The 576,716-nt window shown below is 39.8% G+C and overlaps 6 protein-coding genes and 2 long non-coding RNA genes across 50 annotated transcripts in view; 4 read left to right on the top strand and 4 right to left on the bottom strand.

Moving 5' to 3' along the window:
* usp9 (ubiquitin specific peptidase 9) overlaps positions 1 to 76,149 on the top strand; it is a 263,780-nt gene extending 187,631 nt beyond the window's left edge. For 5 of the 12 annotated variants that reach the window (XM_069889325.1, XM_069889328.1, XM_069889324.1 and 2 more), the window contains 21 exons: positions 1,088 to 1,254; positions 5,419 to 5,527; positions 5,729 to 5,875; positions 7,570 to 7,716; positions 14,652 to 14,859; positions 18,984 to 19,204; positions 24,381 to 24,568; positions 24,903 to 25,076; positions 32,436 to 32,577; positions 36,178 to 36,928; positions 46,413 to 46,460; positions 47,294 to 47,417; positions 50,595 to 50,820; positions 55,289 to 55,418; positions 61,093 to 61,278; positions 62,646 to 62,866; positions 66,209 to 66,297; positions 69,967 to 70,123; positions 72,118 to 72,330; positions 72,613 to 72,708; positions 74,364 to 76,149. In XM_069889325.1, the coding sequence (XP_069745426.1) occupies positions 1,088 to 1,254; positions 5,419 to 5,527; positions 5,729 to 5,875; positions 7,570 to 7,716; positions 14,652 to 14,859; positions 18,984 to 19,204; positions 24,381 to 24,568; positions 24,903 to 25,076; positions 32,436 to 32,577; positions 36,178 to 36,928; positions 46,413 to 46,460; positions 47,294 to 47,417; positions 50,595 to 50,820; positions 55,289 to 55,418; positions 61,093 to 61,278; positions 62,646 to 62,866; positions 66,209 to 66,297; positions 69,967 to 70,123; positions 72,118 to 72,330; positions 72,613 to 72,708; positions 74,364 to 74,501 (3,882 nt within the window). In that variant the 3' untranslated portion in view covers positions 74,502 to 76,149. The other 7 variants (XM_069889332.1, XM_069889330.1, XM_069889329.1 and 4 more) reach the window with 5 other exon arrangements.
* A 13,743-nt stretch (positions 76,150 to 89,892) lies between these two features.
* rpl8 (ribosomal protein L8) lies at positions 89,893 to 98,595 on the bottom strand. The gene is made up of 6 exons (XM_069889350.1): positions 98,499 to 98,595; positions 97,720 to 97,865; positions 97,431 to 97,572; positions 92,180 to 92,398; positions 91,184 to 91,299; positions 89,893 to 90,099 (listed from the first exon to the last, which is right to left on the bottom strand). Exons 2-6 carry the CDS (start codon positions 97,855 to 97,857, stop codon positions 89,941 to 89,943), a joined length of 774 nt encoding a protein of 257 aa, XP_069745451.1. The 5' UTR covers positions 97,858 to 97,865; positions 98,499 to 98,595; the 3' UTR covers positions 89,893 to 89,940.
* Positions 98,596 to 121,141: 22,546 nt separating this feature from the next.
* Positions 121,142 to 131,203, bottom strand: LOC138738678 (uncharacterized). Of its 2 annotated transcripts, none has more exons than XR_011341672.1 (3): positions 130,313 to 131,203; positions 121,891 to 121,962; positions 121,142 to 121,283 (listed from the first exon to the last, which is right to left on the bottom strand). It is a non-coding gene; the product is annotated as an uncharacterized lncRNA (long non-coding RNA). The 2 variants fall into 2 exon arrangements; XR_011341673.1 differs by having other exon boundaries at positions 130,660 to 131,203.
* On the top strand, positions 121,997 to 204,059 carry ddx3xa (DEAD-box helicase 3 X-linked a). 13 transcript variants are annotated; one of them, XM_069889349.1, is made up of 19 exons: positions 121,997 to 122,017; positions 135,072 to 135,132; positions 151,312 to 151,362; positions 167,589 to 167,642; positions 175,234 to 175,434; positions 183,788 to 183,908; positions 184,106 to 184,300; positions 185,377 to 185,476; positions 185,720 to 185,855; positions 186,307 to 186,398; positions 186,472 to 186,570; positions 186,647 to 186,807; positions 188,798 to 188,942; positions 193,926 to 194,070; positions 194,557 to 194,738; positions 194,938 to 195,055; positions 195,179 to 195,332; positions 199,899 to 199,996; positions 201,257 to 204,059. In XM_069889349.1, exons 4-19 carry the CDS (start codon positions 167,630 to 167,632, stop codon positions 201,331 to 201,333), a joined length of 2,037 nt encoding a protein of 678 aa, XP_069745450.1. In that variant the 5' UTR covers positions 121,997 to 122,017; positions 135,072 to 135,132; positions 151,312 to 151,362; positions 167,589 to 167,629; the 3' UTR covers positions 201,334 to 204,059. The 13 variants fall into 13 exon arrangements, with proteins under 13 accessions (XP_069745450.1, XP_069745437.1, XP_069745439.1 ...); XM_069889336.1 differs by lacking the exon at positions 121,997 to 122,017 and adding an exon at positions 130,788 to 131,108; XM_069889347.1 differs by lacking the exon at positions 121,997 to 122,017 and adding an exon at positions 131,372 to 131,396.
* On the bottom strand, positions 131,370 to 132,257 carry LOC138738680 (uncharacterized). The gene is made up of 2 exons (XR_011341675.1): positions 131,986 to 132,257; positions 131,370 to 131,819 (listed from the first exon to the last, which is right to left on the bottom strand). It is a non-coding gene; the product is annotated as an uncharacterized lncRNA (long non-coding RNA).
* A 13,113-nt stretch (positions 204,060 to 217,172) lies between the features above and the next one.
* On the top strand, positions 217,173 to 220,327 carry nyx (nyctalopin). The gene is made up of 2 exons (XM_069892434.1): positions 217,173 to 217,256; positions 218,922 to 220,327. The coding sequence occupies exons 1-2, from the start codon at positions 217,232 to 217,234 to the stop codon at positions 220,325 to 220,327; spliced, it is 1,431 nt and encodes a 476-aa protein (XP_069748535.1). The 5' UTR covers positions 217,173 to 217,231.
* Positions 220,328 to 233,462: 13,135 nt separating this feature from the next.
* caska (calcium/calmodulin-dependent serine protein kinase a) lies at positions 233,463 to 542,847 on the bottom strand. Of its 9 annotated transcripts, XM_069889306.1 has the most exons (26): positions 542,194 to 542,847; positions 486,560 to 486,672; positions 462,598 to 462,703; positions 461,898 to 461,975; positions 442,900 to 442,972; positions 397,896 to 397,998; positions 388,283 to 388,458; positions 387,850 to 387,972; positions 387,247 to 387,330; positions 376,422 to 376,521; positions 343,473 to 343,594; positions 311,083 to 311,160; positions 308,206 to 308,286; positions 302,557 to 302,745; positions 294,699 to 294,777; positions 293,147 to 293,232; positions 288,593 to 288,661; positions 271,055 to 271,123; positions 267,840 to 267,875; positions 265,877 to 266,073; positions 260,490 to 260,605; positions 251,419 to 251,499; positions 251,222 to 251,302; positions 248,691 to 248,893; positions 242,530 to 242,613; positions 233,463 to 235,467 (listed from the first exon to the last, which is right to left on the bottom strand). In XM_069889306.1, exons 1-26 carry the CDS (start codon positions 542,250 to 542,252, stop codon positions 235,291 to 235,293), a joined length of 2,763 nt encoding a protein of 920 aa, XP_069745407.1. In that variant the 5' UTR covers positions 542,253 to 542,847; the 3' UTR covers positions 233,463 to 235,290. The 9 variants fall into 9 exon arrangements, with proteins under 9 accessions (XP_069745407.1, XP_069745408.1, XP_069745409.1 ...); XM_069889307.1 differs by lacking the exon at positions 267,840 to 267,875; XM_069889308.1 differs by lacking the exon at positions 271,055 to 271,123.
* Positions 345,215 to 422,137, top strand: gpr34b (G protein-coupled receptor 34b). Of its 11 annotated transcripts, XR_011341666.1 has the most exons (7): positions 345,215 to 345,289; positions 356,238 to 356,335; positions 393,896 to 394,008; positions 395,766 to 395,843; positions 396,570 to 396,652; positions 396,887 to 396,993; positions 397,902 to 398,043. XR_011341666.1 is itself a non-coding variant. In XM_069889317.1 (5 exons), exon 5 carries the CDS (start codon positions 419,700 to 419,702, stop codon positions 420,711 to 420,713), a length of 1,014 nt encoding a protein of 337 aa, XP_069745418.1. In that variant the 5' UTR covers positions 345,215 to 345,289; positions 393,896 to 394,008; positions 395,766 to 395,843; positions 396,570 to 396,652; positions 419,661 to 419,699; the 3' UTR covers positions 420,714 to 422,137. The 11 variants fall into 11 exon arrangements, 7 of the variants coding, with proteins under 7 accessions (XP_069745418.1, XP_069745419.1, XP_069745423.1 ...); XR_011341668.1 differs by lacking the exon at positions 395,766 to 395,843; XR_011341667.1 differs by lacking the exon at positions 396,887 to 396,993.
* Positions 542,848 to 576,716: the final 33,869 nt, after the last annotated feature.

Raw genomic sequence — 576,716 nt, 5'->3', positions numbered from 1 at the left:
AGGCGGTTAAAAAGGCAAATGGTATGTTGGCCTTCATATCAAGAGGGTTTGAGTATAGGACCAAGGATACCTTACTGCAGCTGTACAGGGCCTTGGTGAGACCCCACCTGGAGTATTGTGTGCAGTTTTGGTCACCTTATCTAGGGAAGGATGTTCTTGCAATGGAGGGAGTGCAGAGGCGATTCACCAGGCTGATACCTGGAATGGCAGGAATGACTTATGAGGAAAGATTGCGCAAATTGGGATTATACTCGCTGGAGTTTAGAAGATTGAGAGGGGATCTCATAGAGACATATAAAATTCTGGCAGGACTGGACAGAATGGATGCAGATGGGATGTTTCCAATGATGGGAAAATCCAGAACCCGGGACCATGGTTTGAGGATAATAGGCAAACCATTTAGTACTGAGATGAGGAGGAATTTCTTTACCCAGAGGGTGGTGAATCTGTGGAATTCATTGCCACAGAGGGCAGTAGAGGCAGGTTCATTAAATATATTTAAGAGGGAATTAGATATATTTCTTCAATATAAGGGTATTAAAGGTTACGGAGAGAAGGCGGGGATGGGGTACTGAACTTTAAGATCAGCCATGATCTCGTTGAATGGTGGAGCAGGCTCGAGGGGTCGAATGACCTACTCCTGCTCCTATCTTCTATGTTTCTATGTTAACAGGGTGATTTATTGTTTTGATGCAAGATATTTTCTTTTTGTACTGATGAATAATGAATACATCAAACAAAAGTTATCCATCAGATTAGTTGATATTTTTAAAAAATCATTGCAATGTGCTTTTTCCAGTGCATCTTGAAATTAATGAGTTAATAGCAAAAATACGTTAGAAATTTGGGGAAGTGTATGTCAAATGCATTGAACTATATTTAATTTAGAAAAAAAGCAGGTAATTTATTATTATTATTTGTTTCATTTTATCCTTTCAATATTTTTTATTATTTTGTCGTGGTGGAAGGAAGTAAAATATTTCTAAAAATCATTTCATCACTCAAAAGTAGCTTTTTTGAAAATTAAAATGTGTTACTTTTCCAGAAATAAAATCTTGCCTTAAATTGAATTTTCTTGTATTTGAAGACAAATGCAGGAAGTGAGCCAGATTCTGAAGATGAGCATGTTTGCTGTGAAGCACTGGAGGTGATGACACTGTGCTTTGCACTAGTTCCAATGGCCCTCGATACACTTAGTAAAGAAAAGGCATGGCAGACCTTCATAATTGATTTGCTGCTCCACTGTCACAGCAAGTAAGTATATCTGCCAGCTGGGGTAGAATAGAGTACTGGATATCAGCTAATCTATACACAAAAGTTCTGGAGAAATTCAGCAGATCGTGTAACATTCATAATAAGTAAAAGGCAGTTAACTCATCATGCCTGAGCCCCTCTCCAGGAGTGCTGAAAATCAGCCAGGTGGGGGGAAACACAGGCAAACAGGTAAGAGGTATTAGGTGGATACAGGTGGGAGGGTGACAGAGAAATAAGCTTAGAAGTGATGGGAACAGGGCAAAGTTCGCTCTCTCATATAAAGAAGGGAGACTGGAGAAAAAGGAGAGACCAGAAGAAAGGTGTTAATGGAAATTCGATAAGTGGATATTGATTTTGTCTGGTTATAGACGTCCGAAACAGAATATAAGGTGTTGTTCCTTCAATTTACAGCTGGCCTTGAATTAGCAGTACTTGAGACATTGAACAGATGTGTCAGTGTGACAAAGGGTGGAATTGTAGTGGTTGACCATGGGGAGGTCCTTGCTGTTGCAGCGGACTGAGTGAAGGTGCTCGACGAAATAATTTCCCAGACAGCATCCCATCTTCCCATTGGGGAGGAGGCCAAATCGGGAGCACCGGATGCAGTACATGACTCCTACAGATTCACAGGTGAAATGTTGCTTTACTTGGAAGAATTGTTTGGACCCCAGATAGTGATGAGGGAGGAGATACAAGTGCAAGTGCAGCACTTCTTGCAATCACATGGTAGGTAGCAGTTGTGTGATTGGTGGGAAGGGATGAGTAGATAAGGGAGTTTGCAGAGGGATCAATCCAGATGGAATGCAGGGAGGAGAAGATGTTCATGTAGTGGGATCCCTTTATTGATGACAGAAATTGTGGAGAATAATGTTGGATGTGTAGACTGGTGGGGTGGTAGGTAAGAGGGGCTTCCTGTTTATGTTGGGGGATGTGTCCAGGGTAGATGTGTGGAGAAATAGAGGAGATGCGAGGGCTAAGTTAATGGCAAAAGGGAAGTCACATTTTCTAAACAAGAGGGAAATCTCTGATGTCATGAAATGGAAAACCTCATCCTGGGAGAAGCTGTTGCAGAGATGGAGGAATTGAGGGAATCATTACGTTATAATACCTGATTCACTATTTTGCCTCATTTAATATTTCATGGAAGTGTAAAATACAGATGCACTGAAGTTGTTCCATGCCGCAGTCGCACATCAACTATAGTGTGTTTCGATTAAATTAGCACACTATATCAAGACAAAAAAGTAATAAATGCAAAAGCATGGATGAATGTTCACAGTTTCAGTTAACATAAAAACACTATTTTGATCAGGTTGACAGATTTTTGTGGTGGTCACAAAACAGTTTATAGTTCAGATAGTTCGGAGAGGTTCAGGAGCCTGACAGCTGCTGTGGAAAAAACTGTTCCTGAACTTAAAGTTGCAGGATTCAGACTTCCATACCTTGTACCTGAAGAAATTTTGACCAAGATGATGGGTTTACTGATGAACAGTCAGTTCATTTGTAAAGATACAAGGAAATTGAATATTTAAAATTAAACCTGTGTAGAGGCAATCAGCTGTAGTGCTGATAATTACTTGAAATGCATTTGCACAAGAGGGCAAGAATTAAGTTTTTAAGCACAGGAGCCTAACCTTTTATCCGGGATCATCGGGACCGGACATCTGCTGTTGTTCGGAAACTTCCAGATTTTGGAATCATTTTTATTTCTGTCCTTTTAAGCCCGCCCGAGTCACACTGCTGCATCCACCCCCCACCCCCACCCGATTCGCGCTGCCGTCTCATCCTCCTACGCCAGCCCGAATTGCGCTGCCTCTCTTGCCCGACTGAGTCGCGCTGCTGTATCTCCCCCTCGCCCCCTTGCTGTACCAACGCCTGGGGAATGACCTCCTTCTCAGTTCCCCTGCATTGGCGTTGGTACAGAGGTTTTAGCTGCGTGGAGGCTTATGGGTAGCAATGATGGCCACTGATCTGCCATTGCCGCTGGGCCAACTAAAAGTGCAGCGACGCAGGACAGGTATCTGTATAAGCAATTCGGAGGAATGCAATGGGATACACGAGAGTTGAGTGAGGGTTGTGTTGGGTCATGTTTGGTGCCAAACTTCATCTTTGATGAACAGATGTCATCTACTGAAAAAAGTGCCAGTTTTTGGAATTCCAGATAAAAGGAAAGGCGCCTGTACAGTACAAGGAAAGTCTAATAATCCGTTTGAATATTGAATTAAGTGGCTCGTCGACCATGAAGAAAAAAAATCAGAAATATGCAGGCAGGACAGAATTTGCTTGGCATTGCAAACTTGAATGCATAATTGATAAATTTGAAAAATAAATCAAATATTGGTCCTCTTAAAATTTTGAGATTTCATATCTCTTTAAAAAAAATTTGATGGTGAAAAATCAATTTAGGTGATTTTGATCACTTTGTGAACCTGAGATAGTTGTTTGTCATTTTGAAGAAATGACATTAATCATTAAAATGATTTTCACTTAGGACAGATTAGAAAATAGTTGGAAGTTGTAACATTTTTAATGTAATTTTAATAAAATGGGCTAATTTAAGATTGTATGTCATGATTGTCTGGCCCTTCTTCGGGAAAAGTGACCCCGAGACTTTCAGTCCATACTAGTTTGGAATAAAGATCAGAAAGGATTTGGCATCCTTTGTTGAGAAGAACTGGGTGCAACTAGGCAACTGGAAGCTCATCTTGTGCTAGATGTGGATCCTTCATTTACGTGACAAAAAAAACCAGCTATTCTCCTTCCACCATTGCTTATCTTTATCAGGTTGATCTTTCTTAATGATATTCCTTGAATTTCACTCACTCCAAGTCAAAGGCAAAACTATGGGAATTCACAAGGGTCCAATGTACACCTGTTTCTTTTTATGGGTATATTGAATAATCCTTGACTGAGTCCGATTCAGGGCCCTTCCCTCAACAGTTTTTCTGTTGCATTGTTGACTCCATTGGTGGTGCTGCTTGCATTCAAATGGTACCTTCTGTTCTCCCTGCTCTCTCATTCCTAAGCTGAAAGTTTGTCTATTCCATTCACTTTCTATATCTGCTATGAGCCTCCGGCTATTTCAATTCCACCATTTCTCAACTTGTTTCCTGGAAGGATGTTATTTTGCTGTATTTTCCTTTGTGTCTGCCCTTCACTTAAGATTTCCCTCCAAAATATCTTTGAGGTACACTTTAGGTCATCTCTTTGCTACATTTCTATGGACAAATTTTTCCTTCTTAACCTTCTCTTCGCCACCCCCCTCCACCCCCCAAGCCGTACAATCCAGCGGGACCAAACCCAGCATTTTTTCATGGAACACCTGCCTTCTTCATTGTTTATGCCAGTGGTTTCTAAACTTTGTTGGTCTGCCGCCCCCTTGGCCTCCAAGGAACATCCTGAGTGCCCCTCTCCCATACAACAGCACTGGGAGGGGGTGGTGGTGGCAGCGCTGAGTGGGGTGGGAGGGTTGGTGGCGGCGCTGAATGGGGTGGGAGGGTTGGTGGCGGCCCTGAGTGGGGTGGAAGGGTAGTGGCGGCACTGAACGGGGTGGGGGGGTAGTGGCGGCGCTGAACGGGGTTGGGGGATAGTGGTGGCGCTGAGCAAGATGGGGACTGTTAGTGGCGTTGCTGAGCAGGGTGGGGTCAGTTTGTGATGGCGCTGAGCAGGGTGGGGGGGATTAGTGGCAGAGCTGAGGGAGGAAGGGAGGAGATGGTGGTGCTGAGAGAGGGGTTAGTGATGCTAATATAACATGATGGCCACCAAGACCAGGTCTTGCAATAATATTTTGTTGCCATTTATTTTGCTCGGTACTGCCACCCCAAGTTTGGCCAGAATATTACTGCACTGGCTTCTTCATTAAACTTTGCAGTAAAGTGAATAATAACAAGACTGAAGGTTCAGAACGCTCCCTTTTCCCTCACTGCCCCCTTGCATCTTTCCACCACCCACAGGAGACCAGCAGCACCCACTTTGGAAATCACTACTTTACACTGAAGCTGCTAAATAGAGACAAAGGGATCAACCCACTTTCTTGTTAACTGGAGCCACAGAAAAAAGTGTAAAGAAATTGAAGAATAAAAATGACAAAGCCTTTGAAATAATTTGTTAAAATTCAGATGCAATGCTGATTGAAACTAAAATCCAATTCTTTTAATGTTACAGAGCAGTTAGGCAGATGGCTCAAGAGCAGTTTTTTCTTATGGCGACCAGATGCTGCATGGGACATCGACCACTGCTTTTCTTTATTACCCTGCTCTTCACAGTATTAGCAGTAAGCAACTTTTCAAGACTTTATAAAGAACTCTGATTATATCAGTTTAATTTTGATTTTTAAACCAAAGAGGACAAACTGTTTTGTGGAATCCATCTGTTCAATAAACAATAAATGTTAATGCAGTTCTTTTAACTGACATTTTATTCAGCGGTATTGAAGTTTATTGCATTTAATTTGTACTTGTTCTCCTGCTGCCAGAGTACCGCAAGAGAGAGAGCAAAGCATTCAGCAGATTACTTCATTCTTTTAAGACATCTGCTAAATTACGCATACAACAGTAATATTAACCTGCCTAATGCAGAAGTTCTCCTCAACAATGAAATTGACTGGCTCAAAAGGATTAGAGTGAGTAAAATTTTACATTTTTTAAAAAAATGTTAAGTGGAAATTGTTGATATTTTCTGTCATAAGTATACAGAGCACTTTATTTATTGAATTTTGTCTCTTGTTCTTGATCATCGCCTGTTGTGATATCAAAAGTTCAGTCTGATTTGAGAACATTCAAATATTTTTCCACATTTGAGGGTGAACAGTGGACCACTGAGCAGAAGTGAAAATTTGACTTTTTTGAAAGAGAGACAGCCAATTATTTTCTTACTGATGATGAAGAATGATGGCAAATGGTTCTATATTTCTAAGATTTCACTTTGATGGAGTTGTTTTTTCTCTTGTCATCCAACCTTATTTGCTTCCATACCCTCGGTTCCACTCTGAGCTTATATGTAGTGCTTAACTCAGGATCATTTGCCTTTGGGTAATAGTCATTTATTAGAAAGGATTATGTGCACTTATATTATCATTCTGGCATCCTAAGCACATTGCTAAGTACTTATTAACTTCTGAGTTAGATTTGTAATGTGGTTATTTACTATAGGCAACTGTAAGCCATTGTGAACAGAGCTGATTCCTATTCAAGCTTTTAATTTGTTTTTACTTTTTGTTTTAACTTTTCTTATTCAAGCTCATGGTTATTGTCATGTTATATCTGGTACAGTGAGAAAGTTTAATTCCATGTGAAACCCATCAAGTCAACTTTGATATGCAAGCAGCAATACAAAGTAGAAGAGCAAGAGCATATTACAGTGTGAAATGTTACAGTGATAAGATCAATTAGTGCAAGAGTAGCATGTGAGCACGGTTGTGGAGTTCATTGAGGAGCCTAATATCTGGGAAAAGAAAAGGTATTTGAGCCTGGTACGCAGTTTCACACTCTTGAACCTTCTCCCTCATGTGTGGATTAGTCCATCAGCATGTTGACTGCCTTTCTGAGGCAGTGAGCTATGAATGGATTTTGATGGAAAAGGTTTGTGTGGTGTTCTGCACCTTCTTTCAATCTTAGAGTAGCTCACATGCCATGCTCAAATGCATCCAGCTGGGATGTTTTCTACAGTGCATCTGAAGAAATTGACAAGGAACATAGGGAGAACGACAAACTTCCTTCGCCTTCTAAGAAGTTGAGATGTGGATATGGTTTGTTGATTGTTGCATCAAAGTGATTAGTCAAGTCAAAGGAAATATTTACTCACAAGAACTTGAACTGATCTACTATCTCCACTCCAATGTCATTGATGTGGACAGGTTGACGCTCCACCCATTCCCCCTCGTGAAATCTTAATTATTTTTTGATAATAAATGGTGAATAATCAAGTAATTTGTTTATATAATTTGACTGCAGAGGAATATAGAATGGACCTCCTGAAAATTCTGCTCTTCTCAAATAGTGCTGAGAACTGTTCTTTTCAAAGAAATCATGTGTTGATTTGTCACTTGTGCAAAATACTCTCACAGAGCGTATTTCCTTAGCAGTGAATTGTGAATCTTAGATTTGTTGCTCAAAATTATGTTGCAAAAAAAACAATAGAGCTCATCTATCTGCAGAAGTTAAACTTTGTCACAAGACTGAAAAAAGTGTGCAATCTTAAACTTGATAAATTGTATTTCAAGCCCATTTTGGATAGTACAACCAATGGCCCACAAAGGCTTAATGTTGCACATTTTGAATTTAAATTTCAATGTTTGATCTTTTTCTAAAATGTTAGGATGAGGTGAAGAGAACTAGTGAAACTGGTGTTGAAGAAACAATTCTGGAGGGTCATCTTGGAGTTACAAAAGAGTTATTGGCATTCCAGACATCTGAAAAGAAATTTCATATCGGATCAGAAAAAGGAGGGGCTAATCTCATTAAGGTATGTCCAACAGCAGATCAGGTTTTACATATTGTATGTTTTCTTAATGGTTGCTTGGATATTGTCAGAAAATATCATGTTTTTAAGTTGTACCTTTTTGAATGACCCTGATGGAGAATTTATATTATTAATGCATTTTACTTTCAACAAAAATATTGAGCCCTGACTTAACGGGATTTAAAGAAAAGTTAAGACTGGCCCCATCAAATCTGCAATATGCTTGTGCTAAACAGTAGTATAGTATAAACAACCCAACAAAGTAAGATTAAGGCACATGATTATTTTAACTATTTAATGTGCAGCATTACACACGTTGGGCTCAGCAGATGTGGTAAAATGGATTTTAAATTACACCTTCGAACAGGAGCATTGTGTGTAATGGAAGTTTATGCACCTGTAGAACCTTACTGTACAGAATCTCATTTTTGTTCAAAGTAAAAGCAGATGAGAATCAAGGATCATATGAAGATTTAAAAATTTTAATTGGTGTGTTCCTGAAACAAAGCTATGGGTATTAGGTCCATTGAACCAACAGGGACATTACGCAAAATTGTCACAGGTGACAGAATAGAACTTGAAGATGATTTGACTGAGACAGCCAAAAAGGATGAAGTAGCATTGGCTATTTCAAAGACTATTTCAAAGGCTATTTCACACTTTCAAGTGATCCCAAGAATTAACTGCCAATCAGCCTTTAAAGTGTCTAGAGTGAAAGCAAAATCAGCTCAATGCCAGCATCAAGTGACGTCATGAAACAGGTAATTGCATTGTGGGATTGAAATGACCCAAGTTTTTGCATGCAGGAACATGAAGGAAGAAAAGATTAAATAAAAGTATAAACTTTGCCATGGTAAAGTTGCAGCAGAAGAAAGAGAGGAAATAAATAGCAATAGTAGACAATTTATAAAGATTGTGGGGGGGAGCAATGGTGGATCTGACTTCCAGAATGCGCTGTGGCAGAGAAACCCCTCCATGAATACTCCGTGCATGCAGCGAGCATACAGCCCTTTCTCTGCCACATGGAATTCTGGGAGGGCAGATTCGCTATCACTTTTCCCCACGTGTGATAGTACAGGATACTAACACCAATGAAAATATTTGCTTGTAGTTGTTGTGATTGGCTGAGAGTTGTAGTCACGCCTACTGGCAGGTCATAAAGGGCTGCTCCTAACCGGACCCAGGTCAGTCTGGACGGGTCGACCGTACTGTAATACGCTCCAATCTTTTGCTGATTAAAGCCTTGGTTTGAGCTAACAAGTCTTTGGGTCATTCGACGCACAACACCACGTTATTTATAAATTGTACACAATAGTGCTCCCAACTTTCCCATGCTATATAAATTGTGCACTGGAGCACTACAAACTTCCCTATGCTATATAAATTGAGTGCTACCAACTTTCCCACCTGTTTAAAAATTGTCCGCTGTTACTATTTATTGCTAGCACTTTCCCACAGTCCCTTATAATAGTTCGTATCAGTCATCACAACAACAACAGGAGCTGAAGGGCTCATACTGTGCTGTACATAAAGCTTAATTATGTTATAATTGGAGATTATTAATTTTGTTCAAATATAAGATCATAAGACAATGATCAGGATTTAGGGCTCGATGCGTCATTACGTCACTGGTAGAAGGTAGAACAGTCTTAACCCCGGGGATGGCTCCTTACAAGAATGAAAGCATTGAGTGTACCAGTTAGGAGTAGTCGTGTGAAAAGCCAAACCCCCATTCCTATCCCAGGACACTGAACAGCCAATTTAGTGGGAAGCAAGTGTGAAAGGGGCTATGGGCCAGTTCTGATGTGTCATCAATTTGCAGCATTTACTCAATTTTTTTGCCTTTGCAGATGCTGCCTGATAAACTGAATATCTTTCCCATGATTTTATCTTGATTGTTATGTTCCACATTTCATAGTTCCAGCATGACTCTTTTCCTTTGATATTCAGCTCCAGACAGATTTATAATTACCAAGTTTTTACATCCTCATTTAGATGACAGCAACTGTCGTCTGTATTCACTTGGTCATCACCCTAACGTAGATAATCTGTTTCTTCTCTTCCCCACCCCCTCACTCTTTCATCTAACTGATACCGCCATTATCACTTGCCCTGTGTCTGTGAAAGATCATAAGCCATAACTTTCTTGCTCTCAAGACTGTCTCATTTGTAAAGTGCCTGCATTTTCTTCTATTTCAGATTTCTATCCCCCACAGTTTTTGCTATTCCTCTGCCACTAATTGTATGGGCTGTAAAATACTGTGATTGCTGCATCACCAATAATGTAGGAACTGAATAGGAGGTAAAAAATGGGGAATAGTGGGATAAAATGTTTTGAGTTTTTTTTTTGAACAGTTGCGCACAGATATTGAGCTGGTTTAACTTTAAATATCAAGAAGCATGGAGCCGGTGAGTAAGAGTGAGCCAAGCTGTATGCAGCCAAAATTTCACAAATCCCATTTTAGTTTGAATGGATAGGCAGTTTCCATGACTGCAAATTGAAAATGCACAAATTAATCTTGAATTAAGGCATGCAACAAAAGGTGCACCTCTCCACTCCTGATGAAGGGATCAGGGCCAAAACTGCCTTACTTTCTATGCATGCTGTGTGACCTGCTGAGTGTACAGCATCTGTGTGTGTGTGTAAAATAAATAAATAGAAACTGGTTAATGGTAACTTCCTGATAGTTGATGTCAAGCCCAACATTCCAAAATTAATTGGAGAGATAGTACATAAGCACAAATAGTAAGAGCAGGTCACACGTCTCTGTACACATTGATCTTTGTGTGTTTCTTCAGGTGGTTGTTTTTCCAGACTCTTTTGTGTAGTCTTTCAAAGGCGCTATTTGCCTTGGCGCGTCTATTGTCTATCTCTTTGTCAATCCTTGCATCAGATGAAATGGTGCAGCCGAGGTAGGTAAACTGGTTGACCGTTTTGAGTTCTGTGTGCCCAATGGAGATGTGAGGGGGCTGGTAGTCATGGTGGGGAGCTGGCTGATGGAGGACCTCAGTTTTCTTCAGGCTGACTTCCAGGCCAAACATTTTGGCAGTTTCAGTGCTGGAGAGTTGGCTCTGAATGGGCAACTAAAGCGGCATCGTCTGCAAATAATTAACATCCATGATTATACCCAAATACTTAATTCGATCTGTCCATTTAAAATTAAGAATGTTTTTATAAGCTGAATAATCTCCTTCACTCACCGGTAATATTTCGCTTTTTTCCCCAATTAACTTTATATCCAGAAAGACGTCCATATTGCATCAAACACTCCTTCAAATGCAAAAGTGATTGAGCTGGATTTGTTAGGAACACCAATACATCATCAGCAAATAAATTAATTTTATATTCCTTATCTAAAACTTTCATACCCTGTATCTGTGTATTCTCTTATCAACTGTGCCAAAGGTTCAATCACCAACGCAAACAAAGCTGGTGATAAAGGACAACCTTGACGAGTAGATCGGGTCAGTTTAAACGGTTCCGAAATCAAACCATTCATCAATACTCTAGCTACCGGTTTACTATATAAAGCCTTAATCCAACCAATAAAAAGAGGACCAAACTTAAATTTCTCCAAAACTTTGAACAGAAAATTCCACTCAACTCTATCCAACGCTTTTTCGGCATCTAAAGATATCACCATCAGATGGTCTGAAGATTGTCGAAATCTATTAATCAAACTAATCACACGTAAAATATTATCCGAAGCATATCTATTCTTTATGAAACCTGTTTGATCCATATGAATCAGCTTAGGTAAAAACTTAGCCAATCTAAGATGCATCTATTTCAATGCAAGGAGCATTGTAGCAAAAGCAGGCAAACTTAGACCATGGATTGGCCAATGGAATTATGACATTGTGGCAATTAGTGAAATTTGGTTGCAAGAGGGGCAGGACTAGCAGCTCAATGTTCCGTCCGGGCTTCTGTTGCTTTTGATGCGATAGAATGGGAGGTGGGGGGAGAAAGGAGAAGGAGTGGCATTGCTCATTAGGGAAAAACAAATCACAGCTGTGCCCAGGCAGGACAGAGCAGAGGGCTCATCTACTGAGGCTATATGGGTGGATCTGAAGAATGGGAAACGTATGACCACACTCAAAGGATTGTGTTATATACCAATCAATAGTCAACAGGAATTGGAGGAGCAAATCTAGAGAGATAACAGATAGCTGCAGGAAACAATAGAATAGTAGGAGAGGTTAATTTTTCACATATTAACTGGGACTCCCATACTGTAAAAGGATTGGATGCCATGGAGTTTGTCAAATGTGTTCAGGTATAGTGAAATATTCTATATTGAGCTACTATAGTCATCAGTGTACACATTGTGGAATCATTGTACACTTTGTTGAATTGATGTATATGCAGGGAAGTCGATGTACACGTTGTGGAGTCAAATGCAAGACTGACTCCTCCAGGCTTGCATGCTGGGCGTGTATACATCACTGCTTCTGTCACATGGGCTGGAAGTAACATCATCAGTGATGCATTGAATGCAGGTCAATTTCCTGCCTGAACCAAAAGAGGTCCATCCAGATCCGGATGGGCAGGTTTGAGTCGGACATTTGCAAATGCTTCCTCTGATGTCCAAAATGTACATCGAACCATTGCGTCTTAGTACCTTGAAGGGACCCTCATATGGACACTGGTATAGTGCTTGGTGTGCTCCTTTCTGTACAAAAATGTACCTGCAATCCTGCAAGTTTTGGGGTTTATAGGACGTGGGCTGACTGAGTTGTCCAAATGGGCGCTAAAGAACTAAGTTTCTCATGGAGCTTGCTTAGGACCGCTGCAGGCACCCCCTCCTGTCCTCGTGAGCCTGATACAAATTCTCCTGGAACCAAAGAAGGCAAGATTCCTTTGCAGATAATGTGAAAGAAAAATCTAAGGGTTTCTATAGGTATATGAAGAGCAAAAGGATAGTATGGGACAAAATTGGCCCCCTTGAAGATCAGAGTGGTCAGCGATGTATGAAGGCAAAAGAGGTGGGGGAAATATTAAATCAGTGGTTCTCAACCTTTTTCTTTCCACTCACATACCACTTCAAGTAATCCCTATGCCATCGGTGCTCTGTGATCAGTAAGGGATTGCTTAAGGTGCTATGTGAGTGGAAAGAAAAAGGTTGGGAACCACTGTCTTAAATGTTTTTTATTCATCAGTATTCACTCAGAAATGGGCACAGAGTTGAGGGAAGTAAGGAAATCGAGCGGTGAGATAATGGAACCTATACAGATTTAAGCAAATAAGGGTGTATAAATCCCCAGGGCCTGACAAGGTATTCCTTCAGACCTTAACGGAGGCTAGTGTAAAAACTCCAGGGACTCTCCAGAAATATTTAAAATGTTCTTGGCCTCCGGTATGGTGCCGAAGGATTAGAGGGTAGCTCATGTTGTTCTGTTGTTTTAAAAAGGCTCCAAAGGTAACCCTGGAAATTATAGGCCGGTGAGTTTGAAGTCAGTAGTTTGTAATTTATTGGAAAGTGTTCTAATAGATTGGATATGCAATCATTTGGATAGCCAAGAACTTAATTGGGATGGTCGACGTGGCTTTGTGTGTTGTAGATCGTATTTAACCAATTTGATAGAGTTTTTGAGGAGGTTACCAGGAAAGTTGATGAAGGAAAAGCTGTGGATATTGTTTGAATGGACTTTCGTAAGGCCTTTGACAATATTCGACATAGGAGGTTAGTAAGGAAGATTGAAACACGAGGTGTTTATGTTGAAGTTACGAACGAGATTCGATAATGGCTGGATAGGAGAAGTCTGCTTCTCAGTCTGCAGACTTTGTGGGATAGGTGGTCTGATCTCGGAAGCTAAGCAGGCTCAGGACTGGTCAGTACTTGGAGGGAAGACTGCCTGGTTACACCTGGTGTTGTGTGTTTCTGTGAGGGGTGATGGACAAAGTGGTGACTCTCTGCCTTATGGTAGACAAAGGTTAAAGAATTTCATGTATGTTACATTCTAAATTAGTATTATGTGACAATAATGGAACCTTTACCTTTAGTGGTGTGCCTAGGACCATTGTTGTTTGTCATAAATATCAATGATCTGGATGATAATGTTGAAAATTGGATCAGTAAATTTGCAGGTAACACTAGAAGGGCTGAAGGGGCCTTTTTCTGTGCTGCAATGTTGTGTGTTTCATTGTATCTATTATCGCCATCTGGAACGATAAAGCCAAACATTGTGACCATCTTGTCAAGTGATTTAGTTCTGGTATCTCTTGAACATAGACTTTTCCTGAGGTTCGTTTCTCAATTTCACAAGGAAAAATTAAATGTGGCCTTCGTAATTTGAGGGGTTGTGAAGAAAGTCAACTTAAGAGCTGAGAAGTAATCTTTTTTAAGTTTATTACAATCTCCTAATGAATTGCATATGTTCCATTTATCAGTTGCTTTGAATTTTTCAAGCTGTGACTGTATTGTGTACAATGATTTGGTGCAACTGTATAATTATTGTAATCAGCCAATGTGCGCATTACTACAGCATCTTTAAAACTTTGACACAACCGTGGCATTTCAAAGTCTAAATGTGGAGGACTTTGAAAACTTCAGATTCTTGTAAAGATGACACTGTTTGGATAGCGGTTTGTGTAACGCTTTTACAGCACCAGAAACTCTGTTTTGAATCCAGCGCTGTCTGTGATGAGTTTTCACGTTTTCCCCATGTCTGCTGGGTGCTCCGGTTTCAACCTACCCTTCAAAATGTATTGGGGTTGTCATTTAATTGGGGTATTTGGGTGAAACTTATTTGAGCAGCATGTGCTCATGGCTGGAAGAGCCTGTAACCATGCTCTACAGCAAAAAAAATTTAAAATTATATAGTCATTGACTTGAATTTGGTTATTCAGAATTGAGAACGTAAAACAAGATAGATTTTGAATTTTTGACTATATTAACAACAAGTAATCGGCCGCCTTTTTCTGTTTTGTTTTATAGGAGCTGATAGATGACTTCATCTTTCCAGCCTCTAATGTGTACCTGCAATACAAGAAAAGTGGAGAGCTGCCATCTGAACAGGCAATTCCTGTCTGCAGCGCACCTGCTGCAATCAATGCTGGCTTTGAATTACTGGTAGCTTTGGCTGTTGGTTGTGTTCAAAACCTCAAACAAATAGTGGACACTATAACAGATATGTATTATGCAGGTACTTGAAAATTAATTGCTGGGAAATTTGGCAAGAATAAACAGAAAAACATCAGAGGTTCAATGGAAGGTGGTCAAGTAAATTTATTTCTTGGAAGAAATATCAAGGGCAGTATCAGGCACCTGCTAGAATGCCAACCATGCACTTCGCACTTCTACCTCTTATCCAAAGATCCACAAACAAAATTATTCTGGCAGCCCCCATTGCTTCTGTTTGCTCTTGCCTGACCGAATGCATTTTCTTTCTTTACTCCATTCTCTCTGGACTATTCCAGTCCCTTCCATCCACAATGCTTCCCATGCCTTTCACCACTGACAATTCTGATTCCGTGCTCCCCTCCAACTTAACTTCATCATGGATGTCTTTTCTATTCACCTCATGATTCAGCACCAACACTCTCATCCACATGGCAGAACTTGTGTTCACATTGAAAACTTCCCTTTCGATGACATTGGTGAGACCAAATACATTTTTGGCAGTATTTGGCAGAGTGTCTCTGCTCTGTGTACAATGACCATCCTGAGCTCTTGGTTGCGTGATATTTCAACTCCTGAGCCCTCCCCACTGCTAGAGTAAAACTCTTGGGCACCTCCTCAGCTGACTGGATAGTTTACAGGTCAATGATATAAACTTAGAATTTTCTGGTTTCAGATGAGACCTCTCTCTCTCTTCTGTACCACATTTGCTTGACCCCCCCCCCCCCCCCCATGTTTTTCTCCCCTTTCCCTCCCATCCCCTTCCAATTTCTTCTCCCACTGGATTCTTCTCCCCATCACCTGGTCCATTTATACCTTCATTCTCAATTTTTTAATCATATTCCATTGCTGGCACGCTTTATCATGATCACCCACTCCACCTTGCATGTCTCAACTTCCTCCTCCCGACTCCTTTGTTTTTCTTGGCTTTCTCCCTTTGTCTGATATTTACTAATATACTGCCTCTGTTTATCATGTATTATCTCTTTTTGGTTCACCAATCCAACATTTGGCCCATGTCCATTTTGACATATTGAAACTAGCCTTTCTCCATATCCTGTCCTGATAGAACGTTTCATATTGAAAGGTTAACCATTATTTTTCTTCCATGATGTTACTCAACATGTGTTCCTCTAGTAGATTGTGTTTAGCTTCATGTTCCAATATTTGCAGTAGCCTTTCTGTTTCAAGTTTATTTTTTGATTGATCAACTATAGATAGGAGGACTGGACCATATTTAAGGATTCATCTTCAAACTTGAATGACATGGCAATGACAATGCCTTGACTGTCACTGACTTCATCAGGTCCTGTGTGGATGAGCGTGTGCCCATGCGTCCGTACTTTGAGTACCCCAGCTGTGGATGAATCAAATTATTCGCAACTTGTAGAAAGCAAGGTCATTGGCGTTTAAGATTAGTGATCCAGATCTCCACAGAAAATCCAGGTACGACCTACAGAAGACTATCAACAGCAAAAAGGCAATTCTGAGTGAAGCTAGAAACAGAATCATATACTTGCCATCTACGGCAAGGTTTGCAGGCCATTACATCCTACAAGGCAGCACCTAACATCATAATTGGCTGTGATGCTTCACTCCCCAATGAGCTGAACACCTTTTATGCTCACTCTGAAAACGAGAATTCAACTGTACTAATGAGAATCCCTGCACCAGTGGTGACCCTGTGATATCTGTCTCAGAGGCTAACATCAAAACATCTTTCAAGAGGGTGAAGCTTCATAAAGCGTCAGGCCCTGATGGCGTACCTGGTAGGGTACTGAAAATCTGTGCCAACCAACTAGCTGGAGTTTTCACAGGCATTTTCAGTCTCTCACTGCTGCAATCAGAGGTTCGTACCTGTTTCAAAGGGCCATAAATCAATTATAACAGTGCCCAAGAAGAGGAGAGTGAGCTGCCTCGATGACTTATCACCCAGTGGCACTCACATCGACTGTGATGAAATGTTTTGAGGGGTTTGTCATGCCCAGAACTAATTCCTACTGCAATTCATCGACCATCACAATTGTTTCACAGTAGATGCAATCTCACTGGCTCTCCACTCAAGCCTGGATGACATGAATAACAGCAACACATTCTTCCAGGCTACTTTTCATTGATTGCAGCTCAACTTTCAACATTATCCCCTCAGAACTTGTCAGCAAGCTTCAAAATCTGGGCCTTTGCACCTCCTTTTGCAACTGAATCCTTAACCCTCATCAGTAGGCCTTAAGGATGCATGCTTAGCCCACCGCTCTACTCTCTCTATACCCATGAATGAATGTGTGGCAAGGCACAATTCAAATGCTGTTTACAATTCCTGCATATCATCATCTCTAAAGATCTATCTTGGGGCCATTGTGTCGATACAGTTATGAAGAAGGCTCACCGATGTTTGATGACTTTGAGGGCAATTGCCAAGTTACCAAACACTTGCAAATTTCTACAGGTGTACCATGGAGACCATTCTGACTGGTTGCGTTACTGGTATTGGTGCTAATGCACTGGACAGGAAATGGTTACAAAGGGTTTCCATCATGGCATTAATCTTCTCTCTATTAAGGACATTTTCAAGAGGTGGTGTCTCAAGAAAGCAGCTTCTGTCCATCATCAAGAACCCTCATCGCCCAAGGCCGTCCTTTTCTCACTGCTACCAATAGGAAAGAGGGACAGAAGGCTGAAGACGCACACTCAACTTTACAAAAATAGCTTCTTGCCTGCCATCAGATTTCTGAATTGATAATAAACCAATGGAGACTACTCTTTTGTTTTTGTATTAATTATTTATATTCTTAGGAATTGTAATTTATAGCTATTTTGCACATGTAAAACAGAAAATTTCATGACAATAAAATCTGATTCTGTTGCTCAAAAGCATTTGCATCTTGAATTCAGAAAGTTTTAGATTCAAGCCCAATAAGATTTGAGCACAGTCAAGCTGTCATTCTAATACAGTATTGTAGGAACACTGGACTGTCAGATCTTATTGGGGTTAATCCAGGTGGCTGTGCAAAGATTTCATAGCATTGAAGAGATTTTGTTAGCCCTGTGCTCAGTCCAATTTTTTAAACAAAGCCAGGGAAGCTTGCTTTTAGAAGCATCTTTTTTGTAATAATTAAATTTCCATACATGTATTAAATACAAAGGACAATATTCCTATATTTCAAATCAATTGTACATGCTGCATGTTATACCCCCTGAAATCCCAGTAACCACCCTCCCCGCCCAATAATAATCCCCAAAGAAAAAGAATATAGTTGAAGAAAATAAATAAACAAACAAACCTGGTTACCAAAATATTAGCAAGATTTCATGAGGTTTCGGGAAAACCCTTTATAAATGAATACCTACAATGTGTAAGTATGGGCACCAAATTTTCAAAAAAAGGATCATTTATGTAATCTTAAGAGGTATACAGCTATGTATTTCCACCTGCCATCTTTCCATTCTGGTTTTAGAGACACCTTGAGCTTAAATGCGTTCTCTCTTTATTGTTTTAATCATGGCTTTACTGACTTTGCTGCAGAACTGATTCATTTGCTGAAGGTGATACAAATGCAAGCCAGTGATTTTGTGATATTAACGGTAATCTATATGAAGGATTTTTGTATGGTTTATTAAACCTCAGTGGCTGCTTTATTTAAAAAAATTGATTTGTTTTAAAATCAAATGGTAACAAAACTTCTTTCTTATTTGATTATTTTACTGTTTGTTGAGCTTTATTAATTTAGCAATTATAGAATTATGATCATCTCTATAAATTCACCCAGATTAAAACTAATAGAATAAAATATTGGACCACTCCTAATATCATCAGTGGCAACTCAAGCCACTGATTTTAAAACATTTCATTTGGCAATTTGAAATGAACTTTTGAAGAAGTCTTCATTTTTTTTTTCCTTTTTATAAATGACATTTGAATCATACAAACTATGTTATCAATGGGGTGTAAACATGAATATTATGTTACCACCCAGTCTAGAATTTATCATATTTAGTTAATAACTTCCTAAGGCACATTTAAAAAAATATTTATTGGGTTTATTTTTTGTTCTTTTTCAAGTTTTTTATGAAAACGAAAAATCCATAAATGTCAACTGTAAAACAGCTGAAATACCTACAACGTATTAATTGGTGACTATTTTTAATTAGGTTGTGAGGCGCTGACCGAATGGGAGTACTTACCGCCAGTAGGACCACGACCATCAAAAGGATTTGTAGGATTGAAGAATGCTGGTGCAACTTGTTATATGAATTCTGTTATTCAGCAGCTATATATGATTCCAGCTATTAGAAATGGTATCCTTACCATTGAAGGAACTGGTAGTGATGTTGATGATGATGCATCTGGTGACGAGAAGCAAGATAATGAGGTGAATACTAAACAGAACTTTTATTTACATGTACATTGGTCGAATATGCTTCGGTATCCAGGCTTATAATTGAACTTGGTAACTGCAAAATGCTCGAAATGTATTTAAATGTTAATTTTATTGTGATGTAATCTTTAAAATGCTGCTCGCCTTTTTGATTGGGTTAAAAAAAATTCAAGAAAACTGATTTCAATATAATACTGCATACATAAAATTACTATATGAACAGAAATTCAGTAATTTGTAGCAAACACCATAATTATACAAATATTAACAATTGATCATATGTTCATTCCATTCGCTTTTTTTTCTGTCAAAATTACAAAAGCTGATGCTCTGTTTCTGCATAGGTTGTGTTGGAATTTGGTGGTGAATGCATTTTATATATGTATTCTTCAAAGCTGCCGACCAAAGTAACTTTGCCAAAGTGGATTTTACTCATTGTTTTGCATGGACAAAAATTGAATGGTGTGAAGATTTCTTTGTACTGAGTGACATGGAGATTTTAATTTAAAAGTGTAAAGTTATTTCTAAGATGTATTACATATTCCAAAGTGAGGGTCTGAAACCGGGCCTACAAAGGTCGAGGAAGAGATGGGAGTCAGATTTTGATAACAACAATCAATGAAGGATGGTGGCAGGACCTGTGTCTGGGCAGTGTGATGGGGGTTGTCAATGCCAAATACAGGATGGTGCAGTCTAACTTCCTGCACCAGTTGTACCTTACACCTCAGAAATTTCACAGATCAAAGTCTGAGATTTCAGAAATGTGTTTTATATGTGGTGTGGAGGTGGGAACTTTGGTCCACTCTACCTGGCTGTGCTCAAAGGTGTGAGACTTTTTTTGGAAGACCTAGGGGATATTCTGAAAAAAAATTATGAGTGGCTTTTCCACCAGATCCAGTGCTCCTCTTGGGCAATGTTGGAGAAGTGCAGTTTAGACCGACTAAATTCCAAATTTTGTTTGTGAAGGTTGCTTTGGTGGTAGCCAGGAAGTGTATAGCAGTTTCATGGAAGTCTGACTGCCAGCTAAATACCACATGATGGAATATGGAAATAGAGCTGCATTTCCCCTGGAGAAAATCACATATAACCTAAGGAGGAAATATGACACACGGCAACCTTATTTGCAGTACCTTGGTTCTGTTCTTAGATTGATTTTCCCCCATCCCCTTTTAAATAGGGATAATTTAACCTTATCCCAGTACGGCCAGAAGTGTGATCCTGGAAATAGGACTTGGCGCATTCGACGCACCTGCCCTTTTCTTTTCAAGTTCTTAGTTTTCTTTTCCTTTTGAGTTTCTTTTCTTTTTAGTATTTTCTTTGAATGGTGTTGCCATTGTGATTTGTTTTCATTACAGGTCTTGATAGGGGTCATGTGCCCCATGATGAGTGGAATCGAGATAAGCTTTTGGAATGTATTCGCCGTGGCGGGTGGGGTGTGTGGGTTGGAACAAATATGGACTTTGGGAATGCCTTTGTTTATTGGATTTTGTAAGCCTGTGAAAACTAAAATGAAATATTTAAAAAAAAAGATTTCTTTGCACTTAGAGAAATTAAGAGCTGAAGATATTTGCAACTGGTATTGTGCGCAAGAACATAATAAAAATCATCAGTCCTCTGATATTAAAAAATTAACCACCATTGATCAGTTATTTCTTTCATGTAGATAGTTTCAGGAGATTGTCATTTAAAAGCAAAACTTTACATAGCTATTCTCACTTTCTCCCAAACTCCTCATCTAATCTGTCATATCTTTATATAATCCGATTTAACATTAAATTAACACATCCATGATGCCCATATTGATCCTTCTGCATATCAGTTCCTCATGACATTTTATTGCTTTGTTTCCTTCATTGCTTGTGATCAACTGAAATTTCCAGGAATTAAATAGGATAGAATTTTGAAAGAAAAGATGCCACAAAATAGTTGATACCATGAAATAGACAATATGGAGTAGACCTGTGGCCCAGCCAACCAAGTTAGTTTTCTGGACTAGTCCCATTTGCCTGCTTTTGGCCCATATCCTTCTCAGCTGTTCTGATCCTTTGAATGTTCAGATGTCCTTTGAATGTCACAATTGTGCTCACTTTTACAGTTTCCTCTGTAAATTTGTTCCAGATATAGACCACTCTCTGACTGAAAAAAGTATTTCCCTCAGTAATCTCTTCCCTCCTACCTTAAACTGATGCCCTCAAGCTCCAGCATTCTCTTCCCTGGGAAAAAGACTGAGCGTTCACTTTTTCCATGCCCTCTAAATCCATGGTTTTCAAACTTTTTCTTTCCACTCACATACCTCCTTAAGTAATCCTTATCTTGTGATTAGCAAAGGATTACTTAAGGTGGTATGTGAGTAGATAAAAAGGTTGAGAATCACTGCTCTAGACCCAATTGTTACTGAAATATGCTTGAGAAAAATTGTCATTGGCCCATTTCCTTTGGAGTTATGAAACTGCACATAACGAATCAATTAGATACGATTAAAACAGTGGTTTTCAAACTTTTTCTTTCCACTTACATACCACCTTAAGTCTTTGGCTTGGCTTCGCGGACGAAGATTTATGGAGGGGGTAAAAAGTCCACGTCAGCTGCAGGCTCGTTTGTGGCTGACAAGTCCGATGCGGGACAGGCAGACACGATTGCAGCGGTTGCAAGGGAAAATTGGTTGGTTGGGGTTGGGTGTTGGGTTTTTCCTCCTATGCCTTTTGTCAGTGAGGTGGGCTCTGCGGTCTTCTTCAAAGGAGGTTGCTGCCCGCCAAACTGTGAGGCGCCAAGATGCACGGTTTGAGGCGTTATCAGCCCACTGGCGGTGGTCAATGTGGCAGGCACCAAGAGATTTCTTTAGGCAGTCCTTGTACCTTTTCTTTGGTGCACCTCTGTCACGGTGGCCAGTGGAGAGCTCGCCATATAACACGATCTTGGGAAGGCGATGGTCCTCCATTCTGGAGACGTGACCCACCCAGCGCAGCTGGATCTTCAGCAGCGTGGACTCGATGCTGTCGACCTCTGCCATCTCGAGTACTTCGACGTTAGGGATGAAAGCGCTCCAATGGATGTTGAGGATGGAGCGGAGACAACGCTGGTGGAAGCGTTCTAGGAGCCGTAGGTGGTGCCGGTAGAGGACCCATGATTCGGAGCCGAACAGGAGTGTGGGTATGACAATGGCTCTGTATACGCTTATCTTTGTGAGGTTTTTCAGTTGGTTGTTTTTCCAGACTCTTGTGTAGTCTTCCAAAGGCGCTATTTGCCTTGGCGAGTCTGTTGTCTATCTCATTGTCGATCCTTGCATCTGATGAAATGGTGCAGCCGAGATAGGTAAACTGGTTGACCGTTTTGAGTTTTGTGTGCCCGATGGAGATGTGGGGGGGCTGGTAGTCATGGTGGGGAGCTGGCTCACCAAAGCCTTTAACACCGTGAGCAGGAAAGGGCTTTGGCAAATACTAGAGCGCATCGGATGTCCCCCAAAGTTCCTCAACATGATTATCCAACTGCACGAAAACCAACAAGGTCGGGTCAGATACAGCAATGAGCTCTCTGAACCCTTCTCCATTAACAATGGCGTGAAGCAAGGCTGTGTTCTGGCACCAACCCTCTTTTCAATCTTCTTCAGACCCCAACAATGAAGACGCTGTTTACATCCGGTACCGCACGGATGGCAGTCTCTTCAATCTGAGGCGCCTGCAAGCTCACACCAAGACACAAGAGAAACTTGTCCGTGAACTACTCTTTGCAGATGATGCCGCTTTAGTTGCCCATTCAGAGCCAGCTCTTCAGCGCTTGACGTCCTGCTTTGCGGAAACTGCCAAAATGTTTGGCCTGGAAGTCAGCCTGAAGAAAACTGAGGTCCTCCATCAACCACCTTAAGTAATCCCTTTCTATTCACAGCAACTGTGGCATAGGGATTACTTAAGTTGGTATGTGAGTGGAAAGAAAAAATTTGAAAACCGCTGCTCTAAATTAAGCCCACAAGTTCCAGTATCATTCTGATGAATCCCCTCTCCATCCTTCCAATTATTGATGTCCTCCTTGTAACTGACAACCAATCTCAAGCTCTTTTATACTCGTTTCTCTGCCAATAAAGGCATGCATCCCAAATGCTGCCTTCGACACCTTATCTTCCTGAGTTTTTACTTCCAAGAACTTTACACCTCTACACTTGGGTCTCTCTGTTCTTCAAGACTATATGCCTGTGCCATTCACCATACAAGTCCTAGCCTAGTTTGACATGGCAACGTGCAATACCTCACACTCATCACAATTTAATTCAATTTCCTAGTCCTTGACTTGCCTTCTGAACTGAACTTGGATATTCTTCGTCACTATTCACTATGCCACCAATTTTGGTGTCATCTGCAAATTTACTGACCATGTTAACTACATTGTCATCCAAATTGTTAATATGGACAGCAGTGGACCCAGTACCAACGTGTGGCACATCAGTCATCACAGGCTTCCAATCAGAAAAACATTCTTTCACTACTACTCACTAATTCCTTCAACTAAGCCAATTTTGAATGCAGTGGGCTAGTTCCCCTGTGATTCCCAGTGATCTAACCTTCTAGAATAACTTGTTATTTGGTACCATATTAAAAGTCTTGCTGAAGTTGAAATCTAAAACTTCCACTGCCCTACCCTCATCATAACCTCTTCAAATAACTGAGATTTGTGAGACACAATGTGCCATTCACAAAGCCATCTATCACTTTGCTGGTCTCTGGGTCCAGTGTTGTGCCTTCTAGAAGGGCCCCTCAGTATATTGGACGCAATGAACAAATTCCACTCCATCCAAGCCCTTGATGTTATTTATGGGTGCCACAGTCAATTTTATAGAAATGAAAATCTCCTAGTAAGACTTCCTAATTATTCTTGCAGCCATCTGCTATTTCTCCACACATCTGCACCTCCAATTTCCTTTGAAGTGATCATTCTCTTCTTTTTTCTAAGTTCTACCCATGTAACTTCACTGGATGATGCCTCCAAGAATTAGCTCTCTAAGCACTGTTGCAAAGTCTTCCTCCTCCAATAAGACAATCCCTCTCCCTCTTACCAGTTACCCCTCCCAACTGAATCCAAACCAGTATATTTGTTAATTTACTTTAGTTATGTTTGCTATAAAAGTACAAATGGCTGCCTTTTATAGTTCAATCTTATTTGACTTTGAATATTTTTACAGAGTAATGTTGATCCTCGAGATGATGTTTTCAGTTACCATCATCACTTTGACAAACCAGTAATTGGAAAAACTGAAGATCGGAAGGAATACAATATTGGTGTTCTGAGACATCTTCAGGTTATTTTTGGGCATTTGGCTGCCTCCAGATTACAGTACTATGTACCTCGAGGGTTCTGGAAACAATTCAGGTTTGTAGCTTAAAGATTGTGTTTGTTCCTTGTGCTGAAATTTGAAGTTTGAGCCCTGAAAGAGGGAAAGAATGTCACAATTAATGTTAAAAAGGAAATGCAATTATCCTAGTTGTCTCATACATGTGTCCTACCCTTTCTTGCATCAGAGAAAGCAGAAATGAAATGCACAATTAGATGCAGAAAATGGATAAAGCAAATTATTTAACTTGGACTGAGCAAAATGTTGGGGAATGGGAGCATAAAATCAGTAATTCTGGGGAAAAAAGTGATGTGGAAGAGAATTTTCTTTCTATGTAAGGCACAATATTACTTGGTATCTTTTAAAACATAGGCTTTGGGGTGAACCAGTCAATCTTCGAGAGCAGCATGATGCTTTGGAATTCTTCAACTCGTTGGTGGATAGCCTGGATGAAGCTTTGAAAGCTCTTGGACATGCAACAATGCTTAGCAAAGTTCTTGGTGGTTCCTTTGCTGATCAGAAGATATGTCAAGGCTGTCCTCACAGGTGAATTTGATAAATATATAACTGATTTCTGCTGTTCCTCTGTTACTGATTAGTGATAAAGATTCTCTTTGGCTTGGCTTCGCGGACGAAGATTTATGGAGGGGGTAAAAAGTCCACGTCAGCTGCAGACTCGTTTGTGGCTGACAAGTCCGATGGGTACAGCTAAAATAAATATTATAGTGTCTAATCATGGTCAATGTACTTTCCCCGCCCCCTGCCCAATATTATTGCATTGCTAAAGAGGTTTTTTCATTTTGGCTCTATGTTAAGATGTATATTATGACACAAATGCCTATTTTGTCTAAATGTGTGTAATAACTCAGATGAAAGTTGAATTTTTATGGCACAGGAGGTTATTTGAAGTAAGGAGCTAGCTTTCTGCAAGAGCAATCTAATTAGTTCCATTCTCTAGCAAATTCCCTGAAGATTAATTTTCCCCTCTGGTATGTAAAATAAAGATGACATCTAAATAAATATTCATCTTAAATATCTGGAAGAGGTGAAGGTTTCATATCTGAGAAGCCATAATTTTAAACCTGCTTAGATAGGGACTGTAGAATTCCAAATCTATTTGTGGTTATGAGCAAGTACTGGAAAGAGTTTTTTTTATTTTTTTTAGAATCTGATTGTCACTAGAATTATCACCATTTTCTAATGCACTCCTTGAAGTTGCCAGTGAGTCACATTCTTGGAACAGTTTCAGTCCTTCTTGCACAATGTTAGTGTGATTTGAGCTCCAAGATTTTGATCCAGTGACAAAGCCATGGCAAATATTACTAAATTAGGATGCGATGCAACTCAGAGGGGATCATGCAGGAGGTTGTGGTCTGTACGACCTGCTCTTAGTTGTACAGTTTGTAGGTTTCGATGTCAGAATAACTTAGGCAAATGGTAATGGAATGCCAGTCAAATAGGCTGCTTTGACCTTGTGATATTGAGTTTCTTGAGAGTTGTTAGAAATGCACTCATTCAGAAAAGTGGAGAGTTTTCAATTTCAATGCCTTGAAAATAATGGAAATGCTTTGGAATGTTAAGAAGTTTGTTGCTGCTGCAGGATACCTTGGTTCTGTCATTATTATATCGCCACATTACTTGCGATTGGTGCAGTTGAGTGTTTAGTTGTGGGTGACCCAGGATGTTGATGCGGCAATTAGGTTGCTTGATTCTTTTTGTAAGTTATCATAGACTGGAACATTTGCTGCATGAATGATACTTATCACTTATCAGACCATGCATTAATGTTGTTTTGGACTTGATGCATGGAAGCAGGAGCAAATTAATTTTTCTGAGTCATTGTGGATGAAATTAATCATTGTGAATCATCGGGAAACATCTGATGAATGGAAATTCATTGATAAAACTGTTGAAGTTGATTGACCTTTGGATGTTTCCCTTAGTAAAGTTTAGAGTTCTGTCTTGATGCTGAGGTGACTGACTCCAACAAACACAACTACTTTTAGGCAAATTATGACTCTGATCATTGGTGTTCTTTCCATTCATTTCAGTTTTACCATGGCTAATTGATGAAACACCTGATCAAATGTTGTTTTGATGTCAAAGAGGTCTTTTTCACTGATTGAATTCTGCTTGTTGATCCACATTTGGACCAAGGCTCTGATGAGGTTTGGAGCTGAGTTGCACCAAAATAGCATAGTGATTACACTGTTAATATCCCATTCCAGATCATAAAGAATAGTCTCCTTTTAGCAACATTTCAGATTTGGGAAGTTTTCTATATTATTGGTAGATACTGGCTTTGTCATTTTACTGGACCAGTTTGACTTGAGACCCAACTAGTTTTGGCATGCAGATCTTCAGTGCTACAGCAGGGATATTGATATCTCATTGCATTCTCTGTGCCAGTGCTCCCCTGTTGTCTTGGTTGCAAACTGGTTTTGTGGTAGGATCTCAGGAGAAAATAAGGTACATCATCTATTTGGAATGTCTGGCTGGAAGAGGTTCCAAATGCTTTAACTTGGCTTTCTCACTTGAATGCTATACCTCTTCAGTTTTGAGGGAGGGGATGTTTTCAGAACAAGCACCTTCTGTTAGTTATCTAACTATCAGATTTTGATTAACTGTCAGAGTACATACATAATATCACATACAACCCTGAATTTTTTTTCCTGCGAGCGCTGCAGAATTACCATTAATTGGTAGTGCAAAAAAAGTACACAGCATAAACATGTAATTAAAGAACTATATACTGATAACAAATGTAAACAAACTATGCAATACAGAGAAAACAAAAAGAAAATAAATAAAGTGCACATGAGAGTTCTGAAATGAGTCTCTGATTGAGATTGTTGTAGAGGGGTAGCAGCTGTTCCGAAACCTATACCTTTTACCTGATGGCAGCAGTGAGACAGAGCTTGTGTTGTGTGATGTGGGTTTTTGACGATTGCTGCTGCTCACCTATGTCAGTGTTCCTTGTAGATATACTCAATAGTGGAGGGTTTTGCCTGTGATGTCCTGGGCTTTGTCCACTACCTTTGGGAGGTCTTTATGGTCAGGGATAATGGTGTCCCTATACCAGATTGTGATGGAGCCAGTCAGTACACTTTCCACCACACATGTGTAGAAATTTGCCAAGGTTTCTGACGTCAAACCAAACCTTCGCAAACACCTGAGGAAGTAGAGGTGCTGATGTGCTTTCTTCACAATGCCAGTAATGTGTTGGGTCCAGGAAAGATCCTTCGATATAGTGGCTCCCAAGAACTTAAATGTGCTCACTCTCTCTACTTTTGATCCCCCAGTGATCACTGGATTGTATACCTCTGGGTTTCCTTTCCTGAAGTCAACAATCAGCTCCTTAGTTTTGGTGACATTGAGTGTGAGGTTGTTGTTGGTGCACCATTCAGCCAAGTTTTCAATCTCCATCCTATACGCTGACTCAACCCTTCCTTTTCACAACTCACACAGTCCTCGGTGTAAAGTGAGTAGAGCAGGGGGCTAAGAACACAGCTCTGGTGCTCCTGTACTGATGAAAATTGTGGAGGAGATGAGGAAATCAATGATCCAGTTACATAGTGGGGTGTTAACTCCCGGGTCTTTGTTGTTCAGTTTTGAAGGACTGATGGTGTTAAATGCTAAACTGTATTGGATAAAGAGCATCCTGTATGTGTCTTTGCAGTCCAGGTGTTCCAGGGCTTTGTGTAGTGTAGGAGTCCTCAAACTTTTTAAACCATCAACCCTTTCAGGGAATACATAATCCCTCATTGGCCTTCAATCATGGAATCTTGGTGCTGGACATCTAGTGGGGGGGGAGGGTGGCTGGATGAGTGGGGGGGGGCTGAAGTGGCTGGATGGGGAAGGGCTGGACAGGGGGTTGGGGCCTTGGTTGGATGGCCAGACATCCAGTTTTAGGCTGGACTTTTGAGCCCTCTATCCTTCGTCCATTGCCACCTCGAGCTAGACCTTAATTTGTGCTCCATTTGGGGGTGTAGGCAATGAGGGGGAAGCTTGATGGCGGGGCACAGTTCATGGCAGGTAAGCCCCCCCCCCCCCACCCCATGCTGTGGGGGGTGGTTTTGTGGCAGCAGCGGTGCTGAAACATGCAAGGGAGGCACTATTTTACGTTGACTCCCCCCACTTGTTGTCGACTCCTTATCTACTTGTCATTTATTGACCCCCCCTGGATTGTCCCATCAACCCCTGGGGGTCAATATTGACCACTTTGGAGACTCCAGTGAGATGGCATTCACCATAGTCCAGTTACTAAGATAGGTGAACTGTAACTTGCTATGGGCAAACTGTAATTCATTGTGAGATCATGTAGTTCAACTTCATGCTTTTGTTGCTGTTTGCCACATGTGGCATCAGTTGTCTGGCAATTGATTGTTTTTAGCTGTGCTTTTGGTGATCCTGGCATGAACTTTATCGCTGTATACTGGTATGTGTAAATGATTAACTAGGTGTCACTGAGTGCAAATATACAAGTAATAACCCATAATTAGAAGTTGGGTATCTCATGGTACTCTTGTCTGAGGTATTTTTCCTTGCCCTTTATTAATCTTTTTGTTGAAGTGTTTTGTAAGTATGAACTTCTTGTATTGTATTGAGTTCTGAAGGGTTCTGGAACTTTGGTGAATGATGAGCCAAACAAAAAATTAAATACGAGGTTTGAGTTTTGGGGGGGGGAGAAGATATAACTAAGTCAAATTAAATAAATAAAGTTAAATTGAGCAGGAAAAAGTTTGGTAACAGGAAAAAAGGAACAACCTGGATCAAAGAAAAACATCACCGTAAGCTGTTGCTATCCTCTTCCTGTTCATAGGAAAAGCAGTAGTTTTTGTGTCTTTCTGAAGTTTGCTTGACTAATATAAATCTTGAAGTTCAGAGACTTAACTCACTAATTATCACCTCAAATCTGTTTACTGATCTTAATTTGTTTTAATAGCACAATTTCTCAAACTAGAGTTTGATGAAAAGTTTTGTATTTTGCAGCTCTGAAGACATTTTCATCTTTTGAGCTGAAATATAGCTCTTGCTGTCACACTTGTACATGATATCTACCTCTGCCATCCTATTTCTTCAGGCTTCCCTCCCTCTTGCGTGGCGCCTGAACCTCTGCTCTGCACATTTCCATTCCTCGATTTTTTTTCAATCTGATTGGCCTCATACTGCTAAATCAAGTCCACCCACAAATTGGAGGAACCACACCTTGTATTCTGTCTCAGCATTGATATTGATGTCCAATTTCCGATAACCCCTATCCCCAGTCTCTCTCTCTCTCTCTTCTTACTCCTCTGTCTCCTTTCCTAAAGCTCCGTATCCTTTTTCTCCTTTCAGGGAGCTTCCCTTTGCTGTTTCCCCTGTGATTTTTCAGCTTTCTCTTCTTCCCTCCCACCTGCATCCACTTATTTCTTACCTGTTAGGCAGTGCTTCTCCCTTTCTTCCTTTCTTCCTCCCATTCTGCCATTTATTCAGACATCTATCTATTTTTTCACATTCCCAATTTCATGGGAGTGATTTGGGCCTACGCTATGATTGGAAAAACAAGAATAAGTAATCAAAGATCCCCTTGCCATTGAATCAAGACCTTGTCTGTCAAGGTGGTTTGGTAACTGGACTGTAATAATAAATGTTTGCTAAAATAAATAAGCACAGCACCTTCCAGCCCACTACATGAAGCCCAGAAGCTCAAATGCAACACACCTCCTCCTAACAGTATGGGCCTTGCCATCAAAAATAAGCTTGCCTGACACCTTAGCAATTTTGCTTGTCAGATGGGAAATGATTTTATGACTTTCCAGGTTACGAATCTGGATTTAATACATAATGATCATGACTATATACTGCCCAACCCTAGAAGATATGGATATGAGCAAATCTGGACCCAGTTCCCACAGGAAGACAAATTAATTTTTTTAACATGACTTCAATCCCAAAATCAGAAAAGACATAAACATCCATGATTAACATGGAAGGAATAGGGGGAACCAACTACTGTCAATAGTCCTCTTGATAAAATGTTTGGATCATGACATTGTTTTATAATAGACCTACCACCAATTCTTAGTAACAACACTCCACTACCACCCTCCTACAATCAAGTTAATTCTGTATCCCATCAGCCAGCTCGTCCTGGATAACATGCGATCTGACTGACTGGACCATCCTCTCATGCAGGACCTTGTCAAAGGCCTTACTAAACTCCATATAGACAATGCCAATTGCCCTGCCCTCATCAATCATCTTGGACAATTCTTCAAAAAAACTTAAATTTGCGAGGCATGATTTCCCACATGCTATCTATCCCAAATTAGATCTTGCCTTTTCCAAATGCAAGTGGGTACCATCTCTCAGGAGATTATCCATGATTGGCTTTGAGTTCTCTGGCATGTAGTTCCCCTGCTTATCCAGACAGCCTTTATTAAATGAGGGCACAGCATTACAGTTCACCAAATGTTGAATGGAGCTCCTGCAATTTTTTCCTTGGCTTCTATAACATTCTCGGATAAAATTAATATCTTCAAGACATCACCGTTTACTTTCCAGAATTGCCTAGGCTCCATGTCTTCATAGTAAATGCTCATTGAAGAACTCGCCCATCTTGCACACACAGTTGATTCCCCACATACTGTTCTTTTCAAGATTCAATTTATTGTCATAGTAATAAAACAGTGTCCTATTGCATGAAATTCCTTTTTGCCTACTGCAAGGCAGACAGATTTGCCACTGGCAGAAATTGCCTAAGTGTCTCTAAGAGTCAGACCCTACAATAAGAGAAAGAGAAGCAAAAGAGAGTCCCCCCAGAGTCACCGTAGATTTGCCTTCAGCCGCCAACCAGAGTCCATTCCAAACCATTGGTGACCCGAGTTCCAGATCTGAACTTCCTACACAGTCAAGGATCCTTTGGCACCCTCAGCAACTCCTCTCATCCTGGTTCTGTTACTTGGTACTCCTCCGGCCAGTTCAAGCTGTTCTCCAGCAGTCTGCAGCCTTGCACAAGTCTCCTGACAGTCTCCAGCAGCATGCAGCTTCTATGGGTTCCTCGCCTCTAGTTGCCAGCAGCCCACTGCTTGCACTGGTTCCTCAGCCTTAGAGCCTCCTCACTGGTCCACCTCCATGGTCACACTCCTGTGGATTGTCTCTTCCGCTTCTCCTTCTCAGACGGGGGTGAGGGGTTTATCTTCCTGACCTGTAGTCACCTGCTCCTGTCCTCCACTTCCCTGGAGTCTGCAGCCCTCATAGCTGCTACCGATTAATAGGTGCCGACATCTTGGGCGCAGACCCCCAAGGTCATGGAATCTCAAATAAAACCACCATTGCCTCCCTCAGTGGGCTGTTCCAAGCTCATGGGGAGCCAACGGCAGTTAATTGGCTAGCTGGACCCCACAGGAGCACTGCATTTCCGTTCCCTCGCTCCCCGCGGGTCCGCGGCAGGGCTGCTGCTACAGTGGCTTTGACAGCGCCGCCATCTTTTCACAATTTAGTTAATCTATTGCCTTTAAAATACTTGTAGCATCTCTTAGGATTCTCCTTAATCTTGTTTTCCAGAACCATCTCTAACAGGAGCATATTTTCTCTAAATTTTAGCTATCTCGTTTGAAAGCTTTCACTTGCCAGGTGCTTTTTTACCTTCAAACATGATCAAATTTTGCAAGATCAAAATTTGCCCTATCCCAATTAAGAACAATAACTTGTGGACCAGGTCTATTCAAATAACCAAATATTATGCATGAATGCAAATAAACCTATCCATGGGGCATGAGTTTCACTTTATATTTTGTCTGGAACATTGGGTATTGAAGTTAAGAAATGCTTTGAGTAAATTCTTGAATCCTATTTTTAAAAATGGCATTATTTCCAAAATTGGTGGGGTTGTTGTATTGGTTATAGTTATTTTTGTTACAGGTATGAATGTGAGGAATCATTCACAACACTCAATGTTGACATAAGAAATCATCAAAACCTGCTTGACTCACTTGAGCAGTATGTCAAAGGAGACCTACTGGAAGGTGCCAATGCATACCATTGTGAGAAGTGTAACAAAAAGGTAATTGCAATTTTGTATTCAGATTTTACAAGACTAATTTCTGCATTTGTTACCTACAATATTTTGCCAACAGTTGTAGCTGCTCAGCAGCTATATATTTGAACTCAACTCATACAGTTGCAGTATTTCATGATTTTGAACATTACTTTTTGAATTGGCATTTTTTTTCAAATGTTTAGTGTTTGAGCTGTTTCTTTGCTTTTTATTTATTTATTTATGGGATGGTGATGTTGCTGGAAATGCTGGGATTTTTCTTGAATTGCCCTGAGCAGAGGAAGCAGTTTAGAGTAAACCACATTGTTTGACCTGGAGTTGCATTTTCGTCATACCAGGTAAGGATAGCAAACCGAATTTTCTGAAGGATATTAGTGACCCAGTTGAGTTGCATGGTTGCTGTTACTGAGATAAATTTCATTTAGTTTTTTTTTTAAATTCCACGTTAATGACTTTAAATTTTCTGGGAGCCATCGTGAGATCCTGCCTCAAGTATCGCAATCAATGATCCGTAACTCTGGCTACTATAACTTCTGCAACCCAGTGTGTTATCATATGCTTTATTTCATTGAATATCTATGTATATTTCGATTATGGCTTTTTCATTCATCAAAACAAAAAGTAAGGGTGCCACTATTTTGAAGAAGTCTTTTACTTTTTGCAGGGATAAAGTGTGTTGCAATTGTTACATTTTAACTGTCTGTGGATGACAATTTGCTGTTTTATTCAGCTGTATCATGTAATTATTATGTGCTGTTATTGTGAGTGTATGTTTTTGAGCGCAGAGGTCCAAAGAAACATTGTTTCGTCTGGTTGTATATGTACAGTCAGATAATAATTAACTTGAACAAAACCATGGGGTTTAAGCCATTGAGTTTTTGAGTGAAAAATTGGGGGGTGGGAATGAGGAGGGAAATTGGTCCTGGGCCAGAAATTACCAAAATGTATGGGATGGGAAGGATTTGGAAATGGGACTGAATTAAGTCAAGATGTTTTGATGAAGGCAGGGAATTTTAATGTAATCTATAATGGAGATACAATGAGCTAGTGTAAATCAGCAAGGATATGGGTAATTGGAACGTGGTCCTTATTATGCGATGGTGAATGTTCAGGTGTTTACAGAGAATGGAAGATCTTGTAATGTCTTTTATTGTCACTCCTTGAACTTGCTCCAACATACAACTTGATTGTGGCCACCTTAAACTCCCGGTCTTGCTTCTGAGCCCTGAATATTATTGCTAAATTGATCTGTCAGCCTTGGGCAAAAAGGAAAAGAGAAAAAGCTGCAGATACCAGAAATTTAAAATAAAAGCAGAAAATGCTGAAAGCACGGAAAAACAAAGGATGAGAGGTAACTTAATAGAGGAATACAAGATACGGCTGGACAGCCAGTACCTTTTCCCTGGGATGACAATAGCAAATACCAGATGCTGTTGGTTTAAGGTGAATGGAGGAAAGTTTAGGGGAGATATTAGAGGTAATGTTTATTCAAACGTTATGAGTGGTCGGTGTCTGGATTGTATTGCTTGGGGTGGTGGAGGAAACTGGTACAGTAGGGACATTCAATCTAGCCTTCCAGTCCCAGAAACATTCTAATGCATCTTTTGGCACCCTGTGCAGCTTAATGACATCTTTTCTACAGCTGGGCAACCAGAAATGGGCATAAATTGCTCAGTGAGCTCTCACTAATGTCATAATTGTGGCTCCTGTTCTCAGTGCCCTGGCTGGTGAAGGATCACAACTGAATCACTTTTTTTTAAAAAAAAGACACACTTGTTAAATTGATTTAAATAGAATTAAATCATACCGATAAGACATTCCAGGGATAAAAGATTTTTATCCCTACAACTCTTGCTTCCTTGGTTTTCATAGGACCTGCGCCTCTTTGTGATCAGATTTTCCATCTTATGTTCAGGGAAATCTCAGTCTAATGTGAAACTGAGAAATTTTGAATTCACTTCAGATGTCCAGAGGATGGTGGTTAGTTAGACTGAAGATGAGGCTTCAGTCCTCCTTGGAAAATCTCACGGTTTTGACTAATTAAGCGGGAAAACAATCAGCAGGACTGCTTACACATGCTAGCTTTTCAGTGAAATCTGGGGCTTTTTTTTTAAGTTCATAGAACAGCAGTTGACCAGATACTATAGAGAACTTCCTGATTCTTTGATTTATGCAATGCAATGTTTTATCCTGTATCAGTTTATCTTCACCTGAAGTAAACTTCTTTTAAACTTTCACATATTTTAAACATCATGGGAACTTTTGGTTAAACTTGCAGTTAGCAATTACCATGTGGAATTGTAAGGAATTTTCTAAATATTTAATATTTTAATGTAATTGAAGATACTCATTTGCAGTAAAGCTGTTCAATTGTTTATCCACATTCTTTATTATTGAAATGAAAGTGCACATGCCAAAACATGGAATTAAAGAATGGTTGCAGCTCCAGAGATAATATAACCAGCTAAGTTCACATTGAGTCTGAGTAATTTGACTAGGTTCAATTCCCCTTCTCTAACCCCCATAGCCCTTCAAGATCTTTCCCACCTCCTTTGAGTACTGCAATTAACTCTAACTTTGAAATGCTATAAACTCAAGTATGTGGCTGGATATGAAATTTGGTTCTTCAAATTCTCACTGTTCAGTTGTCCCTTCACAAAGGAACAATGGGTGAAGCACTTGACAACATGCAGTGAATGTAATATACAAAAAAATGTAATATTGCATAAAATTTCCTTTTGCCTGCAGTAAAGCAAATAAAGTCATTATAAGCATATCCCACGACCTTTGCAGTAAGCAAAAGAGAATCTAAAGAGGATCCCTTCAGAGGCCCAAAGTGTCTGTATATTCGCCTCCAGCAGCCATGTGGACCCATTGGCAAACCAAGCTTCAGATCTAAACCTCTAATACAATCAGGAAGATATGAGAGCCCTTCTTGCCCTCAGCACCCTCTCAAATCCTGGTTCTGAAACCTGATTCCCATAAGCCAGACACCAGCAATCCACAGCCTGTATGCGTCCCAACGACTGCAAGTCAGCAACAGGCCACAGTCTTTGTGGGTCCTTCAATCATTGAAACCCTTGCTGGTCAGTTGGTGTGGTCACCGTATTGCAGGATTGTTTCTTATGCCTCTCCTTTTCTACAAATGGTATTCTCCCTGTTTCTTGGTGCCCTGCACTGGCCCGCTTCTCCTCCAGTATTCGTAACTCCTCATGGTACACTGCAGGATTTTTTTAAAAAAAGATCATACGCTGCAGGATTTTTTTAAAAAAAGATCGACTCCTTTAACAGGCTATTTAAAGCTTGTCTGGAGCCAAGGGCATTAGGTCTGAGCAGCCAGACCTTGTGGAGCAGCGCTGTGCCTCCTCTCCCCACTTTCCTGGATCCGCAACAGCAACAGTTACTGCAGCACCTCCATTTCATTTGTTGTAATTATAATACAAGCCTCTGCTCAGGAGCAGACAGAAGTGCTGGATTGAATGCAAAATATAATTTGTCCTACTTCAATTGTTTTCTTAGGCTTTTTCAAAGGCATGCGTTTGCATTGATATTTATTTACACTGGCAAAATTTTCTTGATTATTCAATGATAATTTCTGTTTTGCAGGTGGATACAGTGAAACGTTTGTTAATAAAGAAGTTGCCACCAGTTTTAGCAATTCAACTCAAGCGATTTGACTATGACTGGGAAAGGGAATGTGCAATCAAATTCAATGACTATTTTGAGTTTCCTCGTGAGTTGGACATGGAACCTTACACAGTGGCTGGAGTAGCCAAATTGGAAGGGGATGACATCAACCCAGAAAATCAGTTAATCCAGAATGACCAGCCAGACAATGAACAGCCTGGTAGCACTAAGTATAGACTTGTTGGTGTGCTTGTGCATAGTGGTCAGGCCAGCGGTGGACATTACTATTCGTATATTATTCAGCGAAATGGAGGAGATGGTGAAAAAAACAAGTGGTATAAGTTTGATGATGGTGATGTAACTGAGTGCAAAATGGACGACGATGAAGAGATGAAAAACCAGTGTTTTGGTGGTGAATACATGGGCGAAGTGTTTGATCATATGATGAAACGCATGTCATACAGGCGACAAAAAAGATGGTGGAATGCCTACATCCTTTTTTACGAGCGAATGGACACAATAGATAAAGATAACGAATTAATTAAGTACATTTCTGAGCTTGAGATTAGCATTAAACCACACCAGATAAAAATGCCAATTGTCATTGAACGAAGTGTACGGAAGCAGAATGTGCAATTTATGCACAACAGAATGCAGTATAGTCTGGAGTATTTCCAATTCATTAAGAAACTTTTAACATGTAACAGTGTCTATCTGAATCCTCCACCTGGTGAGTATGAATTAAATTTTTTGGTAGCATTGCAACTTTTAAAATACAAAATTTGCTTCAATAGATATTGCTTCATGTTTTAAGAGGTGTTGTTTAAATGAAACAATGATGATTGTCAACTGAACAGTTTTATTTAAAGATGAGAAGCTATGATCAGGCAAATTGGAAAAACCAATTTTCCTCAGGAATCATTAACAAGAACTCAATATATAAAAGACGATTGGAAGAAGAATTATAGGGGAAAGATTTCTCAAACTGAGTGCGTTCTCGGAATATGCATCATGAAAAGGTTGTGGAGGCAGAATTGATTACATATAAAGAAGCGTGGATGACCACATGCTATAACAAACTCAACTGAGAATGGAAAAGCAGGGTTGGGTTTTGGAGCTCTTTATCAGTTTCCTTTTTTGTGATAGAAATCTTTTCAATCTGTGACCAAGTACAGATTAGGTTGTGCTTTTCCTCATAGGAGAAACTTTTTTTTTAAAGGAATTGAAATGTACCGAACATGATTTTTTATTAGCAACTGTAGAAAAAAGATGCACTCCTGCAGAGTGATTACAGGGAATTAAGCATAAATTAAGTAGCAAAACTTCATGGTTTGGAATCTCTGGAATGCCCTTTGTGCCACATGGCTGACACAAGGGCAGGTCAGATAAAAAATGTGGTTAAGGGGCTGGTGCAGGAAGGAACTATTGAGATGTCTTGTGTGCGGAGGACAAAAAAGGACACGAGATTGGTGTGGCAAATAAGGTTGTGTGGCAGGTGAGAAAGTTGAAGTAGATCCTCCAATTAAACAGAGGGGATTCAGTTGGTAGGAGCAGGACAAAGAATGAAGAAACTGCATTGATTAATGTAAATATCCTGACAGAATAAGGGGTGGGAATGTTAGCACAGTAGTGAGCACAATACTGTTATAGCACCAGCAATCAGGGCCAGGGTTCGAATCCCATGCTATCTGTAAGAAGTTTGTATGTTCTCCCCGTCTGCATGCATTTTCTCTAGGGGCTCTGGTTTTCTCCCACCATTCAGAAAGTACTGGAGGTTGTAGATCAACTGGATGTAATTGAGTAGCTCGGGCTTGAGGGATGAAAGGGCCTGTAACCATGCTGTCTGCTAAAATTTTATTGTCTATAAAAGATCAGACAGAGAAATTCAAGGTTTGGATAGATAAATGCGATTTGAATTTTATTACAGGTACATATTTGTAATTGAGGCACAACTGACAGCTCAGTGTTCTAGGGTAGATTTAATGGAGGTGAGGTTAAGAGAGGAGTTGAAGTTTTGGGGGAACATTCCAGCAATACCTAGGATATTCCTGGGGGATATCCCATGATGCTATATAGGTGAAACTCCGGAAAAAAAAAAGGGTTGATCAATTTGAAGGGATTCTTCTATCGTGCACCCCCACACACACCAGCCATATAGTGCGAATCATGCAAAGTGCTTGGATGGAGCTGAGTTTATAAAGATTTCTCAAGCAATATGCAAGTGTCCTGAGTAGAGATTGGGGTGGGGGGACGCAACATTGGACATATTCTCGGGAAATGAGGCAGGGCAAGTGACTGTGTCAATGGGGGAACACTGAGAATTCCATTAGGTTTTTTAAGTTCTGGTGGCAAAAAATAGGATTTTTCCACAAGTTGCTCTTGAGGCAAATCTGATTTTGATAGTCTTGAAATGTTGCTTGGGAGAGACTTCTGCAATTCAAGAGAGACTGGCAAATGGCGGACTATTATAAGTGAGATGGGGAGAGTTTAAGACCAGTTGTTAGAATGAAGGGCAATGCTGGCAGAATTAGTAATCCTGGTTAATGAGGGATATTGAGGCTCTGGTCGGGAAAACTGAGGCATATGTTGTGTATCGGCAGCTAGAATTATATTAAATAATGTTTATTCTCTTACACATAGTACAATGTACATATGCTCAAAATTCTTGCTGCAGCCAAACAGAATCCAGCGAGCTCTGTAAGGTGTTGTAAAGTAAAACTATAATAGTAAATTAATAGAATTAAATTAAATGCGTCAATAAATACACAAGATGGATGATAAATATTGGCAGTAATCATAGTGGGGGGAAAAATGACTTGCATTAGGCAGACAGTCCATGATAAGTGGACCAAGGGATGATTCAGGAGTCTGATAGGTATTGGAATTAAACTGTTCTTGAGCCAAGGTCTTCTATACCTTCTGCAAAGGTAACATTGATTAGAGATTGTGATTAGGGTGATGGAGATTCTTTATGATGTTGACTGTCTTCTCAAGGCAATATTTCACATGAAATGAAATCCTCGAGGACATTGAATGCACGATTACAGTGAGGAGGGAAATCAGCAACATAAAAAGAGGACATGAGGTTCTTATGGCAAATAAGGTGCAAGAGAATCCTGAGAGATTCTACAAGTATGATAAAATTGTTTACCCTGGAGAAGGTCATGGAAACTAGAGAATTCAGGAAAATGAATAGTGATGTCTTGGATCATTACCGCATAACAAAATAAGAGGTGCTGGTGATCTTAAAGCATGCAAAGGTGGATATATTCTTGGGTCCTGACCAAGTCAATTTCGGATGGTGAGATCCTCGAGAAGAAATTGGTGGGGTTCTGACCAGAATATTTGTATAATTGTTGACCATGGGTAAGGTGCCAGAGACTAGAGGGATACTTGTGCTTTGCCCTTAGTTATGAAGAGATACAAGAACAAGCCAGGGAACTATAGCCTGGTGAGTGTATTATTAGGCATGGTTAGCACAGCGCTGTTATAGTACCAATGACCTGGGTTCGAATCCGGAACTGTCTGTAAGGTACGTTTTCCCTGCTCCATTTTCCTCCCACCATTCCAAAATGTACCAGGGTTATAGATCAATAGGGTGTAATTGGGCTCATGGGCTGAAAGGGCCTGTCTGTTTAATTTTTTTTTAATTCAGAAGTGGAAGAAAGGTTACTGAAGAGGATTCTGAGGGACAGGATCTCTGCATTTGGAAATGCATGGAGTGATTAGAGATTGTCATTGTGGTTTGATATTAAGAAAATGATATTTCATGATTAAGAGGGTTGATGAGTTGCATGGATAGGCTGGGGATATTCTTGGTGCATAGAAGCTGAGGTGTGAACCTGAAAGAGAGATACAAAATCATAACAAGTGTAGCTCAGGTGAAGGGTCAATATTTTTCCCAGGATAGGAAATTCTAAAACTAGAGAGCATCGATGAGAGGGAAATGATTTAAAGGGGGATCTAAAGGACACATTTTTTGCATGGTAAATATGTAAAAGAAGCTGCCAGAGGAAGTGGTCAATGCAGAACAATTACATTTTTAAAAAAACATTTTCACAAGTTTACGTGGAAATGGGCCAAATAAAGATAAATTGGACAGCTCAGATAGGTAATTTAGTCTACAAATAAGGGGTGGCCAACCCTTTAATTTTTAGAGACACAGCACTGTTACAGGCCATTTTGGCCCACGAGTCCGTGTCGCCCAATTAACCTACTCCCCCAGTCCGGACTCGTGGGCCAAAATGGCCTGTTACCATGACGTGAGTCTAAATTAAAAATTATAAGGTTGGCCACCTGGTACATGTATGAATGAGCTGGGCCTAAAGGGCCCTCTTACCTGCTCTTTTACCTGTCACTAACTATTTAGCAGAATCACTTGTCATTCATGGAGTTAATATGAATTATAATCTCAACAGTTAATTTATTGCCCAATATCTTTGACCAATCTTTTCAATACTTTTGTTACCAGCATTATAAATTTCTATTCATTCCATTGTATGCAAAGTTCCTCTTAAATTTTAATGCACTAGTCTACTTTCAGAAGCTGAACTTGAAATAAAATAATTTGCAGAGTATCAATTTGAATAGTGAGCAGTCTATCATCAAATGCACAATATATTTTGTCTCTTTTTGTCTGTTTGAACAAAAATACTGTTCCACAGTTTTTATTAGTAGACATGACATGATGTAACGTCTCAATTCAGCTTTCCCCACCTGAATAGAAACTACTGCTACCAGATTACAGGTCTCTTTGAAATCTGCTGACTGTTGTCCTCTTTCCATTTTTCCACGAAACATATAATTAGACTAACAATTAATTTCCCTTGGCAGGCATGTAATTTATGATGGAATTCTAATTTTGTGGGCTGGGATATGGGATACCAGAGCAGATGGGTTGTGCTAAAAATGTGGAGGACACTAGTGAGGTCACAGGAATATTGTGCACTGTCTCGTTGCTAAATTATAGGAAGGATGTGATAACTCTTTGTTTAACCCAGAAAAGAGTGAGGTGGTTCATTTCGTAGTTCAAATTTGAAGGCAGAATACAAGGTTAATGGGAGGACTCTGAGCAATGTGGATGATCTGAGAGATCTAGGGGTCCATGTCCATAAAACAAAAGTTTTGGCACAGTTTTATAGTATGTAAAAGAAGGAGTTTGATACTATAGCCTTCATTAACTATGAGATTGAGTTCAAGAACCCTGTGGTAATACAGGAATGCAATCCTTTATCCAGACATCTAAAATCCGGAAAGCTCCAAAATCCGGCAAGTGAGGAGAGAGACGACACCACAGGTCGGGCGGGCGATGGGGAGAGACTGGCAGTGCGAGTCAGGCGGGCGAGGTGGTAGAGACCGGCAGCACGAGTCAGGCGGGCGAGGGGGAGACGGTAGTATGACTGGGGCGGGCGGTGGGGGGGGGAGACAGCAGTGCGAGTGGAAGGGGGAGGAGGTGGATGCAGCAGCACATTTCAGGTGGGCTTAAATCTGGCTTTCTGAAATCCGGAAAAATCTGAAATTCGGAACACACTGTTCCCCAAGGGTTCCAGATAAAGGATTTTATACCTGTATTGCAGCTATACAATGCCTTGATTTGACCCCACTTAAAATATTGTTTAATTCTGGTCACCTATTATAGGAAAAATGTGGATGCTCTAGAGAGTGCAGAGGAGATTTACTAGGATGTTGCCTGGATTGGAGAGCATGTCTTATGAGGATAGGTTGAGTGAACTTGGTCTTTCCTCCTTGGAGCAAAGGAGGATGAGGGATGACCTAACTGAGGTGTACAAGATGGTGAGAGGCATTGATGGTGTGCATGGCCAAAAGTTTTATCCCAAGGCTGAAATGGCAAACACGAGGGGACATAGTTTAAAGGTAAGTACAGGGGAGATGTAAGAAGTTAGTTTTTCCACACAGTGGTGGATGCATGGAATACACTATTGGCATCAGTGGTGGTGGCTTTTTATAAACTACTAGATGGATACATGGAACTGATAAAAATGGAGGTAATGCAGTAGAGAAATTCCAGGCAGTTGTTAGAGTAGGTTATTAGGTCGGCACAACACTAAGCTGAAAGGCCTATTCTGTGTTCTGTGATCTATGGGTGTAGAGGAGAGGCTAGAGAATTGTATTCATGGGAAAGGACTGTGAGGTTGGGTTAGTTTACTTCAGAACAAAGTAGTTCAAGGGAAGTTTGATTGAAGTCCTGGTATATAAAATTGAGAGGCATAGATAATAACAGGAATCTGCAGTCATTAAGACCATAAGACATAAGAGCAGAAATAGGCTATTCAGCCCATCGAGTCTGCCCCGCCATTTAATCTATTTAATGCCCCACCAGGCACAACATGGAAAATGCACCAAGCAAAGTGGTGACTGAATTTCAAGCTGAAGTAAGTCCATAATGCTTGTGTTAGGTCTAAACTAATCCATTCTCCCACTCAGCTCCACTGCCCGGCCTTCTCTTCTATGTCTTTGATACCCTGACTAATCAAGAACCTATATCTCTGCTTTAAATATATTTAATGTCTACAACCACCTGTGGCAACAAATTCACCACCTCTGGCTGAAGAAATTCCTCCACATCTCTGTTCTAAGTAGATAATCCTGAAGTTGTGCCCTCTTGTCCGAGACTGTCCCACCGTGGGAAACACTTCTCTGTCCAGGGTTTTCAACATTCGAAATGTTTCAATGAGATCCCCCCTCATTCTCCTAAATTTCGATGAGTACAAGCCAAGAGACAAACACTCCTAATATGATAACCCTTTCATTCCTGGAATCATTCTTGTGACCTCCTTTGAACCCTCACCAACAACAGCACATCCTTTCTTAAATGAGGAGCCCAAAACTGCTCACATTACTCAAAATCAGTGGAAGCTTTGGAGAAGTCTTAAGAAGCCAGCACCCTTTTCCCAGGGTGACAATAGGAAATTCCAAAGGACATTTGTTTTAAAGGTGATTGGGAGGTGGGGGCATGGGGGTGCTGGTAGTTTAGGAAGAGTGAAATAACTATGTGTATTGTTTTAAGTGAATTGGTTGGAGAATCAGGAGAAAACTGGCAAAGATAATTCACTGAATATTGCAAATATGGGTTTTGGCAAGTGTAAAGCTACTAAAACATGCTTTTTAACCATATTTAATACAATATTTGGGTGAGTACTTTGAAAACCATAACTTGTGAAACTGGAGAATTAGATAGTGAGCTGAGTTCTCTACCTGAGGGTTAGAATTGAAGATATGTGTGAGAGAACATCGGTAAAAGAGAAGGAGAGAGAAAAAGAGACAGGGAAGGGGTTACTATATTTGATTGCTGCTGATGGTGGGAGTAAATGTTTGGTGGGAAGATTCAGCTTGAGCATCATGTCACTCCGCTTCAGGCAAACTGAAAGTATTCTTTTTATTCCCTCCAAGCCTAGAGGATAGTGAAATCAAGGTTAAGAACACTCAGCAGACCAAATAACATCTGTGGAAAAAGAACATTTTAAGACAAAGTTTCTGTGATACAGGATGTTTTGAAGTCCCAGAGAGAGAGAGAAGGTTGGATCAATTGAATAAAGAACATCTTTGAGATCAGAGATTATGAGATCTGGTAATAAAATGTTGGCAAATCTAGATGATAAAGTACATGGTAAGGCTATAAAATGCAGGTTAGAGATGTAGGAAATGCCTCAACGTTAGTGGAGAGAGAAAAACTGAATATCACTTCTGTTTCTTCCAACTGGATTCATCTGCTCATCTCTCATACACTTAATCCCACAACTCCCATTTGGTTTCACTTGTCACCTTCCTTTCTTACCAGATTCCAGGATCTACAGTCCTTTGTTGCCACTTAATACCTTCTTGTCTCTGTCTCTCTGCCCACCCTGCTGGCACCATCCTCCTCGCTGAGTTCACCTTGATTAGGCTTGCCTCTTTCTGCAGTCTTCTTTGTAAAATGTCAAAATCAATGGATTCTGAGAGACATGAATCTCAAAAGGCAAAGACTTATTTGGGATAGATAGCAGGGCTTTGTGCATGGGAAATTGTGCCTCATGGCTTTGATTCGTGTTTTTTTTAAATTAATGACCAAGATTGATAAGGGCAGAGCAGTAGACATCGTCTGCATGAAATTTAGCAATGCCTGTGACAGGGTACCACATGGGGAAGCTGCATGGGATGGTTGGATCACATGGAAGTTAGCCATTTGGGTACAAAATTGGCTTGAGGGAAGGAAACAAATGGTGGTTGGAGAGTTGTTTTCCAAACTGGAGACTTGTTGCCAATGGCGCTACAAATATTAGTGTGCTGGAGCTCATCATTTATGTCAATGATGCTGAGATCCAGATGAGAGTGTAGTTGGCATGGTTTGTAAGTTTGCAGAGTACATTAAAATTGGTGATAAATCCAGAACACTTATCTTGGAGTACAACAGGATCTTAATCTTAACTGTCTCAGTGGGTAAGGAATGGCAGATGAAGTTTAATTTAGATACATCTATTGCATTTGGGTGAATCATACCAGAGCAGGATTTGTGCACAGTCAATGATTAGGCTGAAGAGAATGCAGTGGAACAGAGTCCGAAGGATACAGGTACATAGTTTGCCAAAAGTGGCAATGTGAATAGATGGGGTAGAAGAAGGCATTTGGCACACTTGCTTTTGTCATGCCATTAAATGTAGGAGTTGGGGCGTCATGTTACAACTGTACATGTTGGTAAGACCACATTTGTGTGCAGTTCTCGTTCCACAATAATAGGCAGATTTAGAGGGTGATGGGCCAAATGCGGGTAACTGAGATATGTTTAAGTAGATGGCCTCATTGGCCTAAATAGGGTTGAAGGGGCTGTTTCCATGCTTTAAAACTGACAATAATGCCTCTTATTTCTTTTGTGTCTCAGCCAAAAAGATCGCTTATCTTACATTTTGCCTTCAATAGATTATGGATCTGTTCTCAGAGATTTGTAGACATGTACTTCCAGCTGCCCTGCTCCTCTGTATTTCTTGATATCTTCTCATTTGTTGTGTATTGTATATGCCAGTTTTGTTGTCGTTAAGTTTTTGATCTCAAGAATGTGCTACCTCACAAGCAACCACGTTGCAAATTTTGGAATCGTGGGCAGAGTTTTTATTTCTAGTCCCTATTTTTTAACCCCTTTACATTCAGTACTCCAGTTGCTCGAACTGAATGGTTGATCTTTGCTTTCTCTTTGTAAGCCCATTTTTAATCCAATTTGACACTTTCCGTTGGATCCAATAAACTCTTACTTGGCAATTCTGCCCAATGGAACTTTCAAGTACCTGGCTGAAATTACTTGTGTTACATCAATTACTCACTTAAGCACAAGGAAAGGAGCATTCCAATGGATACCAACAAACTAAATGTTCTCTGTTGCCCCAAACCCTCTTTTGCATTTCTTTGCCTGCCTAAGAGTTTTTAAATGTCCCAATTGTACCAGCCTCCACCTATACCCATAGCAATGCATCCAGGCACCCACTGCTGTGTGTGTGTGGGGTGAGGGTTGGTAAGAGAGAGACTTCCCCCTGACGTTTCCCCTAAACTTTCTTCCCCTCACCTTATACAGATGTCCTCTGGTGTTTGCTGTACCCACCCTGGGAAAGTGATGGTATTCCAACCTATTTATGCCTCTCATAATCTTGCAGACCTCTATTAAGTCACCTCTCATCCTTCTTTGCTCCAAAGAGAAAAGCCCAAGCTCTGTTAACCTTGCTTCATGAGGCGTGTTCTCCAATCCAGGCAACATCCTGGTAAATATCCTCTGCACGCTCTCCATAGCTTCCACATCTTTCCTTCAGTGATGCAATCAGACCTAAACACACTGTACCAAGTATGGACTAACCAGAGTTTTACAGAGCTGCAACGTGACCTCACGACTCTTGAACTTAATCCTCCGACTAATGATGGCCACCATATTATAGCTGCCTTAACTACCCTATCTACTTGCATGGCAACCTTGAGAGATCTATGAATTTGGACCCTTAGGACTCTCTGTTCTTCCATGCAGTTAAGAATGCTGCTGTTAACCATGTACACTCCATCAAGTTTGACCTTCCAAAATGCAGCTGAAGTCATTCCAAGCATTCCATAGACTAACTTGCCTTTCCTCCTTTTCCTCATATGCTGAACTCCAAATTTACTAATCTTTAAAAAAAAATCTGAATTTTGAAGCTTGTTAATAATAATGTAATGATTTATTGTTTATTGTTGCATGTCCCAAGAAATGGTGAAAAACCTTTTGCCTGCTATCCTAGAAAGTCAACCTATCCGTGAGTACAGCCGGCAGTGCAAAATAAATAAAAATGCAGAGTAGAACGTTGAAGAGAAAAACCTCAGTTTAAACTGCAGGATCAACATCGCTTTATTCACGAGAGGTCCATTCATTCATCTGATAACTGTGGGGGTGGGGAGGACTGACCTTGAATCTGGTGGTGTGTGTTGTCAATCTTGTATCTTCTTCCCAACAGGAAGGAGCAAGAAAGAGCATGACTGAGGTGGATGGGTCTTTTAATATGTTGGCTGCTTTCACAAGGCAATGGGAATTTAAAATCCAATGCACATTTAAAAACTTTAACTTTTATCAAGGCCCATTTATCAGATAGTTTTTTTGTATTACTGATCTTTGCCTCTAGAATTTTTAAATTTAATTTGGAGATGTAGTATGGTAACAGGCTCTTCTGGCCCACGAGCCCATTTTGCCCAAATATACCCATGTAACCCCATACGTCATTGAAACATGGGAGGAGACTGGAGCATCTGAAGGAAAAGCCTACAGACACAGGAAGAGCATTCTAATTCCTACAGACAGTAGCAGATTCAAACCCAGGTTGCCAGTGCTGTGATAGTGTTGTGCCATCTGCTACCATAACCATGCTGCTCTGAAAGAAGTGAGGTATTGAACTCTTAATCTTTTGCTGCACAAATTGCAGATGTCATGGGTAGATGCAGTGGTGTATCTTGATGAAACACCACAGACCACCTATTGAGTTCGAAATCTTTGCAAAAGTGTAAATTTTCATGAGATCGGGTTCAAATGAGAAGACCCATTAGTTTTGCCTTCAATGAACAATTGACTCTGAATTAGTATATCTGACTTGTGCAGGGCAAGATCATCTATTATCAGAAGCTGAAGAACTAGCTATGATAAGCATTCAACTTGCTGCGAGATTCTTGTTTAATACTGGGTTTCACACAAAGAAAATAGTCCGGGGTCCAGCAAGTGAATGGTGAGTGAATTAATTGTAATCTTTGTTTTTTCAAAGCCAATGTCTATTCTCTTTGAACTTCAATTAAAATCTTGAAATAGTAATAGTACTTTAATAAGTATTGAAAAAAAGTAAATTAACTATTTTGTAATTTTCAGGATCGACTATGTTTTGATTTGAAATCAAAATGAACATCAACATTCATTGCCAATACAAAATTTAAAACCTAGATGATTTTATTTTTGTGTTGCACATGGCTTTTTGCAATACTACAGAGGATTGGAATAACAAGGATTTTATAATAGTCCCCTTAAAATTCATTGTTAATCAATGGACTTATTGCATTTTAAGCTGCAAAAGGATAAAATATTAAATCCTTGGAATACAAGCAAATTATATAATCTAATTACTGTTATTAAAATTTTTGTCCAATGTTGAGAGATTCATTTTTAAATACTAATACAAGCACTTGATATATTGAATAAATTTAGATACAATCTCAAATGTAACTCTTTGGCTTATAATGGTCTGTTTGAATCCAGTCAAAAAGGAAAACTATTTTGCAAAGTGAGGAGAGAAATTGGTGATTCTTACAAGGCGATGTTAGCAGAAGAGATTTCTTTCCTCGTTGTCATTTTCCCAACGTATGATCCATCACATGGCATAGGGAGCTGTGATCTGCCCAGGCCCTTTGCTGGAAAGGTTTTGTGCTTTTTATCCATGGTGCAGAAAATCTACAAGAAGGCTATTGGTGACATATTGCAGAAATTGTTCTTATAGCAGTAGAAATATAAAATAATGATTCAATTCACTTTAAAAATTAATTGTCCTTTTTCAACCAAGCAGTAATTAAATTTGATTATGTTTTCATTTTGCAAGTGGTTAATAATCATGTGAACCTCAATAGACTTTATAACATTTGCTTCATGTACAGTTATTATGGTTATGTCCATGAATATTATTTTATCTCATACAATTTTTGAGCAGTGTGGAAGTCTTTCCAGATCCTCCACTAATATTTGAAAATTGAATCAGGAAAGACTCATACCAACAGGTTCAGGAACAGTTCCACCATTAGTTTCGTAAACAACAAATTCAATCAGAGTAAAAACACAATGCAGGAGCCACTCAGCATGTTCTTTATATAGCAAATAAAAAGATACATTATCAACATTTTGGGCTTGAGCCCTTCCATCAGGGTACCTTGATTTTTTGGGGGGTTTTTTTGTTTGCACTGAAACGCTGTCACAAAACAACGAATTTTGTGACTTGTTCATGACAATAAATTCTGATTTTAGAACTCTTACTTTGCACAATATTTAATCACTGAATATCTTTTTGTATTACACAATATACATTTCTTTCTTTGTTCCCATTTCTTGAGTACAGTTTTATGCACAACCGGAAAATGGAATTTCTGCTTTGCCAACAGGAAAAAGAATCTCAGGGTTGCATGTGATGTCAAAGTTCAGATTTATTGTCAGAGTACATATGTGGCCAGACAGAATTTTCTCTTATCAGTAATGCAAAAAACTACTCAAGAAAAGATGAGTATACAAAAGAAAGAAATGTAAACAAAGAAAAGTGCAAACTAACTGCAATACAGAAAATAAATATTCAATAATAAATAATATGCAAAGTAGAATCCTTAAGCGAGTCTCTGAGTTTGTTATTTAGTTGTTTGATGGTAAAGTGAACCTGGTGATATGAGTCTTATTATTCTTTGCTGATGGCTGCAGTGAGCACAGCATGTGCTGGGTGGTGTGGATCCTTGATGATTGCTGCTGCTCTTCAATGTCAGCGTTTCATGTGGATTTTCTCAATGGTGGGGAGAGCTTTGCCTGTGATGTACTAGGCTGTGTCCACTACCTTTTCCAGGGCTGTCTGCTCAGAGGTTTTGGTGCCCGCATACCAGCCCATGATGCAGACAGTCAGCATACTTTCCTCTAGACGTCTGTAGAATTTTTCCATGGTTTTCGATGTCATACCAAACCTCCACAAACTCCTGAGGAAGTTGTGGCATTAATGTGCTTTTTTTCACGATGACATTCACGTGTTGGGTCCGAGATAGTGACTCCCAGGAATTAAATTGTGCTCATTCTCTCCACCTCTGATGCTCCAATGATCACTGCATTACCACCACTGGATTTCTCTTCTTAATATCCACAATCACTTCTTGCTTTTGGTGACATGGAGAGGAAATCCAGGATCCATTGCACAGTGGGGTATTGAGGCTTAGATCTTGGAGTGGGCTGATCAATTTTGAGGAGATGATAGTGTTGAATGCCGAACTGTATTTGATGAAGAGCATTCAGATGTATGCACCTTTCCTGTCCAGGTGTTCCAGGACTTTGTGCAGAGCTAGTGAGACCTGTTGCGACGGCAAGCTAATTGGAACAGATCTCTGTCTCCACTCAGACAGGACCTGATATGCCTCAACACCAGCTTTTCAAAACACTTCATCACTGTTGATGTGAATGCCGTTGGTTAGTAGTCATTTAGGCAGGTTACCACATTTGTCATGGGCATTGATGTGAGTGAGGCCTGTTTGAAGCAGGTGGGGACCACACCCTGCTGGAGTGAGATGTTGAAGATATCTGAAAACATTGGCAAGTTGGTCAGCATGTTTTCAGTATTCAACTGGGTACTCCATCTGGTCCAGATGCTTTCCTTGGATTCATTCTCTTGAAGGCACCCCGCTTGTCATCCTTGAATACTGGGGACAAGAGGGTGCGCAGCAGTTCTTCCTTTTTCTGGTGATCAAATCAGGCATTGAGTACATCTGGAAGTGAAGTTTTGTTGTCTCCCACTCACTGGTTTTGGTTTTGTAGCAGGTGATGTCATTTAGGCCTTGCCACAGCTGTCTGGTATCCTTTGTTGTTTTCATTCTCATCAGGAATCTCTGCTTTACCCAGGAGATGGCTTTTCATAACTGTGATCCTGAGCTGAGTTCTTGAACACTGCCCAATCCACTGCATTTATATACCCTGACAACAAATTTGAACTTTGAAAGCAGTTGTAATGCTCCAGGTGAATAAATGGTTTGACTGGACTAGGAATTAAATCAGGCACCAGATCACGTCATCTGTAAAGCTGAGCAACTCAATTATCCATCAAGCAGAATAATTTTATCATTAAATATTTTAAGCTATGTTGTTCATTGTACTCTTGGAGAAAGGTTTTTTTTTCCCTTTGCAGGTATGATGCATTGTGTATCCTGCTTCGTCATAGCAAGAATGTTCGCTGTTGGTTTGCACATAATGTTCTTTTTGCCTATCCAAATCGTTTCTCCGAGTACCTGCTGGAGTGCCCAAGCACAGAAGTAAGGAGTGCTTTTGCTAAGCTCATAGTATTTATTGCACATTTTTCGTTGCAAGATGGACCATGCCCTTCACCATTTACATCCCCAGGACCTTCCAGTCAGGTATGAATTTTCTTTAGTTGGGAAAATAACAATTTGTTTAGTTTTGGATTGAAATGGAAAATTTTCCTTTTCAGGTTTTTTTTATGGTGAAAATTTTTAACTGGCTCTTTGGAATAAATTTGACTTTCAAGCTTCTGATATTTGCAATTATTTTAAATTTATGTACTTTCAAAGTAATATGCTGAAAAGTTTCTAATTTTGAAGGCAGAACTGAGATTCGGCCTTTATTTTTCAATAATGTGTCAAATGTATTTTCTCTATCATGGAATGAAATAAACCAAGTTTAGGAAGCCTCAAGTGTTTAAACGAGTAATATTTATATTATTTGGGAAGATAAGCATCCAACCTGATAATGCTTTAACAACTTGTCCTTGAAGATGATTTTCAATACCTTCACTTTGTGCCAAATTTTGATGGGTGTGGCGATTAGTGACCAGTATTGAACCTGACATGTCCTGGATTTACACTCTGAGGCCTGACAATCCAGGATGGGTTTTGTGACAGTAGCACGTTTGTCACTATATTTCATTGCATTGCTGGTGAAGGGTCTGACCCTACTGATTACAGAAAGGAATGCCTGTGCATTTAGAAGCAGTGCAAGAAGTGGGTTCTTTTCAATTAGTTTAAACTATTTTAATCATTTTAAATGTTCCATTGCTCTTATGATTTAAATCAACTTAATTTTTACTTTTTTATTGGCTGTTTTAATATGAAACTCTTTTTCTCTTGTCAAAGCCATATCATGCAAGGTCCAGCCACCTGTCTTGAGAGCACAGCCCTACCTGACTTTGCAAATATGGGGATCACAAATAGTGATTCTAAATTGCAGGTTTTCTTGTAGGTGTGTGGTCCCTCAACCTCCCCTACCACAATCAGCTCCTTGGTCAGATCTTTCTTGAGGCAGGAGTTGATTTTCTCTATAACGAACCACTCAAAACATCTCACGATGGACGCAAGTGCCATCACCTGAAAGTCATTGAAACAGTTTGCCTTTCTCCTCTTGGGCACCAGGATGATGGACATTCTATTGGAACAAGTGGGGACCTCAGATTACAGCAGCAAGAGGTTGACCGTGCCTGCAAAAATACCAGCCAGTTGATCCACGCATGTTTTAAGGCTATGGTGAGGTACACAGTCTGCGCTGGACACATTCTAAGAGTTTGCCATCTTTCTTTTGAAGGCTCTTTTCATATCAACCACAATGACTGGGAACACAGTTTTGTCTGTGGCTATGGGGGCTCTCGCTGTCTTTGGAAATCCTTTCTGATTGAAAATAGCAGTTCCACTTTGGTTTTCTGGGTCTGAGCTGGCTGATGAGGTCAATGTGGGTACTGTGGAAATTGCAGGCATTTTCTCACAAGTGGTTGGCTGATGGGGTGGATGAGAGGGTGGTAGTTTATGTGGCGGCTTGCTCCTTCTTACTGAGATCTTTTGAATGGTCCAAATGCATGACTTCAAGGTACTTGATGCCATTCTGAAAGATTGTGAATCAGAGATGTCAGTGTGTGTTATTTATTGAAAGGCTTTGAAACATTGTTTTCTTTCACTCTGTTCACCTGACACTATCTCTTGTGAACATGGACTTGTGAACAGTGAACCCTGCCTCAGTGTTTGGATGGCAGCCTTGAAGAGCACATTTTGTTTGATCTTTAGGTGATTTTGGAGGATTGTACAGATTACCACAATCTTTCATGCCACATGATGACTCCAACAAACTTGGCGCGGGACTGGAGCTGATTTGCTAATCTTGAAAATTAGTTGGAAACTATTTAATCCACTGTAACAAGGCTCCAGAGCCAACATTATCTGAAGCTCAGTGTGCAGTCAACTCTTGATGCTTTCAGTGAAGCATATGAGAGGATGTACTCAACCTCTGCAATACAAGTTCTCCACCGTCTTTCATTCTACAAAGCTTCCCTTTGGTAATAGATTCTAGAAAAAGTGAACCACTAACTATATCTGGAGATTCATCTCTTAGCAAGGATAAATATTGCAGATCAAATATGTTAGTGCAGCCTTTGATTTGAGGAAAAGGGAAATTGAAGATCAGGACCTCAGACCTGGCACAAACTCATTGTCCACTGTGCCACAATAATCACTCGCCGCTAAAATGCTTATTAAAAAAAAATATTTGTACTTGTCACCATCTACTCCATTCTGCTGGGACTGTTCTAAAATCTGGGGAACATTGGTGAAATATAAACATCAAGTAAAAATACAAAGCTGGATAAATTGGTACTTTATATAGCAAAAATAAAGATACATAACCAATGTTTCGGGATTGAGCCCTTCATAAAGGTGTAAATGTAGGTAGATGCCCAAACAAAATGGTGGGAGGGAGGGGCACAGTCCCATGGGCACTAGGTAATAGCTGGATATGGGAGGGAGTGCACAACAGACAACAGATGGAGCAGGGAAGGGGGGCACAGCAGCAAGCAAGAGGAAGAGGGATGGCAAGGTGAACAGAGAGGTAAGGGGATGGAGAGCTGGAGAAATGAAGACAGGGAATGGGGAGGGAGAACAGGGAGAAGGCTTGCAGAAACTGGAGATATTAATGGCCATCTGTTTGGAGAGTGCCCTGTGATGGCAGGAGGTGCCACATGCGCCCACATCTCCTCCCTCACCACAGTCCGGGGCCTCAAACAGGTGTTTCAAGTGAAGCAACACTTCACGTGTATCTGCAAGATTGATTTGCTACATCTGGTCCTCCCTTTGTGACCTTCTCTACGTCAGAGATACTGGGTGCAGACTCGGAGATTGCTTCACTGAGCACCTTCGTTCTGTCTGCACCAATGACAGGGACCTCCCAGTGGCTAGCCATTTCAGTTTGTGCCCTTCTCCCATGCTCACGACTATCAATAGCCTCTTGTGTTCTATCCCACCAAAACCACTCATAAATTGGAGGAATAACACTGATTTTCCATTTGGGCACTCTCCAGCTGGATGGCATTAACATCAACAACTTTTTCAGTTGTTGCTAATCGACTCTCCCTTCCTTACCCTTTCCTTTCCCTTCCCCTTGTTGTCTTTCCCTCAGTTCTCTACCCCCTTCCCTCTCTGTTCACCTTGCCATCCTTCTTCCCCTCGTTTGCTGCTGTGCCCCCTTCCCTGCTCCACCTATTACCTCTTGCATTTGCTACCATGCTCCTCCCCATATCTTTTTATTCGGAAAGCTGATGACATGTTTCCATACCTTGTTGAAGGACTCAAGCACGAAATATCAGTTATATATTTTTATCTTTGCTATATAAAAGACACTGACCTGCTGAGTTTCTCCAGCATTGTGTTTTACTTCAACCTCGGTGTCTGTAGACTTCAGTGTTATACATATTAAAGATGTCCTCTTTATTGATGAATGTGGACTTAATGCAAGCTCTGAAGCCAATATACAGAATAGCTTGGCAGTGCCTGTGGTAGCCTTGACCTCACAATTAGAACTAAGAAAACAGAAGCTGCGCACCAACCTACACCAAACACCCTTTGCACAGAATCAAACATCCCTATAAGTGATCAGAAGCATTCCTTTTGGAGGAAGAGGCTCCAAGAAGCATTTTGCAGTTCCAGGGGCTGCTTTCTTTGGTAACAAATAATCTCTATTTCAAGTTGCTACACTAGCTCCCAGATCCACACAATTTAACTTTTAGTGTACATTTTGCATTGGCCACAGCTGCTCTACATACAAGCAATGGGCAACATATCTTCATGTTACATTCTGCTTCTTTAATGACAACTCTTGGGAGATATTAATGGCCATCTGTTTGGGAGTTGTCATTGGAAGAAATAGCTTTCTTTGAAATAAATCTTAATACAAGCATTTTACTTAGTTTTGCAAATTTTATTTATTTCTTTTATTCAGTGCGAATGGATATAGAATTATTTGATTTCTTACAGATGTACCTGCAAAGCAGGTATCTGGAACTGCACCCATCACTTGTAAAATATTGTCTTGACAAAATGATGAACACTCGATGCTTCAGAACAACATTTAGCTCAAAGGAGCCTTTGACCAAGTCTTGCAATAACAAGATGTATTATTTTTACATATTGAACAAATGGCATGTGTGTTCAATTTCCTCCCTCCTTGTCTGGTCTCTTTGATGTTCACACTGCCTCACAGAAATATTTCTCTCTGTTTACAGTTTCCTTCATCTTGCATGCCATGAATGAGACCTCCTTTGATTTTTTTTTTTAATTAATTCTTGTGTTAATGACAGAGTCTAATGGCACCAAGTTGTTTTCCTTAAATGTTAAAATATTGGAACTAATTTTATGAAAGGGTAATAAATGAAACTTTACAGGTATTGGAAATGGGCTATCTTAGAAATTTGAATTTTGTAAATGATTTGTCATTTAGAAGGTGTATGTATAAATATAGTAGCAAAATGTTGACTTGAGAGGTGGGGGAAGAAAAATGTGTATATTTTAATGTCTTGCGCAGCAGGCTAATGATTATTTAATTATTTAACAGGCTTTTGATAACTTAAGTCTCAGTGATCACCTTCTTAGAGCTGTTCTGAATTTACTGCGACGAGAGGTTTCTGAGCATGGGCGGCACTTGACACAGTACTTCAATCTCTTTGTTATGTATGCAAATCTGGGTAAGTATTTAGTTAAATCCTTTACCTGTTGCCCTTGCATTTTTACTGCAAAGTTGTGAAACGAATTGAATAATTTTCCTTTTAAGACCAGGAGCAATTAACTTTTGTTCAGGTGCATTGGAAGGAAATCAAGTGATTGAAAATTATAATCTTTTAATTATGTCACTGTAAAATCTCCCTGCTCTGTTTTGCAATATGATATTTTTCTTTAAAAGAAATTGGTGGAAACTTGTGGATTACATTTGTGTTTATTGCCAATTGGTGCTCATTATACTGTAATGAACACCTTATAATGATCTGCTATATTTTATGAATTGGTAGATTTTTTTAAACTATAAGATTTAGAGCATAGAACAGTACAGCACAGGCTCTTCTCCTCACACATACTGTGCCCTCCATAATGTTTGACACTTTTTCCTTCATTTAATCCTGTGCTCCAGAGTTTTAAATTTGTAATCAAATCTATTAATAAATTATTGACATCCCAGATTTTATTCAAGATTATTTGTGTACATTTTAGTTTGACCATGTAGAAATTAGTTCCCCCATTTCAGAGCTCCATAATATGTGGGACATTTGTCTTCACAGGTGTTTTTGTGATTACTCATTTTTTTTAAATTCTTCAGTGGTGCAGGTATAAGTGAGCTCGGCTTGCTTCTCAGCTTTTGATCACTATTTATAAATTTAAATTTAGCCATACAGCATGGTTAAAGTCCATTTTGGCCCATAAGCCCTGCCTCCCAATTACACCCATTAACCTGCAACTGCCAGTACGTTTTGAACAGTGGTGGGAAACTGGAGCCCCTGGGGAAAACCCACTCAGACACGAGGAGAACGTACAAACAGCTAACAGACAGCACGAGCTTCAAACCCTGGTCATGACTGTTGGCACTGTAACAGCGTTTTGTTGATCGTGATGCACTTTTGGAGTCTTTAGTTGCCATTTTTCAACATGAGGACCAGAGTTCTGCCAATGAGAGTCAAAGAGCCATGATGAGGCTAAACAAAATAAAACAGTAAGAAATGTTCAAACCTTAGGATTACCAATATCAACTATTTGTAACTAACTTGATTAAGAAGAAAGAGCAAACTAGTGAGCTCAGTAATCACAAAGGGACTGTCGACCCAAGGAAGGCCTCCAATCCTGATGACAGAAGAATTCTTATCATAATGAAGAAAAATCCTCATATGCCTGTCCGACAGATCAGAAACACTCTTCAGGTGGCAGGTGTGGATGTGTCAATAACTACTGTCTGCAGAAGACTAGATGAACAGAAATACAGAGATTACACTGCAAGATGCAAACCAGTAGTTAGCCACAGAAACAGGATGTCCAGATTACAGTTTGCCAAGAAGTATTTAAAAGAGTCTGCAGAATTCTGGAATCTTGTGCATAGATGAGATCAAGATTAACTTGTATCAGAGTGATGGCAAAAGCCAAGTGTGGAGGCATAAAGGAACTGCCCAAGATAAAAGCATACCACCTCATTTGTGAAACGTGGTGGTGGGGGTGTTATGGCCTGGGCACGTGTGGCTGCTACAGGTTCTGGTGCACTTGTCTTCATTGATGATGTAACTGCTTACGGCAGTAGCAAAATGAATTCTGAGGTGTGTAGAAACATCTGCTCAAATTCAAGCAAATACCTCCAAATTCATTGGACAGCGTTTCATCCTACAGCAAGACAATGATCCCAAACCTACTGCTAAAGCCACAAGGAGTTTTTCAAAGCTTAAAAACTAGAAAATTCCTGAATAGCCAAGTCAGTCACCCAAACTAAATCTAATTGAGAAGGTCTTCCATGCATTGAAGAGAAAACTTAAGGGGAAAGCCCCTGAAACAACTTGGAGCTGAAGATGGCTGCAGTAGATGCCTGGCAGAGCAGTACCTGGTGATGTCCATGAATCACAGACTTCAAGTCGTCATTCCATCCAAGAGATAATGCATTAAAGGGCTAAGCATTCTTAGATATTCATACATGCCATTACTTTGTCCCAAATATTATGATGGTGCTCTGAAATGAGGGGACTATTGGCATTTTTACACAGAAGGAGAAATACCAAAAAAATATTTTGGCATACTTACCTCCGGAGTGACTATATACACAGGCAAGGTGTTTACACTACAGTTGTTATGATTTTGGAGTTGCAGTGTTTTTGGAGGCTGGATATTTGAGGTGGGAGGAGGTCACCCCCCCCCCCGTTCGCCACTGTCCCTGCCCTCACTTCCGTGGGCGCCCTCCCTTACCTTCGATGGAAAGGTGACTTGGCCCCCAGCACCTGGTGGGAGAGAAGCAGGCAGCAGCTGGCTCAGTGCTAAAACAATAGCTGTCTTCCTTACCCATGATCCCCTCACACAGCTGGAACTGCTCTGTGTGTCCCTGGCTCAGGCAGAGCGGTTCCATCTGCGAGGGATTATGGGTAAGGAAGATGCCCATTACTCCTGCATTGAGCCGTCGCCACTTGCTTCTCGCCGCGAGCTGGTGTAGCACTCAGGTGAACTCTGCCATGTCTAGAGATAGATGGCAGCAGTGGTCAATGCATGAGTGGGGGGACAACGGACAGCCAGGGCTAGGAGCAAGATGGTTGGGGCTAGGATCCCATCTTTGTGGAGTGCCTGTGGTCAATTTAGACTGCACACACTCTGTAAAAAATGTGTAACAGTCTCGACATTTTTACACTGCCAACAGAATAGAAAATTTTCCGCTGTGTAAAAGTGCCTAATGTACAAGAAGTGCTGTACTTTCTACATGGTCAAACCAAAATATATACAAATAATTTTGAATAAAATCTGGAATGTTTACTTTAATTACATGTGAATTGTTTGATTACAAATTTAAAACTGGATCACAGAGGCTAAAAAAGGGGGGAAAATCTCAATCCCAAGCATCATGGAGCTCACTGTAACCAACATTTCATGCTGGATCCCTTCAAGGTAAACCTTGAAAATCTGTAGACACTGATTGAAGAAAAAACACACACAAAGCTGGAGAAACTCAGCAGGTCAAACAGTGTCCTTTATATAGCAAAGGGAAAAATACATAACGAACATTTCATGCATGAGCCCTTCGTCAAGGTATGGAAAAATGTCGGCAGGTGTCCGAACAAAAGAGTAGGTGGGGAAGGCATGGCCACAAAGGCAGGGAGGTAGTAGATGGAGAAGGGAAGGAAGGGACAGCAGTGAGCAAGGGGAGGAGGGATGACTATGTGAATAGAGAGGGAGGGGTAGAGGAGAGCTGGAAGGGGAAAAGAAGAGAGAGGAGAGTAGGTTAGCAGAAACCAGGAAAGTCGATGTTAATGCCATCTGCCTGGAGAGTGCGTCAAAGGAAAATCGTGTTTTCCTCCAATTTATAGGTGGTCTTGGTGGGAGAGTACATAAGACCATGGGCAGATTTGTGCATATGGGAGTGTGACACAACTGAAATGAATGGCTACTGGGAGGTCTCTGTCACTGGTGTGGACGGTGTGAAGATGCTCAGCGAAACGATTTCCAAAATAAGTGCTCAGTCTCTCTGATTTAGAGAAGACCATAAAGGGAGCACCAGATGCGGTAAATCAATCCTGCAGATACACAAGTGAAGTGTTGCTTCACTTGAAAGGCTTGTTTGGGGCCCAGATTGTGGTGGGGGAGGAGGTGTGGCGTAAGTGTGGCACCTCCTGCAGCCAAAGGGGAAGGGGCGAGGGGAAACAATTGGGGAGGGATGAATAAATGAGGGGGGTCATGGAGGGACCGGTCCCTACAGAAGCCAGGGAGGGGAGGAGGGGGGAAGATGTATCTGATAGTGGGATCCTGTTTTAAATGTCAGAAATTCTGGAGGATAATGTGTTGGATGCAAAGGCTGGTGGGGTGGTAGGTGAGGATAAGGGGGATTATGTCTGTTGTGTCTGGGGGCAGAGGAGGGGGCCAAGGTAGATGAGCAGGAAATAGAGGGAATGCAGGTGAGGGCTGAGTTGGTAATGGAGGGGATGCCACGTTTGTGGACAAAGGCAGACATTTTGGAAGATCTGGTCTTGGGAACAGATGTGGCAGAGGTGGAAAAATTGAGAGAAAGGGATAGAATCCTTGCAGGGGACAGATTGTGAGGTAGTGTAGTCAAAGTGGTTGTGAGGTTGTGTAGTCAAGGTGGTTGTGGGATTTAGTAGGTTTGCAACCGTGTCTGCCTGTCCCGCATCGGACTTGTCAGCCACAAACGAGCCTGCAGCTGACGTGGACATTACCCCTCCATAAATCTTCGTTCGCGAAGCCAAGCCAATTTGTCAGTGGAAAGCTAGTCTCCTGAGACAGAGAGATCCAGAAATGGGGGAAGTGTTGTTGGGGATGGACCAGGTGAGTTTGAGATCGTGGTGGAAGATAGCCATGAAGTGAATGAAGTTGACAAGCTCATTGTGGGTTCATGTGGCAGCCCGATGTTGTCATCAATTAGCATGAAAATCTATAGACACCATAGTTGAAGTAAAAACACAATCCTGGAGAAACTCAGCAGGTCAAGCACTTAACATGAAATCTGAAGATACTGTGGTTTAACACGAAAACCTTCATCAAGGTTCTTGATATTTGAGCTGTCTGGTCCTTGTATATTGTACCAATCTAACCCCATATACCCTGTATCTAAGCAAGAATACCCACAAGTTCAAACATTTATTTTGCAATAAAGAATATGTGATATAAACTATTGAATGTTATCCCCACTTCTTCAGAGCTCAATCTAGGTTTGCATCAAAGGTGAATCCAAATTTAAAACTGTGGAGCACAGACGCAAATAGAGAGAAAAAGTATCTTTATCCCAAACATTATGGAAGGCACTATATTTGCACCAAACAGATGCCCAAATAAAATTCCCCAGTTTATGATCAAGAACTGTGCTATTAAAATTGAATGGATGATTTGGGTGATTTTTCTTTTGTGGATGGAATACTGTTCCTAGTGGGCTTGTCGGCTGTTATTGTTCAAAATCAAAATATGAATGCTGGAAAACTGAATTAAAACTGGGACATTTGGGAAATACTAGTCAGGCAGCAGATTTGGAGAGAGAAAAAGCAAGTTAATATTTCTGTCCAATGATCATTCAGAATGTAAGTTTATTCATCTTATATAGGTGTGTGTGTGTGCAACCTATAATGTGTGCATTCTAACTCACGATGAATGTATCAAAAAAATAAAATGGGAGATGTAAATTTAGTCTTCAAGGAGAAGTGTGAGTGGAGCAAAAATTGGAAAACTAGTAGTGTCAGCAACCTGGGTTCAAATCTGGTGCTGTCTGAAAGGAGTTGGTACATTTTCTCTGTCGTTGTGGGTTTCCTTCGGGTGCTCTGCTTTCCTCCAGAGACATAACGGGATTTATAGGTTGGTCATATGGGTGTATTTGGGCAGCATGGGTATGTGGCCCAAAAGGGCCTGTTTCCCTGCTGTATCTCAAAATTTAAAAATTAAATGATCTGATTACTTTCTTTATCATGTATTTTATGTATATGTTTCTATTTTTTGTGTATATATTTAATTACATAGATTCCAATTACCTGTCGAATTTTATAACATCATTAGAGACTGCTGCACATCTGAACTTGTTTAAAAATCTTTAAAATACTGTTATCACTCTTATCTATCTCCTGCTTACAATTGATGACGTTACTTCAAATTGCATTTCATTCCATTATTTCTGAAATTTTGTTTTGCTAGGTGTGGCTGAAAAGACACAATTACTGAAACTGAATGTGCCTGCAACATTTATGCTGGTGGCTCTAGATGAAGGACCAGGGCCACCAATCAAATATCAGTATGCTGAACTCGGAAAACTTTATGCTGTGGTATCACAGTTAGTCCGTTGCTGTGATGTATCATCACGCATGCAGTCTTCAATTAATGGTAAGAAACCTTTAGAACCCAGTCATGTCTTTGTGAAGGGGAGTAAGCTTCTTAATATTTTTCCAAGAGCAATAGAATAAAATGCCCATCCTTTGTCATGAGGAATTGTTGCTTGTATATTTGTAGTTGGTGTCTTATATAAATGAGTACCTACAGTTTAACAATAGAAAGGGAAGGAGGAGTCAAAATTCACTTAAATGAAAAATATTCCTTCAATCAGGTCTTTGCTGATCCTGTAATTTAAGTTCACATTTACAATGTGTGTCCACAAGTGACTAAAAGGATCATTGACCCCTGCTTTTGATATCTTAGGATGTGCAGTCCTTTGGAATAAATTTAAATATTCACAACCCTTTGAGGAAAGAAATGTCTGTGCATGACAAACTAAATAAATGAGTACCTATTCGGAAATGACACCATTCTCTTCTTCTCTACCCCCCAGCCTCCCCATTTCCTGTTATCATGAATTTAACAAACAATCTTGAAATGTACATTTTAAAAATTCTGTATGATGGAATATTGGGTTTTAGGGTGCATATTTTAAATGACTTCAGTTACACTGGAGGTTTACTTAAGAAATTTCTCTTTAAATTGTACAATTATTGCATATTTTGAGAGAATTTGTGTAAATTTTCATTTAGAAATATTGATGAAATGTGGTTAACGTAAATAACAGATGGCATTTTCTTGATATTTGATATACTACCCATATGTCTTGCAAAGAACATAGAGTCCAAGAGTTCTACAGGGCGGCACGGTTTGAATCTAGCATTGTCTGTAAGGAGTTTGAATATTCTCCTTGTGTCTGCCATGGTTTTCTCCAACCCTTCAAAACTTACAGAAGTTATAGATTAATTGGGGCATTTATGTGGCACAGGCTTGTGCTGTACATCTAAGTGTTTTAAATTTTAATTTTAAAATTTCAAAAAAAGGACCCTGGCTGAACTTGTCCAAGTTGTCCCATTGGCCTATATTTGATGGACTTCCCATATTCTTCTAAATTTTTCCTGTCCATTTACCATTCCAAATGTCTTCTAAGTATTACACTTGTCCACGCCTCTCTCACTTCCTCTGGCATCGTGCTCCAACCTCTCTCAAATCTTTTCTATTACCTTAAATCATGTCCTTGAATTTCAGGTTCCCCTACCCTGTGTAATAGACGGGTTTGCCTGACTGAAAGCTTTTTAGTGGTGTCACAGAAGAAGGTGAACATTTTATTGATACATTCCTCAGTCTTTACTCTCTTCTGGACTGGAAGAGAATTTGGATTACTTCATAGGAAGGAAATAGTTTCTACAATGAAATGAAGCCATTTTTCCTTGTTTATGAAGTCAGGCAAGTAACAAGAAACTTTTTTTTTCTCTTAGGAAATTCGCCCCTGTCAAATCCTTATGGTGATCCCAATTTGTCCCAGCCTATAATGCCAATCCAGCAGAGTGTGGCAGATATCCTGTTTGTACGAACTAGTTATGTGAAAAAGATTATTGAGGACTGCAGCAATTCTGAAGAGACCATCAAACTGCTTCGCTTTTGTTGCTGGGAGAATCCACAATTTTCTTCCACTGTACTTAGTGAACTCCTCTGGCAGGTCTGAAAATATTGTTTTGATGGATTGGGAGGGTTGAAGTTGAGGATTATTTAAAATTAATAAAGATATAAATAGCCAAAGTAAAATGCTGAAAGAAGAATTCTTCTATTTCAGATAGCATCTGGGGTTGGGGGGTGATAAGGCAAAAGTTGATAGTTCGGGGCTAGCACTCAATGGGAAACTATTAATTTGTGACAACCAGATTTGTATGTGATAAAAAAATGTGTATTAAATGTTTTAGAAGTGTTTCCCAAATACAAATGTCTGCACATAAATCCCTTCCAGTGGATAGAGAGATCATGTTGTTGTGTTTGGGAAAATCAATAATTTTCTATGATCCAACTGAAAAGTGATTTAATTATGTCCAAATATTTCTTGAAAATTCAATTAATTTTAATTATACTGAATTAATTTCTTCCTTTCCTCGTTCTGCTACCATTGCCACTCTTTATCTGCTTTCCTGAAGTTATTTTCTTGCAAATGCATGGTTTCACTGGTGCTCAGGGCACATTTGAGGTTCAGTTTTTTTTCTTTTAGCGAAGGGGAAAACTTCAGTATGAAAACTACTACTTAGATAAACAAAGTTATGCATGCAAACTAAATATGCCTCAAGAATCTTCAAATACATATAACCATATAACCATTTACGGCGCGGGTACAGGCCATATCGGCCTTTCGAGTCCGCACCGGTTGACCATGTTTCTTATGAAGCCTAAAACACCAGAACAGGAAAGAAAGTTTTTGTAGACAAGACCTAATTAAGATTAGAAGATCTAAGATGGATTTATCATGTGCAAGTACATGAAATGTATTAGCAAGGTTGATGTGCTCCAGGTGCGTATAATTAGCAGTAATACATCAAGGCAATAAGGGAAATGGTCTTCAACTACACTTTACTAAACGGTATGGATTAAAAAATTGACAGGAGCATTTTGATCTACTTGCTATAGTCTTATCACTGTTATGCATCAAGATTGTTTTCTGAAATCTGGCTGTAAAAATGCACTTGTATGAGGTGTCTATGTTGTGCAAATGTTAAAATTATGCTCTCATTGGACGTCCTCTTGCATCATTTTGCTGTGATCACTAACCAAAGCACATTTACTTGTGACAGAGTAGAGTCCTTTACTAACCACTTGCAAAATATTTGGATTGTATTTGGAAAGTAACAGTACTTACAATTATCACAGTGTTGGCTGTTTAAAATCTTCAAAAATTTCCTTTTGTTATATTAATTTTTCAGAAGAATTTCATCTGTTCCTCTATTAGCCTGAGAAGTTATAATGTGCTAGAGTAAAATGTATATTTCAGGAATATGCACAAATTTAATTTCATAAAATTTGGCTTTATTGATTAGAGAGGTAATATTTATACCAGAAGTATGATTGGTTTATGGCAATGTTGTGGAGTAGTCTTAGGTGGCTCTGCATGTTGTATAATTACTTGAAGGATAATTCTGAACAACGTCTTCTTGCAAATATCATTAATTTCCTACACTTTTGAACAAATAGTTATGTTTTGATTTTGCTATTTTTCTAAATCCTCATCTTCATTGAAAGTGATAACTGGCTGTGGAAAATGCTTTGCCCACATCACTAATTTTGAAACACTAAACAGCAATTTTGGTAATGTGTACAATTTTTCTTCCAGCCGATCAGCCAAGTTTGATCCTGCAAAAGAAAACATCCACTGTTAATCCATACTTTACAGTAGTTCTCTTTGGATAACATTGGGAGCAGAAACCTTCAGTTATTTTCCTTTCTCCAATCCCATAAACTCTAATTCTGTTTTACTGTTTTCAATAATTGCTAGATTTGAATTGAAATTTGGCAGCTGTTTGGGCTATTGGTCAAATTTATTTTTATTTCCTTTTTTCTTTACTAGAAGAATTTGGTTGTGTTATTTTTACGATTTGGTGGATCATAAATTAAAAACTGATAAGCTTTTCAACCATTTTGTGGAAACTCCCATTTTGCAGTTTCAGATTAGAGGAACAATCCCAGCAGATTGAAATGTAAAAATTGTAAAGATAGAAAGGAGGGAGAGAGAAATTGTGAATTATTAAATAGTTAAACAGCTATCAATTATCATGAAAATAATGCATACTGTTAGGATAGATAGAGTCACAGGGCACTTAAAATAATTTAATTGGGTTGAGATAAGACTTTTTAGAATGAATGACTTTAACAAGAAAAATGTTTTTTAAGAATGTGATTTGCAGGTAGATACAGGATAAATAGTGATTTTTTTTTCCCAAGGGACCTGCTGAAATATCACACAGAGCTCTCCTGAATAAAACAGTAGCATCTTGGGTTGAGGGTATTTTATATCAGTGATTTCATTAACTGCTTGCCAACATTGTCAGAATAAACATTTTTCTGTTCAACTGAGTGAAGAGAAAGGAAATACACTGTCGTAAAAATGCAGGGGAGCAGATAATATTTTAAAAAATGACAAAATGATGTGACATTTGGAAATTATTTGCATTTTCCTTTTGAGATGGGGAAAACTCAACCAAAAAATGATCTAGCTGTACCAAACAAGAAAAGCTAAAATGGTATTAGATCAAAGGGGAAAAAAATCAAATGTCAGCGAAAAGAGGAGTATGTCTTAAATTTAGCAATTTGGCACCAGGAACTAAATAGGGGAATTTGGGATATAAATTGGAAAAGTTAAGTCACCACCTTTTTAAAAGAAATATTGAAAACTGTTGGATTGCAGAGGACATGCATGATTGAAGATTAAAATATAGTTTCAGCAAGAAATTAGACATGCAGCACTGTAACAGGCCCATCCAGCCTTACGAGTCCGTGCCACCCAATTTACTCCCTATTAACCTACGTCCTGCTATGTTTTTGAAGGGCGAGGAAAGCAAATTTTTTTTTTTATATTGCAAGAAATGTTTTAGAGCATTTTAATGAAACCACATTGGGAGCACTCTTGAGATGTTGGTCTAGAAGGCTATTCTTGATTCTTTAGATTAATTCCTGTGAAGAAAGGACTCCTTGGTAATTTGAATAAGATTGATCTAAGCTCAGTGGTGTGCAGAAGAATGAAAAGGTGACCTTGTTAAAGCTTTTGAGAAACTAGATGTATCACAAAGTTGATCCAGATGGGCTGTTTTCTCCTTTGCTTCAGGAGAGAAATAAGTGTGTGTTGTTACCTCCTTTTGAGAAATAAAAATATCTTATTATTAAATAATGCTGCATTTTATACAGAACTTAATAGTTCGAAAAAGTTTTTATATCAAACTAAGACTTTAAATTGATGGTCAGACTTCAGGTAGATGCAATCACTTTATTTATGACTATTCCAGATTTGATGTTTAACTTTTTTTCCTAGGTGGCATATTCCTATACCTATGAACTTAGGCCCTACTTAGATCTTCTGTTGCAAATCTTGCTTATAGAAGACTCGTGGCAAACTCACAGGTGAGTTTCACTGAATGTACAATGAGTCATGAACATTTGGAGCAAACTGTCTTAAAATAGTATTCCAAAACATATTATGCTACTTTACAGTTGTATATGAGTATGTAACGTCTGAATGAAGTTGATTTGCATCTCCCTTCAGTAATTCCCTTAGTTAAAGACATGATGTTGCCATGGAAAAGAGTTAATCAATTCACATTGAGCGATGTCTGACTAAAATATGCTTTTACTTGAACCTCATTTAGTTTTTGGTCATTATATCTAAATCCTGTTTTTAATTCACTCAAAGTTCATACACTTGGATCAGTGCAGGATAAATAATGAGAAAAAAAATCCAGCTAGTTTTGTTTTATCTCCTGATGATTAATGATCGTTAAAGTGCATCTACTATTGTTCAATCCAGGCTCTGCGAATTTATTACAATCCAGTGGTGCCAGATCAACAATCTTGCTCTCAATATCACCAAGACCAAGGAACTGATAGTTACTTTTAGGAAGAGGAGGGCAATGGACTACACACCTCTTATTGATGGGATGGAGGTAGAGAGGGTTAGAATCTTCAAGATTCTGGGAGTCTGTGCTTCATAAGATCTCTCCTGGAGCTAGCATATCCTGGGTACTGTGAAGAAATTCAAGAACGCCTCCTTTCTAAGAAGTAAAAGGAGATTTAGCATGTTGCCAAATACTCAATCAAACTTCTACAGTGGAAAGTATACTGAGAGGTTTCATCATAGTTTGATTTTGGAATTCAATTGCTCAGGAACACAGAAAGCTCCAGAAAGTAATAAACACAGCCATCTCCATCACAACTTCCCATCCATTGAATGCATGTATGTGAGGAGCTGCCTCAAGAAAACAGCCAACATCACAAAGGACCCCATCACCCTGGTCACAATCTCTTCTCACTGCTACTTTCAGGCAGAAGGTACAGAAAGAAGCCTGAAGGCCATCACCTCTAGGTTCAAGAACAGTTATCAGGCTCTTGAACTTCCCCCAAATCAGGGAATGCTGCAATACCAAAAAGACTGTCTGCACTATTGCTGTTACTTATTTTTGTACGAGGATAACTGAATATTTATTATTTCTATTTTTCAGATTGAGGTTATTGACATGAACAGGTGTCACCAAATTTGTTTTGTTGCAGCATTGCAGGTGCAAAAATTGCTATAAATTACATTTTTATCAATAAAATAAATTAATTGGAGCAAAAGAAGAGAGAAAGTGAGTTGCATCTTTATCCATTCAGAAATCTGATGGAGGAGGGAAAGAAGCTGTTTTTGTGTCATGGGTGTTCTCTTCAGGCTCCTTTAGGGAAAAAAACTTGCAGTAAAAATAAAAAGGAATGCATAATCACAAGAATCACAAAGAAACTGATTGAGATTCGCATTAGAAGCTGTGAAAAAAATTTATTTAAAAAAAAAACCCAAAAATTGGGAAAGTTTAAATTTGAGCCACTTGTGGAACATCTTATATTTTCATAAGGCTCCTTAAATGAGTCCCTGATTGAGTTAGTTGTTGAGGAATCTGATAGTGGAAAGGTAGCAACTGTTTCTGAACCTGATGGTGCAAGTCTTGTGTGACCTATTTCCTGATAGCAGCAGCGAGAACAGAACATGTGCAGAGTGGTGTGGATCATTGATGATTTCTGCTGTTCCCTGCAGATATTCTTGATGGTGGGAAGGGCTTTGCCTGATGATGTCCATTTTAAAAATATGGATAACAGATATAAACAGATTCTCTAAATGGAAATATAATCATGGCATTCTTCCTAACGTGTTTTGTGTAACGGAGTCCAGAGGACCCCAAAACCAGCAGCAATAAATATGCACCATAACACAGAGTTACTTAAAAGTCATTTTTAATTATAATTGAATTAAACTTTAACTTATTACTATCAACTTACTTAACCTACCTAACTTACTTAATCCCCCCCTCTAATTCTAAGCCCAGTTGTGTGTAATGTCTATTTAAGATTAGAAAAGTTCTTTGGATCACAGTCCAATCTCACTGGTTGCAGATAATTCTTGCACTGTGCACAGAAGTTAGCATTAACAAAGTTCACCAGACTTTGTTTACCACTTAGGAAGGTTCTTGCTGGTTTTCAGAGAGAGATTCCTTTTCCAGGACATCCGCAACTGATTCCTTCTCAATCAGTCTTGCTGATGAAACTTGCCCCCTTCAGGGTTCTCCAGATGATCCTCTTTCTTTCAGACCGCCAGTCTTCTCTTTTGACCAGGCAGCCTTCCAAAGTTTGCCAGCTTGTCCCTCTGGAACTGATTTCTGTGTCTCTCCTCTCTGAGAGCAAATCTGTTCTCCCTGTGCCTGCAAATATCACATGCTCCCCCAGGCCAGCTGGATTCTGCAACTTGGTTGCTCTTTCTGGAAAAAGCACTCTGCAAAAGTCCTGCAAAAATTCTGTGTATTAAAGCGTGTGTGTGCAAGCTGCTCCATCAATTTCTCCCAAACCACCTCTAAATATTCTGTCACAAATTGACCAATATTACTGTTACAGTTGTTCATTACTATATTGTGCTTGTTAATTGTTATCAGTATGTTTTAATTGTTATCAGTATGTTATATCATTAAAATAGGCTTCTAGTTAAGTTTTTTCATTAGTCAGGTTCTTGGTAATTCATTATTAGTGTGCTATTAGCAGAAGTGCTAATTAATGGGAATTTATTTCAATGGGAAAATGTGTATGAAACCTTGCTCTTAAGTCAGTTGTTCTCCACCATTTTCTTTCCACTCACGTACCACTTTAAGAAATCCCTATGCCATCAGTGCTCTGGAAAGGAAAGGGTGAGAATCACTGCTCTAGACTTAATTGTTACTGAAATATTTTGCTTGAGAAAAATTATCATTGGACCATTTCCTTTGGAGTTATGAAACGGTGCACATAACGAGTCAATTAGGTAAAATTAAAACACTGGTTTTCAAACTTTTCTTTCCACTCACATACCACCTTAAGCAATCCCTTACTCATCACAGAGCACCTTTGAAATAGGGAATACTTAAAATGGTATGTGAGTGGAAAGAAAAAGGTTGAGAACCACTGCTCTTAATGTTCTTTTACATTACCAATATGGTGTTCCTGCAGCATATTTTCACATGGATTGTCCTTATCCACTTAACTTTAAAAGTGTTGATTATGCCATGGATTTGTAAGAATTTGTTAATAGACTATTATATAAAAATTTGTGTAAAGAACATATGGTTGGATCATGTCAAGCATCCTTAATCTAAATCACCTACCCTCTGTAATTCTAAACTTGAGTTTCCTGTGGTCTATCATTTAAAATCCTTTCATTCCCACATAGATATATCTGTCTTCAGCCTCATCCATTGTCATCTGGTTCCATTGTTTCCATCTCTTTAGATATTCATACTTATTTTTCTCTCTAACTTTTCTTTCCCTCAATCCCCTACCTAGTGATCTCTGCCTCTACTTGTCTCTGCCTCTTACACCTTCTGTTTTATCATCTCTGAGCTTCTTCCCCAGCTTCTTTCACCAAAAGTAATTTTACCCTTTTACATAGTTTTGAGAGTCTCAACCAAAAATATTGATAATTTCTACCTGTCTGACCTGCTGAGTTCTTCCAGCAAATACTTTTTAAATCTTGAACCTCTTCTCTGACAGAAATTTGATTTGCATTTTTTTTTCCCCTCACAGGATTCATAATGCTCTAAAGGGAATTCCTGATGACAGAGATGGACTTTTTGACACCATCCAGCGCTCTAAAAACCATTATCAGAAAAGAGCCTATCAATGTATTAAATGCATGGTTGCACTCTTCAGCTCCTGTCCTGTGGCCTACCAGATTCTCCAGGTAAATCTGTTTTCTAAATAAGGTTCTAACTGCACGATATGAGCTATCTGTAGAATTTTGGTCAGTCTTAATCTTGCTAATAATGTCCCTTCCATCCTGTAGCCCAGGAATAAAATCATATTCTTGTTTATAGGAAAAATGCTGGTAATTGAATAGCTTGTAAGAAGAAATACTGTAGTAATTTGAAGTAAAAATATTCTTTTTTCTGGAGGGGTTTCATCTGTGTTATGAAAGTGGAAAAATTTCTCTCTTTTAAATTTGTATATCTTCCCTTGTTTCCTCTTCTCAAAAGTAAACAGTTCCAGCATTAGGATCTATCCTTATAATTGTCGTCCCTTTTTCAATGAACCATTTTTCTTAATCTCTTCCTTTCTAATATCTTGCATCCTTCCTATACAGGGGCACATGCATTGAACGCAGCACTTGTGAGTTTATACTCTATCACTCCACTGATAAACCCAGAATTGTCTACAACATTCTCAATCTGTTATACTGTTTTCAAAACTTAGCACCCATAAACCCTGGTTCCCCTTCTCCTTCACTTAAAACTTTACAATTTAACTTAACAAACCTTGCTACAAGTGACTATATGAAGTTCAATCATACTGGAGAATATTGCTTGAACTTTTCATGATACAAGAATTGCATGGGGTGTTTCAAAGAACAAAAATCCTAATTTTTAAAATAAAATTCAATTTTTTTTTTACTGATTGTGGGGAGTATTAATGAATTACATTGAAAAGCATGTGACTGTTAAGCCAACCAGACTTGAGATCCTCCTCTAAACTAATTCTTGCTGGAAAGTACAAAATACTTGGGAAATAAATTTTAATTAAATTATTCTGTTTTTATCATAGCTACTTCTGCACAAATAACTGCATCCCCATAATCCTGTTGATAACTTTTTTTAAGTATACATTGCAACATGTCTATTCCTTCTCAATATCTTTATAAAGGCATTAACCCGAAGCTTCTATAACAATGGCAGTACTCCATTCCACAAATTCATTATGGGTGCTATGGTTAATATAGCGGTCAATGCAATGCTATTACAGAGCCTGGGTTCAAATCAGGTGGTGTCTGTAAGGAGTTTGCGAGTTCATCCCATGTTAGCAAGGGTTACATTAAATTTTTTTTTAAAGTAATTTATATTGTTCCACTTTGGAGAACTAACGCAACTAACCCTGACACTATCTTCTGTATATGTTTTTAGTTTGAATATTTTATTTTAATTTTTATAGACCTGTAAAAATTCAGACTATATAATTTTTTAACATTCATGTAACATACCGTCTATTTATTCTCCCCACTTTCGTACAACTGAAAGTACAGTCAATTAAATTACATTATTACAATTAAATTAAGATGGAAGTGGAAAAAAAACTCAATACTATATTGACACTATCTTTGCCAGTGTTTCAATATTGCACAAGGAAATTTAGAAGATCATGATAGGCATTATCCCACATCCTTCCTGAAGCAAGTAAAAGGCTGGCATCAGATCATTTATTTTAATAGTACATACATAACAAAGAATTATCTTAAATTTTAATTTCGTCTTTGTAGTCTCAAGAGTAGCTTCATCACCTTCTGTGTTTAAAAAGTTAAGTTTATGCAGTGTCTCAAAGGGCTATTAACAGGTTAAGTGAGGGGACAAAGTGAAGTTTTTTATTCCAGTGAGGAGAAGACGAGCTAAATACTCTTGAAATGTTAAGAAATTGAGGATGATGTAGGATTAGATCAGTTAGTCATATTTTTTATGAATGTGGAGCAGATTGGAGAGGTGGTCAAGCCACTTTATCTTACTCCCTTATTGTCAAGCAAGCCTTGCATCATATATTTCATCACATTTACAGAAATAAAAAGTTTTACATCATTACTTTGACAACCTTAGAAAATGAAAAGATGCTCAACAATGAAGTCCTTTTGAATTGACAGTAACCATTGTAGATGGAAACTGTTTAAACATGGAATTTACTGAAATGCTTCTGCAGAGTAATGGAGACTTGAAACGAAAATGGACGTGGGCAGTGGAGTGGCTTGGTGATGAGCTGGAACGGAGGCCATATGCTGCAAATCCTCAGTACACCTACAACAATTGGTCACCACCAGTACAAAGTAATGAAACCTCAAATGGTTACTTTCTTGAGAGATCACACAGTGCCAGGATGACTCTTGCAAAAGCATGTGAGCTGTGTCCTGAAGAGGTATGGCATTAAACATTGTAGGATCTTTTCATCTTGCTGCTTTATATTTTCAGACTGTAAAAGTAAGCCTGCCTTACAATTTGCCTGTTTAACCCCACCCTCCTTCAGTTGGAGGATTTGTGCAATCCTTTATTCCATGACCCTGATGGCTTATTCATCATTCTACACTTTTAAAATGTGCTTTTCTTTTTCTCTCCATCTACATTTATTTTTTGCTGGGCCTGTAAATGTGTGATGTCAAGTTTGCTTCTTACTTTCAAAGTCAACGTGTTGATGTTGCAGGAGCCAGATGATCAAGATGCACCAGATGATCATGATTCATCCCCACCAGAAGATGCTCCTTTATACCCACATTCACCAAACTCTCAGTATCAACAGGTAAATGTTCTATGTTTTGCTTCCCTATTTGTTATATTTTGCTACTGAACTTGCCAAGAAAACAGTAATTGGTCAGCAGTCCATGGGTCTGCTGAAAGAAGGCTGTTTTGGCATATAAAGCAATGACATATTTGTATGGCACTTTCTTATTCTAATTGTACTTGAAGGTTTTAGAGTTGTAGAGAGATAGATGCAGCAGAGAAAAAGCCCTCTCACACACTAATTCTGTGTTGACCATCAAGCACAGCTGCTGCCTGGACAAAGAAATGAAACCTCAAATAGTTCCTCCCTTGAGCAATCTCCATCCAAGGATGTGCATGAATCTTATCCTCACCCATGTTATTTCCCAACACATTCTCATCAATTATAGTACAACTCCAATTATCTGAAATGGTTGGGACTGGGCCTATTTCGGATAAATGTTTTTTTCGGAGAATTGGTCATTTTTTAAAAAATAACCCATTAGCAACAACAAATTGCTTGTAACAGTGTTGAAACAACAACAAACAACAAGGTAAGGCTTTTTAAGCATTGAAATAATTATGAATTATCACTTAAAAAAATAATGCTGCCATCACAGACACTTCCCCACCAAGATCCTTGTTCATCCCAGGAGCCCGAGAGTCCCAATCCTGCCAGGGAGCTTGAGGTCCGTGCTGCCACCAGGAGCCCAATGTCCACGCTGCCACCGCTGGGAGCCCAAGGTCCGCTGCTGCTGCGAACGGAAGCCCGACATTCCCAGTCAGTTCAGCTCCGAAAAAATTTGATTAACTGAGGATTTCAGAGAATCTGATTTTGGATAGTCAGAGTTGTCCTGCACTTTCCATTCACGTTGCCCCTAAAAAGATTCTACCACTTATCTGCACAGTTTACAATGGCTGCTTTACCTTCTACATGTGCGTCATTATATGAGAGGAAGTCAGAGGACCTGCAGGAAATCCACATGGTCAAATGGAGAAGTTGCAAACTCATTTGGACAGTGCTGGAGATCAGTTTTGAAACTGGGTCTCTGCTTTTGTGATGCAGCAACTTTACTGGCTGCACTACATATGATGACAGTAGCCTAAAGTTATTACTTCAATGACTTAGAGTTCTTAAATTCCCAGTTTCTTCGAGATGTGCAGTCGTTCTCCAGTACCATTCTTGGATGGCACGTCATCCAGATAAAACCATCTTGAAAAAAATCTTACATTCCGATAATGCAGTGAAGCCTCAGTCTAGATTGTGTTCAAACCTCAAAACTTTGGGAGCAATCCTCGTCCAAGTAATTTATCTTATTCTTTTGATTGATTTACCCAAATGTTTGTTTCCATGAGATAGAGTAGGCAATGTGCCTTGTATTTCAAGAATTTAATTCATTTGCTGTTATTGTGTTTAAATACAGCAAGTATAGTTCAAATTTATTCAAGCTCTCTATTTCCATTTCCATTTCCCTTATTACCAGTGAGGTGGTGATTTGCTGCTGTTTCCCTTTTCCCAACTGTCCAGCAAAGACTGCCTGCCACCTTTTCAATTGATGTGTAAATTTAAATACATCCTGTATCATTGCGGTACTCTTATCTAACTGCAATTAAACATAATCTGTGTTTTACTTTGTAAATTTGGACGGAGTTGTATGCCTTAATTTTGTTCTGCTTCTATTTTTTTTTTATTAGCAGAATAACCATGTGCATGGTCAGCCATACACAGGTCCAGTGGCACATCATATGAACAACCCTCAACGAACTGGTCAACGAGCACAAGAAAATTGGGAAGGCAGTGAAGACATTCCTGCATCGCAGACAAAGGATTAACACATTCAATTCTCCAATGTACCTGATAAAGACACTGGCTCAAGCACATGCCCAGGCCTTACAGTTTACTTCTCTGGGTTCGTCTACACCAGTGAAACAAATACCTTTTTAAAAAAAATACTGTCCGACCTGGAGTGGGAAGAGTCTATTCACTGTCTGCCCTGCAGAGCAATGCTGTTGACATATAACCTGCCTGCAGTGGAAAAGTGTATAGTGTTTTGTAATAAATGGCCTGATGCTAATGTATAAATGGCAAGGTGTATATAGTATATTAATGTTTGACTGTTAAATCCTCAGCAATGCAGATTTGCTTGAGGAGTGTTGCAGACCTACAAAACACACAAATCTAATCTTTGCTTTAACAGCTGTACTCAGTTTTGAGGGTAATCTGCCCAATGGCAGAGTGGATCAGATTATTTTCAAAATACATGGCCATGTCAACCAGACAGGAAAAAAACATGTGAACTCATGCCACCGGAGTTGCTTTTACTTTGGGTTATTTGATGGTGACTTTTTAACATTTGGTCATTTGGTTGATGTGGGACAATGGTGATGTATTGTTGCTCTGGAACTCATTTTCATTGCCTTTTTTCATTCTGATCTCAGTTGAATCATTTTGGAGCTCTAGTTATGCTGTAACATTTAGCATGGCTTCACATCAGATTAGTGTAGCCAATGAAAGATGATCCTAATGACAGCAGTTTTTTTAAACCCCTGAGCAAAAAAAAATGCTCTGCTCAGAGCTTTTTTTTTCTGTTACACCTTGATGGTTCAGTTGGAGAAAAATGCGAGTATAAGTGGCTTTCAATTGCACATATATTCAGATCTAATATTTGGCAGTCTTTGGGTGGGAAAAAGGATAATTAGTTTTGAATTATAGGAATTTAAAGGAAAAAATATATGCAACAATTGCTATGCCAGGATGCCTGGAGCACAATAGACAGTCCATGGTGCGCTTGTTTTATTTCCTTGGTAGAGCTTAGATTAACTTCTAAACTTCCCTCCTACTGCAAACCAGTAAAGTAGAATTAAATCAAGATGTACATGACAGCCACTGTAGGGACAGCTCGCTAATTGCAGTCACAATTCTACTTGATAGCAGGAAATTGTCTTAGCTCCTTGCCCATCCTGTCATCCTAATTCAGATATAAGCAGGGTTGTAATTTTAAGGAAGAACTGCTGGTTAGTCATGATTCTTGCAAGATTCTCACTCAATTCCAAAAGTAGCCTTTTGTTTATGGATTTTGAGGAAATAATCAGTAAATACTGTATTTAAAAAAAAATCGGTAACTTGAATGTGTATTTTTTTGGAATTTGTCTCAAACCAAATACCCCTGCAAAACAGATTCAACCCATCCTATTATATTTAAATATTTTGCAGTTTTATTTTATAGAAATTATTTTGCTGAATTCAAGAAAAGAACATGAATTAAAAGGAACATTTTGTCCTGTGTTCTTATTTAAAAAAAAATTGACTGTGCAGAGTTCCATGCCAATGTGGTTGGCTTTGGATTTGGCCATGACATTGAATTCTGAAACTACAGTCGCACTGTGACCTTTCACTTGGTATTTTTTTGTGCACAGAGATATACTTACAACTAAACTCCCCCTAGCAACAATAAAGAAATTGAATTATTGACACAGTGAACATTTTGTCTGTCATTTCATTTGTTTGTAAGTTTGATTTTCCAAGCAGGTGGAAACCTGGAGAATCAAATTGCAGTGAATTGAGCATTTTTTAGTATGGTCAAAGAAGTCTGCTCTTCAACACTAATAAATAGTTCCTAAAATTTCTAAGCAAACCAAAACAAAATGCAGGGATTAAAGTTGACATCAAAGAATGGTACAATATGGTTGTCATGTTTACATATGGGTGAATTTATAAGGATGAAATCAGGTATAGAAGGATACAACGGAGAGAGATACAGGGAGCATGTTTCCAATTGTGGGGGAAAGCAAAGCTAGAGGATATCAATGTGAAGTAGTCTACGAAAAATCCAATTGCAAATTGAGAAATTACCCCTAACCAGAAAGTAATGAAAAATGTAAATTGCTACTATTGGGGGTGGTTGAGGTGAATTAAGAGGTACATTTAAAATGCATTCCAGTTATGGCCAGACAAGTATATAAGAGGAAACAAAAGAGGATTATGCTATAAGATTTCTATCAGGAAAGGCGAGTGGAGAGTTGATTAAATGTCATCGTGAACTGGTTGAGCTGAATGATCTGTTTCTCTGCCCTGTCCCTTGTCTAAAAATTGTAGGAGGATTAATATGACTATTGCAGTAGTTGAAATGTTAAGCTCCTGAATGTAATTGTTTACAATTTCATTTAATTCTGTTTGTGGTGAAGAACTTTTATTTTTTTCCCTCTCCTGTCTTTATACATTATGTATGCGATAGCTGATATATTGTCAGTGTCACTATTCTTTGTATAACCCTACACTTGCAAACAATAGATCTGAGCTTAGTATTGTTTAATATTTTCATGTGCATTTTAACAAGGATAACTGAGGAGATGATCAGCAGTACTTTGATTTTATCCTATCTCCTTCATTGCTGACCCAAGGACTTGCTGTCACTGTTATTAGTTGGCATTGAATGTAACTTTGCTTGATACCATTATGTGGTCCATTTTGCTCAACTATGAACACCTCTAGATTAACAAGGTAAGGAATGGTTATTTTCCCAGTGATTCTTGGGAAAATGCATGAAGAGAAGTTGATGTGCTGCTATGGTACCCTGTCATTACTGTCTTGAATAATGGCACCGGAAGGCACAGAATAACTATGGAACTTAGTTTGAAGGTAAGTTTATTTTTCTCATGCAATTTTTAGATATTAGGTTGTATAACAATTTAACTGCTATTGTTTTCTTTGCCCCAGTTAATGAAAGCAAGCCTCCTTAACCACCTTATCTACATGTGCTGCCACCTTGTACATCAAGATCCCTCTGTTCTGAATATTCCCGCAGCTCATTGCATAAATACATAATTTATTGTGTATGTCCAAGCTTTAGTCATCCTCTCAAAGTGCATCAATTTATAAACTTAACAGAATTAAATTTTATCTACCATTGTTCTGCTCAATTTCCAAGTATAACACTGTATGTACTTCAGTGAGAAGCTTGAATTTTGATTTAGTTACTGGTTTTTCAGGTAAATCAAAACTAAACAGATGTCTTAAAATTGAATTATCTTGGGAATTGTTTGTTGGCCATTAAAAGGGAAAACTGGCAATTTTACTCATATCTTAAAAAGTGCAGTGAAGAATAATCAGTAGATGAAGTAAAATATGAAAGGAGACCACCTGAACAGTTAGCTAACTTTGTAGATTGTGAACTTCGTAGATTTGAAAGAAAGTTAATGATACAATTGGCTTGTGAAAGGAAATTATTGAAATCCATCTGGATTGCAGTGAAATCAGCAGAATGCCTTGGGCTGGATGAATCATGAAGCATTTTAAAGTCCACAATGGGAGAACTGGTCTCTGCCTTCTCTACCTCGAGTGGCAAAGTCTATCATATTTGAACTATAAAATTCTGTACAGATGGATCACCTTGGAGTCAAAGAAATCATGTACAAGAGACATTTTTGTTTGATGTTACTAAGTGGCTTTGTGCTTCAAAGAATAGTATATTTAATCCTTGGTTAATGGTTAAAACTTTCCATTTGTTACATACATTCAAAATGTTCATGGCCTCTTCCACTTCATCTGCACTTTCAACTCAGTTACCTTTCATTCATTTGAAATTGTCATGTGGTCTTTTTCCTATAGTTTGTTGCTTTGTGAAGTAATTTTTCTTTTCTATTTGGTTTTCATGACCATTTCTTTTATTTTGCCTCCCTTGTCTACAACTCTTTTATGCTTCTAGTAATTAGTAAGGGATTGCTTAAGGTGGTGTGTGAGTGGAAAGAAAAAGTTTGAAAGCCACTATTTTAATTGTACCTGATTGACTCGTTATGTGCATGGCTTCATAACTCCAAAGGAAATGGGCCAATGACAATTTTTCTCAAGCAAAATAATTCAGTAACAATTCGGTCTAGAGCAGTGGTTCTCAACCTTCCCTTCCCACTCACATACCACCTTAAGCAATCCCTTACTAATCACAGAGCATCGATGGTATAGAGATTACTTAAGAGGTATGGGAGTGGAACGAAAAAGGTTGAGAACCACTTCATTAACCAGATCTAAACTGTCATTTAACTAATAGGGAATCAGATGGTTTCCTGACTACTCTTTGAGATTACTTATTGAGTATTGGAAATCCACATTCAGCAACCCAAGGCTTTCCAAATTTTTGTGTTGGCTCAATTAGATGTTAAAAAGTTAATATGCAATATTTAGCATACTGATTTCTCAGCTACGATGATACTAATACTTAACACAATCAGCTATTACATGTAAAACAAACATTTTTTAGACACTGATGATTTAACAGAATGTTCCAATAGCTGTTAGAGAGAGGTAGTCCTTTTTGGAGAGTGGAAAATTAGTATTAAATCTTTGACAGTGCATCTTTATTACTTTGGCCGTTTTAAATCCAAAAGAATTGTACCCCTTGTTGGATTGATCAGGTGACCCAAATGCCATATTTCTGCGAGTTTGCATTAATTAAACATTCAGTGTTAAATTGTAACCTGAACTTAAAAAATAGAAACTGGAGTTAGACCTTAGAGCCTTGCAATTTATTAAGATCATGGCTTTTGTGCATAATCCACCCATATCACTTAATGTGCTTTTAAGGGAAGATTTGCAATATGTGTTCTTTTAATAATATTTTTATTGAATTTTATAAAAATAAACAAAGCAGATACAGAAAATTTGGAGAGTACACATGTCAAAAATTAAAGAACACAACAAAATTGTTAAACTTAAAGAGCACATCCATGTTATAAAAGCACATCTTTGTAATTTTATCCCAAAAAGCCCACACCTCTTTAACCTTGTCTATAAACATTTAATTCTATATTTAAAAGTGTAATTTGTCATGGAGTAAGACAGTAAGTTGCTGGAAGTTGGGTTTTATATTTAGAGAAGAAAAAAAAAGGAAAAGACAAAAAATGAGTGAAGAAAATAGTCATTAGTTTAACTAAGGTTCTGAAAATAAATCACGAAAAGGCCCCTGCACTATTTGAAACTTTTTGTTGTATTACTAACTGAACTGAACAATTCATAATATCACTCAGCCACTGAGCGTAGATAGGCGGGGCAGCATCCCTCCATTTTATTAATACCACATGCCAGCCAAAAGAGAGGTGAAGGACAGAGTGCAACATTTGATTGGAGTTGAACTAATTTTTTTTACTCATTAGATTCTGTTATATCTTTTATGTATATGGAAGGGTAAACATCTCTTCAAAATTCTAAAAGCAATGGAGGCATGGCGCTGCCTAATTTTCACAGTATTCGCAACCTTAAAATTTTGGTTTTTCTTTCATAACCAAGTTGACTGTCCATTATGGGTAGTAATGGTGTTGAATTCTGTTTAAAAAATTTTCCATTCCAGCATATTTTAGATACTCACTCACTCTCTCTTTCCTTAAATAAATCAATTGATAATCCGGTTATCAGGCATACTGTTGTGAGTGGGCTCAGTTCAGAAAACGTTTTGGTTTTCATGGTTTTTCTCTTTCAAGTCCAATTCTATCCAGTCATCTCTTCCAACCTTCTTTACATGATTCTTCATTTCAAGAATAGTATAGAATGGGTATTGAGCATTTTAAATATATTTTTATCAATAACAGTTTTGCATTATTTGAACAACTTTCTGAAAAATTCAACGTGCCATATATTCATTTTTTCAGATATCTGCAAATCAGACACTTTCTCGACTCTCAGTTACCAAACTTCCCTGGGATACCGGGTATGAATACTCTTGATCTGTTTCTTTATTTGCAACCTCACATAAAGGTTTAATATCTGTTATCTATGCTAAGTTGGCAGGTTTAAGACTTTCTTGATAAAATCAAAACTGCCTGGGAACAGGACTTAAACTTTTCACTGTCGATTGAGGGTTTGGGATTCAATTTTTTAAGTTGTGCATAGGGGTCATATGTCCAAAGTAAAATGATCTCGTATTTACACAAATGTAGGAGAGGTTTGGCTTCCTTTATTCACATGCTCTGGACGTGTCCTAGCCTCAAAAAATACTGGAGATGTTTTCCAAATCTTGTCGCTAATCATCACTTTAAATCGAGAACCCAACCCTTGGGTTTCCCTTTTTGGTGCCACTGGAGAAGACAATATGCATTCAGAAATTTCTGCTTAATCCTACTCCTATTCTAAATTGCAGTAATATTTTTCTGTTGCTTTGGATTGTTGTCATTGAATGACAAACTAAGATGGACAGCAATCTTTTAACTTGTTTGAGAATTTTCTTGATTTCCTCCTTGAATGGCCATACAGAAAGCTTTTAAAATCTCACCTGAAACAATCCTTGAATACCTCAGTGAAGTATTAACAGAGATCACAAGTTGCTTAAGTTGATCTTAAAACCTGACTTGATTAAAAGTTCTTCTATTGATCCAGGACCGTTCAAGTTCAAATGCATGACTTCAGTCTGAGATTCTTTTCCTTCAGACCAGACAGAATTTCTACTTATCAGTAGTGTATGTAAACAACTCAAGAAAAAGAAACGTATATACAAAAGAGAGAAATGTAAACAAAGAAAATGTAAACAAATTGACTATGCAAATACAGAAAACAATAAATATTCAGTAATTAATAATATGCAAAGTAAAAGTCTTAAATGAGTCTGAATGTTGTTCAGGAGTCTAATGGTGGCAGTGAGGACAGCATGTCCTGGGTGTTGTGGAGGATGGTGTGGATCCTTTATGATTGCTGCTGCTCTCCTAGGGCAGTGCAGATTATCTTGATGTAGGGGAGAATTTTGCTTGTGATGTACTGGGCTGTGTCCACATACTTTCTCAAAGCTTTCTACTCAGAGGTATTATTAGCTCCACACCAGGCTGTGATGCAGCCTGTCAGCACACTTTGCACTACTTACCTATAGAAGTTTGTCACAGTTTCCAATGTCATGCTGCCTCTGCAAACTCTTGAGGAAGTAGAGTGCTGGCATGCATTCTTATCGATATTAGTGTGTTGTATCTAGGAAAGGTACTCTGAGATGGTGACTCCCAGGAATTTAAATTTGCTCACCCTTTGTTTCCCTGATGACTACTGAATTTTCCCTTCTTAATGTCTACAATCAGCTAGGTTTTCAATCTCTTATCTGTATGCTGAGTCATCACCCCTTTTTGTACAGCCTGCTACTGTAGTATCAGAAAAATTGTTGTACTGAGCCCCACAGTCATAAATGTAAAGTGAGGAGAACAAGGGGCTAAATATACAGCCCTGTGGTGCTGCAGTGCAGATGGAGATTGTGGAGGAGATATTCTTGCAAATCTTCACTGATTGATGTCTAGTGGTGAGGAAATCCAGGATCCAGTTGCACAGTGGGGTATTAATGTCTAAGTCTTGGAATTTGAGGGGATGATGGTCTTGAATGCTGAACTGTAGTTGATAAAGAGCATCCTGATGTCTGCATATTTGCTGTCTAGGTGTTCCAGGGTTTTTTGTGGAGCCATCTTGCTGTGGTAGGCACACTGGAATCAGACACCAGCCTCTCAAAACACTTCATCTTTAGATAATGAATGCCGCTCCTCAGTAGTCATTTAGGCAGGTTACCAAGCTCTTCTTGGGCACCGGTATAATTGAGGCAGTTTGAAATAGGTAGGTGTCATGCCCTGTTGGAATGAGATGTTGAAGATGTCGATGAAAATATTGGCCCGTTTTCATTCTTGACCGGATACTTTGTCTGGACCAGATGCTTTCCTGGGATTCCATCTCCTGTAGACACCTGGTATGTCACCTTTGGATACTGTGGAGAATTATCAGGGAATGTTGTGGTGCATTGTGATTCTTCCGCGTTCTGGTGGTCAAATTGGTGTCAAAAGTATTGAGCTCATCAGGGAGTGAAACTTTGATATCTCCCACTGCACCAGATTTGGATTTGTAGCAGATTCTGTCATTTAGGTTCCATCAAAACTGTTAGGTATCCTTCATTTCCATTCATGTCAGGAATGTCCACTTTGGCCAGAAGATGGTGTTTCTCTCCCCCCCCCCCCCCCCCCCCTCTCAGTCATACCTGCCTCTTGTGTATTTTTCTGGATCTCCTTAAATGCCTGTGATCTGGCTCTCAGAAGGTTCTGGATTTGGTTGTTCATCCAGGGTGTGTGATCGGGTCTAGGTGCTAATGTACTATTTTGAATAAAATGAGAGAGAATGCATTTGTTCAAACTCTGGAGCAGTAATGATGCTGAGAGATAGCAGTTCAAGACAGAAGAGCACAAAAACAAGTTTCAAAAAACCGGCTTGCAGAATTGTTTACTAATTATCCGTTCAGTGTGGACACTGCAACTGAAGAAGGCAACAGGAGCCCACTACAGTATTTTTTTTACCATGTATAATCATGAACTCAACATCGACTACAGTCTCAGCTCAAAGATGGAGCCTTTACCTAAGGAGAACAGGGGAGGCAACAACTACAATTTGGAGAGTCAGATCATGACGGATGGAGAGACATGATTGCCCATGCCGAATGACAAGGCATCTGAATGATGATTTACTATTTGTTTCACTATTTTTCTCTTTTTACTGTTTGAAAATTTCAGATGTATTGTCAGAGGACATGCATGATATCACATACAACCCTGAAATTCTTTTCCCTACAGACAAGGCAGAATCATCACTGGCAGTACAAAAAAAAACTGCAATTGGAACTGGAATTGGATGAACTCAAATATTCAGATGGCAGAGGGGGTGATAGGAGTTATAGGGATATGATCACACCTGGAAGGCAGGAGGAAGGTAAATGGATAATGGTCAGGAGAGGGAAAAGGAACAGACAGGTGCAGGGTATCCCTGTGGGCGTTCCCCTAAATAACAAGTATACCATTTTCGATACTGTTGAGGATGACCCAGGCACAAGCCATGGTGATCAGGTCTCTGGCATGGAGTCTGCTTCTGTGGCTAAGGAAGGGAGGAGAAGAAGCAAGCTGTAGTGATAGGGGATTCCATAGTTAGGAGGAACATCAATTATCCCAAATGGTATGTTCCTTCCCTGGTGCCAGAATTTGAAATATCTCAGATCAAGTTCATGGCAATCTCAGGAGGGATGGTGAGCAATAAGATATCATGGCCCATATAGGGACCAATGACATGGGTAGGAAGAGTAAAGAGAGTTCATGGAGTTAGGCACTAGGTTGAAGGAAAGGATGTCCAGGGTAGTGATCTCCAGATTGCTACCCGTGACATGTGCTGGTGAGGTTTGAAATAGGATAATGCAGCTTAAAGACATGGTATAGGTGGGAGGGCTTCAGGATTCTGGATCATTGGGCTCTTCCAGGGAAGATGGGACCTGTTCTGATGGGACTACTTGCATCTGAACTGGGGGGGGGGGGGGGGGGGGGGTGGGGTGGAAACGACAAATACCCTTGCAGGCAAGTATGCTAATGCTGCTCAGGTGGCTTTAAACTAGATTTCCAGGGGAGAGGAACCAGAGTGTTGAGCAGATAGTGAGGTAGAGGAGGATAAAAGTCATGCGAGGATTGCATGTGTAGAAAGAAATCAAAGGTTTGCATGTTTTCTTGTATTATAGACTGCCCAATAGTCAAGATAAATTGGAGGAGCAAATCTGTAGAGAGATAGAAGACTAATGTAAGAATCAGCAGAAAGCTGTGATAGTAGGAGATTTTAACTTTGCGTATATTGACTGGGATTACCATACTGTAAAAGGGCTAGATGATTTGGAATATGTCATGTGTGTTCAGGAAAGTTCTCTAAATCAATATATAGAAATTCCAACAAACAATGATGCAATACTTGATCTCCTATTAGGGAACCAAACAGGTCAGGTGACAGATGTATGTGTAGGTGAACATTTTGGGTCCAGTGACCATAATGTCATTAGTTTACTGTTAATTATGGATAAGGATAGGTCTGGTCCTCAAGTTGAGAATCTAAATTGGAGAAATTTGTGGAAATGAGAAAGGATCCAGGAAGAGTGGATTTGGGATAAGTTGTTTTCTGTCAAGGGGGTGTTCAGTAAGTGGAAGGCCTTCAAAGGCAAAATTTGAAGGCAGAGTTTGCATGTTCCTGTCAGGATTAAAAGCAAAGTTAACAGGTGTAGGGATCCTTAGTTTTCAAGGGATATTGGCGATCTGGTTAAGAAGAGAGAGGTGTATACCAGGTACAGGCATTAAGGATCAAATGAGATACTAAAAGAGTATAGAAAATACTTAAGGAGGAAATTAGGAATGCAAAAAAAATGAGGTTATTTTGACATAATGTGAAGGTAAACCCAAAGGGTTTCTACAAGCATGTTAAGAGTAAAAGTAAGGGACAAAATTGGTGTCCTAGAAGATCAGAGTGGTCATCTGTGTGTGGACCCTCACAAGATTGGGGAGATCTTACAGTTTTTTTTGCATCAGTATTTGCTCAAGGAAACCTGCATAATGTATATGCAAGGAAGGTTTAAAAAAAGCAGTAGTGGCATGGAATGTATAGGGATTAAAGAGGAGGTGCTTGCTGCCTTACAGCGAATAAAGGTAGATAAATCACCCGGGCTTGATATGATATTCCCTCGGACCCTGAGGAAATATCATATCAGTCCTGCGGAATTTATCTGCAGGGGCCTTGGCAGAAATATTTAAAACATCTTTAGCTACAGGTGAGGTGCCGGAGGATTGGAGAGTTGTCCCATTGTTTTAAAAGGACTCCGAAAGTCAGTCAGGAAATTACAGGCCTGAAGTCAATAATAGGTAAATTTTTGGAGGGTATTCTGAGAGATTGGGTATTCAAGTGTTTGGACAGGGAAGGACTGATTAAGGATAGTCAACATGGCTTTGTTCATACTAGCTTGTATTTAACAAACCTTAGAGTTTTTTTAGGAAGTTATCAAGAAAGTAGATGAAGGAAAGGCTCTGGATGTGTTCTACATGGTCTTTAGTAAGACCTTTGACAAGGTCCCACATGGGAGGTTAGTTCAGAAGGTTCAGGCACTAGGTTTTCATGGAGAAGTTGTAAAATGGATTCAAAATTAGCTGAAGGGGAGAAGACTGAGAGTGACAATGGATGATTGCTTCTCACACTGAAGGTCTGATTAGTGGTGTGCCTCAGGGATCTGTGTTGGAATCATTGTTGTTTGATATAGACAACAATGTGAGAAATTGGATCAGCAAGTTTGCTGATGACACTAAGATTGGAGGCGTGAACAGCGAAGGTTTTCAAATCTTGCAGTGGGATCTTGACCAACTGGAAAAATAGGCCAGAAAATGTAAGATAGAATTTAATGCAAACAAGTTTGAGGTGTTGCATTTTGGAAGGACAAACCAAGGTAGGATATACATAATAAATGGTTTAGCACTGAGGAATGCGGAAGAAGAAAGGAATCTGGGAATACAGATACATAATTCCCTGAAAACAGTGTCACTGGTAGACACGGTTGTGAAGGAAGTTTTGGGCATCTTGGCCTTTATAAAGCAAAGTATTGAGTACAGGCGCCTCAGATTGAAGAGACTGCCATCCGTGCGGTACCGGATGTAAACAGCGTCTTCATTGTTGGGGTCTTTCATGGCTTGGTTCAGCATCATGCTGAAGAAGATTGAAAAGAGGGTTGGTGCGAGAACACAGCCTTGCTTCACGCCATTGTTAATGGAGAAGGGTTCAGAGAGCTCATTGCTGTATCTGACCCGACCTTGTTGGTTTTCGTGTCTCTTCAATCTGAGGCGCCTGCAAGCTCACACCAAGACACAAGAGAAACTTGTCCGTGAACTACTCTTTGCAGATGATGCCGCTTTAGTTGCCCATTCAGAGCCAGCTCTTCAGCGCTTGACGTCCTGCTTTGCGGAAACTGCCAAAATGTTTGGCCTGGAAGTCAGCCTGAAGAAAACTGAGGTCCTCCATCAGCCAGCTCCCCACCATGACTACCAGCCCCCCCACATCTCCATCGGGCACACAAAACTCAAAACGGTCAACCAGTTTACCTATCTCGGCTGCACCATTTCATCAGATGCAAGGATCGACAATGAGATAGACAACAGACTCGCCAAGGCAAATAGCGCCTTTGGAAGACTACACAAAAGAGTCTGGAAAAACAACCAACTGAAAAACCTCACAAAGATAAGCGTATACAGAGCCGTTGTCATACCCACACTCCTGTTCGGCTCCGAATCATGGGTCCTCTACCGGCACCACCTACGGCTCCTAGAACGCTTCCACCAGCGTTGTCTCCGCTCCATCCTCAACATCCATTGGAGCGCTCACACCCCTAACGTCGAGGTACTCGAGATGGCAGAGGTCGACAGCATCGAGTCCACGCTGCTGAAGATCCAGCTGCGCTGGATGGGTCACGTCTCCAGAATGGAGGACCATCGCCTTCCCAAGATCGTATTATATGGCGAGCTCTCCACTGGCCACCGTGACAGAGGTGCACCAAAGAAAAGGTACAAGGACTGCCTAAAGAAATCTCTTGGTGCCTGCCACATTGACCACCGCCAGTGGGCTGATAACGCCTCAAACCGTGCATCTTGGCGCCTCACAGTTTGGCGGGCAGCAGCCTCCTTTGAAGAAGACCGCAGAGCCCACCTCACTGACAAAAGGCAAAGGAGGAAAAACCCAACCCCAACCAACCAATTTTCCCTTGCAACCGCTGCAATCGTGTCTGCCTGTCCCGCATCGGACTGGTCAGCCACAAACGAGCCTGCAGCTGACGTGGACTTTTTACCCCCTCCATAAATCTTCGTCCGCGAAGCCAAGCCAAAGATTGAGTACAGGAGTTGAGATGTTATAAGGTTGTACAAGACATTGGTGAGGTCAAATTTGGAGTATTGTTTGCAGTTCTGATTGCCAAACTATAAGAAGGATATCAATAAGATTGAAGGTGTACAGAGAAAATTTTCTAGGATGTTGCTGGTTCTTCAGGAGTTAAGTTACATGGAAAGATTAAATGGGTTGGGACTTTATTCCTTGGAGCGTAGAAGAATGAAGAGAGATAGAGGTTTACAGAATTACGAGAGGTATATACAGGAAATGAAAGTAGGCTCCACTTAGATTAGGAGAGATAAACATAAGAGGACATGGCTTTAGGGTGAAAGGGGAAAGGTTTAGGGGGAACTTCACTGAGAGTGGTGGGAGTGTGGAATGAGCTGCCATCTGATAAATGCAGGCTCACTTAAGTTTTAAGAATAAATTTGATAGATACATGGATGGGAGTAGACTGGAGGGTTATGGAACAGGTGCAGGTCAGTGGGACTAGCAGAATGTTTCAGCAGACTTGAAGGGCCAAATTGACCTGTTTTCTGTGCTGTGTTGGCTCCAGGAAAGATCCTGAGATAGTAACTCCCAAGAACTTATATTTGCTCACCTCTGAACCCCCAGTGACCACTGGATTGTATGCCTCTGGTTTTCCTTTCCTGAAGTCAATAATCAGCTCCTTGGTTTTGTTGACATTGTGAGGTTGCTATGAGTGCACATTTGCCATGTTTTTAATCTCGTGCCTGTATGCTTTTTATACAACCCACTACCATGGTATTGTGAGCAAGTGTAAAGCGAGTAGAGCAGGGGACTAAGAACACAACCCCATGGAGTTCTGGTACTGATGGAGATGTTCTTACCATTCCTCAGATTGTGGTCTGGAGGTGAGTAAATCCAGGATCCAATTACACAGTGGGGTGTTGAGTACCAGGTCTTGCAGTTTGCAATTTCATTATTTGAAGTTAAGTGCTTTGAGTGTCTGTTATCCTTGAAGTCTACCACATTACTAATTACAGACGTGGTAAGTAGAATGTAAATGGTAGTCATTTTACCATTTCTACAAGTACACTCTCAACTTCCCCATTCATATATGCAGTAAGGCTATACTGATTACTCTGTTGTTTACTTCATCAAAGATTTGAAAATGATTCCTTCAAGAATTTCAAAGTATAATTCAAATTGTGCTCCAACCTGATTAATCTTTGAATATTTTGCATCTCAGATCCAAGTTCATATTCTACTGCCTTTTTCATGCCCTTGAAAACAGCATGAAGTTGAGAAATTCTGCTACTGTCGCATTTTTTTTGGTGATCGATTCATGGAATGCCAACATCTCTGAATATGCAAGTATTTATTATGACCCAAATTTCCACAGCCATTTCATTGAGGTAGCTACTCAGTTAATAATAAATGAATAAAGCATTAACGTGATTGCTTCCGCACCAATTCCTTGCATTGCATTCTAAATTTCTGAAGTTGGTAGAATTAGCATTTTAAACTTTATTACTGCCACAGGCATCAGCTTAGGACAGGATTGCACTTTGTCAGCCTTTCAATCTTCACTAATTGAAATCGGAGAAAAATGTTATGCATTTGTTAATTAGATGTATAGGTACACCCTGCTTTACGAATACTTACTTTACACAAATTTGCTTTTACGAAGAAACCTGTGTTCACTATCCAAAAGATATTTGAATGGGTTTTCGCTTTTATGAAAATATCCTTCAATAGTAGTAAATGAGTCTTTGCTTAACACCATTTCGGCTTATGAAAGGGTTTCATATGAACACTTTTTCGTAAAGTGGTGTATACCTGTCCTGTAATTACATTGGCATAAAAGTCAAATTTCATGGCATTACTTGTCCATTTTCTCCCCAAAATTATTTTCCCAAAAAAAAAGGCCATTTTAAATTTCACTGCTGTTTGAGTGATTGTGCTGGATGCAGAATAACTATTGTTCACTGCATTGAGATGATCTTATGTAAATTCAGCCTTGATTGCATTTGTAGAGATGATCAATCACATGTAGTTTCAGCTAACAGGCATAATTAACTGAAAGGTTTGCAATTCAGAATTCTGTATGAAGTGAGACCACCAGATATGAATTGTCATTTTGGTGGGAGTAGTTACACACAGGATGTGATTTTGTAAGAGGAATGTGGCATGATCTAGAGGGTGTTCACTGCAAGGCAGATTGAAAAATGGTTTTAGCTATCAGACTACGAGGAGGTCAGTCATGATGAAGGCTGGTTCAGCCACAATTGGAGTTGTGTGCAAATGATTTAAATAGTTACTGGAGCAACTGGAATTATTGTAAGGAGATCATGAACTAATGGGAAAAATTTGTAGGACTGTGAGGGAGAATGGGGATGAGACAGATTGCTGTCCGCTCTGCACCTACCAATGAAATAGCTATCTACTGTGCTGCAGTCATTCATGAGATTTTGATAATTAGTGATTTACTGGATCAATATTTGGAGAACCAACATTGGTAACAATGATAATTTAGTTTGCTGAATTTTTTTTAAAATTGGATATACACATTAATTTTGCACATAACATGAAATAACGTAAAAATGGTTTGAAGAACATTTATTTTGACAAGGGATATATTACAGCAAGAAATTAATTCTCTTTGTCTTGGACAGTTTTGGTACCCCGCAGTCGACCCGTGCGCCGAGCAGCAATAAGACCGACTTTGCGACCAGCTGGAGCATCTCTCCTGATGGTTGATGGCTTCCCGATGTGCTGGTGGTTACCACCACCAAAGGGATGTTCTACAGGCTGTGAGAGAAATAAAATCAGATAAAAAACTCCGTGCGTAACTTCTCAGTTAATTCTTCTAGTTCAAATGCATTTTACTGAAGTCTTTTTTCTACTTTTTGCTCGTTATTTTAGGTCTTTTATTTCATACACATTTCTTTTCTCGTTCCTATTCAAACTACAGTAAATGTGAAATAGGATCCCCATAATCCTTTCCATCTTGCCCAACTCAGTCCCCAATACCAAATCATTTTTAATCTTAATCATTTGTGTTTGAAATCACATCAAGATGAATGATGATACAAGTTTTCCCCCTGCATCAAAAAAATAAAACCATGTTCAGACTTTCTCATCCATCATTAAAATTAGAGTAAATTTGAGAATTATGGATAACAAGTTAAAGCAGTCAAATGTATTCAGGGAACCAAATACCATCATCTAAGCAAATTAACCAAGGAGCTCTTTAGATCAAGTATATAATTAAAAACTTATTTATATGTGGATTTTAACTGTAAAAGTGGAAGAAAACATTGTTTGCCCAAAGAAGTAAAACTGTCTTAATAGTACAAGGTGGGAAATGATGGAAGTAAAAGAACACATAGCCGCCAGCAATGAGTTAAATAGATGTCAATTTGTTGAGAGTATTGCAGGTACTTAGAGGATTGTGAATAGGTGAATGCAACCAGATATTAAACCAGGAATAGCAGTTTTCTGAGATTCTGGAAGCAACTCCAAAGGATGGAAAGGAAGCTACAGCTGGGAGATTCTCAGTCTGGGATGAAAACAAAGCATAGATAATTCAACTTCAGGGTGGATAATACAACAAGATAATGTTAGATGAAGGGTGAAAAATAATAATACCGTGCCAAAGCCATGATCATGAAATTAAGCCCATTTTAATGTGAAGGAAAAAAACCCATGAAGCAACTCCAGGATCCAGTTATACTAAAACTGGGTTTGGATATAATAGGAGAGGGAGACAACCAGTGTTTCAAGGAGTGATAGGTTTGGGTCAATGGTAGACACTCTGGAAGATTAGACTGGGACCCAGAAAAAAAGTGGACCAGTGAAAATAATATCTGGATACTTGTACTATTAAACTTACATTCATAGCCACACCACGGACTCGTGGCCAGCAATTTCTCTTGGCCTTGTATTTGTGATAAGCCCGTCCTGCCTTCAGTATTGGTTTGTCAATACGACCACCACCAGCAACAACGCCTGAAATCAAAGTAAAACATCTAATATCTTCCAGTTAAAAATTAGAAACTTGCTAGTCAATCTTCCTTTATTACATGGTTAATAATAAGCAAAAACAAAACCATCTTATTTGAGACGGACAGCACAGGCCTTTCAACCCTGTGATCTCGCATGTTCAACATTTATCTCTAAATTCTACCCCACCCAAATGCACCTTTTTTTTAAAACCCCTCATGTACATAAGTGGCAATTTACCGCAGCCAATCAATCTACCAACCAGCACACCATTGAGATATTGGAGGAAACCCACACGGTAGGGGTGGAACAGTAGGCGTAGCAGTTAGCACAATGCCTTTCCTGTACCAGCGATCGGGACTGGGGTCCAAATCCCGCTGTCTGTAAGGTGTTGGTGCATTCTTCCAGTGTCTGCATGGGTTTTCCCCAGGTGCTCCGGTTTCCTCCCACCGTTTGAAACATACTGGGGGGGTTGTAGATGAAATGGGTGGCATGAACTCGTGGGCTGAAATGGCCTGTTACCATGCTATATTTCTAGGCCACCCAGAGAACATGCAAACTCCAAACAGAGCACTAAAACACGAAAGTCTGCAGACACCCTGATTAAAGTATAACAAAGCTGGAGAAACTCAGCAGGTCAAACAGTCTACTTTATGTAGTAAAGATGAATAACCAACATAACCTACCATGCACAAAGCCATGTTGACTATCCCTAATGAGCCCAAAGTCAGGATTAACCCAAGTCTTTATGGGTGTGCGGTAGCAGCTCTACTAGCTGCACCAAAGAACATAGAAATGCACGGTGTAAAGTATTAACATATTCAAAATAGTTCTTGTTTAAAAACTGTCATATTTGAAATAAACAGGACAGTAAATTGAACCTTACCAATAACAGCTCTGTTAGCAGAAGAAATTACTTTCTTAGAACCTGATGGCAATTTGACACGGCTTTTTTTAGTCTCTGGATTGTGGGAGATGACTGTGGCATAATTTCCAGAAGCACGAGCAAGTTTGCCACGGTCACCTGGCTTCTCCTCCAAGCAGCACACAATGGTGCCTTCTGGCATGGTACCAACAGGTAGCACATTTCCAATATTTAATTGAGCTGGAAGCATTTACAAATATTAACAAATTAAGAACAAGTATAATTTCAAACAGTTTAGCTGCAATTCTAATACATTTAATTCTTATTCCATCATGAACTAAAAATATACCTGTTTCTAGAAAGAACAAGTGTACAAAGACAACATCTCTCACCAACCATCATCTTTGGGCCAAGGTTTTTCTTCATGTAGAACGTCATAATTAAATCAGTAGTCAAACATTTTATTCTTAATAAGACAAAGATGTATTAAATTTAATGTTCTAATTTACACTCATACGCTTTGGTAACTGTGCTTTAGGAAAGGTGTCAAGATGGAGAGGGTACAGAAAAGATTTACAAGGATGTTGCCAGAACTCGGGGACTTAAGTTATAGGGAGAGGTTAAACAGGCTAGGGCTTCATTCCTTGGAATGCAGGAGAATGAGGGGTGATCTCTTTGAGGTATACATAATCAGAGGTCATTGGTTTAAGATGAGGCAACCCATAGACTTGTAATTTAAAATAAATTAGGCATACAGCATAACAGGACAATTCTGCCCTACCTATCCCTCTCATCCTTGTACCTGTCCAAATTTTTCTTGAATGTTAACATTGAGCTCTCAATCACTAGTTCAGCTAACAGCTCATTCATGCTTCCACCATTCTGTGAGGAAATTTCTCCCCTTTCCTCTGGTTTGTAATTCACCTAACCTGAGTGGAAAAAGCCTATTTGCATTTACTCTATCTGTATCCATCTTAATTTTGTATACTTTTATCAATGCTCCAGGGAGTCCTAACCTGTTTAACTCTTCCCTGTAACTCAATTCGAGTACTAGAAACACCCCAGAAGTTTCTCTGCACTCTTTCAATTTTTCTGATATCTTCCTTGTAGTTAGGTGAACAAACCTGCACATAATATTCCAAATTTGGCCTCACCAGTCTTGTACAACTTTACTGTAACCTCCCATCTCCTATACTCAATCCTTTGATTTATGAAGGCCAATGTGCAAAAAGCTCTTTACTCTCTACCATTGATGCCACTTATGGGGAATTGTGTATCTGTATTCCCATATCCTTCTGTTCTGCAGCACTCCTCAGTGTCCAACCATTTACCCATGTATGTTCTACCTTGGTTTGTCCTTCCAAAATGCAACACCTCATATTTGTCTGCATTAAACTTCATCTACCATTTTGCAGCCTATTTTTCAGTTGGTCCAGATTGCTCTGCAAGCTTTATAAGTCTTCCTTACTGTACATTAAATCTCCAATCTGAGTGTCATCTGCAAACTTGCTAATCATTGATATAGATGACAAACAATAATGGGCCCAGTAGCAATCCTTGAGGCACACCATGCGTCACAGGCCTCTAGAGGCAATCATCCATACTCTCTGGCTTCTCCCAGAGCCAATGTCAAATCCATTTTCCGCCTTCACCATGAAGACCAAGCGACTGAAACTTCCTGACTTACCTCCCATGTGGGACCTCGTCAAAGGTCTTATGGAAGTCGACGTAGGCATCATCCACAGCTTTTCCTTCATTAAGGTTCCTGGTAACTTTCTTAAAAAACTCAATTTGATAAATACAACCTACCACCCATAAAGCCATGTTGACTATCCCTAATCAGACCCTGACTATTCAAATACTTGTACGTCTGACCTCTTAGAACATCTTCCAATAAGTTTCCCACTACAAACACCAGGCTCACCAGCCTATAATTTCCTATGTTATTTTTAGAACATTTTAAACAGAGCAACAGGAGGTTCCCTCCAATCTTCCAGCACCTCATCCGTAGCTAAGGACTTGTTAAATATTTCTGCCAGGACCCCTGCAATTTCTACATTTATCTCTCAAGGACTGAGGCCCTAGAGATTTATCCACCTTTATTTGCCTTAAGGCAGCAAGTACTTCCTGTACTTTAATCTGTATAGGTTCATCTACACTGCCTGTTTGCCTCACTTGCCTAGACTCTGTGCCAGTTTCCTGAGTAAATACAGACGCAAAAAAATCTACCTCAACTCTTCTGGCTCCATACATAGCTGACCTCAATCTTCAAGACCAATTTTGTCCTGATCTTTTTGCTCTCAACATACTTAGAGAAGCCCTTAGGATTTTCCTTTACCTAATCTACCAAGCAACTTCATGTCTTCTTTTAGATATCCTGATTTCCTGATGCTTTTCCTTGCATTTATACTCAAGTACCTCACTGGGCCCCTTTTGCCAACAGCTGCTATACACCTCTCTTCTTAACCACATCCTCAATATCCCTCAAAAAATCAAGGTTCCTTATGCTTGTTAATTTTGTCTTTAATCTTGTCTTTAGGAACATGCAAGCTGTACTCTCAAAAATTCACCTTTGAAAACCTTCCACTTACCGAGCACATCCTTTTCAGTAAACAACTTATAGGTGCAGGAGTAGGTCATTTGGCCCTTCAAGCCTACTGTGCCATTTAATATGATCATGGCTGATCAGTACCCAGTTCCTGCCTTCTCCCAATACCCCTTGTTCCCCTTAGCCACAAGGGCCAAATCTAACCTACTCTCAAATATTGACAAGGAACCGACCTCAACTACTTCATGTGGCAAAGGATTCCACACATATACCACCCTCTGAGAGAAGAAATTTTTCCTCATTTCATTCCTAACAAACTTTCCCCTTACCCTTAAACTGTGACCCCTGGTTCCCAGCATTGGAAACAACCTACCTGCGTCAAGTCTGTCTAATCCCTTAAGAATGTTGTATGTTTTTATAAGATCCCCCCTCAATTTTCTAAATTCCAGAGAATACAAGCCTAGTCTATCCAACCTTTCTTCATATGCAAGTCCTTCCATCCCTGGTATCATTCTAGTGAATCTTCTCTACACCGCTCCAGGGCGAGGATGTCCTTCCTCAGATAAGAAGATCAATCCTTTCTTATTCCTCAGAATTGGCCTTTCTCTGATTTAGAATCTCAACCGGAGGACAAAGTCTATCCTTTTCCATAATTATCTCCAAACTAATGGCCTTATGATCACTGGCCCCGAAGTGTCCCCTCCACTTACTTCTGTCAGCTGTCCTGTCTCAATCCATAAATAGGTGATCTAGTATTGCACTTTCTCTGGCTGGTATCTTGATATATTGATTTAGAAAACTTTCCTTAACACATTTGACAAACTCTAAGCTGTCCAACCTTTTTACAGTTTGCAAGTCCCAGTCAATATGTGGAATGTTAAAATCACCTACTATCCCAACTTTTTTTCCTGCAGCTGTTGGGTATCTCCCTGCAGATTCTCTCCTCCAATTCTCACTGACCATTGGGTGGTCTATAATACAACCCCATTAATAAGGTCATACCTTTCTCATTCCTCAGCTCCACCCATTTCACCTCAGGAGTCCTGTCTGAGCACAGCTGTGTATTTTCCTTGACGAACAATTAATTCGGCCCATGAGTCCGTGCCGCCCAATTTACACCCCCTGTATGGTTCGAATGGTGGGAGGAAACTGAAGCCTTAAGGTAAAACCCACACAAACACAGGAGAACGTACAAGCTCCTTACAGAAAGTGCAGGATTTGACCCCTGGTCCCAATAGCTGGTGCTGTAAAGGCATGGCACTAACAGCTGTACCAACCGCACAATGCCAATCCTCCTCCTTTCGTCCTTCTTGTCTAATACAATGGGACCCTGAGCTGCCAGTCCTGTCCTCCTGCAACCAAGTTTCACTAATGGCCACAATGTCATAATTCCATGTGGCAGTCCACTCTGAGCTCATATGCCTTTCCTACAATACTTCTTGTATTGGAATTGAAGTACCGGAGAACATTTCAATCATCCACAACCCTTTCTTTTATTTCTCTCTATACAGTCTTAACCATCTTTTTTTCCTCCTCCACTCCTCTAACTGCTGTTCCCATCATCCTAAAAAAAATCTCATTTCCACCCCTTGCAAACCTTGCAAGTCCCAGTATCTATCCTATTGTTACAGATCCCATCTTCCCTGGAAGAGAGCCCACTAAATCAGAAATCTGAAACATTTCCTCCTGCACCATCCAAGAGAGCACAATGGAGAGAAAATCAGTTCTCGGTCTGGAGGCCTGTGACTCACGGTGCGCCACAGGAGTTGGTGCTAGTCCCATTGCTGCGTATATCAATGGTTTTGATGAAAATGAAAAAAATGGCGTGATTAGTTTACGGATATCGCTAAAGTGTCTGGTAGTGAAGACAACTGACAAAAAATTGCAGTAGGGTTTATGGATGTTTAATATAGAGAAATGTGAGGTACTTTGTGAAACCTCATATGGGTAGGACACAGTGAATGGTAGAGATCTGAAGAGTATTGTAGAGCAGAGGGATCCAGGAGTTCAGGCACATAGTACTTTGAGAGTGGCATCGCATGTCAATTGGCTAGTCCAAAGTCTTTCGGCACATTGACCTTCATCAGAGTTCTGAGTATTGAAATTGGAAAGTTGTGTTGTAGTTGTACAAGATGTTGGTGAGAGTACATTTGGAGTGTCATGTTCAGTTTTGGCCATGCTACACGTTGCTACAGGTACAGTGACAATTTATGAGGAAGTTGCCATGACTTGGCAGCCTGAACCATGGGGATAGATTGAGCAGGCAAGGGCACTATTCCTTGGAGCACAGGGGGATGAGGGGTAATCTCAGAGGTGTACAAAATCATGAGGGGAATAGATCAGGTGAATGCAGTGTTTTGCCCAGAACAGGGGAATCGGTAACAAGAGGACATTATTTTAAGGTGAGGGAGATTTAATAAAAACTTGAAGGGTCACTTTTTTTAAAATAAACTCAGAGGGTGGTTAAGGCATGTATGATTTCAACTTCAAAGAAAATTTAGATGGATACATGGATCGAATTTGAGGGATATGAATCAAACACAGGCAGATGGTACAAGTGTGGATGGGACATTTTTGACAGCGTGGACATGTTGAACCAAACAGCCTGATTTCACGCTGTATGACTCTAAAATAAATTTAAATAATGGAATTCAGATGCATCACTATTTAAGTGATGGATAAAATTACACATGGATAGTGAAAGGATGGTTTTTCGCAACTTACCCTTCTTGCCACAATAGATAAACTGACCGGTGTGAATACCTTCAGCGGCAATGAACAGTTCCGTCCGTTTTTTGTATCTGTAAGGATCACGGAATACTACCTTTGCCAGAGGAGCACCGCGACCAGGGTCATGAATTATATCCTGCAACACATAATTTTTTTTAAAAAGTCTGCTACATGTTATTTTAACATTATCAGGAACTTATTACTTTATGGGAAGCAGCAATTTGTAATTACTCATCTCCAAAAAATCTTTTAAAAGTAAAAACGTAAACTTTACAGTACTTGCCTTGACAATACCCTTGATGTAACCATGGCGTTCAGCAAAGTCCACTGCTCTCAACTTTGCAGGACCCTTTCTGTGTTTCACATGAGCTTTGAAGACGGAACCTGCACCCTTTCTCTGCCCTCTGATTACACGACCCATTTCACCAACTGTAAGTACAACAATTCATTCAAAATGTATTTTTCCAATGCAAATATTCAACTCAAAATAGAACCTTAGGAACGTCGGTATTTTAAAAACGTGTGGCAGTTCCGACTCCTTGATTTATACTTTTTTTTCCGATAGCCTTAAGGTTATTAAAACACAGTTTGGATCGATTTAAACGGCACGACTTGGGCTGTGAATCTGACGGATCAATTTATGTACCGATGTTCACATCTCCCTGCCACCACCAGGCCCGCCCGCCCGCCCGCCCGCCGCCGCCCGCCCGCCCGCCGCCGCCCCCGTCCCCGTCATCTCCACTCCAGCCCGTGATTGCCCCGAATCCCTTCTTTAACCTCCAGTCCCCACAAGTGGCAAAGCACAAACATGAGGGGAAAAGGTGAGCAGCGCCTCGTCACTTGAAACGCCGGCTACAGGTTCCATGTTAGTTCGGTCAGGCAGGGAGCTGAGTCCAAATGCGTTTTGAACGGACAGAATGTGAAAGAAACTAATAAATGTAACTCATAGTAGTGACACCAAGTCTCAATCCTCCACATTCTGAGATAATAGTAAGCGGATTGCGGCTGAAACCACCGATTAAAATTGGATTATCCCAAGGCCCAAATTGGCCCGCGGCCTACCGAGAGCGCGAGTCTGTGCAGAAAGGAAGTCGTCACGACTGCGACGCGACTATTTCCGGAAATGTCGAACGCTCGAGGGGAGAAACATATACTGTCTGCCGCCAGTAATCCTCAAAAACTGAACAGAAAGCGTGTTTCACGGTTGTCTTTGACTGAAAGTGTTTTTTTTTCGGCGGAAAGGTTGGAGGCCCGCTGGAAGCTGCTGGCCTCGTCCAGCTGTCAATCAACAACGCTGCGTCTTCTTGTTCCTGTTTATCCCAAGGCCCGATGTTCAGGTTAATACCAACTACTTCATCCTTTTTCTCTACCTCTTGTCTGCATTCTGCCAGATACACCCGCTGTAAATACATGAAGTGCTGGAGGAACTCAGCAGGCCCCTCGGCGTCCACAGGACGCTTTAAGCCTATTGTGGAAGCTGCAAAATCTGCTGAATTTCTCCAAAAATTTTGTACATCTACTACAATCATAGCGTCTGCAGACTTTCTTGTTTCTCTAAACGCTGCCTTTGTACAGTCTCTGTCCATATATTTGTAATGCAGCGAACTGCCCTCAGCCACTTAATTGTTTCCAGTATTTTCACCATGGGTATTCAGTCCAAATAAGTGTTCTGGAGATCCTCCCGACCACTACAGGGAATTGGAGACTGTAATGATAGAGTGCTAGTGATCCTCCTGACCACTAGAGGGAGTGAGAGACTAGTTTGTTGCAGCTTCGTTTGGATTCAAGATGGATGCCTCTACATGGTTCTAAGTGAGTTTTTTAGCGAATAAAGTCTTTCTTTCTTTGGCTTGGCGGACGAAGATTTATCGAGGGGTATGTCCACGTCTGCTGCAGGCTCGTTGGTGACTGACAAGTCCGATGCGGGACAGGCAGGCACGGTTGCAGCAGTTGCAAGGGAAAATTGGTGGGTTGGGGTTGGGTGTTGGGTTTTTCCTCCTTTGTCTTTTGTCAGTGAGGTGGGCTCTGCAGTCTTCTTCAAAGGAGGTTGATGCCTGCCGAACTGTGAGGTGCCAAGATGCACGGTTGGAGGCGAGATCAGCCCACTGGCGGTGGTCAATGTGGCAGGCACCAAGAGATTTCTTTAAGCAGTCCTTGTACCTCTTCTTTAGTGAATAAAGTATAGTTGTTTTAAAAGAACCCAAGCTTCTTGATGACAATAACAGAAACATCACATGGTACCAGGAGTGACAATCAGTTGATATAGCAGCAGAGAAATGGAAAATTAAGTCTCTAGATCACACATGTCAAACTCAGGCCCGCAGGCCAAATTTGGCCCGTGATATAATTATATTTGGCCCGCAAGATCATATCAAATATGTATTAGAGCTGGCCGCTGTGCCAGTATAGTGCATGCACAGCTAATACTACAAATCCCAGAATGCTTTGCAAATGTGTTGGTGCCAGCCCGCTAATCGCCCCCACCTCCTCTCTTTACTTTCATTAGCATCTGCGACCTGTCGCCCAACTCACATGTAATAAACGCCTTACGAAAAATGGGCAAACGAAAGACAGAAAACAGGACCTTTCAAGACCGGTGGGAGGCAGACTATATGTTCATCATTTTAAAAGACAAACCTATTTGTCATTGAAGCAAGTTGTTATTTTTTTGACTTGTAGGCTTGTGAAAAAAAATACATTTACAAGGAGCTTAAACGCTATAGAGAAATATTATTTATTGAATATTTTATTTCTCATTTGTTAATGCTTCTTCTGGAAAGAGTTTAACCAAAACTATTATTAAACATTTATTTTAATAAGAAAAAGTTTAACATTACATATGTTGAAAGAAGAGAAAACATGCAGATGTTGTTGAAAATTTTCAATAAATATTTAGTTTGGCCCACAACTTAGTCCAAGTTTTTAATTTTGGCCCTCTGTGAATTTGAGTTTGACACCCCTGCTCTAGATGCTGCAAATTGGACTGGAAATGTCAACCATGAGTAAAGGCTGTTGAAACAAGGATTCATGCTGTACCTGCAAGCCATTGTGTTCAGGAGAGTGTTTCACTGTTCAATCATTCACTTTACACTTCTTCAAGTTCACTGGTATCAGGCAATTTTCCATAATGTGAACAGAATTGAACATTTATTATCTTCACCAGGCTCTGGTGCTTTAACATAAATTGTTACTGCTCAGGAAGGTCTTTATTTGTTTCAGAGAGAGGTATTCGTTGTTCGTTGGACACACACAAACTGATCTCCTTCAATCAGCCACTTCATTGTCTTGCCAAAGAAACTTGTCCCCTCGTGGGTTTTTCCAAAAGATAACCTCTTTTCCCAGGTTACCACAAAGAAACACAATAACCAGACAAAGCCTCTTGTAATTGACTAGAAGGGTTTAGAATAGGCTAAACTCGAAACTCAAAACCCGTTTTGAAATGGGGTCTGCAAAACTTGCAGTTTTCATCACCAACTGCTTCAGTCAATTGACACTCTTCCCTCCCCACCCCACAGAATGGCATGTTTTTTTAATCTCTCCAAAACCATATGATCACTCAGAAATTTCGATTACTGGCACCAGTTTATCAAAAGATTCTGAGCCTGGATATCTGTTCAAACATGTTCTTTTAAAGACAATAGACAATTTAAATTCTACAACAGTCCAATTAACACCTACTTTTGAAGTCTTCACAGGTACTTCACATTGTTTCTGTGAAGTGGCTAGGCTATTGACTTGAAGCCCACATTTAGGCATAGCTCTTGGCATTTTAAATGAGATGCCTTTTGTGAAATGTTAATGTCTGTTGTAGAATGTAAAATAATATCTAAATCCCCTCACAATCTATACCTTTGTAAGATGTATTTTATTCCATAATTCTATTAACCCATTCCATAACACTCTCCCTCATGAAGGAATTTTAACTCATGTTAAAATTCTTTTATAACTAAACTAATTTTATAACTTTATTATCACTTGTGATAACAATACATAACATGTCACAACAATGTATTCCAATCATGAGTTTATCTTTACATGATCATTTTAACAACTAGACAAGCAATCTGCTATCACATTATGTGTACCTTTGATATGATTAATTTGCAGATTGTATTCTTGTAAGATCAAACTCCAGTTTACTAATCTTCTATTTTTTATTCTTCATTTTATTCAAAAACACTAGAGGATTTGTGGTCAGTAAATATCATGGATGGTATCCAGATACACATCAAAATTCTGCAGAGCAAGAATTAGAGACAACAGTTCCATATTGATAGTGAAATAGTTCCTTTGATGAACATCAAATTTTATTGAAAAGTAGGCAACTGGATGGTCAATTTTATCATCAGGTTTTTGTAACAAAATTGCACCCGCTGCCCCTTCACTGGCATCCACTGCTAAAGAAAATGGTCTGTCAAAATCAGGAGATTTTAAAACAGGGTAATGGCATAGCATCTCCTTTAAATTCGTTATAGCTCTCTGACAAGATTTTGTCCACATAAATTTCTCTCCCTTCAAAAAATTGGTTAAAGGAAGGGCTGCTCTCTGACAGCAGCGTTACATGTAGATGTTCTCAATGGTGGGGAGGGTTTTACTTGTAATGTCCTGGGCTGTGTCCACTACCTTATGCAGGGCTTTTCACTCGGAGGCGGTGTCCCCATACCAAACCATGATGCAGTCAGTCAGCACACTTGCCACCACACATCTGTAGAAATTTTCCTGGGTCTCCGATGTCATGCCAAACCTCCGCAAACTCCTTAGGAAGTAGAGGCACTGATGTGTTTGCTTCAGGAAAGATCCTCCGAGAAAGTGATTCCCAAAAACTTAAATTTGCTCACCCTCTTCACCTCTGATCCTCCAATAATTACTAGATCATACACCTCTGATTTTCCCTTCCTGAGCTCAACAACCAGCTCCTTGGTTTTGTTTGACATGGAGTGCAAGATTGTTGCCAAATTTTCAATCTCCCTCCTGTATGCTGACTCAATGTCCATTTTTATTACACCCACTACCATGCCATCAGCAACAAACTTGTAGATGGTGTTGCTGTTGTACCGAGCTGCACAGTCATAGGTGTAAAGTGAGTGGAGCAGGGAGCTAAGAACGCAGCCCTGAGGTGCTCAGAAACTGATGGAGATTGTGGATGTTCTTACCAATCCTCACTGATTGTGGTCTGGAGGTGATGAAATCCAGGATTCAATTACACAGTGGGATGTTAATTCCCAGGCTTGGAGTTTACTGATCAATTTTGAGGGGATGATAGTGTAAAATGCAAAGCTGTTTTGATAAAAGCATCCTACACCAAGCCCCAAAAGTTAAGTAAATGGGACCCAACAGTATCAGACAGATGTTTTCACTGCAAGAAGGAAACGGGAACAACAGTACATGCAATTTGGGCATGTGAGAAAGTGGAAAAGTTTTGGGAAGATCTAAATCAGGTATTAAATAAAATCACAAAAAGCAACATACCAAAAAATCCAGAGATCATTCTTCTAAGTAATATAAGAAGTAAAGAATTTGGACTCGATTTGGATGGAGCACAAAAAAAGATTTATGATGATAGCCTTAGCTGTAGCAAAAAAATGTATTATGTCAACCTGGAAATCGGAAGATAGCCTGAGGATACAGTAATGGTACATAGAAATGAATAAATGTATTCCATTGGAAAAAATAACATATAATTTAAGAAATAACATCACAGTATTCAAACAAATTTGGGAATCGTACGTGGAACACAAAAGTCCTACCGCGAACCTCCATCACCTAAAATGACAGAATGAGAAGAAGATGAAATGAACTGACCCAGTGTGTAAAAGGAGATGACACTATTTTCTTGTTTATTTTCATTGTGTGATGACATTGTTTAATGGGTTTATTGTATCGCATATGTTGAATGTTTAGTGGGTGGGGAGGGGGGTGGGAAGGAAGGAGGGAAGGGAGGGGGAAAAGGGGGGAAATGACACTGTGTATATTCAAGAGGGAAATGTTTAGGTGTATTTTGGTCAATATGGTTCATAGTGTGAAAAATAAAAAAATAAAAAAGATAAAGAGCATCCTAATTTATGCATCTTTGCTGTCCAGGTGTTAATGATCAGTAACCATTACATGATTATGAACTCCCACAACATCTTTTCCTATCCTGCTTTCTGGGAAAGCTCTGTTCCATTTGTCTGATTTTGGAAACTCAAGTGCCCAGAAACACTGAAGGCTGCAAAAAGTGGCAAGTTCATCACGGGCACCAATCTTGAGAGACTGCCTCAAGAGGGCTGCCAACATCATAAAAAAAACTCCTGCCACCCTGGTCACAATATATTCTTGCTGCTCCCTTCAGGTGATGGCACAGAAGCCTGCAGCCCAGCATCTCCAGCTTTTATCCAACAGTTATCAGGCTATTGAACATCCCCATAATACTCTAATCTTAGCCATAAACTACCCCAGTATCACCGAAGTTCTGTTTGCGATACTAAATCATCATTTTCTTTCCTTGAACTAACTGCAACTGTGAATATTTATCCATCCTTTGATATTTATTATCTCTTTCTTTGTCCTACATTAATGGTAATTTAAATTTTTACTATTAAAGTTGGTGTGTCTTGTTTGACTGTAGCAAGTAAGAATTTCAGTAGATCTGTACGTTGTACTTTTGCATATCAAAATAAACTTGCATTAAACGTTGTTCAGACATCCATACTTGTGGTTTCCCTTCAACTAAAGTTGTCAAGGCTGCAGAACTTCTTCATTAATCCCACTACTCTGGGGGGGAGTTACGTGATGGAGTAGTGGCCGGTCGGGGAACTCCAGCCCTCTCCAGAAAAGTTAAAAAAAGATAGAGAAAAAACAAAGGCACAAACTTAAAAACCAAAACAAAGTGAAAGTAAAAGTGTGAAGACAATGGCAGCGAAGAAAGAAAAACCAAAAACAACGGGAAGAAAAGAAGAAGGAAAGACGTCGGAAGAAGAAGGTGAAGGCCTTACCTATCCAAAGAGGCCCGCCGCGGAGAGAGAAGCCCGCTCCCACAGGTCAGTGGAGGTCCCGGGCTCGGGACTACAAAAATGGCTCGCAGAGCCGAGTAAAAGTGCGCAACCGCGCATGAAAAAAAACACACTGACGGGAGGGGGGAACAGCTGCGGAGTCGATCTCCACAGCTGAGAGAGACACCTGCAGCACAGCAGCAGGTGCAGAACACAGACAATAACGACAACAAGAAAGAAGAGGGTAAAAAGAAAACAAGGAAACAACAGATGGTCAATCCAGAGGAGGAAGAAGAAGAAGAACAGAAAGAAGTGGAAGAAGAAGAGAAAGGCAAGACAATGGAAGTATCTTTTTTTAAAGAATATATGGAATCAGTGAAAGAATGGCAATTACAAGAATTTGATGAGATAAAAAGAAGAATTAAGAATGCAGAAGAAAGAATGAATAAAATGGAAGTGGCCATATCAGAATTGGCAAAAAAAGTGGAAAATATGGAAAAACGAGAAACATTTGTAGATATGGAAGTAAAAGACTTAAAATAGAAATTAGAAGAATCTAATAAAAAAGCTAAAGAAGCACAGGAGCTGTTAGCTCAGAAGATAGATATGATAGAAAACTATAATAGAAGAAATAATATAAAGATAGTGGGCCTTAAGGAAGATGAAGAAGGCAAGAATATGAGAGAATTTATAAAAGATTGGATCCCCAGGGTCCTGGGAAGACCAGAATTACAGGAAGAAATGGAAATAGAGAGGGCACATAGAACTTTAGCCCCGAAACCACAACCGCAGCAAAAACCAAGATCCATTTTAGTAAAATTCTTAAGATATACAACAAGAGAAAATATATTGGAGAAAGCAATGAAGAAAGTAAGAGAGGACAAAAAGCCACTGGAATAGAAAGGTCAAAAATTTTTTTTCTATCCAGACATAAGTTTTGAACTCCTGAAGAAGAGGAAGGAGTTCAATACAGCGAAAACGATCTTATGGAAAAAAGGATATAAATTTTTTTTTTAATTTTTTATTTTTCACACCATAAATCACATTAACCATGATACACACTTTTTCCTTTTCACACATATACAGTGCCATTTTCTCCCCCCCCCCACCCTCCTCCCATCCCACCCTCCCTACCTCCCCCCTCCCGTCGAAAAAAGGATATAAATTTATGTTAAGGTACCCAGCGGTACTTAAAATAATTATTCCAGGGCAACAAAACAGACTATTCTCGGATCCAGAGGAAGCAAGGAAATTTGCAGAACAACTACAAAACAAGCAGAGAGATGAAGACATGTAATAAGAGTAAAAATGACCACGATCTATATGTATGTGTGTAAAGGGGTATATGTGCATACATGAATGTATCCGTATTTAGAGGAAAATATATAGAGTATAGACAAGAATTAATAAGGGAGGGAAATGGAATAGAGGGAATAAGGAGGGAATTAAAAGAGTGACCTTTGTTACATATGAAAATTGAAATCTTTTCTGGGGGGGCTGGGTGGGGAGGAGTTACGGTCACTGCAAAATCAGCTGACATTTGCGAGTGAATTCGCAAATCCAAATGGAGAGGGGAGATGTGGTTGTCTGACAAGGGATAAAGGACAACTCAGGAGGGGGAGGGGAGATTGGGGTTAAAGAAGTTTTAAATAGGAGAATATGGAAAATGTTTGATGTTTTAGAAATGTTGTCTTATAAAGTGTTCAAAACAAGAAAGCAGAAATGGATAAGAAGGAAAGGTAATGATGGAGAAACGGAAAGGGAAGATAAACAAAGTATAAAATGGCTACGCTGAATTAATCCCACTACTCCGACCCAGAGCATGATTTGTTCCATTGTCCTCACATTTGACCAGACTCTACATTCAATGAACTTGTTTTGTACATTCTACCACCTTCAATGTGAGTCCTCCACAATCTTCCATCCTCTTTCAAAATTTTAAATGGAACCAATACTTTCAATGAAACCTTTCCCTCCATGACTCCCTCATTTGCCCTGCCATCTCCACCAACATTCACCCTGTTTCTCCCACACCCCTGCATGCATCTGCAGGAAGTGTAGCACCTTTATCAATCCCGTCCATTCACGGGCTTGCAGTTGACATAATAATTCACAGACTTTTTTTCTATTTTGGTTTATTACATTTGGTGGTCATAATGTGGCCCTCTATTGTGAAAAAAACAAACGCAGATGCTTTACAGAATAGTCTGTTCGATCCATAAGGAAACTGTTCACTCTGTTTTTCTTTCTATAAAAATGACTTTTTTTTTAACTTTAAAAAAAATTAACTGACCTGCTGAGTGTTTCCACCAATCTCTAATCGTATTTCTATTTGATTGGTAGATATTTATTATCTCCAAAATCAATGCACCATGGCTGGAGTGTGTACCAGTTATAAAGCACAATGAAGTTTCTCACCTCAGCTTTTCTGGCAGAAGGTTCCAGATTTTCCAACACTACTAAAGACTTCAGGCACATGAGAACACCACCATCTGCAGTTTCCCTTCCAAGTCACACACTATTTGAATAAGAGTTGTTGAACAGGAAAGTCTGAAAATGCTCTGATTGTAGTGCAATACATAACTGTTAGAGGAAGGCATTCTCAACGGGAGCCATATGGCCTGTTTGGGGGTCACAGCCCATTTAAGGGGAGCACAGACTGCAATCAAAATATATTTTGTTTTTTATGTAGGCAGTAGGAGAAAATTATGGGAGAAACCAAATAAACTTGACTGTTTCACAGGAAGGGGGCCCATAAACTTGGAGCAGTGTCAGGAGGGGGCTATAGCCCATAAAAGGTTGAGAATGGCTGATCTATAGATATAACCAATGTTCCCAGCGTGAGCCCTGTGTCATGGTATGAGCAAAAACCAGACAGGTGCCTTAGAACTCTCAGCTGCTACATTCTTCCTATATTGATTTATGACTGCGAGTCATGGACCATCACAAACGCAATGGAAAAAAGAATCAATGCAGCAGAGATGTAGTTTCTCAAAAGAATTTAGATTTAGAATCAACTCTATTCTCATTGTGCCTAGTACAGATACAAAGCCAAGGAAATGCAATTAGCATCTAACCAGAAGTAAAAATAGTGCTGTTTACAAGTAACTGTGAATAAAAGCAAGTGCTCCAGCAAATAAACAAGTATAAAAGTACTGACAGTACAAATCAGATGCAATACTGCTCAGTGATGTGATGCAAGGTTCAGCAGGGTCACAATCCCAGGAAATAAATTCTTCCTGAGCCTGCTGGTTTGGGAGTGGAGGCTCCTGTAGCACCTACTGGATGGAAGGAGAGTAAAAAGTGTGAGTTGCATCCTTTATAATACTTTTCGTCCTGCCTAGATGTTTCTGATAGATGTGCTCAATGGTGGACAATTGGGGGCTGATAATCTGCTAGGCGGTTTTCACCACCCGCTGGAGTGCTTTACAGTCCAATATGGGACAGTTGCCATACCACACTGAGATGCCGTAGGTGAGCGGTAAAAATCCATCAATATCCTGGGACAGAGGTGAGCTTTCTTGATGCTCCACAGGAAATAAAGGTGCTGTTGCGTCTTTTTGATCAGGATGGAGGAATTCAGGGGCCAGGTGAGATCATCAGAATTGTGGACAGCAAGGAATTTGATACATCTTCCACTACAGCTCCATTGATGTAGATAGGGGCATGAGTATGGCTCTTAGAATGCCTGAAGTCCACAATGATATCCTTGGTCTTCTGGATGTTAAGGGCTAGGTTAATGTCAGTATATCACGCGGTGTCATCATCCCCTATGAACAGGCCAACCACCATGGTGTCATCTGCAAACTTGATTATGGAGTTAGAACCATGTACAGGAATGCAGTCATAGGTGAGTAGAAGAGGGCTCAGCCCTGAGGCACACTGGTGTGAATTGAGGAGTCACGTGATGGAGTAGTGGCCAGTCGGGGAACTCCAGCCCTCTCCGGAAAAGTTTAAGAAAAACAGAGAAAACACAAAGGCACAAACACGAAAATTAAAGTAAAGTGAAAGTAAAGGTGGGAAGAAAATGGCAGTGAAGAAAGAAAAGTCGAAAGCAACGGGAAGAAGAGGAGGATAGGAGGAAAAAAATAACAAAAGAAGTTCTACAAAGAACGAAAACAAAATGTAAATTACTTAAAAGAGTAAGAAAACAGCAATCAAAATTCTTTGGACACATCAACTTGAAGAGATACATTAAAACATTTAGTTACAACAGGAATGTTGGAAGGAAAAAGAAGCAGAGGCAGACGGAGAATGAAAATGATAGATGGGGGGGGCAGGGCATGGCCATGCGGACCTAGACAGATGTGTTTTGGTTGAGCTCTCCATGAAGAATATGAAATTTGACAGTCAAAACTTAAAAATCAAGACTTATTTAATCAAAAATGGGTAAAAACAGCATGAAGAAACCAAGACAGTCGAGAACAAAGATTGAAGAAATTCCTATTCAACTGGGAACATCAGGTGAAAGCCCGAAAGGGAGTGGTGCAAAAATGGCAACAGGTCTGGCAGAACCAGGTAAAATTTAGGACTCAGGTCAAGAGCTGAGCATCATCCTGGAAAAAATGGAGAATTTGAGTAACCAATTCATAAGTGTGAAACGGTGATGAGAGATATGATGGAGAAAATGATCAAAATAAAAGAGATTGCTGAAGGCCTGCTGGAGAGACTAGGTCAAGCAGAGTCTGAATTGAGGAGTCACGTGATAGAGTAGTGGCCAGTCGGGGAACTCCAGGCCTCTCCAGAAAAGTTTTTAAAAAAAACAGAGAAAACACAAAGGCACAAACACAAAAATTAAAATAAAGTGAAAGTAAAGGTGGGAAGAAAATGGCAGTGAAGAAAGAAAAGTCGAAAGCGATGGGAAGAAGAGAAGAAGAAAAGACATCGGAAGAAGAAGGTGAAGGCTTTACCTGTCCGAGGAGGCCCGCTATGGAGAGAGAAGCCTGCTCCCTCAGGTCAGTCGAAGTCCCGAGCTCGGGACTACAAAAATGGCTCTCGGAGCCAAGCAAAAGTGCGCAACCGCGCATGCGCGATGTGCAAGACAAAAAAAAAACTGACGGGAGGGGGGACCAGCTGAGAGTTGATCTCCACAGCTGAAATTGACAGCCACAACACAGCAGCAAGAGGAGAACATAGTAAACAACGAGAACAAGAAAGAAGAGAGTAAAAGGAAATCAAAGAAACAACAGATGACCAACCCAGAGGAAGAAGAGGAAGAACACAGAGAAATGGAAGAAGAAGGGAAGGGCAAGTACATTTAAAGAATATATGGAATCAATAAAAGAATGGCAATCTCAATAATTTAGTGAAATAAAGAGAATAAAAAGTACAGAAGAAAAAATGAATAGATTAGAGATGGTCATGTCAGATATAGGAAAAAGAGTGGACAAGGTGGAAGAACGAGAAACAGCCATAGAAATGGAAGTAGATGACTTAAAAAAGAAATTAGAAGAATCTAATAAAAAAAGTTAAAGAGACACAAGAGCTGTTAGCTCAGAAGATAGATATAATGGAAAATTATAATAGAAGAAATAATACAAAGATAGTGGGCCTTAAGGAAGATGAAGAAGGCAAGAATATGAGAGAATTTATAAAAGATTGGATCCCCAGGGTCCTAGGAAGACCAGAATTACAGGAAGAAATGGAAATAGAAAGGGCACATAGAACATTAGCCCCTAAACCACAACCACAACAAAAACCAAGATCCATTTAGTAAAATTCCTAAGATATACAACAAAAGAAAATATATTGGAGAAAACAATGAAGAAAATAAGAGAAGACAAAAAGCCACTGGAATACAAAGTTCAAAAAAATTTTTTCTATCCAGATATAAGTTTTGAACTCCTGAAGAAGAGGAAGGAGTTTAATACAGTAAAAGCGATCCTATGGAAAAAAGGATATAAATTTATGCTAAAGTACCCAGCGGTACTTAAAATAGTTATTCCAGGGCAGCAAAACAGACTATTCTCGGATCCGGAGGAAGCACGAAAATTTTCAGAACAACTACAAAACAGACAGAGAGATGAAGACATGTAACGAGAGCAAAAATGACCACAAACTATATGTATGTGTGTATATGGGTATATATATATGTGTGTGTGTGTGTGTGTGTGTGTGTGTGTGTGTGTGTGTGTGTGTGTGTGTGTGTGTGTGTGTGTGTGTGTGTGTGTGTGTGTATACATGTGTGTATGTATATTTAAAAGAAAATATATAGAGTATAGATAAGAATTAATAAGGGAAAGTAAGGGAAGAGAGGAAGTAAGGAGGGAATTAAGAGCGTGACCTTTGTTATATATGAAGATTAAAATCTTTTCTGGGGGGGGCTGGGTGGGGAAGAATTACGGTCATTGCGAAATCAGTTGACGTTTGCGAGTGATTTCGCAAATCCAAATGGAGAGGGGAGATGTGATTGCCCAAGAAGGGACAAAGGGCAACTCAGGAAGGGGAGCGGATAATGGGGTTAAAGGATTTTTAGATAGGAGAGTAATGGAAATATTTTATGTTTTAGAAATGTTGTCTTATAATGTGCTTAAAAAAAGAAAACAGAAATGGATAAAAAGGAAAGTTGATGATGAGGAAACGGAAAGGAAAGATAAACAAAGTATAAGATGGCTATGTTGAATTATATGACTGTAAATATTAATGGAATACATAACCAAATCAAAAGGAAGAAACTGTTAAATTTATTCAAAAAAGAAAAAAATGATATAGCATTCATACAAGAGACACACTTAACCGAAGTGGAACACAAGAAACTAAAGAGAGATTGGATAGGACATGTAACAGCAGCATCATATAATTCAAAAGCTAGAGGAGTAGCTATATTAATCAGTAAAAATGTACCAATCAAAATAGAAGAGGAAATAATAGATCCAGCAGGGAGATATGTAATGATAAAATGTCAGATATATTCGGAGTTTTGGAATTTACTCAATGTATATTCACCTAATGAAGAAGATCAAAAATTTATGCAAGATATCTTTTTGAAGATAGCAGATACGCAAGGGAACATACTAATAGGAGGGGATTTCAATCTTAATTTGAATTCAAACATGGATAAAACTGGAAAAAAAATTAATAGAAAAAACAAAGTAACCAAATTTATAATTAAATCGATGCAAGAAATGCAACTTTTGGATATATGGAGGAAACAACACCCAAAGGAAAAGGAATATTCATATTATTCGGGCAGACATAAAACATACTCAAGAATAGACCTATTCCTGTTATCAGCTCACATGCAAGAGAGAGTTAGGAAAACGGAATATAAAGCTAGAATATTATCAGACCACTCACCCCTGTTATTGACAATAGAGTTAGAGGACATCCCACCAAGAATGTATAGATGGAGATTAAACTCCATGCTACTTAAAAGGCAGGATTTTAGAGATTTAATTGAACGACAAATTAAAATGTACTTTGAAATAAATACGGAATCAGTGAAAGATAAGTTTATACTATGGGACGCAATGAAAGCGTTCATCAGAGGGCAAATAATAAGTTATGTAACCAAGATGAAGAAGGACTACAGCCAGGAAACAGAACAGTTGGAAAGGGAAATAGCAAATATAGAAAAAGAATTAGCAATGAAGGATGACACAACTAAAAGAAGAGAATTGGCAGATAAAAAAATAAAATATGAAACACTACAAACATATAAGATGGAAAAGAACATAATGAAGACAAAACAGAAATATTATGAACTAGGAGAAAAAAACACAAAATTCTAGCGTGGCAGCTTAAGACAGAACAAACTAAGAGAATGGTATTGGCATTAAGGAAAAAAGACAAGCAAATCACATATAATCCAACGGAGATTAATGAAAACTTTAGAGAATTCTACGAACAACTATATCAAACTGAAAACGAAGGGAAAGAAGATAAAATAGATGAATTTTTAACTAAAATTGAACTACTGAAATTACAAACAGAGGAACAAAATAAATTAACAAAACCATTTGAAATAGAAGACATACAGGAGATAATAAAAAAAACTACCAAACAATAAAACACCAGGAGAGGATGGATTCCCAATAGAATTCTATAAAACATTTAAAGATTTATTAATTCCTCCCCTTCTGGAAGTAATCAACCAGATTGATAAAACACAAAGCTTACCAGAGTCATGTAAAACAGCAATAATTACAGTAATACCAAAGACAGCGTCATATAGACCAATATCTTTACTTAACACAGATTACAAGATAATAGCTAAACTATTAGCAAACAGATTAGCCGACTATGTACCAAAAATAGTAAATCTAGACCAAACTGGATTTATTTAAAAAAAAGACGAACAACAGACAATATCTGTAAATTTATTAACTTAATTCATGCAGTAGAAGGAAATAAAACTCCAACGGTAGCGGTTGCTTTAGACGCAGAGAAGGCCTTTGACAGAGTAGAATGGAATTATTTATTCAAAGTACTACAAAAATTCAGCTTACCAGAGAAATATATTAATTGGATTAAAGCATTATATAAGGGGCCATTGGCGAACGTGACAATAAACGGATATATATCAAAACAATTTAACTTAAGCAGATCAACAAGGCAGGGATGCCCACTATCTCCTTTATTGTTCGCATTAGCCATAGAACCACTGCCAGAACTGATAAGAACAGAAAATAAAATAAAAGGGATAAAAATAAAAGACAAGGAATATAAAATCAGTCTATTTGCAGATGACGTTATAATATACTTAATAGAACCAGAAATATCAATAAAAGAATTACATAGGAAATTGAAGGAATATGGAGAGGTGTCGGGGTACAAGATTAACTCAAATAAAAGCAAAGCAATGCCAATGAATAATGCGGATTTCTCAAAATTTGAGAAAGAATCACCATTCAGATGGCAAACGCAAGCAATGCGATATCTAGGTATACAAATAAATAAAAACCTCAGCCATCTATATAAACTCAATTATTATCCACTAATGAAAAAAATTACAAGACGACTTAGAGCATTCGAAAGATTTACCACTAACACTGATAGGAAGGATAAACTGTATTAAAATGAACATTTTCGCAAGGATACAATATTTATTTCTGACATTCTTCTTCTTTGGCTTGGCTTCGCGGACGAATATTTATGGAGGGGGTAAATGACCACGTCAGCTGCAGGCTCGTTTGTGGCTGACAAGTCCGATGCGGGACAGGCAGACATGGTTGCAGCGGTTGCAAGGGAAAATTGGTTGGTTGGGGTTGGGTGTTGGGTTTTCCTCCTTTGTCTTTTGTCAGTGAGGTGGGCTCTGCAGTCTTCTTCAAAGGAGGTTGCTGCCCGCCAAATTGTGAGGCGCCAAGATGCACGGTTTGAGGCGATATCAGCCCACTGGCGGTGGTCAATGTGACAGGCACCAAGAGATTTCTTTAGGCAGTCCTTGTACCTCTTCTTTGGTGCACCTCTGTCACAGTGGCCAGTGGAGAGCTCGCCATATAATACGATCTTGGGAAGGCGATGGTCCTCCATTCTGGAGACGTGACCCACCCAGTGCAGCTGGATCTTCAGCAGCGTGGACTCGCTGCTGTCGGCCTCTGCCATCTCGAGTACTTCGATGTTAGGGATGAAGTCGCTCCAATGAATGTTGAGGATGGAGCGGAGACAACGCTGGTGGAAGCGTTCTAGGAGCCATAGGTGATGCCGGTAGAGGACCCATGATTCGGAGCCGAACAGGAGTGTGGATATGACAACGGCTCTGTATACGCTTATCTTTGTGAGGTTTTTCAGTTGGTTGTTTTTCCAGACTCTTTTGTGTAATCTTCCAAAGGCGCTATTTGCCTTGGCGAGTCTGTTGTCTATCTCTTTGTCGATCCTTGCATCTGATGAAATGGTGCAGCCGAGATAGGTAAACTGGTTGACCGTTTTGAGTTTTGTGTGACCGATGGAGATGTGGGGGGGCTGGTAGTCATGGTGGGGAGCTGGCTGATGGAGGACCTCAGTTTTCTTCAGGCTGACTTCCAGGCCAAACATTTTGGCAGTTTCCGCAAAACAGGACATCAAGCGCTGAAGAGCTGGCTCTGAATGGGCAACTAAAGTGGCATCGTCTGCAAAGAGTAGTTCACGGACAAGTTTCTCTTGTGTCTTGGTGTGAGCTTGCAGGCGCCTCAGATTGAAGAGACTGCCATCCGTGCGGTACCGGATGTAAACAGCGTCTTCATTGTTGAGGTCTTTCATGGCTTGGTTCAGCATCATGCTGAAGAAGATTGAAAAGAGGGTTGGTGCGAGAACACAGCCTTGCTTCACGCCATTGTTAATGGAGAAGGGTTCAGAGAGCTCATTGCTGTATCTGACCCGACCTTGTTGGTTTTCGTGCAGTTGGATATCCATGTTGAGGAACTTTGGGGGGCATCCGATGCGCTCTAGTATTTTCCAAAGCCCTTTCCTGCTCACGGTGTCGAAGGCTTTGGTGAGGTCAACAAAGGTGATGTAGAGTCCTTTGTTTTGTTCTCTGCACTTTTTTTGGAACTGTCTGAGGGCAAAGACCATGTCAGTAGTTTCTCTGTTTGCGCGAAAGCCGCACTGTGATTCTGGGAGAACATTCTCGGCGACACTAGGTATTATTCTATTTAGGAGAATCCTAGCGAAGGTTTTGCCTGCAATGGAGAGCAGCGTGATTCCCCTGTAGTTTGAGCAGTCTGATTTCTCGCCTTTGTTTTTGTACAGCGTGATGATGATGGCATCACGAAGGTCCTGAGGCAGTTTTCCTTGGTCCCAACAAAGCTTGAAAAACTCATGCAGTTTGACATGCAGAGTTTTGCCACCAGCCTTCCAGACCTCTGGTGGGATTCCATCCATACCTGCTGCTTTGCCACTTTTCAGTTGTTCGATTGCCTTATATGTCTCTTCCCAGGTGAGGACCTCATCCAGCTCTAGCCTTAGGGGCTGTTGAGGGAGCTGGAGCAGGGCGGAATCTTGGACTGAGCGGTTGGCACTGAAAAGAGATTGGAAGTGTTCTGACCATCGGTTGAGGATGGAGATCTTGTCGCTGAGGAGGACTTTGCCGTCCTGGTTGCGCAGCAGGCTTTGGACTTGGGGTGAGGGGCTGTACACAGCCTTTAGAGCCTCGTAAAAACCCCTGAAGTCGCCAATGTCCGCGCTGAGCTGGGTTCGCTTGGCGAGGCTAGTCTACCACTCATTTTGGATCTCCCGGAGTTTGCGCTGAAGATGGCAGCATGCGCGATGGAAGGCTTGTTTCTTCTCTGGCCAGGTCGGCTTTGTAAGGTGAGCCTGGTGGGCAGCTCGCTTCTTTGCCAGCAGCTCCTGGATTTCCTGGAGCTGAACCAGTCCTTGTTTTTCCTGGAGGAGAAGCCCAGTACCTCTTCAGTGGATTGCAGTATGGTTGTCTTCAGCTGATCCCAGGGGGTTTCAGGAGACGAGTCCGTGAGGCGGATTGCATCCTCGAGCTTTGCTTTGAGGATTGCCTGGAAGTTTCCTCTCACTTCGTTTGACTGCAGGTTTCCAACATTGAACCTCTTTCTGGGGGCTTTACTGTTCCTGGGCTTTGGCTTGAAGTGAAGGTTGAGCTTGCAGCAAACCAGCCGGTGGTCAGTGTGGCATTCCGCGCTGGGCATGACCCTGGTGTGGAGCACATCTCGTTTGTCACTTTCTCGCACCAGGATGTAGTCCAGTAGGTGCCAGTGTTTGGATCGGGGATGCATCTGGGTAGTCTTCAGGCTGTCCCTCTGCTGAAAAAGGGTATTTGTAATGACAAGCCGCTGTTCTGCGCAGAGCTCCAACAGGAGGCGCCCATTGTCGATGCACTTGCCGACACCATGCTTGCCCAGGATTCCTGGCCAGGTTTCTGAGTTCTACACTGACCTGCGCAACCTCATTCAACGCACCCCTACAGCCGACAAGGTTGTCATCCTTGGCGACTTCAACGCTCGCGTCGGTAAAGACTCAAGAAGACTCAGACATTACCAATACAATTAACAGTGAAATTTTTCAAGGATTTAAAGAAAATAATAAGGAAATTTTTATGGAAAGGGGGGAAACCGAGGATAGCACTAGATAAATTTACAGAATGGTATAAACAAGGAGGCTTACAACTACCAAACTTTAAAAATTATTATAGAGCTGCACAATTAAGATACCTATCAGATTTTTATCAAACAAGGGAAAAGCCAGATTGGACTAGATTAGAACTAGATAAAATAGGGGAGAAGATACCTGAACATATATTATATAAATGGGATGAAAAATTGGTACTACGTAGAAATTCTCCGGAATTGCATCATCTGCTCAACATTTGGAAGAAGATTCATGTAGAAAGGAATAAAACAAATTACCAACTACCAAAACTAATACTGACGCAAAATCAGCTAATCCCTTTTACAATAAATAACCTTTCCTTTAGAGAATGGGAGAAAAAAGGGATCAAAAGAATAGAGAATTGTTTTTTGGGAAATAAACTATTATCCTTTGAACAATTGAAGGATAAATATAATATAACTGATGATACAAGGTTGGCATACTACCAACTGAAATCCTACTTGAATGACAAATTGGGAAGCAGTCTGAGGTTACCAGAAGGAAGTAATTTTGAATATGTGATTACAGATTCAATGATAATCAAAAAATTTATAACAAACATGTATATTAAACTACAAGAAAAGGAGAAAATGGGAACAAGATCTAAGCATAAAGATAAAGAATGAAACATGGGAGAAACTATGCTCCGGAACCATGAGAAATACAATAAACACAAGGTTACGTATGATACAATATAACTGGATACACAGCTTATACATTACACCTCAAAAGTTAAATAAATGGGACCCAACAGTATCAGACAGATGTTTTTGCTGTAAAAAGGAAACGGGAACAACAGTTCATGCAATCTGGACATGTGAGAAAGTGAAAAAATTTTGGGAAGATCTAAACCAGATACTAAATAAAATCACAAGAAGCAATATACCAAAAAATCCAGAGATCTTCCTCCTAAGTAATATAAAAAAACAAAGAATTTGGACTTGATTTGGATGGTGCACAAAAAAGATTTGTTATGATAGCCCTAGCTGTAGCAAAAAAATGTATTATGTCAACCTGGAAATTAGAAGATAATTTGAGAATACAACAATGGTATATTGAAATGAATAAATGTATTCCATTAGAAAAAAATAACATACAATTTAAGAAATAACATTACAATATTTGAACAAATATGGGAGCCATACATGAAACACAATAGAGAAAACCTACCGTGGACATCTACCACCTAAAATGACAGAAGGAGAAGATAATGAAAAGAACTGACTCAGTGGAATTTCTTCTTTATTTTTATTTAGTGACAACATTGTTTAACGGGTGTAATGTATCTTAGATTCTGAACTTTAAATAAGTGGGAGGGGAGGGAGGGAGGGGAGGAGGGAAAGGGAGGGAGGGGAGGAGGGAAGGGGGGAGAAAACGACACTGTATATATTTGAAAAGGAAAATGTATGTATCTTGATCAATATGGTTTATAGTGTGAAAAATAAAAAAATTTAATAAAAAAAAAGCAGAGTCTGATTTGTTGAAAACACATTAAAAACTTGAAGCTTTGGGGGAAAAAAAAGCCAAAGAATGGGAGTCGGATAAACAAGCACTGCTGGACAAATTGAACTTCAGTCAATGAAACAATGTTCGCATTGTTGGACTAAAGGAAGGAATTGAAAGAATAGACTGGTGAAACTTTTTTAAGAAATGGATCCAGGCGTTGGGAGAAGACAAATTTGAAGAAAAATTGAATATCGAGAGAAAGGTCACCGAACACTCGGACCCAGAAGAGCTGGCGATCAGAGACCAAGACTAGTTCTGGTGAGAATGGGAGATAATCCTGGGAGCAGCATATGATTACTCCAAGCAGAATAATGGCCTGCACAAGGTTGATCATGAAAAGGTACTATTTTTATAAGATTTTAGCCCGATCTTAATTAAACAAAGGAAAGAATTTGAAGATGTGAGAAAACAACTGCGTGTTAAAAACTTGAAATACTCAATGATATATCCTGTGACTTTCAGGGTCGAAGTAGCAGAAGGGGCCTTGCCTGTGTAGGATTGTAGCATGGATTACTCCATGTAGCCCACAAAAAGGGAGGCCTAACTGGGGCCCATGAAGATATCCATGGCTACCCCTTTAACCTGGAAAAAGGGGGATGAGTCAAAGGAGAAATTATTGAGTGTGTGGACAAGTTCTGCCAGCCAAAGGAGGATGGTGGTGGAGGTTAACTGGTTTGTTCTATTGTCCAGAAAGAAACGAAGGGCTTTGAGGCCTTTAGTTTAGAGAACGGTGGTGTATAGGGATTGGATATTCACGGTAAATATGAAGCGATTGAATTAAGTAAACTGGAAGTTTTTGTAGTGATGGAGGGTGTGTGAAGTGCCCTGGATGTAGGTGGGGAGGGACTGGACTAGGGGAGACAAAACAGAGTCGAGTTAAGCAGAGACCAATTCGATGGGTCTGCCGGGACAATTAGTTTTGTGAATCTTGGGTAGGAGGTAGAAATGGGCCATATGGGGTTGTCTACTTCTCCCTCCCCACTAATCGTCCCCTTGGTACCTATCCCTGTGACTGCAGGAGATGCTCCACTTGTTCTTCCAAGTAAAGCAATATTTTACTTATGAATATGCGGGGGTTATCTACTGCATCCAGTGCTCCCATTATGGTCTCCTCTACATTGGAGACTGGACACAGTCTACACTGGACACAGTTTACACTGGACATAGCTTGAGAGATCACTTTGTGAGCACCTCAGCTTTTTCAGCCTTAATAGCATAGATATCCCAGAGGCCACCCATTTCAATTCTCCATCCCATTCCCATATCTGTTCATGGTCTTATACTCTGCCGCAGACTGAGATCACCCGTAAACTGGAGGAACCACATCTCTTTTTCCAACTGGCTGGCATTAGTATCGACCTCTCTGGCTTTCATTAAACCCCTCACCCTTTTCCCAATCTCTTTCTCTCCATTCTTACTTCATCCATTATCATATCCAATTAACACCTTTTGTGGTTTGGATTTCTCTCCCATTGTTTGAATTCTGAGGCTTTCTGAGATTTCCTGCTTCTGGTTTATTCTGCTTATTCCTCGAAGTAGTGAAGTGCCTATTAAGGGTCGGCAATATATCTTTATCTCCTATAGACGCTGAAAAGACCGGCTGAGTTCCTCCAGCATTTCCAAGTGTTTTTACTTGGATTATTCTTGCAGCCCTTGATAAACAATGGCACTACTTTTACTACTCTCCAGTCCTCTGGAACTTCTCTTGTCTTTAGTGATGAGTTAAAAATGTCTGCCAAGGCCACAATTTCCTTCCTATCTTCCCACAATGTTCTTGGATGCATGGTCAGGACCCAGAGATTTCACCATCTTGACACGATTGAATACCTCTTCAGGACTGATGCAGACTTCGGCTAGGCTATTTTTGGTTACCTCCTTCACCTGTAAATCCTGTTCCACAGTAAACACACTTCTCAAAATAATCATTTAAGATCTTTCCCATCTTCTCTAATTCTACACCTAAATAGCCTACCCGATCTTTTTCTTTTTTTTGAATATTTTATTTATGATTTTCCAAACTTAAACTCAGTTACCAACATGATCAGTGTCAATGTTAACAGTATCAGCATTGACTACAATTTATAATGATCAATTCTATACAATGTTTTCTGCAGAGTTCAAGTTCTTTCTGTCCCCCTCCCTCCCTTCCTCCCCCACCCTCAGTATTTAACACAACACTTTACCTATAATCACCCCATCCAATCTTAAGGGAACCTATTCATTCTCTTGAGACCCACTCATTCTCAGTGAACTTGTAAAATATTTTAGGACTCTCCCTTACACTGTCTGCTAAAGTCATCTCCAATCCTTTTTTAGCTCTCCTTATTTCCCCCTTTTCTGTTACCGCACATTCCTTATAATTAGCACAGGATTCCCTCATCTATGTACCTGTGTTTGATATATGCTACCTTTTCCTTTCATATCTGTGCCTCTATATCTTTTGTTGACAAAGATAGCTTTACCTTTTCATTCCTGTTCTTTACTCTTCTGGTGATAGTGTTACCACATTTGCCAAATAGAGGACACCTTGTTCAAATTTAAATTCAAATTTATTTATAATTTGCATATACATTCATACATTGAGATAAAATAGTATTACTACTGTAAGGTAAAACATCATGAGATGGGAATGTGTAGGGAGTTACCCTGTACAGGGCAGTAACAAGAAGGGGAGGTGTCCTTGTACTCCTGTTAGGTAAAACATCATGAGATGGGAATGTACAGGGCTGTAACAAGATGTAAATGCATCCTTGTACTTACAAGATAAGAGAGACATTGATGGATTGAGAGGCAGGAAGCTAGCAGGGAAAGGATAGCAACAGTTTTAGTCATTGGACAAGTAATGATATGATGATGTTCTAAGCATGTATCCAAGGGTATAAAAAATCACCATTTTGCTGATAACGGCAGAATGCATTCTCCGACTAACTTTGTTAGTCGCAAGTGTTACAATCCGGTAATAAAGAACAAAGAACCCTGATTTCGACTCAGCCTGGTGTTTGTCTCACTCATTCATGAACAAAGCAGACCTAACACTACATGGGAAAAACTTGTATATTAAAAATATTGGTTACACGGACAACTGGATTAACTTAAATATTTAATCAAGTTAACTTTATGCTGGCGAGACACTGTCACCAAAATATTCATTTCTTATCCAATTAAAATATAAATATTTAAATTACATACCTTTAATTATATTTCAATGATGACTTGGCTCTCATTAACAGGTCCTTGTTTTGCAAAACTTGCATATAAAATTCCTTGCACTGACAGTCTATGTTCCATTTGCATTGTAACATAGCTTCTACTGTGGTCACATCCAACTTAATTCATTCTTTTGTCCATTGAACATACATTAATGAGAAAATACACTCAACATTAGCCAGTATGCTGACATGTACAAGTTCATTACTTGTCACAACTACTTAACTGTTTTCAGGTGACTTCCTTCAAAGTAATAGTAGAGTTATTTAATGTTTTAGTTTTAATGAAGTAAAATTCAGGTACTACAAATAAAATTATTGAAAATTCCAAATCATACAGCTCGAAACTGGTGAATTTTGCAATTTATTTTTAAAAAAACCTTAATACAGGACATTTAAGGTGTCCTGATAAAGTCAGTTTAGGACACAGGACATAAACATTAAATACAGGACAACTGACAACCCTATCTGGGAATATGTTTGACCTTATGACACTTTCAAATTACTCCCATTTGACAGTCATACTCACATTTGCCTCCAGTCAACTATTGCTAACTTGCATAATCTTGTCGAAATTGGCCTTGCCCTAATTTTGGATGTTAACCCAAGGACCAGTATTAGCATAAATGAAAAAATTTAACCGTTGCTGCATCTGCAGGTACCTACCCCTCCAAGGAGCCGTCTGAAAGACAAACAATAACAATACAGATAATTAACACATATCCTCCTCCAACTTACAGATAAAGCCTCCAAAGATCCATGGAACAGATATTCGCAGGGTATCCATGCGCAATCATCGTCAACGACATCCTAGGAGGAAACACTTACTGTGATAAGGAGTCACATAAAGAGAGTCAGCCCATCGGTAAGTGGCATCCTGGATGACACCATTGCTGCTTCACAGAACTTTGCCACGAGCAAAGTATGACCAAGGCACTCTACCGGCTGAATGTCTGCTCCCATTTTAAAAATATTTTATTTAACTTTTATATGCAAAACATGGAATCAACAAAAACAGTAAATATTGAATACAGAGTAAAAAATAATAATCTTTGATACATGATGGCTATAATCCCCATCTTCCCCCCCCACCCTCCCATGAATAGTGAATAAAGTAAAATAAGGAAAGAAATAGACCCCAAAGAAAGAAATGCAGAGATGAAGAAAAAAAAAGGGATTGTCAGGAGTCCGTCATCTACACATTTTCAAAATTTACTTAGATTTCAACATACACACACCTACATTTATCTATCTATCTATATATACACACACATATCCACATCTTTCTCTCATATCTCGTAACATAGCCTTTCAGTTCTGATTTTTATGTTCATGTACCTCCTTCATGATGGTCGTGGATCAAAGATACTGTGTGCTGGATGCAAAGCATTGCCCTATTTAAGCAATGCTCCCGGTAAATATTAAGAGAGAAACTGGAGACGCCAGTGACCTTCTGCATTGCCTTCTGGTCCAATGTTTTGAAGCTACTATACCACGCAATGATGCAGCTTGACAGAACACTCTCAACTGTGCTCCTGTAAAAAGTTGTCAAGATGGGACCCTGTACAAATCAGAAAATTTTAACCAATTGACAAAAACACCATGTGTCACTCATTCTCTCATGGTTTCAATTCTATCACAGATATTTCCTTTATTTTCCCAACCACCTTCACCTTTCGGCATCAATTCAGCCAGCGAGGTGTTCCAAAGATCCATGAAACAGATATTCGCGGAGGAGTCACGTGATGGAGTAGTGGCCGGACGGTGAACTCCAGCCCTCTCCAGAAAAGTCGGGAAAAACAAGAGAAAACACAAAGGCACAGAAATAAAAGTTACAGAAAAGTGAGTATAAAGGTGGAAAGAAGATGGCGACAAAAAAAGAAAAATCGAAAGCAACGGTAAGAAGAGAGGAAGAGAAGACAAAGGAGGAAAAAGGTGAAGGCCTTACCTGTCCGAAGAGGCCCGCTGCGGAGAGAGAAACCCGCTCCCTCAGGTCGGTAAATAATGGACTACAAAAATGGCTCGCAGAGCCGAGTAAAAGTGCGCAACCGCGCATGCGCGATACTTGGATTTTACTTGGATTATTCTTGCAGCCCTTGATAAACAATGGCACTACTTTTACTACTCTCCAGTCCTCTGGAACTTCTCTTGTCCTTAGTGATGAGTTAAAAATGTCTGCCAAGGCCACAATTTCCTTCCTATCTTCCCACAATGTTCTTGGATGCATGGTCAGGACCCAGAGATTTCACCATCTTGACACGATTGAATACCTCTTCAGGACTGATGCAGACTTCGGCTAGGCTATTTTTGGTTACCTCCTTCACCTGTAAATCCTGTTCCACAGTAAACACACTTCTCAAAATAATCATTTAAGATCTTTCCCATCTTCTCTAATTCTACACCTAAATAGCCTACCCGATCTTTTTCTTTTTTTTGAATATTTTATTTATGATTTTCCAAACTTAAACTCAGTTACCAACATGATCAGTGTCAATGTTAACAGTATCAGCATTGACTACAATTTATAATGATCAATTCTATACAATGTTTTCTGCAGAGTTCAAGTTCTTTCTGTCCCCCTCCCTCCCTTCCTCCCCCACCCTCAGTATTTAACACAACACTTTACCTATAATCACCCCATCCAATCTTAAGGGAACCTATTCATTCTCTTGAGACCCACTCATTCTCAGTGAACTTGTAAAATATTTTAGGACTCTCCCTTACACTGTCTGCTAAAGTCATCTCCAATCCTTTTTTAGCCCTCCTTATTTCCCCCTTTTCTGTTACCGCACATTCCTTATAATTAGCACAGGATTCCCTCATCTATGTACCTGTGTTTGATATATGCTACCTTTTCCTTTCATATCTGTGCCTCTATATCTTTTGTTGACAAAGATAGCTTTACCTTTTCATTCCTGTTCTTTACTCTTCTGGTGATAGTGTTACCACATTTGCCAAATAGAGGACACCTTGTTCAAATTTAAATTCAAATTTATTTATAATTTGCATATACATTCATACATTGAGATAAAATAGTATTACTACTGTAAGGTAAAACATCATGAGATGGGAATGTGTAGGGAGTTACCCTGTACAGGGCAGTAACAAGAAGGGGAGGTGTCCTTGTACTCCTGTTAGGTAAAACATCATGAGATGGGAATGTACAGGGCTGTAACAAGATGTAAATGCATCCTTGTACTTACAAGATAAGAGAGACATTGATGGATTGAGAGGCAGGAAGCTAGCAGGGAAAGGATAGCAACAGTTTTAGTCATTGGACAAGTAATGATATGATGATGTTCTAAGCATGTATCCAAGGGTATAAAAAATCACCATTTTGCTGATAACGGCAGAATGCATTCTCCGACTAACCTGTCCGAAGAGGCCCGCTGCGGAGAGAGAAACCCGCTCCCTCAGGTCGGTAAATAATGGACTACAAAAATGGCTCGCAGAGCCGAGTAAAAGTGCGCAACCGCGCATGCGCGATACTTCGCACATGCGCGATGCGAATGAAAAAAAACACACCGACGGGAGGGGGGACCAGCTGGGGAGTCGATCTCCACAGCCGGCAACGACAGCTGCAGAACACCTGCAGCAAGAAGAGACCACAGAAGACAATAGAAACAAGAAAGAAGAGGAGGAAAGGGCAACAAAGAAACAACAGATGGTCAACCCAGAGGAAGAAGAAGAGGAAGAGTATGGTGAAATAGAAGAAGAAAAGAAAGGCAAGGTAAAGGATATACTTGCTCTTATTAAAGGATACATGGAGTCATTTAAAGAATGGCAAACACAGGAATTTAAGGATTTAAGAAAAAGAATAAACAACACAGAAGAGAAAATAAATAAAATGGAGATGACCTTAACAGAAATGGGAAAAAAAATGGACAAGATGGAAGAGCGGGCAGTAGCAGCAGAAATGGAGGTAGAAAACTTAAAAAAGAAATTGGAGAAATCTAATAAAAAAACTAAAGAGACACAAGAACTACTAGCTCAAAAAATAGATACAATGGAAAACCATAACAGAAGAAATAACATAAAGATAGTGGGCCTTAAGGAAGATGAAGAAGGCAAGAATATGAGGGAGTTTATAAAAGAGTGGATCCCTAAGACCCTAGGATGTCCAGAACTACAGCAAGAATTGGAAATAGAAAGGGCACATAGAGTATTGGCCTCTAAACCACAACCACAACAAAAACCAAGATCTATTGTAGTAAAATTCCTAAGATATACTACAAGAGAAAAGGTACTGGAGAAGACAATGGAAAAAGTAAGAGAGGGCAACAAACCACTGGAGTATAAAGGGCAAAAAATCTTCATTTATCCAGATATAAGTTTTGAACTCCTAAAGAAGAGAAAAGAGTTCAATACAGCAAAGGCGATTTTATGGAAGAAAGGGTATAAATTTATACTAAAGCATCCAGCGGTATTGAAAATATTTATTCCAGGACAACAAAACAGACTATTCTCGGATCCAGAAGAAGCACGAAAATTTGCAGAACAATTACAAAAATAGACTGAGGGAGGAAGACGGGTAATGAGAGTTAAAATGATCACGATTGATATGTATGTGGGTAAAGACAAAAATAGACTGAGGGATGAAGACGGGTAATGAGAGTAAAAATGATCACGATTGATATGTATGCGGGTAGAGGTATAAGAGTGAATAGAGACAATGAGCATACATGAATGTATCTGTACTTAGAGGAAAATATAGATAGTATAGACAAGAATTAATAAGGGAAGGTAATGGAATAGAGAGAATAAGGAGGGAATTAAAAGAGTGACCTTTGTGACATATGAAAAGTGAAATCTTTTCTGGGGGAGGCGGGGTGGGGGGAAATAGCGGTCACTGCAAAATCAGTTGACGCTTGCGAGTGGATTCGCAAATCCAAATGGAGAGGGGAGATGTGGTTGTCCGACAAGGGATAAAGGACAACTCAGGAGGTGAAGGGGAGATTGGGGATAAATAAGATAGAAATAGGAGAATAAGGAAAATGTTGGATGTTGTAGGAATGTTGTCTTATAAAGAGTTGAAAATAAGAAAACAGAAATGGAAAAGGAGGAAAGGTAATGATGGAAAAACGGAAAGAGAAGATAAACAAAATATAAAAGGGCTACGCTGAACTATATGTCTTTAAATATTAATGGAATACATAACCAAATTAAAAGGAAGAAACTACCAAATTTAAATGAATAAATGTATTCCATTAGAAAAAATAACATATTGGTTAAGAAATAATATTGAAATATTCGAACAAGTATAGGAGCCTTACATTAAATACAATAGCGAAAACCTACCGGGGACAAACATTACCTAAGTTGATGGAAGGAGAAGGAAAGAAAAGAATGGACTCAGTAGAATTTCTGGTGTATTTTTGTTGAATGACAACATTGTCTGACTGGCTTAATGCAACCTAGATTGTATACCTAAAATGGATGAGGGGGGGGGTGGGGGGGTGGTTTGGGAGGAAAGGGGGGGGGGGAGAAAAAGTCACTGTATATGTGTGAAAAAGAAATAGTGTATATCATGGCTAATGTGATTTATGGTGTGAAAAATAAAAAAATTAAAAAAAAAGAACAGATATTCGCAGGGTATCCATGCGCAATCATCGTTGATGACATCCTAGTAGGAGGCAAGACCACAGAGGAACACAACGCTAACCTAAAAAGGGTACTGGACAGAGCAAAAAAAGTACACCTACGTCTGAATGCTAATAAGTGCAGGTTCAGAGTGAACCAAGTGGGCCACTTATTCACAAAAGACGGCCTAAAAGCGGACCAGTCCAAGACCAGAGCTATTAATGAGTCCCAATACCTAATGATGTCACATCACTCCAAAGATTTCTAGGCATAGCAAACTACTTGGGCAAATTCATTCCAAATGCCATTCAGTTGATCGCGCCACTATGAGACAGCTCACCCATAAAGACACAGAATGGTACTTGGACTGTGCCCACCAAAAAGCATTTGAAGGACTCAAGAAGCACATGGTGAGTCCACCAGTCTTAGCATATTACGACATCAAATGAGCAGTATTATTGACGTGCGATGCATCCCAACATGGTCTAGGAGTGGCATGCCTACAAGACGGCAAACCATTGCCTACGCATCAAGGTCACTTTCGGAAACAGAAATGGATTATGCACAGATTGAAAAGGAACAACTGGCAGTCGTCTTCGCATGCACGAAATTCAACAATTACGTTTATGGGAGACTGATAACTATCAAGATAGACCACTTACCGCTAGTATCCATTATCAGTAAATCCATTCACTCTGCCCCCGGTAAGGGTCCAGAGAATGATGCTGCGACTGCAAAAATACAACTTAACATGGATGGATCTGGCCGACGGATTATCCAGGGCACCCATCAGGAGTACAGCACGCCTTTCGGGTGAGATTGACACGTATGGTGTCATGGAAATACACCCCATTTCAGCCTCCAGACAAGAAGAGCTAATAAAACATATTGCAGATGACCGGGTGTCGACAACACGACTCACTTTCGTACAGGCCGGATGGCCTGCAAAACCAGAAACCTGCCTTGTGAAGTACAACTTTACTTCACGTTCAGAGATGATCTGATCTACAATGAAGGCATCATAATGAAACGCTTAAGACCAATCATCCCAGTGTCGCTTCGTGCCATGTGCATAGGAATCCTTCACAGGGGACATCTCAGCATTGAGGCAACTAAGCGACGTGCCTGGGATTTGGCATTCTGGCCTGGTATGGACGCGGATATCACAAAACATGTTCAGGACTGTGCAGTCTGCAACAGTACCAAAACTCACCAGGTCAAAGAAACCCTTCAGCTGCACCCAGTGCCAGATCTGCCGTGCAGCAGAGTGGCAACGGATATCTTTGAGTGGAACAAACAATAATACTTGGTGCTAGTAAACTCCTACACTGGCTGGTTTGAGATAGACCTCCTCAAAGAGATCACAAACCTGAAATGCCACTTCTCTGTTCACGGATCGCTACAAACAGTGCTGTCTGACAACGGTGCAGTTTACCAGCCAGAAATTCAGAGACTTCACAAGTGCCTGGGACTTCCAACGCATCACAAGCAGCCCGGAACTTCCCCACTCAAACAGGCTAGTTAGAGAGAACAGTCCGCAGCGCAAAGAACGTTATGGAAAGGTTGCTTAGGGATAAGTCAGATGTATTCCTGGACCTATTGAATGTTAGAAACGTTGACAGAGACAACGTCCTGGGCTAGCTGGCACAGCAGCTCATGTCTTGGCAAACCAGAACAACGCCTCCAGTCCCTAAGGAAATGTTGAAGCCTACACCCACCAACTCCAACGTAATCCATTCCCAATTATCGCATAAACGTGTCCTACAAAAGAATCATTATGACAAGATGGGCAAACCCCTTTCCCCACTCCCTGAGGGCGAGACCGTCTAGTTACAAACTCCCCAAAGGATACAACTTCTCCATCGGGCACACAAAACTCAAAACGGTCAACCAGTTTACCTATCTCGGCTGCACCATTTCATCAGATGCAAGGATTGACAACGAGATAGACAACAGACTCGCCAAGGCAAATAGCGCCTTTGGAAGACTACACAAAAGAGTCTGGAAAAACAACCAACTGAAAAACCTCACAAAGATAAGCGTATACAGAGCCGTTGTCATACCCACACTCCTGTTCGGCTCCGAATCATGGGTCCTTACCGGCATCATCTATGGCTCCTAGAACGCTTCCACCAGCGTTGTCTCCACTCCATCCTCAACATTCATTGGAGCGCTTTCATCCCTAATGTCGAAGTACTCGAGATGGCAGAGGTCGACAGCATCGCGTCCACGCTGCTGAAGATCCAGCTGCGCTGGGTGGGTCACGTCTCCAGAATGGAGGACCATTGCCTTCCCAAGATCGTGTTATATGGCGAGCTCTCCACTGGCCACCGTGACAGAGGTGCACCAAAGAAAAGGTACAAGGACTGCCTAAAGAAATCTCTTGGTGCCTGCCACATTGACCACCGCCAGTGGGCTGATATCGCCTCAAACCGTGCATCTTGGCGCCTCACAGTTTGGCGGGCAGCAACCTCCTTTGAAGAAGACCGCAGAGCCCACCTCACTGACAAAAGGCAAAGGAGGAAAAACTCAACACCCAACCCCAACCAACCAATTTTCCCCTGCAACCGTTGCAACCGTGTCTGCCTGTCCCGCATCGGACTTGTCAGCCACAAACGAGCCTGCAGCTGACGTGGACATTTACCCCCTCCATAAATCTTCGTCTGCGAAGCCAAGCCAAAGAAGAAGCCAAAGAAAAGAAAGAGAGATTGCAGTGAGCTCCAGTCGTACCTGCTTTCGTTGGAGGGAAAAGAATACTGGAGAAATCGGAGCCACATTCTCTTGGTATGAGAGCCAGCGCCATCTAATTGGATAAACTCAGCTTTATAGGAGGCCCAAGAGAAGGATGCAACGGGGCAACCACAAGATGAACAAGCCACACCGTCAGATATCAAAGTCCATGGGAAGGAGCAGTAGAGGTTGGTTGGCCTGACAGTGATATCGAGTCGCCAGTGAGAACAACAGGGATTGAGGAGGAGGTACAACCGTCCACTTCATCTGGGGGTTTATATAGGATGAGGGCTGGAAGGGTCTGTTGGCCGAATCCAAAATACCTAGACTAGCAGGTACCCGCATGTAACCCAATAGGGCAAGGGACAGTGAGCGCCCTTTCGAGGGACGTGCCCTTCCTGGGGCAACGACATGGACTTATCATTGTTGATATGTCTGCATACACAAATGCCTGCTGTCATTCTTCGTTGTGTCTCCGCAGGTATGAGGTAAAGAAAGGGGATGTAGGCAGTTGCCTACAGACCGCCTCGCACTACGTGCATGGGTTACCGTACAGGATGGATGCTGTGAGCATGCGCGAGGGGGCAACTGATAAAAGCACCCCCCCCCCCCCCACCAGTCGAGAGTGGATCTTGGGAGGAGCAGTTGCTTCCCCTCCCTGGGACTCACAGTTTACTGCGTTTACCTTTATTTGATAAAGTGTTTGGTTATTTAGCAGCTCTGGCCTCCTTTGAACACCAATCACATACAATTATTGCCCGTGTGGTCGTTCACACTGGGTGCCTTTTTAGACTGAAAGTACCTGAGTGCAACAGTGGAGTGAACGACCGACAATGAATTTTTCCAGTACCTTGACACTGCAGCAGGCTTCCTCCAAAAAGTTGCAGGATAAATTGCGGTTCAGGAATTGACTCAAAATTCCTGCCCTATCCTTTTTAGACTGCCCGAGTAGCGGCAAAATTCCTTGATTGTGCCGTGACATGCCTGAAGTCTAAAAACCCCTATGATCCTTCGTTCCCATTTCCCCAAGGAGTGGGGAGTAGGAGAAATCAATACACTGATGATCGTTTTCTCCAGGATAAGATGAGAAGCAAAACAAACCGTCCAACAGATGATCATAATAATGGGCAGGTTGCCGTGGCGAAGAGTCAGTCGGGACTGGACCCAAAGATAGATAGAGAGAGATCTAAAAACAACCTGCCATGGTGACTCTCGCGAGAGCGCGTTCGTCGGCTTCATGCGATCCGCAGCGCACCGGTGAGGAATCCAGCGAGTGATTGGTGGAGGGCGAGGTCACGTGCCGGGCCCCGTTTCCCGACGGTCCGTGCGCCTGCTGGTGATAACGAGAGACGAGGGAGTCGAGTGCGGTAGCGACGGTGGGGGTTGGTGAAAGGGTCGACGAAGCCTTCGGATACAGCACAGCCGCTCCTGTCCTTTTTCTGCTCACTTTGGTATTTGACGGAGCAGCAGCAGAGACGAAAGGGCAACTTTCTGAGGAGTATTTCTCCATTTTTTTTTGTTTCCTGTCCCGGAGGGGGAGAAAAACCAATAACATTTCGATTTTTCCTGGTCAGGATTTTTTTCTCCGTTTTTTTTTAGTTATGAGTCATGTGGCCATTGGCAATGTACTGGATCTAGATCAGCAGGTGAGTGTCGACTTCACTTTAATGGGGCCTTTTCATGACACTGCTGTGTCGAGTTAGCAGGAGGAGGACAGGATCCTTGTGCCCTGATTTGTTCCCCCCCCACTCCCCTTCCACCCACCCCCTCTCCCCACGTTTCGCTTCCCCATACCCAGGCCGCTTGCGGAAAGTCCGCCGGCAATGGCGGCTTTTGTCTGCCTTGGAGCCTCCCCGCGCTGCCACGGGGAGGAGTCCTTCACATACTTGTGAAAAGAAACTGGAGGCTTTTGTTCCTTTCAACCATCTAAGTTTGTAAGTTTTTTCTCTCTCCTTCCCCGTTCCTGAGAGTCGAGAAATGCGGCGTAAAAGAGCCATCCTGTGGGGCGGCCTTTGTCTGTTCCGGCCTCATCTCGCCGTGGAGACGGTGGGGGAAATGGTTCATCCCGTAAATCTGGCATCAAGCTGTCGTCTTTAACTCCGCGAAATGGGGTTTTCCCGTTTAAAATGTTTTCTCACAAGATTGTGTTTCCTCGTTGGGGAGTGAGCCCTCGGGTGCCGTGAAACTGAAGACTAACCCCTGTAATGGCGGCCTTTGTGATGAGCTGCGAGCCGTCCCTTCCCACAGCGACAGGCACAGATTGCATGTTGCGACGTGAGCTCTGTCTTTAAAACCTGGCCTTTCAAGCTCACTGGCGGACGCAGCCCATTCAATTCACCCAACAGCCGCCTCCATTTCTGCAACGAAACACAAAGGAGAGTTGAAGGAAATTTTTTAAAAATAAGTGGTTACTTGGCTCGATCAAGCAGGACATTCAAATCCGTAGCTCGTCGATTCGGTGTTACAAAGCGGGCTATTTTTGTTTCTTTATAACGCTTGTGGTTGTGTTTTGGATTACGTAACTTTCTCGGATTACTCATTCCCGGGAGAAAGCTTCGAAGAACCTTGTTACAGAAGCTCCACCGACTGCTCATTTTAAATCATCAACGATAGCTGTGCTGCGGTGGCTTTCTAGGCTAAAGGAGATTAAAAGCTGTTCGATTAAACGTATGAATTTCAAGGAGCGTCAATGTGCGCTGAATCACTTGCTGTTTTCTTGTGGACTGGAAGTCGGCCCGCGAGGAAACTGCGCCATCATTGTGTCTGGCGCAGCATGTTATTAGGTGAAACCTCACGCCTTGGTCAAATCAACCCCCCCCTCCCCCAAAAGTCATGGCAGAACTCTTTCAGTGTCGGGGATTATTTTTAAGAGAATGGGCATAGATCGTCTCGGAAAGGGTGGAGGTAAAGTAAAACATTAAGATGGAGCAGCGTGCTGATGAATTCCTGACGAAATGGGAACGTGGACGCGCTGGCCATTGTGGAAAAGGGCGGCTCATTCTCGTCACGAAGCGAAGTTTCCTGCGAACGTCACGAGCGTGCGGTGCCATTTTTTTTTTGGCCGTGTCGCTTTGCGGTAATTTCTGTCGGGGGAGCAGCACCCGCCTGGAGGCGATGGCTTCGTGCAGTTGTGCGCCGGTTCAGGGGGAGAAGCCCGGCGTCGAAGGGCTGTGGCCACCGCTGCGGTGCCTTTCACGTTGGCCACATTCTTTCCGTCGCGTGTGGCTGGGTTTGTTGCATTCTGTGGTCGGTTTCTTCAAACCTTGTGAAGATGGACGGGGGGGGGGGGGGGGGGGGAAAAGGAGGAAGCAACGCCCTCTTCAGGGCTTTAATTTAATTAGATTTCCAGTTCATTACAATTCAATCTTAAATGCAGAAAGGAAGCAGTTTTATCCAGTCTACGTTTTGAATATACTCAAAAATGACCCTCCTGTAAAAGTTTTCAAAAAGGTTGATGAAGCCTTCAAACTTAATTGAAAATCCTATATTGTGGTCTGTAAAGAAACTAGTGGAGTTCGAGGGCAGGACTTGTGGCAAGATACCTTTTGACCGTTTCAGTGATTTTTTTTTCTCCTCCCTACTTTCGATAAAACTCATTGCAGTTTCTGTGAATTTAATGAAATTACTTTCCAGATCTGTGTCCCATTAAGCTTCTGGTATAGTGTTTTGCGCACCCGTGGTAGGATAAGTTTAGACGAGATCAATAATTTGAGAAAATTTAGTTGAAAATTCATTGGTGTCCTTCAGAGATTTTGAAATGGAGATTAGGTTAGGCTGTTCAGGTTGGACAAATGGGATCCGAGTAATCTGCATTGCCAGTTGCTAAAAGTGACTATAGTACATTTCCCTGTATCCAAAATGCTTGGGACTGGATGATTTTGGTTATTGGAATGATGACTTTAAACAGATCAATAGCATCAGCGGTAAAACAGGCAGGCTTTTTGAGTATGAAATGTTCAACATGTATCAAAAAATAACAATCTCAACTTACAAAATAAGATAAATGCAGCACCAAACACTAGAAATTCTCCTTGATGGCTTTTTCAACTATTTTGCAGTGTATAGTATTATTGTTTTGGCACTGCAAAAAGTTCAGTTTTTGAATTTTTTTGGTTTTCAGAATTTTGGATATGGAGAAATGTACTGTATTAAAGTGACAACTATACTGATGAAACTAATCCCATTTGTCTGCATTCTACCTCTATCCAAAAGTAGGTGCAGGGAGTACTTAACCAAGCTTACCAGCTTTTGCAGGATCAGAATATCTATATTAAAATTGAGGTGCTGAGGCAGGAGTCATTGTAGATCAGAAGTGTAAGTCAAATTGGATATTTACAATATTTTTAAAGAACTTGGATCTCTTTTTGAGTTTTACACTGCGTACATGACTTTGATAGAATTGTGCAGCATTTGGCTCAGCTCCATGGCAGTCAAAGGGCACCCTTCTGGGCTTATGCCAATACCTAACATTTGGCCTTTTGAGTTTTGCTGGTAGCATAACCCAAGAGTTGGTATGAATATAAATTTGTACCTCTTAAGTTTTAATTTTTTTTAGTTTGCATCTTGCATGTGAGCAGATTTAATTTCCACCCATATTGCCCTGTCTCAAGCAATGAAGATTAAAATTTAACCATGCAATATTTGCTTTATTCTATTTGCTGCAGTCATGCTTTATATTTGAGGGGAACTTGTGCATTTGGCTCTTTTTCAACTTGTTGATTTGCACTGCATGTTCAAGTTGTGTGTGTAAAATGACAAATCTGAAAGGTCCTGTTCTTGGGTCAAAGTAGATTGTGTAAGATAAATTTCTAGTGAATTTATTTGTGGGCAATTAAGGAAAGATGGGTTGGCTTTATTTAATAATTGAAAATGGTTAATCCTTCCATGGAATTGCACTTTTTGCTGTTTTAATTTGTGGGAGTGAGGGGGGAAAACTTGTATGCTGTGGCCTTGCCCTGAAGTCTGGAGATGCTGCTTAAAATGGCAGTCAGTGGCACTACAGTGGCAGAACTTGGATTGGAATAAAAAAAGTTTTTTTGAATTGGTATTTCAATTCAATCCTTTGCATCAATTTGAGTTGCTTGTTAAGGCTATTTCAGCTGAGTTACATTTTACAATTAATCTTAGACTGGATAAATGGATTAAAATTTGATGTTAATCAGGGAGATTTTGAACTGGGATTCTGAGGGATTTCTTTCCCTTAAAGATTACATGGCTATCGTAATATTTTTAGATGTTTCATGCAGTGGTTTGTTTTGGGTCAAAAATGCATCTGATTGTCTTTCCTGATAAACCTTGCTGTGGTTTTTGGCAGGGGAAACCTCTTAATGGTTTGCTATTATTGGGATTGGGGTAAAATTGCAAATGGAGAAAAAGGGTATTCCTCTTTGTTGCTAGCTATAATGTAAAGGATGATTGCTATCTTTTCCACTGGAGCTTGCTGGAAACTGCCCTTCCTTACCTGAAAACATGGAATCTACATGACATGGAGCAATTATGGTTTGTAACAATCTTGTTGTGATCACCAGGATATTTTAATATTTTCATGAATAAATAATTCTAGTTGCTGTGAATATGATGACTGAATTGAGCTATTTAATTTCTTTCAGCTTGCTGGCCTAGACTTGACATCGTCTTCAGGTGATGCTCAAAATGCTGGAGGGGCAGGCAGTAAGTAGCAGCCATATTGCTTTTTGCTCCGTGGTGCACATACTGTAAAGAATTTGCAGAATGCATCTGTTATCAGTATTTTCTCAGCTAAAATTTACATTCAATTTACTTAACAGCCTGCAAGCAGGAAACCCTGCAAGGGAGAAGGGATAGAGCTAGTGACGGTGATTATAATTAAAAGTTAATAGAAATTTAATATGGTGTAAAGAAAATTTGGTGTCAAATGAAATGGACACTCTGGATGGGTAATATACCCAAATTTATTACTACAATGTGTTTTGCTCTTCAGTTAGAAAGTGTTAAACCTGGTCAGCAGTGATCAAGGGAAAGGTGGGAGTCTGACTTGGGAGTTGCAATTTCAGAACAATCCTGGTCTGAGTGGTCCTTGAATAGCGTAACTTCAACTATTAATCCAAGATGGTTCAATATAATTTTTACACAACTGTATCTTGCTCTAGAGGTTGCACAATTCTCAGCCAGAAATATCAAATTGTGATTTAGGGTTAAATAGAAGGAACATTTTTCAAGCAACCTGGTCATGTGTGAAGGTTAGACCACCTCGACAAGAAATTTCTGAGGTATTAACAAGAATTACATGGGTGATCTTTGGTGGAGGGGGGAGGGAAATCCAGAACTTTATTAGGCAAATTTATAGATATAAGCAAAGATATCTTGCAGTTTAAAATTTTGTTTGTTACCCTTTTTGGCCTCTGCCACTGAATTCTATGCAATCACATGGAATTGGGTACCTTGGCAAGGTGGATAGCAGAGATGATAGTTGTGTACCAATGGAAAATATAACATTCAATTTAAGGAACAAGGATGTTTTTGAAAATGTGGCAACCTGGGCTGTATGGCCATGTTAAGGAGCTCTCCACAAAAAGTATTAAAAAGATGGTTAGAAAGCTCAAAAACAGAATTTTAGTGTCAGAAATGGATAAAACAAGTGCCAAAGCAAAACTGATAAACAGCTCAGCCAGGAACATCGAGTGGAAGCCTGGTGAAGAATGACTCGGGAGAGGTCTTGGGACTGGTTGTACTCAGTAGAGCTGGGGGGGGGGGGGGGGGGGGGGGGGTGTTGACGCAAGATATAACTAGCATTCTGAATAAAATGGACATTTTGTGTTCTTGTTTAACGAGTGTGGAATCGGCAATGAGACCTGTTTGAAAGGGTAACAGAAATCAAAAGTCATGGAAGGCTTAATGGAATGAGTGACTTGTTTGGAGGCTGAGCTGGACAAAATAAAAGACAGTAAAAGCACTGGAAGAAAAAGCAAAGACATGAGACCCATAAAAAAAATTAAATAAGATCGATCATATGGAATATTTCAGCAAACATAATGTAAGAATCATTGGACTGAGAAGGAATAGAGGGAAAAGATGCATTGAGTTTCTTTGAAACATGGTTCCTACAAATGCTGAGACAGATCAAGTTGAATGCAAAGCTGCAAATTGAAAGGGCTCACTGAACCCTCAGACCCAGAATAATCGGCAAACAGCAAGCAACCATGACCAGCCCTGGTAAGAAAGTTGGGGGGGGGGGGGGGGGAGGAGAAGAGATGTAATTCTGGGAGCAGCATATGAATATTCAAAAAATAATAATGGCCCATAAGTGGTGGACAATGCAAAAGTAATGTTTTTCCAGGATTTCACCCTGTCTTGGTCAAACAAAGGAATTTGACAAGGTAAAGAGATAACTAAAGATCTAAAAACTTTAAATATGCAATGATTTACCCAGCATTGTTGAGGGTGGATGTCTCAGAAGGCAATCAAGAATAAAGTGTAAGAATTTTTAAGAAAGTTGTTAAAAGATTAAATTTGCCAGCTGAAAGGACTGAAAAGACCATTTCAAAACTCTTGAAATACTGAAATGTTGTTTTCACTGACAAAAAAAAAACCATTGTGGTTCATATGGAGAGCTCTTAAAAGTTAGAAAAGTGGTAAGAATTGTAGCAAGTTGGGAATTATTATTTGTGGGGTAAAGATGACACTGGGAGAGGAGCAGTTTTAAAAGGTGGTGCTAAAGGGAGAGTCTTTGGAAGAATCAGCAGGGCTTTCTCGTGGGTTTCCGGGTATTGTTGTCCACATCACCATCAGAGCTATGGATGACTGTTTTTTGAATATTATATTAGAAGATAAAGTTATAACCACAGTTTAAAAAATTAGAATGTTAACAACTATCCAAAAATACTACATGGTTACATTTAAAAAAAAACACTACTAAGAAAACCCTACAAGAATTCCTTATCCATCCCCCCTACTAATCCTAAAAAATTTTTTAGGGGGGGGGGGTAGAAGGTAAAGAGAATAACTTAAATAATTCTATCACTTACAATGTGGAGATGAAGCTGCCACCCATTGCATTTTCAAATTTTCAATTTAAAACAATCCAAATATGGGCTCCAAATTTTCCTAAATACATAATATTTAACCCACATGTTATTTTCTCCAATGTATACAGGACCTCATTTCTGAATGCCATCTTTCTAAATAAAGTTCCATCTGATCTTTCCATGAAACTGCTAATCATTTCCTAGCTACTGCCAACGCTAATTGTAAAAATGCTATTTGGAATTTATCTAATTTATTAGCCAAAACCAGTAAATTCCCCAATTAGAAAAATCTTTGGATTTAAATTAAATTGTATTTTCAGGATGACTTGCAAACAATTTCTCAATCTTCCTCCAAAAACCTTTAACCTTGCTACAAAAACAAACTGAAAGCAAAAAAAGTACCTTTCTGCTCATTAAAATGAAAACACAAATCTGACTCCCTCAATTTGTATCTTTTCAAATGTTCTGGGATTAAATACAATTGATTAATAAAGTTGTGTTACTAACCTCTGCCTTACATTAACCAACTTTGTCATTGTGTTCCTATTTATCTTCCTCCACCTATGTCAAATTGAATTTGTAATTCATTCTCCCATTTAAGTCTCGATTTATGCAATCAACTCTAGGCATTTTCTGTTCTAATATATATTTCTGAAATAAACCCTTCCTTTCCAACATCTCGGACTAATGCTTCAAATAATGTTTCTTTAGGTAAAATCAAATGTCTCCCCAAACCTTTGGACCACATAGACTAAAATTGATAATAACAAAAAGGGTTTTATTAGAAATTTGATACTTTTCCTTCACTCTATCAAATGTTTAAAAAATGACCCACTTCAAAACAGTCATTTGGATTAGTGTTTTTTTTTAATTTTTATTTTTCACACCATAAATCACATTAGCCATGATGTACACTATTTCTTTTTCACACATATACAGTGACTTTTTCTTCCCCCCCTCCTCCCAAGCCACCCCCCCACCCCCCCCCCCCCTCATCCATTTTAGGTATACAATCTAGGTTGCATTAAGCCAGTCAGACAATGTTGTCATTCAACAAAAATACACCAGAAATTCTACTGAGTCCATTCTTTTCTTTCCTTCTCCTTCCATCAACTTAGGTAATGTTTGTCCCCGGTAGGTTTTCGCTATTGTATTTAATGTAAGGCTCCCATACTTGTTTGAATATTTCAATATTATTTCTTAACCTATATGTTATTTTTTCTAATGGAATACATTTATTCATTTAAATTTAGTAGTTTCTTCCTTTTAATTTGGTTATATATTCCATTAATATTTAAAGTCATATAGTTCAGCGTAGCCCTTTTATATTTTGTTTATCTTCTCTTTCCGTTTTTCCATCATTACCTTTCCTCCTTCTCTATTTCTGTTTTCTTATTTTCAACTCTTTATAAGACAACATTCCTACAACATCCAACATTTTCCTTATTCTCCTATTTCTATCTTATTTATCCCCAATCTCCCCTTCCCCTCCTGAGTTGTCCTTTATCCCTTGTCGGACAACCACATCTTGGATTAGTGTTTCTTAAAGGGAAATGTACATGTGGGAAATGTGACAACTGTATTTAAAAAAAAAAAACAAAAGCCATTCCAATTTTGTACAATATCTTGCGGGGTGGGGGAAATGGTATGGGGGGAAAAACACTAAAGTTTATTAGTCTGTTACAGGCAGAGGACACCAAAACCCAGCAGCAATAGATATTCACCAAGACAAATGGTTACTTACACAAAAGTCGCTCTTAATTATCTTTAAACATGAAAACAGTTTCAAACTCTAACATTAACAACCTAACTTGGCCACTTTCTAATTCTAAGTGCATGTGTATGTAATGTGTACGTTCAGAAAAGTTCTTTGATTCACAGTCCAATCTAACTTCTCACTTTCACCAGGCTTTGGTGCTTGAATGGTAAATGGTTACGGCTCAAGAAGGTTCTTGTTGGTTTCAGAGATTTGTTGCTTGTTGGACACCCAAACTGATTCCTTCTGATCAGTGTCTTTCTGCAGAAACTTGCGGCCTCAGTTTTCCAAATGACTTTTTTTTCAGGTCACCACAGAGCTCCTATTTGTTTCCCTTATTTCAAGTGAAACATACAGCCAGCCATCTCTAGTATGGACCACAAGGGCTTCGACAGACTAAACTAAGAACTCAAAACCAGTCTTCAGAATGGGGGTTATGTTCCAATCCCAGCTGGTGAATTGTAGAACTGAATGCTCTTGAATTTTGACAGACTGGAGCTCTAGACCCAATCTTTAGAGTCTCTTCATCTGTTCCTTTCAAAGCAATATTCCATTACTCCACAGCATGTCCAATTAACACCTACTTGTGAAGTCTCTAAAGGTATTCAAGGTTTGTTCAAAGGCACTTGACTATTGGGCTTGAGCCAATCTCTTGTATTTTAAATGTGATCTGTTGTGAAGTTTGTTTGCCACCTACCTAAAAAAAGCCACAATTTATCTCCTTTAAAACATATCTATATGCAATAAAACAGAATCCATCACTCTTTCCCTCTACAAAACTAAACTGACTTTACAATCACTGAAGTGATAACAATAAACACTCTAGCATGTTATAGCAATGTAACCCAATGTTGAGAGTATATACATGATCAATTTTAACATCGTGACAAATGATCTATCATTATTTGTACTTCTGATGATAAGTTTGCAGATTATATTCTTGCAATATTAAACTCCAGTTTAACAATCTTCTGTTTTTTGGTTTTTTTTATTCAAAAACACCAGAGGATTGTGATCAGTAAATCACAATTGGTTCATGAGATATACATCAAAATTCTTACTCATGGTTTTCTTTACACCAAGATGACAACCCAAAGGTGTACTGTGGGCTAGATATAAAAGTTCATTCTGGGAATGACTACCTGATGAATCACTGCCCATTCTTCATTAGCTGGAGCATCAAGAGGTCTCCATTTCCTCATTAACAATTCATCCTTCAAATAATATCCACAAGCCACTTCTTTAATCTCCTGTTCACTTATTGCTTTGTCCTTTAAGTCAATAAGATCTGCATCTGTCCCCTGTTGCTGAATTAACCCTTTCCTTGACAAAGAAATCCTTACTCTCTCAATTGATCAGCTCTTCCAAGACTATTTCAAAAGTACTGGGTAAGTCTATCAACTGGATCTTTTGCTCTCATCTTTTTCTTATAAAAAGACCTTGTTGCAGCACATAGGATACATCTCTCAATCCTCTTGAATGTCATCCTCACTTGGCCGATTTGTCAATCTCAAAACTGACTCAAATTTATCCCCTGCCAAATAATTCCCTAACAAAAATGAGACTACTTTAAAATAACTCCTACTACAACAGGTTCTTTAATTCTGAATTCGGCACTACGTTGTGAAGAGACTACCTCACCTCCAATACATTTAATCAAAGTAGTCTCTCTGGTGTCTGTCTTGATCAAGAGTTAAAAAACATTCAACAAAAGTGACTGGGCAGCTCTAGTGTCTCTAAGAATTGGAACTGGAAACTGATTCTCCCTCCTCTTACTGAAATCAATCCCTCTGACACAAGGTATGAACACATCCATAACATCCTTACCAGGTTTGGAACATCTGCTCTCTTTAAATTCAACTGGGAATACCTGTTTCCAGTAAAATCTGGTAAAACCTCCTTTTCTAATCTATTTCCACAAGGTTGTCATGTTCCAGACCCAGCTGCTGAAATGTAGATCTGAGAACAGAAAACTCCAGTCAATGTAGTCAGGTTTCTTACAAAAATGACCTACAAATCCAGAAGTTCTGTCCTTTCCCATTGTACCTGCGTATTTTCTCTTAATCTCCCCAGACTTAATTTTAGATTTGCTAGCCTGTTTCACGCTAACCTTCTGAACAGGCTTACTAATCTGAAATTTGTTTTTGTGAATCAGGGTATATTCATCTGCTCAATTTATCATTTGTTGCCACGTCTCCATGACTTTCTCATCTAGGTATAATTTAATCTCATTTGGAACATGCCTTTTAATTTCCTCAATATCCATTCTGTCAAAATCATCATTTATTCCTTTTGAGGTGCACCAATAGTCAAAACATGGATTTACCCAGAGCAAAATCCATACAAAATTAGTTCCATGTTTTCACCAAACTCCTAAATTTTTGTCTATGTGCTTCTGGAACCAACTCGTAAGGTTTCAATACTGCTTGTTTAATAGTATCATAATTTACCACTTGCTCTGTAGTCGAACTAGAGGATGCAATTTGTGCTTTTCCCTTCAATACACTTTGGAGCATAAAGAGGCCATTTTTTCTTTTGGCTGTTTTGAGCTCTCAGCAACCTTTTCATAAGAAAAACTGAAAATGTGTATCGATAATCTCTCTCTTTTTTAAAATTTTTTATTTTTTCGATAATCTCTCTCAATGAAAGGAGGAACTAGATTTACCTCTACTAGCCAAAAACCTCTCCCCAGGAGTTGCAGCCTCAATTCTTACTTCTCTCCATCTTAATTTTTAACTTCTAATTGAAACTGTCTGGCCCTTTCAATCTGTTCCAAGTCATATTTTCTTTGTCTTTCAACACTCTCCCTCTGTTTTTCAACTTCCTCTGCCTCATTTTGTTTCTGCAACTCGATTCAGTTTCTTTCTTCTATCACCCTTAATTTTTCCAATTGCAATTTAACAGATCTACACTTTGGAAAATTGTTTTTAACAACAAATTTTCCCTCACCTAGATAATCACTATAATCTTTTGTATTTATATTTTCCTCATCCAATACTTGACTTAGTCAGCTTTAATACCTTTGCAATGACCATCAGTTCCTCTTGCAATGCAGCTCCGCAGGTGATGGTTGTGATAAAATGTGCTAACATCCATTACTTCTGTTTTTCAACACACACAAACTTTAAATTGGCTTGGAAAAACTAACTGACTAATAAAACACAAACTCAAAAGTTTAAGATCCCAAAACTCCAATTTTCAATCTGAAAGGACGAGTCCCCAAAATGTTAAGAGCCCAGAAGACCTCAAAACCCAGCAGCAACAGAAAGTCACCAAGTTAAATGGCTACTTAGTTGCTTTTAATTTTAAATGTTAAAAACAGGATCAAACTTTATTACTATTAACTTAACCCGCTTCTAATTCAAAGTGCACGTGTATGTAATATGTGCAATTTTAGAAAAGTTCTTTGATTCACAGTCCAATCTCACTTCTCATTCCTTCAAGTTCACTGGTTGCAGGCATTTATCATACTGTGCACAGAATTTAACCTTTATGAAATTCACCAGGCTTTGGTTACGGTTCAGGAAGGTTCTTGTTGGTTTTGAGAGAGATTTGTTGCTTGTGGGACACGAACTGATTCCTTCTGATCAGCCACTTCAGTGTCTCGTTGAAGAAACTTATCCCATCAGGGTTTTCCAGATAATCTCTTTCAGGTCACCAGAGTTGCTTTTTGTTTCCCTTATTTCAAATGAAACATTATACAGCCATCTCCACTTGTATGGACCACAAGGGCTTTGACCAGGCTGAACTAAGAACTCACAACCAGTCTTCAAAATGTTTTTTTTCCCCCAAAAGCTTGTCATGATCTGCTGAACTGTACATCTGAGAATAACAAACTGCATTCAGACAGACTTGGCACTGGACCCAATCTTGTGAGTCTGTTGCTTTCAAAGCTCCTACTTGTGGCATTTTTTCAAAGGCCTTGGAGCCTGGACTGTCTGGCTTGAGCCAAGCTCTTGCATTTTAAATTAGATCTGTGTTAAGTGTTTGTTTGTGATCTACACTTTAAAAAAAAAACTACCACAGTTTCTCTCCTTTAAAACATACCTATATAAAATATAACAATCTGTTGAGTCTTAAAATTAATGGGATAAATGGGATGGTGAAGAGGAAAAGGGTCTTGGCATACTTAGAAATTAAAAATGGATATAATCTTTTTTCAGGAAAAACCTCTTACCAAATTGGAACATAAGTTTAAAGTGAATTGGTTGGACAAATAATATCATATTTGGCTCAAAGGCAAGAGGGATGGCAATTCTATTTAATAAAAATACACCAATTTCAATAAAAGATGCTTTGATTGATCAAACTGGAAGGAATGTAATGGCACATTGTAACATTTATGGAGAAGCATAGATATTTATGATCCAAATTATGACAAAGAAGCCTTTATGAAGGATATCTTCTTAAAAACAGCAGAAGGAAGACAATATATTGGTTGGAGATTTTAATTTTTGCCTGGACCCAATGCTAGATAAATCAGCATGAACAATGACAAGGGCTAAAGCAACAAAAATCCACAATTTCATATGCAAGATCTAAATCTTATCAATGTATGGAGGCATTTAAATACCACAGATACTATTTTTACTCAAGGATACACAACTTGCATACAAAGATTGACTTATTTTTAATATCTGCCCAGTTTAAAAAGTAGTGATTAAAAACAGGGTATGTAGTGGAGCTTCTATCAGACCACTCTAACAATATTGGAAAGCGAGAATGTATACTGATGGCGTTTCCATATTATATTGGTTAAAAGAACAGATTTATGCAAATTTATAGATAAAAATATTTTATGAAACAAATCTGCCATCTAATAATATGCTCAAAATCTCGTTAAAGGGATAAATTATATCTTATACAAAGAACATTAAGAGGGACCATATGGTAGAAATAATCAGTTTGGAGAAAGATATTAAAGAATTAGGAAAAATAAAAATCAAAGAACGACTACAAAAATGGATTACTGGAGAAGAAAAGCTAAGATGCATACATACAGGACAGAAATAGCTATATTGTAAATATTGAGTTAGGTTAATGAGTGAACAAAGTTTTATTGTAGCAGATTGAAATAGTCATCAAGAATGATAATTTATGGTTGACTCGCGTCGCGAGACACCAGCAAGTCCGCGGCTTGGTGTGTGCTGGGCGAAGGGAATATTGCAACATCAGGACTGGGAGAAAGAGACGTCTGTGACACATCAGTGAGGGAGATATTACAGCATCACCTCTGTAAATTGCACGTGAAGGTGACTTTGCAATACCATGCATCTGCATACTTGGTGAAGGTGGTGGTGCAATACCATGCATCTGCATGCTGGATGAAGGTGGTGGTGCAATACCATGCATCTGCATGCTGGATGAAGGTGGTGGTGCAATACCATGTATCTGCATACTGGGTGAAGGTGGTGGTGCAATACCATGTATCTATATCCTGGGTGAAGGTGGTGGTGCAATATCATGCATCTGCATACGGGGTGAAGGTGGTGGTGCAATACCATGTATCTGCATGCTGGGTGAAGGTGGTGCAGTACCATGCATCTGCATACTGGGTGAAGGTGGTGGTGCAATATCATGTATCTGTATCCTGGGTGAAGGTGGTGGTGCAATACAAAAAAAAAAGTGATAATTTATAAAAACAGACATAACCTAGTATACAAACAAAAAGAAATTAATGACATTTTTAGACTTGCTTGTGTAGAATTATACAAATCATAATTACTAGATGAGAATGAAATGGAAGAATTTTTGTTGAATGTTGAACTTCCAAAACTGGAAGAGAGAGGGGATAGAATTAGATATCCCCTTCAGAAGGGAAGAATTCAAAAAGGCCCTGGCCTAATAAATCACTGGGAAAGGATGGGTTTCTACATGAATTTTGTAGACAATTCAAAGGATTATTAATGCCCCTGTTAATGAATGTCCTGGACCAAGCAGACCCTCCCGGAATCATTCTCAACTTTGACTTTTACGGTGTTACCAAAAGAATAGGACTCACTAAAAACTGTCATACAGACTAATGTTAGATGCTGACTATAAGATACTAGTGAAAGCATTAGCTAATAGGTTAGGACAATACTTGTGAAAACTGATACAGAGCAGGATTTGTTAAAGGAAGGCATCCCTCAAATAGTCTATGAAGATTATTTAATATAATACACATAGCTAAATGTGAATGAAATCCAAGTATTAGTCTCCTTAGATGCAGAAAAAGCATTTGACCATTTGTAATGGCCCTTTTTTACTTAAATGTTCTGCTATACCAAAATTTTCATTTTATAAATTGAATAAAAACATTATACCATAAACCACAAGCTAAAATAATAGCAAATATTTAGATGGTGGTGGTGTTCCCCTTGAGTAAATCAAGCAGACAGGGATGCCCACAAAATCAGTCTTCGCCAATGATGTGCTACTGTACCTATCAGAACTGGATAAATCTTTGGAAAAATTACAAGGAACACTAGAAAAAAATGGAAGAATATCAGGCTACCAAATAAATATGGATAAAAAGTGAGAATGCCATTAACAAATTTTGAATATGAAGATACCAAAAAGTAAGTAAATTTATGCGGAAGATAGAGGGAATAAAATATCTTGGGATAGCAACTGACAATAACTTGCAAAATCTGTACAAACTAAATTATTTCTCTACTTCAGAAGAGAAGTACTGAAATGGAGAGACTTACTGATTACTTTGGTAGGAAGGGTTAATTGTGTCAAAATAGAAGTGATGCCAAGTCTGCAATACCTTCATTCGCTGCCTATTCTGTTACCTAAAAACTTTTTTTTAAGTTATTAAGTGACCACATTGACAGATCTATGGAATAGTAAGATACCAAGAATTGTATTGGAAAAACTGACATGGGACTACTGGCTGGGATGACTTAGGCTCCCAGATTTCAAAAAATATTAGCTGCTCGAGCAAAATTTCTTGCAGCTGCCTTCACTGAAGACAACCCCCTGTCTTGGGTTCAAATGGGAAATGCAATCTATGGAAGAGGGGGAAGCAAATGACTTCATCTATAAATGATGTTTCAAATCACTAAAGGAAATTATGGATAACCCAATTCTAATACATATGATTAGAACATGGCAAAAATTAATGACTGTACAGGAAAAAGTAGGGATATCAATAAAAAGCACCATTGTGAAAATGATATTGCCTATGAACATAGGCAATAGAATATTACATTCGTGGTATGATAAAAGCATAAGATATATTAAGGACTGTTTGAACAATTAAAACACTATGGGACCACCTGTTTTCTCCAGCTTAAATTATTCTTAAGAGAAAGATGAGGACCAACATTGACTTCACCTGAAATTAGTGAAACTGAATGAAGTTTGGATGGGGAATGTACCCACATTTATAAACAAAAATGTACTATGCTCTCCAGAGTTAAAGTGCAAAACCAGGATTGTAGAGGTCAAGGGAAAGATGGGAGTCAGACTTGGGTGTGGTGATTTTCAGAAAGAAGCTAGTCAGATTGGTGTAAGGATAGCATGATGTCAATTTTAAATGAAAAAATATGGATTGGTTCAGTATAATTTCTTACACCAATTATATCTTGCCCCACAAAAGTCGCACAGATCTAAAGCCAAAATTTCAGATGTGGGATTGAGTCAGGAACTTTTCTACATGCCATGTGGTTGTGCATGAAGGTGAGACCATCTTGGCAAAAATTGTAGAAAAATTAACCAGGATAACAGGAGTGGCCTTCACGGACAACCCCAGAGCTCTATCTATTAGGAAATTTTATGGAAGTAGTGACAACTCCCCTCTACTTATAGTTAAGTTAGATGGTTTGTGGAAATGAACAGCTGTATACCTATGGGGGGGATTACATAACTTTATTTAAAAAAAACCACAAATATGGCACTTTTGTAAAAGTCTGGCAGCCATACGTGGATCACATAGGGGCCCAGATACAGTAATAAAAAGGAAAAAAAATTATGAAATTAACTATACATACAAAGTTTCCCCAATTGTACTCTATATATTTAAAATATATGTAAGCTCTGATGGTGAGCAGATCTGTGTGTGTGGGGGGGGGGGGGGGGGAGGAGAGCGAGGAAGGGAGTTTCATTTTTTGTAAGAAAGTTTAATATAGAATATTTGAAATGTTATGTATTTTTTAAAAAAAACAAATAATCAAAAAAATATGGCAACCATACTTGAACTATGTTGGTGTTCAACTTCAATAAGCTGCTAAAATTAAAAGTGATGGCTCTCTAAATTGAGGTTAATTTAAACTGTGAGCTTGGACGGCGCACCCACAAATATTTAATAAAGAGGGTGGGGGAAGAAGAGATGAAAGGGAATAGCATTAGGTTTTTTTGTATGCATGTCTTTGATTTTTGGCGTGACAAAATATGCTTTTAAAAATTATCGGTCTTTGTGAAGTAATAGTTGTCAAACCAAAGCAGCTAGGTGAAAATTGGAATTAACGAAATGTAGTTTGAGGCATAATATTAAGAAATTTCATAAAGTTATTGCTACTTTTAACTTGTGAAAGGAAGCATTAAATTGATTCGTGCTGTTTTTAAAAAAAAAAATCAGTAGCTTGTGGATTTCTCCATAAAATTGTTTACTGGTACAAAAATGTTTGAATTTGGAAATAACATTTGGTAGCATTTTTTCCAGGATATCATTAGTGCTTTTTAAATATTTATTAAATATTTTATTATAGAAACAATTAAACTGTACAGTTATAGAATGTGCTACAAGATTAAGAAATACGCAGCTCAATTGTGACAATGAAGTAAAATTTAACATCAAAAAATCCGAAACAAAAAAAAATTCAAAACCCCCCCCTTCCTCTCTAAACAAGGTTGGCAAGTATGAATCAAGTGACAACTAGTAGAGGGACATCACAGCACCAAAATTCCAGAACAATGCTAATTCTTGAGATTATGGTTATAGGCCATAAATGGGTCCCATGTCTTTTGGAACTTAATATTTGAATCCTTGATAGCATAGCTAATTTTTTTCTAGAGTTAAACGTGCGATAATATCCCTTAGCCTTTGTGCATGTGTTGATGGAGTGTTATCTTTCCATTTAATCAAAATTGCATGTCTGGCTATCAATTAAGTAAAAGATATAATGTAATACATCGACATTTCATTAGTGTTTTCTTCCCCCCCCCCCCCCCCCCCCCCCCCTTATTATCAATTGGTTCTTGCATTTGCAGTAATCCAGAGCCTGGGCAATGAATTTGGTGACACATCTGAGAATAGCAGTTGTGGAAATCTTAAAATATGAATTTTTAATAAGGGTAGGAATGCTGATTATGAAAATGCACTATTTAAAATCTAGTTCGGGAAAGAAGTCTGTTCCTGCTCAGTTTAGCTAATGTAGTTTACTCTCAATGGCTCTCTGAAGTGAGAACATGAAATGGTAATAATGGTGGGAGTGAACTGACCATTTCAGTTTGGACCCAAGAATCCATGTTAGAAATACCTTGACGTTTCCTGGCAACATTTTTGAGGGATAAACCATATGGTCATGGAGATGTGCATACTGCAAGCATATAGCATTCAGTCAGGATTGAACCTCAGTCCTGAGAATGGCTAACTGATTGATTCCATTGTTGCTATAAAACTGACCAAATTGAAGTTCTGAATGTGTTGTACATGGCTTAAGAAATAAGAGCAAGGGTAGTCAATCTGGCCTGTCATTCAATTACATTCAAAAGTATTGTAGTCTTTCATAGTCCCATTGCATTGAATTGTGAATGACAAAGTAGTTGAGAGGTTCAAAGCACATTCTGATCTGCAGTTGGACCAGCAATTTTTCAAAGCCACGGTTGGAGCATTTGCAATTGCTTAAACAGTTGTGAAGAGTGAGTGATCTAATGTTCTTTTTTCAAGATCTCCATCAGAGAAGCTGATTTCATTATCTGTGAACACGGAATATTGCAGGCTATGGTCTAGGTGCCATCTGACTGATGTTTTGGCCTTGATTTTCTGAAATAAGTGAGCGGTGCATTCATGAACTGGACAGTTGTCCATGTTTTTGGTTACATGCCAAGAATGTTTCATCTCCAGAGTAGGATTGTCAGAGTGGCTATATATTACCCCAGCAAATTCCAATGATCATTGAAGCGATGAGTGACTTTACTATCAAGCTGCATTTCCTCTTTCAAGTCAGTTTGAATGTTTCCATTCATGGTTATTGATGATGCTTCATTTATACCTTTTGGGTTCACCACTGGTCAGACATGTAACTGACCAGCTATGTGAATAATTCAGCTTGAGAGTGTTTCATAGATTTGGTATCCTACAATGAGTTGTTAGTATCTTGTCATGAGACCTTTTGATTTACAAGGGTGTAAATTAAATGCTGATGAAATATTCCACAAGCTAGTGCTAATAATCTGCATCTTCCAGGGCGCAATCAACCGATTCACACCCACAACCCAAGTATTCCCTCCTGCCATGTGCAGAGTGCTGCAGTTATTTGTCCTAGATCTCTAATGAAATTTCTCAAACCTGCATGAACCAGGCAAGCATTTGGCAATCCCAGCATCTGCAGGTGTTCTGAGAAGTGAAGCCTATTGACCAATTCCTCTTCACTGCTGGGGCTCTCTCCTGAAACAAAGTATCGGGAGTAAGGGCTGCAGTGTTTTAAGGCAGCTTACCACCTTTGTTAAATGGGTGATGAATGCAAATCAAGCTTGTAATGTGAAAATTCCCCAAAAAAATCTAGACTTCATCCAGACAGGCACTGGAATGTGTGTACAGGTTCTTAATGGGGGCATGATGAGGTCTGCTTTTTACTAGTGTAAAAATCTTGAACAAAGGGACAAGATACTGTCCATTTGAAGAGTAGCTTCAAAAATCAAGGTAGTAGAAAAGCTGGTATCTCTAGAATTCTCTGCTGTAGTGTTGAGATTAGATTGTAGGTATTTAGTGTATCCATAGGGTTTGTAAATATTGGGTTGAGGGTCATGGGAATTATGCACAGGATTATGCTCCAGGTGGCTAATTTTGTTTTTATAATCAATTATGGATGATTACTGTCCTTCACATCAAAGCCATATTTGAGTTGATGTGGAAAAATTCTTATTAAATCTTTGTAGTATTAGTACCCTGCAGATGTTGGGCAAAAACCACTGCCTCCAAGTCTAGCATCTTGCCCTTGACACTTAACAGCATTGGGAAGTCCACCACAATTAATATTCTGAATGTCATTATTCAGATACTCAGTTGTCCCACAGACTTGGTCATTTAGCTGCATTAGCAGTAGAGACTTGGATGTTTTAAAGCCTCACTTAGAGGTAGGAGAGGAGAAGATTCTCTCTACACCTCTGCTCCAGTGTTTGGAAATCCATGGTCCATGAGTGCTAAATGGGATAGCAGGGAGATGAGAATCTAGTGGGGCTGTACACCCCATGGCAGTGGAAGGTACATATTCACTCAATTGCTATTTGTTAAATTTTCATAATCTTCCCTAGTTATAGCCAAGTATATACCTCCTATTTGAATTTGAGGTAATTTCTTCTTGTACCTAAGGAATCCAGAGATCGTGCATAAGTGACTGCCTCCTGATCACAATTCCACTAGTGATAAATATTTTCTGCTGAAGATTGGAAATTTTAATGCAGGCTTGTTGCTAGTCAAACAGCTGACTACTAGTTGTAAACAACTGCTCTTGTACACAAGCCACACAACATTAATGCCTTTTAAATAACTGCAGTGTACACTATCTGCAAATTACTCCTTAAATAGTTTATTTGGCTCTGCCAGTTATCCTCTTCCCAAATTTGAGCACTGGAACACTACACCACTACAGGCATACTCTCCAAATTGCACATTCCAGAATGAGAAAATTAAATACTAGAACTTGTGTAAACTTGGTACATCTAGCATGTCCAATAATTGTTTTACCTGGGTGAAACAACTTTTGGGATAATATTTCAAAGATGAAGATTGTTTTAGATGTGGCAGTTGCTCTTCATCTGAAATTGTGTAATCTTAAATATTTTGTGTGGCGAATTGTTAAGAGAACATGTATTTTGAGAAATGAACAAGAATATTGTAACAAGAAACTAACCAATGTATCTACTTCATTTTTTTTTTAGAAGGTCGTTATATTCCTCCGCATCTAAGAAATAAAGAGGCGTCCAAAAATGGTAAGTAATAACCTTTTCAGAACTAATCTCAATATCTCCTTAAAATATTACTGAGTTCACTTTATGGGGTTACACTTGAAATTTATTTGATTACGATCAAGTATTCGTAGGGTTGCACACAACTGATTATTGCTATTTGTACCCAAAATCTAAAGTATTTTTAAACTTGATGATCGTGCTTGTAATTAAATAATATGTTGTGGATTTTACAACATCATTTGCTCATCAATAATGTTCTGGGTCCAATTTAATTCCATTTTCTTTGTATTCCATTAATTGCTGAAATATGTATTGAAACTATCATTGCTTTTGTTGGTTACAACGTTGAATTTGGATATGTCAGTGTTAGTACTTGTTTTTTTTTGCATCAAAATTTAAGTACAGGTGCAACAGTTTATCCAATGCTAAATTAAAATTGAGGGATTTTGACTCAGCATTTGGATGGTTTATAAACTTGGTTGTGTCTTTCAATTTTTGTCAGTACCTGCAGAACAATGGAACATGGCTTGATGATGGCCTTGGATGAGATGGTGTGGAATAATTCAACATGCCAATGCATCTTCAAATGTTTGAAAAGCATTTTGGGGCAGCATTGAATCCACATTTTGCTCATAACATGGCAATGGGATGGGAATCTAGATAGAATTGTAAAGTAGAAAAGCTAATGGGAAGGATATTTTTGAACGAATGGATGAACCATGGGTGGCATTTTATTACGAAAAGTCAGCAAGGAAAAGGACAAGTGAATCAGTTCAGAAGAAATGCCAAATAGACCCAAAATGGATATTAGTAATTACAACCAAGCAATAGTAGGGGTTTGCCTGAATGTAATCAGAGCATGTAAAAAGGTGAATTGACAGCACAAAAGAATGGGCCACTACTAATATGGTTACAATGAGACAAAGACTAGGAAATGAATATTTTGGGTTACTTGAGATTTTTTTCATGATGGATAAAATGAAAAGTTCCAGTTGTTCTATGAGGTTAGAAGGAGCACAGGATGTCAATGCCCACATTCTATTTAAAAGCCTCTTAAAATGCTATTATGTCTGTTTCCACAAAAACTCTTGCCATGTCTTTCTCCTATGGGAGAAGAAACCTTGTCCTGCTTATCTCCTTTAAACCCATTAAATAACACTCGTATTTGACATGTTTACCTGGGGCTGAGGGAGGGGAGAGGGAGAGAAAGATTTAGACTCTCTCCTTATTTAATAAATCTCTACCAAGTCTGTTAAAAATCTTCTGCTGGAAGAGCCCCCCCACCCCCCGAAGTTCCTACGTCAGGTTCAAATGACCTCTTTTGTAACTGTCCTGTCACTCAGTTTCTCCCATAGTAGAAACATCTCAACATCCACACTGTCACCCCTGAGGATCTTGTTTCAATAAAATCAATCCACATTTTTCTAAATCGAGCATGGGTCTGATTTTTCCAGAATTCTGTTGGGATAAACCTTTCATCCTTGAAATGTTTAAGGGAATGAGAACAACACAGCACTTCAAGAGTGGATTTGAATTAGAATTATAGGAATACTATCCTATTTCTAAACTCAAGCTCTCTTGGAGTAAAGGACAACATGGTACATGCCTTCCTATCTAATTACTGCATCTGCCTGTCTCCTTTGTGATTTGTGGACAAGGAAACAGATCCTCTGAACTTTTAGGGTGGCTCAGTAATGTAGCAGTTAGCATGGGTCCCCAAAGTTGTCAATATTAACTTCTGGGGTTGATGGGGCTATTGAAGGGGTATATAAATGCCCGGTTTGGGGGAGGTGGGGGGCTGTTGACTGAAGTAGAAATTTGGGGACCCCTGACAATTCCCCTCCCACAAACATGGGTCTGTGGGGGCCCCCCTCCCCAGGATGGATTCCATGAAGGGGTTGATTGTCTAAAATGTTTGACGGGGTGGGGGTGCTGGGTTAGCATTATGCTATCACATAGCCACAGGTTTGAATCTGCAGCTGTCTGTGAGGAGTTTACGTTTTCCCTGTGATTGTGTGGGTTTCTTCAAGGTGGTCAGGTTTCCTTCCATGGTCCAAAGAACTACAGTGCTCGATTGTCACAGGTATAATTGGGCTTGGGCTGGGAGGGCGGGTTATCATGCTATATCTCCATGAAACTATGAAATCTACTATGTCTTTACATTTGAATCCCATTCTCCCAGTTGATTCCTATTACTAAAGTGTTGACCATGTAGAGGCTGAATCGAACTGGCTCAGGAGGTTACGAGTGACGTCATGATGTCACAATGCGATGATATAATTTGGAACATGGGTTTTTAAAGCTGCAGGTGACTGAGTAAACGACTTTTACTGAACTTTGACTTGATTACGTCTGATCATCTTCTCAGTCTTCATTTTGCACTGCAACACAGCTGCTATATTGGTGACCTTAACGGGCCCAAATGGATTTTGGAGCTACATGGACAATACAGAGGTTTCTCTCAAACCTTTGGACCACTCAACCTGAAGTTTCGTCTGGGCAGGCTGAGGTGTAGTTCCACATTCGCAAGGTAGAAGTGGATGCCAGTAAATACTATAGTGGTAAGTGCCCTCGACCAGGACATGACTGGTTAAGTAAGTGAATTTCCTTTGGGACCCACCAGCTCTTGGCAAGTATGAAGCTCTAAAAGCCCTCCTTCTCAAGATTTACTGTCTCTCATGGCGTGAGCAGGCTGCACAGCTGCTCCATGTTGGCCTGGGGGACCGCACCCCTTTGTAGTTAATGAACAACATGTTGGCACTGGCAGACGGCCATAGACCTTGCTTGCTCTTCGAGCAATTGTCTATAGAGCATATGCCAGAAGGCATCTGCCTTATGTTGGCTGACAAGGACTTTGATACCTCTCGAACAGCAGCCGCCTGTGCAGACATTCTGTGGCGTGCGAAACAGGAAGGCCCGCAAAAATTATGGTGCTTCACACCCAAAGACACCTGCTCCACCAGTACCAGCGGCAAGGGCACACATGCCCCCGGGCAAGCATGACTGTGACAACCACCTGGTGTTTTCAACATCAACACTGGGGTTTTGGAGCTTGCCACTGCCGCCACCCCATGCACTTTTCCGGGAAAACGCCATTGCCTGTCATCACTAAGGTGGCTGGCTGGCCACCGTAGCAGCCTACTTTACGTCTGGGATGAACTCCCCAAGTGCAAATTTCTAGTTGACACGTGTACAGAGGTTAGTGTCATTCCTTCCTTCAGGCTTTGACACCTGTACCAGGAGCATGGGTCTGGCGCTCACTGCAGTGAATAAGTTTGATTTGTATGTACAGCACACAGACTGTACCCCTGAAATTTGGCAACAATAAGTTCACATGGAAGCTTCATTCTTGCTCCTGTGTTCTGGCTGTTGCTGGGTGTCGACTTCCTCAGAGCCCATTCACTGATGGTGGACTTAAAGGGGTGCTGGGTGGTGAACAGCACAATGTTCCAAACATGGTGTTGCACACCACATCCTCACCCAAGGACCTCCTCTACATGTCCGAGCCTGCCGCCTAACAAAACCAGAGTTCTACAAAATGACTTTCCCGCTACATATGGTGCCCCCAAAGCCACGGGAGGCTTGCAGGGATTACAGGTGTCTCAATGACACTGCCACTGCAGACTACTACCCTGTGCCCTGTATACAGGACTTCACAACTAATCTTAATTGGGCCCGTATAATTTCTAAAATTGACTTGGTGTGTGGTACCACCAAATACCTGTACACCCAGAGGACCCCAAGACTGCCATCATAACACTCTTTGGCCTCTTTGAATTTTTGAGAATGCCTTTTGGGCTCAGGAATGATGCACAAGCATTCCAGCAAATGTTGAACACAGTTGGGCGTGGCATGGAGTTCATTTTTGTATATTTGGATGACATATTCTTTGCCAGCCACTCCCACAAAGAGTACCTGCAACATCTGCATTTACTCTGCGCCACCTACAGGAGTTCTGGCAAACTGAACCCTACCAAATGCAAATTCGGACAATCAGATCTGCAGCCGGGATGTTGTTTCATTGCCCAGAAATGTGGAAACCATTCTCAAATTCCTGAGGCCCAATACGATCAAAGGACTCCAGGAATTTGTGGGGATGGTCAATTTCTATTGCCACTTTCTATACTTTGCAGCTCGTATTGTGAAATCCCTCTTTGGCCTCGTGTCCAGCGATGCCAAAGAACTCAAGTGGACAAAGGAGACGATGGTAGCATTCTAGTAGACCAAAGACACCCTAGCGAAGGTAACATTGCTGGTCAATCCACAAATGGATGCGGGATCTTGGAACAGTACACCATTGGACAATGAAAGTCTCTAGCTTTTTTTAGAAGGCGCCTCTGGAAACTAAATGCAGCACATTCGATAGGAAACTGCTGGCACTGTACCTAGCAGACATTTCTGCTATTTTTTTGGAAGGCGGGGACTTTTTTCCTGACCCCAGACCACTAACTTTAGCCTTTTTGAAGGCATCAGGTCCTTGGTCAGCCTGCCAGCAATGCCACCTATATTGAGTATCTGAATTTTCAACCAGGAATAAGCTTATCTCCGGTAAGAGTAATGTGGAGGCTGATGCCCTGTCCCGTTCCTCTGTTCAAACAGTATGTGCCCTCTCTCCAGGCGTAAATTACATGACGCTTGCCAAAGCTTAGCGCCAGGACGATGAACTTGTATGGCTTACAGATCTCTGTCATGAACCTGCAACTCGAAGATGTAGTCTTTGAACTGCAAGGTACCACTCTCCTGTGCGATGTTTCCAGAGGTCAGCCTTGCCCTATTGTCCCTGTTGTGTGGAAACGTTGCATTTTTGATGCCATTCGCGGACTGTCCCACCTCTCCATTCAAGTGACGGTCTGCTTAATAGCCAACCTGTTTTTTGAGTCCAATGGCATGGATTCAAAGATTTAAAAAAACTGGTCATGTACCGGGCAAGACGTGTCCAGGCTGCCAATTTGCAAAAGTGCCAAGGCACTTGAAGGCTTCATTTTAGTCTTTCCAGCCACCATGGTGCAGATTCAACTCTGTGTGTGTGTGTGTGTGTGTGTGTGTGGATGCTGTTGGCCTGCTTCTAGTAGAGAGCAGCAGTGGCCCCGGCCCCGGTCTGGGCGAAGGGTAGGCGGCAGCGGCCCCGATCTGGGCAGGAGCAAGGGGGAGACGGCGGCCCTGGCCTCGGTCGAGTGAGGCAGGTGGAGGCCCCGATACGCAGAGAGTGGGAGGCGGCGGCCGCAGTCCGGGCACAGGGAGAGCTGCGGCGGCCTCGGCCCCGGTCCGGGCAGTATGGACCGACCTAGGAGGGGAGGCAGACCCCTCCAGCCCAGGTAATAAACCTGCATAGGAGAAGGCCACTCCGATAGAAAACCTATGACCCAAGGACCTCGCTGCCACGTCCCATCTTGCTTGGCCACGGCACACGAACCATGGGTGTAAAGGGTGGGGCCAGTACTGCGCGCACTGCACTCCACCTAAAAGCTCCTTTGCGCAGGCCCGAGGACAGGTCCACGTCCTCCCCCTCAAAAGATGCTCACAAACTCAAGCTAGCATGCTGGAACATCAGAACCATGCTAGACAAGGCTGATAGCCACCGACCTGAACGTCGGTCTGCCCTCATTGCACATGAACTCCTCAGACTTGACATCGACATAACCGCTCTCAGTGAAGTCCGCCTGGCAGATGTAGGCAGCCTCCAAGAACGCGGCGCGGGCTACACACTCTACTGGTCTGGCAAGCCTTCGGATGAACGATGCCTATCTGGTGTAGGCTTCATGGTCAAGAGCTTCATTGCCTCCAAACTCGAAAACCTTCCGACAGGCCACTTGGACCGAATCATGTCCATGCGACTCCCCCTTCAAAACAAGCGTTGCATCACCCTCATCAGTGTCTATGCTCCAACCCTCCAGGCGGAACCAGCAGAAAAGGACAAGTTCTACACCAACCTGCGCAACCTCATCCAATGCACCCCTACAGCCGACAAGGTTGTCATCCTTGGCGACTTCAACGCTCGCGTCGGCAAAGACTCAGAAACCTGGCCAGGAATCCTAGGCAAGCATGGCGTCGGCAAGTGCAACGACAATGGGCGCCTCCTGTTGGAGCTCTGCGCAGAACAGCGGCTTGTCATTACAAACACCCTTTTTCAGCAGAGGGATAGCCTTAAGACTACCTGGATGCATCCCCGATCCAAACACTGGCACCTCCTGGACTACATCCTGGTGCGAGAAAGTGACAAACGAGATGTGCTCCACACCAGGGTCATGCCCAGCGCGGAATGCCACACTGACCACCGGCTGGTTTGCTGCAAGCTCAACCTTCACTTCAAGCCAAAGCCCAGGAACAATAAAGCACCCAGAAAGAGGTTCAATGTTGGAAACCTGCAGTCAGACGAAGCGAGAGGAAACTTCCAGGCAAACCTCAAAGCAAAGCTCGACGATGCAACCCGCCTCACGGACCCGTCCCCTGAAACCCTCTGGGATCAGTTGAAGACTACCATACTGCAATCCACTGAAGAGGTACTGGGCTTCTCCTCCAGGAAAAACAAGGACTGGTTTGACGAAAACAGCCAGGAAATCCAGGAGCTGCTGGCAAAGAAGCGAGCTGCCCACCAGGCTCACCTTACAAAGCCGACCTGGCCAGAGAAGAAACAAGCCTTCCGTCGCGCATGCAGCCATCTTCAGGGCAAACTCCGGGAGATCCAAAATGAGTGGTGGACTAGCCTCGCCAAACGAACCCAGCTCAGCGCGGATATTGGCGACTTCAGGGGTTTCTACGAGGCTCTAAAGGCTGTGTACGGCCCCTCACCCCAAGTCCAAAGCCCGCTGCGCAGCTCAGACGGCAAAGTCCTCCTCAGCGACAAGATCTCCATCCTCAACCGATGGTCAGAACGCTTCCAATCTCTTTTCAGTGCCAACCGCTCAGTCCAGATTCCGCCCTGCTCCAGCTCCCTCAACAGCCCCTAGGCTAGAGCTGGATGAGGTCCTCACCCAGGATGAGACATATAAGGCAATCGAACAACTGAAAAGTGGCAAAGCAGCAGGTATGGATGGAATCCCCCCAGAGGTCTGGAAGGCTGGCGGCAAAACTCTGCATGCCAAACTGCATGAGTTTTTCAAGCTTTGTTGGGACCAAGGAAAACTACCTCAGGACCTTCGTGATGCCACCATCATCACCCTGTACAAAAACAAAGGTGAGAAATCAGACTGCTCAAACTACAGGGGAATCACGCTGCTCTCCATTGCAGGCAAAATCTTCGCTAGGATTCTACTTAATAGAATAATACCTAGTGTCGCCGAGAATATTCTCCCAGAATCACAGTGCGGCTTTCGCGCAAACAGAGGAACGACTGACATGGTCTTTGCCCTCAGACAGCTCCAAGAAAAGTGCAGAGAACAAAACAAAGGACTCTACATCACCTTTGTTGACCTCACCAAAGCCTTCGACACCGTGAGCAGGAAAGGGCTTTGGGAAATACTAGATCGCATCGGATGTCCCCCAAAGTTCCTCAACATGATTATCCAACTGCACGAAAATCAACAAGGTCGGGTCAGATACAGCAATGAGCTCTCTGAACCCTTCTCCATTAACAATGGCGTGAAGCAAGGCTGTGTTCTCGCACCAACCCTCTTTTCAATCTTCTTCAGCATGATGCTGAACCAAGCCATGAAAGACCCCAACAATGAAGACGCTGTTTACATCCAGTACCGCACGGATGGCAGTCTCTTCAATCTGAGGCGCCTGCAAGCTCACACCAAGACACAAGAGAAACTTGTCCGTGAACTACTCTTTGCAGACGATGCCGTTTTAGTTGCCCATTCAGAGCCAGCTCTTCAGCGCTTGACGTCCTGCTTTGCGGAAACTGCCAAAATGTTTGGCCTGGAAGTCAGCCTGAAGAAAACTGAGGTCCTCCATCAGCCAGCTCCCCACCATGACTACCAGCCCCCCCACATCTCCATCGGGCACACAAAACTCAAAACGGTCAACCAGTTTACCTATCTCGGCTGCACCATTTCATCAGATGCAAGGATCGACAATGAGATAGACAACAGACTCGCCAAGGCAAATAGCGCCTTTGGAAGACTGCACAAAAGAGTCTGGAAAAACAACCAACTGAAAAACCTCACAAAGATAAGCGTGTACAGAGCAGTTGTCATACCCACACTCCTGTTCGGCTCCGAATCATGGGTCCTCTACCGGCATCACCTACGGCTCCTAGAACGCTTCCACCAGCGTTGTCTCCGCTCCATCCTCAACATCCATTGGAGCGCTTTCATCCCTAACGTCGAAGTACTCGAGATGGCAGAGGTCGACAGCATCGAGTCCACGCTGCTGAAGATCCAGCTGCGCTGGGTGGGTCACGTCTCCAGAATGGAGGACCATCGCCTTCCCAAGATCGAGTTATATGGCGAGCTCTCCACTGGCCACCGTGACAGAGGTGCACCAAAGAAAAGGTACAAGGACTGCCTAAAGAAATCTCTTGGTGCCTGCCACATTGACCACCGCCAGTGGGCTGATATCGCCTCAAACCGTGCATCTTGGCGCCTCACAGTTTGGCGGGCAGCAACCTCCTTTGAAGAAGACCGCAGAGCCCACCTCACTGACAAAAGGCAAAGGAGGAAAAACCCAACACCCAACCCCAACCAACCATTTTTCCCCTGCAGCCGCTGCAACCGTGTCTGCCTGTCCCGCATCGGACTTGTCAGCCACAAACGAGCCTGCAGCTGACGTGGACTTTTACCCCCTCCATAAATCTTCGTCCGCGAAGCCAAGCCAAAGAAAGAAGGAGTATCTCAAGGGTCTGCGTACTTGTTAATAGTCATCAACAGATTCACTAGGTGGCTGGAAGCAGTTCCTACGATAGACTCATCGACTGATTCATGCGCTAGAGCTTTTATTTCTGCCTGGGTATCTTGGTTCATCTTATCCACATAAGTCACCTCTTACAGAGGCCCAAAGTTTACCCCTGCACTCTGGGCCATTTTGTTGCGACTGCTGGGAATGCAGCTCCACCACGTGACAGCCTAGCACCTGCAGTTGAATGGCCTGGTTCTATGGACATGCACTGATGGCCTGCCTTGAGGGACCTGATTGGGTGGATGAATTGCTTTGGATCCTCCTGGGAATAAGAACAGCACCCAAGGAGGATCTCAACTCCTCATCAGCTGAGTTGGTTGTGGAATCCTGCTCATTTTACCTGGGGAGTTCATGCCTGCAGCACATGGACAGAAGATGCCACTGACTGAAGTCTTATGTAGAATGTGGGAGTGGCTTGGAAAATTGGCCCCAGTTTCCAAGTCGAATTGTGGAACAATGACACCCTTCATCCCAAAGGAATTCCAAGACTGAGTTTGTGTTTGCATAGATGCACACAGGCCACCCTTAGAGAGGACGTGTGAGGTGGCCCTTCAGAGTGCTGCAAAACAATCGTAAAACTTGTGTACTGGATATTGGTGGGGGGGGGGGGGGGGGAATATCCAGAGAAATTTATGATTGATTGACTGAAGTCCACTCATCTCGCCCAAGAGTGGTGGACAATCATGGCACCAGAGGTTTAGCCTTCTATCGTTGGTGGTGGGAGGGGGGAGGAGACATGACGATGTAGCGGCTTACTGGAGGCTTGATTGAACCAGCTCAGAGGTTCCAAGTGACGTTATGATGTCACAATGTGATCATGTCATTTGGAATGTGATGTTTTCAAAAGCTTCAGGTGACTGAGTAAAATATTATTTTCTTGTTCTTCATTTTGCTCTGCGACACAGTTGCAACGACCTCAAAACTTGGCATTAAATTCCATTTGCCAAGTTTTTACCACTTACTCAACCTATGTCCTGTGCACAATCCAAATCTCCTCATCATGTGCCCTGCCAACTATTTTGTTATCAAACTTGGACACCTTGCACTTTGCCTCTCTGGGTGATCAATTTAAGCCATTAAAAAAAAAGCTCATCTTGAGACACTCCACTGCATACCTTTTATGTGCAGCCTTGTCAGTGTTAAATCTGAGTACCTCGCATCTACAGGTTTTTCTCAATAGTCTTTCTCTATAGCCTGTTTGTCAGACATGATTTCTTGTGAATTAGATGATACTGACCTGGTTTGATTATATTAAGCTTTTAGCTGGCATAAGTACAGTTCTTTCAAATAATCATTTCCATGCTAATCATTTGACTTGTTTATACCAGTTCCTTTTTTGTAGGGGTGCATAATATAAAAAGGGATAAATTAGTCATTTTGGTTTTGCAATGGATAATGTGTGTCACAGGGATCAGTGCTGATTTCACTTTTTTGATCAATAATTACTTTTATGAAGGGATCATGTATAGTAGTCAGTGCTGATGGGAAAAGTTGATGATCACCAAGGATTTACAGGTTGAGAGAGCAGGAAATTGATAGATATTGTGGAGAAGGGGAAGTAAAGCAAATCAGCCTCAAGGCAAGTTGTGGCAGAAAAGCTCATCCAGAAATATAGAAAGTGCAGTTGGAAGTGGTTTCCCAAGTAGACTAATTTCACTAGCAAATTGGCCCTGTTGTCTTGGGGACTTGCATGCATTTAGGAACGTTGCATGAACATGATAATTTCACAATTCTTAGGTACAAAAGATTGCCAACAGAGTAAATTCACTTTTCAAGTTTTACTTGCTGTGGTTATAAAAGCCTGCTTCAGATCAGCTTCCACAAATATATTAATAGGACCATAATTGTTTTTCATGTTGCATTTCATATGCTTTATGCCACTTTATGCTAGCTATCCAAGAATGTTATCAACTAAAATTCATTTTGAGGTGTTGCATAACAAGTCCAGGCAGCAAAACAATACATGGTAGTGCCATTTTTCTTCTCTCTCCAACTAGAGTTTTTGGAACAAGTGCAAATTTGACAATCATGATTTTTGTTCCTTTGATATGATTGACTTTTGAGTCTGATCTCAGAAGTTGGTATTTGTACAGTTTTCATTTGTACATCCTATTATAGCATCTGTTTTAACTTGGTGCTTATTTAGGCATTGAAATGAGCATTCAGTACAGAAACGTGGAATAATTACTAGTTGCTCTGTTAAGAGGACTGATCCTCCAGTGTTGATTAAAGGTTAAATTTAGCTGGAAAGCTAGCAGTACAACAACAAAGGCCATTGGAATGATGGTTACTTTTATGATTTGGGGCATAAATTGAAATTGAGGAGGCAACGTCAGGTATATGTTAAATGACTATGGAATTTGCTGTGAATTATATAATTCTCCCTTTTGAACCAGCTGAGAATGATTGACACTTATTCAATAGGCAAATACTTCAATAATAGTCAAGAGTACTAACAAGACTTCAGAAATATTCCATGTGAACATTTAGAATTATTAGCTTGTGGCTGTATTTACTATTGATATCTAGGCTAAATGTGTTTTGCTGGGTTCATGAATTAGTTCCAGATATTGTAGCTTGTTCCTCATGTTTAAAAATATTTAAATTTAATACATTAATTAATATCTAAATACAAGATTGTCTTCCATTCAAATCTAAACAATAATGCATATTTTATACCCCCTACCCACACCGTCCCCCAAAATAATAACCCCAAAAAGTAAAACAAAGTATAGAAAAAAAAGAAATGGATACAAAATATAAAAGTAAGAAAAATACATCTGGTTATAAAATTACAATCAATTTCATTAAATTTTTCCTCTATATGCTCCAAGGAGTTGATAAGGTTTTAAGGTTAAGGGGATAATTTCATAATGTGATAACTACAGTATGTAGATATGGGCACCAAATTTTAAAGAAATTATCCTATTTATTCCTTAAATTGTACATAAATTTTTTTCAAGTGGAATACTACTATGTATTTCAGCATGCCATCTATCCATTTCCAAATTTGAATCTGATTTCCATGACACTGCTATGCATTTAGTTGCAACTGCCAGTGCAATTTTCACAAATTACTTTTGAAACCTATTAAATTTAAATTTTGACCTAATCTCAGATATATTATGTAATGGGAAAAGTATTGGATCTTGAGGAAATTTAACTAGTAACCTGTTCTAAAAAATACTGCTAATTTCATTCAAAAAGTTCTCAATCTTGAACATAAACAAGTAGAATGCCTTGATTACACCTAAATCATTGATAAATATGATTTCAACCTATTAAATTTCTGTAAAGTAAGATGTAATTGATTATAAAAGTTATATTGAACCAATCAATACCTAACATTTGTGCTTGTCATACTATCTTGATGCAATTCCAACCAATTTTTCTCTCCAATACTTTCATTCAGATCAATTTCCCATCTTTGTCTAGATCTTTGAGTTCCTTGATTCCGTGTTCCCTTTTGCAATAATGAATACTTTCAAATGATCAAATGTCATTGTTTCTCCCTTCAAACAATCCATTATTCTCCTAATTCCTTTACTAGACAATTATTAAAAAGTCTGTTATTCATTGATTCAAAATACTTATTCCTTTTAAAATGGCATTTTTGATATCCTGTAATTCCTCGTTCCCAATTCCATATATCAAATGTTTGAACAATGGTGTTTCTCTAATTATTATTCTCCTATTTATATGTAAAATCTTCAGGTATTTTCTCCACTATTTTATCCATCTCTATTTTAATCCATGCTGGTTTTTATCCCTCTTCAAAAAGGGAAGAAAGAAATCTCAGTTGTGCTGCATCATAATCTTTAAAGTTTGGAATTTGCAAATCTCCCAATTCAAATTTCCAAGTTAATTTTTCTATTGAAGGTTGATATTTTTGCCCTTGAAGAAACTTTTTTTTACATTTATTCAATTGCTGAAAAAATTCTGTGGGATAAAAACAGACAATGTTTGAAAAAGATATTGTATGCTAGGAAAATCTTTAAACTCTAAAATTCAGGTGGGAAACCATCCTCTCCTCGAGTCTCTTTACTCTGTAAAGAACACAATACTTCCATAATTTCAGTAATTGTAACAGGTGCAGCAATTCTCTTTGATCAGTTCTTCATTTTAAATGTCAAAAACAAGCTTGTGTTCATTACAGACATCCAGGTGAGGGTGATGAGTTTCCCTTGGACTTGCACAATTTAACATTTTGGTTATTCATGTTCCTGGGCAGTTTTACTTGAAATGTCAAATTATTTTTCAAGAATATTTCATCATGGAGCAATCCTGCTTGATTTGAAATAGTTGCTTCTCAGCTGCATGTTAGCCTTTAAGAAGTTTTGTTTTAGTGTCTCTTTTTGTAGATACTTCAAGTTGTGAAGGGGCACTGAATATTAATATTCAGTATGAAAGTCTAGTCTTGTAGTTCAAATTTTTCCCACTATGTTTTGGAGTCTGTCTGTAGCACTTTTAGCAGGTGTTGAACTTCATGTGTCCCAAGTAATCTTGTGTTGTATTCATGACAATAAATTCTGATTCCAATTTCTCAATGCATACTGCTGTTTTCCTCATTAATTTTTTGGAAAGATAATGGAGACTAATTATTTGATTGAGTTCACATGTTCTGTTGAAGGGGTTGCACTGCACTTGGAAAACAAGTGTATCCTTTACTTATCTGTGTTCCAGTTTAGTTTTCTTTGGCTTTAAAATGATAGATGTTGATGTTAACATGTTTCTTTAAATTTGCTTATATTTTGTTCATCTTGTTCAGTTTGCAAAAGTGTACTGTCAAAACTGCTTGAATTGAGTAGGTTATGCTGACCATTAAGTGCATGGACTATCAAAAGCTAGGTTGTCTCACCACAATATGTCCTGCATCACAATCACTTGTCTTGAGCCAAAATTTAGTTTGTCACTGAACTTTTGAAAATATTTGCCTTGATGCAAGTGTCAGATTTGGAGAAGCAGCATCTGATACAGGCCATCATTCTTTAGGGTGGAAAGAATATTTGCATACAAGACTCCCAACCCCCCCCACCCCTCCATATTAAGATTTTTTTTTTAGTGTATTTACAGGTAAGCATTTAATGTAATTGAAATATGCAGTTAAAGTTTAGCAGGAAAATACTTGGACAAAAAATGCAACTAAGGCAACAAGAAAAATCTTTTTAATAATAATACTGTTGTAATTTACAAGAGAAAACAAAAGCAGTTTAGCTATAGCAGAGAACATTTCATAAAAACAAATTTGCTGCTGGTCGGACAGCAGGCTGCCGCGAGAGTCTCCTGACAGCTCCCCAATGATAGGTGGTGATGATGCAAGTGAGGCATGCAGCAATGATGATCCTGTCAGTCTTACTCCATTATTACCCTAATTTTCAACAGCAAATGAGACTGAATATTTCTGAGCCATTTGATGGGGTTGGGGGGGGGGGGGGGGGTGGAGAGGTTTTTGTATGCCATCAAATATGGTAATTGTGCCTAGATTAAGTTGTTCAATAGGATTGTCTCCCTTCCCACTTCCCAGCCATATTTTCCCACATCCCCTTACTGTGGCAAGCATGCAGTTAAAATGACTGGCAAAAAGAAGGCAATGTTTCACCATCAGAGCTTCAAGTGGCACAAGTATGGTACCAAATCTTCAAGTAGGTGCATGTTTTGAAATACTCAAATTGGGAGTTCTCATTTCCCTTTGGGTGTTCCCATTGCCTGAACTATTGATTTTGTAATTCCAGCCTCATATCTTTGTTCATGTTTTTATTTATTACTGTTTTTCTTGCATGGATTTTAATGATTCTGCCTCAACTCATTGGTGGATAAGTAATTTTCTTCCTTGGTACATGCTGCCTTGATACTTTCTGTGGCTTGTATCAAATTTACATAAAATATTTCAATATTCTGGAACTTCTTGCCCTTGGGTTAGTTACAAGTTGAAGAACTTGTTTTTGTAATGGGGTTCTGTAAGTTAATCTAGGGATTTCGTATTAGCATGTCAGTTCAGCATTTTATGCCTTTTTATTTGGCCACTTAGCAACGCTTGGATCTAGGAATTGTTGAATTAGCTAAAATAATACTTGTTAAAATGTGAAATGACATTTGTATTTATATGGCTACCTAACAAAAAATAAAAGTTGACATTATTTACTACTGTACAACTCCAAATATCCAAAAAATTAGAAATCCTCATTTATCCAAATTTTTTTCTGAGCCAAACTGAATTTGGAGGTTGAAAAAGAAAATTCACATGAAATTAGATCAACAACTGTCCTCATTTCAGGTCACTCCCTCCTGTCTCTCTTTGCTTTCCCCTTTGGACTCTTCTCTCCCTCTCATACTGTGTGCTGCCGTCTCCTAGTCGCAAGTGGTCGGAAGAATCCTCTGTCCCAGTGACATCAAGGAGAGTGGCCTCTCAGACAGGAGCATGACCTTGGGCTCAGTGGCGTTCCCTTTCCCCTGCGCGCCCTCTCCCCCTACTACCATATATGCACACTGGACTCCCTGGTGTGTGGTAGGCTTAGGTAGGGTAGGAGTCGGGACTTTGGTGACTGGGGAGACAGGAGCCTACAGACTCGCTAGTGAATGTTCCACTGGCCTGGGAAGCCTCCCCAATGATTGGCAGCAGTGGTTGGGTTGTGTCGGACGGAGATCAGTGGTGACTAGCCTTTTTTTGGGGGGGCGAGAATTAAACATTATTTTAATACTTAAAAAGCCTTCCCTAGTTGTTGTTTAAACATTGATACAAGTGATTTGCTGTTGCTACTCGGCTTTTTTTTTAATAAAGAGACTAGTTCTCTTTTTTAAAAAAACATTTATCTGACATAGGCCCAGTCACGACCATTTTGGATAATTGGAATTGTACTGTATTTGTCTTGCAAACCCAACTTTAGGAAAAAATGAAGATGTAAGCTATTAACGCTGTAGTTGTATGAACCTAAACTGGATTGTCTTGTAACTTCAGATTCAGCAATTGGAAACTTGAAATTGGTTTAAAGCCAAGTATAAAAGTTTGCATATGACCAGCAGAACTAGCTGGGGTCTTGTTACTTTTCAACTGCAAAATAGAGCTGTCAGGAATTGATAAGCATCTTTGCAAAGTTGTACTTAATTAGTGCACACAGTCAAAAATGCTCAGTTTTGTCAATTGACAAGATGGAACATTGAATTTTCAAGAACAACTTTTATGGACTGTGTTGAATTAATAATATTAAGGGTGAGCCATGTTAAAATTTATCACTGATAAAGTCCATTGGATTTGTGATCTCAAACTTGGCTTGAGTAAATGAAATATAATGGCATTTTAAACAATGTGCAACAGTAATACCACACCAAATTGCATTGCAATTTAATGTTTACACATAGCCAAGTAATGGTGTGCATCCGGTGAATTTTGACAGTTGCTGTTTCTTTTGCAGCTTATAATCCACTTGGAACAAATGGCTCTATTAATTTCCCAATGTTGAGGATTTGTAAGTCTGTACTTTCTTACACTTGTGTGGAAACAGCATGATGGCTTCAAATATGTACTGTAGTCTTTCACATGCAGAACTCTTGACAAATTTGTTACAGTTTAAGTAACAAATGTCAAGTGAAAAGTTTCCCTATTTGCACTGGATGCTAACAGCTACAAAATTAGACTTGTTAATTTAGACTGCACTAAGTTCTAAACAAAATGGCTGTTAAGGTGCCTTTATTGTAACACTGCAAATCCTTGATTTTGTTTGAAATTGCACTAACATTGCTTTTATAACTTGGTTTTCCCACCAATTTAAAGCCAAATGCAATATGAAGCTTTTTTCCTGAATGAGCAAAGGCTATTCCATACGAGTGAAATCACAAGCAGTGGCCTGTAAAATCAAATTGTTGGTCATGAGGTTCTTCCAGATATGCTGTCACTATCACCAACCCAACTTGATTTTTGTGTGGGTATGTTCCAAATAATAGCTTGTACTGTTGCTTAGCTTTCCCAAGAGGTCCCTATCATGAAGCAGGAGGACATCAGAACTGCAAAGATACCTGGCTGAACTACTGTGGTACGACATTTAGTGTACTGGTGCAAGAGACCAGAATTGTGTACAGCTGAATTCTGGAGATCAAATTTCAGTTTAATTATCTGGGCTTTTGATTACTTCCCAAGTTGTACCAACATCTTTGAAGGCTAAGTGTGTGTGGAAAATGCTTGGAAGCCAATACAGCATCTAGTGAAGAAGCTTAGATTTTTGTTCTCATCTTTAAAGCTGAACTTTCACCAATAGAATTCTGTGGGTCTGGTTGGGGCATAAAAATTGCACATCATTGTTGAAATAGTTTCAGCTTGCAATGATTTTCATTGCAGCATTGAATTTGTTTATATGCAAGCAGCAGAGTTGAAATTTGACTTTCACTTTGTAAATGTGATAAATCACTTGCTTTGTTTCCAACCTCCATGAAGAAATTGAAGTTCCATATAAAAAGTACATAAGAATACATTAAAAAATATAAAAGTACAAATACACTAGACTTAGATCATATTATTTCATCTACAATACCTACATTCTTAATCAAACAAAATATAGTAATATTTTATTATATTTAAAAAAATAGCCTAATCCCGTTACCAAAACCAAAGCTGTTTGCCAAAGAGGGAAATAAAGAATTCCCTGTCTTGGTAACAAATTATCTTATTAGTCAATACTTCTGCATTAGTAGCAAATAAGATTATGAAAGTAATTCATAAAGGGTCCCCACAGTGTTTGAAAATTTAAATTCAAATTGGATATTGAGCATTGAATCTTTTCTCAATTTAAACATGACATAATTTCACATAACCATTGAGTGTGGGTAGGTGGAGCAACGACCTTCCATTTAAGCAACACTACCTGCCTAGCCATAAGAGAAATAAAAGCTAATACCTGCAAATTAGATGCTGTTAAAGTTGTGCCCCTCTACAACAGATCCAAACAAGGATTAGGCTTAAAATTTACTCTTAAAAAAAAAATTACAGAAAAAGTTTAAAATACTTCCTTCCAGTATTTCTCAAGACTCAAACATGTCCAAAACATATGAATTAGTGAAGCATCCCTATTGTTTCATCCCTCATAGTGAGGAGATACATCTGCATAAAAGCAAGACAATTTGACTTTGGGTGTGTGGGCTCCATGGACTACTTTAAATTGTAGGAGGGAGTGGCAAGCACATAAAGATGAGGCATTAACCCATTTAAAAAAAAACATTCCAAGTTTCTGTAGAGATTGAAAACATTTAAAAGAATTGTGATGTGATGCTATGTTTGTTTTGGGAAAAATATAAAAATAAAATGTTCATTAAAAGCTCTTAGGAAATGCATGCAATTGAGATTGCAAAAAAAAACCTCTAATCAGTAAATAACTAAAAAAATAATATTTGGTAAGCTATATTTGACTGACAACTGGTCAAAAGAAGAGACTCCCCTCAGCAAATAGATCTTTAAAACGTTTAATGCCTAATCTATACCATTCTTTAAAAGCTATGTTAGTCATTAATGGTTTAAATAAATAATTATAAAAATTAGGACTAGAAAGAAAAAAAATCTTAATAAACCAACAGGTTTTCTAAATTGTATCCGGATCTTCACAGAATGTTTTAACTACCGGATTGTCAGTTAATTTTCTTAAAGATTAGGGAAGAGAGGATCCGAGAAGAGAAATAATAGAACATTTTGTAACAGAATTAGATTTCAAAGAGACCCATATTGGATAGTCTTTACAGGTAATATAATATGACCAAAATGTAATATTTCATATGTTGATAGCCCTTGTAATAGAATCTAAAGTTTGGTAGGGCTAAACCTCCATTCTTTTTAAATTTTTGAAGGTGAACTTTATTTAGGCAAGGATGTTTGTTATTCCATACATAGAAATTATTCAATTACTGCCTAATTTTGTCATTAACTTTGGATACACTTAACACTCCACACTTTTTTTGATCTTAAGTTTATTGTTTTAAGGTTCTGAACTGGTATTGTGGAAAAGTTTTACGCTTAGTTGAGATTGGTTTTGTATGCCAAATGCTACTTGGAATCTGTACCTATTGGTTAACTGTCATTTTAGTTCAGAATGTTACAACAATTATAATCTATACTGAGCATTGAGCAGAACTATATTGAGCATTTTTGAGGCCACTGCTTTGCACATTATCTCATGATGATGCCCTGATGCAATTTAATTGTTCCTTGAATTGGAGAACACTAATTCCATTTTGATTGTGGTCTGCTAATAATGCCTTGGAATATTGATGTTTTTTATATTGGTGTTTTCAAAAGCAACATTGAAGTTTTAAATGATAAATTTTGCTCTGTAGGTTTCTGGGGAGAAGCATTCCTATGGATAGAAGTTCACTGTTGGCACCATTACATCTAATGTCTCTTATCTAGTTCTTTGGATTTTAAAGTATGGCCCGATAAGTGTTAAATACAAATTGGAAACTCTTAAGTTATTCTATTCTAGAAATCTGCACATGCTTGAGCTACTTTCTGACCTGTTACTCTAATTTGTTCTCTTGCATTCCCTTGCTCCTCTGATCCATTTCTGGATTTGAGTGTGGTTTCATTTTCCGAGCCAAATTGCATTGATGACCTCCTCCATCTTGATTAGGAGTGTAGCCTTTGTTCGAATTTACCTTGTTTGGAAGAGTAAGTGTTGGATCTTAAAAACATTAAAATTGATGTCTCTGGGGTAATGTACCCCAGATTGCTGTGGAAAGGGAGGGAAGAGCTAGCTGGGGAATGGGTTGATCTTTTGAGTCCTCCTGGCCACAGGAGAAGTGTCGATGGATTGGAGAATGACAAATGTCCCCTTGTTTTTTAAAAAAAAAAGTAAAAGGGAGAATCTTGGGAATTATAGACCAATGAGTCTTGTGACAGTGGTGTGTAAGTATAATGAGCATTTGCAGAAGTGCAATCTACTTTAGGATAGTCAGCATGGCTTTGTGAAGGGAATGTTGTGCCTCATGAGCTTAACTGAGTTTTTTTGAGGAGTTAACAAAAGAAATTGAAGGTAGGGTGGTAGATGTGATCTATATAGATTTTAGTTAGACATTGGTCCCCCATGAGACTTGTTCAGAAAGTCATGAGGCATGGGATCTATTTAAAAAAAAAAGGCCTGCAAAGCAGAGTAGCAGTGGAAGGAAAGTATTCTACCTGTGATTATTGGTTCCGTGGAGATCTGTTCTGGGGGCCCCTAATCTTCATGTGATTTAAAAAAAAAACATATAAATAACCTAGATAAAGAAGTGGAAGGATGGGACAGTAAGTTTGCAGATGGCATTAAGATTGGAGGAGTTGTGGACAGTGCTGAAGGTTGTCATGTTAGAGTTGGGTAGAAAAGTGGCAGATGGAGTTCAATGCAGGTAAGTGTGAGATTATGGATTTTGGAAGGTCAAACTAAAAGGCTGAGTACAGGGTTAATGGTTGGATTGTCAAACACTTGTGGAGTAACAGGGACCTTGAGGTCCAAATCAATACATCTCAAGATTGCTGCGCAGGTTAATAGGATAGTTAAGAAGGCCCAGATGCTGGGCTTCATTAATAAGGGGATTGAGTTTCAAGAGTTGAGGTCATGTTGTAAGTTGACAAATCTCAGTTCTTGTCACTTCAATTGTAGGAAGGATGTGGAAGGTATGGCAAGGTGCAAAGATTTACCAGGATGTTGCCTTAATTGGTAAATGAGTCTTATGAGGCAGGTTAGTAGAACTGAGACATTTTGGAGTGAAGGATGAGAGGAGACCTAACACAGGTATACAACATTCTGAGGCATAGATGGACAGCAGTGCTGTTTTCCCAGGGCAGGAATAGCAAAACTCCAGGGGACATCTCTGCAAAGTGAAGGGAGGGAAGTTTAGGGCAGACAGCTATGGATGCCTGGTGGTGGGAGCTGAAACATTTGGTGAGTTTAGGAGTCGTAGATAGGTACATGAAAGAAAAATAGAAGGGTTACGAGGTAGGAAGAGTTTAGTATTTTTCGTAGGAGTACATAGATTGCCACAACATTGATGGGTGAAGGGTCTTTACTGTGCTATAATGTTCTATGTATTGATTTTTGATAGTTTTGCTTATTGCCTGTAGAATGCTTTCAGCCATGGTTTAAGACAGATGAAATTTGTTCCAAATTTCCTGTCATTCTCTCTTGTCCTTTATGTTGCCATGCTATATTGAGCACGGTTGATTTGCCTTTGTATTAAATTTCTTTATTCATTTTAATATCCATAGTCTTGGGCAGAGTTCCACAGATCTCTTCCTGGATGAAGGAACTTGCCTGCATTGAATTTTTTTGTAATCTTGTTCCCATTCTGCTTTGATTTCACTCTTATCATAGTCCTTGGAGACTAGATATGTCCATTTGCCTATATAATTGTAAGATATTTTTACGCTCTTGCTCTTCCTTTAATGCTTGCTGTTGGGTCAACCTTCATTTATTTATACGACCACGTTCTCAGAAATCTCTTCAATGATCCGAGGTCCTTTTGAATGTCATGTTTTAAAATTGCTTTTTACCAAACGTTTAACATTATTCCATGTGCTTGTCCTTGCTTATTCCCTTGTGACTTTTCTTGTCACTGAAGCCCTTCTATGTTCTTAGTGATTCAAAATGGATAGCAGCGTAGGCTTTAACAAACTTGAACAACTAGCATGATAGAAACCCCCATTCACTTGCATGTGGCCATATCTTTTCCTTAGTTATTCAGCTCCTTCACCCTTGCTTAAATCTTGTATAATAACTCGTGTATTGCTTGGGTGGGTTGAATACATCTATTTCTGGTTTCTATTTCTTTCCCAGTATGTTCCCATGAATTTTTCTGTCACAGAGGTCCAAGCAATCTGATAAAATAGCAACAAGTGGGCGGGTTTAATTTCTGAATTGCTTAACTAACTTATAGTAGTTTTGCTCGATTGACTATACTTTGGACGACACCAGTGCCACTTTGGTACCATCATTGTTTTGATCTGCCAATTTGCATGTAGCTTGGGTGGCAATTGAGAGATTTTTGTATTTGCATGAATTATTTCCAACACAGCAGCCCAGCAGAATCATCTTTTCATTCTACAGCTTCCTGAGGAAATTTTTGTCAAAATTCTTCAGGACTCTACAAATACATTTATTAAAAATCATCCAGTTTCTCATTTTGTATGTTTCACTGGTGTTCTGAGCTATGAATTGCTTGTTCTCTTGACTATATATGATGGGCAGAACAGTTTATGCTTCGCCTTGGCCACAAAATACATTCCTGATTTCGCTTAGAATGCCTCCAATTCCAAATTATGGAACTGTCCTGCCTGTTGTAAATAACCTCCAAAGTTTAACCAAGCATTTTTTTGGTCTGGATTAAACAGATCATTCAAACAATAAAATGTCTCTCACGATCATTCTCTTGCACCTTGTTGTATTTACCTAATTGGCTTTAAGGTGGTATAAATCTGTCTAGTACACTTGATTGTTAAGATGCACTGTTTACCATAATTGTTCAATTTTTCTTGATAAGATGACATTTTTGCTTTTAACTTCTCCCAGATTTAATTCCCAGTGCCTATTGTTGTAATCAAGAACTTAATTCTGCACGGCACACGTTAACAGGGCTCACCATTTGGGTTTTCTGGATTTTGAGTTACAAAAGGATTACTGGCACATATTTTGTGTCTTGTCCTAGATTTTTGTTTTCTCAACTGGATTTTAACTGTAACTACTCTAGGTTGTGTTTCTTGATTTAATCTTATAGTTCATGTACAAATATAAACTCTTATTCGTATCTTCAAGCATCATCTCTTAAAATCCAATTAGCTATCTTGTACTGTGATTTGTGATTTTGAATGGAACAAAATTGGGGTCTTTCTAGAATTGATTTGAATATGACTAACACTTAGAACCTTGACTGCTTGCTTGATGCGTGGAGGTATTGATTTTTTTTTAAGATATAATTTCAAGGTCGAATGTGTAATGTTAAAGTTGGTTAATTTGATTTGGCTTGTTGATGTAAATATGACCAGAATGGAACATTAAATAGGTGGTGCAACTTTTTTCAGCTGCACATCACATACAGCAATTAAACTTTCACATTGTTTTCAGTGAAAATTCAAGAGATTTAATTCACAAATGGTGTCTTTTGGGCTACATGTTCAGAATTTTCTTTTTCCTTGTATTAGTTTCACCCATGACCACATTGGTTCCAGCTGGAAGGGGTGGATTGGTGGGTGGCAGCTGGGATTGTCAAAATAGGAGGTTAGCATTTTTCTAAAGGAAGATGGCTTTGCGCTGCATGGGGGGCTTGTTGATCAGGAGCCAGCTTTCAGGATTAACAATCATTCTTGTTTTGTGGACAGAAACTTGATGCTACCATCTTGTCAAATCTAGTTTAGCATGTTTGCCTTTCTTTGGGTTCATGCTTTTAGCATTTAAGGCGAATTAAAATGCTGTTAAATACACTTCGCTGTGTGGTTTCAGTCAAAATCCAAAATTTGACTTGGTAGGAACTGATGGTTTATCTCCTGGAGCCTTTCTACTCCCATTGAAATACAGGAAGTAGGTAGGAGCCTGGGGAAGCCTTCTCAAAGGTAGGTAGGAGCCTGGGGAGGCCTTCTCAAAGGTAGGTAGGAGCCTGGAGAGGCCTTCTCAAAGGTAGGTAGGAGCCTGGGGATGCCTTCTCAAAGGTAGGCAGGAGCCTGGGGATGCCTTCTTTCAAGAAGATTATTGCAGCTAAGCCTTCACAAGGGGCTGAATTTGGGTCCAACCAAGAGCAGAAAATTCTACCTCAATGATTGCCACACATGGAAAAATAAATTGAGAGATGATTGATGTGTAACCTCTTAACATGTGTTATAGTTAATTTTTCATTCCCAGTTTAGTCATATAGATGCATTTTTTCAACATGGTAGCTATGCTCATCAGGGGAGGTAAATGGAATTTCCTGGAAATGGATGGTATTGTTTACACCTTTTGGAGTACAATGATCAAACATGCAGTTCTGGGTGTGTGGATACAATGCAATTTCAAATTGGTTAAACTTTTTGGTATTGCTGAAGCTAACTTTTTCTCCCCTCATGCAAATTGTAAGATTCACCAAGCTGGGATTCTGGACGTGGAGGAAATGGCTCAATGAATGGGTACCATGATGGAAGAGACAGTCGGGTAAATGGTTATGACCGTGATCGCAGTGGGTTCAACAGTAGAGGATCCAGTCGAAATGACACAAGTGGCCGAGGAGGTTATCGAAATCGAACAATTAATCCTGGTGCCCAGCAAAGTGCTGGATCAGGTGTGCAATACTAGCCTTATTGCAGTATTCTGCTGATTGTTGGATTGGATCTTTAGAATCTTACTCTAGATGGAGACTTTAAATGGGTGGTGGGTGTCAAGTGTCATAATTTTTCAACTTGAGGTGCTTGTAAATCTTGCCTATTAGGATCTCATTCTTAACCCTGACTTTTGTTCCCATTTCATGGCATTGATGTGTATTTCAAGACTGATGCAGCCTATTTCATGAAACTAGAGTTTGCATACTACAGCAAAGAATCTGAAAACTCCTGGATCAAGCCAGTGCCTCTAATCTTGTCAAATTAAGTTTTTGTGATTTACCATCAGTATGTTAAATCTCTGCATAAATTCCAAACAGAATTCTAATCAATTTTATCTTTGAATTGATAAGAACAAGATTGTAGTGCTTCTAGCATAGATCAAAGTATGCTCTGCATTAATTTAAAAACAATGCTGGAGAAACTCTGGTCAAACAGTGTACTTTATGTAGCAAAGATAAGGGATACATAACCAACATTTCAGGCTTCAAGGTATGGACAAAATGTGAGTAGGTGTCTGAACAAAATGGTGGAGGGGGGTATATCTCTGCATGGAGAGGAAAGGTGGTGAAGAGCTGGAGGAAAGAAGACGAGGAATGGAGAAGAATAGGGAGTAGGTGAGCACAAAACAGATAACGTTGATGCTAATGCCATCGAACTGGAGAATTCAGAGATGGAAAATTAGCTGTGGCTTGTCCAGTTTGCAGGTGGACTTGGTTTGACAGTTCATGAGGCCACTGCCATTGACGGATGTGTCGCAGGAATGGGGTGCAGAATTTGTATTTTGTCCATACCTTGAAGGGCTCAAGCTTGAAACATTGGTTATGTATCTATCTTTGCTACATAACACACTGACCTGCTGAGTTTCTTCAGCATTGTGGTTTTACTTCAACCACGGTGTCTGTAGACTTTCATGTTTTAATCTTAATTTGAATTTAAATGTCAAATAGTTGACAAATCTTTCTGGTTTACTAAAGGATGATTAATCAGTTAAATGTGCTTAAATTATTTTCTATTTGGAAAGAATAGCTAATCTTTGAACTTCATAGATGATGGCTGTAATCGACAGTTGGCCCCTTTCACACTGCTAACTCTCCTAGGAAGCAGGTAAACTTACTGGGCATGGAGTTCCCGGTCAGCCATTCACACAGGACCATGATTTACTAGTCCATCTAGATCTCTTGGATCTAGGGTGGGGTGGGGGGGGAGCACCTCAAGCGGTGACATCATGAGGGACATACTATGTACTCGTGGGGCAGTGAAATCATAGTGGGAATAAAGCACATAAGTGCTCAATGTACAAAAGACTGGGAAAATCTACTGTAGTGGGCTTCAGATTTGGGACAAACCAATGGACCAAATTGTTATTATTTACTAAACAATAAAGTATAGCTATTTACATTGTATTAGGTATTGTAAATAATTTTGATGATTTAAAGCACAGATACATGCCAACAGCACTGACAAATATTACTGTGCAGTTATATTTCACAGGAAGGCTGTCAGTGTTTAACTGCTTTAAATCATTTCAAGGTTACTTATACTACAGGCAGGACCCCCACCCATGAACCAAGAGTCAGAGCCCAGTTTTTTTAAAACTTGCCCCACCTGGGACCTTTCACATGGCCAGGTGACCTGCTTCGTACCTGCTAAATTGGCTGGTTTATCTGCAAAAGGTCATCTGAAATTGCACAGGTCCCAGATAAATTGGGAAAGTGGGCCAAAGAACAGCAGATGGAATTTAACTTTAGCAAGGTGTTGCACTTTTGGTAGGTTAAAACATGGTAGGATTTGTGCTAAATGGTAGTGATGGTGTTGCAGAACAAACTTAGGGGCATAGGTACATATTGTCTGAAAGTGATGACAAGTAAAGACAGGTGGTGTTTGGAATACTTGTCTTCATTAGTCGGGGCTTTGAGTACAGGAGCTAGGATATCCTGTTAAGTTGTAACAGGACTGCAGAACTAGCATTAAAAGGAGAGGATAGATAAGATGGGACTTTGTTCATTGGAGTTGTGGGGTGAAGGAATGAAGACTGAGGGGTCACCTTGAAAGTATGCAAAATCAAAACCTAAGATAAATAACTAGGCCCTTTCAGGTGGCCTGAACACCCCATTGTAAAGCTGCATGTTCTCCTCCCCCCCCCCCCCCCATGTGGCTAAGAAATACTCAACTGAATGCTCCGAAAGCGCTTCCAAGGCGCTGACACCAACCCTCCTCCGGGAAGGATCATCGGCGGAATGCCGGGCTCCGCTGAGGCACCTGAATGTGCAGCCACTGTAAGCAGCTGCCTGGGGGCAGGCTGATGACTCATCAGCCGGAGACCCGACAGCCATCCCCCCAACTCCGCTGCCTGGGGAGATCGGGGGAGGAACGTTGGGGCAGGGGTGGCTGGCGGGGGTTGTCACAGCCCGGCTGGCCGCTCCAGCACCCGGGCCACTCTCTGCGGCTCAAAATCCGACATAGTAACGGAGGTCTTCCCTACCCATAATCCCCCATGCAGTTGGAACTGCCATTGCTATGCTGCATATTTATGACGGGTGACACTGTGGCACCAATCACCCCATAGCCATCAGATCTGGAGGCGCTCCAAGGCGCCTCTGGATATGAATAGCCCCTTTCAGGTGGACCAGACAACACTGTAAGCATCCTTTTAGAGCTGCCACCTGAAAGGTGAGTCTGCAGGTTAAGATCCACTCCTGCCACCGCCCTTAAGGTGGAGGGTCCACCTAAAAGGGCCTACTGTTTCATCACAGGGTTAGTGGGAGTCTCAAACTGGAGGTCATAGAATTGAGTAGTAACAATGGATGCATTTATAAAAGTGAAAAGATCTTTGGACAAAACATTAATAGAAAAAGTTTGGAGAAATGTGGGTAAATGGGACTAACCTGGGTGGACATCTTAACATGGACAAATTGAGGTGAATGGCTTGTTTGTGTTATAAAAATTTAACATTCCAAGTTGGCTTGGATATTTGGTGCCTCGGTTACCACAATATGTTGGCACATCATAATGAATTTTTGCATTTGCCCATCAATTGGCTTATGAAATTTTATCAGTCTGCTCTTGTAAGTAGCTCCTTTCACACTGGTACTTGAACCCAATAATTAACTGGTTAACCTGGCAGTGAATGCTCCCAACCCAGTATGTGGGGGACCTGGGAATTAACCGCCTTGGGAGGTAATATCAACACTGCTCTGTTTCAAAATTGCTCCAATGTGAACGGGCGACCTGACATGTCCCAATAGTGATGTGCTGACAATGTTTTGCACATGCGGAGGAACGTAAAGGAAATAAAAGATATTCTTCCAAAAAAACAACACTGATTAGAAAGGTATAAACTTTGATCAGGATTGCAAACTTAGTAAATTGAATATAATGTATTTAAACAAAATGAATCATGCCTAATTAAAACATAATTAAGCATTATGTACAGCACAGAATGAGCCCTTCAGCCTACGATGTTGAGCTGACTTATGTGAATTTACTCCAGTATCAGAAAAATGTAGCGAAAATAAAAGCATGGGAAAACTGTAGCAAGAATAAAACACAAATAGAAAAGAATGGGCAAAATACATGTATAATTGAATTAAAGTATACTTTAAAAGTTCTGTTTTAGCTTGCAGCAAGAATGCACTCAATTAATTTGAGATTCAGTCATCTGTTATTTTCTTCAATGATTTATCTTCTCTATTATCCTCCTGCTATTGGATGTGTGTTGGGTGCATGTACGGGGGCATATGTGTGCCCGTATTTTTCCCCTCCCCCTCAACCTGGAGAGTGTGGGGCTGGGGTGAGGTTGTGGCAGTGGTGTGTCTAGGGAAAAATAGTGCCTTTGGCAAGCACTGAAATTGCCCCCCACCCCCTGATGGGAAGAGGGCCTGATCCATCTGTACCTCTGGAGTCCCAGGGTTCTAGCAGCAGTGCTGTTAGTCCCTGGGCTACGCGCTCCTCACCCAAAGCCACATCCTCAGATGACACTGCGTCCAGCACCTTCAGTGGCTCCTCCAACCTCGCCAGACACCAGTGCGCCGTTGTTGCAATCTGACTTTGCCTCCTGACAGGAAACTTCCTGACGCATTTCTGCACATCCCCAGGGACTCCCAGCATGACTGGGGAATTCCGGGAATGTGTGAGAGGCTGGGGTGAGGTGTATAGAACAAGGTGTTGACTGCCTGTAAGAACATAATATGTCATTTGACGTCTCCGCTGGAGGCTCGGTCTCCCTTTGTTCCATGTGAAAGGGTGCATTGTGAAAGGATGCTTGGAACCGCCTTTTCTTGCTACAGTGAGAATGGGCCTACTGATGTTTCAAAATGGGTTGTTCACGCATCAATTTAGTGGGTTGCCATTGTGAAAGGGGCTAACTGATTTTGTATGGGTGTGATAATTTAGCACTGGGATTCAACTAACCATGAAGTTATTTCTGAAATTATGTAACCTGAATGGATGTTGGTCCCATGCTGCATTATCAATTGTGACTGCAGCAAAGCCTGAAATAAGTTGATGTGTATGTTTTGCATAGTAAATCTAGAATTTTGCATACTTAGTATGTAGGGGCTGGTTGGAGAAAAATGATATGGTCTAGGGAGGCTGAGCTTAGTTTGGTTTTTATTTTGGCATTGACAGACTTGGCAGTGGCTGAAACTTGGAGGGAATGAAATTCAGAAATGTTTGCTGTTATCCATGAAATTATGGACCATGTTCATTGGGTAGCCAAATGTTTTTAGACTGGGAATGGGGGAAAACTTGTGCTTGATACTGCATTTTGGTTGACTGAACCCAAGGGCTCCTCTGGGTTGTCCTTATTTTTTTTGCCTGTAGCAATTCTCATAAAATCTGAATTGGTTAAGATTTGGTCTGCGGTTCAGAAAGCAATTATGTGCTGCAGTTTGAAACCATAGAAAACTACAGCACAGAAAACAGGCCATTCAGCCCTTCTAGTCTGTGCCGAAATATTATTCCTCCAGTTCCACTGACCTACACTCATTCCATAAACCTCCTGACCTCTACCAATCCAATCTATCCAATTTATTTGTTAAAACTTAAGAGTGAGCCTGCATTTACCATGTCAGATGGCAGCTCGTTCCAAATTCCCACCACTCTCTGAGTGAAGTTCACCCAATGTTCCCCTAAAAGCCATGTCCTCTCGTATTTATCTCTCACAATCTAAGTAGAAAGCACCTACTCGCATTTACTCTGTCTATTCCCCTCATAATTTTGTAAACCTCTATCAAATCCTTCTACGCTCTAAGGAATAAAGTCCCAACATGTTTAATCATTCCCCATAACTCAACTTCCTAAGAGTTTAACATTCTAGTAAATTTTCTCTGCACTCTTTTGATCTTACTGCACACAATACTCCAAATTTGGCCTCACCAATGTCTTAAAACCTCACCATAACATTCCAACTCCTGTACTCAATACTTTGATTTATGAAGGCCAAGATGCCAAAAGTTTTTTTCACAACCCAGTCTACCTGTGATGGACACATTTGGATTTTTATTCAAGGTAAATTTGATCATATAACTTGTTGGGATGTAACTTGATCTTGAATATTTTTGTTGGGCATAATTCTTTAAATTGAGGTTTCAGGCACTTGTGTATGATATTGTTGAGAAGTTTTGACTGATAATAAGTAGTACTAGTTTGAATTGCATTCCAGGCAAATTTGTGGAATGCAAAAGATTAGGAATTGGTAAAAATTGTTCAACAGGGGTAGGCAACCTTTTACCATATGTGGGCTGGATGGTGTCAGTAGTTGAACGGCAGGCTGCACTAATGCTATCAAAAATGAAATAAATACTGAAACACAGACATTATGTAATTTGACTTTTTGATTGACTCTGCTTGAAGTATGTAACGTACAATGCACGACCATGACTGATAAGAATAATTTATCTAAAAACAATCCACAAAAAAAAAGTTCAAGCAATGAGATCAATTGTGTTCCTTCTGGGGAAAAAAAACTACGATGATGCCTTTCAGGTCAGGGAAGGCATCTTCAAATCTGGAAATGCACCAAGAATCATGACAAAATTTATTAAAAAAAGAAATTCATCATAATGAAAAACAGACAGCAGCTCAATCAGTGGGAAACTTGATTTTGTTTGTTGTTTGAAAGCATTTCAATATTGGATGACATAGTTGTTGATAGCAAGACATCCTCTAAATGGGCATATTTGTTCTCAAGTGATTCTTGGTGTACTTCATTTTTGAGAACAGTTGCCAAACAGACTCTGACGCAATGCAAATTTGACCTTTTTTTGGCACTAGGTGCCGGTACTTTTGGGCTGTGGGCTAGATAACTTTGGATTGTAGGTTGCCCACCTCTGCTGTATAACTATATATCAGTGAAATGCTTCATCCTAGTTAAAGAGAAAAATGTGTTCTGCAGTGCTGTACAGTTTTGTATTATACCCTCAATGTGGAAGTGCAAGTCATTGCTGCAGTTTAATTTGTATCCTTATTGCTTTTGCACTGTGGGTGTTTGGGATGGAATAATTCTCATTCCTGTGGAGTCAAATTGGAACAAGGAGTCTAAACATGAAGATGACAGTTGACTGATGTCAGTATGTTTTCTAATTTTTTTTCAGGCAACTTGAGTTTTAATCTACAATTTAGATTTTGAAGTTTCAAGTGGAAAGTCTTGAAAGGTTCTAGTATTGGCTGTAAATTCTGGTCTCATCTGGTTTAGAAAGTAGAATATTTAAGAAGGTTTTTTCCTTTTGTTCAGAGACTAAGGTGGAGTAGACTGAAATAGAGGTGAAATTTGGAAATGACATCAATGAAATCACTTGGTCATTACTAAGTGCAAGCTAAACTTTTATCAAGAAATTGATCTACTAGAGAATCTTGGTTAAAGTAGTTTTTGAATCTTGATAATCATTTATTTTACAGCAGGATCTTAAAATCTGCCCTCCATTTGTGTTCTTTTACAGAAAGTGAAAATACTGAAGATATAGAAATGTGTTGTAGAGAACAGCCATATTTATAATTGCAGCATTTTATTAGTTGCATGGAGTTTAAAGATTATATAGTGGCCATTTCTTTTTGGAGTATTTGTGTAATTCTGTCATTTAGAAATCATGGGTGGAACTTTCATATTCATTGGTAAATGATTGACATTAAAGTCTTTTTGGAAGAGCTATCAGTAAGAGAAAGGAGATGTATGTTTTCAGTTGGGTTTTATTACAAAAATTAACTATTTGCATTACATTAGAATTGAATATTTTCCTGTGGGTATCTTGATTCAAAACTTCACAACTTCAATGTTAGACACTTTAGTGCAGTGGCTAATCTTCAAATTGTGACCCTCCTTTTAAGAATCAGAATTTATTGTCATGAATGAGTCATGAAATCTGATGACATCGAGGAAGAAGCTGTCCTTGTGCTGTTGAGTGCTCATCTTTAGACTCTTACCTTTTTCCTGAAGGTAGCAGAGCAAAGAGGGCATGGCCTGGGTGGTGGGGATCTTTGAGCATAGAGGCTGCTTTTTTTTAAAGACACTGCCTCATGTAGATGTCCTCGATGGAGTGAAGTCTTGTGCCTGTACTGTTGCAGGTCGAGTTAACAACCCTCTAGAGTTAATTCTTGTCCTGAGATGGCGCCTCCATATCAGGCCGTGATGCAACCAGCCAAAATGCTCTCCACAGTACACCTGTAGAAGTTTATGAGAGTCTTCGGTGACATACTGAATCTCCTCAGACACTTAAGTATAGCCACTAGTATAGCCTGTGTGATTGTGTCAGTGTGGAGGCTCCAGAGCAGATCCTCAGATATGTTTCCACCCAGGGATTTGAAATTCTTGACCCTCTTCCCAACTGAGCCCTCAGCAAGGACTGGTTTGTGTTCTCATGACTTCCTGAAGTCCACAATCATGCTCGATTTTGCTGATGTTGAGCGCAAGGTAACTATTCAATGAGCTGATCTATCTCTCTCCTGTTGGCTTCCTCATTGCCATTTGTGATTCTGCTGACAACTGTGGTGTCGTCAGCAAACTTGTAGATGGCATTGGAATTATGCCTGGCCACACAGTCATGGGTGTATAATGAGTAGAGCAGTGGGCTAAGCACACATCCTTGGGGTATGTCAGTTGATAATCAGTGAGGAGATTACATTTCCAATTTGTACTGACTGGTCTTCTGATGAGAAAGTCAAGGATCCCGGGGTTGGGGCGGGGGGCGGGTAGAGAGTTCAGTTATAAGTACAGTTAATTCTTCATTTGAATTGTCACTGCTGTCCCTTGCAGTGCTCACATTTGCATGCTTCAGATCTTCACTATGCAGGGGAATAATTTTTATTAAATGACAACAGGTTTTGGCTACGATAAAAATGATGGAGGATGGAACAAGGATGTCAGGGATCCATACAGCAGTTTTGGATCACGTGCTGACAGGGGAAAATCTAGTTTCTTCAATGATCGTGGAAGAACAAGGTGAGTTGAATATGTTACTATTTTTAGCCTGTGCAATCAATTGCATTTCAACAAACTTGTTTTTCTTGTGTAAAATACGTGTATAGATGAGCATTGATAGTGAGGTATGATGAGAAATCTGGGAGAATGTCTTTTTGTACCTTTGGCATAAAGAGCGTTGTGTCAAATTGAATGATACTCTGCCTACTTTCCGTCAGATATGATGACCGCGGCAGAGGAAATGCTAATGACAGTGCTTATGATCACTTTGGAAGCCGCAATGACCGTGGTGGGTATGGCAGAATGGATCGCGGATACGGCTCTCGTGAAGGTGGAAATAGCCGCTGGATTGAAGACAAAAGAGATGAAGATGACTGGTCAAAACAGCTGCCACCAAATGAGCGCATGGAACAGTTAAGTGTTGAATTACTGGATGGCAAGCCTGAACTAGATTTTGCATTTCTTGGAGCTGTCATTAAAAACTTGACAATCTCTACATTTGACCTAGTCAAAGTGGATGGTAATTTTTGAGGTATTACAAATGGAGATGCGATGTGGTATTTTAATTAAATCTGGAGCTTTTAACCAATTAAAAATATCTGACATTGATCTGAAGGCCTGCAATGTATTGCTTTTAGCACCTTGGTTCTGTCTGCCGCAATAGTGTAGATTTCCCAGTGTCACCCATTTCAATTTCCCATCTCCTTGCTGGAATGTCTGTCCATAGTCTGCCAGACCGAGACTACCCTCAAAATGGAGGAACAACAACACCTCTTCCAACTGGATGGCATTACTATCTACTTCTCTGGCTTTGTTAAACCACTGCCCCCCCCCCCCCCCCCCTTTCTCCTGTCACCTTCCCCCAGTTCTATCTCCCTCTCATTTCCCTGTCTCCCTTTACACACACAAAATCAATTCTCACCTCTTATATCCAAGTAACACCTTTTTTGGTCTGGACTCTCTCTGCCCCCTGCCAGCCAGCGCTGTCTCTACTCTTTTGAGATTTTCTTTTTTTTGGTGGTTATTTGAAGAAGGGCTCAAGCCCAAAAAATTGGCAATATATTTTTGTCTTCATGGACACTGAAAGACTGGCTGAGTTCTCCAGCATTTTAGTTTTACTACAATCACAGTGTCTGCAGACTTTCATGTTTCACCAAGATTTTTTCTGTTCCTTGTTCATTGGGTTTTAGATACCTGGATTAATAGTTCTAATATTCTACACATTATTTTTTCATGGCAGAGTTGTGAAAAGTTTACTTGAATTTACCTAATCAGTTAGAAGCTTCAGTTGAGAAATCACTTGAACCATATAGCAGTAGGTTTTGGATTTTCTTAATCCTGTTTGATAATGGCTTTGCAGAATGGGAAGGGCCATGGAGGTATGATGTGATTTTTTTTAAAATATAAAGTATTCTTAAGAGTTGCCTTGAATTTCAGGAAAAGAGATTTTTAAGCAATTTTTGCTGTCAACTATTTGCTTTTCTTTTAGGGAATTGTTTTCAGCAAGCAACACAGGAATTAACTTTGAGAAATATGATGACATTCCTGTTGAAGCAACTGGGGCAAACTCACCACCTCATATTGAAACTGTAAGTAATTACTTAATAAATTTGATCATCCTAGTGTTGCAGGCTCTTACTTAGATGTCGGTTCTAATCTTATAATTCTATGTTACAAGCTAAGGATATGCAAATATGAAGGCCAGTCTCTCTGTTGATGCCTAAAACGAAGTGTTGTATGCCGTACTGAAATCTAAGCTTCTCTGACTTGGATACTTCTAAGTGAGTGGGAGAAACTAACTTGCTAGGTCCTTAAAATTGTGCTGTTTCCAGTTTCAGGATGTAAACATGGGAGAAATAATAATGAGCAACATAGAACTAAGTCGCTATGATCGTCCAACTCCTGTGCAGAAACATGCCATTCCCATCATTATATCAAAGAGAGACTTGATGGCATGTGCCCAGACAGGTTTGTCAAATTTCAAAATTTGGTGTAATATGCCTAAAGACCGTAAGACTTGGAGCAGGATTGGAGCAAAGTTCTGCTCTGCCATTCAAATCATGGCTGATTATCTATTTATTTATTTTTAAGCCCCATTCCCCATAACCTTTGCTGTTATTAATCAAGAATCTATCATCCCCTGCTTTAAATGTACTGAATTACTTTGCAATTGTGGCAAAGAATTCCAGATTCACAACCCTCTGATTCAGTGGGATTGCTTAAGTTGGTATGTGGGTGGAAAGGAAAGAAACTGCCTTCCACCACTTAACCATCCTGTGTTTACTCCAAATTCTATGCTTTCAATGTTTTTTTTTAACCTGAAAGCTGATCTGCAGGCATCATTATAAAATGGTTGAAATGTTAAATTGGTAAATTGTCGAGATTAGCACAATTTTTTTTTTTCTTTACATTCTTATAGGGTCAGGAAAAACAGCAGCATTTTTGCTTCCTATTCTTAGTCAAATATATGCAGAAGGCCCCGGTGAAGCTTTGAAGTCTGCAAAAGCACAGGTAAAGATGGTCATTCTTGGTCTTACATATTTTTTTGTCCTGAACAATGTTACTGCATGTATTTATTCTGCAGGATTCATCAAAATATGGTCGACGTAAGCAATATCCAATTGCTTTGGTTTTGGCACCAACCAGAGAACTTGCAGTACAGATATATGATGAATCCAGAAAGGTAAGATTTTAAATTTCCTATGACTCTTGACAGTTAAGCTGATTTACTCTTCTAACTTTTATATTTCTGCTTGCAGTTTGCATATCGTTCCAAAGTTCGCCCTTCTGTAGTCTATGGAGGCGCTGACATTGGGCAACAGATCAGAGATTTGGAGCGTGGATGTCATCTTCTTGTAGCCACACCTGGTCGTTTAGTTGATATGATCGAGAGGGGAAAAGTTGGACTGGATTATTGCAAGTATGTGAGATTCCTTTTAAAGGGGCACCATTGGAAATGTAATATAATTTGATGATACTTGATTAATATTTCACTATTCAGAGAATAGGGTCTTCACAGAGCACCAGAGATCACAATTGAACTAGAGTTTCTGAATACGTCAAGTAGCAGGAGGCCCACTGGTTGAACCTCAGATCTACTATTGCGTTAATTCTACTCTGGTGTTCCCAAGTATAATTTTTAGTCTATGCTGCAAAGACACTCAACTTAATCAGCTGTTTGTATTGACCAGAGTTTAGCTCTTCAAAGTGATGCCACCTCCCATAATGCTTCACAAGGATCTATTATTTCCCACAGTCTACATTTAGAAACAATATCTGCAATAATGAAACTACTTGAAGTACTATAGGGTCATTTCATATGGGATACTAACAATTGGATGACTTTCCTCCACTAGGGGTGTAATTTCAAAATGCAGGTGCTCATTCTTTTGAGTAGATGGATTTATATTAACCATATATAACCATATAACCATTTACGGAGCGGAAACAGGCCATGTTGGCCTTTCGAGACCGCGCCGGTTCACTGATTTTGTGTGCCCTCTAATGGTCACGTTCTTCTTCTTAACCAGGGTCTCAATATCTCTTGAAAACCAAGGTTCCATACACCTTCCGTACATCTTACCTGTAATTCAGATCCTGATTAGAATGTTTAATAAAAAGATTGAAAAGAATAATGGAACCTTGACCTTCAATGAAATTGGACCTAGAAGATGCACATTCATCTGGGTCCTTTCCTTTTTTCAAAACAAAAGATATACTATCATTAAGATGAATGAAGCTTCTCATCCTTAAATGAGTCATCAAACACAGAATTCTCTGAAATGCACGTACTTTAATGCGAGAAGCATAGTGAACAAGGTAGATTGTTGAAACTTTGTCGTTAGTTCAGAATGCATACCAAGCTGCTCAAAATTGTCTTGGTCTAACTCAGTGGTTCTCAACCTTTTTCTTTCCACTGCCATACTATAAGTAATCCTTATGCCATCAGTGCTCTGTGATTAGTAAGGGATTGCTTAAGGTGGTATGTGGGTGGAAAGGAAAGGTTGAGGATCATGCTCTAGACCCAATTGTTACTGAACTTTTTTGCTTGAGAAAAATTGTCATTGGTCTATTTCCTTTGGAGTTATTTAACAGTGCCCATAATGAATCAATTGGGGTATGATTAAAACAGTTTTCGAACTAGTTACACCAATAAAGTGGTGGGAAGTTGAAGTATTGGATGGTGGCTGATGGTCAGTGGAGTAAGAATGTAAGCTGTAATCTTGGAAATGGGGAACAAAAATTCCATTTAAAAAATATTCAAATTAAGCAAGGAGAGCCAGCATGGATTTTTGCATGATTTCTGTGCTTGGAAGACAATTGTGGTAGTGGCATAAACATAGTTGATGCCTTGGATCCTTATGAAGTTGACACATGCTAAAAATGGGAGTGAGTGAAATTGGGATTTATTCATTAAAAAAAAAGGCAAAATAATGATTATTTAGAGTGGGACGTGCCTTGCAGTGGTGATTTGGTTTTGGGGGTTTCAATTACCCAGACTTTGATTTGTGAGTAACATTAAAGTTTGAATGGGTGATGCCAGCAAGAATTGTCAGTATCTTGACCAATTGTTTTAGCTTTCATCATAAACTGGTTCTTTTTCTTGAATTTGATTATTCTTTTGAATGCCAGAGCTAGTGCTATATGTCATTTGGCTGATTATGAAATTGTGCAGTTCAGAAACTTGTATTTCCCTGATACAGCATGAAGCTGGATGATAAATGATGTTTTCTTGAGTCTTGGTTAATGTATCACCACCCTAGTTTCACTCTATTTGTTTTCAGCTATTTTTAGCTTTTAGTTTACTTTTGTTAGCATAGGGAAACTATGAATGATTACTTCTGAATATTATCCAGTGATACTTATTGGTGATGTAAGTATATAAGGTTAAATATAATTTTTATTGTTAGATACTTGGTACTGGATGAGGCTGATAGGATGCTTGATATGGGATTTGAACCACAAATTCGCCGCATTGTTGAGCAAGATGCAATGCCACCCAAAGATGTGCGGCAAACTTTGATGTTCAGTGCGACGTTTCCAAAGGAGATACAGGTATGACAATATTTTGGGTGATGTAAAGCTATCGACCATTGTAATGGGCCCTTTGACCTGACTGCTCCATGCTAAATTTGATTATGAGCTAGTCTAATTGGCCCATGTTCCTCTAATCTTGCATTCATTTTCTAAATTTGTCCGAATCTGTTTTAAATGTTGTAATTGCACTGCCTATACAGTACCTCTGCAGATCATTCCATATACCCACTGTGATTTTTGTGGGAAAATTTGTCTCAAGTGCCTGTTTAAAATATTTCACCTTGCCATGAACCCATCCTTCTGGTTTAAATTTCCCCTACCCTGGGAACAAGACCTTGTCTGTTTTCCAAAACCAAGAGCACATCAGCCTTTTGTGATGCAGGGGGTTTAAAAAAAGCCCTGCCTATCCAATCTCCTTTTATTAACTCAAGCCCTCTTCCAGCTTAATTACATTCTTCCTATAGCTAGGTGACAAGAACTAGGCGCAATAATCTGTGGTCTTGCTATTATAGTGTATGGTTTAATATATCTCCACTCTTGTGCTCTGTTTTTCCTTTACTCATGGAATTAAGTTGAAAGAATGAAGTTGCATGCAGCTTTTCATTTTTAAATATTTAAAATTTTCTCAATACATGTAGTAAAGATTAATACAATGATACAAATTGCAAAAAGAAAACAAGCTAGAAACTACATACATGCTGATATATATCCCCAAAACCACCTCCCCAAACCCTCACCCTCAAAATAATTAATAGAAAAGATACAATATAGTTATGTAAAATAAAACAAAAACATTCAAGATTGCAGAGGGATGTAAACAGTTGTTTAATACAATTCAGAGGAGATTTTTTTCAGGTCCAGAGGCAGAGGAAGCACAACTTTACAAATTTAAACCTAATATTATCAATTCCAATATTCAAACCTAGTTCTCACTGGCCTTGAGTTATGAACTCCACGTTTAGGAATTCGTTTTTGTAATAAAGAACATATTGTAGAAGTAGATTTCTTCACAATTCCTCTATGAATAAGAATTTCTACTTCACTACAACCAGACAAACAACATGGTTGGTCCTAGCCTGTCCCTCAAATATGCTCTCAATTAAAAATAAGAGTATTTGGGTTATTCCATATTTATTTCTCCATTTTTTCAAATTAATTAAAGGGGGCATTAATTGATATATTTTCTTCATGTATATGAAGAAAACTGAATGATTATCAAAAAATTGATTATCTTTTGAAAAAGAGATGAGAATTTTGAGTCAAAGGCATATTGGGCAATATATTATCCTCTTGTGCCACTTTCATAATTTATTCCAGATATTAATCAGGTATTTCAACAATTGTGTTTGTTTTCCACCAACCATCAGTTTTGCATCCTGTTTGTATAAGAGTTCTTCTGCTTTTCTCTCCTATTTTATTCAATTCTATTTGAACCCATGCCAGTTTTTATTTATTTATTTAAAAGTAATTTTTTTTTTATATGTGCCGCTCAATAAGTTTTTGAAATTAAGAAACTAAACCTCTCAATTCATATTTCCACATTTTCTATAGAAACTCGTGACATTTTACCTTTCCAGAGGAATTTCCTTATGTATTGTTCAATTCTTGAAAAAACCTTTAAGGTATTAAAATAGGTAATGTTTGAAAATGTATGCTTAGAAATATGTTCATCTTGATGCAATTAACCCCACTAAATTTATAGGTAAATTGATCCTTTTTAAATCTTCCTCCACCCTTTTAAAGTAATGATAAATAATTTGTATAAATTCTTCAGATTATTATCTGTATGAATCCCTAAATATTTAATACCATCTTTTGGTCATTTAAACTGGGTATCCCTTTGGCATCGACTATAGTCCCCTTACGTTAATGACATAATTTCACATTTATCTCAATTTATTTTCCATATTCTTCCAATTTAACATATAGTTTTTGTAAAGAAGTAAGGTTCAGTCAAATATGCTAAAGTGTCATCTGCAAATAGACTAATTTTATGCTCTTCTTGACCAACCCTAAATCCCTTAATTTCCAAATCACTCTGAATTGCCTATCCAAGTGGTTTTATAGCTAACGCCACTGCCCCCTCACCCCCTGTTCCAATGAAGATGGGAGGTATTCGGGATGTGGCCTAGAGGCCAAGGAGATGACGACCTGAAAAATTTTGGGAACCACTGATCTAAACAGAAATGAAAATATTTTCACGGGCCTCTGCTAAATTAAGAAATGTTTCTTGAATACATTTCTCATCAATATTTGGAGTATACAAAATTTAAAATATCCTCAGTTCCGAATATGCTTGACATATCTCCCTGCAGAGTCCGTCACAACATTTTGATTTTTAATTGGAAGATTCTTTTTTTTAATCAAAATTACCATACCACACCTCTTGCCTTAGAATTAAATGAAGAAAGCGCTGCATATCCAACCTGGTCCCTTTTAATTTCAAGTGTTCTTTTTTGGTTAAATGTGTTTCTTGGAGAAATGCCACATCAACTCCCATTTTCTTAATGTGTTAATACTCTTTCCCTTTTTACAGCTCCGTTTAGCCCATTAAAATTAAAATATACAAATTTAATTACTCATCTTGATAAACAAACCAATCCCTTTCATGTTACTTCCGTTACCTTCCCCGCCGCAAATTTCTTCCCATTTCCATTTTTGATATGTCGGTATGCATCTCCAGCAATCCAAATAGAAGGAAAAAAAAGCAGATAAAACACTCAAAAATCTCTAATCCCACATATATATTTTCTATTTATAAATAAAACAAAAGCCTGATAAGTGTTGTTTAAATGTACAACACTATCTCCATTTTATGGGCTGCGAACAAGGTCACAAAAACATACATAATTCCATAGCAATCAGCACCTCCCACTCTTCCCAACTCCCTTAGTACATTTACTGTATAATCTTTAATTAGTTATTCATAACTAAACTTGCTGGAAATAAAGAAAAAAATCATATTCTAATTTATTTTCTCTTGCATACTTTTAATAATCAAACAAGAAAAAGAAAATACAGATAGTCCTTGACTTCCAACCTACGTAAATTGCATTCTCCCGCACATATGACCAAATTTTTTAAAAACTTTATTAAAACTACTGAACAAATACATTTTGTATTAAAAGTACTGTATACAGTGGTCCCCGTTCCCCGACTTATGACCCATTATGGTCCCTGGGCAAATTCTTCTGCTTGAGCAAAATTAGAAAAGAATTTAGTTTGATCACTCGGTATGAAAATCTTCAAAGTCACAGGGTAGCTTAGTACAAATTTCTAGTCTTTATTGAAAAGAGCTTTTTTTTTGCTGGGTTGAATTCTTTCCTACACTTCAATAAATTTTCACTCAGATCAGGATGTTAATTTATTTCAATGGGAAATCTTTCTAGGATCAACTGCTTATGCTTTTCACACCTAATACTTGCACTTAATGAATTGGAGTTTAATACCAAAACACAAGTAGTTAGGGTTAAAACGATGTTGCAGAGGTTGTAGAAGCTAGGATAGGCTGATAGAAGCTGCCCAAACAGGTAGGCTACTTTTTGTTTGTTGCCAAATACCTAGTCTAGTGAGATAGCACGTTTATTGTCATCTGATTGTACAAGTAGAACCTGATGAAACAGCGTTCACCAGTCCTTTGTGCAAAACATGCAGACACAGAACCACACATACTGACAAATAATGCATAATGCAGGACAAGTATTTTATCATAAAAATAAATAATGTACAAATGAATATTGGTTATTGTGAGCATTCCCTTTGGTCGTTCACTGTTCTCACTGCCTGTGGAAAGAAGTTGTTCCTCAGCCTAATGGTGCTGGCTCTGATACTCCTATATCGTTTCTCCAATGGGAGCAGCTGAAAGGTGCTTTGTGTAGGGTGGAAGGGGTCCTCAATGATTTTGCATGCCCTCTTCAGACAACGATCCTGGTAGATCACATCAGTTGGGGGAGTGAAATTTCATGATTCTCCCTGCCATTCTTATGGTCTTGTGGATTGACCTCTGATCTATATCTCCGCAGCAACCATACCACACTGATGCAGCTGACCAGGACACTCATTAGAGCTCTTATAGAATGTTGACATAATGGTGGCTGCTTTAGTCTTCTCTGGAAGTGGAGTCGCTGTTGTGCATTCCTGACAAGTGAGATGTTGAGCGTCCACGATAGGTCACTAAGTGAAGTCCAAGGAACTTGGTGGTCTCCATTCTCTCTACTGCAGTTGTTGATGTGTAGTGGAGGGCAGTTGTTCCTGGTCCACCTGAACTTCACAATCATCTCCTTTGTCTTATCCACGTTGAGACTCAGGGTTGTTAAGTAAGGATAATATGACAGCTCTGCTATGAAGTTCATTCAGGAGCTTGATGGTTGTAGGGAAGAAACTGTTTTTAATTAACCCTGTGTGCTGTCATACTGCTCTTGAAGAGAGTATCTGCGGTGTGATGGATCATTTGGTGTATTGGCTTTTTTTTCCTAGACAGCAGTTATGTTAATGGAGTCCATGGAGGAGTGGGGACTTTGAATCATGTTCTGAGCTTCATTGTAGCTTTTGACCTTGAGCAGAGCAGTTCCATGCCAAGCTGTCATTTATCAAGCAAGTATGCTTTTGTAAAAGTTGAGAAACAAGAGTGACATGATGAATTTGGTCTTTCAAGTAGAAGTGGTGTGCTTTCTTTACAGTCACAGGTTTGTTCCAGTTTGGGTGGTGGGAGGTGTTTTTAGTTGGGAGATTGATGCAGGAATAGCTTGCTGAACTATTGGGTTACAGGAGAGATGTGCATCAGCCTGGACTGTCAATTCACAAATGCTAAGCTTGCCTCCATACTAAAACCTTGCTTTGCACTTGCATCATGCAAGTGTTATATTAATCTTCAGGTTGCTCTGTAAAATGATAGTTGGTGAATTGTACCATTGAAAATGGTGTGCTAAGGATATGGGAACTTTTCCTTGCTCTTTAAACAAGAACAAATGCCTGATTTCACCCTCTTGAATTCACTTTCAGATACTTGCTCGTGACTTTTTAGATGAATATATATTTCTGGCAGTTGGTCGTGTGGGCTCCACTTCTGAAAACATTACTCAAAAGGTAGTGTGGGTGGAGGAACAAGACAAGCGTTCATTCCTGCTGGACCTTTTGAATGCTACAGGTAAATGTCACGATGAGGTTAACTATTCATAAGGTTAATTTTATTTTTGATTCTTATTTGAACCCAGTTAATTTTTACCCAGCACCCTTTCACAAACTATTCTGTAAGCATCATTTTAAAGCTGTTGTTAAATGTTCCAGGCATTGATGCTGTGCAGTTAAAATGGTGGTGGCTGTGAACATTCACCAAAAGTCCATTTGTGTTGATATTTTGGGGTTAATGCTTCTTGCTCTCAAAACTCGTGGAATGGCTTCTGTTGCAGCAGTTGTCAGATTGGGCTGGTTTTATTGTTCACCTGTTGAAACTACACATTTCTCCCTGTTTTGTAACTGATTATTGTCCCTCTCCACAGAAGCAAATTTATCAATGCATCTTGCTCTTCTTTGATTTATCTTCTGATTTTTTTTTTCTTCTTGAGTAGTATTTCAAATGTGTTCAATGAAGTCCAACCATCTGCTTTTTCCCCCCACCTCTCACTCTTTATAGGAAAAGATTCTCTAACGCTGGTATTTGTGGAGACTAAAAAGGGTGCAGATTCATTGGAGGATTTCCTGTACCGTGAAGGTTATGCGTGTACCAGCATCCACGGTGACCGTTCCCAGAGAGATAGAGAGGAAGCTTTGCATCAGTTCCGCTCCGGAAAATGTCCCATCCTGGTTGCCACTGCGGTAGTTGATAAAACTAATTCTTTGTGTTAAATAGCCAAAAGTGTTGGCATGCGATTGAGTTGCCCTTGTATGAATGCTAAATGACGTGGCAATTTCCCAAACTAATATTAAAATTATCCCAACGGTTTTTGTTGATTGGTACTTTGCTGACGCTAAATCTTTAATTCCTGTAACAGTCTCCATTAATTTGAAATTTCAGGTTGCAGCCCGTGGACTGGACATTTCTAATGTCAAGCATGTTATCAATTTTGATCTGCCTAGTGACATTGAGGAGTATGTGCATCGCATTGGGCGTACAGGTCGTGTTGGCAACCTTGGTATGTTACCTGGAGAAATTAAGTTAACAAGCACTTGTTTGCTGTGTTATTTTTTTTGGCAATGAAACTGTAATGTACTAGATATTTTTGGAACATTGTTTTAAATTTTGACTGCTTTCATAGGTCTTGCCACCTCGTTCTTTAATGAGAAAAACAGTAATATTACTAAAGATCTTCTGGATTTACTTGTGGAAGCCAAGCAAGAAGTACCATCCTGGCTAGAGAACCTGGCATATGAGCAGCAGCACAAGAGTACTGGTCGTGGGCGATCCAAGAGGTAACATTCCATACTTGAGCTTGGTGTCTAACTGCATTGAAGGTTTACCTGTATAATATTCACTATTAGGAGACTGAAGAGACTCAAATTCTTTTATACAAAAGTTCATTTTAAGCCAAATTTCAAGCTCTGCAGATATTCCTAGAAGTGGTTAGTATATGGAACTTGATGCAAAGGTACATTTAAGATAGAGAAGTACATAATGATGGGTTAATAGAAGTGGTATGTGTTAGATGATAATTTATTGATTTAATAGAGGTGGTATAAGTGTTAGATGATCATTTATTGATTTGTGCATGCTATGAATTTCTAATTCCATCTCACTCTCAAGATGTTTGGCACAGTATAGTGAAGCAAGTTGGTTAGATCAATTTGAAGGAGGTAAACAAAGTTTGCAGATGCTGAGGTCTAAAAGGCAGTCAACGTTTTTGGTCTGGGCCCTTCATTAGGAGGGCTGAAAATCAGACAGACATTTGAATAATATGGTAGGGGAAGGGAGAGGAGCACAAGCTTATCAGACAAAAAGTTATAGGTGGGAGGGTAGAAGAGAAAGAAGCAGAATAGTGATGGGAGAAGAGCTAAAGATATCTCTCAGGTTTCCTTCCTCCAGCTCCTTACTCACTTCTATCAGAGAACAGCGGGAAAGAGACCTGGTGATGTGGTTGATGGAAATTGGAGAAGTTGATTGATGCCTTCTGGTTGGAGACTGAATGCAAGATGATCTTCCAATTTGTGGTTGGTCTTAAACTTGGCAGTATATTAGGCCCTAGATAGACACACTCCCCACTCTTATCAGAGAGCTTTGATTCCTTGCCCTTTCTCCCTATCACTTCTCAGCTTTCTCTTCAGCTCTGCCACTACTACCTCTTGCCTGAGAGCCTGTGCTTCCCAGCACCTATTTTTAAAAATCTGCTTGATTTTTCTGCATTCCTGATGGAGCTCAGGCCTGAAAGATCAACTGCCTTTTACTTTCAGGATACTACATACACTGTGTTTCTCCATTACTTTTCTGTAGATCATTTTCAAATTTTGGACAAGTTTGTTTACTATTCAAGTATAGCTTTCTGAGTGAAACACGAGTCTGCAAATGCTGTGATTTTAGTAAAACACACCAAAATGCTGGAGGAACTCCGCTGGTTTTGCAGTGTTCATAGGAGATGAAGATGGGCTCAGGCAATAATCTTTAAGGAATAAGCAACAAAAAAAAAAACAGGAAATTTTCAAATAAAAGATGTTAATTGGATATAGGAGAGGTGAGGATTGATTTTGTCTGTGTGAAAGGAGACAGGAAGAGAGCTGAGGGAAGAAGTGGTGGTGGGGGGTGTGTGGTCATTGGAAGGCAGAGAACTCAGTTTCCCAGATGGAAGATGGTGCTTGCGGTGATGTAATTGGGGGGGGGGGGGCGTATTATGCTGACCATTTGCTATTGGCTATGGCTGTAGAAATACTCCGCCCTACTAGTATAACAGATGGAGATGCTTTCCCAATGGCCAGTTTAGAGGTAGTTCTAGTCTGTTAATAAATGCCCAGTATTGGTATAATACTTGACTGGTCCATGTCTATGGCATATCAGTGCTCCTTCAAGTTGCAAATGTTCGCAGTCTGGCAGCACATGAGACCATGCACAGACATACCAACAAGGGAAAGGGATGGGGAATTAAAGCGGGTGGCCACCAGGCGATCCACGCTATTGCGGCTGACCGAGCTGAGGTGTTGAACAATCCTCTTTTTCCCCCAGTCTGCGTCCAGTTCTCCTCCTCTTCTCTCCCCCCCCCCCCCAGCAGAATGTTGCTTCATTTTGAAAGACTGGGGCTAGAATGGTAGTGAGGGATGAAGTATGGATGCAACTGAATCATCTCCTGTGGTCACAGGTAGATACCAAGGGGACGATTGGTGGGGAGGGAGATGTAGACAAGGGAGTCATGGGGAGGACAGGTCCCTGCGGAAGGCAGACAGGGGAATGTGTGTCTAGTGGTGGGATCACTTAGTAGGTGGTGGAAATGATGCAAGAGGATGTGTAGGATGCAGAGATTGGTGGGATGGTAGGTGAAGACGAGAGGAATCTTCTTGTTGCATGTGGAGGGGGCCAGGCCAGATATGCGAGTAATGGAGGGTATGCGGGTGAGGGCCAAGATTGTGGTAGAGGGAAACCCACATTGTTTGAAGTAGAACGTCTCTGATCAGACAGGGAAGTCTGGGTGCAGATGTGACAGAGACGGGGGAATTGAGAGAATGGAATCCTTACATGGTACCAACCTGCTTCAAACAGGCGTTAATCATACTGGTGCCCAAGAAGAGTGTAGTAACCTGTCTTAATGACTATAGACCAGTAGCACTTACATCAACAGTGATGAAGTGTTTTGAAAGGGTGGTGATGGAGCATATCAGCTCCTGTCTGAGTGGTGACATGGATATATTTACTTCACCTATCATAGTAACAGGTCTATGGTGGATGCCACCTCACTGGCTCGACACAAAGCCCTGGAACACTTGGACAGCAAAGATGCATACATCAGAATGCTCTTGAACAACTACAGTTCATCATTTAACACAATCATCCCCTCAAAATTGATCAGCAAACTCCAAGATCAGGTAGTTAACACCCCACTGTGTAATTGGATCATGGATTTCCTTACCTCCAGACCACAATCATTGAAGATTGGTAAGAACTTCTCCACAATCTCCCATCAGTACCAGATCACTACAGGGTTGTGTTCTTAACCCCCTGCTCTATTCACTTTACACCTACTGGCTCCATACAATAACACCATCTACAAATTTGCCAACTATACCATGGTAGTGGGTTGTATAAAGGAAAGGGATAAGTCAACATACAGGATGGAGTTGAAACCTTTGCTGAATGGTGCAACAACAACCTTGCACTCATTGTCACCAAAACTAAGGAGCTGATTGTTGACTTCAGTAAAGGAAACCCAGAGGTATACAATCCAATGATCGTTGGGGGAATCAAAGGAGTGAGCACATTTAAGTTCTTGGGAGTCACTATCTTGGAGGATCTTTCCTGGACCCAACACATTACTGGCATTGTGAAGAAATCACATCAGCACCTCTTCTTCCTCAGGAGTTTGCAAAGGTTTGGTTTGACATCAGAAAGCCTGGCAAATTTCTACAGAGGTGGGGTAGAAAGTGTGCTGACCAGCTGCATCACGGCCTGGTATGGAAATAACAATATCCCTGAGCGTAAAGCCCTCCAAAAGATAGTGGACACATCCCAGGACATCACAGGCAAAACCCTCCCCACTACAGGGAATGCTGCTGTTGAAGAGCAGCAGCAATCGTAGAAGACCCTCGCCAATCAGCACACACTGTTCTCGCTGCTGCTCTCAGGAAAGGTGTAGGTGCTACAAGACTCACACCACAAGGTTCAGGAATAGCTGTTACCTCTCCATCAGACTTCTCAAAGGCAAACTCACTCAGACTCATTTAAGAACTTTATTGATTTTTTTTCCTCTCTGCCATGCATAGTCAGTTTATTTTTTTGCACTATCAATTATTGGTGATTCTGCTGCACCCACAGGAAAGAGGAGCCTCAAGATTGTATGTGATGTCATGTATACACTCATTAGACAATAAATCTGAAATCTAGAACGGAGTGTAATTGAGGTAGCTGTGGGAATTGGTGTGTTTGTAGGTGTCCGAGAGAGTTTGTCTACTGTGATGGAGACAGATTGAGGAAAGGAAGAATGTTGCTGGAGGTGGACGAGGATGTAAGTTGGCAGCAAAGTGGATGAAGGTGATGAGGTCAGTATGGGCAAATGAGGCAGCACCAAATTGTTGTCGATGTAGCAGAGGAAGAGTTGAGGGGGCTTGCCTGTGAAGGCTTGGAGCATGGATTGCTCCATGTAGCCAACAAAAAGGCAGGCATAGCTGGGGCCCACGCAGGTAACCATGGCTACCACTTTGACTTGTAGAAAGTAGGATGAGTCAAAGGAGGTTATTGAGGTTGAGGACAAGTTCTGCCAGCTGGAGCTTTGATGCCTTTGATATGGGGGATAGAAGTGTCTCTGGATTGGATGTCCATGGTAAACATGAGGTGTTTGAGTTCAGGGAACTGGAAGTTGTTGGTGATGGAGTGTGTGTGAAGAGTCCTGGATGTAGGTGGGGAGGGACGGGATCTGTTCCTGAGTATGGGAGACTATTAAATCTTCATAATATTAACCAAAATGTGTTGTTTCAAAAACAGTTGTTTTTAATAATTGCATTTGCTTTGTTTTTACTTCTATAAAACTACTATTCAAAATTTAAACAAATGTGTTAAATTGATAATTGGCATTGTATATCATGGAAAAAATATCCTCTTTTGGATTGTTTGATAAGGCACTTGATTTTTAACTGAAAACTATTTGGGAGTGCATGCGACCCAAATTGGACCACTTTTAAACTAAAATCATAAATGGTTTTTCTGTACTCACTAAACATAGCATTAACCAAATTACAAAGATTTTCCACAATCCATTATATTTCAATTTTTGCCTTTTACATGACACTCAGTAATGATTACTTGCCAAGATTCTAAAATATCTTTAAAATGTTTTTGTATTTCAGCCGATTTGGTGCGAGAGACTACAGACAGAACAACAGTAGCTTCAACACTCGAGGAAACCGTAGTACTGGCCATGGAGGGCCAAGAGGATATGGAGGAGGCAAGTTGTCTGCTATGTGGTTTTCCTGAAATTTTTTTTGTGTGCATAAAGTTTTGTACTACCTGGAGCGGGGATGTGCAGTTATTTTTTTAAACAACCTATCATCAACAGTACTGCTTGTGTAAATCTTAAAGCTAGACTAGCACAATAGCAAATTAAATTATTGAACGTTAATATTTACCAAAATAGTTTCTACAAGCTTTGGAGCTGTTGGCAAAATTTAGAATTTTTTTTGACCACAAATTGAGATGAGTATGATTGTAGTCAGTAGCTGTAAATTAGGAGAAAAATGCCCTGTGCTCAGATTTTTTTTAAAATTTGGATGTCTTTGAATGGTTGTGCCAGCATTATCATAGCTAATATTGGAACTTAATACGAGCTTGAATCTATCTAATTTGATCTACCTGTACAAGGATAGCTCATGTATCCTTTGTAGGACATGAGTGAAAAATTTATTTTCCCCAACTGCTATAGAACAATATAGCAAAAGAAAAGGCACTTTGACCCACTATCCCTTTGCCAATTTAAACTAATCCCATCACAGAGTTTCTTTCGTTGCTTGTTCATTATCTAAATCAGCAATTCTCACCTTTTTTGGCTATGGCTACCTTCTCTGAATCATTTTGATTTCTTCCATACTTCTCTCCTATGAACTACAAACAAAATGTAAAAAAATATTTGTTATGCGAAGTGAAAAGGTTTTTATTCTGATGTGCTCTAGCCCCCATGTTGAGAATGGCTGATGTAAATACCTCAAATATTGCTACTGTGTCTGCTTCTATCATCTTGTGCTCCAGGCTGCTACCAACCTGTTAAATCTTGCCATGCATACCACCTAAATTTATCCCTCTCACATTAAACTTGTGAGCTCTAGTTTTTGATGTTTGTACCCTAGAGAAAAAGACTTCTTTGTGCCTAATTTTCTCCACTTGTCCCACACTGCTATGTGGGGGTAAAACTTTGGATCAGTGTTCATAAACTGCTGGCTGATCCAACCTGACCAATTTTACTGAACTCAAATCTCACTCTTGAATGTATTTTTTAATTTTGCATTAACATCGAAATTGTGAATTAGGAAGTGTTCCTTGGCCAGAATATTCATTGTTTCATACAGGAATATCTCGATAGGAGTTCTGGGGCTTTGGCCTTCTATTAATTAGTACAAAGGCTAGATCTGTTTTTACTGGACACAGATGAGTTGTCTTCTATATTGGAGGCATTGCAGAGTTTTCAGTTCTATTAACTTCATTTATTTTTCAGGTGGCTATGGAAACTATTACAATTCTGATGGATATGGTGGAGCTTACAATTCCCAGGTGGATTGGTGGGGAAACTGAAATATTCCAGTGGATGTCACCTTGCCAAACAAGCTAAATGGAAACCACATGTAACTGAGCCAGACTATACCTTGTGTAGCTTCAAGAACTCACAGTACATTACCAGCTGTGATTCTCTGGATATTTTTTAAAGGGAGCTCAAATGCAAAGACAGCAGTAACAGAAGAACATGAACCCTAGATGATGGAGAAAATGTGGCCGTGCGCAGCACTCGAATATTGGCAATAGATGTTAAATTGTGCTGTGTTAATAGTTTATCTCTGTAACTGAGGATCATTTGTATGTTAATGTACTGTGCCTTTATAGAGGAACTTTTATTTTTAATGTCCTACTGGTTCATTGGGCCTGAGTTCTCGCAATCATTCTCTAGCACAATCTAAGAGAGACTTGGGCAAAACAAACCTTGGCAGAAGCAGGGTGAAATGGCTTTACCAGGAGTCATTTACCCAGTTGCACTTAACATTGTTACAAGGCTGAAAATAAGCAGTGACCTCCATTACGGCCTTGACATGCGTGACCTGTAAAGACAAACTTGGGGCATTTGCAGCATTCTGATCCCTATTGTGGGGAAATGTTGCTCACTCTATCCTGGATACATACCTGTTGGGGACATGGTAGCTTTGCAAGCCATTCCAACAATGTGTACAGTCAAGTTTTAATGCACTGCTGTTTCCTAGTAATACACCAAGCAAATGCAAAAGTTCAGAAAACTTGACACAAAGTAACTTGACAACATAAAAGGCAGCTAATTAATTAATTCAGGCTTGCCTGGAGTGAGCAGAAAGTAGCTAGGAATGTTTTAGGGGATTTTGAAAACTTGAAGTTTCTAGATATGGATAAAAATACAATCCATTAGAAATCTTATTTGCCTGCCATATCTAAAAGGAAATTTGGAATTTCAGAATGGCTAAATGGACCACAGCACCGAGCGACTATACAGACGGACTCGGCTGATTTTTTTTGGTCTGATACGCATGCTAGTGTTGTTTTTTGGTCAAGGGGAACGAACAGAAAGATCTCTGCAGCAGGCTTCTTTACTGAAAATTACATTTGTGTATACTTGAGCTGCGATACAAAGTTCAGAAAAGCCACATTTAACTGTTTACTGTAGATTCTGTAAAGTTGCTCCACTAGGGTCTGAAGTTTGATGCTTGGAGATCACAGAGAATGGAAATGTACACATTACTGCACAAGGTGCCAACGCTGGTAATTGATCGCATATCCACTAGCATAGTGGCTTGGGTTTCCTTTTGCACACTGTCCATTACATGGACAAATAGTCAGTTTAATCCGCTCAATCTGGCCAAAGATTAGTTTTCCCACCTGTTTAAATGTTGAGCTGTATAATGCAGTTGGGTGAGTTGACTTGTAACTGCCAAGATGGGGTAGATTTTTCTCCACTTTCCCCCTAAGTGGCCAGATCACCAGTATTTTTAACAAACTACTGGAAATTTTGGGTAGTGGAGAACAAACTGAAAAGTAGCAAAAGAACTTAATAAGTGCAATACATCTATTGTGTGTTGTGCCTTCTTGTACTGAAATTCTCATCAATGGAAAGTAGATGCACTGACAGTATTGAGCTAATCTCTTGTGATGAATGGTGCTATACAGGTAGATTTAGGCCCTTATACATTGTGCCCATCAGGTTTTATATAAGAGATCTAAATACCTTTAACAAATTTATTTTAATGCACATTCAGAGAATATTTTATATACCGATGTCTTGTCTTGCATGCATTTTCTTGAACCTCCAAGTCTTTTTTTTGCGGTGATGTCAAACGCAGCTTAATTAAAATGGGAACGGGTGGAAAAGAGGCTAGATACCAAACCAGGACTATTTTGGGACCATGGGGGTGGGGGGGGGAAAAGTCTAACAGTTGGGAATTAACTATTTGCACACAACAGATCTAGGTATTTTTGCTGCTAGTTTTGTGTAATATTTATTCATTTGACAAATATTTAATTTTTTTGTTTGTTTTTGTAAGCCTAAAAGTGATTCTTTGAAAGTTCAAAGAAAACCCGAAAAAGTAACTTGACCAAAAGACAGTCCAAAAACACTGGCACTTGAATGTTGAATGTCAACGTATGCGTGAAAATATATATATATATATATACATATATTTCGGGGTAGTGTGAGCTCTTACTGTTAAGGTCATATTGGACCCAGAGTCAGAAACTGAACCACAACCTACCGTCGGCCTTGTGATTGCCGCTAATTCCCATTGTCCTATCAAATTCATTCATGTGGGTAATTTGATCAAATCTGAAATAAAATATGCCAAGGTTTGGACAGAGTTTCTTAAATTCTAGAGGAAAAATGTTTAGAAAACAGCAAAATGTTATGGTACTCCAATTTGTTTTGTTTAGTGAATGTCTGGCAAAGAGCAAATTTAATACATGTGGTTTATCACTTTATTGTTGCATTTAGTTGCATTTGCATATTAAGTGACTTGGGTATTCAACTTGACACTACTAAGCAAGTTGTAGTTTTTAGACCTAACATTCATAAATCGTAGAAATTCTCTTCATGCTGTAAGTCCCTACAACATAACTATTGCAGTGCATGAGTATCCAATCTTGCTCAGTGCATTGAATACCTTTTAGTCACTGTAGATCTAGAATTTGCTTTCTATAATAGTTTAGATGCTGTGCTCTTTTGCACAAGATTCAGCTGTGCATTACTTGTATGATTTTTATCAATAAAAAATTTGAGCTGCACCGACTAATGATCCATCTTGATTGTTGGGAAAAAAACCTTCAACTTATTCAAATTTCTTCACAACTCTTGAATGAGACTTGGTTGAGTTTATTTAGCTAATGCCTCAAGCTTGTGGGTTATTAAGTACATGACATCACATGCGAATTTAATTTTTGTGATTTTTTTTAAAAGTTATGAGTTTTCCCTAACCATATTGTAATTCTGTTGTACTAAAACAATGCTAGAAATACTCCCAGATGCTGCTTGACCAGAGTATTTCCAACAGTTTATTTTCTGTAAAATGGTTTTAGTCCATAAAGGGTTTGGTTCTTTTAAAGACTTCACTTAATGTACTAATCACCTAGCATTGGTCTTGATTTTGATGCTTAATTGTTTAAATTATTAGTCGCTACGTTGTAGCTCTAAATTTTAAAATGGCAACTTGCTGAATACTGATTTGTACCAAGTTTGAACCAAGACCCTTGTGAATAATGGCCTTGTACCAAAGTGACAAACCAGCCAACTCTTGAGGCTCTACACTACTGAGTAGGTGGAGCAGCATGTCTAGCCAAGAGAGAAGTAAAAGACAAGATATGACATTTATTTGGAGTCCACAAGCAGCATCTCCTGTTGTTCCAAAAGGAGCAACCAAATGATTCGGTTCCAACTTTACATCCAAGATTAAAGTTAACGTTTGGAAAATCTCCTTCCAGTACTTTAAGACTAGGACAGGAATGGACCAAATATGTGAATTAAAGAGGCCTCATCTCTCTCTCTCTCCTTTACAACAACACAAGTTTACCTATGGATTGACACGAGATAATTTGGCTTTGGAAATGATTGGAAACTTTAAATTGTAGTAAACAATGGCAGATATATAACTGCGTGCTATTAACTAACCTAAAAAACGATCCCAGAGCTCTTCTGATATGGACAAATTCATATCTAGTGCCCAAGGAGATCATAGAAAATACCTGATTTGCAAATATGTTAAAAAAAAATATATATCCGGTAAATTGTACTCCTCCAGGCAGTTGTTGAAATGATGCAAAACATTTGAAAAGGTGATTAAATAAAATCAGACTTGGAAAAAAAATGAAATCCAAAATGCTTTCTGAACTGAATCCATACTCTTGACAACTGGATTGTCAAGCGACTTAGCTGAAGAAAAAGGGAGAGGGAATCCAAGAAGTGCTGGAATGGAATTTTTTTTAAGCAAAGTTAAACATCTCCATTGTAACCCATGCTGGACAGTCAACTTGGTTATGAAAATATAACCAAAACATGAGGTTAGTATATTTACAGCCCAATAATAAAACCTAAAGTTAGGTAGTGCCATGCTTCCATTGCTTTTCAAGTTTTGTAAATGAGCTTTATTTTGACAAGGGTACTTACCTTCCAAATATATGATATAGCCAAATCAAGTGGGTCAAAAATTAGGAATAAAATTTGGTATAGAGTGAAAAAGGTATAAAAACTAGTTAAAATTCTAATTTTAATACAAGTAATATGGTCAATCAAAGTTGTATACATGGGAGACCAATGTGTGAAAGATTGATTTTTACTAACTATGAAACCAGATACATTATTTCTTACAATCTTAAAAGAACTAGTATACACTGAATCTGACGCATTCTAAGGAAAAAGTTCACTTTTATGTAAATTTAAGTTGAATTCTGAAAACTGACTAAACAAAGAGTAGTGACAACTTATGGGGAAAGGAGTTATCAGGGACTATTGTAAAGTAAAAGATCATCTGCATAGAGAGACTTCATATTCAATCCCCTTCCACCAAATCCCAGAAATATCTTGACACTCCTGAAACACAATCGCTAATAACTAGATCAAAGAGTAGTGGACTTGGGTTGTGGGGGAATCCTTGGTGGGTACCCCTTTATAAATTGAAAGATTGAGAGAATTGAAGAGGTAGTTAGGACATGAATACATTAATCCAAAGTAATAAAACGTGGTCCAAAATTAAAGAAATACCTCCACTCAACCTGATTGAATGCTTTCTCAGCATCTAATAAGAAAGAACATATTCATGGACTGTGCTAGAAGGTAAATATTAAAATAAGAGTAAATTTTTATAAAACAAGTCTGATCTTTTGAAACAATCGAAGGCAAAATCTACTGGCCAGAATTTTAACATCCATGTTTAATAAAGAAATTGGCCTGTAGGAGGTGCATTCCACTGGATCTTTACCTTTCTTTGGCATGAGTGAAATACACACCTCATTTCAATGATATTGGTAATTTTACCATGTTTAAACAAGTCAGATAATACAGAACCTAAATTTAGAGAACGCAGCAGGGAACTCAACAGGTCCTGGAGATTTTCCAGCTTGTAATAATAAAGAGATACCAGCAACTATTTCTTCCAGGAATATAGGCTTATCTAAACTCATTCTCTCATCCGAAGATAATGTGCGAATATTTAACGAATCCAGAAAATCCTCAATTGAACTATTATCACTTGTAAATTCAGAAGTAAAATTTCCTAAAAGTATTCTTTATCTCAGAATTATCTGTAGTTATACTTCTATTTTCCATTCAAATCTTTGTAATTTGATGATTAGCTAAAAGTTTACCCGATTTCTCTCCATGAATATAAAACTGAGATTTACTCTTCAGAAGTTGACATATAATTGCATGTGTTGAGAGGAGATCAAACTTTGAAGTTCAATTCATTTTTTATATAATTCATGGTAGCATATTGCTGATCTCACTTTAATTTGAGTAATTCTAATTTTTCTATATTAGCCTTCCTTTTTTTAAATTTGTAGTTTAGGAAATAATTTGTCCCCTAAGATAAAATTTCAGGGTGTTCCATACAATCAAACTAGAAGTTTCTGCTGTATTAGTTTAAAAAAAGTTATGTTCCTCCTTAAACTTAAAATATAATCATCTGAGAACAATGTTGTTAAGACTCCCAACACCTATTAACTTGAGGGAAGTCTGGAAAGAACCAAGATAATATGACAGGAGTGTGGTCTGATATTACAATGCTTTGACACTCACAGATAAGGTGGATTTACTCATAGCAGGGTTAAAAGAGGAATGATCCAAAACAATATTAAGGAGACTGGGACTTTATTCATTGGAACATAGATGACTGAGAAGGGACTTGATAGAGGTATTTAAAATTATGAAAGGAAATAGATAGGGGAAAGAGTCTGTTTATGTCTAGTCTAAGGGCAGGGGAGGTTGGAACAAGAGGGTATGAGTTAAGGGTAAGGGGGTAAAACTTTAGGAGAAATATTAGAGGATGCTTTTTCACTCAGCGAGTGGTGGCAGAATGGAATGATCTTCCAAAAGAGATAGTTGTGGCAGGGTCCCTTCTGTTTAAGAAAAGGTTGGATGTGTACATGCAGGTGAGGGGGTTGGAGGGTTATGGGCAAGGGAGCAGGTAGATGGAACAAGTGGAGTTTCATGTAAATTGGTGTGGACTGGAAGGGCTGATATGGCCTGTTCCCGTATTGTAAATTATATACTTATAATCTTTTCCCCACCTCAGTGGAACTAACCTATCCAGAACCCAGCAAGTGGTCTCTAAAATTCTTTACATTACTGCTGTGTGGTTCCCCAATAATATCTGTTCCTAATTTAATCTGTTCCTGACTAATCCTAATGTAATTAGTCCTTCCCCAATTTAACACTTTACCATTTTGTCCATCGCTATGTTAAAGGTCAGGGTTTTGTGGTCACGATCTCTGAAAGGCTCACTCATCGAGATGTCACCTAACCAGGTTCATTACCCAGTACTAAATACAGTGTGGTCTCTCCTCAAGTTTTTTTTCACATACCTGTCAGGAATCCTTGAACACACCTGGCAAATTCTGCTCCATCTGAACCTTTTGCCTTAAGAAAGGGTAAATCAATACTTAGAAAATTGAAGTCCCTCATAACAACAACCAAGTTATTTTTGCACTTTTCTCAATTCTTCACTGGCCTGCTGGGTATTTGGGGGCCTGTAAAATAAATTGTTCCCATTCAGTTTGTGACTTCCACCCACAACATCTTCCCTTTTGTAACTGTGATACCATCCCCAATTAGCAATGCTACTCTTTTTTTCCCCACCTTCTCCCGCCCCAGAACATGCATCATCCAATCCTGTTCTTGTGTCATGGCAGCAACATTGTATTTTCCAGGTACTGATCATTGCTCTCAGTCAGTACATTGCCCTCAGTCTTAATATTTACTCGTATTAAAGCGAACACATTTCAACCCATCTAACTGCATTTAATGCTCCTTCCACTGCCTGTTCTTCCTCAGTTTCATTAGATGTTGCACCTCCCTTTCCACCAAACATCATCTGACCGAGCACTCTGGTACCCATCCCTGTCTGGTTCTGTTGAACTCTCTCCAATAGCTGAAGCTATTTATTAAATTTTAAGTTTTACTTTTGGCCTTTTTTTAAAATCCATCGCAATCTCATCCTTTTTGTGTTTCTACACTTGATCTTACATTGAATTAAAAACTTAATTTGTACATCTTATCTAGACTGTATGTCAGTACAACGATTTTGCATCACAATTATAAATTAGTGCCATTTTTTTCTTCTAGCTTACTGCTACATCATTTTCTGTTTGTCTGTCCTTTGGGAAGACATAAAACTCAAATGCAATTATTCTGAATGTGGATTTAGCAGAACCCTATATAATTGGAGTAACATGTCACTATTGGGCCATAGTGCCCTTTGCCTTCCTGATTTCTTGCTGCTACTGACATTTAAATGATTTGTAAGATGGGCACAAAGGCTTTCTGAACATCACTTTTCAAATGATCACTACTTAAATACTTTTTTTTTTAAAAATACCAAGGCTGGTGAATTTACATTTTTTTCATGTAATTTGCCTGTAACGCTTTAAAACCTCTACATCCTGATCATTCTTACAAAAATGCTCCCTCTTTATACTTTTCCAACTAAAATAGATGATCCTATGTTTTTGCTCATTTTATTGTTTGCCAAGTCCTTAACCACTTTATTATCCAGGGCTACCTGAAGCATCGACACCGGGAAAGTTGGATATATTACAGGTGATTACCTCATCCAAACTATTTACAAATAATGTGAATATCTAGAGTCCCAACAACCAGTATTGAACCAGATTTAAGTTCCAGACAAACTTCACATATGTAAAACATGGAAATCTGCAGACACTGGTTAAAGTAAAAATACAAAGCTGGAGAAACTCAGCAGGTCAATTAGTGTATTTTATATAGCAAAAGTAAAAATACAAAACGGACATTTCAGGCTTGAGCCCTTCGACAAAGAGTTTGATGCATCCTACACTTGCTTCAAGTACCAACTGCTGCATCACAGTCTGATATGGGGACACCAATAACCCTGAGCGTAAATCCCTACAAAAGGTAGAGAACACTGCCCAGGATATCACAGGCAAAACCCTCCCCACTATTGAGAACATCTACAGTGAACACTGCCATTGGAGAGCAGCAGCAATCATCAAAGATCCACACAACCCAGCACACTCTGTTCTCACTGCTATCATCAGGAAGAAGGTGGCTTGCACCACTAGGTTCAGGAACAGCTGCTACTCCTTCACCATCAGACTTTAAATAAAAAAACTCAATTAAGGACTCACACTTGTGCACTTTTTAAAAAATCTTTGTATTGCGCAATTTGTTCACATTTGTTATCTGTTTAATTTGTTTACACAAGTACAGTTTTTCTTTTGCACTATCAATAAGTGGTAACTTTGCTTCGCCAGCAGAAAAAAGAATCTCCGGGTTGTATGTGATGTTATGTATGTACTCTGACAATAAATCTGAAATAGCAGGCCAGAGAGCCAGTTGAACATAACTCTTGTACCTTGGGCACATCTGCCCAAAGACATTTTTAACTTCTCCATCTGACTGATGGATCAATGACCCTTGTCTGGATTGGGCCAGATTGAAGTTAAACTTGAACAGATTGTTCAGCAGGTCATTGATCTGACCCGTTTCAAGAAAGTCACTATCATTCCAGAGCTGTGTACTCAGTCCTCCCTGTACAACCACAACTGTGTACCTTAACACAACTCCAAATCCATCTAAGTTTGTTGATGACATGGCTATAGTAGGCAGAATCTCTAAAAATGACAAAGTTGAGTACAAAAAAGAGACAGAAGAACTTGTTGCTTTGTGTCAGGACATCAACAAAGTTAGCAAGACTGAATAAATGGTAATGAAGCTTACTTCCTGGATTGCACCATTGGTGTTGAGGTGGAGATAGTAGCACCGTTAAGTTCTTATCAGTAAACATCTCCAGTGCTTTGTCATATCCAGGTGTCAAAAGCAACAAATATGCATATTATACTTGTGTGTTCCTGAGCAGCAAGTGAGATGAATAACCACTTGATCTGTTCTGGGAAGATGGCTGATGGGTGATTGTTGCCCATGTCGTTCGCAATTCTTATTCTTTCAACAATGTCCTGGTGAAAAGGTAGATTTCACATGTAACGAACCCAGCAGCCACAGAAATTCACCAAGACAATGGTTATTTAAACAAAAGTTGCTTTAAACATAATAACAAGATAAAACTTTAACTTATTACTATTAACTTAACCCCCCTTCTAATTCTAAGCGCATGTGTACATGTTCAGGAAAGTTTTTTGTTTCAGAATCCAATCATTCATTTCTCACTTCTCCAAGATCACTAGTATCAGGCAATTCTTATACTGTGCACAGAGTTTTACATTGATGAATCTTCACCAGGCTCTGGTGCTTAAAAGTTAAATAGTTACCACTCAGGAAGGTTCTTGTCTGTTTCAGAGAGAAATTTGTTACTCATTGAACACAAACTGATTTCCTCCAATCAGTCACTTCAGTATCTTTCCAAATGAAAACAGCTCTTCTTCCAGGTCACCACAGAGTTCCTCTTGTTTCCCTTATTTCAGGAGAAATACTCTAGCCAGCCATTTCCTCTTGAAAGGACTGAGAGTTTTGAACAGGCTGAACTTAGGACTCACAATCTGTCTTCAAAATGGAGTTTTTTAACAAGTTTGCCAACTTGCCATTTTGCAGCCTCAACTGCTACTGTAGAACTGACTTCTCTCTCCCTCTCAGAGAAGAATCCTGTTTGTTTTTCCCTCTCTCTGCTTGTAAAAACCAAAAACCTCTCCAAACCCAATCTTTCTTATCAATACTTCTGAGCCTCAACTTTATTGCCCAATTCTGCATGGCTTCTCCAAAGCCTCGTCTAGCTTCAGAAAAGCTCTTGCATTTTAAATGAGGTGTCTTTTGTGAAGTGTTACTCTGTTTGTGAAGTGACCTACACTAAACCCCCAGAATCTTCCTTTTAAAGACATATTTATCCATAACCATTCTAATATAACCCGTAACACACCTAAATGACATTTCATTGTAACTTAGCAATCTTTATGTTATCATACAGATTGTACAACCTCAGGTTCAGTGTTGGGATTTAAATTCACACACCTGCCTCAGAAATGACAGTACTTTTAACTGTGCAAAACTGACATCAGTTTATAAAGAAAGCCTAGATGAAGAGTTCAAGGATTTTTTACATCAGTTTCTTAGAACAATGGCCTGTTCTGAAGCTAATGAGCAAACATGCTTTATTAAATCTAGAATTGTGCATTTTACAATTTGTATAAACAGACATGTAAGACATGGTTGCTAATTTTTCTTTTTTTTAAAAAATAACTATTTATTCGTTCAACAATGTTATTACATACAATAAGAAAAATACATATTATGAACGATAAAATTTTATTTATATATAAAAAAGAGAAAAAAAAAGAACCCCCCCTCCCTTTAGGAGAGCCAAAGAAAGAGAAAAGAAAACCGAAATATATTTACTAAAATCTAATCAAGGTAAATCTAAATGTAAATATTCTAAATATAAAGACCACATTAAGAAAAAAAGAATAATTATCATGTAAAAAAAAATGTAATTTTTTCCATTACCAAATAAGTTTTCAACTCATTATGCCATCTATTAATATCAATCATATTATCACTTTTCCATGTATTTGCTATACATTTTTTTGCTACAGATAAAGCTAAATATCTCAAATCTTTCAAAGACTTCAACTTACCCAACAAAAATATTGTCGGATCTAAAAGTATTTTAATCTTATACAAATGTTCCTAAAACTATTGAATTGCTAACCAAACAGCATAAAAAAAAGTTCCAACTGAATTACCACACCTAAAACAAACATCTGATTCACTAAAACCATATATTTTTTAAACTTTGCAGGTGTTCAATACAATTGGCCAATGCATAATGAACATTTATCAATCTAGTAACACTATCATGACATATATCTAATCAATCATCCTCAGAAAAAGTAAATATCCTTTTCCCATTTAATCTTAGAGGGTGTTAATTTTTCTGATGGTACAAAGATAGTAAAAAAGTATATCATGAAGAGGGCAATAAAACGATATAGATCAACAAAGTGAGTGGGCAAAGATCTAGCGAATGAAATATTAACTGAGAAATGTGAAACTTCTAATCCATGGAAGGATAAATAAGAAAGAAATCAGATTTTCTAAATGGTGATAGATTGCAGATATCAGAAATGCTAACATAATGCTATAGCACAGTTTTCGTGGTTCCTCAACATGGTTATCCAACTGCACGAAAACCAACAGGGTCGGGTCAGATACAGCAATGAGCTCTCTGAACCCTTCTCCATAAACAATGGCATGAAGCAAGGCTGCGTTCTCGCACCAACCCTCTTTTCAATCTTCTTCAGCATGATGCTGAACCAAGCCATGAAAGACCTCAACAATGAAGACGTTGTTTACATCCGGTACCACACGGATGGCAGTCTCTTCAATCTGAGGTGCCTGAAAGCTCACACCAAGACACAAGAGCAACTTGTCCGTTAACCACATCTTCATCGGGCACACAAAACTCAAAACGGTCAACCAGTTTACCTATCTCGGCTGCACCATTTCATCGGATGCAAGGATCGACAACGAGATAGACAACAGACTCGCCAAGGCAAATAGCGCCTTTGGAAGACTACACAAGAGTGTGGAAAAACAACCAACTGAAAAACCGCACAAAGATAAGCGTATACAGAGCTGTTGTCATACCCACACTCCTGTTCAGCTCCGAATCATGGGTCCTCTACCGGCATCACCTACGGCTCCTAGAACGCTTCCACCAGCGTTTTCTCCGCTCCATCCTCAACATTCATTGGAGCGACTTCATCCCTAACATCGAAGTACTCGAGATGGCAGAGGCCGACAGCATCGAATCCACGCTGTTGAAGATCCAACTGCGCTGGGTAGGTCACGTCTCCAGAATGGAGGACCATCGCCTTCCCAAGATCGTGTTATATGGTGAGCTCTCCACTGGCCATCGTGTCAGAAGTGCACCAAAGAAGAGGTACAAGGACTGCCTAAAGAAATCTCTTGGTGCCTGCCACATTGACCACCGCCAGTGGGCTGATATCGCCTCAAACCGTGCATCTTGGCGCCTCACAGTTCGGCGGGCAGCAACCTCCTTTGAAGAAGACCGCATAGCCCACCTCACTGACAAAAGACAAAGGAGGAAAAACCCAAAACCCAACCCCAACCAACCAATTTTCCCCTGCAACCGTGTCTGCCTGTCCCACATCGGACTTGTCAGCCACAAACGAGCCTGCAGCTGACATGGACATTTACCCCTCCATAAATCTTCGTCTGCGAAGCCAAGCCAAAGAAGAAGATAGCTCAGTGCTTGGGCTGAGAAGGTTATGTTTTAGTTATACAGGGCATTGAGTGTTGGCCTGGGTATTGCTCCCCTTGTTTAAGGAATATTATGAATTCAGAGAAGACTCTAGACTAGTAGAGGGACTGGGTAGTCTAACAGGAAAAGGCTGGCAGGAGAATCAGAAACTCTGTCATATCCACACAATCCCATTTTCTAGCATTGGACCCATAGCCTTTTGTGCCTTGACAATTCAGATGGTCATCTGGATAATTCTTAGATGTTGTAAGAATTTCTGTCACTATCACCCCTTCAGGCAGTCTGCTCCAAATTACAACCATCCTATGGATTATTTTGAGTGTTCTTAATGTTCAAAGTTCAGACTGCTTGTCAGAGTACATACATGACATCACATAAAACCCAAATTATTTCTTCTGCAGGCCAGGCAAAATTTCTGCTTATTGGTAGTGCAAAAAGAAAAACCTATACTCAAGATTCATATATCTATACACACACCCACCCACACCCCCCCACCCCCCCACACCCACCCACACCCACCCACACCCACCCACACCCACACACACCCACCCACACCCACACACACCCACACACACCCACACACACCCACACACACCCACACACGAGAAGTAAACAAGGCAGTGCAAATAAATAGTGTAATTTTGTAAAAAAAAAATGTGTTGAGTAAGAGTGTTTAAATGAGATGATTTTAGGCGTCTGGTTGCGGAGGGGTAGCCACTGTTCATGAACCTGATGGTACGAGCTTTGAGGCACCTGTACCTCTTTCCTAATGGCAGCAGTGGAAAAAAGAGCATGCCCTGGGTGGTGTGGATCCTTGATGACTGCTGATGCTCTTCAAAAGCAGCATTCCATGTAGATTTTCTCAATGGTGGGGAGAATTTTGCCTGTGATGCACTGGACTAAGTCCACTATCTTTTGCAGGGCTTTGCGCTCAGAGATATTGGAGCCTCCATACCAGACTGAGATTCAGCTGGTCAGCACACTTTCCACTACACATCTGTAGAAGTTTGCTAAGATTTTCAATATCATACCAAACCCCCGCAAACACTGAGGAAGTAGAGGTGCTGACATGCTTTCTTCACGATGACATTAGTGTGTTAGGTCCAGGGAAGTTCCTCCGAAATAGTGACTCCCAAAATTTAAATTTGCTCTCCCTCTCCACCTCTGATCCCCCAATGATTACTAGATGGTACACTTTTTTTTTCTCCCCTTCTGAATCTACAATCAGCTCCTTGGTTTGGAGACAATGAGTACGAGATTGTTGTTAGTACACCATTCAGCCAAGTTTTCAATCTCCCTCCTGTATGCTTACTCAGTGCCCATTTTTATATATCTCACTACCGTGGCGGTGTTGTCATATCAAGCTGTAAAGTGAGTAGAGCAGAGGGCTAAGTACATAATCCTGTGGTGCTCCAGTGCTGATGGAGATCGTGAAGGAGATGTTCTTACCAATCCTCTGCATCTGAAAGTGAGGAAATCCAGGATCCAATTACACAGTGGGGTATTGAGGCCCAGGTCTTGGAGTTTGCTGATCAGTTTTGAGAGGACGATGGTGTTGAATGCTGAACTGTAGTCGATAATGAGCATCCTGATGTACGCATATTTGCTGTCCAGGTGTGTCAGTGAGATGGCCTCTGCTGTAGATCTATTGCTGCAGTAGGCATATTGGAATGCATCCAAGTAGCTGCTCAGACAAAAGCCAATATGCTTCAACACCAGCCTCTCAAAACACTTAATCACTCTGGATTTAAGGCAGATATAAACCCTTTTTACACTTGTGTCCCACTAAATTGGCTGTTTAATGTCCTGGTTAGGAATGGCGTTTTTGCTGTTCACACTTGGCCACTCTTAACCGGGACACTGCACACTTTCAGACTTACCACGAGCCATCCCCGGGGATAGGAGTTCCACCTTCTACCAGCGACATCATGACACATCAAGCGATGGTGGTCCTGCCCTAAATCCTGATCAATGTATTATGATCTTATATTTAAACAAAATTAATCCCGCCTAATTATAACATAATTAAGTTTTATGTACAGCATAATATGAGCCCTTCAGCCCCTTTTGTTGTTAAGGCGACCTATATAAATCTTTATAAGGGACTGTGGGAAAGTGCTAGCAATAAATAGCAATAGTGGACAATTTTTAAACAGTGTGGGAAAGTTGGTAGTGTTATTGCGCACATTGCTAGCACTTTCCTTTCTCTCTCCTGCTGCGACTTTCTCACAGCAAAGTTTATAGCTTCATTTTAATCTTTTCTTTCCTTCATATTCCGACACTCACGCAAAACCTGTGACATTTCTGTCCTAGATTGCAATTCTCAGTTTCACACTTTGCTAATGGAATGCTGCCATCTTCAGATGCTGCGGATTGTAGTAGGGGTCAAGGTAGCCTATCCCGGACGTGAAATTACATCATTTCATGCAAGCGTTCAGACTAATCTGGTTTCACACTTGACCCTTATCCCGCCCATTGGCCGTTAATTTCTAGGATAAGATGCAAGTGTGAAGGGGGCTATAGATACATTTTTGATGAGCAAGTGGCAGAAAAGGTTACAGAAATAGAAGGGAATATGGACTTAATTTTATAGTCAAATTAGTAACAATCTTATTGAGACATAACAGGCTAAAGAGCCTATGGCCCACTTCTGCTTATATTTCATATGCTTGTATGTACATAAAGTAATTCTAAAGATTAAAAAGTGATAAACTTAAGATGTTAACACTGAAGTCCCACTGCCAGGTTTAAGTATACAAATGCAGGCTGACTCTACTCAGCTCCACCAATGAACAGTGCAGCATCAGAAATACCAGCCTTCAGACAGACATTTCAAATTATCTCACTTGTTTGTGCAGATGGATTTTGCAAATTCCTAGGCATACATTATCAAGTTATTTTGTCCAGATTTGTTCTCTATCCCTTGCCTGAACAAAACCCAAAGAATGTATCAATATTCATTTTCATCCCTGTATGTTGACTGGCCTGGGGTTACTGGTGTGGGCAATGACAATCTGGAGCGAGGTTTTTTTTTGCAAGGTTACAGGCATTATCTGTTTGATCTGCAGAAAACGTTTTAGCATGATCAAGGCTAATCCCTTCTCACACTACTGATTTGTCAATGCATTAAATGATAGCTTTTACTAAAATTGCTCAAAGCTTCCTGAATTTTTCTTTGGTGGGAAATATATTGAGACAGGATCACAACTCAGAGGACAAGCGGAATGACAGATTCAACTCAAAATGGGAATCATGATCAGTAAGTTACAGTAATAAACAAATTGATTTTACTGGATTATGCTTGGAATTCTTGAATTCAAATGTTATACATTTCAACTTTAAACCTGCTAACATACACTACTTGCCTAAAAGAACATGTTTTTAGATGGACTGTTACATCTGATATTTTGTATCTCTTTCCAGATAGCATTTAATAAAGATCACCTGGACACATTTGTATTCTGTGATGCCACAGATGAAAGAACACCATGATGTTTCTGATCATTGTAAACGGTAATTAACATTACCATCTATTTTAATGAATAGCCCTTTCCATCAACTTTATGATTTATGCAATCACCTGGGAAATTACTAACAGAAAAATTGACAGGAAATAAATTTCTATGCAAGAATCGTTTATTTAAATGACCTATTCGGCCGTACAATTTCTTCTCTTATTTGTAATCCTCCTCTGAAATTTCTATAACTTGTCTATTATTGCTTAATTCCACCACCTCAATTCCATTCTTGCTGCATAAATTGTTTCTCTTTTTTCTCTCCCAGATTATTACCATCTTGGTTTATATTACACTTATATTATATCCTAATGACTGTGCTGAATGTCAAATTTCAACATTTCTGGTCACTTTATTTTAAACAAGAGTCTGTTTCTGCAAATACACCATGTATTTCCATATTACTCCAGTTCAAATGAATGACAGATATGGAGACCACTCTGGTACCAATTCCTCAATGAAACCTTAGAGCTAATTAGTTTTTATATACATTTTGAGGGCTGAGGAGTGGCTGACAAGGTCAACACCTACGTATTAGCCATCTCCTATTGCCCCTTGAACTGAGTGATTAACTGAACTGTTTCAAAGGTCAGTTCAGAGTTAACCACAGAGTAGTCACATTGGAACCAAATTGGATAGAAACACCAAGTCTCATTCTCTGAAGAGCATTTGTGAAATATAACACAGTAATTTCATGATCATTCTTATTGTTATTCAATTTCATTTTGAAATCTATGATTTATTTAACTATCTGAATTCAAATTTCCCAGTTGTCTGGCAGAAGTTGAAGTTTTCTCTCTGATATATCAGTCCAAGCCTCTGGATCACTGGTTCAGTGACTTCCATGTGACAAATACAGGACTCAGAACTCACATGCAAGAACCACCTCTTGGTTACATTCCTTGACTCAGTCTCAGGACTGAAAGGATCAAGTTGATCCATGATGCCTATTGCAGACCTATAAGTGGGTCACCTTTGTGCCCAGAATAAACACTTAGCTATTGTGTAGGAGTACTTCACTCCTACACAAAATAGTGAAAAAATAGTGAAAAGTGCAGCAGTACATGCCCTTTGGCCCACATCTATGTGCTAACCCATATAAACCTACTTCATAATCAATATGACCATTTCTACCCTCAGTCCATACCCTCCATCCTGTTCCAGAGTATTTTAAATAGCTCTTTTGTATCAGCCTCCACTACTACCTCCAGGAACCCACCACTCTTTCTACAAAAGAACCTACCCCTGATGTTGCCATCACACTTCCTCGAGTATTGGCCTTTGCTGCCTTGGAAAAACATGGTGGCTGCCCACTCTCTGCTCTTCATAATCTCATGGAGCAAATGGAAAATCTCCCAAGATCCCCTTAATGAAAATTGTACCATTATCGAGAAGAATGTGAATATTGGGCTAGTGGAACAAAGTTAGAGGAGAGCTGGGTAGAGATTAGCTCAATTAGCCACAGAGCCTATATTTGTGTTGTAAATTCTTGATAGTTTCATTTAAGCAAAGTAAAACATGATGGGGAAAACTGCTTTTTATAATTTACTATCCATCTCCATTATGTGAATTCTTCTCTTTTTCCCCCCTTTATCTTTCCTGAAAGCTTTTTTTGCTGATCCATCTTATTTTAATTTGTATTTCTTTCTCTCTTGTATCTCAGCACTGTTGCTTTCTCCATTGCACGTGTCTGCTGCCTGGGCCTGTGTCCGTTTGTGTCCTCCCTCTTGCACCTGTACTCAAGAACGGAATTGTGCTGTTCTATGTGACCGATCTGGGTTATTACAAATCCTCAAAGAATTCCCATGTGAAGCCGCTGCTATCAACTTGGATAAAAACAGGATCAAATTTTTGTCGGAAAAGGCTTTTGGTACTCTTCCAGCTCTCCGATCTTTATCACTTGACCACAATAACATCTCCTTCATCACCCCAGGAGCATTTAAAGGGCTGCCTAATCTCACTGAATTAAAACTAGCACACAACGAGTACATTAGATACTTGCACACCAGGACCTTTACTAGTTTGAACCGTCTACTGAAACTCGATTTGTCTGACTGTAATTTGTTTAACATTCCAGACCGGATTTTTACACCAGTCACTTCTCTAGAAGAGTTGGCAATGTGGCAGAACAATTTCAGAAGAATACCTGGAGCAGTGAGAGGAATGGAGAGCCTAACACGTTTGTACTTGGAGCAAAATAGGATTGAGGCAGTGGCTTACAATTCTCTACAAGGACTAGTGAATTTGAAATACCTAAACCTTCAGGATAATAAAATAGCAGTAATCCATAACAAAGGATTTAATCACTGTGTGAAACTGGAATATCTCTACCTTAATGACAATCTTTTGAACAATCTTCCTAAACTTGCATTTAAAGAACTCAGGCTTTTGAAGATCTTGAACCTGGGAGGTAACACTTTGGTGAATGTGTCCAATACCTGGTTTAGTGAGCTTGTTGAGCTAGAGGTTCTCCATCTGGACAGAAATGTGATCACTTACATTGAAGAAGGAGCTTTTGAAAACCTGACAAGTTTGATATCCCTGCACCTGAACAGCAATAACCTGACGACACTGTCCCTGTCAGTCTTTCAGCCAGTGTACTTCATAGGAAGACTCTATGTGTTCAGGAATCCATGGGAGTGTGATTGCAAGATGGAGTGGTTGAAGGAATGGATGGAGAACTATAGACTGGTTCGGGACATTCCATGTGCCTCTCCAGAGTCAGTTGCAGGCATGGATTTAAGTAAAGTCCTTTTTAGCAAATCCACAGAAGGTGACTGCTTGGATTTAGCAGATCCAAATGTGACAGCTTACACACCAACTCTGCCACAATGGTCCCAATCCACCACAGAGAATAGATTCAGTCGTCTGATCTCCAAATTTCTCTTTCCAAAAACATTCAATACTGAAAACACCACCAAAATACTTAGCAATTCATCAGACACAAGCAGAATTGATGAGGAAACATCTGGAACTGTTAATGTTGAACAATATCAAACCAACAAACACGTTCATATCCTCGTGGCAGTTATTACAAGTTTATTTTATTTTATAGAACACCAGACTTAGTTGTGCATTTTGCAGTTGCAAGCAAAAGTGATTCATCCTGATGTTCTCAGTGTTCTTCAGGTAATGAATAATCTACATTTAACTTGCCAATCTGGAATTATTACAGAAACTTGGAATTGTGTTTGTTTAAACTGGGAACTTCTCTTTTGGATCAAATTTCTTGAAATTGCAAAACTCCAAGTTACAGTGCAACATCCTGGTTTCATCTTGCGATAAATCCCAAGGACTGATCACTATGGATCATCTTATCTAATGCTACAGTAATTTACATCTGTATAAGCTTTAGATGCATATACAGTAAAACCCTTAGTATCTGGCACCTAAGGGGATTGGTAGATGCTGAATAAGTGAATTTTCCAGTTGCTTGAGACTGCATGCTGCGTGATTGGCAAACTAACGGCAAGACGCACCAATTTTAAACTTCCGTATTTTTTACCTATTTATTTTCCACTTTTTTTTGGCAGTTGCTTGAATTCCATAAAACATGGGTTTCAATGTACTAAAAGCTATTTTATAACATCAGGCAAGAAGTGATGCAGGTACACAATTAAGGTTTTTCCTTCTCATTGTATAACATATTGATACATGACATATTAGAAACCATAGAAAACTACAGCACAGAAAACAGGCCATTCAGCCCTTCTAGTCTGTGCCGAAACATTATTCCTCTAGTTCCACTGACCTACATTCATTCCATAAACCTCCTGACCTCTACCAATCCAATCTATCCAATTTATTTGTTAAAACTTAAGAGTGAGCCTGCATTTACCATGTCAGATGGCAGCTCATTCCAAATTCCCACCACTCTCTGAGTGAAGTTCACCCAATGTTCCCCTAAAAGCCATGTCCTCTCGTATTTATCTCTCACAATCTAAGTAGAAAGCACCTTCTCGCATTTACTCTGTCTATTCCCCTCATAATTTTGTAAACCTCTATCAAATACTTCTACGCTCTAAGGAATAAAGTCCCAACATGTTTAATCATTCTCCATAACTCAACTTCCTAAGAGTTTAACATTCTAGTAAATTTTCTCTGCACTCTTTTGATCTTACTGATATCCTTCCTGTAGTTTGGCAACCAGACTGCACACAATACTCCAAATTTGGCCTCACCAATGTCTTAAAACCTCACCATAACATTCCAACTCCTGTACTCAATACTTTGATTTATGAAGGCCAAGATGCCAAAAGTTTTTTTCACAACCCAGTCTACCTGTGATGCCACTTTCAGGTTATTATGTATCTGAATTCCTTTGTTCCTCCACACTCCTCAGTGCCCTACCATTTACTGTGCATGCCCTACCTTAGTTTGTCTTTCCAAAATGCAAAACCTCACACTTGTCTGCATTAAATTCCATCTGCCATTATCTGGCCTATTTTTCCAGTTTGCCCAGATTCCTCTGCAAGCTTTGAAAGCCTTCCTCACTGTCCACAATGCCTCTAATCTTAGTGTCATCAGCAAACCTGCTGATCCAATTCCCCACATTAAATTCCAGATAATTTTTTTGAACATTTTATTCAAAAATTTAAAGAGCAAAACCACATTCATATATACATAATCAATAAAACCACAAAGAGTACAAATGTGGTAGAAAGAAAAAAATACATTTATCCCTCCCCACCCTCCACCCACCAACCCTACCCCAAATATGAAAGAAAAAAGAAACTAGGAGAATGCCAAAAAAAAGATTCTCAATACAAACAATGATGGAGTTAAGGGTTACCAATAGGATGGGCTTTCAAGAGACTTTCACACTTTCAACAAACATACTTTAAATGTGGGATCCATATTTTCAAGAAAATATATTTATTATGTAAATTGTTATTTTCTCAATAACAGATCATTGATGTAGACAGCAAACAAAAAAATGATCCCAACACAGATCCCTGACCCACACCACTAATCACAGGCCTCCAGTCGGAGAAGCAATTATCCACTATCATTGTCTTCTCCCATTCAGTCAATTTCAGCCATGAATATCTAGTGTCTGAACCTTCTCAACTAACCTCCCATGTGGGACCTTGTCAAAGGTCTTTATAATAAAGTCCATGTAGACAACATCGACAGTCTTTCCTTCATCTACTCTCTTGGTAACCTCCTCAAAAAACTCTATAAAATTTGTTAAATAGACCTATCACACACAAAGCCACGCTGACTATCCTTAATCAGGTCCGAGGGATCATCATATCAGCCCGGGGGATTTATCTACCCGTCTTTGCTGTAAGGCAGCAAGCACCTCCTCCTCTTTAATTTCTATATGTTTGACGCCACTACTGCTTTATTCCCTTCCTTCCTTATACACCAAGACAGTTTCCTAATATTATGCAAAAAACTGTTCAACATCTCCCCTTCTCATTAGACTCCACACATAGATGACACCTCTGATTTTAAATTTTGTCCCTATCCCATTACTCTTAACATACTCTTAAGCCAAAGCAACCTCATGTCTTTTTTTGCCTTCCTGAATTCCTTCTTAATTATTTTCTTACATTTTCTATACTCTTCTCATACCTCATTTGCTCCTTGTTGCCTAATACCTACTATACACCTCTCTCTTCCTCTTTACCAGATTGCTAATATCCGTTTGTAATATTGCATTTGTAATTAAATGGAAATCTATTGCATCGGACATTGTAAATTTTATTTCATGAATTCATCTGCTTGAATCCATTGATGTAAGTTCTTTTCTCAGTAAAATGCACCAGATGTGCACTAACTGGTAGCCACAATAATCATTTGATCCTTTGTGCAAGATTTTTAGGGATTAATGCCTTGATCTGTTCAATGACAATCTATTTGTCCAAAAGCAGCAGATTAAAAAAAATGTATTGTGGAAATGTCTATGCTGAGGTAGCAAGAGCTGTTCATTTCATATGACAAATTACAACAGCAATTAATTTAAAAAAAATCATTTCGATATACAGCATTAACAGTCCATTTCAGTCCTCTGGCCCGTGCCACCCAATTACATCCAACTGATCTACAACCCCGGTATGTTTTGAATGGTGAGAGAAAATCACAGCCCCCGGGGAAAACCCACGCAGACACGGGGAGAGCCTACCAATTTCATACAGACAGTACTGAATTGTAAGTCAGATCCCGATCGCTACTGCTACGTTAACCATGCCACCCCAATTTATATGGCATGAAAATGGAAATATTAAAACCATCCTTTTACCAAAACTTTATCAATATTTTAAGATGACAAAATTTCTAAAATCTACATTTCAATGTGCTAGACTTTAATACATCTTCGGTAAAACTGGATATGCCGGAAAGCAAAATAATGGGCACAACAATTCAAGAGATCAGTGTATACACATAAAGATCAGGCACATACCCTCTAGTTAGTCCCCTGAGCAAGCAGCCAATAGGACCCATGATTGCATTAGTATGTGATTTGGTATCCTTCACCCTATAATGGAAGTGATCTTCATCAGACTCACAGACAATGTATTCTAGATTCAAATCACACTGAGTAAAAAAAAAATTCTTGCGTCATTCTTAATCCTCTTTCCCTTTATTTTAAATCTCTGATCTTCGATCTTTCTACTCAAGGGAAGTCTCCCCAACCTGACAAATAGTCACAAATCCAAATGCTGACTGACCATTTCTACGTACAGATACCGAGTTCCTGCAGCAGCTTATTATTTACTCAAAATTCCTATATTAAACTCCATCTTAGACTTCACATTTTTAAAGAACACATTCCTAGTGTCTACAATATTTCTTTTTTTAGTTTTGTCCCTCATTGCTTTATTTCATACAGTGCTGTATTTCTAAATTAAATAACATTTAAAAAATCCAAGAACAGTTCCCATTAATTTTTTCTGGACATCCTTCCACTAACGAGGTGACCAGAATTAAAGACAATAGAGTACTCCATTTGAGACAACACCAATATTTTATTAAGATTCAGCACGACTTCCTTACTTTTGCACTCTATGCCTCTGTCGATGAAGCTTGCAACTGAGCACATTGTTTTTTGCAGATTTACCTCACAGGTCACTGTTCTTACCATCTTTTTAGAAAACTATCCTTTTTCTGTATTGCCTCTGGCCATTCTTCCCATCAAAAACACAATTTCACATTTCATTTTAAAATTTAGACATACAGCATGGTAACAGGTCCTTTTAGCCCATGAGTCCTTGCTGCCCAATTTACACCCAATCAACCTACACCCTTGGTAGGTTTCAAATTGTGGGAGGAAACCAGAGCCTCCAGGGAAAACCCAAGAAGACGCAGAGAGAGTGTACAAACTCTACATGAAACTTCATCTGCAATGCATCTTCCCATTCCACTGTCCTGATGCAGTCCTGTTTATATCCTGATGCAATCTATCATTATCATCTTCAGTTCACTATAGTTATATTTCATCTGCAAATTTAGAAAATGTAGCTTACATTCAAGGCTAGACCATCAATGTCAATTTTAAAAAAAAGGACCTAAAAACAATTGCTAGAGAACACCACTATTCACTTTCCTCTGGCCTGAGAGATAATTATTCAACTGCCCCTCTGTTGTTTGTTGCTTTGCCAAATTCCTTTCCATTCAGCCAATGCCCCTTTTATGCCAGGTGCTTCAACTTTGCTGATTGATCAGTTATTAGCAACTTATCAAGAACCTGCTACTAATCCTTGAAGAGCATCTCAAAAGCATCATCTTTGTAGTGTTACAGAATACAGGTAACACCTGCCCATGTTGGATTCAGAGAAAACTGAACTTCCATTGTTGAGCACCCTCATCACATTCTCTTCTCCGTACTTATGCATTGCTGACGTTGGCAGGTGAGTGAGTTGTTGATGTTTACCTGACAAATATAGCGATCATTTTACTGAGGTTCTGTAAAAATTCCAGCCCTCTCACAATGTTCACACCCCAATTCACTAACCTTCTCACACACTGGATGTAAATAAGATCACCTTGAGAGGTTAGGGAAAGCCCAGAACATTCCCATCCATCTGTGTACTTGCATTTTGGTAGACTATTATGGCTCCCTTTACTGTCTCTTTCCCCATTGAGAATTGTTGGACTGGATATTACTTGTTTCCTTTACAATTTAAAAAAATGTATATGATACACACAAGTACATATATCCCTATCTTCTCCATGGATTGTCACCTCTTCATTGTTCTTGTGTGGTCCTGAGATCCCAAAAGTGATGCTGTCTGGAGCTATGCTTCCAGTAAGCAGTAGAGTCGAGGGTGACAAAGAACAGTCCAACAAAGTCTTCAACAGTGCAACAGGCGGACGAAGTTACTTCTAACTCAACCGCAGTAAAGGCAGATGAAGACTGCAACAAATGTATCGGCTCCAATCGCCATGGTTTTCATGCCATTGGAATTGGATGGGTGATTTGTGAGGTATTTTGTGCTTCTTGGGGTGCAACATGAAGTACACGTTAAACAAATACATACACACAGGCGTCTTCGCTCTGTGGGCCACTTTCCAAGATTGGAAGTCACTTGACAGCCCATGGGGACGAAGACCATCATCCTCGACCACTCCTTCTTGCTGCGACAGGTCTACCCCATAGGCCCTCAATGTTGTTCCCACCTATATATTCCTACCAAAAAAAAACCACCCCAAATCCTTCCTACCTCGTAACCCTCTATTTTTCTTTCATCCACGTGTCCGTGTAAGAGTCCGCCCGACGTGTATTTTGGTTTTTCGCGCCCATTTCCCTGCAGCCACCCGTCCGCACGCTGTCAATTCAGGGAGGGCTCAACGACGGCGTCACGCGCGGCCTCGGCCCATGTCACGTGCCCGCAGACCGCGTCATCATTGGCTGGATTTGGGATGGACCAGCTGAGATCAGCGGCGCGCTCCGTTCTCGTCAACGTCGTTGGACCGGGCTCCGTCTCGGGTTCCGGTTGCACCCGAATCCGGCTCCGGCTCGGGCAAGATGAAGGTCCTGTTGTTTATTTCATGCCAATTGAGTGACTTGACGAATCATCCTGTGGCGATCAACATCAGCATGGGAGGAAACCGCCGGTGGTCTCTAACATTTCCATTCTGACCCCCCAAAAATGAATAGTCCGGATCTAATTTCACTAGAACGAGACATCACATTTAAACCAATGAAAAACAGTGAGTAGAAAGATCTCCCACATTGTTTAATTCGAGTAACTTTTTGAACCACCGCCACTGAAGGTTGGCCAGGTGGAACCACGGCTGGCGGAGTCGACGACGGCGCTTTCTGCGTTCACATGGCGCCTGACTTCGTGCGGAGCTTAGGAGAGACCAAAACCGGTGTCAAGAAGAGGTCCCGACCCGAAACGTCGACTGCCTCTTTCTCCCATGCTTGCTGCCTGACTCGCTGAGTTCCTCCATTACCTCCTCATTTGCTTTAACATTCTGGCAACTACAGTTCTCTGTTTCCTCCATATCCCAGCTGTGTTCTCACCAAGGGCCTTAACTTGCGCTTGCCACACAGGCATTCAAAGAGAGAGAAGCTAAAAGAGGACCTTCAAAGCATTTCATCTCCTGTACGGAGTGCCTGTGGATTGGCCTCCTGCAATTTCTGCGGCCACAGGTGAACCTGAGCTCCTCGTCTGATTCTTTAATATGATTCACCAAGCTGCTAAAACCAGAGGCCGTTTGGGAGCCTTTCTCCTCACAAATAGAGACACCTGGATCTCACAAGCAGTCTCTAGCAGCCTAGTGCCAGTCCTTTGGCCTTTGAACCCCTCTTTGGTCCACAGCTGTGGTCACCTTCCCTGCAAGTTCTTCTCCCAGACTTCTCAGCAGGGGAAGAGGTGATGTGGGATCCACAGACTAGAGTGGCCAAGACCCATCTTGGCCTGCTGCCGAACAGGGGTGCCACCATCTTGGGGATGGACCCCTGTGGGTTCAGTGATGTTAATAAAGAACACCACCAGCATGATGACCAGGCAGTAAGATCCTGTAGAGCAGCACTGTGTCTCTGCTCCCCAGTCTGCACCACAAGCAGCACCATTTTCCTGCAATCAACCATTTAAGTATTCTCCCTCAGTTTTTCCAACCAAAGAGGATAATTTTGCAATTATCTTAATTATTCAGCATCCACCAAATATTTTCCCATTCCTCATCCAAGTCTTTTTGAATCTCTTCTGCATTCCCCCCACAACCCAAAGTACTTTTGTGCCATTAGTAAATCTAGAAATATTACTTCTCATAAAAAAAACCATTCCTACTCAAGCAATATTCAATTCTTGCCAAGATATTACCACCAATCTGAATCATGATAGGAGGTAATGATGTAAAAATTAAAGGCCTTTATAAAATTGAAATGCATATCCATTTGACCTCCATTCAGCATTTACATTCTCAAAACCTTTTCAGGTTTATCACACAAGGTTTCCTTTTCAGGAATCATGTTTTTATTTTCTACATAATTGATCCATTTGCCCTGATATCTTTCACTAGGTTGAAATTAAATTGTTATTCCAAAGTAGGGTAATGAAGCTCTCAATTTGTGCACAAAAGGTTCCAAAATAGAAATTAGTTATATGTATGGGTAATCACTCTTAAAGCTTTTATTTTTGAAAGGGACAAACATTAGACCAGAAATCATCTTCCTTTGTGCTATGGAGTCTTATGGAGTTGTAAAGTGAGATGGTGTTAACTCTCCTCCTGAAGATGGTTCAGTAGTATGTCAGAACTGAGATCAAAGTAAATTAAGAATTTTGAATGTTCTGGAAATTCTCTGTCTGATGTCTGGAGGTCGCTATCCAATCCATGAGTTCCATTTTCTTTTACAAAGGTTACCTTGATTAAAGGAAGGGGGTAGATTAGATCTAGTTTTTAGGTTTTTAAAAAATTTTTTTATTTGGATTAATTTGACAAATAGGTTATCATAGATGAATTCAATAACTTGTTTCTCATGTGGATTAAGAAACTCTAATGTAGTTCCATCCATTTTTTTGTACTTGTATGTATGACTTGTTATGTATTTTCCTTAAAATTTTGTCAGTAAGTTTGTGAAACTCAATAAAAATATTTAAAAGAGAAAACATATAACTTTGCGTGCACTAATATGTACTTTGATGCTCCAAAGCAGATTCTGCATATTTTTGCAGGAGCAGATGTGCAATTCAGTCTTTATCTCCCAAGACTCTGCTCAGGAGCTTGGTCATAGGCCCAAGGTGAAAACTAGTAGGTGGTGGGGTTGGAGGATAAGGGTGCACTTCGTTGTTTTGGGCAGAGGAAAGGATTGAGAAGTAGTTGAGGACTGCAACGCATGCAATACTGTTATGTTTTGGGTTGTTGTGCAGAATGCTAGTGGTGGAGTAAAGGGAGCAATTGGAGATCAAGTATCAGAGGAGCAGCATGGGAATCCAAATCAGTACCAATCATCCATATAGACACATTGCTTCCATTTTTTGTTGCCTCACCAAACTAGTTTAATCTTATCATGACTATCTTTTCTCCCCTGCGATATCTCACTTGCCCTCCATTTCTTCAATGACTTCAGATTCCCTGAACTGGACTGCCTCATCTTCACGATGAATGTCCAATCCCTTTATACCTCCATTCCTCATAAAGTCTTAAAGCACTTCACTTCTTTCTGGACCAGAGATTTGAGTAACCCTCTCCTATCAACACCTTCCTACACCTGGCACCTCCCTCTAAACAACTTCTCCTTTAACTTGTCTCACTTCCTCCAAATAAAAAGAGTAGCCATGAGAACCTGCATGGGTCCCAGCTATGTCTGCCTGTTTGTGGGCTTTGCAAAGCAATCCATGCTGCAAACTATACTGATCATGGCTGCTTCATCCACCTGTAATAAGCTTGTCAACTTCATTCACTTTGTAGCCAACTTCCACCCCAATCTCAAACTCACCTGATCATTGCCCTTCCTGGATGTCTCTCTGTCTTCATCTCTGGAGGCAAGCTTTCCATTGACATATATTCTCTTCTTTCTTCTTTGGCTTGGCTTCGCGGACGAAGATTTATGGAGGGGGTAAAAAGTCCACGTCAGCTGCAGGCTCGTTTGTGGCTGACAAGTCCGATGCGGGACAGGCAGACACGATTGCAGCGGTTGCAAGGGAGAATTTGTTGGTTGGGGTTGGGTTTTTCCTCCTTTGCCTTTTGTCAGTGAGGTGGGCTCTGCGGTCTTCTTCAAAGGAGGTTGCTGCCCGCCAAACTGTGAGGCGCCAAGATGCACGGTTTGAGGCGTTATCAGCCCACTGGCGGTGGTCAATGTGGCAGGCACCAAGAGATTTCTTTAGGCAGTCCTTGTACCTTTTCTTTGGTGCACCTTTGTCACGGTGGCCAGTGGAGAGCTCGCCATATAACACGATCTTGGGAAGGCGATGGTCCTCCATTCTGGAGACGTGACCCATCCAGCGCAGCTGGATCTTCAGCAGCGTGGATTCGATGCTGTCGACCTCTGCCATCTCGAGTACTTCGACGTTAGGGGTGTAAGCGCTCCAATGGATGTTGAGGATGGAGCGGAGACAATGCTGGTGGAAGCGTTCTAGGAGCCGTAGGTGGTGCCGGTATAGGACCCATGATTCGGAGCTGAACAGGAGTGTGGGTATGACAATGGCTCTGTATACGCTTATCTTTGTGAGGTTTTTCAGTTGGTTGTTTTTCCAGACTCTTTTGTGTAGTCTTCCAAAGGCGCTATTTGCCTTGGCGAGTCTGTTGTCTATCTCATTGTCGATCCTTGCATCTGATGAAATGGTGCAGCCGAGATAGGTAAACTGGTTGACCGTTTTGAGTTTTGTGTGCCCGATGGAGATGTGGGGGGGCTGGTAGTCATGGTGGGGAGCTGGCTGATGGAGGACCTCAGTTTTCTTCAGGCTGACTTCCAGGCCAAACATTTTGGCAGTTTCCGCAAAGCAGGACGTCAAGCGCTGAAGAGCTGGCTCTGAATGGGCAACTAAAGCGGCATCATCTGCAAAGAGTAGTTCACGGACAAGTTTCTCTTGTGTCTTGGTGTGAGCTTGCAGGCGCCTCAGACATATATTACAAACACACTAACTCCCATAACTACGACTATACTTCCTCTCACCCTATTCCCTCTAAGGATTCTATCCCCTTCTCTCAATTTCTCCACCTCTGCTGCATCTGTTCCCAAGATGAAGTTTTCCAGTCCAGATCTTCTGAAATGTCTGCCTTCTTCCACAAACATGGCTTCCCCTCCACCACCAGCAACTCAGCCCTCACCTGCATCTTTCCCATTTCCCACTTATTTCCCCTGGCTCCCTCTGCCCCCAGATGCAACCAACATCGACAACAAACTCCAACAAACCTCACCTACCACCCCACCAGCCTCCGCATCCAACACAATATCATCTGGAATTCCCAGCATTTACAACAGGATCCCACTTCCTGACACATCTCCCCCTCTCTGTCTTCCATAGAGATGCTCCCTCAGTCACTCCCTCATGCATTTATCCTTTCCCATCAATCACACCCCCCTGCACCTTCCCCAAGAGCTGAAGGAAGTGTCACCACACTTGCGCCCAAAGCAGGCTCTGCATATTTCTGGAGCAGAAGATGTGCAGTTCAGTCTTTGTCTCCTCCCTCACCACAGTCCAGGGCCTCAAACAGGCCTTTCTCTTTTTTCCAATATTTCAATCAACATGAAGTTAAAATGAAGAATAATCAAAGAGAAAAACATCAATATCAAAATATTAACAAAATACAAATATTAAAGTGAGAAAAAGTCAATGTGATTCAATTATTATAAAAAAGAAATAAATAATGCAAAAATGAAAATTCAATGTCCACGTTGAACCAAAGGGAGAAAAAAATAAAACCCGAACAGGCTTTTCAAGTGAAACAACACTTTTGTATCTGCAGGACTGATTTACTGCATCTGGTGCTCCCTTTGTGGCCTTCTCTACATTGGCGAGACTGGCCGCAGTTTGGGAGATCGCTTCGCTGAGCACCTTCACTCCATCTACACCAGTGACAGAGTCCTCCTAGTAACCATTTCATTTCTGTGCCACACTCCCATCCTCACATGTCTGACCACGTCTTCATGTACTATCCCACCTGCAAATTGGAGGAACAACACTTAACTCTCCATCTGGGCACTCTCCAGCCAGATAGCATTAACATGGACTTTTCCAGTTTCAGCTAACCTGCTCTCTCCTCTCCACCCCCTCTTTTCCTCTCTATTCACCTACCCATCCCTCCTCTCCTTGCTCGCCCTTGTCCCCTCCCTCCCTTCTCCACCTATTACCTCCTGCCTTTGCGACCATGCCTCCCACCCACTCTTGTTCAGTTGCCCGCCGACACTTTTCCATACCTTTATGAAGGGCTCAAGCCCGAAACGTCGGTTATGTATTTTTTTCCCCTTTGCTGTTTGACCTGCTGTGTTTCTCCAGTTTTGTGTTGAAACTCAGGTTTGACCGTTTTCAGTGTCAGATGAAGGTACTGCGGGGCCTGTAGCATTTATTTTAAAGGGGTCCTAAATTGTGCCTGCTGGCGCATGTGGAATGAGGAGGAAGTGTGACTGTGTCGTGTGCTACCCCAACCCCCGCCAAGAGAGTTTCTGATCCTGACCCTGCATGTCCGTTTTGGTAAGTTTGAAACAATCTTAATTATTCTTAATAAAATGATGTTAGCTTTCTTGGATCACTATATATTCAGTGATTACCAGTGGCATATTGTGAGAACTTAGTGCCTATGGCAAGCCCTGAAATTAGGCCCCCGCCCCCGTTAAAACTTACTTACACATTTTGTCCTTCTCCCCCTTCCCTGTTAAAACTTACACATTTGGTTAAAACAAAACCTACTTACGCCGGCAGTGGCTGGCTCAATGACAGTCTTCGTTACCCATAATCCCCCACGCAGCTGGAACTGCTGAGCATTTCCCATTGCTATCTGCAGCATGCAACTCCTCCGACATGTAAACAAATAAAACCAGCCAGCTAAGGGGTTGAGGTGAGGATTTTTTTTCTCTGCTAAGTGCATTTCTATTTATATTTTCATCTTTGTGCAGCAGCTGAGATACTGATTAAAGGTGATATTGGCTAAAATCACTACCCTTAAATTTAACGGTAGCAATTTTAGCCAATTATCACCTTTTATCAGGGTTATTAACACAGACTCATAGCAGCTGCTCAAAGATGAAAATAAAGAAGATACTCATACTACTTAAACACAGGGGCCCTTGAGAATTCAGGGCCAGTAACATGATAATTTCACTACTACATTAATCCGGCCTTGACCGCTTTTTTGATGGGGATAAAAATATGGGGTTGGGTTTGCAGATAGGAGAGTATTTCAGTAACTGCAGGGCTCTCCCAGAAGTATTCAATGATGAGCCTGCCCAGGAGGAAGTGCAAAGTCTCCCATCAATGTTCTAAAATGAATGCTGCAAGGATAAATGATGCACAGATCACAGAGTGAAGTCTTAATTCTTTATAGTAAAAACCTGATCAAATGACCCAGAAATAGTCAATGTGGGGCAAGGGTAGAGGGAGGCTTGAATTTGCAATTTTATTTCATCGTGGGCACCACAATGCTGAGCAATTTCAGATGAAACCACTGGGGGCAGAAAAAAGTAGCTGGATGACTTTGGTCTCAAGGCATGTAGTTTTTGATGCATTATTTTAGTTATGGCAATGCCTCTTAATATTCCAGGATTTGAGTTTTGATTATTTTTCAGATGGACAGGTGTGTAAAAATTAAAAAAACAGACATCATCCAACTTGGATCACTGTGAAACTTTTTTTTAGACTGTAGTGAAGGATGAAGAAATTATGATTACATCCCAGCCTTACCTTCTTTCTTACAAATTGCAATGAAGCCATTTACACGATTCATCTGATAATTTAACCCATGCTGATATACAATCAACATCATATGCATGCAAAAATGAAGTTTAAATTTGTTTTCTACAGCACAAATGGAAAAAAAATTCTCACCTTGCTTATTAGAAAGATTGAATTTTATATTTTTCCCCATTTACAGCTATCAGCACGGATGATATCTCAGTTCCAATGAGATTTTTAGGTCTCTGATAGTAAAACCAGTAACTGTTTTCAAAATTGTGATCAAAGATGAAAACTTAATTTTCAATTAACAGTATTTCATTATTACTGTAATTATCTATTTTGTTCCAGCAGTTTTGCAGTATAAAATTATTCAAACCCAAGTTTAAAAAAAAGAAATACTCCCATTTCAGATGATCTACATTTTCAATTATTCAAGGATCTCAGCTGTACCACTTGTCCTTTAATAGATTTCTATTGCCAATTGTGTTTCCATGAAAGCATCCACCGCATTTATGCAACGTTGAACAATATGCATTTTCTGAAATGTTTAACAGATAAGTAAATCTCCTTTCAATACTGTTAGGAATGGCATTACATCAAAGAAAGCAGGAATTAAGTTACAAAATGTCTTAAGGCAAACAATGCATTCCTTTGTGCTCTAAAATTCTGATGGGAACAGTTTTATAAAATACTATTTCCTCTTCACTGGAATGGACTTTCCAGAAAATATGAAAATGCTCAATAAATTCCAGTTGAGAGATTGTGCTTCATTGTCTTTTACATTTTTCCCACAGTATTTTCATTTTTATATTACATGACCAGAGGTACTGTTCAGTTCCCGATGGCCAGCACCATACTGGTCTTACCACTGACCAGTTACAAAAGTATAGAACTTACAGCCCTGTAACTGAAACACAATAATGTCTTAGGTCAATAATTCCAGCCTATCCAATTTAACATGGCTGGGTGAGGTCGAACTTCAAGAAAAACAATGAGGGTATTGGAAAAAAAAACTAACCAAATAAAGGGAAGTATATTTAAAAAAAAGTCCAATTGCAGTTTTTGTATTGTCGTCTTAAGTAACACTCCAGGCCAGTTTAAATGAAATAGTAATGTGAGCTGAACTGCTTGTATCTGACCACAAACTTTTTTTTGCACAGTATTTCTTTAGTAAAATCTGTGGATTTTAATACATATAATTCAATGATAAAAATTAAATCATTTTTCCAGACAAAACATAATTAAAATATTTATATTCAAAGACGACACATATCTGAAATGACAAAACTGCTAATTCTTCCCCTTAGAACAAATTAAATTGCAACAAAGTACAAACACATTTCACTACATGATTAAAAATCAGTCATTTATAAACTTGCCCACAATGCAAGGGATGTGCATAGGTTTACAATTGTTTTGAATAATAATTCCCTTGGGTAAATTTCCAACAAATGGAATGTACGTTGCTGTAGAATACAGTTTCCAACACAGATACACCAACAGCATGAATTCTTGTAACTGTCACATGCAGTAAAACCTGATTCAAATTCCTAAAACGTTTGTACATTTTTAAATTGTAAATGACAGTATCCCTTTATTAAATTTGACTGGCTGTATAAAATAAATCGTATTAAATTTTTTTTTCACTGTATCTAGCCTCTAACAATATGACTGCATATATTTGTATCTTTGCTGACACAAAATAATGTTTAAAGCTTGTACCAATTATCCTTTGAGTAACTCTTTGGGGATATCAGAAGATGTAAAATCTGAATTTATAATTCAAAACCACTCATGTGACATTAAATCTCAAACAGGGAGGAACAGAGGAAGACTGCACTATTTATTCTAAATAAAGTATACTAATATTTGGACAAAAGAACAAATTGGATGATGGCTTTTTTTTTAAAGCTTATTTAATAAACACAATAAAACATGTTAAAATAAGTATTAAAGATCTCTGCAGGATTTCTAGACTCTGCATATCAGGAGTCATTTGTAGGTCTGATTATAGTAATGGAAGAACACCCTCACAATTTTAAAAAAGGACACTGTCATTTCAGAGTTTGATACTTTTTCTCGCCATCCATCTAGAAGGACATAACAATAGTAAAAAAAAATTTTAGGGCACACTAATCCTAGGCAGTCTATAAGGGGCAAGATTTAATGCATGGTCATTTACAAAGTCTAACGTCAGGTGTTGCTAGGGAATGGTAAAGTTCAGGTTTTTTCTCTCTCCACTCCTTAATAAACCCAGGATACAGGAACCCACTGTGGCGTAGTACACACAAGTTCAATGGCTTCTTCCAGATGCCTGATGGTCTCATCTATTTCATTGTTGATTATGGTTAGATCAAAGTAGTGTGCATATGTTCTCTGTAGAATTTCTGACTCCTTCTGTAGACGTTGAAGAGATTCATCCTGAAGAATGGAAAAATAAACTGAGTTGGTTGATCTTCCCATAACCAAAGTATTTCTTACCCAGCTATTTCTCTCTTCATAGATTTTGCTTTCCATTTTATTTATAAATTCCATCATATTTTGCTTTTCTTATCCATTCTAACATAGAAGATACAAGGGAAGATCTATGAAATACCTAGAAAGAAGCAAATTGTACAGAGACAGTTCTTCCTTGTATGCAAATTAAACAAATTGTTTTGAATAGTTTTCCGATCAGTTTCACCATAAAGAACAAATCCGGTTAGTGCACAATTAATTATTGGAATGAATTAGAAAGGGCAGGATCAGTGTGAACATTGCTGCATTTTTTGATTAATCCTGATGGTACAACAAAACACACTTTCTGTCTGAATTCAGAAACTAGGACCTCGTGTCAGAATATTGGGGCAAGGACCACACAGGTGGGCAGCCAAACCCCTGTACTTCTAAGTTATTCTCATATCTACAAGTAAACTAAATTAAAGAATGGGAGCAGATTGTAGGAAAGCCTTCAGACTTTTTAATATGTGGAAGACAACAGATTTATTAGAGGAAGTAATAACATCCTGCCACCTGCTATTTTCCATTAATGCCTCGCTACTGATAGCTTGCCCTACACTCCCAGGATTAACTGCTGGTTTTCCATTGTTTGGTATTTATAATTATAACCCTTAAATCCACTCATGGTTTTGCTTATCCCACCTTTAGTAAATCTTTTTAGCCACATTCCATGCCCCAACTCTCTTCCTCTGATTCCAGCAGCCTGTGGATCCCTAAGCTCTCCTTTGCCACAGATAGTCGTCAGCAGATGAGGCCCCATTTTTAATAATAGTGCCCTGAACCCCACTTCTCTTCTAACTTTTCAACAGCCCATTAACTTGATTTTTAAAAATTTAATATGCCAGATTGCCCATGCTTCACTGTCAACATCAATGCTAGGCTAGCTATGCAGCAGGTCTAAATTTTTGGTCCCTCATACCATGTCAGCATCTGTACTCAAGTCTAAGAATGGGGAGAAGACTTGTGGGCATTTGGTTCCATTTGTGGACCACTTTCATATCATTTGACAGTAATTTTAAATGTCTTCACAGATGATGAGCCATTTTGAAATAGTTTAAAATAGAAATAACTTTTAAAAACAAAGGTTTTAAAAATGCATTTTTGAATAAAAAACCATTATCAGTTATTTAAAAAAATCTACTGTGAAAATAAAGTGAACAAATTCTTACCAATTTATTTTTCAAATAAAAGGTGTGGACACCATTCAAATGAATGGGGTCTCATCAGATGCTTCCTGAGATGAGCAATTTATGAACACCCCTGGATGTCAAGTGTGCAGGTGCACAAGTCTAGACTGCATTGGCCAACATAGTGCAACCAACAGATGGTCTCCGTGGAAATGTTGGTTATTAATCAATGCCTTCTGGTCCAATATCTATTTTTCCCAGCCAGTTGTGAAATATTTTTCAACATAAACCTCATTTCAGAAATACGGGTTGTCACTGTTATCAGATTCTTCTACATTAAACTGACAAAGCAGCAATCAATTTACTGAAATTGACAAATTACAATTCAAGCCATGGTAAGTGCGCCAACATTTTTCTTAAGTCAAACTCTTCATTATTACTACATCTAACAAAAGTTTTTAAGATTTTATTTGACCAGCAAAGCTTGTTTATAAAAATAATGTACATCTATGAGCTAGACAAATCAAAAAAGATCAGTCAAAAAGAAATCCAAAACCACCTGGGAAATCTTTATGGAGTAAAACATAGAAGTCTGCAGATGCCGTGATTGAAGTGAGAACACAATGCTGGAGAAACTCAGCAAGTCAAACAGTGTACTTAATGGAGCAAAGATAACCTCAATGAAGGCTTAAGGCCAAAACCTTGGTTATGCATTTTTATCTTTGCTCCATTAAGTTCACTATTTGACCTGTTGAGTTTCTCCAGCATTGTGTTTTTATTTGAAGGAAATCTTTATGCATCTTAATTAATGCCAACAGAAACAACAGAAAATCTGTTTTTGCATAGAAGGCTGATTTTCTCCAGTATGGTATTTCAAGGGCTCACAAGACAAACAGTAAAACAACAATATTTTACTCAGTTATATTAATGACCACCTGAAAAAACCAAAACTTTTCTCAAAGACAACTACAACATCACTAATTGCTTTAGCTAAATCACTATTTTCATAGTCATTCCTAACTAATAAAAATACTTACAGGTAGCTTATTGCACCACCTTGGGAGCTATGTAAAATTCAGAAAGGATACAAGAAAATAAAAATAAAATATGAGTTTAAACTATAAGAGAGAGAGAATCAAAAAGTGAAGCGACATTCATAACAGCAAGCTTCATGAATTTAATTTACCTCTTACGGAACAACAAGTTTACAAAGGTATTTAACTGTGAACTCTTTTCTCAGTCTAACTTTCTCAATCCCTCCCATTGCTTTAGTTTCTCAACCATCTTTTCCAACCATGACTGCCTAGAAATGCAGTAACGCTGTTCCAGAATTAGTCAATAAAATTTGTGGCCTGGATTACGAGGAATAGATGGCATTAATTAGTTACCTGCTATATTTATACTCCAATTCCCTGCGACAGTCTTTTTTTTACTGTGACTGTCATATATTATTTTTTTAAGTCTCAGCAGAACAAATATTTACATACAAAAATCTTGCTATAATATGGCACTATTTTAATAGACTCCTCAGAATTTCCAGAAAGATGGTTGGGAAAGGAAATGATCCTCTGAAATTGGGCAAAGGAGATGGACCACAGCTTTACACAAACCTGCCATTGTATCTTATTTCAAAAAAATTTTTTTTTGGATAGACATATCTTTTAATAATCAGAAGATTATTTCTGAAGTTTTCCCAAGTATAGCTTTGAACCATTGCATTTCTCATCTTCTATTTATCCTGCAAGTAAAATCATTCAAAAACAATTCAATCAATACATATATGCCAATAATACCCAGCTCCAATCTCACCAACATTTCTTCTGACATCTTCACAACCTCTATGTTGTCATAATGGTTATATGACATCAACTAAGCAAAACCATTATTTTCAAACCTTCCTCACACTCTGTGCACGACTCATTGATACCACCAGCCTCCTTGGTCACCATTCCAGGCAAATCATGGTTTTTTACAAAGTTGCATCACATTTGACTTTGAATTGAGCATTTGCATCTTTATCATCAAGATCATCATCTTTCCTGATCTAAGATCTCATCCTCCCTCAGGAAAAGCATCACACGTCCTTCTAACTTCTCTTTTCCCAGGTCTAGAAGCTCCAAAACGGATTTAAACTAAACGAGCAATTGTGGTAGAATGCATCTTGCTTCCGTTAACGGTCTTCATTGATGTCCAGCTTCCAGTTGCCAGATATGTTCTGAGACTTTCCCATTTAAGGGTGATTTTACTACTATACAATTACCATTAAATTTATACTTTTACATTTTTTGAAATTAAAAAAAAATTAGACATACAGTCCGTGTCACCCAAATAACCATATAATTTACAGTATGTGAAACTCCACTATTTCCACCTACCCACTCCCTTGCCCATAACCCTCCAACCCCCTCACATCCATGTACTCATTTAACCTCTTAAATGACAGAATTGACCCTGCCGCAACTACTTAAATTAACCTACAATCTTGTACGTTTTGAAAGGCCAGAGGAAACCCACACAGACACAAGGAGAACAGACACACCTCAATTCAAACCCAGGTCACTGGCGCTATCATTGTGTTGCACTCACCGCTATGCTAACTGTGCCGCACATTTTAGTGTGAATTTGGGACTGTATCTCCAATGCTGACAAAGCACTACTGAGGATAAGGTCAATTAGGTACATTTCTCATTTTAAGTCATTCAGACTTAAAACAGTGAAACTCTAGTATCCAGAATTCAAGCCACCTGCAGCCTCCAGCATTGGCAAAAAAAAAGAAGGAAATAAAAAAAAGAAAATAATAGGTAAAAAATACTAAGTTTAAAACTGTGCCTGCAACTTTTCTTCAGCATATTAGTGTCCTACTGATTCTCAGCATAAACTTGGTGAACCACAATTTGATGACCAAACAAGCAAATTTGTTTTCTGGACCCAACACCAGGTTTTCACATTATTAGCATTTCCAGTTATAGTATATTGTTTGAAAATAAATAAAAATGCTGTTTCACTCATTTATGCCTCTTCCAAACTATTATAGTTTTTTGCTTTGCACTATCATCTATTTGTCATTTTATACCTTCTGCCACCTGTCAAAGACCTTCTGTTGCATTCTGTTTTCCCCTCCAATCTTTCATTCTATTTCCATCTTTTCCCAGGTTATCAATCTGAGATGGTAATTTTGTTTCTCATCTTGTGATGCAGAAGGCGGCTATTCAATATATTAGGTCTGTGACAGCTCTCAGCAATCCCATCAATGCCTGTTGCAGCCCCCACCCCGGCTTCCCGTGGATACGACTGATTGTAACTGACCAAAAGCACAATGTAAAGCTCGTACTCTCGTTTATCGGCCATTATTTAAAGTTTTAATAAAACCTGATTATTCCAACGGAAAAAAAATCCTCCTTTTCCATTAACTTTCATGTAACCTATTCTCTCTCTTATGACCACCAGTACCCATTTTCCCTTACCAGTCACATACACCAACTTGCAGTAATCGATTGAACTACCAACCATGATGTCTTTTGGGATATGGGAAGAAATCCACAAAATATCACTGGGAAAACAAACTCCACATATATACAGTATACTATGAAGGTCAGGTTTTAACACAGGTCACTGAAGCTGCATACTGCATCATGCCACTTTACAGATGAGGCCTCATTTGTTGAACATGTTCTCGCATTTCACATTTCCAACATTCCAATAATTTCCTATCCATTTTGCACTTTCTGCAGTTGGGTTCATCCAAAATTCTGCAATAAATTCAATAGTTACATCGTACTTTCATTTAACACCCTTGTGCTATATTAGCTTGCAATCCTCCAATGTCTTACATTCATCAACTCAGCTTAGCATTTAGATCTTAATGATTTTATCCCATTTCTCTATAACACACTTCAGGAGAAGGAGTAAAACACGAAAGTCTGCAGACACTGTGGTTGAAGTAAAACCACAATGCTGGAGAAACTCAGCAGTCAAACAGTATTCTTTATATAGCAAAGATAAAGATACATAACCGACGTTTTGGGCTTGAGCCCTTCAACAAGGTATGGAAAAATGTTGGCAGGCATCCAATCAAAAAGATAAGGGGGTTCATGGTCCCAAAGTCAGGAGATTGAGGGTACAGCAGAACATGGCTGTGGAAGTGAGTCTAGGAGAGTACATGTTCGTAGAGCTTGAAATCAGCAGGGAATACATACAGGGAACAGTGAGGTGAGAGAGGGTAGAGGTCACAACCCAGTCCACAACAACCTCTTCGCAGTAAACATTTACAATGACCTGACCTGGACCAACCACATTGACGTGACGATCAAGAAAGCACTCCAATGCTTCTACTTACTTTATAAACAAAGGAAATGTTCCTAAATAAACTGTGCTGGTGCAGTATCTGAAGAATATTAGTTGGATGCATTACAGTGTGGTATGGGAGCTGCTCTGTTCAAGATTGGAAGAAACTACAGAAGAATATTGGATGCATCACAGTGTGGTATGGGAGCTGCTCTGTTCAAGATTGGAAGAAACTACAGAAGAATATTGGATGCATCACAGTGTGGTATGGGAGCTGCTCTGTTCAAGATTGGAAGAAACTACAGAAGAATATTGGATGCATCACAGTGTGGTATGGGAGCTGCTCTGTTCAAGATTGGAAGAAACTACAGAAGATGATTAATGCAGCTCAGAACATTATGCAAACTTCCCTTCCCTGCATCAACTCCATCTACACCTCCCGATGCCTGGGAAAGGCAGCCAGAAAACTGAAGGACCCACTCTTCTTCCTCCTCACATCTGAGAAAATATTAAAGAGTGTGAAATTGAGGACCAACAGGCTTAAAGACAGTTTCTTCCCTGCACCCATCAGGCTCCTGAATGAATCCCACAATAGTGCAATCATGCTGCCCTTGTTATGTACTCATTGATTTTCTTCCCCCATTGTGACTCTATACTCTGTACCTGTGCTCTTTTATATATGGCTGTATGCATGTTAGAATCAACTTGCTAGACTGTTTGCTGAAGAACTCTTCCTATTGTAACAGCTTCCTTAGCTTCTTTTGGTCTACCAATAGAAGCCATATTTTCTGTTGTCTAGGCCCTGAAATCCAGAATTTACTCATTAAGCTTCTCCACTTCTACATTTTTCCATTAAAATGGCTCCTTAAAACCTGTCTAACGTTGGCTACGTTTATTTCTCACCTGTCCTTAAGTCTTCTTTGAAATAATAATAATTTTATCATCTGCTTACATGAGAAGAACCCTGAATTGTCTTAATCTATTCAAGATGCAACACAAATGCATGTTTTTCCTCGGAATAATGGTTTCCAAGATAATAGTATTTCATTTCACTACCAAGATAAATAACATATTCATTTATTGATCTTATTTAAACAAAGAAGGATATCTTAAAGGGAAGCTATATTGCCTATAACCCAGTACACAGTATAATATCAAGGTATGTCATCTAACATAGTTGAGGATGATATCACGGTTATAACAATACATTCAAATATCAGTAAAGATTGCAATTTGTATGAGCAAATAGCATACATTTTATTTCCCTAAACCTTTAATACATCTCAGGTTACCTGAAAAACTGTATGCAAATTTAATGCAAATAATGATGAAATCTTAATTAAAGACTGAAAATCTTAGACTGATTTTTTCCCCACATGCATCAGACCAAGAAAATGACTGATCTTGAAGAAATAAATGATGATAATATTGCTAAAAAAAAGTGTTCCCACCCATTCAAAAGGATTGTGTTCAGTGACAGCTGTGACACCAAATATCAATCTTGAAAGATGAAATTTCATCATCAACGAAATAATGCAAATGTAACAGAAGAACTGGGATATCTCTTTCTCACCTCAGTCATGCCTGGAGTAATAGTTGGGGCAGCAATGAAAACGACAAATGGGGCAAACTCTGCAGTTCTCAAAACCTTCAGTGCCTGCAGGAGATAAATTTGATGGTCAATAAAGAATGGAGTTGCACATAAAGTTAAACCAATGGCATGGACAAACACAGAGCTGATATATTGTATGCATGTGTTTCAGTCACATAAATTAGAAACAAGATAGAACTTCATTTGCAACAAGGCCAAAGATTGGTTGCTCTCTTATTTGACCTTCTGTTGTCTTAGAACCACAGAAACAGGCCACCTCAGCCGCCCAAGTCTGTGCCAAACCACCTTCTCTGCCCAGTCCCACTGACCTGCATCCAGCCCATAGACCTCCTTATTTCTCCCATCCATGTACCTGCCCAAATTCTTCTTGAATATTAAAAATGAGCCCACATTTACCACTTCAGCTGGAAGCTTGATCTATACTCCCACCACTCTCTGCTTGAAGAAGTTCCCCCTCATGTTCTCCCTAAGCTTTTCCGCTTTCACCCTTAACCCATGTCCTCTAATTTGTATCTCACCAACCCTCAGTGGAAAAAGCCTATTTACATATACTCAGTCTATCCCCCTCATAATTTTAAGTACTTCTATCAAATCTCCCTTCATTCTTCAGGAAATTTAAATGAAAGAAAGAAGGTAATATTTAAGCCAATAGTAGATGCATTTTTTTTCTTACCTGCAAAGGGCAAGACTTTTATTTGAAAATTAGAAAACAGTATTTATCGACTAAGAATGCAGTGCAAGATAGTTACTGGAATGAAATTACTTTCCGTGAAATATTTGCTGGTTCAGTTGTTAGTCTTTGAAACTGACCAGATTATTAAATTTGAATAAAACAAAATGGGCTGACAGGCAAAAGAAGCAGTACTTTCCAAGACTGTTCTTCCCAAGATAGGTTTGCATGTCAAAGCTCAGTGGCAGAAGTTTTTAAAATCACAATTCACTTTCTTAATTTCTCTCAGATGTTTAAGGATTATTGATTTCCCTAAACAAGTCCTCACAAATTTTACAGAATACTGACAAAATAACTTTCAAATTATAATAGACTTGCAAAGCTTGAGATTATACAAGAAAGGATGGTGATACATCCAATGTTAATAATTTATTTAAGTATTTATTGCTGATTTCCTCTCACTGTACATAAAACACTGAATAAAAGTTTTGCCAAAAATCAAGTTAGTTAAGAGTGATTTCAAATGACCCTAAGAAACTTTATTACTGATATAGATATACAAAACCGATTGTAATCCAAGTGTACAGTAAAAGTTCTATTGTAACTAGGAAAATTCAAAGAGTTCAGCACTAAATTGAGGACTTTTGTGGTCTGTGTATAACAGGGACTTATTGGGTATATAATTTAGTCACAAAGTAAGCTCAATAATATATTTTACCATGTTATATTTCTTTACTGGAAGCAAGTTTTAGCAAATCAGAGGTTTTCCAAAATGTGGTTTATTAGAAAAAAAATAATCAAGGCACTTTACAAAATCTTGTAGCAGCCTGCGGCTTGTGCCTCGGGCCAACACAGGAAATGGCTGTCGAACGCGGTGACCGGCAAAGCATCATGTGGGCTGAAACACCCATTTCCATAGGCTGCCGGTAGAGTGGCCAATCACGCTGGTGGATCGCAGGGGCCTAATCAGGGCCCGGGCATCCAAGGTAACCAATCAACAGCCGGTTCGCTCAAGCCATGGCCTGGTGATAACACGGCCGAGCTGACTATAAAAGACAGAGCCATCACTAAATAAACTGAGTGTCAAATAGACTCTACTGGTGTGTGTGTGTCTTTCTTCTTCTGAGGATTTGAGCTACAGCCTTTAAGCTATAACCGAGAGCTATAACCTAGCTGTAGCCATATCGACCTTGCTACAGTGGTGACCCCGAATGGACAAACGGCGCTTTGGACCCGAAGATGGAAGCGCAACCTGAAATCACGCCATAGTGTGGAAACTGCCCGGGTTTTGGACATTGCAACCACAGGTGTGGTTCCAGCAAGCCGAGGCACAGTTCGCCTTTCGACGGATCTCCACTAATGACACGTGCTACTACCACGTGGTCAGCGCCAATGATCAGGACACCGCAGCCCACATCATTGACTTCCTCTAGCAGCCCCCAAATCAAGGAAGGTATGTGGCCATAACCCACACTTGCGGGGTCTCAAAGGGTGAGCACGCTGCCCGACTGTTGCATATCGATGGTTTGGGGGATAGAACCCCTTCCACCCTCATGAGCGACAAACTCACTCCCAATGATGTCCATACCTCCTTCCCGCCATTCTAGCAGATCTTCCTGGAGAGGCTGCCCGAGGACATCTGACTGCTCATCATGGAGAAGGACTTCAATGATCCCAGGAAGTGGCTGCCCAAGCAGACCTGCTATGGGCGGTTAAGAGGGATGCCTGCACTTCGCTGGAGCAGATGACAGCACCGCGAATCAGCGCCTGGCCAGGAAGACCACCAACTGGCTGACCAACTGAATGCCATGCCCCATTAGTGAGCAGTACTGTTTCTATCACCGACGGTAGGGTTCAGAGGCCCATCGATGCCACTCCCCGTGCATTCCAGGGAAATGCTCAGGCCAGCCATCGTTGATTGCTGCGATGACCGGCCAACTGCATAGCCTGCTATACATTCAAGACTCCCTGACGGGTCGACATTTCTTGGTGGACACTGGGGCATCATTCCCCCAACCAGCATGAAGGCCCGCTGCGTCAAATTGAGCCAGGAGCTTTGAGCAGCAAATGCCTCCAACATCCAAACATTTGGCACATGCACCATTCCCCTATGCTTCAGGGACAGACAATTCACTTAGAAGTTTACGGTGGCGGCCGTGCAACAACCATTATGGGGTGCAGATTTCCTCCAGGCCAACTCACTCCTGGTGAATATCAAGGGGCAATGGATGGTGCACGCCTAGACATTTCAGTCACTCTCGCTCAAGGGCACTGAACTCATCAGCCCCCAACTGCACTCAGTGAGTACTGCTGACAATGAATTCACTCTGGTCCTAGCAGAATTCCCTTCCATCACCACGCCTCATTTCCATTCGGCAGAATTCAAACATGGGGTGAGGCACCAAATCGTTACAGAGGGCCCTCCCTTCACACCTTGGCATGGCATCTCCCCCCGAGAAACTCAACAAGTTCAAAAAGATGGAGGAACTTGGCATTGTGTGGTGCTCCGATAGTTCTTGGGCCTCCCCTCTCCACATGGTCCCCAAATGGGTGGTTGGAGACTATGCGGAGACTACCGCCGCCTCAACGAGGCCACGATACCAGACAGATATCCCGTGCCCCATATCCAAGACTTCACCGCTAACTTGCAAGGGGCATGGATATTCTCAAAGGTAGACCTCATCAGGGGCTTTCATCAGATCACGGTACACCCCGAAGACATCCCAAAAACCTCCATTATAACCCCCTTTGGATTATTGAATTTCTCCGCATGCCCTTCAGGTTAAAAAACGCGGCTCAGACTTTCCAGAGGCTGATGGATACAGTGGACCAAGATCTGCATTTTGCCTTTGTCTACCTTGGTGACATTTTAATTGCCAGCCACACCCCCACCGAGCACACTGCCCACTTAAAACAATTATTCTCCAGGCTGAGCAATTTCTGCCTAACCATCAACCCGGTCAAGTGCCTGTGTCCGAGAGACTATTGACTTTCTGGGCCATCGTATCAACCAACATGGAGCCGGACTGTTACCCACTATGGTGGATGCTTCACTCTTTCCCCATGTCATCGATGGTGAAGGTACTACAAGAATTTGCAGGTACGGTCAACTTTCATCACCGCTTCGTACCTGCAGCGGACCGCATCATGAGCCCACTTTTTCCCCTCATGAAAGGACCCAGTAAAAACATACAATGGACCCAGGAGACGATCAAGGCCCAGGCCACCAAAAGTACCCTAGCCAATGCCACCCTCCTCGTGCACCCGCAGACAGATGCCATCAGCACAATGGTCAGGGGTATACTTGAGCAACTGGTGAATGGACAATGGCACCCACTGGCCTTTTTCAGTAAACACCTCAGGCCACCAGAGCTCATGTAGAGTGCCTTTGATAGAGAACTGTTAGCCTTATACCTGGCAATTTGGCACTTTCGTTACTTCCTGGAGGGCAGGAAGTTCAAAATTTATACAGACCATAAACCTTTTACCTTCGCCTTCAGTATGGTGTCAGATCCATCCTCAGCCAGGCAACTGCGGTACCTGTCCTACATTTCCAAATTTACAACGGACATGACACATAGCCAGCAAATCCAATGTGGTAGCCGATGCCCTATCCCATCCGGCTATCTTGGCAGTGCACGACCCTACCTCTGGTATCAAGTATACGCCCCTGACTGACGCGCAGCAAGCAGACTCTGACATTCCAGCTTATCGGACAACTGGAGGACATCCATATCACCCCTGGCAATTGCTCGCTGCTCTGTGACACCTCGACGGGTAAACCTCGCCTTGCCATTCCAACTGCATGGAAGAGGCAGGTGTTCGACTTGGTCCACAACTTGGCTCACCCCGCCATCAGGACTACAGTCAAAATGGTGGCAAACAAGTATGTCTGGTACGGACTCCTCAAAGAAGTCGCCCTGTAAGCCAGGGTTTGTACTCAGTGCCAGTCATCCAAATTCCAGACTCGTATCAAAGCTCCACCATAGACATTCAAGCCAGCACGTCGCCGGTTCAGCCACGTGTACATTGACATTGTGGGACGCACATTACCTTCTCACAATGGCTGACCGGATGACCAGAGGCGTTGCTGCTATCGGGGGCTTCCACAGAAGCTTATGCACGAGGTTTACTCAACACTTGGGAAGCGCATTTCGGGTTTCCTAAACACCTTATATTGGAGAGGGGGCCCCAATTCACTTCCAGTCTGTGAACCGCCTTAGCCCACGCCATGGGGACCCAACTCCACTACACTATTGCGTATCACCCACAGGCCAACAGGTTGGTGGAGAGGTTCCACAGATACCTTAAGGCAGCCTTAATGGCATGGCTTACCAGACCTAACTGGGCCGACGAACTCCCTTGGGTCTTGCTAGGCATCCGTACCGCACCCAAGGAGGATCTCGAGGCAACCTCTGCCAAGTTAGTCTACGGCACACCCCTAGATATACTGGGTGAATTCATGACAGCCCTGAGTACTTAGGGGAGCCCCCAGCATCCACATTTTGTCCAGACTACGCGAGCACCTAGGCACCCTGGCCCCCTGCTAAACCTAGACCCCATGGCCAACCCTGCACTTATGTCCCAAAAAACTTTACTGACTGTAAATAAGTGTTTGTTCCATGTGGGGCTCACTGGCCACCTCTATGGCGGCCTTACAAGGGCTATACCATGTCCTCAGACAACGGCTCTACCTGTATGTTGGACATTGGCGGCAGGGAAGAGACTTTCACACTCGACTGGTTGAAACTGGCCTACTTGGACTTTGACCAGCCCATCACTCACCCGACCCCACGGCACAGGGGTCGGCTTCCTAAAGATGGTACCCCAATCACCGATTCTAGGGGGGGGGGGTGTCGTTTAGCAGCCCGTGCCTCAACCCAACATAGGAAATGGCTGTTGAAAGCATTGTGTGGGCTGAAACACCCATTTCCATAGGCGGCCGGCAGGGTAGAGAAACTGTCCAATCACCGCGAGAGGATCGCAGGGCGCCCGACGGCATGGCTTACATCCAAGGTAACCAATCAGCAGCCAGCCCACTCAAGCCACGACCCAGTGGTGATGCAGCCGAACTGACAATAAAAGGCAGAGCTGCCACTGAATGAACTCAGTGTCAAATACACTCTATTGGTGTGTGTGCCTTTTTTCTCCTGCAGACTTGAGCTACAGCCTTGGGCTATAACCGTGAGTTATAACCTAGCTGTAGCTGTAGCAACCTTGCTGCAACTTGCACATTTTTTTTCTTTCATCCACCCACAAGATGGTTGAAAAGCCCCACAAGGCAGAACAAAACCACATTATGGTTACTGCATTTAAACTGTTTATGGAAACTTGACTTGTTGTGACAATAAAGACAGCAAACAGTCAGGCTGATGCATTGATACCGACTCAAAATTGTGGGATAAACAAGGCCTTTATCAATAACTATTACAATTACATTTCACTTACTAACCTGTGGCTCAACATCTAGAATTGCAATGAGTCCTTGTTCATGGATTTTGCGTATCGTTTCCAGTTTTGTTCCGTACATTGCATCCTCATGACTGCCGTACTCTAGATATTCATTATTGGAAATGTCCTGCATCATTTGATCATGTGACACAAAATGGTAGTTTTTCCCATTTTCTTCATCTTTTCTGGCAGGTCTGGTAGTGTCTATGAGAAAAAAAACACAATACATTGGTGACATATACTCCTGTTAAGAATTAAGGTTCTAACTCATGCCTGGTTCATTGTTCTTTTTTGACTCTTGAAACATGGAAGTCTCACTATCCCAGCATTTATTGTCCATACTTAACTGGCTTTGAGAAAATAGACATCACAGTTTCGTTCTTGAAACCAGGTAAGTTTATAAATTAATAACTGTATTGTGCTTTTCCCCTAAGAAACACTGCTATTTTTGAAAATGTTACCACATTTGAAAAATATTTTACTGTTTACATTAAATCCTTTAAAAATTGCAGATTCAAATTAATAGATTACATTCTTCCTACTTTCTAGGGTATTGAGGCTGGGTAATATCTGGTATCAATGACAATTTTCATTTGAATAATATCTTCATTATAAATTGTTTCAAGATTTTTTTATAGGAATGTAATCAGACAAAAAAGATGACAACAACTGTATAAACAGGAACTAAAATGAAGCTTGGTGTGCTTAGAAGAGAATTTTAGTGGGGAAAAAGAAAAAGGAGAAGTTTAGGGTAAGAATTGCAGATCTTATGGGTTTGATTATAAATGAAGCAGGAGATGAACAAGAAACTGAACTTAGAGGAACACAGAGGTCTGAGAGCTTATTGAACTGGAAAAGGTGCAGACTAAAGGGCAGACAAAATAGTAAAAGGGATTTGAACATGAGGATTTGAATTTTAAACTGGAGGTGAACTGAATCAAAGGAGGTCAGTGAGTACAGGATTAATTAGTAGCAAGTAGAGGTTATAGGGAGGAAATTTTCAATGTGATCAATTGAAGATGGTTTGATTTGATTGCTATTCTTTCTGTGTGAACAAGATAAAAGTTGGATGCATGGAGAAGTTATGGGATCCAGACCACTAAGATTCCAATCCTCTGGAATCTCTCCAGAGTAAATCAATTTCTGGAAGATCATCGCCAATGGATCTACAATCTCCAATGGATCTACAATCTCCAATGGGTGGAGTTGTTCAAGTGAACCGGTACGGACTTGAAGGGCCGACATGGCCTGTTTCCGTGCTGTAAACGGTTATATGGTTATATGGTTATAATCCAAAGAGTAGTGGTAATATTTGACTAATTTTCACCCACCCCCCCCACTTCCTCACTTACTGTAGAATTTCATCACTATTTTAGCTAAGATCACCTTAGTCTTTCATCCCAAAACAACAATCAAATTTTCTAATAGTTGTTGTGAATACAAAATAACTTAGGAGTTTCTATTTACTCTAATATTCAGAAAGTTTAATAAATTATATCATTTAATAATGAACAAAATCACACTGGAAGAATGTGATTTCCATACCCAATTTGAATCCTTCAGCCTCTCTATCTCACTCTTCTTATCTGTTATTTTCCAATCCTAATTCTAACTGTCAAGGAGCTAACCTATTGGCTTATTTCCTCACTGAACTCTCAGTTGTCCTTGCAAGAACAATATCATTTCATATTCTAAAAAGCTGAAGGATCCAAGTGAAGGTTTTTCAAGGTAGCTGCAAAATTTCTCACTTCTGCAAAACACTTAATTCTAACAAAATTAGGAGCTATTTTCCCACCATAATGGGGCAGATCTCACTGGTTGCTTGTCCTGGGTCACACCTTTTGTTCAAATTCTGTGCTTGATATACTCTTTCGATGGAAACATTATGTTTACACTAAATAGTATATTTAGTACAACATAGGAAAAACCGGCTGCAGTCCCAGAGAATCGGACTGGGAGTAGTTGTATGTGGGCAGCAATTCTGAGCGATTAAATAGGGTCATTAAGATGTGGCCCATTGTATTTGGGAAAGGAGAGGAAGAAACCAGATTTATAATTATAAAATTCATGCAGTGGTAAAATTATTTGTAGAAATAATATAACTCAATTAATACAGTTATAAAAAATATTGGACCAAGTTCCTTAGTCATTTAATTGTGTTTAAAATAAGTTAAAAATATCTTCCAAGCAAAACTTAGTACAAAGCTGTTGGTTTATACATAGTCAATGCCAGTCCTTAGCCGTATCACCAAAGAAAGAACCGGAAAATATGATACTGTGTAAATCTGGAACAAAATCAAAAATGCTTTTATTATCTGAATTATACAAATGTTAAGAAGGATAACATTCATAACAGACACAAAGATTTTGTACATGGTATCACTTTTGTTTTCTCATGAGGAAGAGAATCTATTTTATGATTATAATATAATACAGTATTTGATATGTCTGTCCAAAGAACTGCATTGTTTTTAAAGGATTTAGCCATTGAATATTTCACACAAATACAATATTTCAAAATCCATCACTCACGTGGAATAGGGTATGCAAATCTGTCTGGATGCTTTGTAATAAGAGTATTTTTAATGTGCCGCCGTCCTACTCCATGGGCTCCTTTTTCACATATAAAAGGCAAAAACAAACATTTTATTTACTTTTAAAAGATACCTTGAACAGAAAGTAGTAAATGCAATTCCACAATTAATGTAATTAAATAACATTTATTTTACCTAGTAACACTAGAGTCTTCCTTCTGAAGGCTGGCAGTTTTACTACTTCTTCATATGTGACAAGATCTAGTTGATCAAAGACTAAAAGAGAGACCCATTGTGAGAGTAAATTAAGTATTAACTATTGTTGTAAGCATCTGAATTAAAAGGAAATATTTTAACATCCCTGAGAATTTCAGACAGGGTTACAAAATTTATTTAAGATCTAAAGTACAAAATACATGTAACTATTCTTATTCTGAAGTAGATGAAGGGCAGTAATATATTATCCGGCAATTAAACAATTATTTCACATTTATTAAAAACACATCTACAGATGATATGAGATGAAATGTATTTAATTTTATCGTTGAATAATGCACATAGTTGAAACTGAAACCTAATTTTCCTTCAGATAAAATTTCTCAAAACAATAGTTGATAGCAAGACAGGACATGTACAGATTTTGATTTATTTTTGGTATTTTTACAAAAATATAATGGATAAATGTTTATCTTTTCAATAGTATTTAATATTACAGAATAAGGTGGTAAAAAGTGAACAGCTTTTAGAGCAAACTCAGAATGTGGAAATGTATCTTCAATGATTAAATATTTTCCCAAATATCTTAGTCAATTACAAGAGCGATAAGCAGACTCCTAATTTTTCTGTAAATACTTATTACTGGATTTTTACTGGCAGAACTTTAAAAAAAAATGCAAATACAGAATCATTCCAACTAATGTAGACATGAGAAAAATTCCACTCCAGGACATGAAGAAATGCTTCTCTGATGGATGGTGTCGGTAGCAGCTTTTGGTACTGTTAATAAAATATGCATGTTCATAATATTGGGAAAGTGGTTCCTGCTAAATCATTTTCAAACCTTTCTTTCTTTGGAAAGGTTTTTACTTCCAGTGCCTCTTATATTCTAATAATATCTAAATTATAGGACATCATAGCATTAAGCTATGGATGGGTTTTGGCTTCTGGTTAAGAAGAGTGAAAGCACATCAGACAAGGAAGAGTATGAAAAGAAGATTAAGATCCCCAAAATAAATTGAACAATAAAATAGTAATATAAAAATAAAAACTTCAGCAGGAGCCTTCAAAATCATAATAGCTTTCAAGTTCTAACAAAAAGCTCAGTATTAAAAATATTCACTCTTACTTTAGCCCTAATACTTAGTAAAGGAAATGACAACAAGGATTTTAATGTTTTAAAGTCACACTTTTCACAATGAAAGAACAGGCAATTTTTGCTGTTGAGAGTTGGAGGAAACATTGAGTCATTTTGGGTATATAATTACAGTGAAATTATGAGTCATATAAAACAAGTCCATCATGAAATTAAAGCTGCATTATATTTTTATAGTGCAATTTTAGATCCAAACACATGGAGTTATCCCTACATTCATTCAGATCATAGATATTGGAAACATTCAGGATTTTGTTTTCAAGATTTCCATCATCTGTAGTTAACTTGATCATCAACATATGCATGCAATGATTAAATATTTTCATTAATCTTTTCCTCAAATTTTTTTACTATTTACATATAGTTTGTGAAATAAATATGCTATGTTTTTGCAAATTTGGCACCCATATACCCAAATATTAGGTTTAAATTTGTAATAATGTCCTTCAAAGCATCCCATAAATAAATTTTTTATCCATTGAATCAGAATTAATTTGTAATATTCCTGGATTTTTCTTATAAAATTAGAAAAATAAACTTTTTTTTAAACAATGAAGAATTAAATCTCCATCTATATAACATTTTTTTCTTTTCAGAAATTATACATGACATCAAAAGGGGTGAATGATTTGATAAAATCCTAGCTTTAAATTTTGCTTGCATAACTCTTGTAAATTTGCTAACATTAAAAACATACCTAATCTCAAATAGGAGTCATGTCTATAAGAATAAAAAGAATAATCCTTTTCTTTCAGATTTAACCTTTGCCAAATATCAACCAAATTAAAATCCTTCATCAAAGTCAAAAATCTTTCAGCAGTTTTAGTCCTAGTAACTGATTTTTGTGACTTATCCAAAATTGGATTTCGACAATTAAAGTCTCCTCCAATTAGAACATTTTCATGTGCTTCAGCAAAGTACATCAAAGAATCACGAATAAATTTTCATCATCTACATTGGGCACATAAATACACACAAGTGTCTACATTTATGAATAAATTTGACAATGTACTAAGACACATCTCCCAGCAAGATATGAAACTACAGATTTAATTTTAACAGGAACTTTCTTATTAATCAAAATAGTAACTACTTTTGCTTTAGAATTAAACAAAGAAGCTACCACTTGACCTACCCATTCCCTTTTTAATTTTTGTTCCTTTTCAGTTAAATGTGTTTATTTAAAAAAAAATAAAAACCAACCCTTAATTTTTTAAATATATACCAAACCTTTCTTCCTTTCAAGCCCATTTATATTAAAGGATACAGAATTTAATATATTACCCATCATATTCAAATCTAAGAGTCAAAGAACTCTCGCCACTTGCCCCACTGGACCCCTGCTTCATAAACATATTCAAATAAATTTGACATCTCCAGAAAAAAAAGAAAAAATAAACCCCAAAAAATTACTGATTTTTAAAAAAAGTACTAATTCCATCTACTGTGTGGAAAGTGGCATGGGGCTACAGAAGGAGTAGACAAAAAGTCCGCCCCTCCCAGGCAGAATACACATAACTTCCATTATAGTTCATTCAGGTATAAGTAGCTTCTTTGAGATCCTTATTCACTTGGTCATCATTAATCTCAACCAATTCTTCATGTTTTAAGAACTGTTGCAGATTTTGTATCTTCTCATCTTGATTAAACAAAACCTGTTGGAGCAGACTAACTCAAACTTGAAGTTTGATCTTGTTTAAGTTTTGGCAAAGAATTAAAAAATTTAAAAGCCTCTTCTTCATCAGTAAGAAAGCGCAATTGATTTTCTTCAGAAAACACTTTAAGTATGGCCAGATAACAAAAAGAAAACATATTGTTTCTTCCAAAGAACTGATTTTTCCGGGTTAAATTTCTTTCTTCTTTCAACAATTGACATACTTAAATCCATACAGAAAAACACTCTGTTATTTCCCACTATTAAGAGGCCTTGTTGATTTTGAGCAGTTTGAACCACCAACCTTAATATCATTTCTTTAGCTTGATTACATAAGCACCTTATCAAAATCGAGCATGGCGCTTATCCCAGAAATGGTTTCTTTCTATTTGTTTTATGTGCTCTATCCAATTCTAATCCATTAGGAAAATATTCATGACCCATAATTTCTGGAATCCATCTTTGAAAGAATTGCACTGGATTAGAGCCTTCAAAATCTTCAGGCAGCCCAACAATCTTAACATAATTCCTACGACTATGATTCTCCAGTACACCAATTTTTTGTAAAAGTTCTTTTCTCTGTACCTCCCAAGCCACAAAAGAATCGTCCATTTTATTAACTGTGTCCTTGCATTGTTATTCTTCATCACGATAATTTTGGATGTCATCTTCAATTTTCTGGACTTTAGTTTCAACTTTCTCCACAATTTCAGCATATTTTGCCATTTCTTGCTTCATAACTATAATTTCACCTTTCAAATATTGAAATTGCATTTTAGATTCATTTTTAGAAGACCAAAATTGTAAATCCATATGCTTGACCAAATTCCCTATTTGACTAACAAAGCTTTAAATTCCTCACTCTGAAACTTAGCTTCAGGGTATTCAAATTTTATATCCTCCATACTTTGAATAAATTGGGCGGCTTCTTCTTCTTTCACTCCCACTCCCTCCAATTCTTCATAGATTCTTACTTCCTTTCCCAGTATCTTCTTCCTCTTCCTTCAAAAATAAAACTGGACCAGGCTAGCAATGGACTGGACTAGCAATGCTAGCAGACCCAGGTTCAATCGACTCTTAAGTCCCAATGTAGACACTGATTGATTGATTGTATGCATGTAGTTTAATAGTCTTCTTCTGAACTCCAGCGCCATCTTCCCTGGCTCCCTGGGGAAGTGGCGCTGGTGTCACATGAATCTTTGCTGTCATCACTCGGGTCATCCTTGGGGGGAGTGGAGCTTGATCTGGAGGCTGAATCGTTACGGTAGGCCCAACTTCTTCAGTTATACTAAAATCTTCAGTAGTAGTTTTCTTAGCAATTGAGTCTTTGTCTTCTTTGTGACCATAGTATATCACTTCAAATCGATCTCAAGGCTCTTAATTTAAAAAAAAAATTAAATTCAAGTTTTAATTCATTCTACTGTGAGAGGTGTATTTCCACGACTCCAACCTACACCAGCACGCCACACCCCCATTTTCTCTTTTCTTGCGTTTGTAGGGGGTTGGAGGGAGGAGGGTGGGGTGGGTAGTAGAAGGTTTCTTCTATCTTACTTTATTTTCTTTCTTTTTCTGTATATTGGAATTGAATTTGAAATATCGTAAATGTTTATTTGTGGTTTTAAATTTTAAATGAAGTATATTAAAAAATTATCTGTAAACACATTATCATTATCCTGAAAGGACAATTCTCCTAGTTTCTTTGGATGATTATGCATTCCGATAATGACCTTATCTTTCACCTTCTAATGGATATTTTTCTCTAACAAGGCCTCAGCTACCTCTGCTTCCTCTCTTTTGCTTCTGCTCTCAACCCATCTCCATCCTACCAGAACAAGGATAATATTCTCCTTATCCTAATCTTTCTAACTACAAGCTTCAGTCACTGGACCATGCTCCATAATTTCTGCTGTTTTTTCTACAATGCCACATCCATAAAGGATTGTTTCCTCTACATCTATTAATGCCAACTTCCCCTCACAACACATCATCACTCAAATGCGATGTAGCAAAACATGCCTTTTACCCCCTCCTTACCCACAACCAGAGGATGTAAATGGTGCAGGTACGATTCACTTGTATTTCCAATTTAGTATACTACATTCATTGCTCAAATCGTGATGCAAGGAAGCAAATGTAGATGGAATGACCTCTTGTTACAGCACCTCTATTTTGTCCACAAAGGAGACTCAGCTTCTATGTGTCTATCACTTTCATTTCTAGTCTACCCTGAACTTCCCTTCCTTGACTTGCACAGTTCCAACAAAACTGTATGTAAACTTAAAGAACATCACACAATCCGGCTTAAACTTAAATTCAAAAATTTCAGATAGCCTGACACATTAACTTTCTGTCCACATAAAAGCGGTCTAACCTCCTCAGTGTTTCCATGATTTTCCGATTTTTATTCTTCACTTGCACCCTGAACTCAAAAAACATCCTGAGTGCCAGTCCTTACCCATGCCTTGACCCTCAAACAACATCTAAACCTGCTGCACTCATTTAGTACCTCCAGAATGGAATGATTGAATTTCTAGAAACACCTGTGAACGAACAGAAGCAATGTTAATGAACAAATTACTTTGCTCTTTTTGGGTCCTGACATCAACATACTTTGTAAAAGTTCATTAGTTATTATGTTAAAGATAGGGATATATTTTTCAAGAGAATACAATGCAGCTTTAATTTCTTGAATGCTAATAAGACAAACTAAAATAAGAACGGAAAAAGGGAGTCAAGTTAATGTCACTCAATCACAGTTACTTACATGCAGAGGCCATTGGGTGGAAGACAGCATGAAAAATGTATAAGCATCATTGTTTAAGCTATGTTGCAATGCATTGTTAAATTACAACCAAAACGTACAAAACACACAAAAACCCACATCAAAGCCAAATCAATTTTATATTATAAATAAAATGTGCGAAAGATATATCTTATTATTCACAAAAGGCAACAAACACATCACATTGCAAAAGTACTGAACTATTTAGATAAAGTAAGAGTCTGTTAGGGTAATTTAATGAAGTGTGCCACTTGATTTTAGTTTCAGTATGTACATGAATGCGTTTTCACAGGTATACATTTTAACACAAGGCTAATTTAGAATTGTCAAATTTGTACAAGTGTACAAGCATATTTTTAATAATTTTATAAAGTTTATTTGTAGCTTGCGACATTGGATCACGGGCTTTGATCCCATTGTTGGCCTTCCCTTTGCAATGATCAGCAGTTGTCCACTATTCGAGGCACAATTTTGTTTGGCATTGGCGAGGCAAACAATAAAATTCAGATGTAGAGCATTGGTTTAATAATTCAAAGCAAATAGTTAAACATTTTAATTGGGATAACTACTGTGGCTGAGGTTTCCTGATTTTATGTCAAGGTGGAATAGGTCCCTAGTGAGGGTAACAATTTTCCTCACCGAGGTACATCATCTGGCAGCCAAAATAAAGCAAATACATGCCAAAGGTCAAGTTGATTTTACCTCAAGTTCTCATGACACATTTTGGATGATTTCATTTCAATTTGAATACTAGACAAATTTCCAAATTATAAAGATATAATTGTTTGTGAATCAAGGGTTACAAAGAAATTTCTATAACAACATTGTATTTGGGATGTGCTGTTACTTTCTAAATCCATGCCTAGTACTCCCAAATCATTCTATCCAGCTTTCTGCCTCTAACTTAACCCATCAGTGACATTCTCTGTGATGTGGCATCATGAGAAAAAGTATCGACAACATATTATAAGTTTTACTATTTGTTATGTGTAACTTCTTTGCAACCTTGGATGCGGTCAACCAAACGATTACTCTCCAACCCCCATTCTCTATTAGCAAGTTGGATGGGTGTTTTCTTGCTCAGTTCTAATGTTACTTATCCAACATTAGGTAGAAAAAGGCTTCATCTGCCACTCCTCACATACCTCCATTCGCATCCCCATGGTCTATCCTTAACCCACCAATTTCTTCACTATGCATTGTATCTTGACAATGTATCAGAAGACATTGGGACACCTCCATATCCAACACCTCTCCTGATCTATAACATACTTTAGGTTGTTAGACTGCCTGTCCAAAATACAATCATAGATGAGCAACAACTTCATCAAGAATAAAGCTAACATATAATAAAGCTCCTTACAAAACTTCACCACTTTCCTAACTATGATCTTGATGACAGCTTGGATTTGATACCAATCCTGAACCAATATTCTCACTCCATAAGCCTTTTACCACAAAGTTCACCTCCTTCCTGCTGTAAAACATCAACCACTTTTAATTTTACCCCATCATCCATTGTAGAAACATTAATCTCATCTTTCATTACCTCACACTCATGAATGGTTTCTTTTGCTCCTCAATCTTCAGCTCATTACCTCATTATGCTCTAGCATGGGATGATTGTAAAGGAATCAAAGGGGAGCAATGGGCAAGCAAGAGAGAATACGTTGTCAGGCTATGAAATAAAAAAGGGGAATGGGACATGGAAAATGCCAACATCCAGAGTAATATAATTTTCATGAAAGGATTTCCCTGTTTGGAATGAGCACAAGCGCAAAGGACCAAATATTTATCTTCTGCATCATAGTAAATCAATCAATAATTGGAAGCAAAAAGCAAAAGTTGTCAACATTTTCTGGAATGTGTAACTATATTGTACACACAAGCTACTTAGAAATAATGTGGAAATCATAATCGTGCTCTGTGAAGAAGCATGATAGGCGATAAAAGTTACAGTCATATCAAGCTTCATAAAAAGTTTAAAGGGAATGAATGTAGCAGGAGCCTTGATTAGTAGTTCCTTTGGATAAGAATTAAGGGGAGATATTAAGACCACAACTTCCTGTCAGATAACAAAGAGGCTGCAGAAAATACAGGTCATCATGGAAAAGTGTTCTTGGTTATAGCACACTGGTATGATATCATACCATCATGGTTTTATGAAGTTTTAGTTAACAACTCTCAATTTTTCCTCTGCTTTGTTCACTTTATTGGGAAATAAAAGCATTTTTAGGCAAAATTAAAACTAGAGGACATGGGTTAAGGGAACATTTAAAGGGGACATTAGCGGGAACTTCACGCAGAGTGGAGGAACGTGGAACGAGCTGCCAGTTGAATTGATAAATGCAGGCTCAATTTTGACATTTAAGAAAAATTGGGACAGGTACATGGATGGGAGTGGTCTGGAAGGATATGATTTGGGTGCAGGTCAGTGGGATTTCGCAGAAAAATAGTTTGGCACAGATTAGAAGGGCTGAAAGGTCTGTTTCTGTGCTGTAATGTTCGATGGTTCTATATAGTTCTAAAAAGTTACATTAAGACTAGTATCACTGAGGGGGTAATCTGGTAATTCTGTTAGAGAGATGGAAGAAATATAGAGATAAAGAAGAATGCAATTAATTCAATGGGATGCTATTGTTATAGGAACATGCTCGCAACAAGGCAATGAGAGTCATCATTCACAGGTTCATAATGCTACACAAGAGAAAGCTATCTCTGAGCCTAAGAATGTCTGAATGGGTAATACAAACAGGATTTCAATGTATTTATTTTATTTTAGCATTACTGCAACAGTCAGGTGAAAATATAGAAGATTCTGCAGTCAGTTTTCCACCCCACCCCCCTTTTTACTGAATTGTGTTTCATTCTGAAAACATAGTGTTCAAATTTATGTCAGGATTCAAGTTACTGAACCAATATCTCGGCTGAGGAATAGAGGGACATGGGTAAATCATACCATGAGGCCGAGGAATTTAATGGTTACCATGAAATTATTGAACGGTCATTAAAAACAGTTGGTTAATAATCTTCTCAAAAGTAATTTTCCATCCTTACCCAGTCTGGTTTGCTTGTGACTGCAGACACTTAACTGCCCTTTGAAATGGTTGAAGAGGCAATAAATGCTGGCCTTGTCAGTGACAGCCACAATTCATGAAAGAATAATAAAAAATCCTATTCTTTAAAAGTGATTGCTCAAGCAATGTATATACTGCTTGAAAATCTCTACATTAACTGTACTAAAATTGAAACTAGCCATGACAGAATTTAAAAAGTGTCAATAACCTAATTTTAATGGTTCACTGTTGACATTAAAATAACAGTAGCCAGAAAATTTCACTTTTTAGGAATCTACATTGGATTATTATTACTTTACTTTAGAATGCAAATAAAATTACAAATCAAAAGTGAATGCACTGGAATTAAACATTTTGGTCAGTGAGCCAGGTATTGAATACCTGCATTGTGCTTTGCCAAGTATTTATCCTTGTATTGTTTTTTCTTCTTCCCAAACCAGGTACAGCTAGCCTGCTGCTCTTGCTTGGTCTTTTCCATGGCTATACATGCCACGCGCCTTGTAGGAAACAAAAGCACAACCATCAGTCAATGTACAGAGTTAAGCATCAAAAGAAACTCGGAAATTTGTATCATCTACTTGTCGTTTGCACAACTTATTTTATAACAGCTCTTCACTCTTCAACCTTACCAAAAAGTTTTTTCCAGAAAGATTCCAAGAAACTTGGGGTCTAAAATATTTACTTATCCCCATACATTCAATACTGAATCCTGGTCTGCCTCTTTTCATTCAGAACATTACTCTTCTCCCACAGCACAGGAACCACTGCTTCATTGTTAAAGCTTAGCCTATACATCTCTCAATAACTAAATGGAAATCTAAATCACCTATTTGAACCAGCTCTTTAAATGAAAGTTTGCTTCAGTATAGCTGAAGTTGCTTTAACTGATTCAAATGACCGTAAATGGAAAATATTTTGATTTTATACTTTTTTTTCCCAAAATTGACTATGTAACCTGAACTAAAAGGATGATCTTTCAAATGTTTTGTATAATAATTTAATCATTTAAATCATAACCTTTTATTGAAAATAGAATTTGATGTGTTCTCCTCCAGCAAACTGGTTCATCATACTGTATCACAACTAGTAGAATGGTTGCCTCACAGCTCAAGCGATCATGATTCAATTCTGCCTCTGGTGCAGACCGTGTGGAGTTTATATGTTCTCTCTGTGACCATGTGGGCTTCCTTCAGGTGCTTGAGTTTTATTCCACTGTGGTAGTTTGCCATGGCGGCGATCGTGCCAGTGCGCCCTGAGGTGAGCGCAACCAAAGGCCAGCAGCCCGCGCATATTGTGACGTCAGCCAAGGGGGTCCACAGCGGGAACAGTGCAAGTATAAAAATCGGACCTGAACCCTAATAAAACTCAGAGCTCAACCTGACTACACCACGTGTTCAAATCTTCTTTCGAGTAGCGTGTGGCTGCAATTGGTAACCCTGATGGTTTAGTTAGCATCTAAACCCAGCCATGAACGAACAGGCAGAAGTCAATACTGTCACTCTCAAGTTTCCGACTTTCTGGACAAATCTGAGGCACAGTTCCAGATCTGGCAGATCACAGCAGAATCCATCCGGTACTACCACGAAGTAAGCGCCTGGAACAAGACACAGCTGGCCAAGTGACTAACTTCATTCAGGAGCCCCCATCAGAAGGCGCGTACACCGCCTTCAAGGACTTTCTGATCAAGACCTTCGAGCTCACAGAATGAGAGAGGGGCACGCCTGCTCCACCTAGATGGACTCGAGGACAGGTCCCCATCAGCCCTCATGAACAAGATGCTAGCCTTCCTGGGCAAACACAAATCCTGCATCATGTTTGAGCAGGAATTCCTGGACCAGATGCCCGAGGACATCCAACTGTTCCTGGCTGATGCAGATTTCAGCGACCCCTGGAAAGTCACAGCACGAGCAGACGTTCTGTGGAAACAGAAGAGAGTTTGCTCGGCGTCCATGGGGCTCGTGACTAAACCCCCGTGCAGAGCCACTGAGAGAACAGCAGCACCCCAGAGGAGATGATCCAGATGACCAGTGATGTTTCTACCACCAGAGATGGGGTGCCGGAGCCTACCGGTGCAGCCTACCATGCATGTTTCAGGGAAACGCCAGGGCCAGCCATCACTAATTGGCATGACAGCTGACTACCAAGACAATCTCCTGCACATTTGGGATCGCTAGTCCGGACGATGCTTCCTTGTGGACACAGGAAGAGGTCACCGTCCTGCCCCCGTTGGGACAGGACACCAGGAACAGGCAGTCGGGCCCCACGCTGAGGGCTGCCAACAACATCACAATTTGGACCCACAAGGTCCAACTGCAATTGCAAGGCAGCCTCTTCTCGTGGGTGTTCACGCTGGCCACAGTGGAACAGCTGCTCCTCAGGGCAGACTTCCTGAGCGCCCACAGCCTGCTAGTGGACCTCAAGGGAAGGAGATTGGTCCATGCCAAGACTTTTCAAACCTTCTCTCTCAAAGACGCCAGGCTCCCAGCACTCCACCTGGACTCCGTACAGAGATTGGACAACAGGGTCCTGGCTGAGTTCCCTGCAGTGCTCACCCCCCAGTTTACCACGGTGATGCCCTCAGGGAGTACAACACCACATCCTGACCCAGGGCCTGACACTCCATGCAGGGGCAGGGGCAAGATACCTTCCTCTGGAGAAGCTCAAGCTGGCAAAGGGGAAATTCAGGAAGCTGGAGGAGCTTGACATCATACGGCAGTCAGAGAGCTCATGGGCTTCTCCACTGCACATGGTACCCAAAGCAACTGGGGGCTGGAGACCATGCGGCGACTACCGCTGGCTCAACAAGGCCACAACACTGGATCGGTACCCCATGCCATACATCCAGGACTTTGCAGCTAACCTGCACAGGGCAAGGATCTTCTTCAAGGTGGACCTCGTGCGGGGATATCATCAGTCCTGGTACACCCCAATGATATCACCCCGTTCTGCCTCTTTGAATTCCTCCGAAGGCTGTTCAGGCTAAGAACGCCGCACAGACCTTCCAGTGACTCATGGATGCAGTGGGCTAAGACTTGGATGGCACCTTTGTGTACCTGGATGACATCCTGGTGGTGAACAGGAACCAACAGAACCTCTACACCTGACTGAGTTCAGCTTGACAATCAACCCAGCCAAATACCAGTACGAATTGGAGGCCCAGGAGAGCCCAGGATAGTCAGGGTAGGAAACACATTGCTACCCAGTAGAGTGGAGGCCTTCTGGAGGTTCCCCAGATCCAACACGACCAGGGGACCACAGGTGTTTGTGGGGATGATCAATTTTCTATCATAAGTTCATCCCCTCAGCTACCCAGATCATGCGGCCCTTGTTTGCCTGGATGGCAGGCAAGGTGAAGGACATCACCTGGGACGAGGAGTCAGTGGAATTTTGTGAAGGGCAAGGAAGCCCTGGCTGACGCCGCTCTCCTGGCACATCCCAGGTCAGACACTTCAAAGGCCCTGATGGTGGATGCCTCAGGAACAGCGATCAGATCGAAGGAAGTTGGCAGGCGCTGGCTTTCTTCAGCAAACATCTGCGGCATCCAGAACTGAAGTACAGCGCTTTTGACAGAGAACTACTGGAGATGTACTTAGCAATCCACCAATTCAGGTACTTCCTAGAGGGCAGGTCCTTCATGGTTTTCACAGATCACAAGCCCCTGACCCAGTCCTGGGTGGCTAAGATCTCAGACCCTGATCAGCTCACCAGCAACGATGCCTGTCTTATATCTCAGAGTACACCACAGATGTAAGGCATGTCTTCAGCAAGGACAATGTGGTAGCTGATGCACTGTCCAGGGAAAGTATCCATGCACTATCAAGGGGAGTGGACTTGGTGGCACTGGCAGAGTCGCAGCAGAAACTCGAGAAGATGCCCCAATGCAGGACTGCCATATCGCGACTACAGCTCCAGGACATCCCAGTCAGCACAGGTATCACCACCCTCTTGTGCGATGTGGCCACTGGTCAGGTCAGACCCATCGTCCCAGCAGCTTGGAGACAACAGGTTTTCGACTCCATCCATGGACTGGCTCACCAATCCATCAGGACCACGGTCCAGCTGGAGGCCAGCAAGTACATGTGGCATGGATTGTGGAAACAGGTCAGTGGGTGGGCAAACAACCAAGGTACAGCAGCACACCAAGATTCTACCTCAGCACTTTGAGCCTGCAGAACGAAGGTTCGACCATATCCATTTGGACATAGTAGGACCCTTGCTAGCATCCCAGGGTTTCCATTATCTGTTCATGATGGTCGGTCGCTTCATCAGGTGGCCAGAAGCAGCCCCGCTGGTAGACACATCCACTACCTTGTGCACCAGGGCCCTCATCTCGTCCTGGATGGCACGGTTCGGGTTACCATCACACATCACATCCGACAGAGAGGCCCAGTTCATCTCCAGTCTGTGGTCTAACCTTGCCAACCTGTGGGGTGCCCAGCTGCATCACACACAGTCCAATGGGTTGGTGGAGTGCTTCCACAGGCACCTCAAAACCGTGCTCATGACCAGACTCCAAGGACCCAATTGGGTAGATGAGCTAATATGGGCGCCATTGGACATGGCACCCAAGGAGAACCTCAACACCTCTTTGGCCGAACTCACCTACACGGCACCACTGGTGGTTCCAGCAGAATTTGGACCTTCTCTAGGCGGACAGCAGGACGACCCGGCAGCATTCCTCAGCAGGCTAAGGGAAAGAGTCGGCAACCTGGTCCTGATTCCACCTTCCAGGCACAGACACACAAGGACCCAACTTACCCAAAGACCTGCAGGACTGTGAGTATGTTTTCATTCGCAGGGGTCCACATTGGCCACCATTTCAGAAGCCATACGAGGGTCTGTTCCAGGTTATCCGCAACAATGGGGCCACGTTTGAGCTGGAGGTCTTCACCACAGACAGGCTGAAGTCAGCATACCTGGACCTGGCACGCCCAGTCGAGACACCAGCACTACGCCGAAGAGGCAGGCCACCGAGCACCAAGGACAATAACGCTGGTTCTGGGGGGGTGTCACGTGACAGCCCGTCGCAGCGGCGATCGAGCTGGGACTCCAGGCGGTGAGTGCAACCAAAAGCCAGTAGCCGTGGAGCAGCACTGGCCCAACAAGCAAAATGGCATGTGAACAGCAAGAGCAGCGACCCCAAAATGGTGCTGGCCTTGCTGCACAGTCAACAGACAGGGATAGCACGCAGGGAAGAAGAGCATTGTTATGCAGGGAAGAAGAGCATTGTTATGCAGGAAAGTACTTGTGCGTGGGAAACCCGCTTTTGTTATGCATGTTGTGACGTCAGCCAAAGGGGGCCATGGCAGGCACAGTGCAAGTATAAAAGTCAGCCTAAGTCCTAATAAAACTCAGAGCTTAACCTGACTACACTACGTGTGTTTGTTTTCTTTTGAATAGTGCATGGCTACACCACATTCTGAGATGTGTAGGTTCATAGGTTAATTAAATAAATTGTTGCTGGTGGGGGAGGGGGAGTTAATGTAAATATCAGGAAATAAGATGGCATTCATGCAGAATTAGCATAACTGGCACTTGATAACGTATCTCTTGTGAGCCGAAGATTTAATACTCTAAAGAAGAATATAGAAAGAGGTGTTATCTTAGTACAAACATGAAGCTAATAAATGCATCAGGAAAATTAATGGCTTTTAGACAGGGCATGGGATAAGTAGCCTAGTGGAAAAATACAGATACTTAGTCTATTCATAATAATTTCATCCTTAAATTCATTAAGGTGATGGCCAAAAATGCCTGAGGAGACTTACCATTCCTGCAGTTCAGGAGAGGGGATGAGTCCAGCTGTACCATTTTTAGAGTTTTCCAACTTGCCCTGCCACCAATTGTGATCATCTTTACTGATAATTTGTATGATCTCCCCAACTCTGAAACGTATTCCAGCCTCCTTGCAAGGTATAAGGTCATCTTTCGATGGGTCATATTCAAATTGTGCTCGAACATAAATCTGGAGAATAAATAGGATTTCATAAGAAAATGTGACAGAACTGTCCATTCAAAAAACTGAATAATAAGATGCACACAAAGTGATCAAATAATCCATCAGACAGCCCCTTCACTAGCTTGAAAACAATCTGGTGAATGAAAATTCTTAAATTGCTTTTCCTTTCTTGATGTGGCAGTAGTTTTATTGGATAGGATAAAAATTAAATACACAAGGAAAAGGATAAACTTGACCAACAAGTGAAGGTTGATGGGTTTTTTTTTTGCAAAGGGAATTTGGGTTGGGAATTTGGGTTGGGATTTCCCAGTCAATGACCTCAACAAACCTTTCCATAAGACTGTGAACTATGGTATTGAGCAACAATGGGACATCAGGATGGTTGAGTAACTGAGTAATTTTTACAAAAATCAAGACTGAAAACTAAAAACTTGCTTTTTTATAACTTTTTAAACATTTCGCGAAGAGTAAATAGATTGGGATATACATGATTAGAGTTGGAAGTAGGAAATTGTTTAACACACAGAATTTTGAAATAGTTATTCTAAGAAAAGTAGTTTTAGAACCACAGAGACTATGCAGCAGTAATTACGACTTATCATGGGATTAAAATCCCAGTTCCACCTCATCCTAAAATTAATTAATATTTAAATTGTTTTTCACTGGGAAAACTGCATAAAAATTAACAGTATGTTATCTGACTTGGCAAAGACTGGAAGAGCTGCTCTGTAACAGAACGGTGATAACTTGAGGATTTCCACACTTAATTAAGCATCTACATCAATCTGAAATTGTCAATAATTAATGAAGAACAAAGTTTTGTCATAATTATACCTACAAATACTAGGCAAGCAATCCAAATAAGAAAAAAATGAGAAAAACCAGGGAGCAGTGGTGAATGAGTTTTAAAGGTGGAGTGAGTTATGGATTGGACTATCTCCAATGATCAGGATAATAAGCTTTTTGTTAAATATCTAATTATACTTTGATGTATAGAACTTAATTTCAAAGCATGTAGATGTACAGCCAAGGTGGAAGAAAACTGGGTACTATGTACAAATTTCTTCGAAAGTAATGGTACAACCTGAGATGACAAAAGATATGGAATCACCTTTTATTAAAGAGCTAATGAATACAAAAATAAGGAATTAGGCAAGCCATATTAAAACACTGCTTAGGCTGTAACTGGAATACCATTTTCAATTTTAGGAAGAATCCCAAGTAGACACATCATGATTTACTGGAGAGAATTTAGATTGAGGACTTCACAGACATAAAAAGACCAAAGAATGGGTCAGTGTCCAGAGAAGATTTTATACACTTTATTTATTCTTTCTTCCATTAGATGAATTTTCCAAGGGCAGGAGGATTGGTAAATGGGTTCACAGACAAACTGAATGACAAAAGAACAAGTGGTGACTGAGGACATTTTCATTTTCAAAGGTCAGCTCTATGCTCAGACAGGGCAATGGAAACAAATTCAAATGTGTCCTTAAAATTAAAAGATAAAAGACTGAAAACTTTGTAAATGTTTGAAAAAAAGCAAAGGGATTCATCTAATTTGATTCGTTCATCAACAGATAATACTAGTTCAACCGCAGCACCTTATGATCTGCAATCTTCAGACAGCTGCTGGTAATTTCACTCTGGTGAGCTTTAGATTCAAATATAACCATACGAGGTTAATTACTGCAACATACAAAACACTGAATGAAAAATGGATCGACTAGTACTAAGTTATGGATATTATAAAATTTCTATGGACTATTCACCTGTCGTCCTTTCGGTTGTGCAGTTGATGGCAAGTCCTGTAGAATAAAGTCAACCCAAGGAAAAGAGATTTTCATTTCATCTTCAAAGCAAAACTTTGACAATTCTACCATTTTTTAATTATAATTTTTATATTGCAAATGTATATATAATCATTTGAAAAATGCATCATGCCATTACATAGTGATTTAAGAGAATAGTTATGCCAAGCTGTTTAGCAACAAGCTGTAGAAAGCAAATACTAGCTGTGAACCGTTATTGCTTCCCACCCTCAATATGCAGTCTACATCTTCAATACAAATGTACAGCCGAACTGCAATACATTTTCAACACAGTAGAGCATTCAAAATCTTTCACTATGAATAATTTCCTCATTTCCTCTGCATTGTATACTTGTCATAAATAATTTTGTATGTTGGTTTCACAATGGAGAATGAGATTTACACAATGAAAACCAAATTTTCTGTGAGAAGCTTTGTTAAAATGATATTTTGATTCAGAGATATTGGATTACATAACTATATATTGTACAGGTGTTTCCAATGGAAAAAGTACAATTCCTTAAACCATTGCAATAATTCATCATCACACTAATATCAATTATTTTCTTTGGCTATTCCAATTTTTTGTTTAAAATAGTAAAAGAGCATTTCCAATATTTAGGAATAAAAATGATAAGAACTTACTGAAAGAGAATTTTTGAGTATTATTCAATAAGATTAAACAATCATTATTGGGTTGCTCACCTTTATCTATTACAATAATGGGACATGTTAAATCGATTAAAATGAATCTTTTACCTAAATTTTTGTATCTTTTTCAAGTGTTACCAATTTTTATCCCCAAATTTTTTTCAGCTCGGTGGATTTGACTATTTCTACATATATTTGACAGGGGGAAAAATACCATTCATAAATAAAGTTTATCTTCAAAAGATTACACTAAATGGGGGAATTAACCTTCCAGATTTATACTATTGGGTGATTAATATACATGTTACTTTTATGACTACATTTGGATAAATCAGTAAATTTACCCCTCTTGGGTAGAAATGGAATTATAGATTACTAAAAAAAAAACCTCTATGTTGGCAATTTTAGGATCCTTTTTTCCTTTTCCGCATTAACAAATAATCCATTAATGAAAAAGAGTGAAAATTTGGGCTCAGTTCTTTGAAACTAATGGTTTTTCACTGGCTAGTCCAATTATAGATAACCATCTTTTTCAACTGTCTTTGTTGGATGCAGGTTTCAATGGTATAGAAAAGGTATTCAAAGTTTCAAAGATCTTTTTATTCAAAATAATTTTGGCTTTTTCAAAAATGATCAGATAAATTTAATCTTTCCAATAGGCACTTTTTCAGATATTTACAAATTAGGCATTTTGTTCAGTCTAAGCTTTTGAATTTTACCCGAATTTCTAACACTTAAGATTCTTGATCTGTTTTTTTGATATACAGTTTTATTTTCATGGTGGATTAACAACATGTATTTATAATAATTTATTGGACAAATTTAGTCCCCATGGTTGGGATTAAAAGAGATTGTGAACAAGACTTGAATATAACATTTTCAGATGAAGATTGGTATTCTACTCTCAGTTTGATTAATGATTCCTCATTTTGTATAAGACACTGCTTGTTACAATGGTGCATAGAACCCATGTGCTCAAACTTAAGTTGTCTCGTTTCCATGCAGATGTTGATTCATTTCGTGAGAAATATAACATTTTTGAAGCTTCTCTTATTCATGTGTTTTGGGAATGCCCAAATTTATAGAGATTCGAGATAGAGATTTTTCAAATTCTATCAACAATTTTCAAGATTAATTTGGAACCCTGTCCATTACTTGATCTCTTGTGACTTAGACAAACCTTTAATGACAACTCAGGAAATTTTTTTTAGCTTTTACTACATTGATAGCCACACAAGCTATTTTATTAAAATGGAAAGGTGATTCATCCTCTACTCATGTGCAATAGTTATATGATGTAATGTCCCATTTTAGAGAAAAATCACATACAATATTAAAGGTAGAAAGTTTCAATTTATGAAATTATGGGGCCCATTCTTAGAATATTTTAATAATTGGAAGAATTAGTAATTACTGTAGGTTCCAGTGATTCTTTGCCTGTTCTCCATGGGTCGCCAGTGATTCCACATTATTGATTTTGTTTTATTACTCAACATCTAAGGTTACCTTGATTAGAGGGAAGGGTTAGATTAGTTTAGCTTAGTTTGTAGTTTTAGTTTTTTTCTCTTTTATTATTTTGTCAAATTATTTCAGTATATGGGTTTGTCACAATTGCATACATTATTTCTATCCATAGTTTGAGATAACTAAATGTAACTATTGATGTAGTTTTATATTTTTTTTCAATTTTTTTTCTGTGTTTACTGTGTGCAAATGAATCACAATCATCAATTTTTTTTATGTATGCTTCTATGTTAAACTCAATAAATATATTTTAAAAAGAAAAGAGAAGTAATGCATTCAATAGCAAGTCTTCCTCTTCAAGTTATTTATTAGAAAATACTCTACAAAATTGATGTGAAGGACTTCTTTGCAATTTGCAAAATGTTGATCTGTAATTTAAATAATTTATGCTTGCCAATTCTTCAAATTCAGGCACCTGAAGCAAAATAAATGATTAACAATCTGTGACAAACAAGCATAATTATGACCAATGCTCTCTTCTGAAAGCTGAATGCGTTGAAAATGTATGAATAATCCCCTTTTTTTATCATTAATAGGCATAACATGATTGGTAGCATTGAGTTGCTTGGCCAGGCTTCAGCTTCAGACCATAATGTGCAAGTACCAAGGCAGCAGTGGGCACACCAATTTGAGAACTCAGATAGCGGAAACCAAACCCTACCTCTCAGATCTCTGGTGTGGTGCTATACCAACTCAACATTTCATGTTATCTCTACTCTTATACCCCTACTCAACCTCATTTTACCTTTGCACAGACAAACTATCTGAGGGGAAGGAAAGATTTCCAGTATTTGGTTGTGCAAATGCACCTTGGAAGGAAAATGCATTGCAAACCAATCCACTGCTGAAATTGGTCTAATTTATCAAGATAAGGGTGACGTTACCATTTTTTTTTTCAGGGATTAAAAAACCAACAGGACTTTTCTGAAAGATAAATTCTTTGTTACAGAGGCAATACTACTAAAATTATACCATGTGTGTGTTGCAAACGGAAACCTTACCGAAACAGAATTATAAGTGCTGCTATAGCCGTTGGCTGGGGATTGTCTGGATGTGGAAGGGGAATCTCTCTGCAACGAGACAGAAGGTTCAGTAGCACCTTATATACATAACTGCAACAATTGTTAGAATTTTACACACTGTTTGAAAGAATTTATGCACAGATCAATTGTTATCCAATTCAATTGTTTCTAAGTAGAAATTATTTTTACATTTTTCCATGTACATTAGTTGCATTAATGCAGAAAATATTTTTGTCTTAGCAGGTATAGTTTAAAGGTTTGGAATGAAACAGCTAAGTTTTGGTTTTCACAAACAATGTTATATTGAACCAAATTAAACAGGAAAGTCTGCAGATGCTGTAATTGTAGTGTAATACACAAAAGTGCTGGAAAAACTCAGTAGATCATGCACATCCAGAGAAACAAAGATATATAACCAACGTTTTGGGCGCGCGTCCCTCGTCAAAGTATAAGCAAAAAAGGAGACAGGTGCCTAAACAAAAGAATGGGGAGGAGGGCAGTAGAGGCAGGGGGTGGAGGGCAGTAGGGGAAGGGGGAGCAGCACAGGCCAACAGGCGGCCATAGGTGGATATGGGTAGGAAGGCAGAAGATAAGAAAAGCTGAGGTGATGGGGGAAGGAGTAACTCTCTGAATGGAGAGGGAAGGGGTTGGGAGCTGGAGGAAAAGAGGGATAGAGAGAGAGACAGACAGACAGAGACAGAGGAGAGGCCAAACAGAAACCAGAGAAGTCTATGTAATTACCATCTGATTGGAGAATAATAGGTGTTGCTCCTCAACTTGTGGGTGACTTTGGTTTGGTAATGCACAAGGCTATGGACAGACAATTTGATGTGGGAATAGGGTGTGGAACTGAAATGGACAGAGCAAAGGTGCTCAACAAAACAGAGTCCAGAGTCTCTGACCTAGAGAACAAATGCAGTAGATGACCCCTGCAGATTCACAAGTGTTGCTTCACTTAGAAGGACTCTTTGGGGCCCTGAATGATGATGAGGGAGGAGGTGCAGGCGCAAGCATAGCTTTTCCTGTGGTTACTGAGGAAGGCACTGAGGGGAAATTAGTGGGAAGGGAATAGTGGATGAGGGAGTTACAGGGAGCACAGTTGTTGTGGGAAGTGGAGAGTGGAGGAGAAGGGAAGATGCCTGGAGATGGGATCATGTAGGTGGCAGAAATTGTTATGTTGGATATGGAGGCTGGTAGGGTGATAGGTGAAGACAAGTGGAATCCTGTCCTTGTCCATCTAGGGACAGACGAGGCCAGAGCAGATTGGCGGGAAATAGAGGAGATGCAGGTAAGGGCTGAGTTATGACAGCTGAGAGGAAGCCATGATTTTGAACATGGAGGACATATTGGATATTCTGGAATAGAAGACCTCATCCTGGGAGTAGAGACATAGAAGAATTGAGAGAAAGGAATAGAATTCTTACAGTGGACAGGATGTGGAGTTTACAGCTGAGGTAACTGTGGGAGTTCCCCCTCTCCCTATCACGTCATCAGCTTTTCTCTATTCTGCCCTCCTACCATATCGACATGTCCTTTTGTCTGTTGGCCTGTGCTCTTTCCCCTACCCCTTCTTCCCTCCTCCCCCATCCTCTTATTCAGGTGCTTGCCTCCTTTTTTCTCATACCTTGACGTAGGGACCAGGCCCAAAACATTGGTTATACGCCTTTGCTTCCTGTGGATGCTGCGTGACCTCCTGTGTTTCTCCAGCACTATTGTGTTCATATTTACAAAAGAGCTTATTTCCAAAAAATTCTTAAAGGGCTTGACAAAGCTGCTTCATCTAGTGAAAAGTATGAACTGAGAGTTAAGGTTTCGGAATAAGGGGCTGTTCAGCAATGACAGAGAAATACAAAACTGATTTAGATTCTGGAATGAAAATGTTCACCTTTGTATAGCTAATGGGTGATTGTAGCTTGTGCAACCTAATTCCCCAGTCTACTGAAAATTCTACCAATCTATTGAAAATGCAAGAACCATTGACGAAGTATCAAGGGCATAACTGATTACGGGCTCAATATTCTTATCCTTAAGTTAATCTGTGATTGCTGCATTTAGTTTGGTTCAACGCAAACAAGGTTTGAGTGAAGTGTTAAAGGTCATACTGTGCTACTTTGATGAAAAGAGGAGCTGGAAAATAGTATGCTTAATATTTAATTTTTTTCCATTTAGTTAAACATTATCTTATTTTGCTTATGCTTTATTCTGGATTTATGTGTTCATTGAATAAACTGAACATCCAGTAAGAAGTTAATATAAAACATGAAAGTCTGCAGACACCGTGGTTGAAGTAAAAACACAACATAGGAACACTGGAGTAGGCCAAAAATCTAATTTATGACCTAACTGCACCTACCTGCCTTCTCCCCATATCCCCTAATTCCTCTATCATGTAAAAATTGATCTAATCGAATTTTAAATATGTTTAATGAGGCAGCCTCAACCACTTCCCTGGTTAGAGAATTCCAAACATTCACTACTCTCTGGGAAAAACTATTTTTCCTCATCTCTGTCCTAAATCTACTCCCCCGAATCTTGAGACTGTGTCCTCTGGTTTTAGTTTCCCCGGCCAGCTCTAAAAACCTTCCTACATCTATCCTATCCAGACCCTTCATAATCCTATATGTTTCTATAAGATCTCCTCTCATTCTTCTGAACTCGAGCGAATACAATCCTAGATGATTTAATCTTTCATCATAAGTCAACCCCTTCATCCCAGGGATCAACCTAGTAAACCTCCTCTGGACCGTCTCCAAAGCCAGTATATCCTTCCTCAAATATGGAGACCAGACTGGACACAGTACTCCAGGTGCGGTCTCACCAGTACCTTATACAGTTGCAACATTACCTCCCTACTCCTAAATTCAATTCCTCTAGCGATGAAGGCCAAAATTCCATTTGCCTTCTTAATAACCTGCTGCACCTGCAACCTAACTTTTTGCGATTCTTGCACAAGTCCATCTGCACAACAGCATGCTGTAGTTTTTCACCCTTTAAATAATATTCAGCTCTTTTACTTTTCTTGCCAAAGTGGATAACCTCACACTTACTAACATTGTACTCCATCTGCCAGACCTTTGCCCACTCATCCAGCTTAACTCTATCCCTCTGCAGACTCTCCACATCCTCATTACAATTTGCTCTTCCACTCAATTTGGTGTCATCCGCAAACTTGGCTACACCACATTTTGTCCCCTCCTCCAAGTCATCAATGTAAATGATGAACAGTTGTGGGCCTAACACTGACCCCTGCGGCACCCCACTTACCACTCTCTGCCAACCTGAAAAACTCCCATTTATCCCGACTCTCTGCCTCCTGTCAGACAACCAATTTTCAATCCAGGCCAATAGACTTCCCCGGACTCCACTTTGCTGTAACTTACTGAGAAGTCTCTTGTGCGGCACCAATGCTGGAGAAACTCAGCAGATCAGACAGTGTACTTTATAGAGCAAAGGTAAACAAACATAACCAATCTTTCAGGCTTGAGCTCTTCATCAAGGGAAGTTAAACCTGTATTACCTTACAGAACTATGTCCGTATAAGAAAATATAATATCAATAAATCTCTGCAAGTACAGAAGGCTACTTATTCTGAAGAGATGGGAGACAATTTTAGATCACAAATATATAAAATACCTAGTTGGATTTTGTGCATTCTCTAATGCACTTTTACGTTTGGGAAAAATAATTGCATGAGCATGTCGAGTTTTCATTTTACTCAAATATTTACTACTGGTAAAATGTTTACTAAAACTAGCTTTCTAAACCAATGGAAAAATTAGCAAATGCACTGAGTTCAACAAATTCATTACTAACCCACATATTCTGCATTCAAAAATTAGCAGCATTTCCAGTAATTCTCATTTCATCTGTTTCCATCTATTAACATCTTTTACAGGTCTTCAACTACCTTTTAAAACTGGCACTGCTTGTACCTGTGACAATCGCTCCTTTCTCTATCATTCCATAGACCCCGATTTTTATTCTTTCCATTTCCTTTGCAGCTTTAAATCTGTTTTATTTTTAACCAACAGTTAACTCTCCCCATTTATCCTGATTGAGCTTCTGAGTATTTCCAGCACTTTGCTTGCATGAAATGTTTTGTTCATACATGTAATGTGGAGAATAATAACAGGAAATGCTCAGCAACATTTATGGAGAGAAAGTTTAAAATTGTAAGATGATGAGTGTTTGGATGTGCTAGGACACACCCCTTGCTGACTGTGGCTGTGGCTCCACCCACTGACCCCTGAATAAAGGCAACTGTGCCACAGCCCCCTTCTCAGTGCAGGACAGTCAACCAGCATGGACATACCTCCATTCTGTTGTGAATAAAAGCCTATCAGTTTCTCTAAACTTCTAGTCTTTGAAGTTATTGATGGTGCATCATTTTTATTCACAACATTTTTTTCCTAAGGGGAGATAATTCAATTTATTTACATTTTTATGATAATTATATACTCTAATCCCCAAATATTTGATCCCATTTGCCAGCCATCTAAATTGTGTATTTCTTTTGCAATCTGTGTAATCTCCATTCATTAAAGTTATTATTTCACTTTTAATCCAATTTATCTTATATCCCAAAACTTTCTTGGCAATTGAAAACAGATCAGTTTCTTGTACAATCAATGTGATTGAAATAGAGGCCAATAGGATCTCCTATAAACGATTAGAAATTAATGAGGCTTTTAAATCATTTTATACAAAATTAAATAAATAAGAATCACAAGGAGATGCTAATAAATTATATGATTATTTGTCACGATTGATTTTGCCAAATTTAGATTTAACTGAGGAGAATGAATTAAATGCACCCTTTACACAACTGGAAATAGAGGAAGCATTGAACTTATTACATGTTAATAGATCTCCCGGCGAAGATTGTTTTCCACCAGAATTCTGTAAAGAATTTAAGGATCTGCTAATGCCTCTTTTTATGGAGGTACTGAACCAAGCAATGGAATTATATATTTGCCAGATTCCTTCTCAACGGCAATAATAACGGTGATTCCTAAGAAAGATAGGGATCCATTGAAACTGTCATCATACAGACTGGTATCTTTGTTAAATGCTGATTATAAAATATTAGCTAAGGCTCTGCAAACAAATTTAATAAATTTCTGCCTAAATTGATAAACAAAGACCAAACAGGATTTGTAAAGAAAAGCCAATAGCATAACATGACCTCTTAGCCTAATCCATTTGGCCCAGAAAAGAGGTGAACATAGTGTGGCAGTTGCCTTGAATGCAGAAAAGGCCTTTGATAGATCGGAATGGGACTTATTTAAAGTACTGGAGAAATTTGGACTAGGTCAAAAATTCATAAATTGGATTCAAGCACTTTATAATGAGCCAAAGGCTAAGGTTGTGATCAGTGGCCAAATATCTTCAATATTCTCACTATCTAGGTCTAATAGACAAGGATGCCCACTGTCACCAGCCCTCTTTGTACTGGCCATAGAACCCTTGGCTGAAGCTAATCAACAGGACCCAAATATTAAAGGGTTCAGAGTGGAACAAGATGAGCACAAAATTAGTCTTTTTGCAGACAATGTATTAATATATCTGATAGAGTTGGTAACTTCTCTACAAAGACTACACTTGCATTTGGAAGATTATGGGAAAGTTTCACAACTGTTTTTTTGATAATAGAGCAGATTCTGAAGTCAGGAAATCTGGACCTTAACCCACAATTGCCTGATGCATCCAACAGCTTTAAGCTCTGGCTGTGTTGGTTCGAAGTGTTCCTGCAGGCATCCTCTACTATCATTCAATCAGAGGATGAAAGGGCTGCAACTATCATATTCCCTGTATACTTGATAATCGAGGTTTATGCTAGGTACCTCCCTGCTACCCGAAAACAGCGACCTGCGGAATTGAGTGCTGAGTACCTTCAGGCCCTGCAAGCTCTCAGATGGGCCTATGATTGCAAGGCCGTGACAGCCTTAGTGAACATGGAGGACTTGATCAGACATGCGAGCATAAGATCCAGCGACATCTGGCAGAGTCTGTTGGAGCAGGGCAAGTTCAACTTACAGAAGTCATTGAGTTAGTGGACACACTAGAGGTGGCCCTCCAAAACATGAACGCATACTCAGCAAAAAATATGCCATCTTGTGGTTACCGTGGGCAGCGCCATTTTGGGGAGTGGGTGGGCCACAAGCCTGTGGAACACCACCACATCCCACCAATGACCTGACGGCGGAACTCCGTAGCACCCAAAAAGCTACTTCTGCAGCCTGCACAAACACCCGAAGAAACTCTGCCTGGCGAAAGATGCAGTAGGAAGAAAAGTCATTATGAAAAAAGTGTGTAAGTCCAAGTTGCCCTCTAAACTCAGCAGTGCCACGTGCAGGCTGTGGGGGCTGCCATCTTGGATGCCATCTTCTTAACCCGGCAGCGCTGCTTGCAGACTGTGGGGGCCGCCATCTTGGACACTGACATGTTCCCAACCCAGCAGTGCCATGTGTGGGCCACGGGGGCCACCAACTTGGAACCGAATACCCAAACACTCCATCATATCTAAGCAGCCCACCAGCGACTCAACACTGGTCTTCATCACGCTAGATCAAGGGAGCCCTCATCAACTCGTGGGGTAAACAGTCATGTGACGAGCTGCCTGTTCGACAGTGGGAGCATGGAGAGCTTCATCCACTCGACATGGTGCAGTGCTATACCCTCGTGGTAAGACCAGTAAACCACAAAGTCTTTTTGGCCTCGGTCCCAAATGGCAGATGTTCGTGGGTACTGCGTAGTGACTATGACCGTATGGGGCACAGATCTCAAAGACTTTAATCTTCTCATGATGCTGCAGCTTTGTGCTACCGTGCTGCTGGGGCTGGACCATCAATGCCACCTTAACAGTGTCATGATGGAATATGATGGGCCCCATTCCCCCCCCCCCAACTCACTGTTTGTAACCAGCATTTTTCAAACCACCCACTACGCTTTACTCACAGAAACCCTCCAGCCTCTCCTCTCATCGTTTCCAGCCAGCAACCCACAGATTGCCCACTGTGCATGACCTGCAGCCTTTCAACCCTCACGATCACCCCTCCACCGATTCTCGCTAACCGCACTCCCAACTGTAAACCTGTTGCCACCAAAAGGCGGCGATATAGTGCCGGGACATGGCCTTCATTAGGCCTGAGACACAGTGGCTACTGAATGAGGGGATCATTGAAGCCAGCACTAGCCCCTAGAGATCCCAAGTTGCCCCTTTGAATGCCTGAGCATTGATTTCAAGGGGCCCCTCCCCTCTTCTGATCACAAAATGTACTTCCTCATCATTGATGAGAGCTCACATTTCCTGTTCACCATCCCCTGCCTGGACATGATCTCTGCCACAATCACTAAGGCCCTGCATAATCTCTTCACCCTGTTTGGGTACCACTGCCACATTCATAGCATCTGGGGTGACGAGTGACGAGCTGTGTCAGTACTTGCTGGCCAGAGGCATCGCCAAAAGCAGGTCCACTTGTTTCAACCCCCGAGGGAACCAGAAGGTGGAAAGGGAGAACACTACCATCTGGAAGGTCATTCTCCTAGCCCTGAGGTCTCGAGGCCTTCCAGAGCCCTGCTAGCAAGGTGTCCTCCCTGATGCACTCCACTCAATCAGATTGCTCCTATGTACTGCCACCAATGCCACTCTGCACAAAATGATGTTTTCCTTCCCCAGGAAATCCGCTTCAGGGATCATGCTGCCGTCCTGGCTGACAACCCCAGGCCTGTTCCTACTCTTACTCTGGAAAATGTGATGGGCCATAAGTCTGACCCATAGGTTGAAAGGGTCCAACTCCTCCAAGCCGACCCCCAATATGCCTATGTGGCATAACCTGATGGGTCTTGTTCTGGACCTGGTGCCCTCAGGAGTCCCTAAGACTGTTGCCAACCACCCCCGCACCCAATTCATCTACCACTATCCATGATGCACCAGTGGCCATGGCATGTTACCCCCTACCTCAGTGGATGACTTGTCAAATCTGGCACCATACATCCACCAAACCAACGCTGATGGCAATATACAGGTGTCCCAGACCAACCAAGAATCAACATCTGCACCACAGCGGCACATCAGACCACTCAAAAAACTCAATTTGTAAGAACATTTAATTCATTTCACCCTGCTGGACTCTTTTTAAACAAGGGGTGAATGTGGTAAACCACTGTATATACGTTTGGATGTGCTAGGAGACGCCCCTTGCTGACTGTGCCTGAGGCTCCACCCACTGACCCCTGAATAAAGGCAACTGTGCCACAGCCCCCTCCTCAGTCAAGGACAGTCAACCACCATGGATGTACCTCCATTCCGTTGTGAATAAAAACCTATCAGTTTCTCTACACTTCTAGTCTTTGAAGTTCTTGATAGGGCATCAGAGTGTATGTCAACACATCATAAAAGTCTTTATCTAGAAATCTTTCCACAATTCTGTGGAGTAATTGCAGATAATTCTGGTTTTATTTCAGATTTCTAGCATCATTTTCATTCCTAATCAAGTCAATGTTTGTGTTCTGATGCTTCACTTCCACAGTATTCATTTTTCACCCTCCAAGATGAAAACAGTCCCAAAGGCTCCAATTAACCATATAACCATATAACCGTTTACAGCAAGGAAACAGGCCATGTCGGCCCTTCAAGTCCGTACCGGTTCACTTGAACAACTCCACCCATTGGAGATTGTAGATCCATTGGAGATTGTAGATCCATTGGCGATGATCTTCCAGAAATTGATTTACTCTGGAGAGATTCCAGAGGATTGGAAGGTTGCCAATGTGGTTCAGCTGTTTAAGAAAGATATGATGGTACCCGTGCGCCAGATCGATTTTGGAGAAAATCTTAGCACCGTGAAGGATCGCATAGAAATCCTATATATGGGGAAGCAGGTAGCGATCTGCTGCAGTGATGTCATTCAGGCACCGATAGTCCCTAAAACATAAATTTTCATGTTTCTGTATCCCTGGTTATTTTAATAAATCTGACATTTGAAACTTAAAAATACATAACTACACGAGTCAAAAAAAAACCTAAAGCAAGAGATAAAAGAAAATAAGTTCCATAGCTGAAGCAAGGTGAAAAGCTTGGATGAAGCTGTGGAGAAACCCAAGCTAAACAGATAGTTTACAGAAGAGAATGTGAATAAATTAGATGCAAATGAACAGAATGTTGAAGATGTTCTTCAATTTCTGAGGTCATATGGGGAAAAATGTTTCAGGTTGTTCTGCTTTGATGGAAAATTATCAGTTTGAAATGTTAATTCTGATTACCTGTCCACTGATGCTGACAAGCCTGTCAAGTTTTTCCAGCAATTTTCGGTTTTTTTATTTCCAATATCCGCAACCTGAAATTTTTCCTTTTGCATTTGGAGATGAAGAATGATTGAGGGCAGAAGAAAGGAATTTCATATTCTATTCAATTCCTATTGGAAAATTTCTACTTAGTAATCCACTTATTAAATTCAAGTCAGGCTCATTTGTATCTCACCAATTGTGCCCTCAATAGTCTTACACTCTCAGTGTCAACCAATTTCTATTTTAAAATTTTCATTTAGACATACAGCACGGTCAGACGTCTTTTCAGCCCATGTGCCTGTGCCAACCAATTACACCCAATTGACCTACACCCCTGGTACGTTTTCAATGTTAGGAGGAAACTGGAGCATCCCGAGGAAATCCATGCAGACAGCGGGAGAACATACAAACTCCTTACAGACAGCACTGGATTTTAACCCCAGTCGCTGGCACTATAACAGTGTTGCGCTAACCGTGCTGCCCTCTACAATTCAACCTATCTGCTCGATGAACTGTATGGCAAAATAATATCTGAGGCTTTCTTGCTAGGAGATGTTATATGTTTTGAGCACATCAAAATGAAATCCCTGAATTATTAAATTAAGAATGATTTATCTGGTTGCAATTGGTTTGACAATTCAGTATTGTCAAATCATCATACTATCAAAGCAATGAGAAAATTTATTTAAAAATTCAAACTAATATTTCATCTTATTATAGTTGTGTCATCTTCTATTTTTGCCATTCCGGTTTCAAAAACTTCTACTAATATTCTGACGAATTGGTCTAATTGCAAGTAGGGCTTTCGGTTTATGGCAACAGAATTCATCAATCTTTTAAAAAGCATTTGCTTCTCTGCGAGATTTAACTAATTGCCGCTTATTCCTCCTGATGCCTAAAGAGGAGAACTGCATTCACTTTGTTTTAAATTTCTACCATTACAGTTTTCATACAGGTCATCTCCATCTCTTCCCATCCCATCCTCTATCTCCTAACCACATTTTTAAAGAAGGAAACAATGATTCCCATCTTGCTTTCTGCAAAGAATCTCTTAGATTTTTTCAGTTTCTCTATTTCTATTATAAAGACACCACTATTCATACTGATATTTACAAAGTGTTTTCAGTTCCTTTTTACTGAAGATTCCAATCTACTGTTGATAATAGGGTCCTTGGCCATGGCCATCCAAGTGTTGACCCTTTCTTTCTGTAAAACCACGATGAAGTTCCCTGTGGTCATTTTTTCCACATCAGCAACCTCCAAAACCAGATAATCTTCTATCATTTCTCCTACCTCAGCATGACAGCACAACCAAACACTATTTCTCTCCCAGAATCATAGCTGGCATTGCAAAATTACAGCACCTGCTATAACACCCTGGGTCATTCTTCAATTACCTTTAACACTCTTCTCATTCCTACAACATCTGTATTTGGAGTTAAATCCAGAACTGCTTGATTATTATATTAAGCTTGCATTTGCTTTCATATTTTACTCTAATATAAAAAGAACCCCCAAGGGATCAATACTCTTTCAATGGTGTGTTATGGCCAGTCAAATAATTCTTATATCCACAAATGAAAAACAGACAAAAATAATTTTTATAATAAGAATCAAAGCATAAAGCAAGGGAGGAGGAATGTTCCTCAGTATAACTTTCTTTGGAGCAAGAGAATTGATTTTTTTTTCAAATTTTATTAATCAAAATAAGTCATACAATCAAAATACAAGTGAATACGTAATATTTATCCCATATAATTCCCCAACCCTAACCCACCCACCACTCCCAATATCCCGCTAATCTACCCCAAAAGAAAGAAAAAAGGACAGAAGAGGAGATCAACCTTCAACTATTGCCATGGATTGATGCAACCCCAACGACCGTGGGGAAAAAAAACTATTACAAATTCGAACCCATATATCTCATATACAGGCTCTAAACTCTAACAAAGATGGGATAATTATTATGTAAATTGTACGTTATTTTTTCCAATGGAATACAAGATTTCATTTCCAAATGCCACCGTTGAATACTCAAATCTGTCTAATTTTTCCAAGTAATTGCCAAACATTTTCTAGCCACAGCTAACGTCAACCTCAAAAAAGTAATTTGAGACTTATCTAATTTTAATTCTAAATTCAATTTCTTAATATAACCCAATAAAAATACCATTGGATCAAGCAAAATTTAAAATTTAAATAAAACTTCTAAAAGTTCCATAATTCTATTCCAAAAAGGTTTCACTCTCTCATATAACCAAGTAGAGTGCAAAAAAGAGCCAACTTGCTTATGACACCTAAAACATAAATCAGAAGAAATAAACATATTTCCTTAACTTCTCAGGAGTTAAATATAACTGGTGAATAAAATTATAATGAACCAATCTATACCAAACATTTACAATTTTAGTCATACTATCTTCACATATAAGCTATCCAATCATCTTGAGAAATAGATATTGATAAATCTTTTTCCCATTTTAATTTAGATTTATGAATTTCCAGCTTAGACATTTCATTCTGTAATAAAGCATATATCTCAGATATAAATCCTCTCTTACCCCCTTCAGTAAGTAAACTTTCAAATTTAGACTGCCTAGGCAACCGTAGCATACACCCATAATTATACAACAATAAGGCTAACTTGATAATAAGTAAACAAAGTATTTGAAGAAATTTCATATTTCTCCTTCATTCTTTGAAACAAAATACCCAGCCTCATAACAATCCTCTACCAATTTAATTCCTTTCTGTTCCCACAATTTTAATTAAAAAAAAGCTTATTTTGAAACAAAGGAGTTTTAGTGGAGATTTTGCCTTCTGTACCTATAATTCCATTCTTCTTAGTCCATAACTCCATTAAATGTTTCAACAGCGGTAAATTATAACTCTGTAAAAGCTCAGAATTCCACTACTAAATAAAGTGATCCATCCTCTTCTCATCAATCTGAGATAATTTAATCTTGGCCCAAACCAAGGGTTTATCCACTTCAAACATTCTATTAATAAATTTCAACTGCGCTGATTCATAGTAATTCTGAAAATGAGGAAGTTGCAGTCCTCCTAAAGCTTATTTCCAAGTCAATTTCTGCAACGGCACCCTCACCATTTTACCTTTCCATAAAAATTTGCTCACCAAAGCATTCAGATCTTTGAAAATTTTGGGGGGAATTCTGGAAGGAATAGACTGAAAAAAAGTATTGAATATGGGGAAAGACATTAATTTTCACACAATTAACTTGTCCTATTAACGTTATTGGCAAATCTTTCCACTGATTTAAATCATATTTAACTTTAGACAATAAAGGTAAATAATTCAATTCATATAAATTATAATTACCATCTATTATAATTCCTAAATACTTAATTTGATCATATCACTAAAATTTCACAATATGTTTACAAGATGAATAATCCACATCAGCCAAAGGCCATTATCTCACTCTTATCCCAATTAATCTTCCATCCTGAAAATTCACCCATATGGCTCCAGTCTTGCATGCAAACTCCCCAAAGATTGCATAGGTTGCATTAAATATATCAAAACACCATCTGCAAATAAATTTATTTTATACTCATCTGCTTTCACCTTAACACCGTTAAGAATTTAATTCGGCCAAAGCTGTTTTGTGGAAGTTATAAATTTGCTTTTCGTTATCCTTCTGTATTAAAAGTTTTTATGGGAATGATCAAACTCAGTATTTTAATGATGATGCTGAGGCTCTTAACTTTTGTTAATTCTTTGCCTGTTAATAAGCAGGGGAAAGATCAGTTTCCTTATCAGCTTGTCTTGGTTCCAAAGGGGAAGCAAGAGATGGAAACTCAACAGTTAATTGATATCAGTATTGACGATGATCAAGTCAACCGAGACTTGGAAGAAGCTTATCATATCTGAACTGATTATGTTTTCTTTTTGCTTGTTCTGTTCTGGGTCGGGGGGTGATTCGAATGCCAATCCTCTGAAGTCATTGTCCACTTTGTGGCATTTGTCACTCCTGCACAATTGAGGGGGTACTACTCTTATATTGCTGTAGTTTTTGGGGGGGGGGTGGGATTTATGGGTTTTTTGTTCTTGTTATTTCTTTCTTTGAGGAGATCTTTAAACATGTTTGTAATAGAGCCATAGGGGGTGGGGGGGGGGGGAGATATGGATTCATGGCAGATATTCTTTGCGTCAACTGCCACTGTTGGAGTCTTCTTTCCTTGTACTGCATGAATTAAGTTAATGAACTTAGAGATATTGTCCATTGTTTGTCTTTTCTTAATAAATCCAGTTTCGTCAAGTTTTACTATTTTTGGTACACAGACAGCCAAACTGTTTGCTCATAGTTTTGCTATTATCTGATTCCACCTGCATTGAATTCGCCCATCGTTACTGAATGAAGATCTACCGGAACCAATGCCCGAAGAGGGCACACAAAATCAGTGAACCGGTGTGGACTCGAAAGGCTAACATGGCCTGTTTCCGCTCCGTAAATAGTTATATGGTTATGGTTATGTGGGATGTAAATGTAATTTGCTATAGCTAATTTACATTTTGACACTTTTAATGTTAACGGGCTTAATAATCCGATTAAGAGAAAGAGGGTATTAGCTTACATTAAAAAGTTGAAAGTTGATATTGCGTTTTTGCAAGAGACACATTTGACTGAAAAGGAACATCAAAAGTTAAAAAGAGATTGGGTTGGACGAGTTATAGCATCTTTTTAAAATTCTAAAGCAAGGGGTGTTGCTATTTTAATTCATAAGAAGTTATCTTTTAAATTGGACTCAGTTTTTGAAGCCATTGATAGGGTTTTGATTGTTAATTGCAAAGTTTTTTTCAGAATCTTGGACTGAAATGAATGTTTATGCTCCTAATATAGATGATGAACAATTCATGGTAGATTCTTTTAATTTAAATCAAGCATATGATAAAATTTTGGTTGGAGGTGACTTTAATTGTTGTTTAGATCCATTATTAGATAAATCTCCAAAATCGGTTGTTAGAATGAAAATGACAGTAATGAAAGATATGAATTTTGTGGAAATTTGGAGGAAATTAAATCCTAAGGAGAAAGAGTTTGCTTTTTACTCATCTCACCATGACTCTTATTTATTTTTAGTATCAGCGCAATTATAAGGGCGAATTTTTAAAGCTGAATATGAGAGTAGGATTTTGTCTGATTATTCTTTGTTGTTAATTACTTGTACTGGTTCCGAGATAGTGGAGAAGGTGTATAGATGGAGATTTAATTCTATGTTGTTGAGAAACCGTGATTTTATTAAGTTTATGAGGGATCATGTACAGTGATTTTTGAAAATATATGGAGACTCGGTTGGTAGTAAATTTGTTCTATGGGATGCTTTGCGGGAACAGATTATTAGTTATACAGCTAAAATTTAAAAAAAACATTTGGTTGAGACTAATAAATTAGAGAAGATAGAGATTTTGGAAAAAGATTTGCAGCGGGATTCTACTGAAGCTAAAAACGTCTGTTTAACTAATTTGAAATTGTGGTATAATTCATTACAAACTTATAAATTTGAGAAGTTATTGCAGAGGACTAAACAACATTATTATGAGTTGGGTGAAAGAGCCCATAAAGTATTCTTTGGCTTGGCTTCACGGACGAAGATTTATGGAGGGGGTAAAAAGTCCACGTCAGCTGCAGGCTCGTTTGTGGCTGACAAGTCCGATGCGGGACAGGCAGACACGATTGCAGCGGTTGCAAGGGAAAATTGGTTGGTTGGGGTTGGGTGTTGGGTTTTTCCTCCTTTGCCTTTTGTCAGTGAGGTGGGCTCTGCGGTCTTCTTCAAAGGAGGTTGCTGCCCGCCAAACTGTGAGGCGCCAAGATGCACGGTTTGAGGCGTTATCAGCCCACTGGCGGTGGTCAATGTGGCAGGCACCAAGAGATTTCTTTAGGCAGTCCTTGTACCTTTTCTTTGGTGCACCTCTGTCACGGTGGCCAGTGGAGAGCTCGCCATATAACAGGATCTTGGGAAGGCGATGGTCCTCCATTCTGGAGACGTGACCCATCCAGCGCAGCTGGATCTTCAGCAGCGTGGACTCGATGCTGTCGACCTCTGCCATCTCGAGTACTTCGACGTTAGGGGTGTAAGCGCTCCAATGGATGTTGAGGATGGAGCGGAGACAACGCTGGTGGAAGCGCTCTAGGAGCCGTAGGTGGTGCCGGTAGAGGTCTACCTCTACCATAAAGTATTAGTATGGCAATTAAAGACTGAACAGGCCTCTAGAACAATAAATGCTATTAGATGCGACTCGCTGATTACCTCCAAGCCTCAGGAAATTAACGATGAATTTCATTTATTTCATGAGAAATTGTATACTTCTGAAGTATTGGAAGATAATGTTAAATTTGATACTTTTTTGTCTGAATTGGCTTTACTGCCTTTGAAGAATACAGATATTAAGGACTTGATGCCTTTTTCACTGCTATAGAGGTGAATGATATATTGCGATCAATGCCTGGTGGGAAATTTCCAGGAGAGGCTTGTTTTATTTCTGAATTTTATAAAGAATTTCAGGATTTACTAACTCCTATATTGATGTATTGAAGCAGGTGATGGAGATTGACTCTTTTCCGGAATCTTCTTCTAGAGCACTTATTATGGTTACGGATAGGGACCTATTGAAAGTGAGATCTTATAGACCTATTTCTTTATTAAATGTAGATTATAAAATTGTTGCCAAGGTTCTAGCTAATAGACTAGCTAAATATTTACCAGATTTGATTCATGCAGATCAGGCATGTTTTATTAAAAATCGGTATTCAGCAGACAATATTGTGAAGTTGATTTCTTTAATTAATATTTCTTGGGAGCAATCCAGCCAACCCATGGTAATCGCTCTTGATGCCAAAAAGGCTTTTGATAGAGTGGAATGAAATTTTTTGTTTAAAGTGTTGAAAAAATTTAAATTCGGGCCTCTCTTTGTTGGCTGGGTTAAGGTTTTATATAAAAATCCTACGGCCAGAGTTGTGACAAATGAACAGGTATCTTCTTTGTTTGTATTATCTAGATCGACTAGATCTAGATTTGTCACCAGCTCTCTTTGCATCAGTTACTGATTCTTTGGCTCAGTTGGTTAGACAAGATGGTAATATATGAGAATTGATTTTTTTAAATTAAAAATCTAGTTTAGAAAAGCACAACATTTGATGAATTAAAAAAAAACTGTTTTGTAAAAGAATGCAAAAATAAAGAATGCTTTATGACCTCTGAGTTTCTCCAGCACTTTTGCACATTAAATTGTAAAATAAGGATTGGAGTTCAGTAACAATGTAAAATAACCACTATTCAACAACTGTAAATGTGACACTCATTAGGCCATGGAACGGTACAACACAGGATCAGGCTCTTGTCCCTTCAGTCTGTACTGAACCTGATGCTCAATTTTAGCTAAATGTTTGTTGCTGACATGTAATACATATCCCTCTATTCCCTGCATATTTATGTGTCGATCTTGAAGCCTCTTCACTGCTACTATAGTATTTGCTTCCACCATTATTTCTGGCAACCCATTCTAGGCATTTACCACTCTATGAAAAAAAAACTTGCCCTGCACATCTCCTTTGAACTCCACCCTCCCTCCTAAATGCATCTCCTCCAGTATGTGATATTTTTACCCCAGGAAAAAGATTTTGTCTGCTTTATCAATGTCTCTCATAATTTTATAATTTTCATTCAGGTAAGATAGAATATAGGTCAGATACTGTAAAGAATATGCACAAGATTACAAATATTGGGCTAGTGAAGCAAGTTCTGAACAAGAGAAAGCAGTATTAAAGAGTGCAAACTTCAACGGAATCCAAACAGACCCATATAAAGAGAGGTCTGGAGATAGAAATGAGCCTGAAAATGGCAGGCCTGGCAAAGTCTATGCCTGAGATTTTTTTAAAAATTGGAATGCTTATATTCTGAGATGAATAATGTCAACTTATATCATATATAATTGTAATAATAGATACTTTTACATTCTCAGTTACACATCCTACGAAATATTGAAATCCATACATTTTCTCTTTCATGTTATATTAGTATAGAAGGTGTTGAATGGCAAGATACACTCAGCTATTCCGTTATCATAGTTGTAAAATTGGTGTGCATTACAGAGAACCAATTTTTACAGAAAGCTTTATCAATTGCAAGTTAGCAGGCAGTTAGCCCTAATGGTTGGAGATGGGAGGGAAAGAAATATAGATTTTTAAAAAATTTTAAATTTGTTACCTCACATGATGATAATTGAGTGCGATAACTTGGCACAATCTTGAAGGTAATACTTCCTCTCATTTCTCTCTGGTAATAACATAGAATTGATATTCATTATGTCAAAATTATAAGATGGAATTCCTAAGCATGCTGGACCTGGTGTTACTGTAATTCTTTAAGTAAGATACCGTGCACAGTTTTTAATTGGAAAGAGATAGACGATAGAGCAACGTGAGACATTTGCTGCAATATGGAAATCGCCAAGCAAAAACAAACCTTCGAGAAAAAGCTGCAAAGTTGTGCGGCTTCAACTGTTGTGAGGACCAAACCTGGCTGTAGGGACCGAGCCTCTGTTGTGGGAGCAAGACCTGCCGTCTTCAGTGTCACTGTGGGGATGAGGCCTCCAGTCTTTGGCATCGCTTGTTGCCAGTGGCTGAGATGGGAATGCCGGGGCGTATTTTACAAAAGGTGTGCCGTGGTGTCTGGAGCAGCAGTGTCGTGTGTCTGGTTCGGGGGTCCTGGAGGTTGCACCATCTTGGATTGTGGAGTCCTGTAGCAGATGGTGTCGAGGCTTTCAGGCTCCTATGGATTGTGAACTGTGTGGTGATTTTTTTTCACTTAGCTATCAGACTTAGCTATCTAGAATTCCTGCAAGCCTGGTCCAAGATGGCTGCATGGCTGCATCTCGCAACGGCCTCTTCGGTGCTGGTGGCGGTTTCTTTACTCAAGCTAACAGACTTTCAATATCCAGAGTCTATTATATTGTAGATTGTTTCTACTGTGCCTATGGCATAGTTTTTTGTTAATTTCTGTATTACCGCACTGTTTTTATTCATTTTACATCACTTTTGGTTGTGTAGAAATAGTGAAATCATGTGTTGACTAATGCTGTTTTTGAGTAGCCTTGTGTCGTTTAAATGTAGCACCATGGTTTTTGGAGGAACGTTGTCTCGTTTTTTAAAAATGTGTACTGCATTTGTACTTCAGTTTTAAAATGACAAATGAAGGTGAACTTGAACTTAAGTTTCAGCAAACAAAACATTCTTCTACTGTCACCAAATATTTGTGCAAAAGAATTATAAAACAGTTAGCATTTGATAAATTTGGAGTTTATTGCAGAAGTGTTTCATTATTTTATTGTACTTTTTTTGTTTTCATATTCCATTCTCATAAAAAAAAATCAAAATTGTCAAGGCTCAATACTCTTTCAATGGTAGTTGAGTACAGATAAACAAAGGAAAAATTGGCAAAAAATTATTTTATCATTAGAATTAAGGGATCAAGAAAGGGAAGAAAAATGCATCTGAGTTTCACTTTTTAAGTCCCTTTGACTGAGGGAGTTGAACGTTTAAAAAAAATACAAACTACTGCAATTAGAAAGGGAAAAAGAAAGGAAGTCGGAAGCATCTGTACTGCAGTTAAATAAAGGGGATTATGCAGCTATGAGGGAGGAGCTAGCCAAAATAAAATGGAAAGATACACTAGCTGGGAGGACAACTGGGGAAAAATGGCAGCTATTTTTGGACATTTTTCACAGGTTTCAGGACAAATTTATTCCAAAGTGGAGGAAAGGCTCTAGGAGATGCAAATGGCAGCCGTAGCTAACTAATGAAATCAAGTGTAATATCAAATCCAAAGGGAGTAAGTATAGGATAGCGAAGGGGAGTGGGAAGTTAGAGGATTGGGAAACCTTCAAAGAGCATCAGAGGGTAACTAAGAAAGTCATAAGAGAGGGGAAAATTAAGTACGAGAGGAAATTAGCAAATAATATAATGGAGGATAGCAAAAGCTTTTTTAAATATGTGAAGAGGAAGAAATTGGTTCGGTCCAAAATTGGTCCATTAAGAATGGAAAAGGGTGAAATTATTACCGGAAACAAGGAGATGGCTGACACCAAGGAGGATATAGGTTATGATCAGTTAGGGGGTAATGGTCATGCGGTGTCAAGAGACTTGGGGAACTTTCCTGGGGAAGTAGGGGATCTAATGGATATCCAGATCCAGAAACAGGAGGTTGTGAGTAAATTGTTGGGACTGAGGGCTGATAAATCCCCAGGGCCTGATGGGCTGCATCCCAGGGTGCTTAAAGAAGTTGCTATGGAAATTGTGGAAGCACTGGTTGACATTTTCCAAAGTTCCATAGATTCGGGGGAGGTCCCTGAGGATTGGAGAGTGGCTGATGTGGTGCCGATTTTTAAGAAGGGAGGGAGGGAGAAAACGGGAAATTATAGACCGGTCAGCCTGACGTCGGTGGTGGGGAAGATATTGGAGTCTATCATAAAAGGAGTAATAGCAGAACACTTAGGCAGAAATAATAGTATAAGGGCTAGTCAGCATGGATTCCTTAAGGGTAAGTCATGCTTGACTAACCTTCTGGAATTTTTCGAGGATGTGGCAAAGAGGGTGGACTTGGGAGAGCCTGTGGATGTGGTGTATTTGGACTTCCAGAAGGCCTTTGATAAGGTACCACACGGGAGACTAGTGAGCAAGATCAGGGAGCATGGTATTGGAGGTAAAGTGCTGACATGGATAGGAAATTGGTTAAGAAATAGGAAACAAAGGGTTGGGGAAAGCGGGTCTTTTTCAGGATGGCAGGATGTGACGAGTGGAGTGCCACAGGGATCGGTATTGGGTCCTCAGTTGTTTGTAATTTATGTAAATGATTTGGATGAGGGGATTATTAATAATTTGAGCAAATTTGCAGATGACACGAAACTGGGAGGCAGTGTGGGGTGTGAGGAGGATGTCAGGAAAATGCAGAAGGACTTGGACAGGTTGGAGGAGTGGGCTGCTGAATGGAAGATGACGTTCAATGTAAGCAAATGTGAGGTTACCCATTTTGGGGGCAATAATAGGAAAGCTGAGTATTATTTAAATGGAGACAAGCTAGGGAGTGGGGAGGAGCAAATGGATCTGGGAGTACTTGTTCACCGGTCATTGAAGACTAGCATGCAGGTTCAGAAAGCTGTGAAGAAGGCTAATAGCATGTTGGCTTTCATAAAGAGGGGACTGGAGTATAGGAACAGAGACGCCCTTCTGCAGTTGTACAGGGCCCTGGTGAGACCCCACCTGGAGTATTACGTCCAGTTCTGGTCTCCAATTTTGAGGAAGGACATACTAGCTATAGAGGGTGTGCAGCGCAGATTTACAAGGTTAGTTCCAGGGATGGCAGGGTTGACATATGCTGAAAGGCTAGATAAACTGGACTTGTATCCGATGGAGTTTAGAAGGATGAGGGGGGGACATGATTGAGGTATACAAAATTATCAGGGGGATAGACAGGGTGAAGTCGGATTACTTGTTCCCAATGATGGGGGAGACGAGGATTAGAGGGCATAGTTTAAGAATACAGGGTAGGCCCTTTAGGACGGAGATGAGAAAACATTTTTTTACCCAGAGAAGTGTGAATCTGTGGAATGCTCTGCCACAGAGGGTGGTAGAGGCAGATTCGCTGATTATGTTCAAAAGAGAGTTAGATAAGACTCTAGTGGACAAAGGAGTTAAGGGTTATGGGGATAAGGCTGGAAAGGGGTACTGATGGTAGTGATCAGCCATGATATGTAAAATGGCGGTGCTGGCTCGACGGGCTGAAGGCCCTACTCCAGCTCCTATTGTCTATTGTCTAAATAAATAATTTTTGCTGAATTTTAAAAACCTGATTTGTAAAACAAAGGATCAGAGTTTAGCAAAAAATATAACATGACCATAATTAAGCAACTGTAAGAGAAGCATCTGGTATGATGATGAGTTTATAGTGATATATGTAACAAATACAGAGCAGCCATTCTCAATCTTTTTTGGCTATGGCCCCCTTAGGATGCTGTTCAACGTTTATAGACCCCTTCCCTGTGAAGTAATCAAGTTTTGGTTTCTTTTGTACTTCTCTCCTACTGACTACATAAAAAATTGAAAAAAAAAAGTTGTATGAGGTGAAAAGAAAACAAGGCTTTTACTTAAATGTCCTTGGCCACAGTGGTTGTGGTGGAGGGGGGGAAGGGGGAGTGCATGTCGACAGCAAGAGAAGATTGTACTGCAGAGAGAGAGAAAAATAACTAACGTGTTTTTATGGAAAGTAGAGGAATGGAGATGGAGTTGAAATAGACAGGTTGAGCAATTACTTGTCTTGAAACAATAAAAGGATATCAAGAGTAACACAAGACTTGTGACCCGAGATGAATAATGTTAACTTTTAATTCTAATAGAAGATTCTTTTGCATTCTGGGTTAAAGCAAATAGATTAAAAGTTATTAAATTGATTTTCTGTTGTACAATTTGCCAATAAACAGCTAATAGAAGATTCTTTTGCATTCTGGGTTAAAGCAAATAGATTAAAAGTTATTAAATTGATTTTCTGTTGTACAATTTGCCAATAAACAGCTAACAGAAGATTCTTTTGCATTCTGGGTTAAAGCAAATAGATTAAAACTTATTAAATTGATTTTCTGTTGTACGACTTGCCAATAAACAGTCATTCACTTATTGGTCTCGAGAGGTAAAAGCACAATATGACCCAACATTTTAATTTGAATCTCCAAATGGCATAAAAGTCCAAACTGTGACTATGCATACTTACAAGCATCTTTTGGAGCTGTTCTACTGTCTGGTTAGCAACACTGATGCCATTTATTTCTCTGATTTCATCACCAACATGGAGTGTTCCTACATGTTCAAAAAAACAGATTAATAAAAACAAGAGATTGAAAAAAAATAGAGATGAAGCAAAGTAACAGGCCCTTCCCATGTGACCAGTTAACCTACCTAACCCTGTAGGCCTTTGGAACAAGGGAGAAAACCAGAGCATCTGGAGGAAACTCATGGGAGAACATACAAACTCCATACAAACAACAGATTTGAACCTGGGTTGTTGGGACTGAATTGCATTGTGCTATCTGTTAAGCTAACTGTGGCTGCCCGGATTAATTTGCTGTTCCTATTCTTTTTTGTTGGGCAGAAGGTGGATGAGCTTAAAAAACATGAACTTCCAGATTCAAGGTCAGTTAGTTTCCTGCTGTTATCAGACCCTTAAATGGACTTCTCTTTAATAAAAAAATAGCCTGTCCTCTGGTTTCAACTGTACTCTCTATAGCTTGAATTTTATGCTTGCAATACTATACCTGGCATTCTTTGACTCAGTTGCACGACCTGAAGTATTTAAGAATGGGTTGACTTGCCTAATCAGCACGCAAAACAAATCTCTGTATGTATCTAAGTGGATGTGACAATAAACCAACTCGTAATGTTAAATTTTTAAAATTAATGTTCTTGATCCTGGGATCACTAGCAAAATCCACATTTACCTTTTTGAATTGTCCTTCTGATAAAAGTACCTCCACAGTATTGTTAGGCAGGGATATCCAAAACTTAAACTGAGTAAAGAAGAAATCAGGATGGTGCATATTTAGGGGTGTACATAATGGCAGCTATGTTTGTTTTTCTTGGGGCTAGAATTCAAGGGGCACTGTCAGGGAGGTGCTTTTGACAGCAGTGTATTTTGTACACATTGCCACCACTGGACACCATTGGTAGAATTCTCAGGGTGATGGACAGCAGGGTGGGGTGGGGGGGAACCACATCATCTTTTTAAGTTGCTCCACTGTCTGTTCAGCGATGCCTTTTTTCCCCCTGATTTTACCACCATGGGGTGTTAATTCCTGCATTTTTCCAAAGAAGTCCAATATCCTTTAACTAATAAGATAATTTATTGTCAGCAAATTTCAGAGCTGATATCAATCTTCCTATCACTAAAACTAGATGTGGATCTTCAGGCTTAGCTTGACTGATACCTTACAAGCCTACAACTAACATCATGAACAGCCTGCAGGGAAGCATGTGGTAATTTTTTTCACGGTTTAGTCCATAATAATCCTGAGGTCCATGATGAACAGTATTTGCTTCCAAACTAGTATTGTACACTCTGAATAATAAGCTACCTAGTGATCTAATACAGGGGTAATCTCAAAAACATAATTATTTTGAACTGAGTTGCATTATTTGCCTTCAGTTAAGGAGAAGCATAGAGGAAAACACCAAAAAGTAAAAATGACTGAGTGTTGATTCCAGTAACATGAAAATGACTTCAATTTCTTGGAATGGTAATAATGAATATTTTGCATATATATCCTTACCTTGTCTGTGAATCATTCCGCCATGCATGATCCTTGCAACAATACAATGGTTCAATTCATTCATTTTTAAAGTTATCCCCTGAATGAAATTGGAAAAATTCAATATGATCTGTTAGAAATGCAAGATAAAGCAACTTCAAAGCTAAATATTTTACACATATTAAAAGTGAACTCTGATGTATTCTAAGAAACATACTATTTTTGATGAAGCATACAGAGACATATCTAAAAAGGAACGGAGAAAGAGCTGAAGATAAATATATGTTTACAAGATCAAAATAGAGGCAAAAGATCAAAATGAAGAGAAAAAATAGAAATAAGAGAGATTGCAGATGGTAAAGACAAAACTGAAAGGGAAACAATTTGGGTTCAATTGCCATGTGATCTTAAAAATTCTACCTAAAAATTCCGAAACATCTTACCTGCAACCACCCTATCTAAACCTTTCAAAATACAAAATGCCTCTGAGATCTCCTATCATTCTCCTATACTCCAATGAATACAACCCAAGAACTGCCAAATGTTCCTTGTACGTTATCCCTTGCATTCCGGGAATCATCCTATTAAATCTCCTCTGCACCCTCCCCAACATCACATCCTTCTAAGATAGGGGGCCCAAAACTGCACACAGTTCTCCCAATGAGGTCTCACCAGTGCCCCATAGAGCCTTATCAACACCTCTTTACTCTTGTACACTATTCCTCTTGAAATGAAGGCCAACATAGCATTCGCTTTCTTCACTACCAATTTCACCTGCTCATTAACTTTTAGGTTTCCATGCACGAGGACACCCAGGTCCCTTTGCACATCCGAGGTCTGAATTTTCACCCCATCCAAATAGTATTCTGCCTGTTTGTTTCCACTGCCAAAATGTACAATTACATTTCTCTGTTAAGTCTCATCTGCCATAATTTTGCACAGTCTCCTAATCTGTCTATATCCTTCTGCAACTTTACGGTTTCTACTACACCTCCTACTCCGTCACCTATCTTGGTGTCATTCGCAAATTTGGCCACAAAAACATTTATACCACAATCCAAATCATTAATATAAATTGTAAACAGCAGCGACCCCAATACCGACCCCTGTGGAACATCACTAGTTACAGGCAGCCATCCAGAATGGGAACCCTTAATTTCAACCCTTTGCTTCCTGCCTATCAGCCACTTTTCTGTCCCAGTTTAATAACTTCCCTGTAATTCCATGGATCCTCATATTATTTAGCAGCCTAATATGTGGCATCTTATCGAAAGCCTTTTGAAAATTTAAATAGATAACATCCACCCCTTTGTCTATCCTACTTGAGATTTCTTCAAAAAACTCTAATAGGTTGGTCAGGCAGGATCTACCCTTTAAAAAACCATGCTGACTTGGACCTATCCTATCATGCATCTCTAGGTATTTCATCACCTCATCCTTGAGGATCGACTCTTAATATCTTCCCAACCACCGACGTCAGACAAATCGGCCTATAGTTTCCTTTTTTCTGTCTCCCACCTTTCTTAAACAGCGGAACTACATTGGCAACCTTCCAATCCTCTGGAATTTCTCCAGAGTCTATCAATTTCTGGAAGATTATCGCCAATGGATCTACAATCTCCAATGGATCTACAATCTCCAATGGATCTACAATCTCCAATGGGTGGAGTTGTTCAAGTGAACCGGTATGGACTTGAAGGGCCGACATGGCCTGTTTCCGTGCTGTAAACGGTTATACGGTTAAGGGTTCTTGATCTAAAAGGTTAGTTCTCTGTCCACAGTGAAGATACTGTCTAAGAGCTGAGTGATTCCAGAATTTTTGGTGCTTATTCAAGGTTAGTAACAATGTACTTAAAAGAAACTCACTCTATGTTATATTTGTACTGAAGTATTCAGAAAGCAATACTTCTAAATACAGGTTGAATCTCTTTAATCCGGCAACGTTGGGACCTGGCCATTGCCAGACCACAGAAAATGCACAGAATATAGCTGTCAAAGGTACGGTAGGTGCCTCAATCAGACCCATTTTCTGAGTTAAAAGGATCAAATATATCACAAATCAAATCCCAGTTAGAGTAGCAGTTAGCGCAACGCCTTTACAGCATTAGAGATTGGGACCAAAATTTGAATCCTGCACTGCCTCTACAAAGTTTGTACTAATGGTGGCAGATTCAAAACGTTCTGCACCATGGGAGTTGCCAGATCACAGATGCCAGATAATAGAGGTTCAACCTGTATCTTTTTTATGGCTGCCTTTACAATTACAATAGCAAACTGGAGACATTTATACTGCATTATAAAACATTTCAAAATTAAATTCAAAATATTTATATTTTCAGAAATTAACGTATTTCTGGGAGACAATGGAAGGTTTAAATTTTAAAAATAATTCTGGGAATACTTAAATCAATGCTTTGACTGCCATTTATTTAATATTATATAAAATGCAAATAAGTTAGTATTCTTTTATTATAAATAATTATAAGCCCAGTATGAATAGAATGATTGACTGTAAAGCTTTCAACTTAGAGTTTGTAGTGTTAAGGTTCTTTATTCAAAAAATATAAAAGAACATGAAAATTATTTGATTAAACTTAAACGAAACTGATGAACCTGTAAAGATATGGGGTAATCAACTTTTCAGGTATATTTTTAAAATTTTCTATAAACAGGATCAAACTTTAACTTATTACCAGTAATTTAACCCCCTTCTAATTCTAAGCACACGTGTAGGCAATCTGTACAAGTTCAGAAAAGTTCTTTGATTCACTTCTCACTCCTCAATGGTATGAGGCAAATCTTATACTGTGCACAGAATTTAACATTTTTGAATTTCCACCAAGCTCTGGTGTTTAAAAGTAATTGGTTACTGCTCAGGAAGGTTCTTGTTGGTTTCAGAGAGAGAGTTGTTGCTTGTTGGACACACACAAACTGATTCCCACAAATCAGCCACTTCAATGTTTTGCTAAAGAAACTTGCCCCATCAGGGTTTTCCAAATTATAACTTCTTCTGCAGGTCACCACAGAGTTCTTTTTTGTTTCCCTTATTTCAGGTGAAACACTCTAGCCAGCTATTTCCTCTTGTATGGGCAACATGGGTTGTTTCAACAAACTGACCTCAGAACTCACAACCCATCTTCAAAATGGGGTTTTAAACAAGCTGTCAGCTTGCCATGCTGCAGAAACGTATTTTCTCTCTCTCTCTCTCTCTCTCTCTCAGAGGAATCCTGTTTGGTCTCCTCTCTCTCTCTCTCTCTCTCTCTCTCTGCTTGCAAAACCACATAACCATCTTAGAATAGCAAACTGCATTCAAATTGCAGCACTATTCATCTAAATGCTTTCAAAACAATAATCCATTACTCCACAGCATGCCCAATTAACACCTACTTGTGAAGTCCTTCAGCAAAGCAGTTTCCATTGTTTTTACAAAGGCACTGGGCCCAGAGCATTTAGTTTGAGCAGAGGTCTTGCATTTTGCATGAGATCTGTTTTGTGAAGTGCTTGTGTTTGTTTATGACCTGCACTAAAACAGCCCCCCCCCCCACAATTTAAATCCTTTAAACCATATCTATATACAATATAACATCTTCTTCTTTGGCTTGGCTTCGCGGACGAAGATTTATGGAGGGGGTAAAAAGTCCACGTCAGCTGCAGGCTCGTTTGTGGCTGACAAGTCCGATGCGGGACAGGCAGACACGGTTGCAGCAGTTGCAGGGGAAAATTGGTTGGTTGGGGTTGGGTGTTGGGTTTTTCCTCCTTTGCCTTTTGTCAGTGAGGTGGGCTCTGCGGTCTTCTTCAAAGGAGGTTGCTGCCCGCCAAACTGTGAGGCACCAAGATGCACGGTTTGAGGCGTTATCAGCCCACTGGCGGTGGTCAATGTGGCAGGCACCAAGAGATTTCTTTAGGCAGTCCTTGTACCTTTTCTTTGGTGCACCTCTGTCACGGTGGCCAGTGGAGAGCTCGCCATATAACACGATCTTGGGAAGGCGATGGTCCTCCATGCTGGAGACGTGACCCATCCAGCACAGCTGGATCTTCAGCAGCGTGGACTAGATGCTGTCGACCTCTGCCATCTCGAGTACTTCGACGTTAGGGATGAAAGCGCTCCAATGGATGTTGAGGATGGAGCGGAGACAACGCTGGTGGAAGCGTTCTAGGAGCCGTAGGTGGTGCCGGTAGAGGACCCATGATTCGGAGCCGAACAGGAGTGTGGGTATGACAACGGCTCTGTATACGCTTATCTTTGTGAGGTTTTTCAGTTGGTTGTTTTTCCAGACTCTTTTGTGTAGTCTTCCAAAGGCGCTATTTGCCTTGGCGAGTCTGTTGCCTATCTCATTGTCGATCCTTGCATCTGATGAAATGGTGCAGCCGAGATAGGTAAACTGGTTGACCGTTTTGAGTTTTGTGTGCCCGATGGAGATGTGGGGGGGCTGGTAGTCATGGTGGGGAGCTGGCTGATGGAGGACCTCAGTTTTCTTCAGGCTGACTTCCAGGCCAAACATTTTGGCAGTTTCCACAAAGCAGGACGTCAAGCGCTGAAGAGCTGGCTCTGAACGGGCAACTAAAGCGGCATCGTCTGCAAAGAGTAGTTCACGGACAAGTTTCTCTTGTGTCTTGGTGTGAGCTTGCAGGCGCCTCAGATTGAAGAGACTGCCATCCGTGCAGTACCGGATGTAAACAGCGTCTTCATTGTTGGGGTCTTTCATGGCTTGGTTCAGCATCATGCTGAAGAAAATTGAAAAGAGGGTTGGTGTGAGAACACAGCCTTGCTTCACGCCATTGTTAATGGAGAAGGGTTCAGAGAGCTCATTGCTGTATCTGACCCGACCTTGTTGGTTTTCGTGCAGTTGGATAATCATGTTGAGGAACTTTGGGGGACATCCAATGCGCTCTAGCCAAAGCCCTTTCCTGCTCACGGTGTCGAAGGCTTTGGTGAGGTCAACAAAGGTGATGTAGAGCCTTTTGTTTTGTTCTCTGCACTTTTCTTGGAGCTGTCTGAGGGCAAAGACCATGTCAGTAGTTCCTCTGTTTGCGCGAAAGCCGCACTGTGATTCTGGGAGAATATTCTCGGCGACACTAGGTATTATTCTATTTAGTAGAATCCTAGCGAAGATTTTGCCTGCAATGGAGAGCAACGTGATTCCCCTGTAGTTTGAGCAGTCTGATTTCTCGCCTTTGTTTTTGTACAGGGTGATGATGGTGGCATCACGAAGATCCTGAGGCAGTTTTCCTTGGTCCCAACAAAGCTTGAAAAACTCATGCAGTTTGGCATGCAGAGTTTTGCCGCCAGCCTTCCAGACCTCTGGGGGGATTCCATCCATACCTGCTGCTTTGCCACTTTTCAGTTGTTCGATTGCCTTATATGTCTCATCCAGGGTGAGAATCTCATCCAGCTCTAGCCTTAGGGGCTGTTGAGGGAGCTGGAGCAGGGCGGAATCTTGGACTGAGCGGTTGGCACTGAAAAGAGATTGGAAGTGTTCTGACCATCGGTTGAGGATGGAGATCTTGTCGCTGAGGAGGACTTTGCCGTCTTGAGCTGCGCAGCGGGCTTTGGACTTGGGGTGAGGGGCCGTACACAGCCTTTAGAGCCTCGTAAAAACCCCTGAAGTCACCAATGTCCGCGCTGAGCTGGGTTCGTTTGGCGAGGCTAGTCCACCACTCATTTTGGATCTCCCGGAGTTTGCGCTGAAGATGGCTCCATGCGCGACGGAAGGCTTGTTTCTTCTCTGGACAGGACGGCTTTGTAAGGTGAGCCTGGTGGGCAGCTCGCTTCTTTGCCAGCAGCTCCTGGATTTCCTGGCTGTTTTCGTCAAACCAGTCCTTGTTTTTCCTGGAGGAGAAGCCTCCAGGATAATAATCCATCACACGTGTTAAAGGTATTTGACAACACAATTCATTCATGGCATTCGCTGAAGTTTTTTTCATTTTGAATAACAATGATCAATTCTTTTGTGACCTGGTTGGAGTCCTGTTTTTCTGATGTTTTGCACTTTTTCTTTACAACCTTGTGACATATGGCAAGAGGGAAGCTAAATTTAATTGATAATTTTCAGCTGAAAGACATATTTTTGTGGTCAACTGAGCTCCATATTCGAAGTGACCCACTTGAATTGTGAATATCTTGCTTACTTCAATGATGTGGAGCACTATGGACAATTTGTTGTGTAAGCTAAAAGGTCTTGTAACATTTTCCAATAGAGTTTATGGTTAAGTTTTTCTAAAATGGAGTCTTGCCTTAAAAAAACTGATGTGTACAAACTCAATACAAGAAAGCTGAAAGTGCTAACCTATGTTTTCATCACAAGATGGCACTAGTGTCTGATTTACTATATTAGGAGTACTGTGGCAATATCAATTTATATATTTACTTAAAAGATGAATATTCCAACACATCTGTTACAATTCTTTTCCATTCCAACCAGCTAGCATCTGCACCGAGGGCAGATACTGTAGTCTCTCTTCTATAACATTTTGCTATACTTCAGCAGTTTAAATGGTGTTATGAATTAACATCATAATTTGTTACTACAACAAGTCCTGAATTCATCCAGCATTCTGTTATTTCTGAGAAGTCTTAGCCAATTTGAACAGTTTTGCAGTCAAAAATAGGGACTTCAGCTTCTTTTAAAGATTACACAAAAATTTGTTAATACAAGAATTTGAACAGATGGATCACTACAATTTAATACTCCAAATAGAACATGCAGATAATTCCAGTTTCATCTCTATTTTTATTAATAAAAATAAGTATAAGATAAATTTGCATTTTTACCCAAATATAATCTTCGTTATATGATCAAGTTATGTCCACCAGCAATGCTAGTCTAGGATTTAAATATAGACTAGAAGGGTTATTCTGTAAAAGAGCAGCCAAAAGTAGTGGATCTATATTTTTGGATGTATGGAAGAATGAGGAATGATTTTGCTGACAAGATCTAAAGAGGGCATGACAAAATGTGCTGCAATGTGGGTGGCATATTTGGAGTAGGGGGCAACCTGGTTGGTGTAGGGGTGACAGGGTTGGCGTAGCAGTTAGCCCAAGCTGTTACATGGCCAGTGATTGAGGCTGGGATTAAAATCCCACACTGTCTGTAAGGAGTTTATATGTTCTCCCTGTGTCTGCGAGGCTTTTCCCCAGGGGCTCCAATTTCCTCCCACTGTTTGAAACGTACGGGGGGTGGGGGGGGTAGATTAATTGGGTGGCATGGGCTCATGGGCCAAAAGGGCCTGTTATCGTGTTGTATGTCTAAATTTAAGGGGAAACAGCTACAAGATGGAGGATGGGGGAAATCATTTAAAACTGAGGTGCATTGGAATCTTTTTCTTGCAGAGGACAGTAAATCTTTGGAATTCTCTACCACAAAGAGTAGTGGAGGCTAGATCATGAAGGTATTTGAGGAGGTAGTTAAATGTTGAAACATCAAAGAATTCATGACTTTGGGGAATTAGTACAGAAAAGGTGTAGTAGCCTGGGGCAGATTAGCTAAGATTATACTCTATGACTGAGTAAACTTGAGGGGATGTAGCCTTCTCCTGCTGCTATTTTCTTTGTGTTCAGCTATAGATTGTTGATTTGTGAATTAAAGCAATTTAAAAATGTGTCTAGATTGTTCACACATTGTTGAGTAAAACAAAATTTGAGCACTATTTAATTATGCCTCTTTTGGACACGTCAGCAACAACTTCTTTTGCAAAGATGATCATCATTTTGAAATGGCCATAGAAAGAAGAGACTAACTTTCATTAGCTAAACAACTAGATACAGTTTCACTACTGGGCTGACATACGTGAACTAAAATTAGAATTGTAATTAAAGAAGACTAATGGTTTGTTGCCTCTGTTAGCCAACATGAACGACCATTTTTTAATATTATTTTACCATAGGTTCATCAGTGTTTTTCTGGAACTGGACAAGTCGAACTCGTGTTACATTTTCCATGTCCATATCTCCATTTGCACTTTCAGGAGAATCACCATTTAAGTAAGGAGAAGATGGTGGTGGCGTAACCCTCAGTGCTTCATCGCTGTATACCTCATGTGCCACAACATCATGAGTCTGGAGCAAGGCCTAGTTTTCAAAAGAAAATATGAAAGGAATAAACAAAAAGATACTATTGTTATCACATTCTTATCTCCTCATCATTTTCATCCTTTCGTTCACCATAAATACTTCCTTAACTAATGTCCTTGGATACAGATTCTCTACTATGAAGAGGACTGCACAAGTCCCTCAATTTTAAGGAAAATGTTGCCCTGCAGTATCTGTAGTTACAAATGTCAATGACACAAGTTTAAAATTGATAGGGTAGAAAGGTAAAAAAGGTCAGTGAGTTTCTGGTGGCTGAAGGGTCAGTTTTTGTGCTGCACCCCTCTATGACTCTCACTTCAAAGCAAGTAGTCTGAATGACCAACTTCAGAATTTTCATTGAATCAATTGAATGAACCAGGAGAAATGAATCAGACCTGGAACAATTCAAGAGACATCCCACCAATATTGAGAACAATTTGAAATATTAATTCAGAGTTTTTAAACATTGCTTCAGTGTGAAAAAAAATCATGAAACATGGCGTGTCTCCAGGTTATAGCTCGGGAAATAAGACATACACAACAAGGAGTGCAGTTGACTCTGATTTAATGAAATGGCTAATCTCTTTTACGTAGTCAGGCTGACCCTGACTGCCACGTCACCGACAGGCTTGGCCAGTGTTCCTTCGTGCTCAGATTGGTGTCCTCACAACCCACTGTCGGTGATTGGCTGGATCGGCCCATTTTGCTGCAGCGTCATCGATGGGTGTGGTTTGTGGCATCCTAGGGGGAGATTGGCCTTTCGTGATCTATCACTGGAGATTGGCTGGATGAGCCACTGACGCCTCATGCTGCCCGCTCAATTGGCATGTTCAAACGGCATCTTCTGTGTCAGCCTCTGGCAATGGCCACAGGCCACTACAGTACAGTATTTTGTTTATAGCAAACACTGACAATTAATGAAGCTTTAAAAAGCAAAACATCAGGAATCATCAAAAGCAATTTTAAAAAAAAGTCTATTAATACAATTTCCAATGGATTAGAACCCAAAGATCATGGTTTGAATAGCCAACCATTACCATGCTATCATAAACATCTGCGAGAAAGATCCAGCTTCTGAGAATGTCAATTAGTTTCTGATGATCTTACCGTAAGTAAGTAAATTGATAACAATGTTGAGATTATGTATTTTGATTGTCAATCAAAGGCACATTTTTATTATTCCCTGAAGTCTCCTCTATTCTGAATTGATATATTGTGCAGTATTAATCAATTCATCTTATGCTTTTGCTTCCAATCCACAAATGATGTGGAAAAAATTGTAAAAAGAATAAAGCAGCATGCAATCTTAAGCAGATGGTTCTTGAAATGTAATCAAGCTCAAATTAAAATTTGTTTACTGAAGCGTTTGATGTTACTCTGAGATTATGTAGAATTGTACTTTCATACACAATAGGCCATCCTGAACTCAACTTCTTTATTAGTTAAGAAGGCACAGCAGTGCCTACACTTCCAAAGGAGGCTGAGGAGAGCAAGGTTCCAAGCCCCCTTCTTGAAAATAGTACAATAGAGAGCATGCTTTCTGACTACATCATTGTAACTGCAAAGCATCAGACCAGAAGTCTATACAGAGGATCATTAAAACAAGGGTTTCCTTTTCCTCTTTAGACGGCATTTACTGGGAGTGCTATCTAAATAGGGCTTGAGGAATTGCAGAAGACCTTTTCCATCCAGCACGCAGGATTTTCAACCAATTACCATAAAGAAGTGGTACAAGAGCAACAAAATCAGAATTGCTAGGTTGGGGAATAGCTTCCTACAGGCTCTGAGATTGATGAACAGCATCCTGCAACTGTGACAATCTTCCCAAATATTTATATATTTATTTTGATTATTTATGTGATCTTTAAGTTCTGTGTATTTTTGTGTGTGCACCATGGTCTGGAGAGACACTGTTTCAGGTTGTATATGTACAATCAGATAGTAGTAAACTTGAACAATCAAGCAGTTTATGGATAAAATATTGATTTATTTTATCAATTCATAACCTGTTGAGTTTCTTCAGCACTTTTGAACACTTATGATAATAGTCTGCCACAATTTCGCACTTCACTAGAAACCCAGAACTTGCCAAATCTGTTTGACCCGTCTGCTTATGGAATCAGTGTGGAAACATCTCTAATTACCAGCTATTCTTATTTTTACACAAGGGCTCTATTCCTGGAGAGAAGGTTATGCTACCAATCGCTTGCATGTCGAATGGCTGTGGCCAATTAATATTTATCCTTTATATTTATCTTTTTAATTTAATTTAGTTCAATTATTGGAATAACTATTGCATTTATTTTTTTATTCTAACCTGCAGCAGTTAAGAATTTTGGTGCGGGGAGTGTGGCATGATGGTGCAGGGAGAAGACGTGGAAAATGCCTCCCCTTTTTAAAACAGTGAACAGTTTTAAAATTCTTCTAAAAGTCAGAAAAGATGGCTGCAAAAAAAAGTCTAAAACACAGATTGCAAAAAAAACAGCTACAACTGAAGTTTCAGTGATGGAAAACTCAGCCTTTGATCCTGATTCCTTTCCAGCCACGACCTGCTTAGCCTCCACGGGTAAGGATTCATACTTCAGCGCCACCTTCTTGGGGAGCTGGAGAAGATGGTGCTGGAGCACAGAAAGAGACGACAGAAGTGACTGTTGAACCAATGCGTATGTGTGGAACATCACACATGCACACTACGGAAGTAATCGATTTGGAGCCTGTGGGCCCGACTTCAACCATGGTAGCAAGTCAAACGAGGGCTGAGCAGAGAGCCCCTATACAATTTCAACAACTGGCAACATCTACAGAAGAATAAAAAAAAATTGGTGCATATGTTCATTGTACTTAACAATAAACTCAATGAACTTTGAAATTCCATCATTATCAGTGCAAATGCATAACAATGGCATTTGCCCAATAAGAATTTGGGGCTTCAGTTGCAGCTGAACAGAAGGGTGTGCATTTTTGTGACCAAAGAAAGAAAGTAGTCCCTCTGGAACTGCAAAACCGTCTTCCAAGATAGTCAAAATAAATCTGCGAATAGATATAGGAACTTAGTCATACATGTGAATTCGTGGAGTGATTATAGGAACTAGTCATACATGTGAATTTGTGCAGTGGTTTTTGTCTTTGTACAATCTCACTTCCCATTTTCCATGATCAGCCAAGAATTTTCAGGAAGATGTCATTACATCACCTCTCTGATTCTGCAGACATTCAAAACTTGCTACGTCGCTCACAATTATTCCCTATGCTTATGCCTCTTCTGGTTATTATATTCAAAATGATATCCGTCTCGGGCCAACAGTAATTCCATTTCATCTAGTGCAGAAACTTGCATACAGTGGAGAAAGTTAACAAACATAAATGCAAAACTGATGCCATCAAAGATAAACAGTTGTCGCTATGATCCTTGCCCCTTTTTTTCCTGCTTATTCTGCATTGGTGAGACTACACCTACTGTGTGCAGTTTTATAGGAAGGATATCAACATTTGGAAGGGGTGCTGAGGAGATTCACTAGGCTGTTTATGGAAAAGGAGGGCTTGAGTTATAGGGAGAAGTTGGAAAAGATGTCTTTATTCCCCAGATCAGTTATTCTCAATGGGAACCATATGGCATCTCCCCCCCCACCCCACCAGGGGCCACAGCACATTTAAGTAAAAGCCTAGTTTTCTTTTCACCTCACATTACATAAACATTAGTTATGTTTTTTTTGTGCAGCTGGTAGGAAAGGAGAACAGAAGAAACCAACTAAACTTGACTGCTTCACCATAAACTTTGAGCAGAATCGTAAGGGGGGCCTTAGCCAAAAAAGGTTGAGAATGGTTGCCCTAGTGCATCAGAGGCTTAGGGGGTGATTTGAAAGAGGTTTATAAAATCATGTGGCATGGATAAAGTGAAAGCTCACAGTCTTTTTCCAAGAAGAGATCATTCCAAAATCAGAGGAAAAAAGGTGCAAGGAGAGAGAGGACAGATTTAGGAGGCTAATGAGGGGGAATATTTCATTCAGTCTGTATTTGGAATGAGCTTCCAGCGAAAGGTATAGGTACCATTACAGTGTTCAAAAGACATTTGGACAGACTTATGGGATGGGAGAACTGAGAATATGATCCAAAGGGTCTAGGACATTTTGGTGCTGGACATATTGCGCGACATTTAGGTGGATTTCACTGTGGGGTGAGGGGAGTGTGGAGATGTTACCACATGGAGACTGGAATGCTGACATGTCACCACAGGGAGAGAGAAGCACATAGATGTTACAACGGGGAGACAGAGTGCGGAGATGTCACCGCAGCGAGAGGAGAGTGTGCATATGTCACCATGGGGAGATGGGAGTGTGAAGGTATCACTGCAGGTGAGGGGAGCGCAGAGATAATATTTAATTAAAATTATAATATATTCATTATTTTATATTGATTATATTTAATTAAAAATATAATAAATGCCATGTCCGTCACCAAATGTGAGTGCCAAAATATCCAGCACAAAACTGTGGATGCCAAAATGTCTGAAGGGCTACAAAAGCCTTTTTTTTTCTCCAAAATATCGGCTCCAAACTGTGGATGTCAAAATGTCCAACTCCATAAAAACATATGGGATTGTAGGTAAATTTGGGTGGCACAGATTTAAAGAGTCAGAATAGTGTGTTTTAAATAAAATTTAAGTCCTCAAGTCCCAATAACATCCTGGTGAATAATTTTCTGCATGCTTTCCAGCTCATAGCTGGATGCCCAGAACTATACACATTACTCCAAGTTTGACCTCACTAATGATTTGTACAGATACACCATGATGCCCCAACTTCTGTCATCAATGCCCTGCCAAATGCCTTCTTTACCACTTACTGCATACAAATTGCTTGTAAATATGTGTGCTATGTCTTTAAATGTGGTTGCATGTATTTACATCGAGGACCAAAGAACACTGTTTCATCCAGTTGTACTTATACAATTGTATGATAATAAACATGAAATTGATTGACATATTCATAGTCGTTCACAGTTGGATCTCTCTTTATGCTAACCGCAAACTGAAAATTCCCTTGCATTTCAACTGCAACAGGTAACAGTCAGTTCAAACTAGCCTTGTTGTACATATTACAGCCTAGTTTCCTGACAGTAACACTATATCATTATTTTGTCAATTCTGAAATTACGTCAGTTCTCTTTACCTACAAAACTACAGAAGAATGTTGACTGTCATATAATACTCCAGTTGTTCAAACAATATTAAACAGGACTTCTTTGGAAATGAGAATCACAATTTGACTCTGAATACTTCTTTCCTCTTTAAAATGCAGAACCGATATAAAAAAAATTCTGACATGATAAAATTAAACAAATTTGCTTATTTGTCAGATAGCCTGACAGTGAGTACTGTCTAAATTAAATAACCGCATAAGCGATAATGTTCATTGACAATAATGTGTCTTATATGAAGTGCGGCAACAGTAACTCACTTACCATAAAATGAGGCCGTGTTAGGATACACTTCAATTCTTTTGCATCATTATTTTCTGGGTAGCAGGAAATCTCTTCCAATACCTATAAGAGTAAACAAAATTTTAAAAGCTTCTGCAGATAATAATTTGCAAAGTTAAAATGCAGTACCCTCCATAATATTTGGGACATTTATTTTTTCCTTTATTTTCTTTCCTATGTGCCACAGTTTTAAATTAGTAATTAAACAATTCACATGGGATCAAAGTTCACATTCCAGATTTTATTCATGTATTTGCATACATTTTGGTTTGACCATATAGAAACTGATCCATTAGCTTTGAGAGGAACTGTAGCTGGATACTTCTTGCAAACAGTTTCAGGGACACTTGACTTCTCCCTGAGCACCCTCATTTCATAGGAGGTGCATACCCCTCCATTTACTAATACTATCCCTCTTGTGACTAATGTATTAAAAAAGAAAAACACTAATCCTACCTTGCCTTACTGTACTATTTATCCCATTCAACCTCATCTGTCAAAGCCTTTGCACTTTACCCTCAACCACGATATTTCTCCTTCAGAAAATACTGCTCAAAAAGTGGCTGCTCCCACTATAACTTGCCGCTGTTTTATTCTGCTGTACATTTGTGCTTAGGTTGCTGGTGTTAACAATGACCAACTCTCTACTGAACTTCCTTGCTAGGGCTACTGGTCAAGAAACATTATGTCCGAGGAACAGTTTGGTGGTTGTGGTCTAACAATTATTAACCAGAAGAATTCATTACATGATTCAGAATGCAATTAAAATATAAAATTGACCTCTTATTGAAACAGTAGCTACTATACCAGGTTCAATAAAGCATTCAGCAGTGCTTGACAATCAAATATACTTAGTGTGCACACTCCATTACTGTATCCAGTGCATCAATTACAGATCCACCTCTGCCACCATTATGGGTTAAGGTAGAAAACGGAGAAAACGGAGAATAAAATTGAGGTTCTGAGAGCAAGATTGCTGTCCCAGAGGGACATAAAGAATTGCTGCGCAGAGCCATGGCTCAAACCCAACTCCCTGGACTTCGTCCTTCAACTTGAAGGTTTCTCCCTGCATCACATGGACTAGATGGCATCCTTGGGAAAAGGAAGAGGCAGCGGTGTCTGCTTCACGGTTAACTTTTCTTGGTGCCCAGATGTGGTAATTCTGTCCCAGTGCTGATCCTTCTACCTCCAGAGGGAATTCACCTTCATGGTCCTGTCTGCGGTCTACATTCATTAGCAGGCAGTCCAAGCTAGCACTGGAAATCCCACAGTTATGATCAACAAATATCATACAATGTGTCCCATGCCTTCTCAGTCATCACTGGAAATTTTAAACAGGCCAGCTTAAAGAAGGTATTCCCAAACTACCACCAGCACCTCCGGTAACACCAGGGGATTAAACACTCTTGAGCATTGCTACACCACCATCAGGGATGCCTACTGCCTCATTCCCTCCCACACTTTGGAAAGTATGGCTGTGTTCCTCCTTCCTGCATATAGACAGACACTGAGGAGTATAGAACCAGCAGTGAATACTGTACAGAGGTGGTCTGGGGCAATAGAAGAGCAGCTTCCCATCTGTCTGGAGTCAGTAAAATGGGCAACAAATTGGTAGTGGATCAGAATGAATATACGACTGATTTTTACCAAGAAATGGGTGGACAAATGTGTTCCTACCAAGTGTAAGACCATCAAAGTATATTGAAATCAGAAGCCATGGATGAACCAAGAGATCCGCAAGCTACTGAACACTAGATCTGTGGCATTTAGGACTGGAGACTTAGAAACATGCAGAAAGTTTGTATGTTTATAAATCTCTGGAAGCCCATTACCAATGCAAAGAGGCAATTCCAGGCCAAGCTGGAGTCTCAGACAGATGCCAGGTAGCTGTTGCAGGTCTTGCATGCCAATGTACCCTATAAGGCGAAACAAGGCAGTATCATCAACTGTGATAGATTTCTTCTGGATGAACTCAATGCCTTCTATGCTCATTTCAAAAGACAAAATGATGAAGAATCCTCAAGTAGTTTTTATTGGACTACCCATAAATATAAATTCTGCCTAGCCCACAGTAAAAAGGATCTCAAGGTTGTATGTCATCTACATACTCTGACAATAAATTTGAACTTTAACTTGAACAGCCAGAAGGCCCAATAATGCAAAAGGTTGCAGATTGTCGCAAATATAGGCAGGTCTAAGAGAGGCTCTGACCTCCTATCTATGTGAGGCACTACTTCACGAAGGCTGCCAACACCATAAAGGACCTACATCACCATGGTCACATTTTCTTCCTACTACATTTGAACAGCAGAACATTGAAAACCAGTATTGCTAGGTTCAAGAACAATTTCTTACCAATAGCTATCAGACTCTTGAGCCCCCTTGAGATACACTAAACATAGATTGCTCTGACAACACAAAAAGACTGTCTACACTATTGTCAGTCACTTTTTTTGCACTAGGGATTACTGTGAATATTTATAATTTTATGTATTTATTGTTCATTTTAGCTTAATTCAATTAGTTTACTATTACAGCTTTTCTTTACAAGTACCTGATCAGCTGCACCTCGAAAAAATTTTGGTGTATTTATACTTTGCATAATGTATTTGACAATAAGTTCATTATTATCAAAAGAGACACTTCAAACATGAGACAGCATAATGCATGCTCTATTACCTACACCTCGTAATTATTAGTGGTCAATAATACAGCTAGACAACTCTAGGTTAATAATAGATTAAATTTTGGTGAAAGCCTTTACAAAGATATGATGATTATCAAGGCATATTTTCTAATTCACTGACAAAATATACCAATGCAATGCACAGCTAGTCAGAGGAAAATTTACCAACCAACCTCTTTGGCTCTTTGTACTGCATCACTTGGTGGATTTCTTATTTGTGGAGATGACTTTGTGTTGATCTTGTCATACAACTAGTAGAGAAAAATAGAAAGCAAAGTTCAAATAATGATAGGTGCAAATCTCAAGGTTATAAGTAATTAACTAAATTCTAGAACTTTTCAGGATATAATATATAAAAATTGAGGCAATGATAGCTCATATTAAACTATAACACAACTTCATTAAAAAGGCAGCATGGCTCTGTTTTATAGCAAACATATTGAAACTTCATTCACTACAATGCAAATTCATTGGGATGCTTTCTGGTATGGAAACATCAAATACAACAAACATTGAAATAAAAAGGCTCATTTATCTACATTGTACTCTTTTCCAGGGCAGGGGGGACTAGTACAACAGGGACTGTTTACATCTGAACTGGAGGGAAGCAACATCCTGGCAATAAGATTTCCTTGTGCTACACAGGTGAGTTGAAATTAGAGTGGCAAGGAGTGGGAAGCAAAGGAGCAGGGCAGCAAGTGGGAGAGTGGAGGGAATGGTAAATGCTAGGTCATGCAAGTCTGAAAGGCAAAGGTGGCAAGACTAATGGGCTTGAGTGTGTTTATTTTAATGCAAGGAGTATTAAAATAATACTTGGAGTTCTGATGTTGTGGTCAATACAGAGTCTTGGCTGAAAGAGGGACAGGATTGGCAGCCCAATGTTCTGGGGTTTTGTTATTTTACACAGGATAAAGAAGGAGTTAAAGGAGGTGGAGGCATTGCATTACTAATTGGGGAGAGTGTCACACCTCGACTCTGAGAGGTCCTAACGGTAGGCCCATTTACTAAGGCAATGTGGGTACAGATCTGAAACAAGAAAGGTACAATCACTGATTGAGCTATACTATAGGCCTATCAGTAACCACCAGGAATTAGAGAACTAGATCTGTACACAGAGTATGGAAAGTTGCAAAAGAAAAATAATTGTAATATTAATTTACCCTGCTTTGAGTGGGACATCCTTAGCCCCAGAGGTTTAGATGAAGCAGAATTTGTTAAGCACCATGTAGGTAGCCCAAACAGGAAGGAAACTATTCTAGACTTGTATTGGCAAATAAGCCTGGCCAGATGATCAGAGTTTCAGTGAGAGAGCATTTTGAAAATAGTGATTATTATTCCTTAAGTTTCAAGACAGTTAATGAATAAGGATAAGCTTGGGATTTGTAAAAAAGTACTGAATTGGATGAGGGCAAATTAAGACATTGCAAGACAGGAGCTTGGGGGAATTAATTGGGAGGTAAGCCTACAACTGACAAGTGAGAGTTGTTTAAAGACCAACTAATTGGAGTTTAAGATTGGCATGTTCTTATTTGAAGGAAGGATAGGGATGACACACTAAGAGAACCTTGGACAAAAGGAGAGATCATGAATTTAGCTAAAAAGAGAAAGGAGGCACATGAAAAGTTTAGGAAGCTACTATAAGACAGGACCCAGGAGATATATAAAGACTGGAGGCAAAGCTCAAGCAGGACATTAGGAAGGCCAAAAGGGGCCCTGAAAAGTCCTTTGAGAGCAGGACTAAAAAGAATATCCAGGCATTTTATACTTGCATTAACAACAAGAGGCTGATTGGGATAAGGATAGGACAACTCAAGGACAATGGAGGGAATTTATGCTTGGAGTCAGAGGAAGTGGGTGAGGTGACAAATGAGTACTTTGCATTGGTATTTACCAAGGAGAGTTCTTGAAGGATTGTCATAGGGAATATAGTGTGGAGAATGCTCATGTATTAGGGCATATTGAGATCAAGAAAATGGTGGTCCTCTGTCTTTTGAGGAATATTAAAAGTGGATAAGTTTCCAGGAGCTGATGGTTATCGAAAGAAGAAATGAAGAAATTTCTGTGGCCATGACAAAGATCTGCGCATCCTTACTAGCAACAGGTGATGTCCCAGAGTAATGGAGAGTAGCTAACATTGTACTTTTGTTCAAGATGAGAAATTATAGGTCTATGAGCCTCACAACAGTGATAAGGAAACTATTGAAGAGGATACTTAGAAATAGGAATTATATGCATTTGGAAAGTCATGGTCAAATTAGGGACAGTTAGTTTGATTAAGTTTTTTGAACAAATGACAAAGATAGTTGATGAAGGCAAGGCAGTGGATGTTATTTATATGGACTTAAGTAATTTTAAATTTAGACATACAGCATGGCAGCAGGACATTTCAGCCCATGAGCCCATGCCACCTAATTCCTCCCAATCAACCTAAAATTCCCACTAAGTTTAAAATGGTGAGAGGAAACTAGAGCCTTCGGTGGAAACCCATGCAGACTTGAGAAGAACGTACAAAGTCCTTATGGACAGCACAGGATTCAAACCCTGGTCCTGCCCACTGGCGTTGTAACAGCGTTGCGCTAACCGCTATGCTAACTGTGCTGCCCATAATGCATTTTATTAGGTCCTCATTGTAGGCTGGTGCAAAAGGATCCATGGCGAATTGATAGCCTGGATTTGGAATTGGTTGGTCCTTATAAGACAAACGTAACAGTAGTGGTGGAAGGGTGTTAATCTGCTTGGAAATCTGTGATCAGTTGTGTTCCCAGGGATTGACAGATTGATGGAGTTGTGGGCAATGTAGGGACCCATCAAAGAATATAATATATTATAGATCAGTTACAGATATGGATCAATCTGGACAAGTTTGAGATGTTGCACTAATTTGAGAGGTGAAATGAAAGGGGAACATTTTCACTTAATGGCAGAACTCCTCAAAGTGTTGATGTGCAGTGGGATCTAGGGGTCCAGGTACATAGCTCTTTGAAAGTGGCCACACAAGTAGATAGAGTGGAAAAGAAGGCACTTGCCTTTATTTGGTGGAACATTCAGTACAAAAGGAAATCATCATGTGGCTACTACAGTATATCAAATTTTGGTTAGGCCACACTTGGAATATTGTGTTCACCCCATTACAGGAAGGAAGTGGAGACTTTGGAAAGGGAACAGAAGAGTTTTATCAGCATATTGCCAGGTTTAGAGGTATCAGTTTTGGGGAGTTTTCACTGAAGGGCTGAGGAGCAACCTGATAAATATTTATAAAATTATGAGAGGCGTTGATAGGGTGAACAGTCAGAATTTTTCCCCCAGGATTAAAGAGTCACATACTAGAGGACAAACATTCAAGGTGAGGGGAGGACAACAGAAAAGTGCATGGCAATTTTTTTTTTAAAGACAAAGTAATGGGTGTTTTAGTGGGCTTCCAGGATTAGTGGTGGAAACAGATAAAATAGCAGCATTTAAGAAGTTTCTAGACAGTCACATAAACATGGAGGGATGAATTGCAAGCAGAAGTGTTTTAGTTTTATTTTGACATCATGTTCAGCACAGACACAGGGGTCAAAGGGCCTGCTCCTGTGCTGAACTGTTTTATGTTCTATTTCAATACAAGACAAAGATAAAATTTAGTAAACAATGGAAGCATGAACAAGGTCAAGATAGCAGTTTGTTTCCAGTAGTTGAAAGAACAAGAAAGAGGAGCCATAGGTGCAAGTTTAAGACATATTGTTCAAAACAGGAGTTGGAACTTATTGTCTTAGTAGTTGAGGAAAAAATATCAATGTAAATTTAATTGAATATATTTTATTAATGAATAAAGAAAATGGATATAAATGGATTTGCAAGCAATGTTGGTAAATATGATCGAATACCTGTTGACATTGTGGCAGCTCACCCACACAGCAGGCAAACTGGTGCCAGCAGTCACGGTCAACTCCACAGTCAGAGCTCTCAGTGCAGGCAAAACAACGGATGGGAAGTTGACGTCACTTCTGCCCCGCACAAGCGCTGAGACCACTGGTACCAAATGAACCTTTTAAGCACGCGAGTTTGAATCAGAAAAATCAATTGGTTTGAAACTCTACTCAACCTCAGCTTATTTCTTCCACTCACGGTGGCCCTGACAGTCTGACAACATTTGGGCCTGACACAAATGACTCCAGCAACATGGACAACGCAAGTGACTCGACTTTTCAAAACGCAGTTCTGCTTAAATTCCCAACTTTCTAGACCTCTCAGCCCCTCCTCTGGTTTCAACAAACAGAGGCCAAGTTCCAGGTCAGGAACATTATCTCTGATGAGATCAGGTACTACTACGGCGCTCGACCAAGAGATGGCAGTGAGAATAATGGTCTTTCCACAGCAGCCCCTGGAGGCTGGCAGGTATGAGACACTCAAAGCCTTGTTGGTTGGGACTTGTGGCATCTCAGGTCGTGAACAGCCGTAAGCCGTGTCTACTCTTCGAACAGATCTTTTTGGAAGAGATGCTGGAGGACATCCGCCTCAGACTAGCAAATGAGGATTTCTCTGACCCACAGGAGGTGGCCGTGCATGCGGACGTCCTGTGGCACACAAAAAGAGCCAGTGGAACAAGCTTCAGAATTAGTGCTGCGTCCCAGCAGTGAAGTCAGCAACGGCCACACCAAGAGATGACAAAAGCACTGAGTCTTGGTGTTTCTACCATCAGAGGTAGGGATCTGGAGCCCGCCGACGCCAATCGCTATGCTTGTTTCAGGGAAATGACAGGGCCAGCTGTTGCTAATGGCTATGGCAGCTGGCCAGCGGGATAGCCTCCTGTATGTCTGGGATAGGCACTCTGGGCGCAGGTTCCTAGTAGACACAGGAGCAGAAATCAGCGTCCTTCCACCCACAAGCCAAGATACCAGGACCAGAAGGGCTGGACCGGAACTCATGGCAGCACCATCCGCACATGCACTACCCCTTTGCAATTCAGTTCTAGCCGATTCACATGAATGTTTATGCTGGCCATGGTGTTACAACCATTGTTGGGTGAAAAGCTCCTCCGTGCACACTGTTTGTTGGTAGACCTGAAGAAACAACAGCTAGTTGATGCTAAGACATTTCAAACCTTTCCCCTCGGGGGGTCCAGATTGCTGTAACCGCACTTGGATTCAGTCATGTGTTTAGACAATGAATTTACCAGGGTGTTGTCAGAGTTCCCATCCATCATCACATTACAGTTTTCCATGACAGCCCCCAAACACGGCGTGATGCACCACATTCCCACTCAGGGACACCCGCTGCATGCCCAAGCATGCAGGTTACCACCAGATAAGTTCCAACTAGCGAGGGAGGAGTTTAACAAGATGGAGGAGATGAGCATCATGTGGCCTCTCCACTCCATAAGGTGCCAAGCCTGCAGAAAGATAGAGGCTCTGGATGCCTTGGCTCCAGGAGTGGATTACATGGTGTTAGCAGAGGCACAAGGGGACAATGAACTATCGGCATACTGAACAGCATTCACCAGGCCCGACTCGAGGATGTACCAATTGGGCCCAAAGATACCAAACTCTTGAGTGACACTTCCACTGGGCAACCTTGGTCCATCATACCAACCACTTGGAGGCACTGGATCTTCGACACTTTGCATGGGTTAGCCCACCCTTCCATCCAGGCAATCACAGATCGCTTCATGTGGCATAGCCTACGCAAGCAGGTCTGCCACTGGGCCAGGACCTGCACACATTGCCAGACCTCCAACGTCCAGAGGCACGTAAAGGCACTGCAGCAAACTTTCCAGCCAATACAAGAGGTAGGTTCGAGCATATGCATGTGGACATCGTTGGCCCACTACCCATTTCGAGAGTAGCAAGGTACTTATTTACAATGGTGGACAAGTTCACAAGGTGGCCTGAAGCTGTCCCAATCACCTACATGATGGCAGAGACATGCTCAAGGACACGGATCACAACCTGGGTGGACCCCCCTCCCACATCACCTTGGACAGAGGGGTACAGTTCACTCTGGCTCTGTGGTCATCGGAGCTCCACCAGACGACTGTGTACCACTCTCAATCGAATGGCCTGCTGGAATATTTTCATAGGCACCTGAAGTCAGCCCTGATGGCATACCTCCAAGGGTCCAACTGGTTAGATGAAATCCTCTGGGTGCTACTGGGCATCTGCACAGCCCCCAAGGAAGACCTGGCAGCGTCATCCACTGAACTTGTTTACGGAGCACCGCTCACAGTACTTGGTGAATTCATGTCTGCACCCCGTGGCCAATATGACACATCAGCAGAGGTCCTGACCAGACTTCGGGAGAAATTCGGAACACTGGCTCCAGTGCCGATGTTTCACCACGAGGCAAGGCCCTCCTTAATACCCAAAGACCTGCAGCGGAGCAAGTATGTGTTCGTCCACTGAGGAGCACACAGACCACCCTGCAGTGGCCGTATGAAGAACCCTTCAAAGTAGTACATCATAACGGAGAAACTTGTGTTTTGGATGTGGGTGGCGGGAGGAGACTGTAATGGATAAATATTGGGAGGAATTTGGTAAGATTAGTGGTTTACATATACACATACATTTTAAAAACAAATCTTATTTGAAAGACAGAAGAATTCATATTTAGGAACATTGCAAAAACTATGGAGAATGCTCTGCACATTTCACAAGTTGGTGCTAATTGAAATGAATAGACCATTGTTTGGAGGAGACAAACTGGCTGTTTAAAAGTACCTACAGTGTGCTCACAGAAAGGTCACTCCTGGATTTTGTTTATCTAAGACAACAGCTTGACCAAGAGAGAACTCCTGTGGTTTGCTGAAGAAGGTGGGGGTTTTGCAAGTGAGAGAGTCACATGGGCTTCCTAGCAGTTGGAGAGAGAGAAGACAAGTTCAACAAGCCCTCCTAGCTAGTTTGTGTGACACTGAAAGCAGCTGGACAGTGCAAGCTAGGAGAAGCTGGTTAGAAACAGTAAAGCTCCAGAGAGGCAGATGGCTGAAAGTGCTATCTGTCCAATGTTTCTCTTGGAATAAGTGAACAGAAAGGAGCTCTGTGGTAGCCTGAAAGAAAGAGGCTACCATCTGGAGAACCCTGATGGGGGAAGTTTCATCAGCGAGACATTGAGGTGTCTAATGGTGGTACCTCAGTTGTGGAAATACTGGATCAACAAATCTCTCTCTGCAAGCCCTACAAGAACCTTCCTGAGTGGTAAACATTTACCTTTCGAGCACCAAAGCCTGGTGAACATTATATATGTTAAATTCTGTGCACAGTATAAGAATTGCCTACAACCAGTGAACTTGGAAGAAGGAGAAGTGAGATTGAACTGTGAACCAAAGAACTTTTCTTGAATTTACACACACATTACATACATGTGCGCTTAGAATTAGAAGAGGGTTAATTTGGGTTAGTTAAGTATAGAGATAAGTTAAAGTTTGATTCTATTTTCATGTTTAAAGTTGATTAAAAACAACTTTTGTTTTAAAAACTACTTGTCTTGGTGAATGTCTATTACTGCTGGGTTTTGGGGTCCTTTGGGCTCGTAACAAGACATTTACCATAGACTACCTCAAACCAGAACACCTGGACATTGAGCACCCAGTTGTGGTCCCACCAGTCAAGGGACGAGGTTGGCCACGCAAAGCAGTGTACGGAATATGGTTTCAGTGCCTCCTATCGCCGGTTCTGGTTAGGGGGGGGGTCATGTGGTAGCTCATCCATGTGGCAGGTGAACCGACACCAGCAGTCGTGGTCAAGCCCATAGTCGGAGACATACTCGGGAGCTCACATTGCAGGGCAAAACTAAGTGATAGGAAATAGACATCACTTCCGCCCCGCCCAAGCGCTGAGGCCACCAGGACCAGCATGGACCTTTTAAGCAGGCGTTTGAATCAGTTGGTTTGAAACTCTTCTTAGGGTGGCTAATAGCCACAACATCAAGACAACTGATTAACTGCTGTGTTCAATGAACAATTTCTACATTACAACTACAACATATTTCCATTAACAGGACTCAAAGAATTTTAAGATTTTTAAAATTTCTTTTAAGCCCAATTGATCAGAGAGAAAGGAGAATGAAGAAAGAGAATGATAATGTAAATAACCATTATTTAAGTTGTGACACAACCTGTTCAAAGTAATCCTGCTCAAGCTGTTCTTTTTCATAGCCCAAAATATTTATACAGAGTTGAGTAGGTTTTATTAACGAACGCTGCAACCACATCAAAATGAACAAGGACATCAGTGTGTGTAAATATGTACTCTTCCAAATACCAATACCGCCATGCATCGATTTGCATTGGGTTATGTTTTGGAAGTGGGGATGCAAATCAATTTGGGCGATAGAGGTGAGATATACTTTACAACATAAGATACCATGACACACATACATATTTACCTAAACCTCAGATAAAATTTAGCCAACGAGATAACACTCAAACAAGAGACCGCACGAAACATGATTTGATGCTGGATGTTGGTGTCTAATATGCTATTGAGACTAGAAAAATACTTATATAGTACTGTGCTTTTTTTTGTAGTAAATAGAGAGAGTACATATTAACATAATATCACAATAACAATAAAAAGTACATACATATATTTAGGATTTCAATTACATATAGTGTATGTACTGAACTATAAGTTGGGTGTATAGTGTATATCATTATACAGCTGGCAGTGCAATTGCTTTGTTTTGGCTTTTGAGCCGTGCCAAATGTACGATGCATGACTTAATGATCACTAACTCCCGCCGACATCGGTCCCAGCGTAAATTTTAATTTTTAAAAAATCCTTATGGTGACCTCGGACATTTCTCGATTAGGCATAAGTCGAGGTATAGCTGTACTGATAATTTTACTTAATTTCTGTTCAGTTTCACAATCACAGTATTGGCATTTTAAAAGATGCCATTGTTAAAGTTTACATGCAAGATTTGGTGCAATTGTGTGAAGTCATTCAGAATCTATTTCAGATCAAAGTCAGATTTATTGTCCGAGTACATGACATTACATACAACCTGGAGATTCTTTTTCCGATGGGCCAGGCAGAATTTCTACTCATTGGTAGTGCAAAAGACTTTACTCAGAAAAAATGTTTACAAAGGAGAGAAATGTAAACATAGAAAAGTGCAACTAACAATACAGAAAATTAATATTCAATAATAAATAATATTCAAAGTGATAATCCTTAAATGAGTCTCTGAGTTTGTTATTTTAGGAGACTGTTGGTGGAGGGGTAGTAACTGTTCTTGAACCTGGTGTTATGAGACTTGTGGCACCGATACCACCTTCCTGACGGCAGCAGCAAGAACACAACATGTCCTGGGTGCTGTGGATCTTTGATAATTACTGCTGCTCTCCAACAGCAGTGTTCCATGTAAGTTTTCTCAATGGTTTAGATCATAGTTTTACCTGTGATATACTGGACTGTGTCCACTACTTTTTGCAGGGCTTACTGCTCAGAGGTGTTGCTGCCCCCCCACCCCCCCCCCATACCAGCCTATGATATAGTTGGTCAGTGCACTGTCCACTACACTTCTGTAGAAGTTTGCCAAAGTTTTTGAAGTCATCCTGAACCTCACAAACTCCTGAGAAAGTAGAGGCGCTGATGTGATTTCTTCTCGATCATATTCGTGTGTTGAGCCCAGGAAAGGACCTCCGAGATAGTGACTCCCAGGAATTATACACCAATGGTCTTCCCTTCCTAAAGTCCAAAATCACTTCCTTGGTTTTGGTGACAATGAGTGTGAGATTGCTGTTATTTGCATCATTCAGCCAAGTTTTCAGTCTCTCTCCTGCTTGCTGACTCATCACGCCTTTTTATACAACCCACTACCGTGGCATTATCAGCAAATTTGTCGAAGGTGTTATTGTTGTACTGAGCCACACAGTCATAGGTTCAAAGGGAGTACAGCAGGGAGCTAAGAACACAGCCCTGTGGTGCTCTGGTACTAACAGAAATTGTGGAGGAGAGGTTCTTTTCAATCCTCACTGATCATCACAGTCGGGTACTGAGGCTTAGGTATTTGAATTTGCTGATTAGTTTTGAGGGGACGATAGTGTTGAATGCCGAATTGTTGTTGATAAAGAGCATCTTGATGTATGTGTTTTTTTTTCCTATCAGGATTGTGTAGAGCAGTGGTTCTCAACCTTTTTGGCCCTAGGCCCACTTTAATTTTTTAAAAAACGTACGCCCCACCATTAGCAGAAAAAAGTTATAAATTTCAAATGAAATTTTAATTAAATAATTTACTGCAAGTGTATTTCAATGCAATTAAGGTTGGGAATACACTGGAATGAACCCAATCGTATAATTCTTTCCATGTTTTGCTATCGCCTGAGAATTTTCATAGGGTACGATTCAGGGCTGTAGTTTGTGCAGTGAATAATGAAGTGATTTTTGATCTATTTTCAAACTTCCCTTTCATTGATTTAAAATATTCCAATTTCAAATGACATAGTTAAGATGTTTTACCCTCAAATGAGCTTCAAGACAGCTGCTTTCATTGATTCATTTGTCAAAGTCTGTTGGCATAATAGTTAAAAAGATGTACATTCATCGTGTACAACAGGTATAAACCCAAACTTCAAGAACTTCACTGAATATTGATGAATCTTTTGCTTGCTTGGTCCGTTCATTTTGAATATACAACAGCATGAGCTTCCTGAAACAGATTAATACAACAGCGCAAGCTCCCTGAAACAGATTAATCAATATTTTATTATTTCTTAGAATTGAAAAATGTAATAAACGTAATGATCAAATCAAAGGAAGAATACTGACTCTCAAAAAAATGGCAAAAATACTCTAGCGCGGTTTCTGACATTTTTTCCCCGCAGAGAGGGCATAAAAACTGCGCAAGCCTTGTGTTTTACTTTCAAGAGAAACATCAGAGGAGCAAAACCATATGTTGTGAAAATAAAAAAGAACAAAGTGATTTTAATTGGAGGTTATCACAATTGTGTGGTACTGACAGTGTTGCCAAGTCACAGCTTTAACACCAACATATACAAGTTTATCTTTTCAAACCAGTTTTTAAATTATTTCCCAAAACATTCCTACACCCCACTAAAATATTCTTAACCCCACACCCACTGGTGGGTTGTACGCCTCACCTTAAGAATCTATGAGCTGGAGGAAGGAAGAGGTGGAAGAAGATGGTTGAAATAATCTGTATGTTTCGTCCGTTTGGTGGATGCTGTCATTCTGCTATGGTGGTGGAGAATAATACTGCCTCTGGGGTGCAGGAGCGCATTACTGTCATGCAGGAGTTTGGTGCTGTGGTGCAGGAGCTGCCATGAGTGCAATCAGGTCCCAGGTAAGTGAGGCCTGGTTCTGCATCTTGTGCTGAAGGTTTTTAAACATGTTGCTGAACCCATTCATTTCATCTGTCCACTCCTGTCTATCAGCTTCCTGCGTTGCCATCTCCACCTCCTGTGCCTCTCTCCTCAGCTGTTCTTCATGGGCCCTCTGCATTTCCAACCGAAGGCACTCCCTTTCCAGTCAGCTGGGGAGAAAGGCCATTAGTCTGCATGGGCCTTGCGAGATTGCTGCGTTCATCCACCATTTTGTATAGCAGGCCGCTAAATGACACCCCCCCCCCCCCTTCCAGGAGGATCCAAGTGTTGTCCTTTAATTTTGGTGGCCTGCCCCAAGTTGAGGGGCCTGCATAGTGATCAGCTGGCTGGTGTCTATGTTTGCTGGCTTGAGGCGGTCGATAGTGAAAGTTTTTTTCCTTACTGCCGATATCCAGCATGCACATGGATCTGTTGTGTCTGGTCACTCAATAGGGCCCCAATGGTCGTTGCAGAGGTGAGTGGTGTGCTCCCCATTGCACAAATACATATTTACATGTCTTTAAGTCCTTGGGGATAAAATGTTTTATGTTGGCCAAGCGGTGAAGCCCATGTTGGGGCTAAGGTGCCTAGTCGCTCCCTTAGCTTTTCCAACATTGCCATTGGTGGTTCTTCTGGGTCCTTGCCAGCAGTCAAGAACTCGCCTGGTATGACCAAAGGCCGTACACCATTTCTGCCACCGAGGTGTTGAAATCCTCCTTTGGTGTTGTGTAGATGCCCAGAAGGACCCACAGTAGCTCATCTGTCCAATGCGGTTCCTTGAGCCAAGCCATCAGAGCTGCCTTTGTGCCTGTGGATCTGATCTACCAATCTGTTGACCTGGGGGGGTAATATTCCATTGTGTGGTAGAGTGGGTACCCAGAAGGTACCCAGTGCTGCCCAGGACACCCGAGATTAATTGTGCACCCCTATCTGAAGTCATATGCTCTAGCACTCAAAATCTTCCCACCAAGTATTGATCAAGGCTCTGGTGCAGGATTCGGTTGTTGTTTCTGCCAGTGGAATGGTCAACCATTGTGAAAAGATACCTTTCCCTCCCGGGAGACCAGCAGTGGTCCTACAATGTAATATGGATGTGATTGAAACTTTGTCATGCTGGATCAAAGGCTGGTGGGGGGGAGGAGATGCCTTGATGTGTGTTTGTACCTTTGATGTCTAACAAAATGTGCCAGTCTTGGCCCATAGGCTGATCTGTTTACGGAGGCAGTGCCAGACAAAATTGCTGGCTACCATCTTGACAGTGGTTCTGATAGCTGTGTGCGCCAGGTTGTGCACCACGTCAAAAACCTGCCGTCTCCAGAATGCTGGTATGATGAGGTGGGGTTTGCCAGTGGACATGTCTGGGTACCTGGGTTGATGGTGATGCTCTCTAGCCTGAGCCCTGAGACTTACTTCTTGTACACAGGGACCTCAGGATCTGTCTGTTGTGCTTTGGCCATGGCTGTGTAATCTATCCCCAGGACAGGGGCTGGATGGCCTGAATCACCGGTTGTGACAGTGGATCTGCCACTACACTGGTTTAACCGGCAATGTGTTCAATGTCAGTGGTAAACTCAAATATGTAGGGCAGGTGTCTTTATTGCCTGCTGACCTCTGATCCGATATTTTGTTGAAGGCGTAGATTAACGGTTTGTGGTCTGTGAAAATCTTAAATTGCCTCCCCTCCAAAAAGTATGTGAAGTGCTGGACCACCAGGTACAGTGCCAAGAATTTGTGATTGAAGGTGTTATATTTAAGTTCAGGTAGCTGGAAGTATCAGCTAAAGAATGCCAGGGGCTGCCACTGTGTTGGAGGTGTCTACTGTGAGGCAGTCAGGGCATCAGTCCTAGGGTGCCCCAGAATCGCAGTGTTGGCAAGTGCATCTTTTTATTTCTGGAATGCCTCTGATGCTTCCCTGTTCCAGGCTACCTCTTCTTTTCCCTACCATGAATGCGAACAGTGGGTGCATGAAACGGCTGCTGCTGGTATGAAACAGTGGTAAAAATTGATCATACCAGTGAATTCCTGGAGGCCCTTCACCATGTGGGGTTTGGTGAAATGCCTGACAGCCTTGACCTTTTCGGGCAGGTTTGTTGTTTCTGTGGCCCAGGAAGTCTATTGTCTCTAGCCCGAACTGACATTTGGCCAGGTTGATTGTGAGGCCGAAATCACTCAGGTGGGTGCACGGTTTTCTTAGGTGAGCCACGTGTTCTTTGTGATTGCGGCTGGCTATCAGTATGTTGTCCAGGTAAATGAACGTGAACCTGAGGTCCCAGCCTACCACGTATGTTGGTCTGTGGAAGGTTTGAGTTGCATTCTTGATCCCAAAAGGCATTCTTAGGAATTCAACAGCCCAAAGGGGGTGATGATCGTAGTTTTAGGGATGCCATTGGGGTGGACCAGTATTTGATGATAGACCCGGATAGGGTTGACCTTTGAAAATATTCATGCCCCCTGCAGGTTCATGGTGAAATCCTGTATAGGTTGTACAGGATATCTATCTGGTGTGGTGGATTCATGAGGGCAGCAGTAGTCTCTGCATTCATAATTTTAGAAGATCATTGAGTCAAAGTAGGTGGATTACAATCTTTCCATTTAAATGAAATAGCTCTTCCAGCCAACAGTGTAGTAAAGGCTACGACCCAATGTGTGGAAGTGGGAACTCATTCCACTTCTGGAACCATAATTCCAAAAAAGCAGTCAATGGGTTAGGTTGCTAAAATACTTCACTGTTTTATTATGACATCTTTACATTGTAAAACTTTCAGTTATCTGTGTAATACCCATCCACTCTGCATAATGATTGCATTAGATTCTGCCTTGGGTCTTCAGCTGTTTCTTGTTCTATTTTGGGAAGGTGAACAGACCAAACATTTATACAGCTGTTTGTAGTACTTTGGATTGGTGAAAGCTGAGAACTGTAATACACGCCATTCACCAAGGTGATCAGCCATCTTTCTAAAATTATACATGTAACTTAATGCTTCATATTAAATATTTACTGCACTTCAAAAACTGAGACATGCTAAGAGAAACTAACAATTATAAACTAATTTGCAATGATCTAATGTTGGCGTCCCATAAGTATTTGAATGGTGGAGAATAATGCAGTGGTTATTTACTAAAATAATTATATAGGGATATTAAGAATTCAAGTCTATGTAGGTTTGAAAAGCTGAATGCAGTTCAGAAAAGCTGAATACAGAAAGCAGGTGTTGGTTACTTTGACAACAAGAATGCTGAATTGCTACAAAATAAATATTCAGTTCAGAAGAAGAACTGGTGAGCCTGATCTGGACATCATCCCAGTCGCACTGTATCGTCAACCAAGTTTTGACTGATCCAGCAAGAAATTCAAATTGTACAAAATGTTGTTACAAAAGGATTCAAGGAGAATACCCACATTTACCTTAAGGACATTGGGAATAGATAAGAAAATATTGCATTAACAGTTAGGAATGCCTATTTTCCAAATAGGTGCTTTAAAATTAGTAAAATCTGAATAGAGAAGTGATAACAATCACATGGCTTTTCAGTTCCTCATTTTAGTATGACATGCTGACCTGGATTTTTCTGAGTGGGGCCCACTGCTAGCATATGTAGCTTGGACTCTGAACTGTCCTTGGTTAGATCTGTAAGACCAAACATGTAAGTGCATCACTTGGCTGGGCCTCCATACGCTTAGCCCCTGAAGTTGCTGGAAAAACCACAAAGCTTTTAAAGATTTGCCTTCAGGAGCACACCAAAGTTGTCAAGCTTTTGCAAATTTACTTGACATTTTAAATTATACTATTAAAATTAAAGTGAATAATAAAAAAATTAAAATTAAATTATCAAAAAATACATTGGCAAAAACAATCACATTTTTGACTTAATTATTGTCTTTCTTTCCTGTAGTTGTAAAATCATTTGATAATGATAGGATCATATTCTAATTCTAACAGCCCAAGATCTGAGAACAGATCAGGAAGACATATGGGGTTAGAAGATTAATTGACCACATGGGTATATTTGGGCAGTGCTGGCTCATGGGCCGGAAGAGTTTGTTTCCAGAAAGAAAAATAGAAGATCAGAATACCATTTAAATAACAAACGATTGCTGCATGCTGTCGGGCAGGACTTAGGAGTGCTTGTGCATGAACCGCAAAATGTTGGTTTGCAGGTGCAGGAGGCTATCAAGAAGGCAAATGGAATGTTGGTCTTCATTGCTAGAAGGATGGAATTTATGAGCAGGAAAGTTATGCTGCAACTGTATAAAGTACTGGTGACGCTGCCTCTGGAGAACTGTGTGCAGTTATGGTCTCCTTACTTAAGGAAGCATGTACTTTGCAGCGGCTTTGGAGGCGCTGCAGTGGAGGTTCACCAGGTTGATTCCAGAAATTAGGGGGTTAGACCATGAGCAGAGACGTCTGGGACTGTACTCTCTGGAATTTAGAAGGAGGAGAGGGGATCTTAGAGAAACATAAAATTATGAAAGGCATAGATAAGATAGAAGTAGGTAAGTTGTTTCCATTGGTGTGGGAGACCAATACTACGGGAGATCAAAAACTATGGGACAAAGCCTCTAGGACAGAGATGAGGAGGAACTGCTTTTCCCAGTGGATGGTGAATCTGTGGAATATGCTGTTCACTGAAGCAGTGGAGGCTTCTTCAGTAAATATATTTAAGACAAGGTTGGATAGATCTTTACAAAGTTGGGGAATTATGGGATATGGGGAAAAGGCAGATAGGTGGAGAAAAGCCTATCATCAGATCAGCCATGATCTCATTGAATGGCAGAGCAGGCTCGACGGGCTGGATGACCGACTCCTGCTCCTATTTCTTATGTTCTTATCTCTAAATTTAATAAAAATGAAAAATATGTGACTGACCCTATTTCTTCAGTGCCACACATAATGCAAGTTTTAAAAGAATATGAACTAATATCTGGTTATAAAATTAATGATTCAAAATTGGAAGCAATGATGCTGTCAGTTACGCGGCCATCACACGTTTCATTGCGCTAGAGAGGGCTTCAAATACCTAGGTGTTATTATCATTCCCTCCATCTTAAAACTGTATGAAGCCAATTATACAAAGTTACTGAAGGAGTTAAAAACAGATATGCTCAGATGGGAGATTCTCTTCTTATCATTAATTGGTAAAATTGAAACTGTGCCATGAATGTTTTGCTCAGACTGCTTTTTTTATTCCAATCTTTGCTGGTAGGAGTTCCTATGACACCACTTAAATCCCTTGACAAAATAAAAAAAACCTGAAGTTAGACTTAAGACTTTGTTATTATCAAAACAAAATGGTGGCCGTAGAGGTTAAAACCTTGTATTTTTGATTTATGTTTGTTTTATGACTTTCCCTTTACAATATGCTTTGTTTTACTAATTGTTATGAAGTGTGAAGCTATGAAAATGTTCATTCACTTTTATCAATGAAAAAGTAAAACTATTTATAGCTGCAATTATGAAGTTTGATTTATTTGAATAAGATACAATTCAGAATATCAAGGCTTACTTCTCTTGGAAGGTGATGTGTTTTGAGATTGGAAAATATTAGAAGCTGGGAAGTGTCACCTACAATTATTATTCAAAGAAAAGTTTCTTGAGAGCTCACATCTCTTCCACGGTCATTCGAAGAATGAGAAGACACCTCCCGGTCCGCTCGGATATTATGACAAATGATGTCATAGTAACTATGGTAACTCTACAAAAACAATTAATCCTTAAAGGGAAAGTCATTAAATAACATTCCGGCCCCTAATTATTATAATAGACATTAATGACAAATACATAATAATTACTATTACAGATACAAAAGTAAATATGGTAAATATGGTACATATAAAATTAAAAATCAAAACTTTCTGCTTCTTGTAAAAGATAGATTTTAGTAATAGGTCAATTTAAGTAACCAGTTTTGGTTTTAATCTGCACTTGCCAAACAAAAACTCTTTTGTCCAGAACTGTTTCCATGATTTTCCCCAGCAACCAAGCATTATAATGTCTCTGCATACAAAATTGTGTTTATTTTTAGACCATTTTTGTCTTTCTTGTAATAATGAAAGATATTCTTTCACCCAATTTTTCCAAAATAAATCCAGAATAAACTGCATTTGTCTCCATCTGCATCTGGCATAACTATGTTCTTTCTGAAATTGACCCAGAGGCATTAAAGGATTAGACTTAAGAAGTAAAAGATGATTCAGTGTAAGTGCCTTGATGCCATTTGAATCAATGGAAACTTTAGTTATTGGACAACTATTTAAAACAGCTTCAATACTGTCTGAAGATTGTCATTATTCAGCATTTGATAATTCAAAATAGAATTAAGAATTTTCGTGATTGATCTAATCATTCTTTCCCACAGATCACTATGATGTGATCCTGTACGAGGGTTAAATATCCAATCAATTTCCTTATGAAGTAATGAATCATGAATTTGATGTTGATTCCAATTTTGAATTGCTTTACGTTACTCTAGTTGAGCTCCTGTAAAATTAGATCCATTATCAGAATGTAACTCCTTCACTTGACCATGTCTGGCAATAAAACGTTGAAGAACATTGATAAAGAGTCTGTATCAAGTGATGACACTACTTCAATATGGATTGCTCTTGTAGTCAAACAAGTAAAAATAGTTCCGTGTCGCTTTTCAATAATTCTTCCTCGTTTTACTTGAAAAGGACCAAAATAATCAACTCCCATGTATGTAAATGGGGGTTCATCAGACGAAATTCTGTCTTGTGGTAAATCTGCTATTTGTTGTTGTCCAGGTTTAGCATTTGCACATCGAAAAATAATACATTTTGATATTTCATTGTCAAACGCTTTGCTCTGACAAAAACGAATTATCTCTAATTCAGCAATCTCCAATTCATCAACTGTCAGATAACAGCTCCTTTGGGACTTCAAATTTTCTTTCTTGATATGATGCAAAAACATAGCCTTTAATCTGAGAATCCACACTGCCTACTGCCTTTTTCAAATGAAACCATGAGGAATAATAGCGAATTAATTGAATAATTGGATCTTCCTCATTAGATATTTGAATTGTATTCACATTAATGTTTTGGATTTCTGGATCCTCCATAGAAATTTTCTTTAACTCTTCTGGATTTTGAGGCCAATCTTCCTGAGATTGGAAAACAAATTGAGGAACGAACACCCAGGTGTTTGCTCTTTTCAGAAATGATTGAACTTTTGATCTTCCTGAAGCCATGTCAGCTGGATTATCCACGGTTTTAACATATCTCCATTGATATGTTAATATACAAAACCTTCTCGATCTCATTATTTCTGTTAGCCACAAAGGTACAAAACCTCATGGTTTTGTTATTCATGTATTTAAGCACTGATGGACTATCAGACCAAAGCAAAGAATTTGCTAACTCCATCTGTAATTCCCTTCTTAACGCAGTGTCCATTTTACTCGCCATAGCAGCGGCAGTCAATTCCATACGAGGTATGGTGACTGGCTTTTCTTATTACAAATCCACAATGTATTTGCTCATGATTATTTTGCAGTAATAAATAACTGACGGTACCATAACCACCTCCGCCTGCGTCAGCAAAATGGTACAACTATGCAAATGTAAAAATTCCAAAGTCTGCTGGTTCAAAACATTTGTCGACTTCAAAATTTTCTAACATTCATCCAATCTTGTGTGATGGAATCTGGTATAGCTTCATCCGATCCAAATTTTCTTCTGCATATTTCTTGCAAATTTTTCTTGGCTATTAATACTACTGGTGTCAATATTCCTAAAAGCTTACGATCGAAAGAATACCTCTTCTTGTTAAAAGTGTTCCTTCAAAATAATTTTTAATTTGAAAATATCAAATTGAAAGCACCATTGGTCTCCCAGAATTCTTTTGACAGGTAGAATGTCACAATCCAAGTCAAGATGTTTTATCTCCTTTGCTCTTTCTGCCTCAGGAATAACAGCCAATACATCTCGACTGTTGCTAATCCATTTCATGAGGAAGAAACCTCCTTTATTACAGATCTCTTTTAACTCATAATAAAGATTTATTGCTCCTTTTTCTGAAGCTACTGAATTAAGACAACATCAATATAGAAATTATTTCTGAAGATGTTTATAGCTTGAGAACAAAATTACTCTTCATTATCTTCAGCACATTTCCTGAGAGCAAAATTTGCACAACCTGGTGATGAAGTTGCTCCAAATAGATGAGCTATCATTCTGTATTCAAACATATCTTTAATGAAATCTCCTTTCGGCCATCATAATAATTGTAGAAAATCACAAACTTCTAATGGTACTTTCACTTGATGAAACATCACTTCAATATCTGCTGCAATCACAATAGGATCTTTACAAAATATTACAGAATGCCTATTGATGTACTAGTTAAGTCTGGACCTTCTAAAAGTTGAGAATTCAATGAAACTCCTTGAAATGATGCTCCACAAATACTACACGTAGTTTCTCCTTTTGTGGATGTATAACTCCATGATGAGGTAAATACCATTTTCTACCATCTTTACATTCCAAGATATCTACTGATACCTCTTCCACATCACCCTTGATTATCATATCCGACATGACATTGGTATATTCCAAAAGAAAAGAAGGATTTCTTTTGAATTTTCTCTTCAAATTCAGCATTCGCTGTTGTGCCATTGTTTTATTATCTGGCATGCAAATTTCTCTTTTATTCAAAGGTAATGCTATACAGTAATGACCTTCCTTCCACACGTTTCACAGAATTTGAAACTATATCCAGAAACTCCTTTGAAGGTTCTTGAATATCTATGTGGCATTCAGGGAAATCAATTTTAAACTGTTGTTACTATAGAAATAGATCATTAAATTTGACAACTGAAATTCTGTTGACATTAACATTTGACAACTCCTGATCATTATTAAGATTTCCTTCTAATGGTCCATTAATTGTCCATCCGAGCAATGTTCTCACAGCATAAGGTCCATAATTTTGACTCCTTATTACTTCTAAAGTTTCAAGAGCCTTTGGTACATATAATCTTATTAACATCTCAATTTTAGCATCAATCTTGGGTAAGCAAACATCTTTTAGATGATCCCACTGTTTGATATCATCCTGAGATGGAATATCCTCCCTATTCACAGGCATATTCTTCTGAGTATATACATTTGAAAGATTGCAAAATTCATTGCTATCCAATTCAGCAAACTGTAAACTTGAAATTATATTAGTTTCAATGTTCCTTTCATCATTCATTGTCTTTAGCAAGATTTGTAATCTTTTATCATGAAGATTAAGTTTATTCATTAATTCAACAGTACAAAATGCAATACTTCCTAGATCAAGAAATGCACAAGCCTTCAGTATGCATTACAGATGAAATGTTGGAAAAGACATGCCTTGATGGTCACAAATTAACAAGAAGCCCTACCCAGATAGAGTTTGAATGGAAAATTAAAATGAAAGAATTTAAGGTTCCTCATTGGCGAGATACATTAGCACCTCAGAATTAGGTTGGAGAGAATGTGGGAAGATTGGCCATCATGCCCCATAGTTTTTGGGACTGTCCTAAACTATATCAATATTGGAGAGATATTCAGGTGGAAATTAAGCACGTCGTATTTCATATTGGAAGTGACTCCAGAGTATGTAGATACTAAAAAACTAGACATGTTTACTCAGGGTGTTGCTGTTGATCACAAAGAATATGATTACAGTATTATGGAGAAATATCAAACCACCAAATGGATTAAAAAGTGTATTTTTGATAGAAAGCATCACAGCTAAACTCCAACTAAGGACAGATGTCTTCAACTTCAAGTGGTCACCAGTAATGCTACAGTTACCAAGATTGATTAGTGATATAACCTCTCCGTAATCTCAGTGGAGGGGAGGAGTTTGACTGGTGCACGCTACATGTAATTGGAATAAACCATACAGATGAGATTATGATTAGATACATATGCACATAAAATGATAAATTCAACAAGATTAGACTGACCCTCTCCTCGAAAGTGTCACAATGGGCATATGAAGAAATGTATGGTTAAATATATAGATGACAACATATTGGTTAGAATGAGGTTAATTGGGTGCCTAAATCTGTGATATCTCTATGAACAGAACTCGAGTACGATAGATTGATGCGTTGTATGCATCTGATATGTGATTTATGGATTTTGTTTGTATGATCTGACTGCATATGGAAATAAAAGTTTAAAAAAAAGAAAAAATACATGATACAGAACAGCTGCTATTTACTAGCCAGATGTAGCTTATTTAAGAAGCAGAACTCATCAATGTTTTACAGAGTGATTCCAGGTGCATGAGGGATTATGGGTAAGGAAGATGGCCACTGATCCTGTATTAAGCCTGCTTCTCTTACATCGGGTGCTGGAAAAGAGTCACTTTTCCACCGAAGGTAAGAGAGGGTGCCCATGGGGGCGGGGACTGGGACGACAGGGGACTGGGGGGGGGGGGGTCCTCCCTCTCAAAATGGAAATTATTTGTGCAACATTTTAAAAACTCAGTTATATTTCATTCTACCCACCCAACCTCAAATGTTCAGCCTCCAAAATCACCACAATTCCAAAATCATTGCAATTCAACCTTATTTAGTGTAAACGCCCTGCCTGAGTGAGCAGCCATTTTGGAGGTAAGTATGTTCATTTATTACATGAAATTAATGTTACTTATGTGTAAAAAACTATATTTGATGAACTGATGTCATCTACCGAAAAAAGTGCCTGTTTTTGGAGTTTGCCACTGTTCAGAAACCTGAATAAAAGGTTAGGTACTTGTACATTCATTTCATATACTGACATTTTTGAAAATGCTACATTTTATGATAGCATGAAAAAAATGTATCAGAGTTTTAAAATGTTACTATGTGCCACATAGTATTTAAACATTAGGAAAAATTAGTATTCAGTTTCCTATTAGAATTCAAATTCCAGATCAAAGAAATTGATTGACTATTCGTCTGCAAATCCTTTGCACATTTGACAATGTATTAATGCTATCTTGCAGTTGAAGCATTACTATATTGTGCACATCCTACGCACAGACAGACATGGAAAGATGGTAAACAATGTAACACAGGCGAGTTCTATTGCCTTGTCCACCCACCTCACAATCCCAATGAAAAAGGAACATTATGCCTCATTTTGAAAGGGAGTAAATTTCCATCTGAATTAACTAACAATCCTCCTACAAATTTGGAAGAATTTGAAATGGCAAGAATGCAGGCAGTGTTGGATGAGAACACTGGATAAGTTAGATGCAATTATAATTTTAAAGCAAGGTTTTAATACAATGAATTATAGTGTTTACCATTTGTGTATGTATTACGCCAAAGTTGCACCAAAAGTATTCAAATTAAATGTAAACCAGGAGCATGCAAATACTTTCCTCAGTTAGTGAATATAATACAGGTTGTACCTTCTCTAATCTGGTGCTCTATGGTCTGGCACTTTTTGAATCTGCCGCCATTAGTTTGAGGATCTACACCCGGTGGTGGGGGGGGGGGGGGGAGACGCTAGGAGCACTAATGCACAAAAATCTGTTAACACTGCAGCTGAGTGTTTTGGAGATAGTTAATTTCTTATATTCAGCTGCATTTTTGCCCTTCAGGATATTATCCAAGAGACCAAGAGGTGCAGAAAATGGTGCTGGTGCTAATAAGCATTCCCTTAGGGAGACATTTGTTTTAAAAAAATGGCCAGGTCCCGATGTGCCAGATTAAAGAGGTACAGCCTGAACTTATGCAACATGCGAATGACATCAACATTTTCTAATTTCAGGTATCCCACACTCACTCTGTTCCATTTTCCATTCCTCCTGGGGTCCCCTCCTAGTTTATTCACTTCTTCCACATCTCTCTCCTGTAACCTCAATTCATTATTCTTCTTCATCTGGTTCCATCTATCTGGGTTTCTTCTCCCTTGGCCTATCCCCCCTCCTCGGCACAATTTGCCTAATTTTTTTTCCTGATCTGCTTCCATCTATTACTGACAAGCCTCTATCTCAAACCCCCCCCCTCCTTCACCTGCCTCTGTTTGCCCATCATCCCCCACCTCACCTGGTTTCACCTATGATCTGCTGGACAATCTCATGCCTCCTCTTTTTAACTGTCTCTCTTCCCTCTGCACTTGGTCCTGATTCAGGTTCTCAGTATGAAATAATGATCAGCTCTTTGCCTCCACAGCTACTGCTTGACTCACCGAGTTCTTCCAGCAGTTTGGCCATAATCTTTCTCAATGGTGGAGCAGTTAGAGGGCTGAATGATCTGCACCAATTTCTTAAGTATTCATACTTAAAAAAAATATTTTATTTAAAATCAACACATATCACTATTAGTAAAATCATAAATCACACTGTTACAGAACTTACAAATACTTGCTGATTTATATAAAAAGAAAAAAACCCATATAAACCCCAACTAATCCCTACCCCCCTACCCTAATCCTTACTACCCCTACTAAAAACTAATACCTAAAATACATAACATAGTTATACATTGAATTGGATTGCTTTGGAAGACACTCAAAGATCCCAAAAAAAAGTTTCTAAAAAAAACTATTACTTATTTTTAAGAAAGACTTCACCGGTCTGGAGGACTCAAAGAAATTATAATTTGAATCCCATTGTTCAAGCATATGGGCTCCAAATCTGTAAAAATACAAAGTATTAACCCCTCAAATTGTATGTAATTTTTTTTCTAATGGAATACAGCTTCGAATCTCTGTTTGCCACCTTCCTAATGTTAATGAAACATCTAATTTCCAAGTAACAGCAATACATTTCCTTGTTATTACCAAAACTAATTTAACAACTTTCAAATGAAAATCTGAAAAAGATAATTTAGGAGTTATATTCTCAAAATTTCCCATCAACAGGGAAAATTTCCCATAATTCAGGATTTAATGGAAAAACAACATCTGTAACCAGTTGTAAAAACTTACTAATGGAAATCCAAAAAGGTTTAACCATATAACCATTTACAGCACAGAAAGAGGCCAGCTTGGCCCTACTAGTCCTTGCCGAACATCTTCTCTCACCTCGTCCCACTGACATGCATTTAACCCATAACCCTCCACACCTCTCCCATCCATATACTTATCTAGCCTTTCCTTGAATATTAACATTGATCTCACTTCTACCACCACTGCCAGTTCATTCCATATCCCCCACCACCCTCTGCATATCCCCCTTATGTTTCCCTTAAACTTTTCCCCTTTTACTCTCAATCCATGTCCTCTTGTTTGAATCTCCCCCACTCTCAGTGGAAAAAACCTATCCACATTGACTCTATCTATCCCCCTTATAATTTTGAATACCTCTTATCAAATCACCCCTCAACCTTCTATGTTCCAGCCTGCTGAACCATTCCCTGCAACTCAAACCCTGAAACCCCAGCAACATTCTCGTAAACCTCTTCTGCACTCTCTCTATACTGTTTATATCTTTCCTGTAATTTGGTGACCAAAACTGCACACAATATTCCAAATTTGACCTCACCAATGCTTTATACAATTTCAACATAACATCCCAACTCCTTTGTTCTAATACAAATTCTTATTTACAATAATTACAAATGCTAGTTTCATAATTCTTATGAAAGCCAACATACTAAATGCTTTCTTCACCACCCTATCCACATGTGATTCAACTTTCAGAGAATTATGTACCATGATTCCTAAATCCCTTTGTTCCACTGCACTCCTCAAATGTCTACCATTTAAGGTGTATGTCCTATTTTGATTAGTCCCATCAAAATGTAGCACCTCACATTTATCAGTATTAAAAGCATCTGCCATCTTTCAGCCCACTCTTCTAACGGTCCTATATCACCCTGTAAGCTTTGATAATCTTCCTCACTGTCCACAACACTGCCAACCTTTGTATCATCTGCAAATTTACTAATCTAATTTGCCACCCTATCATCTAGATCGTTAATAGATATGACGACCTAGAACTGATCCCTGAGGCACTCCATTCATCACCGGCCTCCAATTTGACAAACAATTTTCCACTGCTACTCTCTGGAATCTCCCATCCAACCATTGTTGAATCCATTTCACTACTTCATCATTAATGCCTAATGCTTCCACCTTCCTTACAAACTTATGGGGAACCTTATCAAAAGCCTTACTAAAGTCCAAAGCGACAACATCCACCACTTTCCCCATGTCAATCTTTTTAGTAATCTCCTTGAAAAACTCTACAAGATTTGCTAGACATGATCTGCCATGTACAAAACCACACTGACTACTCTGAATCAATCCCTGTCTTTCCAAATAATTGTATATACCATTTCTAAGAACACTTTCCATGAATTTACCCACCACAGATGTCAGACTTACAGGCCTATAATTACCAGTTCTACTTCTGGATCCTTTTTTGAACAGCGTAACATCATGAGCCACCCTCCAATCTTCCGGCACTTCCCTCGTGGCCAGTGACATTTTAAATATTTCTGTCAACGTCCCCACTATTTGTTCACTAACCTCCCTTGGGGTCCTAGAGAATATTTTGTCAGGACCTGGAGATTTATCCACCTTGATCTTTTTCAATATAGCCAACACTACCTCCTCATTAATTCTTATATTATCTATGAGCTCCCTACCATATTTCTTCTCTTCATCTGGCTCAATATTCTTTTCCTTAGTGAATACTGAAGAAAAAAATCATTTAAAATTTCACCCATCTCCTCTGGCTTCTCACAGAGCCTACGCCCTTCATCTTCAAGGGGTCCAATTTTATCCCTCACTATTCTTTTACTTCTACTGTATCTATAGAAACCCTTTGGATTTATTTTAACTTTATCTGCCGAAGTAGCTTCATATCTCCTTTCAGCTTTTCTAATTTCTTTCTTAAGATATTTTTTTACACTCCTTATATTCTTCAAGCAGTTCATCCATTCTTGTTGTTTATACCCATTGTACGTACCCGTCTTCCTCCGAACCAAGTTCCTAATTTTTTTTTGAAAACCAAGGCTCACTACAGTTTCTAACCCTTCCTTTAATCCTCACGGGAACATACAAACTCTGCACTCGTAGAATTTCTCCTTTGAAGATCCTCCATTTATCAGCCTCATTGTTCTATGAAAATATCCTACCCCACACTCTCCAAATCTTTTCTCATCCCCTCGAAATATGCTTTCTTCCAATCAAAAATCTCAACCTTTGGCCCACCTCTTATTCTTTTCCATTACTAGCCTAAAATTAATAGTATTGTGATCACTTGACCCAAAGTGTTCCCCAACACAAACCTCTTCCACCTGTCCTATCTTGTTCCCTAACAGGAGATCCAATACTGCCCCCTCTTGAGCCAGTTCATCTACGTATTGATTATGAAAACTTTCCTGAACACCTATATACTCAATATTCAAAACTCCTGAATGGTTTTGAGCCGAAAGCAAAAAAAATTCTAGAATATGTATCAAACTGATTAGAATAAAAAGAATAATCTCTTTCTCTAGGATGTTTCCTTCTCCATATAACAATTAAGTTTAAATCTTTCATTAAATATAACAAAGTTTTAGCTGCTTTAGATTTAACTGTTGTTCTTGATGATTTATTTAATAAAGGATCCAAACAAAAATTAAAATCTCCTCCAACTAAAATATTTTCATGAACACCTGCCAAATACAAAAAAATATCTTGAATACATTTTTCATCATCTATATTTGGTGCATATATATTTAACAAAGTCCATTCCTCTGAAAATATTTGACAATTTACCATTATATATTTACCTGACAGGTCTGTAATCACATTTTGAATCTTAACTAGCAGACTTTTCTTAAATAAAATTGCCACTCCTCTAGCCTTAGAATTAAATGAAGAAAAAACTACTTGATCTACCCAATCTCTTTTTAATTTTAAGTGTTCTTTTTCAGTTAAATGAGTCTTATGCAAAAAAAACAATTTCAACTCCAAATTTCTTAATATAAGACAAAATTTTCTTTCTCTTAATTTTCCCATTAATCCCGTTAGTATTAAAACTCATAACCTTAATTACTTTATTATTTTTTTTTATTTATAAAATTCTTTTTCAGGAAGAATTCCCACAAAATAATTTGGTCCTGAACGTCATCTCTGCAATCCAAAAACATCAAGGTTATTCAGATTAAATACATTGTACTTGATTACTAGAAAGAAAAAAAAAAGAAAAAAGAGCAAAACAAAAACCCCTCCTCAAGTGCTGTAAAACCTTGCACTACCTCTCTCCATTTTATGGGTCATGGCCAAACCACAAAAACACATGCGGCAGGTATCCATTCTTGAAAAAAAAAAGAATCACGTCTTCTCCTTCTTTTCCTTCAGAGATTCCCACTAATTTAATATTATTTCTTCTACTATAATTTTCCAGAATATCAACTTTTTCCAACAGTTTTTCATTTATCGAAATCAAATTGGTCGTCGTATCTTCAGACATGTTAGATCTTGCTTCAATATGTTGTACTTCTTCTCAAACATCTTGAATCTTATTTTCCAACTTATCAACTCCCTTTGAGATGTTATTTATCACCTTTAAAGCATTATCCACTTTAACTGTCAAATCTGTTTTCACTTGCTTCAATTCTGCAGAGAGCAATTTAAAATTATTTTCCAAAGTCCAATTAAGTCCATCTATTTTGTGTCAATCTTATTTATTTCTTTTAAAAAAATATTTTTCTTGCATCTAAATCATTCCTCTTCTGAACTTGACATTTCTTCTTCACTTTCATATTCTTCTGAAGCCTCTTCCACTGGAGATGTATCTCCTTCTTGTTCAGATGTCGAGCCACCAGACAGTCCCTTTAAGAGACCTTGTATTTTTTCTAACTTTTTTCTTCTGCACCACGCATGCGCAATGCAGTTTTAATTTTTCCTCCTGCACCATCTTTACGGGACGCCGCCAAGAAGGCTCCGGAGGAAGGTCCCTCACAGGGTCCTTGCTGGCGGATCTGGAGAGAACTTCAGCGGCCTGCTTTGTTGACAAGGTAGGCCCAACTTCTTTCTTCTTTTTCTCTTCCGATTTTTTGGTAGGTGTTAATTTTGGTGTCTTTTCTTTCTTCGGCGACGTCTTTTTTCTTTTGTTAATGAACTTTAAAATAGTTTTTATTTAAAAAAAACTTTTATTAATATGGGCTTTTTTAAATTAATCCCGTGGGAGTCGTTAGGGTGTGTGCTGCTTCTCACGGCATCATGTGACATCCCCCCAGTATTTATGTTCTTAATAATTATTTCTCTTGATTACTCATTTCTAGACTTGATAATGTTTAAAGTCTAATGTTGCATCCTGGTAGCGGTGGTTCCAGAAATAAAATGTAGTATTTTTTTGTTTCTGGGGAGGGATAAAGGATGCTGTGACTGAGGAATGGTGAAAAATTGCATGAGAATTCTTTCAGAGATGATGAGTCATGTGTAACAATTATACTTGTGCAGAGATTTTGGCTTTGTAAAACCTCCAAAGGCACATAGGAGCACAATGAATAAAAAGTGAGACTGAAGGAGGAAGTAGGACACAGTAAGAGAGGTAGATTTTAAGGAATGTTTTAAAATTCTAAGGCTGAAGAATAAGCTGTTTGAAGGCAAGAAAAGGAGAAAGGAAGTTAGGATACACTTTTTTTTTAGCTGAGAAACAGATCTTGGAGGATTTAAAAGATGGGTTTGGATACAGGGTGGAACAAGGTCATGAAGGGTTTTAAATAACACTTGTTTTAAAGCCAGTTTAGGTCAGTGAGAAATTTAGTCAGAATTTTGCATGACCTCACATTTATCAAAGGTAGAAGATGAAAGGCCTACTTGATCAACATTGAATTGTATTTTAAAATAATAACAAGGCAGATGATCATTTCAGCAGATGTGGTGAAGTACTGTTAGAAATAGGGAATATGAAATAAACAGGGAGCATTTGTCTTGGAAGAATAATAAGCCAGATGTTTAGCTCAGGGTCAAATGAGATGCCACAGGGTGAAAAGCCTGGCTTGAGGTTGTGATGACAGCCAAGGAAGGAAGTGGAACTATGTCCTTTGAGATTATTTACAAGAAATACTTAGAGCAAGATCGCACAGGAAAAAAAGGAGAAAGCTCCAAATTAATAAATCAAAAATTGAAAAATTATGTTAAAGGATGCATGGAATACTAAACAAATATTGCAAACCTTCAACAGCAATAGATTCATTCTGGTAAAGTAGATATGCAATTAAACCTTTTTTAAACAATAAAAGTAATTATTGTTCAATCATAGATTTACATTAATTTCCCTTCTTAATTGATCAAAATGAATGCCCTTACCTCAAATTTAGCAATTCTTCCAGTAATCCGAAAACAAGATTTACCTCACAGAAGTGCTGGAGAAACACAGCAGGTCCTGCAGCGACCAATAGAGACAAAGGAAAGAAATATAACCAATGTTTCGGGCCTGAACACTTGTCAAGGTATGAGCATGATGGAGGAAGGTGCCTGAATAAAAAGGCAGGAGGAGGAAGGAAGAAGGGGTAGGGGAAGGAGCACAGGCCAACAGTCCTTTTCCTGCTTGCTTTTTTGCTCTCTTCCCCTTGCCTTTTTGTTCTAGTGCCTGCCTGCTTTTTGCTCATACTTTGATGAAGGGCTCAGGCTTGAAACATTGGTTTGTCTCTTATGGATACTTCAGGACCTGTTCAGTTTTTACAGCACTTTTGTGTATTAACTACAATCACTACATCTGCAGATTTTCACAAAATTTACCTCAGTTAGGCGTAAAGATTGAACTGAAAGCTCCAATCATTTCACTGAATTTGCTCATGCCATGATCCAAGTAAGGTTCCAGATCCAATCCACAACTTGAGAATCACTTACAAACTAAATCCATCCTCATCTGATGCTCCCAAGTGCTAAACCTGTATCAGGAATTATTCAGAGTTGGTGTAGCGGTTAACACAACACTGCTACAGCATCAGCGATCGGGACCGGGGCTCAAATCCCGTGCTGTCTGTGTGGGTTTTCCCCGGGGGCTCTGGTTCCTCCCACCATTCAAAATGTACTGGGGTTGTTGGTTAATTGGGCAGCATGGGCCTCAATGGGCTGAAATGGTCTGTTACCATGTTGTGTGTCTAAAATTTAATATAAAAAATTTAAAAGAACAACCTTCAGATGAATTTTCTCCTATTCAGTACACCGAAAGTAATTGTATGCCACTGCTTTTGTCCTGATTTAATTCAGCATATATAATTTTTCTGAATATAATACACACACAACTATATATAAACATATACATTTGTTTATTTTGTTGTATTAGGACAGAAACAATATTATTTCTTAACAAAACATTGTTATACATAATCAAATCTGTATTTGAATTACAGCACAATTTGAGGGTAAATCTCCAATCAAACCAACAGATAAAGTGATATGAGATTACATCTACAATTATACCAAAAGAAAGTTCCAACCAACATATAATAGAAAAGCAAGCAAAACCAGTAAATATAAGAGAGACGTTTACTGAACCTGGGCTGGTTTAGTAATAAATTTCGATTTCAAATTTACAGACAAATGTGCTCTTTATCTAACTGGCTCCATCTTGAATCAACAGCAAGATTCTGTACCATGAAGTGTTCAGGTAATCCTATAAAACAGCTTTTGAATCCTCTGACATGCAATCACTTCTTAGACGTGAACTCACCCAATGACTTAGTAAATACAGTCAGTTCGATGTTGTAGATCTAAAATAATGCACTTTAAGTAGCTCAGGCTGCCTAGGCTTTCTATTCTTGCAGTCAGGCACTGCCAACGGTATCAGTGTAGAATGGTTCCAAGAATACAAAGGATGACATTGTTACCTCCCTGAATGAAATTTCACTTGTAAATTTAGAGACAGCTGATTTCAGATTTCCCCATGGTACTGGTCCTTAAAAAAAATGACAATTCCTAACAAGGTGGATCTGAAAGTCATTGATGCATGAAGGTTCTGTCTCATCTTTCATCTGCTCTTTACAAACAAAATATCTACGTCAAAAGATTCTGGCACACAAACTTTCCTGCTGACCCATTCAACACATGACATTTTACTGGCAGGAGGCCAGATACAGACTGAACAAAGTAGCCAAGCAAAGTAGAAATTATCTAGATTTGCTAAAACTTTGTCAGAGAGAGCACAAAATAATTCATACATCAACATTGAAGATGAATGATTTAAAATTTCTCCAGCATAAATAAGTTCATATAAACAACTAACTTACCATTTGGCATCCAAATTACTTTTTAAAAATCAAGCTTCATCAGCATAATTTAAGATTTTTCAATATTATTAAATGGGCAAATATCATATTCAAAGGATAATGGCTTAAAAACCTTGCATAACTGCAGCATCTTTAAACATTTAAGAAGCTGATTTAGTTTGCAATTAATATATACCTCAGCTAGATTGTAGATACAAAAAATGTCAGTGGGCTGAATGGCCTTTTATTGTGCTACATACTAATTGTAGGAACTGAATATATATTGCTTGGAGACACAACTGGGTGCAGATACTAGATCTGGAGCATAAAACAAACTGCTAAAGGAGCTCACAGGGTTAAGCAATCTATGTGTTGATAAAGGGATGATCAACACTTCAGGCAAGGTGCTGATTATCCCTTTAGCTCCACAGATTTTACTTGACCTACCTAGTTCTTCCAGCAGTCTGTTTTGGTTTATGTATGGATTTGTTCTTCAAAAAATTGTACAATTTTTTGCCACTTTTATTTTGAATAAATTAGTATTTTACTCGCTCTTCTTCCACATACAGTACCCTGGTCACTTCTGGAAAATCAACAATTATTGGTCTTTAAATTTTTTTTGCCATAAAAACAGTTTGGATTTAATGGAAACTAAAAGGCAGATTATACTTCAATGGGTGGAAGTGCATGGCAGAGGAACATTGGTTTATGCGCACAGCAACAAATTGCACAAAGATCTTTAAAATACTAAATAATAATCTTTTTCATTGGAATTGATCAGTCTATAGATGAGAAAATGATCTTATACCTGTGAAATAGCTGCGATTTTTACAAGAAATTGAAAAACAAAATCACATCTTGAAACAGAGGAGTGTAGTTTGTTTTAAAACGGTATCACTCTTTTCAAAAATGTATCTCTTGTCATGATTTTATTTAATACATTCAAACCAGCCTATGGGTTCTGACATACCTTAGTTATTTCAATCATGAGTACTACCAAGAGCTATGACAGATCATCATCTCCAAAAACAAATGGATAAGGTTTTTAAGCAATATTTTAAAGAGTCTTACAAAAATAAATGATTTATAATTGAATAAAATGCTTTCAAAACTTACATCAAGTAGGGTATGGAGATGTTGATCCTGGAAAACACTGTGTAAAAAATCCAAGTCCTTTTCACTGCAATCTGTTAATGCATGGATCTCTTCCAAACTGTCCAGAACCTGTGAAACAGCTCCTGCAGAGACAAACAAAACATACGCTTGAGGTGTGTGAAGAGAGGGACGCCATTTACATTTCTGTTGTTCACTAATCAGGTCAGAGAAGACTCACGTCATACAGAAATGAATATACTGGTGATAGTTTAGTTGAAGAACCAAGATATTAGGGATATGATGAAATAATTCCCAACACCAACATGTTTTAACACTTTCCAAGCATGGTACTGGGTAGCCAATTAAAGCAAAATTTAAAAAAAGAATTACGCAAGACCTCATTTTGAAGGATGAAATTGGTAAAGAAAATAACGACATGTATGCACAGAAAAAGGCATCAATGCATTGAAGAGATATCCAGTTTGTATGATTTTAAATAGTTACTACCTTCTATTTTTTGCTCCCAATAAAATGATATATTTTTTAATTTTATCATAAATTAGGAAACTACTAATTAGTAAATAACAATTTCTGTTAACTGGATCCTCTTTACAAGTTTGGAAATCACTTTTAATCTTTGGTAGCAATGCTACAAGAAGAAAGTTATTGGAGTTGTTCCTCAAGGAGAAGGTTATAAAATACCTCAAGGAGTATGTATGACATGATAGGTCCAAGCCAACTTGGTTTCATGAAGCAAAGATCCTCCTTAACCAATCTATTGGAATTTTTTTGAGGTAATCTCAATTAAGATGGACAAGGGAGAGGCTGTGGATGTGGTGTATTTGGATTTTCAAACAACTTTCAATAAGATGCCGCATAAGAGGCTGTTTAATAAGATGAGAACCCATGGAATTACAGATATTAGATTTTGGTGGCGCATTGGCTGAAAGGCAGAAAGCAAAGGGTGGGAATAAAGGGATCCTGTTCTGGTTGGTTGTCAGTTACTAGGGTATTCCACAGGGGTCAGTATTGGGGCTGCTTCTTTTTGCAATGATTATTGATGATTTAGATTATTAATTAAATGGTTTTGTGGCTCTGTTTGCAGATGAAACCAAGAATGGTGGAGGAGCAGGAAGTGTTGAAAAAACCGAAAGGTTGTACATTTTGGAAAAAAAATGGGCAGATTATTATTTAGATGGGGAGAAAATTCAAAATTCGGAAGTGCGCAGGATATTCTAAAGGTTAACCACCATGTTGGATCAGCAGTATGGAAAGTGAATGCTACGTTGGCATTCTTTTCAAGAGGAATAGTGTACTAAAGTAAGGAGGTGCTGATGAGGCTCTATGGGGCACTGGTGAGACCTCATTTGGAGTACTGTGCACTGTTTTGGGCCCCTTATGTTAGAAGGAATGCACTGATGTTGGAGAGAGTTCAGAGAAGATTTATGAGGATGATTCCTGGAGCATTTATCAGCTCTTGGACTGTATTTATTGGAGTACAGAAAGAATGAGAGGGGATCTAATAGAAACATTTTGAACGCTGAAAGGACTGGACAGAATAGATGTTGTTACGTTGGCAAGGTAAGCATACCTCTGATATCAGAAGCCACACAGAACTACCACTTAGGCATTCCAGCCTGCAAATCAGGTGTGCACCCACCCACCAGTCAGAGCATACACTGTCATTGGCTGGCCCCATACATCATAGCCCCTGCTCAGCAGAGCAGGATATTTAAACCTGAGCATACCATTATTCATTCTCTTTGCCATGTGGTCAAGTCCTGCACTCGTTCCAGGTCATTGCTGCCACAGTGAATGCCAACCGGAGGGGAACACAGGTAAGGGGTTTGCAACCCTTAGGGCGACCAGCATATCACCGGCAACCCAGTAGATACCGGCATTGTAGCCATAGTCCTCCATTTACTTGGGGTTAGAGACTGTGTTTCTTCCACATAGGTAGCCAGTTAGGGCACCTTATCAGGAATCAGAGCCCTTGCCTATAGGTCATTACTCATGAGCTGGGTGAGGATTCGTGCACACTCCTTTGTCGCTTAGCCCCTTCCCCGGTCAGGATTTCAAGGTTGGGTGCGAGCCAGTAACCTCTACCTCTGTGTGTGGGTGGGTGAAGTTGCTTGTATTTGAACTTGTTTAGCTTAACCTGTGTGTAGGTGTTGTCATTGATTAATTGTGTTTGCTCTGGGACTGCCCCAGAGCCAATTTTACTGTGTACTGTTGCACTGCACTGTGTCCGGACTCGCTTGCCTGCAGTATCCAAAAATGAACCCTTTCCACACAATATAGATGTGAATGTTGTTTCCCATGGTGGGTAAGTCCAGGACAAGAGGGCACAGTCTTAGGATTAGAGGGTACCCATTTAAAACAGAAATGAGGAGAAATTTCTTTTGCCACATACAGATGTGAAGGCCAGATCATTGGGGGAGTTTAATGAGGAGTGACAGGTATCTAATTAATCAGGGATATAAGGAAAAGGCTGGAAAATGGAACTATATGGGAAAATGGTTTAGTTCATGGTGGAGTGGCGGAGCAGACTTGATGGGCTGAATGGCCTATTTCTGTTCCTTTATCTTGTGATAATTGGTGTGAGCAGTTGTGAAGCAGAACCAAGAATAACAGAATGCTAAAATCAATTTACTAGTTGGAAAGCTGAGTAAAAAGTGAAGCAAAAATTAATTCAACAACTGAGGAAAACAGGTACAATGAAATATGTTACCTCTCCAACACAGGCTGGACTATCTCTTTTTCCCTCACATATGAAGGCAAAAAAAAATTTAGAAGCACAATTCTAAATATATTCACGCAAGTGGCCATCCTATAAATTTAATCGAGCAAATAGGTTATCATTCTTGGGCACAATTCTGTCCATCTTCAAGTGGGAAATAAGGTTGCCTTTTCACCTTCAAAGACAAAATTCTAATAAACTGCTATCAGCTTAATTCTATATAATTAAGGGGTAATCTTAGATTTTTCTCATAACCACTGACCTTAAATTAAGTCCATCAAAAGTTTAGACATACAGTTTGGTAACAGGCCATTTCGGCTGATGAGTCCGTGCAGCCCAATTTACACCCAATTAACCTACACCCCCAGTAGGTTTCAAATGGTGAGAGGAAACCGGAGCCCCCAGGGAAAACCCACACAGAAATGGGGAGGATGTACAAACTCCTTACAGACAGCACGAGATTTGAACCCCTTCCCGATCACTGACTCTAAAGCTTTGCACTATCCATTATGCCAATCGTGCCACCCAAATGGAATTAAAATAGAAACACCATCTAAAAATGTAACAAAGGGAAAAATTAGCCAAAAAAATGTAGTCAGTGTAAGACTGAAATGGATATAATTGGCCTATTTATTTCTGATACATTTTTGGGTTTGCTGAGGGAGTTTAGTATGAGAATATTTTTCTATTTAAAAATTAAGCATTCCCAAGCCAGATAAAGCATAGCTCCCTGAATTCTGTTGTAATAATAATGAGTTTTATTCTAAACCAATGAACCATTTGATTTGGCTTACCTCCCCCAGGATTTGGATGTCATTGGCAAAACCAGTTTTACTTGCCAATTGCCCTTAACAAGGTGGTGCTGAGCTGCTGCCTTGAAATACAGTCATTGTGCTCTGATGAATAGAGCTCCAGGATTTAGACCCAGTGATGAAGAGATAGCAATACTTTAACAATATGTTCATTTTTTTAAAAAGTCCTTATCAATGTAATTTAGTTTCATTACAAGGATTACTTTAAACTTTCTAAAGTTTCTATTTAAACATATTCTCAACAGTTTTCTCATATTTTAAAACAAATTAACTCAAAATATAGAGCCAGGTATTTAATGAGGGCTTCTTATTTAATGATACCATCTAAAAGAATGAGGACATCATAAGTAATTGTTGAGTTGAAGTGAAGAAGACAAAATGATATGCAGACACATATTCAGTCTGCCAAGTACTTTGGATTTATCAAAACCTTGCTGATCACAAAAATTGACACTGATAACAGCATCATGCCTTCCTCTCCACTAGCTCCCTGCCTGCCACTCTTCCATTTCGTTCTTATCACTTTATTGAATTGCTAGATTTGTAGAGCCAGAATAATTTATAACCTTCTAAGGATATCGACAAATAATCATTTAGTATGGTGCCTGCCTTTACCTTCACCTCAAATTTAAAAAAAATTTGCACCTAGATACATAGCCAAAAATTCTATGTATCAAAATCAATACATGCTTTTTTAAAATAATTTTCTCCCCTCCTGCTCCCTCCCACACAGAAAATCTCCAAAAGAAAGTGAGAAAAGCAGAAGGAAGAAAAAAGAACAGAGAAAGAAAGAAAAAGACTAATTTTAAAACAATATTGGATATTACCTTATGGATAAATTATTCCAACACTTACAACTATCCATTATATCTTTTAAATATAAATTATATCGCAAATAACACATTACCAAAATCTATAAAAACTCACATCCAGTTATCTAATAAAATAAAATAAAATAAGATACATTAAGGTGAGGCTGGGGAGTGACAAAGGTTCACACCAAATTTCTACCAATTGACATAATGTAATTACTTATAAAGTTATAACATCGATCTTTCGCATATATGGGAACCAAATTTTCAAAAAATTTATCATATTTGTTCTTTAAATTATATGTAATCTTTTTCAAAGGTATACAGCTTCCCATTTCACAATGCCATCTATCTAATACCAAATCCATATCCAATTTCCATGAAACAGCTATACATTTCCTGGAAACTTCCAATGTGACCTTTAAAAATTCTTTTTGAAACCATTCCAATTTTATATCTGGACTAATCCTTGATATATCCCCCAGAAGAAACAATATAGGATTTCTTGGGAGTTTAACACCTATTACCTGTTGAAGGAAATCTATTAAATTAGTACAAAAAGAATTTGGGGCATGTCCATGTAGAGTGTAAAAAGGTGTCTGTGTCCTGTTTACATCGAAAACACTTATCTGAAATATCTGGCTTTATTCTATTCAGCTTTTGTGGCATAATATATAACTGATGTATGAAATTTTATTGCACCATTCTATATCTAACATTTATTGTATTTTTCATACTATCATAATGTATTTGTGTCCAATTTTTATCATTTAAATCTATATCCAGGGCCTTTCCCACCTTTGTTTAGATCTTTCTTCTTTACTCCCCTCAAAAGTAATAATACATAACTGATATGAACTTTTTTGTATTTGGATTTCATATTATTGTTTCTATTTCATCATCTTCTCACAGTAAATAACTTATAGATAATCTTTCTCATAGATAAGCCCTTAATTGATAATATCTGAAATTGTACTATTTTGTATTCCATATTTAGCTTTCAATTGGTCAAAAGTCATTAAATATCTGCCTTGATAAGTCTTTAAAATAAATTTTATTCCTTTTTTTGACTGGTTAATAAAATTTCTGTTATTCAACGTAAATGGGATCAATTTATTTTGCACTAGTGGCATCCTCAACTCTTCAACTCCCATCAACATATGTACCTTATGCCGCATTTTCTAACCAAATGACTTAACATTTGTGTGCCCGTTTCTCCAGTTAATAATACCTCATTCCATTTATATAGAAATTCTTCAGATTCTTATTCATTTCTATATTTACCCAAGCTACTTTTTTTCCTTCCTTCAAAAAAAAAAATCATAATGGGATTTTTGATCATGTTGATCACCATCTTAATATTTACTACAATTTTTGGGTAGGTCAGAATTTCTGTTTGGCTTGGAAGACACCAGCTATCACCAAAACAAAGTTTACCGGGCATCCACCACACATGAATGCATTTATTTGTCTCTTCTGCCATTTCTTAAGCTAACAAAAGAGGTGAATTTATGTTAATAGTGCTGGTTATAGTAAAATTTCTCAAATAGTTTACAACCGATTAATTTTGGCATGCAGTCATTGCTCATATTGGAAATAAAGCACAATTTACAGACAGCAAAATACCACTAGCAATGAAATTCTCTCCCAGTTCTGGCCACTTACTCAAGTTTCACATTGATTCAGATAAAAGATCTAGATTTCCTCGATTTTGGATCATCCATCTTTGGACCTCAAACCATGTATACATATTCTGATCTGTTGCTGCAGCCATAGCATTTGCAATGGTGAATAGTCGAGTGAGGACACTAAAGATGTAGGAAGCTCACTCATGACTGACTATTGAAGGGACTTTGGCATGTTGGCAATGTCATTGCCTAGTACGTGGGCCTGAACATTATTTGCCATTTATCAACCCATTCTTGGTGCATGCATTTCTAAAAAGTTCATCTGAAGATTGGCCCTTTGGATATCTATTCCCTGCCAGGAAGTCCTCAGGACTCTCTGCTTCTTTCATAAACAGAGGTGTCCAGTCCCTTGTTCTCTTCTGTATTGATAACTATATTTGTGCTATCTTTTGTCCTCATGAAGAACCTGATAATTTCATACACTTCACCAACTTTCACCTGGCCCTTAAATTTAACTAGATTATTTCTGACATCTCCCTCCTCTTCCTTGACCTTTCTGTCTCCAACTCAGGGGACAAACTATCCACAAACACCTATTACAAGCCTACAGATTCTCAAAGTTACTAGGATTACATTCTTTCCACTCTATTGACTTGTACGGTTGCCACCCCTCTCTCCCAATTCCTCCACCCCCATAGCATCTGATCCTAGGAGGAGACCTTCAGTCTAGGACATCCAAAATGGCATCTTTCCTTCATAAATGTGGATTCACCCTTATTATTATTGATAAAACCTATGCTTATATCTCCTCCATTTCTCATACTGTTTCCCTCCCCCCCTCCTCCCAGGCAGAACAAGAACAGCTCCTTTCTTCTTCACTTTCCATCCCACCTCAATAGCCTCCATATCTGATAACCACCCCCCACCCCCCATCTTCAGCACAATCCCTTCTCTCCCCATATCCATTTTTTGCAGGGAGACATCTTTCTGACACTCCCTAATCTACTCTTCCCTCCCCAATTATCCTTCTGCACCCCCACCCCCAGCCAAACCCAGGTACTTCTGCTGTAATTGCTGAAAGTACAAAAGCGTGGTTTCCTCTACATTGGGGAGGCCAAATGTAGATCGAGTGACTGCTTTGCCAAACACCTATGCTCTGTGGGTCAAAGCTTGAGCTTCTTGCTGCCAACTATTTTAACTTCCCCAATCATTCCTTTTACAATATATCTAACTTCAGCCTCATCCATTGTCAGTGCAAGACCAAACATAAATTTGAGAAACAACATTTCATATTCCTTGTGGACAACGTCAAGCCTAACATGAACATTTTTCTTTCCAACATTAGGCACCCTTACCCAGTACCATTGCTTCCACCTCTTCTTGTTCTTGAACTTTTTTTGTTTTTTTTCTCTCAACCTTTCTTTCTTTCCATCCCTCCTCCACATGATCTCTTCACCTCTCACATCTTCTATCCCAGTGGTTCTCAACCTTTTTCTTTCCACTCACATACCACTTTAAGTAATTCCTATGCCATCAGTGCTCTGTAATTAGTAAGGGATTGCTTAAGGTAGTATGTGAGTGGGAAGAGAAGATTGAGAATCACTGCTCTAGATCCAATTGTTACTGAAATATTTTGCTTGAGAAAAATTGTCATTGGCCCATTTCCTTTGGAGTTATGAAACCATGCACATAATGAGTCAATTAGGTACAATTAAAACAGTGGTTTTCAAACTTTTTCCTTCCACCCTTACTAATCCCTTACTAATCACAGAGCACCTATGGCAGAGGGAATACTTAAAGTGGTATGTGAGTAGAATGAAAAAGGTCGAGAACCACTATTCTATCCTATAGCCTGTAACTCTTGCAACCCCACCCCAACTCCACGTTCTTTCCCCCTTTATGTATATATCACTCCCTTTTCTCTTTCATCTTGATAAAGGATTTGGACCAGAATCTTTGACTGAGCATTTCTACCTATGGATGCCATCTGACCTGTTGAGTTCCTCCAGCAATTGTTTGCTCACATTTCCAGCACTTACAGTGTCTTCAATGAAGTAAATGCTGTCTTTGTAGCTTTGGAAAAAAAAACTGTTTGACAAGATGCCACACAAAAGTTTATGTAATAGCGTCAACTCAGATAAATTTAAAAAGAAGCACCAGACATAAATATCCAAAACCAAAAACAGAAACACGTGGGAAATAAGGCAGTATCAGAGGAATGAGAAACAAATAATCTGCTTTGTAATGTGGATCCAGTACCTTCAGTTGTAAAAAAAAATCCAGGATAAAAGGAAGAACAGTGAATAATAAGTTGTGGCAAAGGTTTTTAGACCTGGAGATTTTAGTCTGACATTCTCTAAGAGTCACTGCGAGGAGGACTGCTATTTTAAATGATTAAAGGAATACAGAACAAAACTTCATAATTTGTATACACCAAATTTGAGGTGAACTCCATACAGAGAGGATAATAACAATTATAAACAATGGATTAAAAGAAAGGGCTGATGTAGTAAATGGAATGTACTACAAGTACAAGGCAATATTGATTTAATGGCACAGTGTCCCGTAGGAACAGAAAGACCTGGGAGCTCCTGTGCATAAACTCTCCAAGATTTTGAGAGATCAATTTGCAAAGTTTTTGGGATCTTGGGTTTGTAAGGAGGAATTGAAAACAAAAGCAAGAAATCCTGCAGCACTTTTCTTTAAAAATGCTAATTGAATACAGTTAGAATATTGCAACCAAATTTCATCACCGCACTTTCGAAAAGATGTGAATGGCACTGGGAGGGTACAGAAATTTACTAGATGAGGGATTTTAAATACATTTTATAAAAGTACATAGATTATGGCCGGTTTAGATATGAGGGGCAGAGAAAAGCTGCTCACATTAGCTGATGGTACAAGGATTACGCCATCCAGATTTAAGCTTCTGGGTAAAAGGTACAAGATGCACGTGAGGAAGAATTATGTCACAGTGGGTGGGAATAGCCAGAAACGTTGCTGAGATTGGTAAAGTAGAAACTATGAACAATTAAAAGGAATTGTTGTTTTGATACTCAAGAGTCCTGAATGCTCTTTTTAACCAGTCATCTAAATTCTGTCATATACAGCCATTAACTTGTCCAAAACTCAAATCATCTTTATGTCCAATTCTTCCCCAGCATCACTACAGGCATAGATTTGCAATAAGTACAAATTGAAACCTCATGAACTCCCACATCTATCTTCACTACTTTTCTCTGCTTTCATTCTCTCTACTTCTCAATCTGCTCTGACAATGATTTCTTCCACCAAAGCACAAAATATCAGGACAGGAGGGCATCAAATCTATATTGATTCTAAACCAGAATAATCCAGCTCCGCTCTGACCTCACTACTCGCATTCTAAATGATTCCCTGTCAAGTAAGTATTCATTTCATGATTTAGTCAGCCTTCATTAAATCCTTTGCCCAGTACTGAATCCAGAACTTAACTATTTGAAATATAATTTCATGTATGTTACATTCCAAATGCAGTATTACATTACAATAATGGAACCTTTACCTTTAAAAAGCCATTTTTGGTTCTTTTTCAAATAAACTTTGTTTTATGTTTTCTGGTTCTGAACCCTTCCATGAATGGGAAGTTTCTCTCTATCTATTCTGCCTAGACTCTTTCAAGTAAAGCATGGATTTAATTGCACTTCATAATTTTGTTATCATTACATTGCCCTCCACAAAGATATGCTTTTCCTTTATTTGCCCTTGTGCTCCACAGTTTAAATTTGTAATCAGACAATTCACATGGTGATTGATATGCACATTCCAAATTTTATTCAAGGTTATTTGTTTACATTTTGGTTTGACCATGCATGAATTACAGCATTCATTTACACAGTATGGTGCCCCTCATTCAGGGCACCATACTTGGGATATACCAATGGTGTGTATATTAAAGTAGTCATGTTTAGAACTTTGCTGCATATCCTTGCATGCCGATGATTTCTTGAAGACTGTGATTCACAGTCATCACCAGGTGCTGAGCATCTTCTTTGGTGATGCTCTGCCAGGCCTCTACTATAGCCATCTTCAGCTCCTCATTCTTTTGGGGGGTTGTCAAGTTTTCTTTTTTTGTTTTTTAAATATTTTATTTATAAAATTTAAACCACAATAATAGTTACATTACATTCAGTTCTAAATTATTTCAAAAGAAATTATACATGTGGCATATATCATCCCACCTCCCCAACCCACCCTCTCATCTCCCCACCCTTAAAAGAAAATAAAGAAAAAAGAAAATCCAGAGAATGACAAGAAAATAAAACATTTATACAATAAAGGCTATGGGAGGATACCAAGAAGTGAGGTCTTTAGAGAGAGCAAATCATACATGCAATCCAAAACTTTGTAAATATGGGCTCCATATTTAAAAAAAACCATGATATTTATCTTGCAGATTGTAAGTAATTTCCTCTAATGCAGTGGTTCTCAACCTTTCTCTTTCCACTCACATACCACTGAGCATCACCAGAGAAGATACTCAGCACCTGGTGATGTCTGTGAATCACAGTCTTCAAGTAATCATCGGCATGCAAGGATATGCAGCAAAGTTCTAAACATGACTATTTTAATATACACACCATTGCTATAACCCAAGTATGGTGCCCTGAAATGAGGGGTCTATGTGTAAATAAATGCTGTAATTCATACATGGTCAATCCAAAATGCCATTGTTGCTCTGCGATTACCAAGGAATCGCTTAAGGTGGTATTTGGGTGGAAAGAAAAAGTTTGAAAACCACTGTTTTAATTGTACCTAATTGACTCGTTATGTGCATGGTTTCATAGCTCCAAAGGAAATGGGCCAATGACAATTTTTCTCAAGTAAAATATTTCAGTAACAATTGGGTCTACAGCAGTGATTCTCAACCTTCCCTCCCACTCACACACTACTTTAAGCAATCCCTTACGAATCACAGAGATTACTTAAAGTATTACTTAAAGTATTATGTGAGTGGAAAGAAAAAGGTTGAGAACCACTGCTCTAATGGTATACAACTATGAAGTTCTGAATGTCATCTTTCCATGCCTAAATCTATTTCTGACTTCCATGATATTGCTATACATTTCCTAAAAACTGCTAAAGCAATTAACACAATTTAATTTAATAAATATTTAATTTTAATTTAGGCCTTATGACCTTAATATTACTTAATAAAAATAACATCAGATCCTGTGGGAATTTGACCCCCGTAATTGGTTCCAAAAAATTACCTACTCTTAACCAAAATTGTCCAACTTTAGGACATTGCCAAGTTGTATGTAAACATAGATCTGATATGACAGGATTTAATCTATTTAATTTTTGTGGAATCAAATATAATTGATGTAAAAAATTATATTGAACTAACCTTCATATTACATTTATAAGTTTAGTCATATTATTCTTACATAACTATATCCAATTCTTTTCACTTATTTATGTATTTAAATCTATTTCCCATCCACACCCCAATTTTTGGGGCATTATTTTGAAGTAAGTTATACATTACTGAAATAAATTCATTTACATAAGTGTTGCAAATCAGTAATTCTAATTCACTTTGATTAGGTAACATCAAAATAGGGCTTATTTTGCCAGGTAAAAACAGTTCAACTTGATAGTAACAAAATAAAGTATTGCTAGGTACATTAAATTTTTCCCTAATTTTAAAAAATGTTATAAATCATCAGATGCAAGGATCGACAATGAGATAGACAACAGACTCGCCAAGGCAAATAGCGCCTTTGGAAGACTACACAAAAGAGTCTGGAAAAACAACCAACTGAAAAACCTCACAAAGATAAGCGTATACAGAGCCGTTGTCATACCCACACTCCTGTTCGGCTCCGAATCATGGGTCCTCTACCGGCACCACCTACGGCTCCTAGAACGCTTCCACCAGCGTTGTCTCCGCTCCATCCTCAACATCCATTGGAGCGCTCACACCCCTAACGTCGAGGTACTCGAGATGGCAGAGGTCGACAGCATCGAGTCCACGCTGCTGAAGATCCAGCTGCGCTGGATGGGTCACGTCTCCAGAATGGAGGACCATCGCCTTCCCAAGATCGTATTATATGGCGAGCTCTCCACTGGCCACCGTGACAGAGGTGCACCAAAGAAAAGGTACAAGGACTGCCTAAAGAAATCTCTTGGTGCCTGCCACATTGACCACCGCCAGTGGGCTGATAACGCCTCAAACCGTGCATCTTGGCGCCTCACAGTTTGGCGGGCAGCAGCCTCCTTTGAAGAAGACCGCAGAGCCCACCTCACTGACAAAAGGCAAAGGAGGAAAAACCCAACACCCAACCCCAACCAACCAATTTTCCCTTGCAACCGCTGCAATCGTGTCTGCCTGTCCCGCATCGGACTGGTCAGCCACAAACGAGCCTGCAGCTGACGTGGACTTTTTACCCCCTCCATAAATCTTCGTCCGCGAAGCCAAGCCAAAGAAGAAAGAAAGATAAATCTCCCATCCTCAAAACAATCTTCAATCGTCTTAATATTCTTCTGTCTCCAAATTCTCAAGAATTAGTTACCCATTGAAAAAGGAATAAGCCTATTTTGACAAAAAGGCACTTTCTTCTTTGATCTTCCTCTTCCTACTCCACATCACTAAGAGATGAAAAAAGTGTTTCTTGTTCTGCCTCCAAATACAAAGGGGGAAGGTCTTGAAATTCAACCTTAGTGAGAGCTAATTTTTTTTAGTCTCCCACTGTAATTCCGTTCAATCCAAGTTTTGTAATTCCATTTCCATGCTGGCGCCATTTCTTCAGCTCCCCGAAGAGATGACACCGGGTTCATTTGGACTCTTGCTGCCGCCACTCTCATCACCCATGGAGGAGAAAATCCAGCCCGAGTCTCCGAAGTCGAGGTAGGCCCAATTTTTTCAAATATTGCGACTTCTTTTAAAACTAATTTTCTAGTTGCTGGAGGCTTTCCCTTTCTCGCAGCCATAGTCAAAATGTGCAAACAAGACATGCCCAACCTCCCCCAAGTTTTATCTTCAGCAAATTGAAGGCTTGCTCAATTGGATTTAGATTGGATGACTGACTTGGCCATTCAGGAATTTTCCAGTTTTTAGCTTTGAAAAACTCCTTTGTTTCTTTAGCAGTATATTTGGGATCATTGGATTGCTGTCCAATGAGTTTGGAGGTATTTGCTCAAATCTGAGCAGATAAGATGCTTCTAGGCACCTCAGAATTCAATTTGCTACTGCCATCAGCGGTTATATCAATGAAGATATGTGCACCATGGTAGCTATATGCTATATATGTTCAGGGAATAATAACCACAAAACATGCTTTAAAAAATGAGGATGTATGTTTTGGATCTTGGGCAGTTCCTTTATGCCTCCACACCTGGCTTTTGCCATCATTCTGATACACGTTAATCTTGGTCTCATTTGTCCACAAGACCTTTTTATCCCAGAATTATGCAAGCTCTTTTAAAAACTTCTTGGCAAACTGCAATCTGGCCATCTGTTTCTGTAGCTAATTAGTGGTGTGCATCTTGCAGTGTAGCCTCTGCATTTCTGCTCATGAAGTCTTCTGCAGACAGTAGTCATTGACGCATCCACAACTATCTCCTGAAGAGTGTTTCTGGTCTGTAGGATAGGTGTCTGGGGATTTTTCTTCAGTATGATGAGAATCCTTCTGTCATCAGCAGTGGAGATCTTCCTTGGAATACCAGTCCTTTTGCAATTACTGAGCTCACCAGTTCACTCTTTCTTCTTAATGATGTTCCAAATTGTTGATTTTAGTAATCCTAAAGTTTGAGCCATGTCTCTTACTGTTTTATTCTTGTTTTTCAACCTCATAATGGCCTCTTTAACTTTCATTGGCACAACTCTGGTCCTCATGTTGAAAAATGGCAACTATTGACTCCAAAGGTGATCAACAGCTGAGAAGCAAGCCTAGCTCTCTTATACCTGCACCAATGAAGCAATTACACATAGCTGAGCACTCACCAACACCTGAAATGAGGGGAGTATGATTAAAAATTGCTGTAATTTCTACATGGTCAAACTAAATTTATACAAATAGCCTTAAATAAAACCTGGAATGTGCACTTTAATCACACATGAGTAGTTCAATTATAAATTTAAAACTATGGAGCATAAGGGCAAATAAAATAAAAAAGTGTATTTGTCCCAAACATTATGGAGGGCATGATGTAATGTTGTTCCCTTACATTGGGGAAACCAAGTACAAATTGGATGACTGCTTTCCTTATCACCCCCATTCAGTATGCAAGTGTGACCCAAGATTCCAGAAATGTCTCACTTTAGTTTCCACTGCCAATTTGATCTTTGTTCCTTGATGTCCAATTCCATAATTTCTGCTTTCAACTCATTTTTTTCCCCCCAGATGCTATAATTACATAAATTTCATCCAGACTACCACTATTCACCAACATCTTTACCACCTCTTTCATCCTGCTCCCTTGCCCATTTTGTCATTCTCACCTGGCATCCATTTCATCAGGAAGTGCTCAGGCTAACCATTTGGGACTCGAATATTTACTAAACAATATTTATTTACTTATTTTTAAATACCTATATTTGTCCCACGTATGTATTACTTGTTGATATGAGACCTATGACTGGTTGTACGCCTGCATATTTTGCATCAAGGCCTGGAGAAAGGTGTTTCGTGGGGTTGTACTTCTGCAGTTGGATGATAATAAACTTGATCGGAAAACCTTTGTATTATTTCCAAACCAGTTTTTTTCCTGCATTTAAAAACTTTATTTTATCACTAACATAATTATTGTTCTGAAAAAAGGACATTGATTTTAAATGTTAACTATATCTCCTGCTTACCTGATCCATTGAGTACTTTCTGCTTAACTTCAAATTTCCAGCATTCACTAATTTATATTAACCTCACAGTCTCTCTAAACATCAATTTCAAATCAGTAGTCCTCAGTTACAACTTCATTGGCCTTGTACCCTCTAATTCTGCTACTGTCATTGAACTTCATTCAATGTATTAAATATTCTATACTTAAAGGTAAAGTTTCCATTATTGTCACGTGATACTACATTTAGAATGTAACATACATGAAATTCTTGAACTTTTGTCTATTGTAAGGCAGACAGAGAGTCACCACTTTGTCCAGTGCTCCTCACAGAAACCTACAGTGGTATTCCTAGGCTGTCTCCCCTCCAAGTACTGACCAGTCCTGAGCCTGCCTAGCTTCTGAGACCAGACAATCTCAGGCATATTCAGGCTTCCAACTTTGATTATATCAGCAATGGCCCTTCTGTCCTTTTTATTTACAGACATGGAGTATTTGGCTCTTTCAATCCCATTTGCTAGAAAACCCATCACTGAGTCCCTCACTTTGTGACACTTTATTCCATTTCTGAAAGTCTCTTCAAAATATCCTTCCTAGTTAATGCTGGTGCACATTTTTAATAAGCCTACAGCTATTTCTAACTCAGATATTTATTTTGTTTTTTTTTTAAAAAAAACACCACACAGAGGGAATTTGTTTTTGTTGAAAAAAATGTACCAACCCGTTCCCTCCCATTTTAAAACTATAATCTCATTGTAGAGTTTTTAATCTTGCCATTCATCAGGTCATGGTTTTCACCTGAATTTTTGTCCACATCAGAAGGAATATCAAAGAAATGGATATTTTATTTTAATGAAAATGGTTCCTGGTGAGGACAAGTGCTCAAAAAACATTTGGAAAAGTTTCTTGCACCATGCAAGTAACTACAAAATTAGTTAACAGCAGGGGAGAAAATTTATTATTCATGCTTCATCACTTACTTCTCGACACATGTGGATTCATTAAAATCACTTTCATCCCTACAAAGAAAATCCTCTGATTAGGTTGAATTTGATACTTTTATGAACCATTTATCACATATGACATAGAGGAATTAATGGAAAACACATGGCTCACACCAACAGATGTTTTTTTAAAAACGTTTTATGAATGCTCAAAATTTAAAAAGGTTGTTCAGATTTTAAGCCTCACCTTCCACAGATCATGTTTAACATTTATCATCATACATTTGCATCCGCATCAGTTATGCCTAAAAGATTATTTTAATGATTTGGATTATACAGTTCTGGAAATTTTAATGTAAATAGTTCAATTATACAGATTTATTACCAAGTTACAGGAATATCCTTATCAATCATCTTGAATGGTGCAATTGCTTTTGCAGGAGAGTGCCCAAAATTCCATTATTTCAAAATGCACCTTCCCCAGTAACTTATAAAATATTACAGCATTTGTTTTAAATAAATCACAGACAGCATCTAATTAACTTTGTTAATAACTGCACATACAATGGCCAAGTCAAATTAAACTGACTCTTAATTTTCTAGTAAGAATTTTTAAATGCATGTGCCTAATTTCTTTTTTAGCCTGTTGATACGAACATTGTAAATGTAATTAAACTGAACTACTTGTAAATTTTTAAGGAAATTAATATAATTCAGTTAAGTGTTTTACATACCATTTCTCAGTCCTAATTATGTTTGAGTATTGTATACAAAATTACCAAGAATATCACATTTTAATTGATCTAAATTTAAGCATTGACAAAAAGGAAAATGAATGTGTTTATTCCAGGGGAAAATCACATTTGGCCACCTAAATACACAAATTTGTTCATATATTTTAGCACACTGGACTGCTATTTCAATCATTTCTTCCTACTGTTGGTCTTCTCTCGTGACTTTCCTATTGTTGGTCTTCTCTCTGACTCCTGCTCTTGTTACGTATTACCAGCTTTTTACTTATAAACCATTTAGTGTTTCCCAATCTATGTTTCAACCAATCATATCATCTTAATTTTCTTGGAAGAGACTATTATTGTGAGCTTCTTTGAAGGCACCTATTCGTTTTGACAGAAAAAATCCTGACTGAAAAGGATTAAACAAGGTGTAATGGAAGATTCTAACCTTTTTTTTAAAACTTGCAGCTCTGGGTTCTGCAAGGCTGAGAACCTGCTTGCGTTTTAGAATCAGCAGACATAAGCTAAATTCCACCAAGGGGCCAGAGATGCTGTTATCTGATGAAAGGACATCTGTGTACCAAGAACATTTAATCTTCCTGCTTGTTTTGGTCACAGACTGTCAGAGGCCTAGCCTTGATACAAAATAAACCATTGTATTCAAAGTGATAAGCTGAAAATTATGTTATTTGTTAGAAGCCTAGCATGCTAGCTTGCTTGCTTATCTTTCTTGCTGTTCTGGGAATAGGTGCTTGGGTAAGCAGTTTTTGGGTAATATAAGCCATGGTCCCGCTGCTGAAGTTTGAGACTCTCCGAGAGGTGGCAACATCTCTCAGCAAGAAGAAGAACTTCTGGAGTCCAGCCAACGTCCCGGTCAGGGGAGGTGGAGAAGCTGCTACCGGCGCCCTGACAACCTACTACAAGTTTAGCAAAGGGATGGGAACCAGAATGAGCATGCAGTGAATGGTGGAAAGTTTAATGTAATGTGCAGTGAGTTTGTGACGAAGGACAGGCAGTGGAAGGAGCATAAATGTAGTCAGTTGGAGGGCTTCAAATGTGTTTATTTCAATGAAAGAAGGATAAGGAATAAGGGAAAGGAACTTAGAGCATGGATCAGTTGTGGCCATTACAGAAACTTGGCTGACAATAGGTCAGGATTGGCTGATACAGGTACTGAGGTTTAAAAAGAATAGGGTGGGAGGTAAAAGCGGGGGAGGGGGAAAGTAGTATTAATCGGGATCATTGTTGCAGAAAGGGAGCATGATGGGGAGGGATCCTCTACCGACTCAGTGTAGGTGGAAGTCAGAAACTGGAAAGGAGCTATTGGGAGTAGTCTATAGGCCCCCACAAAGCCCTTGGGAGACTGAGAAGCAAATAAATAGACAGATTTTGGAATGTGATACAATATGAAAAACAATTTTCCATAAACTCATCCTCAAATTCCGAACACCATTAGAGGAGATATAAACTGGTAATGCTCCCTTGTATTTATGCTGATCAATAGGGTTTTTGGATCTTGTGCTTGGTTAGACCTAAAATCGCATTGATTTTGAAGGGGATTGCAGGGCTACGGATACAAAACAAAAAAGGAAAGTAAGCTCTTTGATTTCTTCAGATTAGTTGAATTATTGACATGATGTGCTTTTGTGATGTGCTGTTAGTCTTAACAAAATGTTTTAACAAATTATTTTTGAATGATTTTGTCACCACTGAAGATCTTGGGGTCACTCAGATCATGTAACTGGGAGACAAGAAAGACTTCAAGCCATCAAGGTATTGGAATCTGGTGGGCACAGATTGGAGTTACGACCTCAGGCAGCAGGCTTGGTTCAGTAAAATGTGATGCATTCTTAAATACTGTGCCTTACATGTCAGGAAACATGTCAAGGGGATGCAGAAGTGATTTGGTAGGAATGAGGAATTGTATGTTGAAATTGGAGAAGTTGGGTTGTCCCCCTTGGTGCAGGAAAAGGTGAAAATGAGATTTGAAATCTGTCCAAAACCACATAAGAGTTTTGATTGAGTAAATAAGAACAGATTGGAAGAAGCAGAATGATTGGTAATCAAAAGTCATGCATTTAAGACTCTGGATAAAACAATCAGTGGCAACAGTGGTAACGTTCTTTTTGTAACTGAGAAAAATTGTGAAAATAACTAAAGAAAAACAAAGAAAAAATGGGTAAATATTTGAAACTGTGTTGAGGACAAATTTGCAGAGTGTATATGGAATATTTTCTTGGAACAATGAATATTGGAACTGATCAGGTTGCAACTTATTTTTAACTCTGGTCAGATACAATGAAGCCAAACTAATATGATTTAACAGTCAAAGGATTCATTGAGAAACAATGATCATAACACACTAGAATTTGCCTGAGAGACCAAAACAGAACTACAATTAGTTTATTGAATTTGGAGTGAAAAATAGTTCAAAAGACAGTAAATAAATGAGGAGACAAGTAAATAAATAGGAAGATAATCATTTAAAGTTGAGATTGACGAATTACAAATGGAAAAATAAGGAAATGGCACACACATGAATATTCATCTGTCAAGACATGGAGTCATCTACCTGTAGAAAATCTGGGGCAAAAAGGGTCTTATGACAGAAAAGACATTAACCAAAGGGATAAAAGGCTGATAAGCTCTGTGGACTAACAACTTGTGTCCAAACATATTATGGAAATGGCTACAGTGGCAATGGATGTGATCTTCCAAATGCCCTGGATTCTGTTCATAAGAATTTAGAAAATCACAAATTGTAATACCCTATTCAAAAAAGGAGGGAAGCAGAGAGCAATTAACATAACTTATCATAAAGAAAATGCTGCAATCAATTATGAAGGAAGCAGTAGCAGGGGATTCTACAATCAAGTTTTGCCAACATCATGTTATGAAAGGGAACCAATGTTTGTTGACTTTATTAAATGAAGAGAAGCCAGTTAGCTTAACACACAAAACTGATGGGATTGGTGTTAACACGAAAAAAAATTTGGCTAACTGACACTAGACAGAGTGCTGGGATAAATAATAACTTTGAGGCTGTCAAGCAGTAACTACAATGGGATACGAATGACACAAGCAGGAGTCAGTTATTTGGCCTTTTGACTTTGCTCTACCATTTAATAAGATCATGGCTGATCTGATTGTTATTTCAACTCCATATTCCTATTTGCCTTTTGATCCTTTGGCTTCTCCAAATACCCGTGCACAAATCTGCAGAATTGGGATTCATTCCAAGATTCCATTTTAGCATTCTTTTCTTCCTTCAACCTGAACAAAATTACACAGACTTGGAACCACCCAACAATTTGCAAATTGTATTCCACTCCACAATTCCTTCAAATTTGTTTACTGTTTGCATTGACAGATTTCTTGTCCAATTTCCATCTTTCAACTTTTTTGAATTAAACTCTGGAAAGATTAAAATCTTCAACCTTCTGTTCAGGCTGAAAAACTTGTACCCTCGTCATCTCTTCCATCTTATAGTCTCATATCCAACCAAACATTTGCAACATGGGTGGCACGGTTGGCACAGCGGTTAGCGCAACACCATTGCAGTGTCAGCGATCGGGACTAGACTGGAGTTCGAATCCTGCGTTGTCTGTAAGGAGCCTGCATGTTCTCCCCATGTCTGCGTGGGTTTTCTCTAGGGGTTTCAGTTTCCTCCCACCACTCAAAACATACTGGGGGTGTAAATTGGGGGAGATGGACTCGTGAGCCAAAATGACCTGTTACCATTCTAGATGTCTAAAACAATTAGTGTCCTCTTACTCCGAGCTAACCACTTAGTTCTATTTGTGTGAAAAGCACTGCTTTCATTTTTAATGTGTAACATTATCCAACTTCAAACAATCTCTCTTTCACAAAAATGCACATTCATTCTTTTAGTTCTATAGTCTCAACTCACACCAACTTTCTGTGTCAATTCAGCTGAATGTATTCTTGTCCATCTTCTATCAGGCTTCATATGTTGTGTACTCTTCACTCCACCTTGCTAACCTACATTGACATTTAGTTCTCAATGTCTCAAGTTAAAGAATATCATATTCTTATTTTAAGTTCTGATGCTATTCATTCAGATTCATTAACAATCTGAGTTTATAATTTCCCACTAAAATGTTACAGCAACAAAGGAGGTGCATCCCTGGAAATGTTGTGACTCAGTTGATTGTCCTTTTCATCAAAAAGATACACTATCTAACACTTCACTGGAGTAATGAGGAGGTGCTGCACTTATAGGTATGGACAGAGTCCTTGTCAGATTTCCAATGGACACAAAAAGAAGAATAAAGATATTGCCTCTAGTTTCCTGAGCAATATTTAACCATCGCATAATATTACTGAATTATGTTATCAGCCCACTGATGGAAGTCTTTTTTTTTTAAAAAGTAAACACTGCAAACTCCCTGTTCCTCACACTTTATTGCACCCTCTTCTCTTGGTAATGAAACCGGAGAAAGTGAGCTGTTTTCCAGGTTGCCTTTCCCTCAACCCTTTCTCTCAAAATTCATCTTTCACCAGGTTATTGTTGGCTATTTTATGACCCAGAACCATAATGAAGCTATTCAAGTGGAAGACATTGCTCTTCATCTGCTTTCTACTTAAATCCTACAGCCTTGAGTCACATTTGTTTATAATAGAAAACTACTTTCTTCCAGTGACAACACAGAACAGATCTCTGCATCAGCCGACTAATCAAGGAGTTACAAAAGTCCCTAATGGCTGGTGAATGTTTGAATGGTCCTTGTCAGTTCTGCAAAAATTATTTTGACAACTCTAGACTAGATTAATTAGAGGAAGTTAAGTAAGTGTTGAGTAGGGATGAATCCGATAAGAGTGTGAGGAAGGGTTACCGCAAGTATAATAGAACAAGGGTCTTGTAGTGATAGACAGAATTAGCAAGTTCTGCATATATAAGTCCTGGGGGATGAGATGTGTGAATAAAGACAAAGGCAGATTCATGAATAAGGACAATGACATGATGGGACCCAGACAAGATACCCCATGGTCTTTCAAGTTTACAAGTAGGCAGACAGAATTACCAAATGCCAAAACAATCCAGGAGGCAGAAGAATGTTAAGGGGGGGGGGGGGGGGGGAGGGGAGGGTACCTACACTGAAATGAACTGTATAAAAGTTGGGTGAGCCTCAGTATGTGTGTGTATTCCCATGGTAAAGGGAAGCACCCAACTTTGCACTGTTGTACAATGAATGTTCTTTGTTCTCAATTTTTGTCTTGAGCGAAATCTGTAAAGGTACTTATGTTTCTCACAAATGGGGACTCGTCCGGGATCGCACTCCCTCCACTGACAGAGTGTCCGACGACGGGGGTAGGTGCACCCCGGCTGATTCAGCTGGACTCCCGAACGACGGGTGACTGGTCAGTGGACAAAGCGAATGATATTCGAGAAGAGGCATTGAGAACAAATGACGGAAGAACGTTAAGGAAGCGCGCTTAGAATAGCTACTGGATCCCAGTAAGAGGGATTTATTTACCTGCTAGTATGGGAGGAGTAAGTAGCAAGGGAAACAGTCCTGAAGAAGGATGGGAAGATCAGATACCTAAACATAGTCCATTAGGATTAATGTTATCTGATTGGGGTGCGGGGAAAACCCATGGGAAAGATAAACAGATCATGGTCAGGTATTGCTATCAGGAATGGGTTAAGAATCCGATAAAAGGGAGTTCGGTATATTGGCCAAAGTTTGGATCCAACAAGGACTGGATGTGTCAGGCATTGAACATCTGGCTCTACCAAAATCAAGGAGGTAATACCAAGAGCAGAGAATATGCAGCCTGTTGGCTCAGTGGATCGTTTGATCAAATGATTTTGAGCGAAAAGGAATGTAAGAACAAGAAGGATGAGGAACCTTCTGCCCCTGAAATACAAGGATGGGATGTGTTACATTCCCTACCTCCACCTTATGCTCCCCCTGTGCCGGCTCCCATCCCCTCCCTCTCCCCTACGCTTTACCCTTCTTCACCTTTCCCTCCCCCTCCACAGTTACAGAAAGAAGGAGAAAGTAGGAGTGGTATGATGACTCGCTTACAGAGTGCAAAATTACCGCCTCAATTGACACGAGAGGGAGGAGACTTTGATTGTGAGGGTCATTCAGAAGAACAGTATGAGGCCCTTCGGGAGGAAAGGGCAGAACTCTCTGATTTGTCTCCCAAAGGGCAGGAACTTAACCATCATAGAGGAGGAGATAAGCCAGAAACTAACTGGATGAGACCTTTATGAGAGGTTCCCTTGGGAGGGGATGCAGGGGGTCTCGGATTTGTAAATGTCCCTTTGACTAGTACTGAGGAGCGCAATTTTAAGAAGGAAATTACCTCTCTGATAGAAGACCCTCAGGGATGTGCAGAACAATTAGATCAATTTTTGGGACCTAATATATATACCTGGGATGAATTAATGTCTATCTTTAAGACTCTATTTACTTTGGATGAGCGTGGAATGATCCGCCAGGCAGGGATCAGAGTCTGGGATAGGGAACACCAGGGGGGGGCCAGAGGTGATACCTGGAGAAGCTAAATTTCCCATGGAAAACCCAAATTGGGAAGGACCCCCACCACGGATGGAGTAGAGGCCGGACGGTGAACTCCAGCCCTCTCCAGAAAAGTAGGGAAAAACAAAGGAAAACACAAAGGCACAGAAATAAAAGTTACAGAAAAGTGAGTATAAAGGTGGAAAGAAGATGGTGACAAAAAAAGAAAAATCGAAAGCAACGGTAAGAAGAGAGGAAGAGAAGACAAAGGAGGAAAAAGGTGAAGGCCTTACCTGTCCGAAGAGGCCCGCTGCGGAGAGAGAAACCCGCTCCCTCAGGTCGGTAAATAATGGACTACAAAAATGGCTCGCTGAGCCGAGTAAAAGTGCACAACTGCACATGCGCGAGGAATCGCGCATGCGCGATGCGAATGAAAAAAAACACACCGACGGGAGGGGGGACCAGCTGGGGAGTCGATCTCCACAACCGGCAACGACAGCTGCAGAACACCTGCAGCAAGAAGAGACCACAGAAGACAATAGAAACAAGAAAGAAGAGAAGGAAAGGGCACCAAAGAAACAACAGATGGCCAACCCAGAGGAAGAAGAAGAGGAAGAGGAAGAGTACAGTGAAATAGAAGAAGAAAAGAAAGGCAAGATAAAGGATATACTTTCTCTTATTAAAGGATACATGGAGTCATTTCAAGAATGGCAAACACAGGAATTTAAGGATTTAAGAAAAAGAATAAACAACACAGAAGAGAAAATGAATAAAATAGAGATGACCTTAACAGAAATGGGAAAGAAAATGGACAAGATGGAAGAGCGGGCAGTAGCAGCAGAAATGGAGGTAGAAGACTTAAAAAAGAAATTGGAGGAATCTAATAAAAAAACTAAAGAGACACAAGAACTACTAGCTCAAAAAATAGATACAATGGAAAATTATAACAGAAGAAATAACATAAAGATAGTGGACCTTAAGGAAGATGAAGAAGGCAAGAATATGAGGGAGTTTATAAAAGAGTGGATCCCTAAGACCCTAGGATGTCCAGAACTACAGCAAGAAATGGAAATAGAAAGGGGACATAGAGTATTGGCCTCTAAACCACAACCACAACAAAAACCAAGATCTATTGTAGTAAAATTCCTAAGATATACTACAAGAGATAAGGTACTGGAGAAGACAATGGAAAAAGTAAGAGAGGGCAACAAACCACTGGAGTATAAAGGGCAAAAAATCTTCATTTATCCAGATATAAGTTTTGAACTCCTAAAGAAGAGAAAAGAGTTCAATACAGCAAAGGCGATTTTATGGAAGAAAGGGTATAAATTTATACTAAAGCATCCAGCGGTATTGAAAATATTTATTCCAGGACAACAAAACAGACTATTCTCGGATCCAGAAGAAGCACGAAAATTTGCAGAACAATTACAAAAATAGACTGAGGGAGGAAGACGGGTAATGAGAGTAAAAATGATCACGATTGATATGTATGTGGGTAAAGACAAAAATAGACTGAGGGACGAAGACGGGTAATGAGAGTAAAAATGATCACGATTGATATGTATGCGGGTAAAGAGGTATAAGAGTGAATAGAGACAATGTGCATACGTGAAAGTATCTGTACTTAGAGGAAAATATAGATAGTATAGACAAGAATTAATAAGGGAAGGTAATGGAATAGAGAGAATAAGGAGGGAATTAAAAGAGTGACCTTTGTGACATATGAAAAGTGAAATCTTTTCTGGGGGGGCGGGGTGGGGGGAAATAGCGGTCACTGCAAAATCAGTTGACGCTTGCGAGTGGATTTGCAAATCCAAATGGAGAGGGGAGATGTGGTTGTCCGACAAGGGATAAAGGACAACTCAGGAGGGGAAGGGGAGATTGGGGATAAATAAGATAGAAATAGGAGAATAAGGAAAATGTTGGATGTTGTAGGAATGTTGTCTTATAAAGAGTTGAAAATAAGAAAACAGAAATGGAAAAGGAGGAAAGGTAATGATGGAAAAACAGAAAGAGAAGATAAACAAAATATAAAAGGGCTACGCTGAACTATATGACTTTAAATATTAATGGAATACATAACCAAATTAAAAGGAAGAAACTACTAAATTTAAATGAATAAATGTATTCCATTAGAAAAAATAACATATAGGTTAAGAAATAATATTGAAATATTCGAACAAGTATAGGAGCCTTACATAAATACAATAGTGAAAACCTACCGGGGACAAACATTACCTAAATTGATGGAAGGAGAAGGAAAGAAAAGAATGGACTCAGTAGAATTTCTGGTGTATTTTTGTTGAATGACAACGTTGTCTGACTGGCTTAATGCAACCTAGATTGTATACCTAAAATGGATGAGAGGGGGGGGTGGGGGGGTGGCTTGGGAGGAGGGGGGGGGGAGAAAAAGTCACTGTATATGTGTGAAAAAGAAATAGTGTATATCATGGCTAATGTGATTTATGGTGTGAAAAATAAAAAATTTAAAAAAAAACCCAAATTGGGATAAGACTACTAATGATGGTCGCACGCGAATGGATGAGTACAGGGTTAATCTAGTAAAAGGAATGAAGGAGTCTGTTCCAAAAGGACAGAACTTTAAGAAAGCATTTGAGGTTCCTGAAGGTCCTGAGGAGACCCCCTCTGCATTTTTGACTAGATTGCGTGCAGCCATCCAGCAATATGGGGGTTTGGATATAGAATCCCCAAATTTGTTTGGCCAAGTTTTAGAACAGGTACTAGATGAGGCCCCTCAGAGAGAGAATTGTCAATTAATACAATATGTTGATGATTTATTAATCACGGGAAAAACGTATGATGTGGTTAAACAATACACTGTTGGATTTCTGAATTTTCTAGGGAATAAGGGTCTTAAGAGTGAGCGAATCAAAGTTACAATTTGTTCAATCTGAAGTTAAATACTTAGGTCATCTGGTTAGTCAAGGAATTAGGAAGATAAGTCCAGAGAGAACACGTGGTATTCTGCAGATCCCGCCTCCAAAGAGTGCTCGAGAACTTAGGAAATTCCTTGGTTTAGTGGGATACTGTAGAATTTGGATTGAGAATTATTCTAGCCTGGTCAAATTTTTTTATGATAAACTTGCGACTCTAGGGGGCGAAATTGTTGTCTGGACAGAGGAGTTGATTAAAGATTTTACCTTGGTGAAACAGCGTCTTATTAGTGCCCCAGTTTTGGCTTTACCCGACCTAAATAAGCCATTTGACCTATATACCAATGTGAAAGACGGTGTGGCCATGGGAGTATTAACGCAAGAGAGGGCAGGCTTTAGACAACCAGTTGCCTTTCTGTCAAAAGTTTTAGATCCTGTTTGTCGTGGTTGGCCAGAATGTGTGCAAGCAATTGCAGCCACTGTTATTTTAGTCGAGGAAGGACGAAAGATTAAGTTTGGTGCCCCGATGGTAGTTCACACCCCTCACACAGTCCACACCATTCTCTTACAACGTGCCGGAAGGTGGCTTACTGATTCTAGAATTTTAAAGTATGAAGCGATTCTCATGGATAGGGATGATTTAACACTGATTATAAACAAAGAACAGAATCCAGCCGCCTTCTTGGTTTCTCCAGATTCTGATACTGTCCCCAATGATTTAGAGCATGTATGTTTAGAAGTGATAGATTTACAGACAAAAATTAGAGATGATTTAAGTGATGAACCTTTACGGGAGGGTGAAAGATGGTTTATTGATGGATCTTCCCGCTGCATTGATGGCATTCGGCATAGCGGGTATAGTGTAGTGGATGGGAATGGAGGAGTTGTGATTGAAGCCGGTCGTCTTCCTGGTCATTGGTCGGCACAATCCTGTGAATTATATGCCCTCTGTAGAGCTCTCCAGGGTTTAGAGGGAAAGGTGGGCACAATCTATACCGACTCAAAGTATGCTTTTGGAGTAGTGCACACCTTTGGAAAGATTTGGAAAGAACGGGGAATGATAACTGGGAAAGGACAAAAGTTGATCCATGAAAACTTAATTGTTCAATCCTTAGATGCTCTTATGTTACCTGAGGAGATAGCTGTAGTTCATGTACATCAAATTATTGACAGTCCTGAAGCACAGGGGAACAGACAGGCAGATGAAGCTGCCAAACAGGCTGCACTCACAGAGCTGTTACTCCCCACCCCACATGAGGTTAAAAAGACTCCCATCTTTTCACGGGAAGAGGAGGTTTATATGAAAGACCAGGGAATGCGTCAAACTGCCGATGGGTTGTGGTGGACGGCAGAGGGACGCCAAATACTGAACAAAGCCTTGGCTCGTCAGATTATTGATCAGCTCCACCAGCAGACACATTGGGGAACACAGGCACTTGTTGATGCTTTTGTACGGTCCTTTAATTGCTCGGGAATATACACCATAGCCAAGCAAGGTAGTTGGGGGTGCCCAATCTGTCAGTGAGTGAATAAGAAAGTCATGCGCCAGGTAATGCCTGGTGGTCGTGATATAGCCATACACCCGTTTCAACAAATACAGATTGACTTCACGGAATTACCTAAGACAGGGGTTTATAAATACCTCCTGGTGATGGTGGATCATTTTACTCGAATGGTTGAGGCTTTCCCGACCCCTAATGATCGTGCTAGCACCTATTCGGATATTACTAGTCTGTTATTCCGCGTTATGGCATTATTCAAACCATTGACTCAGATCGAGGTACACATTTTACCTCTCAGGTACTCCAGGGTGTGTGTAAAATCCTGGGAATAGATTGGCAGTTACATACCCCATGGCACCCCCAGAGTTCAGGCTGTGTTGAACGGATGAATCAGACCCTAAAAAATCAACTCACTCAACTTCATGAGGAAACTGGCCTCTCCTGGATTAAATGCTTACCCTTAGCTTTAATTAGGACTCGCACAGCTCCTCGTAAGGACCTTGCTGTCTCACCATATGAAATGATGTTTGGTCTTCCTTACATGGGATTCCACACTGATACCCCTACCCCTGAGGCTAATGACCAGTACATATCTAAATATTTACAAGAACTTTCTACTTCTCTGTATGACTTAAGACAGAAGGGTTTATTAGCTCAAAACCCACCCCTGGACTATCCTATTCATTCTGTTAAACCTGGTGATTGGATATACGTAAAAGCGTGGCAAGATCATAAACTAAAACCGACATGGGACGGCCCTTATTGTGTACTTCTGATTACAGACACTGCAGTGCGAACAAAAGAAAAGGGGTGGACTCACATACAATGCATTAAGCAAGCTAATCCACGAACTAAAGACGTTGATAATATACCCTCCACCTGGCGTGCAGTCTCACATCCTTCTGGTCTGAAAGTTACGCTACGCCGGGAAAAAGTGCTGTAATGTTATTTTTATTATTTGCTGTATTGTTTTTCTGCTGGTTCCCAATTTTTGGGAAACCACCCAATTGTACACAATGTATCAAGTCCTCCTGGAATAGGGGCAGCAAAGGTGAGAATTACTTTGAGGAATGGACAAGTTTACTTTTAGAATGCAGACAGGGCACAGGTATAGAGTGTATTCATAGTGGGGTACCTTATTTAGTATGGTTTAATTTAGGATCCCAACATGGACCAGGGAAACAGAACTGCCCTAGGGGAGTGGATTGGGTTTGCGTCCCGGCCTCTACAGATATTAAAGAGATGAGTGCTGAAAATATGGTACAAAGAAGATGGTGGGAAAATGATAGGCATATACCTGGAGTAGGGATAAAGGGGGTATATATGCTAATGCTCGCAGACAAGCTGCTACTCATAGGTTAGGTAACAATAAACGCTCCTCCCCAACTTGGCATCTTGTAAATCATCCTTTGGGTCACGAATACATTCGAAAGGCTAAAGGCCATCACTATAAGGGGGATTCCAGTTGTAAACGGCTCAAGCTGCTCCAGAGTACCACAGCTGTTTGGCATTTAAACCGTTTAATCAGACTCCAGGCAGTTTTGGAGATTATCACCAAACAGACAGCGACGGCCTTGGATTTATTGGCTGAAGAACAACGACAGCTACGAGCTACAGCTTATCAAAATCACCTGGCTCTCGATTACTTGTTGGCTGCTGAGGGCGGCGTTTGTGGAAGATCGATTGATGACAACGGTCACAATGGTCAGGCGGTTGAACTTTTTACTGGTGACTGGAGGTGGATACACACAGCCCTTATAGCAGTTGGACTCGTTATTTTTAGCCATCATGATACTTCCCTGCCTAATGACTTGTGTGCAGTGTTTAATTCAACGGACCCTTCGTCAGATCACTACAACCCAAAGGATGTATGTTTCCCAAACTCCGTCTGCATATGATGCTGAGATTGCAGTTCATTTGCTAACTCGCTGGGAAAAAGACCAAGCCTCCAGTTGAGAATTTACTAAGCATAGCTAAAGAAAAAGGGTGGATTGTGAGAGATAATAGAATTAAGTAAGTGTTGAGTAGGAATGAATCCGGTAAGAGTGTGAGGAAGGGTTATGCAAGTATAATAGAAAAGGATCTTATAGTGATAGATAGAATTAGCAAGTTCTGCATATAGTAGTAAGTCCTGGGGGATGAGATGTGTGAATAAAGACAAAGGCAGATTCATGAATAAGGACAATGACATGATGGGACCCAGACAAGATACCCTGGTCTTTCAAGTTTACAGAAACTGCAAGTAGGCAGACAGAATTACCAAATGCCAAACCAATCCAGGAGGCAGAAGAATGTTAAGGGGAGGGGGGAGGGTACCTCTACTCTGAAATGAACTGTATAAAAGTTGGGTGAGCCTCAGTAATCACCTGAATTATGTTACCATGCTTCCCATGGTAAAGGGAAGCACCCAACTTTGCATTGTTGTACAATAAATGTTCTTTGTTCTCAATTTTTGTCTCGAGCGAAATCTGTGAAGGTACTTCTGTTTCTCACAACTCTGACTCCATTTTAGTTGCAAGGTGTTCAATCAATAATAAATATAGTTATAGATTCTATCAGCAGATCAGGAAAAATGCATTTAAAATTCAAAGATTTAATTCCTTTGAGGAAAAAAGAGATTTCAACACTACTCTGTAATTGCCACTTGTAAATAACTGGAGTTTAACAAAGGAGTTCAATATTAGAACACACTGCAAATTTTGAGACTCCATCAAATGAATCAATTCAAATAACTTATTTTTCTTATTTGAATCAGAACTAATTATCTATCTATAATATTAACTCAGTTTTTCCTCACTCCACTCACTTTCTGACCTGTTGATCATTTCCAGCATTTTCCTTTTGGTTTCAGCTCTCAGCAACAGCATTTCACTGTCTTTCAAGTTTTTACATATCCCTTTGTATTCATAATTTCCCTCATTAATCTATTAACCAGATGGCTTTGTAATCAGCATAATCACCTTGGCAACCCTGACCACCCTATCAGAGAAGCCAGCCTTTGACACATCTCTGCTCTCTGCAAATTAAAACTTTCTCACTTTCCCAGTTCTGATGAAAAGTCTTTGACTATTTCCTTTTTCACAAATACTACCTGATGTGGTGTTTCTAGCATTACCTGCTTTTCAGCATTCTGCCATGCAAGTTTATTAAATATTATAATTCCTGAAATAATTAATGTACATACAATATTTGTTCCTAAGAGTTGGCCACAAATCATGCCAGAAATAACTAGTCTTTACATTCTCATGGATTTAAACATTTTTTAAAATGTCAGGTAATACAACTTAAATTTAGGGCAGTTATGGATTTGTAGCCAAAAACAACTGTAAAATCACCAAAAATGTTGAACCTTATTTGGGGATAGAAAAAGAGTTTTCTTTTAAGATTGAGATTATCCATATACAATGGGTATTATAAAGTAAGTTTTACATCTGACTATGCAGTACTTGACCTGGGTATGCTTGATGCTGACAGAGCACCAAAAGTGGAATTATTTTTATTTCTCTACAGTAACCATCCTGATGAGTGTTAAAAAAAAGGAGTAATATAATTCTTAAATTCAGGCCTTGTAATACATTTCGTGGTGTTTAGTAAATTTGATTTAAAGAACTAAATGCTATCTGAATTATGTTAGTGAATACATATTAATTGGCCAGATAACATTAAGATTTAATTCAGTTAGAATAATAAAGAAAACAATTATGAGGTTATAATCCTTGCCCAAACATTTATTGTATTTAAGTTTCTAGCATTTAAGTATTTTAGATCAAACATTAAAATTGTCCTTACAATTATCCTGCTTATAATATGAACTCCTAAAATTTATCAATAATTCTACAAAGAAAATGAAGCTTAAATGTTATTGCCTCAGTACCATACCTGTGAAAGGAGAGACACAATGGAATTTATACACACAACAACACACTTTATGTAGTATGACATGCCTTGAATAAAGAGACAAAACAGATACCTACTTTCTGCAGCTAGCAGTCCTAGTAAGTGAGCAGCATTTGGATAAATAACAAACATTAAGATCTTTTAAAAATGTCGTCACACCATAAAGTTGTTGAGAGTAAATTGTTTTAGCTATATTATACTTAAAAGAAAGCATTTTTCATATTTTGGCTTGTTCTTTTTAAAGCTGAAGCCATCATTGGTCAAACAATGAATATTTTGGTTCAACATTGTCCAAATATGGTAACTACTAGCTCGATGAATTGGGAATCCACAAATTTTCTAATTAGTAAATGTGAGTGTAATAAAACCATTAGTATTGTACACAATACCAATATTCATATTGGCATAACATTTTCATTGGAATGAAACAAGAAAACCAACAGCATGAATATATACGGATGGTCAAACAAAATGTTACTGTTTGTTGATGAGTGAATTGGAAATGATTTGTTACCATCTTTTGTAGTATCTTCTTCAATATTTCACAGGTAAATGCTGTGGTGTGTGATTAATCAGAATTTTCGAGCAGATCATGCTAATCCAGTCTTGTGTCTCACAATTGCCATCCACACCAGCCAAAATTCTGCATTAAATTTTCAATCCACGAGCCTTACAATGTTACCGCAGCAGTTTCACAAAGACCTGCTGGCTCCAATTAGCAACTAAACTGAACCGTAGATGGCAGGAACTAGCAATTTGCCACAATTTAGCCTTTTCACTGTTTAAATGTTTAATACAACAGCTAAAAAAATAGGTTAAATTTATTCAAAATATGCTAACTTTGCTGATACACACAGGGGTATTATTAATTAAAAATTTGAAATAAAGCAGATCAAGAAAAAATGTAAATAATAAATTATGAACTTTAACTTGATGAAAGATCTATAACCCAAAATATTAACTCATTTTTTCTTACCACAGATGCAGCCTGACCTGCTCGTATTTCTAGCATGCTCTGGCTTTATTTTAAGATTTGTAGCAGCACAGATTTTTTTATTTGGCTTTCAAGAACAGAATTTGCATAGCCCTGGCCAGTGTTAGTCTGAGGGGCCAGACATATTGTATACAGCCCATTAGTTCAGTATCCTGCAAATGGTAAGGGCAGGAGCAGAGCATAAGGTTAGTTGTTTACATATCTCATTGTCAGTCATTGTGTTTAATTAGTGGACAGGCAAGAAAGTCTGACACCACGTGATAGACTGTTCCTTACAGACAAATTTGCTAGCTACCAGCAATTCTTCACCACTGTTTTGAAGAAACCTATGTTAGAGTCTCAGTTTTGAAATTTGACAGTAATATTAACTTAAGAAAAAAAAAACTCCGGCTTAAGTTAATTTGGTAAAGTCCTGGTCAGGCATAAATTACACTTACTCAGGAAGCAGTGAACACAATCGAATTGCACATAATCAGATGTCAGGTCCAATAACTCTAGAAGCAAACTCGTGCAAAATACAAGAGAAGGTATCAAAGTTTGAGCGATTTCAGGTATTTTCCGTCTTCAAATTTAAAAAAAATGTCATTTGTTGCTTTTGATGAATCAAAAAGAAATCGAACCGCAGAGCTTTGGAATGTTCAGACACCAACATGATTTCCAGGAATTGGCTTTAAGAACCAGCAAACTGAATCGATTTACCTGAAGAGGAAGGATCTTCTGAGAAGTCAGGCAGCTCCTCAGGGGGGTCTCCATAGAATGAATTGAACTTGTGGCTTGATACAGCTGCGAGTACTGCTCCCTAAGATAAATGACGCACAAATTACAATGATCACTTTAAATCTAGACGTGCGGCACGGTAACAGGCCACTTTGGCCTACAACTCCATGCCACCCAATTTACACTAATTAACCTACGTTTCGAAAGGTGGGAGGAAACCCATGCAGACATGGGGAGAATATACAAACTCCTTAGAAACAGCGCAGGATTCGAACTCTGGACCCGATTGTTGGTGTTGTAAAGGCGCTGCACTAATCGCTACACCAACTGTACCATGTTGTTTCGTCAAATCCAAAAAAATATATATATATGAATGTTTTTTTAAGCTTATAACAGTGGACAGCATTCAAATACACATGAAATTCACAAAACAGATTAAGACAACTACTCATTATTCATCAGACTACATGGAAATCCATCCTCATGGAATTCATATATAACTGCTCAAAAATATCAGAAATGGAATAGAATTCACTGAGAAAATTTCTGTAAAAAGTAAATAAACAAAAAATTTTTTTAAAAACTTGCATTTCTTGATATATGCATGATTCTGCTTCGTATTACAAAAAAAACCCTCTGAACACAATCCCTCTGATGTACAGGGGTCACCTATCGTCAATTAAATTTCCAAATGATGTTGTATAGTCTCTTTTGCTTGATATTTCAATCTTGAGCAATGATCACCAAGAAATGATAATAAGATTATGGATTCAATCACCATAACAAAAAGTTTCAACTTTTTTGAACAATTATTCTGTATTCCACAGTTAGCATTCGCAAGATGTCAATAATATGAAGAAATATCCAAAAATAATATTGTATTGGGAAAGAAAATTCTAAACACAAGGGAGGATCTAGAGCTTGATCATAAACAGATATTAAAGAGTTTAAAATACTGTAATTAGGTTTGGAAAGAAAAAGGTTTTGGAAACTACATTCCCGACCATGGGAAGAAAGCAGCTAGAGTTTAGGATTCTTATATGTTGGGGTAAAGGGAGAGATAGTTGAATGAAGACCATGATGCTGGAGATGGACACCACAGCAAGAAAATCATAGATGGATTTAAACAAGATGAGAATTTTAACTGAAAGCCAACTTAGATTAGCCATAGATGAGGAGCTGAACTGCCATTAATATCCGGATGGGTGATAGGATAGGGGTAGAAAAGTTCATAGTCTTTTGAGGAGGAATAATGGATACAGTGGCGTCACTAGGGTTAGTGTCACCAGTGCGGTAACTCATAGTGTCACCCACTAACCCCCACTCCTGCCATGAACCTCCTCCTACATCATACAGAATCCTTAGTAAAAGTGTTTTGTACTAATGCTATATAGTTGTAAAAATATAGAATACGTGATAAATATAGCTGTAAATTTCTTAAAGGTAATCTTAGATTATATGAATACTAACAACAAAATTGTTTTGTAAAATCTTTCTACATTGAATTACATTATTAGTTACAATATTATTAGTAACTGAGTGGAAGCCTTATTTGATTTTTCTCTTCTTTTTCTTTAATTATTACTTAATTCTCAAAAAAGTTATTGATAGAGGTTCACAAATACTACCGTATACTTCGGCGGGCAGGTAGTTGGGTCCCCATTTTCAACCTCATTTTCATGGTTTTATTATATATCAGGCATATGTCGACCCCCAAAACTTGCCATGACTGAGCTGTTGGGGGTTGGCTGAAGGTGGCTATTATTATGGAGGCTCCAGCAAAACAACAAAAGTATGAAGCGAGTTTTAAGTTAAAAGTAATAGAAATGGGCAAGATATCCAGCAACTGTGCTACCGCAAGAAAATTTGATGTATAGGAAAAGTTGGTAAGAGATTGGAGAAAGAAAGAAGAGACTTTAAGAAAAATACCAAAAAGCCAATGTTTGAAGAGAAGAGGAATCACTCGTTGGCCAGAGTTAGAAAATCACGTCTCAGCATGAGCATTTACACTGAAGTGGGCAAAGTCACACCCAGAACTCAGTCAAGATTTTGAAGCTACAGTGCAACCATTTTATAAACAGGAAAAATCTGGTATTATGACAAAAAACATAAATTTCTGGGAAACTACCAAAAGATCTTGTAAGTTTTCACAAATTTATTATATGTAACTGGCAGAAACACCAGTTTGCATTGGCAAATATTGGAAAATCGATGAAACCCCCATGAATTCTTGACTTCCTGTCGGGGAGACCTCAAGCAATCTGGATTGGCAATAGCACTCCCTATTCTTTTTAAATATTTTTATTGAGTTTAATAAATAAAATTGCATTCAAAATTCAATGAGATATATAACCAGTCATCTCATATACATATAAAGAAAATCAGAAAGAATAATATAACAGCATTAGCCAGTTTCTTATTCATATGAAAAAAAGCAATTAACATATAACAGCAATTCCAAGACCATCACACTGAGCACAGGAGCTCCCCTTGCCTGTGTTCTTAATCCACCGCTGTTCACTCTGCTAACCCACGACTGTGCATCAAAACATAGCTTTGAACCACATCATCAAGTTCGCTGACGACACGACCGTGGTGGGCCTTATTAGTAAGAATGAGGAGTCAGCAAACAGAGATGAGGTGCAGTTACTAACGGACTGCTGCAGAGCCAACAACCTGTATCTGACATTAATAAAAGAGATGGTTGTCGACTTCAGGAGGGCCCGGGGGGGGGAGAACCACACTCTACTTACCATTGATGGCTCCACTGTTGAGGTGGTAGAGTATCATATTCCTTGGAGTGAATTTGGTCACTTAACATCAGCTTAATACTCAAAAAAATCCCAGCAGCACCTCTACTTCCTGAGAGGGCTGAGGTTCATCCTCACTACATTCTACAGAGGATGTATTGAGAGCATCCTGTGCAAATCCATCACTGCCTAGTTTGGAAGCTGTACCACGTTGGGCCACAAGACTATATAGAGGATAGTGATGTCAGTGGAAAAGATCATTGGGGATTCTCTTCTTCCTACGATGAAGGATATCTACAACACTTGATGTAGGCAAGAGGCAATAAACATTGTGAAGGTCTCCACACACTGTTCTCCCTTCTACCATCTGGTAGGAGGTACTGTAGCACTTGGGTCCTTATGTCCCAGTTTGGACAACAGATTTTTCCCTCAAGCCAACGGGCTCCTGAATTCCAAGATAATATGTGGACAGTGTATCGTGGACTTTTACTGTATACGTCTTAATATTTCAATGTGTTTAACTTCTATTTTAACTTATATTTATGTAAATATGCTCCATGGTCCTGGAGAAACGATATCTCGTCTTTACCGTGCGAGCATGGTATGAACGATAAATAAAGGTGACTTGATTTGAATTTTGACATGATAGGCAATAGAACAGTGGAATGTAAAGATGTGAAAATCAGAAGTACAGGCCATGAAAGAACCAGGTTTACTGTGGTGCTATCGTGCATGGCCGATGGGACAAATTTGAGACCCAAGGTAATCTTCAAGTGTAAACTTAAGCCCAAGCTGATATTTTTGTACATTTTCATGAAAAAAAAATGGATGACAATGTGTGAAACAATCAGTCAGGCGGTTTACACAAGGAACAGAGTTTGCTGGTCTGGGATATACTTCATAGCCACTTAACTGAGAACACTAAAAGTAGATTAGCACTAAATAATACTTACATTGAATTATCCCAGGTGGTTTGACGTCTCTATTGCAACCTCGATGTCTGCTTGAACAAGCAATTCAAAGACCATGTGCATGAAGAATGGAACACATGGATGATGAGTACAGAAAAATTGTTACAAAAGGTGGGGCAATGCTCAATACATGGGATAAAGTGAAAGAGTTAGTTAGAACTCTTAAAGATAGTGGATATAAGAAGAAGGCAGGAAAAGGGTACTGATTGTGGATGATCAGCCATGATCAGTGAATGGTGGTACTGGCTCGATGGGCTGAATGGCTGACTCCTGCACCTATTGTCTAATAGCTAATGAAATCGTTTAAAAAGTGTGGCATCTCGTGCAATTGATGGTGCAGAGGATGATTTATAGAGGGTCACTGATGACGAAGCTGAAGATACAGCCTGGGACCCAAAGGATACTGTTTAAACTGTGAGGGTGTGGATGTGCTTGCCTCAGAAGGTGACAGTGATAGTGATTTTGAAGGATTCTAAATGTGCTTTATTTTCAATAAAAATTTCGATCTAATATACTGATAGCATTAAAATTTGTTGCAGTTGTTTTTTTCCCCCCCCAACAGTCGACTTATACACCAAATCGGCATCGAGCATTTTTTTTTTGTTGAATTTAAGGTCTCCAAAGTATATTTAGCATACAAGTCGACCCCCATTTTTTGAGAGTTTCAAGACTCAACTTGACAGCAAAATATATACACTAATTACCAGAATATTGTAGCTAAAACACCGAAAAATTTGACAAAAGCAGTGTCTATAAAAACACCAGCAGCAACAAAAACAACAGCGCATGCTTGTAGTACGTGCAGACGAAACCACATGATTCAAAGCATCATTGTAATTGGGTAATGTAAGGTAAAAACATCATGAGATGGGACCGGAGAAGGAGTCACCCAGTACTAAGGAGTAACAGAATGCAGATGTGACCTTGTACACTCAAGATAAGCTTGGCACTAACAAGCTGATGAGCAGCAGACTAACAGTGAAGGGTAGCAACAGCTTATTCATTGGACAGTGTAATGGTATGATAATTTACTAAGTATGTGTCCTGAGGTATAAAAAAAACACCACTTGCTGATATCAGGAGAATGCGCCTTCTCCAACTAACACTGTTAGTTGTAAGTGTTACAATCCAGTAATAAAGAACCTTGATTTCGACTCAGTCTGGTGTCTGACTCACTCATTCTTGAACAAAGCAGACCTAACAGTAATAATGACAGCTCTGACCACAGCTCATCAGAAGATTCAAAAAAGTAAATTAGCAGAGAATTTTAGCCTTGTAGGTATATTGACACATGTAAGATGGGCTTTCAAAAAATGCTTTTGTGTGATAGCGAACTACAGGGATAGTTTTATAAAAAAAAACACATTTATGCTGAAACACTGAACCACAATTTTATACACAGTCATTTTAGTGTCACCCCCTCTGATGGTGTCTCCTGTACCCCCTGCACCTGCCTAGTGACACCAAAGAAGGGATACACTGAATGGCTGTAGAAAAGTTCAAGGTGAGAAATGCAACAATGAAACATTCAAAGATATGTTTGAAATTATTTATGGCTGCTTCATTGTTGCCAGTAAATCAAAATATGATCAGGAAAAAATATATGGTGAGTTATAGGATAGCAGATTGTATATTTGGGAATGCCTGGTATATTTTATAATTTTGGAGAAAAACTTTGGTTTGAATACTAGTTTGTAAAGTGAGAAGCATTGTACCTTTTGAAGTGAACAGAGTCATGTTTAAAGAAAAGAGAAAAGACTTGAAGGAACCATTTAAAGCATCCAGGAAAGAAACAAGAGAGTAGGTTAGTCATTCAGGTCAAGAAAGGAAGGGGCAACTGGCATTGATGAGATGTTTAAAAACAGCCAAGGAAAAGAGAAGCAAAATGTATTAAATTATGAATAGCTAGATAGGATTAAAAGTGAAGCTCTTAACAGAAATATCAATAATTAGAAGACAGATATAAAGATAATTATTGTAGGATCAGAAGAAAATTAGAAAAAAAATATTTGTCTCCCAAGAGGATGTCCTCTGGAACTCTGCCTGAAAGGATGTTGGCAATAAAAATACTCATTACCTTTAAGTCTTGTTGATGACTTGACATTTTCCAATCTACAGAGCTACTAACAGAAATGAAAGTGGGATTGGTCTAAATATTACAATTCTCACAAACAGGATATGTTGAGTTAATGGCCTCAAACTGTGCTGCAGATGGCCTAAAGATCGCTTTGCCTATTTGCACAGTGGTTCTGTCATTGGATTGGTATCCCCTCGACGAGGCAGCCATAGTTACTGACATAAAAGGGTAGAGGTTGATGTATTGGGTAGCAAAAAGCTTACCTCCTTGCATCAAAGTCTTTCAATATTTTTGTAGACCAAGAAAGAAGTGTGGGAGATGCAATCCCTTCAACACGCAAGCTTCATGTCATCCAGGATGAACTAGATTGACTAATTGGATCTTCATCCACACACTCCTTCTCCCACAGGAGCAGTTGACAACATGGTCGTTAACAAACTCCTTCTACCACAGGAGCAGTTGACAACATGGTCGTTAACAAACTCAAGAATTCTATCATCTGATGCAGAAGAACATTACCTTCAAATTCCCCTAGCTCTCATCCAGTATCTTAAATTGGAAGCATATCACAGCAGCAGTGCTCTTCACGGTCATTGGATCAAATTCCTTGAATGTTCCACCCCTGATAATATGGTTTCAATACAAAGTCTAAATTTCCAGCTCAAGGACATTTGAGGAAGGCATTAACTGCCCAGCTTGAAAGTAACAAACATTCAGAAGCATTTAGGAAAAAAAATTCAAGATGGTTGTGATTTACTGATGCTGGTTACTTAATGCTGATGTTTATACACACAAGTTTACCCTCAAATTTATTTGCCACCATTAGCTTCTTTTCTTTCCTCTGGTATGCAGATCCAACTTCTTCAATGCATCAATGAAAAAATATGACCAAATGCGAACTCTAATGTTGCTGAAGACAGAAGCATCTGTATTGATTAATTTATATTAGTTGAAGAATGGAAACTATATCAAGTGCAGACAGTGTCCTGAATCTACCGGGACCAATGCCTGAAGAGGGTGCACAAAATCAGTGAACCGGTGTGGGCTCAAAAGGCCAACATGGCCTGTTTCTGCTCCGTAAATGGTTATAATGGAGACAAAAAGTATAAGGCATACCTGAGGAAGGAACTAAACCTGATACAATGTGCCATAGTATTGCTTAGATTATTCTTCATAAGTCTGTTCTGTTATTTTCTATTATTCTACTTTCCAAAATCTAGAAGTTGTTCCATAAATATGTGGCACATTGCTGGGACTACTAATTAGGATGTTAAATCTAAATATTGTCTAAAGCTGCAGGTCCTAATGTGACATCAATAGCAGCTTCCTATTGATTTTTTTAATATATGCAATTGTTAAAAGAAACTCAAATAAATTGAGAAGTATTTATAATGATTGAGACAAGGACCCCTCCAGTGTTAAATGTTGTATTTCCAATTTATTTGCTTCTTTTACTCTTCTTGCCAGTCATTACAGGAAATGTCAAAATGCTCAATTAAAAAAAAACTGAATGAAACCCATTTAATGCTCAGACATCCACAATCTGTCAACCTGCTCCAAATTTTATTTAAAAATCAATTCATCTGAGAGTCTAAATCAGCAGTTATCAAGCTGCCCCCCAAATTCATATTCCGCCTTAAGCAATCCCTATGCCATAGGTGCTCTGTGATTTAGTAAGGGATGACTTAAGGTGATATGTGAGTGGAAAGAAAAAGGTTTGAAAATTGTACCTAAATGGCTAGTTATGTGCACGGTTTCATAACTCCAAAGGAAATAGGCCAATGACAATTTTTCTCAAGCAAAATACTTCAGTAACAATTGGGTCTAGAGCAGTGGTTCTGAACCTTTTTCTCCCCCCACTCACATACCACCTTAAGTAATTCCTATGTCATAGGTGCCCCGTGATTGCTTATATTGGAATGCGAGTTTGAAAACCACCGGTCTAAATCATTAACTTTAATGCATTTCCACTTAAACAGCAAAAAAACACCTCATACCATATTTACATCTGAGAAAACTACTCTGGCAAGTATATCTGCAATCAAGAAACTTAGAATTATCAGAAATTCAAATTATTGATAAAAATTGTCTCCTTGCAATACCATTTGTAAATGATGATTAAAACAATTAAGGATTAATTAAAAATATACTTTGTATAAGTAAATGTATACTGCAATACATAAGAAAACTACTGTAGGGGCCAATTAAAATTCAGGAACCATTCATTATTTTAAAAAACCACACGAACAGAGCATTTGTTGTGATGTAATTTTTCAAATTTGTTTCAGCCATCATACATGACAGTAGAAGTCCAAAAATCTGAATGTCAGAAATCCGGACCACCCGAAAATCTGGACTTTTCAAAAACTCTTAATCTTTTTTAATTTAGCGGGCTTTTGTGTGTGTGCAGATACACACCAGCAGCTGTATAGAGCGATATATATTTGTAAACCCATAATAATGGATCTCACATAGATAAATTCTGCAGTGTAAAGAAGAGAATGTTGAAATTGAGTGACAAATTTGAAATAATTAAGAAACTAGAACGTGGTGTGAGTATTACAACATCAGAATGTCTACAATATACAATGTAAAAAAAAAGGCTACTGCAGAAAAGTCCATGGAAATAGTTATTAAATTTGTGGAATAGAACCACAGCTTTATTCTTCAAGATGTCATGCATGTGCACATGGGCAGAATAATCTTATCACAAAGAAATGACAAAGTTGAAAACAAAATAATATACAAAAATATTGAAAGAAAGCCAAAGAGGCATCAAGCAGTTCAGCGATGCAGTAGAAGCTGCAAGTGTTCCATCCATAAACAATGCAGCTTTATTCCTCCTTAAATTTGAATTTTAAAAGTACTGCCTGAGAATCTAAATCGACCTGAGCAGTCAGGTTTTCGGTCATCTACTGTGGTTAAGCTTTTTGATGTTTACCAGATTTTAACAACAATATATTTTAAGATGTATCCTGTTAAGTGACTAAGCAATCAGTCAAATGACCATCATGTGGCCAGTGAGCAACAGAACACTAATAGCTGAATCTGCAGTATATTTTGAGTTTATGTGACTTTGGAATGAGCTAAAAAAAACATTACCCGCAATTTCCAACATTTTTCTAATTCTTTGATGATTTTTCTTTGGACAATTTTAAAGCTGGCAGAGTAAACAGAACTTTCCAAAATGCCTAGGAAAATTTGTCAAGATCAGTTGCATTAAAGCTCAACTCTGCCACAACTAACAGGGTATTGGTTTCTAAAACATTTATCCAGTGCTGGCAGTGTTGCTTCAATTGCTCAAACAGCAGTGCTGTCACCCGAGAAGAGGAGGGAAGTGAAGACGTGTCTTTCAACACTCCTCCATGGTTTCCTATTGTTCAGTTCTCAAGTCCATAGGCCCTTTGGAGATTTAACCTGCCTGCAGAATGGGGGCTGGTGCCATTTATTTTAAAACATTGAGATCCACAGAGATCTGTGCCCAAGATGGGATCTCCCACGCTGGGCAGCACAAACCTCAGGTTGCAGGATCCAGGGGAGCAGCAGACAGCTGCACCAAATGGGAGAACACACTCCCCAGTCCCCGCCAAGAAGGCTGGCAGAGGATCCTACAGAGAAGGAGACCACAGCAGCAGACCAATGAGGGTCTCGGCAAGTCAAAAGCCTCACACCAGGCTGCAAGTGATTGGCTCATGGGAACCAAGCATCAGGACTGTAATTTGTGAGGGTGCTGATGGCGAGCAGAGCTCCCATAGGGTCTTGGATGCTGACAGCTTCCCAATCATTTCATAGGTTTGGAACCAAGGCCCAAGGATGACAGGTACCTAAAGCTCAGGTTCACCACTGGAAGAGAGTGGCTGCAGAGATGCAAAGATTGTCGGTGTGCATGAGATGGCTGCTGGATCTTCTCAATGACTCTGAATGGACTCTCTTTTACTTCTCAGCAAATTTCCACTGTCTCTCATACACAAATATACTTGTCCCAAAGGCATAAAAAAAGCTGATCATGAGCCCAGCGCCTCCTCCAGTAAGAGTCCCTTCAGAGACACCATGGAATGGCATCCTGCACCCTCTGCACTTGCATGGTTTCTCTTTGTTCTAGTGGTGAACCCAAGTTCACCAATCCATGGCACTTTCCAGGACAAAACAGTCCATCTAGTTGACACACGTCCATCAGCCAAAACACAAAAGTCCTCTACCATTGGTTTACCATCACAAAATGCAATGCTGATAGTTATCAATGGTATTTCAACAGTACCTCTTAAACCCACAGTCGCAATCAGGTAGATTAATGACTCCAAGATCACCCTCAAGTCTCACTCCAACTTGATTTGAAAAATATATCCACATTTCTTAATCTTTGGGGCTGAAATATGCAACTTTCAACCCAACAATAATAATGAATCAAAGCATTTCAAGAAAGTGGGTTTTCATCACCTTCTTAAGGGCAAAGGGGAACCGGCTACAAACTTTGATGTTGCCAATAACTTCTCAATCTTAAGAAAAGTAAATCTGAAAAAAGCTTCCTAATTTTTCTCCTGGTTTAATAGGGCAGCAAGGTTAGTGTAGCAGTTACAGCACCAGTGATCAGGACCGGGGTTCAAATCCCTCGCTATCTGTAAGGAGTTTGTACGTTCTCCCAGTGTCTGCATGGGATTCCTTCGGGTGCTCCAGTTTCCTTCCACCTTCAAAATGTACCAGGGTTGTAGGCCAATTGGGTGTAATTGGGTAGCACGGGTTCGTGGGCCTAAAGGGCTTGTTACTACTGTGCTGTGTGTCTAAATTTAATCGGTTTTTTAGAAATACATGTACTTTTTTTTTACTTCTTAAAAAGGATTTAAAGTGGATGTTCTCTGCATACTTATCTATGAAACGGACATTTTTCCAACATCCTTTAATAATACCCACAGAACGCTGCTGTTCAAGGAGGTTTGGAGTTGCATTTTAATTAATGATGTACTGTAAATATATTCTCAGATCAAACTGAATAATTCACCTTTTAGCCTTACCTTCAATTTCCTTCTTGCATTAAATTTTCTCAGCTGCTCTACAGTTTCAGGGAGGTGAATTTTGTATGCATAGCGATCCCGTTCCTGAAATAAAATAGGTTTGATTTAAACCCTTTGAGCAAACACTGTAAATAAATTGTTACAAGTTATGATGAAGTCAGCCAAGTTTACATACAAGATATCCTCCCTAAATTTGTGATGAAGCATCAAGGTGAATTTAATAGTTTTAAGTTGATGTGCGAGATGTCCGAAGCTTAGTCTTAGTCCTAAAATGTCCACATTTATGAAATGTTCTTGTGGAATGTATGGAAACAGCAAAGCAATGAAACTGTACTTCTCAGAGAATAATTCTATGTTCCATCTTAGTCACAAATGATTGCCAATACTGCATTAACGTGATGAGCTCTTACATATTCGTCCAACTGCAAAGTTTTACTGTTGTACTAAAAATATTTCACTTCAACCTTTCAACACAAGTTTTTAAAAACTCATGATAATTTTGGGTTAAAATAAAATTGCTTTCCAAAAATATCAAAAGAAATACTATTTTAATGATCAATACTTGGACCTGGAACAATAATATAAAATCAATTAAAAATGCACCTTAAGCCAAGGGTGGTTGAGAGCTTCATAAACAGTTATCCTTTCTGCAGGGTCTAGCATGAGCATACGCCGAACTAAATCCTTTGCACTCTCAGATATGTGGATCCATTGCCTCGGGTTCATCTATAATGAAAAGAAGCATAGCTGACAATGCAACTCTGTTATCAATTGTACAAGTACAATTTTCCTTCCACATTTTTCCATACAATAATTGCATGACAGAAAAAAATTGGAATGAGGAAAAAATGTTTTTGAAAAGCTGCAGGAATAGTGAAATTTTAATACATCTTGGAAGTTGTGAGAATCCAGGGTATGATTAAAAAAAATCAAAGGATAAAATTTACCACATGTCTTAATTGGTAATAATTTTTAGAATATTTGATAGATTAACATATAAATAGAAGCCAGTAGAGATACAAAAATTCTGATTTACCTTGTGCTTGCCTTTGATAATAGCATCAAACAATCTCTCCTTTGTTCCATAAAATGGCAAACAGCCACTAAGAAGGATAAAAAGTATTACTCCGCAACCCCAAACATCTACTGGTTTTCCATAGGGTTCTCTTTTGACAACTTCTGGTGCCATGAAATGTGGCGTTCCTACACGACCTAAACAAAATAATTAAAGAAAATAAAGGCTGAAAGGTCAGATTTCAAGGCAGCATCATTCACATAATGAGACCTTGAAATAACAGGCAACATTCAACCAGTGATCAAGGATAACAACAAAGTAACACAACAATACTAAGTCTACAAATAATAAATAAAATAACAGGAAATTTCAAACGAATATTTTTACAAGTATTGAGCTTAATTTTGCCAACAGAAGCTATTAAGAAACAACAGAATTTAGGTGAGCAGGAGTTATATTATGGAGGATGGAACATTTTCAGTATTTAATGATCTGAAATAATATGTAGTGTTATCTGTCAATTTATCTAATTTTATTGGAAATGAACATGATGTCAGTATTGGTAAATTTCCTGTCAAAAGGTTGCGGGATTCTAAACTAGATTTGGTCTCGGACTAGAGAAATGTAAGATACTACATAAATACAACATAAAATAAGGCCAGCACATTAATAAAAGACATGATTTCAAAGAAAAAATGTCTTTGTTCCATTATATCTAGTCAGTGAAGTTTGATTTAAGCAAACTAAAAAACAATATGTCCAAATCAGAAGATTTGGATTGCTTCAGATTTGGTTCAATACAATACAATATGCATAAAAGATAAGAGATATTTCATTTTCATTTTTAACTCCTTGAAAGTGACTTGGAAAATTATAAACAAGTACTAGAAAGAATAGTATTAATTAGGTGCTTGGAATGGGCTGGAAAGGTAGCCATGCACAGGCAGAAAAGATTTAGTTTAACTTGGCGATGAATAATAAAAGAAATTTGCAGATGCTTAGGGTCTAGTGCATTACATTAAAGTGCTGGAGAAACTCAACAGGTTATGCAGCATCCATAACAAGTAAAAGGCAATCAACATTTTGAGCCAGAGTCCTTCCTCGGGAATCTAATTCAATATGGCATTTTACTCAGTGTAGATATCATATGTCAAAGGCTTGTTCTTATGTTGTACTGCTCTAAACACCTTAAAAGATAATGAAATCCAGGATATTGAAATGAAAGAAAATCCATGACAAGCTTTGTTGAAATTCTATATCATCTTTCTGTAAACTTATCTATGTGATAGATAACTATTTTAAAGACATCATGAGATGAAATCTGTAAAGGTCCAATATTACGTACTCAAAAAAAAAACAAGCAATTCAGTTAAAAGGCAACAATAATTAGGAATCAGGGGAATCAGCTGGCAAATACTATTAAAATGATTGCAATGCATTGGCCAAATATCTCAACAATAGCCCAAAAAATATCAAAATTGGATTTTTTTCCAGGAGGTGACAAAGGAAATTGATGAAAGTAAGGTGGTAGAAGAGGTGCATATGAATTGTAGTAAGGTGCTTGACAAGATCCCGCATGGTAGGCTCACTCAGAAATTCAGATAGTCATAAGGCATGGGATCCAAGGAAACATGGCTGCTTCAGTTCAGAATTGGCTTGCATGCATAAAGCAGAAAGTAGTAGTAGATGGAACATATTCTGTCTGGAGGTTAGTGATCAATGGTGTTCTGCATGGATTTATTCTGGGACCCCTGCTCTTTGTGATATTTATAAATTACCTGTATGTAGAAGTGGAAAAGTGTATCAGTACATTTGCAGATGATACAAAGATTGACTGTGTTGTGAGTGGTGTAGAAGGTTGTCATAGGTTACAACATGATATAGACAGGATACAGGGTTGGGTGGAGAAGTGGTAGATGGACTTCAATCTGCATAAGTGTGAAATGATGCTCTTTAGATGTTGAACTTGAAGGCGGTTAATGGGAAGATTCTTAATAGTGTGGAGGAACAGAAAATCTTGGGGTGCAGGTTCATAGATCCTTCAAGGTTGGCACGCACGTTGATAGGGTGGTTAAGAAGGTTCATGGTATGCTGGCCATCTTTAGCCAGGAGATTGAGTTCAAGAGCTGGGAGGTAATGTTAGAGCTCCATAAAATTCTGGTTAGATCACACTTGGAGTATTGCCTCATTACAGGAAAGATGTAGATGCTTTGGAAAGGGTGCAGAGTAGATTTACCAGGATGTTGTGAAACACGAAAGTTTGCAGACATTATGATTCTAGTAAAACCACAATAATGCTGGAGGAACTCAGCAGGTTTCACAGTATCCATTGGAGGTAAAGATATACAACCAACATTTCTGGCCTGACTACTTCATCAAGGTATGAGAAAAACACAGTCAGGCACCTGAATAAAAAGGCTGGGGAAGGAAGAGCACAGGACAACAGGCAAAAGATGATGATTGGACATAGATTGGAGGACATTATAGACATGGATAGGGAAAGAGAGATGGCGGTGGGGAGTAATGGAAACTTGAAAGACACTGCCATCTGGTTGAGGGTGACCAGAAATAGGAAGTGTTGTACCTCCAATTTGTGGGTGGTCTTAGTCTGGCAATTAATGAGATCATGGACAGAGATGTTGGCATGTGAATGGGGTGGGGAATTGAAATGGTTTACCACAGGGAGATCCCCACTAATGTAGCGAAGGTGCTCAGTGATCTCCCAGTCTGCGTCCAGTTTCTTCAAAGTAGAAGAGACCACAACTGGAGCACCGGATGACCCCTGCTGATTCACAAGTGAAATGTTTCTTCACTTGGAAGGAAGTTTGGACCCCAAATGGGGGTGATGGAGGAGGTGTGGGAGCAAATGTAGCATTTCTTGTGGTAACACGTGTAGGTACCAAGGGGGCGATTGGTGGGAAGGAAGGATTGCAAGATGGAGTTACGGAGGGAGCAGTCCCTGCAGAAGGAGGAAAAGGGAAGATGTGTCTGGTGTTGGCGGAGAAGGATATGTTGGTGGTGTGGTGGGGAGGACAAGGGGAATTCTGCCCTTGTTGCCCATGGGGGCGGAGGAGCCAGAGCAGATCTGCAGGTAATGGAGGATAGCTGGGGAGAGGGTGGTTGATGTTAGTAGAGGAGAAGCAATGTTTTTAAAGAAGGAGGATTTCTCTGATGATCTTATGTGGAAGACCTCATCCTGGGAGCAGATGCAATGGAGAGAGAGGAATTGCAAGAAAGAAACAGAATCCTGAGAGGGGACAGGGTGTGAAGAGATGTTAAGGTAGCAGTGGGAGTTGGTAGGTTTATAGAAAATGTCTGTTGAGAATTTGTGTCCTGAGATTGAGACAGAGAGATCGAGGAAGGGGAGAGTATTGCCAGAGATGGACAAAGTAAACTTGAGGTCAGGGTGGAAGTTGGCAACAAAGTGAATAAGGTTGATGACCACATCATGGGTACATGAGGAAGCACCAATCTAGTCATCAATGGAGTGGAGGAAGAGTTAAGGAGCCTTGCCTGTGTAGTCTTGTAGCATTTATTGCTCCACATAGCCAATAAAAAGGCAGGAGTAGCTGGGGCCCATGTAGGTACCCATGGCTACCCCTATGACTTATAGAAAGTGGGATGAGTTAAAGGAGAAGTTATTGAGGGTGAGGACAACTTGAGGAGAGTGGTGGTAGAGGGGGTCTGGTTGGATCTGTTGTCAAGGAAGAAATGAAGGGCTTTGTATGGGGGATGGAAGTGTCGAGTGATTGGATGTCCATGATGAAGATGAGGCAGTCAAGTTCAGGGAACGAGGTGTTGGAGTGATGGGCAATGTAAAGTATTGCTGATTTAGGTGGGGAGGGACTGGACCAGGGAACACAAAATGGAGTCGAGGTAAATGGGTCTACCATTGGGGTCTCCAAAGTGGTCGATGTTGACTCCTAGTGGCCAATTGGACCATCCAAGGGGTCAATCAGTGCTAGGATGTCGAATGAGGGCCAATAACACCGGTGGGGGGGGTTGATAATACCAGTGGGGTCAATTGAAAATAGCACCAATGGCAGTGTTGGCTAACCACTCACGAGAGAGGGGTTTTGTGGCCGCCATGTTGAATCTGATTTCAGCCTTTGAATTAATTTAGAGCGAATGGGAGAACAGAAAGAGGTAAGTGTTTTATAAATGTAATCATCAAATTTTTTTTGAGTACTTTTTCAGAAAAAAGGAGGGTAGATATTTTCATGGATCAAACTTTTGACCTCATGAGTACCTGCGTTGTTTAAGGTGATGGGAGATCAGATGGCCAGGACCGTGTAGTAATATGTTCACAGTTGGGGCGTCGGTAACTCAGATGGCATCAGGGCGAGGACCCGCGGTTGGGAGTTTAGATGGACAGGCTTCAGGGCAAGGATCCACAGTCGGGAGTTCAGATCGGTGGGCAGCGGGGGCAAGGATCCACGGTCAGGAGTTTGGATGGGCAGGCCGGAGCAAGGATCTGCGGTTGGGAGTTCAGATGGGCAGGCGTCGTGGTGAAGATCTACACTTGGGAGTTCGGATGGGCGTTAATGGGGCGGGGGGGAGGGAGGTCATCGAGGATCCATGGTTAGGAGCTTTGGGAAAACGGATGGGTGTGTGTCTGAGGCCAAAAGTAGGAGGGTTAACTTTAACATGTGACCAACTATTACTTGAGTGTATATGGTACCTATGTTCGTGTCCCCTTTTCATCCAGTGCCACCATCTCACCATCCAGTGACAACACTCACACCTTGTCCAGCACCACCACAACCCCCCCGCCCCCGCCCCCACACCCCCTGTCCATAACTGGGATTCCATGTATGTCTGAGGGTTGATGAGGGATCAAATATTCCATGAAGGGGTTGATGGTCTAAAATGTCCTGGTTTACCAGGACAATTGGGTTTGTAGGAGGTAGAACCAAGCAGTGTGGTGTTGGAAATCAACAAGGTTGGAGGCTGTGGAAGGTAGATGACTAGAAGTAATCAGTTTAAATGTAGTGCTTGACAATGGTTTAATGTGTTTTGGTGGGGTCCTGTTGGAGGGGTTAAGTATGAAGAGGTGACTGAGAGTAGAAGTCTGATTTCAGCCAGATAGAGATCAGTGAGTCAGGCCACAACAGCATCAACCTTGTTTGTGGGTTTAATATTTATGTGGTGGTCAGAGTGTTCTGAGAGAATGAGATTGGAATAAGTGAGAAGAGTGGTGAAGTCGAGACAATTGATATCTCAGTGGCAGCTGGAAATATAAAGATCTAGAGTGGGCAGAAGGCCAGAACAAGGAATCTAGGAGGAGGAAGAAGATTTAAGGAGAGAGGTCTATAGTGGGGAGCAGAAAATCCTGGTAGAAGAAGTGGGCATGGAGATGGAGCTGATGTTTTTTTATATTGTGAAGTTGTGATTTGTTTGGAGAGTGTGAGGGCACAGTGTTCTGATGGGGTGAGATTAGATGGAGGCACCTATGGACAATGCACGACCTGCTGAGGAGTGAGGAGGAGAGGCTGCTGGGAAGGTAAGGGCCTATAAAAAGGCTCTGACTGGGGCCTGATCGAACACTCGAGGGAAAGAGGTGAGCAGGTAAGAGGTATTATTCTAAGGGCTTTTACTGGGCCAGGTTTAATTAATTAATTAATTGGTTAATAGGTCAATTCATCAAGGGCCAATAAAAGGAGAGTAGGTATACGAGAGCAACCAGTGAGGAGCAGCCCGGTGAAGGAGTGGGGCTTTGAGGCTTGGACGAGCACATCTGAATTGAGGTAAGGTGTTCACATTTAATTTAATATATATTTTTTATATTTACTCTGGTAAGGTACAAGAAGAAGGAGGAAGGATGAGTATGAGGACAGTTTTCTGCTCCCCTTGTCACATATGGGAAATCATGGAGTTTTCCAGCCTCTTGGATATCCACATGTGCACTAAGTGTGCTGATCTGCAGTGTCTAAGGGACTGACCTTGCCTTGGTCAGGGAGAGCGAGGCGTTCATAGATTGGAGTTATAGTCAGGTGGTCACACCTGGCCCGGGAGAGGAAGGGCAGTGGGTTACTGTCAGGAAGAATAAAGAGAAAGGTCGGGCTCCAGAGAGAGCATCTGAGCCTGAAATCCTCAGAAATAGGTACTCCTCCTTGAGTACTGAAGAAGGGGATAGTCAGACTAAGGCAGGCAGAGGTGTATGGTCAGCCTCTGTAGCCCAGAAAAGAAGTAATAGGAAGAATAGAGCGATAGTTATAGGGGGCTTGTTAGTGTAGCGGACGGACAGAGGTTTTTGTGGAAGAGATAAAGAAAACTGGATGGTGATTTGCCTCCCTGGTGCCAGGGTCCGGCATGTGGCAACACGAGTCTAGAACATCCTAAAGGGGAAAGGAAAGAGCCTGAGGTCGTGGTCCACGTCGGTACCAACGACATTGGTAGGAAGGAAGAAGTGGTCCTGAAAAATGAATATAAGGAGTTAGGCAGGGAGCGCAGAAGGACCACTAAGGGTGTAATCTCAGGATTACTTCCTGTGCCACACGATAGTGAGGGCAAAAAGAGTCAGGTGGAGACTGAATGTGTGGCTGAAGGGGTGGAGTAAAAGACAGGGTTTTAAATTCTTGGACCACTGGGACCGTTTCCAGAGGAAATAGTTGAGGCAGAGTCAATTCTTTAATTTAAGAGGAGGCTGGATAAGAGGGGGCTTAGAGGGTTATGAGTGGAGCTAGCGGAGTTGTTTGAGTAAACTGGCGTGGACTTGTAGGGGTGAGATGGCCTATTTTCATGTCATAAACTGTTATATGGTTATATGGTCAAGTGTGTTGGCTCTCCTGGTCTCGCATGTGACTATATGTGATAGTTTGTCAGAGGCTTCCTCAGGATGGCCTGATTGCAGTCCCCTACAACGATCGGAAAGGCATCAGGATGTGCTGTCTCATGGCTTTTAATCACAGTACTCAGTCCCTCCAGTGCCATCCTGACATTAACCTGGGGCAGAATGTACACTGGGACCAGGATGATGGCGGTGAACTCCCTTGGCAGGTAGACTGGGTGGCACTTAATCACAAGATGTTCCAGATTGGGGGAGAAGGACTAGGAAATTACTGTCACATTGGTGCACCATTATGAATTGATAATGACACAAACACCACCTCCTCTGGTTTTTCCTGACACCACTGTCTGATCAGTGTGATAGAAGGTGTAGCCCACAGGCTGTGTCTGGAATGTCTGTGTTTAACCATGTTTCTGTAAAGCCTAGCTTGGAGTTCATAAAGTTTGATCTTCAATGATTGTACATTGGCCAGGAGGATGGTAGGGAGCGGACGCCTCATACCTGGCATCTCAGCTTAATCTGTAGCCCTCCTTCTGCGTTTACATGGTCAGGTATTCTTTACATGGCCTGTGGATCCGCTGCTGGTAAATTCCCACATGTTTAAATGATCCATGCAATATTCCTTTAAATCTCTTGTGAAATTTAAATGGCCCGATTGTTGACTGTTTAAAACTCCCACGGTGTTGAATTTGCCTGATCGCTGGCTGTTTAAAGGTCCCATGGACAGATGGAGACTGCTCATTCTTCCAATTCTGAGGTCTGCTAGCAATTTTAGGATATCCTTATTTACTGGTAAGTTTGATTTTAATAGTTCTGAACAGGAATATTTGATAATTTCCATTAGAGCTGCATGCAAAGAGCTGCCACTGTAAGGTACCATCTTAAATCTCTCTGGATGAGAAAGGACAATGGAGGGGTTTAGATAGAGTGGACACCCAGCATCTTTTTCCTGGGGTGAAAATGTCAAAACCATAGAACATCTGCTTAAGGAGAATGGAAAAAATTTTAGGGGAGATGTTAGAGGCAAGTTTTTTTTATTATACAGAGAGAGAGATGCAGACTGGTACAACAGGGACATTCAAAATACTCTTAAATAGGCACAGATGTGATTTTTAAAAAAATAGAGGGTTATGATGGGAAAAAAAAATTGTTGTGAAGTGGGTTTACATACACCAGCATGACATCATGGGGTGAAGGGCCTGCAATACGCTGCAATATTCTATAACAATTGGAAATGACAGAAAGAAAGATCAGATGTTTTCATCTCAGCTCTAATCTCCTCCCCCTATCTCACAGATACAAGGCTTCAAATTTTCAGGAAAGAGCCTGATTATATTTTAGTCTTTGCCTGTGGCAGGTTTTTAAATTTAGGGTTCTGTTCATTGCTAGCGCTGAGCTTTATTTCCTTCATTAATATTAGGCAAACTACATGCTTGTGGAAAAAATATTGCACTCCATTGCAAACATCTATGTTTTGAAATGGAAATCATGTCTTTGTATTACCTTGTGTCTTCACAGCTTTCTACAACACTCATCCATGGAGATCCTAAATTAAGATGTATCTCAGTGCTTTTACTCCATAACAAGACATTGAAATAAAGGTAGTGACTCCTACCACAAAGTACAAGAACAAATTATCAGTGATGCAAGGTTCATCTATGTTTTTTTGCTTTGATATCCAAAAAGGTAACGAATGCACAGATGGCTCTACAAATAACCTCCAACAAAATGTTAGAGATAAATAAGCTCAATCAACCAGCTTAAAACTGAACTATAAACACATTTATAAAATGTTATTTTCTAAAACAAATACAAGGCCTGCTTTTGCACCTCAGGAGGAACTTGCTTCTTGATCCTTTCACAACGACATAAAGCAGGGAATGCACAACAAGCTGAAGTTGAAGGACATGAGAATCTAGCAGAATTGCTAAACCAGATAAAGGTAATGAATAATGGTTAGATCTCAGAGGAATTTGAAAAAGAATGAGAATTTTAAAATTTGGGAATCAGAACAAGAATTTGTTCCAGTTAATATTCAGACAGCAATATTTCAGATGAGTTAAATTTACAAAAATATACATTGGGAGGTCAGCCAGGTGCGAATTGTAATAATCAAGGATATGTGTGTCGAACTCATGAATAGAGTTTAAGAAGCAAGTAAGTTGAGGCATAGGTGAGATAAATGAAAATAGGAAGTGGGAGGACTTGCACTATGAAGACTCTTGCTATAATGCATTTTTCTTATTTTATTACTTAAAATTTCATATTGACCTTTTCCAGCCTTCAAATATAAAGACTTAATCTTCTCTTGGACTGTATTCTAGTAGTTGTTCAGATTTCTGCACCCTCCCCCCTTCCTTTCCACTGAACTGAATGGAACACACAACTGGCTTCCCACTCTTACACAGTAGACCCTGTGTTGTATTTATAATTTGCATGCTTTTGGATTTCACTTACACTGCATTGGTTATTAGGCTATGCATTGGATTTCACCTGCTCACGTTGTTCCTCCTTGTAATGGAAATATACATCTTTGCTGATGTGCATCATATATATACATATATACAGCATGGTAACAGGCCATTTTGGATCACGAGTCCATGCCGCTCAATTTTACCCCCACTTAACCTACACCCCTGGTAGGTTTTGAATAGTGGGAGGAAACCGAAGCATCTAGAGAAAACCCACGCAGATACAGGGAGAACATATCAACTCCTTGCAGACAACATGGGATTTGAATCCTTGTCCGTTCCAGGCGGCTGGCGGTGTAAAGGCATTGTGCTAACCACTATGCCAACAGTGCCACTCCTGTCAGCAGGTGCTTGGATTAAATTATGCTCTTACCTCCAGCGACAAGCCCAGACTCTCCTAACTGAATGGCCACTCCAAACCCACCAAGCTTCACAGGTGCAGAATTCTCCTTCGAAGCAAGTAACACACAGTGTGGCTGCATAAGGATGGAAAAAAAGAAAGCTTATGCAAAATTGAAACTGGTAATAAAAGATTTATCTTTTTACTTTGATTAATGTGAAGCTGATATTTATTTACAACTTGTATTTTTATTACTTTGAAAAAGGTTGATATTTAAATCACTACTAATGAACTACTCTTTGCAGATGATGCCGCTTTAGTTGCCCATTCAGAGCCAGCTCTTCAGCGCTTGACGTCCTGCTTTGCGGAAACTGCCAAAATGTTTGGCCTGGAAGTCAGCCTGAAGAAAACTGAGGTCCTCCATCAGCCAGCTCCCCACCATGACTACCAGCCCCCCCACATCTCCATCGGGCACACAAAACTCAAAACGGTCAACCAGTTTACCTATCTCGGCTGCACCATTTCATCAGATGCAAGGATCGACAATGAGATAGACAACAGACTCGCCAAGGCAAATAGCGCCTTTGGAAGACTACACAAAAGAGTCTGGAAAAACAACCAACTGAAAAACCTCACAAAGATAAGCGTATACAGAGCCGTTGTCATACCCACACTCCTGTTCGGCTCCGAATCATGGGTCCTCTACCGGCACCACCTACGGCTCCTAGAACGCTTCCACCAGCGTTGTCTCCGCTCCATCCTCAACATCCATTGGAGCGCTCACACCCCTAACGTCGAGGTACTCGAGATGGCAGAGGTCGACAGCATCGAGTCCACGCTGCTGAAGATCCAGCTGCGCTGGATGGGTCACGTCTCCAGAATGGAGGACCATCGCCTTCCCAAGATCGTATTATATGGCGAGCTCTCCACTGGCCACCGTGACAGAGGTGCACCAAAGAAAAGGTACAAGGACTGCCTAAAGAAATCTCTTGGTGCCTGCCACATTGACCACCGCCAGTGGGCTGATAACGCCTCAAACCGTGCATCTTGGCGCCTCACAGTTTGGCGGGCAGCAGCCTCCTTTGAAGAAGACCGCAGAGCCCACCTCACTGACAAAAGGCAAAGGAGGAAAAACCCAACACCCAACCCCAACCAACCAATTTTCCCTTGCAACCGCTGCAATCGTGTCTGCCTGTCCCGCATCGGACTGGTCAGCCACAAACGAGCCTGCAGCTGACGTGGACTTTTTACCCCCTCCATAAATCTTCGTCCGCGAAGCCAAGCCAAAGAAGAAAAGAATGTAGTCAAAACAAATCCAAGTATGCTCCACATCATCTTGAATGTGATCAGAAGATACTGTGCTGTATAAATTTAGTGATGGTGATTGTCCCACCAGTTTTTGCATTTTTTTTTGTGCATAAACTGTGAATTTGTCCAGAAGAAAATTTTCTCAAAATTTTAGTGACATTTGTGACGGGCCCCAGAGGACCCCAAAACCCAGCAGCAACTGAAATTCACCAATACAAATGGATACTTAAACAAAAGTTACTTTTAATTTTCTTTAAACATAAAAACAGAATCAATTTTTAACTTATTACTATTAACTTAATCCCCTTCTAATTCTAAGCGCACGCATATGTAAAGTGGGTGTAATAGTTCAGAAAGTTCTTTGATTCACAGTCCAATCTCACTTCTCATTCCTCCAAGTCCACCGGTATCAGGCAATTCTTACACTGTGCACATAATTTAACATTTATGAATCTTCAACAGGCATTGGTGCTTGAAAGGTAAATGGTTACTGCTCAGGAAGGTTCTTGTTGGTTTTCAGAGAGAGATTTGTTGCTTGTTGGACACACACAAACTGATCCCTTCCTATCAGCCACGTCAGTGTCTTGCCAAAGAAACTTGCCCCATTGGGGTTTTCCAGATGATAACCTTTTTTTTTCAGGTCACCAATGAGTTCCTTTTCTGTTTCCCTTATCTTAGGCGAAACATTATACAGCCAGGCATTTCCTCTTGTATGGAACACAAGAGTTTTGAACAGGCTGAACTCAGAACTCTCAACCAGTCTTCAAAATGGGGTTTCAAACAAGCTTCCAAAAGCCACTGCAGAAAATCAGCAGTCTTTCTCTCTCTGTCACACTTAGAGAAAAAAACCTGTTTGACTCTTTTTGCTTTCAAAACCACACGACCCTCCTAGAACAGCAAACTGCATTCAGACACAACGCGGCACTAGACCCAAACTTCTGAATCTGTTCATCTGTTGCCAAAACAATAATCCATTACTCCACAGCATGTCCAATTAACAACTACTTGTGAAGTCCTTCAGCAAAGCAATTTCTATTGTTTTTACAAAGGCACTGGGAGCCTAGACTGTCTGGCTTGAGCTGAGCTCTGGCATTTTAAATGAGATCTGTGTTGTGAAGTGTTTGTATGTGACCTACACTAAAAAAAACCCACAATTTATCTCCTTTAAAACATATCTATACAATATAAAATATATCATAATCCATCACATAGTTAATGATACAGTTCAAAGGTATACAAGATGAGAGACTAACATGGATTTTTCAAGCATGTACAATATGCAAATTAAAGATGTGAATTACAAACTAATGAGGATTATGCCCTCATTCCCACCCATACCCAACCAGAGTTTAAGTAATGAACCCATTTCCAAATCATGTTGTTGTTCTGTGTATCCTCATTAAAAATATTGAACTAATTACTGGAACCTCCATATATTGAAAATTTAGCTGACACATTGGCATGAAATTGACAGCACTCAACAGTTCTTTAAGGGAGCATTTTAAATTACAAACTGGCAACATTTTTCACCAATTAAATTTCCTGTCAAAAGAGTTTTTGTTTTAAAAAAAAGTTTAATTCTTTATTTTAAACCATCTAAAGTTTCAGTAAAGCACCAAAATGATAAGAAACCCCACAAAGTCATCAAATATCAACTATAACTTTCATTGGTACATGAAGAAGCTCCAAAACCCAGAAAAAGATCTAGTCTTCAAAGGTTTACGGATCTCTTGGTTTGTCCATGACTTCTGTTTAGGATTCATGTGGATAAGCTCAGTAGGAACACACTTGCATATGCATTTCTTGAGAAAGTTGTATTCATTCAGAACCACCAATGAGTTCACCGACTCTAGACAGTCATGAAATCATTCTTCTATCTCCTCAGACCATCTCTATACATTCTTCTCTACCAGTGCAGTGTTCTTCAGCTTCTGCATGTCATTCCAGGATTTCAACCCAATGAAGAGAAGGCAAAAACTGTGTGCATGCAGGTGATGGTGCTTTCATGTGCCTGTGGTAGTGGTTATAGGTTTAGGAGATGCTATTAAAACAGTCTAAGACCAGTACTTTTTGTAGATAGACACACTGCAACCACTGTCATGATCGGCTACTGGGAAGTCACTGTTGTTACAAATGGAGTGGGGGGACACGACTGTGACTTGACATGTGAGTGTGACTCAGAATTGAATGGACTCCAATAGCCAACCATTTCAATTCCGAGTCACACTCCCACACTCATGTCTGTCCTTGTATGCTATCCCACCAAGAATACCCACAAATTGGAGGATCAACACCTTATTTTCTGGGCACTCTCCAGCCATATGGCATTAACAATGACTTTACTGCTTTCCGGTAAACCTGCTCGCCCTTTCTTCCCCTCCCCTTTTCCTGTTTTTCCAGTTCTTCCACCCACCTAGCCATCCCTCCTCTCTCCACCCATCATCTCCTGCGTTTGCCACCCCCTCCCTCCCTACTCTTGTTTGGATTCCTGCTGGAATTTTCTCATACTTTGATGAAGGGCGCAAACCCGAAATGTTGGTTATGTGTCATTACTGCCGCTCATAAAGAACACTGTTTGACCTTCTGAGCCTCTCTAGCATCTTGTGTTTTTGGATCACTGATTTATTTACAATAAGATAGCTCTGAGATAGTGATGCTAATTGGTTTAGATGTACCAAAGGCTATGGAACCAATAGAAGTAATACCTAGTATGAGAGATGAACCTTACACTATTAAAACTATACTTGGATGGACAATCAACTGATCATTAGAAAGAAGGAATGATATTGCTCAGAAGTAGTCAATATGATATCTGTTGTGAAACTCAAAGAACCACTGAAGCAACTATTCAAGACAGACTTTCCTGAACACCTAGATAACTATCAAAAACCTCCAGATACACCAACAAACAAGATTAATAAAGAAATCTTGCAGCTTGTTTTAAAATGAGAGAACACATGAAATTGTACTAATGCAATAAAAGAGCACGTGACTGACAATATGAACAAAATGTTGAAAAATGAGTTAGAAATATTGGATGGTCCAGAAAACAGTGACTAAAATGATTTTATCTTTGTACTTGGAAACAAAACTGAATCTGGTAATTCTTCAGTTTTGAAAGTAACCAAAGAGAAGCTCAGAAAGCAGTTGACAAGAATGGAAAGTTAATTATAAATAGAATTCTTAAAACCAAGAAGAAAATTAATGGAGTTATTGAAGAAAGGGATTCAGCATTATCAAGATGCAAAAGGTTGGAGAAGGGGATGGATTTTTTTTAAAGAGAACGCCATTGTTTTATGATACAAGACAACCATGAAAAACAGCGAAGATGTCGAAAGAAATATTATATTCTTGAAGATTCAGTTAATAAATACAGAAAGAGAATCCAATGAAAAACTTCAAGATAAATTATCAGAAAATGAGACTGAATTGAAAGTTGCAAAATTGGATCCGGAATTATAAGAAAAGACCAGAGAAGCCAGAGAGGCTGTTGATGAGTTTGAAGAACCAATGTTGTTTGAGTCCTACCTTTTCTATAACAAACCACAGAAGAAAAATAAAATGAGAAAGACTCATCTTGTACTCTCAAGAAAGTGAACACCTTGGAAATTAAACTGGCTTTCTAAACATAACAATATCAAAATCTGTCTTTTACAAGAAGCAAAAAGCTTTAATGAGTGACTTTCACATGCTTTTGAATATTTACCCGATGCATTACTATATTTTAATTGATTTTCTTTGAAGTGATATTTATTAGGGGCCTGTATTACAAGGGTTAAAATGACTGAAAAATCACTTTTTTGCCAGTTTCTAGCAACTAGAAGATTCTAGTTGTCTGCACAAAGATTGTTGATATCCCTTTGAGTGTCTTTTTTATCAAGGTTAAAAGCTGAGTTTTGAATTGGCTTTTGTGGTGTTGGAATGAAGGATATGAAGCTCAGTTGTGATCGTGCAATTTTGAATGCATTATTATCGTATTGTCTGTTTATTAATTGTTTTAAGTATATAGTTTACTGTTTAGAGTGCAAATAAACTCAACGCTATTGGAATGGACTTATTCATTAACGAGTCAAAACAACCAACTACATATTCTCAAGCAATTATAAAGGTAAATAGTCACATTTTTTTGTACCATAAAATATTTTTGAGGGCTTACACAGTGAAATATAGGGTAACACTGACAAAGTGCAATGCCAAAAGAGTCCAATGCTAACATTGGTGTCAAGGTTTACACAAGAAATCAAAACGAGGCCCCAGTTACCATCTTAAGTGATAAAACATATTTTGAAGAGCAGGACACTTAACCTACCAACATATACCTCACAATCAACATCATTAAAGTGTGTCATGTGACCATCATTGCATTGCTGTTTGCAAAAGCTTTCAGCGAGCAAATTGTTTTTGCCAAATTTCTAACATGTTTTTTTTTACTGCCAAGCAATTTTAGAAGCTATAAAATATAATGCAAATTAATAATGATTTTCCATTGTCCAATTTCAAATCAAATACTTTAAACCTTACCATGTAGAAAATTTCATTTTAAAATGGTTTTAATAAGCCACATCCGGGGGGAAAAAGGATGCAGATATAAATAGTCAAGTACAAGGCACGACAAAATTACCCAAGAAAGGAAATCCACAAACATTAAGACTAGAAGTGAAAGAGGAATAGATTTCAGTCAAATTTCTCTGTAAGAAACCCTCATGCTATATATCTGGACAATAAAAGCTAAAGCCAGTCCAATTATTCATAGGACTGATAGATTCAACTCGACGTAACAAACTTTATTTGTGCAAATATTTTGATATCTTGAACCTCTCTTTGAAGATTCTCTGTAAGTATGCATATTTTCTTGAATGTTTAACCGACGTGAGCAAGGATGTACAGGATGTATGCAAGATAAATGGCCTTTTGATTTACAAAACTTTAATATGGATTAGAAAATTGAGCATGTGATTCCACGATTTAGAAAAGTAGGAGGATGAAGGAGAACCCAATAGTCATTGCATCTGTAACTTAACATCAAAGAGAACCAGCACAGGTTTATAGAAGGTAACTGATGCCAGATGAAACTGATAGCATTTTCAGCAATAATGTAGGGAGGAGCATGTCTGTGGATGCTATTTATTTGGATTCATAAAAGGCATTTGATAAAGTTAGAAAAAAATGAATGAGCCTCAAAACTTCACTGCATTATTTGCAGCATTAGTGATGGAATTAAAATGCATGTATGCATTTAAGTTTATTGATGGCATGGGTCAGCAACTACATAAGCTGTGAAAACAAAATTATTAAATAGCAAGAAAATATCAACAGATGAGCAAAACAGCAAAATATGAAGAAATTATAAGTTATGAAGCAGCACGGTTAGCATCATGCTTCTACAGTGCCAGCAAGTTCAATTCCGTCATTGCCTGTAAATTGTATGTTCTCTCTGCGTCTGCGTGGGTTTCCTACCAGTCTTCAAAAACACACAGAAATTGTAGGTTAACTGATGCATTTGACGGAGGGGTGGGGGGGTGGGGAGAAGAGGGGGCACCTGCTCATGAACTGGAAGGACCTGTTACTGAGCTTTTTATCTAAATTTAAAAAATTTAAAACACTCTTGCTCAAGAACTTGATATTTTTCATGATATTGTACATTTGAAAATCATTCTGCACCCTTTTCTCCCCCGTCAAGCGAAACATGATCACAACCAGTTAAAGGTCATTTTGTATCACTCAGTGAATTTGACGAGAAAAAAATTTCATGCATTGTACTATATACATATGCACCAAAATTCTTACTTGCTGCAGATGAACAGGCATTTTGGAAAAAAACAACTAAATATTCAGTTATCTCGCGCAAAAAAAGTGTTTAACAAGAGTACAGTCTTTTTGTAGTGTCTGAGAAATCCCTTAAGATTTGCATAAAAAGGAAAGTTCAACAACTTGATAATTGTTCAAATTAAACTGTTCTTGAACCAAGAGGTGCAACTTATCTATATGTCCCACCAACTCCCACATCTACCTCAATGACACCTCTTCACAACCGTGTCCCCTGTAAGGATTTCATTCCCTTCTTGCAATTCCTGTCTCAATTGCATCTGCTCCCAGGATGAGGTTTTCCATGCAAGATCCTTCGAGATGTCCTCCTTCTTCAAAAGCATGGCTTCTCCTTTACTACCATCAACTTCACCCTCGCCCCGGATATCCTCCATTACCTGCAAATTTGCTGTGGCCCTCTCCAACCCACACACAAAAATAGGATTTCCCTCGTCCTGACCTAGCATTCCACCAAACTCTGCATCCAACATATCCTCCTCCACTTATTATGCGATTCTTCCATCAGACACATATTCCCCTCTCTGCCTTCTGCAGGGACTGCTCCTTCCAATGACTCCTTTGTCCACTCCTCCCTTCCCACCAATTGCTCCCTTGGCACTTGCCCCTGTGACCGCAAGAGATGTTCCACTTACGCGCACACCTCTTCCCTCACCATCATTCGGGGCCCTAAACAGTCCTTTCAAGTGAAGCAACATTTCACTTGAGAATCTGCATGGGTTATCTCCTACATCCGGTGCTCCCATTGTGGTCTCCTCTACATCAGAGAAACTGGGTGCAGACTAGGAGATCACTTTGTTGAGCACCTCAGCTCTGTTCACTGCAATAGTGTGGATCTCCCAGTGGCCATCCATTTCAATTCCCTGTCCCATTCCCTTGCTGACATGTCTGTCCATGGTCTCAGGCACTACCATACTACGACCACTGGAAATTGGAGGAACAACTTTCTTCTGGACACTCTCCAACTGGATGCCATCAACACGACTTCTCCAGTTTCTGTTAAACCCACCCCTCCTTTGCTCTGTCTCCTTTCACAACACCCAAATCAATTCTCACCTTTCCTCTTATCATGTCCAATTAACACCTTTTCACTGTTGGTCTGGATTCCTCCCCCTACCATTATTCAGATGCCTTCCTGTTGGTCAAACCTTTGTTACGAACTGCATGTAACGAGCAGCAATAGGCAATGAACCAGACGGTGATTAATTTTAAAACGTGTGTGTGATTTCTACCCACACCATTAAAGTCCAGGCCAAAATCTTCAAAGTTCAGTCTTTCAAATTCAGTGTTGAAGTGTAGGCCTTTGAAATTTCATGCCCAGAATTAATGTTGAACTGATGGGACGACTGGAGTTGTAGGTGCTACAGACTCACGAATTCTTCTTGCATTGCCTTTGAAGAAATGTCCATTCACACAAACTGAGGTCTTAACACTCCTGGTCTTTTGTAGGCAAGATTCAAACTAGGCAGCCTCCACGAAGCTTCCAAGATCCTGACACTGGTCTCTCCAAGTAACTTCACTGCTATTCACACTTAAAATGAAGCAGTCTCTCCAAGGGACCTCCACTGTTAGTCACAATCAAAATGAAATTCTTCCCAAAAAGACTCTCTTGGCGTAGCTCAATTCACCAAAAAGTCCCAGTGATTCAGAGCATGGTTTACTCTGAATTCCACAAAAAAAAATTGGCTGGCCACAAGAGTTGCTTCAAAGAGCTATTTTCTCTCCAGCCATCAATCAGGGTGGTTCTCCTTTGCAAAACCACAATGGCTTTGCAGATATATCAAATCTGGAACAGACTGACAAGCCTTCCCTCAGTTCTTCCAATGTATCAAATTATTGCTGGGTGTAGTGGCGCTATAGATAGACTACAAAACCTAGAAGTCTAGCATATAGATAAGTTGCACCTCTTGGTTCAAGAACAGTTTAATTTGAACCACCAAGGGACATCATGATGTGGTGCACTTGGTTCAGTGTTTTAAAAGATTATCTGTGTGATTCGAGTAAACAAATTCTGATTTACCTGCAACTGCATGTCCGTTATTTCACATTCATCAGCCACCACTGCGCTTTCAGTGGCTACAAGGCTGTGACTTATGTTGTGCTTGTGTAAAATATAAAATGTTAACTGTGACCATTCCTGTCTATACTATGCCTTACACTGATAATCCCATTTTACTAAAACTGGAGCTCATAATACTTTGAAGAAGGGGTCAGGCCTGAATTGTTAACAATACATCTTTACCAAATATGGACCCTGAGACTGCTCAAGTACTTCCAGCATTTCTGTGTTTTAGTTGTGTTGGGTTCTTAATACCTCAACCCCTGTTGCCCCAACACACAAACTAACTTCCTATACTTTCTAATCTGCTCCCAGTCGACTATTACCTTGACCTGAATTCTTCCCAATCTAGCAATCTCTTCAGAATGCCAGACCTTTCTAATGAAGGCTTCTAGGTCAGCCACTCAGAATCTTAACCTTCTTCCAAAGGCTCAGTTTTCATGCAACCCATCCATCCATTACTCACTGCTCCACTCCCATGATCTTGACCAGATACCTGTGAAAGTGTCCAACATTTTAATTTTTGGGCCAAATCTGTTGTCCCATTTCAGTTCTACTCTTCTAGTTGTACTTTAATTAGAATACTAGAATTTGCAGTTAAAAAGCATGAAGCAATGGTGGTTTTGGTGATATTGAGAAATTTGGCCTTCACCTCATGTCAAAATTATTAATTAATTTAGACATACAGCATGGTAACAAGTCCTTTCAGCTCATGAGTCCGTGCTGCCCAATTTACACCCAATTAACACCCCTGGTACATTTCAAACAGTGAAAGGAAACCAGAGCCCCAGGGAAAACCCACGTAGACACGGGGAGAACATACAAATTCCTTGCAGACAGTGCAAGATTTGAACTCTGGTCCCAACCGTTGGCGCTCTGAAGGTGTTGCGCTAACCGCTATGCCAACCATGTCGCCTTAACGATTAAGGTCAATTTTTATGCTGCAGCTAAAGTACTGCCAGCTATTCTGGAATTGGTCTTTAATAAAATGCATTGAAAATATATTAAAAATAATACCTAAACACCCAAGTGGTTAAACTATGAAGAGAAATCACAAAGTTTTCAATCTATGCAACTTGGAAGATCTATATTAAAACTTTTCAAGATATTAAGATTAAATTATAACATAGATAGAAGCACAAATAGAGGCCTAAATGGAATTGGAACATTTCTGCATTTTAAAAAAAAGTTTGAATTTTTTCACCTCAAATCTCAAATGTACAATCATTAATTGAAGATTAGCAGACTTTTGTCAGATCAGAGGAGTTGAAAACTTTTGGGCAAAGGTAAGTGAATGGAATTATAGCACAGTTCATTGTGATTAGACTGAAAGGATCATTTCAAAGATCTTCCTGAAAGGATCAAGGGGCTAAATGGACAATTTGCAACCTTTGCATTAAGAAAACAGGTTATGTTAAAGAATGAATCAGAAAAAGTTGCAAATAAAATGAATAGAAACACTTCAATTTTAATAAACACTTCCTTCATCTTGGCATGGATTCAGAAGTATATTTGGGTGAATTAACATTTCACATGAAAGAATTTAAAAGGCATTTCAAAAATCAATAAAATTAAACAGCAAAGATTGTATGAGATAAATAAATTACTAGGTGCCCAACCCACCTCTTCTGGAATGGTTTGTATTTTTTGCATTTCTTCACCTTCTTTCCTCATTCTAGCTCAAAACAATATTTACTTCAATATGACACTTTCATTTCTCAAGACATCCCAAAATACTTCACAGCCAATTAATTTATTTTGTGGATACATAGTAGATAATGTGTGCATATCAAGGTTCACATTAAAAACAGATTAGATAAATAGCAGTTAATTTGTTTTAATGCTGTTGATCTGGAGAAATGTACTGACAAATACCCAGAAATGTTTCTGCATTTAGAACCATAGAACACTACAGCACAAAAACAGGTCCTTTGCATCTTGTCCATGCTGAACTACTTATTCTGCCTGGTCCCATCAACATGCATCCAGATCATGGCCCTCCCATTGTTAGGTAAAAACATCATGAGCTGGGAATGTAGAAGGAGTCACCCAGTGCTGGGCCGTAACAAGATGCAGTTGTGACCTTGTACTCTCAAGATAAGAGTGGGGATGACAAATTGATGTGCAGGAAACTAGCAGAGAAGGATAGCAACAGTTTATTCATTGGTCAATGTCATGGCATGATAATTTACTAAGTACGTATCCTGAGGTATATAAAAAACACCACTTGCTGATAACGGCAGAATGTGCCTTCTCCAACTAACACTGTTAGTTGCAAGTGTTACAATCCGGCAATAAAGAACAAAGAACCTTGATTTCGACTCAGTCTGGTGTTTGACTCGCTCATTCATGAACAAAGCAGACCTAACACCATCCATGTACCATTTTAAATTTCTTTGAAATGTTGAAATTAATCTTTCATCTACCACTTCCTCTGGCAGCTTGCTCCATCCTCTCATCACCCTCCAAGTTCTCTTGAATGTTCCCCTTAAACATTTCAGCTTTTACCATGAAACCATGTCCTTTCGTTTTTGTCTCTCCCAATCTCAGTGGAAAAAGGCTCCTTGTATTTACCCTATCAATACCCCGCATAATTTTTATACCCCCACCAAATATTCCCTCATTCTCCATGGTTCCAGGAATATTAAGTTATTCATCTTTTTCCTATAACTCAGTTCCTCAAGATCTAGCAACATCCTTGTACAATTCGTCTGTATTCTTTCAATCTTATTGATATGTTTCTGGTCAGTAGGTGACCAAACTCCAAATATGGCCCCACTGACATCTTGTACATCTTGAACACTATCTTCCTGATATTTTATGCCTTCCTGAACAGACTAGTCTGCAATTTGACATCTGATTTAAAAAGTTAACATTAATAGCCCAGCAATCCACAGCCATGCAATGAAATGTCAAATTAGATCTTCCCCAGTCAAGGAGTAATGAATCTAAAACTGAAGCTGAGAGGAGAATGATGTTATCAAAAATAAATATATTGGAGTTAAAAGGCACATATGGTCTTCTTTACTAGATTTGCTGCACAATAGTACATACTCAAGAGTCCCAGGTCTTTGATATAGGATATAGAACTGGACTAATTATAAACTTGAGTAATTACCAATTATCTCTACATCTCTGCAAGATATATTTCTACAACATTCTAAGAAATTTTCTTGTGATTTTGTCAATATTAAACTGTGCAATTGAAGTTAAGACAAAAATAGAAAGACAGGCATATTTATCTACACAAATAATGGGGAGTGGCCTTGTATACATACATCTTTGTAAAATCAGGACTAGATGTTGGAAATCGGAGCAAAACTCAATGTGTTACAGTTATCAGCATGTCAAGCAAAGAACTATTTTTTTCTTTTTTCCTCTTTTCCTTCCATTTAATAGGATGGGTTCATAACAAGCACCTTGTTACTTGATATTTGTAATTTGATATTAATCTACTTTATCAGAATTATCATATATACCTATGTAGTCAACATATGTTAAAACCAATAAAAATTTTTTTAAAAAGGAGATAAAGAATTGTTGATCCTTTTGTCAAGATTGAGGGCACAGAGGGAAGACAGCTAACAAAATGGGAACAGGGGACAGCAGAGAATTTATGAACGGGGAGGGGTGAAGAATGATAGACTAAAGTAGTTTAGCACACTAAAGTGCTGGAGAAAGTCAGTAGGTCATGCAGCATCCGTGGAAATTAAAATGCAATAGATGTTCTGGGCTTGAGCCTTTCTTCATGTGACTCCTGAAGAAGGGCTCAGGCCCAGCCCAAAACGTCAACTTTTTGCTTTTCGTAGATACAGCATGACCTATTGAGTTTTTGCAGCATTTTTGTGTTGTGCACTAACCCCACCATTTGCAGACCTCTTGTTACTTATAAACAGAGTAGTTGATTGGAAAGAGAAACAACAGTTAGGTGGAGGAAGAAGAGTCATATAGGGTAGGGAGGGAGTGATAAATGGAGACAAAGATTGCCAGTGCTGGAGCAGGGGGAGGGGGGTGTAGAGAAAGAGTTTCAAAAATCTATTAGAGGAAGTGTGGGTGTCAAGAATGCAACGAAAGAGATAGTGGAATGAGAATTGGTGGGGCTGGGAGAGAAAATGAAGAAGAATAGAAGAAAGAGGGACAAAATCTTATAATGGAAAATTCAATGTTCATACCATTGGGCGATTAATTACCAAGGAGGAATATGAGGTGTTGTTCCTCTAGTTTACATTGCACCTCTCCATTCTACTAACAGAGAAAGCCAGGATGGACAGGTCAGTGTGGAAATGGGGAGCTGAAATGACATGCAAGCAGGAGCTTCGATTGGCTATTGTGGAAAAAGTTTAAATACTCTGTGAAACAGACCCAAGGTTTGTGCTTGGGAGGCTTAGCTTCACCTAGAAGGTGCAAGAGCTAGTGCTTTACTTCTTGGTTGCATGGTCATAAAGAAATAAGTGGGGAGGAATGAAATGATAATAGAGTTATGCAGCAAGTAATCCTGAAAGTAAGACTAAAAAGGGTGGGGATGGATAGATGTGGCTGGAGATGGTGTCTATTTGCAGCTATCAAAAAATATAAAAGATGATGTGCTGAATGCAATCTAATGGGGTAAAAGGCGAGGACAAGAGGAATTCTATCCTTGTTCTGTTTGAGAGCAGAATGCAGGAAATGACCCTGTAGATCACTGTGGAGGAGAAGCCAGATTCTTGAAAAAGGAGGAAATTTCAGAATGTCCTAGAATGTAAGATGTTAATTTGAGAGCAGATACAGCAAAGATAGAAAAATTGGGAGAGATACATGGCATCTTTACAGGACACGGTGGAAGGAAAGGTCGTATAGGTAGTTGCGGGAGTCAGTTGATTCATAGTAAATGCTTGATTCTTGAGATGAAGATAGAAATTGAGACAGAGGAAGGAAGTGAAAGAAACTGTATCTTTTAAAACTCTGCCACTTAGATTAACTTGCAAAATGAACAAGGCTGAATTCACTGCATCTCCTTTAAACCAGTTTAAGCAAATAGGCTCCTTTTCACATGTCTGAACTGTAGACTATAATACCAAAATTGTGAGGTGCAAAACAATATTGTATTCAGAATTCAAGTTTATTCATTCACTTTGGTTTTGGCCATCCACCTTTTGATATCATTCCCCAGGAGAAACTTGATAATTACATTTTAAGTTACTAATTCTTTTTGCTCACATGTTCTCCAGATTTAGATGTATAGTAAGATTATACTGCTGTCTAGTGGCCATGTAGAATCATAGAAAATAATGTCTCACCTTAAAACTAAGGAAGTCAAGTGCAGAAATTGCATGAAATTAACAAAACTTATTTTACTCAGAGTTAAGGTATTTTATGCCAACAATACGTCGATACAAAAGTAGAATTAATGTAAAAAAATAAGCATGAGTCAAAATGTGGGACATTGTTGAGGTGCCAATCATTTACCATCAAAAGGCTGATCATAAGGCACATTACCTTGAACAAATAAATATATAATGTCAGAGAGAGGGACACAAGAGCCTGCAGATGCTGGAATCTGGAGCAAACTGCTGGAGGAACTCAGCAGGTCAGGCAGCATCTGTGGAGGCAGGAAGAAGGTTGATAGTTGATAGAGTATCAGTCCTGATGCAGAGTCTCAACCCAAAACATAACTAGCACTATTTTTGTGTCTTTACAATGGAAGGTAGATCTAACACGCTGAAGAGCGATGTCATGGAGGTAAACTAAGGATATCAATACAAGCGCTATTCTCTAGACTCTGGGCAGGTCCCAGCAGACTGGAAGACCATGAATGTCATGCCACTGTTTAAAAAAAGATGTAGGTAAAAGGCTGGTAAAGGATATAACGAGTGCAGTGGATAGAGGGGAACAAGTGGATGTTGAATACTTGGATTTCCAAAAAGCGTTCGACAAGGTGCTGCATAAAAGACCTCTGCATAAGACCAGGATGCATGGAGTTGGAGGTAATGAACATGCATGGATGGAGGATTGGTTAACCAATAGAAGGGAGAGAGTTGGGATAAAAGGGTGTTTCACTTGTTGGCATTCAGTGGGGAAAAGAATGTCATACAAGTCAATATTAGGCCCGCAACTGTTCATAATATACATAATCATTTGGAAGAGGGAAAAGACTGTGGCATATCTAAGTTTGATGATGACACTAAATTGAGTGGAAAGCAAATTGTTCAAAGAATGTAGAGTTTGCAAAGAGATATCAATCAGTTAAATGACTGGGCAAGGGTCCAGCAGATGGAGTACAATGTTGTGCAGAGGGACTTGGAAGAGCTTGTGCATGAAATTGCAAAATGTTGGTTTGCAGGTGCAATGGTAATCAAGATGGCAAATAGAATGTTAGCCTTCATTGTTTGAGGGTTGAATTTGAGAGCAGAGAAGTTCTGCTGCAACAATACAGGATATTGGTGAGGCCGCACCTGGAATACAGTCTCTTTACTCGAGAAAGGATATACTTGCTTTGGAAGTGGTTCTGAGAAGGTTATCAGGTTGATTCAAGAGACAAGGGGGTTAGCCTATGAGGTGGGATCGACTCGCCTTCATCTATAATTGATGGAATTCCAAAAAATGAGTAGAGATTCTAGAGAAACATATAAAATTACGAAGGGAATAGACAATATAGAGACAGGCACATTATTCTGTTGATAGGTGAGACAAGGGAACAGAGCCTCAAGATTTGGGGAAGTAGATTCGGGACAGAGATAAGGAAGATACATTTATCCCCCCCAGAGAGTAGTGATTCAATTGAATTCTCTGCCCAAGGAAGCAATAGAGGCCACTTAATTAAATATATTTAAAACAAAGTTTGATAGATTTTTGCATATTTGGGGAAATGGGGGGTTATGGAAAAAAGGCAAGTAGAAATGTGTCCATTCCCAGATCAGTCATGATTGTATTGAATAGCAGAGTAGGCCAGATCAGCCATCATTATATAAAATGATGGAGCAAGCTCAGTGGCCCAGATAACCTACTCCTGCTCCTTTTTTTTTAATGTTCTCATGAATTTACCACAACAAAAACATTTTGACATTAACTTCTGTTGTCATCCTTTATAAAGCAGTCATGTTGAAATGGAGAATGTTAATCAGAACATTGGAATGGGAAATAACCTAGATACAAGGAAGATGCAAACACAGCTGCTGGAAACACAACTGAGGCGATATACAACTTACCTGATAATTACCATTCAAGTAATTTAAGAGTACAGATAAAACTTTCAATATGCCTAAAGGTAGCAGAAAAAAAACTGCTGGAAGAATTCATTAAGGGCCTGACCCGAAATGTAAACAATTATTTTTCTCCCACTGCTTGACCTGTTGAGTTCCCTAGAAGATTTTTTTTTGAGAGAGTAAAACACAGAAGTCTGCAGACACAATGACTGAAGTAAAAACACAATGCTGGAGAAACTCAGCAGGTCAAAGACAGATACATAACCAATGTTTCAGGCTTGAGCCATTCATTAGGGTAAAAGATTTTTTGCTCCAGATTTCAGCATCTTCACTCTCTCATGTGTCCCCAGATGTGACAGGTTTGGTTTTTGTCAACTTATGCTCTTGCTACATCAATAAGGGGCTTGTAGATTAACTAGCTGCTTTTGGTGGCATGGATTCCCTTCCTGCTGTCCAGGGCCACAAATTATTTTTCCATTTGAACTGCTTGAAGTTTAGTGTGCTCTGTTTTCTTATACCCTCTCAGTAATGAGATGGCCAGTTTTCAAAAATGGTGAGTCAGTCATATTACAGTAAAATCCAAGTTCTCTGAAATCCAAGCAACCAGCAGCCTCAGGCAACCGATTAAAAAAATTTGTGGAAAAGAGATAGGTTAAAAAAAAACCGGAAGTTTAAAATTGGCACCCCCAGTGGCTAATTCGCCAATCACACAACATGTAATCTCAAGCAACAGGCAAATTCATTTATGTGGCATCCAACATTTCCCAGAGGTGCCAGATACCAGGGGTTTTACTGTAATTTTGTTTCATTCTCTGACCTCCCCAGCCTTAGTTTCCAAACATTTTCTGATAAACTTTGACAAGCCTGAGGAACAAAGCTACCAATTAGGCACATTAACATATTCTGGATTCGTTGCAAAACTTTAGTTAAAGAGTGATTCCCAATTTTTTCCCAAATCCATTTGTTCATTTGAAATAACCATTCCTTTGGGGGGGGGGGCGTTGCGAGGTGGCGTAGACAGAAGACATGGAGAGACACCTCCCCTTGCAGAACTATCCAAAACCCGTTCTAAAGTTTTAAAATTATTTTTAGAAAGAATTGAATATATTGTTGAAGCATCCTAGAAGCAGATATGAAGAAAATAAAAGCTCAATCAACAAAGAAAACGACTACTAACCAGTTAACAAGTGCTGAAGAATTTGGGCCTACCTTCCAAGTGGAGTCTCCGGACTTGATTCCTCCTGACCCTCATCCATAGCGCCAGTCCACCGGTACGATTCAGTCTACACCAGCATCAACTTCACGCAGTACTGCGGAAGATGGCGCCGGCATCTGATGTTGTCCCCCTTCAGACCAAGAAGAACAATCGCGTATGCGCGTTATGGCAGATATGGCCCAGGCTGCAGGGGGACCCGACCTCTCTTGGCCCAACAATCCTGGGCTGACAGAAGGAGGGGGTCCGCACCTGTAGTCGGGCTGAAGCAACTTCAGTATCAATGGAAAAGGAGGAAGGAGACACTGGAGGACTGGAAGAAGATCAAAGTATGGAGGAGGAAGAAACTGTTATATACAAGGTAGGCCCATGGTTAAACAGATTCTCATCATTCAGATTCAACTTTACAAATTGATTTATCTAGCAGATGGAAAATTTGGCAATTCAGACAGGTCAAGGGTTTTCATCTGTAAAGGAACAGCTTGCTGATATGAAGGGGGAAATATCTTCTATTAAGTTGGATGTTGCAAAGTGCCTGAAAGTGATGGATAAGGTCCAACATCAATTTAAGAAGATTGAAGAAGAATTTCTTGATTGTAAAGATGATGTGCAACAATGTAAAGAAATGATGGACAGATGGAGGACTCAATTACAGGCTGGGAAATTCAGAAAACTGATTTGTTGAAGAAAATTGATGCTTTGGAGAATCAAAAATCGAAGAAATAACGTAAAAATTGTTGGTCTTCCGGAAAAATTTGAAGGTCTGGACCCGGTTCAGTTTTTTCAGAAGAGGATTCCCGAGGTTTTGGGAAAGGAATATTTTCCGAATGGTCTGGAACAAGACAGAGCTCATAGAGGAATAAGAAGGAAGCCTCTTCCTGGTCAAGCTCCACATTCTATTTTGATTATGTTATCAAGATAGAGAATGGATTTTAAGAGTAGCTGTTCAGAATGTGAGAAGTAATCAGGGCCCTTTATAATAGTCTTTTTTTATGCTGATTTGAGTCAAGCAGTTATTAAATGTCGTAAAAAATTTAATTTAGCTAAAGCTGTTTCGTGGAAGAAAGGGATACAAGTTTGCTTTTCGGTATCCTGCTGTACTTAAAGTTTTTATGGAGATTATCAATCTCAGTTCTTTAGTGATCACGCTGAAGCTCTTACATTTGCTAATTCTTTACCAGATAACAAGCAGGTGCAAAGTCAAGAAAGGTTTCTTTAACAACCTGTTCTAGTTCCAAAGAGGATGAATGGAAAGCAAGAGATGGAATCTCAGCAGTTGACTGATATTGATATTGCTGATGATGAAGTCAATAGAGATATGCGGGATGCATTCCATACTTGAAATGATGTTTTAATTTTTTTTTGTTCTGTTCGGGGGAGGTGGTTTGGCTACTTATCCTTCAGAAGTAATCAGCCACTTTGTGGCATTGGTCACTCCTGTGTAATGGGGGGTGGGGGGGTAATACTGCTTACGGTATTTTTTTTTGTTTGAAGTTTTTTTTTAAATATGGGTTTTTCTTTTTTTTTCTTTGAGGAGATCTTTTGGCTCTGTTTGTGTTGTTGCCATGGGGAGGTGCTTCGTCATGTGTGGGAAGGTGAATTTTGTTATACTTTTTAATGATAGCCAATTTAAATTTTGCTACTTTTAATGTTAATGGGCTTAATAATCCGATTAAGAGAAAAAGGATGCTGGCATATATTAAAAAATTGAAGGTTGATGTTTCCTTTTTGCAAGAGACACATTTGACTGAAAAGGAACATCAGAAATTAAAAAGAGATTTGGTAGGACAAGTTATAGTGTCTTCTTTTAATTCAAAAGCAAGAGGAGTGGCTATTTTGATTAATAAAAAGTTATCTTTTAAATTGGAATCAATTATTGAGTCAGTTGGTAGACTTTTGATTGTTAATTGTAAAATTTAGATGATGAGGAATTTATGTTGGATTCTTTTCTTAATTTAAATCAGGCATATGATATCCCAAAACTAGACAGCTATCATTTATTAAAAAAAATGATTAATTACATGAAAACCAGAAAAATAAGAGTCGTGAATATGTTAATATTATAATTGATGTGAGGTTTATTTATCAGACAAAATAGGTTGGAAAGAAAAAAATTGCAAGGCCATTTGGGAACATGTTCACAAATTTCAAAGTCAATAAGGCAGTTAGGAAACAATACGAAATATCCAACTTTATTAGTAGCTGCACTGAATACCAAAGTTAGGTAATCAGTTAAAAATTGATATCTCAAGTTAGATCTTAATTGGAAATCTGTGCAATTCTGGCACTGCATTTTCAGAATGTTAAGGGCATGAAGAAAGTTCAGTGACTTCAGTTACATGAAGAGATCATAGAAGATGGAATTCTTGACAGATGAGAAGGAGAAAGAGATTTCATAAAACAGTTCAAAATGACAGGGTTTTTTAATAAAGCAAGAGAATCTGTTTCTTCTAGAAAATGGGTTATTAAACAAAGTCACTCGAAGGGACAATTAACTCAAGGGGGAAAAGTGAAACTTGAGGCAAAAAAAACCAAACTGCTGGAGGAACTCAGCAGGTCAAGCAGTATAAATGGGGGGAAAAATGGTCAACAGTTCAGGTCTGAGCCCTTCATCACAGCTCATTATTGCATTATATATTTCAACCCCTATGTGTGACAATGGGATCTTATTTAATTCTTCTAAATTCCAGTGACAGCAGTGTTTTTCCTCAAAGAACTTGTACCACCTCAAGGAATGTTTATCCTTTGCTCAGGCAGAGGCAAGAATTCCTTACTACTTTACTGCAAATTGCCTAATTATCTGTAACTGCACCTCAATTTCATGGGCACTAGAAAAATTTTTACTGGGATCTGGAATTCACTTACACTGCCCATTGCAGTGTATTAAATGTCTTGAAAAGCAATAGGATGAGTATTTGAGAGTGAATCAGAAAGATTTTGGGAAGAAAATATAAAAGGATGCGATGGGGTTCCTCTGTTAGTGACCATAAACTCAATGGATCACAGCTTATAAAAGTCCTTTGATTCTTCAAATTCCCTGACTCTGATATGTCCAGATAGCAAATGACTTTTGGCACATTAGTTCCTTTCCATAAAACTATGTATATCTAATTGCATCTTTGAGTCCACCTTTTCCCAACAACTAATGTTAGACTGTGTAGAAGTTCCTATTTTTTTTCTATCTGTTTTCTTATTTAGACCTCTGACAAGTAGGCTGCATGAAAAATAATTAACTGACACAAAATTCTTTGTAAACATCCAGCAAAAAATCCTCCCCACCCATCTTTTTTACATTCTATGACAAACATTAAAACTATGAATCTTGCATTTTATTCTTAAAATAATCTCAATTTATTCTGCCACTTTCAAAGATGTGGTGGGTTCCTTAACATATGCAATATCATGTAGATCAAATTTTCTCTTGCTCTTCACCATACTGTATCAGTAATGAATTTAAGTTGTGTTGTCCTGATTGCTACATTTAATGTCGTTTAGCATCATCAATAAATTTTGAAACTATACCTTGTGTAATCAAATCTGAAATTAGTAATATCAGTATTGAACACCTGCATTCAGAAACGTTAATTCAGTTTCTGTCTTCACTGATGATGCTTTACCTGTTGAATATTCCCACCATTTTCTATTTGTGGCAGTTTTCAGCATCTTTAGTTTTTGTTTTGGAACCTACAAATTCATATTAGGAGAATAATGTAGTGTGTTGATCATCACTACCACATCCTCTTTGTTTCAGTCCTAACCTTGAATGCACAGAAGGCAGCTGCAGGAATGTTGAGCTCCTAATAATGCCATTTTAAAGCTTGCTCTCCATATTTGATATAACCATTGTTTCATAAATGTAATTTTGACAACCTTGAATCTAAAGTTCAACAACCTGTAATATGTGAACCAGGTTCATAGCATTTATGACATAAATATATCATTCTAACACCCTGCTCTTTGGATGCAGTTTTACCTTCCTCTCAATTCCTGCCCTTTAATCGTGAAATTTTGTACAATTGCATTCTGCCAAAGTAATTGGATTTGGTATCAAGGAAATGAAATTTTTAATTGATGTTTCTGAAGACCACAGGTCCAGTTTTCACATATGTCTACTGAAATCAGTTCAATGTGACTGGTCTAATTGACTTATTTATCATGGAAATGTTTCCATCTCTTTTATAAACTATTCTAATAGAGATTCTGTTTTATTTTAGAAATACAAGCATCATCCGTCCTCCTCACCAGCTGAAAATATGGGAATTACCAATCTGCCAAAGAGCTACTGGGATTCAGAAAATGGAAGTAAATTTCTAAAAGCGCATATGGAAGTCAATATAACAGCCAACTATGCCTGTAGCATACACAATGACTTCCTAAACCTTCTTTTACCAATAATGTACTCTTTCATTTTTTTAACAGGACTGATTAGCAATATTTCAGCACTCTTAATGTTTTTCTTCATGCAAACCAAGAAAAATTCCATTCACATCTACCTGGTGAATATGGCACTTGCAGACCTCCTCTTGATTGTATGCCTCCCTTTCAGAATTGCATATCATGCAAATCATAATCAATGGATGTTAGGAAGATTGTTTTGCAGTTCCATAGGCATTTTGTTTTACATGAATATGTATGTTAGCATTACACTTTTGGGATTCATTAGTGTGGATCGGTACTTAAAAATAATAAAGCCATTGCAGCACTATAAATTACAAAAAGTCACCAGAAGCAGTATGATTTGCTGCACTCTCTGGTGTGTCTCTATTCTGTTAGCTATAATAATACTTTTGCACACCAAAGCTGACAATTCTACCAAATGCTTCCATTATAAAGTAAAACCTCGATGGACACCAATCATCAATCTTTTTCTTGTAATATTATTTTGGATTGTGTTCTTTCTCCTGATCAGTTCATATTCAAAGATTGCAAAAAAACTTTCTAAGCTCAAAAGAGAAAAGCCAGGCTTCTCTAACAAAATTTTTGATAAGGTTGTAATGAAAACATTCATTATTCCCTTCATTTTCACTGTTTGTTTTGTCCCATATCACATCTCACGTTTTTTTTACATTGCATCTCAGCTCCAGCACACAAGCTGTTACTGGAAAAATGTAGCAAATAAAACAAATGAAATATCACTTCTGTTATCTGCTCTTAACAGTTGTCTGGATCCAATAATGTATTTTCTGCTCTCCAAGTCTGTTAGAAGAACTGTATTGAGCTTTATAAATGGAAAATTTCAAAAAGATTCAAGAAGTGAAACCACATAAAAGCTGCAAGCTCCTAGGTTCTTAATTCTCATGGAATGGCTTAAAATAATAAGTATATTATGATTTTGTTGCATATATTTAATAACAATTACAAACTACCAAATTAATGCTGCACAACAAACTTCTCTAATAGGAGAGAATATAAATACCTCTCACCAACAGTTAACAGCATCACAATTCTCATCTCAAGCAACATCCATGGGGATCTTTACTGTCAAAAAATAGATGTGGAATAACTACAGTACATAAATAATGGTTTAAAGGGCAGATCAGCTGCATGATATTTTCTGGTGAGCAACTTCTCAAAGTTTTTTCACCACTACAAACTAATAGTGGAAATAAGACTAATCTCTATCTTCTTGCCTGGATACAATGCTACAAATGTTTTTAGATACTATCCATGCTAAATAAAGTTTCCTTATTGGCATCTGTTCACCATAATTAAAAAAAATTGCTCAACTATAGCTGCAACCTGCTACAATATACATTATCTGCAGGATGCACTAGTTGAGATATCTTTGATCTGTTGCAAACCCACAAGATCTATCATCTACAAGACACAGCAACAGATGTATAGGAAATTCTCTTTCAAGACGGACATCATTAATTTGGAGGTACAACCATTATCAAGATCCTGGGACTTTTCCGAAATGCACAAACATCGTGCCTCACCATTTGACTGTGATGTTTCGATTTGGCAGCTTACTGAAAATCATTTTATTGAAAATTAGATTTGCCAAACTTAAATTATCTCATTTTTATGCAGATACTGATCCACTCTGTGAGAAGTGTAAATTTTTTGAAGCTTTACTGATTCATCATACATTTTGGCAGTGCCCAAATTTAGAGAGAACTTGGAAAGACATTTTACAAACTTTATCAACAATTAATATAGAACCGTGTCTGTTAATTATTTTGTTTTTTAATGTGAACCAGATATACTTCTGTCTGCATCTCAGGAGTAAGTTTTAACTTTTACAACATTGATAGCCAGATGAGCAATTTTATTGAAATTGAAAGATGACTTCACCTACCCACACACAGTGGTTATATGATGTAATGTCCTATTTAAGCTTGGAGAAAATTAGATGCAACATTAAAGATAGAAAGTTTCAATTTATAAAGATGTGGAGCCTATTCATAGAATGCTATCATGATTGGAAGAATGAAGACTTTTGAATGTTCTGGAGATTCTTTGTCCAATGTCTGGAGGTCACCATTAGATCCACAATTTCCTTTTTTAAAAAAAAACAAATTAACCTTGATTAGAGGGAGGGGTAGATTAGATTTAGATTTTTGTTTATTTTTATCAATTTTTACTTGGCTTAGTTTAGAAAATATAGGTTTAATATGGTTATTCTAGATTAATTCAATTGTTTCTTATGTGGATCAAGGAACTGTCAATGAAGTACAATTAATTTTTTGTGAATGACTTTTGTTTTTCTTAAAATTTTGTATGCAAGTTTATATGTTAAACAATAAACATATTTAAAAAAAAAGAAAAAGAGATTGTCAATAAATAGCATCTTTGCCAGTGATGGCCATGTACCATGACAAAATGAAAAATTTCCCTCCATGCATCGACAACAATTTCAAAGTGGTGTGAATGAACAATAAAACTCACAGACATATAATGTTTAAAAGATTTAAAAAATGTCTAAGAAACAGATGTACATGAATCTCCAGCAAATGCGTTTCAGTTCCAGTGACATTAATAGGTCTCTCCATTTACTCATGGCATATGTCACTATTCACATTGTCACTGGAAAATGCCACAATTTGTTGCCAATATTTTATGCTCCGCACACTATTTAGAACATTTGCAAGTGTATGGATTAGCATGTACTGTATAACAATTAATCTAAGAATATATGTAAAGATACACACAATTCCTGCATTACTATTTCTAAGCTACCCAATTCCAATTTTCTAGTAATTCACAAATGATTTCAATGAAGATCAATTAGTACAGCTGACCCTGTTCCCCGCCACCTCCCCCCAGCCTAAATTACAGCTGTTTATGCGATACAAATTCACCCTTACAGAATTCATATATCAGAATGTAAAAATTAAATATACAAAATAACATTCACTCCCATGGAATTTGTGGCAGAGAAAAAAAGTTGACAGATCAATGTAATTTAAAAACCTCTAGTTTCTTGACATATGTACATTGTGCCAAATCATGATATGGCCCATTTTTGAAGAAGGCAAGCCCCCATAATGCAGGAGTTTGTTTATATTGTCTTCCCAGGTAGTTATAATGGTACAGAAATAGAATTTTCCACATCCAAGAGGAATGGCCTTAAACAGTTAATGGACATTCTATTGTTTGATAAAGTATTTTTCAAGTATCAGTTGATGATTGTTGTGTTTATAGGTTTAAAAAAAGTGGTAACTATAGGACTTAAATCATAGGAAAGTGGCCAAGAAATGGCAGATGGAAGCTATCTTGAATATGTGCCATGTTACATTTGAGGTAGTTAAACAAGAGAACAACTTGCATGACATGGCCCTGAAGAGCATTATGGAACAGAGACCTAGGAGTGTAAGTACATAGTTTCTCAAAAGTGGCAACACAAGTATATAGGGCAAAGAAGATGTTGGGCACACTTGCCTTCATCATAAGGCACCAACTGCAAGAGCTGGGATGTCATGCTCCAACTATACAAGACACACGGAATCTTGTGTATAGTTTTAGTTACTGAACTATAGGAAGGATATCATTTAGCTAGAGAGTAGAGGAACACAAAACTCAAAACGGTCAACCAGTTTACCTATCTCGGCTGCACCATTTCATCAGATGCAAGGATCGACAATGAGATAGACAACAGACTCGCCAAGGCAAATAGCGCCTTTGGAAGACTACACAAAAGAGTCTGGAAAAACAACCAACTGAAAAACCTCACAAAGATAAGCGTATACAGAGCCGTTGTCATACCCACACTCCTGTTCGGCTCCGAATCATGGGTCCTCTACCGGCACCACCTACGGCTCCTAGAACGCTTCCACCAGCGTTGTCTCCGCTCCATCCTCAACATCCATTGGAGCGCTTTCATCCCTAACGTCGAAGTACTCGAGATGGCAGAGGTCGACAGCATCGAGTCCACGCTGCTGAAGATCCAGCTGCGCTGGATTGGTCACGTCTCCAGAATGGAGGACCATCACCTTCCCAAGATCGTGTTATATGGCGAGCTCTCCACTGGCCACCGTGACAGAGGTGCACCAAAGAAAAGGTACAAGGACTGCCTAAAGAAATCTCTTGGTGCCTGCCACATTGACCACCGCCAGTGGGCTGATAACGCCTCAAACCGTGCATCTTGGCGCCTCACAGTTTGGCGGGCAGCAACCTCCTTTGAAGAAGACCGCAGAGCCCACCTCACTGACAAAAGGCAAAGGAGGAAAAACCCAACACCCAACCCCAACCAACCAATTTTCCCCTGCAGCCGCTGCAACCGTGTCTGCCTGTCCCGCATCGGACTTGTCAGCCACAAACGAGCCTGCAGCTGATGTGGACTTTTACCCCCTCCATAAATCTTCGTCCGCGAAGCCAAGCCAAAGAAAGAAAGAAAAAAGAGGAAATATTCACAAGGATGTTACTGGGACTGGAGAGCTTGAGCTAGGCGTGACTGGATAGACCTCATTCATATACAAAAGCATGAGGGAAATAGTCATAGAAGTCTACCTAGGGTATGGGAATCTAAAACAGATTTAAAGAGGGAAAATTCCAAAGGAACAACTCTCCCTGCATGGAGGATGACTTGTATGGAAGAAGTTGATAGAGGAAGTGATAGCAGCTGATACAATTACAATGTTTAAAAAGATATTTGTACATGTTTATGAAGAGGAATGGTTCAGAGGAATACAGCCTAAACACAGGCAAATGGAATTAGCTCCATTGAGCAAATTGGCCGACATGAACAATTTTGGCCAAAGGCAATTATTTGCTGGCAAGTTACCAGAGTTCAATTCACAACAGTTCAGTTTGTATGAAGGGCTTTTTTTGTTACTTGCTCAACTTAAAAAAATAAAGTCCACTGATAATTGTCGTTTAACTTTTGCTTCCTCAAAATTATAAAACATTGGCTCCTGTCTTTGTAGACTCTTTCATATGTTCCAAATAGTCTTACTCCTCTGCTGGTACACCCAAAACAAGAAATTATGATAATTTATTTTTTATGAGCATCTTTTAATGAAACTAAATCATCTTGTGCAAAGTTTAATATTCACAACTACACCTATGTAGCACAACAATATCAAACTTTAATACATATTTATGCTCATTCTCAGTTCCTTTTTAAAATTTTTGATATTTTATTGTGCCAACCGGGGCTTAATTGATTGAGTTCATATCCCACTCATCTCTGTCGACCCTCCAATGCAGCAGTGATGGAGTACTAAACTATCAGCAGAGCTGTGAGATGTTCAGCTGAAGCCTGCCTGCTTGCTGAGGTGAAAATATACCAAAGAACTATTTTAAGGAGAAGTAAAGTCTGGCTTTTGGGCCGTGACAATACTTATTCCTCAATCAACATCACTAAATCAGAGTTATCACATTGGCATTTGTGTGAGAGGTCTGTGTGTAATCATTATCAGGCAGTAAACTGGACTGAGGACTTGCTTCCATTCTGATTTTGTGGGCTGAGATGACTGATGAGTCCACTGCAGGAACTGCCAACTCTTCTACATATAGGCCAGCAGGTGCCTCAAAAGGCAGGTGACTGAATTGTACACTTTTGATGTTTAGGCATGGCTTTTATCTTCCCAATCCATGGATAGGTTCTCCCACATCATTTCAAATCTCCTGTCACAGTCCAGAGATACCCAAGAATGAATGAGGCATTTGTACCTTTTCAAGACTTTTGAATATATTTTTGCCTCTTTTCCTCTATCCATCTGGTGATCACTTACCATGACAAAACGTTTCAGGAATATGGCATCAGTCATGCAACTCAAATAATCTGCCTGATGCTGCCCAACAAGTCAACCAAGTATACTTAGAGCCACCATGTTGGGGATGTCAGGCTTGGAAAGACTGTTCTTAAAGGAGTGATTTTAGAGAATTTTGCTGAGGCACCATTGGTGCCTCCTTTCACGTTCCCTGAGCTGTCTGCAGTGATCCAAATCTCCGTGGGTGATGGGGGACTGGTCATTGTTGCCTGGTAGACCGCGAGTTTTGGAATAGGTCTGAGATCTTTACCTTAAAATCTTTTTCTTATGTCAACCAAAGACAGTGCTGATTACATTAAACATTATGGTGAATTTCATTAATGCCTGCTTTCACCAAGATGTTAGTCCCGAGATGCAAGTGGACTCTGGAATTTTAAATTTTCATCAGTTTATAGCACTTTCTTGACCATGTAATAACCAAACCAGTCAATTTTGAATTGCTAAGAGACAATTAAATTGTTTCTGTATGAAATTGGACAAGTCCAATTAATTATTTAAGTTCGCTGTAATGATGTCAATAAACAATTGTTGACACTTAAAGTATGGCTGTTTCATTGATATTTGATTAAATACATTTTATTCATTCAGCAGGTTGCATATCCTAAAGAGTCAAGGTTCACAAGTTTAAATGATACAAATTTAAACATTTCTGAGGAGGAGGAGTGTGGAGAGAGTAAGGAGAAAGGTAAGCCTATAAATTCTGGTGCTTACCGGGGCTCGGGCCTAGTTGGTTCAAGTAGTGAGTAGAGGAGGTGGCGACCGGAGTTCAGGCAGTGTTCAGAGGAGGAGGAGCGTGGAGAGAATGACTGGATTAATTGGTCAAGGGCCAATAAAAGGAGGGTAAGGCAAAGGAGCAGCCCAGTGAGTGGATGTTGCAAATATAAGAGCCCTTTAATGAGTCCCTTTGAGTTTGTTGTTGAGGAGTCTGATGGTGGAGGGGTAGCAGCTGTCCTGAACCTGATGGTGTCAGTCTTATGGCACCTAGACCTCTTTCCCAATAGCAGCAGCAAGAGTAGAGCATGTGCTGCATGGTGTGGATCCTTGATGATTGCTGCTGCCCTCCCGACAGCAGCGTTCCCGTAGATGTTCTCGATGGTGGGGAGGGTTTGGCCTGTGATGTTCTGAACTATGTCCACTACTTTTTGTAGGGTTTTATACTCAGGGATATTGGTGTTTTCCATAGCAGAACAAGATGCAGCTGGTCAGCACAGTTTCTACCACACCTCTGTAGAAAATTGCCAGGGTTTCTGATACATCAAACCTCTTCAAACTCCTGAGAAAGTGGAGTTGCTGACATGCTTTCTTCATGATGCCATTAGTGTGTTGGGTCCAGGAAATATCTTCTGAGATGGTGACTCCAAAGAAATGTAATTTCCTCACTCTCTCCACCTCTGATCTCCCCAATGATCACTGGATCGTATACCTCTGGGTTTCCCTTCCTGAAGTCAACAATCAGCTCCTTGGTTTTGGTGACACTGAATGCAAGTTTGTTGTTGGTTCACCATTCAGCCAGGTTTTTAACCTCCCTCCTATAAGATTACTTTATACAACTCACTACCATGGTATCATCGGCAAATTTGTAGATAGTGTTATTGCCGTACCAAGCCACACAATCATAGGTGTTAAGTGAGTAGAGCAGGGGACTAAGAACGCAGCCCTGTGATGATCCGTAGGATGGAAATTCTCTTACAAATCCTCATTGATTGTGGTCTGGAAATGAAGAAATCCAGGATCCATTTGCACAGTGGGGTGTTGACTCTCAGGTTTTGGAGTTTGCTGATCAATTTTGAAGGGATGATTGTGTTAAATGCTGAACTGTAGTCAATAAAAATCTTCCTGATAAATGCATGTTCCAGGGAATTGTATACAACTACTGAGATGGCATCTTCCATAGACTTATGATAGGCGAACTGAAACAGATCTACATTGCCGCTCAGACACGAGCTCACCAGTACCCTCTGTTCTTAATCATGTTCCAAACAGTTGTTTTTGGTAATCCTGAGGTTTGTGTGATGTCTCTTACTGTTTTATTTTTGTTTTTCCAGTTTCATTATGGCTTCTTTGACATTCATTGGCACAATTCTGATCCTCATATTCAAAAATGGCAACTGCAGACTTCAAAGATGATCAAAAGCTGAGAAACAAGCCTAGCTTTCTTATACTGGCATCAGTGAAGCAATTAAACATACCTGGGTAATCGCCAACACGTTAAATCAAATGTCCCAAACATTATGGTGCCTTGAACTGGGAAAATTGTGTATAAAAAGCATTGCAATTTCTACATGGTCAAACCAAAATGTACACAAATAATATTGAATAGATCTGGAATGTCAATTTAATCATATGTGAATTGTTTGATTACAAATTTAAAACTGTGGAGCACAGGATCAAATGAAGATAAAAAGTGTCTTTGTCCCAAACATTTTGGAGGGCACTGTATATCCTGGGAATTCTGTCAGGCATATTTGAAAAACATGACAGGAGGATTGAAATTAAAGCAAAAGGGAAGTTATTGAACAAAGAAAAAAAGAACAAAAGGAGTTGAAATTTAACACCCCTACTCCCCCCCACCCCCGATTACTGTCTGGCCTCCTTCTACCTTAAGATGAAGGCAACATTTCATTTCCCTAGTGCCCTCCAATGCAAAGGAGAACCAGGAGCAGAGCTCAAAGAGGTGGAATAAAAAGTATTGTTCCTATTTGGAAGACGCTGACCTCTACTTTTGCTGTTTTGATAACTTTGGGCCAAAGAAAATTTTAAAAATTCTGTAATCCCTCCGAATCTAAATACAGTACTTCAAATCTCAATGAGAATTGACAAAGTGACTCTGACATAAAATAAGTTTTAATGAAGAAATCAACACTTGAAATAGGCCCTAAGAAAGGGCAGAATTGAAGAGGAATAACATGTATGTGGTATTTAATTGAGTGAAATACAAAAGTCTGCAGAAGCTGTGACTGTAGGTCAGCAGGTCTTGCAGTATCCATTGGAGGTAAATATATATAACTGATGTTTCGGACCTGAGCCCTTCTTCAAGGTTTGCGCAGAATAAAAAGGGGGAGAAGTGAGGAAAAGGCAGGGGGAGGAGAACAAATCAACAGACAAAAGGTGTTAATTGGATATGGATTGGAGGACAGGAGAGGAAAGGAGAGAATTGATCGGGGAGGGGGCGGCTTTGTAAAAGCAGAGCTGGATTTTTCACATTGTTTCAAGCATTTCATGAGGTTTAAAAAACAATAGAAAATTATATTACACTATGATGGTGCAGAGATGAGGAAATCAACTTACTATGAGAAACAAAAACAAATTTGCAACTTTCATATTAGCTGAGAACACTAATATGATTAAAAAAGGATGCAAGAAATAGTACCATGAATAGGCTAAATAGCCTGTTTGAGTACTCTCGGCCAGCCATCAAGATCATGGTTGATTTCTACCTCATTTCCACTTTCCAGCATCATTCTCATCATCTCTGACTCTCAATACCAAGAAATATATTAATGATTGCTTTGAATGAATAAAATGACTGAGCCTCCACTACCTCTGTGTGGAGAATTCTGAAAGTTTACCACTCTGAGTGAAGAACGCACAAGGTACAACATAGCGAGGAATGACTAAATTGGTCTCAAAAGGGCATTTATAATATCAGAATCAGGATTTATTGTCATGAACAAGTCACAAAATTCATTGTTTTGCAGCATATTCATATTATAACCATCTTACAACAATAGAAAAAAAGTGTCCAAGAAAGTAAGGCAGTGTCTTTGGTTCATTCAGGGAAGAAACTGTCCTTGTGGGCCGCTGAGTGCTCGTCTTTAAGCTCCTGTACCTTTATCCCAGTGGTAGCAGAGTGAAGAGGGCATTGTCTGGGTGATGGCTTTTTTTAAGACCCCACCTCATATTGATGTCCTCGACGGAGTCAAGTCTGGTGCCTATGATGTCGCAGGACGAGTTAACAACCCTCTGGAGTTTATTCTTGTCCTGAGTTTTGGTACCCCCATACCAGACAGTGATGCAACCAGTCAAAATGCTCTCCACTATACACCTGGTTTTCGAGAGTCTTCGGTACATACCAAATCTCCTCAAACATCTCAAAGTATAGCCGCTGGTGAGCCTGCTTCGTGATTGCATCACATGGAGGCTCCAGGACAGATCCTCAAAGATGGTGATGCCCAGAAATTTGAAGTTCTTGACCCTCTCCACTACTGAGCCCTCAATGAGGACTGGTTTGTCCTGAAGTCCTCAATCATCTCCTTGGTTTTACTAACATTGAGGGCAAGGTTTTTAGTGTGACACCACTCAACAAGCTGATCCATTTCCCTCCTGTACACTTCCTCATTGCAGTTTGTGATTCTGCCCACAACTGGCAAACGTAGATAGCGTTGGAATTGTGCCTGACCACACACTTGTGGGTGCATAATGAGTAGAGCAGTGGGCTAAGCATGTATTCTTGGTGTGCGCCTGTGTTGATAATCAGTGAGGAAGAAATGTTGTTTGTAATACATACTAACAGTGGTCTTCCAATGAGAAAGTCAAGGATCCAGTTGCGGTGGGGGGGGGGGGGGGGGGGGGGGTGGTGGTGGGTGTACAGAGGCCTAGCATTTGTAGCTTCTTTAGCAAAACTGAGGGTATAATGGTATTGAAGGCCGAGATGTAGTTGAAGAGCAGCCATATGTAAGTTGCTGTTTTCATGGTGATACAGAGCTGAATGGAGAGTCAGCAATATTGCCTCTGCTGTGGAACAACTGCGATTATACGTGTTAATTCTGGCCACGACCAGCCTCAAAGCATTTAATAACAGTAGATGTTAGTGCTACTGGGCGATAGTCATTGAGGCAGCTCACACTCCTCTTCTAGGGCACCGGGATGATTTAGAGAAAGACTTGGAGAAAGTCTTAACAACGTCATTTCAATCTGGATTGGATTTAATGCTGGGAAATAATAAAGGAAGAACTGCTCGATAGATTACATGTGGAGAATTGATTTCTTCGGAACAATAAAGATGGAAGTCAAAATAAAATCCATGAAATGAGACCAGATTTAAATCTGCTGAACAAAGTGCAAAACCAACAAAACTTCAGTCCTCAAAAGATTCATTGCATTTCAGTACACGCATTCAGAGAACTTCAGTTTTTAAAGTGACTCATGACATAGAAATGCTGAAAACAATCCTCAATAGCAGAGATAGAGATCACAGTTGGCCAGGATGAGATGGAGTGAAAGCACCAGTCTTTGTGCTCTACAATTCTGAAACATGCAAAAAAACTGACAAAATAGTTTTTGCTTAGTCCAAAAATATGGTTACAATGTTAAGAAACTTCAAACAAACATATTTGGATGAAAATATGGTTGATTCTTTGGACACATTGATTGGTAGAAGGCCAGAAAATATTAAGAATGTTGTCACACTGCAGTTAAGCACACAACTTGTATTCAAAACTTCTGGTACAGTGTTAATGTGAACCAGCACCCCAAATATCAGTACAGGATCTACAATAAATTATTGCTATTTACAAAATATACCCAAGTTGTCAAAAACTCTGCTACTGAAATTTCTAAACTCAGGTTACCCTCAATTCCTGTGCTCCCTTTCTCTTCTTCCAATTCATCTCTGACCCTCCCATGTTTTTTTATTTACCTACATTCATTCCCCTCCTCATACCAAGTTCTATTTTATCTTCCCTCCCCTCCCCCCCACCTCCATGTCTGCTCCCATCTACTTCTATCACCCAACTCCACTTTATTTGGCTCCAACTGCACATCATTTTTCATCTCTCCTCAGTTTACTGGACATCTAACTGGTCCATCTCACCCCTCCCTTCTTTCTACCAGCCATCCTCCTTCTTCACTCTAAGTCCTGATGCAGGGACTTGACTGGAAATGTCAATAAAAATGTGGTGGAAACAAAAATTAATGGAGCCAAAACCAAGTCAGTATAGATAACCAAAACCTATACATTGATAGTAACAAGTTTAAGAAAGGAGCTTTTCAGTTAAAGGCTCACATTCAAAAGTGACAAGAGCTTAAGCAAGATCAGGTGAATGGAGTGGAATAAGAAACTAAGGATTGTAATTAAGGAGATCAATTATAGGGAGTAAGAAGAGCAAGGAGAAATGGAATAGAGGGAATTTAGGAAGGTTTTAATGGTTAAGGGTACAAGCAAAGCTTTGATATGCAGGAGATTACAGTAGGTGCAGAATGGACACTATTTAACATTGTATCTAATTAAAAAACTTGCATTTGTAGTTGTAGAAGAACAGTGAAACACATTCAGAGAAGTATAATTAACCTATTTAACAAAATAAAAGGACAGAGGATCAAAAGTATAATTTAAAAATTGGGATTTAGAAACATTTTAAACGAAAAAATGGAAGCAAGAGGAGTTAACATTAGATAACCTAGCTAATGAACCTAGTAGGTAATGCCCAGCAGAAAGATTTTTTTAAAATTGAGCTACAGCAGAGATCCCATTGAGGGATTGAAGTGCTATGTTTGGCTTTGTCTCGACAGACTTTGGTGCAACAATGAGCAGTGGCAAAGTGAAATAAGATCTTTTACTTTCCTCTGTAGCCTGAATGGTTTAAAGATGGCAATCAGGGTAGTCCCATATCTACAGAGTGTGTGCCCAGCTGCAGGCACTGACCAACTGCATTGAGAAGCTGGATGCAGACAGTATCAGAGAATGGAGTCATAGTGAAGTCATCCTGCCAAAGGTATAGACAAAGGGTGTTAGGGTGACTGCCAGAAAAAAGTAGAGGGAGTAGATAAGGAAAAGCAGAATTCCCCTCAGTAACAAATAGATAATTTTGGATACTGTATGGGAATGCAGGGGGTAGAATAGCCTTTTAGAAGAGAGCAGCAGCCGCCAAGTCTGTGAAATAACGACTGGCTCTGATACACATCTGGGAAGTGTGGAGACAAGAAAATCAGTAATGATAGGAGACTCCAGGTCACTCTAGGGTGCCAGGGTCATGAGGGACTCCAAGTGAATAGTTAGAGGTCATTGTACACATTGTCTGCTTATACCATTGGTCCCAAAGGGATTAGATCCTGAAGAGTGAAGGTAGGGAGTTAGATAGCAAGTTAAATAGCTGGATTAGTCCCAGTGTCACAAGCTTGTGAGGGCAGGATGAGGAGGGCAACAGATGCATGACTGAGGAGCTGATGCAGGAGAGAGGGATTCAGGTTCTTGAACCACTGAACTGGTGTAGCAAATATGTAGGGAGATCACATTGGGGATTGAATATATTGGTTGCAATAGTAAATGATTTTTAACTTTCATAATATTGACTGAGACTGCCACAGTGCTGAGGGATCAAATGGACCAAAAAAGGTTAAGAATAACCAGGAAAGTTTTTTCCAGAAATATGTAGATAGCTCTTCAAGAGAGATCAACGTTTGATCTCCTTTGTGGAAATCAGGTGAGGCAAGAGGCTGATGAATGAGTGGATAAGCTCTTTAGGACTAGTGACCATAATCCAAGTGTTGGTATTTACTCGTGATAGAGTTAAAACTTAGCCTCTAAAGCATCAGATCTCTTTATGCATCCATGTAGCTTCTGTTTATTTAGGGAGATTTCAAAAATGTACATATTAATTGCCTATGGTCCTCTTTTCTCCAAAGTGATGTGCCTGGTGATGCAAAATTAAGAGTGAGAGTGGTCTCTGAAGCACTTCAGAGAATCCAAGCCAATCAACTTTATATCTAGAATAATAAATAGTGCAAATAATGGTGAACCATGACACTACTAAAAATATTTGTCCACTTTATTACAAATGTCAAGTAACATAAAAAAATCAATGTCAACGTCTATCCAGATCAAAATTGAGCTTGGGGTTAAAAGACAAATATACAAATAACCAGTGTTAGGAAGAGGACAGAAGCACTGGAGTTGGTGATCAAGGAAAACGTTTCCTCCAACAATTATAGGTCTCATCACCAGATGTCTCTGCAGAGCAATTTATGCATCAGGTTTATTTTACTCTCCATGTTCAAATTAATAAATATAATTGAATCAATAAGTTAAAACATAATTATTGGCTGATTGAGAAAGCAATGCAAGAAAGCAATTAAAGAAATGTGTGGTAGGTATTCTGTCAATCACATCTATGTTCCATTTTCAGATTCTCACATTTTGGCTCTTCAAAAGTTCAATCAGGTTCTATTCCAATGCTGCCATTATTCTTTCAAACTTCCAGACCCAAATTATTCCACTGAATGAAATGATCTCAAATTATTTACTAATTAATTTAAATCTGTACCCCCATAGTTATTCGCTTCGAAAAGAAAATAATCCCTGAATATCTTATCAAGGCCTCAATTAAAAATAATCTTCCCCCAATCTCCATTGTTCCAAAGACAACAACTCAAAGCCCAATAGATTTTCCATGTAACCATAATTCACCAAGCCCAACAGCATACTTGTAAATCTCTGCTAGCCACTCGGGGTTGTGTGGCAGAGGAGGTCAAAGTTTAGGTAAATTATAGTGATAGAAGATTTCAGAATCAGGGGCACAAGGAGATTTCTGTGGTTATGAGCAAGACTTCAGGATAGTGTATTGCCTCGAATAGTGCCAGGGTCAAGAGTGCCCAAGTGGGTACAGGACATTCTGAAAGGGGAGGATTAGCAGCCAGAGCTCACGGTCTATTTAGATACTAATGACATAAGCAGGAAAAGGGATGAGCTCTGCAGAGAATTTGGGTAAAAAGTTAAAAAGGACTTAGAATTGCAACCTGGAGATTATTCCACATGCTGAGGCCAGAAATAGGAAGAAAATACAGTTGAATGCATGGACTAAGAACTTGTGTAGGAAGAAGAGATTTGGAAAATTGGATCATTGACATTTCTTGCAGGGCAGATGGGACTAATACAATGACAGGTTGCAGCCAAACAAAAAAAAGCACCAATATCTTTGCAGGCAAGTTTGCAACTTGGGAGGGTTTAAACACATGTCGTGAGGGATGGGGTCTAGAGTAGATCAGCAGATGGATTGACGGAGAAGGTAGAGATGAAGTCAAGCAAGAAAAACAGATAGATAGGGCCAGGATAACAAACACATCAAGAAAGATGAAATTTGGGAACCATACATGGAACACAACAGAGAGGGCCTACCGCGGACCTCCACCCCCTAAAATTATAGAATGAGAAGACGAAATGAACTGACCCAGTGTGCAAAAGTAGATGACACAGTTTTCTTGTTTATTTTCATTGTGTGATGACATTGTTTAATGGGTTTATTGTATTGTATATGTTGAACGTTTAGTGGGTAGGGAGGGGGGTGGGAAGGAGGGAGGGAGGTGGGAAGGAGGGAGGGAGGAAAAAGGGGAGAAAATGACACTGAGTATATTCAAGAGGGAAATGTTTGTGTGTATTTTGGTTAATATGGTTCATAGTGTGAAAAATAAAAAAAATTAAAAAAAAAAGAATGAGGATCAGAAGTGCATTTATTTTAATTCAATGAATATCACGAGGAAGATAAGCAGACCCTGAATTAGTACAAATTGTAGCCATTACAGAAACTTGGTTGAGAGAAGGGCAGGACCATCAGCTTAATGTTCCACAGAATAATGTTTCAGAAATGATGGATAGGAATCTAAAAGAGGTGGGGTGTTGTGTTACTGATTAGGTAGAATGTCACATTGGCACAAAGAGAAGTCATCTTGGAGGGCTCAACCAGCAAGACCATATGGGTCGAACTCAGGAATAAAGGACAACCTCTTCTAATAGGATTATACTATGGATTTTGTGATAGCCCTTGGAAGCTAAAGGAATAGATATGGAGGCAGATCAGTGAAAAATTTAAAAATAAGTGTTTTTCTCACGTATGATTTGAAATTCCCCAATATTGATCGGGACTCCATCAGTACCAGGTTCTTCTGGCTGACTTTGTTAAATGGATCCAGGAGGGATTCTTTAAACAATTTGTACATTTTCCAACTGGGATGGGGCCTTAGTGGTCCTTATATTGAGGAATTAGCTTGGCGACACTGAGATTTCAGTGAAGAAATATTTTGGGAAAATAACAATACATTTTGTAAATTTTAAGATATTATGGATAAAGAAAACAATAGCCATTGGTTGAAAGTGTTAAATTGAGGTCTATTTGCAGCAGTTAAGGCAACAACTGAGAAAGTTAATTAGGAGTGTAAATCCACATCTGACCTGAGGGAATCTATTAAAAGGCTTGTTGATTAGAATCCAAGGCCAACATATTCTTATGAAGATGACAGGATGGCAAGGTTCAGGAACCTTTATGACAATTGATAAACTGAAATCTCGTTAGAACGTGATTCGTTAATCCGCCGAATTGCTTATAGTGCGGGTTTCTGTGGACCCCAAATTGCTAAGGGGCGCCCCTGCCATGACATCCCACGCTAGCCATCCCTGCACTGATGTTCCACGCCAGCGGGCGGGTTAGCGGGGACAGGGGCTGCCAACACGGGGCACTCTGACATATATGCATCTGCTCCGTGCCTCGGCTGTAATGCAGTATGAAATCTTGGACCCAAACTACCGTGTTCTAACGAGGTTTTACTGTATTGAGTGAAACACAAAAGTCTGCAGACTCTGTGATTGTAGTAAGAGCAAAAAATGCTGGAGGAACACATCAAGTCTTGCAGTATCCATTGGAAGTAAAATTGTACAAGCTCAAGCCAAAATGACAGTTATATACATTTGCCTCCTAGGGACACTGCTATACCTGCTGAGCTACTTCTGCAGTTTTGTGTTTTTAATGACAAGGGATTTTGTATGTTTAGTTAAAAAGAAAAAGCATATGGAAAGTTCAGGCAGCTGAAATCATACAATACCCTAAGAAAATAAAGAACTTGATCAAGAAATTAGGATAAAGGAGCCATGAATTTAGAAAGTAGAATCCCATGGCATTTTATACATAAGAGGAACAAAAGAGTAGAAAGGGAAGGAGTAGTTCTACACAAGGACAAAGGAGGCAATTTATGCTAGAGGAGCTCAGCAGGTAGATATTTTGATTTAAGATTTATTGGCCGAGTACATACATGACATCACATACAACCCCGAGATTCCTTTTCCTGTGGGCGCAGCAAAAATGAGCATTTGTAAGGATTGCAAGAAAAAGCTGACTCAACATACACATGCAAACAAATAATGAAATGTAAACAAACTGACTGTGCAATAAAGAGAAAGAAAAAAAATCAAGTGCAAAAGTAAGAGTCCTTAAATAAGTCCCTGATTAAGTTTGTTGTTGGAGCTGATGGTGGACACCAGCTGAACCTGGTGGTACGAGTCTTGTGGCATCAATTCCTTTTTCTTGATGGCAGCAGTGAGAACAGAGCACGTGCTAGGTGTGGTAGATTCTTGATGATTGTTGCTGCTCTCTGACGACTGCATACCCTGTAGATGTTCTCGATGGAGGGAAGGGTTTTGCCTGTGATGTCCTGGGCTGTGTCCACTATTTTTTGCAGAGATTTATGCTCAGGGGTATTGGTCTCCCCATATCAGACCATAATGCAGCCAGTCAGCACACTTTCCACCACACATCTGTAGGAATTTTCCAGGTTTCTGATGTCATACCAAACCTCCTCAAACTCCTGAAGAAGTAGTGATGCAAACATGCTTTCTTCACAATGCCATTTATGTGTTGGGTCCAGGAGAGATCCTCCGAGATTGTTACTCCCAAGAACTTAAAATTTGCTCACCCTCCTCACCTCTGGTCCCTCAGTGAGCACTGGATCATAGATTTCTGGTTTTCCCTTCCTGAAGTCAACAATCAGCTCCTTGATTTTGGTGACATTGAGTGTACAGTTGTTGTTGGTGCCCCATTCAGCCAAGTTTTCATAGTCCTTCTAACCATACAGGCATAGGTTTATAGTGAGTAGAGTGGTGACTAAGGACTCAGCCCTGTGGTGCTCTGGTATTGATGGAGATTGTGGAGGAGATGTTCTTATCAATCCTCACTGATTGTAGTCTGAAGATGAGGAAATCCAGGATCCAATTACACAGTGGGGTGTTGAATCCCAGGTCTTGGAGTTTGCTGATCAGTTTTGAGAGGATGATGGTGTTAAATGCTGAACTGTAGTTGATAAAGAACATCCTGATGTATTTATCTTTGCTGTCTTGGTGTTCTAGGCTTTGTGTAGAGCAAGTGAGATGGGAGCTCCCTAGACTTGTCGCTTTGGAACGAATCGATGTCACTGCTCAGACAGGAGCTGATACACTTCAACACCAGCCTTTCAAAATACTTCATCACTGTTGATGGGAGTGCCAGAGGTCGATAGTCATTTAGGTAGATTATCACATTCTTCTTGGGCACCGGTACAATTGACACCTGCTTGAAACAGGTGTTGGAGTGAGATGTTGAAGATATCCATGAATACATTGGCAAGTTGGTCAGCACAGATGGGCTATCCAGCATCTACGGAAGTCTTGGGAAGTGGGAGGGGTCTTTAATCAGTACTTCTCACTGGTTTTCAAAGGGGAGGGATGTGGATGCTGGTGAAATTAGGGAGGGGTACTTTGATATTCTAGAATATATTGATAGTAGGGAGGTGGTGGTCTTGGATATGTTGAAAAACATTAAGATTGGTAAGTTCCCAGGGTTCTATCTCAGGGTATTGACAGACGCAGGGGAGGATATTGCAGAGACCTTGACCTAGCCATGAGTGTGGCACCTGAGGAGCAGAAAATAGCCAATGTTGTACCACTAAGTAAAATGTGGACAACCCATGAGCATATAGGTTGGTTAAGATTCTTTTGGTCAAGATTCTTTTGGTCAGACATTTGGAAAAACATGGAAATTGGAGATAGTCGACATGGCTTTGGGTGGAGTGGTTGTGTCTTACAAATTTGATTAGAGTTTTTTGAGGAAGTGACAAAGATGATTAAGGAGGATATGGAAGAAAGTTGTCTACACAGACTTTAATAAAGCATTTAACGAGGTCCCTTATGCTAGACTGATCCAGAGCATCAGGTCAAGCGGGATCCACAGTGACTCGGTAAGTTGGATACAAAATTGGCACATCATAGAAGATAGTAAAGATAACTTTCACCCTCAGTTCCAGCAGTGCTGAATTGCCTTCCATGTGTAAAGCCATGAATGAATGGTACACTCACCTTCTGAAATTCAATTACATTTATTCCAAATTCAAAACATGAAGAATAAACGCAAAACCAATGATATATAATGTTTAACACAAACAACTCACAACAAATTTTCACCCTGATTTAGTGTAATTTGCAATTCAACCTACACCTTTGGAAAGACTATACTTCCTCTACATTCTGGGAACAACTTATCATCAAGGACTGAGGCAGCATGTAGTGTAGAGGTTAGCACATTGGTATTAGAGCGGCAGCGAATCAGTGCTGTCTGTAAGGAGTTTGTACAGTCTCCGTGTCTGCATAGGTTTCCTATAGGTACTTTGGTTTCCTCCCACCTTCCAAAAGCAAACAGGGTTTATAGGTTAATTGGTGTACTTGGGCAGCATGGGTTTGTAGGCCAGAAGAACCTGCTACTGTGTTGTATGTTTGAAATTTTTAAATAATCATAGGTTTCAAAGTTGGAGAGTTGGGGCAAGGGAAAAACACAAAAAGGTCAGAACTTGAAGAATTGGGAGGGTTTCAAGTCTGATAGAGGTTTCAAAGATAAGGAAAAGCTAGCCCACATAAAAAGTAAACCATAAGAATGAGGATTTTAAATCTCTGGAGGTATCATGAAGCTGATAAAATTTAGAGAAGACAATGAATCTGACTTGATGTGGAGTGGAATTTTCAGCAAGTGAAAGTTTTGAATTAGTTAAACTTTTTATCAAGGATGCTAAGTTGTGAAGATAGCCACAAGAACAGAAAAGTAATTGAGCCTCGAAATGCACAGTTTCAGGAACAAATGTATAAAAGGAAGACAATGCTGTCAATATCAAAAATTATGGCTTTCTGTAATTGGGTCAAAGAGAATATTCAGACAGCAAGCATTTTATTTGACTGAGACAGAGAATAGTCAGTTTGTGCCAGGAACTGATTACAACAACCTGAAATTTAATTGGAAAAACTTATGGTAATTTCAAATGGATAACATACAAGCAGTGTGTTTGATTGTACAAAGGTTGAAGAGGATCTAAAAGAAGTTCTGAAGTAGTAACTTACTTTAACCTCTGCATTTGTAGAATCTGATCTCATGCCACTGATGACGTTAACAAGATGCAGAAGTAGTTAGGAACTCCAGGAGAATGAAAGAAATATTGGGACTCCTCAATTGATGATTTAGGATTGGGAAATGTCAGTCATGCAGAGGATGCTTAGATAACATTTCAATAGTCAGAAAAAGCTCACTGACTGAGATAGCAAAAGCAAGGTAGTGAACAATGTGGAAGGCTACACAGTTTGTTTACATTTGTTATCTATTTATTGTTCTCTGTTTACATGTTTTACACTATGTAGTTTATTTTTTGCACTACCAATTAGTGGCAATTCTGATGTGCCTTCAGGAAAAGGAGATCAGAGTATGTACTCTGACAGTAAATTTGAAATCTAAATCCAAAGAATAAGGAATCATGCCAAACAGATGGAAACAAAAAAATTGGGCCAAACATTGCAGTTGGTTTTGTGGTGGAAGGTGGAAAATTGACCGAATTTCAAAGATTGATGGAAGAACAGATCCAGATTTGAGGCAGTATTTTATTCTAAAGATCACAGAAGTGGAGGTTATAAAAGGGGTTCTGCAAGGAGGAACAATGTCCAAAGAAAGGAAATCATTTAAAATATAAACTATTCTGATTCTAGAAAGGAAATATTATTTATTAACTTTATTTCCACTGAAGAGGTGGCAGCAAACATAATTGGAAACATGAGTTAAGAGTCAAGAAAGTAGAGCAAAGGGTGAAACAAGTTGGTGATGCATGTCAAGAGTGAAATCATTAAGGAGGTTTCATTTTGTGAAAAAAATGTATAGTGAAGGAAAATAGCAAGAAAGACATTTGAATCAAGACCCTTGGTGAAAAATAAATCTATAAGCTGAAAAAACTTGTTCAAGGTGAGGGAAAAAGTGTTCAATTTATTAACTTAGGAACAAGAATAGGATGCTCAGTCTCGAGTCTATTTTGCCATTCAATTAAATCATGTTGTTATTTATCAAATTTTCAGGAAAAGCACCTTGTTTAAAACAAGTTCTGAGAAAAACACCAATCCATATTCACCTAAACAAGTTTTCTTAAACTAGTCCATATTGGTAATTTCATCCAAATAGCAATTCACCTCATAGGCTTTACTATCTGCACTGAATCAAAATGTTATGCCAGGATTCCTAAACTATATCACAGGATTTGGAATTAGCTTGCCCACAGACAACATAGGATAGTGGTGGAAAGGTGTTACTCTGTCTGAGGCCTTTGATCATTGATGTTCCGCAAGGATCAGTATTAGGACACCTGTTGTTTATGATGCATATAAATGATTTGGATGAAAAAGTTGGGTGTGTTATTAAATTTGCAAATGACACCAAGATTGGTGAAGTCACGGACAGTGTAGAAGGCTATCAAAGAATACAACAGGATATGGATCAATTACATATATAGGTAGAGAAATGGTAGATGAAATGTAATCCATACAACTGAGGTGTTGCATCTTGGGAGATTAAAATTTAAGGTGAATTATACATAATGTATTCAAAATGGAAGAACTCTTTAAAAATATTGATGCACAATGGGATCACCTTCCAGAAAGTGGCCACCAACCAGCTTGGATGATCAAGGTGCATGGCACACTAGTTGGTTAGGCTATTTAGTGTAAGAGTAAAGGACGTCATGTTGCACCTATGCAAGACTGTGATGAGGCAGCACTTGGGAGTTGTATGCAATTCTTGTTACCATATTATAAGGTGGCTGTGGAGGCCTTAAAGAAAGAAGGGTACAGAAGAGATTATTTAGGGTGCTGCCTGGATTAGAGGGTATGAGCTACGAGGAGAAGTTGTAGAAATTTAGATTGCTTTTTCTGGGACATCAGAGATTGAGGGGAGACCTGATGGAAGCTCGTAAAATTGTGAGAGACATTGATAGACAGTCAGCATTCCCAGAGTAAAATTGTCAAATACTAGAGGACATGCATTAAATGTAGGGGTTTGGGTAGAGGAGTTTAAAAGATTTGTGAGGCGTTTTTAAAAAAAAATACATCCAAGTATTCATACACACATGAAGAATTGTTGGCACCTTGGTGGAAGCAGATATTATAGTTGTATTTAAGAAGCTTCTGTTATATGTACAGTGAATAGAGGGAAATGTATCAAGGGCAAGCAGCATAGAGCTTTAGTTTAATTAGGGTACGATGTTCACTGCAGATATTGTGGCCCACAGTGCCTGTTCTTGAGCAGTACTGTTCTCAGTGGTGTCACTATGCCGGGGGGGGGGGCAGACCACACCGGGTGACACCATCAGAAGGGGTGACACCAAAATGACTGTCTATAAAATTTTCATGCAGTGTTTCAGCAGAAATTTATTATTTTTTAATAAAAATATTCCTATAGTTAGTTATAACCCAAAAACATTTTTCCTAAGCCCAGCTTACATGCATCAATATACCTACAAGACTAAAATTCTATGCTAATTTACTTTTTGAACCTTCTAATGCAACCCGGTCAGAGCTGTTATTATTACAAAATTACAATGATGCTTCATTTGCATGCGTGAAAAGCACGCGCTGTTGTTTTTGTTGCTGCTGGTGTTTTGAGAGTCGCTGCTTTTGTCAAATTTTCTGGTACTTTAGCTACAATATTGTATTAATTAGTATTTGTGAACCTATATCAATAATCTTTTTGAGAATTAAGTAGTAATTAAAGGAAAAGGAGGGAGGTGATACCAACCCTAGTGAAGCCACTGACTGCTCTATCATTTGCGCTGGAAGAGTGTACATAAAATGGTAAACATTGGTTCCTTTGCATCATCCCAAAGCTGTTCAGAATCAGCAACCAATAAAATACAAATATACTAAACTCAATAGCGATTTGATGAGTATCTATAATGCAAACACTACAGCCTTTTATACCATCTATAAAGCATGCAACAAAATTGGCCCATACTTGAAATCATACCTATCAATTTTTCAACTCCTCTTTTAGCTTTTGTCATACGATATATAGGCATATTATTTTTATCAATTACAAATGGTTATGAAAAAAAAGCGTGCTTTTGAGATAATAGTTTTTCCCTTCAATGAAGCTCAAGTCAGAGCTTTTTCTGCAAGAAGAATAGCATCAGAGGGCAATCAACTTACCTTCACATCTCGATGAATGATATTATTGTCATGACAATAGCGTAGTGCTTCTAGTATCTGTCGCATGTAGTGACTACAAATACAAAAAGAGGTTTGAATAATACACATCTTAATTGGTTAGCAGCGAAATAAAAATTAAATCACATAAATATTTAAGCATTGTTGAAGATATCTGCAAGATGATGCACACTAATATCCAGAGTGACCTGGAAACCCATGCAATTACTCCTACTCAGAGGTCCGTGCATCAATAAGATGGTTGAGTAACATTGGTTGAATTTTTCTTTCCATTTCTATTGTAAACTTCTGGCATCTAGAGCAAGTTGTACCCCAAGTTCTCATTTTTCTGCGACATAGTTGTGACTTATTATTTTATCTTAGACAAGTGACATAAGTGCCTCAAAGCCAAGTCGATGGTCCTACAAGAAATTAAACAAGACGAGTGATAAAACTAACTTAAGATGCACAAGTTAGCTTCGGTGACCATCACGAAATGAATGTTTAAGTTGATTATCATCTGATTGTACACATACAATGCCTCTCCAGATCATTGAGCATGTACAAAAACATGTAATAATTGTAGATAATGATCACATACATTAAAAAAAATTAAAATATAAATATTGGGATGATTTTTACAGTTCATCAAACTCACAGCCCATGGGAAAAAGCTATTGGGTGGTTTGAGATCATCTGGCTCTCAAAAATATTGTTTTCTTTTAAAGATATTTTTGCATTCTCATTACAATGAAATTCAGTGTTGAATTACAAATGGAATACAAATCCATCAGGTATTGGGCATTTTGTAACATTTTGTAATATGCCTGGGAAATGGATATTTTACCATCTGTTACTGATTCTGTGCTATGCCATCAGTATACTGTATTGGATTTGAGCTGACAAATTTATTAATACAATAAACAACTAATCACAATACCATTTTCCAGAATTTTAATTTTACACCTCATAGCAGAAAGCAGTAATTCATAACTGATGTGGTTACATCACAGACATTTTCTCCTTTCCTCAGCAACTATCAAAAGAGGGCGGCATGGTTAGCACAGCGGTTAACACAATGCTGTTACAGCACCAGCGATCAGGAACAGGGCTCAAATCCTGCGCCGTCTGCAAGGAGTTTGTACTTTCTCCTTGTGTCTACAAGGATTTCCTCCAAGTGCTCTGGTTTCCTCCTACCATTCAAAACATACTGGAGGTTGCAAGTCAAGTGGGTGCAATTGGGTGTAAAATGGCCTGTTTCCGTGGTTCTTGTCTAAATTTTAAAAGAAAACTTAAACAAAGTGAAACATGAAAGTCTGTAGACATTGTGATTATACGAAAATACACAAAAATGCTGGAGGCATATAGCCAGTCTTGCAGCATCCACAGGTAATATATTTGATGTTTTGGTCCTGAGCTCTTCAAGGCATAAGCAAAAAACAGGAAGGCATCTAAATAAAGACTGAAGAATGGCAGGGAGAGGTGTCAAGACAGGAGTCAAAAGGTGCGAATTGGATATGATGAGGGAAGAATTGATTTTGGCAATGAGAAAGGAGACAGAGGACTCAACAGACCTTTGAATAGCAGGCAAATATTTTGAAGACCCTTGGAAATCTTATTTTTAAAAAAACTGACTGATAAAAATATTCACTTTCACTAGAATTTTGCAAAATTATAGAAAAATTCCCACAAGATCAATTTGTTCTCTTCAACAGAATCAAAATATGGAAGGTTATGTAATATTTGGCCATAAATAAAACCTACCACTTCAATATTTAAAATCTTTTCTCCTTTTTGCTTTATATTCAGAATTACAGAACATGTACAAGCTTCAAGGAAATAAACATTTCAGGAAGTAAGACTGCCTCTACTAACTTATCTTTTGCCACATGCAGGTTGTCAAAACTTAAAGTGCTGTTAAAATTTTTTTTAAAATATGGAGAAACATTTATAAAAGAATTTTTAGAGTATTTTACAGACAAACTCAATATTTAGGTAGTTTTCATAAATATCTTTCAAAGAACCATTTTCAATATTTGTTTCATCTTAGACAAATGAAATAGACAAATCCAAAAAGCCAATCAAAAATTCCTGTTAGAAATCCAAAGACAGATCAAATTTCAGATGTATGAATTTTGGTTTACATATAGTAACAGCAATTTTTTTAAAAATGATGTGAATTAAGGAAGATGCTAAATGAAAAAAAATAATGAGAAACAGCAAAATAAATTAAAATCTGAGAGAGGCCAACAAAGTATCCAAAAACTTGTGGCATGGTATAAAGTCCCTGGAATAACAACTGTAATAAAGTGAACTACACTAGTTAAAATAACAAGATATCTGATTTGATGGTTATCTGATGGTTTGAGAGAGTCAATGGAAATCAATGCAGAGTCAATCATATATTGGAATTATTTCTAAACAAGATCCAAGTGAGTATGTTAACGGTGACTTTGATCTTAGATTTACGGCTTGCTTGTGACCATACAGAACATGTCGATTTACAGTGAACATCTGTGAAGATTCCCATAAAATACATCAGTTCATTCCGAGCACTGGGACACAAATTCTATACCTGTGTGAAACAACTACTCTTCAGTGGCATTGCTAGCTAGTTACAAGTTGTCAAAGATGGCTCAAAGAGATTTAAAATATATTGCCATCTGCTTAAATTTGTGTACATTTTTGGTCAGTGAAGGCAAAAAAAAACCCAATGAGAATAGATCTGTCCATATTTAGATTTTATTTCAATGCATAACTAACAAATAATTTTGCAAGGATTAGCATATTTTATTTGACAAGATAATTGTTGTTTTAATGATTAGAGTTAAAATGTACTTTTGTAATTAAACAAGTTATTTCTATTCAGAATGAAATGAATATCTGTGGGCAAAAATGGAATTTAAGCATTAAATTCAATTTTCTTTCATTGATGCAGAGGAGTTAGTTTGCAGGCATGACTGGATGAGGTGGAATAGAAAGAGGGAGGTGGTGCAGAAAAGAGACAAGAAAGTGCAAGCAAAACCACCATGGGAGAGATGAAAGAAGTGTTTGCAACAAGAGCAAATGGTGAACAAAAACTTATCCCAAAGTTAAAACAAAAAAACAATTAGGATTCACAGAGCACATAAAAGAGGCCAAAGTATAGAGATTAGCGATCATGAGGAAGGAAAGGAAGTTATTGCAATATGAAGGAAAAAATCAAAGTGCTTTCTGTTTACATACTTGCAGCAGGAAAGTTGTGCCAAGAGATAAAGTGGTCAACTTAGTCAGGAACAAGCTTATAGAAAAGATACAAAGTACCTGTCAAGTCTTCATGGTGGTGGTGTATGTGGAAGTGGCTGATGTACAGTAACCAGAAGTGGATTACAGAAGGATTAATGGATATTATTATTAATTTGACAATTTTTTTCCTAAGGAAACATGCACTCCAGCAGAACAACATTCTTTATCTCTGGTTCAGAAGTTCACATTTTTACCCCCAGATGGTCTATCTATTTTGCACTGTTGAATCTTTAAGATTACTATGTACCATACAATAAAAATTTATCAGAACAAAGGAAATCCAAGCTTAAATTTCTTCTATTTTTGAAGAAAATCAGGGAATGTGCTGTGACAGAGTACATAGATATGTTTTTGGGAGATAAATTAGGAAAGGTTTGTAAGAGTAGGTCACAAATAAACACTTTAAAAACAGATCTTATATGCTAGGCATATCGGGGTCTCACAGCTTTTCCAAAAGCTCTGAAGAGTGCTCGAGACTTCACTAATGGATTGGTGTTTACAAAAGACACCAGATGAAAGAGCATGTCGAAGGCGCTTCTGTCTAGAAGAGAACTTGCTGTTCTCTCTGCAAGCAGAGAGAGTCAAACAGGCTTTCTCTCGGGGGGGGTGGGGGGGGAAGAGAGAGAGAGACAGAGACAGATCACTCGTACAGTGTTACAGGCAACAGAAGCAGCTGGGACTGGAACTTGGAACAGGACAAGCTGGCAAGTTTGTGGACCAGCCCATAGCCTGGTCAAAGCCCTTGTGGTTCATGCAAGAGGAGAGGAACGGCTGTCTAATGTTACACTTGGAACAACAAAAAGGAACTCTGTGGTGACCTGAAAGAAAGAGATTATCATCTGGAGAACCCTGAAGGGGCAAGTTTCGTCAGCAATACACTGAAGTGGCTGATGGAAGTAAATGTACAACAAATCTCTCTCTGAAAACCAACAAGAACCTTCCTGAGTGGTAACCATGTACCTTTCAAGCACCAAAGTCTGGTGAACTTTATATAAACGTTTAATTCTGTGCACATTATAAGAATTGCGTGCAACCAATGAACTTGGAGGAATGAGAAGTGAGATTGGACTGTGAACCAAAGAACTTTTCTGAACTTACACACACACATTATATACACGCGCGCTTAGAATTAGAAGGGGATTAAGTTAAATTAAGTAAGTAAATAGTGATAATTTAAAGCTTGATTCTATTTTCATGTTTAAAGATAATTAAAAGCAACTTTTGTTTAAGTAATCATTTGTCTTATAAGAAAGGGCTTATGGAAAAACAATAATAGACTATGAAGATGAATATTGTAACAGGGAAGCTTTTTTGACTAAAATGGCGACAGGTACTGCACTATTTTTAAGAGAATTCTAATTATCATCAACAAATATGAAAAACATTTATGTTTCCAAGAGAAAGTTCACAGACCACAATCTACTAACCTTCACCCTCAACAAGGTATTAGACCCATGGTCAGCAGGCAACAAAGACACCTGCACTACATATCCATGTTTACCACGGACACTGAATACATCACCGGTAAAACCAACGTAGTGGCCGACGCACTGTCACGACTGGCGATTCATGCCACCCTGTCCCAGGGATAGACTACGCAGCCCTGGCCAAAACACAGCACACAGACCCCGAGATTGCCACATACAAGACGGTGGTCTCAGCACTAAGGCTGGAGGATGTCACCGTTAGCCCAGGCAACCAGACGCTACTATGCGATATGTCCACTGGAAGGTCCTGCCTCATCATACCAGCATCCTGGAGACAGCAGCTTTTCAAAGTGGTGCATATCCAGGTACAACCAGCATCAGAACCACCGTCAAGATGGTAGCCAGCAGGTTCGTCTGGCACAAACTTTGTAAGCAGGTCAGTCACTGGGCAAAGACCTCCATAGTCTGTCAGGTGTCAAAGGTACAAACATACACCAAAGTACCTCCCCAAAGCTTCAAGCCAGCACGATGAAGGTTCAGTCACACCCACATTGACATTGTAGGACAGTTGCCGGTCTCCGGGGGGGGGGGGGGGGGGGGAGGGGCAAGGTACCTTTTGATGATGGTCGACCACTCCACAAGGTGGCCAGAAGTGGTTCCACTAGCGGAAACAACTACTAAGTCCTGCACCGATTGAGCACTGATCAATTCCTGGGTGGCAAGGTTTGGTGCGCTGGAGTCTATGACTTTTGACAGGGGTGCACAATTCACTTCAGGGCAGCTCTGGCCAACCTTCTGGGAACCCAACTCCACCACGCAATGGCATATCACCCACATGCCAAACTGGTTCCAGAGGCACTTGATGGCAGCTCTGAAGGCTTGACTCAAGGGACTGCATTGGACAGATGAACTACCGTGGGTCCTCCTGGGTATCCGCAAGGAGCACCAAAGGAGGATTTCAACACCTTGGGAGCAGAAATGGTGTACGCCATGCCTTTTGTCATACCAGGGGAGTTCTTGTCCGCTGCCAAGGACCAAGAAGAACCATCAACAGCAACGTTGGATAAGCTAAGGAAGCAACTAGGCACTTTAGCCGCAGCATACCCCTTGCCACATGACCAACCAAAGACATTAATCCCCAAGGACCTAAAGACATGTAAATATGTCTTTGTATGACGGGGAACACACCACTCACCTCTGCAACGACCATACGATGGGTCCTACCAAGTGACCATGCACAATGGGTCCACATGTGCGCTAGATATTAGCGGTAAGGAAAAGACTTTCACCATCATCCACCTCAAGCCATCAGACATAGACACCAGCCAGCCGGTCACTACACAGGCCCCATAATGTAAGATGTGAATTGTGCCCATGTAGCAGGAACATTGGCCAGTGACTGGAATGCCACTGATGTCACTTCTGCCAACAACAGCGGGAAAACAGGGCCCAGTGGGGAGAAGCTTGGGGTATATAAGCAGGGGCAGAGAGTGCAATAAATCAGTCTTGCCTGTAACCCCATTGAGTGTATGTTGTTCTTCCACTCTCTGCTGTAGCAACTTGCTACAAGCACCATATAAAAATTTACTGAACAATTTTTGCTTGAATGTTATTTGAGTTATCTAGTAAATTAAATTACATAACATAGGGTCTTTGACCCAAAACATTAGCTCAGTTTTTCCCCATATAGATGGCCTGACGTGCCGAGTAGCTCCAGCATTTTTTGTTTAATCAGCGCAAGAGAATCTTTCTGCCAGTTTTAATAACTTTTATGTTTAATTAAACAGAAATAAAGGGAGAGATTCCCACTATAATTTCCATCAGAAAGCTGGATCCTTTGCAACACATGACTCCTTCAAAGGCATTCCAAATTTATTTACTACAAAGTACAGTGAGATCGGTTCTTCTGTAAACTGACCAACAGGTTACCTCTAACATTACATACAGTGTAGAGTATGTAATGCCTGCAGCTGACGTGGACTTTTTACCCCCTCCATAAATCTTCGTCCGCGAAGCCAAGCCAAAGAAAAGAGAGTATAGAATTACAATGTAAAGTAAGATCAATTAATCCCAAACAAGGACAGCACAAGAGGACAATTATGAGGTTCCTCCAGGTGCTTGGCAGCTGGAGGGAAGATGCCATATTTAAGCCTGTTGGTGTGTGCTTTCAGGTGCTTGGGAAGAAGTGGTGTCACTAACTGATTTTTAAAAATGTTAGATTGGCTTAAAGTGTTAGATTTCAGAAGAGCAGAATGAATAAAATGGGAAATGGTTACATTGATTCATGAGAATTTTGAAGTGGTTTGGCAAGATTAAAGGGGTGAAAAATTTCATGGAATTGGTTAGTAATAGGCAGAGTTTAAAATTATGAAATTTACAAAGAAATAATTTAGAAAATGAAGGTCAAGCACTGCCTTGTCATAAATCCTACCTTGATTTAAACCTGAGATAAAAGTTCAGGTAACTAAGGCAAACAGCAAATTGACCTTGTATGGAACTTAAAAATCTTTGAAATAATTTAAAAACTAACTTGAAGTCCATGTTTTAATGTCATAGCACCTGATGCAAGTCATCACTGAGAGAACAAATGTCCTAAATATAGGGCTAATTATCTTTTTGAGAGGAATATTGCAAGTTAGCATGCTGTCTCAGAACTTTACGCCACAATATCTCAAATCTCTTGCGTGCACCTGAACTTGGCAAACAATTTTAAATACATATATATATATTTGGAATGAGAAGAGTAACTGGAGCACCCAAGGGAAATCAAAAAAGAGACAGAAAAACATGCAAATTCCAGAATAACAGCACTGCAAGTCAAGAAAAAACTATGGTCATTGGAACTGTGTGATATCAGCTTTATGAGTTGTGCCAATGTATTCCCATCAATGAAGATTCCAAAATTTGTACATCAGCTGTAATTTAATTTATCAGACTTATTTAAATGGAATAGAACAGACATTCTCCACAGGGGCCATTTGACACCCTGGAGGAAACAGCACATTTGAGGGGGGCCACAGACTGAAAAGCTTGAAGCCCCCCCCCCCCCCTCATTATTAAGCATTAATTAAGGTGTATTGGGGAGCATGGAAACTGAACAGATTCAATATTTTTGAGGGAAGGAATGAGAGAACATTTTCCCAAGGTTGAAGGCATTTGGAGATAGCCTAAAATGACCTAAATAAATGGAGAAAATTAACGATGTTCTCAGAGCATTCCTTGGTTTAATATGATTGTGTTCGACAGACATGCAACTAGCTTTGGCTAAGAATTGCCTTCCCTTAATGTTCTATCACCTTCAATTCCAGGAAATAAGCGTGCATGCCAAAAAGTTTTGCTCCATATTTTTCAAAACTGAAATGACACAGAAATTAGAAAAGAGTCTTTTTGCATTATACAAAATAAGTGAATTGATTGCTGAAAAGTGGAAATGCTCATAATGTAGTTGAGTCACTTATTTTGCCTTCAGTGTCCATAATAATATCTGACATGAACTTGTATGCCAAATAAACTATCCAGGCAATTTCACTATTTCTAAAAGAATTGATGAGATGGCAAAGAACAATGAAAAACAATGAGTCATTTCACTACAATCCAAGAAATTCTCTTTATAATTAGTCTAATCCATTCTGCAAAAGAAGACACTCTTATCATGGTTTATGCCAGATTTTGGAATGGAAATGTGCTGATGAAAGATGTTGTTTGCCAGATGGATTAAAACAGAAACTAAGGGACTATTTTCAAACACGTTAAGAATTACAGTACAAAAACGAGAACTGTATTCCATTCAAGAACATACAGTAGTTTCCTCTGCAACTGATGTTACCACTTCAATGATTGGATGATACAGAGCCTGAAAAATATTATATCTTCAGTCTTTACTGCGTCATTCACAGGGAGCACTTAATGGCTAAAAACTTAAGAGGATGTTTAAATGCTCCCTTTTCAATTGTCATGAAGACTAAACTTTATAATTTCACATCCCATTCAAGACTCCTGTGAGAAGAAAATGAACATACAGAGGTGAGATGTCTGTCTCAGGAAAATGTCTGTCATTTTGTTGCACTTTGGGACATGATTGTTTTCTTTCTTTCTCATAATGATCATGGAGATAAACTCGTTGATGCAACAGTGAAAATATTTTATTTGGCAGATATCTTTGACAAACTCAACTTATTGAACAAGACCTTACAAGGCAACACAAATAGTGTTGATAGTAAGGAAGCCATTTTTTTTTTCCTTTAAAAGGTCAGTCTATTGGGCCAATATTACATGTCAGGAATTTTTACAATTTCTAAATTTGAACATGAATGCAGAAGAAATGAAGGATGATGACATTGCTGCAGATGTGAAACCATTCAGATCTGCGGGAAAGATTTAATGACCTATTAAACGTCCATATACCATATTGGATAGGAGATCCTTTTGAGGATCAACTCACCGATGTTGATGCAGTAATTCAAGAGTTTGATTGATCTTCAAAGTGATATAACTGTACACAGCAAGTTCAATCAATTTAAAAAGATTTTGGGTCAAGAATGATCTGCCCAATAGATTTCCAAAACTATGGGAAAAGGGTTTAAAACTTTCATTGCCTTTTCCTCATCATACTTAGTTGAATCTGGATTTAGTAAGTTTATATCCTTGACAAAGTCCAGGAACAGATTTGATGACACAATAAGAAGTGACCTTCAACTATCACTATCCAATTTGGAACCTGACATCAAAAACAAAACTTTCATGGGGTCATCAAGCTTAAAGATCTCACTAAAATTTTCATTTTATAATTATTTTTAAAGTTAGTTTCATTAAAGTTTTCACATCCTCAAGTTCCATAATGATTCATTGCGTAAAACCCATTGCGCTTCACAAATCTTTTTTTAATCTACATGTTTTCTACATTCCTACATGTTTGACAAAAATGATTCCCAATTTGTCTGTTTATTCTGTCATCACAAACCACAGCCATTGCACAGAATAAAAGCCTGGCTTTCTTCTCACTTCACGCAAAATAAATTTTTTTAATGGTTTTTATGTAGTCAGTAGGAGAGAAATAGGGAAGAAAGCAACTAGATTATTTCAAAGGAAGGGGCCCATAAACTTTGATCAGAGTCCTAAGGGGTCAGAGCTAAAAAGGTTGAGAATGGCTAGATCAGTGTAATAGCAGTTAGTGTTACTACCTCACAGCATCAACTGGGTTCAGTCTCAACCCTGAGTGCTGTCTGAATGGTGTTTGCATGTTCTCACTAGATGGATCGCCTCCCCTGCAACCCAAAGTAGGGCTGGTGGATTAACTTGCTACTGTATTTATCATTGGTACAGGAAGTGGAATAAGATTCTAAGTGGTGTTGAAGGGCACTACAGGGATACAAAGGAACAGGATAGTTCTGCTGGAATTGACCCAATGATCCTCTCCCTGATTCATGCAAAACTACTTAAAAGTATCTTGTGAAAGTAATATCTTGATTAAAAAGACCACATATTTTGATCAATTATATTCAAAAGTATTATTTCTCTTTCATTCCTTCAGTCTCAAGATCCCATGGATCAATTTTCATCCCACAAGTAGAAACGCTACTGTGAAAATTCTAAAAGATTTAGGCTTCTTATTTTAACATACAACAGGTTATAAAATGCTGCAAACGTCTATTACTGTCTTACTGAACACCAACCGACTTGCTAGGCTGCTTTGGAGAAGAGTTAAGAATCAACTTAGATGATTTGGGACTCAAATCCCATATATCAAATGGAGTGGGGGGATTCTCAAGATATTGCAACCAATTCGGTTTACTGACTATGCCAGGTTGCTCTCAAGATGCTAGTGGCCACTTGAAACAATGCATTTTCTTTGGCAAGGGTCCATCAAAACTTTTTTTTCAGTTTCAGTGGTGACACATGCACAGACTGAATGACCTAGAGGGGAAAGTGGAAGTGATACAATTTCAACGTTCATCATGTTCTTCATCTTCCCCCCCCCACCCCCCGAATGTTTTGTGCAGCATTATGAAGTTATTGCAATACTTCATTTTGTAAAACACACCAAGCATGTCTGAACCTGCATACATCTTGCAAGAATATGCCATCACAATCTGGTCTTGTGCTTTGTTCATAGTAGGAAAACTTTAGAAAGATAGTAGTGACCCACTCTCCACAGAATATTTAGCATTTGACTGCTCTAGTCACCAAAGTATTTAGTATGCTTATCCATGTGTATTTTCTATCTCCCAATGTTGTTGAAGATGGGGAATTCAGCAATTTTTTTGTTTCATAATTACTTTTCTGGATCCAAAAAGTGGATTGGATAAAAATGCACAAAATCATGAAAAGCTAGGGGACAAGGGTGGGAGGTGTGGAACTGGAGATTACAGCAAGGAAAAAAAATACAGCAAAGCCAGGAAAGATTTAAGTGCCAGGATATCAATAAATCAAAACTATTCTTTGATAAAAGCTATCACATTCTAAGAAACATCTGGTTATAGGTGAACAGGAACAAGCATTGAACTCCAGATGAACAGAGGAGTTTAGTAATTGATAGTTTAGGGTAGACGATGGAGAACTTCGGATTGATTATGTTTGGAAAAGGCAAGAAAGGTTGGTTTGAGTAACTCGTTGTCAAGGTTGGGGGTATTAATAGGAGATGATGGTGAAGCACAATAGGAGATTTTCAAAATTATTTTACTTAATTGCTAAATATGAAGAATTATATACAAAAGTCACTTCCTCAGGAAAGATAAAAATACAAAAATAATGACATGAATTAAAATCTTGCTCTAATCATTTTCAAAAGTCAGGATCTTAAGATTCAACATCTTCAGAAAAAGTTCAGAGGCAGGCAAGATGATATTTTTGTGAAACCATGACCAAAATCAAAATTTTTGATTTTGAATAGTACAAAAAAATTGCAGTGCACTTTAAATCTAAAATAACAGCCAAAAATGACAAAGATAGTTAGAGCATTTACCTAATCAGATTCATACCTCTTTCTACCTAAAATGACCTAGTTGACCCAGCCCCTCATCCTTTCATTTCAGGTGCCTATCATGCTCTTTGTAGGACACTGCAATTTCATCTGCCTCTAACAATACTCTTAGAAGTCCACTGCAGACAATAACCACTCCCTATTGAGATAGAAAATTGCTTGGGTCACTTTTGGTTCCCATTCCAATGACCTACAGCCCCACTTCTTGATGCCATCATCAATAGGAATAGTTAACCCTCAAACTATTGTGCTTTTTTATGATTTCACATACCGTATCAGATTTCCTCACTATATTCAATATGTTCATGCAACTAAAGTCCCTCATTCCAGGAAATATTTCAGCAAATTTCTTAAACATATTTACATCTTTTCCTGAAGTATATAAACTGGATGCCATTCTCAAGTTTTGACCAAAGCCCCTATTTTATTAAAAAAAATTTCCCAACCTCCTTGCTGTGGTTCTCTAAGCTCTCTTAAATATATATATATTTTTTTAAATACAAAAATTGTTCTTCCACAATAGATGTCACGAAGTGAAAAAGCTTATTCCATAGACAGTAATTCTAGATAAGCTGAAAGCTTTGATTCATAGTCATTAAAAATTACGATCACAAAAATTACTACAGTACGTTTCCCCATATCTGAAAAGCTTGGGACCGGATGTTTTTCAATTAACTGGATTTTTCAAATAACCTAATAATATCTTTAAGCAGCCCTGTAGCATCAGCAGAATACTTGTATCAGTGGTTAAACAACAAAAAAAACAACAGAAGGCTTTTCAAGCATGAAATTATGTTTAATTCTTATCTAAAAATGCAATTTATGCTTACAAAATAAGACAAGTGCAGCAACAAACACTAGAAATTCTCATCAACAGTTTTTTCAAATGTTTCCTCCATTAACAATGGATTTTGTCTTAGCAGTCTGTCTTTGATTTTATACACTGACATGATTTCTTGTTCTATTATGAATGCACGCTGCTCTAGTGCCTCAATAAGCCAATCACAGATTTTCACCATGTCGACTATAGGCACTTTTTCTGCAGTGTCAACTAAGGCATTTTCTGGAGCAACTGAGAAGGCAGCAAGCTGAGAAGAGTGCAATGCACATACTCCAGGATGAGAAGGGTAGTAGCGCCAAGAGGGTTAGAGTTGGTGCCAAGCAGAAAGGAAAGACTGGGGTAGGGTGGGAGGGGGAAATATGCAAATATGTTATTTGTTTGGTTATTTCTTATTTTCTGTTTTAGTTTCCCAGAACTTATTTTGTACACAGCCAGCAGAACCAAAAAGAGCATCATGGACCTTGTGAAAGGTAAATGTTTCGAGAGAGAGGTAAAGGGAAGGAATCAGAGAAAAGAGCACTGGGACAATGGATAAAACAATTAAATTTTTTTAAGTTTTAATGTTAATCGCTTAAATGAGATGGTGAAGAGGAAGAAAGTCTTGGTACAGGTTAAAAAAATGCAGGTGGATGTGGCCTTTTTGCAGGAGACCCACCTTATGAGTGGTGAACATCAAAAACTGAAAAGGGGTTGGGTAGGACAAGCGATAGCATGCTCCTTTTAGCTCCAAGGCCGGGGGGGTTGCTGTCTTAATGAGGAAAAATGTCCCAGTAAGGGTGGAAGACAAGGTCATAGACCCAGCACGAAGATTCGTAACGATGCACTGTCAAATATATTCTGAATCCTGGACTCTAATGAATATTTTCCATCCACAATTTTGATGATGAAATAGTTATACAACATGTCTTTTTGCAACTGACAGAAGGGTGGGAAAATGTCTTATCTGAGGGGATTTTAATTTCTGCCTGGATCCTGTAATGAATAAATCAGCCACGAAAGTGACAAGAGCCAGGGCAGCAAAAGGAGCCCTAGCCCTCATAAAAGAGTTAAATCTGGTGGATACTTGGAAACGATGGCATCTGAGAGAGAGGGACTATTCCTTCTACTCAAAATACTAAATTTGACTTGTTTCTTGCCTCGGCCCAGCTAGAGGGCAGAATTATAGAAACTGAATACAGATTATTAGCCTTTGACCTTAACTATTATCATGCCAGATAAACAAACTACAGCGCATAGGTGGCTTCTTAATATGTTGATATTAAATAAAAAACAGAATTTTGTAGTTATTAGATCTCAAATAGAATTTTTGTGAGACAAACTGTACTTCTAAGGCCAACAAATTTCTGCAATGGGATAAATTAAAAGCTTATTTGAGAGGAATAAATTATTGGATTCACTAAAAGTATTAAAAAGAAAATATGAGGGAGCTCAATGAATTAGAACAAGAGTTAACTCAATTGGAAAAGGACTACAAAAAAAAGTCAAGCTTTGAGGAAATGCAGAACGTTAATAAATAAAAAGCTCAAGTTCAATACTCTGCAAACATACAAAATGGAAAAATCAATACTAAGATCCAAAAAAATTACAACAAACTGGGGGAGAGAGCCCATAAGGTACTGTCCTAGCAGTTGAGGGCAGAGAAAACCACAAGAAAAATTAATGCAATCCAAATAGTGGAAGACAGAATTTCTTATAAGCCAGAAGAAATAAATGAAGTATTAGACAGTTTTATATGCAATTATATAAATCTGAGTCAATGGAGGATTTTGAAAAAATGGAGGAATTCCTGTCTAATTTCGAATTGTCAAATTTAGAGCCCGAGGAGGAGGAAAGATTAGACGCTCCCTTCTCCAAGGAAGGAATAGGAAAAGCATTGAGCTTGCTGGAAGCTAACAGATCTCTGGGGGAGGATGGCTTCCCTCCCTAGTTCGAAATAGAATTTAAAGACCTGCTGATATCACTGCCCCTGTACATGGTGGAGCAGGCGGGGAAGACCCATACTCTCCTGGAATCTTTTTTCCAATGGCAATAATTAGAAGTAATTCCTAAAAAGTATAAGGATCCACTGAAGCCATCCTCCTATCTCACTTTTGAACACGGATTATAAAATAATAGCCAAAGATCTAGTAAACAGACTGGCTCGATATTTACCAAAGTTAATAAATCCAGATCAGATGGGGTTTGTGCAGAAAAGGCAATGGGCAGATAATATAAGCAGGCTACTTTATACAATATATTTGGCACAGGTATGGGAAGATCCAAATATAGCCATGACATTAGATGTGGAGAAAGCTTTGATACTCTGGAGTGGGATTTCTTGCGAAAAGTGCTGGAAAAATTTGGGCTGGGACAATCATTTATAAAATGGGTCAAGGTGTTATACCATAAACCCAGGGCCAAAATTGACACTAACGGGCAAATATCTCCGTGCTTCCCACTGACCAGATCTAGTAGAGAGGGTTGTCCGCTATCTTCGGATCTATTCATATGGCTATTGAACCATTGGTGGAAGCCATTCACTGGGATCCAGGCATCAAAGGATTTAGAGTGGGTAAGGAAGCACATAAAATTAATTTGTGGACAATGTGTTGATATATTTGACAGAACCGGAAGGGTCATTGACCAGGTTACAGGCTTGAAGACTATGGTAAAATCTCAGGATACAAAATTAATTACAATAAGAGTGGGGAAAAAAAGGGATTATGAGGAATATCAACTAGAGAGCAAATTTAAGTGGCTACAAAAGGGAATTAAGTATCTGGGTATAAGTATAGATAAAAATTTAAAAAATCTATACAAACTGAATCATCTCCCCCTACTTGGAAAGATTGAGGAGCACCTGCACAGATGGACACACCTGCCTATAACATTGATAGGCAGGGTTAACTGCATCAAAATGAACTTGATGCGAGGCTGCAATACCTCTTTCAATCTTTGCCATGCCGCTGCCCCAGAGTTTCTTTAAGACACTTTCTCTGGAATAATAAAGTAGCTAGTGTCTCCATTGAGAAACTGACTTGGGATTATGATCTGGGAGGAATGAGGCTCCTGGACTTTTAAAATAAATACTATTGGGCAGCCCAGTCGAGGTTTATTGCTTCATTCTTTGAGGGATACAGTATACCCTCCCTGGGCAAATATTGGTCTGCACACAATAGGGGAGAAGATAGCAGGAGAAATGATAGATAAATGGGATACTAAATCAATAATCAAAAAAACTGACAATCCTATACTAAAGCATATAATTCAAATATGACAAAAAAAAAATCAGATTATTGGGTCAAAAGTAAGGTTGTCCCCCAAAAACACACCGAACCCAGAATAAATTAATTCCTATGACTATGGGAAATAAGATCCTGGCCAAAAGGAAATCAGATGTATTGAGGACTGTTTATGAGAAGGTGAAGCTCAGATCTTTCGAGCAATTAAAAAAAATCAAATCTGACTTATCAAAAAAGACCACCTTCAGCTATTTTCACTTAAGATCCTTTTTAAAAGGTACAAATTAGCCCCATCTATGGTCCTGCCATTGTGTAGTGACACGGAGGCTCTAATTCAAAAGGGGATCACGCACAAATTCATCTTGGTTATCTATCTCCTGTTCCAAAGTGAGAACCCGAAACTGGGTCTCCATAAATCTAGACAAAGATGGGAGTCAGATTTAGGAACAACAATTCCTTAACTTCTGTCAGGACAGCATGACAGCAGTCATTAATGCCATATACAGGCTGGCACAATACAACGTTTTGCACCAGCTATACCTTACGCCGCAGAAATCAGAATTGTAGAGACAGGAAACTTTGTGCATTCAACCTGGCAATGCGCCAAGGTGTGACCCTTTTGTGTAGAATTAGGGGACATTTTGTAAAAAAAATTACAGGGGTAGAGTACCCACAGGATCCAGCACTGTTCCTGCTGGGGGACATTATGAATCCAAGTCCGAGGATGTCCAAACACCAAATTCAATTTGTAAGCGTTGCCTTGGCGGTGGCCAGGAAATGCATAAAGATTACCTGGAAATCTGACTCTCAGCAAAGCTGAGAACATGGAAAATGGAAATGTGGAGCTGTAAAGGGGGAGGTTTGAACCCCTATAATGTTTGTAAAGTACAAGTCTGTAAAACTATAAATAAAATTTTGAAGATAAACAAAGGCTTCTTCATCACGCTCATCTTGATGCAGAACAATTTCACTATTGAACAACTGGATGTTAAATTCTTCTTCAAGATCCTCCTCTTCTAAATTGTTTGTTAAACCAATCAGAAAAGATATCCCTGGTAACCCATGCCTTTCTGTTTGCATAAAATGACTGGTAAGAAATTGACTCTTTTAAAACAATGAGGACACAGCAAGCTTACTCTAATGCTGTGCCATCTGCATTTACACATCCTAGCACAGTTATTCTGACCTTAGCATCCTTAATTCCTGTCTCATTAGCTATAGCCAGTGTTCTTCTGGGGCAATAACACCAAAACATTGATGTTTCATCAGCATTATAGACTTGTTCTGGTGTCAGCTGCTGGGACCGGACAGTGGTGTACATACGAAATGTCTAACTGATGGGTATGAAATTGGAACAACCACAATCTATGACCTGAAAAAACAGAGGATAAACTATTAAAGCTCTATTTTGAAAGTGATGAACAGAAGTTAATAAAAGATAGAAAAACACTGCAAATCATAAAGTGTGTCAAGTTAAAAGCTGGGAAATTTATAATTTCTTCCTTTTGTTAAAAAGATATGCCAGCTGACATTTCTTGTGCTACTTTTTGCATCAGAACTCTTCAAAATGCAGCATTTAAATTGCAATGCCAGTTTCAGAAATATTGCACATTTTAAATGATAAACCAGTGTAATAGACAATTATATGGAATTAGTGGCCTGAGCTGACATTCACTTTTACCTCGAGAAAAATTACAATTTAAGAAAAAAAAATTACTTTTCATCCACCAACTAGAATAACGATGATTATTCTCAATTTCAGATAAATTATAATTTTGCAGTTAAATGATAAAACAAAAAAATTAAGTTTTGTGAAAAGTTATTATTAATTTTTTTCTAGGCTTCACTAATAATTTTTGAATGCTACTATTTTTGACATATAATAATTAAACCAGAGGCATGGTTTACCTCCAAGTGTCCTACATAATTCCACCCCAAACAGTTCTCTGGGCAGCCCTTGCTCTGTGCCCACACTCTCCCTCAGTTCATCCCAAACACAGTGATAGCAATTAAAGCAAGAGGCATTCATCAAATTGTGATCAATAAGCAGCTCTACTTGCTTGTTTGGGCATAATGGGGAAGCAAAGGAATTATATTGACAAGTGCTTTTGCTCTGCTTATTTTCACCTTCTACAGATTTGAGAGTACAAAATACAAAAAGTTAAGCACTCCTCAATGATCCCTTATCTATCTCCACCTTTATTGAAAAGTTAATATATAGTTGAATATTCTCAAGAGGTATTAAATAGCTAGTTAATTTGTTCTCAAGCCATTTTGGAGGAATCACTTCCTCCCTTCAAGCTCTCTAGTGATTAATAATTCTTTCTAGAGACTTGATTTAAAATAGCTAAAAAAAATTGAGACTCGTAAATGTTTTCTAAAGAGATAAGACCATGCTTCAATATTTATTCTTTGTATCCAAGCAAATCAGAATCTTTCCAGGAGCACCAAGTACAACATATTGAGATTAAACTTCTGATACTTGTGAATCGTATCATGCAAAATAATTCTAAAAATGTTTCAGAATTAAAGAACATTAAACTCTAATTTTAGATTTCCAATACAAAATTCCTAGGGAAAAATGAGGATCAAACACAGAAGCCAAAATTTCAGTGAAAATTCCACTGCACGTGATTATCTTCAAATGTTATTGAAGTTTTGTATATTTAGAAAAAAGTCTAATTGAGATTTAAGTTTTCACAACTTGTTTAGCAAGGAAAAAGCGATGGGTATACAGTAATTGATATTGGTTATATCCTCATACATGTTGAATGGCATATTGAGCTGACAGAAGCTGCTATAAAAGTTGCATCTTTATTGGAACAAATGCACACACTGAATTCTGTAGAACACCAGTTGACAACAAAAGTTAAGTTATTCAATGCCTTAGATCCTGATGCCAATTCTGAGGCAACTTACAGGAATTTCATTAAATTAAAATCATGAATTTTCCTTCATTCAATCCATTCCTTTTGTGATTTATGTATTAATTTGTAGAGAATTCCTCTTCCACAATGAGCAGCAAATCCTAGGCTGCATTATTTATATACATGTGAAAAAATATTGGTGTTTACTGTGGCAGAGAAAAGCCACTCTTTAAAAAATGGGCAAGGAAATAGGTATTAAAAACAGGAATCTTTTCTTTAGTTGCACAGCACATTACTGCACCAACATATTTTAGTGACATCAAATCTATTCAACACTGGCCTCCAACCATACAAATTGAAATTTAATGATAACGTACATACCTGGCAACAGCTTCACTGTAAACAAAACCTGCATCTGCTCTTTTCACAATTTCAAAGCACAGGTCTGCACCATCCATACTATAATAAAATAAAGCAAAATTTAATAGCATATTTAAAAACTACCAAACTTAAGCAAGCTTTCAACACGAGTACATAATTACATTTTTCATATCATCTAGTTTGCAGATTTAAATAAATATTTTGTGCATCTATGTACAATCATTTTTAATTGCTTTTTTTGAGACCATCGCATACATAGCAACACACAAAATGGTACAGGAACTTAGTATCCACAGAAGGTATAAAAGTTCCCTCTCATAACTCTATAGCAGAGTGAGTGGAGAGCACCAAGTTCCTTGGAGTTCACTTTAACGAGTGACCTATGGTGGACACTCAACATCTCCTCACTTATCAGAAAGGCAAATGTACTTCCTGAGAAAGGTGAAGCAGGAAAGGCTATGAGTCTCCATGATGTCAACCTTCTATAAGAGCTCTATCGAGCCTTGCCAACAACCTCAAAATCTTGTAAATTAATTAAAATAGCATTTTTAGCATCAAGACATTCCTTAGTGCGATTGCAATCACACTTCACATTTATGTGCTCAAGTTGAGAGCGAGTGTCAATTCTCAATCCTTCAAGGTTGCTGATTTGGCTGCTTTTTAACCATAAAAAATAAGAGTGAGAAAACAAACTACTTACAATTCAAAGACCATATACAGCATTCCATCAGAGCTGTACGTTTCCAGTAGTTCTACAATGTGAGGATGTTTCAGCATGTGGCAGATACTGGCTTCCCTCTTTAAATCTGAGAAAAGGAAAACATTACCCGAGTTATTAATTTACAATTTCATGGTTGAATTGCCCAATCATGTTGAAACAATAGGATTGTTCTTTAGAAAAGTTTGCAATATTCTGGCTGTCCAAATAATATAAATCTATAAACTGCAAATGCTCCCATGTACTGAATATATAAAGTGCACCTGTGCTTAATTCAAATGCCTTGCATACAGCTTTCACTTAAGACTAATCAACCTGATCTCTCAAGATCGTTCCATTGGAAGACTTGAAACTACCTTCAAGTGGGAAAACAAGATAATTAAGGATTTAAATTTAATTTTTAATTTAAAAAAAATTAAGTTTAGACATACAGAACTGTAACAGGCCATTTTGGCACACGAGTCTGTGCTGTCCAATTTACACCCAATTAACCTACACCACCAGTATGTTTTAAACAGTGGGATGAAACTGGAGCCCCTAGGGAAAACCCCTGTCAACACAGGGAGAACATAAACTTCTAACAGACAGAACAGGATTTGAACTCTGGTCCCAATCACTGGCACTGTAAAGGCATTGTACTAACCAATATGCAAACCATGCTGCCCCTATGCAAACCGTGCAACCCCTGATCAATCTTTACAAGCCTGCTTTCAGAATGCAATAAGATTAACAAAGTTAAGTTTTCTAATTCTTGCACAGCTATGTTCATTCACCAAAACCTCAAAAAACCCAGACCAATTAGCTCAAAATAATCTATGGCTAATAAATAATGGTGATGCTCACATTTTGAACTAAATGAGTTCAATCTGGCAGTAGTTTGGTAATATTTCTGTAAGATATTCATTGTTGTTTGGCACCCAATTCATGATGAATGCCTTCAATGCTGTACCACAAGAAAGTGGTACATCTTCTCCACTGTAAACCTGCGATGACCCATGGTCAAGGTTCTTTTATCATTTCCACTGGTGGAGAATACATGTTTGGCATAGACTTATTTATAGGAGCTACCAGAATGATGACCTGTTATAGAAACAGTCTGTCTCTGGATTCCACTCAAGTTTTTTTTTGTAATAGCCTACACACCATGCCTCTCTCTCCTCAAATACATAGAAGTAAATGGGGGCAGTTGCTTATGGCTGGGAAATTGTTTCTCAGCCATCATAGTGTGCATACATCTGGTAGACCCATGCACAAGATCACAGGGCCAAATCCTCAGAAGACTTTCCAAAAGAAAGGTGATGTATTTAAAGGGAGAGACTTATTCAGTTGACTCTAGCACACAAGCACTCAAAGATTAGTAGTAAGCTGCAAGCTCATTCTCTTTACTGGGATAGTTCATTGCAGCTTTTATTTTATATATCCAATAATTGATCATGGCCTTGGATTTTTTTCCATTTGAATTAAAAAAAAATCAATTTATACTGTAGTATATTTCATAAAAGTCCACTCTTGGGCAAGGTGGATTTGATTCTGTTTGTAAGCAAATTTATTAACTGCACAGTGGTAGATTTAACTCCCTTTAGAACATTAAGACCCAAGATTTTCTCAGATGTTGTGTTGGTAGTGTCAGATTTTTTCCATAGCTTGCCTCCTTCCCCGCGGTCCTTCGCTTTATTTTGTTTTGAATCAAGGTAACATTATTATTCGTTCTATCAATGTGGTCAGCCTCTTGAGAGGGAGAGAGAATTTTCCTTAATCTCAGTTTTCTCATTTGAACTGTTAAATCTCTTGAAAATTAATAGGTTTGCAGATCCTACCTACACAGAACCTAACCTGACACACAATTCATGAGCATCATCTGCAGGAAAATGGACGGGTATGTTACAGCAAGTCGATGTTCTGCTACTGAGCCTTACTTGGAGAGCAGCTACAGAAAAGTCAGGTCCACCAGCTGGAAGTTGTCACCAGATTTTGGACTTCCTGTATACATGAAAGAGCCTGAACTTGTCCTTTTCCCAACGAACTAGGGTAATCTCTGACAGAGCCGTTGTCATACCCACGCTCCTGTTCGGCTCCGAATCATGGGTCCTCTACCGGCATCACCTACGGCTCCTAGAATGCTTCCACCAGCATTGTTTCCGCTCCATCCTCAACATCCATTGGAGTGCTTTCATCCCTAACGTCGAAATACTCGAGATGGCAGAGGTCGACAGCATCGAGTCCACGCTGCTGAAGATCCAGCTGCGCTGGGTGGGTCACGTCTCCAGAATGAAGGACCATCGCCTTCCCAAGATCGTGTTATATGGCGAGCTCTCCACTGGCCACCGTGACAGAGGTGCACCAAAGAAAAGGTGCAAGGACTGCCTAAAGAAATCTCTTGGTGCCTGCCACATTGACCACCGCCAGTGGGCTGATATCGCCTCAAACCGTGCATCTTGGCGCCTCACAGTTTGGCGGGCAGCAACCTCCTTTGAAGAAGACCGCAGAGCCCACCTCACTGACAAAAGGCAAAGGAGGAAAAACCCAACACCCAACCCCAACCAACCAATTTTCCCCTGCAGCCGCTGCAACCGTGTCTGCCTGTCCCGCATCGGACTTGTCAGCCACAAACGAGCCTGCAGCTGACGTGGACTTTTACCCCCTCCATAAATCTTCGTCCGCGAAGCCAAGCCAAAGAAAAGAAGGGTAATCTCTGTTCGTTAAATTTAATCAATGTGTCTGGAATTCAAGCACCTTCAGAATCAAAATCAGTTCATTAAAATCTTGTATAATTTTACACAGCTCCTTTCATATTTTATTATATCTGTATAATGATATGTTTAAACCTACAAAAGCATAGAATGCAGTTCAATTCAGATTTTAATCTGATCTGAGTGCTATGGTTTACAGTTATCCTTGTCTTCACGCAACTCCATTCCACTCAAAATATTACTATTTCAGATGCATCTCCTTTCTTTAGATACACTTGCAAAATATATCGAAGTGTTCTTATGCTGGATAGCAGTAAAGACCATTTGGTTATTCATTATTCATCTGCAGTCAGAAAGTCTCCTGATAAAAGAAGATGTATTTGGTCTGGTTTACTAGGTAGAAAAGTAGCAAATGGAATACAATCTTGAGAGGAACAAAGTAATGGATTTAGGAGATACTATAAAACTGGGCATAGATATATACAGGTACACGATCCTTTATCCAGACATCTAAAATCCGGAAAGCTCCAAAATCCGGTAAGTGGGGAGAGAGGTGGCCAACACTTAGGGGAGGCGGCCGAGGGACCGGCACTTGGGGGAGGCGGCCAAATGACTGGAAGAGGGTGGGGGTGGATATGGTAGCACAATTCAGGAGGGCTTTCCGAAATCCAAAAAAATCCAAAATTCAGAACACACTGTCCCCCAAGGGTTCCGGATAAAGGATCGTGTACCTGTACAATAAACAGGAAGATATTAAGTACTATGAAGTGAAAAATTAATTACTACAGCACCTCAAAGATTGCAGGACCAGTCAATAAAATGAGTATAAATAGCTTTCCTTTATTAGCAAGGTATACATTACAAGAATAGAGATTATGCTACAAATTATATACACCATGGTTATAGCAAAGTTTGAATCCTGCATGCAACTTTCATCGCATATTAAGGACAAGTTGCGATGAACTTGCCAGGTCTGAAAATTTTTAAACCTTCAGAAGAGGTTGAATAAGCTAAGGTTTTTATTCAAATATAAGCGGATGAGGGGAGATTTATTTCAAGTGGCTAGAATTATTATCGACTGATAGAGAAAAGACATATTTTACTTATTTTTTTTGCTGAGAATTTAAAATATAAATGGCATTTTATATTAGTTAAGTTTTCATGTTTAAAGATAATTAAAAGTCTTTTGTTTAAGTAACCATTTGTCGGTGAATATCTATTGCTTCTGGGTTTTGCGGCCCTCTGGGCTCGTAACAAGACTATTTCAGGACTATTAAATCTTCAGAAGAGGTTGAATAAGAGGGGAGATCAGTAAGAACACTTCCACCCACTGAGTAGTTGGGATTTAGAACTCACTATCTACAAGGCTGGAATCTCTCACTGTATTTGAAATGCACTTTATAGTCCTTCAGCAGTGAATTGCAAATTTATGGATCTAATATTGGAGCTCATATTAGATTAGCAAAACTCTTTTTGACTGGCATGGACATATTAGGCTTAATGGGTTCCTCCTGTTTCAAATATTCTATAGTTCTGTAACAGAAGAGGCTGCCACTTGCCCCATTGTGCACAATTATTCAGCTGATAGTGTTGAATAGTGTTGAGTGTTGAATAGACACCAGACTCGCCAAGGCAAATAGCGCCTTTGGAAGACTACACAAAAGAGTCTGGAAAAACAACCACCTGAAGAAACACACAAAGATCAGCGTGTACAGAGCCATTGTCATACCCACGCTCCTGTTCGGCTCCGAATCATGGGTCCTCTCCCAGCATCAACTACGGCTCCTAGAACGCTTCCATCAGCGCTGTCTCCGCTCCATCCTCAACATTCATTGGAATGACTTCATCACCAACATCAAAGTACTCGAGCTGGCAGAGTCCGCAAGCATCGAATCCATGCTGCTGAAGACCCAACTGCGCTGGGTGGGTCACGGCTCCAGAATGGAGGACCATCGCCTTCCCAAGATTGTGTTCTATGGCGAGCTCTCCACTGGCCACCGAGACAGAGGTGCACCAAAGAAGAGGTACAAGGACTGCTGAAAGAAATTTCTTGGTGCCTGCCACATTGACCACCGCCAGTGGGCTGATATCGCCTCCAACCGTGCATCTTGGTGCCTCACAGTTCAGTGGGCAGCAACCTCCTTTGAAGAAGAACGCAGAGCCCACCTCACTGACAAAAGACAAAGGAGGAAAAACCTAATACCCAACCCCAACCAACCAATTTTCCCTTGCAACCGCTGCAACCATGCCTGCCTGTCCTGCATCGGACTTGTCAGTCACCAACGAGCCTGCAGCAGACGTGGACATACCCCTCCATAAATCTTCGTCCGCGAAGCCAAGCCAAAGTGTTGAATGGCTATTTCCCCACAATCTTGCAAACATTTGTATTCAACAACTGAGAATTATTTTTTGAACCTTATTGTATCTGCTTCCACTGCCTTTTCATGTTCTTTCTTTGGCTTGGCTTCGCGGACGAAGATTTATGGAGGGGGTAAAAAGTCCACGTCAGCTGCAGGCTCGTTTGTGGCTGACCAGTCCGATGCGGGACAGGCAGACACGATTGCAGCGGTTGCAAGGGAAAATTGGTTGGTTGGGGTTGGGTGTTGGGTTTTTCCTCCTTTGCCTTTTGTCAGTGAGGTGGGCTCTGCGGTCTTCTTCAAAGGAGGCTGCTGCCCGCCAAACTGTGAGGCACCAAGATGCACGGTTTGAGGCGTTATCAGCCCACTGGCGGTGGTCAATGTGGCAGGCACCAAGAGATTTCTTTAGGCAGTCCTTGTACCTTTTCTTTGGTGCACCTCTGTCACGGTGGCCAGTGGAGAGCTCGCCATATAATACGATCTTGGGAAGGCGATGGTCCTCCATTCTGGAGACGTGACCCATCCAGCGCAGCTGGATCTTCAGCAGCGTGGACTCGATGCTGTCGACCTCTGCCATCTCGAGTACCTCGACGTTAGGGGTGTGAGCGCTCCAATGGATGTTGAGGATGGAGCGGAGACAACGCTGGTGGAAGCGTTCTAGGAGCCGTAGGTGGTGCCGGTAGAGGACCCATGATTCGGAGCCGAACAGGAGTGTGGGTATGACAACGGCTCTGTATACGCTTATCTTTGTGAGGTTTTTCAGTTGGTTGTTTTTCCAGACTCTTTTGTGTAGTCTTCCAAAGGCGCTATTTGCCTTGGCGAGTCTGTTGTCTATCTCATTGTCGATCCTTGCATCTGATGAAATGGTGCAGCCGAGATAGGTAAACTGGTTGACCGTTTTGAGTTTTGTGTGCCCGATGGAGATGTGGGGGGGCTGGTAGTCATGGTGGGGAGCTGGCTGATGGAGGACCTCAGTTTTCTTCAGGCTGACTTCCAGGCCAAACATTTTGGCAGTTTCCGCAAAGCAGGACGTCAAGCGCTGAAGAGCTGGCTCTGAATGGGCAACTAAAGCGGCATCATCTGCAAAGAGTAGTTCACGGACAAGTTTCTCTTGTGTCTTGGTGTGAGCTTGCAGGCGCCTCAGATTGAAGAGACTGCCATCCGTGCGGTACCGGATGTAAACAGCGTCTTCATTGTTGGGGTCTTTCATGGCTTGGTTCAGCATCATGCTGAAGAAGATTGAAAAGAGGGTTGGTGCGAGAACACAGCCTTGCTTCACGCCATTGTTAATGGAGAAGGGTTCAGAGAGCTCATTGCTGTATCTGACCCGACCTTGTTGGTTTTCGTGCAGTTGGATAATCATGTTGAGGAACTTTGGGGGACATCCGATGCGCTCTAGTATTTGCCAAAGCCCTTTCCTGCTCACGGTGTCGAAGGCTTTGGTGAGGTCAACAAAGGTGATGTAGAGTCCTTTGTTTTGTTCTCTGCACTTTTCTTGGAGCTGTCTGAGGGCAAAGACCATGTCAGTGGTTCCTCTGTTTGCGCGAAAGCCGCACTGTGATTCTGGGAGAATATTCTCAGCGACACTAGGTATTATTCTATTTAGTGGAATCCTAGCGAAGATTTTGCCTGCAATGGAGAGCAACGTGATTCCCCTGTAGTTTGAGCAGTCTGATTTCTCGCCTTTGTTTTTGTACAGGGTGATGATGGTGGCATCACGTAGTGCATTACAGATTATAACAATGTAGTGCATTACAGATTATAACAATTTACTCTTAAATAAAGATGTCCTCCTGGCACCCACCTGAATGTATTCAGGATTTAAAATGAAGGAATTTTTTTTTAAAGCAGAATTGTATTATCATTGGAAATCTATTTTTACCTGTTTAGAATATTAAAATCTGATACTGGCATATTTTTGAAGACAAAGACATAAAGGATAATGATACAATGGGAAAAGTGGACAGACCACAGATTTAACAGATGGTGAAAGAGCATTTTACCATCTCATAAGCAAAAGCAAATATCTCAATGACAATATTTTAAGACTGATTAGTGATTTTGAAAGTTTAATTGAGGATAAACAATATTATTCACTAGACAGTGAAACAAAAACCGTTAATGCAATGTAAACAAACAGACCAAGGCAACATGGTATGATTGATACCTTGATGAAGGGCTCAAGCCCAAAACGTTGGTTATGTATCACATTGACCATCGCCAGTGGGCTGATATCGCCTCAAACCGTGCATCTTGGCGCCTCACAGTTCGGCGGGCAGCAACCTCCTTTGAAGAAGACCGCAGAGCCCACCTCACTATCAAAAGACAAAGGAGGAAAAACCCAACACTCAACCCCAACCAACCAATTTTCCCTTGCAACCGCTGCAACCGTGTCTGCCTGTCCCGCATCGGACTTGTCAGCCACAAAAGAGCCTGCAGCTGATGTGGACATTACCCCTCCATAAATCTTCGTCCGCGAAGCCAAGCCAAAGAAGAAAAGAAAGAATAAAGTACACTGTTTGACCTGCTGAGTTTCTTCAGCACTGAATTTTTATTTCAACCATGTTAACAGCAGACTTTTGTGTTTTATGAAGGCAACTCTGTAGCACAGTTAATAGAGCTACTATCTCACAGCAACAGCTATGTGGATTTGCTCTGGTGCGACATAGAGTTTGCACAGTCTCCTGATGATAATTCTTCGAGTGCTCTGGTTTCCTCACACAATTCAAAGATGTGGGGACTGGTTGGTTCATTGGCCACCAAAGTGACGCTAGTGGTAAAACCTAATAGCAGCAGAGTTGATGGCAATGTAGAAAGAATACTTATAGCGATAAGCAAGGGAATACAATTTTGATGGGCTGAATGCTCTCCTATGTCATGTGAAAAATAAGGGAAAACAAACAAGCAGAGGTGGTGACAAAATGATAGAAGCTGCAGCTGAGGGTTGAACCAGCCTGTAACTAACCTTACTGGATAAATGCATCCAGCTGTGACAAGAAGAAATCCAGTGTTAACCATCTTGCCTGCCTCTTGCTCAGAGCATTTTTTTGAAGCAGGAAATTCTGTTGAGCACCATTCTCTCCATTGAGCTGGGCCATTAGCAGAAAATAGCTCCATTTCCTCCTCAGCTTATTTGAGTGAAAGCTTGGAATACATGAAAGAGATGCCCATTGATACAGCAGGATTCATTACCAAGTTTGTTACAGGCTGATTCAACCCTCAGCTGCAGCTTCTATTATTTTGTCACCTTCTCTTCTTGTTTGCTACTTCATACATGTTCTGCCATTCAAAAGATCAAGCAGCACCATTTTCCTGCATTATCCTCATACTCCTCAATTACCACAATATCCTGAAGTCTATTGATCTGTCTTGAACAAATTCAGTAGCTAAGCCTTCAAAACCCTTTGGGAAAGGGAATTCCGAATATTCACAACTCTCCAAGTAATTTCCTCTCACACTTCACAAATGGCCAACAGCCTATTCTGATATTTGATCTTCAGCTCAAAGGGAAATATCAACACTGCTTCAAACTCATCAAGCTACCACAAAATTTTGTATGTGTGAAATCAACACAGTCTTTCAAATTTGAGAGAATATAGGCCTCTTTGGCTTGGCTTCGCGGACGAAGATTTATGGAGGGGGTAAATGTCCACGTCAGCTGCAGGCTCGTTTGTGGCTGACAAGTCCGATGCGGGACAGGCAGACACGGTTGCAGCGGTTGCAGGGGAAAATTGGTGGGTTGGGGTTGGGTGTTGGGTTTTTCCTCCTTTGCCTTTTGTCAGTGAGGTGGGCTCTGCGGTCTTCTTCAAAGGAGGTTGCTGCCCGCCAAACTGTGAGGCGCCAAGATGCACGGTTTGAGGCAATATCAGCCCACTGGCGGTGGTCAATGTGGCAGGCACCAAGAGATTTCTTTAGGCAGTCCTTGTACCTCTTCTTTGGTGCACCTCTGTCACGGTGGCCAGTGGAGAGTTCGCCATATAACACGATCTTGGGAAGGCGATGGTCCTCCATTCTGGAGACGTGACCCACCCAGCGCAGCTGGATCTTCAGCAGCGTGGACTCGATGCTGTCAACCTCTGCCATCTCGAGTACTTCGACGTTAGGGATGAAAGTGCTCCAATGAATGTTGAGGATGGAGCGGAGACAATGCTGGTGGAAGCGTTCTAGGAGCCGTAGGTGATGCCGGTAGAGGACCCATGATTCGGAGCCGAACAGGAGTGTGGGTATGACAACGGCTCTGTATACGCTTATCTTTGTGAGGTTTTTCAGTTGGTTGTTTTTCCAGACTCTTGTGTAGTCTTCCAAAGGCGCTATTTGCCTTGGCGAGTCTGTTGTCTATCTCGTTGTCGATCCTTGCATCTGATGAAATGGTGCAGCCGAGATAGGTAAACTGGTTGACCATTTTGAGTTTTGTGTGCCTGATGAGGATGTGGGAGGGCTGGTAGTCATGGTGGGGAGCTGGCTGATGGAGGACCTCTGTTTTCTTCAGGCTGACTTCCAGGCCAAACATTTTGGCAGTTTACGCAAAACAGGACGTCAAGCGCTGAAGAGCTGGCTCTGAATGGGCAACTAAAGCGGCATCGTCTGCAAAGAGTAGTTCACGGACAAGTTGCTCTTGTGTCTTGGTGTGAGCTTGCAGGTGCCTCAGATTGAAGAGACTGCCATCCGTGCGGTACCGGATGTAAGCAGCGTCTTCATTGTTGAGGTCTTTCAATGGCGTGAAGCAAGGCTGTGTTCTCGCACCAACCCTCTTTTCAATCTTCTTCAGCATGATGGTGAACCAAGCCATGAAAGATATAGGCCTATATGCATTCTGCTTAGCCTGTCCTGCAATGGAAAACTAACCAATGCAGGATTTAATCTTCTAAAGTTTTGCTTTATTCCCTTTATGAAAAATGCCTCCTTTCTTATATCATGGAGATCGGACCTGTATTTAATAGTCCTGAAATAGTCTTGTTACGAGCCCAGAGGGCCCCAAAACCCAGAAGCAATAGATATTCACCGACAAATGGTTACTTAAATAAAAGTTACTTTTAAATTATCTTTAAACATGAAAACAGAATCACACTTTAACTTATCACTATTGACTTGAGAGAGATTCGTTGTACCCGGTCACCCACAACTGATTCCTTTTTTTAAAAATCAGTCTTGCTGAAGAAACTCAGGGCCCCTCAGGGTTCTCCAGATGATGACCTCTTTCTTTCAGGTCACCAAAGAGTTCCTTTTTGTTTCTCTTATTTCAAGTGAAACATTAGACAGCCAGTTCTCTCCTCTTGCATGAACTACAAGGGCTTTGACCAGGCTGAACTAAGCACTCACAACCTGTCTTCCAAATGGGGTTTTGCATAAACTTGCCAGCTTTTCCTATTCCAGTTGCTGCTGTTGACTGTAAAAGTGCAGATCTGATTTCTGTCTGTCTGTCTGTCTCTCACACACACACACACACACACACACACACACACACACACACACACACACACACCTCTTACAGCAAGTTCCCCTCCAGACAGAAGGCGGCTCCGACAAGCTCTTTCATTTGTTGCCCTTTTGTAAACAACAGTCCATTAGTGAAGTCTCTTGGCCACTCTCCAAAGCTTTTTCAAAGGCTCTGAGGCCCTGACATGTCTAGCATTAGCAGAGCTCCAATATTTTAAATAATATGTTTTAAAGTGTTTGTATGTGACTTACAATAACAAACCCTGCCCCAATATATCTTCAAAAAACATATCTATATTCTGTCAATCTCACCAAGACCCTGAATATTCATGACAAAACATCTATACTCTTTTGTATAAATCCTCTTACAATCGTCCAAAATAGCTTTCACCTTCCAAACTGCTTAATATTCACATCATATTTGCAAATCCCATTAAAAACACCCACATATGAAAGTTAACAACACTATTCAAACACTCACCATTTAAAAAAAGTACTCTTCTCTATTTTCACTACCAAAACAAAGTACTTTATTTTCCCACATTTTATTCCACCTGTCATATACTCACCCTTTCACTCAATATTCCCTTGAAGGCTTCTTGCATCCTACTCACAGCCCACACTGCCACTTAAATTTATATCACTGACTAATGTAAATATACATTAGTTGATCACATCCAAATTTTTGATATAGGTTATTTATAGCTGGGGTCCAATACTGATCATTGCGGTGGTCACTGATGTGACAAAGCATCTTATTTAGGATTGAAATACATACGATCATACTGATCAACTCCAATGTATATCACAATTAATAAGAGAAAGCATTAACAAAACACTAAAAGAATATGTAATTCACTCAGCATACAGGATGTATTGCCATGGTAAAGATGGAAAATGAAATCAAAATAGTGGCTCACTCAGCCTTAAATTGACTGGCTCAGGAGGTTACAAGAGACATCATGATGTCACAATGTGAATATGTCATTTGGAACGTGTGGGTTTTTAAAAAGATGCGTGTGACTGAGTAAAAGACTTTTACTGAACTTCAACTTAGTACATCTGATAATTTTCTCATTCTTCATTTTGCACTGTGACACAGTTGCTACATTGGGGACCCCAACGGGCTGAAAAGAATTTTGGACAACGCAGCAGTTTCACTCAAACCACGCGTCTTTTGGACCACTCAACCTGAAGCAAGTTCCACATTCACAAAACAGAAGTAGACACTACTAAGTACTATCACGTGGTAAGCACCCTCAACCTGGACATGGCTAATTGAGTAGTGGATTTCCTTCGGGACCCACCAACTATCGGCAAGTATGAAGCCCTAAAAGCCCTCCTTCTCCAGATTTAAGGTCTCTCACGGCGCGAGCAAGTTGCATGACTCCTCCCTATCAATGGGTTGGGGGACCGTGACCCTTTGGAGTTACTAAATGACATGTTGGCCCTGGCAAATGGCCATAGGCCTTGCTTGCTCTTCAAGCAGTTGTTTTTAGAGCATATGCCAGAAGACAGCCACCTCACGTTAGTAGACGAGGACCTTGATAACCCTTAAACAGTGGTCGCTTATGTGGAAATTGTGGCATGCAAAATAGCAAGTTGCAAGGCCCACAGAGATTAGTGCTACCTTACACCCAAAGGCCCAGGCTCCACGAGTACCAGCAACGAGGGCGCACATTTCCCCAGATGAGCACGACTCCGTGACAATGGCTATGGCGGATGGCCACTGTAACAGCCTACTCTGCATCTGGGAACAACTCTTCCAGCGCAAATTTCTAATCTACAAGTGCTGAGGTTAGCGTCCTTCCTCCTTCGGGCTTTAGACACCCGAAAGAGGAGCACAGGTCCGGTGTTCACTGCGGTGAACAACAGTTTGATTCGTATGTATGGCACATGAACCATACCCATGAAATTTGGCAATAACAAGTTTTCATGGAAGTTCATTCTTGGTGCCGTATTCAGGCCGTTGCTGGGTGCTGACTTCCTCAGAGCCCACTCACTGATGGTGGACCTAAAGGGTGCCAGTTGGTGAACACCACAATTTTGACTCGAGCAACAAATTTGCTAAACTTCTTGTGGAGTTTCCGGACATTGTCACTCTCAAGTTCTCCACTGCCACACCCAAACATGGAGTCACACATTATATCTTCACTCAAGGACTTCCTCTACCTCCCAGAGCCCGACCAGTTACGGCTTGCAAAACAAGAGTTCCACAAAATGGAGGAATTTGGTATAATTTGCAGGTCTGATAGCCCATGGGCTTCCCCGCTACATATGGTCCCCAAAGCCACAGGAGGCTGGAGACCTTGTCGGGATTACAGGTGTCTCAACGACGCTACCACTGCAGACTGCTACCTTGTGCCCCATATACAGGAGTCTTCAACTAATCTTTATGAGGCCAGGATATTTTCTAAAATTGATTTTTGCTTGGGTACCACCAAATACCTGAAAACCCAGAGGATGTGCCCAAGACGGCCATCATAACACCATTCAGCCTCTTCAAATTTTTGACAATGGCTTTTGGGCTCAAAAATGCTGCACAAAAATTCCAGTGATTGATGGATGCAGTGGGGCATGGCATGGACTTGCTTTTCATATACTTGGACAACATAATCATCGCAGACCACTCGCACAAAGAGCACCTGCAGCATCTACGCGCCACCTACAGGAACTTGGGCTAACTGTGAACCCTGTCAAGTACAAATTCAGGCAGTTTTCTATTGAATTCTTGGTTCATCAGATCAGTTGCCAGGATGTTGTTCCATTGCCTAGCAAAGTGGAAGCCATCCTCAAATTCACAAAGCCTAATACCATTAAAGGGCTCCAGGAATTGCTTTCTACACTCTGCCGCTCATATTATGATACCCCTCTTCGACCTCATGTCCAGCAATACCAAAGACTTGAGTGAACAAAGGAGACGACAGTAGCATTCCAGTAGACCAAAGATGCCCTAGCGAAGGCAACATTGCTGGTCCAACCACTAATGGACCTTGTTGATAGATGAATCCACTGCAGCAGTAATCAGGGTCTTGGAACAGTACACCAACAGACAATAGAAGCCTCTAGCTTTTTTTTTTAAAAATAGGCACCTCCACCCTCTGGAAACGACATTTGATAGGGAACTGCTAGCAATCAGATACTTCCACTATTTTTTGGAAGGCAGGGACTTCACAATTTTTACTGATCACAAACTGCTAACATTATTCTTTGAGAAGGCATCAGTTCCCTGGTCAGCCCATCAGTAATGCACCTATCTTACATAGATGGATCAAACACATCTCTGGTAAGAGTAATGTGGTGGCTGATGCCCTGTCCCTTCATTCAAGCAGTACGTGCCCTCTCTCCGGGTGCTCACCAAAGCTCAGCACCAGGACGACAAACTCCCAGCTTATAGAACTCCTGTCACAAGTCTGCAACTCAAGGATGTAACCTTTGGGCTGCAAGGTACCACTCTCCTGTGTGATGTTTCCAAAGGTCAGCCTCGCCCTATCGTCCCTGATACATGGAGACATTGCAATTTCAATGCCATTCACAAACTATCCCACACCTCAATTGGAGCGACGGTCTGCCTGATAGCCAACAAGTTTGTATGGCATGGACTCAAAAAGCAGATCATGTACTGGGCAAAGACGTGCATGGACTGCCAATCTACACAAGTGCAAATGCACATGAAGGCACTGCTTCAGCCTTTCCAGCCACCGCAGCGCGGATTCGACCACGTGCACGTCAACATTGTCAACCACTTCTGGTGTTATGAGGGTACTTGTTAATGGTCTTGACAGATTCACTAGAGGCCAGAGGTGGTTCCTATTTCTGCCTGGGTATCTCAGTTCAGCCTACCCACACAAGTCACCTCTGAAAGAAGCCCACAGTTTAAATGTCCACGCTCGGACATTTTGTCGCGACTGCTGGGAATGCAGCTCCACCACATGACAGCCTACCACCTGCAGTCAAATGGCCTGGTGGAGTGGTTCCATCGACACATGAAGACTACTCTGATAGTCTGCCTCTCGGGACCTGATTAGGTGGATGAGCTGCCCTGGATCCTCCTATGAAAAAGAACAGCACCCAAAGAGAATCTCAACCCCTCATCAGCAGAGTTGGTTTATGGAGCCTTGCTCATTGTACTTGGGGAGATTGTGCCCGCAGCAAATGGACAAGAGGTGCCACAAACTGAAGTCTGAGGCAGACTGCAGGAGCAGCTTGGAAAATTGGCCCAAGTTCTCACATCAAGGCATGGAACAACAACACCCTTCATCCCAAAGGAATTCCAGGACTGTGTGTGTGCAGAGGTGCACTTGGGCTACCCTTACAGAAGCCATATGAGGGCCCCTTCAGAGTGTTAGGAAACAATCGTACAACTTGTATACTGGACATTGGGGGGTGGGGGAGAATCCAGAGACATTTATGATTGACCAACTAAAGTCCGCCCATCATGACCCCCAATGTGAAGGAGCAGATGACCGCCCAAGAGCAGTGGACAGTAATAGCACCAGAGCTTTATCCTCCTATCGCCAGTACTTGTGGGCAGAGGGGGGCATGTAGCGGCTCACCAGAAGCTTGATTGAACCAGCTTGGAAGGTTCAGAGTAATGTCATGATGTCACAATGCGACAATACGATGACGTCATTTGGAATGCACGGGGTTTTAAAAAGCTGTGTGTGACTGAATAAATCACTTACTGAACTTCAACTTGATTACGTCTGATCATTTTCTCATTCTTCATTTCACACTGTGACACAGTAGCTACATCAGCAGTAAAATGGGTTCCTATAGATATACATACTTGTATATGCTATGTCTATATATGTTTAAGTGTATGTGTCTGTAAACACAGGGTGAGGTGTTGGGGGAGGGCATGGCATCATCAGCAAAAGGCAGTAAGAAGTGTGAAAATTCAACCAAAACTGCAGACACCGCATCAAAGAATTGCTACAGGATATTCTGAGTTCTTCCAGCATTTCTTTGCTCAAGATTCCAGCATCTGCAGCTTTTGTCCTCTGGATATGGAATAATACAGAAAATACTGTAAACACCAAGCACATAAAAAAAAAACAAAACAAAAAAAAAAACAGCATCTGCAGGAAGAAAAACAGTTAATGTTTCAGGTCAAAGACCCATTGTCAGAACAGGTAATACATTTTTCCTCTTTCCTTGTTCATATGAATGGACTTCAACCTGAAACATTAACTTGGATTCTCTATCTCAGCGTTTTCTCTTTATTTCTAGCTGAGAAATATAAATGCAAACCATGTATTTCTTCATCAGACTTTGTTTTGAGTAATAAAAGCTTGGAGTTGGTTTTCTGTGAAAGCTGAAAGAAAGCTTTTCTCACTTATGGTGCCTCATTATTATGAGATAAATAAATAAGATTGAAGCACAAAATTTGTTTCCACTGGTATATGAGCACCAGGGGATTATAGCCTCGAGATTTTGGGTCATAGAATCAAGACAGGAATGAGGAGGAACCGTTTCTCACAGAGTAGTGAATTTGTGCAAGAAAGGCTGCCTTATTAAATAGATTTAAGATACAGATAAAATTGATCGATTTTTGTGCATCAAAGGGGAATGAAGAGTTATGAGGTAAAGGCAGGCAAGTAAAATAAGTTGGTTAGTGTAGCGGTTAGTGCAACACTGTTACAGCTCCAGCCACCCAGGTTCAGATCGCGCGCCGTCTGTAAGGAGTTTGTAAAATCTCCCCACGTCTGTGGGTTTTCTCTGGGTGTTCCAGTTTTCTCCCACCTTTAAAAAATATGCAGGGGTTGTGGGTAAATCTGGCATAACTGTGGTCTCACAGTTCAAAAATATGCGATATAAGAGGGCCGTGGGCTTGGGGGCACTTCCAGGCTCCGCATGCTTCTCTCCCCCACCAAAAAAAAAGCTATGCCCTTGCTCAGTTTCCCAGGCAGAATTAGGACCTTGGTGGGAAGATGACTGATAAATTGGTGGTGGTTGGGAGGAAAGTGTGCGCAGGCTCCAACATTAAGAACCAAGATGCAAAGTCAGAACACCCCCTGTCAGAACAAGGCCACGGGGAGACAGGAGACCGGCAACTAACCAAAGAGTGTTCCACCAGCCTATCAGCGGTGGGGAGGTGTTGGGTATCAGCGGTGGGGAGGTGTTGGGTATCAGCGGTGGGGAGGTGTTGGGTATCAGCGGTGGGGAGGTGTTGGGTATCAGCGGTGGGGAGGTGTTGGGTATCAGCGGTGGGGAGGTGTTGGGTATCAGCGGTGGGGAGGTGTTGGGTATCAGCGGTGGGGAGGTGTTGGGTATCAGCGGTGGGGAGGTGTTGGGTATCAGCGGTGGGGAGGTGTTGGGTATCAGCGGTGGGGAGGTGTTGGGTATCAGCGGTGGGGAGGTGTTGGGTATCAGCGGCGGGGAGGTGTTGGGTATCAGCGGCGGGGAGGTGTTGGGTATCAGCGGCGGGGAGGTGTTGGGTATCAGCGGCGGGGAGGTGTTGGGTATCAGCGGCGGGGAGGTGTTGGGTATCAGCGGCGGGGAGGTGTTGGGTATCAGCGGCGGGGAGGTGTTGGGTATCAGCGGCGGGGAGGTGTTGGGTATCAGCGGCGGGGAGGTGTTGGGTATCAGCGGCGGGGAGGTGTTGGGTATCAGCGGCGGGGAGGTGTTGGGTATCAGCGGCGGGGAGGTGTTGGGTATCAGCGGCGGGGAGGTGTTGGGTATCAGCGGCGGGGAGGTGTTGGGTATCAGCGGCGGGGAGGTGTTGGGTATCAGCGGCGGGGAGGTGTTGGGTATCAGCGGCGGGGAGGTGTTGGGTATCAGCGGCGGGGAGGTGTTGGGTATCAGCGGCGGGGAGGTGTTGGGTATCAGCGGCGGGGAGGTGTTGGGTATCAGCGGCGGGGAGGTGTTGGGTATCAGCGGCGGGGAGGTGTTGGGTATCAGCGGCGGGGAGGTGTTGGGTATCAGCGGCGGGGAGGTGTTGGGTATCAGCGGCGGGGAGGTGTTGGGTATCAGCGGCGGGGAGGTGTTGGGTATCAGCGGCGGGGAGGTGTTGGGTATCAGCGGCGGGGAGGTGTTGGGTATCAGCGGCGGGGAGGTGTTGGGTATCAGCGGCGGGGAGGTGTTGGGTATCAGCGGCGGGGAGGTGTTGGGTATCAGCGGCGGGGAGGTGTTGGGTATCAGCGGCGGGGAGGTGTTGGGTATCAGCGGCGGGGAGGTGTTGGGTATCAGCGGCGGGGAGGTGTTGGGTATCAGCGGCGGGGAGGTGTTGGGTATCAGCGGCGGGGAGGTGTTGGGTATCAGCGGCGGGGAGGTGTTGGGTATCAGCGGCGGGGAGGTGTTGGGTATCAGCGGCGGGGAGGTGTTGGGTATCAGCGGCGGGGAGGTGTTGGGTATCAGCGGCGGGGAGGTGTTGGGTATCAGCGGCGGGGAGGTGTTGGGTATCAGCGGCGGGGAGGTGTTGGGTATCAGCGGCGGGGAGGTGTTGGGTATCAGCGGCGGGGAGGTGTTGGGTATCAGCGGCGGGGAGGTGTTGGGTATCAGCGGCGGGGAGGTGTTGGGTATCAGCGGCGGGGAGGTGTTGGGTATCAGCGGCGGGGAGGTGTTGGGTATCAGCGGCGGGGAGGTGTTGGGTATCAGCGGCGGGGAGGTGTTGGGTATCAGCGGCGGGGAGGTGTTGGGTATCAGCGGCGGGGAGGTGTTGGGTATCAGCGGCGGGGAGGTGTTGGGTATCAGCGGCGGGGAGGTGTTGGGTATCAGCGGCGGGGAGGTGTTGGGTATCAGCGGCGGGGAGGTGTTGGGTATCAGCGGCGGGGAGGTGTTGGGTATCAGCGGCGGGGAGGTGTTGGGTATCAGCGGCGGGGAGGTGTTGGGTATCAGCGGCGGGGAGGTGTTGGGTATCAGCGGCGGGGAGGTGTTGGGTATCAGCGGTGGGGACGTGTTGGGTATCAGCGGTGGGGACGTGTTGGGTATCAGCGGTGGGTGGGGACGTGTTGGGTATCAGCGGTGGGTGGGGACGTGTTGGGTATCAGCGGTGGGTGGGGACGTGTTGGGTATCAGCAGTGGGTGGGGACGTGTTGGGTATCAGCGGTGGGTGGGGACGTGTTGGGTATCAGCGGTGGGTGGGGACGTGTTGGGTATCAGCGGTGGGGACGTGTTGGGTATCAGCGGTGGGGACGTGTTGGGTATCAGCGGTGGGGACGTGTTGGGTATCAGCGGTGGGGACGTGTTGGGTATCAGCGGTGGGTGGGGACGTGTTGGGTATCAGCGGTGGGTGGGGACATGTCAGGGATTGGTCGCAGCCAGCATTTTTTATAAGCATCATTTAAATGCTTATAAAGCCTTCCCTTGTTTGTTGTTGCTTAAACATTGATACAAGTGATGTTCTGTTTCTACTGGGCTGTTTTTTAAAAAAATGACCAGTTATCCAAAAATTCAGTCCCAATCTTTCTGCATGGTCAGAGTTGTACTGTACGTAATCTTTTTTTCTCTTTCTTCTTTGGCTTGGCTTCGCGGACGAAGATTTATGGAGGGGGTAAAAAGTCCACGTCAGCTGCAGGCTCGTTTGTGGCTGACCAGTCCGATGCGGGACAGGCAGACACGATTGCAGCGGTTGCAAGGGAAAATTGGTTGGTTGGGGTTGGGTGTTGGGTTTTTCCTCCTTTGCCTTTTGTCAGTGAGGTGGGCTCTGCGGTCTTCTTCAAAGGAGGCTGCTGCCCGCCAAACTGTGAGGCGCCAAGATGCACGGTTTGAGGCGTTATCAGCCCACTGGCGGTGGTCAATGTGGCAGGCACCAAGAGATTTCTTTAGGCAGTCCTTGTACCTTTTCTTTGGTGCACCTCTGTCACGGTGGCCAGTGGAGAGCTCGCCATATAATACGATCTTGGGAAGGCGATGGTCCTCCATTCTGGAGACGTGACCCATCCAGCGCAGCTGGATCTTCAGCAGCGTGGACTCGATGCTGTCGACCTCTGCCATCTCGAGTACCTCGACGTTAGGGGTGTGAGCGCTCCAATGGATGTTGAGGATGGAGCGGAGACAACGCTGGTGGAAGCGTTCTAGGAGCCGTAGGTGGTGCCGGTAGAGGACCCATGATTCGGAGCCGAACAGGAGTGTGGGTATGACAACGGCTCTGTATACGCTTATCTTTGTGAGGTTTTTCAGTTGGTTGTTTTTCCAGACTCTTTTGTGTAGTCTTCCAAAGGCGCTATTTGCCTTGGCGAGTCTGTTGTCTATCTCATTGTCGATCCTTGCATCTGATGAAATGGTGCAGCCGAGATAGGTAAACTGGTTGACCGTTTTGAGTTTTGTGTGCCCGATGGAGATGTGGGGGGGCTGGTAGTCATGGTGGGGAGCTGGCTGATGGAGGACCTCAGTTTTCTTCAGGCTGACTTCCAGGCCAAACATTTTGGCAGTTTCCGCAAAGCAGGACGTCAAGCGCTGAAGAGCTGGCTCTGAATGGGCAACTAAAGCGGCATCATCTGCAAAGAGTAGTTCACGGACAAGTTTCTCTTGTGTCTTGGTGTGAGCTTGCAGGCGCCTCAGATTGAAGAGACTGCCATCCGTGCGGTACCGGATGTAAACAGCGTCTTCATTGTTGGGGTCTTTCATGGCTTGGTTCAGCATCATGCTGAAGAAGATTGAAAAGAGGGTTGGTGCGAGAACACAGCCTTGCTTCACGCCATTGTTAATGGAGAAGGGTTCAGAGAGCTCATTGCTGTATCTGACCCGACCTTGTTGGTTTTCGTGCAGTTGGATAATCATGTTGAGGAACTTTGGGGGACATCCGATGCGCTCTAGTATTTGCCAAAGCCCTTTCCTGCTCACGGTGTCGAAGGCTTTGGTGAGGTCAACAAAGGTGATGTAGAGTCCTTTGTTTTGTTCTCTGCACTTTTCTTGGAGCTGTCTGAGGGCAAAGACCATGTCAGTGGTTCCTCTGTTTGCGCGAAAGCCGCACTGTGATTCTGGGAGAATATTCTCAGCGACACTAGGTATTATTCTATTTAGTAGAATCCTAGCGAAGATTTTGCCTGCAATGGAGAGCAACGTGATTCCCCTGTAGTTTGAGCAGTCTGATTTCTCGCCTTTGTTTTTGTACAGGGTGATGATGGTGGCATCACGAAGATCCTGAGGCAGTTTACCTTGGTCCCAACAAAGCTTGAAAAACTCATGCAGTTTGGCATGCAGAGTTTTGCCGCCAGCCTTCCAGACTTCTGGGGGGATTCCATCCATACCTGCTGCTTTGCCACTTTTCAGTTGTTCGATTGCCTTATATGTCTCATCCAGGGTGGGAACCTCATCCAGCTCTAGCCTTAGGGGCTGTTGAGGGAGCTGGAGCAGGGCGGAATCTTGGACTGAGCGGTTGGTACTGAAAAGAGATTGGAAGTGTTCTGACCATCGGTTGAGGATGGAGATCTTGTCGCTGAGGAGGACTTTGCCGTCTGAGCTGCGCAGCGGGCTTTGGACTTGGGGTGAGGGGCCGTACACAGCCTTTAGAGCCTCGTAGAAACCCCTGAAGTCGCCAATGTCCGCGCTGAGCTGTGTTCGTTTGGCGAGGCTAGTCCACCACTCATTTTGGATCTCCCGGAGTTTGCGCTGAAGATGGCTGCATGCGCGACGGAAGGCTTGTTTCTTCTCTGGACAGGACGGCTTTGTAAGGTGAGCCTGGTGGGCAGCTCGCTTCTTTGCCAGCAGCTCCTGGATTTCCTGGCTGTTTTCGTCAAACCAGTCCTTGTTTTTCCTGGAGGAGAAGCCCAGTACCTCTTCAGTGGATTGCAGTATGGTAGTCTTCAACTGATCCCAGAGGGTTTCAGGGGACGGGTCCGTGAGGCGGGTTGCAACGTCGAGCTTTGCTTTGAGGTTTGCCTGGAAGTTTCCTCTCGCTTCGTGTGACTGCAGTTTTCCAACATTGAACCTCTTTCTGGGGGCTTTATTGTTCCTGGGCTTTGGCTTGAAGTGAAGGTTGAGCTTGCAGCGAACCAGCCGGTGGTCAGTGTGGCATTCCGCGCTAGGCATGACCCTGGTGTGGAGCACATCTTGTTTGTCACTTTCTCGCACCAGGATGTAGTCCAGGAGGTGCCAGTGTTTGGATCGGGGATGCATCCAGGTGGTCTTAAGGCTGTCCCTCTGCTGAAAAAGGGTGTTTGTAATGACAAGCCGCTGTTCTGCGCAGAGCTCCAACAGGAGGCGCCCATTGTCGTTGCACTTGCCGACGCCATGCTTGCCCAGGATTCCTGGCCAGGTTTCTGAGTCTTTGCCGACACAAGCGTTGAAGTCGCCCAGGATGACAACCTTGTCGGCTGTAGGGGTACGTTGGATGAGGTTGCGCAGGTCGGTGTAGAACTTGTTCTTTTCTGCTGGTTCCGCCTGGAGGGTTGGAGCATAGACACTGATGAGGGTGATGTGACGCTTGTTTTGAAGTGGGAGTCGCATGGACATGATTCGGTCCGAGAGGCCTGTCGGAAGGTTTTCGAGTTTGGAGGCAATGAAGCTCTTGACCATGAAGCCTACACCAGATAGGCGTCGTTCATCCGAAGGCTTGCCAGACCAGTAGAGTGTGTAGCCCGCGCCGCGTTCTTGGAGGCTGCCTACATCTGCCAGGCGGACTTCACTGAGAGCGGCTATGTCGATGTCAAGTCTGAGGAGTTCATGTGCAATGAGGGCAGACCGACGTTCAGGTCGGTGACTGTCAGTCTTGTCTAGCATGGTTCTGATGTTCCAGCATGCTAGCTTGAGTTTGTGAGCATCTTTTGAGGGGGAGGACGTGGAGGGGGAGGACGTGGAGGGGGAGGACGTGGAGGGGGAGGACGTGGAGGGGGAGGACGTGGAGGGGGAGGACGTGGAGGGGGAGGACGTGGACCTGTCCTCGGGCCTGCGCAAAGGAGCTTTTAGGTGGAGTGCAGTGCGCGCAGTACTGGCCCCACCCTTTACACCCATGGTTCGTGTGCCGTGGCCAAGCAAGCTGGGACGTGGCAGCGAGGTCCTTGGGTCGTAGGTTTTATATCGGAGTGGCCTTCTCCTATGCAGGTTTCTTACCCGGGCTGGAGGGGCCTGCCTCCCCTCCTAGGTCGGTCCATACTGCCCGGTCCGGGGCCGAGGCCGCCGCAGTTCACCCTGTGCCTGGACTGGGGCCACCGCCTCCCACTCCCTGCCCGGACCGGGGCCTCCGCCTGCCTCACTCGACCGAGGCCAGGGCCGCCGATCCGGGCAGGAGCAAGGGGGAGACGGCGGCCCCAGTCCGGGCACAGGGAGAGCAGCAGCGGCCCCGGCCCCGGTCCGGGCGAAGGGTAGACGGCGGCGGCCACGATACGGGCAGGAGCAAGGGGGAGACGGCGGCCCCGGCCTCGGTCGAGTGAGGCAGGCGGAGGCCCCGGTCCGGACAGGGAGTGGGAGGCGGCGGCCCCAGTCCAGGCACAGAGAGAGCAGCAGCGGCCCCGGCCCCGGTCCGGGCGAAGGGTAGACGGCGGCGGCCCCGATACGGGCAGGAGGAGGTGTACGTAATCTATATACACAATATACTAACACACGAGTGCGTTTATGTGTACACACACACACACACACACACACACACACACACACACACACACACACACACACACACACACACACACACACACACACACACACACACACACACACACACACACACACACACGGGCTCATGGGCTGAAATCATTACTTTTTTTAAGAAAAATGCAGTTAGTAACAGAAGTACAGAAGAAACCAACTAAAATTGACTGTTCATGGGTAAGGGGGCCATAGCCAAAGAAAATGCTCCTCTAAAGAATCTTTCTTCATAAGCTTTGAAAAAGAGCTATCATCATAACTAGTTGTCGAGCCTGCAATCAAGAAAATTCACTTCTGCCCATGGGATTCATCAGGAGGGTACACACTTTTTCTTTATAAAAAAAAAGTGAGTCCAAGATCCTCCACAATACCACAAAAATCAGGCCAATTACCTCAAATACATTAGATTTTAAAATAACAACCTTGACCTTGCCTTTTTGTCAGGGTGCATTCAGGGACCGTTGTTCATTACATAAACAGAAGCGCCCTATCCATAACTAGAGTCTATTTAAGGTTACAGAAGCCCATTTTGGATTGTATTCCAGTATGCTTTTTAAAATTATTTCACATTATATGGAAAATTCCATGTTTATTGACGATAACCAATTCCAGTGAGATGATGAGTGCTGAATAGTCTCCATAAATCATGGAGGGTGTAAATAAAGATAGTCCTCATTAAGTGCAAGTTAGTGTCCGAGGACTAGAGGATTGCTAATGCTTTAGCTGTTCAAGAAGCACAAACCTAATAATTTAAGGCCAACGACCTTTGAGGTAGCAGAATCCATACTGAATCGCAAAGTTGTGGATTTGAGTAACATTCCAGGAACTTGAGATACATTCTGGGCAAAATATTTCAAGTAACCATTTTTGAAGAAATTAAGTTGCAAAAAAAATTTTAATTCATAAATGTACAATAAAAATATAATAATCATATACCTTCTGTACTCAGGCCAGGACTGGAGGTGAATTTGGCCACATCTACAATCTTCACAGCAAACTGCTGCCCTGTTTCTCTGTTAATACATCTTCGCACAACACTGAATGGTCCTCTGCAATTCAAAGATACAAAATTTAACTATACATTCAACTAAAAAGTCCAAAGGGTATACGTTCAAAAGCTGGAATAATAGGCAGATACAAAAATGAATGAACAGTAACAGTCAAGTCTACAAATCAAAAGTCTGCATAAAACTTAAGAATTTATAAGAATACACAAAAAAGATTAGAAGCTTTTACACTTCAGCTAATTTTCATTATCATATGCCTCTTAAATATTAATTATCCAACCAATCCACTTGTAGCTTTAGTCACATTGCAATGAACAGGCTCTTTGACCCATCCCATCCATGGAAACCATGTTGGCATTCTGATCTAGTCCCATGTGATCAATACCCCATGCCCTTCCAATTCATATACCTATCAAATTATCTTTTGGACATCATAATTGGACTCAATTTTATAGCAATACCTCTGACAACTCTTTCCAGATAAGAATTATCTTTTGAGAGGAAAAGTTGCCCCTCAGGTCCCTCTTATTATGAGGTCCCAACTATTTTACTCAACACTCAGTCCAATGAGGCCAACTGTACCAAACACCTTTTTCACCATCTTGAACACTCAAGTTGCCTCTTTTATAGAACTTTTAGTTATGGAACCCATCTATACCATTAGTTTTTGTGTTCTACAACTTTCTCATTTATTGATCAAGTCCTGCTCTGGTTTGACTTACCAAATTGCAGCACTTTACACTTGGCAGAGTTCAATCCCATTTGTAACACCTTGGTCCACTTTTCCAACTGATCTAGATCCTATTGGATTCTACACCACCAGCAATTTTGGTGCAATCCATAAATTTACCAACAATGTTAATTACACTGACATCTAAATTGTTATACAGATCACAAACAACAGTAGACTCAGCAATGATCCATGGAGCACACCTCCAAATCTCCAATTTTCCCTGGACCCAACACACCAATGACATCATGAAGAAAGCTCATCAATGCCTCTACTTTCTCAGGAGTTTGTATCAGAAACCCTGGCAAATTTCTACAGAGGTGTGGTGGAAAGTGTGCTGACTGGCTGTATGAGAGTCAGGTATGGGGACACCAATATTCCTGAGCGTAAAACCCTCCAAAAGGTAGTGAATACAGCCCAGGACATCAGGAACAGCTGCTACCCCTCCACCATCAAACTCCTCAATGACAAACTCCATCAGAGACTAATTTAAGAACTCTTACTTGTGGACTTCATTTTCTTTTTGTTCTCTCTGTATTGCATAGTTTGTTTACATTAGTTACGTTTACAGTTCTTTGTTTACATGTTTATGCTTTGTACAGTTTTTTTGCACTACCAATTAGTGGTAATTCTCTCACTTCCCAGGGGAAAAAAAAAATCACAGGGTTGCATGCACTCTGACAATAAATCTGAAATATAACTGAAGAACTTATTTTGCCTGTTCTGACTTTGCATCTTGGATCTTAATGTTGGAGCCTGCACACACTCTCCTCCCAACCACCACCGATTGATCACAAACACCTTCCCACCAAGGTCCCGCTTCTGCCTGGGAAAGCGAGGAAGGGCATAGCTTTTTTTTGGGGGGGAGGGGAAGAGAAGCATGGGGAGCCTGGATGTACCCCCAAGCCCACGGCCCTCTTATATCACATATTTTTGAGCTGTGAGACCACAGTTATGCCCGATTCACCTACAACGCCTGTATATTTTTAAAGGTGGGAGAAAACTGGAACACTCAGAGAAAACCCACACAGACATGGGGAGAACTTCAAGGATGCTGCCTGCCAGATCCATTTCACATCTGCTTTTTGCTGTTTTCTCTATTAAGCATACTTTTATATGTCTTATTCTCCGAGGGATTCGCTTGATACTGCTATAATGTGATTTGTGCGTTCTTGGTTTTCAAACTAAAGCCTCATTATCCTCTCATCAACTAGGGTTTCCCTGTTTGCCTGTCCTGCCCTTTACCCCAACAGGGACATGCTGTCCCTGAACTCAGCATTTCACTGTTGAAAACATCCCAGATTTTTGGAGACATGACCATAAAACTGCCTGAAATTGAATTAAGAACCACAAGTCAAAATATGAACGAGTTAATTCTGTTAATTTCCCATATTTTCAGTTGGATATGCTGAATTCTGACTTTGCATTCTTTATACAAGCTTGTATTATTTTGTGTTAACTAATTCACCTGTCAAATAGCTTTATAATTCTATCGAACAGAGAGTCCTTTGTGCAAAGGATAAATTGCTAATTACATAATCAGCATTTCATTAGATGTACTAGAGTAAGATGGCACTAAATTTATAGGCATTGGGGGCAACAACACATTTTCATTGAATATCGCTGACCAATTGGCTGCTGGTTCTCAGGGCACCGTCAGTAATCCTGTTCCTCACTTATTTCCCTGCAACCAATTCTCTCCTGCATGTTAATCAACCCCCACTCTCCAGATTATTCTGCCAAACAAAATTAACTAAGCAATGTAACCATTCAGATTGAATGCACTTCTTTTGATTTAAATAGGGAAGTAAATTAAATCATCCAGAAGAAACTAACATCGTTAATGGTTGAACACACAAATTCCATCAAGCAGCATCGGAGGACAGGATTGAACTCAGGTAGGAGCCCCGAGATAGTAGTTCCATCTGATGCACCATTGGGCTGATAAACTTCAACAGAGCACAAAGCGTGCATGTCCAACACAACCGATGTCAAGCATATCTAATACAGGTATGTGCTGCTTAACGTCCACGATACGTTCTGTGAAATTGGGTGTCATGAGATGTGGATATTGTGCGAACACCATATTATATACTTAGCAAAGCCACATAGAATGCAGTTGTGTACCTGTAAACTTTTTATTTTTAAGTAGGAATTAGTGTGGGGACTAACACGGGGTTGTGGGGAGAGTGGGGACTGTGGGCATCAATCTTCATTCCACCACAAAAAAGGAATATCTCAAGAAAGCAGCCTCTATTATCAAGGACCCTCACCACTACTTCCATCAGGAAGGTGGTACTGGAGCTTCAAGATAAACACCCAACAGGGCTCAAACAGCTTCTTTCCCTCAGCCAGCAAGTTTCTAAATGGACAATGAATTACAGGCACTACCTCACTTTTTCCTCTTCTTTCCACTAATTTATTTAGTTTATTAAATAATATAATTACAGAAACACTGTGACGCTGCTGCAAAACAACAAATTTTGTGACACGTTCATGACAATAAATTCTGGTTCTTAACTGTTCCTAAACCTAGTGGTACAAGTCTTGTGCCGTCTATACCCCTTTCCTGATAGATGTAGCAAGAACAGAGCACGTGGATCCTTGATATTTGCTGCTGGTCTCCAAAGCGTTCCATGTATATTTTCTTGGTGGTGGGGAGAGTTTTGCCTGTGATGCACTGGGCTACATCCATTCCCTTTTACAGGGCTTTCCACTCAGAGGTAATGGTGTCCCCATATCAGGTTGTGATGGAGCCGGTTAGCATGATTTCCACTACACATCTGTAAAAGTCTACCAAGGTTTTCAATGTTATATCAAACTCCTGAGGAAGTAGAGGCGCTGATCTGCTTTCTTCACAATGATATTTGTGTGCTGGGTGCAGGAAAGGTCCTCAGAGCTAGTGACTGCCACAAATTTAAATTTGATCACCCTCTACACCTCTGACCTCCTAATTATCACTGGGTCATACTCTTCTTGTTTTCCCTTCCTAAAGTCTGCAATCAGCTTCTTGGTTTTGGTGACATTGAGTGTGAAGTTGTTGTTCATACACATACAACGACTCAGACTAGTGTTGAGCTGTGTAGTTCTCATCAAGATTTAATGGTAATTAGTGGGATACAATTTTTCTCCCCTCAATTTCAAATTCTTCAATTACAAATGGGCATTTTAAAGAAGTTACTTCAACTCCTTAACTGCAACAGTTCCAACAAAAGAATTACATTTAAAATACCCATAAATTCCTGGAACCAAGCGGAAAGGACAATTTCACCCAGTTATCAGATTTTGATTTAGTACCAGCAAAAGACAGTCCAATTCACTTCCTTATTATCGGAGTCCATCAAAAATGTAAGAAAAATAGCATAGGTTTTATAGAGTTAACTGTTAATGGACTATTATTCATGATTGCAAAAAGGAAAGGCGACATGTTTGCCATTACAAAAAAAAGTGTAAAAATTTGCTGCACAAAATATAGTTATACAACCCCCCACCCCCCACCACCACCACCACCAAGTGCATCAGAGTTCTTTGAAATATCCACTTTCCATGAGTCAAATTCTCGGCTCTTTGCCCACAAATAAAAGGTTATTTCTATTCAAATATTGCGTATTAAAATTACCACTGAATCAGTTTTAGGGAATCTACCATATTTCATATTATCATTCACTTTTAATAAAATGGATCTGTGTTAACATTAATATTTAGGTTAATGTTAAGCTGTATTTCATATAAAATGTCTTAAAGTAAGTTGTAGAGTTAAATGTATTTCTAGAGGGGGAATTGTGGACTGGTACAGAGTCACACATAGGAAACAAGGTCACAGCACATTCACAGAGAATCACTGTAATCAGAGGGTTTATTCTTGCAGTCGACATGCCTGGAAAGCAGAGCCACAATGGAACAGTGTTCTTAATTGAAATTTAAGTACCAGGTGTGGTTCTTAAAAACAATCAAGCCTCTTGAACAAAGATGAGGTCAGAGGTTGTTATGGATATAGAGTGATTTTAGAAAAGGCAAGAAGCTTTGCAGAAATGAAACTAAAATTGTTAAGAGTTATATGGTTTCTAAGAATTGAGAATGACCTCATTGATGATGTAAATGTCACATGATTTGGAGAAACATTATCAAATTCAGACATTTTTGGATCAGTTCAGAAGTCAAGACCCTGTGAGACACACACAGGAGTTGGAATCTTTTGGAAAAACAGGCTTTATTAAAAATTGTTATTCTTATTATTATATATTATATATTATCCAACTGCACGAAAACCAACAAGGTCGGGTCAGATACAGCAATGAGCTCTCTGAACCCTTCTCCATTAACAATGGCGTGAAGCAAGGCTGTGTTCTCGCACCAACCCTCTTTTCAATCTTCTTCAGCATGATGCTGAACCAAGCCATGAAAGACCCCAACAATGAAGACGCTGTTTACATCCGGTACCGCACGGATGGCAGTCTCTTCAATCTGAGGCGCCTGCAAGCTCACACCAAGACACAAGAGAAACTTGTCCGTGAACTACTCTTTGCAGACGATGCCGCTTTAGTTGCCCATTCAGAGCCAGCTCTTCAGCGTTTGACGTCCTGCTTTGCGGAAACTGCCAAAATGTTTGGCCTGGAAGTCAGCCTGAAGAAAACTGAGGTCCTCCATCAGCCAGCTCCCCACCATGACTACCAGCCCCCCCACATCTCCATCGGGCACACAAAACTCAAAACGGTCAACCAGTTTACCTATCTCGGCTGCACCATTTCATCAGATGCAAGGATCGACAATGAGATAGACAACAGACTCGCCAAGGCAAATAGCGCCTTTGGAAGACTACACAAAAGAGTCTGGAAAAACAACCAACTGAAAAACCTCACAAAGATAAGCGTATACAGAGCCGTTGTCATACCCACACTCCTGTTCGGCTCCGAATCATGGGTCCTCTACCGGCACCACCTACGGCTCCTAGAACGCTTCCACCAGCGTTGTCTCCGCTCCATCCTCAACATCCATTGGAGCGCTCACACCCCTAACGTCGAGGTACTCGAGATGGCAGAGGTCGACAGCATCGAGTCCACGCTGCTGAAGATCCAGCTGCGCTGGATGGGTCACGTCTCCAGAATGGAGGACCATCGCCTTCCCAAGATCGTATTATATGGCGAGCTCTCCACTGGCCACCGTGACAGAGGTGCACCAAAGAAAAGGTACAAGGACTGCCTAAAGAAATCTCTTGGTGCCTGCCACATTGACCACCGCCAGTGGGCTGATAACGCCTCAAACCGTGCATCTTGGCGCCTCACAGTTTGGCGGGCAGCAGCCTCCTTTGAAGAAGACCGCAGAGCCCACCTCACTGACAAAAGGCAAAGGAGGAAAAACCCAACACCCAACCCCAACCAACCAATTTTCCCTTGCAACCGCTGCAATCGTGTCTGCCTGTCCCGCATCGGACTGGTCAGCCACAAACGAGCCTGCAGCTGACGTGGACTTTTTACCCCCTCCATAAATCTTCGTCCGCGAAGCCAAGCCAAAGAAGAAAAGAATATTGTGTACTGAATACATCTACCTTCTACCCATACAACAGGATGTGTACTTTCAACTAATGCTGAAAACATGTTCGATTGGATAGAACTATTTATTTGCTATTTTAGAGAAATTTAATTTTGGCCCAGATTTTAGCAATTGGATCAAATTATTATATTTATGACCTATAGCTTCAATTCGTATCAATTTACACAATCAAAATGTTTAGTTAGGGGAACACGAAGGATGCCGATTAAGTCCCTTACTTTTTGACGTGGTGTAAGAACTTCTAGCAGCTGCTCTACAACAGTGTAGAGAATTTAAGGGAATAACCAGATATGGAATTGAGCATAAAGTATCTCTTTATACACATGATTTATTTCAATCCAGAGATTTCCATACCTAATGTATTAAATAATAAATAAGTTTGTTCAATTAGGACAACTTTCAGGTTATAATGTAAATTTATATAAAAGTGAACTCTTACCTTTAAAAGGAACCTATTTCCAAGTATTCTAACTTTCCATTCAAGATAGTTAAGGACCAATTCCAATATTTAGGAATTATAATTACAAAAAGTCAAAAATCTTAAAGAAAATTTTGTTGCATTATTTAATTAGATTAAAGTGTTTCTGTCTGGATGGTCTCCACTTTCGATTACATCAATTGGATGTATTAATTCAATTAAAATGAATATATTACTTCAATTTCTATATCTTTTTCAAGCTTTACCAATTTTAATTCCCAAATTATTTTTCTACTCATTAGATTGGATTATTTCTTCTTGTACAACTATGAATAAATAAAACCCATCTTCAGAAGATTGATTACTCAACCTACAAGTTTTTTCCTCACTCAATTTTTCTGACATTACTAACTTCTGTGGTTCTGGCTTTGCATGATTCTTTAACTTAATATCCAAATACTGCACAACAGTAGATCTCAAACAAATATTTTTCTCTCAGAAAAACGGAACTGCTGACCTATTAATAATAATGAGCTATCATCTATTTGTATAGTACAATGTACATGTAGACTGAAATTATTACCTTAATTGATGACATACAAGACCCCCTTCCCCATTTTTATTGGGAAATTTATATAAGACAGCTAATTCAATCCAACAACTATTGTGAATATTCTCAGAAAACTTTCACCTTTTGAAAGAGAGTCAATGGAACTCCAAAATCCAAATACAGTATAATTTTGTATTTTATTACAGCTATTGTTCCAATTTTTTTTTTCGAATTTGCCTCCAGAGCTGATATTTCTTTTAGCTACATCATTACACTTCCCATAAACTCGTTAAGTTACGTACTCTTCGTCTGCGATTTTCTATGGCAAAGTTTCTCTCTACCCTTTGGGTTTCAATGCAGTTTAGAAATTCAGCAAAAGTTTGCATCAAACTGTTAAACCACATGGTGGCACTAATTGATGGCTTAATGCTCTAACAAGTAATGAAAATACTTTAATAATATGGTTTTAGGATTATTTTCTTGTACATTTGTTTGTAAGTGCCTATTAAATAATTGTATGAATGAAAATGAAACTTCACGGTAAGGGAAGTTCAAAGAGATTTCAATTTTTGTAGAGTTGTTAAATACCTGTAGAAGAGGAATTCTTACTTCAGATAGTCTGCACAGCCTGAGAGGACACATTCAGGATCTCTGGGCCAATCACTTACTGCAGGTTCACTCTCTGGAACACCAATCTGACATCTACAGCAGTAACCTTAGTTGCAGTAGTTGAAAAGGTGCGCACCACTGGCTTGCCAGTCTTGTGCTCGAAGCGTCCACAGAATGCCTTAAGCTCATCAGGGAGGGATGCACTGTCATTTGCTATTATGCCCGATTTTACTAATTGACATTTGATTATTTGATTAAGTAGCCAAAACACTCAAACATTCTTGGCACCTTGAAATACTAAGCCCAAGATAGCAAAACCTGGATTTTTTTTGAAGTATACTTTCAATGTTAAAAATTATTTGTGCATAACTGACAACATGACTTCCACGGGCAATGTATTCATTTGAACAGAATTGTTATTCAATGATTTTTATTTTAAGGATAAACACTGGCAAGTTGAAGGAACTCTTGGCGCTTTCTGCCCTCAGCTGCATGTAGAAAGCCCAATTGCACAACAGATTTAAGAGCAGGCAGGTTTTCCCCAATGCACTTTAACTAACATCATTAAGTAGCAAAAACACAAAGCTGGAGAAACTCAGCAGGTCAAGCAGTGTTCTTTATACAACAAAAGTATTATTTTCTGACCAATGAACTACACAAGATCTTGTATGTACTCTGCTTTGCACATTTCCCACATTGCAACAGACTTCATTATTTGTAAAGCATTCATGCTTGCTGAAGTTATGATAGCTCCTGTACAAATGCAAATTCCCTTTTTCTTTCAAACATCGCAAAAATAGTGGAATAATTTTTAATGCCAATCTCCCTGCATACTCCATTAAACTATCTCCCAGATGGAACCCTAGGTCCTGGAGTGGAATTTGAATCTGCAACTTTTTGATTCAGATGTTAAACTCTTTCTTCTTTGGCTTGGCTTCGCGGACGAAGATTTATGGAGGGGGTAAAAAGTCCACGTCAGCTGCAGGCTCGTTTGTGGCTGACAAGTCCGATGCGGGACAGGCAGACACGATTGCAGCGGTTGCAGGGGAAAATTGGTGGGTTGGGGTTGGGTGTTGGGTTTTTCCTCCTCTGCCTTTTGTCAGTGAGGTAGGCTCTGCGGTCTTCTACAAAGGAGGTTGCTGCCCGCCAAACTGTGAGGCGCCAAGATGCACGGTTTGAGGCGATATCAGCCCACTGGCGGTGGTCAATGTGGCAGGCACCAAGAGATTTCTTTAGGCAGTCCTTGTACCTTTTCTTTGGTGCACCTCTGTCACGGTGGCCAGTGGAGAGCTCGCCATATAACACGATCTTGGGAAGGCGATGGTCCTCCATTCTGGAGACGTGACCCATCCAGCGCAGCTGGATCTTCAGCAGCGTGGACTCGATGCTGTCGACCTCTGCCATCTTGAGTACTTCGACGTTAGGGATGTAAGCGCTCCAATGGATGTTGAGGATGGAGCGGAGACAACGCTGGTGGAAGCGTTCTAGGAGCCGTAGGTGGTGCCGGTAGAGGACCCATGATTCGGAGCCGAACAGGAGTGTGGGTATGACAACGGCTCTGTATACGCTTATCTTTGTGAGGTTTTTCAGTTGGTTGTTTTTCCAGACTCTTTTGTGTAGTCTTCCAAAGGCACTATTTGCCTTGGCGAGTCTGTTGTCTATCTCATTGTCGATCCTTGCATCTGATGAAATGGTGCAGCCGAGATAGGTAAACTGGTTGACCGTTTTGAGTTTTGTGTGCCCGATGGAGATGTGGGGGGGCTGGTAATCATGGTGGGGAGCTGGCTGATGGAGGACCTCAGTTTTCTTCAGGCTGACTTCCAGGCCAAACATTTTGGCAGTTTCCGCAAAGCAGGACGTCAAACGCTGAAGAGCTGGCTCTGAATGGGCAACTAAAGCGGCATCGTCTGCAAAGAGTAGTTCACGGACAAGTTTCTCTTGTGTCTTGGTGTGAGCTTGCAGGCGCCTCAGATTGAAGAGACTGCCATCCGTGCGGTACCGGATGTAAACAGCGTCTTCATTGTTGGGGTCTTTCATGGCTTGGTTCAGCATCATACTGAAGAAGATTGAAGAGGGTTGGTGCCAGAACACAACCTTGCTTCACGCCATTGTTAATGGAGAAGGGTTCAGAGAGCTCATTGCTGTATCTGACCCGACCTTGTTGGTTTTCGTGCAGTTGGATAATCATGTTGAGGAACTTTGGGGGACATCCGATGCGCTCTAGTATTTGCCAAAGCCCTTTCCTGCTCACGGTGTCGAAGGCTTTGGTGAGGTCAACAAAGGTGATGTAGAGTCCTTTGTTTTGTTCTCTGCATTTTTCTTGGAGCTGTCTGAGGGCAAAGACCATGTCAGTAGTTCCTCTGTTTGCGCGAAAGCCGCATTGTGATTCTGGGAGAATATTCTCGGCGACACTAGGTATTATTCTATTTAGTAGAATCCTAGCGAAGATTTTGCCTGCAATGGAGAGCAACGTGATTCCCCTGTAGTTTGAGCAGTCTGATTTCTCGCCTTTGTTTTTGTTAAACTGCATACATGAAATTGTCATATGTGCCTTTTACAAAACCTATCTTTAACAGTTACAAATTAGAAGAAAGCCTTTAGAAAAAGGTACAGAAAACAGGATTGGGAAAATAAAAATAAAACCAACAATATGTCAAATGAAATGAATATTCTGAATGGATGATGCAGTTAATCATGCAGAATTAATGAAGAGAGGATGGTAGTAGTGAAACACATCAGCGTGCCAAGTTTTCAAACTTCCTGCACCAAGGCAAGAAGTCAGTGAACATTAGCCTGGGATAATGGATAAGTGAAACAATGTGAAAATGATAATTAAAGCAATATTTTTTGTCAAATTGCTGATAACCCGCAATTTATACAGCATACATGGACAGCTGGGAATAAGAACTTCATTCTCATGTCATCACGTGCATAAATACACAGGGGATATAATACCCGTGATAGATCGAGGAGAGCAGATGGAAATGGTTTAACTGGATTTCCAGAAGGCATTTGATCAAGCGCAGCATAAAAGACAAAGGATGTGTAGAGTCAGGGGTGATGTATTAGCATGGATAGAAAACTGGGTAAGATCACAAGATAAAGGAGTCTGCTTACCATTCCAATCATAAGCTGATCCATCCTCCCACTCAGGCCCATTCCCCAGCTTTGTTCCTGTAACCCTTGATCCCCTGATTAATCAAATACCTGTCGAGCTCTGCCTTAAATGCACCCAACAACCCTGCTTCCACAGCTGCCTTTGGCAACAAGTTCGACTGACTCACAACGCTCTGACAAAATAAATTTTTCTGCATGTTTTAAATTGACAACTTTTTATCCTAAAATTATGCACTCTTGTCCAAGAATCCCCTTCCATGGGAAACATCCTTGCCACATCAACTCTATCCAGGACTTTCACCATTCAATCCCTCTGAGGTTCCCCTCATCTTCTGTATTCCAATGAGTACAATCCAAGAGCCAACCACCAGTTCTCATATGCTAACCCTTTCATCCCTGGTATCATTCTAGTAAATATTCTCTGAACTCACTCCAATGTCGGCACATCCGTACTTAAATAAGGTGCCCAAAACTATACACAATACTCCAAGTGAAATCTCTCATCAGTGCTTTACAGTCTCAACATTACATCTCTGCTCTTGCATGCTATTCCTCTAGAAATGAATGCTAACATTGCATTTGCCTTCTTCACCAACCTGGAGGTCAACTTGATGGGTATCTTGCACAAAGACTCCCAAGTTCCTTTGCACCTTAGAATTTTGAATTTTCAAAATAGTCTGTCTGCATTTTTCTTCTACCGAAGTGCATGACCGTCCACTTTCCAACATTGTATTTCATCTGCCACCTCTTTACCCGTTCTCCTAATCTATCCAAGTTTCTCTGCAGCCTTTTGGTATCCTCAACACCATCTGCCCTATCATCTACTTTGGTATCATCTGCAAATTTAGCCACAAAGCCATCTATTCCATTATCCAAGTCATTTATATACAATGTAAAAAGCAGCCAGATACAGCAATGAGCTCTCTGAACCCTTCTCCATTAACAATGGCGTGAAGCAAGGCTGCGTTCTCGCACCAACCCTCTTTTCAATCTTCTTCAGCATGATACTGAAACAAGCCATGAAAGACCTCAAAAATGAAGACGCTGTTTACATCCGGTACCGCACGGATAGCAGTCTCTTCAATCTGAGGCGCCTGCAAGCTCACACCAAGACACAAGAGCAACTTGTCCGTGAACTACTCTTTGCAGATGATACCGCTTTAGTTGCCCATTCAGAGCGTCCTGTTTTGCGGAAACTGCCAAAATGTTTGGCCTGGAAGTCAGCCTGAAGAAAACTGAGGTCCTCCATCAGCCAGCTCCCCACCATGACTACCAGCCCCCCACATCTCCATCGGACACACAAAACTCAAAATGGTCAACCAGTTTACCTATCTCGGCTGCACCATTTCATCGGATGCAAAGATCAACAACGAGATAGACAACAGACTCGCCAAGACAAATAGCGCCTTTGGAAGAATACACAAAAGAGTCTGGAAAAACAACCAACTGAAAAACCTCACAAAGATTAGCGTATACAGAGCCGCTGTCATACCCACACTCCTGTTCGGTTCCGAATCATGGGTCCTCTACCGGCATCACCTACGGCTCCTAGAACGCTTCCACCAGCGTTGTCTCCGCTCCATCTTCAACATTCATTGGAGCGACTTCATCCCTAACATCGAAGTACTCAAGATGGCAGAGACCGACAGCATCGAATCCATGGTGCTGAAGATCCAACTGCACTGGGTAGGTCACGTCTCCAGAATGGAGGACCATCACCTTCCCAAGATCGTGTTATATGGCGAGCTCTCCACTGGCCACCGTGACAGAGGTGCACCAAAGAAAAGGTACAAGGACTGCCTAAAGAAATCTCTTGCTGCCTGCCACATTGACCACCGCCAGTGGGCTGATATCGCCTCAAACCGTGTATCTTGGCGCCTCACAGTTCAGCGGGCAGCAACCTCCTTTGAAGAAGACTGCAGAGCCCACCTCACTGACAAAAGACAAAGGAGGAAAAACCCAACACCCAACCCCAACCAATTAATTTTCCCTTGCAACCGCTGCAACTGTGTCTGCCTGTCCCGCATCGGACTTGTCAGCCACAAACGAGCCTGCAGCTGACGTGGACATTACCCCTCCATAAATCTTCGTCCGCGAAGCCAAGCCAAAGAGAAAGAGAAAAAGCAGCCCAACACTAACCCCTGCAGAACACCACTAAAACCAATAGAAAGAGTTTAGATAACAGGGATGTTTTTCTGGTTGGCAATCATTGGTGAGTGGGGTTCCATAGGGATCAATGCTGGGCCCACAACTGTTCACGATATAATGATTTGGAAGAGGGGATGGAGTGTAATGCATCCAAGTTTGTTAATGACACTAAATTGAGTGGAAAAGTTGATTGTGCAGAGGATACAGAGAATCTAAAGATAGATTGGTTAAGTGAATGGGCAAAGGACTGGCAGATGGAGTACAATATTGGTAAATGTGAGGCTGAAAGGACATTGAATTTTCAGATTTTGGATATCTCACCTATCCATTCACCCTAGTTCTCTCTCACTTTGTTAACCTTTTCCATCATTCCACACCCCCCCCCCCCCCATGTTAACTATTCATCATCCTTTTTTTTCTCCATCCAGCAAATGTGTTCTCTCATGGTTCACCTTTTCTATTGCCTCACCTCTTCACTGGCTTCCATCTATCACTGACCAGCTTGTCTCCACCCTTCTCACTCTGCTCCCCCACTTGCCCATTTTTTTTTCTTTTGTGTTTCCATCAATCACCTAAACACCTGTCTTTTACTTCCATCTGGGTCTATCTACCCATTGCCCCAATAGAACCAGATCTGAATAGTGGATAGCTTATTTACAACCTATTTTGGTTGCAAAATATATTGATCAAACTTTGTTGCATGAAGTTGGAGTTTTTAAAATGATGCACAAACCCATAATTACCCATAAACACTTATTTCTCATATCCAATTTATAGATAAATGTTTTTTAAAAATAATTTTTAATTTTGTAAGTCATGTTATTTTAATTGTGTATCCCCCATATAATGGCATGTATATAAATTACTTGCAGCATTAGGTTGGTTGGCCAATTATACCATGCAATAAAATCATGGTTGACCTGAACCCTATTTTCAAAGATTACAGGATATTACAATTTTAATTAACTTTTGAAACACTTATTTCCTTACTGATGCATGTTTTGCAAAAACATCTTAATGTAATTATCTACTCAGCAAGTTTTCATGAAGTTTTCTTGAACTGCAGGGCTCACCTTTGAAGGAACACCCAACATTAACTTAAATGATAGTGTTTTTGCCAGGGATTGTTGGTCCTGCAGAGTATGTTTTCTTCAAGGACACATCAGGTGATAATAAATGTCACTTAAATGCCCATAAAATTTTGAAATATCTGTTCAAATAGTATTTTAAATATGCTACTATAAAAGTACAGATGTCTCAGCTAATTAAAAACACCCAAAATCAATTTATTGATTACCAGATTAACTTTTTTAAATTTGAAACTTCAGATAGTTTCACCTTTGCATTTCTGAAGTTGCTGTTCTTCCTTTGTTAAAGATAATCATGATATTTAAGTGTTAATGTTAACTTCATATGTATTAAATGTTTAGTTAAAACAGAATTGCAATTTTCAGCACTCAGAAAAATATTCAATTAACTTAGTTCATTAAATATGGTTAATGGATAACAGCAGTCAATTGTAAATTAATTCTAGTTAGGACACCACCAAGACAAGTTGACATGCTGCAATGTAGCTCCAATGATGAGTTCAATCCCATCCTCTGGTGCTGTACATGTGGAGTTTGCACATTCTCCCTGGGATCACACTAGGCTCATCTGGGTGCTCTGCTTTCCTCCCATTTTGTTTAACTTAGGAGGTTATATGCCCATTGTAAATTTGCCCATAGTGTAGGTGAATGGTAAAATAAAATTAGTGGAGATCATAATATGACCTCCTTCTCTGTCATAAAGGAATAAAAAATATGGAAATACCCAAATTGTAATAGAAATTTTACAAGGTTGGAAAAAATAAAAATAATGTAATTAGCAATATGACAAGAAATGGAGAACTGGTAAAATTACTCTGTTCTGAATCTCCATCTTTCCAGTAGATCTTTCCACTTTTTAAAGCAAAATTACATTCTTCTTGCAGCAAGTTCCAGAAATGCCATAGAATAGTTTCAGTGTGCCTGAAATATCCTCAAAACAATACTGCCATATAAGTTTCATTCTGAATTATTCCTCTTTACAATAATATACCCAATTCATTTCCTCAACAAAACCCAAAAATTCACTTTTTGATAACGGAGGATTTAAAATTCTCAAAGCAATTCCTTTTTATTTTTGCAATATTTTCCTATCAACTTTATGATTACCATGTGGCGTATCGCGAGTTTCTAGCTCAAAAATAAGACACACTCAAGGAATGCTGTTGACACTGGTTTAATGAATTGGTTGCTCTCTTTTATATGGTCAGGCAGACCCTGGCTGCCATATGACCTATGGATGTAACCCGTGCCCCTTCAGGGTCAGATTGGTGTCATTATAACCCGCTGTCAGTGACTGGCTGGATCAGTCAGTTTTGCTGCAGCGTCATCGCTGGGTGTGGTTTGTGCCTCCCTGGGCACCAATTGGCCCTTTTGCGATCTGTCACCAGTGATTGGCTGTCAGAGGCCATTTTGCAACGGCCTTTAGGAAGAGTCTGCTAACACCTTGTGTAGCCCACTTGATTGCCATGTTTGAATGGCATCTTCTGTGTCAGCCTGCAGTGACGACCATGGGCCACTACACAACTTCCTCCCCCCCCGCCCCCTCCCACTGCACCAGGGATCAGAGAGGTATTTCCCTGCGGCAAGGGATTGGGAGTGCAAATTAGTTGAACTGCTGTCCAAATGTGCCGGTTTGACCCAGTCAATCATGAAACTCTCTTCTCTCCTGCTGATGTCCAAAATGAAGGTGGACCCATTGTGTCAGAGGATGTGATATGGCCCCTCATATGGTCTTTGGAACGGTGGCTGGCACCTCATGAAAACGTTGAGTTCTTGAGGACTATGGGTCTATAGATTGAGGATGGCCATGCGCTTTGGAAAACTTTGGGGTGAGGGTCCCCAAGCATTTGCGCGATCTGGCTAGGGCAGCATCTGGTGGGTCTTCTGGGTACTAGCCAAGAATTCACCCGGGATGATTATCTCAGCTGCAGATGTATTGAAATCCTCTTTGGGTGCAGTTCGAATGCCCAAGAGGACCCACGGCAATTCATCTGTCCAGTTGGGCCCTGAGACTCTGGCCATGAGGGCTGATTTGAGGAGCCTATAGAACCTCTCCACCAATCCATTGGCTTGTGAGCGATATGCCGTTGTCTGGTGGAGTTTGGTTCCCAGGGCATTGGGAGGTAAAGTGGGCTCCCCTAATCAGACGTGAGATGTTCTGGGACCCACAAAGTGCGCCACCCAGTTGTTTAGCAGGGCCCTCACACATTTCGGTGGATACCTCAGGTAACGGGACTGCCTCAGGCCACCTGAGTGACGGTCTAAAATAGTAAGCAGGTATCAGACACCCTGTGACACTGGTAGTGGGCCAACAATATCCAATGTATATGTGGCTGAATCTTCACTGTGGTGGTTCAAAAGTCTTAACATGTCTGGATCTGAGCAGACTGAATGTGTGCAAGTCCTTGCCATTGGCTAATCTCTTTTCGGAGGCCACGCCAGGTGAATCAGTCAGCTACCATTCTGACAATGGTTCTAATGGAGGGGTGTGCCAAATTGTGGACCACGTCGAAAATATGTCTTTTCCAATTGGCTGGGATGATTGGGCGTGGCTTATTGGTAGCTGTGTCACACAAGAGCCATTTCACCTGGACCAATTTGGACATCCTCCAACTGCAGGCCAGTTACTACACTCCAATAAGCAGGGATGTTGAGATCCACGTGCTTTTGCCAGGGCCATGTAGTCGATGCCTAGGGCGGGGGCATGTATAGTGGAAGTGGCAGGTTGGAACAAAGCTTCAGCCACCACATTGGATTTTCCCGCGATGTGACCAATTTCTGTGGAGAATTCTGAAATACAAGAAAGGTGTCTGTTGTCTGGTTGACCATGGATCTGAAATTTTGCAGAAAGTAAAGTGGTTTATGGTCAGTGACGATCTGTAATTTCTTGCCCTCTAGGAAATATCGAAAATGCCTCACTGCCAGGTACAGAGCCTACAGTTTGCGGTCGAACGTACCGTATTTTGGTTCTGGCGGCCAGAGATGCATGCTAAAAAAAGGCTAGTGGCTGCTATTGTTCATGTACCAGCTACTCAAGCACACCCCCGACTGCTGTATTGGAGGCATCCACTGTGAGGGCTGTTGGGGTATCAAGTCTAGGGTGCACCAGTAGCATTGCAATGACCAGAGCATCCTTAGTGGATTAAAAAGCCTCAGCTGCCTCATTCGTCCATATAATGTCTTTCTTGTGACTGGAAATGAGGGAGAATAATAGCCTCATGATGCAGGATGCTTCCGGTATGAATCCGTGGTAAACATTAATCATACTGGCAAATTTTTGTAGGCCCTTGACTGTATTTGGCCTAGCAAATGAATGAATGGCCTTTACCTTCTCGGGCAGTGGCCCAGCCCCATCTTTATTAATCCAGTGACCCAAGAAGTTAATAGTCTCAAGGCCAAACTGACATTTTGCTGGGTCAATGGTTAGACCATACTCACTCATGCGACTGCACAATAATCTTAAGTGAGTAGCAAATTTACCAGACTATCAAGATAGATGAAAACAAATTTGAGATCCCGGTCCACTGCGTCCATTAACCTCTGGAAGGTTTGAGTTGCATTTTTTTTTTAAATCTGAAAGGCATCCAGAGGAACTCAAAAAGTCCAAAGGGGATGATGATAGCGGTCTTGAGGATATCATCCGCGTGTACTAGGATTTGATGATAGCCCCACAATTAAATCAACTTTTGAGAATATCCGGGCCCCCTGAAGGTTTGCAGTGAAGCCTTGTATGGGGGGGGGGGGGGGGGGAGGCGCGCACGTAGGGTATGGTGGTATCATTGAGGCATTGGTAGTTTCCACATGGCCTCCGCCCTCCTGATGCTTTGAGTGCCATGTGAAGCAGTGAGGTCCATTGACTGTCAGACCATTGTACAATGCCAAGCTCCTCTATTTTACAGAATTCCTCTCTTGCCAGGTTAAGTTTCTCAGGTGGCAGGTAGCACGCCCTGGCATGGAGAGGAGTTCCCTTAGTGAGGATCTGGTGCTGCATCCTATGACTGGTTGATGTAGAGGTGAAATGCGGCATTGTAATGTAGGGAAACTCAGCAATAATATGAACAAACGCATTGTCACCAGCAATCACAGAATGTAGCTGCAAGGCCTTGAGCCTAGTGGCACTGAGTGGAAGGGACTGGGAAGTCTTTCAGGGTACCAGCCTCCATCCCTTAATGTCCACCAGTTGGCTCAGAGGAACTTGGCCCCCAGGAGTGGCTGTCAAACAGATGCCAAAGCAAACCTCCAGGTAAAATGGAAGTTGCCAAAATGAAGGGGAATGGTGCAGGTGCTGAAGGTGCACATGTTTGAGGTTTTGGCAGCCCTTCGTTCTTGGCCTATCCTTCAGTTGCTGGTGTGGGGAAGGACAATGACCTCAGCCCCAGTTTCAACCAGGTACTGGTGGCCTGACAAGGAGTCTCTTATTTGAAGCAGGCTTTGACATATGCCAGTCATGGCAGCCATCAACAACAGCCGGCTCTGGCATTTCCCGGGAACACACAGGGGGAGCAGCAGCGATAGGCCTCTATACCCCAGTGTTGATGATGAAAACAGTACGGCTCACCGGTGGGGTCCGTCACTCAGCGAGCTTCCTGGCTTTTTGTTGTTGAGACGTTGTCACCTGTTCTAGCGTAGCACAGGCATCTCTTTGCCGCCAGTCGCACATTCACTCTGGCAGCTACCTTTCTAGAGTCGTCGAAATCTTCCACGATGAGCAGCCAGATGTTTTCAGGCAGCCGCTCCAGAAAGATCTGAAACAGCAGGCAAGAGGTGTGGCCACTGTTGAGAGCAGAATGGCCCTGTCCCGCAAACCATCCATACGCAACAGTCATGCTGTGTGCTTGCACTTCAAGAGCCCTTGATGGCAACATACTTCCCTTGCTCTGGGGGGCTGCTGAAGAAAGTCTGTGATCCAGGCCACTGTGTCCTGGTTAAGGGCACTTACTATGTGGTAGTATTGTGTTGTTGGTGGAGATCTGGTGAATGGCAAACTGCGCCTTGGTTTGCTGGAAACACACTTGTGGCTCCGATGTCCAGAAGCTCAACAGCTCCAGGGTGACTGCGTTAATTGAAGGTTAGTCTTCCATTTCGATGTCCAGCATTTGGGTCACCACTGTGGTGTGTCTAGAGGTTATAGCTCAGAAATAAGACACACACAAGGACTGCAGTTGACACTGATTTAATGAACTGGCTGCTCTCTTTTATATGGCTGCCATGTGACCGAGGGGCATAACCTGTGCCCCTTCAGGCTCTGATTGGTGTCCTTATGACCCGTCATCACCGAATAGCTGGATTGGCCTGTTTTTCTGCAGTGTCGTTGACGGGTGTGGTTTGTGCCACCCTGGGTGCCAACTGACCTTTTTGTGATCTGTCATTGGCAATTGGTAGGCAGAGCCAGTTTTGCAGCAGCCTATGGGAACACTCGATTGCTGTATTCAGACAGGGTCTTCTGTTTCAGCCACAGGCCACTACAACCACTTAGTTTGCATACTAACATGCATTATAGGTGGAATGGAACAGTTTTGTCAGCTCATCTTCCATTGTTTTTAACTACCACTGATATTTTCAATGATGACTCAAAACAAAGCTACTAGCATTTATCCATTAACTTTTAAAATATTTAAGGAAGATCTCAATATGTACAAGAATTAGGGATTAATGCAATATAGCGATAGAGTACAGTTAGATTATAGAGTGGTAAGCAGGTTGAACAGAGCAGATTTCAGATTTATTGCCAGAGTATATTCGTGACATCACATACAACCCTAAGATTCTTTTTTGCTTTGGGCTAGGCAGAATTACCACGTAATGAAAGCGTGAAGAAAAACCTGTAAAAAGATAAAATATAAATAAAAATTTAAAAATCAGCAAAGTCCTACATTAGGTGTCCTTAAATGAGTCCTTGATTGAGTTTGTTGTTCACGGTGGGTGTGTAGCAGCTGTTCCTGAACCTGGTGGTGCAAATCTTGTGGCAGCTTTACCTCTTTCCCGAAGGCAGCAGCAAGAACAGAGCATATGCTGGGCGATATGGATCCTTGATGATGCTGCTGTCCTTTGATGGCAGCATTCCCTGTAGATGTTCTTGACAGAGCACAAACAACATACGATAGTGGGTCACATATTCCTTTTCTGTTCTGTGCATTTCAGTGGGATCCTCTGTGGGTTCGAGGAACCGATCTATACTACAAACACCAGTCATTCTCCACCCACTGTACCTATCATTTATCTGGACCTTGCTCAATATTGCAATTAATATTTGATCTCCCCACCTTCTATTACTTCCATGCAATTTCCCAACTAGCCTTTTCTTATAACTATTACTTAATTGAAGGGAAATCAGCACAGCCATGCTCATCCTCACCATATATTTACCGTATATTTCAATGTACATGTCAAGTCTCGAAACCCTCAATAATCACTCAAAAATGGAGGGTGGGGTGGGGGGGGGGGGTCAACTTGTATGCTAGATATAAAAATGAAACCTTAAATTCAACTTAAAAAACTCCTTGACACCAAATGCCATACCATCCATTGCACTCAAGATGCTGCACTTTTTAACGATTTTATTATTGTCTCTACTTTCACTTTATCCCACGCTTTGAGCACAAAGTCACACAGCACATCAAGTGATGCAAAACAGGGGGGGGGGTTGCCACATGATGACATGGGCTTAGACGGCAAATCCCTATTCTCCTCGATAAAGTTGAGAAAAATAGAAGGAAGAAGTGTCAGAAGACTTGGAGAATAATTTAAAATTGCACCAAAGAAAGAAAAACCAGCTGTAACAATACAAGACATTGAGCAAGAAAAAGAACAAGATAAAGAAGAAAGGCCTACCTTGAAGAAGGATCCAGGAGCTGTCCGGAAGGTAGTGGCCAAGGGAGACAGGCCAGGAGCTGGCAAGACCTTGGACACTGTGGTGCAGGGTCTCCGATAGTGGCAGCCTGCTACCAGTGAAGAAGTAACTGCATGCGCGACTCCTCCTCTTGCATGCGCAGAGCACAAAAAAGTTGGTAATTTAAAAAAAAAGACTTTCGAGGCTTCCAGCTCCAGTGGCCAGGAAGAATAAGAAGTATGTTTTGAACAAGGAACTATGGCTAAAAAGGTGGGAAAAATGAGAGTCCCAAATATCTACAGCGGAAATGAAAAATTATATGGAGTATTCCCAGCAATCCTTGGTGTTATTAACAGAAGTTAAAAAAAAATGTGGAGGGAGTGTAATTGAAAATAAAAAATTTTACAAAAAAAGGTAAAAAAAAATGATGCAGCAATTGGATAAAAAGTTTGAAGTTGTGGAAGAAAAAAATTAAAGGGAATGAATTTGAGATTCAAGGCATTAGGGAACAGATGAATAAAATGCAAGCTGAAGCAGCTGCAACAAAAGATAAATTAATGCAAAAATTGACATTTTAGTGGAAGAAATAACAAAGATTGTTGAACTTAAAAAAAGGTGATGAAGGTCGATAAATTAATAAGTTTTTACAGCATTGGATTGTGCAATCTTTGGGGGTAACTAAATTTCAAGGAGACAGAGATTGAGAGATCATAGAGCACTATGGCTGAAGCCACAACCAGATCAGAGTCCTCGTTCGATACTGGTTAAATTTCTTCATGAAGAAAGAGAGAAGATCTTGGAACTGGTGGCTAAACAAGCAAAAGAAAGACAATCACCAATGATTTATAATGGAAATAAGATTTTCTTTCACCCTGATGCAAGTTTCGATTTATTGAAAAAGAGAAAAGAATTCAATGGAGTTAAAAATGTATTATGGAAGAAAAGTTATGCCTTTGTCTTAAGGTATCCGGCAATTTAAGGTTTTTGTCCCAGATGGGAAGAACAGGATTTAAAAAAAAAAAAGACAGCCTAATGAGGCAAAGGGGTTTGTGGATTCAATGAAATATATCACTGAATGGTTTCAGTTGTTAATACAGTAAAAAATTTTGAGAGTTTAATGGGGAGGAGGGTTTTAACCTACAAGTGATCTCTCTCTGTCTGTGACCCCATCTGTATCCCTATCTGTGTCTGTGTATTTTAATAAAACCATACTGGTTTTATTAAAATAGACAATCTATAGATAATATAGTTAAAAGTACGAGTTCAATACAGAAAGAAACCAGCAATAGTGGTTGCATTAGATGCAGAAAAAGCATTTGATAGATAAGAATGGGACTTTTTGTTTAGAGTATTAAATACATTTGGAATTCCAAGTGCTTTTATATATTGGAAAATAAATATTGAAATTAGAGAAGGAATTACATATGCAAATAATGATGAGGACTAAATTATTTGAATCAAAAAAATTGAGACAATACAAACCTATAGAGTAGAAAGGGATATAATGAGAACACAACAGTATTAAGAATTAGGTGAAAGAGCTCAAAGCATTAGCATGGCAGTTATTATAGCAATAGCAGCAGCGAAGAAATGTGTAGCAGTAATGTGGAAAATTGAGAATTTTGTATCAATAGATGGAACATTGAAATGCAAAACTGTATACCATAATATAATCAACCAAAAGTAGATACAAATAGACAAATATCAAAACCTTTTCTATTAGAAAGATCATCTTGACAAGGATGTCCGTTATTATCATTTTTATTTGCATGAGCCGAAACAATTAGAAGAGATAAATAAAATTAAATGTTTTGAGATAGATAATAAAGAACATAAGATCAGTTTATTTGCAGATAATGTTATAGTTTATTGAACAAAACTAAAAATATAATTGAACAAATTAAATGCAAGATTAACAGAATATGGCTTAGTATCTGTTATAAAGTTAATGATGATAAAAGTGAAGTGATGCCTATGGTTGACATGGACTTAGGAATAAAAATTAATAGAAATTTAGACAATTTATACAAATTATTTACCACTACTAAAGAAAGAGGATGATTTGAAAAGATGGAAAGATTTACCAATAACTTTAATAAGTCATGTAAATTGCATTAAGATTAATATTTTTCCAAGAACACAATATTTGTTTCAATCATTTCTATACCAGAAAAGTTTTTCTGAAATTTAAATAAAAATGTATGGGAATTTATTTGGAAAGGTAAAATGCCAAGAATTGCTTTGGAGAAACTAATTTAGAAATTTGAATGAGGACTAAGTTTACCAAATTTTAAAAATTACTATAAAGTAGCTCAATTCATTTCTGTCCTCCTGTTATCAAGTTGGTGAGAAAACAGCTTGGGTTCAAATTGAGAAGAATATAATTGGAGAAGTTATTCCAAGGCAATTTCTGTACAAGTGGGGGAAATAGTGAATTAAAAATGGAAAATAGAAATACCGATTTTACAACATTTATTGAAAATATGGAACGGGATCCATGTGGAGAGAGAAATTAAGAATGATCAAATACTCAAAATGATGTTAAGACAAAATCAACTTATTCCTTTTACTTTGAATAATTCTTTATTTGATAGTTGGTACACTAAAAGGTATACAATGGATAAAAGATTGTTTTTTAGGATTTTTTCTGACTTTTGAAGAATTGAAAGAAATACAAAATAACACAATTTTTGTGTAATATCAACTTAAATCATATTTAAAAAGGAAATTAGGTACGAATTTAAGACTTTTAGAGCAAAGTCAATTGAGTAATTACAGATATATTTATTGAGAAATTTATTACTATTATGTATATAAAATTGCAAGATACTATGGAGGAAAAAGTTTCTATATAAATCTAGACAAAGGTGGGGGATAAAAATTAAATATACAAATTCAGGAAGAAATATGGTCCAGAATGTGTCAAGAGAGTGTTACAAACAAGATTAATGTCAGATATCAAATAGTTCAATACAATTTTCTACATCACATATAAATTAAATGGACTGAACGCAAATTATTCTGATAAATGTTTTTAATGTAAAAAGATAATAAAGACTTTTTTTTTTTTACATTCGGTTTGGTCCTGTGTAAAAGTGGAAGAATTTGAGTATATTATTAGGACAAATTTTGAAGATTAAAATACAAAAAGATCTGAGAATACTTGCACTTGGTAATATATATGAGGCAGATACAAAATTGAAGTTGGATAAACATCAAACATAAGTTTTGATTATAGCAATAGCGGCAGCGATGAGATGTGTAGAGGTAATGTGGAAAATGGAGAATTTTGTATCAATAGATGGAACATTGAATTTTAAAAAAAATAAGATCTGGGAAAAGTATATGGATTTTGTGAATAAAAGTCCATCCACATCCTCCACGTCACCCACTCCGTTCTCAGTTAACAGTTAATAATTAATAATTAGAAAATAAAATAACTGGTAATAACAGGAATTATATAGATTTAGGTGATTTTCTTTCTTTTCTTGGGGGGTAGGAGGAAGGGAATGTAAAGGTTCAAACCTTGTATTTTTGATTTTAGTAATTCTGTACAATCCTTTAAGGAAATTTGTTTTTGTATTGTTACCATAGTTACTATATCATCACGTAGCAATATCCATGCGAACTGGGAGTTCTCCTCATTCTTGGAAGAACCTTGGAGGATAAGTGAGCTCTCGAAATACTTTTCTTTGAATTAGACTTAGATTCTTGAGATGATTAGAAAGAATTACGTCATTTATTTGTTTGAAGTGGAATATTTTTATCATTTACAATATGCTTTGTTTTACTCATCCTTATGAAGTGCAAAGCTATAAAATGTTTATTCACTTTCATCAACAAAAAATTAAAGCTATTTTCAGCTGCAATTATGAAGTTTGATTTATTTGGAATGATAAGATGTAATTTGGAATATTGATGCTTATGTTTCCTTGAAGATGACATGTTTTGAAAGTGGGACAGATTTGAAGCTGGGAAATGTCACCTCTAGGGGGTGGGGAAGAAAATAGATAAATGTTTTGAATCATTTTGTATTATGTTGTTATGAGATAATATCTTTGTTAATGTTTGTATTGATGCAAATGAGAAATGAAATTTTCAAAAAAAAATGCAACACCCATGGCCACCTTTTGTGAATGATTTTTCTGCACTCGTTATCCAAGAACTCCATTCTTGATGCACATGGTCTCTGAATGGTTTGTTCAAGCCGACATTCAAAGGTTGCAAACCAGACGTCAAACCACCTGGGATAACCGCCATTTAAGTATTTAGAGCTAATCTACTTTTAGAGTTCTCAGTTAAGTGGCAATGAAATAGATCCCAGAGCAGCTCCTTGCATAAACCGCCTGGCTAATTGTTCCACATATTGTCTATCCATAGTTTTACTCCACTTTCATCCATCCATCCTTTTTCATGAAAATGTACAAAAATAGCTGTTGGGAATTTTATTTCAGGTTTAAGTTTGGTCTCAACTTAGTCCCACCAGTCATGCACGTTAACACCACTGTAAACCTGGTTCTTTTTATAGGCTGTACTTTTGGCTTGCACATGCAAACTGGTATTTCTGCTGATTATGTATAATAAACATGAAAACATAACTTTATGATCAAGATCTTTTGGTAGTTTCTGAGAAATTTTTGTTTTTTGTCATAATATCAGATTTTTCCTGTTCGTGAAACAGTTGCACCAACTATTGTAGCTTCAAAATCTTCACGGAGTTCAGGGTGCGACTTTACCCACTTCAGTGCAAATGTTTTTATTTTATTTCACATGATTATGTAGCAATCTTGCCCCTGTTCACGTACCCATGCTGAGATGCGATTTTCCAAATCTAGCCAACGAAGGAGTCCTCTTCTTATTAAACATTGCTTCTTTGGTTTATTTTAAAGTATTTTCTTTCTCCAATCTCTTAGCAACTTCTCATATATCTCAAATTGTCTTGCAGGAGCACAGTTGCTGGATTTCTTGGACATTCCTATTACTTTTCACTTAAAATTCACTTCATACTTTTGTCATTTTGCTGGAGGCTCCATGATAACAACCACCCCCAGGCAACACCCAACTGCTCAGGCATCGCAATTCTTTAGTGGGGGGAGGGGCGGGTTGACTTGTACGCCCAATATGATAAAACCATGAAAATGAGTCTGAAAATGGGGACCCAACTTATCTGAAGGTTCACTTGTACGCCAAAAGATACAGCACATCAAAGAATTGTTTGACTTGATTTATTTTTCCCAAATCCCACTTGACAATTACTAATTGGCTTCTAGCTGCTCAAGATTAACAGGGTTATGAAAGTAGTATTTTCTTTCTACTAAGTTGTCCTCCTGGTAAACCTGAAGCACCTTTTTTAAACAATGAAAACAACTTGTTTTCTCATTCTACTACTTTTTCAAAATGTATTCTATGTAAATGGCAGGCATTGTGGGTAAAGAAGTAAATTAACTGGATTGGGTTCCAATGCTTTTTCCACTGGAATGCACATAAAAAATGGATTATGCAGCTCCATTACATATCAGTAAAATATTAACTTATTTCTGTAACTTTTTTCAGAAAGCCGATTTCTTTCTTTTCTTTGGCTTGGCTTCGCGGACGAAGATTTATGGAGGGGGTAAAAAGTCCACGTCAGCTGCAGGCTCGTTTGTGGCTGACAAGTCCGATGCGGGACAGGCAGACGCGGTTGCAGCGGTTGCAGGGGAAAATTGGTTGGTTGGGGTTGGGTGTTGGGTTTTTCCTCCTTTGCCTTTTGTCAGTGAGGTGGGCTCTGCGGTCTTCTTCAAAGGAGGTTGCTGCCCGCCAAACTGTGAGGCGCCAAGATGCACGGTTTGAGGCGTTATCAGCCCACTGGCGGTGGTCAATGTGGCATGCACCAAGAGATTTCTTTAGGCAATCCTTGTACCTTTTCTTTGGTGCACCTCTGTCACGGTGGCCAGTGGAGAGCTCGCCATATAACACGATCTTGGGAAGGCGATGGTCCTCCATTTTGGAGACGTGACCCATCCAGCGCAGCTGGATCTTCAGCAGCGTGGACTCGATGCTGTCGACCTCTGCCATCTCGAGTACTTCAACGTTAGGGATGAAAGCGCTCCAATGGATGTTGAGGATGGAGCGGAGACAACGCTGGTGGAAGCGTTCTAGGAGCCGTAGGTGGTGCCGGTAGAGGACCCATGATTCGGAGCCGAACAGGAGTGTGGGTATGACAACAGCTCTGTATACGCTTATCTTTGTGAGGTTTTTCAGTTGGTTGTTTTTCCAGACTCTTTTGTGATTTACAGGAAGGAAAAACACCAATTTAAAAAAATATACAATTTATTCAGCCCATCTTTGGTTATATGAATTGCAGGTTATGAATGCTTCCATGTACAGCAGCAGGTCCTTTAGCCACCACATCTAAGTCAACCATCATGCTCATCTATCCTAATCTCACTTGCCTATATTAATTCAATACAGCTACACAATCCTTTATCCAGAACCCTTGGGGGACAGTGTGTTCTGAATTTTGGATTTTTCCAGATTTCGGAAAGCCCACCCAAATTGTGCTGCCGCATCCATCCCCATCCTCTTCCCAGTCACACTGCTGTCTCCCCCCCCCCTCCTTCGCCCACCCCAGTCACGCTGCTGGTCTTCTTCACCGACCCCCCCCCCCCCGCCCCCCGCCCGCCTGACTTGTGCTGCTGTCTCTCTCCCCACTTGCCAGATTTCGGAGCTTTCTGGATTTTAGATGTCCAGATAAAGGATTGTGTACCTGTATCAATGCCCTGCAAATTAAAATACGTGTCAAAAGGCCTCCTTAAATGTTGTTACTTATAGAGAGTACCATGAACAATGCTGGCAATTTATCTGGTTGCTTTTTTTGTTCTTTGCACCACGATGTACATGATTGGTTACAGACATCAGGTGATCTTTAAAGAAGACACTTGCATTTATTTGGTGCATCTCACGAAACAGGACCTTTTCAAATGCTTGAAAGGTCAGTTACATAGGCTGGATATGCTACAAATACTGCAACTGAATGAAATATGGTGGCAAATTTGCACAAAACCAGACATCTCAAAGTGAAACTGGAAACATATCAAACAACTTGTATATTAAGAATAGTTAAGGGATAAATAATTTTCAACATTCTAGCCCTGTATACAAGGAAAAATGGGATGAATGAAGGTTATGGCACCCCATTTTACTTAAACATTTATCCAACAAACAAATTAATCTTTTGAATTAATGTCATTAAAGTTCAAATTTATATATATGCTTTCAAAATCTCAAGTTTGAATTGTAAAATTAGAAGCAAGTTATACAGAGAAAGATGAGCCATCAGAATGACTCGGGGTTAAATGTTCTCCCATTATGCTGTAACCTTAATGTCCTTGCTTTAGAGTCAAAGACTGAAGCAAGCATCTCCCACAGCCATTCGTAGAAATATCAAAGACACCAATCTATCTAATGCAAATTATATTTTCATGTCCACAATAAACACTTTGTGTGAAACATATGAACATATGAAACATATGAACCAACTCAGTTTATGGAAAAAAACTGTTTTTGTTCTTTTATTTGGAAGACCCAAGGAAAATTTAACTTTTTTTTCCATTGGATATGGAGTAATCAATCTGTTCACACATCCAAATGGAGTTGTTAGTAAAAGACCTGCATGATACAATTAACCATACTCAACTGAAGCATTAGTACTTGTTCAGTTACTATGAAAGTGTTAAGGTATCTTGAGAGGGAGCAATAAAAGTTGGATTTTAAAAAAAATTGTACTTTAAACACAAGAAATACATCTATTAGTACACAGCTAGTGCTTGAAAATAATATTCAAGTTGTCTCCACTTTGCACTGAGTGTTGAGAAGTACCAAGCCTATCATTTTCTCAGAGTAGTGTTGCCTTCTTCTCTGCCATTTTCAAAATATTTCTTCACTGTAAACTGTAAACTCATCTTTTGTTTGAGTGACAAACAATTTAGATGGTTGAAACTGAACTGGGAAAGAAAGTGTTTCCCATCAATTCATTAAATTGAGCAAATGAAAACAAATGGGTTCTATCGGTATTAGACCAGATATCTGATGAAACATTTTGATTGTCAGTATGGCAGTGGGATAATCATTCCTCGTGTTCAGTTTGGACCCAAGGTCTTGATGCACCCAAATTGTGCTGCCGCATCCACTCTCAGTAATTTAGCAGAACTTTGCAAGATAAATGCCTGACAAGACCAAATTTTTCATTGTCGATATTTGTACATCAAGAATCCCAGAAGAAGACCTCAATGTGTTAGTAATTTAAAAAAAAACAAAATTTGCAAGCTCACAAAAGCAATTTTAAAGTTTTGATACTTGCTTTAGTTCTGGAACCACTACATCACACAAAGCTACTCTCTTGAGAAAGCACATGACGTGCATTAATAGTGATGCTTTGCTATTTGACAAAAGCACTCAAAAGATGGCAAGGCAGGAATGGAAGCTTTAGGATCATGTAAAAGTGTACATTTCTTTCAGATAATGAATGGAGAAAAATCTTTGTTAATTTATTATAACCAAGATAATTGTGTCATTGGAAAAACTCTAATTCTTTGGTATATTTAAGGCTGAGATTGATAGATTCTCAATTAGCCAAAGATTACAGAGAGAAGGCCAGGCAGAGAGGCTGGGTGGGAAAATGGATGAGCTCATGATGGAATTGCAGAGCAGACTCAATGGGCTGAAAAGCCCATTTCTGTTCCCTTGTCTTATGACCACAATGATGTTAGGGACATCGTTATCATTATCGTTAGGAAAACCCAAATCTATCAGGTGTCAGCTCCTGGGATCTCGGTCATCTGGTAATAGCAATCTAATCTTTCAAGCTGAGCAGTGAATCACAATCAGAGCAAAAACCTTTTAATTTTTAAACATTTGAGTTGTAAACACATTCAATTCTCATTTTACCCTATTCCCACAGATTAGGCAACAGAATGATGCAGAACAAAATGCAAGCATTCCCAAGACTAGCAACAATCAATGCGAAAATGTTTAAATTTTCAAATTTCACGATGCCATATTTCTTCCATGACAAATCATGAGTTAAATAATCTGCTGATTTGTCTCTACAAATTCCAGTTTCTCAATTCAGAGTTTAAAGATCACAACAGATGTATTATTAATTAATGCTAAGCAGAATATAAGAGCCAAAGAACGACAACAGCACAGAAGAGGTCGACCAGAGAGGGGGCTGGGGGGGAAAAAAAACAGGCGACTCAAGAGGATCTTGACCCTCACGTGAAAATTTTAAAGAATAATTAAATGAAATAAATTAAGTAAAAAAGGTTAAAACATTATACAAATAATATATTTATCTTTTGAGATGCATTTAAATAAGAGAGAAATCATCACTAGATTGCCTGCCAGTGTCTCCAGAGAAATTGAAGGGAGGCCTCTATTGCAGAAGGAGCCAGGACCTAGAGCTATGGAGAGGTCCAGATGGAGAGTTGAACAGAGGGGACGCCTGTTGTGGCGTCCCTTCTGAAGACTGGGAAAAATGGAGTTCAGCAGGAAGGAGGTGTCTCATTGCGTACGGTCGAGTCGACAATTAAGTTTATGTTTAATAAGTTGGGAGAGTTGACAGAGCGAAATTGTCAAGAAATGAAAGACATTATGAAATTAGATGGTGACAGTGATGAAGATACAGAACAAGGATAAGAAAAAGAAACAAGAGGATATATTGGTATTGCAAGAGCAAGATAAATATGGGGCTATGCAAAGAGTTATCGAGGCAAGTAAATTTAGAGACTTCACTTGAGGATGTTATAAGAGAAATGCTGCAACAAATGAGGGAAATGAAGGAGGAAATATTATATTTGAGATATCAAAATATAGGAATACAAAGTATGTTGTGTATGCACTCACACAATTAAGACTCGGAGACGTGATGCTTTCTCATCCTTAACTTCTATTAGTCTAATGGAAGGGTGACATCATGATGTCCAGCAGAGGGTGGGCTTATACCCAACACTCTTCGACCACCCCCCCCCCCAACCCGTGCAATAAATGCTGACTAGGCCCAGGACTACAAGTGAGAATTAGAATACATCTCATGAGTAATTATAATAATAAAAGGGAAAGCATTTAATAATAATTAGGGCACATAGTCCTCAAAGCATTCAGGTGGTCTTCTTTCTCATTTGGACTGCCTCAGCGAGGTTTGCTATGCCGGTCTTTGCTCAGGACCCATATATAGTCAGGTCAGTGGTCAAGTCAGCAGCGACTGTCCATCTTCGATGACCTCTGGGCTGCGCATCTCAGTTACTGGACTCCTCTGCTCTGCAACCATCTCTCCCCATATTCCCCCTAACTCGGCCTAAGGGGTGGGATGGTCAGGGCATACCACGGCAGATCAGTTCCATCTCCTCCAGTTCATGAGAGTTCATGGACCTTAGTGTCAGTCAATGCTTGTAATTGGTCAATGTGTCACTTTCACAATCTGTCCCCCACTAGAAAAGAGTATGAGAAGGGGCTCAATTTTTGTAAGATTACTCCTACCAGCCATGGGTCTTCATATCATCTATAATCTTGTGCCAGAACTCTCTCACCCACTTCCAATGTTCTAGGTGAAGTTTGTGGTGATGTTTTTTTTTTGCAAATCAGAGACCCAGATCTGGATGAACTGTGGATAGCCTGGTCTGCAGGTTGTGGCCAAACATTAGTTCTGCTGGGGTGAGTTTTGTGGTAGAAAGTGTCATGTTTCTGCACTCCAATAGGAAATCTGTGAATTTGTGTGTCCAGGAGGCTTTTAGAAGTTTCATGGTTTTCATTGCTTTTTTGAATGTTTGTACAAAACATTCTGGCTCCCCATTAGTACTTGGGTGATAGGGTGCGGACAAAATACGTCTGATATTGTTATCGTGCATAAATTTTAAAAAAATGTTATTTTTTAAAAAATTTTTATTTATTTTTTCTTTTTTTTAAAAATTTATTTATAGTATCTCCATACATTCATTTCAAATTGACTTAGTATAATATTACATATTAGATACTAAATAATTTTCAAATTTTCACCCCCCCACCTCCCCTAACCCCTTAGGAAACTAACTTGTGGTGGTTAATTCCCAAAAACCCAAATGGGTGTGGTATAAACCACAAGTGGCATATGACTTTCGGGAGCAGAAGTACCACTCCCTCCCCCCCCTCCCCAGGCAGACAAAATACACGTATAAACCGAAAAATCATGATTTCTTATATCCATAAAACCCTGGTCCATCAATTTAACCAATCTTATTCATAAACTCTTTTTTTTGAAAATCCAAACTTGATATTAAATTTTGCACCCTTTCCACCCTCCCAACACTGAGTTAAACATTGTTTACAATCAATAAAAGCTTTTTTTTAAATTTTTTTTCAAGTCTTCCTGAATTTCATCCACTGAATTAAAACACCTCTGAACATCCCAGTTCAACACCGAATCTTCCATTCTTCTCAGTCTCAAGTTGAATTTGTAGCTTACTTTCAAAAAAAGTTTTTCAAATCTTTTAAAATTTTCTTGAACATAATTCCTTCGGTCTTGATCTTCTAAAGCATCAATGTTATTCATAAGTTCTTTCTTCTATGTTTCCCAATTTAATATCAAATTTTCCACTTTGTCAATCTTCTCAATGTTAAGTTGAAATTATTGTTTATTTTCAAGAAAAACTTATTCAAAATTTTTAACTCTTCTTGGACATTGCTCCTTCGACTTTAATTTTATAAATCATCAATCTTGTTCATAGTTTCTTTCTACTGAGTTTCCAAATTTAATAAAGTTTCCGTTTTTTCCAATTTTCTCAATATTAAACTGATCTTGTTGTTTAGTTTAAAAAAAAACCTTTTCAAAACTATTAAAATCTGTTTGCAATGTATGCATACTCACAGATAATAAATTCACTCTTCCAATATTCCATCCAAAAAAAAAATCACTGATAAACCTTATTGCAGGTCAAGGAGTTCCACATATATATGTTTGTCTTCAGAAAATATTTCAAATATTTCAAATCAACATTCGTCGCCATCTTTCAAAAAGGAGTCCGAAATCAACTTTAATAAGTTCTGTTCTTGAGAAAATTTCAGCACCAACTCCGGTTCTGTCTGGGCAAATAGGTCAAATTTCTTCCAAAGTCAAAGAATGTAATTTTGTTCTGTATTTATAGATAATAAGTTCATCCTTCCGATATTCCATCCAAAAAAAAATCACTAATAAACTTTAATGTTATCTGGATTTTTAAAACTCACGGTCAACCAATGCCAATTACTGCAATTTATCTTCATAAAACATTTCAAATCAATATTCATCACCATCTTTCAGAGGGGTGTCCAAGGCCAGCTTATCCGACAGTCCAATTAATGAGCTCCGTTCTTAAGAAGATTCCAGCCTTGACTCCGTGGTTCTGTCTGGGCAAATAGGCCGAGTTTCTTCCAAGTCGGAGAGTGTAGTTTTGTTCTGTATTTGAACTCTATTTTCCTTAATCTTTGTTGCCATTTTAAACTAAAAACAATTGATAAACAAAACAAAGACTTTTAACAGAAAAGAAATATTCTTAAAATGGGTATTTATATAACTGCCTGGGGGAGACTGGGAAGGCACGTCCGCTCCCTACGCCATCTTGCCACGCCCCCCCTAAAAAAATGTTCTGATATAAATTATGGCCTATTGTCCATAACTAATTCATGAGGCAATCCATAAGTGGCGAAGATAACTCGTAGACAGTCAATCGTAAGATCTGCTTTGGTGTTTTTCAGCTGTGAAACTATTGGCCATTGGAGTGTGCATCCACAGCTATTAGGAAAGTCTCACATGAATCCGATACCAGGGTTTGCATGGCTATTTCCATGGGTTAGTTTTGGCTTGGGGCATTTTTGGCTGCATTGATTGACATACTTTTCATTCTCTTACTGTTGTTTCAATGTCTCAGTCTATGGAGGGCCACCAGACATCCATTCTGGCCAGTGCCTTCATTCGTACCATTCCTGGATGGTTGTATTGTAGTTTTGATAACATGGTAGTTTGCCATTTGGCTGGAATAATTGTATAAATGATAGTTTATGGGGGCATGTGTGGTAAGGTTTTAGATCTTCTTGGATGACTTCAGATTTGGGCCACCCATTAAGGGCAAAGTATAGGATCTTGATTAATGTTACCTCATTTTGGGTTTCCTTTGTGATCATCTGGGCTGTAATGGGCAGTTGTTCTTGGTTAATGGCTGTTGCCTCTGCTGTCCATTTAATAATTTCTTCTCTTTGTTCTGACTCTGGTAGCAGCAAGCTTAATAAGGCATCTGCATGGCTGTTGAATGCTCCTGGTTTATGTTTTATATCATAGTTATATGCCGTTAGTAGCATGATCCATCTGTGAATTCTGGCCGCAGCTAATACTGGTATACCTTTGTGTGGCCCCAAGATTAAACTAAGATCAGGGTGATCAGGGTGAATTTTCTTTCGTAAAGATATTGGTGGATTTTTTTTTTTTTTTTTTTACATCAAAATTTATGGCTAACCCTTCTTTTTCTAGTTGGGCGTAATTGCATTCGCTTATGGTTAATGTTCGTGAAGCATACACTACTGGTTACTCACCTTTTTCTGTGATTTGCGATAGTACTGCTCCTAGTCCCACTGGTGAAGCATCCACAGCTAGTGTAACTTCTTTACTCGGGTTGTAGTGGATCAGCATCTTATTGGTTGACGTTAATATTTCCTTTAGTTCATCGACTGTGTTTGGTTTCTGTGTTCCAATACCATGTTTGATCTTTGAGTAATTGGTTCAGCGGGCTGCATAGAGTAGACATAGTAGGGATATGTTTTGGGTAATGATTAACAAGTCCTAGGAAGGACTGTAAATCCAATTTGTTGTTTGGGTATAGAGCTTTGCAAACAACTTCTGTTCCTGCTGGATTCATTCACACCCCCTCGTTGTTGATTGTAAACCCAAGATATGTTACTGAGAGGCGCATGAAGACACATTTGTCCTTTCATAATCATATACCAGCCTGTTGTAGTCTGGTTAAAACCTTTAAGGTTTTGTAAGTGTTCGCTGTCATTCGGCCAGTGATGATGATTATAATCTAAATAATATCCATGTAGTAATTTGTCCATTGTTGCTTTAAAAAACCCACAGACGGTGCTGAAATTCTATAAGGGCATGTGTGTATCGGTGAAAAGTTCAAGATAGGTATTGATTGTCACAGATTCCCTTGATTTTTTTGTCCAATTCTTTTGATACGTTTGTGACAAATCTAGTTTTGTGAATTTTTGCCCTCTGTTTAGTGCTTGGAACAATTCTTCTGCCTTGGTCATGGGGTGTTCGGGTATTTTGAGTGATGGATTGATGGCGACTTTGTAATCGCCGTAAATGCGAATCACCGTTTGCTTTTCGTATGGGTGCTCCCCAATTGCTATATTGTATTGGTTCTAATATGCCTTCTGTTTAATTTAGCCTCAATTTTTCCTTTCATAGCAAATGGGACTGTTCTGGCTTTGAAGAATTTTGGTTCTGCATTATCTTTTAATTGAGGATCTGGTTGAGTTCTGGCTGGGAGGTGTCCGTGGTTTGCATTTAGTATTGAACCAATTTCCGGCCAATCTAGGGGAATGTGCTGTTTTCAGTTTCTTCTGAAAAGTGCTGATCCCTGGATATCTACGATGTAGAGAGAGAGTGTTTTTGGTTGCTGCTGTTTGTATTGTACTTGGATTCATTTTCCAAACACTTTGATTCTGTCTCCTGTAAAAAATCTTAGAGTTATTTCAGATGTTTTTAACTGGGAGGCGTGGTAGCAAGCATTCCTTTACATGTAACGGCATTAGGGACACCTCTGCGTCCAACTCCATCTTCAGGGGTACCCGTTTATTTTTAGCTATATAAAGATTGCTGTGTTTCCTCCATTTATTCCTGGGATGTGCAATATCACAGGAGCTGAAATTTCAGGAGCTTGGGCTGTTATCATCATCGTTGCTAGGTTGCCTCTCTCTCTCTCTGCTATTGTTTTGACTTTAGCATATGTGTAGGGTTAGTTTCAGTCTTCGTTGCCACTGTTGTGTATGCACTCACACAATTAAGACTTGGAGGTGTGATGCTTTCTCATCCTTTACTTCTATTAGACTAACATGGCTACAGACATAGAGGGTTACATAGGCGTCATGATGTCCAGCAGAGGGCGGGCTTATACCCAACAAAGTATATTGACAGCTGATATGGAAAGGATACAGGATATGGGTAAAATTAATTATATGGTTAATAAAATGGAAGCAAAGGTTGAAAATGTACAGGAGTAGGGAAATTGCAGAATGAAGTTATACTGGGATCTGTTGAAAGGAAGAAAGGTTTTGAAAAAATTGATAATGTAGAAAACAAGAAGAAATATTAAAAGTGTTGGATTGAAAGAGGGAGAAGAACAAGATTTTTTTTTACAAAGGTGGATACCTTAAGTTCTGGGGGTGAATAAATTTGAAAGTCCCATTGAAATTGAAAGGGCACATAGAGCCCTCAGGCAACAACCACAACCAGACGAAAATCCCGCTCTATAGTAGTTAAATGTTCAAAATATCAAGATAAGGAAAAAAAATTAGCTTTGGCATCTGAAAGAATGAGAATAAGAAAAAACCCACTTGAATATCATGAATCAAAGATTTTATTTTACCCAGATATTAGTAGAAAATTGTTGGCAAGAAGCAGGTAATACAATTCAGTTAAGAAAACCGTTTCAGAAAAAGGCTTTAAGTTTTCATTTCATTACACAGCCACTTTGAAGATTTTAATACCTGATGGTAATAAGAAATTTATCAAAGATTGTAAACAAGCAGCAGAATTTGTGCAGACATTATCTATTAATGAATCAAAGAAGGGAGTTCAATTTGGTTTAAAAACAGTTTTGGAAAAAAAAGTTACAAGTTTCTATTTTGTTGTCCTGCAATGTTGAAGATTTTACTACTTGATGGTTACAAGAATTAAAAACGAGTAGTGGAATTTTTGGAGATATTACTTATTAATTAGTTTAGGGAATGGGATTTGTTTATTTTATTGATTGATGTAACTTAATTATTAAGCTTGATACTTTGTTTTAAGATGTGTAAACCTGGGAGGTCTGGGAGCTTCTGCCTCTTTTTGTGGCAGACAGCTCACTCCGAACAATAGAGGGGGGGTGGTGCTATATATTAAATAGTGCCAGTAATTTTTAAAAATATTTTCCTTTTACTTATGTTTTGGATTTCAACAGAGGTTTGGAGAACTCAGAAGTAAGATTTGATTTATTGAAGGACAGTTTGGTTAGATATAAAGGAACAGTATATTGATATACATTAATAAATGGAAAAAGTAATTATGTTAACATTAATTATTCTATAAGGAATACAAGAAGATGAAGAGATTAATATGAGACTACTTTGTAAAAGGGATGCCTGTATTTATGAGTTAAATGTTAATTTAGACTTTTTATATATGATTTTACTTAAGAAATATGTGAATTCTGAAGAGCATTTCTGCAGAAATTTTTTTTTTTCCTTATACTTAATTTGGTTTGTCTATAAATTTTTTTGGGAGGTTTTTTTTAGAGGGGGAGGGGTGCAGGGTTTAGGTAAGTTTAAGGGATCAATATATGAGTACTTTATTGAAGAAAATTTTTCTCTTTTTTTCCCCATAGTTGCTATCTAATAGAGTATATTGAATCTTAATTCTTGGAGGATTTCTATTCAATTTAATTAATATTTGGAGATGAAAAGATTAACATGAAATTACATAAGATTAAAAGTTATATTTATAATTAAATTAGAGATTTTTTGAAGGTCGTTTATATATTTTTGATGAAAATGTTTTGTTTTGTTAGAGAAGTTGGGAATAATTTAAAAGTAATATTTTATTTATTAGAAGATATGAGAGAGTTTGAGTGCTTTTAGAGAAACATTTTTAGTTTTTTATATATTCATTGTGGTTTTTTGGTTCAATATTGGAGAGGAGGGAAGGGAGGATCAAAACAATGCAATGTATAAATGATTAATAACTGATGTATTTACTTTTTATGTTGGATATTCTTTCAGGGATATATCTATACATGACATTATGTTACAAAGAATATTTTTGTATGTCAGGAATAATTCAGAATTAACATATGAATTATTGAAGATATACATGTATGATGTGGAATTGCGAAAAGAGCTTTTGGAGAATTTAAAAATTATTTTATTTGGTTATTATTTGCTTTTGTGTATTGGGGTGGGGGAATTAAAATATAATGCAATGTATAAATGATTAATAATTGATGTAATTATTTCCATGTTACTTGCATTGTAGATGAAAACTAAAATAAAATAATTAAAAAAAGAGTTCTACCAGAGCAATTCTTTAGTCCCACCCCACTGGCAGTTTCTCGGAAGCCTTTCAATATTCTTCTTCATCAGGCATTTATCCAATTTGCCCTTCAAGACGAAATGGAACTGGTGTTCAGCACAGCAGCCAGCAGGGAAATCCAGATCCCCAACATGTTACAGAAAAAGCTTTCTTGGAATTCTTTATAATTACAGTAAAAATCCCTGCTATCCAGAATTCAAACAACTAGCAGACTCAAGAAGCCGGCAAAAAAAAAACCCATAAAAAAAAATAGGTTAAAAATATGAACATTTAAAAATCGGCAGCCCCTCGCAGTAAGATTGCCAATCTATGCAACACATTAAAACAACCAGAAAATTCACTCATCCGGCACCTACCAATCCCCATTGGTGTCAGATACCAGGAGTTTTTACTGTATATAGCTCAAGTCCTCAACCCATCCGAAGGTAACATCCTAATATCCATTCTATCCAGACCCCTTATTTCAATATGAGCTACTCAGCCTTCTAGAAAGAAATAGGCCAACTTATCCTTATAAATGGACCCCTCCTATACCTTCACATTCTTCCTTTGATGCGGCAAACAGAAATTAACAATACTACCCTTGAGGTAAGACCCATTTCAAAAAGGTTCAGTAAAACTTTGCTGCTTTTATGCCTCTATTGAAAAAGACCAGATATGTACATTCCTCATCAACTCCTCTCTCAACCTTCCCTGTCATTTCCAGATCTATGCACACATACCCCCTAGATCACTGCAGAGATCTCTGCAGATAGACCTCTTTTAAGAGTAGGCTGATATATTCCAACATCTGTCTGATATATTCCAACATCTGTCTGTTGGGTATCCAGTTTTATTCTCAATTGCCTTGACTCATTCTTCTCTTCAAAAACACATCACCTCCCATTTCTCTGCATTAAACTTCATATGACTGTGTGGCTCGGTACGACAATACCACCAATGTAAATTTTCTGATGATATCACAGTCGTGAGCTGTATAAAAAGGAGTCAGCATACAGAAGGGAGATTGCAAACTTGGCTGAATGACGTACTAACAATAACCTCTCACCAACACCAGGGAGCAGATTGTAGACTTTAGGAAAGGAAAACCAGAGATGTACAATCCAATTGGGGGATTATTGGTGGAGAGGGCGAGTGAATTTAAATTTCTGGGAGTCACCATCTCGGAGGACCTCTCCTGGAACCAACATACAAATTACTTTGTAAAGAAAGCACGTGAGCACCTCTACTTCCTTAGGAGTTTGCGGATGTTCGGTATGACATCAGAAATCTTGGCAAACTTCTACAGATGTGCTGTGGCAAGTGGGCTGAAAGGCTGCATCATGGTCTGGTATGGGGGTACCAATGCCCCAGAGCAAAAAGCCTTGCAAAAGATGGTGGATGCAGCCCAGTACATCACAGATAAAACTTTCCCCACCATCAAAGTCTACATTGAGTGCTGACGTCAGAGCACAGTTGCAATCATCAAGGATTCACACCACCCAGGACATGCTCTGTCCTCACTGCTGCCATTAAGAGGTATAGGTACCACAAGACTTGTAGAACAGTTGCTACCCCTTCACCATCAGCCTCCCAAACAACAGACTCCATTAAAGACTCTAATATTATTTATCACCATTTGTTTTTTTTTTAACTCTGTATTGCAGTTTGTTTATATTTCTCTTTTTTTCTTGAGTACAGTTTACAGTTATTGAATTTCTGCCTGGCCTGCAGGATAAAGAATTTCAGGGTTGTTTATGATGCCATGCATCTACCCCAACAATAAATTTGAACTTTGCCCATTCTTCCAACCAATTTATTCTGCAGTATTCTGCAGTTCAGAATACTGGCAAATTTTGTATCAACAACATAGTAATGCAGCTACAGACAGGCAGGAATGATGACGTGGTCATCAGAGTTGTGGCTAAAGGATGGATGTCGTTGGGAGTTCAATGTCCAAGGATATCATTAGAAAGTGAGGACATAGATCAGAAGATATAGAATCACTGTGGGTTGAGTTAAGAAATAGCAAGGGCAAAAGACACCATTGCCAGTTATATAGGATGTGGACAATAAACTATAACTGCAAATAAAAAAGATGTGTCAGAAGGGCAATGTTATGTTATTGTCATGGGGGATTTTAATATGCAAATAGATTGGAAAACCAGCTTGGGACTGGATCTCAAGAGGAATTTGCAGAATGCCTACGAGATGGCTTTTTAGAGTAACTTGTTGATGAGCCCACTAGGGATTGGTGTTTTGTAATCCACCAGAGCTGATTAGAGATCTTAGGAAAAGGAACCATTGGGGGCAATAATCACAATATGATTGAGTTCAATTTGAGACTTACCAAGGAAAAACTGAAGTCAGATGCATCAGTATTTGAGTGGCAGAGAGTGACATAACTTGAATGGCATCTGAGCTGCAGGTATTAACTTTTATTTCTCTTATGGCTCGGCAGGCAGTGTTGTTCAGATCGAGGGACTTTATACCGCCTCATCATGCTCAATAGCTACGTGACGACATGTCATGTTTAAATTTAGAGAAGATTAGATGCTCAATTTCCAATTTGAATTCAAATTTTCAAACACTGTGGGGACCCTTTTTAAATTACTTTTATAATCTTTGATTTGTTATGAAGGTAGAAGTGTTGACTATTGAGGTAATTTATCTCTCTGATAAGAATTCTTTTTTTGGCCAAACAGCTTCTATCTTGGTCATGGGTTTAGATATTCATTTTTTTTTAATTAAAAAAAAATGTGGGATACCTTGGATGAAATGATGTGAGTGTAATGTATCTTTTTGACTTTTAACATATCCATATATACTCTGAAATTTAAATCCAAAACTACAATGTTAAAAATATTGAAAAAGTATTTCAGTGGAATAAAGGGAATTACAGTGGGATGAGAGAGGAACCAGTCAAAGTAGATTGCAAGGGGGCACTAGCAGGGAGGACAGCAGAGCAGCAATGAATGGAGTTTCTGCGAGAAATGAGGAAGGTGCAGGATACTGTAAATACATATTGAAAAAGAGGAAATATTCAAGTGAAAAATTGTCACATTGTGGCTGACGAAGGAAGTCAAAGCCAATGTGAAAGCAAAAGAGGGCACACAAAGAAGCAAAATTTAATGGGAAGATAGAGGATTGGGAAGTTTTAAAGAACTTCCAGAAGGCAACTAAAAAGCACGAGGGTGTGGCTAACTGTGCCACTCCATTATCGAACCTGTGTCTGTAGTTGCAGGCCCCTGCAGGATCGGAAGTTCTCGGAGGCCTTCTGGGGACTATCGTCGCCTTAACGAGATTACAAAGGCAGATCAATACCCAGTTCCCCATATACAGGATACAGTTAATCTACATGGCACTAAGACCTTTTCCAAGATCGACCTGGTACGCAGTTACCATCAAATCCCAGTTCATCTGGATGACATTGCAAAAATAGCCCTCATTATCCCATTTGGGGTTTGAGTTCCTCTGTTTGCCATTCGGTTTGAAGAACACAGCTCAGACCTTTCAATGACTCAGACATGATAGGCAGGGACATTGTGTTTATATATTTGGGCGACATCCTCGTCGCCACTGTTCCCATCAGGAACACTGGGCACATCATCAGCTCTGTCAGCAGCTCGACGAACATGGCTCAGCAATTGATCTTGCCAAATGCCAGTTTGGCCTAATGTCCATTGATTTCCTCAATCATCACATTGATCAACATGGGGCAGTCCCACTACCGTATAAGGTCGAGGCTATCTGCAGTTCCCCAAACCATCTACCATTAAGGAGCTAAAGGAGTTTGTTGGCATGATAAATTTCTATCACCATTTCATGCTGGCAGCTGCCAGAATAAAGCAACCGCTTTTCAAGCTCTTGTCTGGACAACCTGAAGAGCTGAAATGGGATGAAAAGGTCATGGCTGCATTTGGAAAAAGCCAAAATAGCACTGGCAAAAACAACTATGCGAGTGTACCCACAGATCAATGTGCTGACGGCTCTCACAGTTGATGCATCTGAGGAATCTGATAGGTGGAGTACAAGAACAGTTGGTCAATGGCACTTGGAAACCCCTGGCCTTTTTCAGTCACCACTTGAGGCAAACTGAACAAACATACAATGCTTTGGTCAGAGAACTCCTTGCAATATGACATTTTTGTTACTTTCTGGAGGGCAGAGAGTTCACAGTTTTTACAGATGTCTGGTTTCACCAAGGTGTCAGATCCATGGTCAGCCCGACAGCAACAACATCTCTCATACATCTCAGAGTTCACAACTTATATACGACACATTGCGGGGAGAGACAATCTTGTCGCTGATATGCTATCTTGCACAACCATCACGTTAGTCCATTCTCCGGATCCTGGAATAGACTATATGGGTTTGGCAGCGGCTCAGCAAAAAGATGGTGAGATAGATGCATATCACACTGCCATCTTGGACCTGAAATTGGAGGACGCTAAGTTTGGACCAGTAAATTCCACACTGCTTTGTGATGTGCCCAGCGGACAACCGAGGCTAATCAACCCTACTACCTGGCAATGTCGGGTATTCGACGCCATACATGGTTTGGCTCACCCTTCTATTCAGGCATCAACAAGGGTTGTAGCAGACAAATTCGTGTGGCAAGGATTGCACAAGCAAGTTGGTGTTTGGGCAAGGACATGTATCCCATGCCAAACCTCCAAAGTTCACCGCCACATCAAGGCTCCACTGCAGATTTTTGTCCCGACGCAGAGGTAGTTTGAACATATCCACATCAAAATATTCTGATCAAAATACCCCCATCCAGAGGCTCTACTCATCTTTTTACCATGATGGACAAATTTACAAGATGGCCATAGGTTGTTCCGCTCTCGGACACTTCCACTTCAGCTTATGCAAGAGTCCTCATTGCTCATTTTAGATAGCCCATTTTGGTTTGCTATGGACATCTCCTCTGACAGAGGGGCATAGTTCACATCCGGGCTAAGAACTGCAATCACAGAATTACTGGGAATGCAGCTGCACCGTACTATGGCCTATCATCGCCTGTCTAACGGTATAGTGGAGTGTTTTCAACAACAGATGAAGACGCCCCTCATGGCACGCCTCAAAGGTCCAGATTGGATGGACAAATTACCCTGGGTACTGTTAGGCATATGTACCGTGCAAAAACAAAATCTACTTCCTCAGCTGAATTGGTGTAGAAACATAGAAAAATAGGTTCAGGAGTAGGCTATTTGGCCCTTCAAGTCTACACCACCATTCAATATGATCATGGCTGATCAGTACCCAGTTCCTGCCTTCTCTCCATACTCCTTGATCCCCTTAGCCACAAGGGCCAAATCTAACCTACTCTTAAATATTGACAAGGAACTGGCCTCAACTATTTCCTGTGGCAAAGAATTCCACAGATCCACCACCCTCTGAAAGAATAAATTTTTTCCTCATCTCAGTCCTAAAAAACTTCCCCCTTATCCTTAAACTGTGACCCCTGGTTTTGTTTTTCCCCCAGCATTGGAAACAACTTATCTGCGTCTAGTCTGTCTAAACCCTTAAGAATTTTATGTTTCTATAAATATATCCCCTCAATCTTCTAAATTTCAGAGAATACAAGCCTAGTCTATCCAACCTTTCTTTATATGCAAGTCCTTCCATCCCTGGTATCAGTCTAGTGAATCTTCTTTGCACCCCCTCAATGGCGAGGATGACCTTCCTCAGATAAGGAGGGCAAAACTGCATGCAGTACTCCAGGTGTGGTCTCACCAAGGCCCTGTACAGCTGCAGCAGGATCTCCCTACTCTTGGACTCAAATCCTCTTGCTATGCCAACATAGCATTCGCCTTCCTCCCAACCCCCCCCCCCGGCTGCACCCAAGTAGTCCTCTTTTCTGTTCTTACCTCCAAAGTGGATAACCTCGCATTTATTCACATTATATTGCATCTGCCACATCTTGGCCCACTTGTCTAACTTGTCCAAATCACTCTTCACCCTCCTAGTGTCCTCAACCCAGCCAACCCCACTACCCAACTTCATGTTGTCTGCAAATTGAGATATTGCTATCTATTCCCACATCCAAGTTGATGATATATATTGTAAACAACTGTGGCCTCAGCACGGAGCCCTGCGGTACCCCATTAGTCTAGCTGCCATTCTGATAAGAACCCATTTATACTTACTCTTTGCTTCCTGTCCATCAACCAATTCTCTATCCACCTTAATACCATACCTCCTATACTATGCTTTTTAAGTTTGTACGCTAGTCTTCTTGAACCTTATGAAATGCCTTACTAAAGTCCAGATATACCAAATTCACTGATTCTCCTCTATCCACTCTACTGGTTACATCCTCAAAAAACTATTAGATTCATCAGACATGATTTTCCCTTCATATAACCATACTGACTCCATCCAATGATACCACTGTTCTCCAAATGTACTGCGATTGCATCTTTAACTGATTCTAGCACCTTCTCTACAACCGATATCAGGCTAACAATTGGGTGCTAGCCCTCTGCAGGTGATTTGAGCCCGTTCTAGCCATATTAGCAAGACTGCGGAGTCACCTCCGAACTCTGATTTGGGGGGTCATATGGCAAATTGTGCCACCTTATTATCGAGCCAGCGGCCAGACCCCCGCAGGATCGGGAGTTTCCTGTGGCCGAGGGGTGGGGTACACGACTTCCGGGGTCAGGTGATGATGACAGCACGCCAACTGTTTTTATTTAAAGTCCTGTGAAGGTTCCACTAAACAATTCAGTTGGTTCAGCTCACGGACGACTTCTGTTGCAATTTGTTCACTGCATCACTTGCTTCAAGGGAAAAGATGAAGTATAAAAGTAGGCTAGCAAATAATATAAAAAATTTAAAAAGCTTCATGAATGTAAAGAGTAAGAGAGGTGAGAGTAGATAATAGCACCTCTAGAAAATGAGGTTGGAGAAATAATGAGACAAGAAGATAGCAGAGGAGTTAAATGAGTATTTCACTATGGAAGACATTAGCAGTGAGCCAGATCTCTGAGGGTATCAGGGAAGGGAAGCGAGTGCAGTTACTATTTCAAAGGAGAAGCAGCTCAGAAAGCTGAATGGTCTAAGGGTGGAAAAGTCTCTGGAACTCAATGGACTGCACACTCGGGTTCTGAAAAAGTAGCTGTACAGATTGTGGAGGGAGGCATTGGTAATGATCTTTCAGGAATCAGAATCTATTGTCATGAACAAGTCATGAAATTTGTTTTTTTTTGGTGCAGAATCATAGTGCAAACATTCTATAATAAACCATCTTACCACAATAAATATAAAAAAATAAAATAGTGCACGAAAGGTAAGGCAGTGTCTTTGGTTCATTGATTATTCAGGAATCTGATGGCAGCAGGGAAGAAGCTGTCCTTGTGCTCGTCTTTGGGCTCCTGTACCTTTTTCCTGATGGTAGCAGAGTGAAGATGGCATGGTGGTGGGGCCTTTGAGGATAGAGGCTGCTTATTTTAAGACACCACCTCAAGTAGAGTTCATCAATGGAATTAAGTCTGGTGCCTGTGATATCACAGGCTGAGTTAACAATCCTCGAGATTTTTCTTGTCCTGGGTTTTGGCACCTCCATACCAGACAGTGATGCAACCAGCCAGAATGCTCTCCACGGTACACCTGTAGAAGGTTGAGTGTCTTTGGTGATATACTGAATCTCCTCAAACACCTCATGAAGTGAAGCCGTTGGTAAGCCTTCTTTGTGATTGCATCAACATGGAGGATCCAGGACAGATCTCTGGAGATGTTGACATCCAGGAATTTGATGTTCTTGACCCTATCCACTACTGAGCCCTTGATGAGAACTGGGTTGTGTTTCCCGACTTCCTTCTGAAGTCCACAACCATCTCCTTAGTTTCGTTAACGTTGAGCACAAGGTTGTTGGTGCGACATCACTGAAAGAGCCATTTCCCTTCTGTATGGTTTCTCGTTGCCATTGGTGATTCTACTGACAATTGAGGTATCATCAGAAAATTTGTAGGTAACATTGGAATTGTGCCTGGGCACATGGTCATGGATGTAAAAAGAGTAGAGCAATGGGCTAAGCATGTATCCTTGAGGTCCGCCTGTGTTGATAATGAGTAAGGAGGAGACGCTGTTTCCAATTTGCACTGACTGTGTTCTTTCGAAGGATCCAGTTACGGAAGGGAGGTACAGAGGCCATGAATCAATAGATCATCAATAGATTCTGGCATGGTCCCAGAGAACAAGGGGAAAAAAAAAAATCACAAATGGAAATATGCTAGGCTGCTGTTCATCAACTTCAGCTTGGCGTTTAATATGATCATTCCCCAGAGGCTGGTGGAGAAGCTGTAACTGGATTCTGGACTTCCTAACAGAAAGAAGACAGTCTGTCCAAGTCAGTAGCAGAACATCGAGCACTGTCATTTTGAGCACTGGTGCCCTCCAGGGCTGAGTACTCAGCACACTCCTGTTCATACTACTGACCCATGACGGCATCTACAGATCCATTTCCAACAGTCATCAGTTTTGCAGTGGACTCAACAGCACTTGGCCTCATCACCAAGAACAAAGAGTTGCCCTACAGAGAAGGGGTGGAAAATCTCATGATGTGGTGCGAGAGAAACAACCAGAGTCTCAATGTGTATAAGACAAAAGAGATGACAGTGTATTTTAGGAGGATCAGGAACGACCATCCACCACTACACATAGTGGAGAGAGTAGAGAACAGCAAGTTTTGTGGAGTCCACTAAACTCATGACCTATCTCAAACACAACTGTGTCAGAAAGACAACAGTGACTGCACTTCCTAAGAACACAGAATCAGGCAAGACAACCAGCCACCATCATATCAACCCACGGGCAGTTAGACTGCTGAACAACTAAATGAACTGCTCACACTACCCCTCCGAGACTCTACTATTGATTAAACAATATTTATTTTATTACTGTATGTATCGAATATGTATCATTTGTCTCTATTTGTGTTACATCTGGTTGTGTGTCTGCATGTTTTGCACCAAGGTCCAGAGAACGCAGTTTTGTTGATCAGATGATAGTTAACTTGACATGAAATGTATGCCCACTATTCAACAGGGGCAGCAGAAATAAAATTATATACTACTTAGCTGGACATCAGTGGTTGAGAAGATGCTGGAATCAATCATCAAGGATGAGGTTACAGAGTACTTGGAGGCAGATGTTTCGTTCATGGAAATTTTTACTTGACAAATCTATTAGAATTATTTGAAGAAATGATAAGCTGGCTAGATAAAGGAGATGCAATGGAAATGTATTTGGATTTTCAGAAGGTCTTTGACAAGATGCTGCACATGAGGCAAGAGCCCATGCTATAACAGGAAACATAGTAGAGGGGATGGAGCATTGGCTGATAGGCAGGAAACAGAGTCAGAATACAGGGATCATTTTCTAGTTGGTTGTCAATTGTTTGTGGGGTTCTACAGGAGTTGGTATTGGTGCAGCTTCTTTTTATGTTGAATATAAACAATTTAGATTATGGAATGAATGGCTTTGTGGCCAAGTTTGATACAAAGGTAAGTGGAGGAACAGGTTGTGTTAAGGGAATAAGGAGGTTGCAGAAGGACTTAAACAGATTAGGGGAATGGGCCGAAGGCCGAGAACTTGCGAATGAAATACAATGTCAGAAAGTGCATAGTGGTGGAAGAAATAAAATTGAAAATTCCAAGATCCAAAAGGTACTCATTTGGATCACGCAGGATATCCTGAACATTCAATTTATTGTCATGAAATAAAGACAGTGCAATATTACACAAAATGTGTTCGTCTGCCACTTTCACCATCATCAGAAATTGCCTGAAGAGCCTCTCGCAAAGAAAGAGAAGCAAAAAGAGTCCTCTCAGAGTCACTGTGGGTCCATGGATTTGCCTGCAGCACTTCCACAGCCACAGAGTCCAGTCCAAACCATCAGCAGCCCGAGCTCCAGATTTGATATCTGGTACCTCTTCAGCCAGTCGTGAACCAGTTGTGCCACCTGGGGTGAATCCCTTGATTGCTTTTGCTAGCAGCCCACAGCATGTATGGGTTCTTTGGCTCAAGTTGCCATTAGCCCACCCCATGTGTTCCTCAGTCTCAGAGCCCCTCACTGGTCTGTTGCCATGGTCATCGTCCCATGGGTTGTCACCTCTGCTTCTCCTCAAATAGGGGGTGGTCTCCTGTTCTCTGGTGCCCAGCGACAATCTTCCGGTTCCCTGAAGTCTGCAACCTCTCATGGCTTCTGCAGATTATAGGTGCTATCATCATGGACTCAGATCCTGCGGTCACAGAATTTTCAAATAAAACCACTGTTGGCTCTATTTACAGGCAGCTTAAAGCTTGTACTGAGCTGACAGCAGTCAAAATGGGTGGTTGGGCTCCATGGGAGTGTTGCGACTCCATGGAGACTCAACAGTGGAAAGGAGAGAGAAGGCAGACATTCATTTTGTGCCAGAGACATTTATGATTAATGTACTAAAAGGAGGCTCAAGAGTCTGATAGCTGTTGGAAAGAAACTGTTCTTGAACCGGAGGTACTGGTTTTCAATGTTCTGTCCCTTCTGTCCATATGCAGCAGGATAACAAGTTGTGACGAGGGTGGTGGGATCCTTTGTGATGTTGGCTGCCTTCTTAAAGCAGCGCATCACACAGATGTCTGCATGGATGGGAGGTCAGAGCCTGTGATTAAGGAAAACCCAAATGACTGCATGTGGTAGGCCATGCCTCAGCAATCGTAGAGATTTTCAAAGACGTTACCAGGAAAGTGGATGACAGGCAGTGTTTACAAGGATTTTAGAAATGTCTTTGACAAGGCTTCACATGGGAGGTTGGTCAAAAAGGTTCAGTTGCTCGGCATTCAGGATGGGGTAGCAAATTGGATTAGACATTAGCTTTGCCAGTGAAGCCAAAGAGTGGTAGTAGGTGATCATCTACCTAGACGCCAGAGACTAGCAGTGTGCATCAGAGATCAGCGCTGGGTTGAGTGTAGTTTGTAATCTATATCAATGGTCTGATAATGTGGTAAATTGGATCAGCAAATTTGTAAATGACACTAAGATGGGTTGTGCAGTGGACAACGAGAAGGGCTTTCAAAACTTTCAGCAGGATCTGGACCAACTGGAAAAATGGCAAATGGAATTTAATGTGGACAAGTGTGAGAGAATGTACTCGGGTAGGTAATAGAAGGATCTGGGAATACTGATACACAATTCCTTGAAAGTTGTGTCTCAGGTAGATAGGGCTGTAGAGTTTTTGGCACATTGGCCTTTATAAATAAAAGGATTGTGTACAGGAGTTGGAATGCAATGTTGAACATGTACACAACTCTGATGAGGTAAAACTTGGACTACTCTGTGCAATTACAAGACCTGAAAATGGCGGAGCTGCCGCGGAGCCACTGTAAGGGCGGAGCTGCCACGGAGCCACTGTAAGGGCGGAGCTGCCACGGAGCCACTGTAAGGGCGGAGCTGCCACGGAGCCACTGTAAGGGCGGAGCTGCCACGGAGCCACTGTAAGGGCGGAGCTGCCACGGAGCCACTGTAAGGGCGGAGCTGCCACGGAGCCACTGTAAGGGCGGAGCTGCCACGGAGCCACTGTAAGGGCGGAGCTGCCACGGAGCCACTGTAAGGGCGGAGCTGCCACGGAGCCACTGTAAGGGCGGAGCTGCCACGGAGCCACTGTAAGGGCGGAGCTGCCACGGAGCCACTGTAAGGGCGGAGCTGCCACGGAGCCACTGTAAGGGCGGAGCTGCCACGGAGCCACTGTAAGGGCGGAGCTGCCACGGAGCCACTGTAAGGGCGGAGCTGCCACGGAGCCACTGTAAGGGCGGAGCTGCCACAGGCTCACAGAGCGAGAGAGGAATACAGCGCTCTTGCGTGAATCAATTGCCCAGTCAATTGCTGTCAGCTCTGCACAAACTTTGAACGGCCTGTTAAAGGAACAGACAAAAGTTTTATTTAAAATCCCACGACCACTGAGTCTGCACCCAAGATGGCAGCACCTCTGATCAGCAGCAGCCACGAGGGGTTGTAGGATCCAGGGGAGCAGAGGACTGGTGCAGGGCACCAGAAAACAGGGAGACCATCCTCTGAGAAGGAGAAGCAGAGAGACGACCCATGGGGACAGTGACGGACCAGTGTGGGGGTTCTGCAGCTGAAAAACCAATGCATTCGGCAGACTGCTGGCGACTCAAGGCGAGGAAACCACAGAGGTTATGGGCTGCTAGAGACTCCTGTCAGGGGAAATGCCAGGCTGCAGACTGCTGGAGACTGGCCGAAGGGGTACCAGGTATTGGTACTGGGATGCAAAGAGGTGCCAAATGGTTCCTATGTTGGAGGTTCGGATCTGGAGCTTAGGTTGCCAATGGTTTGGACTAGACTGTGTGGCTGCGGAAGTGCTGGAGGTGACTCTACAGACACTCGGTGATTCTGGGTGGGGGTGGGAACCATCTTTTGCTTCTCTTTCTCTGACAGTAAGAGGCACTTCAGGCAATTCCTGCTGATGGCGAATCTGTCTGTCTTATAGCAGGCAAAAGCAATTTCATGTAATAGGACACTGTTTTATTACAATGACAGTAAATTGAATCTTGAAATAGATCAATAAGATTGAAAGGGTGAAGAGAAAACTTACAAGGATGCTGTCAGAACCTGAGGCACTGAGTTGTAGGGAAAGGTTGAAAAAGTTAGGAGTTTATTCCCTGAAGCATCAGAAAATGAGGGGAGAATTAAACTTTAAATTTAGAAATTCAGCACGGTAACAGGTCCTTTGGTCCTTGAGTATGTGCCTAATTGATGTACAACCTGGTTGATTTTTGAGGGGTGGGAGGAAACCGGAGTACCTGGAGAAAACCCACAGTCTCAGGGAGAACATATAAACTCCTTACAGACAGCATCAGATTCAAATCCCAGTCACTAGTGCTGTAACAGTGTTGTATTAACCATAAAGCTAACTGTGTCACCCTCGAGGTATACAAAATTATGAGAGGAATATAGATAGGGCAAATGCAAGCAGGCTTTTTCTATAGAGATTAGTGAGACATGGGTTCAGGGTGAAAGGTGACATGTTTAAGGGGAAACGTCCTCACTCAAAGAGCAGTGAGAAAAAACAAGCCGGGAGCAGAAATGGTGGATGTGGATTCAAATTCAACATTTAAAGACATTTGGATTGATACAAAGACAGAAGGTGTAGGGAGGGCTATGGTCCAGATGCAAGTTGATGGAACCAAACGCAAAAATGATTTGGCATGGCTTAGATGGACCAAAGGGCTGGTTCTATGGATTTAAAAAAAAAATCAAGAAGCAAGATGTTAGGGGTGGCATGGATGGCCTAGTGGTTAGCACAATGCCTTTACAGGATCAGCGATTGGGACTGAAGTGCAACTCCCGCTCTGTCCATAAGGAGATTGTACGCTCTCCCCATGTCTGTGCAAATTTTCACCAGGGGCTCCAGTTTCCTCCTACCATTAAAAATGTACTCTGGTTGCAGTTTAATTGGGTGGCATAGACCCGTGGGCCGAAAGAGCCTGTTAACATGCTGCACGACTAAATTTAAATTAATTGTAGCATTGATTTGAATAGTTTGACCTGTTCTGTGCCAGGTTGAACTGCACTAAAATACAACTGAAGGTCAAGTAATGATGAGAATACTGGAAGAAAGATGGAGAATTGGTATGATGTTCCACTGGAAGCTCAGGGTTACACCAAGTGCCAGAACAGAGAAATTCAACGAAGTGGTCACCCGATCCCTATTTTATCTCACCAACAGATTATGATCAGTGAATATTGTCTACTAAATTGAAAATAGAACAAGTAACAAATCCAAGTAAAACTGAGTAATTCTAGAATGCTTTATTTTCATAATTTCTACTAGAGCCTGATAGAATGATCCAAATGTTGATACTTCCCTGCAGAATAGAAGTTATACGGTATTACTTTATATAAAAAAAATTGATGATGAAAAGTAACAAACAGAGAAAGAAAATCTTAGATTTCACTCAAAATGATTAAAGTGTAGACGAAAACTTTAAAATATATTGTATAAATATTGAACTACCACTCTTTAGATTAAAAAAAAATCAAAAATAGTCTGGTGCACAAGTTTAAAAGAGCAACATGAACTTTCAGCAATTTGATAGTTGATCATCCAACATGTGTAAAATACAACCAGGTCAGGAAACCATGTCATACTAAAGCCTTCAGTACACAAGCTTTACTGAATTCCAGAAATATAACGGGCAACTGATGTTTCATTAAGAACATAGAACAATACAACACAGTTAAGACCTTTGGGCCCATAATATTTTGATGACCTGTATTGATCATGGAGTAGGTTAATCTAAACCTTCCTCCATTCCCCTCCCCCCTCACAGTCCATTATCCCTCATTTTGTTTTATTAAAAAACCCTAACACTTTCCCCAGATATTCCTCCATTTATCTTAAATGGATGTCCTCTGCATTGGCCTTTGTTGCCCAGTGGGAAAGATGCTGGCTCTCCACTATGCCTTTCATATTCTTGCACACATCAACTAAGTCAGATTTATATACATGACATCACATACAACCCTGAGATTCCTTTTTCCTGCGGGCACGGCAGAGTTACCACTAATTGGTTGTGCAAAAAATAAGCTTCACAGTGCAAACACATCAACAAACTGGCTGTGCAATATAGAGAGAACAAAAATAAAAATCAATAAATTGCAAGAGTCCTTAAATGAGTCTCTGATGGAGTTTGTAATTGAGAAAGCTGATGTTGGAGGAGTAGCAGCTGTTCCTGAACCTGGTGGTGCGAGTCTTGCACCTAGACCTCTTTCCTGATGGCAGCAGCCAAAACAGAGTGTGTGCTGGATGGTGTCACTCCAAAGAGAAAAGCCCTTGCTCACTCAACCTTTCCTCATTAGAGATTCTCCGATCCAGGCAGTATCCTGATAAACCTCCTCTGCACCCTCTCTAAAACCTACACATTCTTCCTTTAATGAAGAACTAGAACTGACCATAATACTCCACATGGTCAAATCAGAGTTTAATAGACTTGCAACATTACCTTGCAACCCTTGAACTCAATCTCCTAACGACGGCCAGCACATCATGTGCCTTCTTAACCACCCAATCAACTTGCACAGCATCTTTGAGGGAATCTATGGACTTAGATCCCAAGATCCTTCTTCATTTGCCAAGAATCCTGCCATTAACTTTGTGCATAGACTTCAAGTTTGATCTTCCAAAGTGTATTATTTCAAATATTTCATAGTTTGAATTCTATCTGCTACTTTTCTGCCTAACTCTGCATCCTGTCTATATCCTTCTGTAACCTATCCACAACACCTCTCGCCTTCAAGATGAGCTTCATGAAATGCAAGTGACACTGAATTTGACTCATCAATGCTGGTTTCCTCCAGGTGTTCCAGTTTCCTCCCACATTCCAAAGTCGTGCAGGATTAATAGGTCACATGGGTGTTTAGGCATCATGGTCTCATAATCCATAAAGGCCTGTAACCATTCTATATCCCTAAATTAAATCAATCCAGCAACTCACTACTTGCTCAAGAGTCCAGTGTTAAGTATTTGTGTTTCTCTTCAGTGATTGGAGTTTTGCCTCTTGAAATTCTCTCTAAACTTGGAATAAGTGCTGAAGCTGACTATGCAATTCAGCATATTATACGTCAATAAAAATTTTCAGAACTTCATCAACATTACAACTAAGCCTTTTAAAGGGCTCTTCACTTTGTTAAAAAAAAGTCATAGAAAGATGCGATTGGCAACCATACATTTTAAAGTGTGATGGTGATGAGTGAAATATCATTTTACTTGTATACAGTTTAGAGTTACTGAAAGATTATCTAAAGTTTAGCATCAGTGCCAAGCATCAATCTGGTAGAAGGACAAAATACCAACATAATTGGAATATTTTATCTAAATATAATGAAAATAGAGATACAATAAACTTGAAGATGCAAGATTGTACATTTAATAAAAAATATTTTGTAATTATAGGCGACATAAGGGAACAAATTCTGATGAAGGCCATTCAAGCCACTCATGATGTTCAATCCAAGCTTGCACTTTTCCCATACAGCATTCAACTTTCCCTTGAATGGCTGTAGTTAGGGAACTACAAATACATTCAAGCTATTAAACAAATTGACCCAATTTGGTTTTGAATCAAAACCAATTGAAAATCCTTTAAAACTTATTTCAAAGACTTGAGACAGAACTTGAACCATTTTTCTTCAATAACTTGCGATGGAAATGTTATGAATTAATTATTTCAGTTCCAATAGAAATAATCAGAAGATACCCAACATATTTTTTAAACTTTCAAGGAGTATTTGGGTAATTGATCACCGGTTTGGGAGCTTTCAGTACTAATCGTTTAGACAAGGAAATTTTCATCTCATTTTGAGGAAAGAAAATCTCAGAACTAAACAAAATAATATAAAAAGACGTTTCAAGGATTTAAAAACAATAACAAACTTCAATTTCATCTACCTCAGAACACATCCTCCAACAATTATTCAAAGATGTCCATTAGAACCTAATAATAACAAGCCAATTCCAACATGCAGGGAATAACTAAATATAAATATTTCTAAATTAAAGATGAATGAGATCTAAACTGCGCATTTGTGAGAGTAAATACACAAACTCGATGATCAAGAATACAGTTTGACCCATCATGCCATCTTGAATAAACACTTCAAAATTAAAATTTGCCAATAGAGTAGAAATATCTAGTGATGAAGCAAAGGGGGGGGGATCTTAAATTTATTTTATGAATAGGGTCCATTGACACCATGAAAACGGACATTTTTTAAAAAATCATACAGAAGATGGCAGCGTAAATTTCCGAAAGGGAACCAAAGTTATTCTTATTGTGTGGGAAAATAAATTTGATGCACCACTCCTTGACAAGAAACGACAGTATCACTCAGACGCGAAAGACTCTATCGAATCATTGCAGGGTTTTACAACTCGATCTTAATCTCAGCTTTTGAAGTAGATACACACGTTCCCAGCGACAACTATTTTCTTTTCCTAGATGCCAGATTTATAAATTTTGTTCTAATTCCGTTCCGAATTATTTTCCTGTTAGTGTGTGTGTAAAAAAAAGGGACTAGGTTTCGCCCCGTCAACCTTTGGAAACAGACGGAAGGGCCTGTCCTCCACGAATGAAATCATTCCCTGAGACCTTCACATTCGAAGTGCAGTTTTATTTCTACGTTCGTGTATTTAAAAGACACTTACTTGCCGATCACTTCACACAGTTCATACACATCTTCAAACAGGACGTCGTCGTCGGCCATAATTACAAATCAGTAATGGGAGAATGAAAGTCCAAGTTAAAAACTCTCCAATCCGGGAAATTAATACAACTGCTCCCGTGGTAAATCGGTGCAAGGATTCAATCCATCAGAGACAATGAAATTTCGAAGCGGCCAGCCGAGTGAGGCAGGCTGATGGGCTCCGCTATCCTTCTCACGACCCCACCTCTTTCTCGCTCGTGTAAAACCCTGATAATCCACAGTCCGAGTCTCCTTGTCTCGGGGTGTTGCTGCTCCCGCGAAGCCCAGGCCGAGCCCCTGGAATGATTTGCATGGAGGCAGCAAGGGATTTTTTTTCTCTCTCAATACCGAGGGCTGTCTATTGCACACCCGCCGTTATTTCGACCCTTTGCTCCCGCCGTGCGCTGTGAGGTGGGCCCGCCCCCTTTCGGTAGGCCGTTCCCTTGAACTCCGCACTCAAGCAGCGGGGGCAGGAGCCAGCGTCGAAAGATCCATTCGGCGGCGGTACTTCGTCGAACCGGAACTCTCCAATCACCGCTCGTTCTTTCGCTGACCGCACTCTGGATGCGTCAGCTCGAAACAGGCAGAAAGAGACACCTTTGCGCAGGCGTTTGAGCGGAGACCTGCCCTTCGCGTGTCGTTAACTGCGCACGCGTCTCAGTGGCAGCTCCGCCCTTCGGGCACCAATAGCGCGCATGCGCTGACGACGATTTCGTCGACGGTACACCTGTGGTCGTGAGTCGGACGTGAAAGGCGACCACCTGATTTTGGTTTTAAATTAAAGTTTGTTGCGTTATATTGTGCAGCAGCGAGTAAACCAATGTTGATATGCAACCTCGTATGCCAAAATGTTTCTTGGCAAAATAAATTTGACATTAAATCACAGAAATATTATTGTCGAGTGAGAGCACAGAATGACCCTTCGGCCTATTGGAGACCAGGGTGGGCCTGTCGACTTCTATGCTGCGACGTTTAAAGTGCGCGTCTGAATTCTTTTTAAATGTCAATCTAGACCAGATTACGACCATTCACTCGGTTAAAAAAATTCTGCCTCAAACTCCATTTAAATCTCCAACTCCTTCAATCTATGCAATCTGCTGGTGCTGAAGGGAAAATCTGCACATTTTCTATTCTATCTGAGTCCCTCATAATCCCTCATGAGGTCGCCTCTCATCCTGCTCTGGTCCAAGAAAAACAAAGTGCAGGCGCTGTGATTGTAGTAATAGGCTGGAGGAACTCAGCAGGCCTCACAGGGTCCATAAGAGGTAAAGACATAGAATCAATGTTTCGGGCCTGAGCCCTTCTTCAAGATATGAGTAAAAAGCAGGCAGGTGCCTGAATTAAAAGGTTGGGGAGAAGGAAAGAAAGAGCAGGGGAGGAGAATAGATCAACAGACAAAAGGGGTGAATTGGGTGTGGATAGGAGACATAAGGATAGATTGGGGGTGGGGGGGGGGGCTAATGGAAACCAGAGGTTAATGTTAATGCCATCAAGTTGGAGGATGCCCACACAGAATATGAGGTGTTGTTCCTCCAGTTTGCGGGTGGTCTCAGTCTGGCAGTACTTGAGATCATGGACAGACATGTCAGCAAAGGAATGAGGTGGGGAATTTGAAATGGTTGGCCACTGGGAGATCCTCACTTTTGCAGCAAGCAGCCAGGGTGCTCAGCAAAGTGATCTCCCAGTCTCTCCGATGTACAGGAGACTACAACGGTAGCACCAGATGCATCATAAGTGCAGTATTGCTTCACTTGGAAGAACTGTTTGGGGCACTTCTTATGGTCACCGGGGTAGGTGCCATGGGGGCTGATTGGTGGGAAGGGAGGAGTGGATGAGGGAGTCACAGGGGAAATGGACCCTGTGGAAGGTGGAAGGGGAAGAGAAGGAAAGATGTGTCTGGTGGTGGGATCATGTAGTAAGTGGCATAAATTGTAGAGCATGATATGCTGGATGTAGAGGCTGGTGATGTGATAGTGAAGACAAGAGGAATCCTGCAGGGGTCCAGGGTGTATGTGCAGGTAATAGAGGATATGCAAGTGAGGGCTTTGATGGTGGTAGAAGGGAAGCCATGTATTTTGAAAAAGGAGGACATTTCAGATGATTTGGCACGGAAGATCATCCTGGGAGCAGATACAATGGAGTCAGAGAAATTGAGAAAAAGGAATGGAATCCTTACAGGGAGTGAATAGAGGTAGCTGTAGGAGTTGGCAAGTTTGTAGAAGATGTCTGTCGAGAGCTTGTCTCCCGAGATGGAGTCAGATTGATCAAGAAAGGGAAGAATGTTACTAGAGCAAGTGAATTTGAGGTCAGTGTGGATGTTGGCAGCAAAGTGAATAAAGTCAATAAGCTCATCATGGGTTCATGAGGCAGCACCAAAGCAGTTGTCAATGTAGTGGAGGAAAAGTCAAGAAGCCTACATGTGTAGGCTTGGAGCATGGATTGCTCCACAGAAAAAAGATTCTATTCTCCTTTTGTACAATGGTATTCTGCATTCTCCAGCCCACAGGACTTAAACCTATGATTTTTTTTTAACTTCAAGGCTGAGTTCACTTGTATGTACCATGGCTTTAAACTCAGACAAAAATTCTAAATCTGGAGCATTGGGGCACCAGAAGAAAGTACAGGTCAGTTTGAATGGGATATTTTGCTGGATTGTCATTTATGTGGTTTCAAACATCCTGATTGGATAGGATTGATATGATAAAATTGGGATTGAACAAAAAAAAACATGCTGGAAATCTGAAATAAAATTGAAAAATGATGAAAATACTCAGCAGGTCATGCAAAATATGTGGAGAGTGAATACAAGTTACTATGACAGGTAATTGACATGTCATCTCAAAGGTTAAGGTTCTTACGAAAGGTTATCAAGATGAAATATTGTATATTTCTCTTTCTGGTGTATTTGTGATCAAAGGAATGCAATGCCTTTTAAATTAAGATAGTTTACACAATAACAGGCCCTTCTGGCCCATGAGCCTGTGCAGCCGAATTACACCCATTTGATCAATTAACCATGCATTGTTAGAATATTGGAGGAAATTGGAGCACCTAGAGGAAATCCAAATGGTCGAGGGACAACATACAAACTCCTTACAGACAGGGGCAGATTCAAACATGGTTGCTGTCACTAACTACTAGACTAACCGTGCTCCCAAACTGTACCTGGGATGATAAGTTTTTAGTATGAGAAGTTAAGCGAACTCAGCCTGTAACCTTTTGTGTTTAGTGTACAATAAATGATCTAATTGAAGCACACAAAATTCTTAAAGGTTTGACAAGATTAAAATGAAGTGCATGTTTCTTTGCCTTGGATACCTAGAGCAAGATATCAGTCTTAGAATATGAAGTTAGCCATTCAACACTAAAAGCGAGAAAAAAAACCTTCATCCAGAGAGTGGTGCATCTTTGGAATTTATTAGCCAAGTAGATGGAGGCTAATAGTAGAGAGAGATAGATAGGAGGATATTTTTTAGGCATCAGAGCAGTGGTTCTCAGCCTTCCCTTCCCACTCACTTACCACCTTAAGCAATCCCTTATTAATGACAGAGCACCTATGGCATAGGGATTACTTAAAGTGGGATGTGAGTGGAAAGGAAAAGGTTGAGAACCACTGCCTTAGAGAATCACTGCTGCTGAACAAAGAGCATGGAGGTAAAAAAAATTAGTCACTTTTGAATTTTATTAATTTGTGGAGCAGGAATTTGTGATGAATGGTCCACTCCTACTTCTGTTACACAAGGGAGTGATTTCAAAATGCATTCTAGAGAAAGGGATGGCCTGGAACATAGGTTACCCTTCCTTTCCTGTGGATGCTGTGGGACCTGCTGGGTTTCTCCAGCATATTTATGTTTTGCGCCACTCCCTACTTCTACTTATTTTCAGCATAAATGTTACTTGCCACTTTCCATTTATCAACCAATACCCAATATTGAAAGTTTGCTCTTTGAAGGTATGGACTTGTTCATTTCTGCATTGATGCAAATTGATGCACTTTTCATTCTGTACTTCAAGTTCCTGCTCTTTACTACCTCACCACCAGACCTAGAAAATTCAACCATGGCTATGACATTAGTAAGAGGAAAGCTGTCAATTGTTACTATCTTAATTGTGACCACAATGAAAGGAGACAAAATCATGCAACTGAGCTCTTGGTCAGCATTCCTATACATGATCACTATTGGTCCTGTAAGGTATGAAATAGTTTCAAGGTGCACTTGATTATTGGACTTCATAGTGATTCAATGTGCAGGAAGAATTTTGGAATATTTCTGAGGTTAGTTTCACCTTACACTACAAAATGCAATATATTTAAATCCAAATTATAAATAATTCCATGCAATTATTTATTGATTTATTTCAGACTATATTTTTTTTCTTTTCAATCTTCTTCTGGAAACAGATTCTGCTCTTCAAATGTATGTTTCTCTCAGAAAAAAAAAGCTTCAGGCTATTATATATTACTATTTGCAAGTCACATGCAAATTTGATGAAGAAAAGTTATCTTGCTACACTTTTGTTTTTCATTTCATAGTATCATAAAATATTACAGCACAGAAAATAGACCCTTAGTCCCTTCTAGTCTGTGCTGAACTAGTCCCACTGATCTGCAACCAGTCCATAGTCCTCTATACCCCTTCCATCCCTGTACCTGTCTAAATGTTTTTTAAATGTTAAAAGTGAGCTTGCATTTACCACTTCAGCTGGTAGCTCATTCCACACTTCACTATTCTATGTGTGAAGAAGTTCTCCTTAAACTTTCCCCTTTCACCCTTAACTCTTGTCCTTTAGTTTGTATCTCACCTAACCTCATTGGAAAAAGCCTACTTCTATTTACTCTGTTGATACCCCTCATAATTTTAAATATCTCTATAAAATCTCTTCCACACTCCAAGGAATAAAGTTTAACTTTTCTCTGTAATTCACTTCCTGATATACTGGCAACATCCTATTAAATCTACTCTGCACTCTTTCAATCACATGGATCTCTTCCTTTCCTGCAGTTAGGTGACTAAAACTCAAAATTAGATGACTAATACTCCAAATTTGGCCTCATCTTATATATGCTGAGATTGCGTTCTCTCTGCTTCATACTCTCACCTGGACCTGTAGCACAGTCCAGTTCCTATTACATTCCATTCACTCACTGGGCTCTGTTTCCATCTTGCTCTATATGCATACCTAGCCCCATTCTTAGCTTACAGCCACGCTCCAACTGCATAATTAGCTCTATTCCATGCTCTACTCTTACCTCTCACTGTGGACCACCTAGCCATGTTCTGTTTGCACACCTGGCCTGTTGGTCAGTTCCTATTCATATTCTAGTTTTGCACAGTGCTGTTCCAGACATTATTCCATCCCTCAACTTGTCTATTTTCCAAACTCCACCCTGTACTTTCACCCAACCTGCCCCCTGCTCTTGGTCATGCTCTGGCTACATAATCAAGGTGTTGTTCCTGACCCAATCCTGTTTCATTCACGCACACCTGGTCCTGTTCTGGTCACATACTGTACTATATTCTATATCCTACTGTACTCTGTTCTATATCCTATTCCATCCATTCATTTGATCTGACCCACAGCTCCCTGCCACATTCCCACACTTGGAGGTGTATGTGCTCCTAACCTTGTGGTTAGGGCAGAAAACTAAGGCAGAAAGCTGTGGCAGAAGCAAATTGGCATGCCTATCTTGTGGTTGCTATCTTGAATTGGGTTCAAACACAGTGTGTATGTCATTGGTCAATGCAATAGCCATAATTGTGACCACTATCATTGCAAGTACAGCAATATTTTATTTAGGCAGCATGTATAGCATAAATCTTACTGAGTTATGCTTTTTTGTGAATGCAACAGGCATTCAGAGTCAAAAAACATGGGACACATTGCTACAAATCAAATGTTAAGACTTTAATACATAAGTGTTTGGTTCAATGCAAGATTTTTGCATTCCTGACCAGCAATTTTGTATTATTTTAGATTTACACGATCTGCACTTCTTTTATTATTTTACTTCCAAATTATTATTATTTCTGACCAAAGAAGTACCTCATGCTCATCTGGAGACATAAGCGATTGCAGCAAAAAAAACCAAGTTGATTGAATTGCTCTGATCCACTCTCTTGTCTGGTTCCATCTGCCTTTCACCTTTCATCCAATGGTTTCCATTCTAACCTGCAGGACTGCCAGAGCTGCTGTATTTTCTGTGCTGCCAATAGTTCAGACCCGGGAGAGCAGGGTACACAGCACTACTCCAAAGGCTTCAACCAGTGGCTCCGTACAGGCATTGAATGGCCTTTTAGAGGAGCCAACAGTGCTTTTAAACTAAAATAATGCAACTGCAAATGCCCAAGATAGCGGTGTCTGTGCTCAGCAGCGGCATGATGGGTTGCAGACTCCGGATGCAGGGCACCAGAAACAGGGAGAACACCCCCCATTGAGAAGGAGAAGCAGAGGAGATGACCCTACAGGACAGTGACCACTCTGGCAGACTCAACGGTTGAGGCTGTGGGCGACTTGCAGTCAGGGGACCTGCATGGGCTGCAGGCTGCTGGAGTCTGACTCATGAGATCCAAGTATTGGAGCCAGGGTTCAAGAGAGTGCAGAGGGCAAGAAGGGATCGTGAAGAGCCTTGGGCACTGTAGTTCCACCCACTATTTCTTTTTCTATAACCTTGCAAATGTTTCTCCACTACAAGTGGTTCAATTCTCTCTTGAAAGCCATAATTCAACCTGTATCACCAACATCTGTAGGCCGTCCATTCCATATTCCAAACACACTCTCTGCAAAAAGGCTTTCCTCATTAATTTTCTTCCCCATTATTTTATACTTATCCCAGTCCTCAAGCTCTCCATCAAAAGGAAATGTCTCCCATTATCATTGCCCAGAACTCTCAACATTTTATGAACCTGTCAAAACTCCAGTGAACTTCTCTTCTCTATAAAAATAGTTCTGGAATTTCTTTTTTTTTCCAAATATATTTATTGGGAATCAAAAACAACTTTGTACACATTATACAGATGTATATTGTGCACCTGATGTCCTTATTTTAAACAGAAAAACCAACACACATATCCACAAATGTTCAGATACACCCTTAGATGCAGGCCCAGCCCCACCCACCCCTGACACCTTTGCTGACAGTATCATCATTGATATATTATTAATTGTACTGGTACAATCGTCTCTCAGTTAATTGTACTGGTACAATCGTCTCTCTGAAAGCACTCACAATTCAGAGAAATAATGCATAAAGGGTTGGCATTTGTGGACAAATTTTCCAGTGTAATTGATTTTCTGCAGTTTAATAAAGTAACTGTTTTCCCTAATCCATTGTGTAGTAGAGGGACTCCTGTCAGACCTCCAGTGTAACAAGATTAGATGCTTGGCTAGTAGGGATGTAAATGCTATTGTGTCTTTCTGCAGGGAATTTAGGTAGTTGTCGTAAATTCTAAATACTGAAGTCAAAGGGCAAGGTTGCCAAATGACTTTAAATATTTTGGATAATGTGCTAAAGACTCCACTCTAGAACCCTTGTATTTTGGGGCATGACAAGAGGAGCCATTTTGCATTTGTCCTCTTTTTTTAGGATAGATGGCGGACAGTCTGGATTTTGAAAAATGAACCTTGTACAGCACCTTGAACTGAATGAGTCCCAAGCAAGCGCAGGAAGTGGTAGAACACTATGTCTCCCATTATCATTGCCCAGATCAGGTTAGTAAAACACAATTTTCTTCTAACAAATCTTGCTGGTTTTCATGTACTAAAACTAATCTAAGCGATTTTTAAAAAAATCTTCCCCTCCATAGAGTGATGGCTGAGTGGAATGATCTACTGGAAGAGGTAGTTGCGGCAGGGTCAATCATCATTTAAGAGGAGGCTAGATGAGTAGGGAGTTGGAGGGTCATGGGCATGGGTAGGTGGAACTAGTGGAGTTTCATGTAAATCGGTGCGGACTAGAGGGCCGTCGTGGCCTGTTTCCGTACTGTAATTGTTATATGAACAACAGCCTAAAGATGTTATATGAACAAATGTCAACATTTTATGAACCTGTCAAAACTCCAGTGAGCTTCTCTTCTCTATAAAAATAGTTCTGGAATTTCTTTTTTTTCAAAATATATTTATTGAGAATCAAAAACAACTTTGTACACATTATACAGGTGTATATTGCGTAATATACATCTATATATTACACAACTATATAAGTCTCTTCCCACAATTTCTCCTCAATTTCCATTTCCAATTCAAGCTCCCATTCTGTCTTTATTTTGGAAAAGTGGATGACTTTTAAATGACAGAATAGAGCTATAAATTTTTGAAACTGTCCTTCTCACTCCTGGATTAGTTGAGACTAGATCTTCCCAGAATTGTTTGGCAGGTAACTAGAAGTTTGGGAAACACTCGAAATAAAGTGTTGAATCTGAAAATAGCAGAATAAGTGTGATGCAGGTGACCTACAGTGTATAATGTTTTGGGACAAAGATACTTTTTTCCTTTATTGCCCCTGTGCTCCACAGTTTTACATTTGTAATCAAACAATTCACATATAATTAAAATGCACATTCCAGATTTTATTCAAGGTTATTTATGTATATTTTGATTTGACCATGTAGAAATTACAGCACTTTTATACATTGTTCCATCATTTCAGAGCAGCATAATGTTTGGGAAATTTGGCTTCACAGGTGTTTGTGATTAATCAGGTAAGTTTAATTGCCTCGCGATGAAGGTATAAAAGAGCTAGGCTTGCTTCTAAATTTTTGATCATTTTTGGAGTCTGCCGTTGCTATTTGACATGAGGACCAGGGTTGCACCAATGAAAGTCAAAGGAGCCATTATAAGGCTGAAAAACAAGAATAAAACAATAAAATACATCATCAAACCTTATGTTTACCAAAATCAACAGTTTGGAACATCATAAAGAAGAATGAGTGTACTGGTGAGCTCAGTAATAGTTAGGGACTGAAGACATTTGATACCTTTAGTTTGCTATGTATTTAAAAAAAAGGAAAAGTAACTGAAAATGAAAATAAGTGATCGTTATTTAAGGTAACTGAATTGATGTCACTGTCCACTTTAAGTGACATCTAGTCTGGTGCCAGATTTTTACCGTGTTGAGCACCACTGGGTTTTGTTGGCAACAAAGAGTATACCCTGGCAATTAAAAATGATGATTTACAAAACAATTCTTCCATTTTAAGTCCTGGAATTTCTAATCAATCCCTGTAACTGTAGTCCTTCATCTTCAAAATCATTCTCATTTCATAAATATTTTCTAGACCCTCTCAAATGATTTCACATCCTTTCTTCAATGCCATTCTATCAGAATTAAACACAATACTACAGTTGAGGCTGAACCAGTGTTTAAAAAGGTCAGCATAACTCCTTCTTTGTTTTTATACACTGGTGACAAAACCTCGAATAGCATTTAACTTATTTGATGTTTTCTCAAACTGCCTTGCCTCTTTTTATGATTTATGCACCCATACCTCAGGTCATGCTGGCACACACCATCTTAGAGGCATCCTTTATCATCTTTCCCATTCTATCAGTAATTTTGAAGCAATCTTACATTTAGATAATGCACTAAAATGCAGTCAGCCTGAAGAAAATTGAGGTCCTCCATCAGCCAGCTCCCCACCATGACCACAAGCCCCCCCACATCTCCATCGGGCACACTGAACTCAAAATGGTCAACCAGTTTACCTACCTCGGCTGCACCATTTCATCTGATGCAAGGATCGACAAAGAGATAGACAACAGATTCGCCAAGGCAAATAGCACCTTTGGAAGACTACACAAAAGAGTTTGGAAAAACAACCACCTGAAGAAACACACAAAGATCAGCGTGTACAGAGCCGTTGTCATACCCACGCTCCTGTTTGACTCCGAATCATGGGTCCTCTACCGCCATCACCTACGGCTCCTAGAACGCTTCCATCAGCGCTGTCTCCGCTCCATCCTCAACATTCATTGGAATGACTTCATCACCAACATCGAAGTACTCAAGCTGGCAGAATCCGCAAGCATCGAATCCATGCTGCTGAAGACCCAAATGTGCTGGGTGGGTCACGTCTCCAGAATGGAGGACCATCGCCTTCCCAAGGTCGTGTTCTATGGCGACCTCTCCACTGGCCACTGAGACAGAGGTGCATCAAAGAAGAGGTACAAGAACTGCTTAAAGAAATCTCTTGGTGCCTGCCACATTGACCACTGCCAGTGGGGGGGAGTCACGTGATGGAGTAGTGGCCGGACGGTGAACTCCAGCCCTCTCCAGAAAAGTCGGAAAAAACAAAGGAAAACACAAAGGCACAAAAATAAAAATTAAAGAAAAGTGAGTATAAAGGTGGAAAGAAGATGGCGACGAAAAAAGAAAAATCGAAATCAACGGTAAGAAGAGAGGAAGAGAAGACAACGGAAGAAGAAGGAGAAGGCCTTACCTGTTCGAAGAGGCCCGCGGTGGAGAGAGAAAGTGGACTACAAAAATGGCTCGCTGAGCCGAGTAAAAGTGCGCAACCGCGCATGCGCAAGGGAGATGCGCATGCAAAAAAACACACCGACGGGAGGGGTGACCAGCTGGGGAGTCGATCTCCACAGCCGGCAATGACAGCTGCAGAACACCTGCAGCAAGAGGAGAACATAGAAGACAACGAAAACAAGAAAGAAGAGAAGAAAAGGGCAACAAAGAAACAACAGATGGCCAACCCAGAGGAAGAAGAAGAGGAAGAGGAAGAGTACAGTGAAATAGAAGAAGAAGGGAAAGGCAAGATAAAGGATATACTTTCTCTTATTAAAGAATACATGGAGTCATTTAAAGAATGGCAAGCGCAAGAATTTAATGATTTAAGAAGAAGAATAAACAATACAGAAGAGAAAATGAATAAAATAGATATGACCTTAACAGAAATGGGAAAGAAAATGGACAAGATGGAAGAGTGGGCAGTAGCAGCAGAAATGGAGGTAGAAGACTTAAAAAAGAAATTGGAGGAATCTAATAAAAAAACTAAAGAGACACAAGAACTACTAGCTCAAAAAATAGATACAATGGAAAATTATAACAGAAGAAATAACATAAAGATAGTGGGCCTTAAGGAAGATGAAGAAGGCAAGAATATAAGAGAGTTTATAAAAGATTGGATCCCCAGGATCCTAGGATGTCCAGAACTACAGCAAGAAATGGAAATAGAAAGGGCACATAGAGCAGTGGCCTTTAAACCACAACCACAACAAAAGCCAAGATCTATTTTAGTAAAATTCCTAAGATATACTACAAGAGAAAAGGTACTGGAGAAGACAATGGAAAAAGTAAGAGAGGGCAACAAGCCACTGGAGTACAAAGGGCAAAAAATCTTCATTTATCCAGATATAAGTTTTGAACTCCTGAAGAAGAGAAAGGAGTTCAATACAGCAAAGGCGATTTTATGGAAGAAAGGGTATAAATTTATACTAAAGCATCCAGCGGTATTGAAAATATTTATTCCAGGACAACAAAACAGACCATTCTTGGATCCAGAGGAAGCACGAAAATTTGCAGAACAATTACAAAATAGACTGAGGGATGAAGACGTGTAACGAGAGTACAAAAGACTGCGAACTAAAAAGACACATAAGTTTTGAACTCCTGAAGAAGAGAAAGGAGTTCAATACATCGAAAACGATCTTATGGAAAAAAAACTATTCTCGGACCACTGCCAGTGGGCTGATATCGTCTCCAACCGTGCATCTTGGCGCCTCACAGTTTGGCGGGCAGCAAACCTCCTTTGAAGAAGACCGCAGAGCCCACCTCACTGACAAAAGACAAAGGAGGAAAAACCCAACACCCAACTCCAACCAACCAATTTTCCCTTGCAACCGCTGCAACTGTGCCTGCCTGTCCTACATCGGACTTGTCAGTCACCAACGAGGCTGCAGCAGACGTGGACATACCCCTCTATAAATCTTCATCCGTGAAGCCAAGCTAAAGAAAGAAAGAAAACAGTAATCATGGGACAACTTTAATGGAACATTCATTTTGAAAGTTGATGATGAAATGATATGTTATCGATTTCACACCATCCAGATGTGTAGTTAACAGGGTCCACATTTTTATTTACAAAATTTGATTGTTGCTTGCTTATACACAACTGGATGTATACATATATATATATATATATATATATATAAAAACACATACGAAATAGCTCAGAACCAATACGTGTGAATGTCATTAGAATGATTATGTTTTTACATTGAATTGCCATCCTCTTCAAAATTATTTCAGTTTGCCATAAACAAAATTTGCAGGGTTTTGGAAATTGTCCATGGAATTAAGTGGGCTCTTTATTGTGCAGTTAGTAACTTCACAACATGCATTTTTCTACTGGTGTGTCTCAGTTTGAAGGTAAAATCGAATGGATTGAATTCTTGAAAACCAAGCATCCAGTGAATATCATTAAGCGTCACTACTTTCTGAGAATAATTTCATAATATTTTCATATTGCTGCCTATTTGAGCAATGGTGATAATGCTGTTGCACCAAATCATTAAAAAGAATGGGGAAAAAAATTGGACAATCAACAGAAACCATTTGATCAATGTAGCTACAGCTTGAGCAATAAATCTATCCTGTTCTCTTTAACATATGATAACACAGTAACACAGGGACTGTCACCAGCTTTGTGGCTAAAGGACTGGAATAGCTTATAGCATTTGCTTTGTGTACTTATGACACACAAAAAAAACAAGTTGAGTGTAACGCACTTGCAGTTATCTTGAGAAAGTGGAAATTCCACCAGTTTAAACTAGCAAAACCTTTTGTTCTTTTTATAGATTACAAATCATTACTGGCAATCCTGGGTTCTAAGAGCACCTTCAACATCATAAAGAAGGTATGACAGTATAATTATATATGATTGAATATCATTCATCAATGACATTCTGAGAGGGTAGATCAGCTTGACAATGGTCTAAATCAGCCATTCTCAACCTTTTTTCAGCTCAGGATCCCTTCAGGATTCTGCTCAAAGTTTATGGGCCCTCTTCTCTGTGAAGCAGTCATGTTTTGGTTTCTTCTGTACTTCTCTCCTTCCAACTATATTAAAACATTAAAAAATTTATGTTACGTGAGGTGAAAAGAAAACAAAACTTTTACTTAAAGGTGCTGTGGCGCCTGGAGGGCTATAGGGCCCTGTTGAGAATGGCTGTTATAAACAAAGATTTGCAGCCATTTTTAAATTGCACGTTTGAATTTTTAATAGGCCAAAGCTGTTTAAATTTAAATCATAGTGAAGTTATTTTGAGGGTGCTCTCAGCATAGATTTTAGATGAGCTACATGATGTCCATAGTGGCTGTGTCGACGTGAAAGCTTTTGACATTTTTGTGTTTGGCCAAATATTTATAAATATTTGGAAAATGTTATGTTACTTTACTTCAACGTAGAACACCACTAAAGACAGCAGTTCAATCATAGAAGTGGATAACATGATAATTCCAATGACTCCATATCAACTTTGATCAAGAAAGAAAACAATTCCTTGTTTTAAATGATGTGGACTCAAAATGGATTGAGGTCAGATATAATGTAATAATGGGAGAAGGTACCATTGAAAAGCCAAGGTGGATCTTTACTATGTACAGAGTAGCAATAGAATTAGTGCCTGACAACAGACCGCTGTTCACTACATTTACAGGTATTTGTGAGCTTTATGCTATGTAATGGCATATTGATTCTTCTGTAAAATCCTGCTACCTGTGAGGTAGCAGAGAGATTTGTATGAATTACTGAAAAAATCCTAGAGGAACCAAGTGTTCTAAGGTTTCTTTAACTTCATCATGAATCATTGATTAGCCAATTTGTTTAAATACTGTCATATACCATACTCAACTCGTGGTTTTACTCTGGCTGAGCTGTTAATACATCATTCTTTTTACATTCAATTGATTCCAGTGAGATCAATTTAGAGAAAAGTCAGAGAGTTAGCAATTGAAACTAAAGCGAATGATTCAAGGCAGAACAAAGTAATCTAACTAAGTGAATGCTGAACTCACCAGATTGGTGAGCAAGCCTGAGATTCAGCATTGGGGCCTTGGTAAAGTAGTGGTATTTAGTGAGCTTTGAAAATTAGGCCAGAACTGAGGTCTGTAAGAGCCATAGGCTCGTTATTGACCCATTGTGGTCGCGGGTCAGCGATATCCTACGGGGTCTGTAGGCCTCTTCTTGGATGACGCATGTGCAAGGGCTGGCACCGTTTTTATGGAGCCGGAGCATGGCAGCGCATGCGCAGTTGGCTTGGGGGCTTCAGCTGGGTCGGCATGTCCGCCAGGTTGCAGGGCGCAGATGCCATGGACTGGGTTGACACATGCGCACTTGTCTCAAGCCCTGCAGTGAACAGCTGTGATATGGAATGTTGTATGCATGTGCGCTCGGCTTGGCCTGGCAGCACAGCAGTTGGAGCTGGGGCCAGCATACGACACAAAGGAACATGTGCAGGAGTTATTCGTACTCTTAAAATGAGGTTCTACAGCCAGTATCAGCAGTTAGAAACCAGAAGGAGGATAAGTTAGGGGTTGACAATTTCTGTTGACCGTCTCACCATGCTTTCAGAATCGATAAGTATCATTTAAACATCGTTTAGGCCTTGTTAACTTTTATGTGAATGTTGTTAAGAATCTACTATATAGAATATCAGAAAATAATATTACAAGTTTTGTGTGTTAACAATAAAGAATTTAAATACAACTGAACTTGTACTGGAAATTATTGAAAACGTGTTGCAAACAAACTCCTAACTTAGCCTCCAAGCAACAATATAAGTTACTAGGAAAGAAGTCGCTGTAGAGTCCTTCGCAATGTTTATTGCCTTTCGCCTGCATCAAGTGTTGTAAATGTCCTTCATGGTAGGAAGAGAGCCCCCAATGATCTTTTCCACCTACTTCACTCTCCTATTCAGGATTTTGCGGACTGAGGAGGTACAGCTTCCAAACCAGGCTGTGATGCAGTTGCACAAGGTGCACTCAATACATCCTCTGTAGAATGTAGTGAGGATGGAGGGTGGGAGATGAACTTTCCTCAGCCTTCACAGAAAGTAGAGGTGTTGCTGGGCTTTCTTGGCTATGGAGCTGGTGTTAAGGGACCAGATGAGATTCTTGCCAAGTGCACTCCAAGGAACTTGATACTCTTGATGACCTCAACGGTCGACCCGTCAATGGTCAGCGGAGTATGGTCCCTCCCGGGCCCTCCTGAAGTTGACAACCATATCTTTTGTTTTTTTAATGTTCAAATACAGGTTGTTGGCTCTGCACCAGTCCCTTAGTGACTGCACCTCATCTCTGTATGCTGACTTCTCATTCTTACTAATAAGGCCCACCACGGTCGTGTCATCAGTGAACTTGATGATGTGGTTCGAGCTATGTTTAGCTGCACAGTCGTAGATCAGCAGAGTGAACAGCAGTGGACTAAATATGCAGCCCTGGGGGGCCCCTGTGCTCCGTGTGATGGTCTTGAAAGTGCTGTAACTGATCCGGACTGCTTGAGGTCTCCCCAACAGGAAGTCAAGCCAATTGCAGAGGGAGGTGACATACAACCCCCAGTGTGCTTTGAACGGTGGGAGAAAACCAGGGCCCCTAGGGAAAACCCATGCAAACACGGGGAAAGCATACAAACTCATTACAGACAGTGCAGGAGTCGAACCCCGGTCTCGATTGCTGGTGCTGTAACAGCGCTGCACTAATCGCTACACTAACCATATCGAGAAACAGATGTTGACTTCTTTTTAATGAGGCTTATCAAAATTTTCAATTATGTCCTATCATTTTTTTCCCCTTATACCTCAAGACAAAGATAGGTGAAGGGGCAGGTAGTGAGGGACTTAGAGTGACTGCAGAGAGACTTAAACCGAATAGGAGAATGGACAAAGAAGTGGCAAATGAAATACAATGTCGGACAGTCACGCACTTTGATAGAAGGAATAAAAGGGCAGATTATTATTTGAATGGGGAAAAAATTTCAAAATTGAGTGGTGCAAAGGGACTTGCTAGATCCCATGGAGGATACCTTAAAGGTTAACCTCCAGGTTGAGTTGGTGGTGAAGAGGCCTTACTTGAAGTATGGGTACAGTTTTGAGCTACTTATTTAAGAAAGGATGTGCTGGCACTGGAGAGGGTTCAGAGAAGATTTATAAGAATGATTCCTGAAATTAAGGGATTAGCATATGAGGAATGTTTTATGGCTCTTGGTCTGTACTCCTTGGAGTTCAGAAGAAAGAGGGGAGGGCCTCATAGAAGCATTTTGAATGTTGAAAGGCCTGAACAGAGTAGATGAAGCAATGTTGTTTTCCATGGGAGGGGAAGCAAGGATGAGAGGGCACAACTTCAGGATTGAAGGGCATCCATTTAAAATAGAGACGTGGAAGAATTTCTTTAGCCAGAGAGTAGCAAACCTCTGTGATTTGCTGCAATGGGCAGCTGTGGAGGCCAAGTTGTTGGGTGTATTTAAGTTGGGATTGATAGTGATCTGAATAGTCAGGATATCAAAGGTTATGGGGAGAAAGCAGGAAAGTGGGGCTGAATGGGACAATAGAGTTATATGGCACTCAACCTTTGATCTCATATTTTATGATATCCTCTGAAATTATTGGTTATATCATTGCCTTGGCTTTGCTTTCAGATACCCATTACCCAACTGTTGAATAGTTTTGAGCCTTGAATAGTATAATTACTGAGATTCATGGAGCAGTTTTACTGATATTCAGCTGGCATATAACCTCACCTACTGGCACTGTGGGGGGGGGGGGGGTCATAAAAGTACCCTGTAAAGCAAAACTGGATTTCCTTCAGAATGGTGCATTGCATTGAGGTTGCATTTTGAGAAAAAACCTCCACGGAAATCTGCAAACTTCTGCATTTTATTGCAAAGTAAATGAATTTTCTTCACAAATCCCTCATATGTAACATCTTTTTTTTTGTCAGGTGACTTTGAAGGATAGAAGAATACTTTCTGGTATATGTAACTGGAAGGAGAATCCAAAGACCAAACTGACACCAAGGTTTGGGAATGGGCATCTTATGCAGCATTTACCTGCCAATTACACTGGTGGCACAAGTCGTAGTTACTGCATTGCAAGACAAAGTGAGGGATTTCAGCCTCACATTTAGGAAAATGCATATTTTGTTGAGACAGTAGTCACATTAGCATGAAAGTTATGACTCAGAACTATGAAGTACATTCACTATATTGGGGGTCAGATCATACTCATGCAAAGTAGCACTTTTAAATGTCAACTTGAGAAAAGCTATAGTTACAGTTCCTAATTATCCAATACATTTCCCCATGGCAGAAGACATTTGCTTCCTTTTACAGAATCAGCAAAAAATGTTATTTCTGTATCTGGAACGGTCTTCTATATATATATGAAAAAACACACAGGTTTCCATGGAAAGAAATATTAATAAATATTTTACATGAACTAAAATTTACCATCACTAGCAGATATATGTTCCATTTTTTTCATTATTTTGTTTTGATAACCTATCTTTCAGTGTAACACACCAATAGTGTTTCTTGGAATATCCTTTTGCTTACAAATTCGATCACTGGGAGCTGCATTATTTTTGCATTTTATGAGATACAATTTCAATAAAACATCATTTGCCAATGAACATTAATTTACGAGGAGTTCCACAATTTACTTTTCGAGAATTCTGTTGCACGTATGGCCCATGGATGGGATAGTGACCTGTGTGGAAGGCAGATCTTCACAATACTTGTAATGCCTGATCTGTGTTATTTTAAAGGGTCCTGATTATTAGGTCGCAGTTTGTGAAGTCTTGTTTTGAGAATCCCTCTCAGGTAAGGTCTCCTTTAAGTAATAAACTTGACCATAAGAGTGGCTTTCCCTTGTATTTCCTGAACCAATCCCCACCACTTCTGTGACCTATAAGACTTCCCAATTCCTGACTCTTGTCTTATGCCACCCAATTCATCCCTAATGATGTATGATCTGTCACTCCTGCCTACTGTTGCATGTTTAGCCCAACCTTTGTTCTTGCCACCAAACCAATACTCATCCCAATCTCCAAGGGTGATCCTTACCTCAACACCCCTAAAAACTCATTAACAAACTCTGCATAACCCCTGAATGATGTTTGTAACTTTCCCATCTGACCCTCTTGGTTGAGGTTCCACTTCCATCCCCTGGGCCTCATTCTCCCCTGAAACACTCATAATTTGGACTCAGACTTATCTGACTTTCAGTACGTGCTCTGCAAAGAAGAAATACTTGAAGGAATATCCTTTAAATGTGTAAGGTATATATTCAATTCTGCAGCTTGCAGTTTGGGACTTGTGCATAACTGAATCTTGCAGCACTGGGAATCTGAAAAAAGATATTTGTTGGACCATCACTTTAACGTGCCTTCGCCTGCATTAGTTTCCAAGTACTTACATTTTTCGTGTGGTAGATATTTTTATTGCATTTTTATTTATGTCAGCCATAAAATGTTTGCTAATTCCAACTTGTTTCTGATCATGTTATATTTAGAACATAGAACATCACAGCACAATACAGATCCTTCAGCCTATGATGTTATGCTGTCATATGTAAACCTACTGGTACTTCACAATAATCTAATCTTTTCTTACCTCACATCTAAAACTTTCTATTTTTCTTCCAACCCCATGGCTATCCGTGAGTTTTTTATATGGCTCAGCTTCCATTGCAAGCCCCAACAATGCATTCAAGAAAATTTTACGTGTTTAATTATCAACTTCAAATCACAAAGGTTGGTCAAGTATAAATATAGTGTGTGTAATTTGTTAGCTTATCTGAATAAATTTCCATAGTGAAAGGCCAAATTTACAGTAGAGTAAATGGACGTCAAATTACATGTTAGCAAACTGCAACACGTATGTTGCAGTTCCGAGCAAGATCTTTGTAAATCTCATATAAAACCTTTCTGGTGGATTCAAAGTTTTCCCATTGTGTGATGACAAGAACTATGTGAAAGTTTGATGCTTCTAAAATTTATTTCTCTGAAAATATATGTCAAAATTATATTTACTCTTCAGCTCCTTGTCCTGCATATAAATTATTTGTCTGTATGTGTGTTATGTCTGGTTGTGTGTCTGTAAGTTTTCCACTGAGGTCTGGAGAATGCTGCTTCATCAGGTTGTTCTTGTACAATTAGATGATAATAAACTTGACTTGACTTGATTCCTCATCCTCTTCAACCTATACCTTTTGACACATTCATCTGCCCCATCAACACTTCTCTCTTCCAGCATTCAACTCAGTGGGCTCCATTCAATTTCTAACTTGCTCTCATTTTCCAAATAAAATTAATATTTCAAAGTGAAGGGTAGGAATATTGAAGCCAGTCGTGAGATGCATATTCTTCTCAGTTTTTAATTAAACATTAACCACTCTGCATAGAGTTCAATTCTTTCTAAATAAATTGCAAGGAAACACCAAAAAAAAATCATAAATTGACTTAAAGCTGAACTATTTGATAAGGTGTGTAAAGAAATCAGTTTCTTTGGTCTATGAGGATACCTGAATAAAAACCATAACCATATCCCACATACAGCTGTCCAAGGCAAAGAGTTTGACAAGAAATGTCAAGACATTTGAAAATTCACCAAGAAAGGAGAACATTAGTAAAGAAAAGCTAAAAGGGCAGATGTGACTCACAAGAAAATATATATTCCACCAAGGTTGCAATAAAGCATAAAACAACAAGCACATCTTGACCAAATGTGGTGCTACATTTTTAAATGAATGTACAAATGGTTCACAAATAATATGAAGTGCAATATATGCAGCCAATTCATTTGCAACAAGAACACAGATTGTCCAATAAAAGCAAGAAATAGAGAGGGATTGCAATTTATATGATGGAGTCACACAGCATGGAAATGGGTTACCAAATTATAATAATCCTACTCCAATCCCATTTTATAGTCTTCACATATTAAGGTAAATAGGGGTATGGAATCTACAAATGAGGGTGTGGAATTAAGGTAAGAAGGGAAAGTTTTAAAATATATGAGGGTCACCTTTACACAGAGGGTGGTGAGAATATGGAATGAGCTGCCAGGGGAAATGGTAGAGATGGGTAAAATATAAATTTCTTTCTTTCTTTTTCAATCTTTTTATTATTATTATAATTTATAAACACATACAGTTCAAAGAGATATAAAGAATACATAGTAAGTAATGAATTAATACAGAGATATTAAACAATAATATTACAGAATAAAAATATATCATAAAAAAATTTAGATCAGTTTAGGGTGTGAACTATCTCTAAAAAAAAGATATAATTAATAACAATATATGAAAAAAGAGAAAATATAAATTTAAAAGACATTTAAACTGATACTGTGTTATTATGCATGTATAATAAAGCATAACATTTTGCAGTAGGCAATGCGTGCGATGTGTGCAGGAACAAAATGGAAATCATGACAGAAGTCGGTTGCATTGTTAGTTCAAGCAGGCTCGAGAAATAAAGTTACTTAAGCGTTAAAACCACGTAAGATTATTCTTCTTCAAGGAGAAGTGTGTGAGTATGAAAAGACAATAGTTCCCATCATGGATAAGTTAAGTCCTCCCACACCGATGCAGTTTACTGGTAATCTAACCGATAACTGGAAATACTTCAAACAGCGATTCAACAGTTACAGTATTTAGAGTTTGGTGGAGTAGGAGAGAGTGATGTAAAATGGAAAGCATCTAAAGTTCTACATGTGATGGGTGAAGATGCCTTAGACATATATAAAATTTTTAAATTGATGAGACAGCTTTCACTTTGTATCCTCTGATGACAAAATTTTAGGAGTATTTTATTCCAAGTAAAAAGTCACATCTTCTCCTGTGACCAGAAATAAGGTATGAGCTTCGACCAATACTTAGTTAAGCTTCACACACTGAGTAAGTCCTGTGAATTTGGAGTTTTTAAAAACTCATTCATTAGATGCAGAATCATTTTTGAATCCCAGATAATGGGCTTCACGTCTTTCATTACTATCCTGACAATGTTTCGGATTTGTTCTCTACCTGAGGAGTTTGCTGCCATGGGCATCCTTATGAGACTGGTGGAGGTGGGCTTACTGCTGGAAAGGGCATTAAAATGGTCCCCTAATTAGCATGGATCTGCCCCTGCATCACCAAGCCAGCTCACACCAGATGATCACTTCCGTTACAGTGGTCCACTCAATTGCCTTCCTGTTCTTTCCTCAACCTTCTTGATGCTACAGCTTCCCTCAGGTCCAGCTGATTAGCTCAGAGTAGGTGATCTACACTTGATCTGAGCCAAAAGGCCCTTGTACTGCTGTACATGGCGCAGGTTGGCCCTCCCCCACACCTTTTGTCCTGGTGGTCACCAGAACAGTCTACCAATTTATATAGGGATCCAAGATGGAAAGGGTCCAAAGGGTTATCATGTACAAGTCACCAGACAAAAGGTGCAGACCAATGTAGCCCTCATCCTGATGACCACCTTCATATGTGGTTGCATTAGGTTGTGGATGGAACTAAAGTACGAGGGGACCAAATGACTTTCAGTGCTAAGATTCTACCTGTCCCAGGTGTAGAGATGGATGGGCCTGGTCCCATTGCTGTGCAATGTCCCAGACAGCTGGAATATGCCACGCCACCTATCCCTTGAGTAAAAGTTTTTCCATACAAACATCTTTGCTCACAAGGCCACCAGGCAGTGGTCAGAACTTCCTGCAAACACTGAGAGGCAAGGACAGGGTGGGTTGGTTTCATGGCTTATCAAAAAGACTACCTTATTGTCAGGGCTCATAAATAAGGACCAGGACTTGTCTTGGATGGTGGTGAGAGGAGCCCTTACAGTTGGATCCCTACTGTACAATTGAAACAGCAGCCACAAACATGTTGTCCCTGAGATGACTGCGGTGGAGTCACCCACCTCTTTGCAGAATGCAGATTTGCTAAGAGTGTGTGGGTGAAGGATGCAAGGGTCCTTGTCATGGTTCATCCCCAGCAGCAGTGTGTCCGAGGACTCGGACACACTTGGAGTCAGACATCCAGAACTGCAGGAAGACCATAAATTCAGTGAAAGACGCATTTTCGTCTGCCCGAAACTTGTTGGCCTTTCAGCACACGGACATGTCAATGCGGGAATGCTGTCGACTGGCACATTCCAGGCTGCAGGAATATATTCTGAGGGACACCCTGAGACTTGGTGCAGCCAATGTGAGGGCACTATGGGAAAGGACACAGTCTAGAGTCCTTCCGTTACCAGGCATTGAGAGGCTGAGACCGAGGGTACTGAGGAGACTGAGGGGTAATGACAAGATGCCACAATGCTGTTAAATAGAAATAAATGTAACAATGTACAGTGATGGAAATATATGAATATGAAACTAAAGGTGCAAAGTGACTTTGAACGGTTTTCTTTTTGTAAATAATTTATTGTCAATAAAATTTATTTTTGGAAGAAAAAAAGTGGGGAAGGTTTGATCAGCAGCAAACTGAAGTGTGGATGGGAGGAAATAGAACAAAATCTAGGGAGGCAGCAGTAGGCTTGAATCTTGAGATTCCTTTTGTAATGTTCCCACTTGATTTTAGAAAAATGAGTTCCTTTGTATCTAATTTCACACCGTCAAATAACATCAAAGGGACTCATTCAGCTTTATGTAAAATTCAACATCATGCCAAATTAAATTTAAATTTAACTTAACTTTTTTAAATATAATATTTTTTTATTTAAACTTTAAATTTAGTCATACAGACCATTTTGGCCCACTAGTCTGTGCCATCCAAATTACACCCAATTAACTTACAGCCCAGGTATATTTCGAATGGTGGGAGGAAACTAGTGCCCCTGGAGAAAACCCATGCAGATATGGGGAGACACATACAAACTCTTTACAGTAAGCGTGGGATTCGAACCCCAGTCCTGATTGTTGGTGCTGTAAAGGCATTGCGCTAACCGCTACGCCAACCGTGCCACCCACTGTTACATTAGTTGTATTTATTTTTAGATTCTCCTATGTTTGAACATATGTTAGAAATTTTATCAAGGAAGAAATTAGTATGATTTTCCAAAAGAAAATATGGAATCAAAATTAATTTCCTGACATTCCCTATTTAAGCTTGGCAAACTATTAGCATTCTTGAAGCCATTTTTTAAAAATTAATTTATACTTGTTAAATTAAACTGAAAATGTGTATCCTTGAGTTCCCTAAAGGCAAGATTAATATACTTTTTACACAGCCCTTTCGTTCCAACACATTTGCTTTGTTTTAATGCTGTCTAAAAAGCACCAAGACGAATGGGGGGGTTGGGAGTTACTCCAGCCTCAGCTTTTTTCCCAGCAGCAGACCTACCAACAGTCCCGGAACACCGGCTGTGTAAAAGGCACTTCTGGCGTTCCAGGACCAACTCGGGTAAGTAGTGATGCATAACGAGTGCGACGTTTCTGCGCAAGATTTGAAAATTTTAAACCAACAGTCAGGAGTCAGCATCTAACAGCCACAATGTCTTCTGGGATGATACAGAGATCCGTGAGCTCCTCACCATTCGAGCTGAGAATGAAATTAACTGCCACATAATGGGTATGGTGAGGATGGGCTGATATTAGAGAGGTTTGCTCAAAAACTGAGAGACTGGAACAAATCTCAGGTCATAAGCAAACTGAAATCCCTGTGTAAGAACTACCACAATGGCAGGAGTGGCAGAGGACATTTGGACTGGTCATATTTTGATCTGTGCTATGCCATCTGGGGCACATCACTCAGAACACCTGGTTGCTCTTCTGAGCAACAAGGAGGATCCATCGTCCCCTGATATTATTCCAGCTGTGTCTCCCTCCTCCAGCAGCAGTCCTGATGCCGGAGTTCCAAGCAGTATAGTTAGAGAGGCCAATAATACAGAATCTGTGCCTCATGATCGACCAGGTAAAAACTTATTTCTTTTCATGATCAACAATTTTTATCATGTGTTTTGTAAGTGTGTCTGCCCATAAAGAGCAGTCTCACTAATGTAGCTTGTGCTCCATTGTTCTCTAGGGTACCAGCCACTTAAGAAAAAAACAAAAACCTACCAAAGCCAAGGTTGTGACCTAGGAGATGAAGGAAATGTTACTGTCTATAGACTGAGATGAAGTGGAGAGGAAGCGTCTTCGGCAGGATGTGCAGAGGGCCCATGAGGAGCAGCTGAGGAGAGATGCGCAGGAGGCGGAGATGGCAGCACGGGAGGCCAATAGACGTGACCGGTCAGAAGAGATGAAAGGATTTGGCCACATGTTTAAACACTTCGAACAAGAAATGCAGAACCAGGCCTCAATCATGTGGGAGATGATTATTCTCATGTCACCTTTTGCATGCCAGCATCATGCTCCAACTGCACTGCAACAAACTCCCTTACGACAGTTCTATACTCCTACATGCCATAGCCAGAATTTCTCTCAGGCAGCACAGCAGAATGACTTCACGCAACACTCAGAAGAGGCTTATGAGTCATTTCAACCACCTTCTTTCTCCTCCTTCATCCAGCTGCTGGAGTGATGTGACTTTTGCAAAGGTTATTACTGTTTAGTTTATTGCACAGTTGTAAATATTTATGCACAGTTGAATTAAATCTTTTTATTTTCGTTTACATTTCCAGTTCACTACAATTCTCTAAAAGCTGTCATTTACTAGCTTAAATTGTTTACAGAAGGGACATAATTGCCTCACGGATCACCTGGTGAATGTATGCTTGTGCACCCTGATAAGCAACCTGATCAGGCTCCTGAGGGAGATCAGGTAGATCAGTGTTCCACTCTGACAAGAGTTGTTACTTGTTGATTTCACATCTATTATGTTGAACACAACAGGCAACAAAAACGTCTAATGCAAAAGTGGTACAAATATCAAGTCACTTGGCCAGGCGCCTCCAATAACCTTTGAGATGTCTGAAAGCATTTGCACCACTATCCTTGCCAAGCTCAAATGGAAGTTAAAGCTTCACTGCTGTTGATCAAGCGCATGGTTGTTAGTGAACCCTCTTCATCAGCCATTTCCTGAGGGGGGTAAACTGGGTCTCCGATTAGATGCATGGAGATTTCCACTGAGTTAACAGTTTTGGATTTTTGTGGGCAGAGCATTCCCTGAGATCACAAACAAACAAACACTGACATTTTCTAGTGGCCTTTTTACATTAACAGGATTGAACCTGACCCTTCGACTTGTCATGAATCTCAACTGAAGTAGACTCAGTAAGCCATTCATTGAGTTTAAACACATAAACATTTCACTGTCATCGTATCCCATATGGTTACATGTGACAAAAACACATTTGACTAATTGACTGATGCACACATAAGTTATTGTACAGTGGGGTATATAAATTTACTTCACGAGGTCCTCATGAGGGGCTCTGATGGGAATATTGGTGCCATCAATGGCACGAGGACACATTAGATATCCCCATTCTGCATATCCGTCCATCGCCTCCTGAAGTCATGCACCACTCGGCAGGTCAACAAAACGTTTAAAAAGGGCCATCTTCAATGCAGCAGTAACTTGGCGTAACAACACACACACACACACACACACACACACACACACACACACACACACACACACACACACACACACACACACACACACACACACACACACACACACACACACACACACACACACACTGCCACCAAAAATACAACTTATGGATTGATATTCACATGGGGTAGCATGCTTCTACAAAGCAATGGCGAGTCTTGTGCTTCAGGTGTGGCTCAATGAGTTCCAATACAAAGGCAAAATTGTCCCAAGACATATGAAAATGACTCCACCACTCATCTTCATCAAAATTGTTGAGGATATTAGACCAGAACATGGGCCCAAGTGGTCTCTCTCTCTCCTCCACATCCTTCAATCAAAGAGCAGCACAAATTGACACTCAAGAATGAAATGTCTCCATTTACGGCAGCTAAGGTCTGTGGGCCTTTCTTCATCAAACATCTCTCTGGTTCTCTTCAAATTCTCTTCTAACATATTTCTGATCACACAAATATGTTGCTCACATGAATTCTGAGTCTGTCTGCACATCATGAAATCATGTATGATGTGTAGGAAATTAGCTTGCATTCAAAGAGTGTTTATGGCTAGTGCCATAAACACATCAAGATATATGGCCATTTTTGTTTTGAAGGATATATCCAAAGCATATGCTATGCATCAGACTAGGCGCCGACGCAGTAGAGTTACACGTCCGGCCTCTTTTGCTCTCGGAATGCTGGCTTGCTTTGTTAAAAGACATACTGACCCAGAAAAATGCAGGCTTTTCTCATTTCAATGTAAACAATCAAAGCCGGCTTAATGGTGGGTCTTTCTTATAGAAATATTGCAGAATTTCTGTGTAAAAAACACATATATAAAAGAAAATTAGGTACTGCTTGGAGTGAATAAAGATTAAACCGAAGCTTCCTTCAACCAGGTCAAATCACATCCTACTAATTTAAAATATTTCAAACAAAAGGTCAGGAGCAGTATTGCATTGAGTAGACATATTAGTTCTCAATCGGTTGATAGGAAGTCATTAATCTTCCCAACATTGCCAAGTATCATGTAAAGAGAAGTTTGGTGCTTTGTTAATTGAGAATGCTGTTACCATCATTTTTCTGTTCTATTCACATGTGGCCTGCAAACTTCTCTTGGCTCATCTGAGACCTGACAAACCATAACACAACTATATTTACCAGTCTAATGACTTGTTCTTTTAGTTTCAGAGTTAGAAAAAGTAATAACATCGCTGTTTCTATATCAATAATTATCCATAATACTAACATGCAAGATCAATTATTGAGAAATATGTTCAGATGATATTTTCATAAAGTATTTCTTCAAGAATGAGTGAATATTCAGTATAATCTGCATTCATCATTATTTGTGATTCTATCCATATTGTCTTCAAATACATTTATTTTAAATCCATGTGCATATTTTCCAGTATGATTTTATCACTATGTCAGGAAATGATTCAGATGTTTTAAACACTATTCCAATATTTATACAAGCTGTTGTATAAATAATTGGAGTATATTCTTGAGATACATCCTAAGATTTTGTTCAATCAAATCAAGGTTAGGTCGGTCTTCTGTTAAATTCTCATACCTGTTCATGCTACAAAATGTTCTACCTAATTACAACCTTGAATTCAGTAAGTTTAAGTTAGAAGTGAAAGGATTTCTTTGTGTACCATATTGTGGAACATGATGATTGAAGAGGTACTTTTTTAAATTTAATGCTAATTTCTACTGTGACTAAGTGTAACCTTCCATATTAGAAATAACTATTAATGAACCATAAAAGCACTGTCCAATATAAAAGTCTAATAGAGTTGCATGAGTTGAGTGTCATCTTTCTGAAGTGACAACATTGTGCTGGATGTGAACAAAGATTCCTTTTTTTACCTTTAGAGATTCACCATGACAATAAGCCCTTCTGGCCCACGAGTCTGAATTGCCCAAATTCACCATTGTGACCAAATAACCTCCTAACTCTGAATGTCTTTGGAACATGGGAGGGAATAGGAGCATCTGGAAGAAATCCACAGGGATGATGTACAAACTCCTTACAAACACTGCTAGATTTGAACCCAGGTCACTGGTGTTGTAATAGAGTTGGGCTAACTGCTACTCTAAATATGCCGCCTTCATTTCATTTACTGAAAAGAATAAAAGATCTTCCTGTCACCACTAAATTCTGTGACTATATTAAAATCTTACTTCTGGCACATGATTATATACTGGGCTGCTTCCAGTCTGACATCTTCTGCTTTGTGCATCTCTCCAAGCGAGCTGTCTATGAGCTTTTCCTTTATTTGGTTTACTAGCTGAAGGAATTTAAATTATAGAGGCTGCAGAATCAAGGTGGTAGTTTATAGTGATGTGTACATAAACATTTGTGAGCCTGGATCAGTGCTGATAACATACAAGTTGTATGTTATGATTTACTGTTTTCAGAAGCATTAACTGTTGGAAGTGTACAAGGCAATACAAAAACAGAAAAAAAAACTAGCTGCAAAAGACAGGCAAAGGTGCTTTTATACAGGCTTTTGATATTTCAAATACACTGTAGGCTTACAAATAAAGTGTTAATTAGTGTACAACAAATTCCCATAAATATTCATCTTGGAAATTTCCTCAGTAGTCTGTGACTTGAAATTACAAGGAGGATCGACAGAGGAGATACAATGGATACTTTGTATTTGGATTTTCAAAAGGCCTTCAACAAGGTGATACACATAAGGCTGATAAACATGGAATTACACAAAGAAAACTTGCATGGGTAGAGCATTGGCTGATCGGCAGAAATCAGAGAGTGGGAATAGAGGAATCCTATTCTGGTTGGTTACCAGTGAGGTTCCACAGGGGTCAATATTGGGGCCACTTCTTTTTACACTGTATATAAATTTGGATTATAGGATAGATGGCTTTCTTGTTGAATTTGCAGATGATACCAAAATAGGTGGTAGAGCGAGTGGTGTTGAGGAATCAGAAAGGCTGCAGAGAGGCTTGGATAGATTAGGAGAACAGGCAAAGAGGTGGCAGCTGAAATACAATGTTGGAAAGTGGACGGTCATGAACTTTGGTAAAAATAGATGGGCAGTTTATTATTTAGATGGGGAGAAAATTCAAAATTCAGGATTGCAAAGGGTCTTGGGAGTCCTTGTGCAGAAAACCCTAAAGGTTAACCTTCAGGTTGAGTCGGTGGTGAAGAAGCTGAATTCAATGTTGGCATTCATTTCTAGAGGAATAGCAAATAAGAACAGGGGTGCAATGTTGAGGCTCTATAAAGCACTGGTAAAACATCACAAAGTACTGTGTACAGTTTTTGGTATCTTATTTGAGAAAAGACATGCTGGCATTGGAGAGAGTTCAGAGAAGATTTACTGGAATAATACTGGGAATGAAAGGATGTGAGAATGATTGTCAGCTCTTGGACTGTACTTGGAGTACAGAAGAAAGAGGAGGGATCTCATAGAGCCATTTCTAATGCTGAAAGGCTTGGACAGAGTAAGGTAGTTTAGGATAAAATGGTAGAACTGCAGGATAAAAGAACGTCAATTTAAAACAGAGATGTGGAAAAATTCTTTAGTCAGAGGATCATGAGTCTGTTGAAATTGTTGACACAAGCGGTTGTGGAAACAAGGTCATTGGGTGTATTCAAGGCGTATTGACAGATATTTGATTAGTCAGGGAATCAAGGGTTATGGGGAGAAAGCAGGGAAGTGGGGCTGAGTGGGAGGATGGATCAGCTCATGATTAGCATGCAGAGCAGACTCAATGGGTCAATGGGCCTATTTCTGCTCCTATGTCTTGTGATCTTGATTGAGAAATGAGTATTAACCAGGACAGCAGGGATAATGCCCAGACCATTCTTGAAAATTTGTGGTGCTAAATCTGGAATGGTATGAGTTAAACATAATTGGTGGCTTATACTTGACATAATTTAATGCTAGTGACTAAAACAACATTAAGGATTTGGATCAGTAGAAGATCATCTGGTCCTTAAGCGTACTCCACCATTCATGAAGATCATCCCTGTTTTGCTGCAGTATCCCAATAACCCTTGACTTCCTTACTATCCAGGGCTTTATCCATTTCTGTTTTGGCTGATTGAGCCACCACAACTCTCTCAGATAAGATTATGAGATTTGTCAATCTCTTCATCCTAGTTGGAAGTGGTCTACTCCTTATTTTAAGACACTGACTCTGTAAGAATTTGCCTATTTTAATGAAATTGTCATTCTTTCTTCTAACTTATTAGAATACAAGCCTAGTCTACTCAATCTCACCTCATACTATGAATCCACCATCCCAGGTAGAGTATAGTGACTCTTAGTTGCATTCTCTCCAAAGCAAACATATCCGTTATACGGTAGGGAACCAAATCCATGCACAATACTCCAGATGTGGTCTCATAGGGGCCCTATGTAAAGCAGAAAATAATTCCTACTCCTCTATTTAAATGCTTCACAGTAAAGGCCAAAATACCTTTCTATTTGCTTGTTGTACCTACATGTTGCTTTCTCTGGCTTGTGTACATGGATTCTAGGTCCCTTTGAGCAGCACCATTTTGAAATCAGCCACCATGTTTCATCATTATAATCATAAAAATTGAGTAGGTTTTTGAACAATTAACTAAATAACACAACTGACTACCTTACCACAAACTTGTGGAATGATTAGTTAAGTACTTAACTGATACATTTTGATGAGTTGTTTTGCACTGAAAGATTTTGTGCTAGTTAGGCATACTGTTTTGAGGTCAGATAGTGAAAAGCTGTGCCAACCAACTAGCCAGAGGATTCATCGACATTTTCAATCTCTCATTGCTTCAGTCAGAGGTTTCCACCTCCTTCGAAAGGACATCAATCATTTCGGTGCCCAAGAAGAGCAGAGGGAGCTGCCTCAATGTCGATCGATCAGCAGCATTAACATCTACTGTGATGAAATGATTTGTCCAGAATTAACACATACTTAAGCCGAGGTCTGGACCCACTGCAATTCATATATCTTCACAATCGCTCCACGGCAGGTGCAATATCGCTGGCTTTCTGGATTACCGTGAAAACAGCAACTCTTCAAAGAATATAGCTCAGCCTTTACCACCATTGTTCCCTCAGTGCTGGCCAGCAAGCTCCAAACCCTGGACTTCTGCACTCCACTCTGCAACTGGATCCTTGACTTCCTCATTGGAAACAACATCTCCTCCTCACTGACTATCAACATAGGTGCACCTCAAGGATTAGGCCACTGCTCTGCTCATGCCTGTGTGGCCAGGCACAATTCCAATGCTATCTACAAATTTACCGCTGACACCACAGTTGTCAACAGAATCACAAGCAGCAATGAGGAAATGTACAGAAGGCAGATAGATCAGCTTATTGAGTGGCGTCACAACAACACCCTTGCACTCAACATTAGCAAAATCAAGAAGTTGATTGTGGACTTCAGGATGAAGTCAGGAGAACAGTCCTCATTGAAGGCTCAGTAGTAGAGAGGGCCAAATTCCTGGGTGTCAACATTTCTGAAGATCTGCCCTCGAGTCTCCATATCAATGCAATCACTTTGTGAGGTGTTTGAGGAGATTCAGTATGTAATCGAAGACTCCTGAAAATTTCTACTAGGTAGAGCATTCTGGCTGGTTGCATCACTGTCTGGGTCAGAGGTGCCAATGCTCAGGGCAAGAAAAAAAATACAGAGGGTTATTAACTTAGCCTGTGACATCACAGGCACCAGATTTCACTCCAGCGAGGAGATCTACAAGAGTCAGTGTCTTAAGGAAACAGCCTCTATCCTCAAAGACCACCCAGACGTTACCCTAAAGACAAGCTCTCAGCAGCACAAGGACAGCTCTTCCCCACTGCCATCAGATTCCTGAATAATCAATGAACCAAAGACTCTGCCTTACTTTGAGTTTTTCTGCACTATTTCTATTTATTGTTGTAAGGTAGTTTATATAAATATTTGCTCTATGATGCTGCAGCAAAATGAGGAATTACATGATTTGTTCATGCCAATAAATTCAGATTCTGAATCTGAGAATTAGACACAATTTTTTTTATCAGCAATGTATTTTGATGGCTCATCATACTTTCACTAAATGAGTACTGTGTTCTCAGCAGCAGGCATTGGCACCATGCAGGGTGGCTCAGAAGCAAAAAGAGAGGACACGGGGACTTAAAATGGCACTGCAACTAAGTGGAGCTGTAATGACTTGCATGTCTGGTGTCATGTTCTCCATGTCTTTGAGCATGCTCCTCTTTGCCATTCTCCTCCTGATTCCATACAATGGAACATAACACAATTTCCTCTTTGTCAGGGGCTCAGAGCATTTCCAAGTAAAGTGTTGCATGCGTTCATAATACTGCAGAAGGTTTCTGGATTTGTTTCAAAAGTCAGATTCCGATTTTAGATTTATTGTCAGAGTACATAAATTACATCACATACAACCCTGAGATTCTTTTTTCTGCTGGCGAGGCAGAATTACCACTTATTGGTCGTGCAAAGCATAAACATGTAAACAAACGAATAACTGTAAACAGATAATAAATGTAAGCAAACTGATTCTGCAATACAGAGAAAATAAAAAAAATCAATAAAGTGCACAAGAGTCCTTAAATGAGTCCCTGATTGAGTTTGTCACTGTGGAGTCTGACAGTTTAGGGGTAGCAGCTGTTCCTGAACCTGGTGGTGTAAGTCTCATGGCACCTATACCTCTTTCCTGATGGCAGCAGAGAGAACATGGCGTGTGGTGGGTGGTGTGGCTCCTTGATAATTGCTACTCTTCTCTGATCGCATCATTCCCTGTAATTGTTCTCGATAGTGGGGAGGGTTTTGCCTGTGATGCCCTGGGTTGTGTCCACTACCTTTTGGCTCAGGTGTATTGTTGTCCCCATACCAGACAGTGATGCAGTTGATCAGCACACTTTCCTCCACACCTCTGTGGAAATTTGCCGGGGTTTCTGGTATCATACAAAACCTCCGCAAACTCCTGAGGAAGAAGAGACACTGACATGCTTTCTTCACGATGCCATTCGTGTATTGATTCCAGGAAAGATCCTGTGAGATAGTGACTCCCAATAACTTAAAATTTGCTCATCCTCTCCAACTCTGATCCCCCAATGATCACTGGATTATATACCTTTGATTTCCCTTCCTGAAATTAACAATCAGTTCTTTAGCTTTGGTGGCATTGTTGGTGGTGCACCATTTAGCCAAGTTTTCAATCTCCGACCTGCATGCTGACTCATCACCTTTTTTTATAAAACCCAATACTGTGGCATCATCAGCAAGTTTGTAGACGGTGCTATCGTCGTACTGAGCCACACAATCGTAGGTGTAAAGTGAGTAGAGCAGAGGGCTAAGAGCGCAGCTCTGTGGTGCTCCAGTATTGATGGAGATAGTGGAGGAGATAATCCTACCAATCCTCACTGATTGTGGAATGGAGATGAAGAAATCCATGATCCAATTACACAATGGGTTGTTCATTCTCAGGTCTTGGAGATTGCTGATCAATTTTGAGGGGATGATGGTGTTAAATACTGAACTGTAGTTGATAAAGAGCATCCTGATGAATCTATCTTTACTGTCCAGGTGTTCCAGGGCTTTGTGTAGAGCCAGTGAGATGGCATCCTCCATAGACCTGTTGCTATGATAGGTGAACTGGAATATATCCATGTCACTGCTCAGACAGGAGCTGACGTGCTTCAATACCAGCCTTTCAAAACACCATCATGTTGATGTAAGTGCTACTAGTTACAACTTTCAAATTCCTTTTCACGGCTTCAATAGCAAAAACCATGAAATAATGAGTATACCCTCTATAACAGCTTAAAGTAGAGAATGATAAATAAGAGAGTGAAAGTTTGAAGAGGATAGATAACTGAAGTTGCAATCAGATCAACCATAATCTTATGAAATTATAGGGCAAGCTAAAGGACCTGAGTGGCCACTTGTGGTCTTAATTTGTACACATTAATATCTTGGATAGTTCCAAGCTGGAAGGAGAAGGTTTAACTGAAATATTGGCTTCTGAGATGCATAGAACCTTTTTCAATAAACATTATCAGTTAATTTAAGTGATAATTTGTGTCATAAATATACAGGAAGGTATTCCTGGCACCAACTTGAATTTTATCAAGATAGTGGCTTACAGTGTTATTTCAATTAAAAAACCAATCTCAGTCACATCTTTTCTCTTTTTTAATATGGAGGGTTTCAGTGAAAGTTGACCCATTTATGTCTGCACCAATTTACCTTTATCTAGGAGTACCATACTTCTAATTTATAGATAATCTTTGCCTAGTTCTACTGGTGAAGGTTGGATATAAAGTATAATTTTGACCATACCAAAAACATCTATTTGCATAATGAGGCTGCAATGTTGCTGCAGTCTCCCTCAAGAAAATCTCAGACGTCAATCATCATGAACTTAGAAAATCCAAGATTCAGGATTCAACTTGTAACTTTTTCACTCGATCTGGAGGTTGCTGGCAAGGTCCTGTTTATTATCCTTTTTAGCCTTCTGACTTTGGGGAGCTAGTTAAAGGTAAAAATAGTGGTTGCTTAAGTCACATTTTTCTGATTTAGGAAAACTGTTGACTTAAAAAGGACCAATGTTCATAGTCCTTTATTCGTTGCGGCTGCATTTTTTAAAGGGTTACTAAACTACTGATGCTTAAGAGAACTCAAGTACCTGTCGAGATGCTCAGGAAGCTGTTGCAAGCTAACAGCATCTTTGGGTGAGGTATACCGCCATTTTTCCACCACATGAAGAACATATCAGGTGAAAACTGCAGATGAGCTTCCCTGAAAAATGATCCCTCATGCAAATGGGACTTTAAAGTGACAATTCAGTAGTGTTAAGATGACAGATTCAATTTTTTTTTAAAATTTTGTGTGTACGTAATCTCTTGGATTTAAGTTCCATAGATGTGATGATGAGATTCAAGTCCATGTCTCTAGATTCAAGAATAATAGTCCAGTA

Source organism: Narcine bancroftii, chromosome 7 (assembly GCF_036971445.1).
Source record: "Narcine bancroftii isolate sNarBan1 chromosome 7, sNarBan1.hap1, whole genome shotgun sequence".
NCBI lineage: Eukaryota > Metazoa > Chordata > Chondrichthyes > Torpediniformes > Narcinidae > Narcine > Narcine bancroftii.
The sequence above is the reverse complement of the archived record's forward strand: the minus strand, read 5'-3'. Positions and strand labels throughout refer to the sequence as shown.

Excerpts from the sequence above, each read along its gene's own strand:
- rpl8 (XM_069889350.1), bottom strand. The coding sequence starts at position 97,857 with ATGGGTCGTGTAATCAGAGGGCAGAGAAAGGGTGCAGGTTCCGTCTTC. Across the intron at positions 97,573-97,719 it reads ACATCAAGGGTATTGTCAAG|GATATAATTCATGACCCTGG; the intron begins GCAAGTACTGTA and ends TATGTGTTGCAG. Across the intron at positions 92,399-97,430 it reads TATCTATTGTGGCAAGAAGG|CTCAATTAAATATTGGAAAT; the intron begins GTAAGTTGCGAA and ends AAATGCTTCCAG.
- ddx3xa (XM_069889336.1), top strand. The coding sequence starts at position 131,064 with ATGAGTCATGTGGCCATTGGCAATGTACTGGATCTAGATCAGCAG. Across the intron at positions 186,399-186,471 it reads TGAAGTCTGCAAAAGCACAG|GATTCATCAAAATATGGTCG; the intron begins GTAAAGATGGTC and ends TTTATTCTGCAG. Across the intron at positions 195,056-195,178 it reads AGGTCGTGTTGGCAACCTTG|GTCTTGCCACCTCGTTCTTT; the intron begins GTATGTTACCTG and ends CTGCTTTCATAG.
- nyx (XM_069892434.1), top strand. The coding sequence starts at position 217,232 with ATGATGTTTCTGATCATTGTAAACG. Across the intron at positions 217,257-218,921 it reads GTTTCTGATCATTGTAAACG|CACTGTTGCTTTCTCCATTG; the intron begins GTAATTAACATT and ends CTTGTATCTCAG.
- gpr34b (XM_069889319.1), top strand. The coding sequence starts at position 419,700 with ATGGGAATTACCAATCTGCCAAAGAGCTACTGGGATTCAGAAAATGGA.
- caska (XM_069889306.1), bottom strand. The coding sequence starts at position 542,252 with ATGGCCGACGACGACGTCCTGTTTGAAGATGTGTATGAACTGTGTGAA. Across the intron at positions 442,973-461,897 it reads TACAGTGAAGCTGTTGCCAG|TCACTACATGCGACAGATAC; the intron begins GTATGTACGTTA and ends TTGTATTTGTAG. Across the intron at positions 267,876-271,054 it reads GCACTTATAATTCTGTTTCG|GACTTGCCATCAACTGCACA; the intron begins GTAAGGTTTCCG and ends TTTATTCTACAG.